The sequence below is a fragment of the Pristis pectinata genome, chromosome 27 (assembly GCF_009764475.1).
Source record: "Pristis pectinata isolate sPriPec2 chromosome 27, sPriPec2.1.pri, whole genome shotgun sequence".
Lineage (NCBI taxonomy): Eukaryota > Metazoa > Chordata > Chondrichthyes > Rhinopristiformes > Pristidae > Pristis > Pristis pectinata.
The window spans coordinates 13,901,090-14,477,805 of record NC_067431.1 but is presented as its reverse complement, the minus strand read 5'-3'; the positions used below and the strand labels follow the sequence as shown (position 1 = coordinate 14,477,805).

Here is a 576,716-nt window from a genome sequence, read left to right as displayed (position 1 = left end):
CAAAATCAAAACTGGGCATTGGTGAGTAGTTTATTGGTGATTAAATGCCTTTTGATAGCACTGTTTATATGACCTTGCTAATGATTGGGAGTAAACTGATTAGTTAGGTTGGATTTATCATGTTTTTGTGAACAGGGTGTATCTGGGTAATATTTGAAGTTGTTGGGGACACACCAGTTTTATAACTGTACTGCAACAGCTTGGCTAGAGGCACAGCTAGTTCTGGAGTGCAAGTCTGTAATACTGCAGCTGGGATGTTGCTTGGTCCCATAGCCTTTGCTGTATCCAGTGCCGTCGGCCATTTCTTGATATCATGTGATGCTAATCGAATTAGATAGAGACTGAATTCTGTGATGGGGACTTTAGGAGGAAGCTAAGATTTATTTGGCATACCCTGATGAACATGGTTGCACCAGCCATCATTAATATTCTTGGAGTCTTGCCTGTTAGTTGTTCAATTATCCACTATCATTTATGACAAGATCTAGTGGTACTTCAGTACGATCTGCTAGTTGTGATGTCACTTAGGTTGGTTCATTGCAGGGTGTTTTTGCTATTTGATACACGTGTAGTCCTGTACTGCAGCCTCATGAGGCAGGCACCTCATCATTTTTAAGTATGCTTAGTACTTCTGCTGTCATGTGCTTCAGTACTCCCCATTGAACAAAGGTTTATCCCCTGCCTTGATTTTAATGTTAGAGTGAGGGATCTGCTGGGCCATGAAGTTACAGACTGTGGTAAGGTGCATTTCTGCTGTTGCTGATGGTCCGCAGTAATTCATGGATGCCCAGCAATCAGATGCCAAATCTGTTCTAATTCTATCTCACTTTGCACATTTGTAGTGCCACACAACACCATGGAGGATGTCTTTGGTGTGAAGATGGGACTTTGTGTCCATGTGGATTGCATAGAGATCACTTCTACCAATGTTGTTATGGACAAGTGCATCTGGCATGAACGAGGTCAAATAAGTTCATCCCTTGTACGAGTTCATTCACTATTTGTCCCAGGTCTAGTCCAGCAACCGTGTCTTTCAGGACTTGGCCAGGTCGTACTCTGTGTTAGTTCTAATAAGGCACTCTTGGTGATGGATATTGAAGTGGCCCAGCCAGCATATATTAGTTGTACTTGCAACATTTGGTACATTGCTTTATGTTGGAAATTGAATGACCACCTAGCAGAATACCTCTATTCAGTTCTCAAGGATGATCCTGAGCTACTCTAATTCTCTGTCCTATTCCACTCCAATCTTCCAGTCTTGGATCACATGCATTGTTCTATCAAAGTTCCACATCTCAAGAAACATCATCTCATCTTCTGATAAGACACATCACAGCCCTTGGAACATAATGTTGCATTCAACAATCAGCCAACTTGCCCAGTTTGTATCAGAAACTCTTTTGCTCTCTCCATAGATGCTGTCTGACCTGCTGAGTATTTCCAACATTCTGTTGTGTTTCATTCGAATATTAATTTGTTGCTTCTTGGACTCTTCACTGCTCATATACTCCATTTTTCACTTAGTGCATTGTCTTGTACCTGAGGTGGATACACCCAAGCTGATAATTTGAATTGTTGGGGGGAATTGCATGCTTCTATTTTGCTCCCTGGAATCTAAGTTAGCTCAATAAATAGAATGAGTATTAAAGTGGTATCTTAGTAAATCTTTTTAGATATGGCTTCCCTTTAAACAACACGTCATCATGTTTCACTGTATTGTCTGGTACCAATGAGATGTTTTCAAATCTTTGCATTTGTTTGCTGCAGAATAGGTTGAAATAGTGGAAGGAACATCCACGTCAAGCTGTTAATTAGGATTCATTTGCTAATTAATATCCTGATATGGACATTTCTTCCATGGCTATAATTTTAAGATTTAGTATTTCAAATATTGCACTGAATCCATGTGTTTGTAAAGCAACTTAGAAATGCATTTACTATTACAGTTTTTATACACACAGTGAAGTAGAGGATGCCCATTAATTACACTTTTAAGTAGTATTCTGCAAAATTTGAATAACTATTCCTATCTGGCACCCTTCAGGACCTGCTCTAACCAGCAGAAAGGGAGGTTGTCTTGTACAGAGAGCTTCAGTGTCCCCATGACGAGGTGGAGGTCCACCCCCACCATTGGATATACATATTCTGTTTAATGTCAGCCTTGAACTTGGAACTTGATCAGTAAGTTTCCACAATGTGTTGTTGATGACCAGTTAACAACAGTGCCATTCATGAAAAACATATGATTCTATTAATTAGCAATATTTGCAAAAAGAAACAGGGTGGATCATTTTCCACGTAAAATGCAGGAAAATCCAGAAATCACATGGGGGGGGGGGGGGATGCTGGAATTTGCTTTATACCTGGAATGATCTTGCATCTGAATTAGTTGACTCAAAACACTCATTATTTGGCCCCGGGTCTCATTTGAGGAAAATTGGTGACTGCTGACAGCAGCAACTCATTGGCGGTGGAATTCAAATACAATTACTTTAGGTGGGTATTAGAAGAGAGGGGATGCGCAAGGAGGAGACAATTGGGTAAAGGATAGTGGGAGCAACCACGGGGTGATTTTTTGTTCAGATTATTTAAAAAAAAATTGCTGCAGATATCAGTAATACCTTTTAAGGATAATGAGTAAGAACGCAAGTAGAGCAAATTTTCCTGTAAGTTGCCAGCCAGACACAGCAATTAGATTTAGTATTTTAAATATTGTATGGGAATGCTTATATTTCTCTAACAGGTTTGTTGACTTCTACAAATACACTTGCTACAGCAGATTTCAACCATGCAATAAAATTTAGAATCTCTTAATTCTTTTATGCAATATTTTGTGAAATTCAACTGCTTTTCCTGTATAGGTTGCTTTAGACTTTGTTTTGATAATAATGATGTATTTTTATTAGTTTGGTAAGTAGGTTAGCGTTTTGGAATTGTTGTTAATGCTTGATGCTACACTTAGTTTGTTAATATATTTTTAAATCTAGATTTAAGTACCTTAGCTTTGTGGACTAGAAAGCTGTTCAGAAACTACCTTGCTGAGTAAATGTGACTAGATATGTCAATCGAGCCTTGCAAGGCTATATTGCTCACCAAGCCTTTTAGAAAGACTGCTGAAGGCCTTCTCAGCACCGGGAGCATTGGCTAAGAAAACTCATTAGAAATTATTGAATTTAGAGACTAACTAACAATTGGTATGCAGTTCTCTTCTTTGAATTAATGACCACTATTTGGTATATTCTGTATCTTTGATACAAAAATCATCTGTATTTTTTTGTCATTCAAGGTCTATGAACTTATAATTCTGACAAATGTTTGATGCTCGTTATTATAAAGTAGGATTTTAAAATATTAATTATATCCGTTGAATAAATTTTAAAGAGATTACAAATTGTTCTGGCAAAAAAATAGCTCTCAAATGGTAACCATACTTGGGGGAAGTATTGCCGAGTTTGCATGATGTGGCATGATAAAAGACTTCCTTGAGGCTAATTGAATCAATGGTCCAAGAGCTCAACAACATGGATCCAAGGTAAGTAAGCTACTGCTGTCTAGACGGTAATTCTGTCTCTCTGGCAAATGTAACCTAGAAATTTGCAGCATGTACATAGTTCACTTCCTATATTAAAATGGGAATCTTTGATTTGCACTCTTGCAAATTTGGCATGGCATTGCTCAGAAGTGAAGTATAATACAAGATTGGGCCAACTCTAGCATGGTGTTGGCCCTCAGATTATGGGTCTGGGAGGACAGTGCTGACTCCTCCTTCAGGATAAATAAATCTTGGAGTGAATGCTGCAGACCCTCATTATTTATTAGCGTATGAATAGGGTCCAGTGCTTGATTAAACCTGGGTAAAAGATAGATATTTTTCTGTTCTTCCCCAGTTTAGTGTTCAGTACATTTTTGGCTGCAAATATGCACTTATTTCTTGCTAGTCATCTTGGGTCATCAGTTGACACAATAGCACTCCAGTACGGGCACGGTGGAAAGGAATTTCATGGCTACTGCAATTTGTATGTGAAATGAGACAAAAGTACAACTTCCAACTTCTCAAACAAATACTAGAAGCAGAATTCTGGATGGCATTTTGGCCAACAGTTTGGATAGTGCTAGCAAACAGGTGATGGAATTGACCATAAACCACCAAGTTCAACCACACCACTATCCTTGGCTCTTAATTCCCCACATCCCCATCTGTCATCGAGCAACAAAGTGAATCAGGATGGGACCTATCTATGTCCACATGCTCATGCACACCTGTTTCAAGCTTCACACCCATTCCGCAGCTTGCACACGCTGAATGAAATTCCTCCACAATAGTCACATCACCGGAACATGCAGTGCAGCAATTTTTTAACTCACTGCTGTCTCTCTTGCAGGTGGGGATCATGTAAAACTGGCATCAAAACAAATGAACTAGTGTGGACATGTGTGACTGCATCATCTTACCCTTGTAGAATAGTGACTATAACCTTTTGAAAGTTATGCAGTGTCGAAAATAATGGAGCTGTGATCTCCCTAATGCAGCAGTGTGCTCTAAATTGGGAAAAACTGCAGATATTTCTTGTTGTTGCCTGGAGACTCAGTCTCAAATCCAGTGTATTTTGGCCAAGAACGGCCCTGCAGTCAGATAAGTTGAGCAATTTGTTGTATGATCAAAAATTATTTGTCAACCTCTAGTCATAGAGTCATGGAGAGGTACAAATCTTTTCAGCTGGTGTGAAACCACAAAAAGATCTACCATTGTATGGGAGATTCCTGGATTATTGCCATAATGCTTTTGTTCTGCAACAGTACATCCAAATCTGTTTGCACCATGTACCATACTACTGGATGGCAGTTAGGAGACCAGGGATAACCCAATGAAATATATCTCAGATACTTGAGATATGAATCCAGTTGTAATACATTGAAAACTGTGAATACATATGCCCACTAAATGTGGCATCAAGGACCCACTGGTATACAGAATATGTACTTCAGGTGCCTGGACAGACAGGAAGGGCCTTTCTGTGTATACTATCCAAATTTTCTACCATTGTCATGGTGTATTGTATTCTGCATAATGTTGCTTAGCACCAAAAGTTGGATGTATTGGAGAACCAGTCACAGAACAGCTAGCTCTGTAGGCAATTCTGAAGAAGAAGAGGTGGTGGCAGAATCTGATTAAAGGCAGGTCATCATCAGCAAAATACATTACTGCCCAGTTTCTCCTCATTTCAAAATTTTTTTGAGATGTGGGCATTGCTGGAAAGGATGGTGGTGAGCCTTGAGCTGTTATGGATCATTGCTATGCCTCTCCCAGTGTTTGTTAGGGAGCTCCTAGGTACGGACCTAGTAAGAAGGAAAGAATGACAACAGTGTATATCCACAAGTCAGGATGGTGTGTGACCTGAAGTGCCTGCTGCATTGTGTCATTCATTTGCGGTTATTTCTTAAGCAAATCTGACCAACTGATCAGAACTGTGCATTCATAGCCCAGATTTTGTTGGTAAATACTTGATTTTCCAAATAGAACCTTTGGCTTTTACCTGTTTAAATGCCACCAAGTCCAGGATTTCTGTACTTGTGCAGTGAAATATATAATTCCCAGATTTACTTGACACAGATTGGCGTCATATCTGACAAGACACAAATGCTGGTTAAATCTCAGCGAGATGACATGAGATCTGAGCAGGATCTGTAGCCCCAATTTCAGTGATAATTTTATCGTAATGCAGAAAGCAAAGGGGAAGGCAAGTTCCTTTCCACATTATTTTTGGTTTCCTATAAGGTTTTTAACTATTTGTGCTTTTAACCAATTTTAATATTTTTAAAATTTAAGTTGTTTTTACATTTTTTTTTATCATTCAGTCTCAGTTAAATATATTCAGATATGATTGTTGCAGGTGGATTTGGTGACAGTCAAAGCTTTTAGGGAAATTTCGGATTTGTGTCCTTGAAAACCTGCTGCTGTTCCATGCTGCTGGAGTTTGGGCTAATTGGACCAGCAAAATAGACCTTCCCCACGTCCGTACATGGGAGCAAACGCAAGCATTAGGCTCATGGCAGCAAGATCTGGCAGAGTGTAATGTAGCTACCACAACATTTTTTTGATGGCTGTAATCCAGTCCTGGTACTCTGCCTCCAAGTAGGGTGACATTGGGTTCAACTCTTTCTCTTGAGTCGAGCACAAAAATCCAGATTGACATTCAAATGAATTATGAAGGGAGTAGTAAATTCCCTTTTGGCAGAATGGACTGGACCACTGGTCCAGGATGAAACGGCTGCCTTTTCTCGACATAAGCACCTGCAAGTTCCACAACTTCCTCTCTGAATGTGGAAGATATGAACTTTGTGACTGAGCACCGCTGCTGATTTCCTGATTGTACTCTGACATTAGACATGATGTGAAGTCCAGTAGTCGAGCAGGAGCTGACTGAGATTTGAGATTAGATCTGTGAGCCCATTGGTTTCAGAAGTGATTATATGGCTGGGAAGAAGAAAGGCTAGAAAAAGTTGTTGCATTTTAAAATTATTTTTGTTTGCCTTAATGCTTTACTTTTTAGTTATTTTTTTAAAATATTGGTAGTACTTAACATTTAATAGCTTTTAATGTTAAGGACTTTTAGAAGCTTTGAAGAAAACTTCACAGCTTTGATGGAAGGCAAGGGTGGCAACACGACTTGTTTCCAGAGGAGATTTATTGGCAGAGCTCATTCTGGCTCCCCCAGGTCACCTGATGATGTCATTTGAACCCCAAGTGTTGCACAAGGCATAGCACTGCTTGGCTTTGGGGTATCATTCGACATGATTGGCAAAATGGATTTGGACTTGATAAGTTTGGGGTTGTGGGGAACTTGAGTGGTTTGGGCATTGGATCTTTGGCAATATCTGGGCCTTGAATTGAGACCCTGTTTGTTCTCAAAGGTGCATCTGAAAGATATACAATGACTTATTTTGATGAATGGCAGGGGAGTTGTCTGTGGCATCCTGGCTAATTTCTCAGCCATCATCACTAAAACACCAACTGTTTCTGATGAGGGCAAATTGGCTGTCATGTTTCCGACTTTAAAACAGTAACTATACTTCAATCGCCTTAAATGACTTTGGAATATTGTAGAAGGTCCTGTGTGAATATAACTCTGTAATACATTTACGTTTGAACTGAACTATATTGGTTACTTGTCAATAGCACACTGCATATATAAGAACTGAGTTAAATTGCATTAGAGAAACTTGCCAAACTCGTTAGCACAGTCTTTATATTCTGGTGACAATGATAGAACTATAATGTAGGTTGATTAAACAACTGCAGTACGCTATCAGTGCCTTAAAATGAAAAGTAGTGAAAGATCCATTTTGTGGTTTATGTAGTCAAAATAATCATAGTGCTTTATTTGAACTATTTTTATATTTTTATATTTGCATTACATTTATTACAATCTGTATGAATTGGGGGATTAAGTAGGTTGGTGCAGTGACCTTCTGTTATATTGTGATGTGCCAATGAAACAAGATGAAATTGTGGAAGTGTAAATATGAAATTGGAAAAAGAGCTTGAGCTCAGTGGAAGTGAAATTAGCCATTCATTTAAAGTGAGTAAAAAATATATAATAGCAAATATATATAGAAGGGGAATAAAAAGGGAATGCAAGTATGCATAAGATTAATCTTCAGTAAACCTTTAAATCAGATTTTAGTGGCATTATGGTATTTACCATTTTTTGTCACAGAAGAGTAGTTGCCTTCATTTGGGAACATGAATTTCAGATTAGTTTATTGTCATATACAGCAGGAATGGAATTCCTTGCTCACGTGAAGCTCAGAATAAATGGTATACATACATGGTAATAATGAATACAATAAATACAGCAAGTGCAGAATTACAGAATGATGCAAAGATAGTAGTGCAATCTGAAGTAATGCATAAAGAAGTGCTAAAGTGACAATAAGGGAATAACCAAGAGAGGTAGAATTAAGAATCCGAGAATGATAGCACCACTGTAGAGGCGATTATGAAAGAGGTGATTGGTTCAGAAGTCTGATAGCAGTGGAGAAGAAGCTGTCCTTGAGTCTAATGACTGGACTTTCAAGCTCCTGTATCTTCTCCCAAAAGGTAGAAGAGAGAAAAGGGAATGGCCTGGCCAGGCATTCTTGACGATACTGTTAGTCTTCCTGAAACAACACACCATGTGGATGGACTGGGCAATGTTTGCCACTCTCTGCAGGTTATGTCAGTCCAGAGCAGTTGCCATACCAGGCTGAGATGCAGTCCATCAGGATACTCTCTAGACTACATCTGTAGAAGTTTGAGAGAATCTTCATGGACAAGCTAAATCTTCTCAGGTGCCTAAGAAAGTACATACGCTAATGCACTTTCTTGATCACTGCATCAGTATGGAGGGATCAGGTGAGGTTGGTGATATTGATGCTGAGGAACTCGAAGCTGTTGACCATCTCTACAGCTGCTCTGTTGATGAGGACATGGTTGTGTTTCAGCTCCCCCCCCCCCCCCCACCCCCACTTCATGAGGTCAATGACCAGCTCTTTCATCTTGCTGATGTTAAGGGCTAGGTTGTTCTAACACCGTGACACAAGGTTTGTGATCTCTTTCCTGTACTCCACCTCATCATTGTTGTTGATCTGGCTGATAACGGTGATGTCATTGGCAAACTTAAAGAATGAGTTGGTGCTGTATCTGGCCACACAGTCATGTGTATACAGGGTGTAGCGCAAGAGACTGAGCACATAATCCTGGGGAGCACCATTGTTAAGGGTCAGGGTGGATGAAATGTCATGACCAATTCTAATTGACTGAGGTCTGCCTGTCAGAAAGTCTAGAAGCCAGTTGCAGATGGGGGCCCCCCAAGGCCAAGTTCAAGCTTCTGAGGTATGATGATGTTGGAGGCTAAGCTGTAGTCAATGAATAACATCCTGATATATTTATTCTTGTTGTTGAGGTGATCCAGAGCTGAATGTTTTGCAAGGGAGATGGCATCCTCCTTAGATCTATTTTTCCTGTGTGCAAATTGCAGGTGGTTTAGATTGTCTGGGAGGCTGGCTCTGATGTGGGCCACTACCAGTCTCCCAAGTCACTTCATCACAGTCGATGTTAGAGCCACTGGTTGGTAGTCATTGAGATGGGACGCTTTACTTTTCTTGGGGACTGGAATGATGGAGGTTTCCTGGAAGCAGATGTGGACAATAGACTGTTGAATTGAGAGGTTGAAAATGTCAGCAAAGACGGTGGCCAGTTGATTGGCACATGATTTCAGAACCCATCCAGGGACTCCATCTGGACCAGCCGCTTTCTGAGAGTTTATGTTTCTAAAGAAGATCTGATTTCTGCCACTGAGATATAACGGATTGGGCCAGCGGGGAATGGAGCTGCACTGACAGATAATCTGACTGGCCAAAATGAGGACGAGGGATGGAGCGATAGGTGTGCTTCATGGTGGTGTAGCAGTGGTCAAGAGTGTTGAACCCCTGTGTGGGACAGGAAACATGCTGGGGGTATTTGGGGAGTACATTCCTGAAGTTGGCTTGATTGAAGTCCATGATGATAATGAATAGGGCATCAGGGTTTGCGATCTCAAGAGAGTTGATGGCTGAGTATAATCCCTCCAATGCTACCTTGACACCAAAGATTAACATTAACTGTCAACTTCCTAAGAATTGCAATTGAATGATTTTGGAGAAGTTATTGGTATGGTGATGGCAAGAAGTTGAATTAATGGACATTTATGGTTGCTGAACCATTCATAGTTTGTAACTGCACCCTCTTTCTCCTTATTCACATTCCTCAATTACCATCAAGAATTTTCTGCATGCTATTTTTTCCCTATATTCTTATGTTATTCATAGGAGCTCAGTCAAAGAAATTAAAATTCATAAATAAAAATATTGAAACTGTAGATTTATCATAGTTTTTATAAATAGTTAAAGTTTAAGCCCTTAAGGATGACATCAAAATTAGATGTAAAAGGTATAAATTAAAAATATTTTTTAAATATGTTATTCAAATCTTGGGACACTGGTACAGTAACATAACTGGTTAAGTTTCTTGACTAATAGACACAATTCTGAATCATAAGATCCAGGGACATGAATTAAAATCCCACCATGACAACTAATTCAAGTAATAAAATAAATCTGGAATTATTGAAAAACTGGTCTTAGTAATGGTGAGTGTGAAGCTACTGGATTGTGGTCTTAAAAAAAAGTCTGATTCATTAATGTCCTTCAGAGAAGTAAATCTTCTATCCTTGTATGCCTGGTTTAAATGTGACGACAAAACCATCAATGTAGTTGACTCTTAACTGCCTTCTAGGTTCAGAGGTAATTAGTGACGAACGATAAATGGTACCATTGTTTGTGATTTCTGCATCTATTGTACATATGAATAAAAATGGAAAAAATCCTATTAGGGTCATTGGATTACATGTAAACAGCAGGCTGTATGGTAGTTAATTTGCATAAATCAAGGTTCCACAATTGGAAAATGAATAATTAATCAGATAATCTGCTTTTAGGCTAGCTTTGCTGAAGGAAGACTGTTGGCAAGGACACTGGGAGAACTCTGTGTTCTCTTTAAGAAAAGATGTTGCATAGTTAAGTGCCTTTCATAACCTCTGGACATTCCAAAGTTCTTCACAGCCAATGAAGTAGTTTTGAAGTGCAGTCTTCAAAAGTGAAATGTAGTAGTCAGCTTACAGGAAACAAAGTCCAACAAATAGTAATGGATTCAATGTTTGACTAGTTATTTAACCAGTATAAGTTTGAAAATTCATGCATTTTTCTGAATGTATTCAATAAAAACACAAAGCATTTACAAAATCTTTTCAGTTCTTCAAAGGAGCTTGCATGCTATACCTGAATTAGGATAATTAGTTAACTCTTTTTCAGTGTTAGTACCACTCTTGTCTAATAGCTGGAAGCATGAGAATACAAATCCCACTCTGGGGACTTGAACAGAAGAATCTGGTATGACATTATTGGGGAGGATCTGGACTGTTGGATGAGATGCTAAAGTGAGGTGCTATTTGTTACTTCAGGTGGATGTAAAAGATCCCATTGAAATATAATAAGAGCAGGAGAATTATCCCTAATGTCTTGGCCAGTATTTACTTGTTAATTAACATTACCAAAAATAGAGATCATCTGCCTATATTTATAATTCTATTGATGGGATCTTGTTTACAAATTGGCTGCTACATTATACTTCAAAATATTCCAATGGGTGACAAGTGTTTTGCGGTGGAGTGAACTTTTTTTTTGCTCTAATCACAACAGTTTATGCATTGAAAATTTGAGAAAGCTGGACCAACCAAAATATGACATGTAATTTCACTCATGTAATTGCAAACTTTTGCAATTAATCTAGCTCTGATGTATACAAAATGAAAGCAGTGGTATAAAATCTAAATTCCACTCTTATGTTTCAAAAAAAAGATAATATATTGTATTGACAGTGTATTTTGTCATTAACCAAAAGATACTTGGCATCCTGACAGTTTCATTAATGAGCAATATTTTGTCTCTGTAAGAGTTCAAGAGCAGATACCCAGATATTTTTATGGTATGGCGTCCATTTTGATTGTAGTTTTCATAATTCGTTTTTGGCAAAAGTCCTACAACTGAGCGAACCTGACACTGAACTTTTGTTTTAGTAGTCATTTTGCACAAAAGCATGGAGATGGTTATATTTTCAAGGGTAGTGAAAACTACCGACCAGTGGCTCTGACATCCACCATCATGAAGTGCTTTGAAAGGCTGGTTATGGCATGCATCAACTCCAGTCTCCCAGACAACCTCGACCCACTGCAATTTGCCTACTGCCATAACAGGTCTACAGTGGACGCCATCTCCCTGGCCCGACACTCATCTCTGGAGCATCTGGACAGTAGAGACACCTACGTTAGACTATTGTTTATTGACTACAGCTCTGCCTTCAATACTATAATTTCAAGCAAACTCCTCACCAAACTCTAAGACCTGGGACTCAACACCTCCCTCTGTAACTGACCAACAGACTGCAGTCAGTGAGGATAGGCAGCAACACCTCCAGCACAATTATTCTCAACACTGGTGCCCCACAAGGCTTCATCCTCAAGCCCTCTACTCTACTCCCTATATACTCATGACTGTGTGGCCAGATTCTGCTCTAACTCCATCTACAAGTTTGCAGTTGATACCACTGTGGTAGGCCGTATCTCAAATAACGATGAGTCGGAGTACAGGAAGGAGATAGAGAGCTTAGTGACATGGTGTCATGACAACAACCTTTCCCTCAATGTCAGCAAAACAAAAGAGCTGGTCATTGACTTCAGGAAAGGGGGTGGTGTACGTGCACCTGTCTACATCAACAGGGCTGAGGTCGAGAGGGTTGAGAGCTTCAAGTTCCTTGAAGTGAACATCATCAATAGCCTGTCCTAGTCCAACCACGTAGATGCCACGGCCAAGAAAGCTCACCAGTGCCTCGACTTCCTCAGGAGGCTAAAGAAATTTGGCATGTCCCCTTTGACACTCACCAATTTTTAACGATGCACCATAGAAAGCATCCTATCTGGATGCATCATGGCTTGGTATGGCAACTGCTCTGCCCAGGACTGCAAGAAACTGCAGAGAGTTGTGGATACAGCCCAGCACGTCACAGAAACCAGCCTCCCCTCCATGGACTCTATACCTCTCACTGCCTCGGTAAAGCAGCCAGCATAATCAAAGACCCCATCCACCCGGGTCATTGTCTCCCCTCCCCTCCGGCAGAAGATACAGGAGCCTGAGGGCACATATCACCAGGCTCAAGGACAGCTTCTATCCCACTGTGATAAGACTATTGAATGGTTCCCCTATATGACGAGATGGACTCTTGACCTCATGATCTACCTTGTTATGATCTTGCGCCTTATTGTCTACCTGCAGTGCACTTCCCTGTAGCTGTGACACTTTACTCTGTATTCTGTTATTGTTTTTACCTGTACTACCTCAATGCACTATGTACTAACTCAATGTATCTGCACTGTGTAATGAATTGATCTGTATGAATGGTATGCAAGACACATTTTTCGCTGTACCTCGGTTCAAGTGACAATAATAAAGCAATACCTAAGGTTAAAAACCATTTGCATCTTTAGACTCTATTTGGTTGTATTGGTCGAAAGGTTGTGTTGGTCAAATAATATTATGTCTCCTTCAGTAATGTCTTAAATAAAGAAAAGTTGATGAATTTCTTTTCAAGTAATGGGTTCATGAATCAATTTGATTTAACTGGGAAACCCTTCTAAAATGTGATTTGTTAGAGTGGTGTTGTATGGTATAGCCTACAAGACATGTCTAATAATCAACCTTGCATGGGAGCAGGAATTTTTTTTCATGCAGGTCTGTATCAGCAAAAGGCCTAAACCTTTTTGCTGGATGAGCCATATTTAAATTCATTTAATGGATGGTCTAACCATTGTGAATTCTTATAGGACACATTATTTTGTAGGGATGGGAAATGTAGGAGGCAGCTACTTACAGGGCTCTGCATCAGTGGGCTGATGTGTACAGCTGATGCAGGGAAGGGAGAGAATGAGCATTGAAGCTCAATTTGAAGCCAAAAATATGCCAAGTAACTTTAATGCCAAATCTTCTGAAGGTAATGTCAAATCTGGCTGTTTTGATCTTTGTGTTGTTGTGTAGTATGCTAAAAATGGCAACAAAGCATTTTCCTAATGTTATAAGAGTGGCTAATCTCCAAAAGTACTTATTACTTGCAAAGCACTCTGAGTCCTGAGGTCAGGAAAGGTGTTATATAAATTCAGTTTCTCTCTTTATCGGACTAGATTAGCATAGCTTAATGAGGCTTTGACTTGTTTCATGCAAGGGCATTAATCACCTAAATCACCACTCACTTGAATATTGCAAAGGGCAGTTCTTGTGCAGGAAGTGAGCAGTAAATGAGTTCTTCTAATTTTAATCTTGCCATTACATATTCAATAGAAAAGAGAGTGGAAGAAAGATTTTAAAGTCAGACCCATAGTATCTTTGTGTCTGGTTTTGACTATATGGCTGTACTGTTAAATCAGATCACAATGCAGAAGCTCTTTGTGTCTGGTTTTGACTATATGGCTGTACTGTTAAATCAGATCACAATGCAGAAGAATTTTAAAGCCAGCTGTGGTTAAATAAAACAAGCCCGTATTATCCTGAATTTGATAAAACTATTTCACTGTCCGATCAAAACTGTTACTGAATTGTTCATTGGGAACTGGAGGAAACGAGGTACTCTTAAATAAACATTGCTAATGGCAGTCAGTCATTTTTGAATAGGTGTACCAGCTATAAAATTCTTTTCATGGTAAGAAATTAAATAGCAGAGTCTATTCATGAATGAGTTTAGTTAAAAAAACAGTTGAACTGATTTGGTGGCATACTGCCCCGTCTCTAGTAGGACTCTACATATTGTCTTGAAAAACTTTCTTGGGCACACTTAAATTCTGTCCCATCTAATCCCAGCAAAGTGATCTTTCTTATTTCTAAATTCAACCCTTATGGCCTCAATGGAGGATCCTTCCAGGATATACTCTCTAAGTACTGCTGTCATGTTCCTCATACCTCCTCCATTTTACACTCCCCTCTTTCATGTCTGAAACTTCTATACCCTGGAACATTAAGCTGCCAGTCCTGTTCTACCCTCAACGATGTTTTCGTGATTGCAGTGATGTCATAATTTCAAGTGCTGATCCATGCTCTAAGCTTATCTGACTTACCTATGAGGCTCCTTGCACCAATATCCATGTAGGGAGGTTGCTCATGCAACTCAGGAGGGTATAAGCTAATTTGGGAGGTGAGTGGGGAGCATATCAACAGTGCAGCAGGAGAGGAGGAAAATAGTGGATAAATCAAGCAAGTCCAGTGAGCAGAGCAGACAGGCATGTTATGGACCATGGGAGCACTGGAAGACTCAACTCCATTTACTTGATTCATTGGTGGCTTGACATTTTGGAATCTTGTTGACATTTTGGAAACATTTGGATTTTTTTGGACCTTTCATAATAAATTTTGCAATTGCATAGTGCTTCTTCAGAATGCATTTATCCAAAGGTAAACATAATACTCTTGAACTATTGTTTGACAGTATGCTACATTGATATTAAAAAAATTTGTTATAAATTTTAAATTTGTGATAATATTGCATTGGGATTGAGTATTCAAATTTTTGAAGCATGAAAGTATTCTAATAATAAATTACTTTGAGTCACATCCCTAATCTGTACCAGATATTTCTTAGCCTAACCTGAAGGTCATAGAAGAATTGATGAAAGCTTCTCACAGGAAAACCAAAAATTTTTTTTTACATTTTTTTTGACACAGCTATGAATATGGGTGTTCTTTGTACACCTGTAGGAAATTCTGCCTGTGGTTGGGTTGGCTTGCCTTTTGTAGCCCCATTTCCAGCCCAAGGATTTTTTTCTCGTCTCCGTTGGACCTGACTTGCCTGATTATCCAGTTTGGGAGCCGTTGGATTTTTGCCCTTGCACAACTCTCAAACCAGATTCGGATGGCTGCTTAGCACCTGCAAATTGTCACAAAGCTATAATTGATATGTAACTATCCAGTGATGATATTAAGCATTCTGACGGTTTATTGCTATGATGCAGAGATTTTTTTAATAATGCTCTTTCTGGAATTTCTATTCAGCAATGCAATTCCTTTCCTTGGGTCTTCTAACGATTTCCTAAGCCAATATGGTGGGGAGTAATTGTAATGCATCTTGTAGAAAAGCGTCTCAGTCATGCAGAGTGAATATTTAAGGCGATGGATTGGTATCAATCAAGCAGTATTATTTGACCTGAATGGTGTTGACTTTTTTGAATGTTCTTAAGAGTTGCAATTATCCAAACAATATTCCCTCACAATTCTGACTGATAGATGGGGAAAGTATTTTCGGGAGATTCAGGAGATGAGCAGAATATTAAACCCCTGACTTTGTAACTGCATTAGTCATGTGTTTGACAGATGTAGCTAAGCTTCTGTTAATCAAGAAATGCGGGCAGTTGACAGTGGGACATTTGTCAATAAATATTAAGGGGAGGTAGTTAAACACTCTTGTTGGGGATTGCAGTTCCTGGCTTGGTTGAACATGGCCGCCAAAATTCTTTTTAAGTCATTATAAACTTTTACACAAATTAAAATTTATATGTTCAGTCTAGTGCTTTATAAATCACCTTGGGATAGAAATTCCTTTTTGGTTACTTGTGTTAAATGCTCAATATTGTGCTTCTGAAATTCACTTCCATTAAAGTCAAATAACCGTAGACTTCCAATGGAAATCAATTTTGAGGATATGTGAAACATAGCCTAGAAATTTATTGCTTAATATTTTCTTTAAGTTCTGTGGACTTGAAAACCCCATTCTTTGCCCATACACCACATAAAACTGTCAAAATAACAAGCTTCATGCAGCACATGGTATTTTCTCATGCATAATGGTGCAGAACACACACTTAGCATAACTTGCATAACATTTTGTGGTGCATAGGAAGCTTGTTTAAAAAGTCCGGGCCTTGAATATCGAAGTGGGTCACAACAGGAACATTGAGATCTGTTGGAGGGTAAGACCTACTGAGAAGTCAGAATTGTCCATCTTCCTCCTGGTAGGTTTGTAATATTTTTATTGTTGCTGAACTCTACCATTTCTTCCCCTTGCCCCTCCCAGCACTGTCGCTTAGCCACCCATGATCACTTCTCTTAACAACTCCATTTGCCTTTCTCTCACCAGTTTCTCTTCCCACCCACCCCCCCATTAATTTTGCCATGCCACCTCCCTGTCTTTGCCCCCTTTGTTGAACATCTACCTCCTCTCCATAACCATATCCCCAATCTACTTCTAAACAAACTGCCTCCTCAATGTCCACTCTCCACAGTGGTGATAAATTGGGGAAGAAAGGCATTTTTGTGATATTCTATGTGAAGATATTCTACTGTGCACAACTCATGGATATGTGGTAGAATATCTCAGCCTGGTGATCTCTTTCAGTACCAGCGTGAACTACAGCATAATATTATTTTAATATGTGTATTACAATTTCTAACCTATTGGGAACAGTCAATCTCTTGTGAACACTGGGGCTATATTATGTCTAATATTTTACTGATCTTATTTCTTCTATGATATTGAGATTTCCAGATTCCCAGATGATCTTAAGATTCCCAGATTCACTATTTTGTTAACTAGTTTACCATGTCACAATATAAAATGTAGAATTTTTTTTTATAGTAGATGCAAAAATTGACTTTTGTGTGGTGATTAATGAATAATTGGCTTTGTATGGTCTGATTTTCTTTTCTACATAAGTTTTTAGGGTCATTTGAATTTGTTTATTTGTTTAAACTTTAAAAGCAAGGCAAACAATTCTTCAACCTTCCTTGTTAATTAAAAGGAAATAACTGATTGAGTAGTTTGGCCTGAATTAATATATGGGTGGGTATGAAATTACTCAAGTTATCTGTCGCAGATTGGTGAATTGTCCAGTGAGCTGAGGAGGCAGCTGAGTGGATTGAGTTTGATCTGAACTACAGTTCACCTGTGAAGTATTGTTAACTTGAGGCTACTCAGTTATTTGAGTTCTGTTTACAAGGTAAAAAGTGAAACTTAGTGTGGTGCATGATAAAGTTTCTGAAAACCATGTATCAGCAGTTCTACATGGGATGTAAATAAAGAGGAAAACTTAAAGACACTCAAAGTTTACATGTGGAACAAAATTGAAAGCATTGTTATATTGTCATGGAGCAAGTAATCATCTTGGAGGTGTGAATGAAAAAGTTGTATTCCAAGAGCACAGGGGATTCTGCCATTTGAGCGCTACATTTTGTTTTCCGTCACCAGAATCAAATCTAGGATCATGTTAGCCAGAGTAGAGAATAAATGACTATAGAACAGGAGGGTGGGCAACTGAACCTCTGGTTCATAATGAAATTCATAATGCAGAAGAACGAAAAAAGGGTCTTACAAAGGAAGTTGAGTTAAATTACATGGGAAGTTTACAATGGTAACTCTCAAGGTTGTAACCTTAAAAACTTGCAATTTTATAGCCTTTCTAACATAGTAAAATATTCTAGAAGCAAATTGGGAATATTATCAAATCAAAATATGCACCGACCTGCAGAAACCAAAGTTGATCAGTGAGATAGGTTTCAAGGAACATCTTGAATGAGTGGAGAGGGGTAGGGAGACTTTCAGATAATTTAGGGATGGGAATCCAGATTATTGGGTCTTGGCAGTTGTAGGCATGGCTGCCAATGATGCAATGATTAAAATCAGGAGTGGGCAAGAACCCAGATATGGAGAGTTCTAGGACTATAGGAAATGATTGCATAAATGAGATTGGGTTGGGGTTAGGCGATTGGCAGTAGGAGACAAGGCCATGACTGAAATGGAAGCCAAGTATGAGGATTCTAAATGAGAAGCATTGTGAAGCAAAAACTGTTGTAAATTAGAAAGCACAGTTGTGATGAGTGAGTGCGACTTGAGAAAGTAAAAGATAAAGCTGCAGAATTTGTGAAGAGTGTAAGTTTTTGGAAGGCATTGAGAAATGAGACTATCTGTGAGCATTTCATCAATAAAGAGCTGAGACAGAGATTGAGTCAGTTATTTGGAGATAGAAGTAGACCGTTTCGTCCATGTGTCGGCACCATCATATGTCAAATGCTACAACAATATTCAAAAGGGTCTGGCTCAATTTGAAATACTTTCCTGGGATGGGAATGGTTGTCAGAGCTGAGGTTTTGATGGCAGCCAAGTTCAAAAGCTTCAGGCTGCCTCTTATTTCATTGAAAAAAAAGGAATTTTTGACAAATATGGGATGATGGGACAGTCCAAAGAGGAGCCTGACAGCAACAGACATGGAGAGAGAAAAATGAGAGAGGGACAGACAGACATGTCATCATGCAGGTATAATCTGATGAGTCTTTGAATGGTATCAGTGAGGGTTCTATGCATACAAGAACATGTGAAATAGAAGCAGAATTAGGCCGTATGGCCTCTTGAGGCCACTGTAGCCTTCAACAAGATCATGGCTGATCTCCTACCTCAATACCATTTTCCTGCCTGATTATATCCCAGGATTCTTTTCAAAAAAAAAACTTTTCAAAAATTTATTGATCTTAGTTTTGATGAAAGCAATGATGGAACCTCCACAGCACTCAAAGTAGAAAATTCCAAATATTTACCACCCTTTAAGTGAACAAATTTCTTCTTGTTGCAGTCTTAAATGACCTAACCCTAACTATTAGGATGTGATTCATAGTTCTTGTTTCATAGTTCTAGATTTATCAACCACTGGAAAACTCCTCCCCACATCTATTCTGTTCAACCCTCAAAGAATTTTGTACATATATCAATGAAGTCACTTCTCAAAAGAATAAAAGCCTAGCTTACTCAACCTTTCCTTGTATACAGTCCTATCATCTCAGGAATCAGTAGGGTGAATCTTTACTGCACTTTTTCTAAACAGGTGATCTTTTGACTATGATGAGAATGGATCCTAGCAGAGGCTGTATTATCCAGAGCCATTGGAGGAAGTCAACTTTGTGAAAGACTGCAGATAGATTGGAAAGAATGTAAGGATAGTTTACTACAGTGAACAATTGCTTACAGAGTAATTTTTAACTGATAAGAGCTGTCTCAATACAGGTCCTCTCCAGTTTACAAATGCCCGATTTATGTACAGCCCATATGAGCATTTGGAAGACCAGCGGGATGGAATCGCCAGCTTGCTGCAGGCTGCTTCTGCTGTGTAGGAACTCAGTTCACGGCTGCACTTCTGAGTTGTGAACTGTTTGGGTTAAAAGCCGTTTCTGGGAACAGAACCTTGTTGTAACCTGAGGAGGACCTGTTCTGTGGCAGCACTGGAAACTGGATTGATGGGGTGCTAATTTGCAAGGTTAGTGGGGTCAAGGTTGTGTTTTTTTTAAAGTAGGAAGGATGGTTGTAGATTTGAAGGTGGGGAAACAAATACCCTGAGAGGTTGAAATCATTAACAAAAGCTGACATTAAGTTCAGGAAGAGAAGTTGAGACTTAAGAGTTTGATTAAAATAAGTTCAAATGTAGGTGACATGGTTCATGTGGACAAGCTAAGTTGGAAGAGAGCAAGTGGGAAATGAGATCGAAACTAGAAAAAGAAATGTGGGAATTTGACCTCTGTTGCATTGTAGATCTACACCTGTGCATTGTATTCCACTGAGGAAATATGCTTCTACTGAGGTCATTAGCTTTAATATTGACTTACATTAGAATGAGAATTTTAGAAATGGAGTTCAATACACAAACATGACTACATATGCTATTGGTACAATGCATGAGAACAAATTTTGTACTGTTTTCTTGGCCACTGTAATTTGGCCACTGGAATTTGACCTCTGTTGCATTGTAGATCTACATCTGTGCATTGTATTCCACTGAGGAAATATGCTTCTACTGAGGTCATTAGCTTTAATATTGACTTACATTAGAATGAGAATTTTAGAAATGGAGTTCAATACACAAACATGACTACATATGCTATTGGTACAATGCATGAGAACAAATTTTGTACTGTTTTCTTGGCCACTGTAGCAGTGAACATTTGGGGAGATTTGGCCTGACAACAAGTAGGAAGGGAGGAAAGCGGCATATGAGTGAATGGTTTCTTTGCAACAAAAGGTATCCATGAGTTCGTGTTGCTGAAGATGATGGTGTTGGAGGCAGGAGAATGTAATCTGTGTGGTTATTTTGTGAAGGAGAAAAGCCAAGAATGATCTTTGCTTTCCCAGAAAATCATTGAATAGTGAAGTGAATTAGCAATGGAGAGCAGGGTCTGCTGATGCTTATATGGTTCAGCTAAATCTGCCAATGGTTCAATGAAATTTCCCTTAAAAATGTTATAACAGGCCATTGACATATATAAAAAAAATTTTCTCTCTCTCTCTCTCTCTCTCTCTCTCCACAGTTGCTCCCTGACCTATTGAGTGTTTTCAGCATTTTTCTGTTTTTGTTACAACCTGTATCTCGATTATATAGGAGCAAAGATCAGGGCCACAATATGGTGAAAGATGAGGGTGAGAGAGTAATAATTTTAATGTGGAGGGTATCAGAAGTATAAGAATAGATGTAATTTAGTAGCTGTAGAAAATGTCATAATGATCACTGGGCCTGAAGCTAGCTAGATGGGAGCTTGAAACTACAGTTATAAGAGATTTAAAAGGTTTTATAAGAGTAGACACTGAAGAAAGTAGTGTGGAAGAAGAGTGGATGTATGGAGAGCAAAACAAGGAAATGTTCATAAAGTGTCTTATTTTGATAGTTGCAGTCTGAGAGTAAAGGCCATGTGAAATAGAACAAAGGGTTGGCTGTGATTATGGATATAGAAGAGTTTAAATACTCTGAGGAAAGGAGGATAGTAAACTCAGAAGAGAATAATGGCTTGGCCAGTGGTGCAGAGAGGAGGGTTTAACATTTCTAGGATTTAAAAGTAAGTTCTTGGTAGGGGAAGCTCTACAAATTGTTTCCCTTGAACAAATATCTTGCAGAAAGACTATTAGAGTTGTATTATAAGTTTAAAATAATCCAGGAGAAAACTTTTAGTGCACAATGAGCAAATAAGTGTAATAAAAATGCAGGTGAGCTTGAAATAGTAAGACTGCAGTGAACATATGGTATGATGCAGATGAGACCCATCATGAGATGGAGTGGATAGTGAAGGATAGCAAAAAAAAGTAAAATACTGCCAAGCTTTCAATCCGTTAGTGTTATTTATGTTATTGTTATTTATGAGAATATGCAAAGTGTTAGAAGTCAAGCAATGGAAATAATTATAACTAACATGTGTCCTTGGCTAAAGAAATTCGGTCAAAGTAAAAAGGAAGGGATGGGAGAATCATAGACATTTATGACCCAAAGGAGGCCATTCAGCTCATTGTGTCCATCCTGATCAATAAAGAGAAACTTATACTAGTCCTGCTTCCCAGCTTTCCATCTATAGCTCTGAAGGTTTAGGGACATCAAGCACTAATCCAAGTACTTTATAGGTGTCCTGAGAATTTCTGCCTGCACCATTGTTTTAGGCAGAAAAATTCCAGACTGTCACTCCCCTCAAATACTGTCACAAATTACCTTCCTCCCTAGAAATACTTCCCCTAATTATCAGCCTCTCCACTGAAGTGAAGTGAGCTTTACCTTTTTCATCCTGTTTCAATTTTTAATAATGTTATGCAAGTGTGCTTATTCAGAAAGGTTATTCAGTAGTGATTATGGATTGTACAACACTGAGAGCTTGATTCCATATCATACAAGGGATATCATCCTCCATAGTTGTAACAGTGAGAATAGTGCATAAGGTGAAGATCTTGTCAAATTTGATATTGTGCCAATTGTCATGGTAAAAATTGTAGTTGTACAAACTGTGGAAAAAGTAGGATTTCATTGACAGCTTTTCAATTTCTACATTTAATTTGCACTGCAGATGCTGTCAGTTTCACACAGTAGTCCCGTGGTACGGTTAAGTTGAACATGTATGAAGCAAATCTACTTTTTGGCCTTGCATATGTTAAATATATTTTGAATGAGGAATGTATCATTAAGAACTGGTTGTTATCATGTTGATATGTGTCCTGTACACTGTTGCAGCAACCACTGCTGCGTGGTTGAGCGTTACTACCTTCAATAACGGATACTTTGTGTACAGTTCTACCTTATTTGCTTATGCACGCAACAATAAACAGGAAGCTACAGACACTACAGACTTCCTATTTCCTGGGTAAATACAGATGCAAAACAGATGAGATGAACTGTCTGATTTAATACTAAGGGATGATATGGGAAGCTTTTCAAAATAATGGGTAGCTCATCAAAGGAGAATATCACGTTCCTGATTACTATCTGCTTACCTTGTGTAAATATGCATCCTCGTTTTGCAACATTCAATTTAAGGCTATCCATTCTGTATCCTAGTGACAATAAATTATTCTCACTAATAAATTAATTAGCTCTCCAGCTCTGTGACTGTCCAAATCATTTGTGGGTCTCGGATGGGCAAATACATTTCTGCAAGAGATGGTGAAAAGTCAGTCCAGTGGCCTCTGTCCTAAAGTATTCAAAACCTTGCCCAGAGGAAAGTTTTTGATTAAATTGTTGTGCTACATGGAAGAATTACTATCTCTTTGCATTTAAATTCTGTTGTAATAGGATGACTTTGATAAGCACTGTTTTAAAACATTGAAAATCAAGAAACTGCAAATGCTGGAAATGGGAAGTGAAAACAGAAAGTGGTGGAAATACTCAACAGGGCACTGGCATCATACAGAGAGAGAAATAGAGTGAATGTTTCAGGTTGGTGACCCTTCATCAGAACTGGTGAAGTGAGATAACAAGGGTGCGTTTAAATTGCAGGGAGGGGTAGGGTAGGAGAGAACAAAGGGAATGTCTGTGACAGGGTGGAAATCAAGGTTGTTCAGGTGACATGGTACATCTGGAGCTATTCTAGTTAAATGGATGAATGAGGGAAATTAGAGGATAAAACTGAACAAAATAACATACTGGAACTGTGAGAGGAGAATGCAGTAGTTGCTGAAAATCTGAAACAAGAAATGATGGAACTACCCAGCATATCAGATGGCATCTACATAGAGAGGAAAACTAAGTGAAGGTGGATACCTTTGCATCAGAACTGGCCATTCTGACACACACAGGAAAAGTTTGTTATCTGAAAGGGTTGCAGTATGGGAGATGAATGCTGTTCCTCGAGCGTATTTCTCTCTTTCCACAGAATGCTACCTGACCTGTTGAATACTTACAGCAGTTGTTACATTTTTAAACAACCTTCCAATTGGGTGACATTTGGATTTGGTGATGGTCAGTATCCTCTAAGAGATATCTTTTGTACATTGCAACTTATTAGCCTGTATATTCTGTTTGTTCATATTTGCACAATTTCACATTTTACTGTGTACATTCAGTAATTTGCTTCAAATTTTTTGTACAAGATTGAATCGCGTTTATTTGCTTGACGTAATCTTGTGTGCGACTTTCCATATTTTTAAAGCAAGGATAAGAGTGACGATACTTCAGAAGCACCTAATTGATTGTAAGGTTCTTTTGGATATCCCAAGGTTATGAAACTCAATATATAAATGCAGGCCTTTTGTTCAGTTAGTATTTTTTGCACCTTAAAAATTTCTGACCAGAAACAGAATTGTCTTGAACATATAAACTGTGACTAAAAGCAAACTTAAAAATAATTTTATTTAAGTATATGGAATACTCCTATTTCTTGGTTTTAGTTATAAAAATAAAACTGTGTTTAAGCTCTGAAAATCTTTAATTGATGCATTTTGTACTTTTTAGTTTGTTCTATTTTGCTTTTGTGCTTTCATTGTTTTTGTGGAGAATCTACAGTAACAAATTAGCTTTTTGAACAAGGGAGAGTACTATCCATTTCAAATTTCATTGGTAATTGCTTGGATGTACATATAGAACATAGAGCATTACGGCACAGTACAGGCCCTTCGACCCATGATGTTGTGCTGACCTTATAACCTACTCTAAGATCTATCTAACCATTCCCTCCCATATACCTCTCCATTTTTCTATCATCCATGTGCCTATCTAAGAGTCTCTTAAATGTCCCTAATGTATCTGCCTATACCAGCACCCTTGGCAGCGTGTTCCACGCACCCACCACTCTCTGTGTAATTAAAAAGAAAATCCCCCCTGCACTTTCCTCCAAGTACCTTAAAATTATGGTGGTAGCTATTTCCACCCTGGGAGAAAGTCTCTGGCTGTCCATTTGATCTATGCATCTTATCATCAGGTCACCTTTCATCCTCCTTCACTCCAAAGAGAAAAGCCCTAGCTAACTCAGCCTATCCTCGTAAGACATGCTCTCCAATCCAGGTAGCATCCTGGTAAATCTCCTCTGCACCCTTTCTAAAGCTTCTACATCCTTTCTGTAGTGAGGCGACCAGAACTGATCACAATATTCTAAGTGTGGTCTAACCAGGGTTTTATAGAGCTGCAATGCTCTAATCACCTTCTAAAGAACATGAAGGTGACTGGATTTTGATGCATCAGAAATGAGATTTGCAATCAATAAAAGATAGGCATTTATGAAGTTAACAGAATATTAATATGGAAATCTCTAGCTGTTGCATTTCCTATAGTAAAGCTGACTACATTTTGAGAGTAATTAATTGACTCTGACTCTAAAGTTCTTTAGGACATTCCAAGGTTGTGAAACGTAGTGTATAAATGCAAACCTTTTTTTTAGACTTGTATCCTTCTAGACTGTACAATCCTGAGAACACTTGATACAGCAGAGTATTTGAGACCAGACAACATCCTAGCTTGTAGACTTTGTAGAACTAGTTGTGCCTCTAGCCAAACTGTTCCAGTATTAGTTACAACACTTGCATCTACATGACAATGCTAAACTGCCTAGGTATGCCTCTCTCAAAAAGTGGGACAAACACAGTCAAGCTAATTACCATCCAGTTATTTTTCAACTGTCACCAAAATGATGGAAGGTGTCGTTGACAGCACTTGCTCACAATAATCTGCTCACTGATGTACAGTTTGGTCAGGACCACTTGGCTTCTGACCTCATGACAGCCTTGGTTCAAACATGGACCAAAGAGCTGAATTTCTGAGGCAAGGTTAGAGTGATTTCCCTTGACACTAATACAGCATTGCCTAAGCATGGCAATAGGGAGCTTTGGTAATTCTGAAGTAAATAGGCATTAAGGGGATGGCACACCAGTGGTTGGACTCACTCCTTGCACAAAGCAAGTGGTTGTAGTTGTTTGACATCCGTCATTCCAGTCCCAGGAAATCACTGTAGAAGCTTCAGGATCAAAACATCTTCAGCTGCTTCTTGAATGGCTTTACTTCTGTCATAAGATCAGAAGTGAGGATTTTTGCTGCTGTTCAATTTCATTCACGAGTCCATTGCAAATGAACCAATCAATGTCTGAAGCAAGACCTCAATATTTAGGCATGAGCTGATAAATGGTGAGTAACATTCAGGCCAAAAAAAGCAATAGCAATTTCCAACAAGAGAGAATTTAACAATCTCCTCTTAATGTTCAGTGACGTGAAAATGTCCCCACCATTAACATTCGGGGGGGGGGGGCAGAGGGATGGGGGGTCACCATTGACCAAGAGCTCAACTGGACCATCCACATAAATACTGTAGATACAAGAGCAGGCCAGCAGCTGGTATCCTGTGGTGCATGATTTGCCTCCTAACACCCCGAATCTTTTCTAACTATGAACAAGGTACAAGTCAGGAATGTTATGGAATAGTCTCCACTTGTAGCTCTGTCAACTCTTAAGAAGCTTGACACCTTCCAAGACAAAGCAGTCTATTTGCTTTCTCTGTGAGCCAGCATAGACTAGATGGGCCGAATGGCCTCCTTTGTCACGAGGAAATGGCAAATATTCATCAGTATGTTTATACTCAATTGAGAGCTGGTTGAGCATATGAAGGGAGAGGAATAACATCTAACTTAAGATGCTAGATTTCAAATTTTGAAATCTCTCCAAATCTAAATATCAACATTTGGTAACTTTTATTGTGCCACCTAATTTTAGTTTTGAAAACCTAATTGTTCATTCATTTGAAATCAAGTGAATCAAATTGGCTACCTGATAAGCTACCTCTGGGATGACTGAGATCAAGTGAATCAAATTGGCTACCTGATAAACTACCTCTGGGATGACTAAGAATTTTTAAGAACTGTGAATTAGGACAATGTTAATCCCATTATCATACTTGTTAGACTAATCTGAATCTGCTTGATACAGTTGTACTTGGGAGATCAAGAAGGGATTTGGGACAAACATTGTAGACTGTTGGGGCATATCTTTTTTAAAAAAAAATGAAAGGAAAGCAAATTAATTTAAATAGTGCAATTGTAAAAATGGAGTCAAATTTACAAAAGGGCTGCAGTGGCATATGCCTGGAACTGCTGAAAATCACTGTAGAAGTCCTGTGGGTGGGATTGTGCAGTCTGCTTATTTAAATTATTTCAGTATTGCTGCTTTAGATTGGAATATTTTCACTTCTTACTTGAATCCTAACTTTTTCATAAACTATTTAAAGTTCTGTTCCCATTCCTTTTACAAGAGTAGATGATTCAAAGGAAAATTACATGGACCTTCATGAAATAGATGGTTGAGGCTATAGTATGGATGGAATGATGTCCCTTTTGCAGAGCAAGCTCATGATATGTTTTTCATGGCAGTGTCAGAGCTCTTCATATTTAAGCATGGGTAAATAATTGGTTGAGATTTTCTCTTGCCCATTCTAGAACCCTAATCTACTTTGAGAAATTGACCTGCATATAGTTGCCCTAGAATTATTACTGCCAAATAAGGTGGTTATTTTTGTTACCTTTTTATTTGCTTTTCATCATCTGTTTAATCTTTTATACAAACACTCTGATATTCCATCAACCAACATTTAGTAAATATAACAAATTGGTACCAAAGCACACATTGGCTTTGTGTTACAAATAGTTTGTTGATAATTATTATAACACATTTCCTGCATTTCCACACGTGTCAGCACTAGATGCCAGTTGTAAGTTCATTATGGGCATAGTTTACTAACTTCCACCACCTGGTGACTTTATTTATCTTAAGTATTAGCATAGGAATACCCTCTCTGGGGATTGATATTTGGATCCAATGAACCATTTGGGTTTTTGACTACCTGGTAGCTTCATGGTCATCATCTTTATTCCAGATTTATTTATATGATTGAATACAATTTCTCCTCATGCCATGGTGGGGTTTGGACTTGTGTCTCCAGATCTCTTGTGTAGATTTCTAGATTGTTAGTCCACGTGAGCACTGTGTAACTGCGCATCTGGGTCATCGGAGCTGTGAGGGTTCAAATGGAACCAATTACTCTCTTGCAAGCAGAGGGTAAGCTCTGTTCCCATGTTTTTAACTGCTCAAACATAGGAGTAAGCAATTGTATTGTTAAAATTAGTTGGGTGCAGCATCAGCTGTGCAGATAATGTTGCATAGAGAACTTAAATTATCTTAAGGAGCTTCTGTTTTGCAGAAAAATGGGACAATTTGAAATTTAGGTTCCAGTTGCACTGTGGTCTGCATTGGTCTGTAATTCTGTAGGAACTTGCAGTGCTCTGCCAGGGGTTTAATGGTTATAATGGCAGATACTATCTGAATATTCCAGCTACTAAATATCGTAGAAGGAAAACATTTTCCACCAACAAACATGCTTGTAACAGAAGCTATGAAGAAAGCTATTTAATGTGCAAGCTGTCATCTATTTACTAAGTTTTGGTTTCAATTTTTAGTGCCCATATGATTTCTTACTTGGCATACAAGTTGATACTTGAAGATTCAGTTGCAATAAATGAAACATAAGGGTTCAATTTGTATGCAAAATCAGAGAAACATTTGGGATGAAAAAATAATTAAGAATGTGAACGAATCAGTTGTTCCATTCCACAAGGAGATATAAAGCATTGCTCTGTGAACAATAATTTGAAATGCTTCACACTGCCTCTGATGACTTAAGAACATGAGATTTCCCTTGTTAATGTTAATGATAAAGTAAGCATAAAAACAAGGAATGATGTGCTATTCTATTTGTACCGAGATGTTTTGATAACTTCATCAATGTGAAGAATCATGTTATAATGTTTTTAATGTTATTCAACAACATTTAAAAGAAAATCCTATATCTGACTTTTATTGTAAACTTTGACCTATTCACTCTAAATACATTATTTGCTTGGTATATAGAATTTTAAATTTTTCAATCTTTATGGTCAGGCTCAAAATTCAAAAGCTTACTTGTTTACAAATGTTAATACAGAATAACTGCACATAAAATTGTTTTACTAATTTGTTATTATAAATATATGGCATAGTGTTATTTTAAATACTAGAAAGAATACAAAGAAAAATTTCAAAGAATTTAATTTGGGACCAAAAACAAAAAATGGCTCTGTTGAATGAAAATTAATAAAAGTGCAGATTCTGGAAATCTAAAATAAAAACAGAAAATGCTGGAAATACTTGTCTTCGACCCAAAGATGTGACCTGACCTGCTGAGCATTACCAGCATTTACTGTTTTTAAATTTGTTATTACTTGGGGTAACCTGCATGCACTTTGTTTCATTACTTCCAGTTTTGCGTAATATGATAGCAAAATCTATTTTGGTGTCTTCGTCTGGAGGTTTCAGATGTTTCAGCTTGTGAAGTAAATCACTACTGCTGGATCAGTAGGTTTTTATCTAATTACTTAACAGTGTGCCACATGTATTTTGAATAGGTTTCAGCTCAGGTTCATTGTTATATAATGAAATCAATACATCATTTTTTGACATCCTTTCTCTCTCTACAGCTTGATTTGTTTTTGATTTACCAAAATTGTGTTCTTCATAACCTTTTCAGTGAAGCATATCAATCTCTAAAAGGCATCATTACTGTATATGGATGGCAGATAGTGAGATATTTTTGATCACTGTGACACAAATTTGTTCATACAGTGCATACTGGGTCCAGGAATCCCTCTGCTAAACAACTGTGGCTGAAGCTTGACTGACGTTGAGAAAGTCGTCCATTTAAGATTGAGACAAGATTTTTCTTTTCTTGGGTGATCAGGAATCCTTGGAAATCTTGCTCCCAGAGAGGTCATTCAGAGCTGTTATATACAGTTTTTTGGTAGGAGGTTGTGAGCAACAAGCAGGAAAGTAAAGCCAAGGCTAAGATCAGATCAGCCAATCTTGTCAAATGGCGGGCAGGCTTGAGGAGCCATATGACCAATCCTTGCTTCTATTTCATAAATTTGGTAAATTGGTTTATTATTGTACATGTACCGAGGTAAAATGAAAAACTTTGTTTTGCATGCCAACCATACAGATCATTTCATCACATCAGTGCATTGAGGTAGTACAAAGTAAAACAATAACAGAATGCAGAATAAAGTGTTACAGTTACAGACAAAGGGCAGTGCTGGCAGACAATAAGGTGCAAGCCATAATGAGGTAGATTGTGAGGTAAAGAGTCCATCCTTATCATACTAGGGTATTGTTTAATAGTCTTATAACAGTGGGATAGAAGCTGTCCTTGACCCTGGTGTTACATGCTTTCAGGCTTTTGTATCTTCTGCTTGATGGGAGGGGGGAGAAAAGAGAACGTTCAGGGTGGGTGAGATCTTTGATTATGTTGGCTCCTTTACCGAGGCAGCAAGAAGTATAGACCGAGTCCATGGAGGCTGGTTTCTGTGATGTGCTGAGCTGAGCTGTGTCCACAACTCTCTATATCCTAATGTTAAAGAATATTGCTTGGAGAATCGAATACAAATCGTTAACCAATAACATTGTGTTAGCTTTCCTAAATTACTTGATGTACCTGGATATTTGCCTTTAGTAAATTATGCACAGAACACCCAGATGCATCTACATCCTCGACCTCTGCAGTCTCTCACCATTTATATTCGCTCTTTCTGCCATAACGTACAATTTTACATTTTCCCACATTGTACTTCATTTGCCATCATCTTTTGGTTCTTCAGCCTCTTTATGTTATCTTCACAATTTGCTTTCCAGCTTGTTTGTGTGTCATAAATAAATTTAGCAACCAAGTGTTTGGTACCTTCATCCAAGTAATTTATGTACATTAAAACAAACTGAGGCCCCGTGATGTGTCATTTGTTACACCTTGCCTGATGGGAAGTATTTTTGATTTTTCCGGGGGGGGGGGGTGGGGGGGAGCTGTAATGTGGGTAATTATCGATAGGTTGAAGATGTAGGATATTGGTGGGGATTAGTATTGTGGGGATGAGGAGGAATGGGAGGGTGTAGGTCTGAAGGAGAAGATGTAAGTGATGAAACTGAACATGATCTCAGCTGGACAGATGGTATTAAACATTATGCATTAATTTCCAGTGAAGCTTGGATATTGTTAAATACATGTCTGGCTATAAGATCACACTAGCTAGCAAATCTGGCTATAAAATCACACTAGCCCAACAATAGTGATTCATGAACAGAAGTACCCGTGAAGTGGTGTGATTCAACCTGGAAATGGTTGTGTTCCCCTCTGGGGGGTGGGGGGATGGGTGATGTGGAATTGAATTTCAGTTTCATAATGCTGCCAAAAACAGTACTGCATGTCTGGGTTTCTAGGCATAGATAATAAAGTGTATTAGAACTTGTGTTTTATAAATAGTGAAAGCACAAAATTGAGGAGATAAAATTAAATGTGTGCTAATCGTTAATTATTCTCATTAGAATATTGGACTATCTTGTATGCCCTACTTTCGAGAGGACCTCAAGAACATAGGAAGTGTGCAAACAAGATTTTCTGAGGGAAGATCAGGGATGAGTGGTTTGATGTGTGACAATACACAACTTCAAGTGTAAATAGAGATCAGATAAGAGGTTTTTTAAAAAAAACTTTTTTTGCGAATGTGAATTGAGAGAAACCATTTTTTCAGCTTGATGAGCTAGTAAATGAAGAACATCAATTTAAGATCGTTTAAAGAAAGGGTGAGTAGGAGAATTGTTTTTTCCATAAGAACATGTGACACACTACCAGGATTACAATGGCAGCAGAATTCCTAATCTGAACATGGATAATGGCAGGCACGGTAGCGTAGCGGTTAGCGTAACACTATTACAGTGCCAGGTACCCGGGTTCAATTCTGGCCACTGTCTGTAAGGAGTTTTTACGTTCTCCCCGAGTCTGTGTGGGTTTCCTCCGGGTGCTCCGGTTTCCTCTCACATTCGAAAGATTTACGGGTTAGGAAGTTGTGGACATGCTATGTTGGCACTGGAAGCGTGGCAATACTTGTGGGCTGCCCCCAGAACACTCTATGCAAAAAATGTATTTGGCTGTGTGTTTCAATGTACATGTGACTCATGAAGATATCTTATAAGGAGAAGCTGTAAGACAACATCTTTTTCGATTGCTCTTTCAGAGATTTACCACAGACATATTTGCCTAAACATTGAACAATTCTAATTTTATAGTTCATGTTTTGCCCTTCCACAGATGAAATAAACACAGCAAATGCTGGAAACAGTCAGCAGGCTAAGCAGCATTTGTGGAAAGAGCAACATAGGTTACAGGTCCTAGAAAGGATCTCAGACATAAAATGCAAACTCTGTTTTTCTCTCTACTAGTGCTGCCTGACCTGCTAAGTGTTTCCTGGGTTTTCTGTTCTTTTTATAATTTCCAGCATCTGTGGCTTTTGATTTTCATTTTACAAATGATTGCACAAAGAGAATCTGGCGATTTATTTTTTTTAGATAAAGGGACGTGTTGCATTTCCTCCTTTCAGTACCTTACTCTGCTCATCTGTTTTGATTTGAAATTGTTTTTTTTATTCCATTGAGTGTATTCTGGTCTAGAAATGCCAGATACTTTAAGTAAAAATATGTCAGTGACCATTTTGATTGTGGGCCACCAGCTTCTCCACACTTAAGTGCCTAAGGACTCTGGCATTAGTGGAAATTTTTGTAGTGACTGGCGATTAGACTGACTGGGGACTAAATTGTCAGCATATAGTTAGGTTACTGGAGTGAGGGCTGTCCAGAAGCAAAATTTGAGCCAGTGGCAAGTGCATAAGCAAGATCACTGCTTGTCATTTCAAATCTCTGGTTGTTTCATGGCTCTCACCATGACCTATTCACCAATCATGCCAGTATTGTTTGATATCAACACGGGCTCCAAGTTGAATAGCGGTTTGATGTTTGGAATTTTCCTTCTTGTTTTCAAAGTTCCCTCCCTATCTGAGAGCTTTTCTTCAGCCCTTCAACCATTTGAATTTTCTGTGCTGCTCCAATTCTTGTGCATCCTTGGTTTTAGTTGCCCCAAATTGGCATCTGCAGAGATCCTAATATCTGGATTTTGCTCTGTAAATTTCTGTTTTTCCTTCTTTTCAAGACTACCTAAGTAGAAATTCTAAAGCAGTTTGATGGTCTCGGTCACTGAGTCTGTGCTGTGTCTGAGATCCAAAGTCCGCAGTACAACTGACTGGGTGTTACATGTTTTCAGCACAGAAAATGTGCTGCCTTGTTTTCTGTTCAGGGTGGCCAGCCCTGTTTGGTGGATTGCAGGGCGGCAAATATTGGGGTGGCGGGGGGAGAGAAAATTGCAGCCTCCAAACTAGGGTAATCACGTGGACAGGAGCTGCAAGATCCAGGGCTTTGAAGCATGGGTTAACTGGAGATGGTTGGTGGGAGGGCTCGAAATCATGTGCTTGTGGGGTGTTGCTGCAGCACTAGTGAGTGCAAAGTTGAAGCTCAGTTGTTGACTTAACCGGTGTGGTTACCAGTTCAATGTTATGCTGAGAAGAGCACATTGTGCTGGAAGTGTGCAGCCATGATTGTTCCCAGGTCAACATGCTTCAAGTTTCCATGTGTTTCTTCAAAACAAATGTTTTACAGAGAATGATGTCAGCCTCTGTGTCTTTTGATATTGAAATCACATCAGGGCCTGAATGTAAGGCCCGGATGATGCAGACTAACCCAGAAGCTGGTGTTATCAAGTTTCACTTTTTGAAGGGTTTTGCAGGTAGGTGGGAGCCTGATTTTATTTTTAAGCAATTCGTTGTAAGGTATTTCTTGATATACAGCTCTCATCTGTATTAATAATTCTTTGTTCCTCATTGTCATATTTTATTTGAAAGTGATCTCGTGAAGGACAACATGCTTTACTACAGTAACAGCAGCATGTAAATAAAAGTTCTTACTTCATCTAGCCAGAGTAGTGTAGCCATGATATTGAGCACAATTATAGATTCTATTTCAAAGTTTTGAAGTGAATCATTTCTTTAAAAAAAAATTGATGTCTGTTTTCCTATACCAGCTGTCTGATCAACAAAATGATATGTTCCTGCTCCATTCTCTTCAGTACTGCACCTGCTCACACACAAGCTTGCACTTGGCATGGATAATTGTAACTGAATACCCTGATGGTATAGCTGGTTTCCGTCATCATAGCCAATGATGCTCCATTCTGTTTTCATCTCCCACCATCATCTTTCATCAGCTGTTTTCCAGGTATTATTAGCTCAGCTAATTCTCTGAACTAATGTGCTATGTAGTTGTTAATACATTTTCCCTGAACTCAATACTTAAAGGACGTAAAGGTTTTATTTTTCTTTTTGCCAACAAGGTGCAGAGGGAAACTTAATATCTTGTATCAAAACATTTGTATTTCTTTTAATGCATTTCAACTTTGGATTTTTTTTTAATATACTTTAAACCCCTGGAGCCAAGTCAGCTCTTGTAAAACTAAAATTGCATACTCATATTTTAAAGTGGGATCTGTTTTGCTTAGTTGCATATTTGTAAGTATAATTTTACTCTGCAAATCTATGTCTATGCTGTTCTGTACATATGTATGTTAGATACTTATGGATGTGATTGCACTGGAAAAGGTGCAGAAGATGTTCACCAGAATGTTGCCTGGGATGGGATGTTTCAGTTATGAGGAGATGCTGGATAGGCTGGGTTTGTTTTCCTTGGAGAAGAGGAGGCTGAGGGGGATGGGTGGGAGCAGAGAGGACCTGATAGAGGTAAACAAAATTATGAGAAGCACAGATTAGGTAGATAGTAAGAAACTTTTCCCCAAGGCAGAAGGTGACTGTGACCAGAGGACATAGGTTTAAAGTGGGGAGTAAGAGTTTTGGAGGAGATCTGGGGAAGATTTTTTTAACCCAGAGGATACTTGCAACAGGAATGCACTGCCTGAGAAGGTGGTGGAGGTTGGTACTCTCACAACATTTAAAAGCATCTGGATGAGCACTTAAATCTCCAAGGCGTGGAAGGCTAGGAATCAAGCACTTGTAAATGGGATTAGTATAGTTCCTGAATGGTTCTTAAAGTTCAGTTCCGCAAGCCATAAGGTGAAACATGAGCAAGGGCTTCTTCAACAACCACCGTTGTCTGAAGATAAGATGTAGATGTAGAAAAACATAGAGAAACTACGATGGATATCGTAGGCCAAAGGGCTTGTTTCTGTGCTGAATGACTCTGACTCCATACAATCAAAAAACAGGGACGAAACAGAACATAGAACAGTACAGCACAGGAACAGGCCCTTTCGTCCACGATGTTGCGCCAAACTAATTAAATGCCTAACTAAACTAATCCCTTCTATGTACACAAGGACCATATCCCTCCATTCTTTGCATATTCATGTGCCTATCTAAGAACCTCTTAAATGCCTCTATCATATTTGCCTCCTCTACCACGCCAGCAGCCACCACTCTCTGTGGTGGGGGGGAGGGGTGTGGAAAATTACCCCTCACATCTCCTTTGAACTTGCTCCCTCTCACCTTAAATGTATGTCCTCTAGTAATAGACATTTCAACCTCAGGAAAAAGATACCGGCTGCCTACTCTACCAATGCCTCTCATAATCTTAAACTTCTATCAGGTCTCCCTTCAGCCTCTGCCACTCCAGAGAAAACAACCCAAATTTGTCTAACCTCTCCTTGTAGCACATGCCCTCTAATCCAGGCAGCATCCTGGTAAATCTCTTCAGCACTCTCTCCAAAGCCTCCGCATACTTCCTATAATGAAGCGACCAGAATTGAATCCAATACTCCAGATGCGGAATAACCAGGGCTTTATAAAGCTGCAACATAATTTCCTGACTCTTGAACTCACTGCCTTGACTAATAAAGGCAAACATACCATATGCCTTCTTTATCATCCTATCAACCTGTGCAGCCACTTTCAGGGAGCTATGGACTTGGACCCAAGATCCCTCTGTACAACAAAACTGTGTACTGTCCCATTACATTTGATCTCCCAAAGTGCAACACCTTGCACTTGGCTGGATTAAATCCATTTGCCACTTCTCTACCCATATCTGCATCCTGCTGTATCCTTTGGCAATCTACATTATCCACAATGTCACCAATCTTTGTATAATCTGTGAACTTGCTAACCCACCCATCCACGTTTTCATCCAAGTCATTTTTATTATATAGATAGAGAGAGATATCACAAGCTGCAGAGGTCCCAGAACTGATCCCTGCAGAACACCACTAGCCATGGACCTCCAGCCTGAGTAAGTCCCATTGACCACTACCCTTTCTCTTCTCTAGGCAACTAATTCTGAATCCAAGCGACCAAGTCACTGGATCCCATGCATCTTAATCTTCTGGATAAGCCTACCACGAGGGACCATGTTAAGTACCTTACTAAAATCCATGGAGACAACATCCACACCTCTACCTTCATCAATCACCTTTGTATAACTAAAAATGCACAATACGTTGCATATTGACAGAGGTACATAGGATGGTGTTTATTATAAAATCCTGCATGAAGCTTTGATAAAATTCACTATTGCCTTCATTGCCCCAAGAGGTTAGTAGGCGGACAGAGGAAAAGTTTCAAGGATACGCTCAAAGCCTCCTTGAAGTAAATGCAGCATCCTCACTGACTGTTGGTGATCCCTCGCCCGTGATTGCTCAAAATGGAGAAGTGGTATCTGGGATGATATTGAGAACCTCGATTCCTTGCATTGAGAGAACACAATGGCCTTTTGCAAATAGTTTTTGTGTACTCTTGTGCCACCTCGTAAGTTACCCACCACCTGCCACCCCATCTGCCTGCTCTGTGCAAGAGTCTGTAATTTCCACATTGGCCTCATCAATCACCTCGGAAACCACAAAACAGGAGTAGAAGCAAGTCACGTGTAATCCCAAGGGGCTGCCATGAAGTATTGGGGTATTTTGTCTTGATGGTCTCGGGATATATAGACAATATTATATATACTACATTGTTTTTAATCTAGTTACAGTTCAAACTCACTAGTATCAATCCCAACTATCTCTCCTCTGGAAAGTGAAATGGAATGTTGCACCTATACAATTGAGCGAGCCTAGGTTCGACAAGTGCACTATGGCACTTACAAAATTATTAGGACTTAGAATAAAGGTCAGTTTGTTTGACAATAACATTTCAATTATTGGTGTAATAGTGCAATTAAAAAAAGAATTGGTAGCTGCATTGCCAGGATAATCGAGAACAATGTCAAACTGCTATATCTAAGTAGAGTAGGAACAGGATAGGTGTGGTGGGCTCAGTAACTTCATTTATTTTGCTGCAAGAGTGGAGACTTGGTCATTCCAGATGTTCACTAATAAAAGTTGTATGCCATCTGGCAGGAATATGTTGGCACTTCCATCTCGTCTCCACCACCTTGGGTAATTGGTGATGGGAATTAAATGCTGGCCACATCATATGGATGAATGAGTTATGTAAAATGTGCCTATGGAGTTTGTGTATTTGCTGACATCGTGTGGTAGTATGATACCATTGCACTTTTATTTTGCTGCTCCAAGCATAGTTGAGTTAAATATCTAGGAAGTTACAATTTTACATTCAACTATAGGCAGAAGTAAGATCTGGCATAGTTACTAGAAATTCTCATTTGTTTATCTTCACAAATAACATGTTCATGTAACTATTAACAATTATTTTTCAATAGCCCTATGTGCTGCCTGTTTTCTTCAAATCATAATGAAACATGGCGATTGAGGTGACAAGGAAATGTCTGACTTGTAAATAAAGGTGAATTTGCTAAAATGTATGCATTGAAGAAATAACAATATTTTAAACCATTGGAGACCAATAATGTTTCTTCCCTGATTTAAAAAAGTTGGTCTATAATCTTAAGATGTATAGGCTCTCAGGTGATTTGATGGGAGTTTGATTATTTTAGTGGATATGTTTTGTAAAAGAGTAGGCTTAAATTAGATATTATGTAGCTGTTTTTTCAGAGGATAAGAGAGGTATGGAATGTGGCTGAATATAGTTATTGCCATTTAAAACATTAAAAGATCTGATGCGTTCTGTTGAAAGATCATTGACCTGAAGCATTAACTCTGTTTTACCTTCTTCACAGTTGCTGTTTGAGTTGCTATGCATTTTCAACAGTTTCTGTTTTTATTTGAGGTTCTTTACATCTACAGTTTTGGTTTTGATTTTGCAAAATCAATTATAACTTGGCTAGAAAGAAGACCTTAGAGAAGTTCACCTTTGGTTGCCAGCAGTTTTCAATTGTACATTGTTTATATGTATGTCAGTGGAACTGCATGTGTTGAGGTGACTATGACAATGGTCAGTATTCTGGCATGTGATTGGTGCTGATGACACAAGATGAATTTCTATCCCTGTTATCTTTACGAGGTGGTGAAATACCAGGTTATATAAGCATGATTTATGTGTAAAGCAGAACATGGGAAAAGCAGAACAAGCTCTGCCCATGGGTTATCTGAGGAAACCTTTTATGGATGGGAAACCCACGCTCCCATTTTGTCGTCTATTAAATATGTCACTTTTTTCAATGTTTCTCAGTGTTGATAAGTAATAATAAATTCAAATAAACTATGGGAAAAACTAAAAATTAAAAAAACTAAAACACAAACACATTTAAATGACTGAAAACATTACAACAAACTCAACTGATTATAAAATGTAACATTCTTTCTTAGTCACTGCTAAATTCAAGTTATTTATTCTATAATGTCTAATCGTATGTAAAATAACTTCACAAAAATGCTACACTACAAAGGTTGTGCTATTCTTTTCCCTGGGCAATTTAATATCTCAGCATCAAACAGATTCCAATTATTCTTCATCAGTATTAATTTATTATTATTTAAATGTCAATGCAAATTTAAATGCCAGTTTTAGTTTTCCAGGAATAATATTAAATTTTTCCATGTTGATTTCTTCCGGCAGTTAATTATCTTAAATTTTGATAGAATTGGTTTTAATAAAATTTGCTTTAAAAGCCCTTCAGTTCAAGTTCTGTTTCTGTGGAGGGAGATATTTGCTAATACCTATTTCATATAAGCAATGCCAAATGCAGTTGTCAGATAAAGAAGTATGCAGTTGTCAGGTAAAGAAGTTTCATTACCTTTCCCTTAGTTAAGTTATTTAAAGAGAATACGATTTTTGAAAAAAAATCTAACCTTTCAGTTAGAAATTGAATAGTCACACAGTGGATGGAGCAATTGTTTCAGCTGTCTCAATGACTATTGGGTCTCTTGAATTTAATTGATAAGTTAAATGCATCAATTAATTACTTGCCCCAGATAATTTTTTTTGCATGGTTGAGATACCGTCAAATTGAGACTCAGACTGAGCACTTCAATCAAAGATTGGTGTCATTCAGAAAAGTACGGCCTGTATTATTTTGTATATTTGACCAGCGTGACCCAGCTCCTATCTACTATGGAAGACTGGCAACATGTTTTGGAGTGCAAATGGAAGTCTACAGACAGGTTGGAAAAAAACTTGCTTCTGTTTCTTATGCTCCTTTAAGAATAAAGTGAATGCCTTGTGCTTCTCGCCACCCTTCCCTCACCCCCCAGCCACCTCTGCAATCACTCTTTTCAAACCCTTAGATGCATCTATCACGTTGATGGAATTTGAGCTTTTAGAAATGAATGCAGTTTAAAAATCATTAATATTAATAAATATAAATTCTATTTAGAATTATACTGTCATTGTAAACTTGTTTTCTTATTATTTTTGGCATATTTTATTGTGTTCTACCATTGAAGACAGATGCAAATAGTTTGCTAATTATTTAGACATTTATTTACCATCAATTCTCTGCCTTTGCCTCTAATTCTAAGACATTCATGTTAGTTTCCATTACTTTCTTACTTAGCTGTACAAACACTATACAAAAAAAGAGTTTTTTCTAGTTTATTCTCATATTCTTCATCTTTATCAGCTTTTGCTGATCCACTGCTGCCTCTTTAAATTCTCCCTGGCTTAAGTTTTGGTAACCAAACAAGAATGGTGTGTATGACTTAAGTGACAATTCAGAGATTTTTATTATCTTTTTGAAGTTCTTCCGTTCCAACCCCAGCTCCTCAGTCTCCCTAGAGAACCTCATTCTGAGACCTACATAGACTACAACCACTGGATCATTCCCCACCTGCTGCAAGTTTTACTCCAGCTGCAAAGATGTGTTCTTGACCCTGGCATTGGTCAGACATTGCAGCTTTTGGGACTCTCAATCATGGCTGCAGAGAATGGTATCTATTACACTAATTGTACTGCTCCCCTACCACTGCAATATTCCTGTTACCTCTATCTACTTGAATAGCATCTTGGGCTACTGTGCTGTGGTCAAGCTGTCTATCCTTCCTGCAGTCCTGTGTTCTCATCTGTATATAAGGCAAGTGCTGTGTACTTATTGGACAAAATGAAAGGGTGAGTCTCCAGGAAGCTGCAACTTCAATCACTACATATGCCTGACTTATAGTCATATCCTCTGTTAATTCTCCCAGACTTAATTTTTTGGTAACCAAACAGGCATCTTCCTTTTTTTTTTGCACTAATGTTGCCCTTAACCTCTTTAATTAATAATGGATGGTGCCTTTTTACTTGGATTTTTTATTCTTTAATGAAGTGTCTTTAAATATTTGCTCTTGCTTATTTACTGGCAAATCTTTAAATAAATTTCCCAAAGTAGCATAGCCATCTCTCTACTTTCCCCTATGCAGTCAGCCTTATCTAAGCTAAGCACCCTTGTTTCCAAATCAGCTCTGTCACTGTCAGCCCCTATCACATCGTAATTATTTTTCCCTACTGGATCCTTCACTGTGACATTACTAACTAACCATGTCTCATTATATCAGGCAAAATAGCCTGTTCCCTGTGTGTTCTATGATAAGTTGTTCTAGAAGACTCGCATGTGCATTCTGTGAACTCTTTGCCAGTTTGCCAAGTCGATGCAAAAATTAACAATTTCACAATTATTGTATTAATTCTAGTGCAGACTCTTTTTATTGTTGATTAATACTATACCCAACAGTGTTGCTGCATTTAGGGAGCCTGGAAACTCCACCCATTACAATTCTATCTCTTTTTCTTCCCAGCTACCTGAAATTTACAAAAAAAAAAGATTTGTCTGCTATGATAACCGTGAAACTACTGACCTGTAGTAAAAACCCTTCTGGTTCATTAATATTCTTCAGGGAAGGAAATCTGCCATGCTTAACTGGTTTAGTCAATATGTGATTGATTCTTAACTACCTCCTTGGTTTGGGAACAATTAAGGATGGACAATAAATGCTAATTTGCCAGCGATGTCCATGGCCTGTGGAAAAATTAAAAAAAAACTCCATCTCTTCTTGACGGTCTATGTTTATCATTACCTAAGATGTTGCTTTGTTTCATGGCTTTTACCTTTTCCCTCACCAGAATCCACTTTTTTTTCCAGTTTAGCTTTAGATGGCAGGGAGACATAAATGGCTTGTCAAATGGGCAGTAAAATGGCAAATAGAATTTAATCCAGAGAAGTGTGAAATAATGTCTTTGGGAAGATGCAATAAGGCAAGAGAATATATGATAACTGGCAGGATATTGAGAGTTGTGGAGGAACACAGGGACCCTGGAGAGTAGGTCCAAAGATACTCAGCCGTGCGTACAGCCCTATTTATCAAATGTGCCACAACACTGGACTAATCGAATTTAAGTGGAACCCAACTCCCTCTCCCAGTAGTAGTAATACCAGCACCCTATGAATTTTAAGGTCCTATTTCACATACCAAACTTCTGAGACTTGAAATAGTTGTTCCAAGAGTGGTTTGCATGGTTTAAGTAACAATTCAGAGATTTTTCTTATCCTTCAATTCCAAACCCAGCTCTTCAAATTCTCACTGGAGAAGATCATTCTAAGTTCTCCATCGACTGCAACCACTGGACCCTTCTCCTTCCACTCTAAGTTTTTTTCCAGATGCAAAGATGTGTTTTTAACCCTAGCATTGGGTGGACATTGCAGCTTTTGGGACTCTTAATCACAACTGCATAGAATATCTATCCTGCTAAATTGTACTGCTCCCCTACCACTGCAATATTCCTGTCACTTCTATCTGTTTGAATAGCATCTTAGGCTACTGTGCTGTGGTCATGCTGTCTATCCTTGCAGTCTTGTGTTCTCATCTGTATAGATAGCAAGTACTTTGTAGTTGTTGGACAAAATGAAAGGCTGAGACTCCAGGAACCTGTAACTTGAATCACGACATATGCCTGATTTATAGTCATATCCTCTTATTCATCCCTACTGACTTAGATCTAAACAACCCAAGTGTGTGAATTTCTCCTCGATCAAACTACCTTACTAACACTCCCATTCCCTGGTGCATTGAGCGAGAATCCAAGTTTCAGACATTCTTGTGATTTTGGAGCCAATGCTCCTCAAGATGAGGGCAATTACTGGAATGTAATTGTTTGGGGTCTCGCTGGTTTCTACCAACTTGCAAATATTGCATTTCTTCCACCTTACCTGCCATGCCATTTCTATCAAACATTCCTTCATATATTCAGTTCTATAACATTCTTATTCAAAATATCTAATTTGTTTTGATGAATTAATATAATATTATTAATATTATATTTCTAGTTATTTAATCTACTAAACTAGCATAGAAAGTGAGAGAAAGCATCAGTAATACTTAGAAACCTGTTTTGTAGTTTAAGAATAACTTTATCCTAGAGTAAAGGATAATATAATCAGGAGAACTAAAGGTAAAATTCTATTGCATGCATATTTTTATTTCAGAAAATAACTTAAAAAATGTGCAGAAATTGGTATCATTAGTGCCTGTGGTCTTGGCAGTAGGAGTCCCATTAGATTTCTAAAATGTGGTCTGCACTTCAAGTACATTTACTTGTGGAGTAAAATTCAATAGCATGGGTATTGAAGTACATGAACAGTGGTGATTGGCTGCATATGTTCAGAGTGAGCAAGTTATGATGCCCGTCATTGATTTGATGTTAGTGCTGTATTTTAGGGCTTAATGCTCCACACTATTTCATTATTTAACCTTATATATTTGAACATGTGTCCCACTACAGGAAAGACTGCCCCTACCATCAAAAGGTTAGCTGTTGGTTGATCTCTGCCATTTGGTGCAATTCTACATATGTTTGATGCTTTTTTTAAAAAGTTTTTCAAGTTGCAAAAGTCTATCACAAGAGGTGTTACAGAAGCTGAAAGACTTTTGGGTGACTTTTCAATGTATCCATGCAAATCATCTACTCCTGCACATGTATGCAGTAGTAGGTGTTTCTTAAGGAATACAGAAAGACTGGGGAAAAAATGATCAGGTGCATGCAGAACAGTAGAAATGGGAACATGAGTAAGAAAAGCACTCTTGACAGGGTATAATATGGGGAGTGCTTTGGGAGCAATTTTTCTAGCTTTACTTTAGCAAGGAACATCATATAGGAAATCTATGATTCAACAAGGGCATCCTCACTGAAGTCAGCCACCTGAGATAAATATGTCATTCTCTATGTTGCCAGAGACCAGCAGCCAGAACAAGCATACAGCTTCATGACAAGCTTCCTCCTGAGGGAGAATGCCGTTGACTGCACTTTCATCCTTTCTCAAGCACCCGTGTCAACTCTGTACCAGGTCCAAGTGGGAGAGCAATCTCACTTAATGACCATTCAGTCTGTGATTCAGGTAGTAAGTTATGCACAGTAGTTGTAATGCTTTCATTCTGTGCCAATTAGAATGTCAATTTAATTTGAACAGCAACAAATCAAAGGATGGCTACCAGGTCACATTGTGCAATCACTGCATACTGTTACAGACTAGGTTACCATTGGTGAATGTCCCTTTAAGATAGAGCATAGTGGTGTGTGTGTGTGTGTGGTGTGATGACGACAACAGAAGATAAGGACGTAATGACATTTTTGGAGCTGTCAGTCGGAGGAGAGAGAGAGCGACACCAGCCTGCTAGTCTCTTTATCGATGGATCACTACAATCCACGTATGGATTTTTGGAATAATCCAGTGGAGTTCACTTTGAAATTAACCTGTAGAAGGAAACAGGAATTTGTGTGGATGGCCATGATTCGAGTGCCTTTCGGGGTGGCAGATACTTCGAAACAAAGCAGTGGAGACCACTTTGTCGTTAACCTGTAGTGGGAAACAGGTATTTGTGTGGATGGCCACGATTCAAATGCCTTTCAGGGTGGCAGTTGCTTCGGAACAGAGCGGTGGAGTAGTTACTGCTGAGGAGACACTGAGGTGTCGTATGGGTTCCATCGTGGAACACTTGGATTTCGTAATGTCTCTATTTTCTCTCTGTTTTGTCTTCAGTCAACGGTGGTTGTTGAAGAAGCCTTTGCTCACGTTTCACCTTACGGCTTGCTGAACTGAACTTTGAGAACTATTCCTGGACTTTGAGTTTGGGAATTTGCCACACACACACTTCGAGCTTAGTTTTTGGGGTTAATGTTTAAGATCTAACATTTTTACTTATAACATTCTAACATTTTTACTTTTATTTTTCTTATTATCATAAGTAGTTATTAATAAAATAATTTTTAACACTTATACATGACTCGGTGTGTTTCTTTTGTTGCTGGTTCGTAACAATACAGTGTGAATAAAAATGAAAACCATGCTACCACATGAAATGAGATAAAGCAGACTGAATCACAGAATCACTATTACAGCATGGAATTGTCCTGTTGAGTCTGTACCAGCTCCATAAAAGGACAATCCAGCAAGTACATTCCTTTGCATGCTCCACATAGTCCTGTTATTTTGTTATCTTTCAAGTACTTATTCAGGGCCCTTCTGAATGCTACAATTGAATGTGTTATGAAGGTTCATTGCAATTTACTTCGTCTCCACATGTGAAGTCCATGATCCTGTATGTTTTGTTAACTAATTTCTCAACCTGTCCTACTTTTCTCAGTGATTTGTGCACATATATTACCAGGTCTTTCTTTCTTGTACCCCTTTTTAGAATTGTGATTTCTAGCATGTCATCACCACCCTGTCTACCTGTGTTGCCACTTTCAGGGAACTGTGCATTTGTACCCCCAAGGTCTCTCTGATCAACAACATTCCCCAGGGCCCTGCCATTTGCAGTCTATGTCCTGGCTTGGTTTAATTTCCCAAAATGCATTACTTCACATTTGTCTGAGCTAAATTCCATCTGCCATTTGTCCACTTTCCCAGGTGATTAATATCCTGTTGTAACCTTAGACAACCTCCTTTACTGTTCATTCTACCACCAATTTTGGTGTTGTCTATAAACTTACTAATCATGCCACCTACATTCTTATCCAAATTGTTAATATATATGACAAACAATAGGGGACCCAGCACCGATCCCTGTGGCACACCACTGGTCACAGGCCTCCAATCTGAAAAGCACCCCTTCACTACTGCCTTCTGCTTCCTACCACCAAGCCAATTTTGTACTCATTTGGCTAGCTCACCCTGGATTCCATGTGTTATAACCTTCCAGATCTGCCTAACATGTGGGACCATGTTAAAGTTCATGCAGATGATGTATGCTGCCCTGCTCTCATCAATTCTCTTGTCACCTCTTCACAAAACTCAATCAAATTTGTGAGCTGTGATTTCCCATTACAGAGCCACAGTGACTATTTCTAACCAGACCTTGCCTATCAAAATGCAAATAAATCCTGTCTCTCAGAAATCGTTCCAGTGACTTTCCAACCACTGATGTGAAGCTCACCAACCTGTAGTTCCCTGGTTTGTCTTTGCAACCCTTCTTAAATAAAGGCACAATATTACCCATCCTCCAGTCTTCCAGTACCTTCCCCATAGCTAACAAAGATACAAAAGCCTCAGATGGGTCCCTAGCAATTTCTTCCCTTGCTTCACACAATGTCCTAGAATACACCTGGTCAGGCTCTGGGGATTTATCTACCTCTGTATTTCAAGACCGCTGACACTACCTCTTTCATAATGTTGATGAGCTGAATGAGTTTGAAATATCGCGTAAGATAGGTGTAGTAAAATAGGAATTGCAAAAATATTTAGTATCCTTTAAAATGGATAAATTGCCAGGTCCAGTTGAAGCACCTTCCAGGCTGTTAAAAGAAGCAGTGGTGGAAATTACAGATCACTGACCACAACTTTTCAATCCTCCCTAGCTGCAGGAGTGGTGTCAGAGGATTGGAAGACTGCTAACAATGCACCACTATTAAAAGGAGGAAAATATTGCCAAGTAATTACAGGCCAGTTAGTTTAACTTGGATATTCATAAATTATTGCAATCCATTCCACGGGAAATAAAAATCTTCATTTAGAAAGGCATAGATTAATTATTTTTTTAGGCAAGTTGATTAACTTGATTACATTTCCTGATGAGATAGTTGGAGGGTCAATGAGAGTGGTGGGCTTGATATATTTTGGTAAGGTGTTTGACAAGGCCCCTCATGTCCTTAAGGTAAACAGTCATGGGATCAAAAAGAGCAATGGCAAGAAGCAAAGTGTAATGATTGTTGCGTATTTCTATGACTCGAAGGCTGTTACAAGTGGGGTGCCACAAAGTTCAATACTTGGTCCAGAGTTTTATTTTGGGCTCAAGTGTAAGCAACATGATGAAGTTTGCATCAAAAATTGTCACAAAAATCGGCTCTCTGGATTGACAGTAAGGAACAAACTTTTAGATTGCAGGGTGACATAAACGGCTTGGCAAATGGACAGAAAAATGACAAATGGAATTTAATCCAGAGAAGTGCTAAATAATGCTGTTGTGCAGATGCAATAAGGCAAGGAAATATATCATATCTGCAAGACATTTAGAGTTGTGGAAGAACAAAGGAACCCTGGTGAATCGGTCCAAGGATGCTTAAAGGCAGCATGTCAAGTTAATAAGGTACTTAAAAGGGCATATGGGACCCTTTCCTTTTATTAGCAAAGGGACAAAACATAATAGCAGGGAGGTCATACTGGAACATGGGCCACAGTTTGAAAACTGCTTGCAGTTCTGGTCACCACATCACTTTAAAAGATATCATGGCACTAGTGAGGATGGAGAGATTTATGAGGCTGCTGCCAGACTAGAAAATTGTAGCTCTATAGATTAGCTCAAGATTGGTTTCTTTAGAACAGATGAGCCTAAGAGTAAACTTAATTGAGATGTATAAAATTGAGGAGCCTAGATAGAGTGTATTGAAGGACCTGTTTCCTATAGTGGACTAAGCATTAGGCAGGGAAACAAGTGTATATTAGAGGCTGGTGAAAGTCTGGAATTCATTGCTTGAAAGATTTGAGGTGATAAAACCACCATTAATTGTTGATCCCTAATTTCCCTTCAGGTGATAGTGGTCCTCTTAAATGATTGCAGACATCCTGATACCTGTGAGGTAGTGTTTCAAGATCAGACCCATAAACAGTGAAGAAATGGTGATATATTTCACAGATCAGTATGTATATGACCTCATGGGGAATCTGCTGGCGATAGTGTTTCCGGACACATGCTGTCCTTCTCCTTGGTGGTAGAGGTTGCAGGTTTTGGAGGTGCTATCAGATAGAGTAGGTGAGTAACTGCAGTACATTTTGCAGATGGTGCACAATGGAGTCGTGATGTGCCAGTAATGGAGGAAATGAATGTTCAGGCTGCTGGATGGGGTGGCGTGTCCAAAATGTTGTTGAAATTCCTGAGAGTTATTTAACCTGCTTTCATCCAGGCAAGCGGGAAGTATTCCATCACATTTCCATCTCTTCTCTGTGTATAATGGACTTTGGGGTGTTAGGAGAGTGACCTGCTGCAATAGCTACAAAATTTATTTGGCTCAGTGGACTAATTTTCTGATCAATGGTAACCTCCAGGATGTTGATGCAAGGTCTTGGTGATATGGTGGTGCAATGGTTAAGTTACTGAACAAGTAACCAGAGTTCTGGACCATGGTGGTCTCAGGGAAATTAATTATTGTAATAACTGGATTGTTGTAACAACCCATGTCCTTCACTAGTACGCTTCAGAGAAGGAAATCTGCCATTCTTGAAAATACAAATGCAAATGCTGGAAAACTGAAATAAAAGCAGAAAATATTGGATCAAACAGCATTTGTGGAAGGAAGAAACAGGCTAGGTGTATAAGTGACTTAAAACATTGCAGACCCTTAATTACCTCCTCAGTTCAGCAGCGGTTGGGGATGGATACTCAGTGCTGGCATTGAGATCAACGTTCACATCCCATGAACTAAGCCTAAAAGAAAGAACTGTTGAATAGTTAGAACAAAAAAAAACAATGTTGGAAGAACTCAGCAGGTCATGCAGCATCTGTGGAGGTAAAAGTTGACTTTTCAGGTCGAGACCCTGCATCAGGCACAGATGCTGCTTGACCTGTTGATTTCTTCCAGTACTTTTTTTTTGTCCCAGATTCCAACATCTGCATTCTCTTGTCTTCATATTGAATAGCTAGACTTTTGTTAGAGATCTTCATTGCCTGACACTTGTGGAGCATGAATGTCACTTGCCACATATTATCTTGCTAATTGGACAACACGGTCTGTGATAAGGAGGAGGACAGAAGATGAAATGATGAAAGGGATGAAGGGGTCTGTCCTAAATGACTAACCCCATATTCTGAGACTGTGACCCCTGACTTTGGACTCCTCAGCCAGTTGAGACTTCCTCTCTGTATTTATCTTTGTATCTATTCACTTATCATTTTTTTTCTAAACCCAGTTTGCTTAATCTAGCCTCATGCAATAAATCCTCAATCCAGGAATTAACTTAGTGAACCTTTGTTGGACTCGCTCTGTTACAGGTTTATCCATTCTTGTGTAGGGAGATCAGATCTGTGCACAGTATTCCAATAAACAAAAATTAAATGCTACTCTAAAAGTAACAACCAATTTAACTGGTATTCTATTATATAATTCTGGAAATGTATATCAAAAATTAGTACAAATGGAATCAGAATTTGTTGGACTAGAAATTCTCGAGCTGTTGATGTTTTTTTTACCTATTGTTTTGAGTAACATGACCACCAAGAGGAAATTTCAGTTCAAGTGAATGAGACTTCAGAGTTTGGAGAGACCATCTGTTGAATGCTATTTTTGAACAGTAGTTGTTGTTATTTTTAGAGTGCAGCATGAAATTAATGTTTACCTTTTCAAAAAGGAATCGTTCTATCAGTGTTCCATTTTCAAATACATCAATTAATTTAACACCTCCAAATGTGGTGGACTGCAAGAGTAATCATAAGACATGACGAGGAGGAGTGATGAGGACATTCTTAAAATTATGAGTAATTGTTTCTGGGATCACTGTCCTCTGACTTGAAAACAAAAAATGATAATTTGTCTTGCAGTATTCCAGTAGTCCTGTGATTTTTTTAACAAAAAAATTTATACAATACATTGTTAATGTCTGTGAATTTTTATTAAGATTGTTGCTGAGGCTGTACTGTGTTCTGAAAAGAATAAAACGGAGAATTTTGGGGAGCACAGTATTTTTTTGGTTCTTTTGCATCGCAATTATTTTAAATCTATTTTTAAAATTTATTTTCACCATGGTTGATTGATTTGTTAAACAAGACTTGTATCTAAAATAGTGCAGCCTGGCTTCCTGAATTGAGTCCGACAGCACTTGCTCATATGTATTGAGTATCAAAAAAAAATTGAGGCCTCTGGCTTGGTTCATTTTGGGTAAACACTTTATTAATAATGGCACTTAGGTTCAGTGCTGTGAAGTGCAAAAGGGTTGACCATATAGATAACTGAGAGAGTGCAGGCAGCACTGGGAGAAATTTTCTATTTTTCATCATATGGCTTCCATGTACAATATGGTATCAAAAATTATGTATTTGGATTCAGATAGGTTCAGATTGGCTGGGTGGGCTTTATTTTTATACCAGAGCAAACCTCTACATAAGGGACCTCCAGACAATTTGAATTTCCTGAAGTAACTTATGTGTTTTTTGTTTTGCCTTGAAAAATGTTTGCAGATGACACCAAAATCCATGATATAGTGAACAGTAAAGAAGGTTGTCTAAGGTTGCAACAGGTTATTGATCATCTGGGAAAATGGGCAAAAGGAATTGCAGATGGAATTTAACTTGGATAAGTGCAAAATGATGCATTTTGGGAAGTTAATAGACTAGGACATGCACAATGAATGGCAAGGCTCTGGGGAGTTTTGTTGAACAAAAAGAACTAGGGGTACAAGTACATAGTTCCCTAAAAGTGTCAACACAGGTAGAGAGGGTGGTGAAGAAGGCATATGGCATGCTTGCCTTCATTGGCCGGGGCATTGAGTACAACAGTTGGGTTGTCATGTTACAGTTGTACAAAACAGGTTAGTATGCATTTGGAGTACTCTTTGCAGTTCTGGTCGCAAGGACTGATGTGATTAAGCTAGAGAGGGTGCAGAAACTATTTGCGAGGATGTTGCCTGGACTGGAGGGCTGGGTTATAAGGAAAGATTGTTTAGGCTGGGACTGTTTACACTGGAGCTGAGGAGTGACCTTGTAGAGGTTTATAAAACTATGAGGGACATAGATAGGGTGCATAATCTTTTCTTCCAAGGTAGGGGAGTCTAAAACTAGAGGGCATAGATTTAAGATGAAAGGAGAAAGATCTAAAGGGGATCTGAGGGGCAAGTTTTCCACACAGGGCATTGGGTATATGAAATGATCTACCAGAGGCTGTGATAGGAGCAGGTATGCTACAATGTGTTTTTTAAAAAATATATTGGACAAGTACATTGATAGAAAAGTTTTAGGGTGGTTATGGGATTATAGCTTAAATAGGCATCGCGATTGGCATGGATGAGTTGGGCTGTGGGATCTGTTTCCATGATGCATGACTCTATGAATCTATGGAGAAATGGACTTTTTAAAGGTGATCTGGTCAAATGTCAAGGGCAAAACTCTTGTCAAAGTACCCATTATAGCATTATGGGTGACCCGCGTGGTATGGGTGGAAGGGGTGGGGTTTGCATTCCTAAGAAATGGGCCTTATCACAAATTTCCATAATGCAAAGCAACATCATCTACATGTGTCAAAAATTGCGAGTTAAAAAGAAAAATTGTGTTGATTTGTTGACTTTTTTCCCCACACAATTTCTGTGAGAGTGAATTTTATTCCATGTCTCAAATTTTTGGTTACTGATTAGTGAATTCTGTAAAGACAAATCTCCGTAGCCTCCTGAGGAAGTAGAGGTGCTGGTGAGCTTTCTTGGCCGTGGCATCTACGCTTCGTGTTAGCAGGGTATTGAGTGGCTCATTGGCTGACCACATCTTCAAGAGTTATCACATTGTCTTAATACTTTTTCATTCATTCAATGGCTCTGGGTAGTATTTATTGTTCATCCCCAATTGCTCTTGACAGGTGTTCTGAGCCATTGCAGTCCTTCTGGTGAAGCTGTTCCCGGTGTATTTTGGTATTGGTATTGGTTTATTATTGTCACTTGTACCAAGGTACAGTGAAAAACTTGTCTTGCATACCGATCGTACAGATCAATTCATTACACAATGCAGTTACATTGGGTTAGTACAGAGTGCATTGAGGTAGTACAGGTAAAAACAATAACAGTACAGAGTAAAGTGTCACAGCTACAGAGAAAGTGCAGTGCAATAAGGTGCAAGGTCACAACGGGGTAGATTGTGAGGTCAGAGTCCATCTTATCATATAAGGGAACCGTTCTGTTAATCAGGTTGGGTCATCTTTTGCATGAGGTCCCTGATGAAAATATATGACCTGGCTTAATGCACAGTAATTGTAATATAGGTTAGCTATGAAAAAGGAAATATTATACATTTCAGTCCAGGTGAAAGTTGATACCTTGGCTATATGGTGTAAGCTATACAAAGGCTCCATTCATTAATTGCCTATGATTGCAAAGGTATTTTGAGGCTTAATGGAAAGAGAAAAACCTTTGAAAGGTTGCATCATTGTTGACCATGCAATGCGATTGTCAAATAAAAAGATGTGTAACCCCTTTTCCTTAGCTTGTAATGCACCACAAATTGATGAGGCAGGAAAAGATATCTCCCTTAGGCACTAACTTGTGAATAAGTCTTTACCTCCAAGGTTAGATTTTGCTGTTTGAGCAAACTGTGAGGTTCTCTTATCAGTTTCTTGCTCCTTTGATATGACTGCAGCTGCTAACATATTCAGCTTCAATTTGTCTTTGTTGTTAATGTAGCTATGAAGGTCATAGTATGCTGAATATGTGCATCTGTACCAGAGAAAAATTCTGGGATAGGAAAATAAATAATGTGACATTTGGAAAAACCTCAGAGAAAGTGCACAAATGTTTGCAGAACAAATGAATTTTGAGACTGTAAAAGAGGTGAGTGAGGGTGCTATTTAGGCTAGTTAGATAATTAGGGGATCCCAGAGTCACTTCCAGCAGCTTGAGCACAATTGCTGATGCTGAAAGGTTTGTCTTCAACCTCCAAATGAAAAGACCAAAGTTAAAGGAGTGGTGGATGTAGTTGTATGTCTGTAGAAATGTAATAAGATATTGTCAATTGCAGATCAAGTATATCCATTTAAAGATGCATTGCTTGTCTACTGTAAATCAATTTGAACTTGATTACTCTCAATATTGTTACCCTTGCTACACTCAGTTGGCTGTGTTGGTTAGGCCATATCGTTGGCATGGCCAACACTAGATTTTCAAAACACATATGCTATTCTGAACTGTGTCATGGGAAGAAGCTACCAGGTGCAGAAGAAGAATGAAGATGGCTCAAAGCCTTGATGAGCAGTTGGAACCAGGTGGAGGAGGGGATAGGAACGGTGAACCAAGGGAGAAGAAACCCAGGTGGATAGATATAGAGTCCTATAGCACAGAAACAGGCTCTTCGGCCCAACTCATCCATGCCGACTGTGTTGCCCAGCAAGCTAGTCCCATCTGCCCGCATTTGGCCTATAGCCCTCTAAGCCTCTCCTTTCCATGTACTTATCTAGATGGCTTTTAAATGTTGCTAATATGCCTGCCTTAACCACTATTACTGGCAGCTAATTCCAAATATGCACCACCCTTTGCGTGAAGAAGCTGCCCCTGATGTCCCTTTTAAATCTCTTGCCTCTGATCTTAAGCCTATGCTCTCTTGTTTTTTTGTACCCCCTCCCTGGGAAAGAGACTATGTTCTTTCAACCTGTATATGTCCTTCATGATCTTTTGTACCTCTATCAAGTCACCCCTCAATCTCCTATATTTCAGGGAATGTATGTGGTTGATGGGCAGATGAAACCAGTGGGAGACAGTAACAAGTCTTGATAATGAGGGGGGGAGGTATGGAAAAGGGGAATAAAGAGAGGGAATCTTTAAGATTAAGATAAGATATCTTTATTAGTCACATGTACATCAAAACACAGTGAAATACATCTTTTGTGTACAGTGTTCTGGGGATGGTTGGCAACTGTTGCCATGCTTCTGGCACCAACATAGCATGCCCACAACTTCCTAACCCATACGTCTTTGGAATGTGGGAGGAAACTGGAGCATCCGGAGGAAACCCATGCAGACTTGGGGAGAACATACAAACTCCTTACAGACAGAAATTGGAATTGAACCTGGGGTGCTGGCGCTGTAAAGCGTTATGCTAACCGCTACACTACTGTCCCTGCCTGGGTGGACTGGTGGGAGTGGGAAAGGAACACAAGATATGTGGGTTACCTGAAGCTAGAAGATTCAATGTTCATACCCATTGGGTTGTAGGCTACCCAAGCAGAATATGAAGTGTTGTTCCTCTCGTTTTGTTTGGCCTCACCATGGCAGTGGAGAAATCAGAGGACGGACAGTTCAGTATGGGAATAGGAAGGGCAGTTGAAATGACATGCAACTAGAAGCTCAAGATGGTGACTGTAAACAGAGTGCAGATCCTATGCAAAGTGGTCGCCTAATCTACAGTTGATCTCGCCATTGTAGAGGAGGCCATATCACACGGACTGAATGCAATAGACCAGGTTGGAGGAGGTGCGTGTGTATCTCTGCCTCACCTGAAAAGGCTGTTTACATTCCTGGATGGGAGTAAGGGAGGAAGTGAATGGACAAGTGTTGCAAAGGGATACACCTAGATACTGGAGACTTTAACTAGAATTAAGAAATAGAAGTTTTAAGAGTAACAGGAAAGGTTTTTAAATTAATAGAGATTCTATTTTCTATTTATTAATAGAAATTAATAAATTCATATTAATTTCTATTTAAAATTAGTCAAAATTAAACAGTTTTATAGCACATAGAGGTTTGAATATGAGTTTTTAACTTTTGTGCAGATTTGGAAGAACAGCCCATGCTGGAGTGACTTTCTGAGTGTTTCCAGAACAGTTTTTTGCTGCAACAAGCAAAAGGACTGATCATATTGGATTTAGTAATGGGTAATCAGCTAGAATAAGTCAACAGCCAAACCATGCATGAACATTTATCTAATGGCAAATAACTAGAAGATTATTTGATGTGGGGTTCAAAAGGAAGAAACATGAAACATAATTCTAGATTTAGATAAGATTGACACATGCACAGCAAACTGACCAAACCTATTAACATGTCAGATGATTGGTGAGAGGAGTTCAAAAAATTAAAATGATCCATAATTTAGTTTAAGCTGTTTAGAGGCAAGAGCTCCATTTGACTAAAAGAAAAGCCATGGATGCCTAAAAAGATGAGGCATAGCATAAAATCAATAGGAAATGCATATAAAAAGGCAAAAATTGGTACAGATCCTGGAGAATAGGTGAGATACAAAGAACAAAAATGACAGCACTATGAGCTACAAAGAGAGAGTGCAAAAATATAAGTCAATACAAAAAGTAACAGGAAAATTGGGGTGGTCAGGAATGATGTAGGCCCTTTGAAAGTTGCTGACAATAACAGTCTAAATGAGAATAAGGAAAATGTGTATCTGGAATTGTGTTAGTAATCATGGCAGAGGAAGGGATAACATTGTGTTTCACACTGCACTTTTAATTGGTTTTGTGATTATGCTCCATGTCACTCTTTATCCCCCACTTTCTTGCTAATTGAATATTTCCTCTTTTGCACCATCTACACTTCATAAGAACTTTGGAAATGATGGTTGTAATTTACCTGCAGTGATTTGCATGTAGTTTAACATTGATTAGGCTTGGCAAATCTGTTTTGCACTGATAGAAAAGTTCATTCTTTCCTACAATAATTATCCATAAGCAAAGAAAGGAAATCGCCGGCTAAACACAAACCATGACAGGCATTGTTATGATATGATATTCTGTCTCTAAAATGTGTTAATCTAGACACTTATTTAAATGCCATTTCCTGACAGTGAAATGTTTTTTTCCCCCTGTGGTTAGGTTATGACATGAATTTATTTTGCAGATTAAGTGTACATTTTAATTTTCATATTTCACCATTTTCAAGCCTTAGTTACTGAAAATGTAAAAAAAAATTACATGAATATTCCTGACCTGTATTACCCTATAACAAAGCAGTGCTGCTAAGGCAGACTCAAGCTAATGGCTAAGTTTTTAATTTATTCAGACCCAAAGATAACATTGGAGTCAATTGACAATCTGTAAATATACATAACAGATACTGTAAGCAGGTATTTTGCATCAGCTTCCATTATAGAGAATATCCCAAAAGTACCTGTAAATTGGGATTTGGAAGGGAGGAAGGAATTCGGGGGAAAATTGCAATCACCAGGAAAGATGTGTTGTGTAGATTGTTGGATCTGTAGATGGGACTCCACGCTGTGTTTTAAATGAAGTAGGTAGTGAGATGGTTGATGCGTTAATTTTAATTTTATTAAAATTAAAATCCCTGTATTTGGGAAGTTCCATTAGATTGGAAAATGGCGTGGCGACATGTTGCAAGCTGCTCTCTACAGATCTACTCATTACCTTTATTTGAAAAGGGTGGGAAACAGAGCACAGTAAATTGCAGGCTAGTTAGCTTCTGTCATAAGACAAAAAAAATTGCAGGATTTTAATAAAGATGTTGCAGTAGGGCTCTTAGAAAAATTCAGAATAATCAAGCAAAATCCAAATGGCCTTGTAAAAGGAAAATCCTGTTTGAGCAATTTATCAGAGTTCTTTGAAGAAGAAATGTGCTGTGAATATAGGGGAGCTGGTGACTGTCAATCCAGAAAGTATTTCATGAGATGCTGGATCAAAGGTTATTGCATGAAATGAATGCTCATGGTGTAGGAAGTAATATATTGGTGTGGAAAGAAGATTGGCTGGCTAACAGGAAGCAGAGAGTAGGTATAAATGGGTCTTTTTCTGGTTGGCAAGATGTAATAAATACTGTGCTACAGGGATCAGTACTGGTTCCTCAACAGAATTTATCAAAATGACTTTGAAGGGACTGAAGGTACAGTTGCTAAAGTTGCTAATGAAACCAAGATGGGTGGGAGAGTATGTTGTGAAGAGGACACAAGGAGACTGCAAAAGGGTGGAGAGAATTTAAGTGAATGGTTAAGAGTCTGGCAAATGTAACATAACGTGGGAAAATGGAAAATTTTCCATTTTGCAGGATTATCTAAATATTGAGAGATTGCAGAGCTTGAGATACAGAAGGATCTGTGTGTCCCAGTAGATGGCATGCAAAAGGTGAGTATGCAGATGCTACAATTAGGAAAGAATGCCTCATTGCCAGAACTCATCAACAAACATCAAGACCTCACTTGGCTGGCAATGAGAGGGACCCTCCCCATCAGATCCTTCTTGCCCAGTCAGATTCTTATTCCCAATGCATGCTGCCCTCAATGTGGTGATTGTCTACCTCTTTGTGGACTCTGCATTTGCCAAGAAGGTCTAGAAAAGGATACAATGTTTGTTGTGGAGGTTTGTCCCAAGTAGCTGCATAACACAAGACTCTCTGATCTATAGGCTGTTCCCAGGGGCACATACAGAGACAAACTTAAAATTGTTGCTGGAAGTTTTTCAACTCTGTGAAAGAGGCATTTTGGTCTACTTGAAACTTATTAGTCTTCCAGTGCAATGAAATGGCCATAGGTGAATGCTGCCTGCTGGCACATGGCAGGCTGCAGGAGTAAATGCTGAAAGACACACTGATGCTTGGTGCAGCTGTCTTAAAGACTTGGTGGAAAAGGACCACAGTCTAAAGGGTTGGTTCCTATGTAAAAACCTCTCAAATGTTGCTTGGGGATATTGTTTAAAGAGGAAACTTGAGTGGCATTTCTATTTTCTAAGTAGAATTTCTTGCTTTGATGACAGAATGAAAGTACTGATCTGATGGCAAACTGAATGTAAAGAAACTCATTCTGATTGTATTTCCTGTACATATTTTTATGAATGAAGTTTTAAGAAATAAAGAATATCAGGAAAGCTAATAGAATGTTTTCATTTATTGCCGGGGAACGGAATACAAAGGTATGGAGGTCATTGTTCAGTTATTTAGGCTGTTAGTGAGAGCACATCTGGAGCACTGTGTATAATATCGGCCTTATTTAAGTAAAAAAAACATAAATGCTTTGGAAGCTGATCCGTAAAGGTTTAGGAGACTCGGAGCTGGAACGGGCTGGTTGTCTTATGAGGAAAGTTTGGACAGGCCAGGTTTTTGTCCATTGGAGTTCAGAAGAACGAGAGGGGTGTTGAATGAAATGTTCGTGATCTGGAAGATTTTGCGTCCATCATCAAAGGAATGGTGCTGGTTGTTGACTCCATTTAAAGCTCGCCACAGAATCTATGTGGGGTGTTTAGTGGCAGTTTTCTGCCATTGGGTGGGTGATCCAGGACACCACCCACCATTTAAGGTCTGTGGACAGGTTGAGCAAAGGCACCTCGTTTTCTTTGATTCTGAATGAAAAATCCTCATTGAGATGTACTGAGTATAAATCGGGAAATAATAATTCATTCTAAAATTATGCATGGATGCGAACTAAGAAAGATAGAATTAAGAGAAATGTGAAAATCAATTACAACTCCGATTTTATTACGGAGATTAAAATTGTCGCTCGGCTTGTGGAAGGACAGTAAATCGGAGATGAATATCCTAATATTAGTATTTAACTCTGATCGCGAAGACTCTGGGTTGCTGCCCGATTTATTCCAGAATAATAGTGAATATCTGCCTCTTCGTTGTTGTTATCTAGAGCAATGTAAATATTTTTAAATCCAGATTTATCATGGAGATTTTATGTAAACTTATAGGTGGCATTTTATGCTGTTGGTACAGCACCTTCATTAGCAGAAAGTTGCAGTAATCGCAAGTTTATGTACTGACTTTTCCTTATACGTCAACATATAAATTTATATGGAACACCTTGAATGAAAATGAGACATATGGTTTTATTGTGTGCATCTGCATTTTGCTGCAATTCCTCGAGATATCATTGTAACCAGTCAATGTATAGTTACGGTAGAACATGAGTAGGCAAGATTTATCACCCTGACTCCTTCCTACTAGTTTACCCGTGTGCCTGCATGCATCGTATGATCCTATCTTACATTAACCTTTTCAGATTTCGCCAGCAGTGAGAATATAATGGTGATGAATATTACCTAAGCAGTGTCCTGTGTGGCGAGCCTCCCGCGCTGTGCTTGTGCACGCAGCTACAGAGGCTCGGAGTTCTGCCAGTGGGAGGCACTTGATTACAAATACTCCTTCATGTTCACTCGGAAAACCTCGAGCGTCAGAGTCCGCGGAGTGCGACCCGACCTTCTCTGACAAGGAAAAGACAGCTTGTCCAGTTCTTCCAGTCTACGCAAGTGTACTGGGTTAAAGGGTTGCAGCTTTTATGTTCAGTCAGTTGAAATGATTCACTGATTCAGCAGATCCAGGTACCGGGAGTAAACAAGGCTTATTCTGTTCTTTTAATTTTCTCATATATTTACAATGTTCGTATATATTATAGGAGTCTGTTTCTATATTTTCTCAAACTTCAGTAAGAACAAGTTAAGGGAGTAAAAGGAATTTAATTGGTTGGCTTACATGGAATGTGTTTATTGTTTGATATATAAATGAATGATTACTTCCTTACCGAGAAAGATTTTAAGCTTCAACCAAGTCGTTTATTTTCCTCGAATCTTTGGATTCATTGATTTAAAAATTGGGTCCTGAATTCTCTCTATACTGACAGCCTCACCTCTGTAATGTTAAACCACTCTGCCATAGCAAATGTCTCCAAACCTATAATGTCTGCTGTTGCTCCTGTGAAATTATTTGCACGATTTACAAAATGCTGTTTTACTTCCCCTTCAAAAGTGTTTTGTTTTACAGAATTGAGATCGAGATGTCTAAGGGAAGTTAATGATATAATGTTTTCACTTTTCCTCCTGGTGCCTTGAAGGCAGGTTGGCACTGTAAATGTCACTATGAGAATATTTTATATAATCATTTGTCAAAATCCAGACATCAATGTTGTTTAAAATAAGTAACATATGCGTATGTATTGTACTTTATTTCTTAAGTGCTTTGAGAGACTGTTCTGCGATAGACATTGAACGTGCAACAGCTTTCTGAGGGGCATCAAGGGAATATCTTTTTCTTATTATGAATATTGCCATGTGCAACATCATGGTTTGTCAGACAACCAATCTTTTCGTTGATTCCCTCCAACCCCACACCCACAAAGTGGAAAATACATGCTAGATGACTGTAGTTTGAAATCACATAGTTTAGTAGTAGTTTGCCTTGAGACTTTAGTGTTAAGCTCTAGTATTCAATCCTTAAACCTCCATGCTTTTCTTTGCTCTTTCCTAAAACCTCCCTCTGAGATTTGGGGTACCACTTCTAATGTGTTATGTGGCATGGCATCAGATTTTGATTGATCATACAAATGCAAATAGGTGTTATAATCAAATTTATTGAGGTTAAAGCAAAGATCTTCAAGAATCTTTTTTTTAGTAAAATTTGTTCAGTTTATCACACATTGTTTGTGATCCTGATAATTGTAAATTTGGATTAGGTGCAATGCAGATAGCGGTTCTGGCATCTGTCACAACAGCATATGTTCTATTGCAGTACTTAAAAATGGATTACATTGTAGACAATTTAATTGGGTTTAAGCACTTTCCCAGGACATGGCTTCTGAATCTTTAAATAAATAACCCATATACCTTTTGATTTTTATTGGTCTTATTGTTGAAACAAAAAATCTCAATTAATTTTCAATATTTTTGGACAGTTTGCTTCTCTTAAAAGAAGCAGGCCATAGTGGATTGTGCATTCTTGGAGAAGAAGAAATGTTTTGTTTTGGTGGTATTCTTGGTTTTGATTTTGATTGTGTAATCATCATGTACGTTGTGTACCAGGAATTAATTTGAAACAAATAGGGATTCCAAAATAGTTGAATGATTGATTGGAATTAATTTTTGTCACAAACCAGCAACAAAAGAAACACACTGAGCATGATTCAGTGTTAAAAACTATTTTATTAATCACTACTTATGATAATACGTAAAATAAAAGTTAAAAAAAAATGTTAGTATGTTAGAATTCAAGAATGTTAAACCTCGAACGTTAACCCCAAAACTAAACTCTTCGTGTGTGTGTGTGTGACAAAGTCCAAAACTCCCAGTTCCGGAATGGTTCTTAAAGTTCAGTTCCGCAAGCCATAAGGTGAAACATGAGCAAGGGCTTCTTCAACAACCACCGTTGTCTGAAGATAAGATGTAGATGTAGAAAAACATAGAGAGAGTACATACGAAATCCAAATGTTCCACGATGGAACCCAAACGACACTTCAGTGTTTACTCGGTAGTGACTTCCTCACCCTGAAAAGCATCCGAACCGTGGTCGTCCACACACAAATACCTGTTTCCTTCTACAGGTCAGCAACAAAGTGAACTCCACCGGATTACTTCCAACTTCCATACATGGATTTCAGTGGCAAACACAGTTATTGTTTCTCATCCATCGATAGAGAAAACAAGCAGGCTGGTGTCTCTCTCCCTTCTCTCTCTCTCTTTCTTCTTCTAACTTCTTCAACAACGTCATTACGTCCTTTATCTTCTATTGACGTAAGCACGCCCCACACACACATACACACACACTCTCTATCTTAAAGGGACTTTCACTGAGTCCATAACTCAGTGAAATATATTTGAGGAATATATATTCAGCTCATTAGCTTGACATTACCTAAATATTTTTAATCGTTTTGCACTTTCTTCTAGCAATAGCCTTTTTAAACAACAAACAGGATTACTATTAAAAGGGAAAAAAGCCATATAAACATCCAAATTATAATTAGTTCTTTGCATTTTCATTATTAGTCTTGAATTTAATTATCTTTTTAAAAATTCTTGTATATGCATTGGATGCTGCCAGTAATCTCTGTGTTTTAATACTGGTTGCAGTTTATTCATGTTATGTTTTAAACATTTATTTGTTGGCTTTCTAGATTAAAAATTAATGAATCTCTTTTCTGTATGCTAGCAAGTATTTGAATATGATCTCAGTGGTTTTGGAATTATTTTCAAACACAGAGCTGCTGTGTTGGAGAAGCAACATGTTCTGAAAACAGAATTTGGAATTCAAGTTTCTGAAGGGATAGAATGCTCTTTTACAGTGCTTACAGCATTGCAATATGAAAGGTCCAGCTCCGAACCAGTAATTTACAGTGGAGAAAAGTCAGAATCATGTGGATACCAAGGCACATGCAATCATCATTCAAGAGAAGTATCTTTTGGTAAATTATCAATTCCTTACGTGCATCTTGTAAATGTCCAATGAGACTTTGTTTTCTTCTTTGACTGTAGCTGCTATGTATAAAAGTAGTGGTTACTAAAAATGGTCAGTTGACTGATCTAGACCTACAAGTTGGTTTAACCATTCTAATTTTACATACAGATCGAAGTGACCAATCAAAATATAATAATTTTTAACTACTTCAAACTATGATAAAGATGCTTTTCACTGATTAACAACCAGATTAGGATGAATAATTTAAAATTGACTTTTTAAGATTTATCCTAGTACTTAATTTTATGCACTGTTTGCCCAAGGAATTCCAACTGAAAGAGAACCGTATGTGCCATTTCTTTAAATTCATGTCATAGTTTAAGATACAGAAAATAAAACAAACTTTTAAAAATAGCTATATGTCTGCTTTTGGATCTAGATCTGATAGAGTAAGAATAGGTAATATCTATTCATTTTGTGAAATGCATGTTATTTTTCAGATTCAGTATCTTTAAAAATCCTCTAGGGCTACTGGAGGTTCTGAAGGTGGTAGTCAAAGACAGTTTTCTCGCCTCACACCATCTGTTCTGGTATGAAAGGAACATTCTGAATTTTAGAAAAATACATTCTGTATACATTGGCACCCAGCTCAGTGCCAAACTAGAGAGTGCTAATATTATTGCAATCTTGGTCCCCCAGTTTTAACACCTCATAGATAGGTAAGTCCCTGTACTTTTAAAATAAAAAGACATCAGCTTGGGCTGTGGTCTGCTGTGTCAGGGGCCTAATGTTAATCCCTGCTCTCTGCTTGTGCTTCCTTAGCCCTGAATTACCCTGTGACTTGATGTGGTTAGGCTGTTTCTGAAGGCTGGTGTTGGGTAGGCTTGGACGAGTGATGCGATTGCTTGTTGGATGTGATGGAATCTGCTGTCTCCCTTTTTCTTTGTTTAGCTGCACACTTCTTCTCAGCCCACTAAGTTGTTACTGTAGAGAAATTGCAGGTGACCAGGAATAATATGGAGTACTCTCCACTTGCATGGAAGTCTGCAGTTCCAACAAGGAAGATTACTATTTTGATATAGTTCTTTTCGCAGGCTTGCATTATTTCAAAATGCTTTATACCCAAAAGAAGTATGATTTTAAATTATAAACACTGTTGAAGAATATACAGCAGGTATAAGGCAACACCATCACTTCAAAATTCTCTTCTAAGATGCACAAAATCCTAACCATCGTCACTTCTTCATTGTTGCTGGATTAAAATCAGGGCTGTCTACTGAACAGCATTGGAAAAGTAACTGCCATCACACAGCTGCAGTAATTCACTTATTGTCACATTCATAAGTGAAATTGGAGATGGACAATAAATGCTGGCCTTGCCTGCTGCACCCACGTATTGTGAATGAATGACAATAGTCCATGATATAACTATTCTTAAACTACCTCTCAAGGGTTTGTTATTACCTAACACAATGCCCTCTTAAAATAAGATGGATACATGTGGGTGTTTGAAAGCAGTCATGATTCCCCAGTTGTATTTGTAGTAGCCTTTGAGACATTACCAATTATGATGAAATTACCTGTTTAACCTGTTTAAGTTCATTGGCAGAGTAGATATAATTAACTGACATAACAGATTTGTAATGAATACTTTACTACAGTCTTGTGCATTAATAAGCATGGTAGGGAATGTGGACAGAACTCCTTTAATTTTCTTGTTGCTTTAAGCTGCTTTCAGAACTTTGGCTTTGAGTGAGAACATAGATAGTAGAACATCTGTCTTTATTGTCAAAAAGAAGTGTTCTTTTGTTTATGTTCTCACTCTCTAACTGCTCCCATTCACTCTTTGACCAGATAACCTTGTTTACAGCTTGTCCTCATGTTCATGCTGGTTTTAACCTATCAGAGACATCCCTCTCCCCATCCTCTCTGCAGCTTTACAGGCTTCCTTTATCTCCTTTTCAGTTCTGACGAAGGGTATCCTGAAATGTTGATCATGTTTCTCTTCTCACAAATGCAGCATGACCTGCTGTGTATTTCCAGGATTTTCTATTTTTGTTGTAAATCACCAGTAATGGCTTCTCTCTCCACCTCCCTCATCAACTCTGACCCCCTTGATCACCCCTTATTTGTCAGCCTCTAGTTGCCAATTGGAAATAACATTCAAAGACATAGTTTTAGCTTCAGCACATCTCTGCCTCTCTTGACCCCTCAACTATCTAAATTGCCAGGCCATTTGTCCACTACAGTGCCAGTTCAATGAAATACTTTAGAAATATTTCCATGGCAATTATTAATTATTGGAAATTTGCTTAATACAAGATTCTTATTAATTCTTGTTCTGATTTAAAAATAAATGTAAATCTCTTTTCCCCTTAAAATTTTACCTATTTCTCATATGCGTCTTGACCACCCTCTCTTTCTGTTGGAAGGGTGCTTTACTACTAGACTTATTAGTATTTTTTTTTGCAACTGTTTGTCTCTCACATAAGCAGCTTGAGTGAGTCATTTACCAGTGCTTCCTTCTCCATTGAGAGGAAGTGCCTGGCATCATCTTGTTCTGCCTTTTTTGAGAATGGGAATTCAGAGTGTTGAGAATCACAGATGCATATCTACTGTTCTGCCATGTAGTACATTGATAAAAGTCTGTACCAATCAGCTTAGTTAATCAACAAAAACAGAATGCACATGAATGAAATTCAGATCGCATTCTTCTATCAGATACACTTCAGCACTTATTTAGGTGAACAACAGTAATGATGAGCTGAATATAACAAACTCAGCTGCTATGATTATGCTATTTTTGGAGATTCATTGCACGTTTGGAATTAGTTGCAGTACTTTGATTCCATTTTGCCTACCTACAAAAGTTTATAAATTATCTTCATTCTTTAATATCACTATTGAAATCTTCAACATTTTCTCTATATTTGTGTATATAATGTTGTAACAGATATGCATCAGGTATAGTACAGATCACTAAGTGTTAAATAATTATGTATATTGTTAGTAATGTATGTATATAGCATGCAATAATAGTGATAAGATTTAGTTTTGGCAGTTGTGAAAATGCTTTATTGTATAGATTTGTTCCTGTCATGAACTAGTGTTTGTTTTTTCTGGTTGTTGATTGCCCCAATAATATATAAAAAAACACATTAAATTTATGTTTTAAATGAGAATACATCATATTTATTAAAGTGTAGGTTGAAAATGTATACCAATCCAATGACTATGGGGAAAACAGCCCTTATAGTCTCCAATGACATTAGATGTAACCATAAAGCAATAGGAGTTTAAAATGGAAGTTAATAAGAGAAGTAGGAAGCAGGTACCAATTGAACCATTTTGTGTATTTCACCTATATAGGAATTCTGTTAAAGTGATTGCATTGTAGGTCAAGATTAGAGAACAAGTCCCCCCCAAAAAATCTTTGAGATTAGATAATCTAAGTTTTTTTTTAACTGTTCTGTATTGTAACTTGATCCACATTTTCAAGTAATTGAGGATGTACAGATTGTGGAAAGCACAGGTTAGGATTAATGAAAGTAACCATGGAAAATCCCAGTCAGTAGTCTATTGGGTTTCCTCAAATAAGTAACTAACTAGCTTTCTTTATACTAATTATTTGTAGTTTCCCAGTAGAATGGGGACTGAGGTGTTTAGAATAACGCTTTTCTCATTATACCTCTCCAAACCCACCCCTAGGGTTTAGGGGTTCATCAGGAACTTGGTTTCATTGGGTCTGCTATTTCTGGCTTGTCCTCTCATGAACTTTTTTGGACTTTTCATGTTGCTTTGTGGATGCATCTATAATGTTATTAGAGACTATTTGGCTCTTTGCCGCACTCATTGTGTTGGTCTGTATCTTCTAGGTAGACAGGACTAAATATGCCCTATCCTCATTTCTTTTAAATAAATGTGCTGTTTTCTTGTTGGAGGCAATTGAACTCAAATTTCGCAGAAAGTTTTTTTTAGTTTCATTCAATTCAGGTTAATGTGGCAGGAGTGTTTGAATTGTAGGTAGTAGCAGATTATTCTCCCACATTTGAAGATCCCTTCTTTTTAGCCAATGGAATATTTGTGTTGCAATATTTCTAATGCCGGTAATACACAATGGAACACGAAAATGGTAGCCTATGTGACTTCAGATGTGTAGAATGAATGTAACTGTACTGAGGATAATAATTTCCTCCAGAATTTATTTCTCTATCTCATCTCCATTATTCCCCCTTGTTTAGTTTCTGCTCGGTTGCATCATTAACTCTCCATGCCTCTCTCTCTTTTAATGGTTTTCGGTTTCTCAGCCTCAAACATCTCCTTTTCATTAAATCTGTGTAATTTCTCAACAATTCTGTCCTAACTCCATATTTTCTTAAGCAGGGCCCAGTCAGTCCCCATTCATCTGGCTCTGCTGTATCTGGCTAGAACTTGTTCTCATTGTTAAATAACTTCCATTTTGAATCATTTCCTCCAATAAAATCTGTTTCAAGGAGAATGCAGATAGTTCCAACCCTTTTTGTGAACAATGTAGAAGATTCTTTATTGTATTATTGCTTAGGAATACATCCCTTGTCTGGTACACAAGGAAATAGGAGCAGGAGTAGGCCACCAGGCCCCTCAAGCTTGTCTTGCCATTCAATATGATCATGACTGGTAATAGATTTACTGTGGCATCGTAGTCTTCCCAAAATGGAAATGTCAGCAATGCTTTTTTATATTCCACTTTTCCAAGATCTTCACTTGGTCCATTGTCCTTTCCCGTACTTGACTTCTTTCTCCATTTTTCACCATTGACTACTCAGTACAAACTTACTGATGTCTGCAGGCACTTTACCCACATTTCTTCTCATCCTGCTTTCTGTAGAAAAGTCTAGTTTGTCTGAGTCCATTGAATTTGTTCCAAATATTTCCACTTCCTGATCAGTGCTTTTGATGTCTTTCATTTTCCTCAACTAGGATTGCCCCTGCACCATAGTTTTCCAAGACATTGACTTTGTTCTACCACTTTGTACTCATGCTTTCACCTCACTCCTGGAATGTTGATATGGTTTGTCTGTCCCTCATCTCCCACCCTTCCAGTTTCGGTATTCAATGGATCAAACATATCTACATCCCTTTCATCTCAGCATTCTGTATAGATTCCTCTATCACACATTTCTTCTATAATATGCTTCTTCTATAATATCCTTGTGCACTCATTAATCATTTCAACACCCCTTAATAACTCCAGCATTCTACCCCTTCCGGTTATATCTATCCATAAAAGCATAGGAAATGCATTATCTATAATATTACCTCCTCCCTTGCAATCTTCAAGGACCATAAACACAACTTTCAGGTGAAACTGATTTACTGGGGCTCCCTATTTAAATATAATACAATGTATTAACTGATCATAATGCACCTCTTTTATATTGAGGAGATCATACTGAGATTGATCACTTTGCTGAATGCTTCCCTTTGGTCATTTTTGTCATCCCAGTAGTCTAGTCACCTATCATTTTAACCATCCTCTTCACTATCCCTTTAACCTTTCAGTCATTCTCCAATGGTCCCATCACTTGTTGTTTTCTTCTTTACTGTCCTATCCCTTTTTCCCTTGGCCAGCTTTTTAGCTTGCTTAAAATCTCTCGCATCTTTTATTTTTCCATTTTGATTAAAGGGTCAATTTCTCTCTCCACAGATGCAGCCTGACTAGCTGAGTATTGCCAGAATAGTGCTTGTTTTGTCGAAATAGAACAGTGTTTTATATTTGTTCGATGTTACATAGAATATGAATTAATTTAATTCATGAGGTAGAACATTGATCAGTTCTTATCCTGATTGAGTTTCTAGTTATGGTAACACCATTAATGACAGGATTATTATTTGTGCATTTTTCTAAGAACAGGTTGAATCATACCTGACTCTCTTCCCTATTTATTTTCCACTGATCAATTTCAGCTTATTAGCAGGGATGATGCATTTTTCCCACTCAACCACTTAGTGAAGTAGTATTTGAGAGGAGAAGGAACTTCATTTAAAAACTGCAAATGGTATTTATAAGTTTAAATTTCAGTACAAGGATTAAATGAAAAATTTCATATTTACGGTAGAATTACAAAAATAGGTAGTCTCTTTTGAAAGAATGATTTCTGAAGTTTAACAGGATACCAAGATGATTATCCAAAAATTGTGTTTATGCCTTTGAATTTTGTAGTATGTACTTTCCTTTTCAATGTTCGGGTTTGGAGACATTTGCAGATGCACAGTGGTTTGACCTAACAATAGGATCAAAAATGGATTTAAATTAAAGCGTGAATTAAAATTTTGAAAATCTTTTGATTGTGATCTGAGCGTTATATTTACCACTATCCCTAGCACTTGGGAAGTGTTCTTTCAGAATCTGCTTTGGTCAAAAATAGTGTATTCAATTTGCTCACTTGTTTTTTCTTTTTAATATACATGATTCAGCACATTGTTGTTGGAAAAATCCTTTCAAAAGCATTCAAAGAAGACAGTTGAATGTTCATGCTTATCTACTTGTAGTTATAAATAATTTTTTGTTTGTTTTTAAGATGTTTGCCTTTGCCCTTGTACGAATTATATTTGTGAACTAGAATGGTCTTCAATACGGGTATGCTTAAAAAAGAAAGTCCTGCTTGAATTGGTTATTCTAAATGACCAATGACATACCATTTTTGTGATTCATAATCTATTTTTGATTTAAGAGCTGACATTAATGGATTTGCCTAACAATTGCATTACTTGCATTCCATGACTCTTACTCATCTTTCCTCCTTTTTAATTCCTGAAAATACCTCCAGTTGCACAGCAGCACCCACCTTCATTGATCCTTGGTAAAGATGTATTATGTCTCCAGTCTTGTACTGCATAATATTTACTCATTAACAAGAGGACATCAAAGTGATTTGCCTACATATAAAATATGAGATGATAAGTTTTCTAATACCTGGAAATGGGCAAAAAGATTGCAAAGCATGATTAACTTGAGCCGGTTGATGGCAATGCAGGCAGCATGCCAGCTTTGTGGTGCCTAATTATTATATTGATGGTGTTCAGCTCGTATCTATTGTGCTGTTGATTAGTTTGACAGAATTTAAGGGATTAACACTATGAATGGATAGTTGGAAGTTGGACAGAAAGTAAATCTGATTTTGAAAACGTTGAAGAATGACTCAACATGGGAGAGTATGGACTCTGATTTTCATACTGGAGGCCTCAATAATGGGAGTGCAAAGTATAAGAGATGTTCGGTTTCACCATAAGCCAGGTGGCTCTTCAAATACAACCTGTCAAGCCTGAGGGAGTATGAGGGACCATGGACGTCACTGCTAGGACTTGGATGCAGTACCACAGAAGTTCATTGATCTTGCATGACTACTCAATGTCAGCAAGTGCCACATCTTACCAACTACATTACTAGCCTCAATTCATCACACCTCATTACATACCTCCCAATAATATCTGTTGAGAATAATACATTTTTAGCTTGGGTCACCTCTTTCTTAGCATTGCTGCAAATCACCGCAGCATCTTGAAACTTGAACACATTGTCAGCTATTTTAACTGTGATGCTCACGTCATCAAAACAAATTGCACAAAACTCTCTAACATTTTTCCTCCTTTTAGGACTGAGTAGTAGACAACTAAGGCAGCTGATGTAATAGGAGGGGGCAAGAATGAAAAACACTATGATGCTGGAGGAACTGGGAAGGCTAGGCAGCATCCGTGGAGAAGAGCAGGTGATCAATGTTTCAGGTCAGGGCCCTTCTTCAGGACTGAAGCTAGGAAAAGGGGAAGCCCAACATATAGGAGGGGAAAGCAGAGCAGTGGGAGGTGGACAAAAGAGGGGAGGCGGGATGGGCACAAGGTGGTGATTGGTAGATGCATGTAAGAGATAGTGATAGGCTGGTGCAGGGGAGGAGGGGAGAGCAGATCCACTGGGGGGTGGGTCAAAGGTAAGGAGAGAAAGGGGGAAAAAGAAGGGTTTAAAAAAAAGAGCCTAGGAAAGAAGAGAAGAAGCATGGTGGGGAGGGGATTACTTAAAGTGGGAGAATTTAATGCTTATGCTGTTAGACTGCAAAGTTCCAAGATGAGGTGCTGTTCCTTCAATTTGCGCTTGGAATTCTCCTGGCAGTGGAGGAGGCTGAGGATTGACATATCTGTAATGGTGTGGGAGGGGGAGTTGAAGTGACTGGCAGCGGGGAGATGCAGATCGCGGTTACGGACAGAGCGCAGGTGTTCTGCGAAATGGTCACCTAGTCTGCGTTTGGTCTCACCAATGTAGAGGAGGCCACACTTGGAGCAGCGAATGCAGTAGATGATATTAAGGGATGTGCAGGTGAACCTCTGTCTCACCTGAAAGGGTTGTTTGGGTCCCTGGATGGAGGTGGTGTAGGGGCATGTGTTGCACCTATGGCGGGGGCAGTGGAAAGTTCCTGGAATGGGAGTGGGATTGGGGGGTGGGGGAGTGAACTAGGGAGTTGCGGAGAGCGAGGTGGGAAGGGGAAGATATGCTTAGTGGTGGTGTCCCGTTGGAGGTGGCAGAGAATGATGTGTTGGATACGTAGGCTGGTGGGATGAAATGTGAGGACAAGGGGGACCCTGTCCCTGTTGGGGTTGGGAGGAGTGGGGGTGAGAGCCGAGGTGCAGGAAATGGCAGAGATACAGGTGCAAGATCTCTCAACCACAGTCAAGGGCAGAGAAATTGAGAAAAAGGGATAGCATCCATGCAAGAGACAGGGTGGGAGGAACTGTAATCGAGGTAGTTGTGGGCATCAGTGGGTTTGTCGAAGATGTCAGTGGATAAGGAATCTCCTGAGATGGGGATGAAAAGATCGAGGAAGGAGAGAGAGGTTTCAGAGATATATCAAGTGAATTGGAGAGCAGAGTGGAAATTTGTGGCGAAATTTATGAAACTGTCGAGTTCGGCACGGTACTAGAAGTGGCACCAATGCAGTCTTCGATATAGCGGAGAAAGAGTTGAGGAATGGGGCCGGAGTACGCTTGGAACAAAGACTGTTCAATGTAGCAAACAAAGAGGCAAGCATAGCTGGGTCCCATGTGAATGCCCATAGCTGCACCCCTGGTCTGTAGAAAGTGAGAGGAATGGAAAGTGAAGTTGTTAAAGGTGAGGACAAGTTAAGCCAGGCGAAGAAGAGTGGTTTTGTCTCTGGTCAAGAAAGAAGCAGAGGGCGGTGAGGCCACCATGATGGGAAATGGAGGTATATAGGGACTGGATGTCCATGGTGAAGATGAGATTGTGCATGCCGGAGAACTTAAAGCTATGGAAGAGTTGGAGAGCGTGTGATGTGTCATGGATGTAGGTGGGAAGGTATTGGACCGGGGGGACAGGATAGAGTCCAGGTATGAGGATGCGAGCTCCATGGGGCAAGAGCATGCGATGACGATAGGTCTGCTGGGACAGTCCTTCTTGTGCATTTTAGGGAGGAGATAGAAGCGGGTGGTCCTAGGTTATGGGACTATCATGTTGGTAGCTGTGGGGGGAAGATCTCCTGAGGTGATGAGGTCAGTGATGGTGCGGGAGATAATGTCCTGGTGGTCCTTGGTGGGGTCATGGTTCAGGGATAGGTAGGAGGATGTGTCTGAGAGTTGGCCTCTGTAAGGTAGAGGTCAGTACACCAGACTACCACGGCACCACCTTTGTCGGCTGGATTGATGACAATGTCAGGGTTGGTGCGGAGGGAGTGGAGAGCAGAGCGTTCAGGCGGGATAAGGTTGGAGTAGGTGAGGGGGGCAGAAAAGTCAAGACGGCTGATGTTGCGCTGACAGTTGGCTATGAATAGGTCCAGGGAAGGTAACAGGCTCAGTGTGGGAGTCCAGATGGAAGAAGAGGGCTGGAGACGGGAGAACGGGTCATTGGAAGGGGGAGAGGACTCCTTACTGAAGAAGAAGGCATGGTGGTGGAAAAAGGGCTTGGCATCGTGCCGGGCTCAGAATTAGTTGAGGTGGGGGTGTAGAGATATGAAGGTGAGGCCTTTGCTGTGAGGCCTTTAATTGAAGGGGGACATGGACATCTGTATATCCTAATCTCCATATGTAGAGTTACATCTATGGAACAGATGGTACTGCTCATTATTGCCATAGCCAATGGTGAGGCCATGGGCAGTGACAGAACTGAAATATTGAAAATGACAATGTCGTTGTACCCAATCCCTCTCCTCATTCTCTCCCTTTCTTTTAGCCCACTCTTATAATTCACAAGCTGTAAGTGATGTAAGCAAGAAGCTGACTGGGTAGAGGAGGACCAAGAAGAATCTGGGAAACTTGAAAAGGGCGAAGAAAGCAAAAGAGAGATAAGCAAAAGAAAACTGCAGGAGAGATTAAATGAGAAAATGGTTAAGGGCACAAGGCAAAAGATGGTAGTGATAAGTAAAGAAAAATACTGAGGAGGAATTTTTCCATTTCTGGATTAGTGCACTGCAGTCATGCTGAAGAGATATGACTTTGTAAAGGACAAACCAGAGCACTGAACTGGGATGCCCATTAACTGTCTTGACGAATGTCAGTATTGCTATGGACAAGAGCAAATCACCAAGGCAACTTCAGCTGTATCTTGAAAACCTGTGGCCTCCAGTAGCTCCAAGGACAGAAATTGCTTGGATACTCCACAACCATTTGCTTCCAAGTCATATACCATTTTGACATGGAAAAATATTTTCTCATCTCCTTTTGCAACTGGGTTGAAATCCTGAAATTGCCTATGTAATAAAACTGTGGATGTATTTTTACTGCAAGCACTGGAGCAGGAAAAGATCATGGCAGCTTGCCACCTTCTTGAGGACAACTAGGGATGATTGTTAAATGCTGAGCTACCAGTAACACCAACATCCCAAGAATCAATATGAACAAAGAAGCAAAATACTTCCTACATGATCTCTTCTTAATTTCCCTATGTTGCTGATCATTGCTATCTACTTGATCACAAAGTCCTGTATTTATACTTGCAATCATAGGTTGCTGAAGTGCATTAAAAACTTCAGAGCCCCTTTGAACACTGGCATCAGACATAGATTGGCATATAACTGAACTTGCATGGCAAGAAATTGAATCTGCATAACGCAGCTGGAACTTCCACAACAGCGCACACACATACATGTTAGGTGGCTTTGCTCATTTTGCAGTGGAAGTTGAAATCTCACTAATCAGATATTGCATGATTGGGCTTGTGTAGGAATTCAAGTATTCTGGTTTTTGAAGGATTTTGTGCCTATATCCTTAATATTATTGGTTGGTCTGTATGCACACATGCAATAACCCCGGCATGCCATATCTTGTCCATCACCACCACATCCGTGCTGGAAAAAATGGGTTCTAGCTTCTGTGAAAAGTTGTATGCAGGGTTGGAGTTGGCCTCTGCAGTGCGCTATTATGCTTCAGGCAGATTTTCAGGGAAGCCACAAATACTCTGAGCATCTCATCAAATTCACCCTTTAGCTCTCCCATTAAAATTCTCATTTTGAGGCCTCTAACGCAAAACTGCAGTGTGATTTGGTGTGCTTTTGAGCACAGCAACCAGGTTGTAGCTGCAACGCTGCTGGTATTGACATCAGGAACAATCTTCTACCAGTGATGCTTCATGATGGACCTTGATATATTCTTGGCATGGGGACCTCTTTCCTCTTCTCTAACTGTTTCACTAGGAAATATCAAGGTGTTCTTCCTGCTCCATGCTTTTCAGAGCTTTATCCAACATTCTCAGATCTATTAAATTACTTCATAGTAGTTGTTGGAGTAATGAGAGGTCTCCTTTTTTGTTATGATCATGACTTCAGTCAGTGCCAACTATCCAGCTGCTAACGACATTCATATTTGCACCCTGTGAATATGCAGCAATGCACTAAATAACATTGATTTTGGCTGGATATTGCTATCGTGATAAGGTATGTGCACAAATTTTAGTTATGACCTGCATAAGGCTCGATTGATCAATTTCTCGCACACTGTGTTTTATTCTTGTTATCTTTTTGTTTTGCAAATTTATAAAGTTAAATGCACTTAACATGCTTTGAGCCTTACTGAAATACTGGAATTCTGAATAAATTTCAATCGAGATTTAGCATTCAAGGGACCAGTGAAAACTGAATTCTTCTTGAGTTTGTTCAGTAACAATCTGGTAGTGAATTGACTGAGTTTGAGTCAAAAGTAATCTCGTTCCATAACACGTAGGATCCAATGAGATGAATTCCTGACATCTACAATTATTACCCCAGGATTCTTTCTCTTATTTATTATATCTTCCATTGTATTCATCAGCAGAATCTAATTAAATTAATTGGATGATTGATACTATGCTTTACTATGGAACATTTTGAATTCTGTGTTCACTGTCGTTATTGAATGAGATAAATTTGGAGGCATCTCTTTCAAGGCATATATTTGTCCACTGATTTTGATATTTCTGTCATCAGAGGTTAGGATTTTTTTGGATTTAAATCTTGCAGATTTTCTCAAATTTGTACATTCCTGAGTGAGATAACTCACCAAGATATACAAGCCAAGACAGCAAGAAACTATTGCAATAATTAATTTTAGCCTTGCAACAAAAAAAGACCTTGTTTTCCTCAACCAGTTAATAAGTGAATGCTTTGCTTTAAGTACCACTCCATTAACCTAGCCCAGTGCCTAGTTACAGAATATGGGAGTACAAGGAACAGATGCTGTAATGGGGCAGTGTAAAATTATTTATTTTTCAGAGGCTGAACAATGAGTTCCATCAACAAGGCAATGTGGCTAATATCCAATTTCTTTAATATCTTCCAGTCCTAGGAGTACTTTATACTGTCTCTAGATTAAATAAAAATTGTTGCCATACTAAACGGAGTAAGTTGAAAATTTCCCCTCTTTATAGAAGAGGTCCTTGTGCATTGTCAACTTAATCTCCCTTTAAATATGATTTGGGATCAAATTCATACCATTCTGATATGATAATGGCCTGGACTGATTGTAAAAGTGTTCTACAGTAATATGTTCAAGTAGTCACATACCTATTCAAAATAACGTAAGCCTCCAGAACAAAACTAATTAGAAAATGTGAATTACAAATTAGCAATCTTTTAAACTTTACGTATACAGCATGGTAACAGGCCCTTCTGGTCCAACAAGTCTGCACTGCCCATTTAACCCCATGTTAACCTTTGGAATGTGGGAGGAAAGTGGAGCACCCAGAGGAAACCCACGCAGACACTGGGAGAACGTACAAACTCCTTACAGACAGTGACGGGAATTGAAACCCAATTGCTGGCTCAGAAAAAATGGTGGTTTTGGAAATAGAAAACAATTACACTTGATGCAATTGCAGAACAGTTCTGAGATTGAAATTGGAACATACTATTGAGTTGAGGAGAGAGGATTGTACATCTTATCATGCTTTATCCCTAATATATTTGAAGTTTTGATTGGCCAAAGTGATGCATTTTCCAGTGACTGATGATCACAAAGTTCAATATTGTTGTGTTTCTGTTAAATTGGTTCCAAAATGGTGTCTGGTACTACACTAGTGGCTCGAGTGGTATTGGTAATTAACTTGTCAATCAGTATTTTGCCTTAACGAAGTTGAATTCCTTTCAATTAATGTCGATCTGATATGTGACCTTGGAGAGTAGATCAGGTCCTGGTATTCTGATGAGTCCTCATTCCGTGGCATTCTGCCACACCTCCTTCATTTGATTAATTACAACCAACCAAAGGGTTCTGCAAGCAGTTAATGGCTATACATTAATGATGTGGCTCAGGAATCCAGTGTGCACATGGTTACAGTGTTGCTGCAGACTGTGACATTAACATGTTGAAACCAATATCTCAGCTATTTGGGCAGCACTAATGAAGACATGCAGTACTCGATAGTGTGAGTCAGGTTTTGTGGAAGTTTTTTTTAACTGCATAATCATGCTGTCGTAAGGAAACAGCACTTGACATCTGCTTGATGACTTGCAAATTTATGACAAGGAGAGGCAAAAGTTTATAGCCTAGACATTCCCAATCTGGCCACATGAGGAAACAGCTCCAATTCCTTTCATCAATAATCCCATAATTTTACTTTGCTTTTTGCTGATCATCATAGCATGCCATAATGCAGAAATTAAAGCCATACAGAACTAACATTTCAAACTACGTTTATGCATCAAAACATTCATATTGGAAAATAAAAGAAACTAATCTTTTGGTAATCACCTTGGAGCTTATTTTAGGTATGCGTTTGCTTGTTCCAGTGCTGCCTCAGTGGCTTCCAGCAAGTCTTGTGGAAAGCTGCCAACTTTCCACAAAAGTGACTGGAGATGGCAGAACATGACCTTGAGAAGTTCTGGGCCTAAAAGCCCTGACATCAGACTTGAATCTTTTCAGCACAAGTAGCTGTAGTGAAGACTGTCTATCTGCCACACAACATCAAGGTCATTGGCAGAGTAGAAGTTTGGGATTTTGGGTGTTCCTGTTTGTATATTGGCATATCTGGCATATTTGGAAGGAGGGCCAGGTTTGTAACCCAAATTACTTTGGAGGTCCACTAATGACAAACATATTTTATTTCACTGTACATAATCAAACACTTTTTTTGTTATGCTTAAAGACAATAATGCCGTATTTCTTGTAGCTCCACTTGTGCTTTCTGCCCACTGCTTCACTTGATGTGATCTTAGCAATCTTTATAATCAGTTGGAGCTTAGATTGCTGATCAGTTGTGAGAATTTGCAGGCCCCTTTGACTGACCCTGGCAGTGAGATGAACTTGCATAATAGTAGTGTGAGGATATATGATGGAGGTTTGAGCTTCTTCTACATCATTCAGAGGTAGGATGGCTTCTGCTGAGCTTCAGTGGTTTTCTCAACTTCCATTCATGAGTGGGTCTATAAATGTTCTGATAGTTATCTTGAAGTTATATAATTCATATAACGTGGTAACTGACCCTTCTCCCTGTTTTATGTGCCAACAATCAAGCAAGCATTCATGTGACTCCTATGTTAATCCTATTTTATTCTCCTCACATTCCCATCCACACTTCACTTCCCAGATTCCACCACTCATCTACACAATTCAGGCAATTCACAGTAGCCAATCAATCTCCATGTCTTTTGGATGTTGGAGGAAACCAGAGTATCCAGAGGAAACTCGTGGTCACAGGGAGAATATGCAAACTCCAGACGGATAGCACCAGAGATTGGGATTGAACCCTGGTTGTTGGAGCTAAAAGGCAGCAGCTCTACTAGCTGTGCTATTGTGCCAGCCAGGCAGTGTTTACCACTTTCATGCCCAGACGATTGATCTCCAATTTCTACACAAAATCTTGTGTAAGTTTGGCACAGTACAAACTCTCCAGTGAGTTATTGCAGTTCATTCATGTTCATGGTCTCACCACATTCAGATCTAACCTTCAAGCTAACCTACGTTGAGAAAATATACATTTAGTGCCTGATAGTATCTGATGGCTGCAACTGTTAAATGGACCACAAGGTATAACTATGTTTTCACTAATGTCCAGCTATTGTACCACTGCCTGTCCAGCTGCAATTTTAGCACTCCATAAGTGGAAGGGGCTAGTTACATTAAAATGAGGGATGGATGTGAATTAAGAGTATATTTACAATACCTGCAGATCAGGCAAAATTAGGAGATGTGGGAGAAAGGAAGTTGAGGAAAGGTGCTTTGCCTATGAGGATACAACCAATTTCTATTGTTTCAGTAGATCACAGACCAGACAATAATCTCCATTGACTGCAAGCACTGCTTTCATCAGGATAAGGTAGGTTTCCATGTTTGTCTTCAACTGATTAGCTATTGCTGCTCTAATTTTACGTCACCCTGGTTCCCCCAACTGAGAAGGAATGTGTCACTGAATGACACACAATCAGTGGTGCACAGGTTTTGTTTTGGAGGGAGGGCCAGGTTTGTAACCCAAATTACTTTGGAGGTCCACTAATGACAAACATGTTTTAGTTCACTGTACATAACCAAACACTTTTTTTGTTATGCTTAAAGACATTAATGCCGTATTTCTTGTAGCTCCACTTGTGCTTCCTGCCCACTGCTTCACTTGCTGTCAGTCTGCTACCTTCTTTGTCTCTTTGCTGTTTGCACACGTGTTTTCTTTCCACACATATCCCATAGTACTATACCCCAGTGTCATACAGTGACAGAGCTGTGCCCACCAGTATGGTACACACCAATACTGTACCTATTTTATACTGACGGATCTGTGCCCAGAAGAACTGCACACCTGAATCTGGAGCAGGTAGAAACTTGATCCTGGATCTAGATTTTGGTCCAGAAGATAGGACTGAGTCCGGCATGGTCTGTGGATATCTTGTCCCTGGTACCACGTGGAATCTGGGGTTGGTGGCTGGAAAGTGCCCAAGGACCCAGTCCTCGTATTGCATGGTCCCTGGGGACCATGAAGACAGAAGGGGAAGTTCAGTCCAGTCTAACCTTGAATCTGCAGCCACTGCCTTTGCAGTCTTCCTCCTCCTCCCCACGCACTTCCCTGAATTATATCACGGATCACCCCTTTTATGAACTGGTGTTTTCCAAGGGATTTCCATCTACTGTTGGCAAACCTATGGCTGCTGTAGCTATCAATCTGAATAGACACATGCAGCATTGAGGACTGGGATGGTGAACGCAGGCCAGACAGAACAGTTCTGCGGGCTGTATCTGCTCATGGCATAGCATGGATTTGGATGAGATGCCTCTTGTGGTTGAATAACTAGCAATATGTTCAAGTTATGACCTGTGGCAGAGACTTGGAGAAGGAAAGTGTGGGTGAAGTAAAGCTATGAATGTCCTGATTAATAGTTGGTAGGTGAGAAAATTGTGGGTGGTGACTTTGCATTGTTTAAGGCCAGTTGTATAGTTGGTAGAAAATGGCATTTAAAGATTGATACACTGAACTTGTGTGAGCTCATTGAACTACTTGTTGTACTTCATTCCAGGTTCTTGGGGCTTGGCTGCTGTCATGGATTGCCATTACTATCTAAGTCCACTGCCTTTGCAGAGTGTGGCTGAATGGCTTTCTAAATATCTGTGAATGGAATGTAGTGTTCCTTGGATGTCCCAAAGCAATACTCATGCTGTCAATGTTATTCTGACTTTGGGGAAGTTTGCACTTGTACTGGAGCCACTTGTTCACTCCTCTGTCTGCCCATGGCATGCAGGAATGAAATGTAGTTGGTTTTCTTTGCATAAAGAATAAAGAACCTCATGTCTTTTCAGCATTCAATGGATGGAACACTGTGGTGTACGTAAATGCAGCAAAATATTCCATATGATTTATTTTGTTACAGATCCTCTCGACAAGCGAAATAGCAAAGCTATTGCAGAAGTAGGGCAACTTGTACAGCTGCTTTCTGATTTCCATATTTTATTGTTCATGTGCTGATGATGGATTTTACTGCCCAAATTACTGTTTAATAATAGTGAGTTTTATTTGCATTGCAAATTCCAGGTTATTAACTTGTAGAAAATGGTTTACAGTGTTTTGTTTCGCTCGATCAAGCTATCTGGCCATGTTCTGGAGATCTGTGACAATTGCTATGACTTAACTTTTTTTTATACAAGTTGGCTTCATCTTCCCATCACTCCTCTCCTCGCCTGGTTCTACCTGTTGCCCGCCAGCCCTTGCTTCGCCCCTACCTCTTGCCTCTTATACTGGCTATCTCCCCTCTACACTCTTGGTCTTGATGCAGGGTCTCGATCTGAAACATTGACCATCCCTTTGTCTCCACGGATGCTGCTCAACCCACTGAGTTCCTCCAGCAGTTTGTTTCTTGATACTAGAAAAAGGATTCTTAAAAGGAGTGGCATATAATGATCATTTTTAAGCAACATATATTCCATAGTAAATTGCCATTGAAAAATGATGATGGAAAGACCTTAAGAACAAACTTTTTTTTTAAAAGTAACAGAAATGGATGGAGTAACTGCAATGGGGTAATAACTTAAAAAAACTATAAAAATGGAAGGATATATTGTTTGAAAAAAGAACAGAGATGAAAACAGATACAACAGAAATTGAATAGTTATTGTGCAACCATCAAGTGCCTATCTATACTAAACCTGTTTACCAGCAATTAACCTATAGCCTTCTATGTCTTGACGATTCAATTGCTCATTTAAATACCACCTAAATGTTATGAGAGTACCTGCCTTGACCACCCATTTAGGCAGTGTGTTTCAGATTTCAACCATTCTCTGGATCAAGAGAATTCCTTCTAGGATCCTCTCCAAACGCCTCACCCCTTACCTAAGCCCTCTGGTCTTAGACACCTCTGCCACAGGGAAAAGTTTTCTACTATCTACTCAATCTCCTCATAATTTTGTATATCTCTGTCAGATGCGCCCCCCCACCCCCCCACCCCCCGGTCTCCTCCACTCCAAAAAAAAAATCAAACCCGGCTCATCCAGCCTTTTCTCATATTTGAAATGTTCCATCCAGGCAACATCCTAATGAGTCTCCTTTGCACCCTCTTGGGTACAATCATATCCCTCCTATAGTGTGACTCCAACTGCACCATAGTTCTCCAGCTATGGCATAACCAGTGTTTATAAAGTTTACCATAATCTCATTGCTCTTGTATTTCGTTCTGTAGCTAATGAAGGCAGGTATCTCGTATGTGTTCTTCACCACCTTACCCACCTATGCTGTCACTTCAGAATCTTTGGACTTGTAGATGAAGGTCTCTCTGTTTGACAATACTCCTTCGGGCTCTACCCTTATTAGTCCTCCCAAAATACATCACCTTGTTATCAGGATTAAAATTCATCTGCCATTGCTCTGCCTACTTTACCTATTGGTGAATATCAATAACTTACTAATCATACCTCCTACATTCAGAATCTAAATTGTTAATATACAGTATGTAACAAACAGTAAGGGACCCAACACCAATTTTTGTGGAATACCATTGGTCACAGGCTTCCAATCACAAAAACAGCACTTCATTATCCTCTACCTCCAGTTATCAAGCAAATTTGGATCTAATTTGCCCACTTGCCTTGAATCCCATGGACTCTTTATTTTTTGGACCAATTTCCCATGTTGGACTTTGTCAAAGACCTATTGAAGTCGAGTGCAGACCATCAATACATCTTGTCACCTCTTCGAAAAATTCAAGTTGGTCAGTCAGGATTTCTTCCTAACAAAGTCATACTATCTTTTGATTAATCCTTCCTTTTCCAAGTGTAGATTAATCTTGTTCCTCAGTTTTCCCCCCAATAACTTGCCTACCACTGATGCGAGACTCAAAGGCCTGTAATTGCCTGCTTTATTCCTGCTGTATTCTTGAATAAAGACTCCTGCAGTATGTTCATTCATTATTTCATTTTTTGCTTTGAGTATGCAGGCTAATTTTTATTTACATGTCCATTTCATACGGTTGAAACATCAATTAATTTAACACTCGATTAAATGATCTGCATGGAGCCATATAGCCAGCATATGGATTATGAGAGGAGTTGAAGTCAATGAAAATACTTCTGACTAGATGAAAAGAAAATGCTATTTTTAAATTTGTTTGAATCTGTATATAGATTACATTTATTCAATACTTTGATTGAGACCTTGAGTGAAAGCTGAACCACTGTGATATATTTCCATGATTACATTTCATAGTGAACCATATTATCAGATGCATGGGTATGATTCAGGGATATAAAGAAGGCCTTTTCAATTCACTTATGGACTTGGTTGAGGAGGCTGAAAACGTACACTTTCACAGCTTCATCCCCAAATGTTGCAATGATTTCATGTATGCCTACAAGTATAATCATTTTGAATTCTCAATTTTCATAATTTTGTCCAGACAACCAGCGCCACAAAACTATTTATTTCATATAATTTTAACTTGCGCTTTTGGTGAAATGCTTCAACATACGATAGGCTCCTAATCTATGCATACTGTTTCGTTTTACAGTATTTTGGTATAGTGAACTAATAGGTTACAATGTTGGTATTTGATTTCTCTAGTTATTGACTTTGATTAGACTGATTGTAAACTAAACAACTCTGGCATTTGTTATTCTTATCTAATCAGTTTCTGGGGGAACGCTATAAATAACTTTATTTTTGTGGTCAAATAACCTTTGAGCAAACTGAACGATAGAGTTTGATATTTGGGAGCCAACTCATTTTAGTCAAATAAAGAGGAGGTCAGTTGCCTTGCAGTTGTGTGAAGTTGCTAGCCAGAAATGCTCAGATTATTTATAATATGCAAATATAAACTGAAAGCTGTTTTAATTCCTAGCCTAGAATGTTAAATAAGGCATCAATTTTCAATGTAGATTAATAGTATTACTCAATTAATTTAATTAGATGTGCAATAACAAATATGGAACAAGATGCAAAAAAGTGTACAACTTGGTGCAGCACAGACTATTTTGTCAATGGCTATTTCGGCCATTTAACAATATAAGCAATCTACAAAAGTGAGAATTCCATGAATAATTTACCAATTTGACACTGACTTTGCGGTTTCAACCTCCTGAGCCAACTTAACTGCAATTAATTAAACCAATTTTTAACCAAGATTAAAGAAGGCCATTTGAATTCACTTCTAGACTTGGTTGAGCAGGCTGAGAACCTGCACCTTCACAGCTTCATCCCCAAATGTTGCAATGATGTCATTTATGCCTACAGGTATAATCATTTTGTATTCTAAATTGTCACAATTTTGTCCAAAAAACTGGTGCCACAGAAATATTTGTTTCATATAATTTAACATGTGCTTTTGGTGAAATGCCTAAACGTGTGACAGGCTAATTGCATGCACTGTTGAGTGAGAGATGTAGTTTGCACAACTACAGTTCAGATGCATTTCAACACAAAATGTAGCAGTTATTGAAAGTGAACTTTAATATAAAATCAACCATTTTGGTTAAAATAGGCCCTATTTGAATAGAATGGGTGATGAACTAATCCAAAGACATGTCTTAAGAGGCACTAAGTACAATGCTTCTAAGAAATCTTGAAGGTTGCACTAAATTACTTGTAAGCCATACTTAAAATAAATCCACTGACTATTCGTTAGATTGTGGAACTGGTGTAATATTATAAGACACTCACATTGGTCTGGGCCAATAATTTCTTATTCAATACCCTCTGGATCTTGGTTAGACTGTTCAGTTTAGAAATGTTATACTAAATTGTACTACTTCAATTGAAGGAGCAAATATTCATTGAAAGTAAAGGACTGCTCTAGTGTATTTTCTTAGCTCCTGGTTACAATATCATTTGGCAATGGTCTATGTTCAGAATACATTTTTAGTATTCTGAACATAGATCATTGCCAAATGATAGGGTAGCCATGGGATAGTAGATGACAACATAAAAAAAGTGCAGAATCATATGGTAACACAACACCATTCACCCATGTCTTTGCCTGCTGAAAAAGAACTACTCAGCTTATCCTGCTTTCTAGTTCTTGATCTCTAACGTTGCCAGTACAAATACAAATATTTTGATATCTGTGAGGGTTTCTAACTCTAGGTCTCATTCAGGCAGCCCTCCACCATTACTTGTATGAAAAAAAGCTTCTTAAATGTCTATTATTTCTTCTACAAATCTCTTTAAATCTAGGGCCCAGATTATTGAGCTCTGGTAAAGGATGAAGTCCCATAATAACACCTCAATTAAATCTATCCTTAGCCTCCTTTGTTCTAAGGAAGAACCTAATTTTTCATCATAATTAACTTTACCTTTCAGCAATGTCCTTCTCATCTTTTCTGTGCTCTGTTGCAATTGTATTTTTTCTGTAATGTGACCAGAACTGCATGTATCATTTGCAGAACAAGGAACATTATATAAATAGAAGATCCTCTGGTACTATTTGATGTAGAATAGTAAATTCTCTGCATTTAATTTATCTCTCGATCAACACCAGAAAGAGTGGATTAACTATTCATTACTTGTGAGACTTAACTGTGCACACGCTGGCTGGTATATTTGCTTCTGTAACAATTTCTGTACCTCAAAAGTAAATTTTGGCTGAGAGATTCTTGGTATATCCCAAGAATGAAAGAAAAAGCTGTATAAATACATAGTATATATTCCTTGATATCAAATATGATTTTTAAACAATTAACTGAAATTTCAGGCAGAATAATATGAAGTATATGAATTTATTTCCCTCTGTCCATTTACCTGTTGTGTGTGTTTTGCACAGGGGCAATACAACCATATTTTTCAATGAAATGCAATCAAAATGTCCTGCACCTACCTTCTCAATAACTGAATATGGCACCTGTGTCATTTCCATAGAATGGTTGCACTCCTGATATAGGCCTACTCAGGGAAACACTGCAGGTGGAGCAAAAATATGGCTTTGCTTTAGTATGAGACCTTTGAAAAGATCTATCTGGCATTAGCTGAACTCTTGCTCATAGGAGAGCAGCTTAGGACACACCTAAAGGGATAGCAGAAGTAAAATGCTTCCTTCTAGCCAGACATATAATCCATGGGTCTGCTGTACGTCAGGTGATCTTTCTCAAACCCTTGAGGAAGTTCTTGAAATCCTGGGCCCACATATGGGGGGGAAAAGACTCGGCATTATGTGTTTTTTGATCACAGTTTTCATCTTTATTGCCTGCAGAATGAGATGGCTTCCCTACCTAAGGGAGGATATATTTGTGATAGAGGAAGTGCAGTAAAGGTTCAGCAGATTGATTCCTGAGACTCTGAGTTTGTTGTATGAGGAGAAATCTGAAGACTGTTTATTTTTTTTCCCTCTTCCTCCTTTCTTAAATAGTTGGGTTATATTTGTTACAGTCTATCTGTGGGAACTGTCATATAATCTTTGGAATTTCGGAAGTTGACAACCAGTATATCCATTATTTCCATTGTCACCTTCAAAACTCTGTATCCTCAGGTTATCAGATCCTTCATTGCCATTAATTACTTCAGTACAATATTTTGTCACTATAAACCCATTGTCATCCACTATTGCTGGGATGTTTTCTGTGTCTTCCATGGAGATTAGCACAAACTATTTCTCTGCCATTTTTTCCCCAAAATAATTTCTCCTCAGTCTGTAAGGGGCCTACATTCATTTGGCTAATTTTTTGCCTTTTTTACATAGAATCATGGAGATACACAGCATGGAAACAGGCCCTTTGGCTTACCAAGTCCGTGCTGACCATCAACTACCCATTTATACAAATCCTCATTAAGCCCATATTCTCCCACATTTTCATGAACTCCCCCAGATTCCAACACCCACTTATACACGGGCAATTTAGAGGCCAATTAACTGATCAATCCGCACATATTTGGGATGTAGGTGGAAACATGAGCATTCAGAGGAAAGCTATGGGGTCATATTGAAAATGTGTACTGGAGGTCAGAATTGAACCCTGGTTGCCTGAGCCAAGAGGCAGCAACTCTACTAGTTGTGCCACTGTGCTGTGCATCTCCATCAAAGCTTTTACAGTCTCTTTATGTTTCTCACTGTCCTCCTCTCTTATTCAAATCTCTCTTTGCTTGTCAATGCTTTTGACCTCTTTGCTGAATTCCGAAACTTTCACCATCCTCAGACTTTCTATGAGCAGTATTAGCCTTTTTCTTTGACCAAATACTATCCTTAACTTCTCTTGATAGTGAGGTGGAACACTCTTTCTGTTGGATATTTTTGCCTTCATAGGATAGAAATTGCTTATAGCTATTAATTATTTAATTGTTATTGATTGCTTGTTTATTGTCATAACTTATAATGTGTCTTCCCTTTCTAAGATGGCTAATTCATGCCTTCTGCATTCATAATTGTTTTATTCTGATATAAGATCCTGGTCTAAGATGGAACTAAATCACTTTCAGTCTCAATGTAAAATTCTTTCATTTTATGATCAGTCATCCATGAAGGCCTCTTAAAGTACCAGTTTATTAATTAACCTTTTTTCATTGGATGGTTCCAGATTTAAAATAGCCCATTCTCTTATTGATTCCTCAACATACCAATCTCAAACCACCTTTTATACACTCCATGACTCTGCCCTCTGCACTATTATTCATAATTTGGCCTGCCCAGCCTCTATATAGATTAAGACCCTCAATGATTATTGTATTCTTAATTCTCAATTTACTCTGTGTCCAATATTGCCACCACTATTTGGGGGCTTGTATACAACTCCCATCAATGTCCTGAAGGGTCCTGACCCAGAACGTTGATGGCCTGCTTTTCTCCACAGATGCTGCCTGGCCTGCTGAGTTCCTCCAGCATCATAGTTTTTCATCTAGATTCCAGCATCTGCAGTCCTTTGTTTCTCTCCCATCAATGTTTTCTGTCCTTGCTGTTTCTTAGCACCTGCCTCTTGATTTTCTGAGCTAATATGCTTCTTTATATTGTCTTTATCCCATTTTAATATTGTAGCTACCTTGTTTTTGGGCCCTGAAGAAGGATCTCGACCCAAAACACCGACTGTCCATTTCCCTCCATAAATGCCACTTGACTCGCTGAGTTTCCCCAGCATCTTGTGTGTTGCTCCAGGTTTCCAGCATCTGCAGTCTTTCTTGTGTCTCCACCTTGTTTTCTTTCATGTTTTATCTAACTCTTCCAAAAGTGGAATATCTTTGGCTTTTTATTTTCCAGCCTTATCACTTTTTAACCATGATTCTGCAATGGCAATTAGATTGTACCCATTTATTTTATTTGTGTTAGTAATTCACTTCTCTTACTGTGATTGCTGCCTTTAATTACATCCTTTTCCATTTTTCTTTCCTTTAATTTGGAGGTATACCCGTACTAACATTGGAGTCATTCAGAACACAAAAACAGCTCTTCAGCCCACCGAGACGATGTCGGCGATCTAACACCCATTATTACACGAATCTTGCCCTAATCCATTTTATTCTCCCAACATTTCCATTAATTCCCTCTGGATTCTACCACTCATCTGCACGTTTTTGGAAAGTGGAAGGAAACCAGAGCACCTGGAGGAAACCCAAGCAGTCACAGGGAAAATGTGCGAATTCCATACAGACAGCACAGGAGGTCAGAATTGAACCTGGGTTGCTGGAGCTATATGGTAGTAACTTGATTAGCTGTGCTTTTGTTTTGCCCCATTCTGTTCCTTCCTGACACCATCCATCATTGCCTATTTTGCTACCCTGCATGCAAGCAACACAACGCACTCCTTAATTGAAGTCCAAATTAGGACACTGTCTCAAATCGTGGTTGGTAAATCTGTGAAATGATTTAAGATGCTTACTTTATTAAAGGTTCTATTTAAATGCATGTTGGTTTAGTGGAGAGAACAAAAAGTTGGCATTTTGGGTTTGTACTGCAGAAGGACAGAAGCCTACTATATTGACAGTTTCTTTCTCAGCAAATGTTAAATAATCTGCTTTCTGTTGTAGTTTGTATCAGTTTCCATCTTTTGCATTATTTTTAATTTTTTATTGATATTTCAAATAAATATTATTTTGAGCTCACTCTAAGGTTTAAGGAAGTTGAAAATATTCTTCTATTTGGTGAATTGGTCAGAAATGTGAGGTAATAAATAATTGCTCTTCCAAAAATATATATATGCCTCCACCTCTGACATGTATAATGTTACTAAATAACAAAATTAAACAATTACTGACTGGTGAGTCTCCAGATTTTAAATCCTGACCCTATTGCAGAAGGTTGTTTAAAATTGCTCTTTGTTGTTCAGAAACTGTTTTCAATATTGTTTTTGAAGCAAATGTAAGCTATGAATTATCTTTAATATAATTTTCTCTGCACTCAAAAAGTCACATGCTTCATTAAACAGGAGGGTGGGCGTATGAATCATGTCTACCAGCTCAGCTTTCAATGGTTGTGGTATTTCTCAACCTGCAGGCGTGCCATCATTCCCTGCAGATTGAGAAGGCGTTAAAGCATTTCTCTGAGAGGTGCAAAGACCCAGTTTGCAGCCCAGCTGAGATTTGACACTATTCATCAGAGTTTAATATTCATTTCTGTCAGAATGTTGTTATTAATTATGAAACATTTTTTATTCATTATTTGATGCTGACTTTGTCAATCCTAGTCTGCAGTCATTTCTTCCCTGAAGGAAAGTGAAGATCATTCAAAAATAAAAAGGAAGAGAAATAAGTGAAGGATAACACTTGAAAATAATCTTTGTCTGAAACTATTAATGTCTTTAATGTTGATCTTTTATTCAGGTAATTTTTGATAGGCAAATAATATAATAATAAGACACTGGGTTAAGATAACATAATTTTCAGCATAGTCCATTTAAGGTACCACCACATTGTAATCGATCTTGTTACACGGCAGCAAAAAAAAGTACAGTAGCACAGAATTGTTTCTGAATTAGTATCCAGTGTCTTGTATTATTGACTTAGAGGCATGAATTTGAGTCCCGCAACGCCTTCCTGCCCTCCTCCCCCATGGCATATAGGAAACATAAATTTAACCAATCACATAATTCTGGAATCATAAGCAGGTATCAATAATTGTGACCATGAAATTTCCAGATTCTTGGAAAAACTCATTTAGCTCATGAATGTTCTTCAGGGAAGTAAGTCTGCCTACCTATCCTATCTAGTCTTTGTGACCTCTGAACCACAGCAATGTTATTTGATTCTTAAGCTTTGTAAGCCACTTGGTTTGAGGGCACATCCTGTCACTGAATGAAAAATAAAATAAGTGAGTTACAGCCCTCCCATTTTCTTTCTTTTCTTCTCAATAGTCGTCACTAACACAGGATTTTAGGTCAATACAGAAGCTTGTTGGCAGATGGTAGCAGAATCCCAGGTGATGGGAGGTTACAGCCGGAAATGCTCATTGATATTTGAGTAAATGGTTATAGGGCTAATAATCTGGAATGGGTGGATAAGCCTAAGGTTTTCTTGTAATTCTCAGGGGAACAAGAAGTTTTCTTTAAAAAAAAGGGGAAAAATATTTTAAAAAACTGCAATTGCTGGACATCTGAAATAAAACCAGAAAATACTTGATAAAATCAGCAGGATAGGCAGCATCTATGAAAAGAGAAACACAGCTAATATTTCAGTTGAAGACTTTGTCAGAACTAAGTTAGAAAACAAGTTTACTTCAAAGTTGGAGAGACAGTAGGGGAGGGATGGATTGAACACAGCAAATATCTCTGATGGGGTGAGGCCGGGGTTGTTAGGGTGATAAGCTGCTGGTGAAGCAATCTGGTTGTTAGGGCACATAGAGGGAGAGAAAACTAATGAGACCTGTCAAGTTTTAGGACATCAGGCAGTGCTGGTGCAGAGAGAGAAAGAGAGTTAATGATGGAAGTCCTACAGCAGAATTGATCAGTTTGATACAATGTGAGAAAATGAGTTGCTTTAAATAATTGAATTAGATATTGAGAATGGAAGGGTGCAATATGCCCAGATGGAAAATGAGATGGCATTCCTCAAAGACTAGTAACATTTAAGATGTAACACTTGGTCAAAACATAATTTTCTTATGCATCCTGTCCATTGCCAGTATTTTTGGCTTTTAACAATCTTAGGAATATTGCTGCTGACTTTCTTCTGATAACCTTAAAGATTGCAGGTGTGAGAACTGAAAGAAGGACAACATTATACTTTTTATTTCTCTCCAAATGTTACTTGTCTGTAGCAGGTAGTTTCAGAATCAGGTTTATTATCACTGACATATGTTGTGAAATTTGTTTTGCAGCAGCAGTACAGTGCAAGACATAAAGACATAAGGTTACTATAAGTTACACAAATAAATAAATAGTGCAAAAGAGGAATAGCGAGGTAGTATTCATGGGTTCATGAATGAGTTCATGGACCGTTCAGAAGTCAGATGGCGGAGGGGAAGAAGCTGTTTCTGAAATGTTGAGTGTGGGTCTTCAGGCTCTGTACCTGGTCCCCAATAGAAGTAACGTGAAGAGGGCATGTCCCAGGTGGTGAGGGTCCATAATGACGGATGCTGCCTTCTTTAGGCACTGCCTCTTGAAGATGTACAATTAGGTGCCTAATGTCAGCTATGTGTGTCAGCCGTGTTTCAGTGATAATATTCTTACCTCCAAATCAAAATTAATTGGGTTCAGTCCTCATTCCAATGGTTTAAGTGTGTAATCTGATCTGACATTTCATTGCAGTGCTAAAGGTGAGCTGCTTTGTCAGGTGTATTGTCCCTTGGGTAGCTACTACTTCAGATGGATGCAAAAGGAAAAGCTCTGGAATATTGGTATCCAGGAAAATATTTCTTCCATAGTCAGTATTGAACAAAGCATCATTATCTTGTCATTTATTGCATTTGCTGATTTGGACCTTGGTGTGCATTTCATTGATCTCCACAACTCCCAGCATTATCACATTGATTGTACTTCAAAAACACTTCATTATTTGTAAGTTCAAGTTTGGTGTTTACTTTTCTTGGATCTTTTATACAGAATTACCTGACTAGCACCATAAACTGTGAACTTACACACTGAAGCATTCTGTTCTGAAGGAACACTTGAATTTCATTCTGCTTTGAATATTTAATCTATAGGTCACTCCCAAATTATGGCAGGGTTCTGTTCCTGTGAACTGTTTGTAACCTGAACAGTTTGCAAGTCGAAATGCAGCTGCAAACTGAGTTCCCACACGGTAGAAGATGCTTGCAGCCCCTTAGCAGCTGGCAAATCCATACTGCCACTCTCCCAAACGCTTGTTTATATGTATTGCTTGTACATAAGATGGGCTGGGGAGGACCTGTATTCTCAGTCTGTAGAACACCAGCAGTATTGAATAGTAAAAGCAGGGGATTAATTTACACTATCATCAGTATATGAATAGCAAACCTAGAGGTCTCACTGAAACAGGAACCAATACTTAGGACGTTTTTTTTCAGAGAAACCTGTGCTGGTAAGATTAAATTAATAGTTAGCTGCAAACTTGGCTCAAAAGATTACAGAATTTACATGTGGAACATGAAATATTTTTCAGCATATTTGCATTCATGCATAAAATTATACTTTTATTAATAAGAACACATTTAGCAGTAAAATGCTGATTGAGTTTAGTTTATTGTTTCCACGTTTTCACCTCTGGATGAATGGGTGTTACATTTGAATGAGGATAGCTGATAAACACTGATATTTGTTCTTTTATTATGGTAGCTAGCGAAGTGATTCTTGAAATCTTGCTAATGCATTGTGATTCATGATCAACTCGCATAAATGTTTTTCAATATTCACAATGCACTACACATAGTGCTGTGTTATATAAGTGTAATGTTCCAGATAGATAACTGGGTAAATTTCTAATTATAGTTTTTTTGAGAAGATAATTCATTGGTCTGGAGTGAGGGGCAAAAAAGCTTGGATTTAGGAAAGAAGGTCCCTGAAAATGGAATTTAACATTTACTTGAAAATACAGAAACTGTGGGAAAAGAACTCAAGATGGTGAAAAGGCTTCATGCTGTGTGAATTAACCACTGGCAGAGAGAAAGCTTGTTAGGCACTGCGTAGAGACATGAGATAAATCACTTTATCAAATAGCTACAGAAAATTTCATGGTGATGTGGTTATTACTTTCATTACAATACTATTAAAAGAGGGAATTGTATGACTGCAATAAAAAATAATATAATCATGTTAACTAAACTGCTATATTCATAAAGTTACATTATTTCATGTGCAACATTCATTTGGGGAAATTGGACTAGGTTACCCCATAGCAATCATCTTTGGTCATTCCCAGGATATCCAGGTCTTCATATCACAACACCAGACTGAGTTTCTACTGAAATAAGACACACATTTACATCCTTTGGGTGCTGCCCACCAGTCAACTTACCATCCTCCCCCTACACTGAAACTCAGTTGACTTGGGCCCTGAACCACAACCCCATTCAAAGATCTTTTCTCCAATAGCATCTTCTGAGACCCTATTTCCCCTAAGGTCCCTAATGGAGGACCCATCCACATGACTCAATCCTAGAATTCTTATCCTTAACTCCTCCACATTACCCTTACTGTAGCCACATATCTGAATGATGATCTACCGTAGCAGCCAGTTTAATGTTCCACTGCAAGTCCTCTCTTCCAGTCCCCAACCTACAGAGTCAAAGGTATTGGCATATGGCTATGATGACCATCTTATGCACTTATTAGAATACACCGGAATTTCTAGGCCATCATCTGAAAAGAAAGTGTGCTATTATGCCCTTTTAGTAATTATGTGTAGAATTATGAAGCGTTACTTGCGACGTCAGGAATTGCCGTTTTAGAATGTGTGCTGTGCAGGAGGTAATATAGATTTGTCATAGCTGATAATGCTAATAAAAATGTATTCTGGGATTTACAATTGGGATTCAGTTTCTCAATCATATTTGTTACTCTGAACGTGGTATAAATGAGTAGTCTTGGGTGTGGTTCCTGGCTTTGCTGTTAGTGGGTCCAATTCTTGTTTTTTGTATTAATGGGATGGCCCTGGGCATGAGAATAATGGAGTTATGGGAACCATAACTCATTCTAGGATTCTGGAAGGCATGACTAACATCTTGGGCTTTGTAAGATTTTAGGATTAATGGGGGCATTCTTGGTTTTGAGGTAGCCATATTGCTGTTCTATCTTTTTGGATAATGGAGCACTCCTATCCATTAGGATAATGGCTTTGGAGGTATTGAAAGTATCCCAAGATTCAGATTATTGGGAGCATTCCTGGGCAGAATTAAAGGTAGAATTCAAATTCTCCACATAGGAAAATCAGATATGATACCAGTGGAGACCTTGTTCCAGAAATGGACTCATTGTTAGCTGTTTTTAGAGTGGATTTGCTGTGTTGATCTTCTTTGTGTGGAACATAAGCGCTAGCCTTGACTAGTTTGGTTGAATGTCTTGTAGCTGTAACAGATATTCTCTGTTCTGAATGCACTCTTTTCTCAAAAACCTATCTCAATACACAAATTGAGATTAAACCAGAGGCCTTCCCAATCTGTTTCGTAATACCAACAAAACTTATTAACCAACTGAGCCACTGTGGAAACATGATTATAAAACATTGGTCAGAGTGCACCTTGAAAAACTGAGAAGACAAATAGTTATAAGAAATATGAATGGAAAGAGCTAATGTAACCATCAATGTCAAAAATTTGCAACATATAAATATCACAATTGTTTTTAAATTGGAAAATGATGGTGGTTAAATGGGAAAATAATATTGTATTTGATAAATTATGTAGTTATTTTGCTTTTCAGAGCGAGAAATACATGGACCATAAGATATAGGAGCAGAATTAGGCCATTTGGCCCATTGACTTTGCTCCACCATTCAAGTATGACTTTTTTTTTAACCCCATTCTCCTGCCTTCTCCCCATTGGAATGATGGAGAATCTAGATGCATAAAATAAATTGTCTTGAACTATATTCAGTTTGTCAAAGCCAATTTGGAAACTTAATAGCTCATGAAATTTATTTTTCTTCTGGAATATTCTCCCCTGCTTTCACTTTTCTCCAACCACATTTCTCCCTCAGATCCACCCGTTAGTGTTTTGTTATGGACTCAGTGAAAGTCCCTTTAAGATAGAGAGTGTGTGTGTATGTGTGTGTGGGGCGTGCTTACGTCAATAGAAGATAAAGGACGTAATGACGTTGTTGAAGAAGTCAGAAGAAGAAGAGAGAGAGAGAAGGGAGAGAGACACCAGCCTGCTTGTTTTCTCTATCGATGGATGAGAAACAATAACTGTGTTTACCACTGAAATCCATGTATGGAAGTTGGAAGTAATCCGGTGGAGTTCACTTTGTTGCTGACCTGTAGAAGGAAACAGGTATTTGTGTGTGGACGACCACGGTTCGGATGCTTTTCGGGGTGAGGAAGTCACTACCGAGTAAATACTGAAGTGTCGTTTGGGTTTCATCGTGGAACATTTGGATTTCGTATGTACTCTCTCTATGTTTTTCTACATCTACATCTTATCTTCAGACAACGGTGGTTGTTGAAGAAGCCCTTGCTCATGTTTCACCTTATGGCTTGCGGAACTGAACTTTAAGAACCATTCAGGAACTGGGAGTTTTGGACTTTGTCACACACACACACACGAAGAGTTTAGTTTTGGGGTTAACGTTCGAGGTTTAACATTCTTGAATTCTAACATACTAACATTTTTACTTTTATTTTACGTATTATCATAAGTAGTGATTAATAAAATAGTTTTTAACACTGAATCATGCTCAGTGTGTTTCTTTTGTTGCTGGTTCGTGACAAAATTGGGGGCTCGTCCGGGATAGTTCCCAAGGTTAACGAGTGTCGTCTGGGATTGTACCCCAGATTGACGAGATTTGTTCGGGATTCAATCCAAAGATTTTTGAGGGAGGTCTGATAAATTCTTTTTAATTGGCTTGTGTGTGTGGAAACCAGCAGCAATGGATATTAAGGCATTTTTGGAGTCACCAACCCAAAAGGGATTGGAGGTGGCGAAAAAGGATGATTTGATAAAGATTGCTACAAGGTTAAACCTTACAGAAGTAAAGCAGTCTATGAGAAAGGCAGATATTCAGAGACTGATAGCTGGCCATTATGTGGAAAAGAAGGTGTTTGAGAAGGAAGTGTTAAAACAGTTTCTTGGCAGTGAAATAGCAATTTCTGAGGCACAGGTGCAGCTGGCAAAGATAGAAGCTGAATGACAGCAAACCCAGTTAAAGATAGAGGCTGAACGAGAGCAAAATAAATTAGAAGCTGAACGAGAGCAAACCCAGTTAAAGATAGAGGCCGAACGAGAGAAATTAGAGGCCGAACAAAAGAAATTAGAGACTGAACAAAAGATAACTCAAATGAAGATAGAGGCTGATCTAGCAATGAAGCAGATGGAATTGAAGAGGATGGAGCTGGATAACGAGGAGAAAAAGAGGCAGCATGAGTTACAAATGAAGCGTAGGAGTTCGGAATCTGATTCTGATGATGGTTTTTCAGCCAGCAGGGAGGTTCGATTAGTCCCTCCTTTTGAGGAAGATCAGGTTGATCAGTATTTCCAACATTTTGAAAAGGTTGCTGTGAGTTCAAACTGGCCAAGGAAAGGATGGGCTCTTATGGTACAGAGTGTGATTAAAGGTAAAGCTCAAAAAGCTTATTCTGCTTTGTCTGTTGAGGATGCAGCTGATTATACCAAGGTAAAACAAGCTATTTTGAAGGCTTATGAATTGGTCCCTGAGGCTTATAGACAAAAATTCAGAGACTTGAGGAAATCTGCAGATCAGACTTATATGGAATTTGCCAATGGAAAGAGAATATGTTTTGAACGATGGTGCCTGGCTAAAAATGTAGATGGGGATTATGATAAATTGACAGAATTGATACTAGTGGAAGACTTTAAAAGATGTGTTCCAGCTGAATTAACAACATATTTAAATGAAAAGGCAGTGGAAACTTTACAAGAAACTGCTAGGTTGGCAGATGATTATGCTTTAACCCATAAATCCAAATGGGGACAACCTAAAACCTTTCAAAAGAGTTACAAAGACAATCCAGGTAAACCAGAGATTAAATTGGGAGGTAATCAAAAAGGAAAAGATGAAAAGAAGCCAGGGCTGGAGAAACCTGTTGAGCGTACTTGTTATTACTGTAGGAAACCTGGCCACGTGATATCTAATTGTGCCCTTTTGAAGAAAAAGAAGGAAGCTGGGCCCAATGCTTGCTTTCAGGCAATTAAAAATCAAAAAGGTTTAGGAGATGCTGTTAAAGATCAGTCCTTGCAAGAGGGAAAAGCGGAAAAGTTGGAGGAGGTGAGAAAGGAATTCCGTTCGTATGTATCAGAGGGTTTTGTTTCACTGAATGATGAGTCACCCCAGGTGCCAGTGAAAATTCTTAGAGATACTGGGGCTAGTCAATCTCTCTTGCTGGACAGTGTTTTAAATTTTGGTGAAGAAAGTGACACTGGTGAAGTAAATCTAGTACAAGGCGTTACAGGTGAGACCATGTCTGTCCCTTTTCACAGGGTGATTTTAAAGTCAAAGTTCGTAGAAGGACCAGTCGAGATAGGGATAAGACCTAGTTTGCCAGTGGAAGGAGTTTCTTTGTTATTGGGAAATGACCTTGCAAATGGAGAAAGTGATCCTGTGGTACGATTAACAACCAAACCAAGGATTGATGAGTCTGAGGATGATTCAGATGTTTACCCATCATGTGCGGTGACTCGAGCTAGAGCTAAAGAATTAGCCAAGACAGACAGTCCGGTGCAGTCTGATGTAGTTCCTTGTGACAGTCCTAAACAGGAAGAAAATTATGATGCCTTATCTGAGACTTTTCTGTCTTCACTGGAGGATCAACATCCTTACAGTGAGCCTGAATTTAAAGATTTGTCTTTGTCGAGGAAGGATTTTATGGTGGAACAGACAAAGGACCCTGAGTTGACAGAATTGAAAGAAAAAGCTCTCTCATGTGAGGAGATTGAAAAGGTGCCAACTGGATACTATGTCAAAAATGGAGTGTTAATGAGGAAATGGAGACCTCCTCATGTTCCTGTTAATGAGGAATGGGAAGTTATTCATCAGGTTGTTGTTCCAAAAGTTTATAGGGATGAGATTTTAAACCTGGCCCATAGTATGCCTTTGGGTGGTCATTTTGGTGTGAATAAAACTGTAGGGAAGATCTCGAAACAATTCTATTGGCCTGGTTTGAGAAAAGATGTGGTGATGTTTTGTCGAACCTGCCACACATGTCAGATGGTAGGTAAACCAAATCAAAAACCCCCTGTGGCTCCTTTGAAACCAATTCCTGCTTTTGGTGAACCCTTTTCGAAGGTGATTGTGGACTGTGTTGGTCCATTACCAAAGTCTAAGACTGGAAATCAGTATTTGTTAACCATCATGTGTGCCACTTCTAGATTTCCAGAGGCAATACCCCTTAGAAATATTAAGGCCAAGACGGTGTCAAAGGCTCTTGTAAAATTTTTTACCTTGTTTGGTTTGCCAAAAGAAATACAATCTGATCAAGGTAGTAATTTTATGTCAAAAATTTTTCAACAAATAGTCTATGAGCTGGGAGCAAAGCAGATTGTATCATCTGCATATCACCCAGAATCTCAAGGAGCTCTGGAGAGATTTCATTCTACTCTCAAAAATATGCTGAAGACTTATTGCTTTGAAAACACCAAGGATTGGGACGAAGGTATCCATTTACTTTTGTTTGCCGTTAGAGAATCGATCCAGGAGTCAATCGGATTTAGTCCGTTTGAGCTTGTGTTTGGACATAGGGTGAGAGGACCTTTGGAGTTGTTAAGAGAGCAATGGGTTAATGAGGAAGTGCACTTGAGTCTGTTGGACTATGTCCAAAAATTTAAAACTCGGTTGGAGAGAGTCTGCCAGCTAGCGAGAGAAAATCTGAAAACAAGCCAGATAAGAATGAAGACATATTTTGATAGACGTGCTCGGCCTAGGACATTCGCAGTGGGGCAAAAGGTGTTGGTATTTTTCCCTAGCCAAAATAATCCCTTGCAAGCTCGTTTTTCTGGACCCTATGTTATTGAATCTCGAGTGACTGATCTAACATATATAATCAAAACACCAGATAGACGCAAGAAAACACAACTCTGTCATGTAAACATGCTAAAACCTTATTATGAGAGGGATTCAGTTGTGGCCTTGGTGGATGGTGTAAAGGTTGTTTCTAGAATGCCTGATGTTGATGTTGAGGAAGGCCAATTTAGACCAAATATTGTTCCATCGAAACTGAAAAACCAAAATATCCTGGAGAACCTTGAAACGAAGTTGGACCATTTACAAGTTTCACAAAAACAACAGATGAGAGAATTAATTTTAAAATTTAAAAATCTGTTCCCAGATGTTCCAAACAGAACATCGATAATTACCCATGATGTTGATGTTGGGGATGCAAAACCAATCAAACAACACCCATATCGAATGAATGTGGAAAAAAGTAAACTTGTTGATCAGGAAATAAAATACATGTTGGAAAATGATATTATTAGACATTCTACTTCAAATTGGAGTTCGCCCTGTGTTATTGTACCTAAACCTGATGGAACTGTTAGATTTTGCACAGATTACAGGAAAGTGAATGCTGTAACAAAGTCAGATGCTTACCCTATTCCTAGGGTGGATGATTGCATAGACAGAGTGGGAAAGGCAAAATTTCTTACAAAGATTGACCTATTAAAAGGGTACTGGTGTGTTCCATTAACAGATAGAGGAAGGGAGATTTCAGCCTTTGTAACCCCTTCTGGATTGTATGAATACAATGTTTTGCCATTTGGAATGAAAAATGCTCCGGCAACATTTCAAAGAATGATTAATTCAGTGATTCATGGGTTAAAACATACAGATGCCTATATTGACGACTTAGTGACTGGGAATGATACTTGGGAGGATCACATCTCTGCGTTAGAAAGGTTGTTTGAAAGACTTTCCAAGGCTAACCTTACAGTTAACTTGGCTAAAAGTGAATTTGGCCATGCCACTGTGACGTATCTTGGTTATGTTGTAGGTCAAGGCAAGCAAGCTCCTGTTCAGGCAAAAGTTCAAGCAATATCTGAGTTCCCTATTCCCACAGGTACGAGGACTGTTAGAAGATTTTTGGGAATGGTTGGATATTATCGAAAATTTTGTAAAAATTTTGCTGATATTGCTCTTCCCCTAACTAATCTTCAGAAGAAGGGAGTAAAGTTTGTTTGGACAGATTCTTGTCAAGAAGCATTTGAGAAGCTGAAAGCCATTTTATGCTACCATCCTGTGCTCAGAACACCTGACTTTGAAAAGCCATTTTCATTAGCAGTAGATGCCAGTGATGAAGCTGCAGGAGCTGTGTTGTTGCAGAAGGGTGACCTTGATGATATTGACCATCCTGTAGCTTACTTTTCAAAGAAATTTAATGAGCATCAAAAGAATTATTCCACCATAGAGAAAGAATTACTGTCACTTGTTTTAGCCTTGCAACATTTCAGTGTATATGTTTGCACCGCTCAGAAACCATTGACTGTGTATACAGATCATAACCCATTGGTGTTTCTGAGCCGAGTCAAAAACAAGAACAGAAGAACAGAACTGGAGTTTAATTTTGCAAGAGTTTGATCTCATGATAACTCACATTAAAGGCAAAGATAATGTGATTGCTGATTGTCTTTCCCGATGTTAAATGGGAAACATGTATCTGTACTAATCTGATAGTCTGTAGTTGTGTAGCATGATAATTATTAACATTACTAACTCTATGCGCGGTTAAAATTTTCTTGGGAAAATTTTTTTTTTAGGTGGGAGGTGTTATGGACTCAGTGAAAGTCCCTTTAAGATAGAGAGTGTGTGTGTATGTGTGTGTGGGGCGTGCTTACGTCAATAGAAGATAAAGGACGTAATGACGTTGTTGAAGAAGTCAGAAGAAGAAGAGAGAGAGAGAAGGGAGAGAGACACCAGCCTGCTTGTTTTCTCTATCGATGGATGAGAAACAATAACTGTGTTTACCACTGAAATCCATGTATGGAAGTTGGAAGTAATCCGGTGGAGTTCACTTTGTTGCTGACCTGTAGAAGGAAACAGGTATTTGTGTGTGGACGACCACGGTTCGGATGCTTTTCGGGGTGAGGAAGTCACTACCGAGTAAATACTGAAGTGTCGTTTGGGTTTCATCGTGGAACATTTGGATTTCGTATGTACTCTCTCTATGTTTTTCTACATCTACATCTTATCTTCAGACAACGGTGGTTGTTGAAGAAGCCCTTGCTCATGTTTCACCTTATGGCTTGCGGAACTGAACTTTAAGAACCATTCAGGAACTGGGAGTTTTGGACTTTGTCACACACACACACACGAAGAGTTTAGTTTTGGGGTTAACGTTCGAGGTTTAACATTCTTGAATTCTAACATACTAACATTTTTACTTTTATTTTACGTATTATCATAAGTAGTGATTAATAAAATAGTTTTTAACACTGAATCATGCTCAGTGTGTTTCTTTTGTTGCTGGTTCGTGACAGTTTACAGTATCTCTTCAGATTTTACCCTCTCTGATTTTGAATGATCCATCTTCAGCTTTATCCTTCTATGTCCCCGACTTAACGATTTTGAGCACAAAATGATGTTGAAATTCTCTACTACCTTTGCCTCCATGCCCATTTCCTTGGCTAGGAGTCCATCTTACCTGAGACTGGAGCCTTTTTCCCTGTCCAGATGGATCCTTTACAGCTTCTTACTTTCTAAATTTATTCAATGCAAATTGCCAATGCAACATTCAACTTCCCAATTTCCCCACTCTCTTTTTTCATTCTAAACCCTTATGAACTTGCAGCTCTCCACTCGCCAAGGATCAGCTCTGACATAGAGTCATACAGCATGGTCATCTAATCTGCTGGCAAGGACATTGTGGGGTGAAGGTAAGTTTGCTAAACCACAACAGCAAAGCCAATGTCAGCTTTTAGACACCTTCTCATTTCTCCCACCGGACCATGATATCAATAGTGAACATCAGGCTGTTGTCTCCCGATCAGTCATTAACCTCACTTCTATGGGAGATCTTCCCTCCACAGTCTCCAGCCTCATTGCCCCAAAGCCCACTTCTACCTTCTCCCCAAGATCCACAAACAGGAGCATTTAGTAGACCATTGTTTTAGCATTTTCTTTCCCACAGAATTAGTTTCTTGCTAACTTGTGTCTATTCTTTGTCCCTGTCTAGTGCCTTCCCACTTATAACTGTGACATCCAGTGCCCTCTGCCACTTTGACAGTTTCTGGTTTCCTAGTCCCAGCTGGCTCATCTTTACCCTGAAGGTCTAATTTTTCCATACTTCCAATCCATGCCAGTTGGTTTGAGGGCTTTCACTTCTTCCTTGAGTAAAGGTCCAACCAGTTCCCCTTCACCACCATCCTTTGGCTGAAATTGTTCTTACTTTAAACAACATTTCCTTTGACTCCAGTTACTTTCTCCAAGTCAAAGGTGAAGCTATCTAAACTTGCCTGGTCCCAAGCAATGCCTGTTTCTTTGCTGGATATCTGGAACAGTCCTTGTTTTAGTCCCCTGTCCTTGATTATTTTTTTCATTACATTGGTGCTGTATCCTGCATGTGAAATGAACTCAAAAAAAAAAGTTCATTACCTTTGCTTATTTAATTCCTCCCTTCCTTTTCTCCGTCTCGGGATAAGTTAGTGACCAACATCCCATAATAACCCAACATCTCTCTCAATTATACCTAATCCCACCCTGCATCCTTTAATGACTCCATTGTCCCAGTTTTCTGTCATATCTGCTCTGATGGTGAAACTTTCCACACCAGTGCTGTTAAGATTTCTTCTTTTACCTGTGACTTTTTCTCTACTGTTGTTGACTTGACAAGGCTGTCCCTCTTTCACAGAACTTTCCCATGCATTCATAACAGATAGAACACTTTGCCTTTTACCTGTTCCCTTCCCAACATCCAGGGACCCAAACAGGTGAAGCAACAATTCTCTTGCATTGCTTTCAATTTAATGTATTGCCTTCTGTGTTCATGATGTGGTCTACTCTATACTGGAGAACCCAAACACAGATTGAGTGATTACTTTGCAGAACACATTCAGTGAGACCCAAAGAGTGACCCTGAGTTTCTAGCCATCTGTCACTTTAATTCTCGGTTCCCCCTCTCACTTAGACCTCTCTGCCTTTTGGTTTCATTCATTGCTTCACTAATGATGTGGATGTGAAGGTCAACTATCTGGGCATATAGTAGCCCGCAAGATTTAATGCTGAATGTAACAATTTATAATAGCTGGGTCTTTTGTCTCTCCGGATGCAGCTGTACCTTTCTGTTTCATTTTGTCTTCTATGCCTCGAACTGCTGTTTTTTTAAAAATAATTGTCAGCTTATCCCTACCACAGATATTCCCTCTGTTCTCCCCCCTTGTCGCCTTCCCTGCAGATTAAAACATGCTTGTTTACTTACTTTTCTAATTCTTATAAAGGGTCCTTGACATCAAATATTGACTCTGCTTCTCTCCCCATGAAACAGGCTGCTTGACCTGCTGAGTGACTCCAGAATTTACTGTGTTTTGGTTTATTAACATGTGCAGTTCTTTGCACCAGTTATACTTGGATGGTCCATTTCCTCTTCTGTTAAAGAGAACGTTTACAGTTTATCACATAACAGTGCAGTTTTTGGATAAAAGTTACCAGTACTTTTACAGTTCAGTTAAGAAAAGAAAATGAAAACAAGCAATATGAGCCATTAAGCTGTTCCTGCCACAAACCATGAACAATCTTTTTGAAATGAGCACACATTTTGGCCCTGATTTGTAGATTGACTGAGTGACAGGAGATGGTAAACTTTTGAAGGTGGGAATTACATTCCTATTTCAACAGAATCATTGGGATTTTCTTGCTGACATAAGTGATGATGGCATATCTGACTATTGGAGAAGCAAGTGGGGATACTATAAGAACATAAGAAATAAAAGCACACTTAGGCCATTTTGTCCCTTGTGCCTGTCATGCCATTTGGTGAGATCATGGCTGATCTTTACCTCAGCACCAATTTTCCGCATTAAGGCCATATCTCTTGATCCAAAAATCTAAAATTGTGTAGGATACATGTAAGCAGTTTTCATTATCCATTTGTGGAGGCAATGCTGAGATTTGGGTTGCAGCTGTTTTGCAATGGAGTGAAGTCTTCACCATCTGCTTCATTTTTGTCACATTGTGTAATGGCTGTTAAATTTACCAAAGCAAAAACTGATATTTCTCAGATTGTTGATGTGTAACTCCATTATTTTAGTGGCAATGGTGTAGGTGGATTCTTCCTCGGCAGGAGGGAAGACTTTAAAATACAAGATGGTGTCTGTGTAGGTGAACATTTTGGGTCTAATGACCATAATGTCATTAGTTTCAAGTTAATTATGGATAAGGATAGGTCTGGTCCTCGAGTAGAGGTTCTAAATTGGAGAAAGGCCAATTTTGTGGAAATGAGAAAGGATCTAGGAAGAGTGGATTGGGATACGTTGTTTTCTGGCAAGGATGTGTTCAGTAAGTGAAAGTCCTTCAAAGGCGAAATTTTGAGAATGCAGAGTTTGCATGTTCCTGTCAGGATTAAAGGCAAAGTTAACAGGCATAGGGAACCTTGGTTTTCAAGGGATATTGGCGATCTGGTTAAGAAAAAGAGAGAGGTGTATAGCAGGTATAGGCAACTAGGCACAAATGAGGTACTTGAAGAGTATAGAAAAAGTAAGAGACTAGAAGGGCCAAATGGCCTGTTTTCTGTGCTGTAGTGTTCTATGGTGCTCTTCATGTATGTACCAAGTCCATATTTTCAGGGATAGTGGGTAATTAAGAGATTTAATCCAAAGATAATAGTCCAAAGACTGGCCTGTTGGTCATTGGAGATGGGTATTTCATGACTGGATATTGATATAACTACTTTGTAGATTTTGCACTCGTAAAGTCCTTCAACAGTATTTTGGAGGATCCTAGTTCTAGGCCTGAAGTGTTAATGTCAGTTTTGAATAAGCCAGATTTTTGAAGGAGTGGAGTTGCCAAGTTGAATCTGTAGTTACTTGGATAAATTGGAATGAAGGGTAGAGTAATGTCAATAAGTTACAGAAGGTGATTATTAAATCCATTCATCATGGCTTTGGAAGAATATGCAATTTTGACATGTAAACAAATGCTTGCTGTAAAATGAAAAGACAACATTCACATCTGTTGTATTATAGTGCAAAGTGTGGTGACTCACCGTCTAGTCGGGCGAACCGGCTCGGCAGTCGGGTCGCGCGGCGTCGGAGCGACGAGGCCCAAGATGGCGGCGGGCCTCATCTTTCCGAGCGACGGGGAGAACCCGCGCGCGGGAAAGTCCTGATGACGTAGGACTTGCGTCATTACCAGTTGTTTTGGGCGGGAACATTCTCCCTTAAAGGGCCCGTGCAAGGCGGGAAAATAAACCAGTTCTGTTTGGCAATCCTCCGAGTAGAGTCTTGTTTTATTCCGCGGTAGCAACCGCTACATTGGTGACCCCGACGGTCCAAACGGCTTTTGGACCCGCGAAATGAACGACAGCGCAGCAGCCAACGCAGTGGCCCTCAAGCTGCCCACCTTTTGGACACTTTGGCCCAGCGTCTGGTTTGACCAGGCCGAAGTGCAATTCCACCTTCGGCAGATCACCTCCGACTCCACGAAGTACTACCATGTGGTTAGCTCTCTGGACCAGGAGACAGCCGCCCAGGTTGGAGACTTCATCCAGTCGCCTCCGGAGGAAGATAAGTACCCGGCTTTCAAAGACCTTTTGATTCGGACCTTCGGCCTCTCCCGTCGTGAGCGCGCTGCACGCCTGCTTCATCTGGACGGCCTGGGGGACAGATCCCCATCCGCCCTAATGAATGAGATGCTGGCATTGGCCGAGGGACACAAGCCATGCCTGATGTTCGAACAGGCCTTCCTCGAACAGCTCCCCGATGACATCCACTTGTTGTTAGCTGACGCCGACTTCAGCAACCCCCGTGAGGTGGCTGCCCGGGCAGATGTCCTGTGGAGGGCCAAGCGCGAGAGCAGCTCATCCGTCAGTCAAATCACCAGGCCGCGAGCCCAACGCCCGCCTCGCCCGGCCCCAGCAACCGAGCAACCACGCCCCAGGAACGCAGACAACGACACGGGTGACCAGCTGTGCTTCTACCATCAGAGGTGGGGTGCGGAGGCCCGTCGATGCCGCCCACCCTGCAAGTTTCAGGGAAACGCCAGGGCCAGCCGCCGCTGATGGCTACGGCGGCTGGCCGCCGACAGAGCCTCCTCTTCGTTCAGGACAAGAAATCTGGACGGCGTTTCCTCGTTGATACTGGAGTGGAGGTCAGTATTTTGCCCCCGACAGGCCGCGACACTCATGACAGGCCACCAGGTCCTCTACTCAATGCCGCCAACGGTACAACGATACGGTCTTTCGGCACCCGTACGCTTCAATTACACTTTGGCGGCAGCCGTTTTACCTGGACCTTTACCCTTGCCACCGTCACCCGACCACTCCTAGGAGCCGATTTCCTTCGGGCCCACAACCTGTTAGTCGACCTGCGAAGGAAGCGGTTAGTCCACTCTAGCACTCTCCGGACCTATCCCCTGGGAGAAATCAGCCCACCAGCCCCGCGCCTGGACTCCATTTCCCTTTCTGGCGACGATTTCGCCAAGCTCCTAGCCGAATTCCCATCGATTTTGGCACCTTCGTTTACAAATTCTAGGTCCACACACGGGGTACGACACCACATCATTACCACAGGGCCACCCCTTCATGCCCGAGCACGATGATTACCTCCAGACAAGCTCCGCCTGGCAAAGGAAGAGTTCCGTCACATGGAGGAGCTGGGGATTGTTCGCAGGTCAGACAGCCCCTGGGCCTCCCCCCTGCACATGGTCCCCAAAGCCACCGGAGGGTGGAGGCCCTGCGGCGACTACCGCAGGCTGAATGACGCCACCACCCCGGGCCGCTATCCCATCCCTCACATCCAGGACTTTGCAGCGAACTTACACGGGGCCCGCATCTTTTCCAAAGTGGACCTCGTTAGGGAATACCACCAAATCCCGGTCCATCTGGATGACGTCCCCAAAACTGTGATTATCACCCCATTCGGCCTGTTCGAATTCCTTCGGATGCCGTTCGGCCTTAAGAATGCCGCGCAGACCTTCCAGTGGCTGATGGACGCGGTAGGCCGAGACCTGGACTTCGTGTTCATTTACTTGGACGACATACTGATCACCAGCCGTAACCGCCAGGAACACCTTTCCCACCTCCACCAGCTGTATTCCCGCCTCCGCGATTTCGGCCTCACGATCAACCCGTCCAAGTGCCAATTCAGACTTGACTCTATCGATTTCCTCGGCCACAAAATCACCAGCGACGGGGCAACACCCCTACCCGCCAAGGTGGATGCTATCCGCCATTTTGCCCGCCCTGACACAGTCAAAGGCCTACAGGAATTCCTTGGGATGGTCAACTTTTACCATCGTTTCATCCCTGCAGCAGCCCGTATCATGCGCCCTCTGTTCTCGCTGCTGGCTGGTAAGGGCAAGGACATCACCTGGACTGACGAGGCTGCGGCTGCTTTCGTTAAGGCCAAAGATGCCCTGGCAGACACCACGATGCTGGTACACCCCAGGACTGACGTCCCGACTGCCCTCACGGTAGACGCGTCCAACACCGCGGTGGGTGGGGTACTGGAACAGCTACTCGAAGGCCGCTGGCAACCGTTGGCATTTTTCAGCAAGCACCTTAGACTGCCTGAACTGAAGTACAGCGCTTTTGATCGGGAACTTCTAGCGCTGTATCTGGCGGTCCGGCATTTCCGATACTTTCTAGAAGGCAGGCCTTTCACCGCTTTCACCGATCATAAGCCTCTGTCCTTTGCCTTCTCCAAAGTCTCCGATCCCTGGTCAGCTCGTCAGCAGAGACATTTATCCTACATTTCCGAGTTCACAACTGACATCCAACATGTCTCCGGAAAGGATAATGTCGTTGCTGATGACTTTCCAGACCAACCATCCACAACCTATCCTTGGGTGTCGACTACACGGCCCTAGCTGATGCACAGCAAGCCGACGACGAACTGCCCAGCTACAGAACCGCAGTCTCGGGTCTGCAGCTCCGAGATTTCTTGGTTGGTCCAGGTCAGCGGACCCTACTTTGCGACGTTGCGACTGGTCAGCCCCGCCCTATAGTCCCTGCAGCCTGGTGGAGACGCGTTTTTGACTCGGTACATGGGTTGGCGCACCCGTCCATCAGATCTACTGTCCGACTGGTCGCCAGCAAGTTTGTCTGGCATGGCCTGCGCAAACAGGTCAGTGAGTGGGCCAGGACTTGTCCGCACTGCCAGACGTCAAAAATCCAGCGACACACCAAGGTCCCACCACAGCAGTTCGAGCCTACCCGTAGGAGGTTCGACCACATACACGTCGACCTCGTGGGCCCTCTGCCGGTTTCAAGAGGAGCCCGGTACCTCCTTACCATCGTGGACCGGTTCACGAGGTGGCCTGAGGCAACCCCCCTGACTGACATCACCACTGATTCCTGCGCCCGGGCGCTGCTCACAACTTGGGTCTCACGTTTTGGTGTTCCGGCCCACATCACTTCAGACAGAGGCACCCAATTCACTTCCAGTCTCTGGGCTGCATTAGCGAACCTGCTAGGGACGCAGCTGCACACCACCACGGCCTACCATCCTCAATCAAACGGGTTGGTGGAACGTTTTCACCGCCATCTGAAATCGGCCTTGATGGCCCGCCTGAAGGGTCCTAACTGGGTTGACGAGCTGCCTTGGGTCCTGCTCGGCATACGCACTGCCCCCAAAGAAGACCTCCGCACTTCGTTAGCTGAGCTTGTATACGGGGCGCCACTAGTTGTCCCCGGGGATTTCATACCTGCCCTTCGGGACCAGGGGGAACAACCCCCAGCAGTCCTACAAAGACTGCGCGAGAAGCTTGGCGACTTGGCCCCAATTCCCAGCTCACGGCACAGTCAAGCCCCATCCTGCCAGCCCAAGGAACTACGGGACTGTAAGTTTGTTTTCGTTCGCAGGGGCACACCTCGGGCGCCATTGCAACGACCATACGAGGGACCGTTCCGGGTCATACGCAATAACAGATCCACTTTTATTTTGGACATTGGAGGCAGGGAACAGGTTTTCACGGCGGACCGCCTCAAACCGGCCCATTTGGATCTGCAACAGCCTGTCGAGGTTGCCACGCCGCGACGCAGAGGCCACCCCCCTAAGCGGCAGCTGGCACAGCCCACGGACCTTGGGGACTGTATCGCCGGTTCTGGGGGGGGTTGTGTGGCGACTCACCGTCTAGTCGGGCGAACCAGCTCGGCAGTCGGGTCGCGCGGCGTCGGAGTGACAAGGCCCAAGATGGCGGCGGGCCTCGTCTTTCCGAGCGACGGGGAGAACCCTCGCGTGGGAAAGTCCTGATGACGTAGGACTTACGTCATTACCGGTTGTTTTGGGCGGGAACATTCTCCCTTAAAGGGCCCGCGCAAGGCGGGAAAATAAACCAGTTCTGTTTGGCAATCCTTCGAGTAGAGTCTTGTTTTATTCCGCGGTAGCAACCGCTGCAAAAGTTTAAAATGTGCTTATTTTCTGTCTTTCAGCATAATTTCTCAACAATGCAATGCATTTATAGGGTGAACATTATTTTTAATCTTTTGGATTTTAGATAATTATTCTAGTCGTACTTTCAGTCAAGGGTGTGATCAGTCAAAACTACAATGTAATATTCTTGGTATTTTTAGTTACATATTGTGACACATAACTCTCCTGTGGCTTAAAAATTGTTTTGTAAACCATTGAGATCCTCCAGGGTGCAAATTATAGCAATATATTTGAAAACTAATTTTGCAGCAAGGAATATACTTTGTTGCCTTTCTTTCTGCTGTCAAATGCTTAGAAATACAGAAATTATATTGCAAGGAAGTACAAATTTGTTGAGTCTGTGGTGACTATTGAAATCCAATCTTAATTTGAAGAGGGGATTTGCATTTATTTTGCATGGTTTGTGATCTTGGGACTTCCCAAAGAACAGTATTGCTAAATAAATGTATTTTGAATATCATCATTGTTAAATGAAGAAAAATATCACAGCTTGTTTTCACACGAAAAAGGCCTCTTGAGCGGCAATGAAACTAATCTATGTTAGTGATGATTGGTTCATTTTAAATTGTGACCATTGAATTGAATAATGTAAATATGAAAGCGATTGGGGAATTGAGGGGTATGGGGAGCTTGCACAGAAGGCTTCGAGTTGATCAGCCATGATCGTAATAATCGGTGGGGCAGGCTTGAGGGAGTGCCTAATCCTGCTCCTGTTTTCCTGTGTTCTTATTTTGCTTCTTTCATTGGCAATATTAGATAATAACCATTCCAATAATATTTTATGTTAGCATATTAAACCAAATTTATTGAGATTTTGTGAAGGCCTTAAAATTTAACTAATACCTAAATCAATTAAGTAGCCCCAATTTTCTGTTCCTTTTAAGTGTTGGGCCATATTTAACAGCAGTGCAAATGTTCAGTTATGAACATCAAATTTGTGAGGTTAAATCTGTCTCCCACCTAAAACTGGATAGTTGGTGCCGTGCTTAAACAGCATATTCTGGATTACATTCAAAATGCTATAATTTTAGTTCATGAAGAATGTTAGCAAGACTGAAAAAGATGTCCAATTGTTAGTTTCCCTGTGCTGACAGAACAAAAAATGTTAAGCAAAAAATTAATTCAAGTATTTGGTGTGTATTTATACACCATTATGTATTAAATCTGTACCAGTTCAGAACAGATGTTGGAGGAGCCAGTGTGAGGAGAGCCTTCAAACCCAGAGCAATCTTGGAAGAACTTTCCATCAAGTGCTATCAATATGGAGATATTGTATATTATGTGCATGGAGTCTGACTCTGTGGCTTCCAACTACAAATGAACTCTCCAATAATCAGAAAAAATAAATGATTCCAAAAGCTCTGTTTAGTATGTTGAAACAGGAAACTGCTGCATTGGATTATTGGAAACACGTAGGCTTAGAAACTGTGCAGCACCCATGTGGACACCCAGCCCAGGTTATGAACATGTGAGCATTTGCAATCAAAAGTAAACATATTACCATGTCCTTTAATTTTTTTTTTGTAAGAGGCATCATTTATCCACCCGTGACAAAGGATTAGAACCTGTTGTATTTGCGTACCCCAGACTCCTCTATTTCTGCAGCAGACAATACAAGCTAAACCAATCACGTCTCTGGATTAGAGTAATGAATTGCTCTGCAACAATGAATGTGCATTGAGTAAATTACTAAGGTAAAGTACTTCATAGGTGTGATTTAGCATCATGATTTAAATGTTATTAAACAGTCAAAAAACTGTTTACGTAGTTTAATCTGTTTGCCCCCCTCCCAACCAAATGACTTTTGCAAATTACCACAATGAATAAATGTAAATATTAATTTTCTCCTATTTTCTGTTTCCATAGAACCATACAGCACAAAACAGGCCTTCGGCCCACTTTCGTTCACAGCTCAGCCACAGCTTTTGAAATTCATCCCGCAAATAAGATACGAGATTATACATGGTTCCCATAATTGCTTTCTTTCCTTCTAAATGGTCCATCCATAAAACAGGCATTGTGAAAGTGCCATAATTGTAGATGACTTCTTGTCTGTTTGCTGTCTGTTAAGTAAAGAAAAATAGTCACATTTTTGCAAAAATGAAAGCATGATCTGAGCTCCTATCAGCCTGGCTGTCATGGAAACCTTTGAGTATGTGATAATCTGAGAGTTTCTTCTGTCTTTTGTCCTTCAATTTCTCTGAAAGCTCTCATCATGAAGTATGGTAGGGTACTATGATTCAAGGTAAGCAACAAATCACCATGAATGAATACTTCAGGGAATAGAAAAGAGCATCATTTGAACATTTAAACATTTAAACAGATATATTAGGGATCTGTAGGTGATTTAGAAATTATGAATTTTGCTAAATTAGCAAAGCATTATTCAATAGTACAGTAAACCTCCAATAATTGTGACGGTTCTGCATCTGGGTCACGTTTCCCAAACTCTCTTTAAACTTACCAGGGTCTGGTTCCCACGCGCTCTTTAAACTTACTGGCACCCTGTTCCCATACTATTTTTAAACTCACCAGGGGCTTGTTCCAAAAATCTTTTTAAATTTACTGGGGTCCCTTTTCCTAAACTCCTTTTAAACTCACCAGGTTTTGTTTCTTGTGTTCTCTTTAAACTCGCCTTGTTCACTGAAAAATTTATTACACTACCGTGTAGCATGAAAAAGCATTGAATTGATTTAAAAGTGGGTTGGAGCTTAATAGGGGTAACATTCAATTGTCTGGAAAATCTTCCAGTCTGGCACCACCAATATCCTGAAGGTGCCAGATTATCTGAGTTTTATTGTATTTCTGCTTCTGTTCTTGCAAGTATTTATGAAATTTGATTGAATTAATAACATCACAGGTGACCCCTAATAATGTTTATTGTGAGTGTAGTGCACAATAGATTATGAGTGCCTTGGGGCAAAGTGTTGGAAAGAGGATATTGAACAAGTTTTAAATCCCTATTTGCATAAACAAAGGGTTGTAAATGTTTAATTTGAGTGAGAATCCATGCTAATACATGTTTGGAGCTCCAATCTTTGAGTGGGCTTTTCAAATGATTTGTATAAATTGCTCACCCAAATTTCAAGTTTTTGAGCCAACGATAATACACACAATCGATCCATTGATTGATCCTTGCACCCAGATTTTTTTGAAATAATGAGGAACTATAACCTCATTCTACATTATTAATCTTCCATTCCTCTTGATTAAAAATGGAAGATTTTTTTTGCCAACATATAAAAATTGATCCTCAAATTTCAGATTATCCCTTGCATGAGTCACTAACACGTTGTTAGTAAGAGCCAAGGCGGCACAACTAAACTACCCCCCCCCACCCCCACCCACCTCTGTTAACTGAGTAAAAATGATACCCTTTTCTGTCCAATGTACATAATATGTCTATTTTGAGACTGAACAAACTAGGATTACTTTGTTTAAACCCCCCACCCCTCCTGATAGATGGGTAAATGGTTCTGGAGTGCTTATCACTGCTGCCTCAGCTGTAGTAACCCAGGTTCATTCCTGACCTCAGATGCTGTCTATGTTGTCCCTGTGACTGTCTGGGTTTTCCCTGGATCTCTGGATATGCTGGTTGGTAGATTAATTGGCTACTGTAAATTAGGTGGATGGTAGGAAAATTTGGGGTAGTTGATGGGAATCTGAGAGAGAACAGAATACCAGGAAGTAAGCAGGGGGATGGGAATTGCTCTGAAAGCTGGCATAGCTGTGATGGGCTGAATGGAAATATGAAAAGATATAAATCAGCTGTAGGTTCAATGAAATTTTTATCTACCCTAAAATGAGATTGGGCTTTATTAAACATGACAGAATTAAAAGTGGCCAAATTAACAAAAACCCCATCAAGATTTTACACTCATTGGATTGTTTAAAAAAAAATTAAAATTGTGATATTTTGATTCTGCCTCAGCATCACTTCCTGAAAACCCTTTTGACTGGGATTTAAAATAACAGCCTCTGACAACCTTTTAGCTAAAATCTTTGTAAAATGAAGTCAGGGAGGACAGGTCTCCAACAAACAACACTTTGGAATTTCATAGGATCATCACATTTAGGAATTAACAGTGTCCTACTTACATTAATACTCTTTGGAACAATCCAACCTCTTAGTCAAATAGAAAGATATAGCTATATCCCAAATTCTGACATGACTTGACTTTAACTTGACACATCCAGCAGTATTATCCTTTCTAAATTCCTCCAGAGCCTCCCAGACCTCAACCATCATCCTGCATTATTTTCAATAGCAAACCCACGTCATATAGGATCATCATGCTTACTGGACCACCCATCATCTGTGAAGCTAGTGCCCTTTTAGTTTCCCTATACAGCTTTTGTATCCCAACAAATTGACCTTTAATGTTTAGCAAACTCTTTCTGGACACCTTCATTACCATGAGATTTCCTCATAATCATTGATTCATCTTTCGTTCTGTTAACATTGTCACTCAAGTTGCCTCTCACATAATTGGCTACTTTCCCCTGTCTAATATTTCTCCATTCCATATTACCTTGTTCCCAAATAATCCTGCAAGTGGCTGAAAGCAAGTATAGGTATTGTCTTCTGCTACTTGGGTCCTTCTTGCCTATCAAGATCAATGCTTCATTAAAAACCTGAGTAAGAGACCTTTTTTGACTCTACCTCTTGGCTGTTGACATTGCAGAACTTACTTCCACCATTTCAATAACATTATTCTGCTCATCATTTCCAGCCTTCTCTTCAATTGTGTCACCGTTATTCTCCTCGTGTTGCATTTTTCCAGCCAAGTTGAATACAGCATTGGTCCTACAAACTGTCTTTTCTAAATCAGATTCCGCTTCCTGCATATGGTCAAACACTGCAGTCAGCTTCTTGTGTTATATCTGTTTATACATCTTGGTAGACAAATTGCTTGCTATCAGTTTTATTATTCTTCCTTCCTACAAACTTTTTCTCAAGCCGGAACAACTTATTGACCACCTTGTCTCTCCATACTGAGGGAGCTCTTATTTGATTCAAAAGGTGATTCAATGAACATCCCGGCCCCCTATGTATTTCATTATTATTGATAGCTGGATGATTATTGCCTCTCCTGCTGCCCTAAATCTATTTTAGAGACAAAAGATTGTTCAAATTGAGCGCATCGATTAACTTCACTAAGCCTAGCTACATAATCAAATTTATCTAGGCCACCCTTACACTTGGGGGAAAAAAGACCACATGCTGTTGTGTGGAATTTCAGTTTTGACATGCTTGGATCGCACAACCCTAATTAGTTTTGGTACGTGTTTTCTCTCTGTATGTTTCACAAACACATCATGGAATTTTAAAAAACTCCTCTTCGAACATGTCACATAACAACATTTTAAGAAGATTAATAATCTTGATCTCTTCAGCCTTGCTATCAACTGGTCTAACACTGCCTTGTCTGGCATGGTGCTTAGTACCTACAGCTCTGTTATCACTACCATTGCCATTACCACCAAAGCTTGTACATTGATATGCACAACATCAACACTGTTTCATTCCACTATGCTCAACCTAATTGACTATTAGTATCAATGCTTAAAGGCCTTAAACAGCAAACCTAAAAGCATCCTTTTAAAAGGGTAAAACATTGGTTGGCATTTAAAATGGATTAAAATCCCAAAATTAAAAGTTAAAGTATACTGCAGTTTGACCAGAACTGTCTAATTTTCCACAATCCACACCATCATCCTCAAACTCAGCATAACAAATAAACTTAAATGGAGGTATCTGAATGGTTTGGGGAACTCAAAATTTCTTAATCAAAATAAAGTCATCCTGATAAATTTGTAGCAGCTGTCCTAGCTGGCTTCAGTAAGGCATTCCACAGTTAGTATATTTATTGAAAGACATCCCTGTGGAGACCTCAGCAGTGGTATTGTTCCTTTAGGTATCACTCCATATGGATTTGAGAGATCCTTGGAGAGGCAACTCACTGGCATTTTTAATGTCAGGTAGACAAAGCACTTGCAATGCAGCAATTCTCCAAGTTGTGTTAACCAGCAAAAACCATTGCCTAGGACGATCCATCTAGCGGTGGGACTGCATGGCTTTGAAGTATAGTTCCCTGTGTATCATTAGTATCACTTTTAGTGGGTGAGGGCAATGCTCATTCATACTTAACAGCTCACTGATTACTACCATCCAAGGTCTTATAAGTTTGCACCAGTATTTTTGGCTTCTTGTTTCTTTTTATCTCAGCAAAGTTGATTTCACTTCCTGATCTTTTGAACTCTGATACAAGATTTTTTTCTCGGTAATGCCCTAATGTCATCCTTTATTTTCAGAGGTAACCCAATCTCCACCCCTTGCATGTCATGCTTATTGGAAAATTCCTTCCATGCACCCCAGGAAGAGGCTGGTCCACTGTGAGCACCATACGTATGTGCCTACAATGCTGCTGCATGTTTTTCATTGTACCAGTACCTCACAGTACTTGTGCACGTGGCAATAAACTTCTCTTGATTTTATATACATTTCTGTGTGTTACACTATTTCCAGCTCACTGCCTAATAAAATTCAGGTGATTAGACTTGTGATCAGAGAAATGCACTTCACAAATACTTTGAATTATGTGCATATGGTTAAAATGTCATAACAACAACTTGCATTTACATTGTTTCCTTAATGTGGTAAAATGTCTCAAGGTGCTTCACATAATTCACCCAAGTAAATAATTTATGTTAAAGAATAAAAAGATTTATGAAATATGATTGTCTATCAGAATTATGGGAATTTATTTTAATGAGATCCATAAATATTAGAAAAAAGATAAACTTAAATATTTTTAATTTCATGTCCTTGTGAAATAAATTATTTTACAGATTTATTCTCTGTACATTCAATATCTCATTTGGCAATGATGTATAAAATCTGTCCACTGATGATAATTAAGAATGTTTCATATTTCTACATTTCCCTACTGTGTAGTCATTGATTTGGGCCTATGGTTCAAAGGAATCAATTTGTCCTTTGTTTAATTATTCATGTTGGTATTAAAAAGGCTATCATTGGAAGTAATGAGGCATTGGTTGAACCCACATATTTTTATAAAATGAGAGATTTTTTAGTGGAATATCTATCCTTAGTGAGCTTTTTACCTGATTTTTTTTTTGTTTGAGGTAAAGAACATGAGGCATACTTGGACAAAAATGAATAGTAGCTAATGTGGTGTTTGTGTCAGTTCACATGAAATAAAATGGATGGTAACTTATTAATCAAGGCCTGCTTTTGTTTGCATGCAGTTTGCTGGGCTGCAAAGTCAAATGAGGGCAGTGTCATTATAATATTCAAATGATGCAGGATCACATTTAAAATACCTCTCAAATTATTTTCTGGTGTTTACACTGAGCCATTTCAGTGGCCACTCATAAGAAAGATGTCCATCAATGCTTGGCAGTGAGCAGTGCAGAGAAGTAAATGAGGAGCAGGGGAAAGGTCAATTCATGAGTTTTTAAGGCCATTTTTGTTTCTTTTCTTCTATGCAATCAAGTTCTCATGAGCTTTATAGCATTTATCAAGTTTTAAAGGGAGAATTTTTATTTTGTTAGTCAGTCTCTTGGGATCAAGGGTAACTTGCTTCCATTTTGGTTTTGTGGGCTATTAAGTGGCTAAAGAAGCCAATGTGGGAACAGACACTTCCACAGATAGGACAGGAGGTGGTTGACAAATCAATATACCCTGGCGACTTCAACGCATCAGTGGAAAGGGATGATTAGCAAGGAAGGAGAAGGAAAGACAAACTCCAGCAGGGTCCTTCTCTGGACAAAATGCTTGGAACACAGCCTTCTCATAATGAATACCCTGTTTCATCAGAAGGATAAGCACAAGAAGCCATGGCAATATTCCTGATCCAACCCCTGGCACTTATTAGATTACATCACTGCCCAAGTTAGGAACTACAAAGATGTTTGCATTACCCATGCCATGACAGGTACCAGTACTGCTGGATTGATTATTGCCTCATCCACTTAACTTTCACCATCAACCTCTCACCAAAACATCAGGTTCAACAGAAATATTGCTGCAGGAAGATCAATGTCAAAGCACCCAAGAACCCTACACAGACGGCTCCTTTCAGGCAGCACCTCACAGGCAACTAGTCAACTCTCAGCCTACAGGAGCCACAAAGCATCCACAGCTCATGGGCTGTCCTGAAATCCACCATAATTGGCACCTGGAAAAACTTTGGGCTTCTCTATCAAGAAGAACCAAGATTGGTTTGATGAGAATGGCAAAGAGATTGAGGAGCTCATTAACTAGAAATATAAGTCATTCCTGGATTGGAAGGTTTGTCTATCCTCAAAGGAATAGAAACAATTCTCAGGCATTTGAATGCAGAGATCCAGTAGAAAATCTGTGACTGGAAGAGCAGATGGTGGATGGCTTCAGCCACAAATCTACCCATGTTGCCATTTCTTGGTTCCAGCCACATACCTACTCATGTTTCTAACACATGACTTTGGTTGCACACTGGCCATGTTCAGCTTACTAGCCCTAACTACCTCATTCACTGCCATCTAGCCACTATTCTTGCACGATTCCATTTACTTGTTCTATACCTGTGCTGGAAATGCTCTCCTGTGCAGGGGAAAAAAGGCAAGAACTTGTGCAGGGAGAAAATAAAGTACATTAAAAGACTGCACCATTTGAAGGCTGGTTCAGACCAGATGGTGTGAAAATCTACTCAACAATTATTCTTGACTTGAAGTATGAATGAAGGCATGTTGAGGTAACCATCAATCAACAATGCCACACTTGTTAAGGTGTCACCAATTACATTTTCAGATAGTGTTGCTCTGTGCATGTTGTTTTCACAAAGTCCATAACAGCAGAGGGCCAAATGCAAATGTTCTGTTATTTACTCTTGGAAAACTTGGGGCAAATGTTTGTGGTGTTAATGCACTTCATGACGATAGTTGTTAGCTGCAACCTTCAATCTCTCTCCAACTCATTAGCTGCAGTGCAGATTTAATGGAGCTGTTGAGAGACAATACATAGTAAAATTCTGATAATCCAGCACCCTCAGGGCTTTGGTGAGCCTACACTGGCAGATTTCTGAACTGTTGGATATTATTCCTATTAATACAGCGATACACTTAATTCCGAACCCATGAGTTTAACAGGGGCATTGTAAATGGGGCTCTTGTGAATTTAAAGGGAGCTTGAGAAACAGAGCACTGGTGTGCATAAAGAGAGGATGGGAAACAGCAACTGGTGAGTTGGGTGCCGAACCATCGGGATTTCTAAATAATCAGATAGCAGATTATCAGAGAATTTTGAACTGTGAACTCTGTAAATGTTTAGTCCTTGGGTTTTTATTTATTTTTATTTTTATTAATGCACCATAGAAAGCATCCCATCTGGATGCATCACAGTTTGGTATGGCAACTGCTCTGCCTGAGACCACAAGAAACTGCAGAGTTGTGGACACAGCTCAGCACACCACGGAAACCAGCCTCCCTTCCATAGACTCTGTCTACACTTCTCACTGCCTCAGTAAAACAGCCAACATAATCAAAGACGCCACCCATCCCGCACATTCTCTCTTCTTTCCCCTCTTGTCAGGCAGAAGATCCAGGAGCCTGAAAGTACGTACCACCAAGCTCAAGGACAGTTTCTATCCTGCTGTTATAAGACTATTTGAACGGTCCTCTAGTATGATAAGATGGACTCTTGACCTCACAATCGACCTCATTATGGCCTTGCACCTTAATTGTCTGCTGCACTGCATTTTCTCTGTAACTGTAATACTTTATTTTGCATTCTGTTGTTGTTTTACCTTGTACTACCTAAATGCACTGTTGTAATGAAATGATCCGTATGGATGGTAGCAAAACAAAGTTTTTCACTGTACCTTGGTACATGTGACAATAATAAACTAATTTACCAATTCAATTCAATTTTTTAAGCTGTGGATGTGCAGTTGTGGAGTACACTGAAGGCTGAGAATAGATTTTTGGACCAAGGGAACTGAAGAACTTAGGACTTGAGCATCAGAGTGAATTTAAGACACTGGATAAATCATGATTTAATTGCATGGTGAAACAGGCTCGAGGTGATGTATGGCCTACTCTTAATTTGAGTTCTTGCATTTCCTGGCATATAGTTAAAATGTTATTAAAAACAACATGCATATGCAGCAACCTCATGTAATACTATATCTACCATACTAAAGAATGTTGAACTCTGCTAGTTATTTCCCCCATTTTTGTGAGTTACCTCTTAATATTTGACCCTTCAGCCTTATAGACTGCCTTTGAGTTGAAATCCATTTTCAGCTTTCTGAAAAGTCTTTGGAATGTTCTTCAACCTAAATTAATACTTGGATATCATCCTTATCTTCCACTTGCATACAATTTTCTGTTTGCACTTCTACCATAATCCACACAGCTATCAATTTTCCAAATGGATTCACTAATAATTGCAGAAGTTAGCTGACCTAAGAAGTTAAGGTGTTCTCAGTAAGACTGGATGAGGGCCAGTTCTTATTTGTATTTTGATGTATACCAATGGAGGAAAATTAAGCTTAAAGGGTGCAGAAGAAATTCACAAGGATGATGCTGGGACTGGATGGCTTGCGTAATAAGGAAAGACTGGATAGGTGGGGCTATTTCCCCTGGAGCCTAGGAGGCTGAGGGATGACCTTGTAGAGGTATATAAAATCATGAGGGGCAAAGATAAGGGTTGGATGATCACAGTCTTTTTCCCAGGGTAGGGGAATCTAAAACTAGAGGGCATAGGTTTAAGGTGAGGGGGGAAAGATTTAAAGGGGACCTGAGGGGCAAATTTTTTACATAGTGGGCGGTGGGTATATGGAACACGCTACTAGAGGACATGGTAGAAGCGGGTACAATCACAATATTTAAAAGACATTTAAAAACGTACCGTACATGGATAAAAAAGGTTTAGAGAGATATGGGCCAAATGCAGACAAATAGGACTAACTCAGGTATGCTCTTTGCTCGGCATGGACGAGTTAGGCTGAAAGGCCTGTTTCCATGCTGTATGACTCTATTAATGTTTCAAAGTGATTGAATCTATCTATGGATTTTGTTTTTCAACTCACCTGGAAATCAAACTGAAAAATACATTTCTTATCTACAAGGACAGTAGGTTCAACTATCCCATAAACTTTTTTTGATATTTCTATTGTATTACTCCTTGGTAACCAGTACTATACATTTTTATCATATTGTATAATAACTGTCATGAACTAAGCTAACATCTTTACTTTCCATTTATATATTCCTGTATATAAGAACATAAGAAATAGGAGTAGGAGTGGAAAAAGGCCATTCTTCCCCTTGAGTCTGCTCCATCATTCAAAAAGATTAAATGTGCATAGCAATGTCGCTTTTTGATCCTTCCTGATGGCTCTTCCTGTCATTCTGAAGCAGGGTTCACCAAGGGTATGTGAGCTGGGTTTAGACTGTTGTGACAGGTTAGTTTTATGCTACTGATGATGCATTGTTGCAATAGCAATCCTACTTAGTACAAAAAGAACTGTGGGTTCAGACATTTGATGTATGTGCTTGGCTGAAGAGCCAATGGTGCAAAGCTACCATCAATGGTATTATGACTGACTACCTCTGTGTCAGAGTCTCACCTAAATGTAACAGTATCCTAGCATCATGGATTGCTGGTTGGTTTGGGATCACTGACCGCCTCTCCCAGCAATTAGTGTGCAGTGCTGCTTGCTACAGGCCTGGAGTGCAGATGGATGCCCTCTCTCACATCATGTTTGTGGGAACTTGGTGCTAAATTATTTACAGATGACTGATTGTTGCTCAAGTAGGAAAGCAGCTAACTCATTGTCATCTATTGAAAATCATCACTCAACAAAAATTTTTCTTGCAGATGGAATTTAATCCTGACAAGTAAAGGTGATGCATTTTGAGAGGACTAACAAGGATGGAAATACAGTAAATGAAAAGGCCCGAGGGATTATTGTTGAACAAATGGGATCTGCGGTATAAATCCATAAGTCCCTGAAAGTGGCAGCACAGGTAGAGAGGGTGAAGATGGTGGCATATGGGATGTTTACCTGCTTTTGCCGTAGTTTAGAATACAAGAGTTGGGATGTTACGTTACCACAAATATTGGTTAGGTCATACTTGGAGTATCGTGTGCAATTCTAATCACCACTCTATAGAAAGGATGTGTTTGCGCTGGAGAGGGTGAAGAGGACATTCATCAGGATGTTGCAAAAATTGAAGCATTTCAGTTATAAGGAGAGATGGGATAGGCTAAGTTTGTTTTCTTTGGAGTGGAGAAGACTGAAGGGTGCCATGATAGATGTATACAAAATTAGGAGAAATATAAGTAAGGGAGGGAGAAAGAATCTTTTTTCCATGGTGTGGGTGTCTAAGACAAGAGGGCATAGGTTAAGAGGGGATCTGAGAGGGAATTATTCACACAGAAACTGGGTGGATTCTGGAATGCGCTGCCTAAGTACGTGACAGAGGTAGATACACAAAGAGTCATTTAGTCAAGCACGTGAATCACTAAGGCATAGAAGGCTATGGACCTAATGTGGGTAAATGGGATTAGCATAGTGGGTGGTGGGTTTCTGGAATGAGCTGCTAGAGGGGATGGTAGAGGCAGATACAATTATAATGTTTAAAAGACATTTGGACAGGTACATGGATAAGAAAGATTGAGAGGGATGTGGGATTAGCATGGATAGGCTTGGACAAGTTGAGCCAAAGGGCTGATTTCCGTGCTGAATAACTTTATGAATCTATAAACTTGGTCTTGATGTAGAGTAGTTCATCTTGACAGTCAACAACTTCAGATTAGCAAATTAAGTACTTTGGTCTCTTGGGAAATATTTAGTTTTATTTGAATATTTCTAAAAATGCAGCTGTTCGTGTGCTATTGAGAAGATAAGAACCATGAATATGAATCTCGAGAGAGTGTCGGAGTAGAGTGATAATGTTTAAACTGTTTAAAATACACAGTATGCATTGTTATTTCCCATGTTTTGGAAATAGATTTCAGTGCCTTCATGATGTTGGTGCAATTGTGACAAAAAAATTCTAAGTTCATTGATGGAAGTTCATTATTTAATGTAAAATCCTTGAGTATAAAACCCACATTAACTTAAGATTTGTTGTGACGGATTTTTTATTTCACAGATAATGAAGATAGTGATGAATTAGCTTCAATTTGTTTCTTATTGACCAAAAATAATATTGCCTGAATCATTTTGCATGACCAATTGAACTGAGTGAAGCTGATTTTGACTACAAAATTGTACGTTCACCTTACTGTGAAATAGAGCAGCTTAATGATTTTAACCAGGGTTCATTTTATTTAGTGGTATTATTCTGCTTCAGTGAAATTGAAGAAAAGTATCTACAGACACAGAATCTGAATTCAGGTTTAGAACATCCAACTATGACACAGGTACTAAAGTGTGAGTCCCTAAAGTAACATGATTAGATTTTTTGTGGGAGTGACTGACACCACTGTTTCTGCAAATATATCTGTATATATCAAATATACCTAATACTTAATTATAATGCTCTTTGAAGCAAACATTTGTAGAAGGTCAGGTTGCTGCAACTGAATTTTAGGATGGGTTTAGCTAACCAGATTACTTTGCAGGTAATTTGAAACCATGCAGACACAGGGATGTTCCACTGGCACCACAGCCTCCAGAGCACATGAATACATGATGTAGAGCAAAATGTCAATTAGTGGACTTGTTACAGAAAAGTCATGAGAGGAAATAAGGATGAAATTAAGTTAATTAAAAATCTTGTATTTTACAAACTACTGGCTGTATGTTATTTTGGATGGTATTTTGAAATATTGTATATAGTGATTGTTTTTTATTTGGTCTGAACTATTCAAAAGCAAGGTAATAAAATCAAAAGAATTGCGAGCAGGAATAAATCATTAAGCCCCATGTGCCTGCTCCACCATTCAATATGATCGTGGTTGATCTTCTTTCTCGGTATCTACACTAATTCTGTATTGCTTGATTTCCGTAATAAACTAATATCTGTTGATCTTGTTCTTAAATATGTTCAGTGACTATGTCATCACATTCCTCTAGGGATTTCAAAAAGTCACCATTCTCTGAATGAAGTTATGTCTTCTCCCTCAGTCCAGAATGACCAACCCCTTTTATTTCAGACTGACCCCTGGTTCTTGACACTGCAGCCTGGGGAAACATCATCCCTGTATTTAACCTATCAAGTCCATAAGAACCTTATGTGTTTCAATGAGATCTATCTTCTGCTTCATTTAAGAGTGCAGGGCCAACCTTGTATAGTCCTCACTTGCAGGACAACCCACCAGACCGGAAAATCCATGTGGTGAATCTTTGTTGTACTCCCTCTTAAGTTGGCAGACCAGACCTGTACACAATATTCCAGGTGCTGTCTCACCAAGGCTCTGGTAAAATTGCCATATAATGATGTTATTGTTGTAGTCTAAAACTCTTGCATTGAAGGCCAACATAATGTTTACTTTCCTAATTGCTTGCTGCATCTACATGTTTGGAATTGGTTTATTATTGTCACTTGTTACAGAGGTACAGTGGAAAAACTTGTCTTGCATACCAGTCATACAGATCAATTCATTACACAGTGCATTGAGGTAGTACAAGGTAAAACAATACAGAATGCAGAGTAAAATGTCACAGCTACAGAGAAAGTGCAGTGCAGATAGACAATAAGGTGCAAGGTCATAAGAAGGTAGATTGTGAGGTCAAGGGTCCATCTTATCATCAGGGAGTAGGGTTGGTAGATCAGTCACACCTGGACCATAACACATAGGAGCAGAATTAGGTCATTCGGTCCATCGAGTCTGCTCTGCCATTCGATCATGGCTGATTTATTTTTCCCTCTCAACTCCATTCTCCTGTTTTCTCCCTGTGACCTTTGACACTCTTACTAATCAAGAACCTATCAACCTCTGCTTTAAATATACCCAGTGACTTGGCTTCCACAGTTGTCTGTGGCAATGAATTCCATAGATTCACAATCATCTGGCTAAAGAAATTCCTCCTTATTTCTGTTCTAGAGGGATGTCCTCCTATTCTGAGGCTGTACCCTCTGGTCCTAGACTCTCCTACTACTGGAGACATCCTCTCCACGTCCACTCTATCCAGGCCTTTCAATATTCAGTAAGTTTCAATTACCCCACATCCTTCTAAAGTCCAGTGAGTACAGGCCCAGAGCCATCAAATGCTCCTCATACATTAACCCTTTCATTCCTGGGATCATTCTTGTAAACCTCCTCTGGACCCTCTCCAGTTCCAGCACATCCTTCCTTAGATATGGGGCTCAAAACTGCTCATGATACTCCAAATGCGGTCTGACCAATGCCTTATCAAGCCTCAGCATTACATATTTGCTTTTGTATTCTCGTCCTCTCAAAATGAATGCTAACATTGCATTTGCCTTCCTTTCTATGGACTCAACCTGCAGGTTAGCCTTTCTAGGACTCCCAAGTCTCTTTATGCCTCCAATTTCTGCATTTGTTCCCTGTTTAGAAAATAGTCTACGCCTTCATTTCTTCTGCCAAAATGCATGACCATACACTTCCCTACGCTGTATTCCATCTGCCACTTCTTTGCCCATTATCCCAACCTGTCCAAGTCCTTCTGCAGACTCCCTGCTTCTTCAACACTACCTGCCTCTCTACCTATCTTCGTATCATCCACAAACATGGCCACAAAATAATCAATTCCATCATCCAGATTAACATATAATGTGAAAAGTTGCAGACCCAACACCGCCCCCTGCAGAACACCACTAGTCACGAGCAGCCAACCAGAAAAGGCCCCCTTTCTTCCCGCTCTTTGCCTTCTGTCAGTCAGCCAATCTTCTATCCATGCTAGTACCTTTCCTGTAATACTATGGGCTCCTACCTTGTTTGACAGCCTCATGTGCAGCATCTTGTCAAAGGCCTTCTGAAAATCCAAGTAAATAACATCCACCGACTCTCCCTTGTCTATCGTGCCTGTTAGTTCCTCAAAGAATTCCAACAGATTTGTCAGATGAGATTTCCCCTTAAGGAAACCAAGCTGACTTTGACCTATTTTATCATGCACTTCCAAGTACCCTGAAACCTCATCCTTAATAATAGACTATAACATCTTTGCCAACCACTGAAGTCAGGCTAACTGACCTATAATTTCTTGTGTTTTGCCTCCCTCCCTTCTTAAAGAGTGGAATGACATTTGTGATTTTCCAGTCCTCTGGAACCATTGCTGAATCTAGTGGTTCTTGAAAGATCACTACTAATGCCTCCACAATCTCTTGAGCTACCTCTTTCAGAACCCTAGGGTGTAGTCCATCTGGTCCAGGTGACTTATCTACCTTCAGACCTTTCAGCTTCCCAAGCACCTTCTCCTTAGTAATAGTGGCTACTCTCCCTTCTGCCCCCAACTCTGTCAAATTTCTGGCATGTTACTGGTGTCTTTCGCAATGAAGACTGATGCAAAATACTTATTCAGTTCATCCGCCATTTCTTTGTTCCCCATTATTGCCTCTTCAGCGTCATTTTTCAGCGATCCAGTGTCCTCTCTTTTACTCTTTATATATCTGAAAAAACTTCTGGTATCCTCTTTTATATTATTGGGTAGGTTACCTTCATATTTCATCTTTTCTATTTTTTCTCCCCTTATTGCTTTTTTTAGTTGCCTTCTCTTGGTTTTTAAAAGCTTCCCAATCCTCTAGCCTCCTCAATATTGTATGCCCTTTCTTTTGCTTTTATGTTGTCTTTGACTTTCCTTGTCAGCCATGGTTGTCTCAACCTCCCTTTAGAATGCTCCTTCTTTGGGATGAACTGATCCTAAATTTTCCGAATTACTCCCAGAAACTCCTGTCATTGCTGCTGTACTGTTATCCCTGCTAGGGTCCCCTTCCAATCAACTTTAGCCAGCTCCTCTCTCATGCCTCTGTAGTTACCTTGATGCCTTGTTATAGGTACTTCTGATTTATACTGTGCCCTATACTTCCCTAATTTGAATGACCCCTCTCCCCAACGGTGCTGTGGTCAACTTGCTTGTCCTCTCCGCAGTCACTGCTCTTGTCTATATGTGTCAAAAATTTTGTACCTTTTGGTGCAATGGCTGAGGCTCCTCCAGAGTTGCCTTCCAGATCCTATACCTGCTTACTTCATATCACCTGTCCTGACATCCCTGTCTTAATTTAGTTAATTTGCACTTAATTTATCAACATGATTCTTTCTCCTGTCTATATTCCTTTCTACATGTAACTGATTTGCAAAAGACACAAAAAGGTTTGCAGTTTGGAAAACCATGTGTTTAGTTGAATAATTTACCGACTGCAGAAACAGATGTGTTTGCGACTACGGTGAGCTTGCAGCAGATAGCAGCAGGCTAACATATGTAACAATTCTCTCTTTGCAATCCTCCCTTCACTCTGGTGACTCCCAGTGGAACAATGCAGATAGCAATAGTATTGGCAATAATTCTGAATTCTGCTGTAGTGTCTACTTTATTAAGACTATTGTGGATCATAGTGTAATGTATTTGTGACCATATATTTAATAAGACATCGAATCTGTGTCATTGATCATAAAGATGTCAAAGATGCTCCAGCTTTAATCAGAAAATAAGATTGTTGCATTTATTGGATGACACTTATTCCATAATTCAGATGGTGAATTTGTACAATTTTTTTCTGTCATAAAAGATAGAAAGTTATAGTGTAGAAGGAAGCTATTCGCACAATATGTTCCCAATGTATTCTTGTTCTGGTGTATTCATATGCAGGAGCATTCTGTACCATCTGGAGACAAATTCAGCTGGGAAACATATCATTCATATTATTGAGAATATCAGATGAGGTGCGTACTCAAAACCTTTTAGGCTGGTTAAATAAATAGGTGGTGTCAAAGTTTATTTTTCTGGATGAGGAAAATGCAGATTATTGAAAATATTTCCTTAAATATTTACCTTTTAATCGTTTTAATTTTAGTAGTAATAGTCAGATTAGATAATTTTCTAGAAGCAACACATTTAATTGTTAATTTAATCAAATTAACTTCAGTTAGTGTTTTCTGAAATAAATTCTCTTGAGGCATGAGATCAGATCTGAAGATGTCTTTGAAAATTAACTCTTTTTAGAATGTTAGTGAAATACAGCATTGAATAAGTAATTGTTTTTAGCCAGCTATAGGTACCACTTTTGGCAACCTCAAGGAGGCACTACTGGTTAGCATTTTACTGTGGTTAAATAAAGTTTCATTATTAAGAACTATACTGATTTACTATAACCAACTGAACCATAGTTCATGACATCTGGTCCTGTGTACCATGTGGATCGCATCATACCTTCTTGTACAGGAGTACAAAGAAATGAAGAAAGCAATATCCAAAAGAAACTATCTCTAAGGAGGAATTCCTGTGTCAATCATGGCTAAGTAATGGTTAGCATATAGCACAGTAGACATATAAATTGCCGTCCATCATCTTAGAAATGATTCATACATTTTGTCCACATGGTACTCTATTCCAATATGAAGATGAAATTGCATTCTCAGGTTAAAAAAAATTGAAAAAAACAGGTATAAAATGTCTTCAACATGAATCTTCTATAACCTGGAAAGTATTATAGGTGTTTTGAAATCACTTGCATTAGGCTCAAAGTAAGATCATCCAGTAAATAATAACTGACTACTTTTTTTCATTAACCTGCATACTTTTTATAATTCAAATGGAGTTTATTATGCATTCAAACTCATTCATGGGTGATGCTGTGGGATACATTGACTGGTAGTATTTATTTATAACATGGCACAAGGGAATTCATTTTGATTCAGTTCTTCAGTATGTTGCAGCTCATTATCTTGGAACTTCATAGGTGATACTGGAACTCAGTTGATCAGATTTTCTTCACAGGTAATTGAGGCATGAGATCATTGCCCTATGTTAAAAAGAAAAATTGGAAAAAAACGGAAACCTGAAATAAAAAATGAAAATGCTGTAAATTTGCTGAGTCTCAAAAAAGTGAGCGTTTTCAGTTGAAAGGCTTTGTCAATCTTCTGATTTTTTTTAAAAAAAAGTGGTGTTACACTTAGCATGTACCATTTTTTTGTAATGATGAGTTGTTAATTGTCAAATGAAGGAATGCATCTACTGAGGAGAATAGCCTTCAGCTTCAGGGTCTTGCTCAGTATCCTTTAATTTTACTGTATTCTGTACCATCTTCTTGCATTCATTTGTGGACTCTAAACTAGAATAACAGAAAATCAAACAAACATTGATAAAAACATTTAAGGAAGTGAGTACAAGCATGATTTTTCTTATGGAAGTAATGATTTATTATCTTAAAGACTTGCTGTAGTGTGAGCTGCTCAATCTTTATACACACCTCCTGCACCTTCTGTGCCGTTGACTTTAAATTAACTGATTGTGTAAGAGGTGAATACAAACAGCACAACAGAACTTTCAAATTTAGTGCTAGCAAACAAGAGAACGTTTTAACCCAATATTATTAGCACTTATGTAGGTGAATAGTGCTATTCACGTGAATGGGAAATGTACCTGCCACTTTTTAATATTAGAGTCATAGAACATGGAAACAGGCCCTTCAGAGCAGTGAATCTGTGCCAAATATGGAGCACCTACCTATTTACTCTAATCTTATACTACTCCCATTTTATTCTCCCACATTCCCCTCAACTTTCTCCAGATTCTACCATTCACCTACATGCCAGGGGCAATTTACAATGGCTAATTAACCTCCAACTCGCATGTCTTTGGGATGTGGCAGGAAACCAGAGTAAACAGGAAACCCACACTGCCTCAGAGAGAACATGGAAACTGCACAGACAGCACCTGAGCTCAGGATTGGGATCAGGTTGCTGGAGCTGTGAAGCAGCAACTCTACTAGCCGTGCCACTGTGCCACTCTATTGAATAGATGCTTCGTATGATGATCTATCTGCTGCATTCTTGAGTCCTGATTTTTTAAAAATATTTTCCTTTCCTTGGTGATCCATTTGAATATTTGTGGAAATTTTTGTCATTCTGATATCATTGCTTAACTCTCAAGTTACTGGGATGCTGAACAGAAATTAAGATACACAATCAAGAAACAACTATATTACACATAATCTCTAAACTACTGTGGTACAATTTCTACAGGAATTCTCTAAAGTTATACTTTATTGCAGAGAGAAAATCAGTGATAACTGTACAGATACAACAAATATCCTCTATGATTTTTGTTGAAAGCAGTCAATGATCAAGGTAGCTCTTGCAGAACTGTTACTCTAATCTCATCTATTAAATTATACAAAATAAAACAGCTGCTTGGAAAAATTCATGTGTGGATTTTGTTTCACACGGCTAAAGAGTAGTGCTTACCATTCAACTTGCTTAGAAGTTCCCATAGTCTCTTCATTAGCAGAAATTTCTTTTAATTTGGTGTCTCTTCATGACACCTTCCACAGGGGATCTGTGATATTTATGAAGAAGTAAATGAATACCAAATATATCTTGAATAATAATAAACTAAAGAATCCTCACAAACACTCAGGTTTAGTAATTCAATCATGCATGAAAGCAGGTGCTAAATTGTCACCAATTTTTCCTGTTGTTAGCCTGTGCAGACTTGACCACTTAGATATGCCAACCACAGTGCAAAGTCCCATTGATGTACATCGATTGTAAGTGATTTCTGGAGTCCCATTCACGATTGAAACCTGTGGTGATTCATAACATGCCTGTATCTTTTAAATGGGAGTAGTCACTGAATCCAACCACTGCTGGATGTCATTGTTCAGGTTTGGGGGTGGGTGTTGTTTTTGGACAAATAGCAAATAGATACAGATATGGGCACCCGACTTCAGATACAACTTCACACCATGGTCAAAGAAATGAACACTCGGAACAATCCTGAAAGATTAGGGTCTTGGGAAGCCATTGAGGATCAAAATGAAGCAGCAATGAGAAGAAGTGATCAGAGAGCTCAATACTTGGATTGATATTTCAATAATTTGTTCTCAATAACGTAATAAATTAAAGGTTTCCCTGATTGTTCAGCAAAGAGTAACAAATTTCATCTATGAATAACAACAGGAGTCTCCGATATTCTTGCACATCTCATAATCACACAGTTATTAAACCATGGCAGGGAAATAAAGCACACTCTTTCTCTTTCACTCGCTCGCTCATTCACTCACTTGCTTACACACATACTCATGCATGCACTCTGCGTTACAGACACTAACAGTCTTTCCTCAGGAGAAGGTGGCAAAGAACTGCTGAACACTGGACTGCATTGGCAAGTGTGCCTTACCAGGGCTGCAGTCTGAATTACTTTGCAAACTAAGTGTTTGCAACAATGAATTTAGCTGCCATAGAGTCTGTGACCAGCAGAGGGATCATGGATGATGATTTTTAGTTATGTAATTCTCTTTATCACATCCCATTTTCACCTCATCCCACTCTTCTTCATGCCTGATGGTTTAAATATGTCCCCCTCACCAGACCTTATTCTGAACCTTTCTCATATTAGTAGCCCAAGAAATACCACATGCTCATGCCCCATCTAAAGAGATGCAAGGAAAAGGAAAAAGCCTTCTGTGCCATTGCAACTGGCATATTCATCCATCAGCTCAGATCTTGGCATTTTGCAGATAGTAGCCCAGAGGCTAATCCACGTGCCCAGTGTGGGAGTAGTCCATTGGGCCCCTCATGTCTGCTGTGCCATTAAATAAGATTGTGGTGGATCCAATCTTGGCCTCAGGATTACTTTCCTTTGCTTTTCCTCATCCTCCTGGACTCCCTTGAGTTTTAAATGTCTGTCAATCACTGCCTTGAATATATTCAATGACTCCACAGCCATAGCTCTTGGATAGAAAATTCCATTGGATAGAAGATTCATGATCCTCAGAAAAATGGAATTCCTCCTCATCTCTGTCTGAAATAGATCTTTTTCTGAAACTGTCCCCAAGTTCTGGTTACCCCAGTAAAGGAAACCTCCTCTCAGCATCCACCCTGCCTATTTCCCTCATTAATGATTCCACCCACTCTGGTCATTAATCTCATTTTTTGTTCATGTTTCCTCCTGTGTGCAAATTGGCTTCTATATATGACAACATAACAACAATAATTACATTGAAGTCACACAGATATAAATCATTTTTTTCTTTTCTAACTACAAAGGTGTTTGATTGTCGGCACTGAATAAAAAAGGTTTCAGTAAATGCTGCGGGCACAAAAATGTAATATTCAGTGGAAAATATTAATCCAGCAAGTTTGGACTAATGTAAAAAGTAGAAATTTCTGTATAACATTGATTGTGCTTCAGATCATCTTGATTTTGAGGATAATTTTGCCATTAAAATTTGTTGCACAGTTAAATAATTTATTTAACACCTTTAAGAAATATTTTGCAGAATCTAAGAAATATAAGTGGAGTAAATGTCCTCTAAAAAAAACATCATCTTATTTGATAGTGGGAATATGAAAATGTCACTGCAAGGAAGACAGCTTTCAAGATGATAATGTTAAAAAACCATGTAATTCTTTTGTTGGGAAAATGATTTTTTTTTGAGAATTAAGTGTGCCTCAAAACGTTATATATATGTGATAGAGTTGAAAGTTAGTGGAGGGACCAAGTGTGTGTCATCTTATTCTGTGCTTTATTATGTTCTTATTTGTAACAGCAGTCATTCATTTTATAGACCCAATCATCCTTAAATTACATTGCAGTAAAAAGTTTAAGCATATTGTGGAGCTCCTCAGAGATAAAGCACTGAGCATTTTCTATGTATATCTTGCTGCATTTGTTTTTACTTAGACTGTACATGAACATTATTATGCATCTATCATGGGGTGTCAAAGGAACATGTAAAGGAATTGTACAGCAGCTTCAGTGTCTGAAAGAGAAAGATAAATTGATATTTTTGGTTAAACATGTATCTATTTTCTTTCCCAGCTTCATTTCATCAATTTTTCATTTTATTATCCCTCTTTCTTGTGGTCAGTTTCAATTTCAGAGCACAGAAAATTAAGATATAATTGAAAGAATCTAGGAAAAGATTCAGAAAATTAATTTTTGTTCATTTTTTTCATGAAGAACAGAAGTCTCTGATTACAGGAGATTACAGCTTTTGCCTTTTCTGAGATTGGGGTCGGTGGAGGCTTGGGTGGGTGTGGGATGAGGAAAAATGTGTGGGTGGAATCATCATTGCACATTTGTAATTGTGTTTCCGATCATTATGAATTTTAAAAAATCTTGTAAAATGGTTGTCTTGAAATTGTTACAAATATTAATTTCCAGGTAATTGGATCTAAACCTTTTTAACTCGGTATTGTTATTACCACTCTGAAGCAATCTATAATTGCTTCTCTTGTATATGTAATCAAAAGCTGTTGAAATCACAGCTGTGTATGTACATAATTTCATTTCTTCAAAATATGCTCAAGGCCATTGTTCCTAATCTTCCATTTTAAGATTCAAAGCGAAATTATTTTCAACATTTAAAAAACATACCAGTTGTATTCAACAGTGACAATCTTTCTTGGCTACGTATAATTATTTCTTGTACAGTTAAATATATCTTGGATTCAGTGATGCCTGGTTTTAAGTCCATAATTAGACTCTTTAATCACTGACAACTCATTGTGTGGATAATTATTCCATGATTCAAAGATGCAGCATTCCAATGCACAGTTCCTTAAACTGCCAATATCTTGCTCTACTTCCTTTCCTCCCCTTCCCATTAGCAATAGTCAGATTTCTAATTGTTCTAATGACTGGGGAAGCACTGCTGAGGCTTATAGGATTGGGAATTTTGTCACCTTTTCCACAATTCTCTGTATTCCAATCATGTAGTGAGTTATTAAAAATAATACTCATTTCTTTTATATAGGAACTTGAAGACACTTAAATAAATGCACTTTTCAATATGCATGGATAAAACATAATAGATATTCTTGCTAGTGTGGCAGCTGAGGAAGATAGCTTTGCTTTACTATTCATGAAATATTTTATTAATGGTCATTTCAAAACAATTTCTAATGGAACAACAGTGGGGAGGGTTAGGGTGGCAAACATGCACTATTTCTAGGTCAGATAGAGAGAAACATAAATGTCGTTTTGTTTGCTTATCTTGAAAATGTTAATTTCCTCCTATTTTTCTTCATTGGGTACATTGTTGGCATTGGGTTTCCTGTCTGCAGAAGGGTAGGATTGTTTGAGTTATGGCTCTCTCCTTGATTGCTGTTAATGTGGTTGATAAAGAAATGCTTTTCAATTTAGATATGTGAAGTTAGGTTTTCTTTTATGTCTTCCTCCTTATGCATGACGTTAGCATTACAGGTTTTTTGGACTGTTGTGGAATAGAACATGGAGCAAGAATTTATTAACTTTCGGAACTACAGTTCACTACAGTCAGATGCAAGTTCAATTTTGAGCAATATGTCATGGTTTTTTCTTTCCTCAATTAGCAGATATATTTATAATATGTTACAGGAGATATCAGAAGTGTAACAGTGGGTAGGGTGTTGATAGAAATAGTTATTTCAAAACCATGCTTTGCAATACCAATTCTATTGCTGTTGCACAATGGAACTGCAAACAAGTGTTACCAGTAAGCCCTGTGAACTCTGAAACACATTTGGTTAACATGTATCTTGATCTTTCATTTATTTTCCTGTCAACGGGGTGGGGAACATATGTTTGTTTCAGTTTTGCGTGAATAGACTGCAGGAAACTGTCGATGGTTTTACTTTATTGTTTCTGTGCAGAATAATCACAAGTACATATTTTATATAGTATTGTAATTGAAATATTGCAAATAACAAAAAGTAAAGAAAATAATGGGCCAAATCGTAGAGGATGCATCCCACACATCATCTTGATGTTAATAGTGATTATGATTCAATGTATGTAAATTAATCAATATTAATTATAATTACAATAACATTAAAAGATGGAAAAGTATTGCCACCCAAATAGATGGTGATGCGCTAAAAACTTTGTGATGGAAGGTGCAGGGACCTGATATGAAGTGCATCTCCCTTCCCTTCCACCTCCCCCAAACCCACCCCCTCTTCAGTATGGTGTGGGACTGCTATTAGACTCGATGGTGAGTTCAGCAACGGAGCAGAGATCAAATACACCACTATTGGACCTTTAGTCCATTTTGTACTTTTATGCTGCAGTACCTTGGCACAGGAGACCACAATATGCGGATATGTATGTTGTTGCTAGCCTAAGATATTTTACAGAACCTCTGGCTACCAGCATGACTTGGCACATTGAGCTGAGTCCATATAAGTAAAAACTGATCTGAAATACAAAACTATGCCAGATTTTAGGCATCAGGTATAGCGCAGGTCCTCTGATCAGATGGTTGCCTTGCAGTGACTCTTAAATTATGGCCAGGATATGGCACAGCACAATTTTTTTATTTTTTTCACTTTAGTACGTTTCACACCATAAGAGTTGTACAATTCACTGAGTGTGAAATTCTTTTGGACACCCTAAGAATGGAAAAGAAGTGTCATATAAACACAAATTATTTCTTTATTATTTATTTTGCTTCACGATCCACCCGAGTGGCCTGAATCATTCATTCATAAACTTCTGTAGGGACTGTATTTCCTGATAAAGTATGTTGCAACACGGCTTGCCAGAATTGCACAATGTACTAGTTACCTGTTGTCTATTATAGATTTGTAGGTGGGATTAACTAGGGGGAAAAAAAAGGTAGTCAGATGGAGGACATAGTCATATGCTGCAGCTGTTTGATGTGGGAACTCGTGGACCTTGCTGCGGTCCAAGATGGCCACATCTGCAGTAAGTGCTTGAGGCTGGAGGAACTTCGGCTCAGAGTTGATGAGCTGGAGTCGCAGCTACAAACACTGCGCAGCATTAGGGAGGGAGAGAGTTATGTAGACACGGTCCATCAGGAGACAGTCACCCCCCCCTTAGAGCAGGTACATCTGAGGTTCAGGATGCAGATAGGATGGTGACTGTCAAGGGAGGGAAGAGGAAGAAGAAGTCAGGCAGGCAGACAGAGCAGGGAACCCCGGGGGCTGTTCCCCTCAGAAACAGGTTTTCCACCTTGGAGGCTGTTGAGGGGGACAACCTGCAGGGGCCTAGCTGCAGTAACCAGGTCTCTGGCACTGGGACTGGTACTGCTGCTCAGAAGGGAAGGGTGGGAAAGAGACATGTGGTAGTGATAGGGGACTCGATAGTTAGGGAAACAGATAGGAGGTTCTGTGGCAGTGAGCATGAATCCTGGATGGTATGTTGCCTCCCAGGTGCCAGGGTCCGGGATGTCACTGATCAGGTCCGCAGGATTCTTGAGCGGGAGGGAGAGCAGCCAGAAGTTGTGGTCCATGTTGGTACCAATGACATAGGTAGGAAGGGGGATGAGGTCCTGAAGAGCGAGTTCAGGGAGCTAGGCAGAAGACTGAGGAACAGGACCTCAAGGGTAGCAATCTTGGGATTGCTGCCGGTGCCACGCGATAGTGAAGGCAGGAACAGGAGGAGGTGGCAGATAAATGCGTGGCTGAGAAGTTGGTGCAGGAGTGAGGGTTTTAGACTTCTGGATCATTGGGATCCCTTCTTGGGAAGGTGGGACCTGTACAGAGAGGACAGGTTAAACCCGAACCAGAAGGGGGCCAATATCCTTGCAGCTAGGTTTGCTAGGGTGGTTCATGAGGTTTTAAACTAGTTTGTGAGGGGGAAGGGAACCGGAGGAGTAGGTCAGAGGAAGAAGGGGATGGGGAAAAGTTAGATCAAGCTGGTAGAGAGACTTTGGGGAAGGAGAAGCAGAATACAGGCTATAAAAGTAGTAAGGTAGATGGACTGAAGTGTGTTTACTTAAATGCAAGAAGCATCAGGAATAAGGGAGATGAACTGAGGGCTTGAATAAGTATGGGGGACTATGATATTGTGGCTATTACTGAGACGTGGCTGACGTCAGGGCAGGAGTGGATATTGAATATTCCTGGTTTTCGGTGTTTTAAGAGGGATAGGGAAGGGGGGAGAAGAGGAGGAGGGGTGGCGATACTGGTCAGGGACACTGTTACGGCTGCGGAAAGGATGGATGTTGTAGAAGGATCATCTCTAGAGTCCGTATGGGTGGAAGTAAGGAACAAGAAAGGAGCAGTTACTCTACTAGGAGTATTCTATAGGCCCCCCGGTAGCAGTAGAGATATAGAGAAGCAGATTGGTAGGCAGTGTTTGGAGAGAAGCAAAAATAACAGGGTTGTTATAATGGGAGACTTCAACTTCCCAAATATAGACTGGAACCTGCTTAGTGCCAAAGGTTTAGATGGGATGGAATTTGTTAAATGTGTCCAGGAGGGATTCCTGACGCAGTATGTCGACAGGCCGACTAGAGGGAATGCCATGCTAGATCTAGTTTTAGGAAATGAACCGGGACAGGTGAAGGATCTATTGGTGGGTGAGCATTTGGGGGACAGTGACCATTGCTCCATAACCTTTAAAATTGTCATGGACAGGGACAGGTGCAAAGAGGACAAGAAGATATTTAATTGGGGAAGGGCGAACTATGAGGCTATAAGGAGAGAACTTGGGAGTGTAAATTGGGATGTCCTTTTTGAAGGGAAATGTACTATGGAGATGTGGTTGATGTTCAGGGATCTTATGCAGGATGTTAGGGATAAATATGTCCTGGTGAGGCAGAGAAGGAATGGCAGGGTGAAGGAGCCGTGGGTGACGAGAGAGGTGGAACGACTAGTTAGTGAGAAGAAAGTAGCATACATAAGGTATAAGCAGCAAGGTTCAGACAGGGCCTGTGAGGAATATAGAGTAGCGAGGAAGGAACTTAAGAAAGGGCTGAGGAGAGCTAGAAGGGGACATGAAAAGTCGTTGGCTAGTAGGGTTAAGGAAAATCCCAAGGCCTTTTTCATGTACGTGAAGGGTAGGAGGATGGCTAGGGTAAAGGTAGGTCTGATTAAAGACAAAGGTGGGAGAATGTGCCTGGAGGAGGCGGAAGTGGGAGAAGTTCTCTATGAATACTTCGGTATTCACCAAGGAGGGGGGTCTTGATGACGCGGAAGGGAGTGCTGGTAAGGGTAATGTTCTCGAGGTTGTAGATATCAAGAGAGAGGATGTGTTGAAGTTGTTAAATAATATCAAGACAGATAAATCTCCAGGGCCTGACGGGATATTCCCCAGGCTGCTTTGAGAGGTGAGGGAGGAGATTGTTGAACCGCTGGTAAGGATCTTTGAGTCCTCGTTGTCCACGGGGATGGTGCCAGAGGATTGGAGGGTGGCGATTGTTGTCCCCTTGTTCAAAAAAGGTAGTAGGGATAGTCCAGGGAATTACAGACCGGTGAGTCTCACGTCTGTGGTGGGTAAGCTGTTAGAAAGGATTCTAAGGAATAGGATCTATGAACACCTAGAGAATCATGGACTGATTAGGGACAGCCAGCATGGCTTTGTGAAGGGAAGATCTTGCCTCACAAGCCTGATAGAGTTCTTTGAGGAGGTGACGAGGAAGATTGATGAGGGTAGTGCGGTGGATGTGGTCTGTATGGATTTTAGTAAGGCGTTTGATAAGGTTCCTCATGGTAGGCTTCTTCAGAAGGTCAGAGGCCAAGGGATCCAGGGAAGCTTGGCTGTGTGGATTAGGAATTGGCTTGCCTGTAGAAAGCAGAGGGTTGTGGTGGAGGGAGTGCCCTCGGATTGGAGGGCAGTGACTAGTGGTGTCCCGCAGGGATCGGTTCTGGGACCTCTACTTTTTGTGATATTTATAGATGACTTAGATGAGGGGGTGGAAGGCTGGGTTAGTAAGTTTGCAGACGACACTAAGATCGGCAGTGTTGTGGATAGCGTGGAGGGCTGTCGGAGCTTACAGAGGGATATTGATAGGATGCAGAGCTGGGCTGACAAGTGGCAGATGGAGTTCAATCTGGAGAAGTGTGAGGTGATACACTTTGGAAGGACAGACTCCAGGGCAGAGTACAAGGTAAATGGCAAGGTACTTGGCAGTGTAGAGGAGCAGAGGGATCTGGGGGTTCATATTCACAGTTCACTGAAAGTTGCCTCACAGGTGGATAGAGCAGTTAAGAAGGCCTATAGGATGTTAGCTTTCATAAATTGTGGGATTGAGTTTAAGAGCCGCGAAGTGATGATGCAGCTTCACAAAACTCTAGTTAGACCACTGTGTTCAGTTCTGGTCGCCGCATTATAGGAAGGACGTGGAGGCGTTGGAGAGGGTGCAGAGGAGATTTACCAGGATGCTGCCTGGATTAGAGTGTATGGAATATGAGGAGAGGCTTAAGGTGCTAGAGCTTTATTCACTGGAAAGGAGGAGGATGAGAGGAGACATGATAGAGGTATATAAAATATTGAGAGGAATAGATAGAGTAGACAGTCAGTGCCTCCTTCCCAGGGCACCACTGCTCAAGACGAGAGGGCATGGCTTTAAGGTTATGGGTGGGAGGTTCAGGGGAAATGTCAGGGGGAGGTTTTTCACCCAGAGAGTGGTTGGTGCATGGAATGCACTGCCTGGGGTGGTGGTGGAGGCAGATACATTGGACAGGTTCAAGAGTTTGTTGGATAGTCATATGGAGGAATGTGAAATAGAGGGATATGCGGGAGGAAAGGGTTAGATAGTGTCAGGGTGGTTTGATGGTGGGCTGAAGGGCCTGTTTTGTGCTGCATGGTTCTATGGTTCTATAATTCAAAAGTGTTATTAACAGGTGATCTAAAATAGTGAAAGTACATGTATGGTGTTTTGCTAATTCAGATATAACCTAACCATGAGAAAGTTGTTCAGCCATGTAGTCAGGTAAAACATAAACAGTAACACCTTCCATAGTTTTCATTGCACCTGTGCATCTATCTACTTGTGCATATGACAATAAATTTGACTTTGACTTTGACTTTGAGGTATGTATAAAAGATTAGTGAAAGTTAATATGGGTTCTTTACAGACTGGGATGGGAGAAGTTATGTTGAAGAGTAAAGAAAAGGCAGAGAAATAAATATTTTCTGCCTGCATGAAGAAGACATAGAAAATCTCCCAGAAATAGTGGAGAATTATGGGTCTTAAGTGAAGAACAAACACAAAGAATTGGAATTAGTTTGTTATTGTTCAATATATCAAGGTGCAGTGGAAAAACTTGTCTTGCATACCATTTATACAGATCAATTCATTACACAGTGCATCGAGGTAGTACAAGGCAAAACAATAACAGAATGCAGATAAAAATTAGTATTAGGGAAATCAATGGGGGTGAAAGGCACCAAATCCCCTGAACCTGATGACTTTCGTGCCAGGATTTTGAAGAAAGTGGCTATGAAGGGAGTGGATGCACTGGTTGTCATTTTACAGAATTTCAGAGATTCTAGAATAGTTCCCACAGACTGGAAGGTAGCAAATCTATTATTTAAGGATTGAGGAAGAGAGAAAACATAGAGCTATAAAATCGTTAGCCTGACGTTAGTAGGGTGTAAAATACTGGAACCCATTATTAAGCAACTGGTTAAAGGGAATTCAGAAAGTAGCAATAAGGTTGGGCAGAATCAACATGAATTTATGAAAAGGATATCATATTTGTCAAACCAGTGGATGTATTGGACTTTCATTAAGGTGCCATGCAAAGATTATCAAGTAAATTTAAAGTGCATACTATTGCAGATAAAGTACTGGTGCGCAGTGAAGATTATAAAACAGATGAGGAGTAAATGGATCATTTTTGGGTTGGGAGGTTGTGACTAGTAGATGCTGTAGGGATTGGTGCTATAGCCCAAGCTTTTTGCCATCTATGTCAGTGATTTGGATGAAGTGATTCAGTGTAATACATGTATATCCAAGTTTTGCAGAGGATCCAAAGTTAAAGGTTTTAATGATAATAATGAGGATGCAGAAAGTCTTCAAGGGGAAAAATACTGGTTAAATGTGTGGGTGGGGACATGGTAAATGGGATATAGTGTGGAAATCTGTGAGGCCATCCACTTTAGTGAACAAAATAGGAACTTGGGGTATTTTTTAAATGATGAAAAATTGAAAGTTCTTGACATTCGGAAGTACCTGCATGTCTTTGCATGTGAATCTCCAAAAATTAATATGCAGGCATGGCAGGAAATTACAAAGGTAAACAATATGTTGGTGTTCATTGCAAAAGGACTTGAATACAAGAATAGGTGGCATAGAGACCAGCTACTGGAAAGAAAGATACCCACTTCATGGATGGCTAATAACTCTTGTTAGGAACCCAAGCAAAGAGTTAATTAACAAAGCCTCCAATCTACATAAAATATTATTGAACAAGCCACCATGATGCTGAGGATGGCTTCAAGGTGTCTTGACCGACATTGTTATTGTTCAGTGTGCAACTGCCAGGTCTTAGAATGGCGATGGTCTGTCAGTTGACTTTTCACATTGTTGTCAATCAACAAAAGTTGTCAACTCAAGGTAGATGTAACATATCCTTTACAGAAGAGCAGAAAGTAGAGGAAAAAGCAGTCAATCTCAGAGAACCTTCAATAAGAGGAGGATGCAGCCAGTCTCAGAGGAGATGTGAACATTGCTGCTCAGGCTGCTTAGGACTTCCTCATCACTACAAAGTTCAATTGCCCCCAGGAATTCACACAATTCAACAAGATAGGAAACTCTCTTGGCTTATCTCCCTTTCAGCAACACAAATTACTCCTGTAGAATAGTATTTATGATTGTCCAACTGTCTTGCACCTGATTGCTCAGTATCATCCCATGATCTCAAGATTCTGTACATGTACAAGTTGAATGATTACTTCGAAGTCAACAACCATAAGTGATCCAGAGCTGAAAGAGGTCAAAAAATAATTTCTGTACTCCAAAGAACTGAAACTTAACATTGTGTGAAACAAACTTGTGCATACCTTTGTATTGGTAGGTACTGTGTCTCTTCCTAAATGCCCTTTTTGGTACAATCCCTCTAACTTCAGGAGCTCATTGTGGACATCCTCTGGGTTTTGAAGCTTGTGAAGAACCTACATAGATTGCTCAATTATGTCTGTGAAAGGGTAGACTTGGCCTTTAGAACACCAAGCAGAATATATGGTACTGATTGTGGTGGTGCTGACATCCATCTTCCTATCTCTCATGACTCTCCTGCACTTTTCTCTCTGTATTTTTATAAGATGGTCCTCGCCTTTTGTTTATGCAAGACCTCTATGCGTTTCCGATGAATGCCCTCAAATCTCAATACCATCCTGAATGCTGCTCCTCTGCATTGAGTGAACATGAACCAGAGATTCCCAGTATTTTTTCTAGCAGATTTTGAGCAGATCCATGATTTTTTTTCGTGTCTGCCTGGTAATCCCTCTGTATTTAGTGTCTGTTTTGGGACGTGTGAGTGACATAGCCTGCCCATTGTAGCTAATTAAGGTCTCAATACCAAGAATGTTGGCCTAGGAGAAGACATTGTTGGTTCATCTATCCTTCCAGTGAAGTTGGAAACATTTGCAGAGACAGTGCCTTGATATGCCTGCTGGAGGTAGTCTGGGTCTCAGAAGTATATGGGAGCACAGAGATTACTGCTGTCCAGTAGGTAATGAGTTTTATTCTGGGTCTGAGGTCTTGATTTTAGCAAAGAGACCCTTCTATTGTTAGCACGGTTGGACCCGTCTCCTGTGTTGAAGATGGTCATGATTTTAACACTTCTTAGATTTTCTTCAATATCGTCTTTCCAGATGTGAGCAATGAGATTGTGAATTTGTGAATTAAATTCTTCAAGCTGAGCTTTAGGATTTCAACTGAGATACTGTTTCCCAGGGTCATTTTTTTTTTGAGTTGGGATTGGATACCTATCCTCTTGTGAGGATATTGGGGCCCCTCCAATTTAGTTGTAACCCATCCCATTTGCCGTGGAAGAGGGCTCAATGATCCATGTACAAAAAGCCTTCCCTCTTGCACCAGCTCCTGAGCCATGCATTTAACTGTGCTATCTTCCTGGCATGTGGCACAGGGAGTAATCCTGAGATTACAATACTAGAGGTCCTGCTTTTTAAGTTTCTGTGTAACTCCCTAAATTCTCTGTTCAGGACCTCATCTCCCTTCCTGCTTGTGTTGTTAGTACAAATATAGATCACAGCCTTGAGTTGCTTACCCTCTCCTTTCAGAATGTCCTGTACCCGCTCAGAGATGTCCTTCATTCTGGCACCAGGGAGGCAACATACTATCCAGGAGTTTTCCTCATGGCCACAGAAACACTTGTCAGTGCCCCTGACTGGAGACTCTCCTATCACCATGGCTTGTCTGGACTCTACCCTACCTTGCTGTGCAACATAGCCAGTCATGGTGCCACTGATCTGGCTGCTGCTGTCATTTCTTCCTGAGAAACCATCACCCCCCCCCCCCCCCCCCCCCCCCACCATATCCAAAGCAGTATACTTATTTGAGAGGTGAACAGTCACAGGAGAATCCTGCATAATCTGCCTGTCCTTCCTGGCGGCTACCCATCTTCCTGACTGAACTTTCAGTGTGACCACCTCCCATAACCTTCTGTATCTAACACTGTCTGCCTCCTGTATGCTCCTCAGTCCCTCCAGTTGCTGCTCTAACCAGTCCATGTGGTCTGAGACGAGCTGCAGTTGGACACACTTCCTGCAGACATCGTCACCAGAGACATTTGAACTCCCTAATTTCCCACATCTCACAGGAAGTGTTTACCACTCCAATGACTGTCATCATTGTCCCTTTGAACGACTCGTGGAACTAAGGAAAGAAAAAATAAGTCTCTTGTAGTGAGTGGATTTAGAAATATATTCTTACGTCAGTACAAAATCTGGGCACCAATCCGTTTTGCTCTGATGAAGTTGCTCTTGAGTTAGCACACCGACAAGTTTAAGTTATTCTAAGAACTGAAATGGACAATAACCTGTATTTTCTGTAACACTCGCATTAGTGCCACGAATTGAACCACTGAGATTATACTATTTCTGTACGGGGTGGGGGTGGGGGGGGGGGTGGAAATCTTTGAAGGCCTGAATATGTTTTGTTTGCTTGTACCTGCTTTCATTTCAGTTGAACTCTGCACATGAACATTTCAAGCACAGTTCTATCATCAGCTATAATGACATCATTTAAAAATAACTGAAAACAGCATTTTCGTATATTACGAGCCGGATGTATGACTAGTGTACGCAGAAATTCATGGATCTAATTATGTAATGGTTCACTGCTTTTGGCTAGACCACCCTTGCACAAAATGAAATACAAAATAAATCTTTTGCCTGTGACGTTGTAGTGCTTTTTTTTAATTGCTTGCCCATCAAGCAACTTTTGACCAGCTGATAGGCTGTTTTCGGTGGTCTGCTACATTTTGACGCACACCATGTGAGATGCAATGTTTCTAACGGGATCATCTTAGCCCTGCCTCCGGCCTGAAATAATTGGTGCTCCGTTGGGACCGCTTAAATGCGACCGGTTTCGTGATTGGCAAATATGGCTGTCAATCGAAACTCTGAGTCCGCACTGTGACTCCTGGTGGAGCCGGCCTGAATGGAGGCAACTACTATATATGCGGGGGGCAGTTATTTAGGTCATGATTTTTAATTTTCACAAAAATATGTTTTAAACCTACTGTTCCCTCATGCTTACAAACTTAATACCAGTTTAAACATGAAATATCGGTATTGTATGTTTGAGAAAGTTAGAGAAATTGTGTCTCATAAGTCAGAAGCTTCGCTTTTAACCCCCTAAACTGGTAAATATTTGTTGTATTTGACAGGAAATCTACAGTGGTGAGAAAAAGAAATCTCGAAAGTAGAAGGAACTGGTATTCCGGTTCTAAAATTTTTCAGAGACAAAATAAGGATTAATATCTAACTTTGTGCTTAAAGTGTAAGGTAAGTGAAATTAATAGAGATTTGGGGGAGGAGGGTTAGTGCAAAGGGAGTTTTGAGAACTGGTTGGGTGAAAGCATCAAGCTGATACATTGTGTGTTCGCGGAAAGTTACTGCAACATCTTGGAAGAACAGTTATTCCAAGAGTTAAAGGCCGTCCGAGCATCTGGAGTGCATATACAGAGATAGGACAATCCGACCTCCCTGCAGGGACAATCAGCATTCTACGTGCCCGTGTTGTGGAGTGGCAAATGCTGAAGTAACTTTAAACTTCAAGTTCGATTTTTTTTCAGAAAGTGACCTAGAAGTATTAGATTACTTTGAAGTACTTTTTTTTGGGAGTAAGGGCGTTAAGGAAATTGAGGCCATGCTCAACTATTTTTGAAGTGGAAGCTTTCGATTCTGTGCAAATTCTTTGCAGGACCCAGCAATACTTCATTATGATGTAGGTGCCACGGTTCTTCATGATACTTTCACAAAGCGCGATTACTTCGGTTTGACGTGACGTCTTAACTATAACGTGCAAGGTTTCAACGGCTTTATGTATTCGCCTTGGAGAAGAATATATACAGATCTTAGTACCACAGTGATGTAGAATATTGTCATAAAGCTTTGGCTTTTGCGCTGTCAAACTGTGGAGGCAAAGGGATGGGTGACATTCCAGGTCGAGAGCCTGCATCAGGACCTTTTTCTCCTATATATGTTGGTTAGGATTTTGTATAGGATACTGCATTTTAGTTAATTTAAAGGTTCTAAGATTGCACATCATAATCAGAATTACGTTAGATTTATTTTTGGGAGGTATAACTTGTGATGCTATTTTTATAACAATGTAGAAAAAATTGGAATTGGAAACAATAATAAATAAACGAATTGTTCACATGAAACGTTCAGATAGTAAAGGATTACAAATTTTAAAAATTAGGGGAAAGAAAAGAAGACCATTCTTTACTTTCATTGTGGAGTAAGATAACATTGAAGGTGTTTGCAGTAAATAGATCCCAGATATAAGTAGATGCATTTGTCGTGGAAGAGGGCATCAGCAAATGTAGTGAGAAAGTTTTGAGACCAATGAAAACATCATCTTTACTGCTTCTAGGAAATTCTTCATTCAGTTTCATTTATTTATAGTGATTTGCCATGCACTTTTATTGTATGATGCATCCTAACATAACATTTGTAACACATCAATCAATAAACCTGAAGAAGAAAGTAACTGTCCAGTAAAATCTTTTCTATGGCAGAAGTCAATGTCATTAGTGGCTTGTAATGTAGAAAAAGTTGACATGTCATTTATTTCTGATTGTGAAACAATAAGTTGCTACTCCTTTCTGGGCATTTTATATCTTAATTTAAGCAAAGTAGTATTGTTTCATTGATTTGAAAGATAGCTGTTGAAGTTGGCTTTTTTCACCACTATTTGTATCCCATGTCAAGCTCAGAAGGGCTCAGATCATGAATAGCATGAGATTAGTGTTAGGAATGACTGATGTTACACTATCTAAACCAGCTAAAGGAAAACATCTTATTGCATTAATGTACCCTTTTAATTTCCCATGTCATGCTTATTAATTCTGAGTCATTGAGCTACATGACAATTTTTTTCCAGTTACACCACACCAAATAATGGGCAGTTTTGTGCATTGACCACCAGAGAGGAAGCATTTGACATCACTAGTCTGGGCTATAGTCAAATTCTATGCTTAAAGGAGACAGGGTGGAGTATACCACACAATTCTCACCTCAGGGGAAGTTTCATCAAATTTTATGGTTACTTCTAACCCTGGTGGAGGATTTGCTTTCTGTTGCCTTCAGCAGACTTTACAAAACATTTCTTTAAATTATGTTCATGTATCTAAAATGTGGTTATATAGCAGTAGGCCAGTTTGCTTTTGTTTTCTCTCAACTACCGCATAAGAGTGGAGCTGATTAAAACCCAAGAGTCTGAAAAATTTGCAGAAAATATTTTACTCATAAGAACATAGTCCAGAGAAGAACTGTAATTTTTAGATTTCCTCATTCAAATGACTTAATGTTTTCCAGAAATAGATCATGTCAATGGAATTCTATCACTAGTGCACTGTTTTTGTGTGCCAAGATGTTTTCTATGCCACTAGCAAACTTCCTAAAATTAGATGCGAGACCAGCATGCACATGACGTGCCTAGACAGGGACTTCCACAAAATTGCATTGTGCAAGTAAAATCTGTGAATGCCATGGGGCTTGCACAATAAAGCAATAAGGCATTTATTATTTGGAGGTTTTGTTTAAAGGAGTTGACCTTAGCTGGGCAGTTGACATTAGGGTTTTCAGTGGACTCGTATTGCACAGCATACTTCTTATTTAAACAGAAACTTGGCTTTCCTATACAAAATCAGTATGGGTTATTAATTTTCCCCATATAATTTTCCCAACCTGGACGTTGGCCTATAGAGAGCAAGTCTTGGCCAGTCCCAAGCCAAATTGGTTTGACGTGGTATTTGTCTCTGTGTCACCTGCAATCACTGTAGCCCAGAATTTTACAATGTCCATTGTCAGCTTGCCACTGTCCTTTCAAAGAAATTGTAACTTGCCTTGGAATGATCATCCCATTTTGACTGCTGCTAGGATGAGTCCTTCATGAAGAAGCAGATAAAACCCTCCTCACAAAAAACTTTGCAGCTAGCTTAAATAAGCCAAGGCCTGACACAGTTGGCTATTACGTTACATTCACTTGTAGCAGCAGCACTTAAATGGTAATGAGGAAGTAATTGAACCATCAAAAGATCTGCAGATGCTGGAAATCTGAAATTAAGCAGAAATTACTTGAAAAAACTCAGTAGGTCAGGCAGCATCTGTGGAAAGAGAAACACAGTTAATATTTCAGGTTGAAGACCCTTCATCAGAATGTTGGAGGGAGAGACTGGATGAGGATGGGGGCAATAGAACAACAACGTGTGTTGGCAACCCTAGCAGATGGAGTCTTTAAGATATTGCAATCCTTTAGGTTCTTCATAAGATTTCTTTCTTTGTGATTTTTGTCACTCTATTGCTAACAGCCTCTTAAGGCCTCCTCAACCATCTACTGAATGTCTTCATGATTAAAAATGGGTCCACAGACCCCTCCTTGCCCTTCTCCTACCCCTCGCTCACCCCAAACCCCAACCACCTGGTCCTCAACTTGCTGCACCTTCCCCTTTGTCCTTTCCATGCCATCCTTTCTCCCCTGCCTTACTTGCAATACCCTCCTTGCCCTGCCTTCCCGATGCTTAACTCACCTGTACACAATCCCTTTTTCCAAAACCCTGTGATCCCCTCCCTCTGCCCCACTTCCAGTGATATTTTCTATACCCACCACCCACCCTTCCCTCCTTTTAGTGGTGCAACTCTTTCCCTCTCTGGTATAAATTCTGAGGTATAAATTCTATGTGCACAAACGAATAGTAGCTTGTGTTTAAGTTCTACCTCAACCAAATCTCTCTAATCCTGTTTTATCATGGATTCATTGTTCACTGTGATTGACTATAAATTGGACAATGGAGTTTAAATTAGACTGCCATTTAAGCCTTCTGTATGATGGAAAATATTACACATTAAACTGAATTATGCAGGCTAAATCAATTAATACAATGTATTTATGTGAAACAAAGAATTACACCATTGAATGTGTGATGCTGCATTTGAAAAATAACTGTAAAAATACAGGCTCTTTGAGTTCTTAGCAACCTTTGCCCAGTTATTAAACTTGTTTGTTGATACTGTAAGTAAATATTTTCAGTTAAAACATGCCACATAAAGTATATAACCCAAACAATGAAAGGACTATTACTTGAAACACATTTCAGTATCTTGTTCCAAAAATGAACAGGAGAATGCTTTTGGCTTTAATTTCACTTTATTTTTATTAATTGTTTTGTTTGCTGTCCATTTATAAATTGGGAGATAAATAACTATTGTCTCAAATCTTTTCTGACTTTACATCTAGGGATCAGTAGCTGAAGAATTCTGACAAGCCAACATATCAGCCAGTTATCTCACAAACTAAAATAATTGCAGTTCACACCGAGATCAAAAAAATACATTGAGCTTGTAAATGTTATGATTGTTTTAGTATTAAATATTTATTAATACGGAAATCAGTGACTGTAAGCTAAATCACCAAATCAAAGTAAATCAATTTTGGCAGAGTTTTTTTATTAACTAGGTGTAAATTCTATTCCACTCAACGAAGCATTTTTTTGAGAAAAGCAATCACTTTGAACTGCAAAAGCTTCATATAGAATACTGATTTCAGTCATTCTAATTTTCTTTGGTGGCCTTTGTTAACTAGAAGTGAACATTGCTTAGATGTCATTATAGGAAGAATATTGTATTCTGAACTCTGAATATTAAAGCTAGTTTGTAAGACCAATCCATTGGGCTGAGCAGAAGTGTTCTAAGCAGGTGATTTGTGAATTTGACTATCTTTTTCTTCCATATTGAATTATTATAGACATTACCTCTGAAATTGAAAGGGTGGGCAAATTACTTGTAGGGGATTCTGGGGATGATTCCCTTGCAATGTTTTTCATTGGTTGCTTCCCTCTCCATGTATTGGAGAGCTAGCCTACTACCCACTTGTGCAGGTATGGTGAGACTGCCTGGATTTGCCTTTTGGAAACCATTTCCTATATCTTGTCAGTGTCAGTTTTTATTTTGAAGAATCCTTCCCCATAGTCACTCTTTAAATTTCTGTTCCATTTTAATTCCTCTCACCATTTGCATAAGAAAAAAGAGTGAAATGTTGCTTTTGATTGATAAGCAAACCGTGATTTTGTTTTTTAAAAAGGCAAAATATGCATCATCCTAAAAAAGGGGAGAGGTATTTTGTACAAAATATTTCACCAAAAAAGGTAAAAGGCATAATCCTGGGAATTATGGACCAGTGAGTCTTACATCAGTGGTGGGCAAACTATTGGAGAGGATTCTTAGGGACAGGATTTATGAGCATTTGGAAAAGAATACTCTTATTAGGGATAGTCAACATGGCTTTGCGAAGGGCAGGTCGTGCCCCACGAGCCTAATAGAGTTTTTCAATGAAGTGACAAGACAAATTGACGAAGGTAATGTGGTGGATGTGGTATATATGGATTTTAGCAAGGTGTTTGACAAGGTTCCCCATCCAGAAAGTCATGAGGTATGGGATCCATGGAAAATCGGCTGTGCGGATTCGAAATTGGCTTGTCCACAGAAGGCAGAGGGTGGTTATAGAAGGGGAGTATTTGACATTGAGGTCGTTGATTAGTGGTGTTCTGCAGGGATCTGTTCTGGGACCCCTGCTCTTTTTGATTTTTATAAATGACTTAGATAAAGAGGTGGAAGGATGGATTGGTAAGTTTGCAGATGACACAAAGGTTGGTGGTGTAGTAGATAGTGCGGAAGGTTGTCATAGGTTGCAAAGGGATTTAGACAGGATGCAGAGCTAGGTGGAAAAGTGGCAGATGGAGTTCAATCCGGATAAGTGTGAAGTGATACACTTTGGAAGAACGAACTTGAAGGCAGAGTACATGATTAATGGCAGGATTCTTAGCAGTGTGGAGGAACAGAGAGATCTTGGGGTCCAAGTGTATAGATTCCTCGAAGTTGTTGTGCAAGTTGATAGGGTGGTTAAGAAGGCCTATGGTGTGCTGGCCTTCAATAGCTGGGTGATTGAGTTCAAGAGCTGAGAGGTAATGTTGCAGCTCTATAAGACTCTGGTTGGGCCACACTTGGAATATTGTGTTCAGTACTGGTTGCCACATTATAGGAAGGATGTGGAAACTTTGGAGAGGGTGCAGAGCAGATTTACAAGGATGCTGCCTGGGTTGGAGAGCATGTCTTATGAGGAGAGGTTGAATGATTTAGGGCTTTTCTCTTTGGAGTGATGGAGGATGAGAGGTGACTTGATAAAGGTATATAAGATTATGTACAGAGTGGAAGCTATGATCTTTTCCCAAGGGTGGAAATGGCCAATACTAGAGGTCACCCATTTAAGGTGTGTGGCGGAAAGTTCTGGGGAGATGTCAGAGGTAGGTTTTTTACACAGAGAGTGGTGGGTGCCTGGAATGCACTGCTGGGGGTAGTGGTAGGGGCCAATACAACAGGGTCATTTAAGAGACTATTAGATAGGCACATGGATGAAAGAAAAATAAAGGGTTGTGGGAGGTGAAGTAGAGAGGGGGATAGATTGAATGTGGATAAGGTTTATATAGGGAGGCACAACATTGTGGGCCGAAGGGTCCGTACTGTGCTGTACTGTTCTATGTTCAAAATTTACCTTTCCCTTAACATTAATTGGTCTATATTTTTATATATGTACTATATCCAGTGTAAAGTTATTAACAGTATCTGCTGACCATTTTTTGAAATTGGGAAAGAATTCAAAATTAGTTTTGCATGCTGCTTAAATCTGCTTCATTGAACAGATCCTCCTTGCTTTTAAATCTACTTGATTAATTTGCATTTTGTTTTATCCCTGCAAATCTACTTAAATCAATTTAAAAAGGAATAATGAAAAATGTAGACTTTATGTAGATTCTAGGGATACTGTGGTATAGTGGTTAAATTACTGGACTATTGGTTCAGTGTTATGGATGATCGATCCAGAGAGATTAGTTCTAATCCCTCTACAAAATTTTAATTGAGTTCATTGGCAGGAGGGGTGGGTGGGCGATGCACACACACGGTAGTTAGTGCTGCTGCCTTGCAGCTTCAGAGACCTGGTTTCAATCCTGACCTTAGGTGCTTTCTGTATGGAATTTGCACATTTTCCCTGTGACTACGCGTGTTTCCCTGAGTGCTCTGGTCTGCATCCACATGCCAGAGATGTACAGGCTAGTAGGCTGACTGGCTACTGTAAATTGCACCTGGTGTAGTTAGCAGGAGAATTGTGATGGATGGTGGGAGGAGGAACGAATGGTGGAGTTGATGGGGATTCTTGAGGAGAAATGGGATGAGTGTGGATGGGTGCTTGATCAATGCAGATGCAGTGGTCAAGAGACCTATTTCTGTGCTAAATGACTATATGAATTAGGTAATCAAGAATAAAACATTGGTGTCAGCAGAGAAACAATGAAAGTACAGAATTTTTATGAAAATCTGAATACTGATGTGGTTTAGAGAAAAAATTTGCAATGTATAACCACTTGAACGTGCATGTAAATCTGATTGTTTTTACAGCAATATGGTGGCTCATAACTGCTCTCTGAAGTACAGTAAATGCTGCCCCTTTCTGTTGCATCTGGCCATATTTTATGTCAAAATAATTTTAAAAATATCATGAATTTAAGTGCATTGGCAAAAATATATTTTGTTCAGGAAACTTGTTTATCATGTCATGAAAGGGATGATGCTCTGTGAGTTTTCTTCTTTTGCATTCCTAAGGTGACCAATTTATTAGCTCAGATAAGAAGTGATTAAACTTATTCAATTCTGGCATGTGGGTTAATAATGTGAACAATTTTTAATTTGCTGTACATGGTATTTTAAGATCAATAATGTTTCCATAATTACCTTTATTATTGAGTAATACTATATAATGTTTAAATGGTGTTTGTGAGCTAACTGACATTTTCAAGATTTATTGAAGAATCATTGGAACACTTCTGTGTGCCTTATGTGAACGAAGGTTGATGAAAGAATCTTTAGAAAGTTATGGACAGTACCTGTGGATTGCAAAATATATAGTCTTTGTTCCAAGTCCTTTGCATTTAATGTAATAATGTTTGGAAGAACCTGGGTGTGGGCATCTATGAATAACACATTTTTAGATGCCATTTCTGTGTCTTTCACCCACTTTTATCACCCACCGACATTTTTGTGCCTCCAATGCAGAAGCAGGCCTCCACAGCACTTGATGCCTGATTTGGTATAAATGAAGAAAGTAGCATTAGGAAATCCTTAACTCTGGAACCCTCCTTGGATAGGTCCCTAGAGGTATCCCTCATGTCAGCTGTACCTCAGTCACTTATGAACATCACTACATTCCCCCAACTCTGCCCGCCAAAGCCAACTACATTGTCCTAACCCAAGCCTTGAGGTCCCAACTGACCTCCCCAAGTTTTATCTAATTCCGAACACCTGTACCTGCAAACTAGTCAATTTTCCTTCCCTTCCGGCATGGCAGAGCATATGAAAGGACTGGCCATGATCTAACTGAAGCCCAGAGTGTGCTGAATGCGTACTACTGATCCTAGGTTGCTGGTGGTTAATATAACCGCTGGATATTTTAGATTGGTATTAGTATTGGTTTATTATTTTCACTTGTACTGAGGTACAGTAAAAAAACTTGTCTTGCATGCCTTTCGTTAAGATCAATTCATTGCACAGTGCATTGAGGTAGTACAGGGTAAAAACAATAACAGAATACGGAGTAAAGGGTCACATCTATAGTGGAAGTGCAGTGCAGGTAGGCAATAAGGTGCAAGGTCATAACAAGGTAGGTTGTGAGGTCAAGAGTCCATCTCATCGTATAAGGGAACCATTCAACAGTCTTATCACAGTGGGATAGAAGCTGTCCTTGAGCCTGGTGGTATGTGCCCTCAGGCTCCTGTATCTTCTATCTGATGGGAGAGGGGAGAAGAGAAAGTGACTGGGGTGGGTGGGGTCTTTGATTATGTTGGCTGCTTCACCAAGGCAGCGAGAGGTATGGACAGAGTCTGTGGATGGGAGGCTGGTTTCTGTGATGCTCTGGGCTGTGTCTACAAATATCTGCAGTTTCTTGTGGTCCTGGGCAGAGCAGTTACCATACAAAGCTGTGATGCATTCTAGTAGGATGCTTTCTATGGTGCATCGATAAAAGTTGGTGAGTGTCAAAGGGGACGTACCAAATTCCTTTATCTTCCTGAGGAAGACAAGGCGCTGGTGAGCTTTCTTGGCCATGGCGTCTTCATGGTTGGACTAGAACAGGCTGTTGGTGATGTTCACTCCTAGGAATATGAAGCTCTTAACCCTCTTGACCTCAGCACCATTGATGTAGACAGGTGCATGTACACCACCCCCTTTCCTGAAGTCAATGACTAGCTCTTTTGTTTTGCTAACATTGAGGGAAAGGTTTTTGTCATGATACCATGTCACCTAAGCTCTCTATCTCCTTCCTGTAGTCCGACTCATCGTTATTTGAGATATGGCCCACTACAGTGTTGGGGCAGAATCTGGCCACGCAGTCACGAGTATATAGAGAGTAGCGTGGAGGGCTGAGGATGCAGCCTTGTGGGGCACTAGTGTTGAGAATAATCACACTGGCGGTGTTGCTGCTTATCCTCACTGATTGTGGTCTGTTGGTCAGAAAGTCAAGGATCCAGATGTAGAGAGAGGTGTTGAGTCCCAGGTCTCGGAGTTTGGTGATGAGTTTGCTTGGAATTATAGTATTGAAGGCGGAGCTGTAGTCAATAAACAATATTCAAACGTAGGTGTCTTTACTGTCCAGATGCTCCAGAGATGAGTGTAGGGCCAGGAAGATGGCATCCACTGTGGACCTGTTTTGGCGATAGGCGAATTGCGGTGGGTTGAGGTTGTCTGGGAGGCTGGAGTTAATGTATGCCGTGACCACCCTCTTGAAGCACTCCGTGATGGTGGATGTCAGAGCCACCGGACGGTAGTCATTAAGGCATTTTACCTCGTTTTTCTTGGATACCGGGATGATAGTGGTCTTCTTAAGACAGGTAGGAACCTCAGATTGAAGTAGGGAGAGGTTAAATATGTCTGCAAGTACCCCCACCAGCTGATCAGCACAATATCTGAGGACACGGCCAGGGACACCATCTGGGCCAGATACTTTCCTTGGGTTCACTCTCTGGTAGACTGATCTTATGTCCTCGACAGTGACCACGGGATCTGAGAATGGGCTTTGTTTTCATTTTAACTGTTACTGGTTCATGTGTGCTTAAGGACTGAATTTAAAAAAAAGCTATTGTAAGAAGATACATGATTTTGATGATGTAGAATATTGGTCAGTTGTTGTATTGGAGCAGGTGCTGAGTTGAGGGCACATTCTTGATTGAGAAGAGGAATTTTTGCCATTTTCTATTTTCATGTATGAACTCAGAGTATTCATTTCTGAATTTAAGGCTTGTATGTGAAAGAACATTGCAAAAATATTGCTGAAATATTTTTCAGCATTTTTCTTGCCTCCTTTAGGATAACCTACTTTTAAGATGTTTGAGTTTGAAGAAATTTTGAAATGTTCAGTTTGTCATTTTAGCATCTTCATGGTTGATGTTAGAAGCTTACAATTTTAGCTGCTTTTGGATTAGTACTAATGTATTAATTTTGATTGCACAAGTAGGAGTGTTGAAGAAACAATATATAGTGTGAGGAATAGGTATCCTGTCTCTGACAGCAATGAAGTATGGTGGAGAGAAAGGGGATTAAATAAAAGATTACCTAAAATAGGATTTTATAGGATCAGCATTGAAAACCTGTTTCACATCTCGGTGAGACAAGAACTTAATGTCTTTTGGATGAGATGTTAAACTAAAGCTCTGTGTGTGCCTGACTGGTTGTAAACGATCCCATGGCACCACCTTGAAGGAGAGTTCTTGCTGGTCAATATTTATCTTTAAACCAACAAAAATTGGATAATCTGGTCTTTATTTTATGGCTGTGGCATTTCCTGATGTTATAACAATGGCTGTACTTCAAAAGTACTTTCTTTGACTGCAGGGTGCTTTTGGATTTCCTAAAAGGACTGTGAAAGGCACTTTGTAAATGTAGATCTTTTTTAAAAAAAGTTATTGACTGTACAGGCAGTCCTTAGGTTATGAGGGTTCAGTTCCTGAGAACTGTTCGTAACTCAATCTGTTTACAAGTCAAAAATGAACAAAAACAGGATCACCAAAATAGCTGTCACAGAAGATCAGGCAGGTGCAGGAAGAATGTCCATCAGCCAGCTTAATTGACTCAGTGAGTGAGTCTGCTCAGCGCTTCCAGCTCTGCTTACCTTGACCCAGCCCCTGATTGTTTTGGCTCAGTAGGGTGAGAAAGCACATGGAAATGTCCTGTTCCTACCTGGCAGAAGATGCCTGCGGTCCTGCAGCAGCCAGCAAATCCATCCCCATCAATTCCTATCAACTTTGCTGGTCTCTCAAACACTTGCACTGGATGTCCGTAAGTCGGGTATTTGTAACCCGGAGAGGACATGTAATTATATAATAATCACTGAAGTCCAACAGTGTTGTCCCTTTTGCTTTTGTAGTAAACTAAACTAGTTGTTACTCTGAGGTGTGATTTCTTTTTGATTATCTTCTATTGTGTATTCTTCAAACATTTACCCTCTTAATTTAATTTCTCAAGGTGGTGTACATTATTAGTTATTTACCCTATTAATTCTGCTTAATCATTTCATGTTAACTCCACTGATGCATCTGACTGTGATTCACACCGAACATTAGAATGCAGACACATTCAGAACTGCAGCATTGTATTTTCATTTTGACCAATGGAATTAAGTGGTAATCTCAAGTAAAAAGTATTATATTCTGATCCGCCTTAGATTTAGCAACTTAATTCCTTTTTGGTTGTGGTGCTGCTTCTTTTTTCCAAAGAATTGCAGATGAGGATGTCTGAGTGGTCAAGATGGAACTATTCATTTACATAGTATATGAATTCTGTATCAGATATACAGAACGGAAATAACTCTTTGATCATTACATCTTTCATTAGAAGGTTCAGCAGCTGCTTATGCCACTTGTTCTCAACTAAGGAACAGGGAAAAATCACACTCCTGACTTCTGACGCTATCAATCAGTCAGTCCATTCATTTTCTTCCATTTGTCATGTAGCAGGATTTTCTGAATCTCTATTCTTGTTGCAGACAAAACGTTCACTTATGAAATTCTTGAATAGATTTTACTTTTTAATATAAATAGCTGCCTGTTGCATTGTTTCTATACTTAATAGATCATTACTATTTATTATTTCTATACTTATTAGATTTTTAATTGCCATTATTTAAGGTGCTGTTAAAGAAATGTTTTGTGTGCATTTTATTTGGGATGGGGAAAACCCTCAGAAATGTTACATAATGTTGAAAGGGATGGTGATATGATACAATTCAAACCAATGTATGTTTGAAAATTAATAACAAAAGTTAAGGCAAATCATTTTTTTCTGGAGATGATGTTCTTATAACTGTTGGGAACAGAATAAAAGATCTGTATTTTTATGCAGTGGAAGATGAAACCTTAGCACCCATCAACAATCTGTTCAGGAGCAAATCTACAATACAGCCTTTATTCTGGAAAAACAATGATGTCATATGTCATTTATTATTCAGTTCCCAAGTGGGTCACATTGTTCCTGTGCGAATAGCTAGTCACTGCACGTTGCTAAGAAACCGTCATGGTAGCATCTCTACTATTGCATCATAATGATTAAGCTAATAAAATCCATGATTCAGTGTTAATTCTGAAATTATGGTTGTTTCATTGCAATTCTTGGGCAATTCTTTGGACTTTTGAAAGACTTGCAGAAAGTATGGAGGCAGTAGCATTCATCAGTAAAGGAAGCTCAGTCTTTTTGGGCCTTAGAGATGAGAAGAAAGTGGTGACTGTGTAATAATTTTTTAATGAAAATGTGGTGAGAGTGCTAGGATGAATCATGAGCTATCCGGTCATCTGTGATCTCAACCCGAAATAGAAATTGAGGGTCCATGGCAATGCAATCAGTGTCATTAGCTGGAAATTTTGAGGACAGCTATCACTGCAGCTGACTTGCTAATCATGGGGCAGTTTTGTTGCTTTGCCTAATTTTGAAATTGGCTGTGGTTGCTATGATTTCCACGAGGGTTTACAGGGGCTTTTTTGGTGGAATATAACAAAAATTTAGAAGAACTTCTTATGTAACAGTAGTTCCTTATGTATTGATTATAATGCAGTGTAACTACACTTTGTGAGCCCTGTATAAGACACCTTTATGTATAATTTATAGTGCCATTTTGTGTATAGTTTTATAAAAATCTTCATTAACCCCCCCCCCGATGTAGTTGTCGTTTAATTATAATTAATCAATCTTGTGTTTTGTGAGTTTTAATATTTTTATGATCATGTAAGAATATAGGAAGGAACTTTGGAACAGAATAATTGGGCTAAATTGGGCTATTCAACCCTTGAGCTTGTTCTATTTTTTGCCTCTCTAAGGTTAAATGTCTGTTGGCTGTACAAGATCTGAGTCAAGGATTTATTAAATGATGGCAAGCTGGAATTTCTTGGTCCCTGATGATCTACCTTTACTGAAAGGAGAAAATGCTGGAAGTACTCAGCAAGTTAGGCATGATTCTTTGAAGGGAGAAACAGAGTTAATATTTCATATCATCAGAACACTTTAGGGGCCACAGTCTCAGAATGAGTAGGCCATCTAGGACTGAAATGGGGAGCAATTTCTTTTCTCTGGGAGATGAATCTTTGGAAAACTATAATATGGAGGGCTGTGACAACACAGTCACTGAGTACATTAAAAACCACAATCAATAGATTTCTGAATATTAACGGAATTAAGAGAAATAGGGACTATGCAGGAAAATGGTAGAGATCAACTATAATCTTGACTAAAGGTGGAGCAGCCTTGAAGGCTGATGGCCCATTCCTACTTCTAATTCTTATGTAGTGGGCTCCATGGCCAAATTAATTCTAAAGATCTTGATGGAAAACTCATCTGTTTAGTTTTTGTGAAGTGTGCAATATATAGTCATGTCACTGCATTGTATTCAGCCTACAAAACTCATTGCACTTACTTCACTAGTACCATAGCCTTACGTGAATGTATAGTAGGCCAAATCATCCAAGGAGACATCTGCTCATGATTTCCCGGTTAGTTGCAGCCAAAATGTGTGCCACTTATGTTTATTAATGAGCCTACTGAACTGCTGATGCAGCTTGGTGGACTGATCCTTGTGCCGAAATCTGTCACTTCACAAGTTGGGTCGGACACCTGAATTCCCTTTGTAAGTATAAGTGTGAATAAAATTTTGCCAGGGTTTATGTTGATTTGATTGGTTTCTTGAAAACATAACACTAAAACAATATTAAATAATTCAAAACGGCTGACAAATAAAACATGTACTTCAGAGTTAATGATGAGAAGGAAATCTATGCAATTTGCGTTTTTAAATAGACAAGTGTTTAATCCCTTTTCTTTTTTGTCTTTACATGCTTCTTCAGATGCATCCAATTTTATTTAATATTTTTATATGTTCTGATGGATTTTAATACTACGAGGAGATGTTATAGAATAAAAGTGAAAGTGCAGATTCAGTGTAGTGTTCAGGATGTTCTCCTGTTATTGGCACTTTGAAACAAACCAGGTAGTGTACTAAGTTCCTATGTTTGTGCGCCCATGAGTTCAATCATGGTAAATTATGCAGAGAAATTTTGCCTGTGTTTTTCCCAGTGATTCCCAAATGCCAAGCTCTCATAATGTATTTTAAGATTGAGGATGAAGTGTTGAGATAGTGTGCTGTTTAGACACACCAAGGGGACTATGGAATATCTTTTTAACAAGGGAGAAGAAATCAAATTAAATAATACCTTAGCCATTTCTGTTACTTATTGCAGTTCATTTAGTATCATTTTACTTGGTTAACTGGCCATTCATTTAGAAGGGGAATGCTGCATTGTGCTGGGTAAATAATTTGCAATTTAGAGCATGTGACAAAAGATATAATTGTATTAGAAATATACAATAAAATATGAATGTAATTGAAAGTCTCAGCTGAGATAAAATAGAAAGATTTTAGATCAGAGAGTAATACTGCAGAGTATCATCTCAATCTATGTTTGGTGCTCAATTAGGATGCAGATGATGATATTCTGGCTTGAACCTAATATCCTGCACCCACCCTGCCCCTCTGAATTTTTAAGAGATAAGCAAGATAAAAGTCAACAAAGGCGCTCTGAGGTGCAAGTTTCCCTGTCAAAGAATTTTAAGTACAGATAGAATGCTATCACATTGCTTTTTCAGTGGAATTTCTGTTGTTTTTACTTCATACTTTTCATACAGATCAAATAATGCAGTTCACAAATGTTTAATCTTGTTGTTTCATATTGTTTGGCTGAAGTAATGCAAATGTAAGCATTATGTTACTTCAGGTTTATACATGAAAATATTTAATGACAGTAAACCCATGTAATGTGGATTTTTATTAAGAATTTCACATAGATTAATAAACAATGTGTTTGAGTTATCTCCCCATGATGGAAGCATAATTTACAATACTATGTACTCTTTATTAGGCTGATTCTACTGTGCAGATAGAGTAGCCTACTACTAAGTAGATTCTTTCCTGCAATTAACAAAAATTTCCCAAAATAAAGCACATGGGGTGATTTTAAGTGCTGAGACAGGCTAACAACTTGCTAATTGATTTACAATATATACTGAAATAGCATCAGTGCTAGTTTGTTAAATGCCAGTCATCTGAGCCTATTTTAAAGTTAGTCTAATCCATTTGTTCAAAAGAAATCATTGAAGATTTTTGTCACAATTTTATTGACAGAATGCAGCAATGTGTTTCCCATTTATGGTGACTGGTATTCCTGCCTAACCTCACCCCACCACGAACATTCCACTCTTCCTCATTCCTCCCTCCACATTCCCCCTCCACCCATTGTAGACCGAACTGAAGACCTATCTTGCATCCGGAGATCTCACTCTGAGTCCTCTCACCACTCAGTGCCCAGGCATATAAATAATTCTCAGCGAAACAAGGAATGGTGGAAGAGGGTCTCCAACCTGAAACATTTTATCTGTTTCTCTTCCTACATATGCAACCTGGCCTGAGGTGTAATTTCTGCTTTTGTTTTAGATTTCCTGCATCTCTTTTTTTTGATTTTCACTTATAATTGCCTTCTGAGATGAAATTTGAGAGATTCAGCTTCCAGGGACCAGCTTCACTGGAAAGTGGACAGTTAGAAGGTCCGCAGTTTAGTGAATGCTGATTGACTGCTAATCTGCCCACCTTGCAACCTGAAATGGAGGTTTGTGCAAATGATGACATCTATAACTGCCAGTACTAGGGACAAATGAAACAGCTCAGCATGTTTAGTGCTACTGACTCGGAGGAATTCTGGAATAACTTATTGCAATGATTCTTCTGTGTAGAGTTAGAGAAACTGTGGTAAAATAAAGTACTGAACAAAGCTAAGAATGGTACCAAATATTGTTAAATCACATTCAAGTGAACTGCCAGTTTGTGGTTAGACTGATCCTCCCTAGATTGAAAATGATGTTAATTTTTTTCTGAAACTTGCCTTGGCAATAGATTCACGAGCCATTGCTAATACATTAAAAGCTCCATTATCTGGCCCATGCCAAACTTGACAAGTGCTTGTTAATCAAGTATGTTGGTGAACCTGATGTTCTTCCTCAGTGCTGCATTGATGTTGGCCTCATTGTTTTCTCGGACCTTGCCTTGATGTCTGCCCAGGTGCTCCTTTGCTGTGCAACGATGTGAGTTTAAGTGCTTTCTTGGTGCAGTCCTCTTATTGTCATGGGCATTGACTTTGATGCAGCCTTAGCTTTAGCCTGATTTTGTTCTGGTGTTCCCTATGTGCTGCTTACTAAAGCATGCCAGTTAGTGAAGTGCCAGATGACCATACTTTACTGTACTGCAAAGACGTGCTATTTTTAATTGTTGCTGTTGCCATTTTAAAAAATGCATTCACACATTCATTTATGTGTAAGATATGCAATGATTACCTATAGATCCTGAACCTTACCTTGACCCATACCATGCTTAAGGTTTTCTTGTATTAAATAAATTAACCATGCTACAAATAGACTCACGTCTGTATTTTAACCATTATGAATGAACACTTTTCAGATTACTTGCATTTCCTTGTAGGTTCAGAAGATTTTTGCTATTCTTATGTAGCATTTAATATTTTAGTGAAAATACACCATTTTAATGCAGAAATATGAAGCTGAAATGATCTTCTAGACTTGTTAGTGTGGAATTCCAAGCGTGGATCAGGTCTCCCAAGAGCTAGAAGTGCTACGTGAAGGATGCTGTTCATAGATAACATTATTTAGCCTTTAAAACGTGAAGTTTCCTTAGTTTCTGTTAGAAAAAGAATCAGAATTACAAATGTCGAGTGATGGTGGTGGAGTGAAATGCTTGCAGTGTTTGCTTATCATTGGCTAAGTTTAGAAATCAAAATTCACACTTCTTTCCACTTCTCCTTCTGACTTTTCAGTGTGAATCAAAAAAGATGTCAGTCTGGTCAATAAATTCCTAATTTACTTTACTGGGAAACTACAATATCCCCATTATTGATCTTGGTAAAATTACTTTCCGACTGGTAGTTCTAATGGTATTGGTATTGGTTTATTATTGTCACTTGTACCGAGGTACAGTGAAAAACCTGTCTTGCATACTGATCGTACAGGTCAATTCATTACACAGTGTAGGTACATTGAGTTAGTACAGAGTACATTGAGGTAGTACAGGTAAAACAATAACAGTACAGAGTAAAGTGTCTTAGCTACAGAGGAAGTAAAGTGCAGGTAGACAATAAGGTGCAAGGTCTCAGCAAGGTAGATTGTGAGGTCAGAGTCCATCTCATCATATAAGGGAACTGTTCAATAGTCTTATCACAGTGGGATAGAAGCTGTCCTTAAGCCTGGTGGTATGTGCCCTCAGGCTCCTGTATCTTCTGCCTGATGGGAGAGGAGAGAAGAGTGAATGACCTGGGTGGGTGGGATCTTTGATTATGCTGGCTGCTTCACCAAGGCAGTGAGAGGTAAAGACCGAGTCCAAGGAGGGGAGGCTGGTTTCTGTGACATGCTGGGCTGTGTCCATAACTGTCTGCAGTTTCTTGCAGTCCTGGGCAGAGCAGTTGCCATACCAAGCTGTGATGCATCCAGATAGGATGCTTTCTATGGTTCATTGATAAAAGTTGGTGAGTGTCAAAGAGGACATATCGAATTTCTTTAGCCTCCTGAGGAAGTGGAGGTGTTGGTGAGTTTTCTTGGCCATGATATCTACATGATTTGACCAGGACCGGCTATTGGTGATGTTCACTCCAAGGAACTTGAAGCTCTCAACCCTCTCGACCTCAGCACCGTTGATGTAGACAGGTGCATGTACAGCACCCTATTTGCTGAAGTCAATGACCAGCTCTTTTGTTGACATCGACGGAAAGGTTGTTGTCATGACACCATGCTACTAAGCTCTTTATCTCCTTCCTGTTCCCTGACTCATCATTATTTGTGATATGGCCCACTATGATGGTAACATCTGCAAACTTGTAGTTGGAGTTAGAGCAGAATCTGGCCAGACAGTCATGAATATATAGGGAGTAGAGTAGAGGGCTTGAGGATGCAGCCTTGTGGGTCACCAGTGTTGAGAATAATCGTGCTGGAGGTATTGCTGCCCACCCTCAGTGATTGCGGTCTGTTGGTCAGAAAGTCAAGGATCCAGTTACAGAGTTGGGTGTTGAGTCCCAGGTCTTGGAGTTTGGTGATGAGTTTGCTTGGAATTATGGTATTGAAGGTGGAGCTGTAGTCAATAAACAATAGTCTAATGTAGGTGTCTTTACTGTCCAGATGCTCCAGAGTTGAGTGTAGGGCCAGGAAGATGGCGTCAGCTGCAGACCTGTTTCGGTGATAGGCAAATTGCAGCGGGTCGAGGTTGTCTGGGAGGCTGGAGTTAATGCGTGCTATGACCAATCTCTCAAAGCACTTCATGATGGTGGATGTCAGAGCCACTGGTTGGTAGTCATTAGGGCCTGTTACCTTGCTTTTCTTCAGTACCGGGATTATAGTGGTCTTCTTAAAACAGGTGGGAACCTGAGATTGAAGCAGGGAGAGGTTAAATATGTCTGCAAATACTCCTGCCAGCTGATCAGCACAAGATCTGAGCACTCGGCCAGGGACACCATCTGGGCCAGATGCTTTCCTCGTGTTCACTCTCTGGAAGACTGATCTTACGTCCTCGACAGTGACCACAGGTTCAGATGCATTGGAGGCTATCAGGGTGGGTGGTGACAATCCACTTCCCTTCTGTTAACATGCTCATCAGGAAGGGATGCGCTGTTGTTAACTATGCAGCCCGTCTTCATTTTGTAGCCTGTTATGGCATGTTAGCCCTGCCATAACTGATGGCTGGTCTGGGACTCTATTTTGAGTCGGTATTGTCTCTTGGCATTCCTGATAGCTTTCCGAAGGTCATATCTCGATTTCTTGTACAGGTCAGGATCACCAGATTTGTATGCAGCAGTCCTTGACTTCTGTAGGGAGTGGATCACCCAGTTCATCCATGGTTTCCGTTTTGGGAACACCCGTATTGTCCTCTTTGGTACACCATCCTCAACACTTGCTGATAAAGTCTGTGATGGTGGTGGCATACTCATCTAGGCTGGCAGCTGAGTCTTTGACCATGGACCAGTCCACTGACTCAAAGCAGTCGCTTAGAAGCTCATCTGTTTCCTCAGACCAGCACTGCATGACTCTCTGTACTGGATTCTCCCGTTTCTGTTTGTATGCAGAGAGAAGGAGCAAAGTCTGGTGGTCCAATTTCCCAAAGTGAGGGCTAGGGGTGGCTCGGAATGCATCTTTGATGATTGTATAGCAGTGGTCAAGGGTGTTAGGGCCCCTGGTGGAGCAGGAGATGTGCTGGTAGTACTTTGGTAACACACTCTTGAGGTTGGCCTGGTTGAAGTCACCTGCAATAATGAAGAGAGCCTCAGGGTATCCTGTCTCAAGGTTGTTGACCACAGAGTATAGCTCATTGAGTGCAGGCTTCATGTCTGTCTGTGGTGGGATGTAGACTGCCATCAGGATAGCTGAAGTGAACTCCCTTGGCAGGTAGAATGGTTGATATCACTGTTAGATATTCCAGGCTGGGTGAGCAGGGGCTCGCCAGGACTGTCACGTCTGGGCAACAGAAGTTATTGATTAAGAAGCAGACCCCTCCGCCTCTAACTTAGCCCAAGGATGCTGTATGGTCCATTCAATGGATTGAGAAGCCCTCGGGTTGAGTGGCACAGTCAGGTGAAGCAGGTGTACGCCATGTTTTGGTGAGACATAGCACACAGCAGTGCCTCAGTTCTCTTTGGTAGGTCAGCCTTGCCCTTAGTTCATCAACTTTGTTCTCCATGGACTAGAAGTTAGCTAGTATTATGCCGGGGAGGGGGGTCTTGTATCCACATTGTTTCAGCCTCACCCGCAGCCCAGCCCTCTTACCATACTTCCAAGATAAGTGGCTGCAACTCTTCAGTCCTGGAGTGGAGCCACCAGGTAAGTGATTGCTTAAGGACAGACCTGTAAGATCTGGTGTGAGATTTAAAGGTATAAAATAAAATAAAAATTTTAGTGCTGTAGAAAGGGCAAATAACTGATCAACTGTGTGAAGGTGCACAACTTTGCAGTATCCTATCCTATCCTGGTATATGCTGCAAAGCTGATGATTTTGCTGAGCAAGTGATGTGAGTTGTCTGAATCAGTTAAGTGATGAGGAAACCTTTCTATTGCTGTAACTGTTGTTCGAATTGTCTGTTGAAACAGCAATTTAAAAGCATTGTCACAGACTGCAAATTTTTTTACTGACGTAGAGGTAAAAGAACATTTCTCCCTCTTCTGAGCATGGCTGCAACGGCGTACATGACATTTTGTCATGTACATGATTGTTTTTCGACTCCACTTTATTTAATGCTAATTCAGAGTGTTTTCCTCTCCAGTATATCTTAGAGTGCTTCAATTTTGGACTTTCTGATTAAATCTCCTGCATTTACCTCATGGGATCATCATATAAGGAAAAGTCCAGGGAAAACCTCTTCAAAGGAAGTTAGATAAAATGAATAAATAAAGCAAACAGTATATATTTGTGAAAAATATAGATTTGAAGCACTGAGTAACCTATCCTCTTTATGTGTTTATATCAGAACTGGATTTTAAAGACATATTTCTAACTGTGGAATTTAATTCTTGTTATTATGAATTCAACCCTTCATTGTCTTGTGTGATCTCTTTTGTCATGGCAGGTGATTCATCTATTAGTATGAATACAGAATGGTTTCAAATCATTAAAAGGTTGTTCCTTGAATCTAGGGAGCTGATGTGAGTAACATTTTTAGAAACTTCCCCCAACATAGTTCTTTGTTTTTATTTCTCCTTGTCACTATTAAGTGCAGTGGAGCCTCTATTAACTAGGATCAATAGGAGTACATTACTCACAATGCAAGTACAGCAATGGTTACAGTAAAATAATATGTCTGCAAATCCCTGTAAAGGAAACCATGTGATCATCACCATTGAAGAGAATCTTGATGCATGAGAAGCGAGAGAAAGGTACCACTGTAAGCACAAACACATATCACTCAAATAAACATGACTATTTTAATAGACAAGCTAAATACCGTGCAACATGTTTGACACATTTTATTGTCCATTGCATTTTCTGTGTTCCTGCATTCTTTGTTATCCTGGATAATTCGGTCAATATGAAATAGAAATTTGTCTCTTTCGTGTAAGAGATGAGATCCCCTTGAGAAATGCTGCATAATTGTTTTTATTTTCTCTCCCAGCTTCATGATGTAAACAAGAATTCACCAGCTCGTTCCCATGTTCTAAGGTCAACATTCTCAGATTTCCTTTACTTTCCCCAAATCTCTCTCTTTCTCCCTTACTCTGTGTGTGCCTCTCTCTCTGTCTCCTTCCCTCCCTCCCTCCCTTTCTGACTCACTGTCTCCCTCCCCGTCACCCCCCCGTCTCTGTCACACCCCCCCCCCGTCTCTGTCACACCCCCCCCCGTCTCTGTCACCCCCCCCCCGTCTCTGTCACACCCCCCCCGTCTCTGTCACACCCCCCGTCTCTGTCACCCCCCCCGTCTCTGTCACCCCCCCCGTCTCTGTCACCCCCCCCGTCTCTGTCACCCCCCCCGTCTCTGTCACCCCCCCCGTCTCTGTCACCCCCCCCCGTCTCTGTCACCCCCCCCCGTCTCTGTCACCCCCCCCGTCTCTGTCACCCCCCCCGTCTCTGTCACCCCCCCCGTCTCTGTCACCCCCCCCCGTCTCTGTCACCCCCCCCGTCTCTGTCACCCCCCCCGTCTCTGTCACCCCCCCCGTCTCTGTCACCCCCCCCGTCTCTGTCACCCCCCCCGTCTCTGTCACCCCCCCCGGCTCTGTCACCCCCCCCCGTCTCTGTCACCCCCCCCCGTCTCTGTCACCCCCCCCCGTCTCTGTCACCCCCCCCCGTCTCTGTCACCCCCCCCGTCTCTGTCACCCCCCCCGTCTCTGTCACCCCCCCCGTCTCTGTCACACCCCCCCGTCTCTGTCACACCCCCCCGTCTCTGTCACACCCCCCCGTCTCTGTCACACCCCCCCGTCTCTGTCACACCCCCCCGTCTCTGTCACACCCCCCCGTCTCTGTCACACCCCCCGTCTCTGTCACACCCCCCGTCTCTGTCACACCCCCCGTCTCTGTCACATCTCCCATCTCCCCTCACCCCACTCCCCCACTCCCCATCTCCCCTCTCCCCTCTCCCCCTCGCCCCCTCTCCTCTCCCCTCTCCCCATCTCTCCTCTCCCCTCTCCCCATCTCTCCTCTCCCCTCTCCCCTAAGATGTTAAAGTTGCAGTGGTGAGTTTGTGGCAGGAGCTGAAAATTATGGCTTCAGTCTCCCTGATATTTAATTGGAGGAAATTATGGCTTATTCATGACAAAATCTGGAAAAGCAGTTTGTCATCAAAGCTAGTTTCCTTTGTTAGAGTAGGGGATCTCAGGGCTCTGTCCACGTTTTGGTTCCTTGTAACCATTAACTTGGAGGTGTGTCAAAAGCTTAGGCAGACTATTCAACAACAGATCCCTCAATTAATCCCATTATTGAGGTCTGCCATAAAATTGGATTTTGATGATTTCTCCACTAATTTATAAACATTTGAATTTTAGTGCATGTGTTCTCACAGAAGTAAGAAGATAATGTCCGTGCAATTGAAGTTGTGCCCCATAAAAACTGTGTTAGCCTGTCCTAGTACTTGATAAATATAGAGTCATAGAGGAATGCAGCAGGGATACAGGCCACTCAGCCCATTTCTCTCCAGGTTCCCCCCTCCCCCCCCCCCCACCTCCATGAACCTATCCAAGTGCTTCTTAAGAATATCCCAAACACATTTTGTTTGCAAACCCTCTCTTCCTGGAATGCTTGGTAACTCCTGTCTAGCATTGATCTCCCCTTTGACTGTGTCCACAGAGCTTAAATCTAGAAATTCTTACTAGACTCAGAAGATTAAAATGCAGGGGAATAGCTAGAAATTGGTTTGTTTAAGATCAGTATAGTAACCCAATGATGTGAAGGAATGCATTCTTTGATTGAAATAAGGGAATCTGATTGAAACTGGCACAGAAGAGGAATTGAGGCATGAGACAGATTAGCCACGATCAAATTACATTGTCGGGTAGGCTCGAAGGGGCAGTTGCATACTCCTCCTTCTATAACTAATGTGAATTTGTCTTTTCAAAAAATATTTAGTTTGAAGTCCTTGCAGTACAAAATTGAAGACATTTGGAATAATTTCCTAAAAACTGTGGGTCATTGATAACAATACATGCCATTTAAGAAGAAATTGCAATAAATGAAGGAATAGAGAAAGAAAAACAAGGTTATCATACAATGTTCTGTGTTCCTTTGGTTTTAAACAAAATTCACTACAATTTTAACTATCCAGAATTAATTTGTATCCATCCACTAATGAGATTAACTATTTAAGAAACATTAGAAAATGTATTTGTTCCCTTATGCTTGACTTCCTGTGACAATTTGTAAAAGAATGAAAATTAATTTCTTGTCCTTAAAATGCCAGCTATTTCTAATTGAGGCTGTTTTTAAAGGGAGATAAGTTGACCAAATACTTGTGGTAGTGATTAGATTATTGCTGAGGCCTAGTCTATGATCTAGAGACACGATTTCAAATCCCATTAGGTGGAGAATTAAATTCTGTGAAATTAAATACAACTGGAATAATAAAAAGAAAGCTAATGTCAGTAATGATGACAAGAAACTGTTGGGCTGTAATAAAAAAAACAATCAGTTTCAATAACGTCATTTAGGGAAGGAACTCTGGTGTCTTTGTCTAGTCTGGTCTTTGTGTTGACCCTTAACTGCCCTCTGTGATGGCCGAGTATGCTGCTTGGTTGTCAAGAAGGCAGGCCATCACTACTTTCCTTAGGACAATGGGAGTTTGAGGAATAAGTACCAATGATGCTCACAGTGATGTCCTGTAAATAAAAGCAAAATTCAATGAGTATGGGGGAATGTAGTTGTCTTGATAAACAGATTGCTCTAAAAATGTGGATTGTATGCAAATCTAAAAACTTATCTTGAAAATCTGATGAATGGTGTTCAACCTGAAATGTTAACTCTGATCCTATTTCCACAGATCTGACCTGCGGAGTACTTGCATTAATTTCTGTTTTGATGTAAATTTTTATCTTGTCTTAGGTACAAAATCTTTTTATACAAATATGTATTATATTTTATAAAGTTCTCTTTAAGGTAGTAATTTGAACTTTGTGGTATCATTTTCCCTTATTTTCAATCTTGCATTGAGGAACGAAGGTGAAGTCACTGTGATTTAACATCAGCAGCAATTCGTGTAATCTAAATTGCAATGAAGTAGAGTCCTGAAATTTGACTTTGAAGTGGTCCAAAACTTTCCTGTGTCTGATATTCTTTTCCATTTAAGAAAATGTCTGTCAGAGCACAAAATTGCCTGGGGATTCTGCACATCCTATTTTGCACACTAAAATTTCAGTGTCTTGAATTGATGTGCATTGTTCATTCACAAACTTAAGACCACAGGCTTGTTGAAAGGCAGAAAACTAGCATAAAATTGGACACCATTTTTATTTGCATATCTTTACCCTTATTTCTAAGGATGTAAATTTTGTTATTATGTTAAGAACTCTATTTCCTGCAAGTTTTTTTAATTTGTAAAATATTATACAATATATTTTGTAAGGATTCTTCTAAATGTTTCATAAACCGTCTGTTTTAAATTACCTCTGAAAGAACCAGGGAAGTTTTCAACTGACGGGAACCCAATGTTCGAGTAAAATCATATTCTGGAATGCCCACTGGGTCTTGTTAGTACAACTCCACCCAATGAGTCGAAATAAAAATATAATTAAAATCTTTGCTAACGCCAACTTTGTTTGCAACAAATATATGGTTTACTGGAATGCTAATGTGATACGAGAAAAAGATATTGAAATTGCAATCTAGTAAAATTGGAGTAGCTGCACTGTAAAGGAATCCCTATAAACTGATGACTTTTATCTTTGTTTTGTAAATGTAGACTACTATTATCGTCATGGCACAAACTTTTAATGACTAACTTATCCTCTCCAGAATTTTTCTTTACCTACTATAACCCACTTGTTAATTTGATTCCATGCTACCATTGAGGTAAAAGGTGGGGAGGGGGAGTGGCATTGCTAATCAGGGAAAGTATCACAGCTGCAGAAAGGGAGGACGTCGTGGAGGGATCGTCTACTGAGTTAGTGTGGGTGGAAGTCAGAAATAGGAAGGGAGCAATTACTCTGTTGGGAGTATTCTATACCCTCCTGCCCAATAGCCAGTGGGACACTGAGGAGCAGATAAGTAGGCAGATTTTGGAAAGGTGCAGAAATAACAGGGTTTTTGTCATGGGTGACTTCAACTTCCCTAATATTGATTGGCACTTCCTTAGTGCAAGATGTTCAGATGGGACAGAATTTGTTAGGTGTATCCAGGAAAGATTCCTGACACAGTATGTGGACAGGCTGAGTAGAGAAGAGGCTATATTGGATCTAGTACTAGGCAATGGATCTGGTCAGGTGGGTGAGCATTTCAGAGATAGTGACCACAACTTCCTGACCTTTTGAATAGCCATGGACAAGGATAGGACCAGACGATATTGGGAAGTTTTTAATTGGGGGAGGGCTAATTACGATGGTATTAGGCAGGAACTTGGGAGCATAAATTGGGAACAGATCAGTGAAATGCACAGCAGAATTGTGGAGGATGTTTAGGGACCACCTGCATGGGGTTCTGGATAGGTTTGCCCCACAAACAGGGAAAGAATGGTAGGGTGAAGAACCGTGGTTGACAAGAGAGATGGAACATTTAGTCAAGAGGAAGAAGGAAGCATACTCAAAGTTTAGGAAGCAAAAATCAGACAGGGCTCTTGAGAATTATAAGATAGCTAGGAAGGAGCTTAAGGAGGGACTTAGGGGAGCTAGAAGGGTACGTGAGAAGGCCTTGGCGAGTAGGAATAAGGAAAACCCTAAGGCATTGTACATGTACATGAAGAACAGGAGGATGACTAGAGTGAGGATAGGACCACTCAGGAATAAGAGGGGAAATGTGCCTGGAGGCGGAGGAAATAGGGGAGGTCCTTAATGAATACTTTGCTTCACTGTTCACCAGGTAGAGGGACTTTGATGAATGTGAGGTCAGCATAGAACAGGCTAATGTGTTGGAGCATGTCAAGGTAAAGTGAAAGGCAGTGTTGGCTTCTAAAAGACAGTAGGATAGATGTTCCCGGGGCCAGATGGGATATACCCTAAATTACTATGGGAAGCGAGGGAAGATATTGCTGGGGTGTTCCAGATGATCCTTGCATCCTCCCCGGCTATAGGAATGGTACCAGAAGATTGGAGGATGGCAAGTGTTGTTCCATTGTTCAAGAAAGGTAATGGGGATAATCCTGGGAATTATAGACCAGTGAGTCTTATGTCAGTGGTGGGCAAACAATTGGAGGGGGTTCTTAGGGACTGGATTTTGTAGCATTTGGAGAAACATAGTCTTATCAGGGATAGTCAACAGGGCTTTGTGAGGGGCAGGTCAAGCCTCACGAGCCTACTTGAGTTTTTCAAGGTGGTAACAAAACAAATTGATGAAGGTAGAGTGGTGGATGTGGTGTATATGGATTTTACTAAGGCGTTCCCCAGGAAGTCATGAGGAATGGGATCCATGGAGACTTGACTGCAGGGATTCAGAATTGGCTTGTCCACAGAAGGCAGAGGGTGGGAGTAGATGGAGAATATCCTGCCTGGAGGTCGGTGACTAGTGGTGTTCTGTAGGGATCTATTGTGGGACCCCTGCTCTTTGTGATTTTTATAAATGACTTGGATGAGGAAGTGGTGGGTTAGTAAGTCTGCAGATGACACAAAGATTGGAGGTGTTGTGGATAGTGTAAAAGGTTGTTGTAGCTTATAGTTGGATATAGACAGGATGTAGAGTTGGGCAGGGAAGTGGCGGATGGAGTTCAATCCAGAAAAATTTGTAATGATACACTTTGAAAGAATGAACTTGAAGGTGGAGTACAAGGTTAATGGCAGGATTCTTAGCAGTGTACAGGAACACAGGGATCTTGGGGTCCAAGTCCATAGATCCCTCAAAGTTGCCATGTAAGTTGATAGGGTGGTTTCAAAGGCGTAAGGTGGGCTGGCCTTTATTAGTCAGGAGATTGAGTTTAAGAGCCACGAGATAATGTTGCAGCTCTATAAAACTCTGGTTAGACCACACTTAGAGTATTGTGTTCAGTTCTGGTTGCCTCATTATAGGAAGGATGTGGAAGCTTTAGAGGGTGCAGTGGAGATTTACCAGGATGCTGCCTGGATTAGAGAACATGTCTTGTGAGGAAAGGTTGTGCGAGCTAGGGCTTTTCTCTTTGGAGTGACAGAGGATGAGAGGCAATTTGATAGAGGTAGGTTTTTTTACACAGAGTGGTGGGTGCCTGGAATACACTGCTGGGGGTGGTGGTAGAGGCTGATACAATAGGAACATTTAAAAGACTCTCAGATAGGCACATGGATGTAAGGAAAATGGAGGGTTATGGCTGTGTAGGAGGGAAAGGTTAGATTGATTGTGGAGTAGATTTATATAGGTTGGCACAACATCATGGGCCGAAGGACCCATACTGTGCTGTACTGTTCTTTGTTCTGTGTTGTTGGTTCAAACACTGTTGCAGAGCCTGAACACACGCATCGGCTGAGGTGCAAACTTTTGGATGAGAATATAGACAGCTGAAACCAGAGAATCACTGGCAAATTTTATCACGTGCAATTCTCAGATGCCTTCCTTGGTTCCCCACATCTGTTTCTCATCTACGTGCTGCTGCTCAGCTACCTGACTACCATCCCCTATAATCTATCTACTTTAAATTGTCACACAGCTTCTCTGGGTGAGGAGGAATTTTCTCCAACTATATCTTATTGTCTTCTGTCCCTGCTGCAACAAGCCTGAGTCAATTTTCTCAACAGGTTGTTTGTAATCTTGCTGCCATTATTTAGCAAGGACCAGAACCTCAGAGCACATACTTACATGGCCATTAATATTCCTAGTTCCATTTCTATGATATCATTTGGACTCTACCCCTATCTTGGCTCTGCTCTAGACGATTATTTCTGAACAGTCCTGGTCAGCATATCTAAATATGAGATCATTTAAAACTCTACTGGCAGTCACCTGGTTCTTTCCAGCTCTGTTCACCTGTTCTTGCTGACCTACATTGATATTCCTGGTTAAGTAACCCTTCAGCCTTAAAATTCTTTTTCTTTGTTTTCATATTCTTCCAGGATCATTTCTCTCTTGGACTCCAAGATCCCGCTTAAAACCTGCTTCTTTAGTTTTATTGTCCTCTACACTAATATGACCTGGAAACTTTGTTTGCTATCACTCCTTTGATGCAACATGAGATGGTTTTCTGTGTTAAAGGCAATACTGTTGTCATCAAATCTTTCATTGATAGTGTCATCATGGAGATAAAGTGGGTTCCTCTCCTGGCTTTGGATCCCATCATGGTAACTGCTACTGATGAAAAGGAAGAATAAATAAAGCAAAGCAACTAACCCAACTCAAGTTTGCACAATAGTTTCAGGGGAAAACTGATGTAAGTCAACACATTTTGGTAGTTCAATAATGGTTAAATTTGTCTGAGCTTTGCTTTTCTGGCACATTGCATCATTTTGAATTCATTGCAGTTTATTCCACCCCTCCAGTTGCCCAGTTAAAACCATTCATTCAGCTCACATAGGAAATTGAAAAATAGAAATAGTAGTAGGCCATTTAGCCCATTGTACTTGCTGAGGTAAAATCAGGCATAATCACTTCCTGCACTAACTGTATTGTTTGAGTCCCTTGATATTTAAAAATTTATTGATCTCTGTCCTGCGTGTCCTCAGTGATCAAGCCTTTACCAGCCTCTTGGGTAGATTGCAATGATTCTTTAACTGCTAGGTGATTTCTCCTGATCTCTGTCCTGAATGGTTAATCCCTTATTTTGATACTGTGACCCCCCCCCACCGCTCCCCTGTTCTGGACACTCCAGCCAAGGGAAGCATCATCTCTGCCTCTGCTCTGATGAGCACTGAAGAAATTTTGTACATTTCAACATTTCATCCCTCATTCTTGTAAACTTAAGAGAGTATAGGGCTAGCCTCCTAAATCACTCCTCGTATAACAAACCCAACATCCCAGCAAGCAATCTGGTGAACTTCAATGTACTTCCATTAATACAAGTATATTTTTCCTTTGGTAGGGATACAAGCCATATATACAATCTCACCAGGGCCCTTTATAATTGGAACTAAACATTTCTACTTTTCTACTTAAATTTCTTTGCAATAAATGCCAATATAGATTTGCCATGTTAGTTTCTTGCTGTACCTGCATGTTAACTTTAACTGAAGGAAACTTGGGTCCCCTGATCAACAGTACCCTCCAATTGCATGCTATTTAAGAAAAACTCCATGTTTCCATCTTTTCTACCTAAGTGGATGACCTCACATTTTTGACCTAATATTCCATCTACCATGCCCATCCACTGTGTTTCGCTGCATAAACTATTGGATTTTACCGTACAACTCACTCCATCCCTCACTGGTTCCTGTGTTTTCTGTAGGTCTTTTGTAGCTTATTGTGTATAAAATCATAGATTTGTAAATTTAAAATATGGCACTGAAGAGAAGTTGAGGCCAGCATAGATCAGCCATGATCACATTGAACAGCAGGATAGGCTTGGGGGGCTGAATGGCCTAGTCCTGCTCCTATCATCTTGTGTTCATTTACTTAACGTGTCTATATCCTCCAGAAATCTCTTTGCATCCTTCTTATTGTCCATACTACCATCCAGTTTTGTAAAATGCAGATCATCATGTAGGTCTGCTGAATGAAGAATATACAGGGCATATAATTTACAATGTGCTTTTCTCTATATAAGGCACTTATTTGAAGCCTGCTGTCTTGATTATTCCACCCCTTGTACTGTCGTAATATTATCTATTTCAAGTAATTGATTAATGACCTTGAAGAGATTTATGGATTTTATTTTATCAGTAGATTCTGGCACAATGTTCTACTTTTAGCCATCTTTATCCATTTAATCTTCTCACACCTCTTTAATGAACAAGTAAAACAAATCAGTTTTACTAGTTTTCTTATTTCTTGTCATGGCTTTCAAAATTCTATATGGTTGGTTAAGAATCTTCTCAGCTGTGTTGAAAAGGCCCTGACTCTTCCAGTTTCTCTGTTCAACTGGAAATATATCGTTGAGTCTACGATTAGTGCAGTATTTTTTTCCTGTAAGGTATTTGGATTTACCTAGTCTTCCATCTGTTTCCATTTTTTTTTCCTTTTTCTGGCCTAAACAGCAAAGCCTATATACCTTATTTTTCTCATGTGTCCTGGATTAATGTTCTTCTCTTGCCGCCTTTTGGCAACTATGTTCAGGTCTGTCTTTGAACCAGTTAGACAATCTTTGAATGTTTACTAGGTTGTCATGTAAGACCACTTTTCCAGAGATCTTGTGAAGTTAAGCATTTCTTCCTTGTTTTTGTAATTTCTTCTTCTGAAGATTAAAGCAAACATTTTTTGTGGCAAGCAGTTATGGTTGTTTTATTGAATTTATAACCTTTTTATGTTTGAGCTTTTATAATGAAATGGAAATTGTAATCTGTTGTGGTCTGAAATAGGTTATGGTGGCATTGATTTAATACAGGCCTATAATGGGAGAAACAAACATTTACCACTGTAATTGACAAAAGTCCTTGCAGTGGTGTTGAAAATAGGGGAATATGATTAGGTTGTGATGAAGGGTCTCAAATGTGAAGCATTAACTGCTTTTTCCATAGATGCTGCCTGACCTGCTGACTCTTTCGAGCATTTCTTTTTTTCTAATTTAAGTTTTTTGCTTGTCAAGAAGAAAGGTGGATTCTTGGAGGAAGAGAGCAGTACAAGCACAGAGATGAGAGCAAGAAACCAGTATTCAGAGAGCAGTAGCCATGAAGTGATTGGTGCTTGCATGAGATGAGGAGAGGCAAGACAATGTGTACACTTACAGATGGATTGAGAAAGTATGTAAGAGAATTGTATAGTGAAAGGATAAGGTGCAATATCAATGGAGATCTCTGAAAGAAAATGACAGAAATTAATCTGAGACAGATGTTGGAGGAAGTGATGATGTGATTGCTGTAAGATCATGGGATGGTGACAGTTTCATGTACAGACTAGCTGCTACATACAAGAGTCAGGAAATCGTAAAGTATAACTGAACAGTTGAACATCCAGAAATGTATACTGCTAACTCTTCTTTGAAATAAGGCATATTAATTGTTCACTTGATATGTTCAGGATTATTGTTTGGCTGATGATGGATAGTCCCTAAGAAATTTTGGTGTTTTCCAAGTAGTGGGACTGAAACAATCTGATTATTGGTTTGTGAATTGCAACAGATTTGGCACTGAGTCAGTTTGGAATGCATTTTCATTCTGAATTTACCTTTTGATTATTTTAAATGTGAGGGCGAAATGAAACCCATTTCGGCCAAATCCATCTACAGTAACAACACCTCATTCTGCCTGGGTAGTCTACAACTCCATGGTATGGATGGTGAATTTTCTGATATCAGGTAACCTCCATCCCCTGTGCTCCTTTCTCTCTCCTTCTGATCCACCCAGGTTCTCTCACCCAACTGTTTTCCACCTCTTTTCACCACCCCCCCCCCCCAGCCCCCATCATCTAGTTTCATGCCCCTCTCCTGCCTGGTGTCATCTGCATCTGCCTATCACCCACACACTTTACCTACTGATTTTCCTATCCCCTCTACCAGCTAGTTCCATCTGCCTATCATCCCTCCCTTATCTGATTCCACATCATCTTCCCAACTTATTGTCTTGTGTCTCCACATCACCTTCCAGCCTCTGTCTCTACCTCCACCTGCCCACCCCACCTGCACACACCCCCACCCGCACACCTCTCCCCCCTGCACATCCCCTGCATACCCCTCCTCCCGCACCCCCCTCCAAACCTGGTTCCATCTGCTTCTTTCTCTCCCCATCCTTCTCTACACATCATCCACCAGCTGCTGCCTTCCAAACTCCACCCTCCCCCTCTCCCACCTGGCTCTATCTGTCCATCATCCCCTCCCCACCTATTGGCTTCCAATTTCTGCTTCACCCCTCCCTCTCACCTCTTTAAACTGGCTATCTCTGCACCCTCAGTACTGATCCAGTGTCTTGACCCAAAACATCAACCATCCTTCTGCCTCCACAGATGCCGCCTGACTTGCTGAGTTTCTCCAGCAGTATATTTTTTTAAACAAATTCCATTTTCCAGTTAACTATTCTCATTTTCTTCACTGTGTTCTGTTCACCGTTCCTAATTCTTCTGCCACCATTCTTTGGTGTGTGATCATTTTCGCCTTTGTGTAGATTTTGTGGTACAGATACTATAAAATGCATATTTTTGTAATTATGCAGATATTACCTGATTGATACAAGTTAACCAAATACAGCTTGAGTACAGAACTGAATCACAGCCATGCCTGAATAATGAAAAACTGGATGAATACAATGTAGTAGTTTCTGTCAAGTAACTTGGATCTTACCTCACAATGCATAAAGTGTTATTGTTGGCTCCTTGCTGTGGCTAGAATCATGTTGCCAAGCCTAATAGTTATTTAACTGCATAAAATTAATCTGTGTCACAATTGTTTTCGCAGATTTAAAAAAAAATAGAAACAGACCCATCCTTGTATGGTTAAATTGATTCTATGAAATAAATTGGTTAAAGAAGTTGTCAAATGGGTATAAACATAACTTTTAAAAATAGCAGAACACAGATCAGTGATTGCTTCTCTGAGCGATATCTCTATGAACAAAATATACAGTGACTTACAATAAAGTTGTAGCAACTGCAGTGGGGACAGATGCTATATTCTGAAGTACCACTGAATGTTTCAAAGATGACAGAGTGGGTTAATCAAGCCATTTTTGAGAATGATCTGTAATTTTTTTCATGCTGTAAGTACAAACTCGTTAAACACAGTTGTAACTTTGGGAGAAATAGTGCAAATTTGCCATGACTCGTGAAAGCAATTTATGTTATTTGAAGTGGAAAGCAGATTTTTAAAAATCAGTTTTAGGTAGTTAAACAAGGAGGTATTTTTAGTTGACCCAGGCTAATTTTTTGCAGCTGAGGACTTTTGTTCTTTTTTTATACAGTAACTGTGGTAAAAGCAATCACTTTTTTAACAGCAAGTTGGACAGATGTGAAATATGATAAATTAAGACTTTGGAAAGCAACATCTGGCCTTAATTATTGACAGATGATGTGGAATGCTGTATTGAGCACTTATGTTGGGATCTACACATGTAACTAAACAGTGGCTAAATGATTTCCATAATTGAAGTGCGTGAGCAGCAGTGATGGAGAAATACATATTTAATACACATTTACTCTCAACGTATGAATTGCCATTACAAGGCCTCCCCTAACTTATCCATTGAAATAATTAGTCCACATAAGCTCAGCTTTTGGCCACTTTACCATTGATTATTTTGCGGGCGGCACAGTAGCGTAGCGGTTAGCATGACACTATTACAGCGCCAGTGATCAGGGTTCGATTCCCATCGCTGTCTGTAAGGAGTTTGTACGTTCTCCCATGTCTGCGTGGGTTTCTTCCGGGTGCTCCAGTTTCCTCCCACATTGCAAAGACATATGGGTAGGTTAATTTGGGTTTAAGATGGGTGGCGCGGACTCATTGGGCCAGAGGGGCCTGTTACCACGCCGTAAATAAATTAAAAAAAAATTTAAATATAAGTGTACCACTAAAAACCCAAAGGTATTATATGTGATACATTGTTGAACCAAACATTCCTATTTGTTGATAACTTAGGGCCTTCATAAACAGAGTTCGACCTCTTTTTTTTACCCATGAAAACGGCGATTCAGGTGCAACATTGATGATGGGATGTTGCAGCAGGATAATGATGTAGTGTGAGGAAAATAGAGATCGTAGTGCTCTATGTAAAGTAATGATGATCTTAGGCAGTGGGCATGAAGGATATGCCGATATGATTGAGAGAAACAAATGCCTCGAGTCTGAAATTTAAGTTCTTAAGATAAACAAAATCAGTTAGGTCCCAAGGAACGGCACTGAAGGAAGTTGGGGGTGGGGGAGAAGTGGTGCATTCGTTAACAAAAAGTACAAGTGCCAAGATGGGGTTTTGTATTGAAAATCAGAGTAGTCTGCATTTAGCACAAGATGCCTTCTTGGTGAAGGAGTTGAAGCCTATTCTAGGATTGGTTTCTGGATTCTCATCCAGTGTCTGATTGTTACTTCTGAGCATTTATTAAGGAGCATGAACAGTATTTTATTGAATGTCTCTTGTCATTTCTCTTCTTAATAGCAGCTAACTATTTGGGAGTAAACCAGTTGTTAATAATTGATTTCAAGTGCAAAGAATACATACCATTTCACTTGCATTACTACTGGAACTCTGAAATGCATGGGAGTGTTTCTGGGTAATTGTCAAAATTTGACCATGCATGTTTTCATGCTTCACCGAAAATAGCATCACTCAATCCTTGGGTAGGATTTGTCTTCCTTTTTTCCATTAAAAATCAAATATCTCAGTGTCTAGGTGTTGTGCTTGTAAAATTCATGGAAATGGAGCCAACTTTTGACTGTGGAGTTCAGCTTCTACTGTTTAGCTCATGCCATTATTGCAAATTTTTACCTGTACTACTAATGATATCTCTCATTTATTTCATATTTCTGAACTTTGTTTATTTGTGAGTTCCTTGTTGCATTTTTCATTTTTACCTATACAAAATTGAGAGTCTAATGAATTGGGCTTCTGCAAACTCCGCTTCTCCTGCACAGGTATCGATTTATCTATCTTAAAAGGTTACAAAGTTAAATAAAATCTTTATGTTCATTTCAAACATTAATTTAGAAGATATGTTAGATATAACCCCCTCCCCTTACTCCACCCTCACCACCTCCAATCCTTTCCTTAATTTAGAAGGGAAAGGGATATATTCTTGATAATGAGAATATGACAAGGCTATGGAGGAAAATGTGGGGAGCAGAGCTAACATAATAGTTTTAAAATGGTGACACATATCTGAATGCCTAAATATTTTCTTCTGAGCTATTGTATGCTTTCTGCTTCTCATTGTCTTATTACCAATTGATTACCTTTTTTATCAGTGCTATCAGTTAGTAGAAGGATGAGGGTAAATAGTTTAATTTGAATAGAGCAATAGTTAATATCGATCTGATTTGTTGGGAGAAAAACCCCGTTTAAAGTTTCTTTTGTAGATCAGTAACATTGCATAACATAAAAACTCAAGTTTTTTTTTAAAGACTCTATTTGGGAGAAATAATGTAAATTACATTGCTCATGTTATCCCCATAATGTGCTATTGTTTATGTAGCAACAAATATTTAAGTATAATTAATTAAAATGAATCACTGAATGTGAAATTTTCCATCTCAGTTCAAGATCTTTTTTTCACCCAGAGTTTGTTTGAAATTTGGAACAATACCTGAGTAAATGGTGGGGCAGTTACTCTCACAACTTTTAAGAAGTATTGAGTGAGCACTTGAACCACCAAGGCATAGAAGTTTATAGACCAAGTGCTGGTAAATGGGATTAGTATAGATGAGTACTTGAAGGTCAGCATAGACGTGGTGGGCTGTAGGTCTTATTTCTTTGCTATATGACTCTATGAGTTTATGGTTATAACTTTCAAAGGTTATTTGGCAGATTTTTAGTGAGAGTGTTGGTTAGACTTGGATGGAAGAATTTGCCTGAATGATGGGTTAATTTTTGTTGGATGATAGGTGTGGGGGGTGGGGTTCTGTTGGTGGTACTGACAATGTCCTCTAGGTAAAATTATATTCTAATTTATATAATCATTTCAATTATTGTTGCAAATAGCAAAAACCAGATGGTGTTGTCAAACCAGGAGAGTAATGAAATTGCAACAGGAAGAATTAGTTGTATTGAATGTGATATTAGGCAGGAAAATGACAAGTGGGAAATTGTAAGAAAGTATTGGAGGCAAACAAAGATGATGTATAAACATTCAGTAATATTTAAGTTAATGAAGTAGCTAAAACAAACGAGCTTGTAGATTGGGAACTCCATCTTGTCAGGACAGCATTCTGAATCAGAATCAGGTTTATTATCACTGACTTGTATGTTGTGAAATTTGTTGTTTTGCAGCAGCAGTACAGTGCAAAGACATAAAAATTACTACAAATTACAAAGTAAATAAATAGTGCAAAAAAAGGAATAACAAGGTAGTGTTCATAGTTGTTCAGAATCTGATGGTGGAGGGGAAGAAGCTGTTCCTAAATCATTGAGTGGGTCTTCAGGCTCCTGTACCTCCTCCCGATGTAATAGTGAGAAGAGGGCATGTCCGGAAGGTAAGGGTCCTTAGTCATGGATGCCGCCATCTTGAGGCACTGCCTATTGAAGATGTCCTCAGTGGTGGGGAGGGTTGTGCCCTTGATGGAACTGGCTGAATCTCTAACCCTCTGTAGCCTCTTGCGATCCTATACATTGGAGCCTCCATACCAGGCTGTGATGCAACTAGCCAGAATACTCTCCACCGTATATCTATAGAAATTTGTAAGTGTCTTTGGTGACATACCAAATCTCCTCAAACTCCCAATGAAGTAGAGCCACTGACGTGCCTTCTTTGTGATTGTATCAATGTGTTGGGCCCAGGATAGATCCTCCGAGATGTTGATGTGCAGGAGAAAGCTGCTCACCTTTTCCACTGCTGATCCTTCAATGAGGACTTGTGTGTGTTCTCCCGACTTCCCCTTACTGAAGTACACAACCAATTCCTTGGTCTTGCTGATGTTGAGTGTGAGGAAGTTGTTGCAACATCACTTAACCAGCCAATCGATCTCACTCCTGTACACCACCTTGTCTCCATCTGAGATGTTTAGTTTAAAAATGATAGAAGATCTAATTTCTGGGGTAATAGATAAGATCTTTATTAGTCACGTGTACATTGAAACACACAGTGAAATAAATCTTTGTGGAGAATGTTCTGGGGGCAGCCCGCAAGTGTCGCCATGCTTCCAGCGCCAATGTAGCATGCCCACAACTTCCTAATCTATACGTCTTTGGAATGTGGGAGGAAACCGGAGCACCTGGAGGAAACCCACACAGTCATGGGGAGAATGTACAAACTCCTTACAGACAGTGGCAGGAATTGAACCCGGGTCACTGGCACTGTAATAGCATTACGCTAACCGCTACACTACCGTGCCTGCCAATATACCTGCACTCAATCATTCATTGATGTGAAATTCAAATGTGTTCTAATATTGTGTATTTTATCTTGAATTTTTAGCAATTTTCAAAGACATTTTCATCTGGGATATGTTACTGCAGACTTGTCTGAACCTTCTGTTCAGTTTTTGAAGTGATGATATTATTCCTTGGGCTGCCATAGTAACTGCATTATTGAAGTTCCTCAAAAGATTAATCACGGAAAAGTATTACAATATCTTGAAGTTACTAAGAAACTTTAATGGAGAGGATATTTGGCCAGAACTTATTACTTCTCAGGTTTTTAACAACAATCATAACTTTGCTGAGATTTTGTGCTGCTCTAAAACATTGTATATGAATCTGAAGAGGAGGTTGTAATGATCTTTGTGATCTGAATCCAAAAATGTTTAAACTGGAAATATCTAGTGTGTATTAAATGTTTTTCAGGAGATTCGAAAACGTAGGCAACTTACCTGTGCCCAGAAATAGCACTATCTATTTCACTGCAACATGACTGAAAATGTACTTGCCATTAGTGAAATTTTGGATTGTTTTGTATCACTTTGGAAATTTGACAGGATACTTTCCAGCATGTGTTGCTCGTGCAGATCTGATATTATTTCTCCATCTGATGTGTATCAAATTCTATTGTTCCTCGTAATTCACTCCATTAAGAATATTACAGAAACAATGTTGGGTACACTCATGACACTAGGTTTTTACAGTACAGTACTTTACTGGGAACTCTAAGGTAAGTTCCATGTTTATAATTTTATCATAGAACATAGGACACTACAGCACAGTACAGGCCCTTTGGACCACAATGTTGTGCCGACATTTTATGCTGCTCTATCTATCCCTTCCTTCCCACATAGCTGCCTATTTTTCTATCATTCATGTGACTATCTAAGAGTCTCTTCCCTGGACCTATCAATCTTTCTCCCATCTCTCTGGCCCCCTCTCCCCTCCCTCACCCTAGCCCCCTCCTTCCCCTACCCCCTCCCTTCCCCAACCCCCTCCACCTTTCCCCTCTCCCCTCCACCCCTCCACCTTTCCCCCCTCTCCCCCTCTCCCCTCCTTTCCCCACCCCAACCCACTGATCTTCCAGCTCTTTCAGTCTCCAGTCCCTCTAACCTGATTGGTCAAAAGTGTGCTTCAGGAGATTCATTGCCATTAATTTGATGGCCCAGCTAAACCTGAACAAACAGCTTCTTTATCTGAAGAGCTGTGAATTAAAGTGAATGTTGTCAAACAACTATGAACTTTATGGCTGGGTTTAGGGCACTGCTGTCATTGTATATAATAATTGGGAAGGTAGGCTGTGACCAGTGGAGTAACGCAGTGATTGCTGCTTAAACTCTAGCATATTGCACTCTTAATCAAAGATTTGGCTAAGAGACCAAACATCATGAGTCCATGTTTGTTGGTGATGCAAAACATTATGAAATTGTGAATAGGGAGGAGTATGTAAAGAGGCTTTAAGGGATATAGACAAGCTGAACGAATGAGCAAGAACATGACAGATGGAATATTATATGGAAAAAGTGTCATCCACTTTCATGCACAAAAGAAAAAATGTAGGATATTTTTTAAATGGTGACAACTTGGAAAACAGTGATATTCAAACAAACCTGGGTAACCATGTACACAAGTCACTGAAAGCAACCATGCAGATGCAGCACGCAATTTGGAAGGGATATGGTATATCGGCCTTAATTACAAGAGGACATGAACACAGGAGTAAAGATGTCTTCTATAGGGCTTGTGTGAGATTACACCAGGAGTATTGCCAGATTTGGTGGTCTTACTGGGGAAAAAAAAGATGTACTACTTGTAGAGAGAGAGAGCAATGGACATTCATCAGACTGAGATGGCAGATGTGCTACATGAGGAGAGCTCGAGTAGATTAGGCTTATATTTTGGAGACACAAGAGACTGCAGGTGCTGGAGCAACAAAGAAGATGCTAGAGGAACTCAGCGGGTCAGGGAGCATCTGTGGAGGGAAATTGACAGTCAACGTTTTGGGTCAAGACCCTTCATCTGGACTTGTGTTGGCTTGTATTCTGAAGAGTTTAGAAGTATGAGAGGTGATCTCATTGAAATTTACATAATTCTTATAGGGCTTGACAGGTGGTTGCAGGAATGATGCTCCTCCTGGGTGAGGAGTCTGAAACATGTGGTCGTAGTTTAGGACTCCTCACCCGGGGGAATTATCCTACCGGCAGCTTACCTGTTGTGCACTCGAGGACTGGTGAGGAGAAATCTCTGTACCCAAGTGGCGAATCTTTGGAGAGCTGTGGAGGCTCAGTCATTGAGTTAATTCAAAACAGAGGTTGATAGATTTTGGGATATTAAGGGAATCAAGGGATATGAGTAGAAGCTCAGCAATTATCTTGATGAATGACAGACCAGGACTACTCCTGCTCTTATGATAATTGGAGAGATTCATTGTTGAGGAAAATTGGTTGAGAAACATGTTTTAAAAATTTTTTTAAATTTAATTTTTTTAAACATTTTATTTACAGCATGGTAACAGGCCCTTCTGGCCCAACGAGTCTGTGCTGCCCATTTTTTGAACCCAAATTAACCTACTCGTACGTCTTTGGAATGTGGGAGGAAACTGGAGCACCTGGAGGAAACCCATGCAGACACGGGAGAACGTACAAACTCCTTACAGACAGCGACGGGAATCGAACCCTGATCACTGGCGCTGTAATAGCGTCACGCTAAGTGCTACGCTACCCTGCCGCCCATAGTAATATACTTTGACAGTAACAGTGTAAATATTAGCAAGAGCTGTTTCTTTGTTGTAAGCTTTTATTGTCAAACTAAAGAATTTAGTTTCTTTATAAATTAGGGGAAAAATAGCCAAATGAATTTGCAAACATTAGGTCAGAGATGGGGGGAAAAAAATTAGAAACCAACAAAGGATGACTAAAAGATAATAAAGAGGGGAAAGTAGTCAATGAGAATATAGAATGAAATATGAAAACAGACTATAAGAGATCTGCTAAGTATTTAAAAGGAAGAGGGCAGCTGAAGTAATAGTTGATGCCTCAGAGAATGACATTCAGGAATTAATAATGGGAAATATGGAATTGCAGAGATTTGAACAAATATTTTGTCTCAGTGTGTCTCCACAAAAGAAGACACTAAGAATATTCCTACAACATCAAAAAATAAAATGACAGAAGGGAGGGAGGGATTTAAAACAATCATTATCACTGGAGAAAAGTTCTAAGTAAGCTGACTGAAGGCTGACAATTCCCCTGAACCTGTTGGCTTGCATTCTTGAGGCCTCAGGAAAGTGGCTGCATTGGTTGTCATCTAGCAAAATCCCCTAGAATCTGGAAAGGTTTCAGTAGATTGGAAAATTGCACATGTATATTGCCTCCAAGCAAAGAGGGAGATAGACTGTAGGCCAGTTACTGTATTATATGTGATCGAGAAAATGGTGAAATCTATTATTATGGAAGTACTTGCAGGACAGATAAGAAGATATCAGTAGGTGTACTGTATTTAGATTTCCAAAAAGCACTTGATAAGATATTATATCAAAAGTTACTATACAAGGTAAGAGCTCATGAAGTTGGAGGTCATATATTAACATGGATACAGGATTGGCTGACTGATAGAAAACAGAGTTTAGATAAATGGATAGTTTTCAGGTTGGTAAACTGTAACTTGAAAGGTGCCACAGAGATCAATACTATGGCATCACTTATTTACAATCTATATTAATGATGCACATGAAGGAAGTGAGTGTCTTGTAGCCACATTTGCTGATGATACAAAGAAAGGTGAAAAAGCAAGTTGCAAGGAGGACACAAAGTCTGCAAAAGAATATAGATAGATTATGTGATGCAGCTGGAGCATAATGTAGGGGAGAGACTAAGATCTTATCCATTATGGTTGTTTACCTCGAGAGAAACCATAAAATTCTGTTATGCACTAGGGATCTGGGTGTCCACATATCTGAAACATTGAAATTTAACATCCAAGTAATTAGGAAATATTGGCTATTTTGGCAGTAGGGCAATGAGTGTGAATGTAACTGTGCAAGGCATTGGTCAGTTTATATCCCTTACAGTTTTGGTCCTATTTAAGGTGTAATCTCATGGCATTAAAGGCAGTTCAGAGAAGGTTCACTGGCTCTATTCGTGTGATAAGGATTTTGTCTTTTGAGGAGTGATTGAGCATTTTGGCCCTCTACTCATAGGAGTTTAGAAGAATAACATGGAATCTTATTTAAACATAAGATTCTGAAGGGATGAGTAGGGACGTTTCCCCTCATGGGAGAAACTAGAAATAGAAGGCTAAGGAGTCACCATATTTAGACAAAGATGAGGAAGAGTTTCTTTTCTCAGAGAGATATGGATCTGTGGAATGCTCAACCTCAGAGAGCTGTGGAGGTTGAATCATTTTAATTTATATGGTGTCTATAATATAATGAAGTGTTCAAAGTCAATTAACATGAATATTATCAAACAAAATGGTTAGAAAATTTAAAAAAGTGTTACTTGATATGAGTCCTTTCTGGACTGGGCAGGTGGAAAATTGCAAGCCGACATTTTTGTCCCTGGATAATCCATACAGGAAGTTTAGTACTGATGATTCTAGTTTTGAAGCAGCTGTTGACTATTTTGGCAGTAGCTTCAAAGTTTACTGCTGTGAGTGCAGCAGATGGTTTAGTGAAGGATGCTCTACAAATATAGGTGTACAACTTGCATTGGGAGCTCAAAGAAGGTAGCTATTTTAATCAGTTATCAAGGATGAAAAGCTTCAGAAATGTTAGCAGAAATATTATTGACTTTTTAGAGACTGATTTCATTTGTATCTGAGGGATATTGTGCGCAGTTGAACCTGTGACATTGCAAATATCTGAGAATAGATGAAGTAATAGATGTAAAGAGGATACAGGAATGACTGTCAATTAATCACCTAGTAAATAGGACCAAAGAGACATGATCCTCAGCAATTTAAAAAAAACATTATCTTAATTAAACAGAATGTGCATTTTCTCTGACAGTTTTTCTGTTTGACAATCTTGGTAATTGTAGTTTGATTACTTACTCCAAAGTACTCAATGGCAAAGGTTTTGCTTGTGATAATTGCTCCGATGAGATACAGGAACTGAATAATTTGCATTCTCCTGTCCACATCCCTGAACCTGAGACCACATGTTTATTTCCATTTAAGTAACAGTGAAATAATTAAGTTGCCAAATTCTGTGTTGCCTATCTTTTTCTTGTATCCTGCTTTGAGCAAAAAAAATATTGTGTAATTTTTGTATTTCTGAGTTAATCTTGCATTTGGAGCTCATTGCACTGTGATGGATTCCTCCATAGAGTGGTCTGGCATGGTGATACCACAGAAGCTATCAGTATACAATGCTGATTTAGGAAAGGATGAATTTCTAAAAAAAACATTTGATTAAGGAAATGCCATGAATCTAAAAGGCTGGGCAAATGCATGGTAGGAATTTTAGTACAATGTATTCCTGTGCACAGAAAATGGTGTGCTATTCATTGTAGTGAAATATAGCATTGTAAATCGAAGGTACATACTTTAAAGAGTTAGTCTGTTCTCACAAGTATTCAAAAATTGAATGTTTGTAAATCAAGAAATGCCTGTAAAGCAAAATCATTCTTATTCATAGAGCCCTTGAAGGGTATAGTGCAAAACTCGCAAGTTGGCCTCAACCACATTTTGAACCATTCATGGCCCATCCTTGAACTGGGAAGATCGAAAGGTGTTGCATGGTCAGCATATTGCTCAGGTTTCAGATGTTGCTACATTGTCCCTTTTCCCCATGCTGGCTCCTGACTGGCTGACCTTGGTACATAGGCAGATTGCAAGTAGTCCATTCTTCTTTGCCCTTCAGGAAAACTGCTCAGTTGCCCTAATGCCTGTGCTGACTTCACTGCCAGCCTCTGCAAGTTGTACCTGCTACAACTCCTCGTGAGCAGTTGTGGCGATACCTATTTTGGTTGCCTATTTTATTGCAGTGGTGTAAAACATATACAGGGCGTTGGGCATCCTGTGTTTGCTCCTTGGCTAGCCACAGCTCTGAGGATGTTTGGAGGTGTTATTCTAGTGAGGATGTTTGTTGATGCTGGAGTAACATAGCTAGAGCGCAGAGGTTCTAATCAGTGTGTGTACTCACCATTTTAAATTTGCAAATTTCTGGATGATATTGTTTCAGGCAGTATTTTACCTCTCATCTTCACAATGTGTTTTTTATTCACATCACTACACAGGTGGAAGAGACTTACTTATCTTAAGTTAGGCTTCAGGTTGATTAACATCTCTGTAGAAAGCCAACCTGGCAGGTGCAGCTGTTATAGTGTACCCAGTCCAGCTGAAGCCCGCTACTGGTCCTGCTATGGTCAGGTCATGTGTAGATAGAGCTCCATGTGCTTGGATGGATATTTTTCAATGACTTGTATAATTTTGAAGAGCAGGGATGCCAACAAATTTCCTTAGGGTAAGCAACTGCAGTGCACTAGTTGTTGTCTTCCACAATTCCATAGATTCCAGAATGGTTTTTACAGATTGAAGGGTAGCAAATGTTAATCCATTGTTTAAGAAAGGAAGGGGAGAGGAAACTGGGAACTGTAGATCAGTTGTCCTGTTTTTGTTAGTAGGGAAAGTGCTAGAATGCTAGGAAAAGGTAATAGGGCACTTAGAAAATAATAGGAATGCACAGGGTCAACTTGCATTTATGAAAAGGAAATTATATTTGAATACTCTGTTAGTGTTTTTGAGGATGTAACTAGCAAAAAATACATAAGGGGAAACCAATGGATGCAGTATATTTAACTTTTGGGGGGACTTTGATAAGGTAGCAAACAAAAGGTTATAAATAAATTTAAGGCATGGTGAGGTTGGGGTAATGTACTGATACGATTGAGGATTAATTAACAGAGAGAAAATGGATGGGTAGTTTTTGGATTGAAAGGCTACGAGATTCCACAGGGATTGGTGCTGGGCCCTCAGCTTTTCACAATCTACTTCAATTATTTTGATGAGGGGGCCAAGTTTAATGAAACAAAGCTTGAGTGGCAGAGTGAATTGTGTGGAGTATGCATAGAGGCTTCAGGAGATATAAGGAGGCTATGTGAATGTCTTTGAACACAAATCATTGGAAGTTAACATGTACGTACAGCAAGCAGTTCAGAAGATAAACAGTATCTTGGCCCTTATTGTCAGAAGTTATGAGTAAAAATGCCTTACCACAATTAAGTAGGGCTCTGGTGAGACTGCACATAAAATATTTTGCACAATTCTAGTCTCCCAACCTAAGGATACACTTTCAGTGAGGGAATACAACAAAGATTCACTGGACTGATTCCTTGGATTGGGGATTGGGCATGGGGGGACGGGAGCAGTTATCATCCCTTGAGGAGAGGTTTAGCAACTGGGCCTATACTCTAGATGAGAGGTGATCTCATTCAAACATACAAAATTCTTACAGGGCTTGACAAGGTAGATGCAAATGCTGTTTCTCCTGGGTGGTATGTCTAGAACCAGGTGTTATAGTCCCAAAATCGGACATGGCCACTCAGCACAGTTGACAAGAAATTTCTTCATTCTGTTAGTGAATCTTTGGAATTCTGTACTTAAGAGAGCTGTAAAGACTGAGTCATTGACTATATGCATCATAGAGGTTGATAGATTTCTGGATGTTAAAGGGATTCAGGGATTTGAGATTTGTACAGGAAAGTGGCACTGAGAGAAAAGATCAAACATGGCCATATTGAATGATGCTCTGCACTAAAAGCATTGCACTTAACACAGCTGCTGAACTGAGAATTCACATATGTACAGGGAGGTTAAAATTGTATCTTAGCAAAAGTGGTTTAAAAACATTGAAGCCATAATGGGGACAAAAAGAACAATGAACTTAGGAAAAAGATAAAAAAACAATTAGGGGAGGAAGCAGAAAAAATGAAAACACCAATATATTAAAAAATATGTCAAATGGAGAAATAAGGAATGAGCAAGATAAGATTACCAAATGGAAGAAGTAGGGATTCTGAATAAATTGCTTTTGTTTTCACTGATAAAAGCTATTAAAAGAAATTATGATTGTGGAAGAAGTCCAAAAGAATGTTACAACAGTCAAAATACAAAATAAAGGATAAATAATTCAGATTTGAAGACAAGCATGCAACCACGTGGATTGCTTTCAGAGTTAATTAATTTAGGGACGACTCTAGTACTTTTATTAAAATACCAGAGGGCTGGTAAATGTTTTGGTATTTTCATATCTTTGGGAAGTATAAAATAATCTATGAAACTTTAGAACAATTTAGGACTATAGCAATTTTGTTACTAAGAAGTTATTTTCTCTCTGTGAATACGTGTGGGCTGAACTTGGAGCTATTAATGATTATTGGCAAATTGTCAGTGCTACCATTTCAAGTGTTTGCTTTGTGTTCACAGACATAGAAGTAAGAGGGCAGCTGTGTTATTACCATAGGTTATACTCATTCAGATAATACTATAGAGGATGGGGAATGAGAAAATCAATGTGGGATTGTCAGCTAACCTTTTTTCTCCCATTGGGTCCATGCCAGGTCGCAGTAGAGCAATCCCATCAGTTCCATTCTCCCTCCCCTTATTTTCCTTGTGTCCTGTGACTTGTACTTTCTCACATTTGGGAAATATGATAAAATAATCTATGAAACTAGTAGATTAACTGATAGAAAATAATCTATCAACTCCCCTTTCCCAAGACTGTCAGCAACGTATTTGAGAAGGAAAGGTAGTCTTTAGAAACTTATTAGATTACTTTTAGAGCTGACCGACCTAGTAGGTGGTGAAGGCTGTAGAATCTGTATATATTTGTGGATTTCAGCACAGGAGCACACATCCTGCCCACTAAGTGAGGTACCAGCTTGTTTCAAAAAGAAAATTAAGTTCCTGGAAGGGATTGTGTGAAGGCTGCACATTAAGCTCAGAAACTAAGAAAATGATATAAAAGGAAAGATTAACAGATGTCAGATTATTTTCTTCGAGAAAGGTCAAAGCAGTGATAGTATATAATGTTTAGAATTAGATAGATATTAGTAAAATAGATATAGGTAATCTTTCCTGCTGTGTTCAGAATTTAACAACAAATGGTAATATTTGCAAGTTAAGGATATGTAAGTAAAATAGCAGAAGCAAGAGGAATTTGGGCATAGAAATGCAATAGTGCCCACAGGGATACACTCATCCAATATTGCTTGATGTCTCAATGAGGCTTTGGTTGTGGGCCAGCTGAGTAAAATCAGTGGTTGGGAGTGGTAATCTATTTGGGTGGTGTTAGGGGTCTTCTGAAGTATGTTAGAGTTCAAGATTTCAAGTGTTATAACATGCTACAAAAGAGGGTTTATATATTTTCACTGGATTATTGACTGTGATCTGAAGCCCTTATGTACTCCATTAGATGCATGGGAGGTCTGGAAGGAATGAAGGTAAGAAATCAAAGGGGAGCTACTTGAACCAGCTATTGAGAATTTGACTCATCATCCTCAAAAGCTTGATTCATGACTGGCAGTGTGTGGGCGAATCCCAATGATGGAGTGATCCATTATGAAAACTGATCCACTCCGAATAAAATAAAATTATAACTGTAACACTGAAAAAAATCGTGCCATACATCCAAATTTCTAAGCTGTGATTTGCCTTAAGTAAAAATTATGATAAACATGTTGAATAAATTTCTAGGATAAGTGGTTGAACGAGAGGTTCGTGGTTAATTAAGATCAAGTCTAAGGCACACCGGAGAAGTGAGCTGGTTGGAAGCTAGGACTTCACCTGTCTGAAACTGTTAATAAATTAATAAGTTGTCAAACTCAAACAGTTACTGTGCCAACAAGCTCTTTGATACTTGGTTCATTTAAGTTGTAGTGCCACCAGTAGAATGCATAATTTCCATCAGCTTTTTGGTTGTGTTTTTAAATCTAATGGAACTCATAAGGGTTCCAGATCATTGTCAGCAACTCAATGACAATATATCATACTATTTAATAACACATTTTTGGCACTCAATATCTTGAACTCAGACATACTTGCAGAAGCCAATTGTTGTGTCAGTGAAGAGATTATGGTCTCTACTGTCAAACAGTTTAGGCAGTAAATCACTTTTGGAACTGGTTTTAGGTCACTGCAATGTGATGCTTGTGAGGTGATGTATAGGAGTGAACTATTGGAAAGTAATGCCATAGAGCAGAAGTAGGGAGTCCATGTGTTTCAAAGAATAGAGGTGGTCTCCTTGGGGTTTAAGGCTGAATTCTGCATCTCTATTGTTGGTAGTTGTGCACAGAGGTTGGATCTTCAGTGGGATGGCAAGAGAGTAATCATGGTGTTTGCAGCAAGGGCAGAGTTGGAATGGGATTGAAGAATTGTGTGAGGTCATTGTGGAGGCTGTAAAGTAGTCCTTGATTGGTGTGAGAGTATCAAATAGTTTGGTAATTTACAGAATGGTTGGGTTGCCAAGTAACGTAGGGTAGCAACAGAAGGGGAGCTGGAAAAAGAAAACAGTGTGTACATAAAGTACATGGGATTTATCCAATAGCCATTCAGAATGAAGAATGGAAAGAAAGGAGATTATGGGTTTACATCTTCAGGTTCCTTTTATCTCTTGAAACACTTTCCTCAGCTCAATTATAGACGCATTCACTAGCTCTCAAAATTGTTGCCTCTTTCTCACCATGGGAGTTTCAATTTCCATTCTGGTTGGTTCCTAAAATGACATGATGCCTTCTGAAGTGGCTTTAGTATATCAGCAAAGAGAGTGAAAATTGGAGAGGAATCTTGTTTCGGGAGGATTTTGTGCACTTTCTGCTAGAAAGCTGTAAAAATTTTATGTCCTGCAACAGTTGGAATATATGCTGTACTGTGGAATAAGTACCATAATGGGTCAGATTAATCAAAGATAAGGGATAATTTTGTTTTCCAAATGGATTATGAATCTTTTAGTTTCTATTGGTGTTTGGAATTCTTGGTTTATATATAAGCATTGGAACTTGCTTTAGTTGAAAGTCAATTTTAAAACATTTTTCTTGTGTGTATATTCTCTATTGCCAATCCATTTATGTGTCAGGATGTCTGGAAGTGAATTCTATTAGCTAGTCCTCCAGAATTTCATTCTGATTGTCATCTCCCTGTTTCTGGGTGATTTTGGTTTGGAACTCTATTATAAGAAATAACTTTACATTTCTAACTAAAAAGATCCTTCATTAACAAAGGATTCTAATTTTAAAAAATCATCTATGCTGATTTTAGCTGATGTTAGCCTAAGTGAGCACTGGGTAACTCGCTTGCTCGTGATGCTTTTAAAATTTTGCTTGTAACAGAGAAATTTCACCCAGCAAATTTTCTTGCCAAAATCATTTGTAAATTGCTTTTTTTGTTTTAAGAACAGCCTCACCTTAACTGTCCCATCTGCATGGGTTTCCTCCAGGTGCTCAGGTTTCCTCCTACATTCCAAAGACATACGGGTTAGGAAGTAGTGGGCATGCTATGTTGGCGCTGGAAGCATGGCGACACTTGTGGGGTGCTGTCAGAACACTCTACGCAAAAGATGCATTTCACTGTGTGCTTCAATGTACATGTGACAAATAAAGATATCTTAAAAATAAAATGATCATGACTAGTTTTATATCCCTAAAAGGAATCATGGGTAGTTTCCAAGTACATGTGTCAGCTTTGTTTGGGTGTTGGCATCATTAATTTTTATGTTATTGTATGGAAGTTATTGGTTTGTGTACCACATAGAATAATATGAAATTATATCTGTGTTTTAATTACCTTTTCATAGATCACAGAACAAATGTATTAATCAAGTAAGTCAAAGGTTAGATATGTATTGAAATATGTCATCAACAAGATGTATTTAAAAAGTGCTTTTGTTAGGAAAATACCCCACGGTGTTTAACAGCAGTGTAATTTAAAAAAAACACTATGATCTACTCTGTTTTGTTCTTAAACTGTCTCTGACCTTTGATGTATTAAATTTGCATCTATTCCAATGGCCTTTTATTTTGGTTTGGGTATGGTGGTTGGTGATATTAGTTGACCCAGTACCCATCAGAGTTATTCCGCAGCTGATTTCATCTTCTATACACTTTGGATATCTTTCTGAATCTTCATTTAAGGCAGTTGGAACTTAAGTGGTTTGTAGTGAAATGTTGCAAAATTAGTAATGATGCCTGAATGTGACATAAATTGTGGTTGCAGAAGCACATTTTAAATTTGAAAATCTATCCGATACTTAACTGGTGACCTAAATGTTGATGTTTAAGTCATTAGTGTCCTATAAGTACATAAAATAGATAGATTTTGTAGTATATTAAAAAAAAACAAATGCTGAAATACTTAGTGGGTTAGGCAGCAACTTTGGGGAGAAAATGGAATTAGCATTTCTGGTTGATGCTCATTCATCACAACTGTGAAAAGACAGAGATAAATGCGGTTGAAGGTACAGCGGAAGGGCGAGATGAGAACATTAGAGCGAAAGTCTGTGATGGGTGAAAAGCAGCAGTGATGAATGGTGAAAGGATAAGAATGGGGCAACTAAAGAACTTAATCAGCATGGACGAGGAGTAACTGGGGGAAAGCAGAACAATTGCTGAAAGAAAGTAAAAGTGAATGGTGGAAATCGAATATGAAAATGCTGGAAATGTTAATTTTCTAAACTAATTGAATGCATGTTGAGTCTGGAAAACTATAATGTGCTTTATCAGAAAATTAGCATACACTTCTGTTGTACCATCACCTAATTTTCAACATGTAGCTGTAATCAGATTTGGCATTTACTTGTAAATGATGTTGACCTTTCAATTTTTTCATCCACCTTTATAAACCATTTTTTTCCCATTGAGTTTGTGGCTTATGTGTTGCTCTTTTGAAAGAATGCAGTTCCAGTAAGCTCTCATTTATCTGGAATTCTTATGCAGCTGGCAAAAATTACTAGGAATATTAAGCAATTTCGTAATATTTTTTCAAAAATGTAAATTTAAATTTGGCACACTGGGTTCCGATACGATTTTGCCTCCCATCATCCTGCAGCACACCAGCTCGTCTTTAGTCCCTCAAGTGTGTTTACAGGTGGTGGTTTGTTCCAATTGTGTTCCATAAACTGCTCTATTTGTCCCAACTATCCACTGTGTCAGATAAGAATACTCCCAGCAAAGGTACGAAGCGGAAACATGTTGTTCTATCATTGAAACAGAAAATGTTAAAGACAGGAAAAAGGTGAAAATTGTTATGCTGTGAAAGAATTCAACAAATCATGACTATAAATCGCAAGGTGCAAAATTTAAAGAGTTCTTCCTGAACTCAGTGATATAGAGTGGCATGCAAAAGTTTGGGCACCCCGGTCAAAATTTCTGTTCCTGTGAATAGCTAAGTGAGTAAAAGATGACCTGATTTCCAAATGGCATGAAGTTAAAGATGACACATTTCTTTAATATTTTAAGCAAGATTACTTTTTTATTTCCATCTTTTACAGTTTCAAAATAACAAAAAAGGGAAAAAGGCCCGAAGCAAAAGTTTGGGCACTCTGCATGGTCAGTACTTAGTAACACCCCCTTTGGCAAGTATCACAGCTTGCAAACGCTTTCTGTAGCCAGCTAAGAGTTTTTCAACTCTTGTTTGGGGGATTTTCACCCATTCTTCCTTGCAAAAGGCTTCCAGTTCTGTGAGATTCTTGGGCCGTCTTGCATGTACTGCTCTTTTGAGGTCTATCCACAGATTTTCCATGATGTTTAGGTTAGGGGACCATGAGGGCCATGGCAAAACCTTCAGCTTGTGCCTCTTGAGGTAGTCCATTGTGGATTTTGAGTTGTGGTTAGGATCGTTATCCTGTTGTAGAAGCCATCCTCTTTTCATCTTCAGCTTTTTTGCAGACGGTGTGATGTTTGCTTCTAGAATTTGCTGGTATTTAATTGAATTCATTCTTCCCTCCACCAGTGAAATGTTCCCCACGCCACGGGCTGCAACAGAAGCCCAAAGCATGATTGATCCATCCCCGTGCTTAAGAGTTGGAGAGGTGTTCTTTTCATGAAATCCTGCACCCTTTTTTCTTCAAACTTTCCTGCGTCCTCACCACAAAATTCAGCGTCAGAAGTTTGCAAAGGAATATCTAAACAAGCCTGATGCATTTTGGAAACAAGTCCTGTGGACTGATGAAGTTAAAATAGAACTTTTTGGCTGCAATGAGCAAAGGTATGTTTGGAGAAAAAAGGGTGCAGATAGACTCTGGCATGGTTCCGGAGGACTGGAGAGTCGCAGATGTAGTTCCGCTGTATAGGAAAGGTGGGAGGCAGCATAAAGGAAATGACATAGGTGGTGGGAAAGTTATTGGAATCGATCCTCAAGGATGAGGTTATGGAATACCTGGAGGTGCAAGGCAAGATAGGTCTAAGCCAGCATGGTTTCGTGAAGGGAAGATCCTGCCTGACCAACCTATTGGAGTTTTTTGAGGAAACCTCAGGTAGGGTGGATAAGGGAGAAGATGTAGATGTTGTGTATTTAGACTTTCAAAAGGCTTTCGACGAGGTGCTGCACAAGAGGCTGATTAATAAGATGAGAGATCATGGAATTACAGATAGGATAATAGGATGGGTGGAGCATTGGCTGGTTGGCAGAAAGCAAGGGGTGGGAATAAAAGGATCCTGTTCTGGTTGGCTACCGGTTACTAGTGGTGTTCCACAAGGGTCAGTGTTGGGGCCGCTTTGTTTTATTTTGTACATTAACGATTTGGATGATGGAGTAAATGATTTTGTGGCTAAGTTTGCAGACGACACCAAGATAGGTGGAGGAGTAGGGAGTATTGAGGAGACAGGAAGGTTGCAGAGAGACCTAGATAGTTTAGGAGAATGGGCAAAGAAATGGCAGGTGAGATTCAATGTTGAGAAATGTGCAGTTGTACACTTTGGAAACAGAAATAAACGGGCAGATTATTATCTGGAAGGGGAGAAAATTCTAAGTACAGAAGTACAAAGGGACTTGGGGGCACTCGTGCAGGATACCCTAAAGGTTAACCACCAGGTCGGATCAGCAGTAAGGAAAGCGAATGCTACGTTGGCATTCATTTTGAGAAGTATAGTGTATAAAAGTAGGGAGGTGTTGATGAGGCTCTATGGGGCACTAGTGAGGCCTCATTTGGAATACTGTGTGCAGTTTTGGGCCCCATATCTTAGGAAGGATGTGCTGATGTTGGAAAGGGTTCAGAGGAGATATACGAAGATGATTCGCAGAATGAAAGGGCTTACATATGGTGAGCGTTTGTCGGCTCTTGGACTGTACTCACTGGAGTACAGAAGAATGAGAGAGGACCTCATAGAAACATTTAGAACATTGAAAGGACTGGACAGAGTAGATGTGGCTAAGCTGTTTTCCTTGGTGGGTGAGTCCAGGACCAGAAGGCACAATCTTAGAATTAGAGGGTACCGGTTTAAAACAGAGATGAGGAGAAATTTCTTTAGCCAGATGGTTGTGAATTTATGGAATTCTTTGCCACATATAGCAGTGGAGGCCCAATCATTGGAGGCGTTTAAGGAGGAGATTACTTATCTAATCCACTCTAATTAGATCAATTAGTTATCTAATTAGTCATGGTGTCAAGGGATATGGCGATAAGGCCGGAAATTGGGGCTAGAAAGGAATAGTGTTTTTTTCCCTCTTTTTTTTCTTTTTTTTTCTTCTTCTTTTCTCCTTTAGCTCATGGAGCAGACTTTTTTCCCCCATTTCTCATTTTTTTTCTTTTTCTTTTTCCCGTGCTTTTTTCTTTGTCCCTTTCTTTTCCTTGGAGCAGACTCAAAGGGCTGAATGGCCTACTTCTGCTCCCTTGTCTTGTAATCTTATGATTGTGATGAAAAGAAGATGGCTTCTACAACAGGATAACGATCCTAACCACACCTCAAAATCCACAATGGACTACCTCAAGAGGCACAAGCTGAAGGTTTTGCCATGGCCCTCATGGTCCCCTAACCTAAACATCATGGAAAATCTGTGGATAGACCTCAAAAGAGCAGTGCATGCAAGACGGCCCAAGAATCTCACAGAACTGGAAGCCTTTTGCAAGGAAGAATAGGCGAAAACCCCCCAAACAAGAATTGAAAGACTCTTAGCTGGCTACAGAAAGCGTTTACAAGCTGTGATACTTGCCAAGGGGGGTGTTACTAAGTACTGACCATGCAGGGTGCCCAAACTTTTGCTTCGGGCCCTTTTCCTTTTTTGTTATTTTGAAACTGTAAAAGATGAAAATAAAAAAGTAATCTTGCTTAAAATATTAAAGAAATGTGTCATCTTTAACTTTATGCCATTTGGAAATCAGGTCATCTTTTACTCACTTAGCTATTCACAGGAACAGAAATTTTGACAGGGGTGCCCAAACTTTTGCATGCCACTGTATGTTGATATATATGCTATGCAATGCATATAGTGAAGCTTGTCGATCTTGATCATATTTTGTATGATTGGTATTCCTTAAAAAGATCAGGGGGCGCATGTATTTCAGGGCCAATGCTAATTGAAAGAGCAAAGGAAATTTTTGAAAAACAAATGAAAATCACAGAGCTATGTGCCTTTTCCCAAGGATTATGCATTGAATATTTGTGTGATTTTTTTTTGGAGCAATTCTCATGCCATCAGCATATTCTTGCAACTGGCAACCTCATTCCTCGTGGTTGCCAGATATCTTGAGAGTATACTGTATTTCAGTAATGGGAATTCTTTCAGTTCAACATTGTTGCAAGGTTTGAGAATTAAGATACGTATTCCAAATGTGGATCAAATTCTGTGCTTATGCTTCATGTGATTGCCATTTTGGGATGCAACAATGTTTTTTTTGCACGGCAGGAAGTATGGTATCTATTGATCAATGTAGCTAGGGGAATAAACCCTAAAAAATAATATAAAATCTTGGTTGTGTTTCATTCATTTGTACACCTATCCACTTTATGTGGAGTGTCCCAGTCTTAGTTTTGGAATAATGTTAGTTATCCTAATCTCAATCTTATATTTTCTTTATTGTGAATTTTGTTGATTTATTTTGAGGATTAACTCGGGCTCACTGGTCTTGTGCCCTTCATGAATAAGTGCTTTCCAGGCAAGAGAAAGTATTCAGACTGGGAACCTTTTGTATATTATCTTGAGGAAGATCTGTAAATCCAAGGAGTTTTTTCCTTGCATGTAAAGGTGTCTTAATTAAAGCTCAATTATATTTTATTCAAATGTTTTGAAATAATGTTGTTCAAAGAAAACCTTCAAGTGAGTGCTTTGAAAAATATTTCAGTATTCCCCTGCACCCCCCTCACCTTCCCACTAACACACACACACACACACACACACACACACACACACACAAATGAACAAAAAACCTTTGATAATTTTGAATCACAACACTGGTATGTCAGCAAAGAATTGTATTGTCTCTTCGTAATGTCCAATTGTAGTATGAATATAAATTGTAATAAATGTTTAATGACTAATTAGTTGCTTCTCATTTATGTACTGTGTATTTAAATGGATGAAGTAACTATTTACTCTTTAGGGGATGCATATATATGCACTCTGGTTAAAGTCACACATTTTTAATATCTGTCCAAATCAGCATGTATTAAAATTACATTTTGCAAAATTGTGTAAAATAATTTATACCATGATGTGATAGAGTGATATTCTCATGCAGATGTGGGATTTGGTGGTTAGTGATTTCTTAACCGCTGCTGCTCAAATAAACAGTGTTATTCCCATTGTGATTTTGATTGGTTTTTAACTTTTGTTTACAGTATCTGCACTCAAATGGTATGGGTCAGTAGTCGTCCAGCCTGCTAATAGCTTGCTGCTGACAGTGTATCCATTCAGGAGGCCTAAAGGACAGCAAAGAAGTTCCAGCTATATTATTTCAATTTCATGAACAACTAGAAAGACTACTTCTTTCAAAATCTTAAATTCAATTTATATGAAATGTTTGACTGCACAAAACCCTATTTTACCTAAAAGGAACATCACAGATAAGTAAATTGAAGAGGTACTGGATCTAACCCAATGATTCATTGATTTCATGGTGACACTTACCAGTTTCTGGTGTGTCTTTGGTGTGCATTCATTCTTTTTTGTATAAGACTATTTTTAGAACTATGTTTTAACGGCACATAAAGGAATCTTGCTGAAACCATAGAAATGACTGATATGCTGCAGCTTCCTGCTGTGCAAATTTCATCTTCAGCCAACGTGGCCTGGTCAAGATCTTTAACTCCAACACTTCGTAGAAAACGTTTCAAAATGAAACGTTGGAAGAATGTTCAGAGTGATAAAGAACAAATGGTGAACAATATTTACTGTGGCTCAATAACCAAAGAGTATCTGCAGCTTCCTTCGATTGAAATCACTCCATCAAGCGATGAGGATACTCCATGGTCAAATTGTTCGACGCCAAGTGCTTCCCCACGTCGAAAACGTTTCCTGTTGAAGAGATGGCTGAAAGTTCGTGAGAAGAGGGATGCGAGTGAAACCAGGTAGGTATTGAACATAGAACTGTGAATTGGACAAGTGAAGTGCTGTAAACCAGAAATCTGTGGCACGTATAAGTACTGACAGTAAACTATTTATTTCTAACACATATAAGTACTGACAGTAAACTATCTATTTCTAAACCATGTCTTTTCTGGAATACACAAACTTTTCACTAAATATGTTCTAAACTTAAGAAAAAGAGGTAGGACAGGAACGTGAATCCAGAGGGCACTGTGATGACTTGTCTCCAGGGAGTAACTGCTTTTGCCGTATCACATTCATGCAAGGTTATCAGTGTGCTTCTAGTTTCTGATGGAATATGGTTAATCATTCCATTCACCATTTTTACTGGTAGTTGTAACTAAATATTCAGACATAGCTTAATGTCTGTTGGTTTCCAGCATTCTAATGAATCACAGCTGTTCTTAAATAAATTTGAGGTTTTTTTTTAATAATAATCTTGAAAATTGCTCTATATATGTTTCTGGAATTCATGCAAGCTTATCAGAACAGCTTATTAAGAAGTAAAAATAATTGATCAGTAGAAGAATTTATACTTATATAGCTAATGCCTATCTCCAAATTTACTTCCATATGCCACAATAGATTATCTTCTTACCACCAAGAGTTACAGTATATATTTGGTATGTTGTGTAGAAATGGAAGGTGTGGAAGGATTAGAGTGGATATATGAAAATTAGGCCATGTTTAAAAGCAGAAGTAATTAAAATGGGAAATCATACATATCGATGTGCAAGCTTACTATGTCCTTTAGATTTAGCAATTATTTAAATATTCTTCTGAATTTGTAATAATGTAAACTGAATAGTGAATATTATGTTCACGAGGAATATTATTAATTCAGCTTATTGTTTTAGTTTTGGTTTTCAAAGGTCCTAAATTGATCTTTTTGAAAACTGATATTTAGGAAGTATCAGCAACAGAGATTAGCCATTGAATATTAGATTTCTCATTCAAGCAATCTAGCGAAAATGATTGTTAACCAGAAGTCATACTCATCAGAGGTACAAAATGTAATGTAAAGGCTAATGCAGTACTTTTTTATTTTTAGACGGTTGGAATACAAAAAAGACAAAATGGTACTTCATAGAGCAGGGCCTTGGTCTCACCCTATCTGTAACAAATATTATTGTTGCTGGACTGTTTGAAAAAGCCAATGTTTCATTTCTATTTCTCTGCAACACAAGTTTGCTAAGTGCTAGATTCAATGTAATGGAAATAGCAATAGTGTATAGGGCAATTGACCACAATGTGGTAGACTCTCTGAATTTCTTCTCCAAATTTACATTTAGGACTGCCCAGCATCTTCCATTTGTATATAAGATGTTTAGATCTACTTTGGATTGACCAAGTGTGGTTGAAGGTAATGCAGTACCTTTGCTGAGAAGTTATGGAACTAATGGTTGTTAAAGACATGATTGATTTTTTGTTGGACGTGGCTAACTAACCAATGTCATCTCCTTTTTTCTTGCCAGGCTAAGATTTTAATTCACCAGCTTGTGAGCTTTCACCTATAGGTTGGCAAGACCTAAAGGGTGCATTTTTTTTTTCTGAGTAGGGATGGATTTAACATGAATTTGTTGTATTCACTGAGCACTGTTGATTCCCTTCAAATTTGTGATAGGGTGATATTTGCAAGCACCAGTGGTCAAGGTACCATTTGAATTGGTTCCTTTTTATTCACTTCTCTTAGACCATTTCTTTCCTTTTCTTGGCCTTTATGTTAATTTCTGAAAAAGCTTACTTTAGATCCTTTTCTGACAAAAATTGGAAATATTATTTTATACCCATTATTTCCCACTATTGCCTAATAGGCGAAAGAGATCCTATATTAAAGCAACCTCCAAAAAAGCTTGCAGATACTTTCCTCAGCCTCATGAAATGGGAGTGGAGAAATAAAATCTAGGACTTACTCCCATGTTAAAAGTCATGTATAAGTTCCCTTATAATTATTATGCCACTTCTACTTAATACTAATTTTCTTTTCCACTTTTGCCTTCTCCGTCGTGAAGCAAAGATTAATATTGTGCCTTTAACTGCAGGAGCTGGCTTCACAGGTACCTTTCCTAATGTAAAATTCTTCATGTACTAACCAAGAGTAAAAATTGATGCAAGGCTTTTCAACTTTAGGGGATTACAAGTAATCCATAGGACTATTGCAGAATGGTGATAAGTATCTGAGCCATTTCCATTTCATCTCTCTTATACAGCAGGCACTGAGAACAGTTGTAGTGATCCTGCCCTTTGGCTTGTATCAGGAGCGTAATCGAGTCATCCATCATGCTGGGGAACTTAATAAACCTTATAAATTTTTATCTACCAATCCACCTAGCAAGTGTAAAGTTAGAAAACAATCTGTAAACCTCAGGTCCAGTCTTCTGTACTGAAGCAATAATGTATTTGCTAATTTAAATCAAACAGGAGGCACTTCTTAGATTTTTGAGTTGTCCCTCAGAGTGATTTATAAACAAATGAACTCATTTTATTTTGAATCCATATATTCAATAAAGGGGATTCATTCTTTTTTGTTATGTTTTTCTCAGCTAACCCTACTCAAAATACATTTTCCAAGTACATATAGAGTGCACAATAAACAGATATTTTGAAAATGGAAAAAAATTATTATTAACCATATATTTTGTCCAGTCTGCTTTATTATTGTGAATTTTAAATGACTTATACATTCAGCGCAAATGAAATCGGCGGTGATAATTTTTGATGAGTAGATTTTGAACAGATTGTCAACACAGTTTGTGTTGGTGTTAGAAGTTCATAACCTTGCAATGAATTGCCACATTTATATCTAAATAGTAAACACTGAGAAGACAAATCATTTTATGGCTTGGAGCTGAGTACCAATATTTATATAGACATTTCAGCATGATTGGGAGGATGTGAAAGAGGAGAGGCGTTGCATTATTGATCAAGAAGACCATTACTACAGTAATAAGAGAGGATATCTTCGAATGTGGTCAATAAAAAAGGTGTAATCACTTTGCTGAGATCATTATAAAGGCCTCCCAAGAGTTAGTGGAGACACTGGAACAGATAGGTAGGGCAGATCACAAAGAGGTGCAAGAGGAAAATGGTTGCAGCATCAGGGAACTTTAACTTCCCCAATATTAACTGGATCTTAATGTGAAAGGATGAGATGAGGAATAATTTTTTTAAAGTGCCTCTATGACAGCTTTTTGTTCTAGTACACAGATAGCTCTACTAAGGACAGAGAAGTGCAAGACCTAATCCTAGGGAATGAAGTGGGCAAGTAGATGAAGTAGCATGTCAGTGGGCAAACACTCTGGGGATACTGACCATAACTTGATGTTTTAAAGTGTTTTGGTAGGGAATAAGTATACTTGGGAGATTAAGGTTGGTGAAGCAGCACTTGGAGTATTGTGTTTAGTTTTGGTCACCCTGCTGTAGGAAAGATGCCATTAAACTGGAAAGAGTGCAGAAAAGATTCACGGAAACATTGCCAGGACTTGACTGGTTTATAGGGAGAGGTTGAGCAGGCTAGGACTTTATTCCTTAGAGCAAAGAGACTGAGGGGTGATACTTGTAGAGGTGTATAAAATCATGAGGGACATAGGGTGAATGCACACAGCCTTTTTCCCAGGTTTGGGGAATCAAGAATTAGAGGGCATAGGTTTAAGGTGGGAGGGAAAGATTTATTAGGAACCTGAGGGGCAACTTTTTCATACACATTAGTGTAACGAGCTGCCAGAGGAAGTGGGATAGGAGGGTACAGTAACAACGTTTAAAGGACATTTAGACAGATACATGGTTAGGAAAAGTTTAGAGAGATATGCGCCAAAATATTTTCATACTTTAGCATAAGCTTAAAGACATGATAGTGCTAAAACAACAATTGGATAATATAGACAGACTTTAGCAGGAAATTTGAGGAAATGCCTCTTTATTTTTACTGAATTGAAAATGAGTTTTCAAATCATTCATGCATTTTGCTGGTTAGTATTTATTCATTTAACTATACAAAGCACACTGAAGTGGCATGTGTTCACTACAATGAAAACAAAACTGTTCATCATTTATAAAGAAGGCTAATTAATGCTAACTTTGTCAATGTGATCCAGTCACATAGGACATAGAACAGTACAGCACAGGAACAGGCCCTTTGGCCCACGATGTTGTGCTAAACTAATTAAGCTAGTAATTGAGCACTAACTAAACTGCCTATGCAATGCCCATATCCCTCCATTCTCTGCGCATTCATGTACCTATCTAAGAGCCTTTTAAATGCCTCTGATGTATCTGCCTCCACGTCTACCCCTGGCAGCGCATTCCCCAGGCAACCACCACTCTTTGATTTAAAAAAAACTTGCCCAGCATATCTCCTTTGAATTACTCCTCCACCTTAAATGTATGCCCTCTAGTATGAGACATTTCAACCCTGGGGAAAAGATTCTGACTGTCTACCCTATCTATGCCTCTCATAATCTTATAAAATTCTATCAGGTCTCGCCTTAGCCTCCACACTCAGAGAAAACAACTCAAGTTTATCCAACCTCTCCTTGTAGCATATACCTTCTTAATACAGGCAGCATCCTAGTAAACCTCTCCAAAGCCTCCACATCCTTCCTATAATGGGGCAACCAGAATTGAATGCAGTGCTCCAGATGCGGCCCAACCAGAGTTTTGTAAAGCTACGATGTAACTTCCTGACTCTTGAACTCAATGCCTCGACCAATAAAGGCAAGCATGCCATACACCGCCTTTACCACCCTATCAACCTGTGCAGCCACTTTTAAGGGAGCTATGGATCTGGGTCCCAAGATCCGTCTGTACAATAACATTGTTGAGGGTCCTGCCATTAACTGTGTACTTTCCTTTACATTTGACCTCCTGAAGTGCAATACCTCACATTAGAGGGATTAACTCCATCTGCAATTTCTCCACCCATATCTGCAGCTGATCTATATCCCACTGTATCCTTTGGCTATCTTCTATACTGTGCACAATGCCACCAACCCTTTGTATTGTCTGCAAACTTACTACCCGCTCATCTACATTTTCATCCACATTATTTATATATATCACAAACAGCAGATGTCCCAGTATGGATCCCTGCAGAACATCACTGGTCCAGCCAGGATAAGTCCCATCGATCACTGCCCTCTGTCTTCCATGGGCAAGCCAATTATGAATCCAAACAGCCAAGTCACTGTGGATCCCATGCAACTTAATCTTCTGAATGAGCCTACAATGAGGGACCTTGTAAAACCTTTCCACTTCCTGACAATAGACATTTAAAAATAATATCCTGCAGTTCCATATTGGCATTTCCTCATTCAGGACACTTTTGAGATTTACAGAGGTGGGTTTGTAAACAACTCTCAGGGACTATGACTTGCAGTCTTGAAACAACAAATTTTATTTTCTAAGTGATTCTAGAATTGGCTCTATCCTGTCTCTGAGATTTTGAGTTAGTGTTTAAGGTTTTTTTCAAGTGTTTTGGAACAGATTATAATGATGTCTTTCAAGTCAAAAATAACATTTTCTGGTTATAGAGCTTTTACATGAGTCAGAAAAGTGGAAGTTAGGGCTGCGGCGTAACTTCATTCAATCCAATGATGCCCAGCAGTAATTTAACCTATTCTTCATGACCGCACACATTTTGCATGCATATTTTTGGCTCTAGAATTTCCTGTTTCATGTACACATTTGAATTTGATTTGAAGTCAGTACAGTTGTGAGCACATACTAGCACAATACCTGGTCTCTGCACTTGGCAGTTCAGGTTGCTGATTGTTATATTGAGAGGGAACATGGACTGAACTTATGATTATAGGTTTTAATATGGTCATAGGGATTGCTGTTTGTTCTTATCACTTTCCATGAATTACACCACAGAGTGATCTTAGTCAACTGCAATTAAACACATATTTCTTATTCATTAACAATTTTAATTACACTGCAGAGATTTGATTTTAATTATGTTGCAGCTTATCTATTTGATCACTCTGGAAATAATACCTGGACCTCACCTAAAGTTTATTCCACATTCTGCACTTTTAGGTTCTGGGAGTGCTGGTGGGGTTGGGGAGGGGGGAAGTTATAGAGATAGAGGCTGAAAGATGATAAGTGAAACCAGATAAGGGAGAGATGATGGTAGATGGAACCAGGTGGATGAGGGGATAGGAAAGATAGGCCATGGGGGAAGAAACTCAGCTGGATAGGCAATGTGGGTGATGAGCAGATGGAACCTGTTCGGGGAGGGTAACAAATCAAGGTAGTGTGGGGGTGGTGGGTGGGGTTGAAGGGAATGAAAATGGTGAACAAAGGGATACAGTGGACTGATATGAGTGGGAAAGGAATATGGAGGGTGTGGGTTACCTGAAATTGGAAAATTCAATGTTCATACCATTGGGTTGTAGGTTACCCTAGTTGAATATGAGGTGTTGTTCTTCTAGTTTGCATTTGGCCTCACTGTGGCAGTGTAGAAGGCCAAGGACAGACACGTAGTATGGGACTGGGAAGCAGAGTTGATATGATACGCATCCAGAATATCAGAAATTCTCTTCCTAAACCTCTCCACCTCAACATCTATCTTTATCAGATGGCCTTTAAAACCTACCTCTTTGATTTGCCTTTGGTCATATCTTATGTCATTTGGTGTCCAATGCTGTCTGATAATGCTCCATTGAAGGACTTGAGACATTTCATTTATGTTTGCGGTGCTCTGTGAATGTCGCCTATGGAACAGACGTATTAAATTGTAAGAAACTTCTTGCTAAATTTCAGGAATCACCAGTAATTATGGCACTTTTCCACTTGTCTGAGAAGGTGGTAGTTGAACTATTATTTGATGGCAGTTAAATATAAAATAAATTGGAGTGGGATCTGAATCATATTTGGGCCAGACCATACAAAGCTGGAACATTTTCTTATTGCCTAATAGATATTACTGAACTAGCTGGTTTCTATCATTTTAAGCTGTTTAATATATTGAAAGTGTTTTCCTATCATTGTTAATGCTAATTTTCCATTGTTTAGAAAGAGAAGAAATAATAAATTGAGTTTATAAGCAAGTTCTTGTGAATTCTGTGAGTGGCTAACTTTATTAGTTGCAGTGAGAAACTGCAGAAATTCCAATTAAACATTTTGTTTGTTGAATCTCTTCAACTGACATTACTGAGTCTACTAAACCCTTAGAATTGAATATTTAGGCTCCTGGGACATCTATGGAGAAGATGGAAAATAGTGGAAATTGCTTCATCAGTTGTTCCTGCATTAGGGTTACCATTAACTTCTTGGTACTGTTACTCACAACCAATTGGTTTGTACTGGTGACCACTCACATGGTGATGCTTGTTATAAGTAAAACCCAACTGATGCTTGTATCAAAAATAAGTTATAATTTAATGCACTCGGGACACTTTCCGTTTCTTTAATGTGGTCTTGGTCTTTCTGCATCATCAATCATGCAGAAGCACAATGCATTACTTTCCCTGGTGACCAGGTTTTCTGCTTAAGAAGCTGTGATGTTAAAGTGAAAAATCTGTAGTGCTAGAAATCTGAAACACAAACCGAAAATATTAGAAATAATCAGCAGGTCAGGAGAAATCTGTGAACAGAAGAAATAAAATTAATCTGTAAGGTTTTGAAGAAAGATTATCAATGTGAAATGCTGAGTTTTTTCCCAACATTTTCAGTTTTTATTTAAAATAAAATTCTATTTGTATTAATGTCTATACCTGTACAGAAACCCATGTGAAGAGTTCACAGCCATTGCTGAAAGATCAGATTTCCACTGAACTATAGCTATGTTTTGTCATCGTTTACTGATAGGTTATGCATTAGAATTTTGTTTTAACTCTTTATTGATTTCAATGTTAATGGGTAGAATTTGAATAATTTAAAATTTAAGCAATAATTTGAGCCCACAACCCTTGACTTGAAAACTCTATCTATCTTAGTCTTGAATGCATTGGATGACTATCTGGGGTGAAGAATTCCTAAGAACTGTGCCACTCTGAGAAAGAAAAAAAAGCCTCTTCCATCTTAAATGGAGGACATCTTATTCTGAAACTGTGTACCCATGTTCCAGAACCTCGACATGAGGGGAAATGTCATCTCAACATCTGTCCTCAGAATTCTGTATTTTTCAGTGAGGTTACCAATTTCAATGGAAATTCAGCAATGTGGTAATTATATATGGTTGATTCCTGCTTTTATTCATCATCTTATAGAATATAGAACAGTACAGCACAGGAACAGGCCTTTCAGCCCACAATGTCTACATTGAACACAATGCAGAATTAAATTAAATCTCTTCTCATGATCCATATCCCTCCATTCCCTGCATATTCATGTGTCTATCTAACAGTTTCTTAAACGCCACTGTTGTATTGGCCTCCACCGCTACCCCTGGCAGCCCATTCTAGGCACCTACCATTCTCTGTGTTTAAAACAAAATCTTGCCCCACACATCAACCTTACCCCCCCCACCTTAAAAGCATATCCTCTAATATTTGACATTTCTACCCTCACAAAAAAATTTTGACTGTTTACCCTATCTATGCCTCTCAGAATTTTCTGAACTTCTATCAGGTCTCCCCTCAGCCTCCAATGCTCCAGAGAAAACCCAAGTTTGTCTAACCTCTCCTTATACTTCAAACCCTCTAATCCAGGTAGCATCCTGGTAAACTTCTTCTGCACCCTTTCCAAAGCCTCCACATACTTCCTGTAATGGGGCAACCAGAATTACACCCAATTTATAATATTTATTTGTCCCACTTCAGAACAGAAAATCTAGGATAGTTGGTCAATGCAATAATATGGGCACTTTGGCAATGCCAGATGTCAAACTGAGTTGATCTGAGACATCAAATGGTTAGTAGAGGAATTTTCTTAGCAATTCTCACCAGTTTATCCATTAGCCAACATTACTAAAACATTGGTTTATGTTTTACAATGATTCTCACTGTGGAAATGATAGTGCCCACAATGATAAAGTGATCTAAATGCCATGGTTTTCCCCTTTCTTGATGTCAGTTGCTGTCAGCCACCCGATCTAAAAAAAAATTTCTGCAGTGGTGATGTTATCAAGCAGATTGGGCAGCCAGTTATACTGAAGAATTCTCACAAACAGCAAATTTGGAAGGGAAGTGCACAATTTTTAACTGACATTTTAAATGTGTTCAGAAATGTGAAATATTTGAGCATGCACATAGAATTAGGTAGAAGCTGAAATATTATAAGCTTTTCAACATAAAAATGATATTTCACTATTTAAAAGCACAGAAATGTGAACTAATAATTTTAGGAAATAATAATTCACGTATACTCAAAGACATGTAAACTATAGACATGTAAACTGTAGGCTCCAGTCACGTAAACAGACACATTCTAATGTTACATGACTGGAATCTATAGTCCCTGCACTTGGAGAAGTTGGCTATGCTGGAAATTCCCATGCCCATTCTGCTTGCACTTGTGGGTTTAATGGGAATTAGGGGAGGGGAACTAGGAAGGGATGATGATTGAATAGAGGGCAGCTAAGAAGAAGGGTGAGCGAACAGAGGGAGCTATTCATGAGAGGGCTGAAGAAGGGATAGAATTAGGGAGGGAGACTGAGGACGAGGTTGTGCGCAAGAGTGTTTATGTTTGTGTTCACTGTAAGTATTATCAGTGTGTGCCTTGTGTGTGTAGGTGTCCATTTGTTTGTGTGTGTACAGGTGAATGTACCAAGTCTGGTCTCCATTTGTCTTGGATCTCCAAGCCATTGGACCAAGACCTTACTTACTCTGTCAAGATTGTTATAGCTGATGTTCAACAGCCACTCTTGTTTGAAGAACTTGTGCACAAGCATCTTCTTCCTCTTGAAGTGGAAGCATGTCATTCTTCACCCTGAGGGACTGCCTTAGAGGATGAATCAGAGGCATTCAAACCAAATTTAAATTGCTTTATTATTATAAATTATTTTAAAATGTATTTACTTGATTACTTGCACTTTTTTGATCCAGGTTGGCATCCCATTCAAGTGAATGGGGCTGCAATACATACCGTACACCAGCCATTGCTAGCATAAAGCTGAAGGGGCCAGATGTTAAATTATCCAGACCCCTAACCTTGTACAACTGAGCTCTGACTCTGAGGTCAGACTGAGTATGGTGGTGGAGTGGTAGATTAGTTAAGTTGGTATCCGACTTCCAGTGTGCTCCTGACTTTAGAGAAATGCACTGAACCACCACTGGTAAAAGAAGGGTATATTTTGGTTCAGTGCAGCCTGTGAGGGAGCAAGGAATCATTCATTGACAGCAGCCTCTGTATTTCCAAAGGAGTTGCTGTCAGTTTCACAGTGCAACATTAGTAAATGCTTTAAATTTCACTACCATTACAGCTGCAAAATCTGATCCATCATCTGGTCATCATTCTATTGCTCTTTATGGAATTGCAACCAGAACTACACTTAAAAGGTGTAGTTTTGTGAGCCATTGAGGTCATAAAAGGGACTGTATAAATGCAATTGTTTTATTATTTATGTATATAAACATTTTAACAGAAACCTTGATGTGCCCCATTCATTAAGCTTGGACTAATTTGATTGAGCCAAGTTGATGAGACATCAGGCTTTAATGATTTGTGCACCAAAATGTTATTGATCATTTAGAGATGCAGTAACAAAGGTGAATAGTTTCCCAAAGATTCTTTGAAGACAAGAATTGAATCAAAGATATAGACTGTTGAAAATGTTGCACCAGTGTTCAAATATGTAAAGATGATAATGCAGGAAATACAATGAGTTGCCTTCATCTTAGTGAAAGAAAACTTATAGTGTATTCACAAGCATTTAATTGTTTGAGCTATTTGGGTATTGTTAATGCAGATTTGTAAAGCATAAATATGAATTCTTAAGAGAAATTGCGAATGTTATTCATTATCTGTCATATACTAGGACATTGTAAAAGCATTTGATAAAAAAACAAGCTTGCATTTATTTACCAGCCTTTGTAATCTCAAGCTTCTACAGACAGTGAAATAACTTTATTATTGTGATGAGTGCAGTTACTTTAATGCGGGGAGCACACAGCTAATTTGATCACAGCAACATTGCACACACCCGATAATGGTCAGATAATTTGCTCAAGGAGCCTGGTTACCTAGTTTATAGGGCCATTTAGTTAATAGATTAATGAGGGAAGTTAGAGAGAAAAAACCGTAAAGGGTCGTAAAGCTGTGAAAATGCGTTTCAGAGCTGTTTGCTGAAACCTGAACCTTGAATCCAAAAGGAGAATGCTAGAAAAAACTAGCAGATCTGGTAGTGTTAATGGAAAGAGGGAAACAGAGTTAATATTTCAGAAGGATATCCTTTGCAAATGGGACATCCTTGGCCTCACACTATCAGAAATATTCCCTTTGTCATGTCCAACCCCCCACCTCTCCTAACTTGAAACTAATTTGTTCTCTCACCTTTCCAGTTCTGATGAAGAGCCTTCAACCTCAAGTACTAACTCTGTTTCTCTTTCCACAGATGCTGCTGGACTTGTTGAGTGTTTCCAGCATTTTCTGTTCTCATTTCAGATTTCTAGCATCTGCAGTTGAATTTTATATTGTATTGAATTTCAATAGCATCTTGATTTTTATATTGTATGCTGAATTCCATCAGGTTTATTTTGCTGGAAACTGCTCAAAAACAGGCCCAAGATATACTAAGTTATTTTGCATTCCCAGGGAAAGCAAGGATGCACTCAAATACATTTAACCAAAAGTCCAGGTGTTCAAGTCTGTAGATCTGACTGCTGGTTGCACAGTAGCATCGCTCTGTGATTATAGATAGGCAGAATTCACAAAGGCACCCATTTTAGCACTTCCTATTGGACAATAGTCAGTATGGAATGGCTGATTTATCTTCATTCCTGTGTCCATGATAACTGAGCTCAATAGAGCCTACCTTTTTGTAAGCTATCTGAGTACTGGATCGAGGGTCTTATGTAAAATGGAATGCCTTATTTTATCAAGGCCAGGTTGTTTTGTAAACATTTCATAATTGTACTACATGTTTTGAACTCCGCAGATATTTCAAATGTTTGACTTTTTTAGGCATGATCCACTGCCTCACAGCTTCCTAGGTTTTCCTTTTTGGATACCAATCCATCCATACTGTGTGTCCATAATGTTTGAGTATGGACAATGAGTATTAGCAGTTAGAGGTACTTGTGTCATGTATCCCTTGATGTTTCAAAGGTATCTTTGCTACCAGGAGATGTTGGATAGCAATCAGATATTGGAATACTAGTTGACTTTTTCATCTGTTCCTTAATCCAGGGAACTTAAATTAATGCAGCTCTGGCAATGTAATTGAGATTGTTTATTTCAAGATAGATCATAATTCAGGATCCTCTGGCGTGTATAGCTAAATTATAGTATTAACCAAAGAATAACACTTTATACTGATGGCAACACTGAGTAGCATTAGTGATGGTAGGAAATCATATTGTATGAACAATATGATTTGTTGTATTCATATTGTATGTTAAGAAGCAAGGAACATAATGATGTTCAACTCTCCCTTTGTGACTATGCAGGAGTGCTATTTTTCTGTTCTTTTTCCTTGTGTAAATAATTGCCTGCACAAAAAACTGGGAAGGGAAATTGCACAATTAGATGCACACCTCTTGGGATGTGGAAGGAAGCCAGAGCACTAAGAATGTGGAACGTGATTGCTAGCAATTCATATTGATCATAAAGGTATGATTTCTTACCTTCCTTAATTTCAGTGAATGAGAAATGGACTGAGGTACAGATGGTCATAGCCTTTCTTACCTCCACTTGTAGATTTTTATATCCAGGTGAAAGAGAGGAAATGTTGTCCTAATGCGCAATTAAATATATGCTAGTTATTACCATGTTGTATTTAGGGAACAGAAGACATTAAATGTTCTCCTTTATTGACTTTGACCACTGGTCAAATCATCATTCAGTGCCCAAGAGGGTGAGATTGTGAAAACAATAGTGAAGGTCATAATATAATTTTAACTAGAGGCAACATGGGCAGAGAGCTTTCTTTAATATTAGGCTTTATAATGACAAAGGAGGAGGACATTCAGCCCGTAAATCAATGCTGGCTCCCAGAATAATCCCATTCCCCCACTTAATTCTCTGTGACCTTTTCTTACTCTTATGCCCATCAGCTCTACTCTGATACTCCTACCACCCATCGAAACTCAGGGCAATTTACAGTGACCAATTAATCTACCAACCAGTACATCTTTGGGATGTGGGAAGAAACCTATGCTATCACAGAAAGTACATACAGCTCTGCCACCACTACCAGCAGAAAGCACCAGAGATTAGGATCTAACCTGAATCGCTGGATTTGTGAGATAGCAATGCTCCTCAGCTGCACCGCTGTGCTGTTAAGTTCAAGGAGCAAACTTCACCCTTTCTTTTGTAGTTTCCTGCTGATGGCCTGGAATTCAATATGTGGAATGGTAGGACATTTATTCAATCGTTTGGTGCAACACTTGATATACCAGTGTACTGTTCCAATAATCAGTCCCAGTTTATTCATCTTACTAAAATAGGTTATGTTCCTGTCCACAAACCTGAGATGATCTAAAGCTTTGCTGTCAGTTTTCTAACTTGCTCCAGTGCTATTTACCATTGATGTCCGTCCTTGCTGACCTAGTTAAGAGTTTTTAAACTCTGATATCTGGCCTTGTCACACCCCATCTTTGAAATCTAAGTATCCTGCCCATAGATTCACTCTTCCAATTCTCGTGTCCTCATCATCCATGAATATAATTACACCATGAATGGCAGCTGCGATTTCATTTGTCAAACCCTAAGCTCTGGACTTCTCATTAAATCTTGCCAGCTCTCTACCTCTCTTTTCCCCTTTTAAGTTATTCTCTCAAACCCATTGTTTTGACCAAGATTTAAAGTATTTTGCTCAAATATCTCCATGTGGCTTGCTGGTAAAACCTCATTTGATGATGTTTCAGTAAAATGACGTGGGCATTGTGTTAAGTTAAAGTCATTTTATAAATACAAATTGTTATTATTAAAGGGCTCAATGAAATATGCTGGAGAAAGTGTTTATTGCTGCAATTTTCCAAATTGTTGAATGACAGGTTTCCACTACACACTATTGTAGAAACTAACCTGACCCACAAAATACCCAGCATCAACAGATCAGCTCTTTTAGAAATATTTACTTTGATAGCCCTGTTGCATTTGAAGCATGGGAAATATATTCTAAAGTAGGAGTTCATTGTTTCTTAATGGTATCAAAATATATGCACAATGTGAATGTAATCATATGTTAGTTGTAATAAACTTATTCCACATGTAGTAAAGTCATTACTTGGGATTATTATAGAAGACACATGTTCAGAGCTTGAAGAGTTTAACTGAAAGAATCAGTCAGTAAAGAGCATATTGGTATTTTATAAACTTTCCAGATTCACATTCTCACTTTTGCAATTTTCACAGTTTATGCACAACACCTGATATTAATGGAAAATTATCCTTCAACCATTAACTGCAACTTTACTTTTCCCCTCACCTTTGATCCCTTCTACACAATAATAGTTATAACAAGATTGAGCTGGTATAATGTAATTTAAAGTCCATGTGATTAAGGGGAATGTGGGACTCTTGATTGAATACAGTTTTCGGACTTGAGTTAATAAGTAGTGCCTTACAGGTTTAATACTTAAACAACTTTGGTTACCCTTTCCAGTATTATAGTGCCATCTCATCTTGCTAGAACTCCTATACAGTAGGAAACGAGTGAGCCATGCATAGTATTACTGAATACAGGTAATGAAATTGCCATTGTGACTTCTACAACAGGAAAAACTACAGATGTTTTTATTTCAGCCAAGTCAAAACCGTGATTTTGCCTTGGCTTTCTTAAATTGACTAATAGCTATTATCTTTTTATAATCCTGTTATTAAAATTTTTGGGGGATGAATGGGATGAACCTAAGGTTAGATGAAAATTTTCTATAAAACATGTTTAGCTGCAGTAGATCCTTAACGTAAAATGCGAGTGTAAATAATACTTTAATGTATATATAAAAGTTTCTTGTTATGTTCAAACCGATGGATCAGATTTCAAGTTGTGCATATGTAGTTCACAAACCTTCTTAAAGGATGTGACAGTGTACTTTCTTCCTTTATTTTGAAGAGAAATTGTATTTGTTATTTAAGTGTTCTAAATGTGAAATGTGATGACATGATTTAGTAATTCAGAATTAATAAGTAGATAAAGAAGTGTTGCTTCAATTCATGTGGTTTAGTACCAATTTGCTGGCAACTTTATTGTTAGAAATTTATACAAATTGATAGTCAGTTATTTCAATCAGCTTTGTTTTCTTTTGTCACATAGTTCAGTGTTTCGTGTGTTTCAGGCGATGTGAATGTTCTGCTGCTGCTGCATGTGTGTGTGTTATATGTGCACATATGTATGTGCAAGTGAGAGAGTAAGAGAAAATTACCAAGTTTTAGCCGTATGCTCTTTTTTTATTAGTTTATTTTTTTCAAAGAAATGCTCCATGTAGTCATTATAAATTTGCTATCAAGAACAGCATTTTATGCTAATGAAACTTGTAAATATATTGACATGGATACAAATCAAAATTCAGTAATAATTTCTATCACTGAAGTGATGGTGACAACAAATCATAGCAGACGTGATAGAGTTACTGCCTTAAAATCATTTGCCAATATTTGTTTAGAATATTGTAAATGATGTTACATTTTTTAAGAAATGAACTTCATTGTAAAGTGCTGTGGAATGGAAGGTGACAGCATAATAGAGGAGGTGTTGTGGGCTGTGAAGTTATATAATATAATGTCACTGTTTGATCAAATTATGTACATTTATCAGTAGGTTATTTGGGACTGAGATGCAAATATATGATTTTACAAAGATGCTAATGAATATTTTGTGAAATAAATGTTGTATATCAATGTATATAATGAAAATAGTTTGATCGAAAACAATATTGAAAATAAAAAAGGAAGTACAATGGCTAGAAAAATCAAAAAGTAGAATAACATTGGGAAAATGAAGGTTAATGCATGAGCAGATTTTTTAAGTGAAAAGAACAAAACACAAGCTTATGTGTTTTGTTTGTCAGCATAATCCAGAAACCTGTGCCACAGATTCATTTTGAGTGAAGTCAAAATGAACCTGTGGCACAGAGACCTGAGAAGAGACAAATGGGAAATGATAAACCAGGGAGTAGTGGAGAACACATTCAACCAGAATGCAGAAGCTTCTAGATTTCTGGTAGTTTGTTTATAAATTCATGAGGCAGAAGCTCAACTTTCAGATCACTGCCAATGAAGCTGTCTACTCTCCATCCGCCTGCTAGTCGGGATATTTCTGGCCTGTGTTTGATGAATACTGTTGGGCGATGATTGACATTGCATCATTTTTTGTCCCTTCCTTTTCAGGCATATTATTCCACTTAGGTGGATAGGATCACTATCCAAAACTGTTGACGCTGCTATTTTATTGCAGACTGCAGATGTTCCTTCCGTTACTGTGTAGTGGTAAAGAGTGAAGTGAAAATCTGATACAGTATTCACTAACAGCAAGCAAGCCTGAGTAATGAGATATCTTGAAATTCAACCTTAACACTTATTTTTCATGAGTCAAGTTCTCAGCAAAATATTGTGGGTCATCCTTAGTCCCAAACATAATTCTGATCAAAGTATAGCTGCAATACCTCGATGTTATTTTTATTTATTTGCTCTGACTTTTCTCTTCCTTGTATATTATGTACCTTCCCATCAAATGTCAATCAAAATTATAAGCATTATTAAATTCTCTGCAGCTGTGTTAACAGCATTCCAGTGGAATGTAAAATAAAGGCCTCTTTTATACTTAAAACATTTTTGCCCCATTGAAGTGTCATGCCATTATAGAGCTTGCAATTTCTGCTAAAAACTGTAAAGAATATTTGTTTAAACTGTCTTCTTTCACAAACAGTTTAACTTGTAAGTACAGAGTTTGAGTTTCCTAGACGAAAGCAAAACTAATACATAATTCAGAATACTGTGTTTGGCTCTTTTAATTTCCTGTGGCCAACATTACTGACAAAATAGTCATATCTATTTCCATCCTCCAGTCTGTCACAAGAGCTTTCTGAGTCTGCATTTGAAAGCTGTTGCAATAGGTATTATTTACAAGGATCTCAGTGGATATATAAGAATCTATTTAAAATAATTATGTAGATTGAATGGCACATGAGAAGAAATGCGTGGTTTCTGTTACAATGTGGAATTAATGGATGTTTCTTCTTTGGTTGGAATCTATATTCTTAGCACAAGAACTGTAATTGGATTAATAGTCAAAAAGGCCTAATACTGCAATTGACTGCATCTAATCATTCAACAACAAAATATATTTTAGTACAAGCATGAGTTTCTGCACTACTGTGCTTTAACTTTAAAAACAAACGTTAAGTTCATTTCTATATTTTTCTGGAGGCTAAATTTTAATCCAATTTGCACAATGAAAGCATACCAAATAAGGGACTTTAATGAGGCTGACACAGATGAACATTGATTAAACAAAACTGCTTCCTTGCAGCAACAAAGTTGCAGTGAAAGATCCTCATCAATGACTTACATAGAGATGCTTCGAGTTTCAAATTAAAATTTCCAGCACGCTTGCCTGCCTACTAGCTAAGGTCATTCATTGAAATTATCTGATAAAAGTCTGATTAATTGAAGATATTCTTTGATTAATGTCAGGAGTTGCGAGAGCATGACATATATCAAGCATTTTTGTAATCTCTCAGGAAGTATCCAGATGTATCAGCTTTGATGTCACAGTGAATTTGCTTGTGTGAATTTGGCATTAAATTTGTATACTTTTACAGAGTGATGGGAATTTATGAATAATAGTTAACCTAATCTCTCTAAACAGGTGTTAAATCTTGCAAGATACTTTGATGTTAGCTTTTGATAACTATTTCAGTGCCTTGAAATTGGACCGTATAACGTATTTTAAAGAATGTAAGAAAATGAGAAATAGAAGCAGTTGGCCTTGAAGTCCTTCAATCCTGATTCACATTCGATGAGATCCAGGCAAATCTGAACATTTTCCTCAAATCCATTTTCCTTCCTGATAAGTATAGGGCAGGAGGACGGTTAATTTACTAGGCTGGGAAGCATGGAATGTTGATCTGGAATAAATGGTTGCACTGGAGAAGTTGCAGAGGAGATTTAGAGAATGTTGCCTGGGATGAAATCGGAAATGAGGAGAGACTGGATAGGCTGGGTTTGTTTTCCTTGGAACAGAGACGGCTGAGGGGGGACCTTGATAGTAATGTACAAAATTACACACGGCATAGAAAGGGTGGTTAGTGAGAAACTTTTCCCCATAATGGAAATATATAAAATCAGAGGGCATAGGTTTGAGGAGAGGAGAAGGAGGAATAGAGGGAACCTTGGTAATTTTTTGTTTCACCGTGAGGGTGAAGTACACTGCCTCAGAAGATGATAGAGACGGACTCTTACAACATTTAACAAATATCTGGGCATGCACTTAGGTTGCCAAGACATGGAAAGCTATGGACCAAGTGCTGGTAAATGGGATTAGTATAGATTATCAACATGAGCATGGTGGGCAGAAGGGCCTGTTTCTGTGCTGTATGACTCCATGACTCTAAAAACGGAACATCTTGGAACTACTCAGCAGGTCAGGAAACACCTATGCAGAGGGAAACAGAGTTAACATTCCAGATCGATGACCTTTCATCAGAATGAATAAAAGTTACAAATCAGAAATGCTTTAAGTAGCAGAGAAGGGGAAGGTGTGGAGAGAACAAATTTGCTCTTCACAAATGTGGTTTCTTTCCTCTGTACAATAGAAACTGCACAGTGGCTGCTTTGCAGAGGACCTTCGCACAGTTTGCATGGGTGACCCTGAGCTTCCAGTAGTTGATCTCTTTATTTCTTTATCCAACTCCCATTGTGATCTTTCTGTTTTTAACCTCTTACTGTATTCCAATGAAGTTTAATGTAAGCTCGAGGAACAGTATCTCATCCTCTGACATGGCATATGATAGCTGTCAGGATTCAGTATTGAATTCAACAATTTCAGACAACTGGCCTTTCTGGTCAGTGTTAGAACTTGCCAGTTCTGATGAAATATCATCAACCTGTAATGTTAACTTTTCTCTCTCCACAACAGCTACCTGACCTGATTGGTATTTCCAATATAACCTTTAATTTCAGATTTCAAGCAGCTGCACTATTTTGTTTTCTCTCTCCTGTACTTGTGATGTCCTTGTATCCTTTGTCAGATCAGCTGTGATTAACAAGCCTTCACCACCATTTCTGTTGGTACCTTCATTGTCTGTGTTATTAAATTTCTCTTTGTCTCCACCTATCACAAACATTTCCTTAGTTCTCTCCACCCTGCCTCTTCTCTGCAGCTTAACATATCTTTGATCTCCAACATTTCCCAGTTTTAATGAAAGGTCATTGACTGGTAAAGTTAATTCTATTTTCCTTTCCATAGATGATTCATGATCTTATGAATATTTCCAGCATTTTCTCTTTTTATTTAAGATATCTAGCATTCCCAGTTTTTTATGTTTTTGTTTGCTTTCCCATTCATCTGGGGAAGGTTCAAATCCCACTACAGCATTTGGGGAATTTAAATTCATGTAATTAAATACATCTGGAATGTTAAAAATAAAGCTGCTCTCAATAATAGTAGCAGTGAAACTAATGGTTCATTGTAAAAACACTTAAGGTTCATTAATGTTCATCAAGGACTGATATCTGCCATGTTTATCTGGTTTGGTTTATTTGTGACTCTGAACCCACCAATGTGGTTGACTAAGTGTTCCTAAGTTCAAAGCTAACCAGGAATGGACAATAAATGTCTATCATACCAGCGATGTCCACATCCTGTGAATGAACAAATAAATATAAACTTTCCTTTGTTTTTTGACTGCATGTAGTGTAGCAGAGTGCAATTTATAATTACCACAGTGCCAGATGTTAGTGGTGAGATCCTCAAGTGTGCACTTTCAGTGATTGCTCTGCTTGGTACTCTATAGTATGCTCCAGAAGGTTTGATACTTCAACATCCTCCATAGTCTCGCCATCAGGCAGTCTCAGCTTTTGCTTGGAGCTCTCTAGCAGGAGGAGAAGACACTGCAACTAGAGAACCAGCAATAGCAAATGTTAATGGAGAAGGATTGTGGCAGATGATGGTGAAGAGAGGACCTCTGAATATACTGATTTGGCCTACTGATTGCTCCAAGATTGTCCTTAGAACCCCATTCCAACAACTTCATGCCTAGACAGCAAAAAAAAGTGGAGTGCAGAAGGACCCTAGTCCTGTGCCAAGAGGCCAGTAGGACTTGAATTTGCACTTCAGCTGCAGCAAGCCTCACCCAGAGGCATTTTTGAAACCTGCAAACATTGTGTACAGTTAAACTTGCAAAAAGCTGATCATGACACCTGATTAACTTCCAGTGAAGAACAGAGCATTTCTTCGGCACCTATGCAAAGAAGGAATTAATTTTTAACTTATTCTCTGCACATTCGACCCGAAGATCCTGAGTAAGAAAGAAGCACCATCATAGCTTCATTGGCATCTCTGATCATGAGGATTATTCCATATATCTAGAGGATTCATGCAGTTCATTTAAGTGGTTTCATTTCACAAGAAGAGCTCTGATTAAAGTTTCCACACTGATGTGCAAGTACCATCCATGCACCATGTGGAGCCCTTTGGCTATATTTGCAGACTGCTTTAGAAATGTAGGATATTGTGTGGAACTTGACGATGTCTGCGCCATTACGTTTTGAAGGTGTGGTGACAAAAATAACAGTGATATCTATCTATTCCATTGAAACGTGAGAAGAAGGAAAGATGTATTAACTGTCTGTTTTGGATGTATAGGTGAAATTATTGTGATTTCAGCTCCACATCAAATATGAACAGTTAACTTAAATGGTGTGCTAAACATAACAGAAGCAAATACATTGTTCTACCCATCTAGTTGCTTCAAGTTTCTGCTCTAGTTATGGCTGCTTGTTTTGTATCAAAATAACTTCATATCTTGGGCTTTATTCCATTATTATCTATCTGACTTTCCAAGAAAATCTTACCAGCGGAGGTACAAAAGAAGAACTTGAAGCATGCACTTCCTTTGAAGAGTATATCCTTGAAAGTATAAAAAAAAGGACAGATTCAGGCTGACCCAGATAAGAAGGTGGTGTGAATAACGAGTAACATTAAAACTTCTCTGGTGCTGGTAAATTTGCACCCATCTCTCAGTAAATTCACTTTACCTCCTCAACAGTCTTGTCATGTTGATGAATCGTAAATGGTATTATAAACTTGATTTATGCAATGTATTTGCATTTCAACACATACAATAAATAAAAAATAAAATACTCACCTTTCTACTTCCTGAATGAAGTTATTATTGTTTGTGAATATTTAACTTTTATTCCAAGTCGATGTCAAATGTCTTCTGTTAGTAGCAAAGTCATTCAGGAAAACAGAAATGTCAAAAATAGAGTTTTCATTTGATGACATATGAAAATATGGCTTTTGACTGGTGGTTATGTTAACACCCATCCTGCGCTCACTTTCCTGAGAAAGCAGATAATAAATCTAGAGCTCCAGGTTCCTGTGCTTCACACAACAATGGGTGACCTTTAGATACCTACATCCAGTGGACCAGACTGTGTACAATATCTCTAAAGCAGATAAAAACAGTAAGTAGATTTTGGTAACTTGACTATGATGCAACTGAAATGATGAAAGTGCATTGTGTCTGGAATTGGACACAAGGGATACATCCTGTTTGTTGAATAGAGGTTTTTATTGCTTTGAGCTGATTTCAGTTTATTACTTAATATTTAAAGTTTTTTTGTTCTAAATGAGTACCAGTCCATTAAATTATTAAGTTTCGATGTATGGGAATTTCCATTAGAATCATTGTTTTGTTCAACACGTTCCTTGTGGAACACATTAATACAAGGGAGGCAGCTCATCATATTTTGAACATAGCCTTCAAGAGTGGGGATATTTTCTCATATACATAGACCTTCAAACCACCTTAGTTGTCTAATTTGGTGCCGTTCCCTACTTGGCTTCTGTAGGTACACTTGACAGCACTTGGCTGCAAGTGGTGCAAAAAGCAGCTAATTTAGACAAGACCCATTCCTGTTTGCAACATCCCAGAATAGATTTGAATTTCTTGATATTTTGAAGAAAGCAAATGGGAATCCCTTTGTCATTTTTTCCTTGCTTCACCAATCTCTCTCAGCATTTACGAAATACAGCCAGGCAAATTACCTGATCTCATGTCTTTATTCTACAATGAAAGAAGAGCCAGGAGATTGACAGAGGACTTGTTGGTTGTTTCCTTCTAATTTTGCAAAAAAAATTACATTTAGTTGAACATTGTGTTCATCCGTTTACAGGAATCAGAGAAGAGGAATGGACAATTTTTCAGTTTGCATGAGTAATCGAAGATCACAAGATCACAAGATAAGGGAGCAGAAGCAGGCCATTCGGCCCATCGAGTCTGCTCCAAGGAAAAGGGAAAAAGAAATGGGGTGGGAAAAAAGAGAGAGAAAAAAAATATTCTAATCCCATTTGCCAGCCTTATCCCCATATCCCTTGATACCCTGACTATTTAGATATCTGTCTATCTCCTCCTTGAATACCCCCACTGATCTGGCCTCCACTGCTGTGCGTGGCAAGGAGTTCCACAATTTCACCACCCTCTGGGTAAAGAAACTTCTCCTCATCTCTGTCTTGAAACTGTACCCTCTAATTCTAAGATTGTGCCCTCTGGTCCTGGACACGCCCACCAAGGGAAACAGCCTAGCCACATCTACTCTATCCTTACCTGTCAACATTTTAAATGTCGCTACGAGGTCCCCTCTCATCCTTCTGTACTCCAGCGAGTACAGTCCAAGAGCCGACAAACGCTCATCATACTTAAGCCCTTTCATTCCCACTTGTCTTCTCTGACAATTCCTTAGCCACAGTATCAGAAGAGTATTCACCTCTTTACCAGTGTGGCTTTAGACATTTCTCATGGCATACATGGGTTGATATCTAGGAATCTAATGAGAATTGAAAGGAAAACTTCCTTCCTTCCAAGTGAGTTGAATTCAGAATTTACCCCAGAAGTGAAAAGTAAAGTCTTATCTCATATGATGAGCAGACTGTCTTCAATTTGGTTAAATGTGTATAGTTATGTTTGTAGGAAAATACACATCATTAATTTGGTTAATTTTGGGCATAGCTGTAATTTTGGAAAGGTGATTCAGTTAAAATTATATGAGGAATTTTGTTGGCAGTAGAGAGTCAGCAGCTTTAAATTCCTGGGCGTTAACATATCAGAAGACCTGTCCTGGGCCCAGCACATCTATGAAATCATAAGGAAAGCACACCAGTGTCTTTACTTTCTTAGGAGGTTAAGGAGGTTTGGCTTGTCACCGAACACTCTAACAAACTTCAACAGATGTATTGTTGAAAGCATCCTGACTGGTTGGATCATGGTCTGGTATGGCAATTCAAATGTGCAAGAACGTAGAAGCTACATCATGGGCACATCCCTCCCCACCATTGGTATGTACAGGAGGTGCTGCCTCAGGAAGGCAACATCCATTATCAAAGATCCCCAACATCCAGGCCATGCCATTTTCTCATATCTGCCTTTGGGCAGGAGGTACAGAAGCCTGAAGTTCCACACCACCAGGTTCAAGAACAGCTACTTCCCTTCGACCATTCAGTTCTTGAACCAACTGGCAAAACCCTAATCACGACTACAGTTTAGCAACATTATGACCACTCTGATCACTTTGCACTAAAATGCACTTTATTTTTTATTCTAATTGTTTTTATCTTGTAAAAATTGTGTATAATTTATGTTTAATTTAAGTTTTTCTTGTGAATGCTGTTTATATGATGCTATGTGCCTGTGATGCTGCTGCAATTAAGTTTTCATTGCACCTGTGCACAATATACTTGTGCATATGACCATAAATGCAACTTTGAATTACATACAGTCTGTAGTGCAGAACTGTTTGGTCAGCTGGCAGTGTTGGGGTGAGCCTCCACTTACTCCTTGCAGGGCAAAAACTGGGAAAGCCTCTGCACAGAGTTGTAATATGGAATATGGAAATAACTCGAATAAACATTAATGAGCTGAATAACATTTCTCAACTTTTATGTAATTAACTCAAATTACTTGGCATTCACTTGGTTGCCATAAGTATTGATTTTGCTTATGTAAGTTAACTAATGCTTTAAATCAGCCTTGTTGAAAGTATTCATGAATCATGGAAAATTTACAACACATAAGTTGTCCATTTGGCTCATTGTGCTAATTGAGAAAAAAGCTCCCTAGCCTGTTTTCACTGCTGAGAGCTATCCTTAGCCATGCAGGTCTGCATTTGAGTTTAGGATATTGAATGCTGAGGCAATGAGTGTTTCAGATGTGTTTAATATTGTTGGCAAAATTTGAAGTTTGAATTACAGTTTTGGCTTGGTTTGTAGTTGCTTGTTTCCAATGATGAATTTGCACTGCAAAAGTGTACTCTTGATGCAAAGCTAAAACTGCTTAACCATGATGCTGAACTTGATGTGTGAAGGTTCAAGCTAAATTTTAGTTAACTAGAAGCGGTACTATGTGGGGGGGAAAATACTATGGTGCTGATTGTCAAGCTGTTTACAACATCTGTGACTATATGTATAATGTACTGCATTATAATTAAATGGATTTGCTTCTTGAAAAGTTGGCAATGTTGGTTAACATAAAATGGTATAAATGAGTGTATCAATAACAATTAGGTTAAGAATATTCAAAGACGGTGTTCTTTAAATAGATTAATACTATACATCATTATTTTTGAACTATACTGATTTTGTGTAATGTTTTCCTTGCTTTTAAAAGAAAGATTTGTTTTAACACTGAATCTTAAACCACCTCCATCAAGGCTTTCTGTTGCTGTTCATTCTCATAGACTGTTGTGTTTCTTCAGTAACTTAAAATTCTGGAGTTCCTTCAGATTCTTGGCAGATTTTCTGGTACATGCTAATGCATTCCTTTTGAAAAAAGGAGCAATGGGAAGTGCTATCAGAATTTTCATTGTGTGCATCTAACTGCATCCAAAAATTTATTCTAGTCAGCTTGGAACTATTTTTCCTTTATCACATGTAAATTAATTTTCCAGCAAGTATTTTAACTCCACCTCTATGTGCAGTCTCTATCAACTAAGGGCATTTTCTAGCTTTTTTTTCCTGAGAAAAATATCCTTCTAATTTGAGTATCTGGTAACAATAAGGTTGCTAGATCTCAGAGAAATTGGACAAGTGCTGCTTAATATTTAGTGCGTGATACAGACTCAAGGTCAGTGCTCCTGCTGAGGATGTGAATGTTCCAGCTTCAAAAGCAGTGGGTCTGCTTTTAAGTTTTGAAGATTGGTGTTTTTCTCAAGTATGACTAAAAACAAAAATTAAATATTTAATGGATATGGTCATAGTTATCTTTTGGTTGCACATGGAATGTTTTGGATCGGGATGAAATAGCATGTGCATAGATGCCTTTCAATACTGTTACCACAAAATTAAATTAGTCTTTATTGGTTGGCAGAATTGTTTGATGCTCTATTAGATAATTATATCAGAATAATGTCATTGCAATACTTTGGGCTCTTTAGGATGTCCCTTTTGCATGGTATATAATACAATGGGGACTTCATAAATTTACAATAAACTGTTTTGTCAAATGTTTTCTTTGTTTTATTTTTGGGATGTGGAGATTATGAGCGAGGCCAGCATTTTATTCCCCATCCTTAGCTGCTTTTGAGAAGGTGTGGACATTCTGTTTGAATCATACTACAGGGTGGTAAAGGTGCTCCTGCAGTGCTCTTAGTAAAGCAGTTCTAGGATTTTGACTCAGTAATGCCAATATATTTTTGTGTTGGGATGCTTTATGAGTGGGAGGGGAACTTGGAGTCCATAGTGTTACTATTGCATTTGCTTCTCTTGTTCTTGTAGGTAGTTAAGGTTGCATATTTGGGAGGTCCTCGCATGGAAATATTGCTGACTTGCTGTGCTGCATCCTGTTGATAATGGGGAATACTTGTTAGGCTGGTGAATAATTTGCTGATTAACTGTGTCTTTGATGGTGATGAATTTCTTGAGCTTTCTTGCAACTGCACCCTTCCATGGAACTGAGAGTTTTATACCGCTTTGCTTGCTTGGGGGTTTATAGATGATTGATGGTATTGAAAATTGATACCTGGCTAAAATTTCTGTTGACATCTTTTGACAGTGCTTTTCATAGAGAGAAATTCCAAATAAAAACAAAGCTTAAGTTCAGCCAACTGCTATTAAAGTAATAACAATAATCTGTGGATAAAGCTGCATAAAAAAAGGAAAAACTGATGGGGAAAAAATGGCTGATTTTCATTTCACAAGCATTTAAACTCCAGTTAAAGTCTGGTTCATTCAGTTAGCATTGGTAGTTTTGTTGTTGCAACTCCTTGATATTCTGATGTATTTGAATTGCTTAAGTGCATGACTGTAGATTATCTTCGTACCTTTCATCAGTCCACTCAATTTGTACATCTGATTCCTAGAACTTTCTAGAGTATGACACCTACATCTGCCAACTTATGCAACTGTGATACAACAAGTACTTGTCAAGTAAAAGTAAATATTTCAGATGCTAATTTGAAGTAAAATCACTAAGATTTTGAAGAAGGGTCATTGCTCTGAAATATTAACTCTGCTTCTCCCTCTGCAGATGCTGCCTGACGTGTTGAGCATTTACAAAATGTTATGTTTTATTTGCACTTGCAAAGCTTAAAAAGGCCTGTGAAAAAGAATTTCATAATCTGTAATGCACACTGGCTGCAAATTGCTCCCCCCCCCCCCCCAAAGCTTGACCATTATTTTCCACTGTTTTCACAAAGGGAAATCTATTAACTTCTCTTTTTACATGTAAAGAACCTGCAAACATCAATTTAAATAGTGACTATTTTACTTTGACTGAGTGATAACTGTTGGCTAGATCATTAAGAGAAAACCCTGTTATATGTTGTATTGTAAGTTTCCAATTGAACAAGCCTTCGTTTAATGTTTCACCTGGAAATTGACCCTGAAGCCATGAGAAGTATAATAGAAAATAGGTTGGACCAGTGATTATCATGGAGGAAAATTTTTCAGTTGTAAGAAAAGGAGAACATGGAACCCCTGATGTGAAAGCTGGATCAGTGTAGCATTGCAGCGGGAACAAAGAAGTTATTAGATCTTACAGAAGTGAGGTAGAAAGAACTTGTATGTGTTGTCATTTCCAAGCACCTGCACAACTATGCCCTAGGTGAAAGGTTTTGTCAAAAAAGCCTTGGCAAATTACTGCAATGCATTTAGAGATGATATACATGGCTGCCACAATGTGCCAGTAGGAAGTGAATGGTTGGTAGGCGGTTTGGGCATCAATCCAGTTGCCATCTCTTATTCTCTGTTTAATTGTCTACCACCATTCAATGAAACAAATGATTTTGTAGGGGATTCAGTTTTGATACAGTCATTAAATATCAAGGTTAGGTGGTTAGACTCATTGTTCCAGATGGCCATATTGCTTGAGTATGTCCTTGCCATCTTATCACACCAATCTGGAAAGTTCTCTTGCTACACACAGGTATGAACAACTTCATTAACTGCATGACGGCACTGTCCACACCTTCCATCACTTTGCAGATAGTTGAGAATAGTATGATGAGGCATGCACAGCAGTAACTCAACAAGCCTTCTCTGATAGCGCTTTCCAAACTCATGACTTGGATCATCTTGAGGAAAAGGACAGGAGGCAAATGGGAATGACATTATTCTTTAAGTTCCCCTTCAAATCGCACATGTCTTGCCATACTTTCTTCAAAGCTGCTTCAAACTCTTGGAACTCCTTATCATGCAGGTCTGTGGGAGTACCTTCACCATGTGGAATTCAGTTTTCTAAGAAGGCAGTTCATTGCCAACTTCTTAAAAATGGTTAACATAAATGCAGGGATTGTAAGACGACTATTATCCCAAAAGAAAATTTAGAAGAAAGATGGTTACTAAATTTGTTGAGTATAACTAAAATGCACTTAATACTGTAAACTATTGCAGTAATTGGATCTGAAATATGGTGTTGACCATTGAGATACTGATCACTGAAATAAATATTGTGTTGTTACACAGCCAGAATCTTATCCAAAGGAGAATATAACATTCAAAAAATTATGCCTGCTTGTGCCTAATTGGGTTTGGGTAGAAAATGTGTTAGTGGAGTGGAACTGGATTTACTTCAAAGCAATGGTACTGGCAGCAGTCACTGCTGTGATAGAAATCAAATTAGAGCCAGGCTACTTGATTGGAACTGGTAGGAACAACTATATTTGTTGGGTTTGAGTCAGGTGTATATTCTGAAAATTCATATGTTTTGGTTGTGTAGTACTATGCTTGCCAGGTTCAGTGCTTTGTCAGGGTCATTTTACTTGGTATTATTTTGTTTTTGAGATTGTTGTATTTCCAGCAGTGGTCAGGTACAGAAAAGTAAGTGCTCAAGTTGGATACAGATTGGCTGTCGTCAAGTTCGGTTTAACCTTACAGCTGGACAGATTTCTAAACCAATTTTATTTTCAAATTTATCATGTATGGGTAACTTGTTTATGGACAATGCTGACATCTGGTGGTCATTCTCATAGTGGCTTGTTTTTGTGCCATGAATGACATCACATTTACAGAGAACTGAATGTATCATGTGGATAAATTCACGGGCTAAATCACTAAACCTAAACTCTCTGTCAAGCTGGATAATAATTCAGATTGTTCAGCTGAAGTGGATGCTATTGAATGTTTTAAAGTGCATGTCTACGTAGTTTCAGATATTCTAGCTCCTAATTTTTTTCTACATTTGTCTCTTTTGTAGATATTGAAACAAAAAGTGAATCACAATCCAGATATTGTGCTCAATCCTTGAGATTCCATATTTACCATTCATTAGGTATTTTAAAACAGATTCAATTTGAAATCAAGATACTCCGCTTTCCAGAATTAAAACCAAAATAACCTGCACCTAATGGAAATCTGAAATAAAACCAGTATATGCCTGAAATAGTCTCTAGTAAGGCAGCATCTGCAGAAGAAGAAATAGTTAACATTTCAGGTCAAACTCTTTCTTCTTTCACAGATGCTGCCTGACCTGCTGAGTGTTTCCAGATTTTCTTTTTTTAGACTCAGTTTTCCCCTCTGTTTAACTTTATGTGCATTGAATTACCTGTTCTGAAATGTGGTGGTTAAGACCCAGCTTTCTGATGAAGAGTCATTTTGGTGAAAACATTCACTTTGTTCCTCTGTCGTGGATACTGCCTGACTTGCTGAGTACTTGTGGCATTTTCTGTTTTTTGCTTCTGCTCATTAGCTTATCTTCAATCTGGCACACAGTTGTTTTCCCTCTTCACAGATGTCTTAGATCCCCTGTAGCGAAAATCAAGTAGATAGTACTTTATGTTCATGTCCTCGATTTTTTTTCTAATTTGACAACAAGGCTACCAGGCCTTCTAAGTTAGGCTGTAAAATCAGATGAATGTCTGTCCATAATGTAACTGGTCTGTCAGTTTAAAAAAAATCAAATAAAAGACTGTACTAAAACACTTGTGCAGAGATTTCCACCAAATTTAACTTAAGTGCTACCAAATACCAGGGATTAATTATGGAACATCGATGATGCATATAAATAGCTTGTGTGGTGCCGAGCTTTTTCTAATTCCACGTCAGTTAGCTGAGTGCATTTATTCTGTCAACCACTTTAATGTTTAAAGATAAGAAAGGAAAATTGCTGTTTATATTGTTGGAGAGTGTTCAGTTGAAGGTGACTGAGGGGGAAGGGCAGTAATTCCTGGTGACAAATATTCAGAGTTAAAACAAGTTTGATTTAAAAAAATACTGAAAGTCTTGCTGCTCTTACTATTTGTGATTAATGATTCTTTTTCAATCTACAGTAGCCAGCAAAGCAGTCAACAAAGCAGCCATGATGATGACTCTTCTCGGTTCCTGACTCCCTACATTCGAGAGGAAAGGTAAGCGTTGGCTCAAAAATTGTTTAAGTTCAAATTAAGTTAAGTGAAATTTGTTCACTCTCCTGCATGTCAATGATACCTGGACATTGTTGTAACTCAGCGAAATAATTTCTTTGGAAAACAAAACTAATGATGCAAGTTACCACATAAGGCCAGTGTTTGAATAGTGTGGGTCTTGCCATATACTATAAAATATCTTGGTGGCTTAGGACTTGAATTTGTTAAAGAGTATTAGTGTATTAGGATGGAATGAATATATTTCTTTGGAATTGAGATTTAGCTGAAATAGAAAAATTGGTTGCTTAGCTGCTCTTAATTGGACAAGCAGAATTTTTAATCACTAGCCTATTTTCTTCAAATTCTCTCTCTAACATGGTCAAAAAATTAGGAGCTGCAATATAAAGGAGGCATACAAAGGAAGGGTAAGGATTAGACATGGAAGATAAACATAGTCCCCCCTCAAGATGAAAATCTGTATTGCTTTTTAGTTGACAGAGTTTGGGAGTAATTGTCCCTGAATGATTGATGAGTGGAATTTTAGAATCTGGCCTATAAATTATAACACTCCAGAATTCCATTGAAGGCTAAAAATTTCCAACACCTTCAAGAACAACAAAAGGCTTTGGGCCTCAGATTCTGGGTATTACAGAGGAGAAATGTAATTTGAGCAACTGACTTATGTGGGCAAACGTTGCTCCAAAATCACTGGTCACCTGTCCCCGAGCCAGGCTGTTTGCTCTAGTTTTCCACTGGGAACCTGCCTTCCAGCATTTCGATGTGGTGAAGATAACCATACGGTCCTTGCATTGTAGGTGACCTGTGCCAGCAAGATATCATTCCCAGGCTCATAAAAATGAGACTAGTTAAAAATTAAAAAAGAAAAATCCTTCTTCACATTTAACACACCAAAGAGTGCACACTATAAATAATTAAAAATATTGAGGCTAACTTTGAGTAATAGCTTTGTATAGCACAGAAATGGATCTTTTAACCCATTATATCCATTTGCCCATCTATAATACTAATCCCAGTTGCCTGGATTAGGACTATTTCCTTCTATGCCTGCCTTATCTGAATGTCTGTCCAAATGCGTCTTAAGCATAGTAATTGTTTCTGATTCCATCACCACCTCTGGCAGTACGTTCCAGATATCAACCAGTCTCTATTTTAAAAAAAACTTGCTGTTAAGATTGCCTCTAAAACTCCTACCTCTCACTTTAAAACCATGACCTCTTATTTTTGGTATCCTTACCATGGGAAAAAGATTTTGACTATCTACCTTACCTATGTCTTATTAAGTAATATTTTAAAAATCTGTACTTACTTTTGTCCAGTAGCTGATGTCCCCATTAATTTTAATGGGTCAGCCAGACTCAGTAGGTTGGCTTCCCGGTGTAAGAGCTGAGAGACCTGTAAAAGTTCATACCATCCTGTTGTACTCTGATCACTTTTCAGTTGATATGCTTAAATGGTTCTAGAAAAAAAGAACTCCATGGGGCAATGGTTGAATTCCTAGCATGTGAATGGAGGTTCTGGGCCATTGATCTGGAAGCTTATTCACAAGAATTTGTGTTTTGCTGCCATCTGTCAGTGTCTAGTACCTGTGTTTTACAGCTTGTCCATTAAGAGGCAGTAAAATCAAAGTGTGAAGATCGTGTTTTACGTTATTGTTCAGTTTTCATAAATACATCCAGTATAGATGCTCCTCTAAAAACCTAAGAGACTTGACGTTTAAATATATGAAATTGCTGAAATTGTAATATTTATGCCAACATTGCCAGAAAAAGATGGGATGTGACCATTTCAAACAAATTACTCAGCACTGAAAACCAAATTTTGCTGCATGAAGTTTAATTTTTTTTCTGGATTTTAATCAATTCTGGAAATTAAAAGAAAAATCTCTCCCCCCTCCTCTTCCCCCTCTCTCTCTCTCTTCCCCCCTCTCTCTTCCCTCCTCTCTCTCTCTTCCCTCTTCTCTCTTCCCTCTTCTCTCTTCCCTCTTCTCTCTCTTCCGCCTCTCTCTCTTCCGCCTCTCTCTCTCTCTCCCCCTCTCCCTCTCTCCCCCCCCTCTCTCTTCCCCCCCTCTCTCTCCACCACTCTCTCTGCCCCTCTCTCCCTCCCCCACACTCTGCTACTCTCTCTCTCCCCCCTCTCTCTCTCCCCCCTCTCTCTCTGCCCCCTCTCTCTCTCCCCCCTCTCTCTCTCCCCCCTCTCTCTCTCCCCCCTCTCTCTCTCCCCCTCTCTCTCTCCCCCCTCTCTCTCTCCCCCCTCTCTCTCTCCCCCCTCTCTCTCTCCCCCCTCTCTCTCTCCCCCCTCTCTCTCTCCCCCCTCTCTCTCTCCCCCCTCTCTCTCTCCCCCCTCTCTCTCTCCCCCCTCTCTCTCTCCCCCCTCTCTCTCTCCCCCCCCTCTCTCTCCCCCCCCCTCTCTCTCCCCCCCCTCTCTCTCCCCCCCCTCTCTCTCCCCCCCCTCTCTCTCCCCCCCCTCTCTCTCCCCCCCCTCTCTCCCCCCCCCTCTCTCCCCCCCCCTCTCTCTCCCCCCCTCTCTCTCCCCCCCCTCTCTCTCCCCCCCTCTCTCTCCCCCCCCTCTCTCTCCCCCCCTCTCTCTCCCCCCCTCTCTCTCCCCCCCCTCTCTCTCCCCCCACTCTCTCTCCCCCCTCTCTCTCCCCCCCTCTCTCTCCCCCCCTCTCTCTCCCCCCCCTCTCTCTCCCCCCCCTCTCTCTCCCCCCCTCTCTCCCCCCCCCTCTCTCTCCCCCTCTCTCTCTCCCCCCCCTCTCTCTCCCCCCCCTCTCTCTCCCCCCCCTCTCTCTCCCCCCCCTCTCTCTCCCCCCCTCTCTCTCCCCCCCCTCTCTCTCCCCCCCCTCTCTCTCCCCCCCCTCTCTCTCCCCCCCCCTCTCTCCCCCCCTCTCTCTCCCCCCCTCTCTCTCCCCCCCCCCTCTCTCCCCCCCCTCTCTCCCCCTCTCTCTCCCCCCTCTCTCTCCCCCCCTCTCTCTCCCCCCCTCTCTCTCCCCCCCTCTCTCTCCCCCCCCTCTCTCCCCCCCTCTCTCTCCCCCCTCTCTCTCCCCCCCTCTCTCTCCCCCCCTCTCTCTCCCCCCCTCTCTCTCCCCCCCTCTCTCTCCCCCCCTCTCTCTCCCCCCCTCTCTCTCCCCCCTCTCTCTCCCCCCCTCTCTCTCCCCCCCTCTCTCTCCCCCCCTCTCTCTCCCCCCCTCTCTCTCCCCCCCTCTCCCCCCCTCTCTCTCCCCCACTCTCTCTCCCCCCCTCTCTCTCCCCCACTCTCTCTCCCCCCCTCTCTCTCCCCCCCTCTCTCCCCCCCCCCCCTCTCCCTCCCCCCTCTCTCCCTCCCCCCTCTCTCCCTCCCCCCTCTCTCCCTCCCCCCTCTCTCCCTCCCCCCTCTCTCCCTCCCCCCTCTCTCCCTCCCCCCTCTCTCCCTCCCCCCTCTCTCCCTCCCCCCTCTCTCCCTCCCCCCCTCTCCCTCCCCCCCTCTCCCTTACTTCCCTATATATCACTTTTTGCAATGATTTGACATTGAACTCAATATCGTAACATTTCCTGATTTAGAATGCACAGTTCATTAATTATTCTTCAGTCTTAGAAACCCCTTCTTCTTAACCAGTCCCTTGGGATCGAGGATGACTTGCTGTCATTCTAATTACTGACAGGTGAAAAATGCCTGTGCATGAATTGTTTTAATATGGGATGGCTCTTATACACTACCACAAGACCTTGACGGCACAAGGTCTTGGCCCAGTGGGAAAGTAGGGCAATTCTGCTGTACAAATTTGGTACTCACACACTTGGAGCTTCACCATCTCAACTCTCTCCCCCTTCATTCGCTATTTCCCTCTTAATATATTCACTCCTACTGTCCTTTACAATTCCACCACTTTCCCACACCTGCACCCCACCCTGGCCTACTCAAAGGCAGCCTTCTAAAAGTTGCCAGGCATATGAAGATCAATGTGTCCATGTTGGACAAAAATGCAGCCATATAGGTTACTCCTGCTTCTGAACTCTAAATCCATAGTCTAGTAGTTTGATGGAAACATACACTCTTCTCCTATTTAAAAGGGTGTATGTTTCTGTCACTTTTTCAAGCCGTGGATTTGCCTCTTGCATGGTGCAAAAATTATTTCATCAACTCCTCTTAGGTCATTCTACCAACTACCTTAAATCTACATCCCTAGTTATCAATGTGCCTGGCAAGAGTACTAGGTTCTTCTTGTATGGGTACAAGGTTCCTACCTTGCCTCCTAATTTCAATTATATTTCCCTTCAGTTTACTTTGTTTCATAGAAAACAATGCCTGTCCCACAGGTCTCTCACAATTATAATTCTCCAGCCAAAGTAATGGACTCGTAAATCTTCTCTGTACCAACTTTAATGTTCTCACATCTTTCCTAAAGTGTAGTGACCAGAACTGTACACCTGTGTGTTCTTTTCAGGGTATTGTCTCCTTAGTCTTGTATTCTATGTTTCAGAGGTAGGTATTTCATATGCTTTCTAACTACCTTATCTGACCATTCTGCTACCTTCTCAGATTCTTGGGCATGCATTCAAAGTTCCCTATATTCTTCCTATATTTAGTATCCTACCATGTGTGCTCATCTAAGCTGTCCATTGACATCTTCCTGCAATCGAGAATTTTCTTTCTATCAACCAGGCACTCAGTTTTGGTCAGCATTTTAATTGTGGCCCCAGTATTTAAGTTCATATCATTAATATATACCATGGAAAGTCTGAGCTACTATTGATTCCTGTGGAACTCCATTACGTAGGGCCCCCGAGTCACTGAAAGTCCCGTTGACTCTCTCTCTCTCAGAGCTAATTTTTAATCCAATTTGCCACTTGCCCTTTGGTCTCATGGGCTTTGACTTTCCTGATCAACCTACCATGTGGGATTTTACCACATGCCTTGGTGAAATCCATGTATCTATCATCAGCTCTACTTGTTATCTCTCCAGAAAACTTAATCAAATTAATCAAACAGAATCTTCCTCAATCCATGTTGACAGTCCATGATTAACCGATCTCTGAGGTCTGACCCAAGTAGTGAGATGAACTTAAAAGAAAACGTGGTTGAGTTGTGAACAAGACATACACTATTGCATACAAGTAATACTGACTCAAACTACATAAGCAATTTTTTATACTTTCTGAAGACTTTTTGTACTTTGTAGTCTTGTTGCTCCTTTGAAAACTATCCAGTGCTCTTCCTCAGGCCTCGGCCATCATTCTTCAGAGAGGGAATGAAAGGGACCAATGACCAGAAGATGGGGCTACTTTGCTACAACCTGCAATCTGGCTGCAGGTGATGCGCAGCCTCTGTCTAGCCTTGGGTATAGGTGTGCCTGATCTGCCAAGTATCTTTCACTCCCTGAAAACTCTGCAGGCCATCCCCTATGCCCACTTTTTTTTCCTGCTGTCTGATGGTCGGTGGCGTGGGTCTCTGTGTATTGAACCTTTCTTAAGTTCTCCAATTGACCTATTGCTGTTGTCTGTTTCCTTCTTTTGTGGATGAGTTTCTGGTACTGTCTGAAGAAGAGAAAAGCAGTATATGTAGGAGCGAGAGGGTGGCACTGGGCACTGATGGCCTGGTCCAAATCATCACAGTTAAGGCCAAATATTGTAGAATTTGCTATATTTGTCAGCTCTCAATTAAGGTAGGGCCTTGTCTATGCCTTTCTAAACACTTGCATCAAAAAATGTCAGATGTTCAGAACCAAAAATGGACAATTGTAGAAGCACTAGGTCAGGTTCATTCCCTAAAACTAAATCCAGGGCTATAATCTCTCTTGTTGGGTTTGCCCCAAATCAATTCAAACGCTCTCCTGAATGACCTTCAAGAATTCAACACCTTCTGTTTGTTTTATTTTGAGAATGTCCCGATTAACGTAGGGGGAGCTGAAGTTCTCTATAATTGCTTTCTTATTCTTTTTGCAGTTCTCAAAAACTTGCCTTCTATCTACCTATGACTGGTTGAGGATCTATGACACTGCAAGCAATGTCATACCAATGTCTTCTTCATATCCCGGTTCAAATCATATGGCCTCATTTAGTAATCTTTCTAGCTTATCATTGGTGCTCACATTTGTAATTGTTTTAGTAAATAATGTTGCTACATCCTTTTTATCTTATGACTATCTCACCTTGTTGCCATAAATGTTGAGCTGACTTCCCTGCCTATTTTGAGCTATGCTTCAGTAATCGTCACAAGCTCATATGTAATTTATCCATCTTTAAAGATGGTAAACTTTGTATATTATTTCATGTATTTCAATAGGTAAATGATTTTTTGAAAGTCTGCCATCAGATTCAGATTCATGTTATTGTCATGTACACCAGGATGCAACGAAATTCCTTGCTCTTGTGAAGCTCACAGAGTAGACAGTATACATTGTAACATTGTAATAATAAGTACAACAGTAAATACAACAATGAGCACAAAACGGCAGAATGGTGCAGAGATTATATTGCAAAATGAAATGCTAAAGTGACAATAATGGAATAACTAAGAGAGGTGGAATTAAGAGTACAAGAATGTGGCAGCACCACTGGGAAGGGCGTGTGAAAGAGTTGATTGGTTCAGAAGTCTGAAGCTGTTCTTAAATCTGGACGTCCTGGCTTTCAAGCTCTTGTATCTTTTCCCAGGAGGTAGAAGGGAGAAAAGGGAATGGCAGGCATCCCTGACGAAATTATTAACCTTCCTGAAACAATGCACCGTGTAGGTGGACTGGATGGAAAAAAGTGACGAGCCTGTGATGAATTGTGCTATATTTACCACTCTCTGCAGGTTCCGTCAGTCCAGAGTAGTTTCCACACCAGGCTGAAATGCAACCTGTCAGGCTACTTTCTGTGGCATATTTGTAAAAGATTGAGAGGATCCTCGTGGACAAGCCAAATCTTCTTAGGCACCCAAGGAAGTAAAAATATTGTTGTGCTTTCTTGATCACCGCATCAGTGAGGTTGCTAGTAATATGGATGCCAAGGAACCTGAAGTTGTCAACTAACTGTATAGCAGCTCCGTTGATGAGGGCAGATTGCGTTTAACTCCCCTTGTCACTTCCTTGGGTCTACAACCAACTCTTTTGTCTTGCTGACATTCAGGGCAAGGTTGTTGTTACAACACTACGACACAAGGTTTGCGATCTCTTTCCTGTTCTCCGTCTCATCATTGTTGTTGATCTGGCTGATAACAGTGGTGTCGTTGGTGAACTTAAAGATCAAGCTGGTGCTGTATCTGACCAATCAGTCATGGTATACAGGGATTAGAGCAGGGGACTGAGCCCACAACCCTTGGGAGCACCAGTGTTGAGTGTCAGGGTGGATGAAATGTTATGACCAATTCTATTTCACTGAGGTTTCTTGGTCAGGAAGTCTAGAAGGCATTTGCAGGTGGGACCCTCAAGACCAAGGTCCAGGAGTTTAGATATGAGCTTATTTGGTATTATGGTGTTGAAGGCTTAGCTGTAGTCAATGAATAGCATCATGATTATTCTTATTGTCAAGGTGATCCAGAGTTGAATGTAGTGCAAGGGAAGTGTGGTTGTCAGTGGACCTATTTTTCCCATATGCAAATTGTAAGGGGTCGAGATTGTTTGGGAGGCTGGTGCTGATCTGGGCCATTACCAGTCTTTAAAAACACTTCATTATTTGAAAGTCAGTGCAGTAAGATATAAATTTCTATATCTCATTTACCTTAACATAAAGTTCCCAGCATTACGAGGAAATACTTTTCCAAAAAGAACATGTGCCTCATAAATGTAGGGATTTAAAAGAATTGAAAAAGGTGTAGTGCATTAATGAAAATACTTCAGAGTAATAGCCTTGATTTTTAAATTGGAAAAAATGCAGAGCATTACCCAAAACTTAGAATAAAGCTGATGTAATCTTATCTACAGATATGAAGTGTTACCTCGGGTAGGGGAATCAGATTTATTTTAGCAATCTTTTCTCTCAATACAATACAATAGATACTGACTTTGGCAATTGCATACTTTTATACCTTTATAACCTTATCAGTCAGCACTCCCTGGGGTGGTGGTGGAGGCAGATACATTGGACCGGTTCAAGAGTTTGTTGGATAGGCATATGGAGGAAGGTGAGATAGAGGGATATGCGGGAGGAAAGGGTTAGATAGTGTGAGGGTGGTTTGATGGACAGCACAACATTGTGGGCCAAAGGGCCTGTTTTGTGCTGTATGGTACTGTGGTTCTATGGTATATGATATATATGTCAGGATACGAGTAACGTTAATTGTTTGAGGTTTCTGAAATTCTGATTGGCCTGAGAGATTTAGAAATACCATTAAAGTACACCCAAATGCATCCTATATTAGCTATGTCCTTGGCACTGTTAGTCATTTATCATTGAGCAATAGCCATGTTACTGCTGATATTTTCTGAGTCTCTTTCAAAAAAGGATGATAGTAGAACCATTAGTTTTATACATTATGGACACTGTTCTCAACTTTCAATGATTCTTTTCTTCCGCCATGTGTTTTCCTGCAAGCAGAATGATATTGTGCAGGTGGTGATGAAGGATTCAGTTTATTTATTGTGTACTAAATAGCTAGTCCATACTCTCCAATTGGAACCAACATTTTTGAGTTAAGTTTATAGAGTCCTGATCTGAGTAGCAAAAATCGTTCCTGAATTAGTTCTATTTCTTCATTATATATTTGTGTCTTTGTTTAAAGGTTCTTTTTTGTTAGTTTTTGATACTGATGCTTTTCAATCCACTGATGGTGGCACATTCCGAAATTAGGAACACACACATCTTGTGATGTCTGTGAAAATGAGTGTTAGCAAGTAAGGAGCTTGAAGTCTGTTTTAGACAGCAGAAGCCATACATATGAGTTAGGATTAGGAAAAGGCCAGTTAGTCCCTTGGCTCTGCTTTGACATTTAACAAGGTCATAACCTCTGATTGTGACTTCAACTCCACTCTTCTTTCTACTGCTGGTAAACTTTCACCCCATTGCTTACAAAGAATATCTAAGAATGTTCAAAAACTCTGCTTCCACTGACCTTTGAGAAAGAGGGTGCCATAGACTCACAAACCTGAGACAAGAAGCTTCGCCTCACCTCTTTCTTAAGTGGATGACCACTTATTTTTAAATAGTGACCTCTAGTTCTAGGTTCTGCCACAGGAGGAAACATCCTCTTCACAGCTATCCCATCAAGACTCTTATAAGCTCCAGTAGATACAAGCCCAGCTTGTTCACTTTTTCCTCATAATACAACCCATTCCAGGTATTAGCAGGCTACACATAACAAAACTAGACACTGGGTTGATTTGTAATCTTCAAGGAAGGTTATTGCATTTAATTTCCTGAATCACCTCTCCCAGTCATTGCTTCTCTGTCTCAACCCATATTTCAGCAGGTTATCTTGCAATCCTTGTTGCCGGTTAGCAATTATCTCACTGGCTCTATTGTAATGATGCCAAAACTGCAGTTGCCTAATCTGTCATGGGTCAAGAAATGGGATCGTCTGAATTTTTACACCCTGCTATGCTATACTACCAGTACATCTGCAACAGTGCATTTTTGACTTTCTTAAAAGCCCTATTTTTATGTTAACTTGAATACCATCAGCTCTTGATACATGATCTCCTTAAGGGATCACTAAAGCAGAATCTCCTTATGATCAAAACATACACTTCCTTCCTTTTATATAAATTAAATTATTTTGTTATTATTTGTCACTACTTTAGCTAGATATCTTTTGGCCAAAAGCTTTTTGCAAATGTGTGAAGTGATTTGTTCCTGTGCATTTCCTGCTTTCTAAGGCCATTTGTCAGAGTTAACCTTGTAGTTGCTTGCTCTTTAATTCTTCCTTCCTTTGGCTTCCTAATGATTCCAAGGTAATGATGCTGAGTGAATATATTTTTTTCCTGTTTATTTTCTTATGCAATGTGCATTTTGTTGGTGGCACTCTCAGCCATGTGGTACATCAATGATGGAGGGAGAAATTGTTTAGGATGGTGGTGGAAGATTAGATGCCTATCAAGCAGTTTGCTTTGAGTGGCATTGAACGACTTGAATGTTGTCAGAACTGTACCCTTCCAGGCAAGTGGAGAATATTCCATCATGCTCACTGTTTGTAAATGGTGAAAGGGTTTTCGAAAGTCAAAAGTTAATTATTCACCAAATGATACACAGCCTCTAGCCTTCCCTTGTAGCCACAACTTTGGTATATTTAAGTTTCTGATCAGTGGTGACACCCATGTGGGCAGTAAGATGATAGTAATGCCATTGGTTGTTAATGATGAGTGGTTAAGTTGTCAAGTTGGAAATGGTCATTGCCACTTGCAGTCAGGAGTGGCTTCATTTTCTGGGGAGTAGCAAATGAAATTAAATATTGTTCATTCATCAGCAAACATCACCATCTCTGAACTTGTGATGGAAGGAGAACTGGTGATTGGAATGGCTTCAAAGGATTGGCAGCATTTGTATTTGAAGCTTTTGTACCAAAATCTGAATTTCCTTAACAAAAATAGGAAAATGCTGGAAATTCTCAAATTCAGCAGATCGAGAAGCAGGAGGAACAAGCAAATTTAACTTTGTAGATTGTAACCTTTCTCTTTTCTCTCCACAGATATTGCCTGATTTGCTGAGTGATATAAGTATTTTCTGATTTTACTTCCAATTTCCAGCATCTGCAATATTTTGCATTGAAGAATATAATGTACTTATGAAAAGATTTATGTCCTGAATAATGGGTAGTTAAGTGAATCACAATTGTCAGCCTTGGTGCAAGTTTTAAAATGGTAGCTAATTTAATGATTCATCTGGATGTTTACTTGAAATGTGAGGTTAGTTTGAGATTGGACGGTACTATGCACCTTTTGGGATTGATAATTATCAAGAGGTCTGGATATAATTATGATGAGACATTTATCCCGGTAAAGAGGTATGATGATTCAAATTAAAGTATTCTTTTCCCTCCTCCAGCCCCCAGAATTTTTTCTTCTATTCTAAGGATCAAGAACCTGTGTGACTGCATCTAAGTGGCATAGCACAGGAAACCAGAAGTTAGAAAAGGTTTTCTGGTTCCTTTAGTAACTATGTCATTTTTATGACAGAAAAGGACTGAAGCGGAAATAATTTTGATTTGAGTGGTTCTCTGTAGACAAAAGTAGGCAGATAAAGCAAGAAGTGATGCTGAGCAAGAAAATGAGGTAGAATTTAGTTGTCTTGTTTCACTATCTATCTTGAGGTCTTGTGCATCATTGGATCATAGATGGGGAGGGAGAAAGTAGAAATGTTATAGTAAGTGCCTTTATTATATTACTTTAGTTGCAAGTCTTTTGGAATCTCCTATGTTGACCTTCAAACATAAATATAGCAGTGGTCAGAATTAATTTGATGTTTTCATGCATTGCACAGGTAGGGCTTGATAATTCTCTCAGTTTTAATGAGTGTAACCTGCAGATGAACTACAGCAAAGATTTAAATCAGTCTTGCTTGTTATTAATTAGCATTGCATCTTTTTTTAAGGCCCCACTATCATTAACAGAGTTGTGTGGTTGCAGTATTTTAAATGCTTTGCGATCACCTTTAGATTTGACTGTCTATCAGAAAATCCAAACTGACAATTCTGGTAAAAGAGGAAAAAATGCCTTTGTGGCTACTAGCTAAGGCATTAGAAGAACCATAACCATAGTATAACCGTACTTCAGCAGGATGTGGGCTATGTCTTGTTGATATGATGGAAATATTATGTTTGTTTTGAAATTTGTAGGTATATACCAACCGATTTTTGAGGGACTGTTGTCTGAAAAATGTTAGGAAAACTTATTTTCCTTTCGTAATCAAATGCTCAACATAATTTTATTGGAAAGGAATCAATGAAATACTATAATGTGATGCCACCATGGTAATAGCATTTCAAAGTGATTAGCTTTTGGAAACTATCAACATTTTGAACTTGTTTGTTCTCTAAAAGCCAGAAAAACACATGCTGGAAATCTGATAACAAGTCACTGATCTGAAATGTTAAGACAAGATAAGATTTCTTTATTAGTCATGTGTACATCGAAACACACAGTGAAATGCATCTATGCGTAGAATGTTCTGGGGGCAGCCTACAAGTGTCATAACGCTTCCGGCGCCAACATAGTAAGCCCACAGTTTCCTAACCTGTGTCTTTGGAACGTGGGAGGAAACCAGAGCACCTTGAGGAAATCCATGCAGACATGGGGAGACTGTACAAACTCCTTACAGACGGAGGCCAGAATTGAACCTAGGTCGCTGGCGCTGTAATAGCGTTACGCTAACTGCTACACTATCGTGCCGCCCTGTGCTGGCTGACCTACTGAGTATTTCCAGAATTTCCTGTTTATATTTTATGCTAGTTTTCTACATTGTAATCTTTAAGCTCCTTGATTTCAGCTTTTACAATTTGCAGTTTAGCTTAATCTCTCAGTATGTTAATGAAAAAGATGAGCACTCAAAAAAAAACATTGCCATATTGTTTTTTTTAATGAAGACTGGCCTTCTTAACGAAGTGTCAGCTTATTATATAGAGTCCAGTTTCTGTAGCTTACAGCACATTCTGTGGTGCAGAAAATAAATGATAATGTCATCACTTCATTAGCCCAGCCAGCCGAAAACCTGAAAAGCTGGCACTTTGGTTTAGAAAAAAATATACATTTACCTGCCACCCAAGATCAAAATGTCACAAAAATCATATCTGAACTTGCATGAAAAGTTGAATAAATCCCCTTGTGCAAGAAAAAATATTTAAAATGAATTTTCATGATACTGTTAAAGATATTTAAATGATCCTATTGCAAGTGAATATTTGCTTGTGTTCCTTAGGAGTATTAGATAGGTTGACTAATCTTTAACTGGACATGTGGTTGTTGCTCCAAGTCAGCCATGTGAAAGGAGAGTACTGTATCTCATAGCCACATGCTTTATGAAGTGATGCATCCTGAGAAGTGGGACAGAAGCTTTGAGCATGCGTTGCTTTCGTTTTACCACACAGTCAATATATTGACAGGAAGAGAGTGAAAGTGAGAATAAAATGAGATTAGATGTAAAAAGGGAAGAAGAAGAGCTAAGGTATTAAATTTTTCATTCAATTTACAAGGAGATTAAATGAAGCAGTTGACCCTACAACTTAATATTGAGGATATAACCAGCTTGAAAGCTAAGCAGTGACACAAGAACTTAACATAGTCCCGAAAATCTGACTATTGAAGAATTGTGCTAATAAAAGTTTTAAAAAACTGTAACATTTGATTTTGTGAATTAAGCTGATACTTCTTCACATTGCTGCATGGAAATAAAAATACTATCTTTAAAGTAAGATATTTATTTATGATGCGAGTTGCATGTCAGAGACTGAAAAGCTGAGAGCAGAATTTTGAAACTGTTATACCAGTAAATTTTAATTTCACTTAGATGATTTTAGTAATGCTAATATGAGTAATGCTAATGCTAATTACTAGCATTAGTAATGCTAATAATATTATTATTATTATTATTATTATTATTTGTGGTACATTGGTATGTTCAGATTTTCTATATTGCAACAATGATTAAACTGAAGTACTTTATTGCCTGTGAAATGTTTTGGGATTCCTGAGGTCATATTGCTCCATAAATCCAAGTGTTTCTTTCCTTTCACTGATAACTGGGATGGTGTGCAATCTGGAGGGAAGGAAGAATCTAGATGAAGTAATTTGATTTCAAGCACTTTTCAAAAGCAAATATCAGTCTCAGGAGAAGTGTAATTTTTTTTTAAACATTAATGCTTTGCCTCGCATATAGACACTTGAGTGGAGTCTGTATATCCTCTTGGCAGCTGCTCAATGTCTTTGCATTGATGAAACTTCCCGGTGGTGCTGTATATTCAGGCTTGAGTTGCAGCCCTTGGATAAGTAGGAAACTTCTGCCTCCTCCCTTGAGCCATGTGCTCTGCGCATTATTGATGCTAAGGTGTGGCTAATTGGAATAGGAAGTCAAATCTATAAAGATTAAACTTTTTCAAATGTTCCAGATTGTAAAATGAGTAGTATTTTTTTAAAAAAAAGTATTCCCACTGGACTTTTTTCCCCTTTAAGAATTTAAGCATGGGCAGCAAATGTATAGATAATACTGGCTTGAATATAGCTATAGGTATTAGTAATAGACATCATTTAAACAAAGTTATTCGTTTGAACTCAGGAGGAATCCTGTGAGGCCTAACCTTTCTTAGAGGGTATTGAATGTAACCAGCTTTCTCTTACCCCCTGTTGATGCAGTCTGGAATTTGCTGGGAGAAAGAAGTGCACTTGATGATATTAGCAGGTAAAGAAACCCAGAAATTTGTGGTGAAGGAGAGATAACTGATGAATTGTGAATCATAGCAACTTAATAGATAATATGTTTGCTCCATTGTAAGCTTTGCTTGAACTGGAGGTCAATCTTGACCTACTTCTGAGTATCAGACAATTGCTTCTGTTGTTAAAACAAGTTCTCACAAAGTTTGGGCTGATATTTAATGATGTATGAATCATTTTAGTGATGAGATTGGTAGTTTCTGCCACTCAGCTCTCCAGTGGGATAAAGGGGAACAGTTGGAACTGGCCCCTCAATCCAGAAGTAGTAGATTACTCTTGGGTTTTTAGCATCCTGAATATATGCATTATTTGTTAACTTTTTGAATATCACACCTGAAGAATATATTGACTACAAAATATTATTTGGGCTCCAAGGGTTAAATTGCAAGGGGAGATAGCTGCACAATTCCCTGGAATTTAGAAGGTTAAAGGCTGATCAAAATCATTGACATATTAAGGGTAGATAGAATTATCTCCTCTGACTGAGGACTAGGAAAGTTAGACTAAAAATTAGAGTCAGAACATTTTCAGATTGAAGTTAGGAAGCTCTCCTTCACATAAAGAGTGATAGACCTTTGAAACTCTATTCTACAAATGGCAGTTAATATTAAATCATTTGTTAATTTTACATGTGATTGATAGATCTTTGTCAATCAAATATATTACTGCATAGGGAGAAAGGTGGATTTTGGAATGTTAAACCTCCTCAAGCAAAAGAACAGGTTCATGGGCTTAAGTGGCCTACTTTTAATTTTGTGTTTCTTCTCTCTCTTAATCTAGCCTTTCTTTCCTTCATTTCAGTTCTTCTCTCAAATCAAATTTGAGTCTGATTTCCCACCCCAATTTTCTTCACTATCATTCCTCCGTTTCCCTGTATTCATCAGTATCCCAAATATCATCTTGTTACTGACTTGCACTTCCAGAATTATCGAGCTAAATGATGAAGAAAGAGGTTCAATGAGACACTTAGTGTGCTGATACTACTTCCAGCAACTCCTCAAACGTGTATTTGTCTCTTTCTGCCCTTTTTAGTCCAAATCATACCCTTCCAGTTCCTCTTCAGCTCCTGTTAAACTTCATCCCCTCCTGCACTTTCTGCATGAACAGTGATAATATCCAAGAATAAAGCCAATCTTGACCAAAAAAACTCTGATAATGAGAGAATTTCCAAAAAGAAAGTAATAATCTCATTCTTGAATATGGGAATTTCTCATTGTGATTTTTTTTCTTTGAAGTAATATTCAGATAAGGGGCATAAGGGTTAATCGCTCTGACCAATTCTCAACGAAGAAATTAAGCTCCAAAAGAATTAATTCCAGAAGTTAACCAAAATAAATTGGAAGGCCTAGTTTCAACTATTAAGTGAGGGAACTATAGACATTGCCTTTGCTGAGTTTCTCTACAATATTATCCAGATGCTGTAAACATTTCGGTATAAAATATAAAGATTTATTATGTGATTACTGTGTGAGAGAAGCAATTACTAAGTAGTTGATCTCCAGAAAAAAAAAATTGTTGTTTAGGAACCTTTCAAAAAAAAATGAAATTAATTTATGAATATAAACTCAGAATTGTCTGAAAGGGTTGTGAAAGCTGATTCAATAATGGCCTTTAGTGTGCAATTGAATGTATATATTTGAAAGAAGACATTTTCAGCACAGTGGGGCTATTTATAGAGCTGGCAGAGAGATGTTGGGCCAAATGGGCTTCTATCTGTCTTGTATCAATATATGAATCAAAGTAAGGGCGATTACTCTTTGAGATACCTTTGCAAGAAAATTTGAGATCATAGCAAGGCATCTCTGGAAAAAGTGACTGTATTTTGTATTTGTACAATGCTTCAGACAGCAACTTTGGGATTTCCATGTACACAAGAGTGTAAAGTTGAAACCACTGAGCTTGCTGTCAGTAATTCATTATGTTTTCACAAGTTGGACCTAACATTGTGATTGATCTAGAGTTTATTTTCCCATTCCACATCTATCCACATTTAAATTATTCTTAACCAGCATCCTGCTTCCATTCTCAAGCTCACACAGCTTATTGTTGCTTGTGTCCTTATTTTTGAGTCTTCATTGATACTCTGTCTCCTTTATCAATGTCACAATTCTTGTGCTTTGCTTTGAGTGCCTCCAAAATCTTGCAAGTGACATCTTTCAGTTCTGTTTCTATCCTCTGATTTTCTGGCATCGTAATGCACATTGAGGGGATGCAAGCAATGGGGAATATTGATGGATTCCTGTTGTCTGCTGCTTTATTACAGAAACTGTAAACTGTTCTGAAAAGATTTCTGGACAACTGCATCATAGAATTGGACAGTTACTTTCCTAATCTGTGCTTTGGATATGATGCTTTGGATTCCATATTGATGGATTGAGAGAAATGTGATGTGTAAAATGGTTTTCAAATGCTCCTGTTGGTAATTGTGAAATTTAAATTCTTCTTCCTGTTTTAAATATCTAATTAATTATTTCAGAGGTAATATATACACATCTTAACATTTAAATGTATACAATTGTTTCTCCCATGGGAATTGGCCTTTCCTTTTATGAAGTGATTATATTTAAACTGAAAGAATCTCTCTCAGCAATTCTAAGTATCTCTGACAGATTTCATTTGAATACATATAAGAAAATATCTTTATTTAATTGATGGCAAAAATATAATAAGTTGTTAAATCTTTTGGATGATGTGGCTTTGCACTATATGTGTGAGATAGTTTGACTAAGCTTGTGGGCTTTGTGAGAACCTTGCTCATTGCATAGGTTTAACTCGCACTGCAAAAAAAAAATGCTCTTCCACAATTGGGCCAACAGGAAGCTACACTCAAAGGCATTCACCTTAGTTTGATTTTGCAAGAACAAATGTAATTCTGTTGCTACAGGAAGATCATGTTCCCTGGTTATCCACTTCTACCCTCTCAATTCAGAGTAATTCCAAATAATAGGGAATGAAAAAAATTATTTATTTTTCAAGTTGAGGGTGATTTGAAGCCCCATACTTCTGCAAGTGTGCAGTCACTAATGGAGCTTGACATTCTACAGCACAGAAGAGAACAGATACCTGAATATGCACCTGTGCTGCTTTCAAGTCAGAGCATCTGTGTATCCTGTTTAAAAAAAAACTGCTTTATTTTGACACTGAGAGGAAAATTTCCACTGTTTCTGAAGATTTGTTTTTTTATTTCCTCTTGTATTTATGGCAACACTAAAAATGTACATTTTAGAGCTACTTGGCTGCTTCTAGCGGCTGGACAGGTTAGTGTGAGTTGATTAATGATGTTTGAAACAGAGAATGAGACATCGAAGTCAATTTCCTGTACGTCAGCTATAAAGCAGGGCTGCCATTTCCGTGTTTTTTCTCTCAGAAAGCGACTACTGTTCAAAAAATCCAAGTAAGTTTTTAGACTGCTGTTTTCCTTTTTTGACCACACTTTGCAGTGAGCATTTTCTCTTCTAAAGTGTCAGTTGCACAAGCAGTAAAATGAATGGGCAAACACTGCTAGCAGGAGCAGGATGGTAAGGTGACAAAGGCTTATCTTTCCTTAATATCCTTGTTTTAATCTTAAAGGAATATGTAATCAAGACAAGATTTTGAATCACTTCCCAACAAAATTAGTGCAGAAATTAATCTGCCTTAGTTGTTTCATTTTATTTTCTGTCCCTTGGTTTTGTTTGCTTTTTCATTACTCTGTATAGTTTCCAACAGTAAGTGTTGAATGCTTAGTTCATGCTTCTGAGGTGCCACTGCTAAGTGGTCTGGAACAAAATATGTCAACATATTGTTCTCTCAGAGAGAATATGTTTTGTTTCTTTTATGAGTATGTCTGTCATAGAGCTTCTAGTTAAAGTAATTTTTAAAAATTAAAATATGTATTGACATTTTTGTGCATGTGTTATATGAGATTTTATTTGATTTAAAGAAAATATGAGAAATATTCCACAAAGAGGAAATTATGTGTGTGACAAGAAACAGGACACATCGTGATTAAAATTTTGATGCAATAATTTTAAGATTGTATTTCATAGTTTCAAAAATTTGGCTCACTACAATCATACAATAAACACCTGCTGAAACACACTCATACAAATGGCTGTAAATAAAATGTTGCAGAGTGCATTTGTGGGATTGTGAATCAGTTGCTGTTGTACATTAACTAAACTGAAAGATTCAGCTTAAATTCTACCTCAGTGCACAGTAAGTTAAAAGAAAATTTGCCGGCAGAGATGATCTCCTGCTTTAACTTGATAAGTTTATTTTTGGTTAGCTTTTGACAGATATCTGAAGGATAGTTAAACTATTCAATTAAAATACATTCATGTGTTCAAATTTATATTTGAGTAGTAGGTATACTTAATAGGCGGTTTAAAAATAAAATATGAATAAATATGGGAAAATTGGATGTAAAATCGTCTGAAAACTAAATGTCTTTTTTCTTGGTGACCAATTGGGGTTAATATGTAAATTGTTATTAAAGAAAAAAATGGGTTTTAAAAAAAAGGCTAGTACTAAACTGAGGGGCAAAAATTGGGTTCATATTGATAGCTGCCCAAAATTTGCAGATTAAAAGAATGGTTTCCCTTCTGACTTTCCTTTCAAAAGTTATTTGGAATTGGAATTGTGTGATTTGCCAGCCAAGAACTGGCATTCTGCTAGGGTTAAATTACATCAGAATTTGCTCAGGCTCCAGATAGTCCAATAACGCGGGCAAATAAGAACAGCTTAGATGTAAGTCTTGGTCGGCATGGACTAGTTGGGCCGAAGGGACCGTTTGTATGCTGTATAACTCTAATAGGCATGGACTAGCTTGGATAGTATTCCAGAATTTTTTAATATCAAGAATAGACTTTCTTCATGATAAAAAAAATACATACAAAGGAAGAAATAGTGCAAAAAACCTTTACATTTCTGGTCGTTACATTCAGTAGTGTAAACTTTTAAGAAAAACACAAACATTGCAACAATGCCACTCGTGGTTCCCTGAGGTGATACCCCTTTCATTGTTTGAGGGGTTTCCCCAACCAACTTTGCCCCTCCACATGCAGTAATGGAAGGAGCCTATCCTGTGATCCTTCTCCACAGAGCCTTAGCTGCACCAAGCTTCAGTGCATCCCTCAGCATGTACTCCTGCAGCCTGGATTGTGCCAGTCGGCAGCATTCCCTTATGGACACCTCGCAGTGCTGGAAGACCAACAAGTTTCGTGCAGACCAATGGGGGTTGTTCACCGAGTTGATGACCTTCCAGCAGCACTTCATGTCTGTCTTGGTGTGTGTCCCTAGGAACAGCCCGTAGATCAGAGAGTCCTCTGGGGATGAACCAGGACACGGACCTTTGCATCCTTCTCCACACCCTCTTAGCAAATCCACAGTCTGCAAAGAGGTCAGTGACCGTTTCTTCTCCACTGCGGTTTTCTCGAGGGAAGTGTACATTGGGAGTGATGTGTCATCTGGAGATGAAGCTCTGACTGGGAGGGCACCTCTCACTGCTGCCAAGTTAGGTGTTGGTGCTTGTTGGTCAGATCTGGCGATGAGGCATTCTGCCACATGGTTTGGACCATTTGTTCAGGGAACAAACCTACAGAATCCATAGTGTCCCTGTCCTGCAGAGTCTGCAGTACGTTCCCTGCTGACTACTGCCTGATGGACTTATGGTCAAAGCTGTTTAATTGGAAGAACTCTTCCACAGAGAACAGGTAGTGCAGCAATGTCCAGGTGACTGAGACTTTGGACGGCAAAGGGGCTAGGCCTATCTTCCCGATGACCTGGTCCACTTTAAGGATTGACTGAAAATCACTCCAAGTGACAGTTAAAAACTTCTTAGGAACTGCTTGAGGATCTTTTCCTATGTTAGTTATGGTGATCTGTTGAATAGTTCTGCAAAGCTAAATTTCAACTGTTTGCAAGCTATTTGCAACATCTTGGAGACTTGTGTATCTGTATGTACATGAACAGCTGTCTAAGGTGCTTTAGTAAAATTTTTCATCCACAAATGCTTTCTTTCACATTAAACTGAAAGGCAAGAGCTTCATTCTCTCCTGTACACATTGCCTTGTTTTTCTTTTGAATATGAATGTACACATTCATCTGGTTTCCTTAATTGCCACATCTTTACCTGATTAATTAATTCTATAGTTAGGTGGTGATGGCACTGATTTTGCCAGAGATAACAATGTCAGTGAAATTAGATTTGGGAAGTATCATCTATTGATAGTCTAAATAGATATAATGAATTAAGGCATGAATGTAATGTATTTGTGGAAGTATTGATTATTTAATTTTATTGATGCTTCAGTATGTAAGCAACATATGCAGACATATGAACACACAAATTAGAAGTCTGGTCTGCCATTTAATAAGATGAAGACTCATCTATTTGGAACCTCAACTCTGCATTCCAGTCATCCTGCAGTCACCTATCATCTCCTTACTTAACAAGGATCTATCTACCGCCATGTTAAAATACTCAGCAACCCTGCTTCCATTGTCCTTGATGAAAGGAGTTCCAAAGATTTTGAATTAAAAATGTAACTGAGCATCTTATTTATTATTTCTGTATTTCTGTAAAATGCTACTTTGGTAAAACATGGAGACTTAATAGAATCATTGTTATAACACTGGGATGAACACCGATCAGCAGCTGCTGAATGCTTTGTGAAATTATTTCTGACTTTTCAAGTATGAGCAGTCTGTGACTTACCCAAAGACTTGACGTCTATTAACTCAGCCTCAAACTGATGGGGAGTGTGCAAATAGAGGAGCATTTGCCCTCTGAATCAAAACCTAATCAGTAATCTTTGTGTTCCTGTATCCTTTCCATAAAGGTATATTTGAGAACATCTAATTTATAAGGAACTTGGGGTTGGCTTTAGTTTAAATAGAACTTGATTTAAAATGATGTTTTCTTGTAGTTGCTGACCATATTGTTGAAACTTTCTATGTAATTAGCTAGTAGATTAACATTTTATTGAAGTAATCCTAAGAGATGAGCTGCAACATGTTGGGTGCCCTTCTCATAGCTGGAGTTTTGTTTTATTATCACAATGGAAAGGGGCATTCTTGGAAATGGAGACACAGGACCTTTACTGTGCTTTGGAAATGTCTACTCCAAATAAACACAGAAGCTTAATTTGTGCACAGAATTCCAATGGACTAAATTTATTTCTAGTTATTGCACAAATCATCTGATCCACACATAATAATTAAACACTTTTGCCTTGATTGCTTGTATTTTCACTTATCAAGCTACTATCTTAAAGCTCTGATAAATGGTACAGAATTGCATTCAGTCCAGTATGTATTTTAGTCATGGGCTTTAAAAATGTTTCTTGCAAATACCTCTTGTGTAATTGTTTGTTCTATGGGAAATAACACCAATACTTATTATTTTGAGGTCTTTATTGTTGAGGCTGTATTTTATCTAGGTCATTCAATTGATCCAAAATACAACTTCTATGACATGATATGAGAACTGAGTTGGGAAAAATAAACCAGGTTTTAAAGTAAATGTGGACATGTATTTGACATGTCATCATGATCTGTGATGTTTGTTTCTCAGTTAAGTCCTCCCGTCCTCCAGCCAGGCTTCATATGGAAAGGAGGGTCTCAACAGGAGGACTTAAAAAGTTTGTTTTTCAGTTAAGTACTTGAGTGTTTCTACAATCTAATAACTACTCCACGTATGGCCTGACCTACAAAGGCTAGTTTGGACCTGGGTAATACTCTAGGATATGGGGGATTTTAGAAGCTGACTAAAGGAGACTGTGATTGGTTTCAATAATTCTGGGGTTGGAGTGTGTGGTATGATCAAGGTTTGCTTCCTTTTCCTGATTGGTATGCATAGATCACTGCTGGCAAAATTATGTTCATGTTTTGCACAAAATAGACTTGTGATAAACTTCCTTTCATAGTTTGAAAATGTGCTGATGTTCATTACTTCAATTCATGTCCGAAGAATAGCCTTTTGGAGGAGGTAGCAGAGAGCTATTGGCTTCCATGTTATGATCATATAGGAAGGAATAACTGGGAAAAGAAACTAGTTTTCTCTCCTGCACTAGTGTTTCTCCTTAATGATAGCAACGCTGTGAAAGGCATTATTACCCACCATTTACACCATTGTCCTACCATTTGAAATATTCCCAGAGCAGATACGCATCAAATTAAACAAGCCTGTCTGAAACACCATTTGAATAAAAGGTTTCAGCTGGTTGTTGCACAATCCCAAGAGATGGCCATGAATGTAGTAGCAACGCATTTTATTCCCCCACCCCCTCCCCCATTCAGCAGAGCACCTGTTCTGTTGATCAAGCTAGTTCATCTCTACTGGAGTCCCCTGAGAATTATTTCAAAATGATAACATCTTGAGGCACTTGTTCATTAACCCTTTGAGAACTGAAGGAGTTTGTTTTTATTGTTCTTTGGAACAATGTAGTAAAAAGATTCAAATTCTTTTGCCTTTTGTAAAGAATCATGCATGAAGATGCTTAGTTGATGTAGTGGCAAGTACTACTGATGCTCTTGGAACCTCATCTCAGCATGAGTTGTTGTTTTACAGAGAGGAAGGATGTGCAGAAAATAGCAAGGAAAGATTGAAAGGGGACCTATGTCATGACATGTAGGAAGTATTTCCTGCATGCAGACCAAAATATTGTGAGGAGATGCTCTCAGGAAGCATATTTTTCATGCATTGTAAAATTAACATAAATTGATTTGTGTGTGGCAATGGGCACTTTTGGCACACCCTATGTAATTGCATTGTGGTCCACGGTACGTGTGTGATGTGCCTGGGCACAGAGAACATTGCTTCAAGGTTTGGCCACTTAAGTGGTGAAGAAGCCAGACAGGCTTCAAATGGAAAGGAGGGTCTCAACAGGAGGAAAAATTTCTGTTCACTCTTAATTGAAAATGGCTAGCACTTTAATTGGAAGAGGTAGTAGGTTTGGGTAGAGATCTGTGAATTCTGTAAAGGCGAATTTCCCAAGTGGCTGTAACGTGAGGGGTCAACTGTACTGGGATTAAGCTCCACAGTTCAGTTGGTTGCCTTTTTTTTCAGCTTCCCACTATGCACAATTAGGCAAGGCAATCAGTATCAAAAATCTGGTGTAAGAGTATGTATAGCCCTGGACAGTTGTAGCAGAAGCAACTTCATTTGGTGGAAAAATGTTACATGATTATCATGCACATTAAATCTATGTTTCTCTCAATGTATTGTCTGGAAGATTTAGCAAAAACTCTCTGTAAAAACATTGCTAGCTTTTGTATGAAATATTTTTAACCATAATTGGTAATAGGTTTATTGTTGTCACATGTACCCAGATATAGTGAAAACCTGTTGTTTGTATGCATCCAGGCAGATCATTCCATACATAAATACATCGAAGTAGTGCAAAAAATCGTAACAACCACAGGGTGACTATGTTGATTGTGTTGTTTGGTCATTGGCTGTGTTGAATTTGATGAATAATTAAGATATCTTGTAAGCTTGGATAAAGATTCTAAACTGTAATACTCTTACATTTAAAACTGGTGATGGATTTGATAAACTTGAATTCCGTAGCTGGAACAGAGTTATATATTACCAAAAATAGATTCATCTGCAACCTGGATGACTTGTCTTTCCAATTAGGTAGGTTCGCATAATGGAAGAAAGAAAATTAATTGAATTGTCCATTATAAATTGAAATTAAGTTTCTAACTTTGTTTGGGCAAGCCTTTTTCCTGGATTTGATTTGCTCTGACGCTTTAAAGTAGTAATTTTGTTTTGTAGGCACAATCTACTCAGTTTTAAAAAAAGTTTTTATCCTATAAGCTGTTCATGCTCTAGCATAAAAAAATCATTGTAGACTGCCGTCATTATGATGAAGGTATGAAAAATGCATCCTTGTCCTAATCACAGAATTGACAGGAGCACATTATTTGTTGATTATTTTCAAATGTGCTTTTGCTACAAATTTCAATACATGAACTGTTCAAGTATTGTTGTAGGTAAACAAATCAGCATGATGTGTGATGTTTGGCAGGCTTGAAATGCATCTCCAGTTTCCTGCTTAACCGTCAAAAAGACTATGCCTGGGTGAATACCAGTGATTGGCTTTGAGGTTCTGATTCATATTTAACATTAATCTTCTGTTACTTAGAGCAATGTAGTTGCATTCTCATTATATTAATGTTACCAACCAGCTGAGTGATTATTGATGAACCATTTAGTAACATAAAGCATCAACATAACACCCCAAAAAATAATCTGTGCATATGTATTTACACTTTTTTATCTATAATATTGAACTGCAAATTTGTTAAATGTTTCATATTTCCATTTCAGGTCAGACAATTACTAATGACAGGTTTGGTAAGTGGTGAATTTATTTTATTGTAGTAAAGGAGAGGCATTGACCATCAGTATTAAGTTATTTCAGTGCAATATGGACTGAGCCTTGACCTGAAAGATTTCACCCAGAGAAACAAAGGACTGCAGATGCTGGAAGCTAGGTGAAAAAAGAACAAGATGCTGGAGGAACTCAGCAGGCCAGGCAGCATCTGTGGAGAAAAGCAGATGGTCAACGTTTCAGGTCAGGACCCTCCTTCAGGACTGAAGATGAGAAAAGGGGAAGCCCAATATATATAGGGGGGAAAAACAGCAGTGATATGTGGACAAAAGATGGGAGGTGGGGTGGGCACAGGGTGGTGATAGGTAAGAGATAGTGATAGGCAGATGCAGGGAAGGAGGCGAGAGCAGATCCACCAGGGGATGGGTTAAAGGTATGGAGGTAGGTGCCCCATGGGGGAAGAGAGGAAAAAATAGGCGAGGAGAAAAAAGAGAGAGGATAGGAAAGGGAAGAAAGGAAGAGGCATGGTGGTTGGGGGGGGGGGGGGGGGGGGTGGGGGGGTGGTGTTCACCCAACTATGAAGGCTTTAGTGTGATGTAAGGCTGACCTGTCATCAGCAAATATTGCCTCACACATTTCTCTGTTGTGTGTTGGCAGTGTAGGCCTTTGCTGACATTTCTTACTTTGAGAGACCCACTTGATGACAGTTGAAATACAATCGTGGATTGTGTACCTTGTAACTCTAGCGATGGCAACTTTTCTCCATGCCCTTTTGCCTACACTGCAACTCTCCAAATTAGTTCTGGTCCTTATGCCAGATACCTCCCTTTGCATGGGGCGTTTCAGATTTTTGTACTGAGGCACAACATTACTGAGGCTGGATATATTTCTGAAATATATGTATTGACCTGATGCAAGCACACATTTAAAACTGAACAGCATTAAAAAGGAATAATTACTAATATTGGTGGAGGAAAGGTTTGTATTTACTTATTGGCCTTTTCAACAGTGATAATTGTTCCCTTTCTTCATTTTGTAGCGGTTGCTACCGCGGAATAAAACAAGACTCTACTCGGAGGATTGCCAAACAGAACGGGTTTATTTTCCCGCCTTGTGCGGGCCCTTTAAGGGAGAAAAACTCCTGCCCAAAAAAACCGGCAATGACGTAAATCCTACGTCATCAGGACTTTCCCGCGCGCGGGTTCTCCCCGTCGCTCGGAAAGATGAGGCCTGCCGCCATCTTGGGCCTCGTCGCTCCGACGCCGCGCGACCCGACTGCCGAGCCGGTTCGCCCGACTAGACGGTGAGTCGCCACACAACCCCCCCCAGAACCGGCGAGACAGTCCCCAAGGTCCGTGGGCTGCGCCAGCTGCCGCTTAGGGGGGCGGCCTCTGCGTCGTGGCGTGGCAACCTCGACAGGCTGTTGCAGATCCAAATGGGCCGGTTTGAGGCGGTCCGCCGTGAAAACCTGTTCCCTGCCTCCAATGTCCAAAATAAAAGTGGATCCGTTATTCCGTATGACTCGGAACGGTCCCTCATATGGTCGTTGCAATGGCGCCCGAGGTGTGCCCCTGCGAACGAAAACAAACTTACAGTCCCGTAGTTCCTTGGGCTGGCAGGATGGGGCTTGACCGTGCCATGAGGTGGGAATCGGGGCCAAGGCGCCGAGCTTCTCGCGCAGTCTTTGTAGAACTGCTGGGGGTTGTTCCCTTTGGTCCTGAAGGGCAGGTATGAAATCCCCGGGGACAACTAGTGGCGCCCCGTATACAAGCTCAGCTGACGAAGTGCGGAGGTCTTCTTTGGGGGCAGTGCGTATGCCGAGCAGGACCCAAGGCAGCTCGTCAACCCAGTTAGGACCCTTCAGGCGGGCCATCAAGGCCGTCCTAGGGTGTACCAGCATCGTGGCGTCTGCCAGGGCGTCTTTGGCCTTAACGAAAGCAGCCGCAGCCTCGTCAGTCCAGGTGATGTCCTTGCCCTTACCAGCCAGCAGCGAGAACAGAGGGCGCATGATGCGGGCTGCTGCAGGGATGAAACGATGGTAAAAGTTGACCATCCCAAGGAATTCCTGTAGGCCTTTGACTGTGTCGGGGCGGGCAAAATGGCGGATAGCATCCACCTTGGCGGGTAGGGGTGTTGCCCCGTCGCTGGTGATTTTGTGGCCAAGGAAATCGATAGAGTCAAGTCCGAATTGGCACTTGGACGGGTTAATCGTGAGGCCGAAATCGCGGAGGCGGGAATACAGCTGGCGGAGGTGGGAAAGGTGTTCCTGGCGGTTACGGCTGGCGATCAGTATGTCGTCCAAGTAAATGAACACGAAGTCCAGGTCTCGGCCTACCACGTCCATCAGCCGCTGGAAGGTCTGCGCGGCGTTCTTAAGGCCGAACGGCATCCGAAGGAATTCGAACAGGCCGAATGGGGTGATAATCGCAGTTTTGGGGACGTCATCCGGATGGACCGGGATTTGGTGGTATCCCCTAACGAGGTCCACTTTGGAAAAGATGCGGGCCCCGTGTAAGTTTGCTGCGAAGTCCTGGATGTGAGGGATGGGATAGCGGTCCGGGGTGGTGGCGTCATTCAGCCTGCGGTAGTCGCCGCAGGGCCTCCACCCTCCGGTGGCTGTGGGGACCATGTGCAGGGGGGAGGCCCAGGGGCTGTCTGACCTGCGAACAATCCCCAGCTCCTCCATGTGATGGAACTCTTCCTTTGCCAGGCGGAGCTTGTCTGGAGGTAATCGTCGTGCTCGGGCATGAAGGGGTGGCCCTGTGGTAATGATGTGGTGTCGTACCCCATGTGCGGGCCGAGAATTTGTAAACGAAGGTGCCAAAATCGATGGGAATTCGGCTAGGAGCTTGGCGAAATCGTCGCCAGAAAGGGTAATGGAGTCCAGGCGCGGGGCTGGTGGGCTGATTTCTCCCAGGGGATAGGTCCGGAGAGTGCTAGAGTGGACTAACCGCTTCCTTCGCAGGTCGACTAACAGGTCGTGGGCCCGAAGGAAATCGGCGCCTAGGAGTGGTCGGGCGACGGTGGCAAGGGTAAAGGTCCAGGTAAAACGGCTGCCGCCAAAGTGTAATTGAAGCGTACGGGTGCCGAAAGACCGTATCGTTGTACCGTTGGCGGCATTGAGTAGAGGACCTGGTGGCCTGTCACGAGTGTCGCGGCCTGTCGGGGGCAAAATACTGACCTCCGCTCCAGTATCAACGAGGAAATGCCGTCCAGATTTCTTGTCCTGAACGAAGAGGAGGCTCTGTCGGCGGCCAGCCGCCGTAGCCATCAGCGGCGGCTGGCCCTGGCGTTTCCCTGAAACTTGCAGGGTGGGCGGCATCGACGGGCCTCCGCACCCCACCTCTGATGGTAGAAGCACAGCTGGTCACCCGTGTCGTCGTCTGCATTCCTGGGGCGTGGCTGCTCGGTTGCTGGGGCCGGGCGAGGCAGGCGTTGGGCTCGCGGCCTGGTGATTTGACTGACGGACGAACCGCTCTCGCGCTTGGCCCTCCACAGGACATCTGCCCGGGCGGCCACCTCACGGGGGTTGCTGAAGTCGGCATCAGCTAACAACAAGTGGATGTCATCGGGGAGCTGTTCGAGGAAGGCCTGTTCGAACATCAGGCATGGCTTGTGTCCCTCGGCCAATGCCAGCATCTCATTCATTAGGGCGGATGGGGATCTGTCCCCCAGGCCATCCAGATGAAGCAGGCGGGCGGCGCACTCACGACGGGAGAGGCCGAAGGTCCGGATCAAAAGATCTTTGAAAGCCGGGTACTTATCTTCCTCCGGAGGCGACCGGATGAAGTCTCCAACCTGGGCGGCTGTCTCCTGGTCCAGAGAGCTAACCACATGGTAGTACTTCGTGGAGTCGGAGGTGATCTGCCGAAGGTGGAATTGTGCTTCGGCCTGGTCAAACCAGACGCTGGGCCGAAGTGTCCAAAAGGTGGGCAGCTTGAGGGCCACTGCGTTGGCTGCTGCGCTGTTGTCCATTTCGCGGGTCCAAAAGCCGTTTGGACCGTCGGGGTCACCAATGTAGCGGTTGCTACCGCGGAATAAAACAAGACTCTACTCGGAGGATTGCCAAACAGAACGGGTTTATTTTCCCGCCTTGTGCGGGCCCTTTAAGGGAGAAAAACTCCCGCCCAAAAAAACCGGCAATGACGTAAGTCCTACGTCATCAGGACTTTCCCGCGCGCGGGTTCTCCCCGTCGCTCGGAAAGACGAGGCCCGCCGCCATCTTGGGCCTCGTCGCTCCGACGCCGCGCGACCCGACTGCCGAGCCGGTTCGCCCGACTAGACGGTGAGTCGCCACAATTTATACATTTTAGAGGATTAGATCTTAGCACTGAGTCGGTTATATAATATGTCTGTGAAGGGTGTGCTGAATGAGACGAATTATTATCTGATATTGTTAATTGTTTTCTATCCTCAGATAATGTACCCCTACTTTCATACTCCCAGAATTCCTCAGAAAACACTATCTCTTCATCTAGATTTCTGTTCTTTTTTCTTAAGTCCTTAAGCATATTGTAGCCTCCCAAATTAGTGCCCCTGTTTCTCTGAACAACATATTTGAGTCACTACATTTTGTTGGTATTTTTGCAAAAGCACATAAAACTACTACTATAAAAGTCACATGGCAAAGAAAATCTATCTCTTCTTAACCTTCTTGATCTGTCTGAAGCTTTTGACAATGTATAACATATTTCCATTCCTATTCACTGTCATCACGTTATTCCATTTTTTTCTATCCATTCTTAAGATTCAAAAACACAACATTGTTTTCCACAATTACCTCACCACATGAGGAAAGAGGATGTGCTGGAACTTTTGAAAAACATTAGGATAGATAAGTCACCGGGGTTGGATGGGATATATCCAAGGTTATTACAGGAGGCGAGGGAAGAGATTGCTGCGCCCTTGAAGATGATCTTTGCATCCTCACTGGTCACAGGAGTAGTGCCAGATGGTTGGAGGGTGGCAAATGTTGTTTCTTTGTTCAAGAAAGGGAGTAGGGATAACCCTGGGAAGTACAGGCCAGTGAGTCTTATTTCAGTGGTGGGCAAATTACTAGAAAAGATTCTTAGAGATAGGATTTATGGGCATTTGGAGAAGCACAGACTGATTAGGGACAGTCAGCATGGCTTTGTGAGGAGCAGATTGTGCCTCACGAGCCTGATTGAATTCTTTGAGGATGTGACAAAGCACATTGATGAAGGCGGAGCAGTGGACGTGGTGTACGTGGATTTTAGTAAGGCATTTGATAAGGTTCCTCATGGAAGGCTCATTCAGAAAGTCAGGAGGCATGGGATCTAGGGAAACCTGGCTGTGCGAATTCAGAATTGGCTCGCCCATAGAAGACAGAGGGTGGTAGATGGAGCGTATTCTGCCTGGAGGTCGGTGACCAGTGGTGTTCCGCAGGGATCTGTTCTGGGACCCCTGCTCTTTGTGATTTTTATAAAGGATTTAGATGAGGATGTGGAAGGGTGGTTTAGTAAGTTTGCAGATGACACAAAGGTTGGTGGTGGTGTGGATAGTGTAGAAGGTTTCTGTAGATTACAATAGAACATTGATAGGACTTCCCTGGGCTGAGAAGTGGCAGATGGAGTTCAACCTGGAAAAGTGTGAAGTGATGCACTTTGGAAGATCGAATTTTAAGGCAGAATACAAGGTTAATGGCAGGACTCTTAGCAGTGTGGAAAAACAGAGTGATCTTGGGGTGCATGTCCATAGAAGGCGTATGGTGTGTTGGCCTTCATTAGTCGGAGTATTGAGTTCAAGAGCCACGAGGTAATGTTGCAGCTTTTTTAAACTCTGGTTGGACCACACTTGGAGTATTGTGTTCAGTTCTGGTGACCTCATTATAGGAAGGATGTGGAAGCTTTCGAGAGGGTGCAGAGGAGATTTACCAGGATGCTGCCTGGATTGGAGAGCATGTATTGGATTAGTTTATTATTGTCACTTGTACTGAGGTACAGTGAAAAACTTGTCTTGCATACCGTTCATACAGATCTATTCATTGCACAGTGCATTCAGGTAGTACAGAGTAAAAACAATAGCAGAATATAGAGTAAAGTGTCACAGCTACAGGGAAGTGCATTACAGGTAGACAGGTGCAAGGTCAAACAAGGTAGATTGTGAGGTCAAGAGTCCATCTCATCGTATAGGGGAACTATTCAATAGTCTTATCACCGTGGCATAGAAGCTGTCCTTGAGCGCCTGGTGGTATGTGCCCTCAGGCTTTTGCCTGATGGGAGAGGAGAGAAGAGAGAATGACCCGGGTGGGTGGGGTCTTTGATTATTCTGGCTGCTTTACCAAGGCAGTGAGAGGTATAGACAGAGTCCATGGAGGAGAGGCTGGTTTCCGTGATGCCCTGGGCTGTGTCCACAACTCTCTGCAGTTTCTTGTGGTCCTGGGCAGAGCAGTTGCCAAACCAAGCCATGACGCATCCAGATAGGATGCTTTCTATGGTGCATTGATAAAAATTGGTGAATGTCTTATGAGGATAGGTTGAGTGAGCTAGGGCTTTTCTCTTTGGAGAGGAGGATGATGAGAGGTGACTTGATAGAGGTGTACAAGATGATAAGATGCATAGATTGAGTGGACAGTCAGAGACTTTTTCCCAGGGCGAAAATGGCTAACATGAGGGGGCATAATTTTAAGGTGATTGGAGGAAGGTATGGGGGGATGTCAGAGGCAAGTTTTTTACACAGAGTGGTGGGTGCGTGGAATGTACTGCTGGCAGAGGTGGTGGGGGCGGATACATTAGGGACATTGAAGAGACTCTTACGTGGGCACATGAATGATAGAAAAATGGAGGGCAATGTGGGAGGGAAGGGTCAGATAGATTGTAGGATAAAATGTCGGCACAACATCGTGGGCCGAAGGGCCTGTACTATGCTGTGATGTTCTATCATGTCTATGGATTCCTGCATTAATCTGCTCTGGCTCAGGTGAATGCAAGACTGACGATGTGCAAAGGCTGCAGGCAATGGATAAGATCCATCTCAGTACAGTCCAACTTTGTCCAGATCATTAAATTTTTGACTCAGCTGGCCTGTCAAAGAAAATTGCAGATGGAATCTGAACACTTCTCCACAAAGAGGGAAAGTATACTGGAGATTGAGTGAATTGTTTATAAAACTTTTTTCTTCAGATAGCCAGGGATAAAGTGAGGAAATATCTCCATGACTTTACTCTGCTTAATTTTTGTAACTTTCTCTTTTCCTGTAATCCTCCATGAACTTTGCATTCTGATAACTGTTCTTCTGTGAATTCCTACTACCAACCACTTGCTTTTTCTGATCGTGGCCTGAAATTCCCTTTCCGTCTTCCTCCTAAGCCTCACTTCTTTGATCACACTTTTAGTTACTATTGCTAATATTTTCTTATATGACATTGTCTATTTTGGTTTAGTTATGTTTTTGTTGGGTGTTTTTCTTTGTGAAAGTTGCATTTGTGTAAAAACTGTTATGGTGGTGATCATCAATTTGAGTAAAATAATTTGAATTATGAAGTCTTTTACGAATGGAAGATCACTGTTCATTTACTTAGATGAGACTTTGTATGGACGTAGAAGAAAAATTCACAGACATGTAATTTAAATATTGAGCTTGATGCTTGCATACGATTTTCAGCCATAATCCACATTTTTCATTATTAGTGGTGATCTCTTGACACATTGACACTAAATGCTGTCATTTTCAATTGGAAGAATATTTATATTGACTTGATTACATTCCAGTTTTGATTACAATCCAAATCTATTGGTTTAGTGGTGGAATTCTTTATTATTATTATTATTATTGGACCAGACAACTCTTGCAATTCTTAATTCGAAAAAGGCAAGCTTAAAATTAAAATTAGAAACATTAGTAAATGTATACAGATGTGACTTGAAATTATCTGCGAATGTTGGCTGCAGATATGCTGGTGTGCTGCTTCAGGTTTAGATATGTTAATGTTCATCTAATATTAACAATTAAAATGTTGATGAGCTACACAGTAGAGCGCCGTTTTTTTTGAAAGGGTAGACGTGCAAATTTATAATGAATAATTTTACCTGAACACGCAGGCATATTTTTGACTCCTTTAATGACTACATTATGAAGTCACCTTAATCTAAAGTTACAATTAATCGACTTGATTATATTACTGCTTTGAGATATTTTTCCATAATTCCTAAAGAACCTAGTTGTAATCCAGTAGAGTATGCCTTACTTTATTTTGATTGTTATTTATAAATCTTTATTATATAATTTGATTGTTATTTATAAAGAAGAGAGCACAGCCTCAGAGTAGGACGTCCCTTTACAACAGAGATGAGGAGGAATTTCCTTAGCTAGAGGGTGGTGAATCTGTGGAATTCATTGCCACAGATGGTTGCGGAGTCCAGGTCATTGGGTATGTATAAAGGGGAGGTTAATAGGTTCTTAATTAGTAAAGGTGTCAAAGGTTACGGGGAGGAGGCAGGAGAATGGGGTTGAGAGGGAAAAATAAATCAGCCATGATTGAATGGCAGACCAGACTCGATGGACTGAATGGCCTAATTCTGCTTCTATGTCTTATGGTCTTAAAATAAAATTAACTTGGCATCACATATTTGTGGCAACAGCACTTGGACTGTTCAGTGATGTTAGGTAACTTCTGTTGAGTTGTCTCAGCTTTCAATGTGGAAATTAGAAGCAATGCCATTTAGTGTCTTGTTGGGATTTCCAAAGGTTAACTTTTTCCCCATAAAGTATGGGAGGTTGATTCAGTATTATTTACTAATGTTAACACCTTGATTAGTGATGATCACTGATTAATCAGGTATAGTTTTTTTTGTTGCATACTCAGGATTTGTAAAAACAAAAGACTAATTTGCAACCATGTTAAGACCTCATTGGACTTTGATCACAGTAGTTGTTTCCTCACATCTATCTCTATCATCTGTTGTATATACCATAGTTTGCCCACTAGTTGTGTTTATAGTTGTGTAATTAGTTTGGATGCTAAGACTCCATTTTGTTTTGGTAAACTATCATCTATTTCCTATTTATAGAAATATTGTGGCTCAATTTCTAGCTCAGTACCATCTCATTATTAATATGATAGATATCCAATATTCTTTGCCAATGAATGATATTAATGTAGAATTAGTGGAAATGGGTATTTGATGTTTGGTGGCTGAAGGACCTGTTTTGATGCCGTATCTGTCTATGACTCTATGAATTCTGTAATTTAATAGCAGAGTTAAAGAAAATATTATTATTTTAATTATGTATATCACATTTTAAGATTTGTATATGCAACATTAGAAGCAGTGCGACATAAATTTTGAAAATTATCACCTGTATTTACAAATTATATAGCTTTGGTTTACATGGGAGGTTTCAATTACAGCTGTAAACATGCTTGATTTTCTGCTTGCCTTTTCTGAAATTACTAGACCTATTGATTTACTGTTTCTGGATAAATCTGGTTGCATTTTTCATGCTATGGTATTCTGAGAATTTGAGGATTAAACTGGTAGTTTGTCACTTGACACCTACCATAGTCCAGGACATAAATTCCAACCATAGATGTCTATAAATCCTCCAGTGTATTGTGGGCTTTAAAGCTCTGATAAAAATCAGTATGCACTTAAATGAACTTGAAAGTAACAAATAAACACTGATTACATTTTACAGAAAGCAGTGATTAAGGATTGTATCTAATAAGGCAATGTGACTTGGTCTGCTGCGGAAAGTAAACTCTTCACCATGCCACTTAACGTCCTCTTTCAAGTGCATCCTTAATTTGTTGTGAGCATTTCCATAATTAAAAATGTTGCATTGAGGACATATTTTCTTTATACATTTTCTATTGAGTATTGAAGCCAAAATTTGGAATGTATAAAGGTATTTTCAGAGCATAAAATATTGATTTACTTTTGCTGGGTGGTAACCGACTTTACTAAAACACTTTTTAATAGACAAGCTATGAAACTGAATTAATAAATCATGTTTTAATGAGCTTACTGAATTTTTAATTGGTACAGATTAGTTGGCTTTATAACGCACAATCTAAGCATTTAAGTATATATAAATCTATCAGAAGTCATGCATGCAAAAACTGTATCATAAATCTGATACAGTAAATGAAAGCAAGTCATTTCCTTAGCTGCTGCATTTTTCCAATTGATCTCACAATTTGCTTTAGAACATCAAACTTCTAATCAACCACAAGGTGCAAAAATTAGATCTTGTATTTAATTTGCAGCAAATGAAGTTTAACAGGAGATTATTTTGTGTTATATGTTGATTAATTCTTCAGTTCTTTGGAACAAAATCTATTAGTTTATTATGAGTTGAATAGGAACTGGTTTCGACGTTTTGATGGCCCGATGTAAATTCTACTGTACAACAAAATCTTATAATAGGCTTTAAAGAAAATTACTTAGAAGTCTTTCTCTCCTTACTTGAAAAGATTGTTACTCTCTTGTTAACCACTTGCAGAAGTTCTGAGCAAAATCTAGGCCCTTTTGTGTGAGGAGAATAATTAAATTCAAAGGCAACTATAAGCATTCTAATGGCTAGTTTGAGACAATGCAGGAAGGTTATCACTCCATTTTGTTTCCAGTGGAAAGAAGATTGTATCAGGATAAAAGCAGTGAAAGAAGAAAACAATGCCCTGGATTTTCTGGTTAGCAGCCAATTATCTATTTACAGGGTATCTGGGATCTGTTTCCACCTGCAAACAAGTAGCTCCATAATCGTTCAGTTTGAAGAATTGTGAATAAACTTGTCTGAGTCAAGAGGTGTCAGTGAGTAAATTTATTGTTAATTTTGGAAAAATTGTAAAATAGAAAGGGAAAGAAAGAGGATTAAGTAGGAGAGAGAAGACACAAAGAGAAAGTCCTAAAAATTAAAATTAAATGTTGTAACTTCTTTAAAAAAATATCTCTGAGGGCACCGCAGGCTGCACAAGGTTCATCCTGCCTTTGATCTGACATCTTGGTTGCTTGAGTGCCATCAGCTAAGCACCTCTTCATAAACTTAATATTTGCCAAACATGGTTCCTTCAGTTTGAAACAGTGCCAGTTTCCACCCCTAAATCTGCTCCTGCCTAGCAACCCTGATGCCAGTTTTGGTGGCTTTAATTGGGAAAATATTTGACATGTTTCAATGACGTACAGACATTACAAACATCTAATCCCTTGCCTTCATCGTTACTTAAGACATTCTCTCTGGTATATTGTTGAAGTCTGCACTGCTGTATCTGCAGGGATCCAGAATACTTGCTATTTGAATGACTGCTTTGAGCCAAGCATTTTGCACCACCATTTCAGTTTTTATGTACTCTGTGTTTGGTGTGTGCTTCAACTGCTCTATTTCTTTACATCCTGCAGAATAATAACAAGTTTTGCAGTGATGATATAAATAATGATAATCCAAACTTTGTAATTTAGTTGCAAAAGTTTTTTAAAAAATGTATAGAAACTGTCAGGAATATTATGAAGATAAATGGGTCTCTCAACTACTAGAATCAAATTATTTACTCTTTGTAGTCCAGTAATCCAGTATAGTGTTCCGTTTTATGAAAGTTTACCATAGAGATCTAAATGAAAATAATATACAGTACATTGGAATTCTTTGAAATCAAAATCACTTAAAAACACGCTTAGATTAAATAGAAAGGTTTTTCTAGTCGGTGAAATGAATTGCAATCATGGCTGCTCACACTTCCAAATCCAATAGCTAGCAAGCTAACTATTCAGCTGTACCACAGAGACCACTAATTACTGTGCCTTAATTTACATCAGAATGTAAATCTTTCTCCACCCCATGCCTCATTTCCAGATAATAAAGAGATGTTAATGTGGGGTTAGAACAGGAAGTAGTGTTTTGTTTAAAGATAGTTCTATTGATCTCACTGATGTTGTCTTCTGCTAATATGCTAATCTTTCAGGTCAATTCATTGTGAATTGATACCCGTCAGTATTTAACTCTATGATTTTTTTTAAGGTTTTATCTTGTAACATTAATGTTTGATAGTGTTTCATAAGCCAATTTTCACAGCTGTTTTTCATGAAGGTAGGGTGTTCTTTTAAAGGTGCTAGTGAAGTATCAATGCAATGAATTATAGTTAATGTTGCTGAACGTCTTCTGGAACTTAATTGATAGATAGAATAATACATTTTAGCAAAGGTAAGCTTTACCTTGGTCATAATTTTTGGTGCCGTGGTTTACATGGATTGCATTGTGGCATACTGATTTTGCTTTTTAATTTCTGTATCCTTGTCTTTTCCTAGGATGGGCCTAGGATCAGTTCCATACTTTACAGTGGAGAGAAAGTAGACAATATATTCTAATAGGGTAAAAAGGTTACATGTAAAAGGCCATTATGGATAACAATATAATATTTAGGGGAATAATAGGGAAAAAATGCATGAATAAGGAATAAAATAATGGGTAAATTAATGGTGCGATGTATAAAGAAAGGTATGTAACTAGTTAAGAGAGCTTCAAGTTCCTGGGTGTCAACATCTCAGAGGATCTATCTTGGGCCCGACATATTAATGCAATCATGAAGAAGGCACCACAGCAGCTCTACTTCATTAGGAGTTTGAGGAGATTTGGTATGTCACCAAAGACTCTTGCAAATTTCTACAGAGGTATGGTGGAGAGCATTCTGACTGGTTGTATCACCACCTGGTATGGAGGCTCCAATGTGCAGGATCGAAAGAGGCTGCAGAGGGTTGTAGACTCGCCAAGCTCCATCACAGGCACAACCCTCCCTGCCATTGAGGACATCTTCAAGAGGCTGTGCCTCAAGAAGGCAGCATCCATCATTAAGGACCCTCACCATTGGGACATGCCCTCTTCAAGTTACTACCATCGGAGAGGAGGTACAGGAGCCTGAAGATCCACACTCAATGTTTTAGGAACAGCTTCTTCCCCTCCTCCATCAGATTTCTGAACAGACTGTGAACCCATGAACACTACCTTGTTATCCCTCTTTTGCACTATTTCTTTTTGTAATTTATGGTAATTTTTATGTTTTGCACTGTACTGCTGCCGCAAAACAACAAATTTCATGTCATAGTCAGTGATAATAAATTTGATTCTGATTCTGAGAGATTTAATAGAAAATAAATTTGAGATAAAAGTCTATGTTGTAATGGCAGAAATATGACAGTCAACTTGCACACAGCAAGTTACCTCAATCTGTATTTGTGACATTAAGGGATAAATATTTGTCTGGTTAACTTCCCTGTTCTTTTTTGAACTAATGCTATCTGATCTTTTTGTATATTTGAGAGAGCAAAGAGGGCCTTGGTTTAATGACCGCTGCTTAAATTAGTATTTCTGACAGCTTTGCACTCTACTGGCGTGTCAGCTTTGACCTTTGTGCTCTGGCTTGTTACCCACTGAACTGCTGTTGATGTTTTTTTGAATGGTTCAGGTTATACAGTCATCAAGTTGTACAGCACACAAACAGGCCCTTTGACCTAACTCATCCATGCCAATCTTTATGCCAAGGGAAGTTTATAAAATTATGTGGGCCATAGATAGGTTAGATAGAGTCTTTTTCCTAGGGTGGGGGATTCTGAAGCTGAAGGGGATTGGTTTAAGGTGAGAGGGGAGAACTTTAAAGGAGATCTGAGGGGTAAGTTTTTCCACACAGAGTATACCAGTGGAAGTGATCGAGGTGATAAAATTACAACATTTAAGAGGCACTTGGACAGGTATTTGAATACAAAAGGAGTAGAGGGATACAACCCTAATGCGGGCAAATGGATTAGCATAGATAGGCATCATGGTGGGCATGGATGAGTTAGGCGGAAGGGCCGTTTTCTGTGCTGTACATTTCTCTGACTATAAACTGAACCCTAGCCTCTTGCGTTCCACTCTCTCCTTATAAGTATAATTATATAAAGCGGAAAAGGGTGGCTAAAGTGAAAGTAGGTCCCTTGGAAGATGAGAAGGGGGAATTAATATTGGGTAATATGGAAATGGCCGAGGCCTTGAACGACTATTTTGTGTTGGTTTTCGCATTGGAGGACACGTCTAACGTGCCAAAGAAAAATGTTATGGATGCAATGAGAGGTGAGGACCTCGATACAATCGCTATCACTAAAGAGGTAGTGATGAGCAAACTAGCGGGCCTAAAGGTAGACAAGTCCCCTTGTCCTGATGGGATGCATCCCAGGGTATTGAAAGAAATGGGGGAAGTTATTGTAGAGGCATTTGTGATTAATTTACCAAAATTCTCTGGACTCTGGGCAGATCCCGGTGGTTTGGAAGTCAGTGAATGTCACGCCACTGTTTAAAAAAGGATGTCGGCAAAAGGCAAAATTGTTGATTGATACCGATATTTAAGAAGTGAATCATACCAAGAACCTTTCAAGAGTGGGAGCGTGAGCAAGCATAGCTTAGCTATGAGAACATAGCATTTTGATATGAAACGTTATGTGGCATTGTCAAGGGCTGGGTGAAGAACACCAAGAATCCATTGAGAGGCAATTGGAAGAAGCACTACAAAGATCACTTCAACCAACACTCTCTGTGACTATGTATGTTAGTGACTTCATCCCACAACACACTGTCTGCTGCACTTGCTCTGCAAGAGGTTGAGGAGGACAACTTTTATGATATGATATCCTGACACTTAGGAAAAAATATTATTAAGCAAAATCACCATGGATTTATGAAGGGGAAATCAAATTTGATTAATCCATTGGAGTTCTTTGTGGATATATCTAGCATAGCAGATGAAGGGGAGCCTTTGATGTGATGTATTTGGACTTTCAGGATGCTTTCGATGTACCACACAGGAGGCAGCTGAACATGGATTTGGGAGCAATGTATTTGTGTGGATTGAGAATTAGTTAACAAAAAATAATAGGATCCTTTTCAGGCTGGCAGGCTATGTCTGGTGGGGCACCACAGTGATTATTCACCAACTATATTAACAATTTGACTGAGAAGACCAAGTGCAACATTTTCAAGTTTGCTAAGGACAGGAAACCAAGTGAAAATGTAAGTAGTGATGAGGCTGCTAAGAAGCTTCAAGAGGATATAAACAATCTCAGTACAATATATAAAAAGATGTGTGATTATGCATTTTGGTAGGAAAGAAAACAGAATTGCTGAGTATTTGTTTTAAATGATGAGATATTGGGGAATGTGGATATTCAAGGAGATCTGGTTCTCCTTCTACATAAGTAATTGAAACATAACGTACAAGTTAACATACAAGCAGCAGGTAGTTTTGTATGCAAATTGTACATTGGCCTTTATTGCAGAATAATTTGAGTACAAGAGTAGAAGTGTCTTACTACAATTATGTGGGCCCATGCTGTAACTTGACAAGGAATATTGTGTTCATTTTTGATGCACTTACCTAAAAATGAATGTGCTTGCTAAAGAGGGAGTGCAATGAAAATTCACCAGAATGGATCCTGGGATAGCAGGTCTGCTGTATTAGGAGAAATTGAGTAGGCAGGGCATCCTATTCTTTAGAGTTCAGAAGAATGAGAGGTGACCTCAACAAAAACTTCATAGAGGCTTGATAGGATATATTTGGGGAAGATAGCTTGGCAAAAGAGTCTAAAGCTGGGGGTAGCAACCTCAAAATGAGGCATAGACTGTTTACAACTGAAATAGGGAGAAATTTCTTCATTCAGGGGATGGTGAATCTTGATTATAATTCTTTACTCCACAGGGAAACGGATGCTCGGATATAGATTTCATTCAAAACTGAGATTGATTGAGGATTGAATATTTGAGAAATCAGAGGATAGGAGAAAATGATGTTGAGGTAGAAGATCAGCTATGATCTTGTTGAATGGCGGTGCCGGCTTGTAGGGCCATATGGCTTACTCCTGTTCCCATTTCTTATGTTCTATTCTTATCCAGTAGCTAAAACAACAAGGCCTATGAAGCAAATGAAATCCACGTTGAAGTGCTAAAATATGCCAGAGGATTACTTATGGTGTGAATTCATGTCCTCGCATTCCTTATCTGTGATAGAGGAGAGCATGGGATTTCAGTGTCTGCATAATTGTGACCATCTTCAAAAAATGAAACTAGCATTTTCAGAGCTGTTTCTCTGCTGCCTGCTATGGAGAAATGGGATGACAAATGACATGCACCCCCACCCAACTGCAAACCTAAAATAATGTTAATTGCCAGCTGATTGCAATGATTAGCTAACAGCCCTAATATCACATATGTGACTTTCAAGACCACAGAAGACAAAGATTATCTTCTTCTGCTGTCTAGAATCCTTATGTTCTTATTTATTGGTTATAACTCATGATTACAACAGGAAAATAAATGAATGAACAAATTACCTGAAAGCTGCAAGTTGACTAAAAAATTGATGTACCTTTCTGCACATGTTGTTTTCCTTCAGAGCAGTGCTGCACAGATGGTAGCTTTGACTTTGATGGTGGGACTACAGTGTAAAGAAGACAACTGTTAAAGATACAAAGGAGTTGGATGTTTTCCTATTGAAGTATTTTTTCCCATTATTCCTTCAAAGGCAGCTGCACTCCAGAAATCTGATGACTACAATTAAAGTTGGCATTTGTGGCTTGTCAGCAACTGCATTTGCACAAGGCTGAAAATAAGTGGTTCTTTCTGTATTGAAGCCAACACAATTTAATCTCTTTCAAAAGCCAGTGTTGCAGGTTGTATCACTTGCAGACAAGTTCTATATTATGAAGGGAGATTGCAAATAACAACTGACATTCAGAAGAAACACAGCATGTGTTGCACGTAACCACTCTGAATTGGTCACCTGAAAGACAGAGCTTGCATCTATCTACTGCTTTTTACATTAACAGGACATAACAAACCTCCTCACAGATTAATTTTTAGGGAATTGTAAGTAAGCCAGTTCATGCTATTGTAACCGTTTATTAGAGATTAAAAATAAACTGTTAAAAATCTGTAAAATCCTCAAGAATTGTTGCTGGAATAGAAATGCACATGGCACTGTTTAGACACTTACTGTACATATAATATCTGGAACCCCTGCTTATCCATCCCATCATAGAGCTATCTTCTCAGCTAAAATTTTGGCAGTGGTTCCTGACCTCTCCATTCATGACTTGGATCATTTTCTTACTTGAATTCAGAGGAGTTGTTATTTATTCAATTTGTACTGTTAAGTGTGCAAACAGATGATGCATATTATTTCTTTATGTATGTGTTGAAAAGCAGCTAGTAATTTCCAGTAAACATGATTGAAATGGAGAACAGAAGTTCCCATGAAGACCTTGTTGTTATGCCATCAAGAGTCTTCTTGAATAAATGCAAAGGTAGCTTGCACTAATCAAGTTATGACCAGTTTTGAATATTTTATGTTTAAACACAATTAGACTGAATCAGAACAGAGCATTTGCCAGCACACAGTGTAACCGAATAAAATTTGGTGATTGTTAGCAATCCAATTGTAAACTGCTTTAATCTATGCCTCCTTGTAAACCAATAATTGTGGTAATTATTTATCTAAGGGAATTGATCTGCTCTGCTTTCCCATTAAAGCACTTCCAGGTGACATTTATTGTTAGATTGTTGAAAAAAATATTTATCACAGGTTAGGGAGGACATGAAAGTAAAGTACATTAATTAGTTAATGAAAGTAACAGTTACTATAAAACTCAAGGTGCTGGTGTTTAATACATTCATGAAGTCTTAAGCTGCGACATGGAACACTGGAGTTCATAGAAATACTTGTGCTTATAATTTAGATTAAAGCACAACAAGTTCTATGAGCCCAACAATTAAATTATGTAGCTTTATGATTTTGTATGCCATGTACAGGCCGTCCCTGAGTAACAAACTGGTTCCATTTTTACATTCATCCATAAGTCAACTTCAGTCAGTAAGTTGGAAAGTACTCAAAAATCACTAGATATGTTAACTATACCTCTAGAGTGTTGTAATGAATGGAATCAAAGCACATAAGACTAATAAGAAAGAACAATTATTAAACAATGGAGAGAGAGAGGAAAACTAGTTCTACCATTCGTAAGAACACACATGTGTACGTACATTACATTAGAGTTTTGAATTTAATAATATGGGAGCTTGTTTGTATGTAGGGGTGTCCGTGTCAGGTGTTTGTAATCCGGGGGCGGCCTGTAGTTCAGTTTCCATGAAAAATTTTTAAAAAGTGAGTGAAAATTGGGGATATAGTAAAGTTAGTGATTTTTGTTACGGGTTTTAGTGGTGCTGGAAATACAACAGAGAACTTATTTACTTTCTCTCTTTCATGCCCTCCTACCCGTGGTACAAACCCCAGCCCTACCTCCACTGTTGAGCTTTGAACCTTTGCCTCACCTAGTGTGGTCCCAACCACTCCTAGTAAATACCATACCATCCACCTTAGTGGTGATTGTTGCCCTCCAATTCACTGTCTTCCACCAATGATCCCGGGCAGCTGACGCTCACCCTTCCACCTAAAGGCTTGTGCCCTCCTGACCAAACTGTTGCCCTCGACATCACTGATTTCTTTTGCCTTTCTGCAGTGGTGCAGAGCCTGAACAAAAGTATTTAAACTTCATGTGAACTTGATTCAGTAGCGCCCAAGGCTCCAATGAATTTCCAAACATTGGATTGGTGACCAAACTGATCCTCGAGTTGCTGTGCAACATCTATTCAATGTGCCTCTGCAGGCACTGAAAAATTTCTAGGCCTGGATATTTTAATATATCAATCCTGTCTCTTTATTACGGTGTATCAGTGAAACTAGGAGTACAAAGACAGGCAAGTAATGTTACCTGCAGCTGTGTTTCAGATGGATAATGCTGGCATTGATCGACAAACATGTTGGATATATTTCTTTGGAGAGTGTAAGCTTGTAACTTAGCATCTAAAATAGATCGATTTGAAGCTTAAATTCCATTATGAGTATCTGAGAAGGATTTTGGTATCTTTTCGACAGTTGTAACTTCAAGACCCTGCAGATTTTAAGTTGAATGTTTTAGAACTGCAAAAGGCTTCCATTTGTTGTAGGTGGTACCAGGGACGTCCAATCAGAGCAGCATTGCATTGCACTGACTATTTCTTAAAATTGCTGTGTTGCACAGTGTGCCAGTGAGACCAACCTTTCCGGAAGGCTAGCTGTTATATAATTGATGGCTTTGGAACGTTTATCTTTTCTAGCAATGCTAAAGAACAGAAGTGCAGCATGGTCACTCAGCAGTCATTTTCAGTACAATGCACCGCTGCAAGGTCAGGTATTCTTTCTTAGCCCTGCCCTTAATTAACTGTGACACATTGCTTTGTAACTGGCACTTTGTGTACATCAGTTTAGTAGGATATTGTTACTCTGGTGATGTGTATTTGCAAATGTCAGAATTTTAAATGATGAACTGATATTTAGGTACTGTGTCATATAATGGTTTGGAAGGAAGTTAAACTTGTATCAATCAAATTTGTTGGAAAGGTCAGCATTACTATGGTGGCCTGTTCCAAAATCTAAGTTGTACAATAATTTCTGACCTGATAGTAAGCACTTTTTCATCTGATAGTTAATGATTAAATATTTTGTAAATTTAAATATTTCAGTTTTTAAGAAAAATGCATGAAATCTACAATCCAGAATTATAATGATGTATGTCTGTAAATGCAGTTATTTATTATGATTCTGTAAACGGTGAAAAATGTGAAGAGGTAAATTAATTAAAAAATGATCAATTTAATTGAATTTATGGCTGAAACAATTCAGCAATACAGTTATAACAGATAGTGATTTCAATTTTAAGAACAAAATAAACATTCAGAAAAACATCGACTTCTGCATTCAACCCCTGCACTGTCTTGTTCACTGATTTTTGATAGCTCAAATTATAATTAGCATTTGTAATTATATTCTATTATGTATATTAATTATCAGCAACTTAAAGAATACATTAATATTTAACAGGTGCTTTATGTTTAAAAAAACATGCAATTGAATCATTTCAACCTCTAGATAAATAGAAAGGTAGCTTTCTCTTCTTTCATACTCAGTTCTGTATATCCTGCCAGCTATTTCACCTTACCATGACTTTATATTTCAGAATCTTTTATTATTCATTATATTCTCTGTTAAGTGCTAGCGATTAACACTCACTGCCATCGTACCGCTTCCTACTTAAGAAAACAGCTGATCTTCAAGAGTTCAAAATAACCTAGAACCTCGTAAGACAAAGACGTACAGAATTCCCTTGACTCCTGAGGAGAAAAACGTAGTAATTGCAGTTGTTAAGAATGAACCACTGTGAAAAACTGCAAGATCAGACTCCGGTGTTATTTTCGCTGACCTTGTTGAGGCTATAGTTAGATTATAAGCATCATCCTCAGCAACCTTTGCCAAATTAGGAGGGGGTACTCATCCAGAAGTTCTTCTCAGAATTTCCTAGTGATTTCTTCCCAACATCTCGGATGCCTGCATATTTGGTGTTGGAAGAGGATATGGTTGACTGAGAATTTCCATAGTTGAATAGTTATATGCGCCATTGAGGTTCATGCATGAAGATTGGCTGTTTGACAAAAGTACTGGATAGCTGCTAAGATCTGTGGATCTGTACATCATCATTGATACTCTAGCTCATCAGGGAGGCAGTGTTTACAGTTCTGCTTCTGTCCTTGTTGAGTGATTAGCTTACTGAATACAGATGGGAATTGGATCCGGGTGCTTTTTCAGTATGAGATGACACAGTGTCATGCACTGCATTTAACCATTAAGATGTTGGAGAGCTGAGGGTGATATGCAGCATGAAATATTTTACATTTTTATATGGCAGAAACTGATTCATTATATTGTAGTACAACAAAACTGTTGTTAACAGTTTACGAAATTCAACTGCATAATATTTTAAATGTGCATGTTGCAAATCAAATATTATTGTTATCATTTCTATCTGTCAGATCTGGCATCCTGCAGTCTGATTCTTAAGGAGATAACATTGTATTCTGATACTTGCAATAAATTGACTTTTACATATGACAAAGTCCATAAAGGTTCAACTGATAAATAATTTTAGCTTTATAAAATAATTCACTCATCAAAGAATTTTATTTTCAAAATATTACATTCTCTTTTAAATAAAGCAATGAAATCAGATTATTAATGTGCTTTTAAACAAAGCTGCTTTTAAAGAAAAGCTGAATGTTGTACAAGAAAATGTACTAGTCATGTAGTTGGTAACAGTGTCAGTTTGAAAAGTTTCTGCCTAAATTTTGAGTTTACGAAGGGGAATAAAGGTAATTTTCAATAAGAACAATAATTTTATTTAGCTGAAGTATGCTAATGATGAGCTTATGTGATCAGATCTGTCTGCTAAGATTAATTACGTCTGTATAATGCACATCACAAGTATGATCTCCTCACTGACTCAATTTGTTATTATGATCAGCCCAAGCTGCACAGTGATTTTTAAGCAAGCAGTAAGAATCTGCATAGAAGCAAAAGGGATCCTTGCCTTTCCACCCCACGTCTTTCCCTATCCAGATGAAGTGACTGAGGTTACATTACCTGATATGGGTTAGGTAACAAATGTATATAGAATTAGTGGTGAAAAAATATTGATTTTCGCCTTGCTCTGAAATGAATTGGAACTTTGAAATACAAGTCAGCTTGCAGCAAACACATGAAATATGGAAAATGTGGAGTAATCATAAAATATAAGTTACAAATTCTGTTGGAGACAATTTACATTAAGTTGAATATGATGCCACAGAACTTATTAATATCATAGTTACAATTTTGTTTGATCAATGATTACTAAAAATTTAGATATTTTAGAATTATTACTAAGTAATTTTCTGATTCTGTCCTTTTTTTTTCCTTGGAATTTGTCTGTATTTCCTGATGGTTAATCCAAACAAGAAATATCCCCCTGAAAGGAGACTATATAGTTCACTGGATGATGATTTGGAATGGAAATCTTTATATACAAAACAATCTTTTAGATCACCAAGCCTATGCCTAACCCTAACCCTCTGCACTATCAATATAGTTCACCCAGAACAGGCAGTTCCTGGGTTGTGAGCTAGTTCCACTTTTACAGACATCCATAAGTCGATTTTGTCCATAAGTCGGAAAATACACCAAAATCACCTGATATGGTGACCATACCTCTACAGTATTGTAATGAATGCCATCAAAACCCCATAAGACTGATAAGAAAGAACAATTACTAAAAATGGGGAGAGAGAGAGTAGTTCTGCCATTTGTAGAAATGAGCATCAGGCTTTTGAATTTAATAATATTATGGGAGCTCGCTCATATGTAGGTGTGTCCGTAAGTTGGGTGATCGTAACCCAGGGATGGCCTGTACGTAACTTTATTGTTATTTATTTTAACAAATTAGGCCCTCATTTCTAGAGTAAGTAAGGCTCAAATGCTACAAACATATTACTTTCTCTTACTATTAATAGGCTGGTTACACTAATGCTCATTTGCTCTTCAGCTTATGCCTGTAGTTCCCATTTTGCTCTGGGCTTTGTATTATGCCTCCCTAACAATAATTTGTTCTGAATATGGGGAGCTGCAGCAGCCATGGCCCAGCTCAACCTTGCTCCACTTCCACTTAGTCACTGCACTTTAACCCGTTACTCCCCTGAACTCCTCCTTCACCACCTTTCTCCCATGAACCCTGATTCTTGAATCCCATCCCTTTCCCTGATATCCCCACTTCCTAAATTTGTTCCCATTCCACAAGCCTTGCACGCCAGAGAAAATGCCTCAGATGATGAGCGCGGTAGTGCTGCACTCTGAGACGTCTGTTCACATGTCCTCAGGCTGGAGAGGACGTGGCAAAGGAGGGAGTCGGTTGTAACTGCCAACCCAATTGACATGGTGACATTGGATCCAAATGTTATTGGCTCACAGTATTGAGTGACTAACAATAAAAATTGACAAAATTTTTTGTTTCTTTTGCATAAGCCTTGTTCATCCCCCAAGTCTAATGTTGGCCTCATCTGTTCAATAACAGTGGTGTGTGTGTCATCGCTGATAAAATGGCTTAATATGAAAGAAAAACATTCATAGGAACACATCTCTGCTTATATCATGGGATTTAATGGGAGAAGGGGGTTCACATTGCAGAAACTTGCTCTACGGACAGTTTTCTACTGAAACACCCTTCCAAGATGCCAGGATTGCCTGTATTATACTGATGCAATGTGGAATGCTTGACACCGGTGAAATGAATTGGTCTTTGTGTATCCAACTGGACCCATGTGAAAGAATGATAAAATAGAAATGGCACAGCAGTTACTTTGATACACACACGAGGATGTTTCCAGATCTACCATGTGGAAGAGTCTTAAAATTGGCTAAGATTAATAAACTCATTGGAGTTACTGCTTTAGAGGTTACAATATTTTTTATGCAGAAGATGTATCAACAATCCCATGCTATTCATGGAGATGATAATTAATCTAAGGTGCCTCTGTTTAAATTGGCCATTGTAAATGACCACTTTTTCCTTAAAACATTTCTGTTATGCTATACTTCTGAGGTAATTAAGTATCGCGTGCAACTTGTGCTTGTACACAAAAGTAACAGTATTGCAGAACAAGCTGCAAACTAAACGTGATACCATTGTAGATAGTTGTCAAGAAAAATCTATTTTCATAGGGTGATGAAAGCCCCTTTGATATTGTTCAGACCAACAATGTGGAACAATTATGCTGCTATGTGTGCCTCCAGCATTGCATATAAACTTGCCAACTCTGAGTCTGTCACACATCAGAATTATTTTGCACAAGCCATAGAGTAACAGCATCAGTTTGAAGTTTGACTTTGAAATATGTTGTTAAATCTTAGTGATGCAAGCTGCTGTCTTTCTATTTTTAACTGATTTCGAAGTATCTAATTATGTCACACGAAGTTGAAGGTGCATCATTTGCAAGAGATGAGCATGTACACTGTGCAGGCACTGAATTTAATAAATGTATTTTATCTTTTTTGAATTGGTGCTGAGTTGCACATTTTCTGTCCACACCATTGCTTAAATGTTGTGCATGTGTTGATGTGTCTTTCTTAAAAAAAAGCACTTAGGCACAGAAACTCTGTCATAGTTTCAAATATGACATATGCAATAAAAAAAAGGCAAGGATTGTTGGGAGAAAAATGTTCATGGCATGGTTTTAGTGTTGCACCTGTTTGATAAATTAAGAGAGTTTCTTATTGATCTTTGAAACCTTTCTGTCTTCTGAGATAATCTGCAAATATGCCATTTTATTAACCAGCAAAACATGTGATACCAAAGTCAACAACTGAAAAGTGCCCTGAAAGTAAATCCATGATTTGTCAATAGGCATATGGATTGCAGATACTCCTACTTAAAAACACATGATTTAATTTCCAGTATGGGCTGGAATCATAGAATGTTGAACTTTCACACTTCATTAGTGCCCTCATTTTAAATATTTAATTCTTTAGAAGATAGAGTAAGTCCTTTGTATTTCCAATTGACAAATCAAGGTACCATTTATGCAAAAACAAGAGCCACTGCTATTTACAGATATATTCTATCTCTCCAAAGTTCTCTAATGTGATATGACATTCACTCCAGTGCTTCCTTCTCTTCAGTCTACTCCTTCGTTAGGCTGTTCAGTAACTTGTAGTTGAGATATTCGTTGCCCCTGTACTTTCATGCTTTGCCTTCGTGCCCAACTATTTTCTGAGCTACTACTTCTATCGCTACTATCTGTTATCCTCCTCACTGCTTTCTGTAGTGCTGACTTGTGTTCTCCGATTCATTTCTGCCAACCAGTCCCCTGTCCCCACTACCCAAGCAGATCTGAGATTCTATTTTAATTTCCTTCATCATTGCTCTGAGCCTCTTTCTTTGTTGGGGGTGTTGTAACATAATTGAACACAGCTGAAAAATGTGAGATTTCCAAGATATACATAACAGTCACCTTACTAATGTACAGAGCACTAAATATTGACAAATAATGCCACATTCACATAACCTGTAACTCTTGCAAATCATTTCTAGTCTCTTCAAACTCCATCGGTTTCACCATGGAATATTTTTTCAGCACCCTAACAAAATGGATTTCTTGTAGAATTAAAAATATTGGCATTGGAATTGGATAGCATCTGAACTGTAATCATGTTACTGCACTCTTTACACAGCTAAGAAGAATGGTTTCAGGACCATAGGAAATTGAATTAATGTGCCAGCTTCATGTGTTTAGTATTGGGGGCACTAGCGGATATTTGTGGCCTTAGGAGGCATCCCAGGCCATCACCCTCATTTGTCGGCCAGGATTTTCAAAGGGAGATATAGCACTGAAACAGGGCCTTCGGCCCACCGGGTCCACCCCAACCATCAAATGCCCATTTAGATTAACCCTACTGTGGCCGCACGCAACGCGCTACTGAAGAAACACACGGAGGCAGTGTGAATTCGTTCTTGCCCGTCACTGATCACTGCAGGGTTCAAAATCAGTAAAAGGTGTGATTTCCAAATTGGGAGTAGAGTTTCAGCTAAGGAAGACTCTCAGTTGGAAAGTAAATGCATTACCTTAGACATTAAAGACAAATTTAAAAAAAAGGCAAGAAAATGATTTGGAGCCAGATAGCAGATGGGTGCTGAACTCAAGACTTTACTCCAAGAACAGAAAAAGCGTGCGAAACTCACTACCCATGGGCAACTGTGACCCGCGGGGCAGACGTGATGTCCGACCGTTCCCAGAAGGTCCACCCCGAACGGGTAGTTTAAAAAGCGTGACCGCGCATCCGCCCGCGGCTCCCGATGGCAGTTCGAGTTCCACGTGTGTGGGCCGCCATACCGCACCCCCCCCCCCGAAACGTCCATTGGGGGAGTGGAGCCCCCAGTCCATGTGGCTTGCTTGGGTGGCTAGCCACACCGGTGCGGTGCGGGTACCCTCACTGGTTGCTTGATGTCCAAGTGTGCTGGTTTGAGGCGGCCCACTGTAAAAGTCTCTTCTCGGCCACCCATCTCTACGACACACGTAGATCCGTTGTGCCAGATCACCTTGAAGGGTCCTTCGTATGGCCGCTGTAGAGGTGACTTGTGCATGCCCCTGTGAATAAAAGCATACTCACAGTCTCAGAGGTCTTTAAGGGTGAAGGATGGCATGGGACCATGCCTGGAGGTCGGGACCGGTGCCAGGGTCCCTACCTTGTCCCACAGCCTCATTAGCACCTCTGTTGGAGTTCCTGCCGAACCTCGGGCCTCTGGTACGAACTCGCCTGGGACCGTCAGGGGAGCACCGTAGACCAATTCCGCTGAGGAGGTGCCCAGGTCCTCCTTGGGGGCTGTGCGGATGCCCACTAAGACCCAGGGAAGCTCATCTGTCCAGTAGGGGCCCCTGAGGCGCGCCATCAAGGCCGACTTGAGATGCCGGTGGAATCGCTCGACCAAACCGTTGGACTGGGGATGGTACGCTGTGGTGTGATACAGCTGGGTGCCCAGGAGCTGCGCCAGTGCTGTCCACAAACCAAGCATGAACTGCGCTCCTCTGTCGGAGGTGATGTCCGTTGGGAGGCCGAACCTGGCGATCCAGTTTGCAATGAGCGTCCTGGCGCAGGACTCAGTGGACACGTCTGCTAGCGGTATGGCTTCTGGCCATCTGGTGAACCTGTCTACTGTGGTAAAGATATACCTGGTGCCCTGGGAGACAGGCAGGGGGCCGATGATGTCCACGTGGATGTGTTGGAACCTCCTGTGTATTGGCTGGAACTGCTGGAGGGGAGCCTTCACGTGCCGCTGGACTTTGGCGGTCTGGCAGTGTATGCAGGTCCTGGCCCAGTGTCTGACCTGTTTGTGCAAACCATGCCAGACGAATCTGTCCGCTACTAGCTTGACAGATGCCCGGATGGACGGGTGGGCCAGGTCGTGCAGCGTATCAAACACCTGGCGCCTCCATGCTGCTGGTACCATGGGTTGGGGTCTGCCAGTAGACACGTCGCACAGGAGTCGAATCACTGCCGGGCCGATGGGGACGTCCTCCAACTGGAGTCCCGAAACGGTGGTGCAGTAAGCTGGGATCTTGGTGACCGATTGTTGTGCTTCTGCCAGTGCTGCGTAGTCTATTCCTGAGGACGATATGCCCGCTGAGTGGAGGCAGGGGCGAGACAGTGTGTCGGCGACGACATTGTTCTTCCCTGCGATGTGGCGGACGTACGTGGTGAACTCTGAAATAAAGGACAGGTGCCTCTGCTGCTGAGCCGACCATGGGTCCGATACCTTGGCCAGTGCAAAGGTGAGGGGTTCGTGGTCCGTATACACGGTGAACTCCCTTCCCTCGAGGAAATACCAGAAATGCCAGACAGCCAGGTAAAGCGCTAGCAACTCTCTGTCGAAAGCGCTGTACTTCACCTCTGGTGGCCGTAGGTGCCGGCGGAAGAAAGCGAGTGGTCGCCACTGGCCCTTGACGAGATGCTCCAGGACTCTGCCGACCGCGGTGTCAGAAGCGTCGACCGTGAGTGCCGTGGGTACATCGACTCTCGGGTGTACTAGGAGGGTCGCCTTTGCCAGCACCTCCTTGGCCTGCTTGAAAGCCTCTGTGGACTCCGCGTCCCATGCCACCTCCTTGGCCTTGCCGGCCATCAGGCTGAACAAGGGTCTCATGATGCATGGTGCCGCTGGCATGAACCGATGATAAAAGTTGACCATCTCTACGAACTCCTGCAGGCCCTTGACCGTGCTGGGCTTGGGGAACTGGCGGATGGCCTGGACCTTGTCCGGTAGGGGAACTGCACCATGTCAGTTGACTCTGTGGCCCAAGAAGTCAATCTCCGTCAGCCCGAACTGGCACTTTGCTGGGTTGATTGCCAGTCCGTGGTCGCTCAGGCGTTGGCAGAGCTGACGCAAGTGTGCCACGTGTTCTTGGTGTGAACTGCTGGCCACCAGGATATCGTCCAAGTAAATGAAAATGAAATCCGGGCCGCGTCCTGCTGAGTCCATGAGCCTTTGGAAAGTTTGGGCAGCATTCTTGAGACCGAAAGGCGTCCTCAGGAATTCGAACAAGCGGAACGGGGTGATGAGGGCTGTCTTGGGTAGGTCGTCGGGGCGCACTGGGATCTGATGGTATCCCCTGACCAGGTCGATTTTCGAGAAGATGGTCGCTCTGTGCAGGTTCGCCTTTGAAGTCCTGGATGTGGGGCACTGGGTATCGGTTGGTGGTTGTGGCATCGTTGAGCCTTCAGTAGTTTCCGCAGGGCCTCCAACCTCCTGCTGCCTTGGGCACCATGTGCAGTGGGGATGGCCACGGGCTGTCTGAGTGGCGTACGATTCCCATCTCTTCCATCTTACAGAACTCCTCCTTGGCGAGGTAGAGCTTGTCGGGTGGAAGCCTGCAAGCTCGGGCATGCAGTGGTGGTCCTTGCGTGGGGATGTGGTGCTGCACGCCGTGCTTGGGGTCGGCTGTGAAGAACTGCGGGGTGACTATGGAGGGGAATTCCGCCAACACCCTGGCGAATTTGTTACCCGAGAGGGTCACGGAATCCAGGTGGAGGGCCGATAGCTGGGCTTCTCCGAGCTGGAAAATCTGGAAAGTCTCAGCGTGGACCAAACGCCGGCCTTTTACACAGGGTGATTTTAAAGTCAAAGTTCGTAGAAGGACCAGTCGAGATAGGGATAAGACCTAGGTTGCCAGTGGAAGGAGTTTCTTTGTTATTGGGAAATGACCTTGCAGATGGAGAAATTGTTCCTGTGGTACGGTTAACAACCAAACCAAGGATTGATGAGTCTGAGACCAGGAGGCAGTTGGCTCATAGGAAATCTGCCCCTAGTAGTGGCTGTGACACTGCTGCCAACGTGAAAGTCCAAGTGAAATGGCTGGACCCGAAACACAAAGGGATAGTTCGCGAGCTGTACATCCGAATACTGGTGCCATTTGCAGCGGTGAGCTCGGAGCCTGGGACCGCGTTACGAGTGTCCATGTTCGAGGGGGGAGGTACGCTGATTTCAGCTCCGGTGTCTACCAGCAAGAGCCGCCCAGAATGTCGGTCCCAGAGGTACAGGAGGCTGTCTCGGTTGCCAGCCATTGTAGCCATTAGCGACGGCTGGCCCCGGCGTTTCCCAGAAAAGCACATGGTGGACGGCAGCGGCGCGTGCTTGAACCCCATCTTTGGTGATAGAAGCACCATTGTTCGGCACTTTCGTCCTTTTCCCCCCTGGGTCTTGACGGCTTCAGTTGCAGGGCCCGGGCTTTGGACCGCACGGTTATGGCTAGGCTGATGGAGGCTGCTCCACGTTGTTTACTCTGCTAAAGGACGTTTGGTTTAGCCGCAACCCTGTGTGGGTCGCTGAAATGCTCACTCGCGAGGAGGAGGCGAATGTCCTCTGGCATTTGTTCGAGGAACAACTGCTCAAATAAAAGTCACGGCTTATGGCCATCCATGATCGCCAGCGTATTGTTCATGAGCTTGGATGGCGTGTGGTCGCCCAGACCGTCCATGTGTAGGAGCCGCACGGCTTGTTCGCGGCGGGAGAGTCCGAAGGTACGGGTCAGGAGTGCCTTAATCTTAGTGTACCTGTCCTCCTTTGGTGGCTGGTGTAGGAAGTCGATGATCTGGCCTGCTGTGTCCTGGTCGAGTGCGCTGACCACGTAGTAGTACCGCATGGCGTCGGCTGTAATGTCTCTGATGTTGAACTGGGCCTCAGCCTGCTTGAACCAAACATGGGGCTGAGTGGCCCAGAAAGTCGGGAGCTTCAGAGAGACTGTGCTGTGCGAGTTGCTTGAACTCATGTCTGGTCACTGAGTCGCCAGTTCCAGATGCCGTCTGGAATGTCGGGGTCACCAATGTGGCTGCACGCAATGCGCTACTGAAGAATCACATGGAGGCAGAGGGTGCTGAACTCAAGACTCTTTACTCCAAGAACAGAAAAAGCGTGCAAAACTCTCTACCCATAGGCAACTGCGACCTGCAGGGCAGACGTGACATCCGACTCTTCCCGGAAGGTCCACAATGAACGGGTAGTTTAAAACGTACTACTGCGCGTCCGCCCGCAGCTCCCAATGGCGGTTCGAGTCCCGCGTGTGCGGGCAGCCACACTACATTAATTCCATTCATTGGCACAGAAAATGAATCAATCACTAATAATATTGGATATCCACTCAATATATCATATCAATAATTTGAGATAATACTGAGCTATATTTATACTTGAAATGCAATTCATTGAACAATAATATTTCTACAAAGGGGAAATAGACTTTAAAGAAAAGTACAAGGAGTAAGAGGTCAGGATGCGAACAGGAATGTGAGCTGTTGCAGCAATTGTCTCCTTTTGGCTCCACAATGTTAGTGAAGTTAGTACCTGTTCAGTGATAATCCAAATGGTTTAGTTACCTGCATGTCACATTTGGATCCAAACCAACTTAGACTACCTGCTAACTACCTGCTCTTTGGTTACTATTTGCATGGAAATATACTGATTGTTCCAACTGTGCCCTGGATATGTAATTGGGTGCTTTTAGCGGTACAGTCTTACATCTATGCAAATATGAAAGTTTGTTGGAGGAAAATAGGATTAACATTTAGGTTTATAAGCTCCAAAGAAAAAATTGCCGACCACGTTTACTTTTCATTTGTTTAGGTGCAAGAACTGTTATAGATTCTTTGTTAGATCAGGGATCTGATGGAGATGCATTTGTCAAGATTGAGCAAGTATTTCTGCCATTATAGGCAATACATTTCCCAGTAGAACCCTGATGCATGGTTTCAGCCTGAAATGTCCATAATTGCTCTGCCCATCACCCCTCCCCACTCCGCAGATGCTTCTTGATCCACTGTGTTCATCCAGCAGATTGTTCATTGCTTCAGATTCCAGCATCTGCAGTCTCTTTTGTCTCAACATGTTTGAAGGGTGAGTGACATAAAAATCATGCTTTTTTTCTCGGCAGTCTAATCTTTTGACTTCCTGTATGATTTCTCCACTTCATTACAAGTGGTATAGGTGTAATTTAACTATAATTAATTTTCTTTGATAACCTAACTCTTATATTGCAGGATGATGTAAGTGTGCAACCAGATTTTTTTGCACTAAAATAAAAATTGATGGAAGCAGTTTTATTTATATTATTAACTTTTCCCCTTGGTTTACCAACTAAATAACTACAGTTTTATTACTGCAAAATTAATGTACCAACAAATATCATTGCTTTTATTTGAAAACATTGCATAATCCACTATTTTTTCTCAGAAGCAGCATAGCCTTTGTCCTGAAAGTTTGGCCCAAGATGAAGTGCACAAGTCTAAAGTTGGGCACCATGGAGAGGGTCAATAATCCACAAAGATAGAATTGTTTTGGAGACTGTGATCCCTCATAACATTTGGCTGAATAAATTTCCACATTGGCGATGTCAATTCAGCTGAGAAAGCTACTGGTGTTGTACAGAATTGTAAAACAGACAATCCTTATACTTAATATAATAACATGTAAAGAATGGCACCTTATGCAATATGTCTTAGAGGCATAACACACTGTAAGATTGATTCTACCAGCTCCTTGATGTGCAAGAGAAGAACAGGATGCTTTAAAGAAGATGCTTTGCATTCCTAAGGGAATGTTAAAATTGTAGATATAGCTTCGCATTTTTTTGTGCAGTAATAGTGAAAAGATCTGTCCAACTGGAGCTATGTGGCTATTTTTGAAAAAAATTCAGTGCTGAGTGAAGTTGAAGAAATCAGATGATTCTGGAGAGAGTGGTGGTAAACTTTTTATGTTAGCACAAAATGGATGGCAGTCAACCCACTGTCCACATACTCTACCCAATTTTCTTTTGTGTTCAGTGAAAAATTAGATGTATTGTTGTAAGAGTAATTTTATGACCCACCATATTGGCTGCAATGTCATAAAATTGACATCTCCTGACATCAGTTAATGTATTCTGCAAGTTTGACTTAAATTCAATATTTCATAAGTATTAGATGTAAATGCACATGTGTGGGGGATAAAAAGGTAACTTGTGTTTTCTTGTTTTTTGTTTTGTAAATTGCTTACTTTATTGTATCTTGATCCCTGAATGAGAAGATTGTGGATTCAACTCCCATTCCAGGAATTTGAGCACAAAATTATAGACTACCAATCCAGTGCAGTACAGAGGGATGCCACCTTTTGGAATGAGTTGTTAAACTGAGCCCCTGCCTAGAGTTGCAGAGGATATAAAAGAATCCATGGCATTATTCTGAAGAAGAGCATGGATTTATTCCCATTGTCCTGGCCAACATTTATCTCACGACCTCCATCACACAAAATAGATTGTGACGTGGTTGTTTGTATGAGCTTGCTGTGCACAAATTAACTACTATTATTTCCTACAACTGTGAGTCTGTTTAAAGTGTTATATAGTGGTTTAAAAAGTTTGAAAGGATATTGCAAAAACATGCCAGACCTGTGAAAATTGCCTTGTAGATGTATGTCCTTCCTTTAAACAGGTGATTTTAAAAAACTTAGGTGTTGAACATAATAGGTCATATTTTCCATTGCCCTGCAATCATGATCCACCTTACCCTGTGCTATGCTGTTTCTTTTAGAGTGGCTTTGGGCACAGTCTTCATCTGGGGGCCTTGGTCTAGCTAATAACAGCCTACTGCACTCACAGGATACATTTGAAAGCTGCTGAGGCCTTATTCCACAGGCTCACTGTTGTCAAAGCTATCTTTGACATACATAAACATTTAGCTATGCTTAGATCTATTAAAAATGCATTTTATCAGAATAAGAATTTTTTGACTTTTGATGCACTAAAGGCACACTTTTCTTGGGCAAGCCCCTGAGATCAAGGGTAACTTGTTTTTACAACGGTTCTGAGGAGTGGAGATTATGAATGTGAATTATGTGGTGTGACCATTGCATGCCAGTTACAGCATTGCCTTGACAGATCGAGGCCTTGGTCCAGTGGGAAGGGGATCCAAGATAGTTGGAAACTAGATCTCCTTTGGAGATTTAACACACAGGCATACATACGTCAGCAAGAGCAAGGAATTGATTGTGGACGTCAGGAAGGGGAAGTCTGGAAAACACACAGAGGTCTTTATTCAGGGGTCAGCGGTGGAAAGGGTAAGCAGCTTCAAGTTCCTGGGCATCAACATCTCAGAGGATCTATCCTGGGCCCAACACATTGATTTTATACTATTTTATTTTTTTGGTAACTTATAGTAATTTGTATGTCTTGCACTGTACTGCTGCCACAAAACAACAAATTTCACGACATGTCAGTGATAATAAACCTGTTTCTGATGGACACAAACAGATTACACACTCTGAGCACCCTGACCATAGACTCATACATATGGATGCAAACATTTTCCTCAGCACCTCTCCTTTAATCTGCTCCTCCTTCAGTCCATTCTCCCTTTACTTTCTACCTCCCTCCTGGCTTCTCCTTTCACATCCTTCTTCTCAGTTCCCTTTTCATCATTTACCACTTCCTTCGTTTCCGCCCCTTAATTTTCCCCTTAGCCCCTAGCCCAAGAAGACTGTGCAAGGAGACTTGCAACCATTGCAAGCGTCCCTGTGATGCAGTCACCAATGAGATGTATCTGGTTTTATATGAATTACTATTCCTTCAGATTATTAGTTCAAAAGTTTGAGCCTTTAATTAATAATAAAGACACTTTTATATTGAAAAATTTATGATGCTTCAATTTCTAACATCATCTCATGTGCATGTTTAAATCATTGTTTCACGCTTCATAAAATATATAGAACGTTAGTTAAAATGGTGATTATCCTTCCTGATTTGTTGTTTTTGAGAATCCTTCAATATGATTGGCTGGTCAGTCTGCTTGATGACATTGTTAATGAATGCCGGAGGTTATCTAGTGGTGCCTGACAGCAGTTACTCTCAAGAAAGGAGGAGTTTGTGGCACAGAGACCACTTGATCTTTATGGGCCGCCATACATGATGCCAACTATGACCACTTTTTGTAAAACCTGAACAAGTATGCTTTAATGTTGCTGGTTAATGGATAAATATCGGCCAGGAGTCAAAGGGAAATTCCCCTATTCTTCTTTGAAGCACCAGCACAGAATGTTTTGGGTCAACCTCGGAGAACAACCAGATGGCCTCAGTTTATATCTCATGTTAAAAAAAAACATAGCACCCCATCAATGCAGCACAACTGCTTTGGAGTTGGAAAAATAAATATGACTCAATAACAAGTAGGAAATGCACAATAGGTCAGTTGGCATCACTAGAGAAGCAAAGTTCATGTTTCAGGTTTTGCTGGAAGGTTATTGACCTGTAATGTTGGTGTCTTTCTCCCTCCATAGCTGCTGCCTGATCCGTTCAGTATTTCCAACGTTCCCTGTGCTTTAAATTTAGAATAAAATATTGTTCATATTAAATTCATAATAAATTTCAGATGACGAAATCTATAGCAATGTGTGAGCAATATGCAAACTCGTAACTGAAAGTCCATGTTTTATGATCCAATACCAAGCAAGTCTACTACGTTCGCTGTAAAAACATCAATCTAAATTTTTATTTTTCTCTATTTTTATGTGGAAACTAGATAGAATTGTAGACAAAATTTGTAGATTTTAAAGTGGACCATTAATTGAGCTCCTAACCTTCAACACTTCTGTAGTCCAAAAATCTGTCTATCTTGACCTTGAATTTGTTCAATGACTCTCTGGTGTAAAGAATCCCAAAAAATCACATCACCTTCAAAAAAAAATCCCTCTTCACTTCTGGTTTAAATGGGTGACATCTTATTCTGAAACTATGTCCCTACTTTTAGATTCCACCCCCACTATAAGGGAAAACATCCCCTCAACATCTACGCTGACAAGTGCCCTCAGAAACATCCATTTTTTCAATTAGGTTGTCAGCTTCAATGGAAATATTTCTTTCAGCAATAAATAACTTCATATTTAATTTATTCTGTTCCTGTGCTGTTTACCATTGGCTCGGTGGGTCAGGTCCCAGGTGGTAGGTTGGAAGATGCCACTGCCGAATAGGTCCAAGTATTAGCATTTGAATACAATTTCTGGGTCAGTATGATAAAATATTATTGAGACATCATATTCCACAGTAATTTATTTACCCATAGAATCAAGTAATTGGATTTTTTATAATTATATTTAGAGTTATATTTCTGTAGTACAGTAGGCTCTTCCATTGGTACTGAGCTTGTGTGTGTGCTGAATAATAGGATAGGAGCTTGCATCTGTCATTAAATAAAAAATCCCTGATACTTATCAGCAAAAATGGAGTAGAGACTAAACATTCCATCACAGGAAGTGGAAATAAAGAGATGAAGAGAAGTGTTATAGTAGAAGAAAATCTGGTTATTGCTTGAAATATAACTGGAGTTCCCTACAATTTACACCTCCTAGAGGCCTATTGTTGAATAGTACCCACAGCAGGATTTAATCTCTGCAGTTCATTAAGATGAGTCTATGCATATGGGGAATGACAAAATATATTCTGCGGCAGTCACCAAAACCACATTATCCCCACATTTTTCTCTTTAGTCAGAGTTGTAAATAGAGAGTTAGGTTGATCATTAAAAAGGATAAGCTGTGAGCTGCATTAGAAAGTAGGTCGATGCAGTGATGGACAAAGTCACTTGCCCTTACTCCACTTCTGCCCACTATCCCACTGCTTATTTTGATATTCAGGAAAGTTCAGTACTTCTCTGGTTTTAGCGAGACCTTGACATTATTAGCATTTCAAATGAAATATGTTTTCAAGTATTCTGCCCATTTGCAGCAATTGCCAAGTAAACATAGTAAATATCAAGAAAAACAAAATTTGTATAATATTATACTAAAGGAATTATTAATCTATAATTCTACTGATATTACCTTGGCGTATAATATGAGGTGATAAGTTTTCAGGTAAAGTACTACTGGCAACTTTACACACACACATTGTTTAGCCTTTATTATTTCCATGGTTGATTTTCATATAAAGATATTGTGACAGTCAACTGGAAGAAATATGCATATAATGTCCAATAACAAATAGACTTGGGTATAAGACAGTTATTCAGCATGTTCTATAATTATGAAGAGCTTGACATGTTTGTAATTCAGTGAGTTGTTATATCAGGTACCAAATAATTGGACATTGATTCATGCTTGCTTTGACCTTTGTTTTTATATAGAATTCCTCCAAGTATATGACAGAATTGGATCTGCTTGAGCACATCATTATACTGTTCTCCTCCATTACATTATATCCTGTAGCATCTTATTCAATTACATTACAACTTTTTAACATCCTACTTTATTGTATCACATTTGTAAAGGCTTGCTGAATGATTGTTTTCAAGTTACTGATTGTCTCAAATGGATAATGAATATCTCTCTCAGTTCCAGAAGATCTATTTAAATTGATTTGATACCACAAATTTTGCATTGCCGCCATAACGTTCAAATGACTAAGTGGCAGAAGCCAAAAAGTAATGGTTGATGGGTGTTTCAGTGACTGGAATATTCAATGCAGTGGTGTTCTACTCGGCTCAGAGTTAGCTCCTTATGATTTGGACTTAAATTGTAGATGCCAAAATTAAGAAGTCTATGGATGCAAGAAAAATTGACACAACAGTTAACAATGAGAGACTGCAGGACAACAGAGAAAGAGCTTTTTAAAAAAAATGGTAAATGGAATTTAATGCAGAAGAGAGTGAGGATTTGGAGGAAGAGGATTTGGGGTGGAAGGAAACACACAGTAAAAAAAACAGGATACGCGATGAGGAACAGAGGGATCTTTGAGCACATGTTCACAGACTTCTAAAGATAGCAGGACAGGGAATAAGGATTACTTGCTTTAATTAGAATATAAGAACAAGGAGTTTGTTGGAACTGTATAAAATGTGAGTTAAGGCGCATCTAATGCACAATGCTGCTACACCACCTGAAAGATGGACATGCACCAGATTGAGGATGTGGGAAGGGGAGGGGGGTGGGTGGTAGGTAGGGTACCTGGAACTTGCTGCCTGCAAAAGTGGTGGAAGCAGAAAATTATAATAAATAGCTGATTTAGGACTTCAAGTACCATACCTAAAAGGCTATGGATTGGCATGGGTTGTGTAAACAGCCTAATTGGCTGAATTTTGCCAGATGGCTGCCTTCAATACCCCACAAGTCTGTGTGCATAGTCATTGTTGTTCTATGAGGATTATTTCATGTATGAGAAACCCCCATTCTCTCTCTAAGGTTAACTGCCACCATCTTATTTCTTAGGCAGCTTTTGCATCCTGTAGTGAACATTCATAAAATAATTATTACTTATGTGTACACTAGACCACTTAACTAGTTTACAAACACTGTTAAATAGACTAATGACAGATTCTATAGGCACTTCACTCCCATGAGAGTAGAAATCTGTTTATTCACTTTTTGCCTTTTGTCTATTTGCAGCCATATAAGTTTCTTGCTGAGTTGTCCGTCTACTAGATGATGGAAAATATAAACATTATACCAAGTCAAAGCAACTACAAACTAATTTATCTGTATCCATAGAAATGCCTTATATGTGGTTCTATAATTAAAGAGGCATTTTAGGATGTTGTCTATCTGTATTTTATACATTTTCATGTTTTTCCCCCTACTTAGAGTAGGTAATACTAATCCAGATTGGTTTGAGAATTATTTAACTCAAAAGCAAAATACTTCATTTACTGGAAAATTGAATACAAATCATAGAGCTATACAGCATGTAAGCAGGCCCTTCAGCCCAACTTGCCATGCTGACCAAGTTATCTACCTGAGCTAGTCCATTTGCCTCGAAACCTTTCCTATCCATGTACATGTCTAAATGTCTTTTAAATGTTGTAATTGTACCCACCTCTACCACTTTCTCTGGCAGCTTGTTCCATATGCCTACCACCCTCTGCGTGAAAAAATTTGCCCCTCAGGTCCCCTTTAAATCTTTCCCCTCTCACTTTAAACCTATGCCTTTTAGTTTTAAACCCCTCTACTCTGGGGCAGAAGGACTGTGATCATTCACCTTATTTATGCCCCTCATGATTTTGTATTCCTCTATAAGGTCATCCCTCTGCTTCCTACGCTTCAGGGAAAATAGCTCTAGCCCATTTAGTCTCTCCTTGTAATCCAAACCCTCCAGTCCTGGTAACATCCTTGTGAATCTTTTCTTCACCCTTTCCAACTTAATGATACCCTTCTTATAGCTAGGCAACCAGAACTGCAATGTCTTGCACACCTGTAACATGGCGTCTCAACTCTGGTACTCGCTGCCCTGACCGATCAGGCAAGAGTGCCAAAACGCTGCCTTTACCACTCTGTCAACTTGTGTTGCTACTCTCAGGAAATGATCTACTTATATCCCTCAGTATTCTACAACACTCTTCAGGACCCTGCCATTTACTTTGTAAATCCTCCCCTGGTTTGACTTCCCAAACTGCAGTACTTTGCATTTGTCTGAGTTAAATTCCATCTGCCATTCCTTGCCCCATTTTCCCAGATGATTTAGACCCTATTGTAATCTTAAATAACCTTCTGCAGGGTCTACTTTTTCCATCAATTTTGGTGTCATCTGCAAACTTACTAACCATGCCACCTATGTGCCACCTAATTGGAACAGAGAATGTTGGACATACACAGCAGGTCAGGGAGCACCTATAACTGGAGAAACAATTTCAGGTCCATGACTTGTTAACAGAACAATCACAACTTTATGGGCTTGCTTCCCTTAATACTTTATAACCATATTAGCCATTGATGCAGTAGTTTTTTTTGTGAAATCAAGCTCTGCTATATGCAACTTTTGCCTATGGTATACAGTCACTTCTACTATAACAATCAGAAGTCAGCATGGCCATCAATGCATAAAAACAAGAATGTATCAGGCTCAACAGATTAATATTTGCTGTTTTTTTTTCCTCAGTAAAAGAAAATTGATACTTGATTAAAATAATTAGAATGAAGTATTTTTGCCCTTTGGAATGATGTATTGAATAGCTTCAGTGTGGCCAGCACAATTCAGGAAAACCCAAAACAAGTTGGGGGCAGTTTTGTGATTAGTGATGATATAATTTGGATTTATGAGATTAAAGAAGTAGACAACTTAATCTGCCATTTATATTAAATCAAACGATCATTGACCAACATTGAAAATAGGTTATTTTTATTAATAGCTTAAGAGGCTTTACATTTGCTGTGGCAATGACATCCAATTAATACTTTCCATTTATCTTAGCCTTAAAATGGTAAAGAATATTTAAGCTGTCATATTCAGAATTGAGCAAGTGTTTACTTTTGAGCAATATGCTGTGTGCTCCTGTCATAATCCTTTACCGAGTAATTGTATGTAGTTACCTGAAAATGGTGTCACAGGTAGACCAGGTGGTGAAGAAGTCTTTTGGCACACCAGTCTTCATCAGTCAAAGCATTGAGCACAGATGTTGGGATATTATGTTGCAGTTGTACAAGACATTGGTGAGGCTGCACTTGTTGTATTGTGTTCCGTTTTGGTCACCCTGCTATAGGAAAGATCCCATTAAGCTGGAAAGAGTGCAGAAAAGCTATATGGAGATGTTGCTGGGACTGTGCTATAGGGAGAGGTTGGGCAGGCTAGGACTTTATTCCTTGGAGTGTAGGAGACTGAGGGGTGATCTTATAGAGGTGTAGAAAATCATAGATAAGGAGAATGGTCGGTGTCTTTTTCCCAGGGTTGGGGACTCAAGAAATAGAGGGCATAGGTTTAAGGTTACAGGGAAAAAATTGAATAGGAACCTGGGGGGGGGTGGGGGGGGGAGTTTTTCACACACAGGTTGGAACAAGCTGCCAGAGGATGTGGTCAAGGCAGGTACAGTAACAATATTTGAAAGACATTTCGACAGGTACATGGATAGGAAACGTTTCAAAAGGATATAGGTCAAACATGGGCAAATGGGACTAGCTTAGATGGGCATCTTTGTCAGCATGGACGAGTTGAGCTGAACGGCCTTTATCTGTGCTGTATGACACTGACTCTATAACACAAAGAGCTGACTATTTTGTTTCAAACAACTCGTGCATTAAATCATTTGGTAAAAAATCTGGTCCCCTTGTTTCTTGGGAACACTTAAAACACAACTACTTTATGTTAGCTAATTTATCAGCAAGCAATATGACTTGGTCACAAAAGCAAATTGTTTTCTGCCCTTCATCTTGACTTTGACAGGGAAAATCAGCTTCCTTCTTTCTGACACACTTACTTGCATTCAGCACTTGTGAAAGAGACGAACAGTATCCTTTCGGATTATTATCAACTGAATGTAATTTTTAAAATGCATTCACTTTGTCTGGTTAAACAAACCATCAAAACTTGAGGTTAGGACTCTTATATTCCAGTCCTTTGCAATAAAGGACAATTTGCCATTGCTAGTATTAATTTCTTGCTGCATGTCTATTCTGATAACTTCCAGTGTTTCATGTGTAAGCATCCCCAGAGCCCTCTGAATACCATCATTTACTAGTTTTATATCATTTTGAAGAGTATTTTGTTTCTATTTTTCATACTCTCATTATAATCCATCCGCCACTCCTTTTCCAATTCACTTAACGGATCCATTTCCCTTTAGATAGAAACTTGGGGCAGAAATTTGCCATATTCTTGGTACTCCATTTCTAAGGTTTATTTCTCTTGAAGTTAGTGAAATCAAATTTTGGAAGTGGAATACATCACTTCCTTATCCCAGTTCACTTTCCCATCTCACTTTGTATTAGCTATAAATTTGGATAATTTAAACTGTGTGCTTCGACACAGTAATGAACACAGATTGCAATGGATAAGTCTGCTGCACTAACCCTTGTAACGCTTGCCTACTAACCTGAAAATGACCTGTTCAGTTCTACTCTTTGTTTCCATATATTATCCTATCAATCACCCATGTTTATATATAATTCCTGATGCCATGAGTCTTTTGAGATCAGCTCAAGTTATGGCAGAAGTTGGAGGCTGACTGGTAGAACATTAGATGGTTGAGACTCGCTGTAAAAAATTATCACGGATGAGGCTCACTGTAACTAAAGCTGATGCAGATCTGGGCATTTGAAATATATTGGAGGTGGAAAGGAGTGCTGTTTGTGATGGAATAGTACGTTAGATGTTAAAAATTTTGAAGTCGGTTTCAGCAGGAGTTTCCCATCTGGCCTCATAAGGAAACTCCAGTTATATTTTGCTCAAGGGCAAATGAAACGTCAGTGTTATAAACAGTTTGGTTCAGCCTTTCACAGTGGCCAGGGTGTACAATTAAAAGCATGCTCAGGGAACAGAGCTTGTGATCTGGTTGATCCTACTTTCTTTTTCCATATTTTATCATATCCTTTATCCATGTTTATATATAACCCCTGGGTGCCATGGCTTTTTAGATCAGCTCAAGTTTATAGGTGGCAGAGGGAACAAATACAATAGCTTCAGCCTTGCCAAATATAGAAATTTTTTGGAACAAAATGCAACCTCTTTTAACTGACATGTTTCCGAAGCTAAGACTTAAGCATTTAGCTGGACTTTGTAATCACGAAGGAAAATGTATTAGAGTTATTCCTATGCACTGCTCAAGATATTTATCAGTGTCACAGACTGATGAACCATGAATAGTTCAGGTGGCAAGTGATCTATGATTTTCTAGCACAAGTAAACTAAATCACCTTGCATATTCTGCTTATCTTGTTTTAGATGCATTGATGCTGTAATGGATGATGGAATACATCTTCCTTTGGTCACTACAATGTGGTGAATAACTTCTACTAGATGTAACAGTCCTAGGCGAAAGTATTGCAGCTATTCACACAGAAACTAAATAGAAAGAACAGACATTACAATGTCTTTATCTGAGTAACTGAGAGATTTGTAGGATTAGACCCTTATTATTAACAGAGACTCATCTGAGATTTAAAAAAAATAATTGAATTACTGATTCATTTTTTTCCTGGCCTGATTAGACCTACATTAGATGTTAAAATTTTTGAAGTCAGTTTGAGCAGGAGTTTCCCATCCGGCCTCATAAGGAAACTCCAGTTATATCTTGTTCCAGCCTTCACCCTCCAGATCACAATGCACCCACCTTGTAATTGATCTGCTTCCTGCAGGTCATCAGTGACAATATCATTCTGCCAGGCAACAGTTTCTGTTAGCTTCAGGTGAATAAATGAAGGTGGACATGTAATGTGCTGACCTTCTGCTGTCCTAAGTTTGCTGGTTGTCTGCATGCTGGATCTCACAGTTGTGTGCTTCAGGGACATCAACAAGGTGCAAAGCAACACAGAGGCTTTCAGAACACAAATGATATTGTGTTCACTAACATTCATCATTCATTGGCATTCACAATTACTTGATCAGGACTTACCAAAAATTGAAAATAATGTTAAAAATAATTAAAATGATTAAAATTGCTTATAAACTTAAAAGTAGAAGCACACATGCCCATATTTCAAATAATAAAAGCTTACTAACAATTAAATTAAATAAAAAAACTTTACTTATTTCCCCACAGCAGATTGGTTCCAATGGGCTTGCTGTTCCTGGCGTAAAGTTCAGCAAACGAATTTTCCAGCCTAAGAGCTGTGTGGTCTGTAGAAGTAAGTGCTGCCTTGTTGGACTCCTGGTGTCTATCAGGGCAATGGAAAAAATGTGTGGCAGGCAGAGTGTGGAGCAGAAGGCTAGGCTATTGTCATATCTCCAGAATTGGCCAATTAAGAACAAATCTGTCAGCAGATCTGACACAAATCTTGAAGTCTCAACATGGAAGCTTGTTGCTTATTCAGATAGTCTTTAGTCAATTCCCTCTCATCTATCAATTACACTTTTGCTGTATATTTTAGCCTGACACTTAGAATTTGTTTCTCACTACTTTTGGCTGTGATCAGTTGAAAGATATCTGAAGTAAGGTATAGTTTGATTTCACCATTTTTTTTCCTCTAAGAGTGTTCCAATAATTTTCTTAAAGTTAACAATAATTGATTAATACTTCTCATCAGTAACAGTGAAAAAAGAGCTGACTTAATTCTGGTTTCTTCGAATACTGTTATAGTATTGATAATTTAGGTTGTATTTTTTGTGCTAAGCTGATATTATTCACAGGACACTCTCAAGGGTAATTTAATATTATTAGATCTTTTAGAAAAGTAATAGGAGCTCCTCATTGCAGAGGTCAGTTGGACATTTAATAGAGATTATTGAATCAACAGAATAAATCACTTTTTTAAATGGATTCTGAGATCTTATAATAAGTAAAGTTCAGTAATGTCTATAGGTGTTTTATTTCGTGGACATTTAATATTTTAAGACTTTTTTGCATTTCCTATTGATGATATTTCTTATGAATCTGATCTTGAAAGTGATTGAGATTTCTTATGAATACTAATTGATCTTGAAAGTGATTGAGATAATTAAAATATCAATCATAAAATTTTTATTCATGGAAGGTAAATAAAAAGGAATTTCAAAACCAGAGCTACTGTCCACTTGGAAAAAAAATTGCAGCCTGCATACTTGCACCATCATTCAATATTCAGCATGTATAGATTTTTTCAAAAATAGAACCATGCTGTAAAAGCATTTTCCTTCATTAAATATGCTCCTTCTTTTCCTGTATGGCCTTTACTTCTAAACCCCCTCAACATTGATAGACGAAACAGAAGAAATGGAGAAAACTGATCTGGAAACAATTAAGGTAAGATGATAATTTTACCCAGCTCTGTGAATCATTGTGATTGGCTTTTAGATCCAATCGGTAATGCCTGAAAAACATTGGTAGAGGATTGTGGTTTGGTTTCTTATTTATCCCTTGAACCAGAAATTTGTGTAAGGGTTAGCTGAACTGACAAGATTAGCTGAATATTGTCAGAGGGTAAAGAGTGGGGAAAACATAATTTTCAAAATAGTGTCAGCTGTGATTCAATTGACGACACTCACACCTTTCAGAAGATTGTGGACTTAAGTCCCACTCCAAGAGTTAGAGTGAAAAACTCCTTTGCATTGTTGGAGGTGTTGTCTTTCACTTGAGACGTTAAACTGAAGCTCAATTAGCCCTCTGAGAAAGATATAAAAGATCTTCTGTTGCTCTGGTTTTGAAGACATTTAAGGAGATTATCCTTGCTGTACTGCCCAATATTTATCCCTCACTTAATGTTACCAAAGGTGATTAATAGGTCATTATCTCAGTGCTATTTGTTGAGCTTGGTGTGTGGAAATGAATTGCATTTCCTTCATTACAGCAGTAATTATGCTGAAGAAACACTGTATTGGTGGCAAAAGGATATATGAGGTGCAAAATAACTGCAAATTTCTTCATCTCCTTCTGTCACTTATGTTTTAAGTCTTGACAAATCATAAATTATATTTTGTAGTACATATGCTATCACAATAAGTACTTAATTTCAATTTCTCTGGGTTACTATTTTGCTTTACAATTGAAAAGAGATATGGATTGGAATTCTAGTTGGTCTTTTCTATGTGATTTTTGACACATAGTTTCTTACCATTCAATATTAACATTATTTTTAATTATTCTTGATGCATTTACACTTAAGCTCTTGTTATGTGACATCTTTAGGACAGGAGTATATGATTCAAGTTGGGCATTGGTTGAGAATTAAATGGCTGTTATAATTTAAAAATTCAACAGTGAGCAAGTGATATGATCCACTGTTGTCTTGTTGTTTTTAGAGCCTGGCAAAGTGGACTTGAGCCCAGCAGGTCTCAGCTACATTTTTTTGGGTCAGGTTGGGTTGCATCTGACCATGTTATGCTTGCCCAGCTCAGAACTTTATCCAGGTCAAGATAAAATCATATTTGAGATCGTATTATTTACAGCAATGGCCAAGTTGGGTACATGTCCTCAGGTCCAGGTCAGGCTGGGTTTTAATTGTTATACCTGAGCCAACTGCTTGAACAGGAACCCAGCTGCAGTTAATTTGGATCATCAGATATTCATGATTAAACAAAAAACCTCCAGAAATGCTTGTGACATCACATTATAATATTGTAGGTGGAATTGTGTACTCCTTATGGAATAATACAAATGATATTTTATTGTGTGTTTGGAGCTTTTTGGGTGAAGAAGCTTCAATCGTCACAATTATAGGTCAAAAAAGCTAAGCAGTAAGTGTCAACACGAGTTGAAGCAGAATATAAAATGTTTGGCAGTATCTGGAAAATGGCATTGCAATGCATTGGTTTTGATCGTTTGAAGTAATTTAGGTCTGAGAAGATTAGGAATCCATCAGTTCACTATAGTTCTACAAATATTTTAATCTATGATTGTTATTACTTGTTATTGAGTTGTCAATAGAGTGACATTTAGCTTAGAGTGCTGCTGTCATGGTTGTTATTGTTTAAAGATCCATCCCACAGATCCCACAATCAGCCCCCTCCCCACCCATCCTTTCCCCAATATGCATCCTTTGACCATTCTGATCCAGGCCTTCATCGTTCCCCACTACGTCCCTGATCATCATCCTGATCCTCTTCCTCACATCCCTGATTGTTCCTTGTAGCAACGTCACCCATCCCCCATCACAGATTCCCTTTCCACTGACCACTCATGGGTTGCTTCCTTGACATGATGTCTCACTGATTGCCCATCCCTGATCATCTCCTTATGAATATCAGCTGTGATTCCCTTTATTCCCTTCCTCTAAGATCCTCTCTATCCTGTTCTTACCTGTGTTCGACAGCTTGATAGACTTGTTCCTCAAGCTGTCCACGGGCATGATGCCTTGGGATTCATGCACGAAAATATATTGGTGTTATGGGCTTTGCACAAATAGACAACTGCAATGCACATTAATAACCATTTTCAGGCATGGTACAATATATGTTGGTTAATTGGTAGCAGACTTGCCTCTGAGTCAGAAGCTGTAATTTCCAAGAGCCTTATAGATTTGGGCATAACTGTGCTGGTACAATACTGAGCATATGCTTTGTCAGAGATAACATGAAATTATGAGAAGGAAACTGAAGAGTTCATCTATTAACTTGGCCAGTTCACTGGGCAGACCACATTGTTCACATATTTTAACACCAGACTCCTAAAACAGTTGGTCTGTTCTGAGCTATATTCCTGGAAGAGCTTAGTAGGCAGACAGAGAAATAGCATCAAGGATGTGCTCAAAGCCTCCTTGTAAAATTGCAACATCCTCGCTATCTCCTGGAAATGCTTGGCCTATGACTGCACAAAGTCCAGAAGGAGCATTTAGGAGAGCATGAGAACATTTGGAGCTCACAAGCCCTGTGTAAATGACCACCTCACAAGCTACCCACTTACCCATACGTCAGGGACAACTCCTGCCTTATCTGAGGAAGAGTCTACAGTTCCCACATTGGCCTCAACAGTTGCCTCAGAACCCAAAACATAGCAGAAACAAGTCACCTTCAATCCCGAGAAGGAGAAGCAAAGCTTAATCCTAAACAAATATTATTAATTACAGATTATATAATCATTCATACTTTTTATGTGGAAATTACTGTGCTACAATATTTGCCACCTTTAAAATGTAATTGTTTTTAAAACTCTTTGGGGGCTGATCTGATATGCAATGAGAATTTATATAAATGGAAGTTTTTTTTTATTTCTTCCAGAGCAGCAGGCAGTACTTAATTGCAGGCTGACGTTGATCTCCCTGAAATAGTTCCCTATGCATTGTAGATCAAACAAGCAATGACAGCAGTACTGATTGATGGCACCAGTAATAGCCATCCATTGCACTGAGGTATGAATAAGAGTTTGAGTCTACTCAGTTCAGGGAAACATTGAACCTTAGCCAGATGGAATAATATCAGGAGCTGAACAACAAATATGAAGGGCTCCAGTGTAATTGCAGCTGAAGTTGGATCCAGTGCTGGTGCCCATTTGGCACCAGATATGATATGGTTTGTCCAGCAGAACGTATAGCTAAAGTAAAAAGTATAGCACTATTTATTTCACTCTCAGGTCTTACTGCCCTCCCTGGTTGTTGTGAGAAGGTGATGCTGAACCGCTTTCAACTGCTGCAGTTCATGTGGCAAAGCAAGAATAGAGAATTCTGGAATACTCAATCATCATTTAAAAGGAGAAAGTCATTTGTAAATGACACCTCAGTGTTTTAGGATTAGACCTCGAAACTAGATAGTACACCCCTTAATGGAAGTACAAAGAGGGAGGGAGTAGATTGTGTGCATCGGGAAAAGAACGAGCAGATGTCAAGTACAGTAAATCCTTTGACAAAGTTTGAAGCTGGGTGACAAGAAGGCCACTTTCATGCCTGGAGCGGTGCTTTCAGAGGTTGGGTTCTGTAATTCTGATGGACATCTACTAGCTAGATTTTTTTATACCTTTGTCCGTGCTAGGCCAACAGAGAAACCCTAAGCAACTGCCTTCATTTTTACTATGGTGTTCTTCATGGAGTTCTTCTATAACTGACCTTTGCAGTTTCTTTGCCCTGGTTGGTGGCAGTTCATATTGTCTTTGATAAAACAATCCACATCTAAACTCAGATTTGTGTCTGAATTTGTTCATTTACTGAATGAGTATTTGCACAATTTCTTCTAAACATGGTATTTCTGTGTAACTCTTGCTATTTCCTCTACTGGGGAAATCATCGGTGTATACAGCATACTTTTTATTTTATACATTCATTGTTGCTGCTTCTTTGGGTAGTCTCGACAAGACATGACCTATAGCATTTTGCTCAAATGCACGGTACTCAATGTCATCATTGTTTTGAGACAAATGATGGTCCACCTCCACATTCTTGATGCCGCTATTTGGGGAGTAGCAAACTTTGACCCTAGAATGGCCAACAGCGACTTGTGGTTATAACTAGCAGGAATGGTCTGTCTGACAAAACTTGGTGAAACCTTGCAAGTCCAAGTATCACCAACAACACTGCCTTTTCTATTTGAGAAGAGTTTGTTTCCATTTTTATTCAATGTGCATAACATATAAGCCACTGTCTTCTTACAGCCACTGAATGTGACACAACTGATCACTGCCCCTTCTCCATAGATGGAAGCATTGCATGTTTCAGCATTCATTTGGTGTCACTGTATATCCAAACGGACTTGCTGCTAAGGCTTTTCTTGCAAAGACATAACAATTTTTTGCTGGTCTTTACCCCATCACCAGGCCTTGTTTTTCCTCTATAGCTGGTGTCAACACTGTCGCAAATTCTAGTAGAAATTTAGTGTTATATTGTTAGCTGTAGAAATGAAAGGAGTTCAATTATGTTTTCAGAGTTTCTGGCTCTGATCATGACCTCAACTTTCCCATTAACTGGCTGCAGTCCAGTTTTATTTATTTTCATATCTAAATAAATTGCTTTATTTTGCATGAAAGCACATATGCCTTTTTATGTTGATGCAGTCTTCTTAATGCTTCCTCAAGTGCCGGAAGGTTTTCTTCCTCTGTGACTTTTATAATTAGAAGTTCATCTTGATTGCACAAACAATGCTGGATCCCTTGCAGCATCTTATCCATTCTGGTTTGGAATATTTTTGGTGACAATTTTATCCCATGAGGTAATTTAATGTAAGAATACAACCCTTCATAGGTGTTAATTATCAAACAATGTTGACTTACTTCTTCAATTTTAAGCTGGGTAGATGCACGGGATGGGTCGAGCTTACTGATGATTTTTGTCAACTTGTCATAAAAATCTTGATTGGAGAGGGGGTATTGTTCATCTATTGCTGTATTAAGGTCACTTTATAATTTAATGAAGTCTGGGCCCTGCCACTGTTGGTGTCACCCAATCATCTCATACCAATTTCACCATCACTCCATGCTTCTCAAGTTTTCAGTGCAGAGGGGTTCTGGCCTGGGTTTACAGTAGAACAGCTTGGCATTGTTATTTTCTATCACATACAATTTTGTACCCAGTGATGCTTATGTGTGAATCATAGTCATAGAGTCAGGCAGCACAGAAAAAGGCCCTTTGGCCCACCATGCCCATGCCATCCACAGAATGCTTATCAACACACAAAATGCTGGGGGAACTCTGCAGGTCAGGCAGCATCTATGGAGGGAAATAAACAGTCGACACTTGGGGTTGAGACCCTTCAGGTCCAGATGAAGGGTCTTGACTTGAATCTCTTCATTTTGCTCCAGAAACATGCTTAAACATATACATGATGTATCCATGCTTGTCTGTTCTCAGCTCTTTCAACCATTCTCTTCCTCACAGAATTGGACTGTCATTATAATCACCAACTGTGATCTTCCATTTTGCACATTTTAGATGACTATCTTTTACAATTATAAACGTACGAATTGAAGGTCTGCTATGCTTTCCAGTACCTACCTAGATTTTTGCTTCTAGTTTTCAGGTGATTGTGGAGCTGTTTCTGTTCCCTTGAGGAATGGTGGAGCTTACAGTTCAGTAAAGCCTTGCGCTTGCAGTTAGTTAGCTCCTAGATTTCCTGGAAATTCTTATCAAACCAGACCTTTGGGGGAGGGGGGGTGGTGGGGGTTGCTGGTGGGTGGGTGTTTGTTGCTCCAGATTCCAGCATCTCTAGTCTTTTGTGTTTCCTGGAGGGGTGGAATGGAAATAGTGGTGGGAAATGGGAAGGGAATGGTCTTGGTCGAGAAAACTCAAGACACTGTGAACATATCACCAGTACTATCTCTGCAATATCCTCCAAATCCACTGAAAGGATAAGTGAATCACGAAAACGTCTTCTCCATGTTAACATCACTGCACTGAGGCCCTGATTGGATGAAGGCAGGCCACGTCGTTCATTTGTCTCACATCAGACTCCAAAAGTGGCGCTGTTGCAATAATTGTCCAGAGAAGAGATTACCAGGCAATCAGAGGAAAGGATTCGATAATATTTTCAAAGGCCATTTGAAAAAATGCAACATCCCCACTGACCGATGGAAATTCCTGGCCTACAACTGATTAAAGTGGAAAAGGAGCAGTTAGGATGACGCTGAGAACCTCAAGTCCATGTGTCAGCAGTGTACAGTAGCCCAGCATAAATGGCAGAAGGAGTGCACTACCTCACAAACTGTCCCACCTATCCTCTGGGGGGATTGTGCCGGGTCATATTTTATGGCTGCCATTAACATAAAAATAAAACGATTATCTGATCAATTGTCTCAGGAACCATACTGTACCTAAATTTGGTGCCACATTTTTCTATATTACAATAGTGACTTTTTTTTATTTAAAAAATAAATTTTATTCACAAAAATTATATACAAGAAATACAAAACAGTACATGGCTTTCTTTACCTTCATATTGCCATCCAGTCATTACATTCATAGTGTTGTCAAGTCAATACTTTTACAGTTGTATCAAGTTAATACATTCGATATACAAAGCACCAATGCCACTCGTGGCTTTTTTGGACAATATGCTCTCAAATATTTGCGGGACTGTTGCACAGAACCTCAGTGCCCAGTGGTGGCAGGACTTTAGAATGGAGTCCTTGCCCACAAAACCTTTCCGTTGGCTGCACCAAGCTTCAGTGGATCCCTTAACATGTTTTCCTGAAGCCTGGAATGTGCCACGTGGCAGCATTTGCTTACAGAATCTCATTGTATTGGATGACCAACAAGTTTCGGGCAAGTCAAAGTGCGTTTTTCATCTAGTTGATGATTTTCCTGCAGTACTTGATGTTTGCCTTGATATGCACCTCTGGGAAAAGCCCATACTTGCTTTTAATTTGTACATGGAAGTATCTCAGACAGGAAATATTCTGCATTAGTTTCCACCATATTTGAGCTTTCAGATTTGCTCACCTTTAAACTCATTAATTGTTATCTCTGACAGAACTCACCACTTCTGATTCTTGCCTTTCAGTTTTCTTCTCCTGCTTCCCCTAGTCTTCACAGTTAAATGTAAAGGAGTGAATGTTAAACTCCATACAGATATTTTTACACAATTATGTTCTGTTTCTACTCCAGAAATCTTAATGAAGGGCTGCATTCAGTGTGGGAGCTAGGAAATCTGTATAGTCAGTGTGCTAAAAGTCAGAATCAGAACCAGATTTATTATCACTGACATATGATGTGAAATTTGTTGTTATGTGGCAGCAGTACAGTGCAAGTGAAGATTATTTTAATATTTGGATTTTCTAGAATAGTGAACTTGCCAGTTGTGTATCTGAACCATATTAATGGAACCATTTTATAGTGGAATAAGTTACAAGAATTATGTAACATCAAATGATATCAAAGTAATATAATTTTTAAAATATAAAATGTGGGTATAAAATGAAATTATAATTTCACCATTTGAACGGCTTTTATAAGCAATTCCATGAACATGATTAATAAAATGAGAAGAATCCTTGGGGACATAGTAGAAACAAGTAGTAATGATCATCCATTTGCAAATTAGGTAGATTTTTTTCACAACATTTTAAGATTAATGTAGAAATTATTTGAAAGATGACATACTGTGCCTTTGCATGTGTAGGGGTAAAAGGTGACTTTGGATCTATGATTCCCAAATCGCTCTACACTGAGGTTCATGTATAAATATCAAAGCTCATGGTTAAGCAATACTTTGATTTTAAAATTGTCATTTTGCATTCAAATCCTTCTTTGCCTTATCCATCTTCAGCAATATGATGGTCCAAGATATCTGTGCTCGTCCAGCCTGGCCTCTGGAACTTCCCTGAATTGAATCACTGCAGCAGTGGCTACCAGAACTTCATCCGCCAGGGTGTTAAGCTCCGGAATTCCCAGTCTAAACCTCTCTGTCTTTCGACTTCACTTTCTGCCTTTAAGATGCTCCTTAGATTCTACCCTTTTTCCTAAACCTTTGGCCATTGCTCATAATCTCTCCTTGTGAGATTTGACGTAACTTGTTGTTCGATCGCACAGCTGCGAAGCACCTTGGGATATTCTTGCTGTACTGTAGTTGCTACTTAAGTGATTTTCTGTGTGTAATTTCTCGATCTTTTGAGACTAATTAATAAAGATTGATTGTTCTGCATAGTGTATATTTGTAAAAGTACCCTTTAAAAACTAATTGCCCATTTTAGTATGACTTTAATACATCGTTATATCAGGTACTGCTGCTTGGTTGAGAGTTACTGTCTTTAGTAAAGGATGTTCTGTTTATAGTTCTACCTCTGCCCATTTGATTTTTCAAGAGGCAGCACAAAGGAACTTACACTGGTTAATTAACAAGCCAGGTAGAACTCAGACTGCATTCCCAGGAATGAGAGCATTTATGGAATTGACGCTAATATTAAGATGCAGTAATGATAGTGCTACTCTGCTGTAAACTTGCCATGAATCCAGTGGTGGTGAGGCTGTCTATGAGGGCTGATGCTTGACAGGCTTGGGTGACTGGTGTGACTGCTCAGCACTGAGATATGGGCCTTTGCTGGGGACTGACAGCACTTATATTGACAGACTGGCTGAATCCTACGGTGTCTCTCATCACCTCCTGTTGGATGCAGTGGAAGGTCCTGTCTCTTTGTTTTGCAACACAGCTCTCCATTCTTCTCTAAGGTTTCAAGCTCAATGGTTATCGCTGGCCTTTGAGCTTCTGCGGCCAAACAAGGAGATGGGGAGACAGCTGCTTCCATCACATCCAACAGCTGGTGATGAGAGAAACTGTAGGAAGAGGGTGGCTATCAATGGAATCCCCAGCAATGAACCTGCATTCATTATGACTTGTATCTCAGTGGCTACATTGCTCATACCAGTCTGCCCAACACCAGGCCTCATAAACAGCTGCTCATTCTTATTATTTCTGTGTAAGTGTCACTGGAAGGCCAGGGTTTGCACCAGAGTCCCAGCACAGCAGTATGCAACCTGAGTGGATGCTTTTTAAATACAGTGAGGTATGTATCTGAGTATTCCAAATGGAGTGCCAAGAGCACTAGCACTATAACAAATCAGCATTCTGTGAGGAAGTGTGGAGCATGTGCTTGTGTAGATTATCTTTTTTCAGCAGTTGCAAAGATCTTAAACCCATAAGGTTGCAGTTTTTCTCTTGAAGCACGCAAATCTTTCAGAATATCCGCTGCTTTCGAATAGCTATGTTTTTCAAAACCTCTGGGAACTACTTGGCTTTTAGAATCCAGGAATGTCAAATCTGGTAAAATTCCTACATATGGCAGACAAGGATTTGAGGGTAACTGATACAATCCTGAAGACCTCTTTTGCAGCTGGATAATTTTTTTCTCATGAAATTGATTCTAATAACAGGAGTCACCTAACTAAACCAGTTCTGCTGCAAATAAAGGGAATATACAACATTAATAAATAAAAAGAAACAGATTAAACTAAACTAAGCTCCCTTCACAGCTGCCACGATTTTTTCTCATTCCGTTATCCGGAGTTTTAGTCCAGCTTTTCAATGTACATTAGTTTGTCATTTTTTCCAACACTGATTTCTGTTTTGTTGTGACACTAAATATAGAAAACATAAGATAATAGGAATAAGAATAGTTCACACTGCCCCTCTAGCCTGCCTCGTCATTCTCCTGGCCTCCAGGTTCAAAAGGGCCATAGAAAAGAAATCTGACAATATTTCCCAAATTGATTGTTCCTCTTGAAGATAATAGTAGAAATTTTCTTAATTCTTCTGTTATTTTCAGATGTATATGTTGCAGCAGTGTCACATTTTTATGCCGTACCATTAAATATCTTCAAAAACATTCAAATCTCAAAATCCTATCTTATCTTAACAAGTGGCTTTCCAAATCTAAGTGAACTCAAGAGGATTTGCTCCCAAGTTTAAATGTGAATACACCACTGGGGTTTTAAATCCTGGAATTTCTTTAGGTTCATGGCAGAATTGTACAAATGAAACTTTCTGGTTTGTTCTTGATATTCTCTACCAACCATAGAGAGTATCCCATAGTACAGATTTCCAAATTTTAAAAACTGTCCGATTTTTAAATATTCTTAGTATATTCTTTGCAAGAGAGTTTCCAAAATCCCATTTGCTTTGGGTATCTTAAGCCATCACATTCAGCCGAAAACTTCTGCTTAACCAATGTTTAAATTTCCTGTTCAAGATATTTGGGTAGACAAATGGAAGTGGTGAGCTACAACAGAAATTAGTAAGGATATTTAGCCTTAAAACCTCTGTTCATCATGGCTGTATTGATTGATGCATTTGGGCATTTCCTTCCATAAAAAGGTATTGTAAATTATAGATTGCAAATGGCATCATTTGAGGCGGGACATCTTGAGACTCTGTGTAATGCCAGTTCAGACTCTTCTCATAACCTTGTATATCCTAAGGCTTCAGATGGTAAAAGATTGGCAACTAGAAACATGGAATAATAAGATAAATCCATTACTGAATGTTGATGTGAATTAATATAATGAAAAATCTATTTGCAGTTTAGATAATTTGGGCTGAAAAGCATTGACCTTTTAATATCAATGCACAGTACATCCATTTGTTCAACCTAATCATGCAAATTGAATTAATAGAGCCACTGCCTTGATGACAGTATATGATTCCATTCCTTGGGAGTAAAGTCAATTGCAGTTTATTTTTCAATATTTAATAGCTTTCTCAGTCTAATTAAAATCTGGCGAAACATTAGTTAATATTGTTGGACAGCTTATAGTAATTTCTGAAACTGAATTTGATTCTGCACAACCCCTTAAAGAAAAAAAATTGGAATAAAATACGTGGTACGTGATCAGTCATATATTGCTAATTTCTTACCAGATTAGGGTGTGAGATAGGATTTCCTTTATGGTTGCTTTCTCTGTTTTGTGTTTCTGTACTTTGGAATGCTGTTAAATCCAGTTTATTTAAATTAATGCAAAATTAGATCAGAGTGACAGAGAGTTCTGTTGCTTCTGACATGGCTGACAAGGCCAATGTGCTCACTCTGCCATGGATGAGTCAAGTGGTATTTGACAGAATGAACCATGGGTCAGGCAGTGATTCCTTCTGCTGCTTACAAGGGTTTCTGTATGCTCCTGATGCATGGCTCCCCATGCATGTCTGCATGCACAACATAAGCAGCAAGGAGAAACAAAGTTCTTGAAGATAACTAGCAAGCAGTTTGACCTTTCAATGATAAGTAGCTCTTTATTGTCTTTACTATTCCACATCTTTTTTTTTATTATTTGTCTACTCACAGGCTTGGTATATTGGAAACAGGTATTTTTTTGTTATTTGAAACAAAAGCTTTGTTTCCTGTTATTTGTCTTCACTATTGTGCCATGAGTAATTATTGAAAGACTTTTTAGTCACTTTAAAAATATTATTAACCTTAATCAGGCACTTCTCTGCTTCTGACTCCATATCAAAATCTGCATGGTTTGGAAATAATGCACTCTTGAGGATTGCTATGGGCACTTGCAAAAATGATTAGTAAATGTGCATGAAGTGCTAATCAAATGGACAATGTAGTATTCTTAATTAGTTATTGGAGGTTTTCGCAACATTGCATAAACATTGAACGAAGAAAGTCGAAAGATTGTGGACTTAAATTGTAATTCCAATGACTTGAGCACAGAAATCTTGTTCTGAGGGAATACTGCACTGCAGGAGTTGCCACCTTTGAGATAAAGTCTTGTTGTTGGTTCATGCAGAAATCTCATGGCATAATTTATCCACCAGCTGACAGCACTAAATCAGTTTATCTGGCCATTATCACATTGCTATTTTGTGGCAGTTTGCTGAATTTAAATTTATTAGCATTACGCTTCAAAAGTAGTTTGGAATATCCGGAATGATGCACAAAGACATTTTATAAATTCAAATCATTCCTTTTCTTTGAAGATTTACTGATTTGTTAATATGTATAAAGTATAGCAACATTTCTGTCTGCTCAAAAATAATCAAGGAATGATTCTCTACAATGCTAACCTACACTTAAAACATATTTATTGTTGTATTCAGTTATTCACTGTCAGTGATCGTTCAGTGGTCTTAGCAATACAGGTTCAGGGGTATAATTTATTTCCTTTCTAAGCTATTCCAACTTAACGTGCTAGAGAATCTTCTGAATATTTTTGCCTGAGGTTAGATATATTTTCATGATGAAGGTTTTTTTGTGTGATGTCAGTATTAACGTTGCCTGCTTCAATTTGCTGAGGGTGATTTTGCTCCAACTATAAATGTTAACATGTGAAATGGTGTACATAAAAAGAGCTATTATTTACACCATACCATTCATATCCACGAGAGTGAGTTACTTTGAAGAATTGTGTTATGTAGATAAATATAACATTCAAGCAATACACAGCAAGATCCTATAAGCGGCAACATTGACAGCCAGTCGGTCTGTTTTTTGGTGGTGTTTGTTGAACATAAGTGTGGGCTATGCTACCAGGAGTATTTCTTGCTGTTCAAATTGTGTCAATATAATGTTTTACACCCATCTGAACTGGCAAGTAGGGTCTTCATTTTAATTGCATATCCAAAAGATGCCTCCTCTGTCAATGCACCATTTTCTTACTCGTGCGCTAGAAGTGTTAATTGAGATTGCTTGTTCTGTGCACAATCTGATTGAGGAGGAAACAGTTTTCCTTTGTGGCTCGAGTGTATCTCTTTTCTTGTCTTTCCTTGAGGGTGGTCAACTCTGACTTGATGGATTCCAAGAGGTTTCATTATAACCTACATCCATCCCACAGATTCCCACTCCATTACATCTAGCATCATAGCTCAGACAATTTGAAAAGTATATTCACTCTCTGCTGCTGGATTAGTTATTTCTCTACTGTCAGTTGAATAGACCTTTTCCCCATCCACAGTATTTTTATAATGAATGGACAAAGTATTCATAGAACACAGAAACTGCAAAATGTAGCAGTCTATTCGAAATATTTCCTCAGCCAGCTGCACTAAACGCACTGTACAGTAGCAACTGCATGTTGTAGACTGACTAACTTCAGTTCCACTGGCTTGAGCTGCAACTCTATTGCACATTTTAGTGCTGGTGATCAAAGACTAATTTCTACCCCAATATTTTTAGAGGGCATATCACTTCTTTCCCAGGATATTTGTAGCGATATTTTGAAGGTTAATCATTAATTACTGAGTCTTTAGGTCAATTACAGATGGTTGACAATCCCCGGACGAACCACTCACCCTTCCTTCGCCAGTATTCTAATTGTTCTTCCATCACTATTGATGTTTGATATTCAGATCTATCGTGTGTGATTGTGCCCGGATAGAAAGTATCCAATGACTCTTTTGTAAAATAAAGACTTGGTAAGACGCGAGACATTTTCTTTGCTACATTTTCTACTTGATTTTTGTTTATTTAGGAAAAATGAGTTGATTCAGTCAGATCATCTTGAGTTTAACTGAAGAAATTCCAGGGCAGGTTTTGTGACTGTTTTGATATCAGAAGAAAATGGAATAATTTAAGAAGCAAGTATAACCTTCATTTGCAGAAAATGAGAACCACTTTAAGAATGCATGTCTGAATACTCCTGCTTTGAATCCACAGCCCATTAGTTGTCATGGAGACAATTCCTGGGGCAATTGCATTGAATGGTGTCAGTAAACAGGAAGCTAGGTCTTGCTCTGTAATCATTCTATTACTGGAAAGCATTGATAAAAGTTCCATTATGCAATGGGAAATGAGCCCTGGAGAGAGAGAAGCAGAACGATATGGGGAAAATGGAATGGTCTGAAGTACAAAAGAGTTGTGTTTTGCAGAAAATCCTGCAAAAATATGTTTTTGAAAATATGTTATTTAAACTGCAGCCCCGTTTTAACACTGCCATCTGCTATATTATGCTTACTTGGATATGCAAGAATTCCCGTGTTAATTTCTCTGTGTTGTGTTACAGTGAAAAGCCTCTTGTCACCCAACTTACTGGTTAAGAGGAATTCAGGGCATTCTTTTAAACCATCCACCTGTGTATTTGCCAAGATCGTGACAAATATTCAAACCCAGATCTTGAATGGATATAAAGTGCTTCACCACTGGAGTCCAGTGAGTCAGAGGCACAGTCTTGCTGTTTTTGGTATCAATTGGAGGAAGAAGGCAATCGGAGGTCATAAACTTTTCACAGGATTTAAGCAGATCAGAGGATTAGTCATGTAGACTACATAAGCATACTTCCTTGAACTGGTTGAAGGAGGGGCATAAAACAATTAAGCTGAAGAATATTGTATTGAGCAATTATGAAATAAATACAGGATCAATACAGAGAGGGGAAAAAGGATGGTTTAGTAGGTGATAATTATTCAGAATAAAAGGCATGCAGGATTTAGTTAAGCAGTTGTGCACACTTGAGGGTTGTTACTTGATACAGTGTTTAGAGCATGCTATAGTTTTGGAGGTGCCATCCTTCAAGGCAATATTTTGGATATACATAGGAGAATTATCTTAGTATTCTGGCCAACGTTTAATCTTCCGTCAACGTTTAATCTTCCACCAACATCATAAAAGCATTTCTTCCACTACTATTTGTGGGACAATGTTTTATATTTATTGGTGACCACATTTTTCTACATTACAAAGTATATTGTAATTGAGCTTGGTAGCAGCATCTTTTTTTGTACCATGTGTGTCCTCAGAGCTCCCTCGAAGTCTATGAAGCCAAACAGAATGGGGGAAACCTTGCTAGATGCCATTTGGTGAGGTTGTTAGCCTGTGCAGTAAACATCTATTGAATGTATGCAGAGCAAGCATATCATGAATTTAAACTGATTTGATGCCAATTCAGCCATTTTGGAGGCTAGTGCTCCAGTGAAACCCTCTCAAGCTCTCACTGCTGAATTCATGATCAATAGCAGGAAGGGCCATCTGCCAGCATTACTTAAAGGAATCATCCGCTCTTTGAATGTCAATTACATACAGTGGCCACCAAACAGAAAATGCTGGAACTATTCAGCAGGTTGGGCAGCATATGCAGAAGAGAAGCAGAGTTAACTTCTCAGAACTGTTCTGATGAAAAGTCTTTGACCTGAAATGTTAACTCTGATTCTTTTTCCATAATTGCTATCAGAAGTGGTAAATATTTCCAGTGTTTTCTGTTTTTAATTCAAAGAAAAAAGTGGTGAGTACACCTTCTGGAAGGGTGGTCTGGAAGAGGAAGGCTGCCTTCAGGGGGTATGCTCTTTGTCAAGAATGAGGTAGCCTGGTATCTCAGCAACTCCTGCTGTGGGTAAGTGAAGGCTTCATGATCCTCTGGCTCATTGTATCATGGATAACTCAACCAGCCAAAGGTAGAGGTGAAGTTATTAAGGATGGAGGAGCAATCAATACCCACAGGATGAGACACTTCAAATAGCTTTGAACAGTGACTCTACCCATAACGTCGAATCCACTCCACAGCAAATTGCCCAATCTGACCTTGCTGTCACCCTAACTGATGAAGTCAAAAGAGCCATATGACAACCAATAAACAATGAGACCTTAGGAGGCAATGAATATCCCTGCTGCAGAGATGAACTTCTGTCAAACATTTGCAACCTCATCTCCCACATGTGGGGAGAAGAAGAAGAGCAAGGGGACCATGGCCCCAAGAAAAGCTATCACTAGGGTTCTACTCCAACACCACATGCTATTAGTAGAAGAGCTGTTCCCAGAATCACTGTGTTAATTACATTTAATCAGAAACTCAGTTAACATGATCTTTATGATGCTACATGTTCTACAAATCTCTAGCATTAACCACAATATGTAGTCTTTTTCGATCTCACAAAAGTCTTTGATTTTGTTAGTCAAGACTGAAGCATCCTTCTTAAATTTGCTTGCCTACAGAAATTAGTCTACATCTTATGTTAGTTTCATGGTAGAATGTAAGCTGTGACCTTAACCAGCTGGTCCACAATAGACTCGATCTAAATGGAGACTGGTGTCAAGGAAGGCTACATCATTGCCCCAACACTTCTGTCAAGCTTTCTTACAGCAATGCTACACCCCACCTTCAACAGGTTTCCAACTGGAGTGTAACTGAACATAGGACAAATGGGAAACTATTCATTGTAGATACCATTTCAGGAACAAGGTCACTGCAACTTTAGTTATTGAGCTTTAGTACACAGATGGTGCTTGCATATGTGCACGTTTGGAGAATAAGTGCCAAGCCACTGTTAACTTGATCACTGAGCTATACAAATGGACTTGAACTTGATATCTGTAAAACAAGGCCCTCTACTAACCAACCCTTGCTATAAAACACTGTGACAGTAAAGGTCTATAACAAAGCCTTTGAAATGTTGGACCACTTCCCACATTGATGATGAAATTCACCATCACCCTTTGAGGAAAAACAGTTTGAAGATCAGGACCTCAAACCTGGTACACATTTCATGATTGACTGTGAAGTAGCAGTCCCTGATGTCTTGTATGTTCTGAGACATGGATTACCTACAAAAGGTGCTTCAAAGCAGTGGAAGAGATGTCACCAATGCCGTCTCCACAAAAATTTTCAAATCTATCAGCAGGATGATCAAACTAACATCAACCTCCCCTTGCAAGCCACTATCTCCAACATTGAGACTCCAATTATACTCAGATGGCTCTTTTGCATGCTTGACACCATGTAGAAACACTCTACTTTGAGCTCTGTTATGGCTCAATATTTACACAGGCAATTTTAGGATGTTTCTCCCTGAGAAAGTGTCACATCCCTGCCAACCTGTGGGAGCCCCTGGTCCAAGGTGGCTCAAACAGGATGGCATGAGCACTTTGGTTCAATGGGTTAGGAGCACACAGAAGCCCAGGGTAAATGGTGGAAAGAGAATACCACCTCCCTTAAACTACCCACCCATCTGCCCCTTCAAGTGCTTCCTGATCTCTGTGGCAGAGTTTGCAGGTCCCACCTTGACCTCAGCAGTTACAGAACTAGAGTGGAAGGAAATTGACCTCAATCCTATGAGATTGCTTAAGAAATATGTCAGTTGTCATTTAGTTGGTAGCTTCTCATCTTCAGGTCAGAAGGTAATGGATTCATGTCCCACTCAAGTTAAAAAAAAGTCAGAAGTGCAAAAGGATTAAGCAGAACACCAAACAACAGAACAAGGTTAGAAATTGGAAAATTTTTCATTCTTCTTTCAAGCATTCTGCAATGTTGAAATAAAGCTTGGTTCTGTTGAGTACATACATACAGATGGTTATAATGATGAGGCTTGTATTTCCTGTTGTGAAATCCTTTAAAATGCTAAATAAATACCAATTCAGAGATGCTAGTTCTAATCCCACCACCACAGCTGTGAAATTTGAATTTAGTTATTTAGGTAATTGAGAAAGTACAAAAATCTTGTCTCAGTTATGAGGACGGCAAAACTACTACATTGTAATAAAGCTGCTTTACCAATGCTTCAGGGAAGGAAATTGTCCATACCTTACCAATCTAGCCTGTGATTGGCTCATAACTACTCTCTGAAATGATCTTGCAAGCCTTTCAGTTGCATCATAATCACTGCATTAACACCGAATAAGAATAAAACTAGATGAACCACCCAGCATCAACCATGATACTGAATTTTGATATTGTATGTTGATTGACAGCCCAGTTAACCTTGTGTTGTCCTCCTTGTGAATATTTGGGTACTGGTGTCTAAATTGGGAGAGCTGTCTTTGGTCATAAACATTTGAGAGGTACTGCCAGAGTGGTCTAAGACAGTACATGCAGTACAGTACATAGTTCCCTGAAAGTGTGACTGTAGACAGGATAGTGAAAAAGGTGTTTGGCATGTTTGTCTTCATTCAGGGCATCAAGTACAAGAGTTGAGATGTCATAGTATAGATGTATAAGACAATAGTGATATCACACTTGGAATATTGTGTGTAGTTCTGGTTGCCCAGCTATAGAAAGGAAGTCATTAAGCCAGAGAGAGTGTAGATAAATTCATAAGAATGTTGCTGCGACTGGACAGCTTGAGTTATTATGAGAGATTGGATATGCTGAGGCTATTTTCCCTGGAGCAAAGGAGGCTGATGGGTGACGTTACAGAGGTATATGAAGGGCATATTTAATGAGAATGGTCACAATCCTTTTCCCATCTTAGAGGATTCTAAAACTAGATGGCATAAGTTTAAGGTGAGAGGGGAAAGATTTAAAAGAGACCTGAGGGGCAAGTTTTTCACACAGAGGGTGGTGAGTAAATGGAATGAGTTGCCAGAGGAAGTGGTAGAGGCGGATACAACTACAATGTTTAAAAGATATTTAGACAGATACATGGATAGGAAAGGTTTAGAGGGATATGGCCCAAATGCAGGCAAGTGATACCAGCTCAGGTAGGCACCTTGGGTTGGTATGGATGAGTTGGGCTGAAGGGCCTTTTTCAGTGCTATGTTACTCTGGTACTCGATGAGTCTATTTTGTAGATTGTATACACTACAATCACAGTGGTGGTAAAGGAGATGAATGTTTAGAGATTGTGGATAGGTGTGATGGGAGTGATGCAGTGAACAGAGTGTGAAATTGGTGGTGTAGTTGTTGGGATATGGCACGTGAAAGAGTACACGTGTGAAGGTCATTGAGTTTCTTGCAGTGTTACATTCAGTCCTCAGTTTGATTCCTAGCATTGACCACCATCTCTTGCTGAGTGAGTATTGGAGGCATCATGGTTGCATGTGGATACAGGACAAATTTTCTCTGCACCTCTGTTACCTAGACCACACAGCATTGGAAAATCAGAGTCTGCTCCCTCCCAAGTTGGCCCTATCTTTAGGAAAAGTACAATTGCTTCCACGTGACTTTCATCACCTGTTGCAGGCATGATGTAAGTAGGCTTTAACTAGTGAAATTTAGTCCAAGGGACCAAGTTATTCAGCAGCAGCTAAATGCTGAAATCAATATTGTAAATCACACAAAGAGCTCAGATTAGATCTGTTTCTATCACTTCAAATGAGCATGGTTTAATCATATTCCCAATGTCTGTTTTCAGTACTATCCCAGTGTGTCCAGACAAGTTGGTCCAGGGAGAATGCTCTGCTGATTACTTTTGCAGAAATTATTTATAATAACTTAATTTCTGCTGCATTACCCACATAGCTATTTTGTCCTTGGTTGATTGCTGTGACCCAGTTCTTTGCCAGTGATTTCCATTCTAAATAAAATGCAACTTCTCCTTCTTTCCTCTGTTGGATGCAAAGTTTTGAATATATTGCTGTTTGATCTACTATAGTATTTAGCTGAAGTGCTATTGAAAGAAGGGGGAAGGGTTGGGGGATGTAATTGGGCCAGAAAGCACGGCTGTGCCTCTGCCCCCATTTTTTTATTATTTTCACGCATCGTCTTTATATTTTCATTACAATTACAGTCTCCATTTATGAAATGGTATCTGCCTTTGTAAACTCATCCTGTTGGTGGCCATGTATTAACCACCAGATATAATTGCAACCAGGCAGTATGATTGAGGTTTACCTTTCACTGCCAAGATGGGCCAAATCTGCCTTAAGTGAACATTGGTTAAAACAAGCAGGTCTCCATTCCCCTTGTCACAAAACTCGGCCTTTTCTCCTTGGAGCGACAGAGGATGAGGGGTGACTTGATAGAGGTGTATAAGATGATGAGAGGCATTGATTGTGTGGTTAGTCAGAGGCTTTTTCCCAGGGCTGATATGGTTGCCACAAGAGGACACAGGTTTAAGGTGCTGGGGGGTAGGTACAGAGGAGATGTCGGGTAAGTTCTTTACTCAGAGAGTGGTGAGTGCGTGGAATGGGCTGCCAGCAACGGTGGTGGAGGTGGATACGATAGGGTCTTTTAAGAGACTTTTGGATAGGTACGTGGAGCTTAGAAAAATAGAGGGCTATGGGTAAGCCCAGTAATTTCTAAGGAAGAGACATATTCGGCACAACTTTGTGGGCCGAAGGGCCTGAATTGTGCTGTAGGTTTTCTATGTTTCTATGTAAATGTTGACCTTGGAATTTTATTTTTTAAATAAGTTAATAAGAAGTGGGTGCCATTGTCAAGACATTTTAAAATCCTTGCAAGGTCGTCCTTCAACAGCTTTTAACATCAATCTAAAATTGTTATATGCAAATGATACGTATATTGTTTTGAAAATCTCTATTTATATTTGTTACCAAATGAGTTAATGTTTTCATGGTTCATTTCAGTGGTTACCGATTGAAGCCATACTTTGGTTGAGCAGTTCGTTTTAAACTATGTTCTCAGTGTACATACTATACTGAATTATTTTATGACGTTAAACAATGTTACAGTACTTTCCCTCAGCAGCCATTGCCTGCTGATGTGGAGTAGAAGTTGAACAATTTCCACAGTCCCTAGAGTACTTTGATTAACTTCTATTTTTAACAAACCTATATTGGGGCATGTCTTGCCAGCCTGGAGTTGGGACCACTGGTTTACAGCTGTGCAGACTTCATGAATTTTCTGACTCTTGCATGTGTTGCCAGGTGTTGCTGCATCTGTCATTGTGCTCTAGTGGCTAGGCCCAGTCTTGCTGAGATTCCCCAGCATTCTGCTGTGTAATTGCCTCTCTGATTTTATGCCAGTTCTGATCTGACATAGTATAGACAGCTCCATTGAGATCCTCTGAGATCAGATTCCAGGCCTACGGAATAGGAGGTAAATGGAAAATAAGTAATTCTTAAAAATTAATTTACTTTAGGAATAATTAAAAATATTAAACTAAATATTTTATTTAGTTTTTAAAAATATTCTAGTTTTTATTTTTTTAACTAATTACTTAAATTTTAAGAAGATTTTAAATGTCTCAATGATAGCAATAGTTAAAAACTGTCAAATTCACCTAAAGTTAGACGTGAGGAAAAGCTCTGCCCTTTGGGGCTAAGGATTGTAAGTGCGGCACTGCCTTAGGCATGGTAACTGTTACGAACTTGTGGCTTGCACTGAGCATATAGAGGGTAAGGGAGATTGGCCTTCTACATCTGGACCAAGTGAGTGTCAGAAAATGGGATCAGTAGGTGATGCTAACTGTCTTAATTTATTGCCATTATCCCTTTTGAATCTGTAATGAAAGAAGTCTGACTTTCTGATTTATTTCTTCAACATGGCTGAACACTTCTAGGCTATGATGAGAATCAGAACCTGCACAATAAGCTCTGAAATGCTTCAATCTTATCAGTTATTCGAAGACGGTCAGGTGCCTTGCATTCAGGAGGAAATGGAATCCCATTACACCAACAAATGAATGACTAAATGATCACACCATGTGTAAAGGCATGGTGTTATGTTTTTATTGAGTAATGAAATGTCAATTCTAATAAATTCTCATGCTCTCTAGTTTTTTTAAACTGAGGGAGTATCTAACCTCTGTGCAGTGTCTCAAGATCGAGGATGACATGCTTCCATGCCATTTCTCTATGTACTGAGGCGGCTGATGAGGCTAAAGACATGTTTGATGGGGCAGGTGGGTTGGTAGTTTGGGAGATGGTGTTCCTCTCAGTATGCCAATGAATGGACTGAAGTTTCTCAGTGACATCCTGAATGCTCATCCTCCACACGAGCCAGAGACTCCAAAGAATTAGCAGATGGATTACACTTCTTCTCGGATGCTTAACCTGTGTCCACCTGATCCTCTTGCCAGGACAGAACTTTGAATCGAGTGTCTGTTTTGGAAATCCAGAGTGTGGCATGTGAATAATTTGGGCTGTCCATCAGAGCTGAATAAATGGCCTGGGAGAGGATGCTGACATTGGTTTACTTATCTAATACAATCACATAAAGTTACTAAGTCTACATTCTTATTAAAGGAGAGTTAATGTCATTATGCAGCAGGGTTTGTGTTTGCCCAGGATAATGGTACTACCATGATAATATTGAGTGTTTCACACTATAATTGCAAAATTTGGCAAGGTTGTCATTTCTGGTTGTTATCCAGTGTTACAAAAGATATTGGTGGGGATAAGACTGGGATCAACCATGATGTCTGCTGTGATCAGAAATTGTGCTGACACGATCTACGTCAGATACCACAGATATAATTGATGAATGACATTGCTCTTCAACAATAGTTGTACCATGGTGTAGACATTTAAATTGTGTCGTAAATACACATCTGCAATTGTTCAAATTTGTAGTATTACCTTTATTTCCAAGTTTGAATGGCTGGTTTTCGTCTTAAGTTTGCTGTATTTTATGTAATTAACATGTGTATCTGAAATACTGAACTCTTCTCGAAAAAAGAGGTACCCAGGATTCAGAAGGGTTTCATAAGGTGGATGTGGAGATGATGTTTCTACTTGTAGGGAAGTCCAGAATTAGGGTTGAATGACAAACCAAAATAGATATTCAAAAGAAATTTCTTTCCTCAGAACGGTGAGAATATGAAGCTCATTGCCATATGGGGTAGTTGAAACAAGTGGTACATGGTAAAGGGAAGATAGAAAAGTACAGGAGGAAGAAACAAAACTCTCACTTTACAGTGTCTTTGATAAAGTTAACTTTACACAGGAGCATTATCAAACAAAATTTAACTGAGCAACATAAGTAGACATTAAGACAGATGTGTTAGTTTGATGGAGGGACAAGAAAGACTGCAGATGCTGGAAATCTGGAACAACGTACAAAATGCTGGAGGAACTCAGTGGGTCAGGCAGCATTTATGGAGGGAAATGAATGATCGATGTTTGGGGCTGAGACCCTTCATCAGGACTGGAAAGAAAGAGGGCAGAAGATTATTGTATAATGAAAGCAGATTGCAGACGTACAATGGTGAAATGTAATTTGACCTTCAAGAGTTGAAAAACATCTGGTACCCACAAAGATCAAAAACATGTCCTGCTTCCATTTTAATTATCATAATAACCTTTGAAAAAATCAACTGCATGTTTGTGTCCTAATAACAGTGCTTGGTGTCAGCTGTTGCAAATCCTTGATGTTTTATGTCTGACTTTCATCCAGAAGGACAATACCAATACAACAGATGATAAAATGTAATTTAAATCTGAAGCATTACTCAGCTGAGCTCTAATATTTTGTACCTGTCTTTATTTTTGGCATGCAGGTGGTCATGCCACTCGAAATAGTGTTAACTTCTGATGGAAGTAGAAAGTTCTTTCCAGAGGATGGTTGGAATCCAATGCTGGGGAAGGTCTCTGTGAAAATTGTAGTGATTTTAGGTTGGTAATGGGAGGGTGTAAAACCTGGCATTTATGATTTTATTTTGGTGGTGTTTTGTAATCTGCTTATTGCACATTCCACCCTCCACTCCCAAAACAAGTGTATTTTTGGCTCAAGAAAGGTCTGGATGCTTGCATTGACATTGTTAACATTTTACAAAGGTTCTATCGCCTACAAGAATGTTATTATTTTTAAGTTCTTTTATTTATTGATAATGAAAAGATCATGGGCAAACAATAACTAAAGATCTACTGCTGTTATTATGAGTTTGAAATTAATGTCACCTGAACTGAAAAAGGTTTTGCCAGAGATTTTTTTAAAAGTAGAATATGTTGCACATCATAAATTGAAATTACTGCTTTCTCATTTCCAACATATTTGCAATAATCACTTAAATATACACATGATTCAGATTTCTTGAAATATTGATTGGTATAGACAGGAATCCTTGTACTTTCTTCATATATATAAAACATCCTGGTCAAATACAGCTTTGCTGAATCATTGAGAATTACACATTAATTCTCGGGCTGTTCAGGGATTAATCATAGCATCTGGAGATCTCTCAGGAGCACAGACCAAGAAATTTTCAGTTTTGTGATTAGGTTTGTTAGTTGGTCACAATGGATGTTTGAAATGTTGGCATAAATAGGCTTCATTTCCTCCGAGATAGGGAAGGAAAACCTCTGCCAAGGTTCCTGTTCCTGAATGATAGGAAGTGACCTCTGTTGTATGTGTGTATTGTTGCAGGAGACACAATCAGGCTCATCTGTATTATCCTAAGGTGATTACATCAGCAGGCAAGAAAAATGTGTAAAACCCTTTCATCTCAAGGATTTGTCATAATCTTTCTAGAAATTTCCCTAAATATTATTTATCCCTGAGCTTATTGCTGTGTAATTTAAATTCAGTGAAATGAAATGAGGCATTTTATGGGACAATATATGTAGCAACAAAATATTGGTTATTTCGAAGTATCCAAATAATGAGAGAGAGAAGAGAAATCTGGCCTAAAGTTGAGAAGAGAATGGAGAAGTTTGCAAGGCTGGAAAATATATTGATGGAACATGATGTGGTGTTCAGCGATTGGTTGAACAAAATTTCAAGCTTTGTCCCAAACACCTAACTGGATAGTCAGTAGGGTCACTGGAAATGGGTGAAGGAAAAACAGTGATTGTCGTCTTTTCACTTATTAAAAAGTTTTGACTCTTCTGTCATCTGATGCCAAAGAGCAGCCTGATGCATAGAATCATAGAATTGTCACAACACAAGGGGAAGACATTTGTCCTTTCAGGTCCGTGGCAACTATTTGCGAGAGAAAAGCCAGTTGGTTCCATTTCCCAGCTCCTACCCTGTAGCCCTACATTCTTCTCTCTTTCAAATATTTATCTAATTCCTTTTGAAAACTATGACTGAACCTACTTCATTCACCTTTCTGGCAGTACGTTTATAGATCGCTGGCAGCATGAGAAAGTTTTACTTTATATTTCCCTTGGTTCTTTTGCCAGTCAACGTAAGTCTGTATCTAGTGATTCTTGACCCTTCTGTTGCTGGAAACAGTTTCTCATTGTTTATTTTGTCTTCGTGATCTTGAATGCAATCAAATCTTTATGTTCTCTGATCTAAATGCAGTCGCCCAATCAATCCACATGACTCAATTCGTTCATCTCTGGAATCATTCTGATAAATTGTTTCTGTACTCTTTTTATGCTATTCTATTGTATTGAATACAATATTCCAGATTTGGTTTTCCTACCAAAATGTATTGCATTTCTGTGCATAAATTGTAATCTTCTAAGTGTCCATTCATTGCAGGAGCCGGCCTGTGTCTTCTTGAGGTCCAACATTATCCTCCTCATTATTTACAAGATTTCCAAGTTTTTTCTGATTTTTTTTCCCAGTGCACTCATGGCATAAGTTTATGTAAATGAAAGCTATATCTCAGGATACATTATTGGGGAATACCACTGTAAGTCTATCCCAATAGGGAAAAAAAGGAACAACCACCACTATCCCGTTTCCTGTCCTCAGCCAATTTTATATTCATTGAGCATTCTATTCCATGGGTTTACATTTTGCTGACATGATCTTATCAAAAACGTTTTAAATATATGTCTAAATTACATCAACTGCATCATCCTCATCAGTCCTCTCTGAACTAATCAATAAATTCAAATAGTTAATTTGCCTGCAACAAGCTTTACTGGCTTTCTGTTATATTAATCTACATGTCCAAATGACTATAAATTCGGCTCATATTATTTCTAGCAGTTTCCCCACCACTGAGTTTTGAGTGCTTGGCCTGTAGTTGCTGATTTTAGCTTTGTATCTTTGTTTGGACAAGAATATAACATTTTGTAATTTTCCAGTTCTGTAGGATTACCATCAACACCACCACCTCCTCCAATCAACCTTTCGTCCAGTGCCTAAGGAGCATCTGATGTCCAGTTACTCTACAATTTCCACCCCTGCTTTTTTTTTCAGTATCTCATCTGGTCCAGGTGATTCTTCCACTTAAAGTTCAACAATCCTTCCAATATAACATTTTAATGAATTTTTAGCCTAGGAAATATCTCAGTGCCTTCTCTTTTCTTGTGATTTTGACATTTACTTCCTTTGTGAAATTAGAAGCAAAGTACTCTTTTAGTACCTATAACATGACCTTTGCTTCCTTTGTGAAAATCTTTTCTTGGTCCCCAATTGTCTCATTCTCCATTACTATACCTATTCAGATTTCAGTTGTCACAAAGGTTTCTGAAACCCAAGGAAGTGCATGACTAGTGAATATTGGAAATGGGGTGGGGGGTGCTGAGGGGGAGAAAAAAAAAGTCATCCCACTTTATTTGAAAATCTCCTAATCTTACAAATTATTGAAAATGTTCATGTGCATAAGAATTAAGCAAAAAATACAGGAAACACAGAAGAGATATTAGATTGTAAACTTTAAAAGATCTTTGGGAAAATGCAATCAGATGGATATTCAGAGGGTCAATAAACAAATGAGCCTGTTCAACTGCATTGCAGATCTTTTTGTATACACCATTCATTGCTGAACCAGTTCTGTGTCCTAGAACCTTCAGGTTCTCTTCAGTGGTGTGCATTGACAACACTTTCCTTGAGCAATATGCCATGGAACCAACTTGGGAAATGGCTATTTTAGATATTGTCTTGTGTAATTAAACAAGATTACTTTGTAATTATGTGGTAAGGAATATTCTAAGGAAAAATGATCAGAAAGTGATAGAACTTTGTGTTGAGTTCAAAAGTACATATTTAAGTATGAAAACAGAGCTTAAAGCTTAACTAGAATCTGGTGACCTACATCCTGAGATTCTGAATAGATGTAGTTGCATTAATAGTGATCTTTCAGAATCCCCTAGAATCTAGAACAGTTCCAGTGGATTGTAGAATAGTAGACAACACAGCTATTGAATAAAGACTGGATAGAGAAAATGGAGAACGACAAGAGCAGTTGGCATGATATCAGGCACTGGAAAAATGCTGGACTCGATTATTATGGAAATGGCAATAGGGCACTTAAAAATGATAATTTTAAGTAGAATCAACATGGATTTATGGAACAGACATGGTATTTGAAAAATCTAATCGATTTTCAAAAGGCATTTGATAACTCGCTGTGCTTGTTTTGAAAAGGGCTCATGAGGTTGAGGTAATATATTAACAAGTCCAGTAAAGCAAGGGTTGGAATAAACAGGTTAGAAAGACACATAGGGCCATCAGATACTTAAAGTCAACATTATAGCAGGTGAAAGAACAAAGAATAAATATCTTGAATTTTCTGTGATACGATCCATGTGACAAAGTGACCTGTGGCCAAATGGTCACCTTTTGTACAGCATAATTATAAAAGTCTATCAGTTTGTTGTATTAATTATGTGATCCAACTTAATTGTGTTAGCTTTTCTTGACATCTATTACATTTCTGCAAAGTAACCACAAAACTTACTAACTCTCTTACTAACATTTAAATAATACCTGATATTTTGATAATTGATGTAAGTGCTTAGTCATATTTTTCATTCAACAATTTACTATTTTGCTTGAATTAAATTCCAACTTCCTCATTCTCTCAATCTATGTGTCACTGGCACCTATGGCTGTATGATGCATTGACACCTCTCACAACCATCATGTCACTTAAATTTGGAGATAATGTTGCACAAGGCAGGACTAAATGTGGCTTTTCTCTTGAGAAATGTTCAGCTTCAGTTATCACTTCCTGAAGCGTTTAAAAGTTGGCTGTACGAAAGATTACGGGTGTGAATTCATGTCCCATTTGATGCTGAAATCGCTGTCTTTAAAAACTGACAATAATTCCGGTGAACATTCTACTAAGGAATGAGCTGTTAAATCAATCTCAAATCTAGGTCAAAGCAAAGGTATTTTAACATGCACAAAACAATTTAATTAGTTACTAAGTCCATAAGTTGATACATTTTATATAACTCTCATAATTATTGGTAAAGGATAAGTGTGATCCATATGGGGCTCAGGTCATACAATATGCATATGCCAGGCTAATTAAGGACAAACTGAAATGATCAATTATTTGAATTGAATCTCTGATATCTTAGATGAAGTGCCACCTTTAATTCTCATGCAAGAAAGACTGTAAAACAAAATGTAGCATCCTGGAGAGGAAATCTACCCATCCGTGCCTGTTTAGATGTATGGCCCACATTTCCTGGACTGTTTTAAGAAATTCACAAAACTTGCACTGAATCCTGTCAGAAATGTTTAAAAAATAATTTGCAATCTGCAGTTTGTAGAGCATACCAATTGCTCCTTGTAGTAGAATTTTTATTTAAATTTAGTTGGATTATGTCATACTAATAATCAATATACTTAAATGGATAGTATTTCACTTTATTGAAATGGAAAAAGAAACAGTAATGCGATAACATTGAGTGCCTTTTTCCTTTCCCTGTCTGTATTAGACTTGATAGCATATTAGTTCCAGTGTGCAAGATACCATGCAAAATCAGTACGAGAGTAAAATCTATAGTGACGCGAGATTCAAGGGTACTGGCTGAGAGCACATCTGATCCCCTATATGCAGCATTTTGGCATTGATTAAGAGATTACACTTAAGCTGCCACCAGCGATTTCCAGTGACGTGCTCTGTGGCTAGCTGCACTCAGTCCATTTAATCCTTTACTCATTTGAGGGTATAGCATAGGAAGGCGGATGGTGGTGATGCCATGAATCTTTCCTTACTTCGGTGATCAGCTCTCGTCAATCTGCTTCAGTCAGCTGTGCTCGGTGTGGAATGTCAGTAGCAGAGTTTGGAGCTGCGGGCTGTGTGAATGTAGGTGCATGCAGAACTGTTGGCAGTAGTGAAGTGTCAAGTGAAGGTGAGGCACTTGTCTCACTTTACAGCACAGGCAGGAGAGCTTTGCTACATTTGTGAATGAGCACTCGCTGTTGTGTATTAGCATGTCGTGGAGCTATCAACCTTGTGTTTGGGGAGAAGAGGCTGTGGGTGTTGGATGCTGTGTACTGCACTGATGAAAGGTTTCAAGCTTGCTTGGTAAGTATCAGCCTACAGCAAAGCTGAGATACACAGTGCACATTCTGAGAGAATTGAATCAATCCAGCTTTTCTAGAAGAGATATAGTGCAGAGAACTGCAAAAGTAGGAAATCTGATAATGTCTAATTGTTTGCACTTTTGTGGGGGATGTTAATGGTTTTAACTGATTAGCTAAATCAAAATTAAAATGCATTATTAAAGACAAAATATAGTTTTGTTACAGGTTCTGAATGCTTACAGGGTTTTAAGTTGTGTACAGTGATACAGATTTAAGAAAATGTTTGTTGCAGCATAAGATTATATACATGTTTGTAAAAGAATCCTGATAAAACTTAGCAGTTATGTAGAGATTGGATGGGGCACAGCATATATGTCATTTAGACTTATTCTACCTAAGTAAGGCTAAAAGGGCTGTCCAGTGTGGAACTCTGCGACTATGAAGTGGAAGTGGCTGCGATAGCGCTGGGGAGTGATTTCCTGTTGCTGAACTTTACATTTGTGGATATGCAGGTGCTCTGCTGCCATCCCGAGTTTGATGAATACAAATACAAGCTGCAGCATGGATTTCATTTTCTTAAAATGGTTTGAGGACAGATTTTTCAAACTAATGCCTTGGTGTAATCTGGTGCAAGTATGGCCTATGTTTTATGTTTGTCAGTTTCATTTAGTAGTGAGTTTGCCAACTTTGGTTGGATTTGTTCGTGGAGATATGGTTACTTCGCATTTGATCTTGTGATGATTTCTTGCAAATGTTATTCCATTTATGTTATTAGAACACAAGAAAATAGAAGCAGGTTGGGTCACCAGGCCTCTCAAGCCTGCCCTGCCATTTAATATGATCATGGCTGATCTCTACTGGCCTCAACTCTTCTCCCCATAACCCCTAATTTGATTTTTCAAATATTTGTCTTTCACCCTCCTAAATACATCTAGTGATCTGGTCTCCATCATCTCCACCATCACCTTCTCTCAAAGGGCGGTGAATTCCAGAGATTCACTGCCCATTGAGAGGAATTTCTTCTCGCTTCAGTTTTAAATGACTAGCCCATTGTTTTGTATCTGTCTCCTTGTTCATCATGATCCCACCAGTGAAAACTAAGGGTTGGACCTCTTGTTTCCAGAATAGATGTTTCTGCATATTGTCAATGGCAGCTCAGTGTTGCGAAAACTCCCACGTTCTTCATTGATTGCTTCAGTTGGCCAAAATTGGGCTCTCTGAGGCCTCATTGTTTATTCATTTTATTTTTAATCATCATTTAAAAGTTCACATTGCACTTTATTGTCATTATTTCATTGTTTATTTTTTCAAAGAATGAATCAATGCAGTCTTGGTGATGCTACATCTGATTAATACTTCATCATGAATTATATGTCAGATGATTTCAATGAATCACTGGGACATTTAATATCCTCTGTTAGATTTTTTTTGCAAGTTAGTACGTAGGATATTGTGTCATGTAAAGGATGCACAAATAAACTTTAAAATGATTAAAACTTTTTAACGTCATTAAAATAACCTGATTATAATGGAGCAGTGATAAAGACCAGTGAGAGTCAAATTTATATTATACTTTAAGCCATTGATGTTTAATTTTTTTGGGTTCTATTTAATGAGATGCTTTATAGAGTGCTTAACAGTGAGGGAGCTTTTGTTTCTTGTATGATATCTTTTTCAGTATTGGTTCCAATTTTAAGCAGAACTTTACAAGAATATAACTGTTTAACTTTTTTGTTTTGGAAAGCAATGCAGTTGATACAATAATTGTACACTCAATAGACGGTGTTATGAGGCTGTGACCAGAAGCTCAGAAAACAGGAGCCTTTATATTAGTGATGGGTGAGAAAAGCTGCTATGAGAGATCTGGTTTAAATTTAACAGTGACTGCGCAAGTTTCCCAGAGCTCAGGAAACTGGTGGCAAAATTAAGTCTGGTTACTCAAATGGGTCAGAGAAAGCAGATGTGCTCCCTTTCTACCTCTCAATAAAACCTCCATTCTCCCTCCGTTAGTTAAGGTCTGTCTTATCCTTACTGCAATTAGATACTTACCCCAACCCCCTCACAGATCCCTGGCTGCGACCTTGTACTTATTGTAGGTTTTTTTGTCTGTTAGACTGTCATTGCTCTGACTCCCAGGTGGGAAATGGAAGTAAAACATTAACCTAAAATCCTGCTGTTGAATTTGTCTGGATTTCTACAATCTTGGTCTTGCTGGAAGTCTCCTTACACCACTGCACCCTCATAGCCAACCCCACCCCCATCTGCTGCACCATGCCCTAGTTATGTGTAAGACAGATTTAGTCAGAGATTGCTGTAAACTATAAACAGCCACGGCTGATCCACCAGCTTGCTTAATAGTTCTATTAGATTGCATTGACTTAAAGATAAAATCAATATTTTTGCTTTGGTCATTCTAATAATGTCTGTTTGAGGTGGTTGAGCTTAACTTGGAAATTTTTCCCTTTCAAATAGGACACAAAGGTTTGCATTTCTTTTGTCTTAACTATTTGAAATATGGATTTGTCACCAACACAGTTACCAACAGTGAGACCTCTACTCCCCCATGAATGCAATATGATTGCTTCTGATTTCTAAGAGATCCACTCAAGTTGGTTTCTTGGTTTTTGGGTGCCACTTTTTCATTGCCAGTGACATAAACAGAACAGAGGCTGTTTAAGTTGTAGAAACTACAAAGACATTGAAGTAGTTTAACTATTGTTTATTGTATCAAGCTTGCTTAGTCCTTATTGGATCAGAGGAAAAAAAGGATACAATAGAGTCTTTTAAGAGACTTTTGGATAGGTACATGGAGCTGAGAAAAATAGAGGGCTATGGGTAAGCCTAGTAATCTCTAAGGTAGGGACATGTTCGGCACAGCTTTGTGAGCCGAAGGGCCTGAATTGTGCTGTAGGTTTTCTATGTTTCTAAGTTCTTCAAACTTATGAAATTGCTTTGTTTATATCCCACTGCTGCATCTGTAAGTACAGTAATTTTAGATTGCTCAAGTTCCAGTGTAGTAGGAAGGTTCAACTGGTCAAACCATCTCCGGAACTGTACAAAAATAATGGAGGGTTCCTTTCATTTAGCTTAGTTTTGGCTGTATCACTTAGATCACAGATCATATCGTATTCTGCCCTGAACTCTGTACTATAAATAGGTGGATTTAATTAGCAGAACATATGAATGCTTTAAATGTATTCCTTTCACGATAAAATGTCTTTTAAGTAGTGGATATTTGATCGACTTCAATATTCTGTTACGTACTACCATAACATACTACTTGCGCTTTCATACTAAAGACAAATGTTCATGACTTTGTAAATCTATTTCATGTGTTCATTTGTTGCATACTTGCAGTACAAGTAGAGCTGAACTGTTGTAGAAGTATAAACGACTGGGATTATTTCTTCTCATCAGATTTCAAACTTAAGACACCTCTGCCTCCCCCACCCCCTTTCCCTTATACTCTGTGCTGGCTGTGTACAAAGATTTTTTTTTCCCTTACTCTACTCTTTGTTGTGTGATCACTCTTGTGTAAAATTCTAAATTTGCTACTCAACACCTGGGTTCATTTTTCTTGCCATCAGTTTAGTTTCATTAAGGGTTCTTGAGTCAACTTTCCCTAAGAATTTATTATCTTAGTATACACTTCTGAGATCTTATCTTGGTTACCACCTCCCCGTCCCACACCCACACCCAGTTCTAAAATAAAGTGTTGTATGTCCAATTTAGAAGTGAAACTTTGATAATCTGCCATTCAATTGTTTGGAAATTCCCATGGTTCTCTGTGGCATCCCAAATGGTCCTGCTCTACTTTGACTCACCAGAGCTCTGATTGTAGTCATCCCTTGAAACCCATTGGTCCCAGTTTCCCTTGAAAAATCACCAACACTCCGTTTCCCACACTCCCTTTAAACTTACTGGGGCCCTGAATCCATGCTCCCTTTACACTTACCGGGTTCACTGGAATTCTTATTGTACTATTCTGTATTGTCAAAATAAAATTGCATTAAAAATGTGTTAGAATAATAATTTAATGTAAATTCTGCCAGTCTGGCACCATCAAAGTCCTGAATGTGTGGGATTCACAGAATTTTACTGTATTTTCTTTTCATTCTTATTCTTTCGTTATGAATATTGGCCAACTGCCCAATATTATTTGGATCTGGTGAAGCATGATAAAATAGACCTTTCTACACATGCCATTTAGAAAGTCTAAGAATCATGATTGTTTGTCACAGATGTAACTCAGAATGTTTTTAAAATTGGAGGGCATATGATCCACATAAAATATAATTTGACAAATTGCCTTTTTAAATTGCAAAGCATTCTATGATATTGCTGAATATTTCTGATTTCAGCTTTGATACTGGCCACAGCCCCAGCAATCAGTTAGCACCACCTCTGCCACAATGGGTTTAGAACATGTAGGTATGCCTCTCCTCCTCCACTTAGCTCCAACTGTTAGTGTCTGTTATCATCTAGCTCTGAAAAAGAAAGTAGTGTCAGTGAGTATTTTGCAATCTTTTTGGGTTATGTGACGTTCGTAGTTTAATAGACAGCAATTCATACAAGCTTCAAAATGTAGATACAAGGTTCACAATGTCTATGGGATGAAGTTAAACAAAGTTAGCTATCGATCCATGTTGGTGGTGATTTTTGTTGGTAAGTGGTGGGGAAGAGGGGTTGATGAAATGAAAATATCTGAAAATAAAAATACAGTTAGTTCAATATGGCATCTGCACATACCTTGTGCCTTAGTATTCCTATGGGGTCATTGAATTTGTTATGAACATTGCTGAGGTTGTGGGCAGCAGCAATGGTGAAAACACTTTCTTGTTCAGAAATGGGCAGGAACATTATTGTATGTTTTATAATTTAAAATACGAGTTATTAAATTATATTTGATGTGCATCGAGGGTTTGCACTGCCTTTTGAAAGAGTGTTTTCTCAAAGCCTCCTTGAAAACAAGGCAACATTCCCCGCTGTCTCTTGGGAATCATGTGGAGCAGGACCATTTGGGATGCCATGGAGAACCTTAAGTCCAGCTGTGGGAGTACACAAAATCCCAGCGTAAATAGCAGAAAGAGTGTGCCAACTCACAAACTGTCAACCCACCCATCTCGTAAGGCATCTCATGCCCCATCTGTGGAAGAGTCTATGGTTCCCAAGTTGGCCTCACAGTCAATTCAGAACCAACATAACCGGAGTGGAGGCAAATCATCCTCGATCCTGAAGGGGACTGTGCAAGGAGAAAAAGGAAGTTCCTATGGGAACTAGTCATCTCTCCTACTTTGCATTTGCCTCATGAGCAGCAAGCAAACAGCTGGGAGCTTGTGTTTTCCCATGTTTCCTTACTCTGCAGTTTTTCCTAGATCTGATTACTTCCAGCCTGATTATTTGCATTTGTTTCTCTTGCAATACAGCTATAATCAGTACAAGCCACGTGCAGAATTCCCCTGTCCTTCAGCCAACGGTGTGCCCTGCAAATCAACAACACTTTTAATGCTGGTTAGATATTGAAATAATTTACATGAGCAGATATCATAAAGTTTGCATGCTCCAGTGTTGTAATCAAATATTGGTGGTTAAGTTGAGGGTACGGTAGCATAATAGTTAAGTTACAAGACTAGTGGACTTTTGATTTGACGACGTGAGTTTGGATTCCACTAAAACAGTTAAAGTTTGAGATTAAATTTAATAATTGAATAAATCTGAAGTAAAAAAGCTCTATCAGCAATGGTGACCATAAACCTATCAGATTATTGTAGAAACCATCTTGTTCTCTAAAGCCTGCATGGATGGAAATCTGCTGTCTTTACCTGTAGGGTTTATATGATCTCAGATGTACAACAATGTTGTTGATTTTGTATCATATTTTGAAACCACTGCACCATTCAGGGACATTTAGAGGTGGACAATTAATGTTCTAGGCAGCAAAGTCCAAGTTCTGTGAACAAACAAAGTATGTCATGTGATCCTCTTGCCCATATAAGGGTATTATAAATTATAACTTAAGTATTGTTTTCAGATGGACCACAGTAGAATGTGGCAGGTTTAAAAGACTGAAGTTGCTGATGACTGGTTGCTTCTGAAGTTCAGATTTTGAAGCCAAAGTCCCAGACTTGCATATATGCTGTGTGAAACAAAGAAGTGGGAAACCAGCTGAGAGATTCAAAGCTCAAATGTTTTAGTCCAATCCAACACTGAGTCTAGTGAACAGGTTTTTTGTTTGCTGAGGTTCTCCACATCACATTGGGGAATCTCCATTTGGATTCTGCGCCAAATCAGACTTTGTGCAGTACTCGTTATCCCATTGGGGAGTGACAGCATAGATTTAGGAGGCAAAGGGTAAGTTAAGTTACTTTTTAATATTATTTTACTTTAATCTTTTTATATGTACTTTTACATATTTTCAGTTAACTTAATTTACAATTTTTTCAATTTTTTACTTATATTATGTTTTCAAATGTCTTAGTGTCGTTAATGGTTAAAGTCTGTTAAAGTCATTACAGGTTTGCAGCTGTGAAAGCCCTGTTCCCAGCTTTGTCACTGCCACAGGCTTTCTGAGGTGTCTTCGGAGTAGACCTCCTCACTGCACTGTCTGAACCCTTATTGCAGTGTACTCTAGGATGTGATGGGGTTGGAGGAAATCATAGGGGTTAATTCCTACGTCAATAAGATCTGGCTGAATAAACTAGAAGAGTCAGAAAATAAGATAAGATATCTTTATTAGTCACATGAACATCAAAACACACAGTGAAATTCATCTTTTGAGTAGAGTGTTCTGGGGGCAGCCCGCAAGTGTCGCCACGCTTCCGGCACCAACAGAGCATGCCCACAACTTCCTAACCTGTAGATCTTTTGGAATGTGGGAGGAAACCAGAGCACCCGGAGGAAACCCACGCAGACACAGGGAGAATGTACAAACTCCTTACAGACAGTGGCCGGCATTGAACCTGGGTTGCTGGTGATGTAGTAGTGTTACGCTAACTGCTACACTACCATATATAGCTGTTTGGCATAATAGTCTCATTAACCATAAAACAGTACCTGAATGTTGATCACAAAAATTTATCTAAGTAATTTATTTGTGATAATGGATTGTATTATTAGTTAATTTGTTAAACTAAGTAAATTTAAATAATAAATCAAAGGAACAATGTCTTGACGTTGATTACAGAAGCTGGTTATGCTGGAGATTGGCTAAAATTTTACTATTGTGTCTTGCAGTCATTAGCAAATGCTAGAAACCCCAGCAAATGATCTGAGGAATGTCAAATCTCTTAATTTAATGAAGAAGTAATTATATTTTTTTCACCACAATATGAATTAATTAAAATCTTCACTTTAATGGTTACATTAGTTTTGCTGTCCGTCAGCACTCCTGTTATTAACAGATTAAAAAGTCTAATTGTTCGCATTCAGTGGACAGAATTGAATGTTTTTTTGAGAACTGAATCATACAACAGATGTAGGATTACACCAGCAGAATAGCTTAATGTACAATGTCAGATAATTTTGCTTTTCAATGTATTAGTGATAATTATTTAGACTTACTGAAGCTCTTCATGAGAGTAGGCGAGAGACTAATTAATAATGCTGACAAGTGAACCACTAACTTCTTCAAGGGCTTCAGACTACATCATAAACTGGAATCAATGCCCAAGTTAATTAAAATATTAAAATTAAAGATTATGCTATACTCTTGTTAAGTGTATAGTAAACAGGTTTGTTTTGTTTTGAAATTGAAATTTGTATGTTCTCCCTGTGTCTGTGTGGGTTTCCTCCGGGTGCTCCAGTTTCCTCCCACATTCCAAACAAAAATGTATGGGTTAGGAGTTGTGGGCATGCTATGTTGGCGCCGGAAGCGTGGCGACACTTGCGGGCTGCCCCCAGAACACTCTATGCAAAAGATGTATTTCACTGAGTGTTTCGATGTACATGTGACTAATAAAGATATCTTAAATCTGGCATTCAAAAGCCAGTCTCGATAATGGTAACCATGAAACTATCAGATTGTTGTTTAAGGAAAAAGCACCTGTTTGCTAATGCGCTTCATGGTAGGAAATCTACCATCCTTGCCTGGTCTGATCTATATGTGGCTCCAGACCCACCAGTGAGATTTACTGCCTATAGCCTAGCACACCATTTTGTTCAGGGCAATTAAGGATGAGCAATGAGTGCTGGCCCTGTCCATAATCACTGAATGAACAAAGGTGGGTGATTAGAGGGAGGGGATAGGTCAGTCATCATGTAATAGATTGCTGGTGCTGAATGGCATAATCCCATTTGTATGTCTTGTGTATCCAATTTTATAAAGCTAAAAATGTATGAAGTTGTCTCAGTTACTTTAGATAATGATAGAACTGAAAGGAAGGGAACTCATTGTGCATAACAGTATTAGAATATGAATTTCTGTCTGTAAGTTTCAATGAGCCATGATACTGATTTTGGTTGTTCTACAGTGACTGGAGGTACATTGCAGGAAGAATCAAAACCAGTTAACATATATAGTGCAGGGGATGTTGGTAGAAATTGAATCACCTCATATCATAATTCTAGTACAGTGATACAGAAGTTACATCAGAATAAAAAGTGTAATTGCAGCAGTAATATCACCACCCTGGATGTATTTTCCTATATAAAATGTAAGTGTTTTTTATTTCAAAATGTATTTAAATATAATAGTCAAATGTGTTGCCCAAAACTGAATGATAAAGGAAAATATTTATATGAATTATTTTGAGAGATTCTTCTTGTGTTCGACTTTCTTCTGACATTTTGCAACCAAGATTGTAGCATGCTATGGAATAATCTGAAGAGAAAAAGAAGTTATATATGCAAAATTCAAGGTGGACAAAGACAGGATTCCAGGATAGACCAGGACAGTATTTTTTTATATTGTAGTCCCAAATTACAGATCTAGAAACCCATGGGATAATTAAAAGGCCATTATTGGCTGAGTAGTAATCCTCTCAACTGAATCAACATTTAAGTCCTTCTGTAGGGAGTTAATCACATAATCTCAGCAACCTCTGCAGTGCAGTACTGAGAGAGTACCATATTACCTAAAAGTCTTTTGGTTAAGACAACAAACTTGGCCCATCTGCCCTTTCAGGTGACTATAAACTGACAACACTCTTCAAAAAATCAAACAATGACCCTAATTTTTTTAATTGAGCAACTCACCTATTAAATATAGGAGATTCCTCTGTTTAAATTGTGTTATATAGTGAATTAATTTCAAAACTATGCCTTGGGCATTTTGAGGTCTTCAAAGGTGCTATATAAAAGCAAAATTATTCTTAGTTGACCCTTCCAGGTACCAATAAATATAAAGGTATAAGTTGCAATATCACTCTCAACATTTGGTTTAAAATAATAGGCTAAAAATTCCACCATAAAATGTGAACTTTTGCTCACTATATGATGGAATTTTATCAAAAATTCAGTAATGCTTAGTGATTGGTTATTTAGAATAGCAGTTACACACTTCTGGGCTTTTGATCCAAGTTTACTGTGCAAATGATTGTCTATCCATATTAAAATCTTTGGAATCCATATCATATATTCTTCTGTTTGAGAATAAGGATTAGATTAAAGGACTAAGAAAGAATAAAGCGCATACTGTTTGAGAAGACATGAGCTTGTGCTTTAATTGAAGACTATATATAAATTACTTATTCTGATTAAACTCCTTGTGGAAATTTGGCCTTATTATCTTTCATAATTGGTACATTATTCATCCCAGCTTGCCCATGTTTCCCTTCATGTGTTTCAACTAGAAATGCCTTTCCCTGCCTTGAATCAAGCCAAGACATTGTAACCTCTGTATGTACCAACAAATTTGTACTCAGTAGAATTCTAAATCCTTTCACTGTGTCACCATGTCACAATGACAGCTATAAAAAAAAGGATTGAAGGTTTACATATTATGTGGATCCAATGACTGAAGCCTGAGAAAAAGCTTTGTGAAAATAAGGGTGTTGCAGAGCTAACAGGAACTAAAACTTGACATGCTGGTGTGCTGACCCTTGACGACATAATACCTGTCTGAAAGAAGCAATAAAAATTTATCCCCCAGTAGCTTTATGTCTAAAAAATCAGGATTTATTGTTGCTATTTAATCTAGTTCAAAGTAGTACTTGTAGGTGAAATTGCTGTGCAGCAGAAATGTGATAATACAATGGTAAAAGATATTTTTAGGAAGAACAGTTCTCTTCCCAACAAGTAAAATGAGTACGCAGTAGGAAATTAGCCAAGCACTGTTGTCAAGTATGACTTGTGGAACCAGCTGTTTACTCTATACCTAAGCCTTGGATGTTTGTTTGATGATGCAAATACTTTTCCACTGTATTCATGTGACAGATTGATGGACAGGACTGATGAATAAAGAGTAAGGTCTTCATTTAAAGATCTTTGAGTTTCCTTATTCATGGGAGAAGGTCCAGTATTTTTTAATCCCCTATTTAACTTGAGCTGGTATCACATGACATTCTTTTCATAGATGTATATTGTCTTAAATTACATGTTTTAGAATGGAACAATTTTGCATTGCTGCATGTTTAACTCCAATAAGTATGGTGGTTCTTGTGTAGCTATTTAGTTCATTAATACATTCTGTGAGAATATTTAATTTAGAAGTTATATACAGGACACATTGCATTTGGTGAAGAATAGTAATGTCACCTGATAAAAATGGTACTTATTATATATTATAATTATTGTACTATTTACCCTGTTCAACTTAATGAATAAAATTGTAAAGCAGAGTATTTGCTGCAGGCATTGTCACAGAGGGTCTGCAAATGTGAAATGAAGCCTGTATATTTATAAACCATTTTCTTTCCACTTGTACATGATGAATGCCCTACATCATGTTTTTAAGGGTAACATATAACCTCAATGCACTCTGTACTAACTCAGTGTAGCTGCATTGTGTAATGAATTGACCTGTACGATCGGTATGCAAGACAAGCTTTTCACTGTACCTCGGTACAAGTGACAATAATAAACCAATACCAATATGTATGACTGCATTAAGAGACTTCTTTGTTAACTGAGGATGCTCCCTATACTTCTCATTTACTGAAGCTTGACTATTTCAGCAAGCTTGGACTTTCATTTGATATCACTGAGTTTTTATGTTTGAAGAAAAACAAAGTGCAGAGAGCATAAACCATGAAGAAATTTGAATGCTAATAACCATAAGTATTCAGTAATTAAATGGAGATTGGGAAATAGTGAGGATGCTGATAATCAAAAGTACATCTAGAAAACTTGTAAATTAATTAGTCTTCATTGAAGTGCTAGCCGGCATTAACTGCTGTCTGACAGCTACAGGATTTATCAAAATACTAATAGCCAAACATCAAACAAGACATGGCTTAAGAACCATTGCCAGGACAGAAAATATCAAAATATCTTGCTAGTTCCTTAAAATTGTTTTCTTTAGATAACATTTGTACTAAATAATAAAAACAGTTACTTGAAATTTTTAAAAATAATGTTGAAGATAAAGAGGAGCAACCAGCTGAGGCCAAAAGAATTAGCCACAAAGACCGGGAAGAGAGGTCACAACAAAATGAGGGGAGTTTTCCTTCCTGGCTGCCAAAATTAACATGCAGATTCCTTTATGCATGTTTAAACATGTATTTTCAGTGCTATTATAACATTGAGCTCAAATTTGCTGATAGAATTCCAAATTAATAGTCATAAAATGTTATTTCACAGTTAGATCATGCTGAATACAAGAAATAACTTTTACCTTTAAACATGTACAAACATTGCAGTTAGAAAATTAATAGAATTTTTGTTATAGAATCATCATTATGCTACGGAAATGTTTCAAAGAGTGGATAACCTAGTTACTTTCCCTAAACTTACATAAAACATTTTTATGTTGCTTGGGGTTAAATTAGACCTGAAATAATTTTCCTATGCTGAGGAGGTGATCAGATGGAGCTAGATGTACACAATAAGTAATAATATCATGGGATGCATTCATTCCAGCAAATATGAAATGGGAGGAAAATGGTTGTGGAGTGCAGGGTGGGACACCAAATTGAGTTTGACGTAATAAGCATATTTTCTTTGAAGCTCCTTTCACAAAATTAGTAAATTGTTTTCCATCAGATTGTCTTTATAGATGAGTTCTTGTTAGCAAATTGATACTTAAGAATCTGTTCAGCTATGTTTCAGCCAGATATATAATTAGCTTTTAATAAGCTGTAATATTATTCCTGTATTGCTATAACAGTAGCAGCTCTTTACATTATATCGCAACTGTAATGCAGCAAAAATGTCCCAAGGCATTTCTCAAGATCGTTATCAAACAAATTGATGTTAAACCATATTGGAATATATTGGGACAAATAACCAAAGATTTGTTCGATGAGAGAGGTGTTGAGGAATTTAAAGGAGGAAAGAGTGGCAAAGAGATTGATTTTGGGAGGGAATTAGAGTGATTAGGGCCTTAGTAGCTGAAGTTAGAGCTGGCAATGTTAGTCATTTAACTTGGAGAATAAAATGAACAAGGCCAGTCAGGAGTCCAAGCCTGTTTACAGGATTAAGAAAAAAGCCTGGATGAGATTTTCAGAAGCCCCTGAGCTGAAAGAGGGCTAAATACATGTGATTTTACAGAGGTAAAAATAGGAGGTTTAAGTGATGACAGAGATGCATGGTCAAGCATGCTTCCAATTTTCCAGTTCAATTTCAGATAGCTGCCAGGGAGAAGGTTGAAGTCAGTAACAAGGGAAAGGAGTTTGTGACAGTACTAAAGGCAGTAGCTTGGGTCTTTCCAGTATCTCGTGACAGAAATTTATCAAGACTAACAATCTGACAAGCTATGGACAATAGACAGGTCAAGAGAGGTGGTGGTGAGCTGAAACTGGATGTTACTATGGCTCATTTTGTTTTCAGAGGGTGTTGCCAAAGAGCCGCATAGCTCAGATGTGTGAGGAAATCATTGAGGAATACCAGATATAAAGTTGCAGGTGTAGGAAGTAAAGCTATTAATTGTGATTCTCTGGATGCAACCAAATAGATAGGAATGGAAACAAAAAGTGTTGGCAGCACCCAGAGTATCAAATAGCATCCATGGGGACAGAAACAGTCACATTTCAGGTCAAGAACTGTTCAAAACTGGAAAAATGAGAAAACAAATGTATTTTTTAAGTTACTGAGAAGGGGAGGGGTGGAGAGAATAGAGGGAACACCTGTCACAACGTCCATACCAAAGTTGTCAATGAGTTAATTGCTTTATAAACCAGCAATTAGAAACAGAAGAGAGAAAAAGAAACACATTGAAAGTTATAGCTTTATCTGGTGGGGCGGGAGCGAAGGGAGACTATTGCCCCAATGGAAAATGAGATGCTGTTCTTCAAGCTAACTTTGGGCACTGTTGAAGCAATTTTTGGAGGGCAAAGACAGAAGTCTATGAGAGTAGGATATTGAATTAAAGTGACAGACAGCTGGAAACTCAGGGTCACTCTTGCAGACTGATTGGAGGTGTTCTGCAAAGCAGTCACCCAATCTACATTTGCTTTCTCCAGAGTAGCGGAGATCACATCATTAGCACTGAATACAATACAATAAATTAGAGGAATTGCAAATAAATTGTTGTTTCGCCTGGAAGGACTGTTTAGGTCCCTGGATGGTGAGAAAGAGAGAGATAAAAGGTCAGGCATTGCATTTCTCACAGATGCATGGGAAAGTGTGATGTGAAGAGGAGTGGATGGTGGAGATCGAAAAGCAATTTGTTAACTGTTCATTGCAAATGTTGAGGGTTAATGGGACATAGGTTGCAAACTGAAACAATTCTGTCCCAACTAAACTTGAAGGTTATCACCCAAACTGACTCTGAAGCAAAGTACAGTCATATTCATTCCTCTGAGGAATCCCATTAAACTCATTTTCTGTAGTGGATGCATGTACATTTTACTAGTAAAAGACTAAAATGGTGTGCACTGGTTGAGTGAAAGCACCTTAACATGGTCAAAGTGGTCAAGGAAGTCTGAACTAACAAATTAGTAATCAATGGAGCAAGATCCAAAGAACATGTTAAGAATTTTATAAATCAGTTCTTTAAACTCCAATTAAACTCCATATCTCTTTTTACATTTAAAATGCATAATTATAGGCTTGTGTGGTTAAACCAACAGAGCCCTGGGTCTCTTTTTATATTTACTATCCCTCTGATTAAATTTTATTCTGGCGGTGTTAAACTGGTGCTCTGGAAAGACAGGGTCCACTAATGGTCTGAACAGAATACTGCTGTAGCATTTGTGTTAAAACACTATTTTGATCACAGATAATCCAATAGCTAATTGATTTGTCATTCTGAGTTAGGTGTAGGATTCTAATTAGCCAATATTTTTTCCTGACTTGCAAAATGGGATATTTACTGGAAATTTGGCAATGTTTTATACTGAGGAGTCTGAACATTCAAAAAAAGGTATGGATCCTGTAATTTAAAGAAATTCATTATCTCAGGTAGAAACTAACACTTTCTAATGTTAGAATTGACAAAGTAAATTTGTTTGTTTTTAATCACAGTTCAGCTGTTGCTGAATCCCGGTAATTTTTTTTTGATTTCCTACTTGTGAGAAATGTTACGGTGAATAGAATGTCAATCATCCGGGGATTATGAAAATCCATCTGTGAATGATGTGGGAAAGAACTTTTTCTGGTTGGAGGAAGTAGGTTTGGGAGGAGGGTGGGGAATAGAAGATCATCAAAATGGCTTTAACTATGATAGATCTCATGGGAATAACATGATCATGTGATATGGCAAGGTCAAAGGGTGGCCGTATAAATTGGTTGTGGGGTGTGGAAGAGTTGAAAGCCCACCAAAGTATGAATGGGTGGTTAAGAACTCACAACTTCTGCAGCAGTCTTACTTGAACAAAATGTTGGAAGGAAAAAAAAATCAGACAGGAGGCTACATTTATAAACTGTAATCCTCATCCAGGATTCCTTCAATTTCAATGTTATCATCTGTCAACAACTTGTAGATGGCAAAAGCCTTAATAGGACACTTTGCATGGAGATGCAGAAAAGGGGCAGTGATAAGAGATTCACGAACAGAATGCACAGGAAATGATGAATATGATTGTCAAGATTAGATCCCAGTAGTGGGATGAAGTATTAACAACTCACTAGCACAATTTTAATCACGAAACAAAGGCAGTCTCTATTGGGGAAAAAGAACAAGATGTTATTTAGTGTTTTATTTTGTAAGTTATTCATTGAAATTGGGTTGATTGAACATTATGGTAAGATATGAAAGTAAATGATTATGACAACTGCAAAAAGATCTTTTCATCTGTTTCAAGTGGTTTCTTGATGGTTTCTAGCTAAATTGTCCCTTAATCTAACATAGTCTGCAAAGTAAAGTTGAAAGGTTCTCCAGTTATCAAGGTGGTTCTGCTCATTTATGCTCCTGATTTTTTTATCCTTAAAATGATCTTTCAAGGAGTATTTGTGAAATCATTAACTTTGATTTTTGTGTTTATTACTATTTAGAGCAGAAACACATTAAGGCCATTGGTTTAACAAATCTTGTAGGTGTTTTGGGTATTAATATTTTGGTACAAATCACATTGCTCTCTTTAGACAGTTGGCATATTTTGTCACAATAATGTGCAAAATTTCTGGAAAGCCAGACCTTTCAGGAGAATGCTATCAAATCACAGAGCACCCAGGCCATTTTACCTGTCATACTTGTGTCACTTCTATTAGTCCCATTCCAATGCTCTTTTTATTTGTGTCTGAAATTTTCTATTTTTTCTGCATATCTTTTAAAAGTTACTTTGGAATCTGCTTCCAAAACTGTATCAGGTACATGTAAAAATCAATCTCCCCTCTGGTTCTTGTACCAACAGTGTTTCCTTATTTACACTACCAAAACTCTTTATCATTTTAAATGTTACTCTTTATGATTTTCTCCTCAAGAATCACAGCTTCTTTTGTCCCTCTGCATTATTGATATCCCTGATCCCTGGTAACATTGAAGCCTCTGCAAGATTTTGATGTCCTTTTGAAAGTCTGGTGCTTAGAAATGGACAGATTACTCCAACTGTGCCTTAAACAGTGGTTTAAAAATAATGCATTGTTTTTGTTGTACTTCTGCTGCCATGATACAATTGGTGGTAGCTTCTGAAACTGACTTCTGTATGTGGGAATTGGTCTGATTTCCATTCATGTTACCTGTTGTATTGATCTCTAAGCCCCAGGTGTAATATATTTCATGTGACTGAATAAAGACTATAAAGAAAAAAATGATATGATATTCCTCAATTTGGTTATTGAATCCTGATCAGTTGTAGTTGGATCAGAAACTACTTAGAATGTCAACTTCTAATCAAGATGCAACCAATAGCTTTTTCCACACTGAGTATCTATAATTATAGAAACAAAACTATGGCATTTGTTTCATGAAGAGAGACCAGTGTATTGGTGAGTACAATGTATCTTCCTACCATATCTCTTTATTGGCAGAAACCAACTGGAGAAGTTGAACACAATCTGCTAATGCTATATTTAGCTCATAGGTCAGTCATTTTGAAGATTCCTGCTGTTTGCAAGAAAGCTCTTATCAAATATTATTGCTTCTATAGATCAGGATGGCAAACACTTTGGTTGAATATTTGGTGGAACTACCTTTAAAGAATGTGAAAGGCTGTGTATATCTAACATCAATCAACAGCTTTGTGTATTAGTTGAGAAGTCATAGGAAAAGTTATACTTTAGCATAAATAATGCAAGTTTTTTGAAGCAGCTTCAGGTATTTGCCAATATACAATGTTGTAATCAATGGCAACGAGCTGAACTATAATGGAAAGCTCATCTAGATCAAAGATAGATGGAAGGTGCAGCTATATTAATGCACTGAAATTTATCTACCGGAGATCTTTGTTGGGATAGAGCCACCAGATATCCAAAGACTTGTGGCCAGCTCAGGAAAAGAAAGTGGCAAACAGAGGATGTCAGATACCCTGCACATGGTCACATCAGCGTAAGAGTTCAGATGAAGGGTGTTGAACTGAAACATTGACTGTCCCATTACCCAGCGCAGATGCTGCCTGACCCACTGAGTTCCTCTGGCATCTTGTTTGTTGCTCCAGATTCCAGCATCTGCAGTCTCTCTGTCTCCACCGTAAAAAAAAAGCCTGATGTTGGGCAGGAACTTTGTCATGACAACACAGGTAGCCAGCTGTGACTACTTGCAAAATTTTTAAGATCTTGACTTTGGGGTCAGCATGGGCATTAAAGCAACTGAACAGTTTTCCATTAGCTGCAGGGGCAGAGAAGAAATGGCCATGTGGAAAGTATTAAGCTGTCTCTGTATCAAAATTAGTCAGTCAAGAGTTAACATGATGAATTGGTAGTGTGCCACAATAACTTGCAATTGTGGCGAGAAATGGACCATACTACACCTATTGATCTGCTTCAACTTGCAGATATTACACTTTTAGTTAGTGTATTCCAGATCAAAACTACCTTTGGTATAATAAAGTTTTTCCTCATTTTTTGCCAAACACTCAGTTTAAATCACCTGTTACTGGGAACAGTTTTGCTCAATTCATCTAAACTTGTGATCTTGAACACTTCTACCACCATGAAGGACAAGGGGAACAGGCACATGTGAACAACATGACTTATATGTTGCCCTCAACTTGCCCACCACCCTGACTTGGAGTTCCTTGTATAGCAATATTTTAGAAACATAGAAAAAAATATAGAAAAACTACAGCACAATTCAGGCCCTTCAGCCCACAAAGCTGTGTCGAACATGTCCCTACCCTACAAATTATTAGGCTTACCCATAGTCCTCTATTTTTCTCAGCTCCATGTACCTATCTAACAGTCTCTTGAAAGACCCTATTGTATCAGCTTCCACCACCGTTTCCGGCAGCCCATTCCACGCACTCACCACTCTCTGAGTAAAAAACTTACCCCTGACATCTCCTCTATATCTACTCCCCAGCACCTTAAACCTATGTCCTCTTGTGGCCACCAATTCAGCCCTGGGGAAAAGCCGCTGACTATCTACCCTATCAATACCTCTCATCATCTTATACACCTCTATCTGGTTCCCCCTCATCCTCCATCTCTCCAAGGAGAAAAGGCCGAGTTCCCTCAACCTGCTTTCATAAGGCATGCTCCGCATTCCAGGCAGCATCCTTGTAAATCTCCTCTGTACCCTTTCTATGGCTTCCATATCTTTCCTGTAGTGAGGCGACCAGAACTGACCACAATACTCCAAGTGGGGTCTGACCAGGGACCTATATAGCTGCAACAATACCTCACGGTTCCTAAATCCAATTCCCCGATTGATGAAGGACAGTACACCATATGCCTTCTTAACCACAGAGTCAACCTGCGCAGCCGCTTTGAGCCTCCTATGGAGTCAGACCCCAAGATCCCTCTGATCCTCCACACTGCCCAGAGTCCTACCATTAAGACTATGTTCCGCCAACATATTTGACCTACCAAAATGAACCACTTCACACTTATCTAGGTTGAACTACATCTGTCACTTCTCAGCCCAACTCTGCATCCTATCTATGTCCCTCTGTAACCTCTGACAGCCCTCCAAACTATCCACAACACCCCCAACCTTCATGTCATCCGCAAACGTACTAACCCACCCCTCCACTTCCTCATCCAGGTCGTTTATAAAAATCACAAAGAGTAAGGGTCCCAGTACAGATCCCTGAGGTACATCACTGGTCACTGACCTCCACTCAGAATACGACCCTTCAACAACCACTCTTTACCTTCTGTGGGCCAGCCAGTTCTGGATCCACACTGCAATGTCACCTTGGATCCCATGTCTCTTCACCTTGGATCCCATGTCTCTTCACCTTCTCCATAAGCCTCGCATGGGGTACCTTATCAAACGCCTTGCTGAAGTCCATATGTACTACATCTACTACTCTCCCTTCATCGATGTGCTTAGTCACATCCTCAAAAAATATAATCAGGTTCGTCAGGCAGGACCTGCCCTTAACAAAGCCATGTTGACTATTCCTAATCATATTATACCTCTCCAAATGTTCATAAATCCTGCCTCTCAGGATCTTCTCCATCAGCTTACCAACCACTGAAGTAAGACTCACCGGTCTATAATTCCCTGGGCTATTCCTACTCCCCTTCTTGAATAAGGGAACAACATCCGCAACCCTCCAATCTTCCGGAACCTCTCCCATCTCCATTGACGATGCAAAGATCATCGTCAGAGGCTTTGCAATCTTCTCCCTTGCCTCCCACAGCAACCTGGGGGACATCTCATCCGGTCCCGGCGACTTATCTAACTTGATGGTTTCCAAAAGTTTCAGCACCAGCTCTTTTCTAATATCTACGTGCTCAAGCTTTTCAGGCCGCTGCAAGTCCCCACTACAATCACCCAGTTGTTTCCCGTGGTGAATACTGAGGTAAAGTATTCATTAAGTACCTCCGCTATTTCTTCTGGATCCATACACACTTTCCCACTGTGCTTGATAGGCCCTATCCTTTCGCATCTCATCCTCTTATTCTTCACATACTTGTAGAACGCCTTGGGGTTTTCCTTAATCTTGCCCACCAAGGCCTTCTCATGTCCCCTTCTGGCTCTCCTAATCTCTTTTTTAAGTTCCTTCCTTTTAGCCTTGTACTCCTCCAGATCTCTAATATTACCTAGCTCTCTGTACCTTTTGTATGCTTTTCTTTTCCTTTTGACTAGATTTATTATAGCCTTCCTACACCATGGTTCCTGTATCCTATCATGACTCCCCTGTCTCATCGGAACATGTCTATGCAGAGCTCCACACAAATACCCCCTGAATATTTGTCACATATCTTCCGTACTTTTCCCAGAGAACATCTGTTCCCAATTTAATCTTCCAATTTCCTGCCTGAGAACCTCATAATTCCCTTTACTCCAAGTAAACACCTTTCTAGTCTGTCTGTTCCTATCCTTCTCTAGTGCTAACGTAAAGGAGATAGAATTATGATCACTATCACCAAAATGTTCACCCACTGAGAGATCTGACACCTGACCAGGTTCATTTCCCAATATCAAATCAAGCACAGCCTCTCCGCTTGTAGGTCTATCTACATACTGTGTCAAGAACCCTTCCTGAACACACCTAACAAACTCCACCCCATCTAAACCCCTCACTGTCTGGAGATGCCAGTCGATGTTTGGGAAATTAAAATCCCCCATCACAACAATTCTGTTATTCTCACATCTTTCTAGGATCTGCTTCCCTATCTGCTCCTCAATAACCCTGTCACTATTGGGCAGCCTATAAAAAACACCCAGCACCATTACCAACCCCTTCCTGTTCCTAACCTCCACCCACAGAGACTCCGTAGACAATCCCTCCACAACGTCCACCTTTTCTGCAGCCGTGACACTATCTCTGATCAATAGTGCCACTCCCCCACCTCTCTTGCCTCCCTCCCTGTCCTTCCTGAAACATCTAAAACCCAGCACTTGAATCAACCATTCAAGCCCCGGAGCCTCCAAGTCTCCGTAATGGCCACCACGTCATAGCTCCAAGTATCGATCCAAGGTCTAAGCTCATCCACCTTGTTCACAACACTCCTTGCATTAAAATAGACACATCTCAAGCCTGTCTGAACACGTCCCTTCTCTATCACCTGCCTAAGGTACTTACTCCCAGCCTCCTCTATTTGAGAGCTAAACACCTCATCCCCAGTCTCTCCAGTACGGATCCCACCCCCGAACAATTCTAGTTTAAACTCTCCCCAGTAGCCTTAGCAAACCTCCCTGCCAGTATGGTGGTCCCCCTGGGATTCAAGTGCAACCCGTCCTCTTTGAACAGGTCATACCTGCCCCAAAAGAGGCCCCAATGATCCAGAAAACTGCATCCCTGCTCCTTACTCCAATCCCTCAACCACGCATTTAGCCTCCTCCTCATTCTGTTCCAAAACCCACTGTCACTTAGCACAGGCAGTAATCTGGAAATTACTACCTTTGAGGTCCTGTTTCTCAACTTCCTTCCTAATTCTCTATAGTCTCTTTTCATGACCTCATTCCTTTCCCTACCTATGACATTATTACCAATATGTACCACGATCTCTGGCTGTTCTCCCTCCCCCTTCAGGATATCTTGGATGCGATCTGAAACATCCCGGACCCTGGCACCTGGGAGGCAAACTACCTTCCGAGTTTGTGGGTATCTTTACCAGAAAGCTTTCAGTAATTTAAGAAAACAGCCTACCACTACCTTCTCAGGGCAGTTAAAGATAAATCCTGGCTTGCGAGTGATTCCTGCATCCTAAAAAAATGAAGAAAATAGAGAAAGGCTCCTTGGTCTCCCTCCACAATATTTATTGAATCCACCCTCACAGTTGCAAAGTCAAAATCATTGTCTTCTTCCAATGAAATCATAAATTTATCCTTAATTATAGGCAGATTTTATGCTGTATATTTTGCTCCCTTCTTATAATTATCACCTTCACAGTCCCTGGCTTCAGAGTTGATTCAATTGACGTGGAATCCCACTATGACAAGAGAGAGACGATTTTTATCTCATTAACTTTTGTTGCATTGAAATCCTTGCCGCAGAGATGAAGGACATTAACCTACAAAAGCTGTTTTGAAGGAAACTTCATAGTGAATTGTTCATGGGGCTGCTAAATGACTTACACTGCTGGAGGTTGATTCACTTCATATTTGTGGTTCATAAATATACCCACAGTTGTCAGAATAGAAGGTCAGAGCTGAAGTTTTTGAGGTCTGAGTAGTGTTACATGGTTGAACAGAAATTGTTATTGTAAAGCTGTGGTGAAAATGAACAAATGCAGTCACATCACAAGTATTTGGTTTCATGTGTCCCCTTTCCTTTCAAGCCAGGTTTGTAATCAATTGGTGTGCATTGAACAGCAAAAAGTACTTATCAGCTGTTTTCCATTCTTCCAGGGCTAAACTATGCACTAATACTTGGCACCAGACTGTTTCAGACGAAAATACTAATGTTGAGTCTAATGAATAGTGCATTTATTGTGGGATTGGCTCCTAGATTGTTTCCATAAAATTGCTGAGTTGTGTAGGATGTACAACAGTGCTTCATAATACCAATGTTTCTAAATGCGTTTCCAATATGGAATGTCCGTTGTAAAACTGGCAGTATTCTGCACAGTCGAAGCTTTTAACTTTGCAGCTACAACAATGTATTTCTGTTCTAGTAAGACTGATCCAAATCTATGTAAAGTTCTCCTGGAAACTGTTTAAAGGATTAGGACTGGGAAGGTAATATTTCTTGAGATGCAATTTCCTTTTTTATATAAGGGAATGAGATTCACAGCAATGCAGTGATTTAGTTTAATGTAGAATTTAATTTAATGTAGTTCAAACTTGAGCAAAGGTCATAATGGTATTTCTAAATCTGAGGTCTCAGTATTTGTTGTTCCAGGAACTGGTTTTTAACAAATGCATCCACTCAGAATAGGCTCCTTCTGCATCTGTTCTAAATTAGACACCATGGGAATTTGGTGTAAGTATTGTTATATTGTGTAATTTGATTCCAGGCTGTGCCAACATTTCTGCCCATCCATTTGAAAAAATTTTTTGGGTCTGTTCTGAGGATTAAAACAAGTGATATAGGCATATGTTTTAATGGGGAGAGTGCCGAAAGCAAAGCAGGGGGCTGTTCCCAGCTTGACAACGCCACAAATGAATGAGTTGGAATCTGTGGAAGAAACCTAGTGAGATACAACCTTTAAAGGATCATTACCGAGTTCAGAGAAGACCTGTAATTTTGAATTTGAACAGAGTACTGGAAAATATGGAACAATGTCAAGTACCAGAAATTCACAAGTTTTATTGTTAATAAGACAAAATGAACTGTAGACCTACTGTACATTGAGCCGTTACATTTCAACACCACAAAGTATGGAATGGAGATACCTAATCCAGGATTTGTGTGCCAGATGTGCAACATGCACATATTGTAGCCTTGGCCCTGAAGTGCAGCTCTATCTGCTCAATAAATCTACAATTCATTTTTCCCTGCTGTCAAAATTTGCCTTACTTATACTTCATTTAGGGTGTCTCTGTTTGTTCTGTCTGCTCCAGGAGGTTACTATTGTAAACATTTTAACTTAATACAATTGGAAGCATGATCTTGCAATCTAGTTAATTCCTACACAAAAAAATGAAAAAAATTTGCTTTGCCTTGAATCACTATTTCCACTCAATGCCTTGCGTAGGAGGTAAGCACAGGTGTTACATATTCATTGTGCTTGCATCTTATCCAGTTCCCATCACATTGGGGAATATGTAATAAGGGAATTACTGGTGGAAATTGTTGGGAATGTAGGGAGAATATGTTACAGGGAAAATTAGTGGGGGAAATGGGATTGCTCTGAGAGTCGACATAGACTCAGTGGACTGAATGGTCTCCTATGTTGGAGGAAAATATAGAAATACCTCAGTCTTAACTTGTCCCTCATTCAGAGGGGATAGCTGAAAAGGTATTGGTCAAAAAATATCTGACAAATTGTTATTGAGTTAGCAGCTATCATTATCATGGCTTTTGCACCCTAGATTTGACACATCAAGAGTTTATGGTTGCACCCTTTGGGGAACAAAAAAATTCTGCTGCATTGTATTTTCACATCTCCTGGAATAACCATGGCATTTCTAGTAGGCATGTACATATGTGTGGTAGTTCCTAGCCTCCGACACTATCTGGACACCTGGCCCACCTTCTTGGCCACCAGGCTGCAGCCTCCAATCACACACTTTTTCTGACCACATCCCCCACCTCTCCCACCCTCTTAGCTGTTGCCATGTTCCTGGCTCAGGCCACACACCTACCCACATTCCTGACCCCTTACACCACTGCACATCTAGCCCATTTTCTTGAACCCAAGAGAAGGCTGGGTGAGAGGGAGTGAAGAGTGAGGAAGAAGTAGTGGGCAAGGAATTCTGTGCCCAAGCTCACGTGTGTCTTATTGTGTGTGACTGCATGTTTGTACCTGCATGGTGGCATCGATATGTGTACCCATGTATAGATGCTACCCTACAGGTACAAACCAGCAGGGTGGCATCTATATGTGTGAGCATTAATACCTGTGCAACAGATCCTGGCCTGCATTTACCTTGCTCCCCCTTGCCTCTGTACTTTGGACAAAATACTAAATAGAAGTATGAGTCAGCATATATTAGAAAAATGTAACAAGTTTCACTTTTTCAAAACTAACAGGATTATCACAGTTTAAAATTGAACTAGAAATACTCCTCTTTGTCCATCAGATGTTTATATTGGGTTAACACATTATACTAATCCAGATTGAGGAGTTTAAAAATATTCAGATTTCCCCATGCTCCAGTTAAGATGCTGACACATTTAGTTCAGTGGATAGTGAACACATAACTTTATTACTTTTAGTTTGAGAGCTACCACAAGTTGTTGGCAACGAGAGTGCTTCACATAAAAAGCCATTGTAAACCCAACTCAAGATTGTTACAAATAATAGTCTAGAGAACTGCTTTTGTACTCCTTCAAATGCAGTCTTTTTAGTTTGTTGTGTATTTTTTTAAAATTTTATTTACAGCGTGGTAACAGGCCCTTCCAGCCCAACGAGTCTGCACTGCCCATTTTAAACCCAAATTAACCTACCCGTACGTCTTTGCAATGTGGGAGGAAACCAGAGCACCCAGAGGAAACCCACGCAGACATGGGAGAACGTACAAACTCCTTACAGACAGCGATGGGAATCGAACCCCGATCACTAACGCTGTAATAGCGTCGCGCTAACCGCTACGCCACCATGCTGTGTATTATGAATCATAGCTCAGGAACAAACTTGAATAATTTTTTCTTGTTGCAACAGCTTCTGAGACAAACAGACCCAAGCAGTTCTAATTCTGACAAGTTTTTATTTCGAACTGCAGTTAATTTATAGAATTTCTTAATATCATTCCGTTCAGAAAAATAATTGATGAATGTACACCTTAAAGTCAGTGTTTGTTTGGCACAATATATACATTAATTGGGAAATAATTCTGTTTACTATACAAAATAAAAGTATATAAGAAAATTGTGCCAGGAATGACTTAAATGGATCTGCTTGTGTGTTGGGAAACAGATTTGTTTGTCTGATATGTACACAAGAAAACTGTGTGGAAGAGTCGTGTCTCAGTTTAAGATTTCTAAGGCAAACTACGTTAAAGAAAGGACTTTTGAAATATTTTGTACTACACAAAAATATAATGTTTGAAGTTTTGTGATTTGCCAAAATGTTCTTCTGTACCAAATTAACCTCATTATTGACAGGGTTAATTTGGTGTAGTACTATATTTTACTTTAGGATTGATTGCTTAACACCTTTCAAATAGTTCACATTCTCACCAGTCAATATAGTTACATTTGGAAGTCTCTAAGTACCAATAATTATGAAAACTGAAGGGTTATTCAGAAGATCCATTCAGACACACATATAAGCACCTGCATTTCTATATAATCAGATATAGTTATGGCAAGCTCTGCACAAGGAATGGACAACTTTTGGCTGACTATTTAACGGCTGGTCACAGCAGTTTGAATTTCATTTCTAAATTTTCAGCTAAAATATATTGGTTAGCGTGATTTATGATTAGCCTGCAGACTCTCAACATGTTGCAGCTGCTGCATCTGCAACTCGCACACTTAGTCTTATTTCCAGTTACTTTAACCTGTTTAGACTGCACACTGTCAAAGAGTAAATCTATATATATTGCAGGTGAAAAGCTAGGGAAAATCAACCTAATTCAGCTTCAGAACATTCCCTCAAATTAAAGCAAAACAAAGAGAATACCCAAACTCCAGAATCAGATTTGAGCACCTATTAGGTCATTTTGTGTGCTATTCAGCAAACCAGTACTTTCAGAATCTCTTCTTTTATTTCCATCCTCTCCTTGTTACTTACGATGTACATCTGTCAAAAGCTGGAAGTCTTTCCTGTAATTTTGTAATTCTAATGAACAGTGTGATGATTTTATCTCCCTAATGTCATAAATATCATACTAATGGCTGACTAACCTATGGCTGTAACCTTTTCATGCTTCTTCCTGCCCTCTACTATTGGATTTTGCCATTCACCAAAACTTGCATTATAAGGAATAATGCAATATTAGTCTTTTTCAGAAAAAATTAAAACAAGGAACTTTTTATTTGCATATAATCCTGAAAAATGTACTGATTTACATTGAGTTACTGCGAGAGCAATGTAAAGTATTAATTAAAAGAAAGCACAGTCTTAACTAATAGGTCTGGAAATATTTGCTGCTAAGCGTAGTTGAGTAGAATCATAATTTGTTTTTGCCCACAATTGAAAGCACCAAGTTCTGGGAGCTGGGTCATTCTGCTGAAGCTGAACATTGTATTGCTGGTTTGCTGAGATGCTTTCATCAAAATTCCAATAAACCATAGTAAATGTTAATTTTGAATTATAACATCTTTACACTTAGCAAGTCGGTCTAACTAGTATATACTGTACCAGCTTAAACTTTTTGCTGATGTAATTATGTATTGTCACAAGGCAGCAGACTGTGTTTGATACTGTGTATTCAAATTGTAGCTTGTGCATATGTTTGAATGCTAAAATCAATTCTGGAAGTAGGAGTGAAAGCATTGTTGTCTGGTTTGTTTTTGGCTTGGTTTTGAAGCTATCTGCAATCAATCAAAAGCTTTTATCATAAATTTTATTTGAATGGAAGTTCGTTTTTGTGTTTCCTACTATGGAATGTTGTGCAGAATTGGCAGTTTGTATCAGAAATATTCACATAATAAATTAGTAAGCCAAGTATTCTTGAGGAAACCAGAGTTGTACAAATTCTACTTAATAGTCCAATGTGCTGTGGATATTTTCCATTACCATGGAAAAAAGTAATTAGTAAGTGTGCACCCAATTTCCATCAAATGAATTCTAGTGATTCCATAAAGTATGTCGTTGTTACTCAGGAAAAGTGAGTTTAAAGCAAGAAAGTACTCACTGATTGCTAGGATGTCTCATGAGAGTTGTTCGACAAATAGAGCACATAATTAGTTGTACCAGGTGTAATTTAATATCATGAAACCTTCTGTCTGCTCCTAAGTTGTTGTCAGCAAGTATAAAATAATACAGAAAGAGGAAGACACATTTCACACCTCCTGATGAGATACACAGTAGTGTAGCGGTTAGTGTAACTCTATTACAGTGCCAGTGACCCGGGTTCAATTCTGGCCGCTGTCTGTAAGGAGTTTGTATGTTCTCCCCGTGTCTGCTTGGGTTTCCTCCCACATTCCAAAGACGTACAGGTTAGGAAGTTGTGGGCATGCTATGTTGGCGCCAGAAGCATGGCGACACTTGTGGGCTGCCTCCAGAACACTCTATGCAAAGAAGCATTTCACTGCATGTTTCGATGTACATGTGAGCAATAAAGATATCTTCATTTCTCTTGGTCTTGCCCTATAGCATTTATACAACAAGATTTATTTAGACTTTTAATTAACTTAGCCTCTAAGCACGTCAGGGAACTTGTTTCTAAAATGTGCATGTTGATGGAAGCACTGTAATATTCAAATTTTTAAAAATTTCAACCATTAACAGACTGGAGATAACATTTAATCAGATTTAAGCAGGCACTGTCTTCAGGAATAACTGTTTCACCTACTTTTTCTGTGAAATTAAATTTTCTCAGTGTTATTGAGAGGAAGTGTGTGTGTTATCATTTATCAAATTATTTTACTTTTAGTTATGGAGAATTTGTATTCCACATCATCAGGACCCAAGAATTAAGACAAGGGATACCAAGGTTTTATTTTTTGATCTCTTGCGAAAGATTAGAAGTTAGTTTACTTGGGCCACCTTAGGTACATTCCTACCTTTTCTGTCAAAATCAATGATGGTAATAGTCACGAAACATTCCTTAAAGTCACAATATAATGCAGAATATAGGAGTGTTTCTATGATACAATGTTTTGTGTTTTGCATGTCCCCGAATCAGTGTTGTTTTGTGGTATAGCACAGTTGTAGAGTTATTTGGAGCACATAAGCTTTGCCTTTAAGAATATGTCCAAAATAAAAACTAAGTACTTCATACAATTCACGGGAATTTACAATGTCTTTTATAATGGTCTCTCCCTGTCCCTTCCCCATCATCCCATGAAATGAATTTTGGTGTTTGTCTCACCTTATGGGAAAGGAGGTAGCAATTTTGAGATGCACCTTCAGAATCAGACTTCATAAATTTTAAATCATTTTTCCCACCACTGGCAGATGGTTGCGTAGGGAACTGTCAATGACATTCTCCTCATGGTCAGTGCATTTCTGACTTCCATGCCTGTATATTGATGTCATATCTGAACTCTCACTCAACAGCTAAGTACAGGGCAAAGTACATATGTTACAAGCTGAGGGGCTGCATGTATCCTGCTCTTCAACATTATGCTGGGTGTGGCTGATACAGAGGGTTGACTCTTAATTAAAATGATAAGTGGTTGTTTTTTTTATGTTTGTATTTTAATTAATTGCTGGTAATTTAAGATGGTTTTAATTTTTTTATTTTTACATTTTAAAATTTGTTTTATTTAATTCAATCTGCATGAATTTTTTAAAGTATCCATAATTATTAGAGGCATTTAAAAGTAGTTCAAAGATTTTTGACAGCAGTGAGATAGGTGGTTGTGGCAGCCAGTCCTCGATCTTGTTTGGAATCACAGAGCCACGAATGGTAAGTGAGAGCACAGGAACAATATGGAGGGCAAGTATGGAAAGCAAGCCAGATTAAACATGACCTGGTCCATTGAGTGGGGATATAATACTCTAAATTACAACTTCATGTTGAATTTATTGAGCAGAATTAACACACACACACACGGACAAGAGCTACCTGATAAACTGATATCCAGCTGGCTCGAACAAAGCTCAGTATCTTTCTTGGTGTTGATGTTAATCCTCCAATCCACTTTAAAGGATCTGTCCCTTTTGGCTGTTGCTGAAGGCTGTAATGCAGATTGTCAAGCTCTTTTTCTCTTCCTGTTCCACTGTCAGGGAATATTATTTGTCTGGATTTTGTGGTCAGTGGTGGAGCCAACATTGATTGTCCAATCTTAGGGATGAAGCAAAGTAACAGGGATAAGTTTTTCAGCAATGAATCTATTTGATCCTAGAAAGCTTTACTCAGCAGATCACATGTATGATGCAGTGAATGAAATCTCCAGTTATAAGTTTAACTAACAAACAATACAATATTTATGCAAATTTCATTCTTGTAATGGATTGTAGGACCTGGGAGGAATTGCTAAAGAGCATGTAATATTTTAAATTCTTACCCCAGCCTTGCTGCCATTATAAGAATTAAGAGAAGTGTTACTACTGATTACGCATAAATTGGTTTGTCTTGATCTACAATTGGAAATGATTAAGATTGTTGCAATATGGTGTTGGATTCTCTCTCGCCCCATAAATTATAAACAGGACTGCATTTAATAAGCTGGTTCGGCAATAAAAGTGATGAAATCTACAGTTTGAAGCAGCAATTAATGATCCCCAAATCTCTCTTGTAGAGAGTAGTGTGGATGTTATTATCAAGCTGGTATCTTTGTCTTATGTCCAGATCGTCCAGGCCACTTTCCAACCTGAAAAGATGATGTTCCGACGGTCAAATAGTATATCATTCATTTAGTCACCTTTATGAAGCTGAAATTGATACATTCATTTTTCTCCTTTGGAACTGAAGTGGCCCTTTGAGGACTTTGAAGCATTTTTAATATAAATGAAAAATCTAAGCCCTCTTTACAGCTTTCTCAGATATCTTATTGAGTAAAGCCTTCATATATCATGTATTTTCATGCCTGTTTAATAACTCATTCAAATTACTATATTATATAATGTCTAATTACAAGAATATTTTGAAAACTGTTAAGGACACATATAACTCTGAAGTTAAATGGGTTGTGAGCTGATAATAAATGTGAGTGAATGTTATCTAGGACTTGGTGATACATTTCACATTCTCCATTTAACATCACTTTATGTTACACATCATCCTATCATTACCTTTTAAAAAATGCAGGCTATTATTTTCCAAAGTTTGTGATCTACTGAAAAGCATATCACATATTTAAATGGAAATTGTTTGTATCCTGGAGCTTAGTTTGCTTTAACAAACATTGTATTTTGATCATTATTGATGCATATCAATGGATTCCCATTTATTTCACAACAAATTAACAAAAGTAGATCATTTCTTTTTGGGTACCACAACTCACTTTGGTAAGTAACCTTATGATCTTAATTCAAGAGTAGAATCTATTGTTTTTTGTTGCAGAACTCAGCATAAAGATTACAACTGAAATGGTAGTTAATGTGAGTTGAGCTGATTCACAAGTGGAAGAAGCATTTGAATGTTTAATGCACAGAACAAAAGGAGGGCAACATAACTGAGAAGATCAAGTTTTAATTCTTCGTTCTGGACAGTAGTGTCTTAAATTTCATCATAATGAATATGTGAGGTATCAGATAGTGATGCCAAGAAGAACTTCTTGAAAGCAAAATTTAGTGTTTTTTTAAGTCACTGGCCATGTTGCACAGCTGCCTATTGATAATTCAAAAACACAGTTCAAATTATTGATTACTTAAATAGTCTTTTAACAATAGTTAGCCTCTATTTATTTTATTATTTTTGATCAATGTAAATCGATGCAATATCTTAGTGCGGAACATGGTTTTTCACAAAAAGGTGTAGACTGCATGAAACGGATAGTACAGACCATCTAATTAAACTTTTTGTATCCCATAAAACTTCAAACTGAACTATATACACAGAATCAATTTTGTTTTTTTATTTGTGAAACTATTTGTATTTATAAATTACACTAATTCCTCTTTTAACCTATTGTGGAAATGGGAGGAAATATTGGTACGAAGTATCGGGTTAGAACTCCTATCAATAAATAAAGTCTCATTCATCCCATAAAATGTCTGAAAGAACACCTTGTGCAGTGCACAGATATACAGTTGAGGTGCTCACAGGGAGCTCTCCAGGGTCCTTACTCACAGAAAGCTCACTCTACTATCGACCATGCTCATTTTGATGTTTTTCATATGGAAATTATTCAAAATTATCATATTGCAAGAGTAAAGGGTGTTGCAAAGTTTTGTTTTGTCATATTTGTTTGCTAAGTGTTACACATTTGCAGAGTATTTTCAGCCTTGACTTGATAGCTGTATACTGGAGTTGTCAGGGTAGGGCTATTCCTAAGAAACACTCTTGAAAAGCACCCTGATATGGAGGTGCCTTAGAGGGAGTTGCTCGCTATTAGTGCCTATTATTCCATATGTTTTTCAGTGAGAACATGCAAGAACATATTTTGACTTCATCATTTGGAATGTGCTGGGGGTAGTAAACAAATGGGCAGTCGTAACAACTGTGAGATATTTGACACAATGAGCTGGGGTGATGTAAGGCCTCTGCTGGGAATTGGGGAAACTTAAAACAATGTGAGCAATGCCAAAAGATCACTCAACCTCAAAACATTTTAATGATATTACCTTTTATAATAATTAAAGTGTTATTATTTCAAAGGTAGTACTGAATAGTGGTTAGGATATTCACAGTTACAGTTTGATTTGTTAAATTAGTTGTTTATCTCATAAATCAGATTACATTTTTGGCTGTGTTTTAATTTCAGTTAATATAGGTAGCTTCCTAGTAAGAATAAATAATTGTTTTCTCTATTTCTTGAATCATTGTTGCACCAGTGTACTAAGGCTGGCGTTTTTATCTCATTGAGAGTGCCAGGACAAAAGAGCATAATGGTAACTCTGTCAGAATGGCAGTAGAGAATTCTTCATGCTACAATTGCCTTTGACCAACATCTTACATTGAGATAAACTGTTCTAAGTAATCTGCTGTTGTTCTGTACTTGAAGAGTAGATTAGAATGCTTCTTATTACAAATCAATTCAGTTGATCGAAATCATTTCAAACATTGAAAATCACATTGCATAGTAGAATAAACTCGTGCATTTTCTATAGTAAAAGCCTGTGTTTTCATTTGGCTCCAAGATCACAGATAATCATTGGCAGTGAAATTGGTGCCTTTATTCTTTTCCCAGATAGTTTAATTGTTAAGTCTAGAAGCCCAAGTGAGGGACCAAATTCCAAAACAGAGTATCAATATTGTAAAGTGTAAGATGGAACACAAGTCAAAAAGCAATAAGGTGATTTATGACTCTGATTTCCATAGCTGGTTTTAATTGCTTCTGGATTGGCAGAAGAAGTAAGATTTAAGGGGAGTAAGAAAAGAGTAGACCAGAATTTCCTGCCAAAAGGCAAGTACCCACATTGACTATTGACATATGCAGTAGATGCAAGTCTACCATTTGCAGATATGTCGGTATCAACTTCCTGACCAAGGCCATTCTGATCCTAATTGTCAAGAACCAGCATGGCAGCAGGGTCTTGTGCACATAAATACTGTCACAGTAACAAAACGGCTGAACAAACTGACAGCTGTCCAATCTGTCAAAATGTTCTTGATATTGAAAAACATTTCAAAAGCATTAAGAGCAATTAAAAAAATCAAACAATTAAAGATGTTACAGGTTAATAATTTAAACTAAATGAAAACATTCAAGAAAACAACAATTAAATTAGCTCAATTTAAAACTATATAATTTAACAAACTTATTTTTGTCCTTCACAAGTTGTTCTTCTCAAATGAGTGGAGATGTCATTACTGAGCCAAGTCTGGCCTGAGGCAGCTTTTTTCGATGGTTTCTCCAGTGTAACACGGTATTCTTGCTGCAACTTTAGACTCCTTGTGGAGTTCACTGTTGTTTGGTTTTTGAATGCACTTGGTGAAAGCCTGGTGAAGAGTGGTTAGCTTGTTTGGAACATATACACTTGCCTGCATGTAGATGGGAAACGAGAATTGGTGCCACTTAACACAAGAAACATTAGCAGTTCTGCAGGGATATGTCCATTCCCCTAAAAAAAAATCAGGCCAATGAGTTAAAAATGAAGAAATGATTCTTAATTTGAACGAAGGAATGCTACAGAGAGCAGATAGAATTTGAATAACAGCATATTTGAAGAAGGAAAATGAGAATGGAGATCTCACAAGAATATTTTACTTGTCAAATTCAGTAAAATGGAGGAATGAAAGTTGACTGCCAGGTATTGAACCTATGTTAAGCATATCAATTCATAGTTACTTAAATATGGAAATATCAAAGAGCGATTACCAAATTAAGAATGTCTAAAATAGTTTAGTAAATTCTGATTATTTTAATGATTCACTTATTTTTCTCAATGAATTTCTGCAAATTTATACACACTATGAGTTATAATATCATTGTAGGAATAATTAAGCTATTCTCTGGGGTTAACTGGGCTGAACTCATCTGTGGGATTGTAGTCATTAATGTCCTTTAGCACTGTGTACATGTCACAATTAGCAACTCCACCCAGTTGGTAGCCATAATGCACCATCACACTCATAATTCCAACACATCAATGAAGGAATTTGTTTTGAATGTTCTGCTGATTGGCATCTTCTTGGCCTGATATTTTGTATTATTTCACCAAAAGTTCTCAAACCAACAATGACCAATGACATTCCAACTGTAGAAAGGTACGTTTCTTGGATACTATGTACACAAGTTCCATCCAAAACATTCCATGTGGCCATGTAACTGCAATTTTTGCATGCATGGGACACTTAAACCCCATTACAGTTCTAAAGTAAAAGTTTGTTGCATTTAGCATATTTCTGGACATTTATGGATCATTTGCATTTTATTAAGCAAGAACCTAAAGTGGATTTAATTTATAACTTATTATTTTACATTTCTGAGTCCGTATCCCTCAATCTAAAATCAAAAGGGAATTTGATTCATTTCTTTTGAGTTTTGTATTTTATCACTTGACATAATCAGTTTCTAAAGTGTTTAATATTTACTTTATTTGGAATCATAACTTAGTCTTCTTTTGTCTTGATACCAACAGTGCAAAATTGGCCTGACAAGTATTCAGTGTTATTTAGAAAACAATGCAATAGTTTAAGCTGCTCAATCCTAGTTGAAGAGAATACAAAGCAGATTTCCAATTCATTCGTATCCCTTTTATGATGCAGAGCCATTTCTGGGTGGAGGCAGTTCTGTATTGAATGCTGATCCCTGCTAATATGCAAGATTCACCCCATTTATACAGCAGAACTGACTTAGGTCATTAACAGCCACAGTGGAATAATGGACAATCGCATCATGTTCTGAATAACCTCTTCTGGAAATAGGACTGAGTGGGATATTGCTTCCTTATGAACTTTATCATGAAAAATTAGTGTGACCAATGATACTTTGGTTTTGAGATGGTAAATGAGTCACTTTAGAAAGGTAATATTTCTAAGATTTGAATGCAGGTGTTCTGCATTTCTTAAAATAAATTACATTACTGACTCAAAGAGGGCCACTGCCATTTATCATATTTGTGGAAAGAAAGTTTCCATATATATTTCAAAGAGATGGCAATAAGAAATATTTTAAATAAACAATAAAGTAAACTCAATTTATCATCTGTAACCATCTTTGTATAAGAAATAAAAGTTCACTGATAGAAACAACGTGGAGGTATTCAGTGACAAAGTGTAGTGGCAAGAGCAAAAATTTCTGTGGCTCACTCTACAGAATGTGTAGCATTGGAAGTATGACATTGGTCCCGAGTTCGATTACAGATATGGACAGCTGTTGAGCTGCAAACAGAGTTCAAATATCCCTTGAACTATTGTGTGGCTGTCTAAATAATGTAGAGGTTGCATATATAAAAACCACACAGTGTCTGTCACTGGTCCCCTGGCAATGAAGTCAGAATATATCATCAATTCTCTTGTGATCTGGTGTAGAGATGTTTCCAGGTCCCTCAACAGGTGAAAAAGTGAACAAACAGGAAATTATAGACTTTGTTTACAGAAGCTCATTTTTTAAATTGAGTAATTCCAAGTGATATAGTTAGAAGCATTACTTGCAACACCTTATGTTAGTGGGTAGGATTTGTACCTCTAAGTAAACAGATAATAGGATCAAGCCAAACAGGCCAAAATTGGATCACCCATGGTCTTATTGAATGGTGGAGAAGGCTAGAGGGACGGATTGGTTTACTTTTGCTTCTGTTTCTTATATTCTTGTGGAAATACAATGAAGTTTCTTTGCACAACATGTCAAACCAAATCCATTGTGCATGGTACATTGGATCAGATAGATATTGAAGGCTTAACACACTAGTGTCATGGTTAGGTGAGTATTATTAGTTGTGGAATTCTTACAAGACAATCCTGTTGCTAAGGTTGATGACTGGTGTCCATAACAGCAATGGCTGACTTTTAAACATAATTATACATGAACCATTTTTACAGATTTTTCAGAGGTCATAAACTGCTTTATGAATGCATTTTTTTTTCCTGGTGAGGTAATTATGGATTCCAACAACCAGTAATTTTGTGGTTTCTGGTAATGCTGTCTTTTGGACAGTAGGATGGCTGAAATAATTCATGAATATTATTCCACAGTTTGTGTGTATTCCTGGACTGGTTTTATCTCTTTAGTACACACTAGCCTGTTTTTACTGTACAGTTGATATGGTCTGAATATTTAACTCAAGACAGGGAGTGAGCAGAGTGTTTGATTTGGGAACCTGGAATAAACATATTTCCTTGGCTGTTGTCCAATAAGAAGTGATTATCACTTATCGTTTCCATTGATAGGTAGTTTGACTGTTAGATGATACTTGGCATAAGACATGCAAGGTGAGTCTCTGAGGTGCCAAATTATCTTGATGCAGAAGGTCACTCCATGAAGACAGCATTCCTCTTCTGGTTTGCCCCTCCAGGAAGAAGGTGTGCCCACAGCCTTGTTCTTTAAACTGACCATAGGTGGACATGAACTTCACACAGCTTCAAGAAAAATATGAGGAGTAACACCAGCAACTATAGATGTTTTCTTCGACCTAACCAAAGCCTTTTGATTCTATCAATAAGGAGGCACTGTGGTACATTCTCCTCAAATTTGACACTTGTTCAATTATTTTAGTGAAAGCCAGCATCAAGAAAGTGTCATTGCCCAACACTTTTCTCAATCCTTTCTACAATGCTGCATCTCATATCCAATAAACTTCCCTTGGAAGCAGTGTTAGCATTCAGAAATAATGGAAATTTGTTGAGCCAAGGGTGACTACTATCCAGAACTAAGGTTACCCAAAACTCAGTGGTAGAATAGCAGTATTCTGAGAAGTGAATCAACATTCGTGTCCTTCCCAAAAACAGACACATTGTTCTGAGCTCTGTCATGGGAAGAGATTATCAGGCAGATGCAGGAAAAGGTTCAAGAATGTGCTCAAAACCTCAAAGAAATGCAACAACTCCACTGATTCCTGGGAATCTCTGCCTCATGGCCACTTAAAGTGGGGAAGGGGCATTCGGAGTGGTATTGAGAACTTCAAGACCTTGCATCGGGAACACACAGGGGCCCTGTGTAAGCAGCAGAAGGAGCAGATCAAATCATAAGCAACCCACCCAGCTGTCCGCCCTGTCAGCTGCCTCCTGCTCCATCTGTGGAAGAGTCTGTGTTTCCCTCATTGGTCATTTTAGAACCTACCAAACAAGAGTGGAAGGTAGTCATTCTTAAGAGACTTAAGAAGACTTAAGGGATCTGAAGGGACTGCCTAAGAAGAAGAGACACGTAGCATTATGCCATTGTAGAGGAGAAGGAGAATCATGAAAATGAGGAGGAAGGGTTGGTAATGAATAGAGGATAGGAGATTAGAGGCCTGATTTTAGGAAACTGAAGGTCACAAAGAAGGTCTGAGCCTGTTATTGTGAGGAGATTGAAGGCCAAAACAAAGATTGGAGCCCATAACAGAGAGGATGATGGGACAGATTGGCAGGGAGATCAGAGGCTTTATGGAGGAGATCAGAAAGGATGTCTGGTTGTGAGGTGGAGGTGATTGGTTGGTGGAACATATCCTTGTTACAGGATCCAGCAGGTGGGTGTACAAACATGTACTTCCTGGATTTTGTAATTCTTGTTTCCCTTTACAGAATCACAGGATAACTACATGAAAGGTAGCCATTTGGCAAATCAACTCTATACCAGCTCTATGTCAGAACAATACAGCTGGTCCCTTTACCCATAGGTACCACAAATCTTTTTCAGCTCTCTTTTGAAAACTGTAATTGAATCTGCCTCCACTACTATTCCTCACAATACATTCCAGGGGAAAAAAACGTATCTTGTGTCACTTTTTTTCGCCTATCACTGTGTCTTGCTCCTCTTCCAGCATTAGAAACAATTTCTTTGTATCTGTTTTTTCTGTGGTCATCTACTTTGTAGGTTCTAAAACGACCAATGAGGGAACCACAAACTCTTCCACATTCTGTGCTTTTAAGTGCCCATATCAAAATCCCCCAAACTGTCCCAAGGAGGACAGCTGCAGCTTCTCTGTTTATCCATGTAGCTGACTGCATTCTATCCAAATGTCCTTCAGCTGCTGGCCTTCCTGTGGTTTGGAAAATTCAGATTGCCAGAGTATCTTTAAAATAATTGTTAATTATGAGGAACACAGCTTGATTAGATTACTTAAATTGCTAACCAATATATCTTAATAGAGCTGGTTGCATATCCCCAACCTTGTTAAGGTGGGATTGAAATCTCTTGCAAATGAGTGTTCTTTTCCCCTCATCAGCTTCTTCCTTTACCACTACTGGTGATTCCTGTTCTGGTGACCCACATTCTGTTGTTTCATTAAATGATATTTATATATCATGGATTTTAAAATTAATTTTATTTAATATAGTATTGGAGACATTGTGTGTGAACCTACATAATAGGAATAACATGCTTTCTTGAATAAAGAGCTACCTTATAATTCTACATACTATTTTAGAACTTAGATTACATTGCAGAAATATGTGAAAGCAACATTTTAATTAAATTGAAGTATATACAAATCGAACGTGAGTTATCTATTAGAAAGTTCCAGAAAACTGGTAATGGTCTGATTGGGCATTATCCTGCTTGGATTTGCAATGGTTAAATCCAGGGAGGGAGGCTTTTGAAGTAGTGCTGTTGATGAGGCAGATTGGTTGAGCTAACATTGATGTGGACATGCAGCCATACCGGCCTAAACCGAATGATGTCACCTTCATTCATGAGGAACATGAATAATTCAACAACTGGCAGACTGCACCAAGCAGCAGCATTTTGTAAAACAGCATGAACCGGTGTGTGCTTTGTGTATGTGTTTGTGTGTGAGGAGCAGGACTGGAAGAGCAGCCACAATATAGCAATGATCGAAGAGAACCTGACTGGGCTGCTTACAATACCGAATTTTCTATTCAAAGCAGGCATTGACTCCTTTAAATCAGGTCTTGAGCTGGTAGTGGAGGTGAGTATCCTCCCACCTCCTCACAGACCCTGAATGTATGAATGAAGCTCTAGGTACTTGTCAGTGTGCTGCAGTTCTTAATGGCTTCCAGGTTAGTTCTGCTGCTTGGGCAACATTTTTACCTTTGTTTTGTTGTGAAGAAAAGGTCCTGAAGCTTTTCTTTTGATGTTTATATATTTTTCTGACAAATAGAAGGCAGATCTGTTAGAATTTTTGTATTATTTCCAGCAAGAATTGATAAAAGGGTTCAGATTCTTTAAAGCTAGTTGTCCATGTAATAATGGTTTCTGGATAATTGCTGGCTTTTGTTTACCAGGCATGTTTATAAAAGCGATTTAATTCTAAAACCTGTAAGGGAGAGTGGGGGAGGAGAGAAGGATTTCATTTGTAATCCTGAGGCCTAGTTACGTGGTGCATTGTTTTTTTCTTCTGTTGAGATGTAATGAGATTGATTTATTCACCGTGATATCTCTGTGTTTTCATAGAAATTTAAGTAACTGATCACTCCACACAAAAAGAATGCTCAATTCCGAATGCGTCATAGGGTGGGTGCAGGGGCTGGCTGGCATGAAGGACTGGAGTTCAAGCCAGTGCTGCATGCAATGAAGAGCATTGTCCATATGTCTCCCCAATGCTTAATCCCAAGACGCCAAATAATGTCCTCTTTTCAATGTTTCCATCAGGGTTACTGTAGAGATGGCAAGCCTGGCTCTCTGGGCACTGCAGTTTTGAGCTTCATGTGTTCGTCTCTCATTTATCCTCCTGATGTACGTAGTTAACCCTTGCAGATCTCCAAGAGCAAATTTTGCAGCATTCTAAGGAGATTTTGCATATATTTATCTAAAAATTGTATTTGAGTTATTTGCATTTCTTCTGCAAACATCGTAATGCCATTTGCTAATAATTAAGTTACGAATATATTATTTAATTTTGTGTAGTGTAGGGTTTTTATTGAAGCTAAAACAGTATATTTCACAAAACAATTCCTCTAGAGATGGTCTGTTGCATTATCTGGGCCAAAATAGTAAATATCATTGACTGGCAGCTATTAGTTTATCCAGCAGGTTTCCATGCAGAAACTTTTGCACCCTTAATTAAAGGTTTCCAGCCCGATAACAGGAATTGTGGTGACAGATAATTTCTTGAGCACAGGTTTTATCTGTTGCTGGAGTTGGTCTGGAATCCACTGCATCTTGAGTTAGAAATATTTTGCAATGGCACTGAACTTTTAAAATGTATGCTATTTCTGTTTGAGCAGAAAATGACAGCCCTCAGATACATTATAGGAGACCAGCACATAGACATGCATTGTTTGACTATAGTGCAATTGAGGAGTAGTGCAGAATATGTTGTGAGCAGTTTGACTGTTAAATCTGCTACTTAACTGAGTCTGTCAGGAGGAGAAATTTTGCAAATTTTAGAAATGAGTCAGAACAGACTTCAGAAAACCTCCTGATGAAGGGTCTCGGCCTGAAACGTCGACTGTTTATTTCCCTCCATGGATGCTGCCTGACCTGCTGAGTTCCTCCAGCACTTTTTGTGTTTTGTGCAAATATTATGTTGTTTTCAAACAGGGAGGCATGGGATTGCTCTATGATGGTAAATTTAGCTATGAGTTCTTAAAATTTATCATGTTGATTATGTTTGAAATTTTGTTTTCACCACTCTAGCCCTAAGACACGGTGAAATTAAGATGGCAGCTGAAAGCATTTTCCCAAACCATTTGAACAATGTTTCTTCTTCGGTAGTTTTTTGCTACCTGATTCTTCACTGGTAATTTTTCATTTCCGTAGTATTGCCATTGTTTAATCTGTTAAAGAAACTTGAATTATGCATTGCATTTCTGATGCCTCAAATGTGGTGAAACATCTGAAATGTTGTTTTCCAGTTTATGCATGTGATATTTTTGATGTTTGGGCCATTAATTATAAAGTTTAGAAGTAGTTCCATTTACAAATGTTTGTCCAAGCAACATTTATCATAGTAAAATGCTTATGTCGTATTTTTATACTGCATCTGTAGGAGGAGTACTTTCCTAACCTCAGTCTTTTTTATACTTTATGATATTTGGTGATATTTGGTGAGTTGTATAAATAAAGGTCATAAGGTTTATAAGAAATATCGTAGTCTCCCCAGTTAACAGCATATAACAGAAGTAGACAGAAAATGTCATGAAACATTTACTTAACAAGAATATTGATGTTCCACGTGCCAAGGGTGGAGTAACTATTCCATTTGTCTCCTCCAGGCTATATTTCTTTTCCTGGAATGGAAAATGCAATGTTGTTTACATAATACTTTAAAGAAATTTCTTGTTCTGTAAGAAGTTACTGAAAATAAGCAGTATTTTAGAATGGCAAACTTAACAATTGGTGGGCATTTATTGTTATTTTTTTCTGCAACTATATTTTAGGTTTTTGTAGTTAAGATGGATGTCAGTGCTGCCAAATGAAACCCCTTCCATCTCAGGTGTCAGATATTCGTTTGAAATATCCCTGTGTCAAGTATGGCAGAGCTAGTTGCAAAGTAAAACACTCTCTATATTCAACTTGAGAGCTGCGCCATATCCATTTCCCAGATCAACCACTCCTGTTTGAATGAAAGCAATGATTGGTGTTGAATTGTTTCATATTTAGGCTGCATTTGTTAAACTATGCCACGTCCAGTCACTTTCTATCTTCAGCTACGCTGCCTGTTCCTAAATATCTATTTAAATATTTTTGTCCACAAATCTAGATTTAGATTTAAAGACAGCACAGTGGTGCAGTTACAAGAGCTGCTGCCTCACAGAGCAGGTTCATTTATAAATTGTTGTACTGACTATGGAGTTTGCACGTTCTCCATGTGACTGCATGGGTTTCTTCCCACATCCCAAAGATGTGTGAGTTGGTACTGTAAGTTGCCTCTAGTGTGCAGGTGATGGGTGGAATCTGGGGGGAATTGACAAGGAAGTGGGGAGAATAAAAATGGGATTAATGTAGGCTTAGTGTAAACGGGTGGTTGATGGTTGGCATGGACTTGGCAGGCCTATGGGTCTATTTCCAAGCTGTTTCAAGTATATACCATGAACCAGTATTTGCTGGAATCATGAAATTTTGCTCCTTGCTGAATGGTTTTCCTCATTATTTTTGTATGTCAGATTAACTTTTTTATAAGTATAAGTCATTAGATAGAGGCATTGCAGGTAAGCCCGCTATTTATTGCCCACCCCGATTACTCCTGAGGAAGTGGTGGTATGTCACATTCGACAGTGCTAATTGATAAAGGCATGACAAACTCAATAGAGTATCTGGGACCTTCTGAATGTCAGGTCCAATGGTCTGTCTGCTCGAAGTTTAAGAATGTAGAAAGAAACACAGTAATTGACTCAGAAGGAAAATGAACACAGTTAAAGTAGATAGAGGGAGAGATCTTACAGTGTCCTAAAATGCATACAACCATTGTCATGCCATTATGTGTTGTAATGCAGGAGAGAATAAGGACATTGTGAAATTTCAAGGGAAGCTAGACAGAGAAAAGATATCTTTCGGCTCACATTCAAGGCTTGTATCAATACTGTTGACTTCTGATTGATCAGGTTATTTGCAGCTAGATTTCAGTTGTGTGCACATTGCCAGAACTGTGTTTGAAAGAATCGTCCCTACTTCCAGTTTTGACAGATTGAATTGTGAAATATGCTATTAGATTCGATTTAAATATGCAACAAACATCAGCATAATCAAAGACCCCACCCCCCCCGGGACATTCTCTCTTCTCTCCTCTTCCATCGGGTAGAAGATACAGGAGCCTGAAGGCACGTACCACCAGACTTAAGGACAGCATCTACTCCACTGTGATAAGACTATTGAACAGTTCCTTTATACAATGAGATGGACTATGACCTCACGATCTACCTTGTTGTGACCTTGCACCTTATTGCACTGCACTTTCTCTGTAGCTGTGACACTTTACTCTGTACTGTTATTGTTTTTACCTGTACTACATCGATGCACTCTGTACTAACTCAATGTAACTGCACTGTGTAATGAATTGACCTGTACAATAGGTTTGTAAGACAAGCTTTTCACTGTACCTCAGTACAAGTGACAATAATAAACCAATAAGGACATTATAGGAACAGAAATGGACCATTTGGCCCTTCAAGCATGTTCTGCCATTCATCAAGAACATGACAGATCTTCTACCTCAGTATCATTTTCATTCATTGTCCCCATTTCCTTCAACTCCCTTAATTCCCAGAAATCTATCAGTTTGTATTTTGAATGAACCCAGTGACTGAGCTTCCATTTAAAAATATGACATTTGATTCTTTCCGCCAAATCATTGATGTAGGTCGTTGTTAGCTGGGGGCCAAGCACTGATACTAACAATCTGTTTGTCACAGAATGCCAATCTGAGCAAGATCCATTTGTTCACTTTGTGCTTTCTGTCCAAAAACAATGACAGTATTTTTACCCTCAGCTCCATGTACTGTAAATCTGTTGATCAACCTCTTACGTGGGTCCTTATCGAAAAGCCTTCTGAAAATCTAAATTAACCATACCGACTAAACCAATAGATTAGTCATTCATGGTTTCCTTTTAATAAATCCATGCTGACTCTATTAGATATCTGTATTAGTCACATGTACATCGAAACACACAGTGAAATGCATCTTTTGCGTCGAGTGTTCTGGGGGCAGCCCGCAAGTGTCGCCACACTTCCGGCGCCAACATAGCATGCCCACAACTCCTAACCTGTACATCTTTTGGAATGTGGGAGGAAACCAGATCACCGGGAGGAAACCCACGCTGACATGGGGAGAATTTAAGCTGTTCTGTTGTTATCTCATTGTAGATTTCAGCATTTTCCTACCAGGCTAACAAAGTCTGTAATTCCCTGTTTTCTCTCTCACCTCTTTCTAAAATAATGGGGTCACATTTGCTTTCCTCCAATAGAATCAATTCCAGAATCAACGGAATTTTGTAGGATGATATTCAAAGTACCCATTATTTCTGTAATGATCTCTCTGAAAGAGGTCGCTATCGACATAGTGAAAACTAAGATTATCATTTGGGATATAGATCATTGGAATCTTTGTATTTATCTGCAAATGTCATCTCAAACAACTATCACCTAAAGTGCTGGCATTATGTGTCTTATAAGAATCACAGTCAGGAAGAGACCACAACGAGAGAGAAAACATGTTTCTAAATTTGAAAAACAGTATTGTTTCATCTTTCTTGGCATTACATGCCATTTTGTGACTCTCTACTTTTCAAGTGAAGCAGAGCAATGGCTGAGAAATTTTTTTTCAAAAAAACACAGTGCATCTGTTATTGTTATATTTCAAACATATTCTTATATGAAAATGTTTATAACATCATTTGCCTTCATATATTTATCACATTGTATTTCCAGCTTTGCATCCTCCTTCAGGAGAATAGAAATAGAGAGAAACAACTTTATGAATGGGTTTCCATGCAAAACTTAGTTGTAAGAATTAGAAAAATAACAATGGGTAGAAAATCAAGTGGAATAAATTGGAAATGTATGCAAATCTTAAAGGCCTGGACTGTGAATTCAGTAGCAACAGGATGGCGGTCCCATTTGACCTCAAAGAGCCCTGCCACCAAAGCTTCATTGGAGTTTGTGGCATGGATTTCCTTTGTTTGGATGTGTGTTGATGACAGGCACTTATGAAGGAGATATTTTATGTTTGGTAACAGTTGTGTCATAAAGCTGGCTCAGAGAGTAGTTATAAAAGAATTTTAACTTGATAGCCAGCCAATTAGGAAGTAATAAGTTTGAATATCTCTTTACAAAATAGAAATTGGAATACACAAATTAATTTAGATGGACACAGTAATATCATTAAAAGGTAATTAACAATTTAAAAATCCATGGATTTTGAACATATTTATTCTGAGAAAATTGGATTCCATATATACAGAATTATTTGTTTTTTACAGGGCAGGGAAACTGTTCAGCAGTAATTCTAAAAGGAATTGCTGAATAGATGGGTAGATTCTTATAGGCTATTACCTCAGCATGGAGAATCTAGAAATGGGAGACCTGGTCTTGGTGTATGAACTAAATAGAAGCAGGAATAGTCATCATTGTTTGAAGAATTAAAAAGAGAAATAGGAAGAGTTCAGGGCCAACAAGTTCTTGTAAGGATAAACACCAGGTGTAACAAATTCAGAGAACTCTGGATGTCGAAGGTAATTGAGGATTTTATAAAGAGAGAAAAGGAAACATTTGACAGGTACACGAAACTAAAGATGAGCAAGGCCTGTCAGGAGTACAAAGTGTAGGGAGGTGTATAAATAGGAAATTAGAAAGGCAAAGAGGGGTCACAAAATATCACTGACAGGTAATTATAGACCTGTGAGCCTAACATTAGTAGTAGTGAAATTGTTGGAGAAAATGCTGAGGGACAGGATTAATGATCACTTGGAACAACAGAGACAGCCAACATGGTTTTGTCAAGGGCAGATCCTGTCTGACCAATCTGATTGAATTTTTTTGAAGAGGTATCCAAGGGTATCACTGAGGGCAGAGTAGTAGATGTGGGTTACATGGACTTCATTGAACATAAAACAGTACAGCACATGATGCCTGTGTCAACCATGATGCCAATTTAAATCACACGTCTGCCTGTGATCTGTATCCCTGAATTTCAATAAGGTTCTATGTGGGAGACTGGTCCAAAAGGTTAGAACCCATGGGATCCAAGGCAATTTGGTAAACTGGATCCAAAACTGGCTTGGCAGTAGGAGAAAGGGCGATGGTAAAAGGTTGTTTTAGTGAATGGTTGCCTATTACTAGTGTTACTCACAAGGACTCGGTAGTGGGACCTTTACTGTTTGTAATATATGTGAATGATTTGGATGTGGATGTTGGAGCATGATCAGTAAGGTCACAGTGACACAAAGATTGGTAGAGTCATGGTTAGTGCTTAGGATAGTCTTAGGCTACAGAATGATATCGATATGTTTGTGAAATGGGTTAATAAATGGCAGATGGAGTTCAATCCCGATTAAATATAAGATGATGCATTTTTGGAGTACTAATGAGGCTAGGACATACACTATGAATGATAGGGTCTCAGGGAATATTGAGGAATAAAGGGACCTTGGAGTATGTCCAGAGGTCTTTGAAGTTGGCAACATGGGTAGATAACGTGGTTAGGAAGGCATATGGGATTCTGGCCTTCATTAAGCAGGTCATTGAATACAAAATCAGGGAGGTTATGCTCCAACTTCATAAAATTTTGATTGGTTCTTAAGTGGAGTACTGTGTGCAGTTTTGGGAGCCATACTATAGGAAGGATGTGATAGCTCTGGAGGTTCACCAGGATGTTGCCTGGAGATGAGGAGAGATTGGAGAAGCTTGGTCTGCTCTGGACTGGAGGAGGTTAAGAGAGGACGTGATTGAGTTATATAAAGTTATGAGGGGTGTCAATAGGGAATTCTTCAAGAGACCGGAGGTAGACAAAACAAGAGGACGTGAATTAAAATAAGGGGGAAGAGATTTAGAGGAGATGTAATGAGTTCTTTTTCATCCAGAGAGTGGTGAGTGCCTCTCCACTGGTCGAAAAAGTGATGGAAGTGGAGTTGCTAACAGCATTTAAGAAGTGTCTAGATGAGCACTTGAATCACTTAGTCATAGAAGAGTATGGGCCAAGTGCTAAGAGATGGGATTAATATGGATGGATGTCCACTGGCTAGTGTTGTTGTGGTGAGCCAAATGGTCTGTTTCCATGCTGTATGTCTCTGTGACTCTATCATGAATCTTGAATAACATCACCTCAAGTAAGGCCAATCTTACTTAATTTCTGTCAATAGGAGAACTTACCTGGAATCAGTCTAATGAATCTATGCTCTACTGCATCTAAGGCAAATGTTCTTCTTGGTGTATGCAGACCAAACTGTACACAGCACTTCAGGTGTCGTCACATCAATGCTCTAGTGAGACATCTTTCCTGAGCCCACACATGGAGTGCCATTTGCAGTAAGACTTGATTACTTTAAATAAAGCCCAGTTTGCCTTACTGATCGGTTGCTGCACTTGCACGTGAACTTTCTGTATTTCACATGCTAGAAAACCAAGATCTCTCTGTCCAAAAGCATTTACTAGTTACTGACTATTTTAAACATAATTCCAATGTTAATGATCTTGTATTTTCCCACATTATATTCCATCTGCTGCATGCTTTCCCACTCGCTTAATCTGTCAACATCCCTTTGAAAGCTTTCGGTGTCCTCACAGCTCACTTTCTCATCCATCTTTGTATCATAGGCAACCTTGAGTATGCTACCCCCTGACTTTTCATGTACAAATTATAATAAGTTGTGAATAGCTGAGGGTCCAGTCCTGCTCCAGGTAGCACTCTGATCATAGCAGGATGCTAATTTTAAAAAAAAGACCTCTCTTTTCTCTGTCTTTCAACCAATTGTTTGTCCATGCCCAGTTCTTTTGAATAAATTAATGACATGTATTTTATTTTACAACCAAGCTTCTGTGTGGCACAGATCCAAATATGTTACATCCACTGTTTCCCCTTTACTGACCTTGCTGGTTATGTCCTAAAAAGAACTAAGTTCATTGTCATAGGCATACATACCCAGGGTATAAGTGCCATAAAAATGAGCTTTTTGCAACAGCAGCACAGTGCATTATAAATAAGATGAACATAAATTAACATAAACTTAAATGAACATAAACATGGCCAATTGCAGTACTAATATGTAAGAGATGAATTCCTGCTCATAATCTGACTCTGCATAATATCATTACAATTTGCCAGGCAGGATATCATTCCAGAAATTTGCTTTAAGTTTTAGCAGTCCATTGACAGCATTATGCCATCATTATAATCATATATTCCAGGTCAAGATGTTCTTTTGTGGAGAGTGACAAAGAAATGGGTAGTAGGATGACTGGGGTAAGCATGCAGCTGATAACCAAATCACTTGCAAGAATTTCCAGGAAAGCAAATGTGAAAAGTTCTTCATTCGTGCTTATATCTACAATATTTTTATGCTTGACCTTTAAAATGTATTCTTATTAACATCGGTTTACTAGTTTCTCCATTTACAAACTTACATTTGTTACACCCTTTGAGGTTCACACATTCAAATTTAATGTTACTTCAGCCTGTTTTTTTTAAGCTGGGATAAGGCATCACCATATTATATAACCCAGCCAAATTAGCAGCTATGGACATTTTGAATAATATATGAGGGTATTATCTTCTTCGTACCAATGAGATCACTATTTTTGTTACACAGTGGGAACAAACAGACACAAATAAAATAAAATTAACTTTATAACATTCTATATGACATAACCATATTAGGAGTCCTCCCAATGGATACATAGGTGTCGGTAATGTAGCAGTAACCATCGAGTTGATCATTATAGCTCTCTAACATTGCAAGGCTGGTTGGAAGAGAGCTAGTTGTCCCTCCTCATGACTAACAAGTGAAGTATATTTGAAATATATTTTGAACATGTTCCTGTCTTAAAGTGCATTTCATTGCTTTTCTCAATAGCTCTGTCTTACATCGTGATATGGCCACTTCAAACTGTGATATAAACTATTTCTTAATTAGTCAGTGAATGCTAAAATTAATCACCAAGTTAGCCAATAGTGGAAAGAGAAACAAGATTATTGTCTCTGATCCATGAACTTTGCTTGGATGAAAGGGATTGCCCCCTGGGATGAAGAGGCTGTCTTATGAGTAAAGATTTTTGCAGGTTAACCCTGTACTGAAATAAAAACAGCAAAAACATAGCAGGTCAGGTAGTGTGGAGTGAGAAATGATTAGCATTGCAGATGCATGATGTTTCATCAGCATTTTCTGTTTTTATTTCAAATTTCTAGCATCTGCAGTATTTTGCTTCTGGGTCTAAACTCTTTGGAGGTTATCAAAATAAAAATTGTCTTATTGAGATGTAGAGGGGGTTTAAGAGGATAGTTGCTGAGAAGGTACTTCCCTTGTGAAGCAATCTAGAACTGGGGAGCATATATATAGAACATAGACATAGAACATAGACCACAGAACTATGGAGCATAAATGGTTACCCATCTATGGCAGAGATGAAGAAGAATTTCTTCTGTCAGAGGGCCTTGAATATTTGGAATTGTCCACCCTCCGAAAGCCTTGGAAGTTAAATCATTGAACATTAAGACTGGGTTAGACAGAGTTTTGGGTCTGTAGGAGAGTTGAAGGTTATGAGGAGCAGGGAGGATACTGGAGTTGAAGCTCAGGATGACAGAATGGGTTCAAGGGGCCATATGGCCTACTCCTGCATCTATTTCTTGTACTCTCGTTAACTGGAATGATAATGTGTCTGTCTCCACAAATGCTGCCAGATCTGCGGGGCATTTTCAACATTTTCTGTTTTTATTGTGGACTTCCTACATCCATTTTGATCAGAAGGCAAAATGGCAAAATGTTATGAAAAACACAAGTTGCAGAAGAATGGAGAAAACTAAAGGGAAGGTCCATGTCAGGGTGGAAATTAAATGGCACAAGTGGTAATGGTGGCAGCTGAAGAAGAGTGGTAAAATCCAGTGTATAACAATGCCTATGAAGTAATTAGAAACAGGCAGATGAAGTCTAAAATATGAGAAAAGTGAGAGAAAAAAATTAAATACAGGAAATGCAAAATGCAAGACTGAAATGGCTGATTATCTGAAATTGTTGAACTTCCTTCTCTCTACCATCATTATCAAGCCAGGGGATCAGCCATAGTTCAAAGGCAAAGGTGTGTTGGGAGCAGCACGAACGATCTGAAAATGAGGTGCCAATCTGGTGAAGCTGTACTATATGACTACATACATGTTAAACCACAAAATCAGCATGCAATAAAGCTAATCAGTTCTCTCAATCAAGATCAGATCAAAGTTTTGCAGTTATGCCATATCTAGTTGTAAATGGTGGTGGACAACAGAATCACTAACAGTGGGAGGAGACTGTAAGAACACCTCAATCCCCAATGAAGGCAGGGCCCAGCACGTGACAAAGACAAAGCTGAACAATTTGCAAGCACATTCAGCCAGAAATGCCAAGCAAATGATCTAGCTCAGCTTCCTCCTGAGATCTCTACCATCACACAAACTAATTATTGCACAATTCAATTCACCCAGTGTGAAATCAAGAAATGACTGTGAGCATTGGATATGGAAAAGGCTATGGAACTAGACAACATCTCAGCTGTAGTAAAATGGGCCACAGATGCTGCTGATGTGCTGAATTCCTCCAGCAGTTTGTTTTTATCCCAGCTGTAGTACTTGAAGGCCTGTGTTCCAGAACTGGCTGCACCTCTGACCAAATTATTCCAGTGCAGTTACAACACTGACCTCTTCAGGCAATGTGGAAAATTGCCTTTGTGCCCTATTCACAAAAAGCAGGGCAAATGTAATCTTGGCTACTCAGTCTACCTTCAGATCATCAGTAAAGTGATGGAAGGTACCTTCAACTGTGTTGTGAAGTGGCATTTAGTTGCTCATAATCTATTTCCATTGCCCAGCTTGATATTTGCAGGGACCTTCAATTCTAGGCCCCATCATAACCATGGTCCAAACACAGGCAAAAGAGCTGAATTTCCAGAGGTGTGGTGAGGATGACATCAAGGCAGCACTTGATCAAGTGTAGCACCAAAAAAACCATGGTAAAGCTATGGTCTGTGGGCATAAAAGGGAAAACACTCCAAGACTGGAGTTATACTTGACATACAACAAGATGGTTGTGGTTAGAACATAGATAGAACATAGAACAATTACAGCACAATTCAGGCCCTTTGGCCCACAAAGCTGTGCCGAACATGTCCCTACCCTAGAAATTACTAGGCTTACCCATAGCCCTCTATTTTACTGAGCTCCATATACCTATCTAGCAGTCTCTTGAAAGACCCTATCGTATCAGCCTCCACCACCGTTTCCGGCAGCCCATTCCACGCACTCACCACTCTCTGAGTAAAAAACTTACCCCTGACATTTCCTCTATATCTACTCCCCAGCACCTTAAACCTATGTCCTCTTGTGGCCACCAATTCAGCCCTGGGGAAAAGCCTCTGACTATCTACCCTATCAATACCTCTCATCATCTTATACACCTCAGTCAGGTCCCCCCTCATCCTCCGTCTCTCCAAGGAGAAAAGGCTGAGTTCCCTCAACCTGCTTTCATAAGGCATGTTCCGCATTCCAGGCAGCATCCTTGTAAATCTCCTCTGCACCCTCTCTATGGCTTTCACATCTTTCCTGTAGTGAGGCGACCAGAACTGAGCACAATACTCCAAGTGGGGTCTGACCAGGGACCTATACAGCTGCAACAATACCTCACAGCTCCTAAATTCAATTCCCCTATTGATGAAGGACAATACAGCATATGCCTTCTTAACCACAGAGTCAACCTGCGCAGCCACTTTGAGCGTCCTATGGAGTCAGACCCCAAGATCCCTATGATCCTCCACACTGCCGAGAGTCCTACCATTAAGACTATGTTCCGCCAACATATTTGACCTACCAAAATGAACCACTTCACACTTATCTGAGTTGAACTGCATCTGCCACTTCTCAGCCCAACTCTGCATCCTATCTATGTCCCTCTGTAACCTCTGACAGCCCTCCAAACTATCCACAACACCCCCAACCTTCGTGTCATCCGCAAACTTACTAATCCACCCCTCCACTTCCTCATCCAGGTCGTTTATAAAAATCACAAAGAGTAAGGGTCCCAGTACAGATCCCTGAGGTACACCACTGGTCAGCGACCTCCACTCAGAATACGACCCTTCAACAACCACTCTTTGCCTTCTGTGGGCCAGCCAGTTCTGGATCCACACTGCAATGTCACCTTGGATCTCATGTCTCTTCACCTTCTCCATAAGCCTCGCATGGGGTACCTTATCAAACGCCTTGCTGAAATCCATATATACTACATCTACTACTCTCCCTTCATCGATGTGCTTAGTCACATCCTCAAAAAATACAATCAGGCTCGTAAGGCAGGACCTGCCCTTAACAAAGCCATGCTGACTATTCCTAATCATATTATACCTCTCCAAATGTTCATAAATCCTGCCTCTCAGGATCTTCTCCATCAGCTTACCAACCACTGAGGTAAGACTTACTGGTCTATAATTCCCTGGGCTATTCCTACTCCCCTTCTTGAATAAGGGAACAACATCCGCAACCCTCCAATCTTCTGGAACCTCTCCCGTCTCCATGGATGACGCAAAGATCATCGTCAGAGGCTCTGCAATCTCCGCCCTTGCCTCCCACAGCAACCTGGGGGACATCTCATCCGGTCCCGGTGACTTATCTAACTTGATGCTTTCCAAAAGTTTCAGCACCACCTCTTTTCTAATATCTACATGCTCAAGCTTTTCAGGCCACTGCAAGTCCCCACTACAATCCCCCAGATCTTTTCCCGTGGTGAATACTGACGTGAAGTATTCATTAAGTACCTCCGCTATTTCTTCTGGATCCATACACACTTTCCCACTGCTGCACTTGATAGGCCCTATCCTTTCGCATTTGATCCCCTTACTCTTTACATACTTGTAGAATGCCTTGGGGTTTTCCTTAATCCTGCCTGCCAAGGCCTTCTCATGTCCCCTTCTGGCTCTCTTAATCTCTTTTTTAAGTTCCTTCCTTTTAGCCTTGTACTCCTCCAGATCTCTAACATTACCTAGCTCTCTGTACCTTTTGGATGCTTTTTTCCTTTTGACTAGATTTATTATAGCCTCCATACACCACGGTTCCTGTATCCGATCATGGCTCCCCTGTCTCATCAGAACATGCCTGTGCAGATCTCCACACAAATATCCCCTGAATATTTGCCACATATCTTCCGTACTTTTCCCAGAGAACATCTGTTCCCAATTTAATCTTCCAATTTCCTGCCTGAGAACCTCATAATTCCCATTACTCCAAGTAAACACCTTGCTAGCCTGTCTGTTCCTATCCCTCTCCAGTGCTAACGTAAAGGAGATAGAATTATGATCACTATCACCAAAATGTTCACCCACTGAGAGATCTGACACCTGACCAGGTTCATTTCCCAATATCAAATCAAGCACAGCCTCTCTTCTTGTAGGTCTATCTACATACTGTGTCAAGAACCCTTCCTGAACACACCTAACAAACTCCACCCCATCTAAACCCCTCACTGTCTGGAGATGCCAGTCGATGTTTGGGAAATTAAAATCCCCCATCACAACAACTCTGTTATTCTTACACCTTTCTAGGATCTGCTTCCCTATCTGCTCCTCAATAACCCTGTCACTATTGGCCGGCCTTTAAAAACACCCAGCACCGTTAGCGACCCCTTCCTGTTCCTAACCTCCCCCCACAGAGACTCCGTAGACAATCCCTCCACAATGTCCACCTTTTCCGCAGCCGTGACACCGTCTCTGATCAACAGTGCCACTCCCCCACCTCTCTTGCCTCCCTCCCTGTCCTTCCTGAAACATCTAAAACCCAGCACTTGAATCAACCATTCCAATCCTGGAGCCATCCAAGTCTCCGTAATGGCCACCACATCATAGCTCCAAGTATTGATCCAAGCTCTAAGCTCATCCGCCTTGTTCACAACACTCCTTGCGTTAAAATAGACCCATCTCGAGCCTGTCTGAACACGTCCCTTCTCTATCACCTGCCTATGATACTTACTCCTAGCCTCCTCTATCTGAGAGCCAAACACCTCTTCCCCAGTCTCTCCAGTACGGATCCCACCCCCCCAACAATTTTAGTTTAAACTCTCCCCAGTAGCCTTAGCAAACCTCCCCGCCAGTATGTTGGTCCCCCTGGGATTCAAGTGCAACCCATGGTCTTTGAACAGGTCATACCTGCCCCAAAAGAGGCCCCAATGATCCAGAAAGTCGGAGGGTTACCTTTAGTTTTTCTTACCAGAGAGCGGAGAGTGCCGGAAATTAACGAGGAGCGATTTTTTTTTTCTTTCTAGCGTTCGGGATAGCGGCGAGTGACTGCGCAGGTGCGTGACGTCACTCGGCAGCGCACGGGCGATTTAAATAGCAGACCAACATATCTAGCGGGCAGCGTTGGAGCGGGCAGCTGAGTGAGAGGGAGCAGAGTGGGTTAGGCTTTGGCTCAACGGGCTTCGGCGAGAGCGGGAAAGAGGCGAGACTAATAGAGAGGGGGTAAGTTATTAGTTTATTTGTTGAACTCAGTGGTATTCAGCAAGATGCATCTAGGGTTGGTCTTATGTTTGGAGTGTCAGATGTGGGGACCCTGGGAGACTACCAGACTCCCCGATAACTACATCTGCGCAAAGTGCACCGAGATGCGGCTCCTCAAGGAACGGATTGAGAGTCTGGAGCTGCAGCTCGATGACCTTCGGTTGGTTAGGGAGAGTGAGCAGGAAATAGATAGAAATTATAAAGAGTTTGTAGACAGCACCTCTGTGGCGGTCCCCCTCAAAAACCGATATCTCATTTTAGAATCGGTTGGAGAGGATGACCAGATAGAGGAAGACCTCAGCAACCGGGACCTTGGCACCGTGCCTGGTACTGTGGTCCAGCAGAGGAAGCGAAATGCAGTGGTTATTGGGGATTGTATAGTAAGGGGTACGGATAGCAGATTCTGCGATAGTGACAATGAGTCTCGGATGGTGTGTTGCCTCCCTGGTGCCAGGGTACGGGATATCACAGACCGGGTCCAGAATATTCTGAGGGGAGAGGGTGAGCAGCCAGAAGTCTTGGTACATGTAAGTACCAATGACATAGGTAGAAAAAGAGAAGAGGTCCTGAAGGAGGAATACAAGGCATTGGGGAGAAGGTTGAGAAGTAGGACCTCAAGGGTAGTAATCTCAGGATTACTACCTGTGCCACGTGTCAATGATAGGAAGAATAGAAAGCTCTGGCAGATGAATGCGTGGCTGAGTGACTGGTGCAGGGGGCAGGGCTTCAGATATTTGGATAATTGGGACCTTTTTTGGGGGAGGCATGACCTATTCGCTAAGGATGGGTTGCACCTAAACTCCAGAGGTTCCAATATCTTGGCGGGAATGTTTGATTTAGTTGTAGGGGAGGGTTTAAACTGATCTGGCAGGGGAATGGAAACCAGGATGTTAGGTTACAAGATGCTAAGGTAAAGGAGGGAGTTTATAGAAACAAGTCCAATGAGGATGGCAAGAAGGACAGGCAGGTGAGAAGTCAGGATAATTTGCTGAATAATAGAAGTACAACAAGTCAGGATGTTAGGATACAGAATGTTAGGATAGGGGATGAGGTATATAGGAACATGTCTAAGGTAGTATGTAGTGAAGATGGTAAGAAGGATAGACAGGTGGAAAGCCAGGATAATCTGCTGAACAATAGAAGTACAACAAAATTAATAGCAGATACCGGACTAAACGTACTATATTTAAATGCACGTAGCATTAGGAATAAAGTAGATGACCTAGTGGCACAACTACAGGTTAATAAATACGACATTGTGGCAATCACCGAGTCATGGCTTTATGATGGATGTGATTGGGAACTGAATGTCCAGGGGTACACAGTGTATAGGAAGGATAGGCGGGTAGGCAGAGGGGGAGGTGTGGCCATGATGGTTAGTAGTGATATAAAATCGATAGAAAGGAAGGATATTGGGTCAGAGGAGGTGGAATCCTTGTGGGTGGAGCTAAGGAATAGCAAGGGTAAAAGGACAATAGTAGCAGTCATATATAGGCCCCCTAATAGCAGTCAGCAAGTGGACGATAAGTTGCAGTTTGAGATAGAAAAAGCATGCCAGAGTGACAATGTGAAGATGATTATGGGAGATTTTAACATGAAGGTGGACTGGGAAATCCAGAATGGCAGTAGTACTCAGGAGAGGGAGTTTGTGGAATGTCTAAGGGACGTTTTTCTAGAGCAACTTGTTGAAGAGCCCACCAGGGGATCGGCTGTTTTGGATTGGGTGCTGTGTAATGAACCGGAGGTGATTAGGGAACTAAAGGTAAAGGAACCACTGGGAACCAGTGATCACAATATGATTGAGTTCAGTTTCAAGTTTGAGAAGGAGAAACTGATAACTGGTGTATCGATATTTCAGTGGAACGAAGGAAATTACAATGGTATGAGAGAGGAGTTGGCCCTAATTGATTGGAAGAGTAAGCTGGCTGGAGGGACGGCAGAGGAGAAATGGAAGGAATTTTTACAGGAAATAAGGAAATTGCAGTTTAGATATATTCCAAGAAAAAAGAAGGTTTTGAATGGAAAAAAGGCACAAATGTGGATAACGAGAGAGGTGAAGGCTAAAATAAAAGCAAAAGGGGCGGTGTACAAAGAAGCAAAAATTAGTGGGAAAACAGAAGACTGGGAAGCTTTTAAAAGCCTGCAGAGAGAAACTAAGAAGGTCATTAGGAAAGAAAAGATGAATTATGAAAGGAAGTTGGCGGATAACATTCGAAAGGATACTAAGAGTTTTTTTAAATACATAAGGTGTAAAAGAGAGACACAGGTTGATATAGGACCAATTGATAACGGTGCAGGAGCTATTATAATGGATGATAGAGAGATGGCAGAGGAATTGAATGAATATTTTGCATCGGTCTTCACCGTGGAGGACATCAGCAATGTGCCGGTTAGTCAGGAGTCTCACGAAATGGAATTGAGTTCAGTTAAGGTTACTAGGGAGAAGGTGCTAGGAAAACTAAATGGACTAAAGACTGATAAGTCTCCCGGACTGGATGAGGTGCATCCCCTGGTTCTGAAGGAGGTGGCTTTAGAGATAGCGGAGGCATTGGCGATAATTTTCCAGAAATCGATAGATTCCGGCATGGTTCCGGAGGACTGGAGGGTCGCAAATGTAGTTCCGTTGTATAGGAAAGGTGGGAGGCAGCATAAAGGAAATTACAGACCTATTAGTCTGATGTCAGTGGTGGGAAAGTTATTGGAATCTATCCTCAAAGACGGGGTTACGGAATACCTAGAGGCGCAGGGCAGGATAGGTCCTAGCCAACATGGTTTTGTGAGGGGAAGATCCTGCCTGACCAACCTATTGGAGTTTTTTGAAGAAATCACAGGTAAGGTGGATAAGGGAGAGGCGGTTGATGTTGTGTATTTAGACTTTCAAAAGGCCTTTGATAAGGTGCCTCACGAGACTGATTAATAAGATGAGAGGTCATGGAATTACGGGTAGGATAACAGAATGGGTGGAGCATTGGCTGGTTGACAGGAAGCAAAGAGTGGAAATAAAAGGATCTCGTTCTGGTTGGTTACCGGTTACTAGTGGTGTGCCGCAGGGGTCGGTGTTGGGACCGCTCCTTTTTACCTTGTACATTAACGATTTGGATGATGGAATAAATGGTTTCGTGGCTAAGTTTGCGGATGACACCAAGATAGGGGGAGAGTAGGGAGTATTGAAGAGATAGGAAGGTTGCAGAGGGACCTAGACAGTTTAGGAGAATGGGCAAGGAAATGGTAGATGAGATTCAATGTAGGGAAATGTGCAGTTGTACACTTTGGAAACAGAAATAAGCGGGCAGATTATTATCTAGGAGGAAAGAAAATCCAAAGCACGGAAGTACAAAGGGACTTACTCGTGCAGGATACCTTAAAGGTTAACCACCAGGTCGGATTGGTGGTAAAGAAAGCGAATGCTATGTTGGCATTCATTTCGAGAGGTATAGTGTATAAAAGTAAGGAAGTGTTGATGAGGCTCTACGGGGCACTAGGGAGGCCTCATTTGGAATATTGTGCGCAGTTTTGGGCCCCACATCTTAGGAAGGATGTGTTGACGTTGGAGAGGGTTCAGAGGAGATTTACGAGGATGATTCCAGGAATGAAAGGGCTTACGTATGAGGAGCGTTTGTCGGCTCTTGGACTGTACTCACTGGAGTACAGAAGAATGAGAGGGGACCTCATAGCGAGATTTAAAATATTGATAGGAAAGGACAGAGTAAATGTGGCTAGGCTGTTTCCCTTGGTGGGTGAGTCCAGGACCAGAGGGCACAATCTTAGAATTAGAGGGTACAGTTTCAAAACAGAGATGAGGAAAAATTTCTTTAGCCAGAGGGTGGTGAATTTGTGGAACTCCTTGCCACGTACAGCTGTGGAGGCCAGATCAGTGGGGGCGTTCAAGGAGGAGATAGATAGATATCTAAATAGTCAGGATATCAAGGGATATGGGGATAAGACCGGTAATTGGGATTAGAATAGTTTTTTTTCTTCTTCTTCCCCCATTCCCCATTTCTCATTTCTATTTCCCTTTCCTTGGAGCAGACTCGATGGGCTGAATGGCCTGCTTCTGCTCCCTTGTCTTGTGATCTTGTGAAAACTGAATCCCTACTCCTTACTCCAATCCCTCAACCACGCATTTAACCTCCTCCTCATTCTGTTCCAAAACCCACTGTCACTTAACACAGGCAGTAATCCGGAAATTACTACCTTTGAGGTCCTGCTTCTCAACTTCCTTCCTAATTCTCTATAGTCTCTTTTCAGGACCTCATTCCTTTCCCTACCTATGTCGTTGGTACCAATATGTACCACGACCTCTGGTTGTTCTCCCCCTTCAGGATATCTTGGATGTGATCAGAAACGTCCCAGACCCTGGCACCTGGGAGGCAAACTACCTTCCGAGTTTCTTTCCTGCATCCACAGAATCGCTTGTCTGCCCACCTAACTATAGAGTCCCCTAGCACTAGTGCCCTCCTCACTCCTTCCCTACCCATCTGAGCCACAGGGCCGGGCTCTGTGCCAGAGACACTGCCACTGTTTCTTCCCCCAGGTAGGCTGTCTCCCCCAACAGTACTCAAACAGGAGTACTTATTGTCAAGGGGTACAGCCACAGGGGTACTCTCTAATACCTGACTCTTCCCCTTTCCCTTCCCCTTCCCCCTCCTGACTGTGACCCAATTGCCTGATTCCGATGGTCCCGGCGTGACCACCTGCCTATAACTCCTCTCTATCACCTCCTCACTCTCCCTGACCAGACGAAGGTCATCGAGCTGCATCTCCAGTTCCCTAACACGGTCCCTCAGGAGCTGCAGCTCGACACACCGGGCGCGGATGTAGCCTTCCCGGAGGTAGGGAGACTCCAGGAACTCCCACGTCTGACACCAAGTACAGGAAACGCACTTATACTCCTTCCTTAACGCAAGTCACCTACCTTTCCTCGTCCCTTTATGCCGAAGCCCCTTGAGCCAAAGCCTAGAACACTCTGCTCCCTCTCACTCCGCTGCTCGGTCTGACGCTGCCTGCTGGATATGGTGGTTGGCTTTTTAAACTGCCTGCGCCGCGCCTGTGCCTGAGCAGTCCAGCCCCCACCCTACCACTTAAAACTTTTACAACCTTTGTTGGAGGTCAGTCAACCCAGCTCCAGGATATCACTGCAGGAGATCCTCAGAGCAGTGTCCTAGGCCCAATCATCTTCAGCTACTTCATTGATGACCTGTTTGCCATCATGAGGTCAGATATAGGGATGTCTGCTGATTGCACAATGTTGATGTCTGCTTGCAACTCCTCAGCAAATGAAACAGTCCATGCCTACATCTAGGCAATGCTCAGGCATTGGGTTAATGTGGCAAGTGACATTCATGCAATAAAGGGACCATCTGCAAAAAGAGAATGTCTGACCACTTACCATTGTCATTCAATGGCATTACCATTGACAAGCCCTGCATCATCAACAGCCAGAGACTCAACTGGACCAGCATAAATACTGTGGCTTCATGAGCAGTTTAGAGGCTGGGTATCCTGTGGTAAATAACTAATCTCCTGACACTTCATCTTTCTGGCAAATTCAAGGCATAAATCAGGGGTGTGATGGAACACTCTCCACTCGCCTAAATGAACATAGCCCTAACAACACTCAAGAAGCTCAACACCATCCTGGACAAAGCAGCCTGCTTGATTGGTGCCACACCGCCACCCTAAACATTCATTCCTTTCACCACCAGCACACAGTGGTAGCAAAGTGCACCATCTATAAAATTTACTGTGGTTAATCCCCTAGCCAACTCTAACAGCACCTTCCAGATTCAAGGATCCATGCTCCATATAGCCAAGACAGACTAGAGGTTCAGGTACGTGGGAGTTCCACCACCACTTGCATGTTCACCTTCAAGCTGCAAACCATCTGAACTTGGAAATATGTTACCATTCCTTAATTGCTCAATATACAGTCTGGAACTCTCCCTGGCACCATTGTTTCTTCACCAGCTGTTGAGGATGTAACTCACCGTTACCTTCTTGAAGACATTTAGGAATGGGGAATAAATGCTGGCCTTGCCAGTAATACCAGGTCCAAAAAATGCCTGATTAAAACCAGTTCTTTGCCATGGATTGAGTTGATTTGTTCACCACCCACGTCATTGGCACCGTTTCGGTGATAGGGTCTCTGATACTGTTGTCCATTTTCAAGTTCAAAATGGATAGTTGTGATTTGGATTTCTCTTCTGTTATGAATTATGTTGGAATCTCCCTTGCTTTTATATGGTTTCACTTACTAATCTTTTGCCTTGTTGAACATTGGAATGAACATTTTGGTAAATGGACACCTTTGTACAGTATTTCTGTGCAGCTGATATATGTACAGTTGAATGCATGTTCATGTAGTTGAAAGCTGCTTTTTAGTTTAAAAACAAAGATGCAAAGACATTCACTTCACGCAAAGTAGATAAATGCAGGCATTAATCATAGGTGTTCATTTGGTTAGAGTTTTCTACATAAAAGGTTTGTGTATATTAACAGACATTATTCAGTGGAGCTGAATCCAGTAATTTTAATATTGTTTGTTTCCGTTTGTTCTGGAAAGAACATCACTGAACTCGGAACAATTAGAGGATTGACAAGCTGCAAGGTCACACTTTTACATTATGGATTTCCATAATGAACCAATAGTAAGTTTGACAACAAAGTAATGAATAAAGCTATTTTTAAGTACTATTCAGACAGTGTGTACTTTATACAACATGTACAGCACAGTCGAGCCAAGGCAAACATGTTTCAGCTGTGAAGTGTGAAACAGTACAGTGCTTCATTAGTTGTGAAGAATTATTTCCAAGTAGCATAAAACTTGCCTTCTCCAACTTTCTTTTATGTTGTTTATTTTTGTGCAGAAAAGCAGTGTTAGAAATGGAATATTTGCATATTGGCACCAATCTCAATGCTCTTTAGTTACAGGTCAGACGTAGCAGGTCAGGTCACATAGATGCAAACTATCTGGCATAGGAATAGATGGTAACCTCACCAAGGCATTAACATCCCCAGTCCATTTTATCTGTACACAACCCTCTTTTGAATTGTATTATCAATTGTGAATTGTACTGCAGTACTTTTTAATTGTACCAACAATTTTTAGTTCTGTAAAGTGCATCTGCTTAGAATCCAGGTTTAGAGTACCTAAATACATCTTTTCAGGCACACCAGTATAATTTTAAGACTTTAAACTTCTCCAAAGAAAGTGGGGAAATGTCAATAGAATGTTCCACTGAATCACTGTGGACCACTTACTGATTCATCTTGATAAAAGCCTAAATTAAATTTGAGGAGTTGTGGAGGAGAGTGCCACCTATCAGAAAATGGCTTCAAAGTAGAAAAATATATTGAGAAAACAAATAAAGTGAGTTCATTTACACACATTTGTAATATAACACTAAAAGGGTTAATTTTGATTTTGTCATGTTACGTTTTGCTTAGAGTGACACTAACAGGTTAGGTTCCAGCGTGGTTCAGTAATTTACATGATCAAACCTGTTCCAATGTCCTGAGTCAGAAGACTTGGGGAGAATGAATGGGATAGAAAGCATGTTAGTGGAAAACATACATAATTTGTAACTATCCACTCCATATCTTTTGTACATGAAGTTACACCTGGAGCTACAGTCTTTGGATTACAGGCTTACAAACTTGGTCTGGATGTAATATGACTTGAATGTAAATAAATGGATGTAGTTTGGTGTTTTGGAGAAACAGACCATTTGGGCTTACCGATCTTTCTGCTCCACTTGAGCCTCCCTCTCATCTAACTCATCACTATTGTCCTTTGTTGCCTTCTTTCTCATGTGCTTATGTAATTTCCTCTTAAATGCATGAGAAATTCACAATATTCATTCAATATACAAATTCACACATATTTTTGTATCATCATTGTTTTGTCCAAATCATTTCACCACCTTCTATGACATAATACAGGGGTAAAATTTATCAAATTAAGTTTGGAAAGCAGTTAAACTAATGTTGTTATTAAACCAATGGACCAGCACAGACAGTCCCTCAAGATTGAGGATAACTTGCTTCCATTCCAGTTCTGAGGAGTGGGAGATGGCTTTGTTTGAATTCTTTTAATATGGGGTGGCTGTTGCACAGGAACTGCCCAATGTCTTGTCACATCTAACTTGCATTCAAAGTTTCCTTGACTTTTTGCCTGAACTCTATTGTGAAACACTAAAATTCCATCATTGGTGGTTTAGTATATATTTTTTCGTATGTTCAGCTCTTTACAATGTAAAGTGAATGAGGCATATTTGTTATTCCTCAACCTTTTCACCAGATCCAGAAAATGTTAAGCAATGAAACATTTTAATGGCATTAACAGAGTGCCAGTTTATGCGTGAATCACATCTTTTTACTTTTGGCCTACTGATCAACCCACAGCTGTGGAACATTACAATGTGCATAAAGTGCCAACAAGCTGGCGGAGAACTCACTGTTGTAATCTTAGGGCAGCAAAAGGGCACATAAATTACATGCAAAAGACAAAGGCATTTCCATGTGCCCAGGCTTCAGTTCATTACAGATCACTTGTTATTTGTGAGAGCTGTTGGCAGGTTTCTTAGATGCTAACTAGTTGATGAGTTCCCTATACTACTCAAACTAAATTTTTTATTCTTCTAACAGTGATTGGAACTTTAAAAAATGATAATAGGTAGCACTGTTTGTTCCGATCTGGAGCTTACTCCTGTCAATACAAACAGAGAGAAATCTGTCAGGAGGCCAACATTCAGTTATAAGGTATGCTTTCAGTCATTTTGACAGTAGTATCAAAATATCTGGTGTACATACTTCTGTTTGAATCTCATTGTTATTTCAGTATAATTTATTTTACGCTTTGCAAGTGAGTTCTTCACATGTCAATGCAAATTCAGTTCTTTTATTTATAGTATTGAAAGGTTTATAACTTTGAGGAAGGATGCATGGTATTCTTTAATTTTGGATCAATGACAATGTTATTCATACTGTTATTGCAACATGACTGTAAATTGATTTACCATTTTGACAATATACTGGCAGATGCCTCTCGCTCAGAAACACAATATCAACTGTTTTGCCTGTCTGTGGTCATATTAAGTTTAAAACCAGCAGTTCTCCTCAAAATATGCTATGCTCCAAAATTTTCTATTTTAAGCTCCTCACTTTGACCTTGAATGCAAATTGTGCTTCATTTGTGCCAATAGTGTGTGCTGGCCATCAGTGCCAGACTTCAGATTAATTAGAATGAAGAAATCTATGATTTCCCAACTTTTGCCTGGAAAATTTACACCTCCTCATCTTTCTCTGGTGGTCCATCTGTCCCTCTCTGTAAGGGGTAACTCGGATCAAGAACAAGCCATATGAGGATCTCAACAATAAGTATTCCATAGTTTGCTGACATAAGATTGTGTTTATTCCTGCACAATCATTTCTTTATACTTAAATAATTCACATTTTTATTATTCTCTATTAGTAAATAAAAGAAAACCCTCAATTTCACAACAGTTTGGATACATATATGTATTTCCACTTGTTTTTTGAAAAGTAAAACTCCTTGAGCTACTTTGTGATATCTTTCATTGTCTCCCTCCCCAATCCTTGCTCCTTCCCACTCATAGATATTCCCCCACCTCACAGCAATAGCTAACACTGAATTGTTACAATGTTACCCTGTCTCTACCATAGCCACAGCTGACATCCTCTTTTACATATAAATATTGAGGAAAGAGACTAAGTCCAGTTTCGCTGTAGTAACTCCACTTCTTAAACTTGCCACCACATGCAGCATTCTTGGAAAACAAATCTTAGATTTGCGTGAGTACTTTTCTGATGTATTTGTAAAGAAAAAGTTACGTATTAGAACTAGCATTTGAATCGTTGCTTGTGATGGGAAACCAGAGCATCGACAAAATTTTTCATATCGAAACAATTGTTTTGAAGTGGCTCCTGAAGCACAATCTATTGAGATTTCATTCGTGTAGCAGGATTTTTACTTGCCTTCCCTGTGGGGTGATCAAATTGCATTTGTGGAAATTTACTTGAGCTGCCTAGATATTGTATGGAGTTTCTAAATAAAAATCCATATGAATTCATTGTATATAAGTTTAGTAAAAAAACCCTATATCAAATTGATTAAATTCTTAAATTTTATTTTATTTTGCTTGGCAATGTAGCTCAATATTGTCTTACACTGAGAAATCATTTTGAATTTTTCATGGAATGCCTTATAATGCCTGGATAAGTAATGTAATGTATGCAATGGAAAGTTTTTCTTTTGCAACATTGCTTAATTTGTAGTTGTGCCAGTGCGGTTGCTGGAAGAAGTGCAGGATGAGACAAAGTTCACTTTTTTTTAGTTTGCCTAAAGATTGAGTTCATTCAATCAGATGTTGAACTGTACAGACCAGATTTGAAGTTTGTTGCTTGATACATGATAATTTTGTTGATATAAGTAGCAATAAGAAGACTACAAAAGGCATTTTGAAAAACAAAAATAAGGCAGGAATTCCTATTTTTGATCATTACCTAGTGACCTCTGTGGGGATATTGGGAAATGACTGGATTGATTTGGCTGTGATGCCATACTTAATTATAATTTTGGGAAATGGTGTTCCTGCTGCCAAATCTCCTTTGATTTGGTCAAGATTCAGTCAGAAATGATGTTTTAGGGTGAGAGATGTTTAGGGAGGAGTATTCTTGTCAAAAATAATCTTCAAGAACGCAAGGAAGGGGGGACAATTGGTGAGGTATAGAGTGTTCCATTGCAGATAATGAGACGTTCTTACATAAGCTGTGTCAAGTGACAGAATGCGTTAGTTCTGTGCAATATACCTGTCTTTTGTTCATTTCCAATGTAAAATTCTGTATTATAGTGGCAAAAATGTTTCTGAGCAATTGCTTGGATAGCCCACTGGTACAGGATCATTTTTACCACTATGATAAACGGATACTTATAGATAATACAGGGATATTGCTTAGAATCTGTTTGTAATGTAGATATATTGCTCAATGTCAAATATCACAATATTACATACAACAACTATTGATAGATTCCAGAGGAAGTGTATATACTGTAGATTTAAAGAACAATACAGCGCAATACAGGCCCTTTGGCCCACCATTACAGAATGGTGTAACCATTTACAGAAGGTTTATTTATTTCTTCCTTTTGATGGTTTAAAAAATGTAGTTAACCAAAATTACCCAAAGGAGGCTTTTCACCATTACATAAAAACAACATTCTTTGTGGTTAATAATGCATATCAGAGACAGTAATTTTTTACTCAGTATTACAAAGATTATTCAGCGAGACTGAATAAAATACTTACATAAGCGGAATGTTGTATGTTAAGAATGTGCATGAGGAAATGAAAATTTACTTTTTTGGGGAAAAAACAAAGGTCAGGAATGTGTTAATCCCCTGTGAGGCAGAACGGAAGGAATTATAAACTGATTAACAACTGAAAAGAAGTGTTGGCACAAGATCTTCAAGTGGCTAAACTGTTGCAGCTCTGATAATTTCTTACCAGATTCTCCCTTTTCTCATCAGCACTGCCAGTAATTCTGCTCGGAGCACCCCAGCCTGCTCACCCATCCTGAGGAAGCGATCAAGATCCCCAACACCTCAGAATCTAGAGGGTGAGAACATGGTGGAAAAGGGCTCAGACCATTCCTCAGACAAATCACCTTCCACCCCCGAACAGGGTATCCAGCGAAACTATTCTTCCCAATCTGGTCGAAGCAGCAAGAACTCCAAGGTGAGCTGAATTTAATGGTCATGTAAAAGAAGTTGGTTGGGAATGGTGATCACACCTATAAAATGATTCTTTACCCTTCAGTTTTGTAGGCCCATTATTTAGCAACAAAGAAGTCTGCTGAAAGTTTTTTTTAATAATCATTCTGAGGAAACAGAATACCTACATTATAAGGACTGGAATAAAAGTAGTCAGGTGTATTTTAAATCATTATTATTTTAAAATGTTATTTAATATTTTTAACAATTTTACTACAGCTCTGAATAGTAATCATTATTTTGTTCACAGATGTTTCTTTTGGGTGCTGTACTTGTGTTCTTGTGAAAACTAATTCATTTTGCTAATTTTGTCCGCAATAAGTTGTTATGTTGCTAACTGATAACTTACAGTGATCTTTTGATTATGGAGTTTGCTTTCTTTGCCTCACTAAATTCCAGACTTTGGGGATGTAAGCTTGTCTAGTAACTCATTTCATTTGGACATATAAAACTGTTTAAAAGTTGGCTGGACCACTGGAATTGGGACGTCTCAGGCTGATCTCAGATTTCTGGCAGTATTTGGGTTATATGTTCCTTCAGAACCACTAGATTAGGAGGGGGAAGGTCAGCCTATACACTCATGCCAGTCTACAATCTGATTCATACAAGAAAGTTCACATATGTGAATATCAAGTGAGAGGGGATTGAGTTTAGTTGTGTCACATTTCATAGCTAAGTTGCCTTTTGACCTTCACTGCTTTGCTGACATATAATTAAGTAGGTTTTCTGTTGTACCGTACCTGAAGACAATTTCATTTGCCTTTTTTAATTTTATTAAACTTGCTTTAATTTTTCGTTAAGCTAAAATGTTTTTGAAACACTGTAGGTTATGACTTTGCTGACTGAAATTTTTCCTTTAATATTTTGTGTATGGAGTTAACACCTTACAATGTGGAAGGCTACACCAAGGAGCAACCACTGAATAAAATCCACAAGTTTCTACTGGAAGAACTGCAAAATGCATTTTAACCAATGTTATTGGCAAGCACTATTGGCACCCCACCAACACAAAATCAGCCAAAATAACCTGTGCATGTTGCATTCTTGAAATTCTCAAAGCAGAATATAATGCCCATGTTTTGTGATATTGTATAGTCTGTGCATGTGACTGCTCTGTACTCTCCACTTATTCCAGCTGTTTAGTACTGAACCAGACTGATTTAAACCAGAGTTAGTTTAGGGTGATGTGAAAGGTGTGAGTCACCACTGGGTTACATCTGGATTCAGGGAGAGTTCCTGATTGGGCCAAAGAGGCTTCTGCCTAGTCCAAATGTTGGAAAATTTGCCCTGAACCTGCTGCTGCCTGAGCCAAATGCTAGAGAGTAGATGGTGAATCAAATGGAATCCTGGTTAGACCTAAGAAGTCTGACTTGGGAAACTCTAGAATAGGGAGACTATGCACCTCCCCATCACTCTTGTGTACTTGTCTCTCTTTCCACTTTCTCTATCACACCCTTCATCTCTCTAAAAACTTTCTCTCTATTTTTTCTCACTCCCCTTTCCCTCCTTCACCCATCCCTTTCTTTCTCCTGTCCCCTTCTTCTCTCCTTTTCTTTTTCCCCGCCCTCTCTCCATGTTTCTTTCCCTCTTCAACTCACTCCTCTCCTCTCTCCCTTCCCCATTTTCTGCTTGCCCTTTCTTTCTCTGTCTCCCTTCGCACCCTACCTCTTTGTGCTCCTCTCTCTCTCTTGCTCCCATGTTCCCTTCATCTCTCCCTCTTAAAACCCTCACCCTTTCACCCTCCTCAAACCCCTCATTCTTTCACAAATCCCCTTATTATTTCTCTTTTTCCCCTTTATGCTCTCTCCCCATCCCTCGCTCTCCTTGTCTCTTGCTTCCTCTCGCCCTCCGTTCTCCCATCAACACCCTCTCCATTCACCCTCACTCTCCCTCATCCTATCCCTAACCTTCTCTCCCTCTTTCTCTTCCCCTTCCTTCCCTTACCTCTTTCACATTTTAGTGCTCTCTCTCCTCTTCCCACTCACACCCTGGCAACCCCAGCAGATTCCATGGCACAATGGCACAAAGTGCCAAAGTCAAGCCTTCATTACCTGCAGTTCTTACTACTGGATGTTTGCTTTTCCTTGTGTTGTAGGTAAGTAATTGAGTTAATAGAGTGGGAGGTATTCTGAGGCAGGACGGTGAGGGTTTTTTTTAGGGCTGGAGGGTTCTTCAACAGTAGTTGAGGGTGAGTAGGAGTCCATTGGGAAAATTGGCATAACATGGAGCAATGGTGAAGAAGGGTTGTTCAGTTCAGCAGTCAGTGAATCAGTTAGTCAGGAGTACAAGTCAGTGAGGGGTTTGGGGCAAAAGTTGTGGGTTATGAGGAGTGGTAATTTAACACCAATTTTTTCAAAAAAGTGTTTGAAAACCAATGCAATTTTTGTCCAATGTCACAAATAATGTATTAAAAGTAATGTGTTAATTGCATGTATTAACATGCATAAATTCACAGCACTAGTTTCTATCCAGACGTTTCTTCACATTTCTACACTGAATGCCATTAATCTGTTGGCCCAAGAGTGCTGTCAGCTCAAGCTGCTAGTGCTTGTCACCCAATAAAAGTCGGATTAACCTGCGCTGTGGTTCCCCATCAGAAACTTGTGGTTCAGACCCAGTTCAATCACGTGGTATGAGGCCCTATGTATTGTCAGGGCTTTCCATGAAGAGGTAGGTTCTTGTGGTGGGGCCAGAGTCGTCTGGGTCATAATGCAGTTGAAAATATCTTGAAGGGTGCCTGGCTTAGCTGCCTGTCAAAGATGTTAACATTTCTGAAAGTTTCTCACATTCATAAATACACATTAAAAACAAATTTAAATTATTTTTTAAAAAATGTATATACTTCAAAAACTTTAAACAAATCGGAAAAAACAGATAGACACCTAAAATGTGCAAGCAATTTAAAATCAAAACAGTTGTTCTTTTTCATTCATATCAATGGAGCAGCATTGACCCACATATTTCTTTAATTTAAGGACTTCCACATTTGCATAACAATTCCAAGGTTTCCCACTTTTATGGGACAAGTGGCAATCATGTGGCTAGGTGGCTGAATTTTCCTGCAGTTTCTGGGTTATTGAGGCCTTTTAGCTCTGATATCCTTTGAAGTTACCCATTAGCATTATTTCCTATTGTTGTCACATTGAAAAGTTGCACTTTTCACACAGAATTCCAAATGTTGGTCTAGATATTGAATACATGAGAAAACATTGTTAAAATATTGTAGCATGCTCCATTTATGGAGGTACCGTTTCCATTGTGAAATTCAGTTGCTGGCATTTACAAATCGCAGTATTCTGTTTGAAATGCCAAACACTGCCTTGTATTGTAAATAACACTATAAAGCAGTGCTATCATTCCAATATCCAGTAACCAAACTGCTTGGGTTACAGTTCTTAAAGGGGCTAGCCGAACGTTACCAAATGCATACTACAACAAGTGGTGTGTGTGTTGACCATGCAAAGAGAATACTGATGCCAGGAATTGTACCCTGGGGTTTTTAGAGAGAAATGTGCAAGTTGTGGTAGAAGTAATGAAGAGAAAGGAATCTACTTTTTGTAAGGAGAAAATCATCCAGGCTCCCATGTATGGTCTTGCAGATACTGTACAATGGCGGGTAATTAGGTGAAGTCAAGAGGGTGAGGTGTGTGCCTTCAAAAGTCAGTAGAAGTTGTCAGTGATCCTTTAAATAGTGATGTTACAGAGTAAACATAGCAAGTAAAATATGAATGACAATCACTAAAACCTGATGACAGACCAACATGTTCCTATATCTCCTGTTTGGAATGTAAAGCAGTTGCAAAACAGATAGTGATGTCATAAACCTGTGATATGTTATCAGCATGAGAGCTAACCATGGTGGGAACTTCCATTGTGACCACAATTTTGTCACTTAATGACCCAAATATCATTGTACTGAGAAAAAGTGCTTGATAGAATCCAATATCTCAGTGTTAGTTTTTAACTTGAAAAATCACCTTTATGGATGTTAATTTAAAAGTAATATATCACAGGTGCTGCAAATCTCAAAAACAGAATATACTGGAAATACTTTAGTCAGGCAAAAAGAAACTGAATTTGTATTTCAGGTCAATGGCCATTCAATTTGTACTGGGATGGAATAGGGAGGATGGAGTAATGATACGGTAAATGGCAGGGACCTCAGGAATGTTGACGTACAGAGGGATCTTGAGGTGCAAATTCACAGCTCCTTGAAAATGGTGACACAGGTAGATAGGGTAGTGAAAAACACATTCAGCATGCTTGCCTTCATAGGCCGAGGCACTGAGTATAAGAGTTGGGATATCATGTTGCACCAGTACAAAACATTGGTCAGGCTGCACTTGGAGTATTGTGTACAGTTCAGTTGCCACACAACAGGAACAATTTGGTAGCACTGGAAAAGTGCAGAAGAGATTCACCAGAATGTTGACTGGAATGAGGGCTTTACTTATAATGAGAGATTGGATAGGCAGGGTGTATTCTCATTGGAACGTAGGAGACTGAGGGGTTACTTTTTAGGGGTTTATAAAATTATGAAGGATAGAGATAGGGTAGATAGAGTCTTTTTCCTGGGGTTGTGGGAGTTATACAAGTAGAGGGCATAGATTTAAAGCTGAGAGGGGAGAAATTTAAAAATGGCCCGACGGGCAAGTTTTTCTACGTGGAGGATGATGGTTATACATATCGAGCTGCCAGAGGAAGTGGGAGAGGCAAAAACAACATTTAAAAGACATTTAGACAGGTTCTTGGATAGGAGGGATACGGGCTGAATGCAGCAAATGGGACTAGTGTGAAAAGGCATCACAGTCGGCATGGATGAATTGGGCTGAAAGGCCCCCTTCTGTGCTGTGTGACTCTATGATTGTAAGTTAACAAGCTTTTGAAGACTGGCTTTGGAACCAGTCCATATAATCAATCTTGACAACTGCAGAACACCTTACAGCTACTGTAATTCTGTTTGATTTCTTTATCTCAATGCTGTATTTCTGATTGCTTTTATCATTTTATATTTGTCCCCATTCCATCACCCGCTTGTAATTTTCCTCCAAAATATTGGCCAAAAAAGAATAATATATGCAATTAAATGATGCTTTTCATGACCATATAATGTCCTAAAGATTTTTTTCATCCAGTGAAGTTTTGTGAGGTGTAGTCATTGTTAGAAAATTGGCAAGTCAGTTTGCACTCAGTAATTTCTCACAAACAGCAATGCGAAAGTCACCAACAATCAGGTGGCAGCTTCACTGTTCACTTAACTTGCATATTCCAGTGTGGTATTTGATTGTTTTGTGTCCTTGTTTTCACTGGTAGGTTTTGCCTTTTTTTTAAATACAGTATAGTTAAGCATGTTTCCAGTGAGAAACTGAGCTATATAGATCAGAAAGGTAATGCGTTCAATCTCTAAGTTTGAAGTTGGGGTAGAAGCATTGATACTACAAATGATCCTGGTGTCCCTAAACTAAGGAGGAGGGAAATCAACTCCACTTTTTCTTAACATAGTCTGATCACCTATGTGAAAAGCACAATTGTGCAAATTGGGTGTTGACAGGATTAGTTTGTTTATGATTCTCTCCACAGCCACTGGTAAGGAACTGGCACTCATTCTGTGAAGTCATCACCCAGAATAGGTCAGTGTTTTCAGAAGAGGAGAGAATATGAATTTATAACTTTTATGGAGTGCTCCAGAAATTTCCATACACAATCTAGAGAGACATTTCAGCATGAGATACTAAACTGATGTCCCATAAAGTAGATTTAAAAGATCCCATAGTAATTTTCAAAAGAGGAGCATTCTCCTGGTGCCTGACTAATGTTTATTCCTCTAGAAACACATGGAAACAGATTCATGCTTTTATTGGTCCTTCCTGGGTATAAATTTAGCTGCTACATTTCCTCCAGAAATCCTTAATTTATCTTAAAGCATTCTGGCATATCCCAAGGTCAGAAATGGTACAAATTAATTGCAAGCTTTTTTCTCTTTTTAAAGGAGCTGAAATATTAATTCCAAAAGATTAGTTCAGTCCTGCCCACAACATGAAAAAGTAGGCAAAGGGACATACATAACTGATCCTTACAGCCATTTATGTACTGTTTATAATTCTGTGTACTGCCTGAATAGCATAATTCAATGGTCATAGACTAAGACCAGTGATTATGTGATAATTTCTTCATAGTTAACAGCATTGAGAGGAACTGAAGTATAAAGTAACTCTATTCATGTTGAGAACTAAGTGTCTCACTTATGTGGAAATTTACAGATCTATCTAAAGAACCTTCCAAATTTTAAGAACATCCCAAAATAAGAAGAATAAGCAGAAGAAAATTGGTTTGCTGTCTGAATTTTTCCTTTCCTTTGAGGGAATGGCTGACTCTCTCAGGTTATGGCTTCATAGAGGCAATTGTTGGAGTTACTTTGACTATATATAAACTTTGACAATGATTGAATTTGATGGTGCTGTCACATTCAGCCTAGTACTTATTAGTTCATACAATTGGTCATCCAGTAGGGATTACTGTGTAGTGATTAAATCTTGTTTGATATACTCTTTCCTAATTTTGGACCAATGGGAATGATCTGGGTGCAGTGAAGGGGGAGTGATGGCAGGCATTGGGTGAGGTGCTACAGCAGCAAAAATCCAATTCCTATTCAACCTTCCCAACTGAGTATATATGATTGGATGGGAGATCTGGAACTTAGTTTTGTATGGATCAGGGTTGAAAATGATGGAAGTACTATTAACACAAAGCACCACTGGGAATGTGAAAAGATTATATGCTCTGCTAATTTTACAATTGGCTTGATTTTGCAGCCCATTTAAACCAATGATAAAGTATGAGCCTGGTCTCGATAGAGCAGATTGCTCTTGTGCTCCCTGCTAGCCTGCATTCACCTAGTCCAAATGCAGAGAGCTGATCTTGCTGTTACTTCACAGCCTGGAATCTGGTGGAAAAGCATTGTAAGACCATTGGGCCTTAGGAGACATAGACTTAAAGTCCCACCACAGAAAGCCCTGATGACCTTTGACAGAAGGCAAAGCTTGACTTGTTGCCAAAGCTGGGACCATAATTTAGAATTTTTTATATATTTTAATATTCAGAGACATTTTAAAAACTATTACATGTAAATGATTTTAAAATGAATTATTTATAAATAAAAATAAGAATATTTAAAACATTAGTCAATAATAAAAGTATTGAAATAAGTAGGAAAATGTTTTCTTCTCCTGATGTCCAGCTAGGAATCCTCATTTAAATAAATGGGGACTTGGATCTGAGATAATGCTGGGGAATTCCAGCCAGGCAGGGTTCCCCCACTTGACTCCATGTGAAGTCCAGTGGTTGAGCATCGAGATAGATAGCTGGTCACTTAGTAAATTTTGGAGTTCCACAAATAGCCCCACATGAGCAGGATAGACATTTGAATGACTCAAAGCCTGATTTAAATGTTTCAATCAATAAAATTCATCCCAAATTAGGTGGGTTGCAGTTTCTGTGTCTTGACCAATCCCCTTGGTTTCCTACCGTGCAAATTAGGTTAAAGTTACCTATTTAAATTATGAATCTTTAAGAGCTCAAGAAAATTTGCCAGTCAATAATTTCTTCTGCTGTGACTTATTTGTATATACATACTCCAGGCATTTCAGATTAAATACCAAAAGTTCATTTTTCCAGCTCACTTTCATGAAGAGCTTCAGGGACTCTAAATTGCTGCTGATTTTTTTGGATGTAAAATGTCTTTGCATAAAATTAAACAGGCATCATTACAAAAATCCATGTTCCAAAAAGTTAGATTGTTTACATAATTATTTTGCACCAGAATCATATGCCTAATAAATTTCTAGTCATTCACATGTGATATTATTTCTTCTATAAACTTACTAAAGATACAATGACATATTCTGTTATAACATAGTGAATCAAATGCTATTGCCGTTGGCCAATAATGATAATTCTAGCCAATTTCTTAGTTTCCCAAACATTTGTTATTTTAACGCATTTATTCAAAGAATAAATACCAATACCAAGAAAGTTGATAAAAGCAGGAGCCACCACATCTGGAGATAGTAAGACAAAATTGTTGTTGTCTGCACACCCACAGTCATTTAGTAGTAAGAATCACAGCAATGTAGGTAGGAGCAAAATTAGGACATCTGATCCCCATGATCTTGCTCCATCATTCAATAACTTCATAGCTGATCTGACATTTGACCTCAACTTCAATTTCCTGCCTGCCCCTCATAAGCCCTGATTCTTTGTATGCTCCATTTCATGTGTGCACACTCTTATCACCGAACCCGCTCCACCCTGCAACTCTTCCACAGGGAGAATAACCATTTTTCACAAAAGAACAATACTTGACTGTTTATTGTGTTTAGTTAAATGGTGGCATTATGCAAAAATGAGATCTCTGGATTGACTGTCTAGATGTAAGTATCTCAGCAATAATATATACCTGTTTTAAGTATAGTATGTTTCACACGAATATGATGTACTGCACCCAGCATAGTTCAGAATAAAGATTTACATGGGTGCAGTTACTTAATGGAAGCAATATTGTATTTTGACATTTTAGTCCACTAACATCTTGGCTTGAAGTTCAATTTCTAAATGCTTTTTTTCTTAACATTTCAATCAATTTTATGTTGTGATTTCTTTGTTCTCTTCTGTGCATGCTCTGTCTCTTCTAGTCTCACAAGCGACTTTCAAAAGTAAGCATTTCCTTTTCCGTTTCCTTGATAGACTGTGTTTTCTGATTGTATTTTTTGTACTGTTATATATCCCACATCAATAATCTGAGTGGTTTATACCTTCTTGCCCCAAGCTCATTCTAAAACAAATGTTTTATTAAATACCTTTGTGTGCTTAAAGCCATAAGAACATGCTTTGTAGAATGTATAATAAATGTAGGCAGACTCAGTCAGGGGTAGGTTGGCCTTTGTTATCATTTCCAATGACTGAAGAATTGGCGCTTTGAAATATTTATTATCAATAGCTCATAATATTCATTTTGATGTTTTCAAGTGTGCCTCTCCTCTGAATGAAAACATCCAGTTTCAGTAAAACTATGAAACAAAACCCTGGAACAACAACACTTTTTTTAAAGAAACTTATAATTCAGTCTTTTTGAAGTATATTTTTATTTTATTAAAGAATCCAAATGCTGGAAATCTGAAACATTTCAGAAAATACTGATAATACATAGGTCAATCATGCATCCATAAATGAAGAAACATTTTCAATTTTGACCATTCTTCAGAGCATCAATATTAGAACATAACATACTTCACTGACTAACTAGTTTTGTTTTCTACATTTTCTATTCTTGCATGTAAAAGCATTCATTATTCCATGCATTGCAATAATTATATTGAATTGTTTCAGATTATTTAAAAAAGATTTTTTTTTAAACAGTTGGTGTTTTCAGAATATTTGTTACGTCTTGCCTTATTATTTTAGTAGTCAAGTCTGAACATCACATAAAACTTTAATTGATATATGTCTTCTGGACTATTAATAATTATCATGATCTGCTTTGACATATGCATTCAAAGGAATAATTCTGCCACTGGAAATGGAATTGATTGTTATTCCTTTTCTAAAGAAGCTTTAACCTAGCCATCTTACTCTTCTGTAGGATCATAAATTGAAATTACACATTATATATAATAATAGGTATCTTGTATGACAAGGTGCTAGCAATACCAAGATGCTATTTAAGTAGTTTATAGCTATATTATTTAAATTAAGTACAATACCCTGGGACTGTTTGTATTGCAGTTTGTGTCAACTACTGATTTAGGCTGCTGTGGCAGATGTCGACTGCTGGATTTTTACCAATTTCATCTTCACAATTTCAGTGGAAAATGCAAATAATTTCAAGTGTTCAACTGTTGAAATTGCAACATAGCAACAAAATATTGATTTACTTGCCACATGTTGCATTTAATAGACAACTGTCAAAATGTGAATTGTCTGGCCAGGTCAATCTAGCTGACGTTATTTACACCTTCCTCCTGCTTGCAAGCAACCAGTAGAGTGTGAAAATAAAGTGCATCTTGGGAATGATGCTCTAACCTTCCCCCTCCATCCTGCCAAATGCAATTTTAAATTTCAGATGTCAAGTTCATTGTACCTAACTACATTATCTAACCCATGCAGTCAGTAATGATCTTTTGAATTATAGGCCAAACCAAATATGCAAGCAGTAGAGGCTGTCTCAGCAAGATGATTTTAATTTTTCTTTTTTCTTTTTTCCCTGCATTGCAGGTCAAGAGAAACAGCAGTCCTTCTCTGAACCCTATTAGGAAATCATAGACTTCACCTTACTTTCACCTTCCCTGACCACAATCTTGTCCAAATTCCCCCACTTCTCAATTTTATTCCTTCACGACCCCTGAAATCTCAGCAGTTATCCCCACCAACCTGCTCATTGTTAAAGGAACCATTTGGTTAGATTGTTTTTTTTCATTCATTCAAGGGATGTGGGCTTTATTTAATTGCCCATCCCTAATTGCCCTTGGGAAGATGGTGGTGAGCTGCCATCTTGAACAGCTACAGTCTGTGAGGTGGGGGTATACCTACAATGCTGTGAGGGAGAGAGTTTCAAGGTTTAGACCCAGCAACAGTGAAGGAATGGCAATATATTTCCAAGTTAGTTCAGTGTGTGGCTTAGAGGGCAACTACCAGATGGTGGTTGATCTGTACCTTAACTCCATCTACCCACCTTGATTCTGTAAAACTTAATCGTCATAACCAACAAAAAACAATCAACCTAGTGCTAAAATTGTTTTAATTATTGGGTAATTTAAGTTAAACAACTAAGTTGAGGGGAAGATATATTTTAAATGATCACCATGCTTCCTTATACTCAGCTCCTGCAAAAGACATTTAGCTGTGTTAATTAGATGAACGATAAGGGTGTCCAGATGATACTTATTTTGCAATCACAAATCAAAATGGCTATTCTGATGGTTCACTTATTAGCTGCATTTCCTTTATGCAGAATTGAGCCATTCAGACTAGGGAGATCACTAATTTGATTCTTGCTGTCTTCTGGATTAGTTAATCATGGCAGAAACACTGTATTTGACCTCCTCGTGATTGGTAGACTCATTAACCAGTTTCTTATTTCTATTCTATAATCAAACTCATGCTGTAAAACGTTTGGGCAATGATAGAATTGGGCTTGGCTACTATACCTCCTCAGGGTAAATATCTTGCTGATGCTGTCAAGGTGCACATATGAAGAATGGTCACTCAAACAATATGTCAGGAGTTATTTATAACAATAGAATTCTGCTGCTGCATGAGTTGATACTTCAAAGGAGCAGATATTGTAAGGATAACTGACAAGACCTGAGCACTTATACAGATAGGGGTTACTAATTTTGGAATCTCATAGTGTCACATTGCTCAATGTTTGAGCGAACTCATTGTAATATAATTATTTGGCTTCTTGCAGAAACAACACCATCTACAATAAATAGATATTTCAGCACAATTTGATGGGGAAAAAAAGACCAAGCAAGTCTGCATGGTGCACTCTGGACCAAGCATAGGCCATTCGGCCCTCCACGTCCACTTCACCATTCAATAAGATCATGGCTTATCTTTTACCTCAGTTCCCACTTCCCTGCTCTAAGCCCATATCCCTTGATTCCCAAAACATATAAAAGTGCATTGATGTCCCTTAAATGTCCTCAATGACTGATCCACCACAGCCTCCTTCGTAGAGAATTCCAAAAATTCACTATACTCTGTGTGCAGAAATTTCTCATCTCTGTCCTGAATGGCAGATCCCTTATCTTGATAGATCAATTATAGATAGCCCATCAGGGGAAATATCATCAAAGCAGCTACCCTGTCAAGCCCCTTAAGAGTTTTGTACATTTCCAGAAGATCACTCCTCAGACTTCTAAACAAAAATATAGGCTTGAAATTGAATAGCAAAGAATGGCAGAAACTGTTGAACTGAAATAAAAACAGAAATGCTGGAACTACTCAGCAAGTCAGGACCAACTATGGAGAAAGAAACACACTTAACATTTCAGGTTAATGAACCTTCATCAGAACTATGAAAAAATAGTGCGTGGCTGCAGGGACAGGGAGGAGAACAGGAACAAAGGAAATGTCTGTGAGAGGGTGGAGACCAAGATTGTCTAGGTGACATAATGTTTTTGGTGCTGTCAAGTTAATATATGAATAACGGTTGTTCGGGGAGGGGGGGGGGGGAAGGGAGGGGTAAAAAAAAACACTGAACTGCAAGATGTAGAAATAAAATCCCTGAAAATATGAAACAAAAGAGCATGTTGGAAGAACCCAGCAGATCAGGGAACATTCATAGAGAGGGAAAAACTGAGTTCATGTTTTCAGTCCTGCATTTTGTGACTTACATTCCTTTGTGCTTTTATTCTCTAACTGCCCTCATTTTGTAGATTCTATAAGCAGAAGACCATTCTATCTCACACTACCCCCTTTAACCCGTGGACGAGATGACCTTGTTTACAGTTTATGCCTGAGGCAACCCTCTCACAGATATTCCCCTTGTTCTATCCTTCCATCCCCACCTTCCCTGCGGCTTGATTTTAATTTGTTTTCTCTCTTTCCCATTTCTGCAAAGAGTCTTCACCCTGAAAATGTTAACTCTATTTCCCTTTCTACAGATGCTGCCTGACCTGTTGAATGTGTCCACAATTTTCAGTTTTTATTTCTTCTCTTTGCTTCATAGAAATTTTTTCAAAATTACAGGAGAAATATCTCAACAACACCATTGGTTGAAGTTTGTTTTAAGCTGCAAATAAAAATTGTCTTGAATAGTTGTAAAAGGAAAAATACAGCAAGAACTCAAGGGATTATTTTGGAATCTATGTTTGGGAACCGGCAGAGGAAGAATGTTAAAATAGTCTTTTCTGAAAAACTTAGCGTTCTGAACACAAAAGGTATTAAGGGGTAGGGAAGGGAGTGCAAATATGGTATTGAGTTTGAGAATAAGCCATGATAATGGTGGAACAGGTTTGAAGGGCTGAGTGGCCTACTCCTGCTATTTTTCTGTGTTTCTTTGTCTCATCCAGCTTTTGGGGAGTCATGTAATAAATGCTGGATTCATTATGAATGTCCACATCCTGAAAAATGAATAAATGTTGAAAAATAACTGTTTCTTGTTGCATGCAAAAGCAACCACAATAATTAAATAGGCTCTCCTCATACCAATAACTATGCAATTTTTGTTGTTTGGGCGCATGGACTTATTTTTTTGTATGGTAGTTTTACTTCAGCATTAGCAAAACAAAAGTGTATGATCATGTTATTTTGGGTCTGTTACTAAATAATCTTTAAGACAACATTCATTTTACAATAATCAAATTCTTGTGTATTTTGAACATATTTTATTAGCTGAAACCATTGCATGAATATTTCTAACATTTTGCTCTCATTTTTATTATTTGCTTCCTGTTTTTGTTTCTTTCTCAGTATGACCGCCTAAACCTGATAAAAGTAAGGCCAACTCAAGTTCATTCTTCTTCCATTCTTCCTTTTGTCTAGATAGAAGTGAACCGATAGCTCTGAAATGCTTTTTCACCATTGTTCTTGTGCGCACTTAATTTCTGTCCTTTGCTAGTAGCTTCCAGTTTGCATCCTTGCATCTATTTCTAGACACTTAGCCTTGTAAACTCTCCCTTTATTTATTACATTTTAATAATGTGTAAATGCCAAGTGTTGCAAATGCATCAACCACTCTGGTTACTATGCTGAAGGAATTCTGTCTTTGCAACAGATTACCACCAAAAAGCTGGTACATTACAATTTGAATGAAGCGTGCCACAACCATGGAAAGGGCAGGAAGCAGCTTGTTACTAATCAGGTGCATTCATTGATATTGTGGATATGTAGCTCATGCTGTGACTACCATGATTCAAATCATGTAATGTATACAGGATTTATATGGCATATATATTTATTTGAAGACAAATCTGAATAAACCATCCTTTCAATATGACCTTATTTAAAAATAAAGTTTTATGAAGCAATCTCTTCAGTAGCCAGTTAGTGTTACATGATTTAAATGGAAATAAAAAACTTGGCAGCTCATTATTAGCAAACCAATGACATGCAAACCTGAAAATTCCTTTTATGTTCCTGCATCCACCCCAAACTACTGCCTTTCACCTGAACCTAGGTGTTTAAAACAATCTGCAATTTTATGGTTCACTGAATAACTTGATTTTGAAACGCTGTATGATCTTGGATAATTTATTCTTATGTGAAAGAGGTGGACTTAATATTTTCTCATGTATCCACTTCCTTGTTTACTTGAGAAGTTGATGAAGAAGCAAGCAAATTATCCAAAATGCTATCAAAAATAGGGATGTGAAGAGGTAATTTAACAATGGTTTGCATTTATATAGCAACTTCTAATGTAAACCACAGTGATTGTTATGAAACTGTTCATCTTGAGACCTAGATTAACAATCTGGAGATGCAAATTCAAATCCTAACACAGCAGCTGTACAAGTTAAATTTGGCTAATAATAAGGAATTTAGAGGGGGGGAAATAAACCAAAGTATCTTAGACATGATGGCAGTGAATGCTGCTGGATAGTCATGAAAACCTACCTGGTTCACTCATGTCCTTCGAGAGGAAAGTCTGTCATCCTTACCTGGTCTGGCCTACTATTACCACAAGAGTTCAGACCCACCCTATATGGTTGACTCATAAAAGGTCCAGCAAGCCACTTAGTTGAAGCACTATCACTATTTTCAAACAGAGAAGGAATTAGACTGAATGGAACACCTGGCATCAATCGACACCAAATTCAGACATTGCAAAGTTACTCCCAGCACAGTTGTCCTCAAATATCTGAGGACCAATCCCACATTTGCTCAGGAAAGAAACTGACACAGTAATACTCACAGAATCATAACTTACAATATGCTAAATTCCTGCATTACATCATGTGGGAGGGAATAGGCCTTGGCATCCTCAACTTTAATGTCAGACCCCATGAAGCCTCATGGTAGCAGGTCAAATGTGGGCAAGGAAACTTCCTCCTGATTACCACCTACCACCCTCCCTCAGCAGATGAATCAGTGCTGCTCCACGTTGAAGAACAGCTTGGAAGAAGCACTGAAAGTAACAGGCACAGAATTTACTCTTGGTTGGACACTTTAATATCCATCACCACAGATCAAACTGGCCAATTCTTGAAGAACATAGCTACGAAACTGGGTCTGCAGCAAGTAATAATTGAATCATCATGAAGGCTAAACCCACCTGTCCTTGTTCTTAGCAATTTACCTGTGATAGATTCATCTGTCCATGGTAACATTGATTGAAGTGGCCACTGGACAGCCCTTGTGAAGATATTACTGTTTCACACTGAGGCCTCCCTCCATTGTGTTGTGTGGCACTGTAAGCATGCTATATGGGATAGATTCAGAACAGATCTGGCAGCGGAAATCCGAGCATCCATGATGCTCTGTGGGCAGCAGCAGCAGAACTATATACCACCACAATCTGTAAATGTCTGTCATGTCCCATTAATATCAAGCCAGGAGGTCAATCCTGATTCAGTGAGGTGTGCAGAAGGGGAACACACGCACATGCGAAGACCACCACGTGCAGCCTCCAAGTCAGCCAACATCATGACTTTGAAATACATTGCCCATTCTATATTGTTACTGGGCCTTAATTCTGAAACTCACTACCCAATGGCACATGGAATTATCTTCAACAGAAGCATTGCAATGGTTCAAGAAAGCTGTTCTCCACCACTTTTTCATGAGCAATTTGGGAAAGGCAGTAAATACTGGCCTTTCCATTCACACCTAGATTCCAAAAAAGAATATAGCTGTATGCTTCACAGCCATAATAAAAAAGCAGACACATTAATAAGGGTGACTAAAGTTTGGTCAGAAGGTGAGGCTTTTTAATATTATCTTAAATGTGGGGATGGGGCAAGAAGGAAAAGAAAGACTGATAGAAGGGTTTCTACGGTGTATGGTCTATTTAAAGAGTAATCACCAAGGTTGAGTGAAAGAAGGGGCAGAGCAGCTGAGAATTCTTGGTTGGGGTCTTTTTAGATCTGGATTTACATAGTGAGGTATGTAAGATACCCTTATATATTTACACATAGGCTTAGGAGTTCATATAATTAAAGCTTTTTAGTCTTTCTTATAGTTTTTTTTACTGTAGCAAGAAGTCATTCTCTGGGTGATTCAGGCTTTAATAAGTCCAGGTACCATATAATGACTGAAAACTAAAAAGTGGCAAATGCTGTAAATCTGAAAGAAAAACAGTGTTGGAAATACTCAGCAGATTAGGTATCATTCTGTGGAGGTTAATGTTTCAGTCTATGTGAGAGACAGCCTTAAGCTTTCCCTACACATTATTGAGAGAATCTGGGAAACACTATTTTTATCTTGTATGTTAACTACTCAACATAACACCCTGGGTTAGAAATTTGTTGGCTGTTGGCACTGAAAGCACCTTTATAGTCATAATTTCCTTCTGAAATTTGGTTCATTAAAGTCAGTGGAGCTGAATTTCAAAAGTCAGGTGCCATTGTTTTTGTTTCCTTCAAAACTGAGGGTTGTAACTATTGAGGAAATGAACATTTCCTTATGTTTGTCAACCAGTACACAATAAAGTGCTACTGTGGCAATTTAAAACAAAAGTGTTGACAGAGCTCATAATCAGAAACCCTATTATTCAATAAAAGTTAGTTATAAAGATTTATAATTAATTTTGACATCCCTTTTGTTTGTTTCAGCAGTTTGTCTTTCAGGATGTTATTAAAACAATGAGTGTTGAGCTTCTCCTTGGGGAAGCTGCCTAAAAGCTACTTCCTGAGCCTTTGTTTAATGGGAGATGAGACTACTGTCATAAAAGTATCTATGATCTGGGGATTTGATTTTGTCATTTCCTTTGTCTCCTCACTCTACCAGGGTCAGTAATAATTCCAATCTAATCTCCTGTAATGATGCCATTTTTATTATTCATCATTGTTCAAAATATGCTTTACTACTGATATCTGGGCAGGGCACTGTATTGCACCTGGGCAAATTTAATCTCTCTGGGGAATTATTTGATGTCATCAGTTGCACAAGGGTAACACTGTTCCATTTCCCAGATCTGCTATCTCTCCCCTTAGAGGGAATGCACATACAAACTAGAGGTTTAAGCCTACACAAGGATTACTTAACTAACGTGTTGAGAAATTATATGTTGAGAAATTAACAAGTGGAATTATATAATGAGTTTCCGGTCACATTTAAGTATGGAGAAAGAATAGGATCTTAATAAACATCTGTATTAAATAGAATAAAGGCAGAGGAAAAGAATTTAAATGCCCTGAAGAATATTCACAGTTCCATACTCTGCTACCTGTGTTCCAACTCACACCAGATCATTTTCACTAATTATCCAACTGACCTCAATTGGCTTCTGATCTGACAGTGTCTCTATTTCAAAAATGTTCATTCTTTTATTCAAATCTATACTCTCTCCTGCCCTTATCCCTGCTACCTCATATCACTCCACCATTGGCAGCCATGCTCCAAACGTTGGATTTTCTTTCTAAACCTTTCCACCATTTTAGTTCTCTTAAATCACACTTTAAAACTGTGATTTTTTTCACCTGCCTTAATATTCCCTTAAATGCCTCAGTGCCAAATTTTGTCTGCAGTGAGACACCTTGAAATGACTCAATCAAAGCCACCGTATAATTGTAGTAAGTGAATTGTGATTATGGAAACCAAAGTAAGCAATTTGGGCCAGGACCTTTTCATTAGGAACTGCTATTGCTCCACAGCATTTCAGCAGATATCCTAAAATAATCAGGAGCTCTGTTCACCCATATATAGAAAGGGTTATTTTGAAATGTCACAGTTACTCATCCTTTGCTAATTTGACCAAAGAATGATGTGCCTTATTTTGAGAAGTTGGCAATTTTACAGCTTTGCTTATCATGCAGCAAAGATCATTTGTAAATAAATCTCTATCTTGTGGAGAACATATAACTAGTTCATAATGCTGTTTTAGAATATTATTAACCTTATTAAACCATTTCTCTCCATTCCCCAATTAAAACTTATCACCCCCACCATCACTTTATGTTTAGACTGTTACCTCATTTAGGTTTTGTGATTTGCCACCAAAGGAATTTAAATTTGGTACATTTATGAATGAATATCAGCAGATATTTACTGAACATATCAAAATATCAAATTTCTGCAAGGATTTCAGCTATTTCTATGCTGGAATTATTTAGAATGTAGTAATAAAATAAAAATAGTGAACGTAGCAAGTATCTGAGGACATAAACAGGATTGAGAATCTGGGTATAAACTGTATGTTGAAAAATAATAATCTCCCTCAAGGAACCAATGAAGATACTTCATTTTATGTAGATCCTTGCAGGGCAATATGAGGTATTGGATGAAATGCAACCGTCCTTTGTACTGACAAAGTCAACTGTAGGTTAATAGATCAATCAAAGAGAATCTGAACTAGTGGAGATTACCTTTGTTATTCTGTTGAATGATCACAATGCAGAGCTGAACCTTTTTGTTTGACTCTTGATGGGAACTTGGATACTTGATCTGAATTAAACTGAAGAATAGCATGTTCCATCAGAGAAAGATTAGGGTCGGGAATAACTGAACATTGCAGTTTTTAATTTAGTGATTTTAAAAATCCAAAGAAGGAGTGCCCTCTGTCGCTTACTCTGAATTATTATATTCCTGTCCTTTCCCTTTCAGAGTCACAAAATTGTTCTATACTTAATACTAACCTTTAATTTGGATTTATAGAGCTTTCATGTCCATATTAGTGACATTTCAATATTTAGAAACAAAAAAGAATGATTTTATTTAATGTGATGTGACTGAACTCTAACCAAATAGTGCTGGTAGTCACAAAGGTTAATCTTAGGCTGACTTTGTATCAATCCTTACCGCCTGTCATCTCTCATGCATTAAATGAATAAATTCTGGTCCTGCAGAGAGCCTTTTAATGCTAAATTTATAAAACAATAAAGAAGAAGATCTAAAAGAGGCACTTCATTTAGAAGGGCTTGAACCACAGCACTTACCCTAGCAATAAATTATCTATAAGAAACTAAAGGAAATTAAAGTATAGTTTCACTATGACCCAAGTTATTTTACAATTTTTATTGTACAGTCATAGAATAAATTAACTTATAAAATAGATTTTCATTATTCAGTACCAAAACATAATTTGTCCCTTCAGAACTAGCTCTAATTTGAATATTGTGTCTTTAATTATGAACAACATTTTTCTCATTGTCTTTACAAGTTGCTTTAAATAAAAGAAAGTTCTATGGGATGTCGTTTCTCTTTTGCATTATATATTTCTAAAGACCTCTAATGCTTGAAGTTTGAGGACTATTATTAAAATCAAATGCACCTAAATTAAAGTCAGATTTTATTACGGGATATAGATCAACTGGGAAAGTGGGCAAGGGAATGGCAGATGGAATTTAACTCGGACAAGTGAGAAGTGATGCTTTTTTGGGAACTTAAACTCGGGCAGGACAGATACAGTGAATGGCAAAGTTCTGGGGAGGGTTATTGAACAGAGATAGTAAGGGTTCAAGTATATAGTTTACTGAAAGTGGCAACACAGGTAGACGGTAGAGAAGAAGGTGTATGGCATGCTTGCCTTCATTGGCTGAGGCATTGAGTACAAGAGTTGGGACGTCATGTTCCTGTTGTACAAAATGTTGGTTAAGCCACAGCTGGAGTATTGTGTACAGTTCTGGTCACCACACTACAGGAAAGATGTGAATAAGCTAGAGAGGGTGCAGAAAAGATTCACAAGAATGTTACCTAGATTGGAGGGCTTGAGTTATAAAGGGAGACCAGATGGGCTGCATCTGTTTTCCCTCCTAATTTAAATACTTCTGTCACATCACCTCTCAGCCCCTTTTGCAAAGGAGGTTGAAAGGTGACATGATAGAAGTATTTAAATTGTGAGAGGCATAGATAGGCTTGATAGCCAGAGTCTGTTTCTGGTGTGGGGGTGTCTAAAACTAAGGGCGTAGGGTTAATGTGAGAGGGAGAAGGTTTAAAGGGGATCTGAGGGGTAAATTTTTCACACAAAGAATAGTTTGTATTTGGAATGAACTACCAGAGGAAGTGGTGAAGGCAGGAACAGTAATACATTTAAGAGGCATCTGGACAGGTACTTGAATGAGCAAGGCATGGAGGGATATGGAACTAATGCAGGCAAGTGGGATTAGTATAGATAGGCATGATGGCTGACTTTGACATGGTGGGCCTTAGGGCCCGTTTCTATGCTGTACAACTCTATGACTTTATTCACTTTCAATAGGAGTGAGTTCCCTTTGGGTAATGAAGTTTCTTTTAAATTCCCTTTTGGATTCGAAGAGTGAAAACTACAGATGCTGGGAATATGAAAAACTTGATTTCTAGGTTGCTAACTTACATCGATGCCTTCTCATTATGTTGTCAACCACAAATGGAAATATTCTCTTTGTTGTCTTTTTCTCAGAAGGATGATTTGCTTCTATTCTAAAAAGTGGAAGGTGCCTGCCTGAAGTATTTTAACATGGGGTGGCAAGTGCATAGCAGCTACCAAAACTTAACAGGGACCTTGGTCTAGTGGCAAGGAGGTTCAAGATGTTTGGAAATCAGGCTATGCAGTATGGACATAGTGCATAGACACACACAATATGTACTCTGAACACACACATACACACAGTTCTGATGCCACCCTTTTCTGGCCACCCCATCCAACCCCTCTCCTCGCCCTGATCTCATTCTTCCCTCCCTCAATCTCCCTACCATTATCCCCTTCCATAGCCCCCCTCACCCCTCCCTCTCGGCTCCCTTCCCCTTTCATTCATCTTCTCCCACTTAGCCCCTTCTCTCTCATTTCCCTCACCACTATCCTGGTGAACCCCAACTTACCAGCTTCTGGCTGGTGAGGCGGTCCACTAAATGCTAAATTGCTGACTGGCCATCCATGCACTGACAGACCAAGCCATCTCTTGGAGTTTTCAGGCAGGATGGTGGGTCCTGGCACAGGATGGCTCGCATCATCACTGAGCATATTAAACATATCAAACAACCCTAAACTCAAGGGCCCTCTGTTACCCAGTCTCATTTTAAACTTGGAGCCTCTGACTCCCATGTTGTTCTTAAACTCAGGAGCTTCTGTCTCCTGTTTTTAAACTTTGTGGGGGCGGGGGGTGGAGTGGGGGAGGGTTGTTTGCAGAGCAAATTGACATGAGTTCCCAAGTGTGCTACATTTACATGTTCACAATAAAATTTTGGCTAAATATTTTCTAGAATAGACAGAATTTCACTGTTTAAATAATCTCATAATTTGTCTTTTTGATTGTATCAGTAAAATATTTTAGATGTACTGCTACTAATAATTTTCTCAAACTGTCACAAGAATTCATGCCACTTTCCAATATCTTGTCTTTGATCTCTTTAATTCAAATTAGCAATGGGAATTGGGGAGGAGGTACTGTAAAGGAAAGTTGAGTGTGAGATACTTTGCAGCAAGATCTATTCTTTTTCATTGACACTGACAAGACAGGAGTTCAGTTCACATGGAAATTCATTGATTCTACACTAACCTGCAATTTTAGCTACAGATACACAAATTTGAAATAAAACATAAAACTAATGAATTTAACCTTATCGATGAAACAGTTGTGTAAACTCTTCAGGAGGTAACTCTTTTGAAATTAGTTTAAAAGAATCTTTGGAAACAGATTTTCTTCCCTCTATATCTACTTTAACAAAGCTCTCCGTAATTTTAAAGTTCGCTTATTCTTCAGTCTTTTGATCTCAAGAGAAAAGACACCCAGGTGGTTCATCTTTTCCTCATGTGCATACTTAAATATTTCTATAATCCCTGTAATCTTCTTACACCTTCTCCAGTGCCTCTATATCCTTCTTAAATTGCAAGACCAAAAAGATACAGGGTATTCTCACTGGGTTGAACTAAAGTTTGGTAATAGTTCAGCACACCTTCCCTACTTTTCAATTCTGTTCCTCTAAAATTGAACCCAATGCTTGGATTACCTTTGCTTTAGCTTTTGGCTTGGCTATCATGAGCTCAGCTCTTAGTGGTTAGCTATATTTGTACCGTGAGAGATCCCTTTGTTGCTCTATCCCACGCAACTTTTACGTAATAAATAACCAAAATGTATTACTTCACACTTAGCTGTTTTGAACTTCATTTGCCAAGTGTTTCCCCATTCTGCAAGTTTATTAATGCCTCCCTGTAATTTGTCACAGTACTTCTCAGTGTTAACTAATCTGCCTGCTTGCACCCCTACCCTAGTTAGTACCATAAGCAAATTTAGAAATCAGATTTTTAATTCCAAAGTCTAAATCATTAATATAAATTGTGAACAGCAGTGGACCCAGCATTTATCCTGTGAAGCAAATACTCATCATCTTCCACAGTGATTACTTATCCTTCTTCTCTCTGGTGGCTGTCTTGAAGCTAGCTTGCAATTGATTTTGCTACTTTTCCCAACACTGCCTTCTCTGACATTATTCATGAGTGTACTGTGGGGTGCCTTAATGAAAATCTTTCAAAAGTCTAGATAATTACATCTAGTGTGTTACCAAGGCTGTTCTATCTATTACCACTTCCAAAAATGCATTAAGGTTTATCAAACAAAGGTTTTTGCTTCTGAAATTCACATTGACTATTTATTATAATACTTTTCATTTCTAGATGTTCTTTCCTCTCGCTTAACAGGGATTCCCTTATTTTTTTTTCCATGTATGATGTTAAGCTGACTGGTCCATAGCTCTCTGGGCATGTTCAATTCCCCTTCTTAAATGTAGGTGCTGTGTTTCTATTCATCAGTCCTCTAGCACTGCACCTTTTTCCAGTGAATTATTAAGTATGCTTGGTGATGCCTCTGTTATTTCTTCCCTAGCTTCTTTTAAAATGTGTGGATAGTATCCAGGTGTTGTGTCCTCTGAGTTTGATTAATTTATTTAAAATATGCATTGTAACTGGTTTAAGTGTACTAATCCCATTGCTCATCTCATCTTCCAAAGTAATATCTATGTTTTATTTCTTGCCAAATATTTAAACAAAATAATGATTTAATGTTTCTGCCTTCTAGCTTGTGTTCCCAGTAATATTGTCTAGTTTATCTCTTTATGACCCTCTTCCCATCCAAATGTCCTTTTTCTAAAAAAAAATGTACCTGTGAAATATTTTACAATTCTGTCTTGTGCTCCTTGATGATTTAGTTTCATGGTATCTCTTTGCCTTCCTACTTCTTTTGATCTATCATTCATTTCCTCACATCCTGCAATGTTCCTTTTCTATTTTATTTCAGTATGACAACCTAAGGTTGCCTAATTACCTCTCATGGCAGAGGGGCTAAATTCTCACACAAGCCTTCTTTTCTTCATTGTTGCAGCTCAGTGTTTGGTGGGTTTGACCTCTGCACAATTTTTTTCCAAGTAAACCAATATAGTCTCGTCTTTTGTGATCTTTATAAATATACCAAGATCATTTTTAAAACATATCAAAACAAGTTTAGATTAGCTAGTTTATCTACCATGACAGTGCCCATGGATAATCTCGGATTTGATGCATGGTTGTAATGTTTAACTATTTCCTTGGACTGTCTCTTTTAATCCAGTGTTGAGTTATCACCAAAGGACCCAAGAACAACTTGTAAATTGCAAATTTTGGAAAATAGCATGCCACTTTTGTACTTTTGAGGTTTTTGAAGTACCATGGGAGCTTGTAAAATGTTTCTTTTTAAGTGTAGATAAACAAAATGTGGATTATCATTATAGCTGTTCTTTGATTCCAAGGATCATGCAAGATTTCAAGCCCTCAGCGAGTGCCACTTGTGCACAGGTTAACAGTCTCCGATACTTAGCTTGATTGGTGCTTCAGCAGAATTATTGTAGTATACCTCTCTCCCAGTAAACATTGCTGGAGATTTGAAGTTTGTGATTAAGTAAGTTAACTGTAACCCAATGAGTATAATTCCAGCATATTTGAGTGTAATTTTATGTCAGAACTCCACCTTCAGCATGCCATCTCTTTGAGCTTAATACCTTTTAATATACGTGTGCCCCAATTTTGTTATGTTAGTATAGTTTTTTGCCATAACAACCTTAGGGATGAATGCATTATTTAAAAAAAAATGCCTCAAGTATAATGCAAAACAGCAGTGGAAATAATTATTTTAAATGTAGAGGCTAAATGTGCTTGTCTCACAAATATTTAAAATTAAATGCTTTGTGTTTGGGCCTATGCAAAATGGATCATTTTTCCAGCTATTTTTCTTTGTAGATTATGAGAAGCCTTTTACTCTATCATCAGCTGTAATTTTTTTTCCACTTCCATCATTAAAATGGAAAAAAGCCACATTGACATCATATGAGCACAGCATTCTATATTGTTAACGCTAAGCTCTTACCATTGAAATGCACCACTGTGCAATTATTGTCACTCTAAATTCCACGATCACAGCAGAAGTGTTACTGACATGGCCATTTGTCTCCTTCAGCCCTTTTGAGTCAGAATGTAAATTTGAATGTTCATAAATAAAAGTCTGGTCAGCATGCACCTGCTTTCTTTAAACAGATAACATCATGTGATAAAGTGTGTCAGCAATCCTGGTGGGAAAAGGACATCATTGGAATTTAACCATTTACCCACCACAACCTGTAGATTAAATGAAGATGTTCTGTTTATTTATCGGTGGTAATATTCACCTTTGTGGCTGATTATACCACGTAGTACATTTATCATTGACAGTTTTGATCCTAATGGATAGAGTAATATTTTCCAATATATTGGGCATATATTGAAGGGCTAAAGGGACTCTTTTTGTTTTGACTCTAAATTAATAATTTACTGGATAGATAATCACTGGTTTTAGGTAGAGTGCCTATTTAATAAACCACCCAATATTTCTCTTCACAGATTTGAATGGAGAGTGAGAAAGGGCTGGGTATAAATCTATTTTGTCAATTTCTGGCGACCAAGTTGGGTTAAAATTGCTCTGTAAGACTTTTGTACAATTTGTACTTTTTTTTAAATCATATCCTGAACAAGAATGTTTTGTTCTTCACTTTTGATATTTACAGTTTTTTTTGCTTTGTTCTCTTACAGAAAAGCCAGAGCTGGTACAACGTAAGTCTTCCTGTTTAATATCTGTTTTCTTTGTGTTAAATCATCCATCAGATACAAATGATTCCATTTGACTGCTGTAAGTGATTTTATTTAATTCTAAATTTCTCCTCATCGCATGTGCTCACAAATTACCAGGCATTAGTATAAATTTAACTGCACAAATGAATAATTTAGATACAATATATTATAGCGACAGTTCATTAAAAGACCAATTATTTTCCCCCAGAAATGTGAAGTTCTTGTCTTTTGTATCAATTTGTTGAGTCTGGCATATTTCTGTTAATCCCTTTATGCTGTAATGACATCATGTTATGACAAGGAAAATCAAATGCTTTCATTTTTTTAAAGATGTAATTGAGAGTTTTTTTTATATATTCCCTCTGCAGCACCAGGTACAATAGTAAGACAGTACAGGGGAATGTATTGAAGATTATTGACCCAAGGGTAGTGTGGACAAAGCATAAAACAATGTCAGTAACCATAAGTGCTTCAACTGATTTGTTAATGCAGTAGGATGTCTTTCAATCAAATCCTGATATCCTCCATTTTCTTTGCTATATCAGGCTCTCAAGTCAAGTTGCACAGACACTGACACTAGTAGAATATTGCAAGTTTTGAACAGCTATTAATACGTCTATGTGGCTTATAGAATATGTTTCACCAAGGCTTCAATGCAGGGATTGTTTTAATTATTTCACAACATGATTGGCTCTAGTGAAAGTTTTAATTTTTTTGAGGAACTACTTTGTTGCTGATTATTTTTGTGTTCTCTGTGGAACAGTATCAAATGTTCTTGTCACTTCCAATGGTAGCCCTTGTTTATATCTCTGAATAATCCAAATGCTGAAATAACAATTAATAATTAATATTTACCATAATCTACAGCTTCTTTTCAATGAAGACTATCTTTACAACGATTTCACAAAATGAATTATGATCAAGAATGCCAACAATGCATGCTGCCACAAGTGATGACACCACATGCACCAAATGCTAACTGCACTTTTGCTTGCACGCATTAGTAGAATGGTGTATGCTGAAATGAATTTTACTAATGTTTTGAACAATGCAATATTAATTAAATTTACCAGTATTTATGCTTCACTATATTCTGCTTTATAATATTACATAATTTCAATGCCATAGGCTGGATTTAGTTGCATCTCCCATCCTGTGCATGCTTTGTAAATAACGTGGATGTTAAATTGCACTGAGTATTTACTCTGCAATATGAAAATTCATCTTAAATACTTTCAATTTTATAGTAATGAAAAATGCAAATTAAAAGCTGGAGAGAATATTCGGGTTGCATGACTAATTTCTTAGTAAAGGTAATCCAAGTGACCCGACAAATTCAGAAACAAATTTTGTGTGTTTACATCCACCTCATGTAAAGGCATCTGATACACAAGTACTATAATTTGATATAAAAGTCTAGAAGCAGTTAAGATGGCAGTCAAAAAGCACACAAGATCATACCCTAACAATTATTAATGGGTAGATATGCAAAATTGTAAGAAAATTCTTCTTTAAAGTGTAGATTTGTTTCTGTTTATAATAATAATTGGAAGAATATGTTTATTGGGCACCTGTGTTTGATCAAATTAAACAGAAGTAATAAAATATAAGCTGGTCTTATCAAATCTGATTGGTGAAATCAAGCTATGATGTGGTTGCTTTGATTTTGGGTATTAAAGGCAAAGTATAATCAAAATTACTTGTTAAAAACTTATTTGGAATTGATTGGTATTTAAGACTGATGTAATTGGCAGAACTATCTGTTTTGCATTTTTGAAGTACATGGCTTACTGCTTTTTGTCCAAGGACTCCTAACTCCTGCTCTCTTAATGGCTCTAAACTAGACAAGATGGCGCATGTAAAAATTATAAGATTTAGCAAATCTTTATCATTTATCTATACAGCCAATCACATAATAATTATATAAATATCATTAAAAAAAACTCACACTGCTGTTACTTGTGCATGGAGTCATATTGATAGAACGCTGTTTGGTTCCTTCTGACTTTTCTACCTTCCCAAAAATGTTATGACAGTATTACTCCCTTAATTTCAATAGTGCAGCATGCCAGTTACTGAAGGATCAGCAGGCAAAGACACAGATATCGGGTACTTAGTGTTTGACCCAAGAGATGAGGAGAGGTTGCCATGATCTGCAAAGCAGTGCTTGAGATGGATTACCTTAAGTAGATGTAAAACTGCAAGCTCATTTTTTTGTGGTTGTGCAGATGCAATAGCCATAGTCTTTAGGTGGCGCCAAAGTATTCATGTTGGAGATTCTGTCTTTGAATCTGTTGTAACAACAATATGCTGGAGGAACTCAGTGGGTCGAGCAGCATCTGTGGGAGGAAAGGATTTGTCGATGTTTCAGGTTGAAACCCTGTATTAGAACTGAGAGTGGAGAGACAAGATGGCTAGTGTAAAGAAGAGAAGGGGAGTGGTGAGACAGGAGTCTGAGGTGATCATCTTCAACCCTTTGTCACTCCCACCTATCACCTCCTATTTCTGCTCTATTTCCTCCTCCATCTGTCTATCACCCCTCCTCACCTGGATCCACCTGTCGCTTGGTAGCTCGTGCTCCACCCCTTCCTTTCACCTCTTCCCTTCACCTCTTCAAACTGGCTATCTCCCCTCTATCTTTCAGTCCAGATGAAGGGTCTTGACCTGAAATGTCGACTGTCCATTCTCATCAATAGATTCTGCCTGATCTGCTGAGTTCCTCCAACATTTTGTGTGTTAATTGTAGTAAAATAGGCCCTTTGTCTGAGATCTGTACAGAGAACTGAACAGGTTAAGGAGGAGCCAGGTAGTTCAGAAGGATAATTAGGATGGGAGGGTTGGATAGTTAATCAGTGGCAAGGGACAGTCAAAGAATTGAGGTGAGAGCCGGACAATTGGGATACTGGCAGTAGACCAGATGATTGGTGCAGTGGGGCACATGTAGGCAGTCAGACATGATTGGAGATGGGAGCTGTGGGGGTGGGTGGAGGGATCAGGCAGAAATTGGGGAACAGGATAGCCAACGTATGGTGTAGTGGAGCTGAAGATGTTGCCAGTGATTGGGTGAGTCCAGGCAATCAGAAATAATGGAATGATAATGAAGGAACCTAGACACGTTGGATTCTCAGACAGTGGCCTTGCAGGATAAAGTTCTGTAGCTAATAGCTAACTTCCCAGCATTGCCCTGCACTGCAAAGCAGTGCTTGAGATAGGTTGAAATAAGTTCAATAGTAATTTACCAAATAATTAAGAAAAATGTTGCAGGGTAGTGGAGAAAAAGGACAAGAAAGGACAGATTACCCAGCTCCTCTTAGCTGTGATGGTCTCCTTTTGAGGCATGTCATTCTGTGATTTAAATAAAGTGAAAACTTGCAACTTTACCTACCCCTACACTTGCCAAGAATACCAGCTAACTTTCAGAATAATAGTGGCCTATTATTTTGCCTCTAAACTTCATATTGGGTGAAATGAAATAGAGACATTGAGCCTAATCTTCCTGGACATGGCCCAATACATGGAATTGCCTCCCTTCACTCTACTGAGCCTATTGCTGAGGAGAGCAAGATCTAAATGATAAGAAAGCCTCAGGTGATGTTATCTCGTCTCACCCTGTCAGGCTTTGATTATTCAGTAGCCTAACACCCATTCAAAATTTGTTTTTCAACTTGTCAAGCAATGCCTGTCACCTGAATTTCCTTTATTAGCAAGGAGTGTGGTAATAAAAATTTGCAGTGAGGAAATTTTATCATGGCACATTTTGAGTGCACAGCAAAATGTTTTATAACCTACATTATGGATCCTAATGCATGGAAGGCTATTGTACAGTGTTAAACTCAATAACATTCTAATCTTTATCTGATCTCTTGAGTGTAATCAAATCCTTTTTAGTGAGATTTGAATATAGTTTGTTTCAACAAAGCTTTCAATAGTGATTCCTGTTTGGTTAACGTTAATCTATTTAGTCTTTCATGGAAGTTAACAGCTGTGATTTTTTGTCTAGAGAATGCCATTGATATGGCTCTGTCCACAAAATACTGCACTTGTGGGAAATTGAAGCAGAAAATGCTGGAAATACTCAACAGGTCAGGGAGTATCTGTGGAGAGCCAGAATGTCGATGACCTTTGGTTAGAACTCTGATACCTGACCTGCTGAGTATTTCCAGCATGTTCAGTTTTCATCTTGTATACTTCTGTGTACATTGCTCCTAGATCTATAGATTTAAAATCCATAGGGGGTATTGCAACACAATTAATTCTGCAATCAAAAATTCAAGGCTAACTCAGTAGTAGTGCTACACAGAGAGAACCTTTGTGCCGATGAAAGCACATTTGATATCTTCAGCATTGTTCATCTTTGGTGAGGTGGACTTTGTTGCACTGTTTCCACTTTGTGTGAAAGATAAATGTAGTTTAAGGCTGTGTTGATGGTGGGGATGGAGAGGATTAGGGAAAGGATTGATACTCAGAGTGCCATCACTTCATTTGGAATATTGGCTCATTAGCTGCAAATAACTTAAATTGATAATCAAACTGAAAACAAGTCTCTGTGGCCCCCTCTTGGTTGAATAAGTAACCGGTCTAACTAAAAGGTTTCTCAAGCTGTAGCTGCTCCCCCTCCCGACTGCCCAGCATATCCCAGACTATGCCAGAGACCTTGTTCATTCTCAGGGTCTTGTACACCTAAAGACCTCCAAACACCAAATCTCTATCATATCTGCAGCTATTATCCTATTGTCATTAGGGTTACTATTATGTAAATTAATGCATCAAGCCTTGTAGTACGATTCACAACCACAAAATTGCCAACCCCATGCACCAATAACTTCTAATTCTCCCAACAGTCATTCCACCAACTCCCACATTATACATCCCTCTGTTGAGTCCCTGACTGACTCAAAGACCCCATTCCTTTCCGGAGTTCCGCTCACACTAGGTATGCCTGCCCAAAAATTTTGATCAAGATTACATCACACATCTGGAGATTTTTCCTATCCCTCTCTCCTCCCCTCCCCCAAAGCAGATGCTGAATGCTGGTGTGAGGAACTGGTGAGTGAACATTGGAAGGTTGCCAGCACAGTGAGCAGCAAGTGACTCCACCAATTTGTCCACCTTCAGAGCTCAAAGGAAAATGAATACTATCAGTTCTGGCAGTAACTACAGGTCAGGGGATCAGGTGATTCACCCCATTAAGTCAAATAATTCCATGTTCATTGTTCACTAAGCTATCATTTGTAATGACACGCTAGTCAAATGCAGCTGATACAAAAATGAGTTGCTTCGACTACTGTTGAGAAATAACTATCCTTTTAAGAGCCATATCTATCACATCATGGCTTATGATTATTCAAATATGTACCAAAGAAAGATGAGTGTTTGTATTTTGTACTGTAGGCTTAATTCAAATTTTAATACTCTGTAAATGAATTAGAGCAGTGACTGTTGGTTAATGATGCTCCTAAGAGTGGTGACTCTGATTAGTACAAGTTAAACAATTACATTGCTTTCACTTGAGTACAGCTTGTTAAATTGATGTGTGATCTACCCCCTTCCTCATACAATTAAGAATCAGATGATTATGAGGAAATGCAAAAGGGGCTTCATCAGGCACTGCTTACATCTTTCTAGCAGTTTACATTTTGCTCAACCAACTACAAATTAATGTACTTAATGAGGATAATCTCATTGTACAAAAACATTTTCTTTCAGGAGCATTAGAAAATTATGTAGTGACTCTTAGCTTGGAACATTCAAAAGCTGCATCTGCATCATGGAGCCTTGGGAACAGCATTTCAAGATTAAACCCAAGACCCCATGAATTGTCATATGCTTAATATTTGCTGGCACTATTGTTCCAGTTGAAATTTATTTAGTAATGTGGTCTTCTGATACAATTCAACAAGGACAAGCCAGCAAATAATAAATGGTGCTAATGGGGCTGGATCATTTTGCTCATCAAAGTGGGAAGTATCAGGTAATTGACTGCCTGATTTTTCATTGTCCATAATTTAATGGAATATGCCAACCTACATTTTATTAAAATATTGCACTGGATTAATCCTGGAATGGGCGAATATTTCAAGGATAGAAATTGGAATTCTCTGCTTCTCCTTTTGTCAGTCAATAATTTTCTGCATATTCCCTTAAGTAGATGTAAAACTGCAAGGCAGTGTGCACGAAAATGGAAGGATCGGGTCTTTTTGCGTGGTTGTGCAGATACCATAGCCATAGTCTCCAGGTGGCACCAAAGTACGCATGTTGGAGATCTGTCTTTGAATCTGTTTGAAGTGAAACAGGACTAGATTATTAAGCCCCTTGAGTGTGGTCAGTCGTTCATTTAGATCAGAGTAACCCGGACTCTGTTTGCAGCAACTTCCCGATAGGTCTGCTGAAGGTCCTTTCAGATTTTAATGCTCAGGACCACCAAGGCATCATTTGTAGTAAAGTAAGCTCTTTAGGGCAGAGCCGGGTAGGTCAGAGATATGATTGGGGTGGGGGGGGGGAGGATAAATAATCAAAGGCAGGGGTCAGTCAAAGAACTGAGGTGAGAGTGAGATAATTAGGGTGCTGGGAGTAGAACAGATGATTGGTGCAGTGGAACAGATGTGGGCAGTCACACATACAGTAATTGGAGATGGGGGCTGTGGGTTCAGGCAGATAATTGTGGAACAGGGTGGGCCAATGTTTAGTGTGGTGGAGCTGAAGATTTCAACAGTGATGGTGAGAGTCTGGGCAATCAGAAATAATGGAAAGATAGATAATGGACACATTGGACTCTCAGGTAGGATAAAGCCCTTTAGCTAACAGGAATTTGGGTCACAACCTCCTGGTTAAGACTTGGTTCATTGGTCAGACTATGATTTTGAACATGGCCCTCCAAATAGATAAATCTTGGACATGTTTATGCATCTTTGATCCATATTCCTTGATGGCGTTACCTAATAGAAAGCTATGAAGTTTGGTCTTGAAAATATCAGCATCTGAAGTGTTTTGGAAAACAAACTCTGGAAGTGCATTGTCATTGAGTAAACAAGTACCCATGGATTCAACATCTGAATAGTTTAAGTTTAATGTTTAGATTATACTGTCTTCATGAAATAATAATGGAAATGGTAAATAAGTGAGATTATTTGCATTTGTTATCATTATTCCTACCCCATTCTTTAGTTTACTAACTGTATCTGATGTATTCAGATCACCCACTGAATTCATCTGGATTTATCCAATCTACACTAACTTTAACCTCACAGCTCACAGCCATCAAAGATTGATTAGAAGATGATTTGTATCTTTAAATCAAATACAGATTTTCCTTATTTGATTTTGTATTTATGGAGTGGAGAAAATTTAATGTGCGCGTTGTCAAGTGAATTTTGAAGTCTTTCTCTGATCTCAGCACTTAGTGTAGTGACACTGCTGTGGTTTCCATTATTTGGTTTAGATTATTCAAAACTCACTCATTGTTTTCTTTTCAGTTTCCTCTCTCTCTAAGAAACATTGAAAAGTGGTCCATGGATTATTGCATCTTTCTGATATCTTGCTCCAAGAACCACTTTGTATGTTTAAGCATAGATAGTGCATTTAATGGTGTTGCTGCAAGGACTGTGCTAGTTGAGCCTTATCTGACATCCTCACTTTCTAGAAGCATCATTTGTTTATGCTCATATTTCACACCATTGTAGAATGGCATGTATTAATGGGAAGGATTCATTAGTTGATTAATTCCATGACTATCTTTATACCAGCTAAATAGTCTTACATGAGCTGTGAGCATGTGCTTTGTGCTCCCACAATGCATTTAATAGCTATATATTCTTACCCAAGCAGATCTCTAATAAACTCTTATAAACTTCCTGTTTATTATCTTTCCCAATGCATTGATGGATCCAAACCATTGATTTTCTCAGTCCACCATTGCATCCTGTAAATTGACTTTTCAAATTCATTGAGTTCTTGTCCATTGACTTTCCCAATCGATATGCAGCTCCAGATCATGAACTTTGCTCATCCACTCAAGGTCCCCAAGCTTTAATATTCCCAGTCTATTGATTCTATTCCATTTGGCTTACCCAAGCTCCTTATAGTTCTTGCACGTTCTCAATAAGTGGTTCCCATCCGCTGACTATCTGAACCCTTTTATAGTTACGGACCATTGACTTTTTAACCCATTAATGGTTCCCATCCATCAACTTCCTTGATATTACATCAGAGGATGCCTACCCTCATATCTATGCTTGATAAAGGAAACAGTAACCAATTAACATCATCTCCTGGAGCTAACCTGTTGAAGGTTATGCTTTGATGTGTGCTCTGATTTTAACAAATGGAAATGTTTCTTTCGTGTAAAAAAAAGTCAGATTTATGTTTTCAGTACATAGAGGAAATTTTCTGTTACCCCTATGAATTATGAATTTGGTTGAAAATGCATTATTTCTTAGTGCTGAAGAAGGCAGCAGGTCTTTCCAATTGCACACCCCCTCCAGCAGGAAGTTAAGTCACTGCTAGTGTTACACACTTCTTGTGTTTCAATCTCTGACTGACTTTTGTTATGCAGTTTCATTTTTATTTAGTTAGTTTTATACCTTGAGCCATGTCTGTATTGTAAAGCTAAATCTTATATATCCTTTCTTTTTTTCCCTCTATAACTTTCCATGTTCCCTTTAGCATGAACGACAGCACATCATGAGAGTAAGCACCATCTTTATTTTTATTTATTTTGAGATCATGTACACATCAGTAACATTGTAAAGCTAAATATTGCGATCTCTTCAAGAATTTAGTAGCAAGCATCTTGTGATGTTTTTATTTTATTAGATGAATATTTCTTTTGAATGTTTGGGAGTATCTTTATTCGAATGGTTTAGAAAAGAATCATTGGTTTTGATTCAAATGACTTCATGTTAAACTTAGCTGATCTTTCATAAGAGATAAACTTCATGATTAAATGATATTGGTTCAAAATAATCAGCAACTGCTTATTCACATTCTACGATATGTTAAGTTTTGTGACAGAATGAATAGTTTGACGATGGTTGAAAATAGACCTGAAATGTCATTGATACGTAGAATATTACAATATTATTTTCATTAAAATCAATTTCAGCCCTAAAGCAAATAGCAACAAGGTTAACATATTATTTCTTATTACACAGCTTTTCTTATAATTACATTAATAGAGTTCTTGGTCATTATGGACTACTAATAAGAAATTGTGCATTTGTATTTACTTTGATCAGTAAAGGTTCTCCAGAATTACACTGCATATGTATTATATATTTTGATGGTTTTCCGTATGTGACAGGTGTTTACCTACATGCCCAACCTCATTAGGTATTCTATAATTCAAACAAAGCACTACATTTTTGTCAAGCATAGATACATTATGTATGCACATTCTTTCATTACTTGTATAATGCAATACTAAAGGAATATATTTGAGAATTTTCTTGATTTCTTGTGAAGAAATTTTAAATTTTTGTGCTCAGTGTATCGACTATTGGTAAATTGAACAAATTGCTTCAAACCTGTCTATAAAGTTACCATGTTCAGAGGTACTTTTCTTCTGCTGATGATACTCCCACAAGTACTATTTACCCAATCTCCCTATTCTCAGGATGAATTTTCCCTCCCTCACACATGAGTTGAAACCAGCATGCTTGCTCTACATCCACAGGTGATGCAGTTCCTCTTATCCCTTTATCTTTCACTGTCAGCTGATTCTTTAAAATGTCATACAGTATCTGTCTGCTCTTCCTTTCTCCAGTTCAAGGTGCCACTCCTCCCATCCGTCAGGTGAAGCTGACACAGTTCCTTTTGCTCCTGCCAATTCATGTTGGCTGCCTTCCCTGCCCAATTTCATAATATGTTGATGCTCTCCTCTCCCCCTTGAGTTCATAATTCCCTCCACAAATCATTCTAGCACCTTTAAGACGTTCTGCCTTGTTGAAGAGCTTTTTGGTCATATCTCCTAACATATTGTTGATAAAAGCATAAGAAATAGAAGGAGCTGGATCACACAGCTCTTTGAACCTGCAATAGCATTTAAGAAAATCATGGCTGAACCTGTGCCTTGTCTGTTTTAGATTTATCAATCAGTCTTGAATATCCTGAGTATCCACAGCCCTCTAGGGTGGAGAATTCTGAAGATTTCAGAAAAACCATCTTCTTTTGAAAAGGCCAACCCCTTATCCCATGACAGCATCTCCAATTGTAGATTTTCCAGACAATCTATCCCTTTCTGAATCTTGCATGTCTTACTGAAGTGATTCTTCTAAACTCCAATTAGTAAAGACAGATCTTATTCAATAGTTCCTCATATGACAACCCCCTCAATCTGGAATAAATCTAGTAAAACAATACTTCAAAGCTTTAAAGGCCACATCCGGAGTATTGTGAGCAGATTTGGGTCCCATCTCTAAGGAAGGATGTGCTGGCATTGGAGAGGATCCAGAGGAGGTTGACGAGAATGATCCTGGGAATGAAAGGGTTAATGTATGAGGAGTGTTTGATGGCTCTGGGCCTGTACTCGCTGGAGTTTAGAAGGATGGGGGGGGGGGGGGGGGGGGGGAAATCTCATTGAAACCTACCAAATATTAAAAGACCTGGATAGAGTGGATGTGGAGAGGATGTTTCCAGTGGTGAGAGAGTGTAGGACCAGAGGGCACAGCCTCAGAATAAAGGACGTCCCTTTAGAACAGAGATGGGGAGGAATTTCTTTAGCCAGAGTGTGGTAAGTCTGTGGAATTCATTGCTACAGACAGCAGTGCAGGCCAAGTAATTGGGTATATATAAAGCAGAGGTTGATAGGTTCTTGATTAGTAAGGGTGTCAAAGGTTACCGGGAGGAGGCAGGAGAATGGGATTGAGAGGAAAAGATAAATCAGCCATGAACAAATGGTGGAGCAGACCGATGGGCTGAATGGCTTAATTCTGCCCTTATATCTTATGGTCAAAGCCAGTATATCCTTCCTTGGGTATGGAGACTAAAATTCTAGGTTTGGATTCACCACTTCTCTACAAGACTTAATTACTTTTGTACTCCAACTTTAAAATATGCAGAATCCTGTTCTCTTCCTCTTGTTCGTGTCCCTCTTGCAGATCTGCTGTAATGATGCTGGAAAACTCTGGCGAAATCTTTAAAAACAATTGAAGTTATGCAAGGATAAAAAACAGAGAATCAAGTAATAAAATTGATACTTTTTTGTGTTTTATGGAATTTATCATAATTTATTTCTCAATTATTAGTATTAATTTTGCTTAAATTTCAGATTAAAATTCCATCAATATTTTCCATTTCCTGTTTCTTGCTGTGATATAATCTGCCTCAGTCATGAATCTTGAAGAGAAAATTGTATTGAGTACACAAGTGTGGGGCTGTTTCTAGACTGGAGTTGGCAAAATGCACCCAGAATAAATAAAAGATTTTACTTGGCTTGCTTGAGTGAAGTTGCACTGCAGATTTCACATGTATTTTTTTGCGGAAGACTGAGTATAAAATCCTCCTTGAATCGGAATAAGCAAACAGCTGGACCAGTGTCAGTAATGCTGGGTTGGTTCATATAATAGAGAAAGGAGATAAGTTTCCTTTCAGTGGGGGACTGTGGACCACAAAGCAAGAGACTTGCAATTAACCATTAGTCATTATATTAAACAATCACTCGAACAGAGCAAGACGCATCTGTGTGACTTCAGTTGACTGCTTGTCTTGGGTGTTTAATGTACAAAAGATGAGTTAAATAATTAAATTTGAAGCAATTGTACAGGAGAGGTAAGAACAGCCTGGGTAAGGCTTCAGTTAACTGCTAGCCACTGCAGGTCATGTAATTAACACTGGATTTAATTTGACCAAGTACACAGGTGCAACCTAGCCTCTGAGTGTAATATGAAGAGTACTTTTGAATGGACACAATCAATGGAAACTTTCACATTCCAATTTAGGGGGTGCGGCCAGTTTTACAGACGGAGACTACTTTGGGTAAATTGATTTAGGCGCAACTGAACAGTTTGTGAATATTTTAACATAAAATGGTCATAGCTCAACATTGAAAGTTTCACAATATTAGCAATATGTTGATATCTGTTTAATTGTATGGGGGTCAGTCATTTTGTGAGCTATAGGTTTTTGTTGATCATAACAGGATGCTGTAACTATTTAGAAAGTTTGTTTTTGTACATGTGGAATTGATGTGAACCAATGAAGATTCATCATTTGGCCCAGTTAATGGCCACATGTGACTAAATGGTCAAATTCATGCCTGAAGTGTAGAGCGAAATCCAATAAATCACTAACAGCTGCATATACTAATAAAGTTTCAAACAGAATCAACACTTTCAAGTATAATAGCCCCTTAAAGGAATTTTTAATAGGTTGCTCCGAAGTTGCTAGCTGATGAAGCAAGCTCCAAGGACACTGTACCTCAAATTTGAATTTGTTAGTCAGACATATGGAATTGTAATAAACTGTTTATTAATCTTCTATTATAAATTGCCAGAGAAGATGAAATATTTCCATCTCTGTTCTTTGGCTTAGAGCCAAGAATGGTATGAGTCATCAACAGTGGTAAACACCCTAGTACTATCCCAGCATTATAACTTAAGCTGCACCATCCAATAGATTCCTCTTAAAATGTTAGTTGTCTTCTATGTGGATGCAAACTGATTGCTCAGTGTTACAGCATTTTCAGAACAAAAGAACAGATATTATGGCATTTGAAATAGCCCAAAAAAGCAAAACATTTTATAAAAGGGGCATGGAAGGTATTTCTTTTAAATATTAAAATAAGCAAAATGATAGATTGAATTGCGATTTCTCCAAGTAGCAACACCAAGAGTTCAAATTATAACATTAGATTTTACTTCAAAGTGAATTGAATATAATGGCTGAGATGAAATATAAGACACAGATGCTATTTTTCAGTAGAAGTAGTTTCTGGTATATAACAATGCACAACTAATAAGTTTTATATCCTGTGAACAAAGAAAGCATTTAATTTACATGAGGCATTGACTGGTGTTTAACAATATATAACTCAAATTAGAGAGTCTCTGCATTTAAAACTGTATCGCAATATTTACACTAGAATAGTGAAATGGATTTTGGAATATTTTGAGTTGGTTTATCAAGTCACTTTTCTTATACGCTGCTTTTCTCCCAGAATAGTTGATTCATAGATTAGAAAATAATTGATACCATGTTAATTAGATGGTTGGGAATAGGATTGAGAATTACCATTTTAGAAATAGATTGAAGAGATTAAATCATGTGCAGAATATCAAAGTTTCTGTGTGTTGTTGAAGTTGGACATTTTTCTCCACAAGCCCAGAATTGAACAGTGGTAATGAAATTTGGCAGCTCTGCACAATAACCTTTGGAAATTAGGAGAATGGGTCAAAGTGAAAAAAAACATTTCATGCTTTTGTAGATTGTATATGATTTGTAGAAAGCGCAAATTTTCACAGACTTATGATCTTTCCCATCTTCCAAATGTACGTCTTGCACAGTAATGGAGTTATAAAACATAGTATGGTAATTAATTCCCAGGGGTGGACAGTGATTTTTTTTGTTTTGCATGGAATTCTGAATCTAAAGGTTGTCCATGGTGGTCTAGATAGGGTAATGAACTGAAAAACTGGTTTAGCTGTGTTCAGTACAACATGAAGCCACAGCCTGGAAGGGAAGATGAAGGGGCTAATTACTACTTAAAGCAAGATGTTTGCTGGCGCTTATTAAGTAGAATGTACAGCATTTTGATTGTTAGCATTTGTCCTAATTTGCCCACTTCTCGTAGCAAACAATTGCTTGGAAGTGAGCAAGGAATTGATGTAGATTAGAAGCACTACAGAGAAATTCAGGCTTTCGGCTTTGAAGAAGACATCTAAAATATATTGGCAGACTAAATGGCATACTTGGATAGAACTTTACCATCACTCTAGCAATAGCCAGGATTTTGCAGTCATAAGGATAGGTGTTTACTGTTGTTTTTATGTGACAGCAACTTCAGGGTTTAACTTCAGATATTTCAGATGTCTTCTTCAACGCCAAAAGCATGTTCAATTTAACATGGAAATTCTAAGTTGCTATCAGTGGTTTGGAAGACCTCCACAGGTTTTGCTATTTGCAACAATGTTACTGTTTCTAGTTTTGAGTAAAATATATATATGAGTTCGTTGTTAAAGAGATGTTCAAAAAATGATTAAGATTTGATATGGAATGTTACAGAAATAATAACATACCAGCTTTCACATCTATAAACATTTTAAGAGCTTCACAGTTTATTTGTCTTGTGAGAAGAATGGAACTGCATTTACAAGTCTGAGGATCTGTAGGCATGTATGTTACAACTCATGAGAAGAACTGTGATACTCCTTCAAGGTTAAAAATCAAGCAATTCATTACCCATTGATCTCTTTCAATGTACTCGGAATGTACATTCCAATGTGCTCTCTCATTACAGATTTTCCATTCTGCACACTATTTCCTTGTCAATATTAAATATCTTTGCCAAGAATCTTGGTCATGCAGTTACTATACATGTGATAATTTCTATATCTCTATACTTCCTTACAACATATGCCTTTTGGCACATTGAGTCTCTGCTAACTCTTAGAGCATTCCCATTCCTCCACTAATTTTCCATTAACTTAACCTGTTCTCCCAATATTTCCATCGACTGCCTCCCCCTTCCCTAGATTCTATCACTCACCTGCTCATTCAGGGCAATTTAGAATGGCCAATTAACCCACATGCCTTTGGATGTGGGAGGAAACTGGAGCAACTGGATGAAACCCATGCAGTCACAGGGAGAATGTACAAACTTCACACAAAGAGCACTGGAGATCAGGATCAAATTCAGGTCACTGGAACTGTGAGGCTACAGCTCTACTAGCTGCTCTGTTGTGCCACCCTCAATTGAGTTTCCAGATTAGATTACAGTATTCCAGAAATTCGACTCAGTACTCCCTGTTGTGCGGTTCTTGACCCAATGAGCCATTTTCCTTGTCAGAGGTGTACATGATTAACTCCCCATACAGTAGTGCTTTCACTACAGCAATATGATATAAGTTGGCCCTGTCTGACTGGATCTTGGCCTGGTGCTGAGAACTGAGTCAGTTAGTTTACTTTAACTTGTATACTTATCTTCTCTATTTTGAATCTTTTCATGCTCACAGTACTTGCACAACATCATCTCTACTACTAGCTTTTCTCTCAAGGCCCATGTCTCAAGATCCAGCTTCTGATCACAGACATCCAATTCTGTGACTACCACCCCTTCAACTTGCCTATTTGCATCCAATCTAATGGCAGCCTACCCCCCCCATCCTGCCCCTAATTCTTGTTCAGATTAGGATGAGGGGATAAACCCAGTAACTACAAACCAGTCAGTTTAATCACAGTGGTGGTAAACATTCTGGGGATAATACTCAGGGACAGAATTAGCTGTTATTGGGTGACTGGATACATTAAAGAAAGTCAGCATGGTTATATTAAGATAAATTTTGTCTAAAAATATTCATAGAGTTTTTGATGAAGTAACAGAAGGGATTAATGAGGGAAGTGACATCAGGAGACAAGATAACGTGTAATGTTGAGCAGTGTGAAGTGTTCAATTTTGTTAGGAAAAATGGGAGCAGCAGTATAAACTAGGGGCAGCTCTAAGGGGTACAAATGATCTAAGGGTATATGTGCTCAGTTTCTTGAAAGTGGCAGGGCAGGTCGAGAAAGTGCTTAAAAGAGCACGCAGGATCTTAAATAGAGTTGCAGAGTAAGAAAATGAGGAAGTCATGATGGATCTTTATAAAGCACTGGTTCAGCCAGACTTGGAGTTTGGGATGCCACTCTTTAGAAAAGATGTAAAGGAGGGTGCAGAAGAGATGTACTAAAAAGATTCCAAGCATGAGGTGCTTTAGTTGTCTGAATGACTGCAGAAACTGATGTTGTTCTCCTTGTAAAAGAGCAGATTGTGCGGGAATTTGATAGAGATATTTGAAATCATGCAGTGTATGGACAAAGTGAAACGCGAAAAACTGCACCATTTGACAGAAGGGTCATAGCAAAGGGACATAGAAGGAAAATGTTTGACAGAAGAGCCAAAAGTGCCATGAGGAAAAATTAGTTTACACGTTAAGAGATTGTGGTCTGGAATGAACTGCCAGGAACAGTAGTGGAGGCAGATTCAATTATAACATTCTGAAAGAAACTCGATAATTACATGAAAAAATGTGCGGGGCTGTGGGGAGAAAGGACTTGCCAGATTGCTGTTACATAGTCAGATACAATGGATATGAAGTCCTCCCATGTTGTAATCATTCTGTAATTATTATTTTTTCTGGACAGGTAATAGTTGCATTTTGGTTTTGCACTTCTCAGTAATCAGTTGTGTATTAAATGCTTGGAAGTAGTTTACCTATGTATTCCATCTTCATTAGGGTTTTGTATGATGGAAAGGTAATCACAGAATGAAAAGCTATTAAAAAAACTATTCATTACAAATGATAATGATGAAAATGCACAATATAACCATCTCACCATATCTTACTGTCTTCTAACACTGTGGGCATTGAAATGATGCACCGATAGAAAAGCAAAATGCTCAGACCTTGCTTCAACCATGGCCTGGAAACTGGAATTTGTAAGCATTTCCAGCTAAGTGGTATAATTAAAAAGACCATAAAATGGTGATGTGGAAAATTTCTAGCTTATCCCTATTGAGTGTCTGGGCAGTAGACAGGTTGAAGAACACTTTCATACTTTAGAGTGCTTCTTGGAGGACCCAGCTCATTAAATTATGATAAAGAAAGTGAAACTTGTTGGTTGTTTCTTCTCCAAAGAAATGGGGAATTGCCATCTTGACCTTAGATTAGTTTACAACTTTTCTCTTTTATTTTAAATATTGTTGTTTATCAACTGTGTTTAATTTTAAGCTGTTTTGTTTTTGGTTCTGTGCTTGAAAATTCTGAGAGTTTGGTTTTGTTTCTACATACTGAATATAATTGTCTTTTTTTTGCTCTGTGATTAGATTCATAATTTTTCTAAAATAATGGTAAGATGTATAATGTATTTTAATGAGATAATGCAGTTGGTTTAAAATCAAAAAACTAGAACAAACAATCTGTGCAATTCGAAGAGAAATGTGGTAAACTCCTCCAATTAAAGGTATTGTGTGCACCATTGCATGCAGAGAAACTATACGAAGCATACATGAAAGGGTTAAGTACTCTGTAAAAGATATACTATTACAGCCCAGTAGTTTGATGTCTGTTTGTATGTTCTGTACTTTATCTGGATTGTAGAGAAATAAAACCTGAAGTTCATTCATCTTGTAATCTTGGTGTCTTTACACCCATGCGATAAACAGTAAGTCTCATATTAGTTTCATCTAGTACTCCAGCCTTTCCATCGTGCAGTGCTCATGAAGGAGTTCACCCTTAAAGCATATAAATGCATATTAGCTATCTGATAATTCATTCTTCAAGAGAGCAAAGATCTCTCTTTTAGAAGTTTAAAATAAAAGTGAGTCACTGCAGAACAAAGCTTATTGTGATGGAGAGGAGTGTCTGTTTACGTACCAATGGGTCCCACAGTTTATTATTTGCTGACAGGTTAATAGTTAATGTAGCCTTTGCCCAATAGTTGGCACATGTGCAGTGCCTATGTTTGTTCAGGTTATGGAACCATATCAAACTCCTCCCACAGTGAGGAATCAGACCTGCTTATATATCAGAACAGTCTGATGATCCTTTGGTACTTAGTTAAAAGTACAGAAAGACACTTTACAGTCATTGTGCAATTGTGTGAAATTACATTGACGAGGTTCTTGGAACAGTTTTTCTTCCTCCTTGCTGACAGGAAACATCTGTGGTTGGCGATGTGCAAGAGCTGAGGTTACTATAGGACAGTAGAAACGCTTAGAATCAAGGCAGTCGGATACCTAATTTATTGCATGTGGGAGTCAGGCTGATTCTGTCTTCTAACAGTACTGGTAAACAGCAAAAATAATTAAATTGAGAGCAAAGGAATCATCCGAACTAAAACTGCAGTTGAGTAGCAGCAGCAAAAGACAGCTAATCGGAGAACTAGATTAAGAAGTCTGAGTTTAACTAAGTGTGAATTATGAATGTTGAAAGTGAGCTGTATCCTGGCTGGGATGTCCCATATAAGCCTTACGAGGCAGCAGTGACATGGTATCTGGAGAAGAATCGTTATTTCCCAGACGACCTTGATATCTCTATTGGCCCAGATATGGATGATGAAGAAATTCCAGCAGTGAGTTGAATGCTAACTGATCTTTGTTAAAGTGTTTCTATAGGATGTACGAAAATTTTTAAGTCCCTCACTTGCTGAGGAACTTGGCCCATTGAAGCAAACACTGTTGGTTACAAGCTATAAATGTTAATGTATTTTAATCTGTAGAATTCCAAATTGTGTTAACATTAAATAGGGATTTTTCCCTGTATTAATACATTATGCAATTTTAGAAATGGCTTATTGTACTTCACATAGCAGTTTACCCAAGCTATCTGCTGTGAGACAATAGAGGATTTATTTTTGTCAAATTGCCTTGTACATATATGTTTTTTATTTCCAGAATTTCTCTCCAGTGTATAAAAAATCAAATTTGCAAACCATGAAAATTCCCATGTTGTGGGATTGCTTACCTATTGTACTTCAAAACCAACACTTTGTTCAAGCATATCTAATATGTTTAATATTCTAAAATGTCTTTAGATTTGTTAGCAATCCTCAGTGCAATTCATATATAACAACTGTAGCCTTCACAAACTGAAGACAGTGGGCTACATATTGGCGATATCTTCTGAAACCAAAGAATTCACTGGGTGAAAGACTGAAAGGTTGAATTTCTGCAGGGGATTTCCCAGTCATCTGCTGCAACATAAGCATGTCCTGTGCTGAAACGTTGGAGGAATGATGTTTATGTAACATGCAGACTTCCCACGAATTGTACATCAAAGCTACTGCAAATGATTGGGAGACCCCTGTATGAATTCAAACCAGGCAATCTCTTCTATGTTTCTTACTCAAACTTAAATTAAGATGGGAAATTTACTTGGTACAATAACTTACCTTGATATAATAGAATTTGCTACCTTAAATGGTGGTGAATTTTATGATATGTAAAATATTCAACAACCTGTGGCAAGGAAGAACCATCATATTATTTTACATAACCACAAGTTCATGGATACTTTGCGCCACTCTGCTAATATTGCAGCTTACCCTTTATTTTAAGAACTTCTTAGATTTCACATTGTATAGTAAAACTCTTATCATTGGGCAAGTGAAGGAGTTTAGTGCTGCTGGATGAGCAGATTTTCTGGAATATACATTAACGATTTGGATGATGGAATTGTACATTAACGATTTGGATGATGGAATAAATGGTTTCGTGGCTAAGTTTGCGGATGACACCAAGATAGGGGGAGAGTAGGGAGTATTGAAGAGATAGGAAGGTTGCAGAGGGACCTAGACAGTTTAGGACAATGGGCAAGGAAATGGCAGATGAGATTCAATGTTGAGAAATGTGCAGTTGTACACTTTGGAAGCAGAAATAAGCGGGCAGATTATTATCTAGGAGGAGAGAAAATCCAAAGCACGGAAGTACAAAGGGACTTGGGGGTACTCGTGCAGGATACCTTAAAGGTTAACCACCAGGTCGGATCGGTGGTAAAGAAAGCGAGTGCTATGTTGGCATTCATTTCGAGAGGTATAGTGTATAAAAGTAAGGAAGTGTTGATGAGGCTCTGTGGGGCACTAGTGAGGCCTCATTTGGAATATTGTGCGCAGTTTTGGGCCCCACATCTTAGGAAGGATGTGCTGACGTTGGAGAGGGTTCAGAGGAGATTTACGAGGATGATTCCAGGAATGAAAGGGCTTATGTATGAGGAGCGTTTGTCGGCTCTTGGACTACTCACTGGAGTACAGAAGAATGAGAGGGGACCTCATAGCGGCATTTAAAATATTGATAGGAAAGGACAGAGTAAATGTGGCTAGGCTGTTTCCCTTGGTGGGTGAGTCCAGGACCAGAGGGCACAATCTTAGAATTAGAGGGTACAGTTTCAAAACAGAGATGAGGAAAAATTTCTTTAGCCAGAGGGTGGTGAATTTGTGGAACTCCTTGCCACGTACAGCAGTGGAGGCCAGATCAGTGGGGGCATTCATAGATAGATATCTAAATAGTCAGGATATCAAGGGATATGGGGATAAGGCTGGAAATTGGGATTAGAATAGTTTTTTTTCCCCCATTCCCCATTTCTCATTTCTATTTTCCCTTTCCTTGGAGCAGGCTCGATGGGCCGAATGGCCTGCTTCTGCTCCCTTGTCTTGTAATCTTGTGAATATTCCTATTAATACTCCACCGCACTTAGTTTCTTTAGATGCTGTGCAATATTATAATAAGCTTGCAGTGTGAACCTGTTAAGTTTTGAGGGTGCAGGAACTGGCCCCAGTGAGTTTCACAGAACAAAGGAACAGGGGTGCAGGTGAGTTTTAGGGGAGCCCAGGATACATCACCTGGTGAACAGTTTTATTGTATTTGAATTAATCTCACTAAAGGAGATTAGAGCTTTCACTGTGTGGTACCTCCCTTTAGCAATGCCCCCTGTTGTTACTCACTGATCATCGTTGTCCATGTGACGTGAATTAACAGAGATTAAGTAGTAAAACAGTTTTCTATCTTCTTTCACTCTTTAGCCAATAATGTTGATTCACATAGCTTGCTGGGTGGTGGAGGTAAAAGAATGCTATGATAATAGAGAAAGCACCCACTTATAATCTGCGATACCAGCATCATCTCATGTTTTCTTACAACGAAGAAAGAGACCGTTCAGCCCCTTGGGGCTTTGCTGATTCTCAGGCCCCATTCCCTACTTATCTCTCCGTAACCTATTCTTTCCCATGTGCCATCAACTCCACCCTGATTCTCCCAATACCAGTCTACACCATGTCTGATTTAGAGCAGCCAACTAATTAATTAACCGGCAAGTCCTTGTGAGCCGGAAGAAACTGAAGCACCTGGGGCACACTCATGCAATTACAGATTGAATGTGCAAACTGCACTGGAGGGCAGGTTTGAACCTAGGTTACTGAACCTATTAGGCAGCAACACTACCTGCTATGGACACCATTTTCATTTGTGAGATTTATACCCAAAAGGGGGAAATGTTAGGTTTATAGAATCATGTTTCCTCAGACTTAGAATCCTTAACAGACCCCATGTGGATGATTATTCAGAATCACAAATCAAATCAAATCAGAACTTCATAAAAACTCATGAGGCATCAACACATTTTTACTTGTTAGAAATTTCTCTCTGTAAGGTTCAAAATCCCACTGTATCTGTAAGGTAATTTTTTTATTAACATTATTATTTAATAATAGTCATTGTGGTTTACTTTTTGCTTGACAGAGGTATGATGTACTAAATCAAAAAGAGCTAATAAGTCTTAATATTTATGGTCTTTGTAATTGATTTCAGCTAATCAGTGCTCAGTGTGTAATCTTGAATACAAAATCAACCCCATTAAATGAATTTAAGTATTGTGGTCAATCACTCAAGTTCAGAATTAACCATTTGTCTTTTCAGGATGAAGTAGCTATATCCTGAACAGAGATGATTTTCTGGCCGTGTATACTTGTTTATATATAACAAGTATATATATAAAACAAGTATATATAACAAATATAACAATCATATTGTACATTATGTTCAATTAAAACTTTGAAACAAAAAGAAATGTTTTTAATTTTAGTACTTTTATATTGTAGAGCAGTTCAAAATAATGTTTATTTACATGTATGGTAGCATTAAATAAACCATGAAGTACAGCCTCTGATGGGCAATGTGAGATTGATAGAGTGTACATTCACCAGAAATATTTGTATACCCAATATTTATTTAGTTAGGCAGCAGTGTATTGTTACTGCTACATGACTACAATGCTGTTTTAATTAATTAAAAGTGAATAGTTAGATTGCCACCAGTCCTTCACTTGAACCATTATGTAGTTTTCCCTCTGCTGAACTCAAGCTTGATCCTTACAGAGGTAAATGTCACTGATAAAGTAGATGGTGCTTTGTCAACTTTTGATTCTCAGTTTACTTGCCATCATATGCTTACTTTTGTATTCTTGACTACTGTTTACATGCTAGATTATAGCTAACTAAACTGATGTGTAGAACACAAAGAAGTATGAGAAAAGAAAATGGCAAAGAGTCTGGATACTCCCTAGATCAAGTAATTTTTCCTTCATGGATTCATACCTAACCCTTTGAAACTTTTGAAGGAAACCAACAATTATAGAAGAGAATGCCAAAAACATAAGTCTAAGGAATTGCATTTTGTAGTTACAAAAAAAGCCATAGGATGAAACGAAGATATTAAACAAATTAGAAGGGCACAGGAACATTGTGTTTACTTACTGGGCTAGTAAACCATAGGCATGGATTAATGAATGGTGTTCATATCCCACCACAGTAATTTGGCAATTTAAATCCAATTAATTAATGAAATGACTCCAGAATGAAAAACAAGTATAAATAATGCTTTCTAAGAAATTATTAAATTGTTGTTTTAAAAATCTAACGTTCATTAGAGAAGGAAATCCCCTCACCTATCTGGTCTGGTCTTCTTGTGACTGTAGACCCACAACAAAGTGTTGAATCTTAACTACCCTTTGTTCCCAGTTGTACCAAATCACTATGCATACTTAATGAAAATGGTTCATCATCACTTTTTCAGGACAATTAGGTATGATTCTCCTTAGAGAAGCCCACATCTTGAAATTAACTGAAGAAGAAGAATATTAAAAGATTATATTTGGGAAAACACTAAAAATTATGAAGCAGATCTGCATCTTGATTTTATTAAGAACTGGAACATGAAAGAGAGTGGGCGTTGAAAAAATCAAAATGATGCAAGTGGAATAATCTTCAACCACAGTATAGAACTTCCTCTCCAAATAATTCTGCTTCCTTCTCCTTAAAAATCCATCTGCAAGCCCACATTTGCACCAAGTTTTATTTTACTCTTCTGAACATTATTGGGAAAAATACGTTCTTTCTTTCCCTTTTTGAAGAATTTTAGGATATTTAGTGATATTCAAACATTATTGTTGTTAATAATCCTCTGGGGAACTTGAGGCAACAAATTATTGGTATTGGTTTATTATTGTCATTTGTACCGAGATACAGTGAAAAACTTGTCTTGCTTACCATTAATCAGTGTGTATGCCAAGGGTACTTGTACATTATTTCCACATTTCTCTACACACTATTTTAAGGAATGCATTCATCTTCCAGTTATGTTGAGTAATGACTGCTCTCAGTGTCTATCCAGTGAAGTTTAGTGGCTCTTTGCAGTTTGTGATTGTTAAAGAGATGATGAAAGAGGACTAATATCCTTAGTCTCTGAACTTTGTCTGAAAGAGAAATGAGCTTTTGAAAATGAGAAGCACTAATTAAGCATAATCATTTCTAAAGAATAATTTTACAGTCAGTTTATTGGAAGCAAGAATGATCTGTTTCACTTTATTATCAAAAGTTTGTTAATAACTGTTTCATATTAGCTGGATCACCTTTTTCATTTTTTAGATTGGAACCCTATTGACTTTATACATACTTGATTTTTGTACTATACATCTTACTTTCATCTACATTAAAATTACCTAATTTATCACCCATTCTTTTATAAATGTTTGAACGTTGTCTCCTGGCCACATAATATGGATGTATAAAACACTTAATAGTACTGGAAGTATTCTTCTCCATGTCATTAATGAAATGTGAGCAGAGGAATGACAATATGATCCTCGTGTCTGCCCGACCATCTCACCAACAAAGAACTTTCTCCGCTTATCACAAGAGAACTCCCAGATGAGGGTCTAGACCCCCACACTGAGGGTAACAGTTCACAGCACTTACCCTGAGAAATCCTCTCTGAATGTTAACTATTTCAATGAAATCACCTTTTTAAAAAAAACTTGACACCGCATCAGCAGATTCTGCCCAAAATCAATCCTGTGAATCTTTGTATCACCAACTCAAAGGCAAGCATATCCTTCTTCAAATATGGAGACCATCATCAAATAAGAATCAAAATTCGTGCCAAAGCAAAACCTATTTATTCCTGTATTCCTTCCCCTTTACATTGAAGGCCTACATTCCACTTGCCTTCTTAGTTGCTATACTGACATGACAGCTTCCTTTATTTCAGTAAAGTGGAGCTGTACCACTGAACTTTATATGAAATCCAGTAGTAGAGAGAACAATCATGCAGGTTACATCAACCCCAGGATGATTCCCATATCATATCATCCCTCGGTTAAAAATGTCTGACTTAAGTACAGTCTGTACATACAAAAGATCATTTGGGAGACCACTGGGATGGATTTGCTGGCTGCTGCGGGTTGCAGGCATCTTCTGCTGCCTGGCAACTCGGTCTGTGGTCGCATTTCTGACTTGTGAACTGTCCGGGTTAAAAACAGTTCATAGGAATGGAATCCTGTCATAACCTGGGGAGGAACAGTATTCAACATTCCCACTCTGTCAGGAAGTTTAAAACTTTGTTATTTGATGCATACTCTTAAGTCCGTGACATTCATTTAAACAAACAAAAGCTGGCAGTTCCATTCAGGCTTTTCAGTATTGCAAGCAAGGTCTGGCCATTATTTCTACTCAAACTGATTCTAAATTCCAATCTTCTGAGTCAAGATCCTTTCTCACTGCTGTCCTAATATTATCCTTTACCTCTGAGCTCCCTTAACCTCTCCTTTTCCTTCTGTCATCATTCTGAAATGTCGGGTACCCTGGAATATTCAATTGACAGCCCTGATCACCTTGTAAATGTCTGTTCGTAATGGCTGTTAGATCAAATCCATTTATCTCTGTTTGCTTAATTTATCTATCTTGTTGCAAATACTTTGTACATTCTGATACAAAACCTTTAATTTTGCCAACTCTCACATTTGCTGCTGCATTATTACCATTATATTTTCTGTCCCTCTTGTAACATTTTGCTTGTATACTTCACAATTACTTTGTCTTTTCTCTCTAAATTCCAAACTTTACCCTCAGCTGAGCACTCTTCAACTGCATCCTCATCCAGAGCAACCACTACTTGGTTTAATGACTTACATACACCACTCGTTCTTCACTTTGCCAGACCACTAGTCCCCACCCAATTCAAGTGAAGTCCATTTCAATGGAACAACTCCCACTTTCTCCAGTGTTGGCACCAGTGCCTCATGAATTAAAACCACTTTCTCCCACACCACTCTTTGAACCACACATTCAATCTTCTGGTCTGTTTGGCCTAGTAGGAACACCAATGGATAGGGAGTTCTAGAATTTGGAGCTAGCAGTGGCGATGTCTCAAAGTTAAAATGATGTGTGATTTGGAGGGGAACCCACAGATGTTTTTATACAATGTGTCTATTTCTCTTGTTCTCATTGCTGGAGATCGCTGGTTTGAAAACTTGTATATTCATTCTTAGAGGCCAGTGATCTGGTTTAACACCTCATTGAACTGATAACACCTCCAATGGTCCACTAAGCTCCTTCAATACGACACTGAACTGTCAACCATATGCGTTGTGTTTCTGTGAATGACATAGAGTATTTGCTCAGTCTGCAAGCAAACCCAGCAATTACATAGTCATAGAGCAATACAGCACAGATACAGGCCCTTCAGCCCAACGAGTCCATGCTGACCATGGTGCCCATCCATCTAGTCCCAATTTCTTGCGTTTGGCCCATATCCCTCTAAGCCCTGACCCTGCATGTACCTATCCAAGTGCTTCTTAAATGATACTATTGTACCTGCCTCAACTACTTCCTCGGGCAGCTCGTTCCATTTACTCACCACCCTCTGCATGAAAAAGTTGCCCCTCAAGTCCCTTTTAAATCTTTCCCCTCTCACCCTAAATCTATGCCTGCTAGTTTTGGACTCCCCTACTCTAGGGAAAAGACTGCTACCGTCCACCTTATCTTTGCCCCTCATGATTTTATAAACGTCTATAAGATCACCCCTCATTGTTCTACCTTCCAAGGAATGAAGACCTAGCCTGGCCAACCTCTCCCTATAACTCAGGGCCTTTAGTCCTGGCAACATCCTCGTAAATCTTTTCTGCACTCTTTCCACTTTAACCATGTCTTTCCGATAACAGGGTGACTAAAACTGTACACAGTGCTCCAAATGCAGCCTCACTATCAACTTATACAACTGCAACGTAATGTTCCAACTCATGTACTCAGTGCCCTGACTGATGAAGGCCAGCGTGTTAAACGCCTTTTTCACCACCATATCTACCTGTGACACTGCTTTCAATGAACTATGCACTTGTACTCTTAGGTCCCTCTGTGCCATTACACTCCCCACTTCATAGTATAAGTCCTACACTGGTTTGACTTCCCAAAATGCATCACCTTACATTTATCTGTATTGAAATCCATTTGCCAGTCCTCGGCCCGGTTCCCTAACTGATCAAGATCCCTCTTCCTTGCCCACTTCCCTAACTGATCAAGATAACCTTCTTCACTATTAACAACACCTCCTAATTTTGAGCCATCTACAAAGTTACTGATCAAGCCTTGTGCATTCGCATCCAAATCATTTATATAAATAAAGAATAACAAGAGTCCCAACATCGACCCCTGCGGCACACCACTAGTCACTTATCTCCATTCCGAGAAAAAAAGATCTTCAACCACCACCTTCTGCTTGGATCCAGCTCTTCTTGGATTCCATGGGACCTAAACTTTCAGACCAGCCTACCATGCAGGATCTTGTCGAAGGTCTTGCTAAAGTCCCAACAGACAACATCCACTGCCCTACTCTCATCTACCTTTTTGGTTACTTCTTCAAAAAAAAGCTCAAAGTTTCATCAAGCATGACTTCCCATGCACAAAGCCATGCTGATTCCTCCTAACTAGACTCTGTCTATCCAAATGCTGGTAGATGCTGTCTCTCAGAATTCCCTCCAGTAACTTCCCCACAACTGATATCAGGCTGACCGGCCTGTATAGCTTGTCCTTGCTGTCTTTCTTAAACAACAGAACAACATTTGCCACCTTCCAGTTTTCGGGAAGTTCACCAATGGCTAACAAAATGTATTCGTTTCAGTGACTAAAAAATTTCATTATAGTAGCTAACATTGCAAATGATGTTGCATAAATCTCTTTTTGCTTTCCACTTCATCAGGCTGCAAAGGGGAACAACTGTGCTTTGTTTGGTTTGAACCCTAAATGGAAAGTTAACTTAGAGTGTACAATTTCTAAACATGGCAGTCTCAAATAACTGGAAGTGCTGGCAATGTTATGATGCAGCTGAGGTATTTGTGCAGGATTCAAAATGTATTGTCCAATTATTAATATAAGAAAAAAGTACTCCACATTGTAATCCAATATGGGTTTGTCATTTTCTACATGAAAATATTAAGCAGTAATTACTGCAATAAACAGCAGTAATTATGAAGAAATGTAACCTTAATTTGGATTAATAATCAGAAACAAACCACATTAGATAATGATCATCCTGAAACATGCCCTAATTTCCAGAACCAGACAAGAAAAATCATTCAAAAGGCAATAATACAAAATGCAGTTCAGGTCTCTGTGTGTTGCTTAAAGGCAATTTCAAAAATTCTCTGAAAATAGGTTTAAAAGATAAGCGCTCATAATTGCAAGCAAACGGAGTAATGGAAAATACAAGTGTCAAATTGTAAAGCAAAATGCTACAGATGCTGGAAATAAATAAAAATAAAATGCTGAGGATGCTCAGCAGATCAGGGAGCATCTGTAGAGAGAGAAACAGTATTAAAACATTCCTCTATTCTCTCCACCCATACCCCTCTCTGCAACTTAAAGTGTGCTTATTTTGTCACGTTTCCAGTTTTGATGAATGTTCAATACCTGCATTATATATACATATTTTTTTCCATATCTGGGCACGTAGAAGGCTCATTATTTAGGAATATCATGTCCTCTGGTTTGAAATTTACCTGAGACATTTTGTGCTTTGGATTGAAGATTTAAGTGTATACAGATTAATATTTCAGTACTGGCATGTGAGAATCACCATCATCTCTCAGGTTCTAAATTTAACATACTTTTCAGTATTTTATCAAATAAATCCAACTTTATATGAATGCTTTAGATCACTTCCTTAAATCACCTATCGGTTTTTCAAACACACTTCTTGGCTATTTCAGATGATAACATACACATTTCCTTGATTCAAAGTAGTTTATTTGGCTCAATATCTAGCTCTTTTAATTCCTTGTGAGTATATCGTAATTGATTTAAAGAGGGGATAATAGGACAGATCTGTAGTTGTTGATAACACTACAATCAAAACATACATGCTATATCATAATGACCCCTTTATTTCAGGCTGATTTTACTATTAACTACACTGAGTCAATTGGAAATGATAACTGGTTATAAAGGAGTTAGGTTTTGTTATCGTTCTTCATGTTTAATTTGTGGTTTGTCTTGTTGGCAAATTGAGGGTTATGTTTTGGCTCTGTTGCTAAACTGCCTTGAGACCACATTCCTGGCTTTACTTATCAGCCTTTTCTTACATGCCTGAATATGAGAGGAGTACCGGGAACTACTTCCACCAAGCAATGTGAGGTAAAATATTAACAATTATTATGCTCTGAATGAAAGGGAGATGACCTGCATCGATTGGGATGCATGGGAAATATCAAAAGCACAACCTCCTACCTACTTTTCCCACCATGCAGGTTACTTATTCCTGCCAGAGACCTGACATCAACATTATTCAATAAGCTGTTGTGAGCAAACATCCCTACTAGTTCCTATCCAGTTAATTTTTGCTCTATCTTTTTTCCTGTTGAAAACGAGCCATCTTGCCACCCTGTGAGGGGGCAAGAGTTCTGTTAGTCACCTGGCAAGCCACCTTAAAATCTTCATGTTTGTGTTGTCAAAACTTCATGATATGACCTTCCCACTGCATGAAAATTATAATTTCACAGATCTGCATTTTGCCTTATCTGTACACAAACTTCATCTCATGAGTAATTTTCCCATATAAGCTTTGGAATGCAGCAGATATAGAGCACGTGTCTTGCAATGAAACAGACATATGGCATGATCGGTACATGAGGCATTCTTATCATTTGCACCTTTTTAAAATCAATGCAGTTACAAGTCTGATGTTGCAAGAGGACAGGAGGTCGTGGGGAGTACTTTTAATTTAAAGTACTTGCCTGATTACATTTAAAAAAAACATAATAGATATAAATGCTTTTCTGGTTGTGTGACTCAATAATGACTCTCATTTATTGGCTCAAATTATCTGTCTACCAGTAACATCATGGAGTTGCTTTGTACTGGGGAAACAAACTGGCAGATTTTGGTTGAAGTAATGTTGTGATTTTTTTTAAACCAAAGAATAGCTCTTCAATGAAAAAAAAATGGTTCAGCACTTTGAGTGAGGAGTACTCCCTTTTGACCTTCAATTCTCTTTAACTTCAGTATCCTTTAACCTTGTTTTCTGTGAGCTTCTTTGTTCTGTTGAGTCCTTATTGAGCAATTATTAATTATCTAATAGGGTGAATTGGGTGGGAAGAATTTGAGAGCCAAGATGGCTGAAGGAGCGGAATTATTTGAAATGGGAGTAAAGCTAATGTACTTCTGGATAAAGCAGTCAATTGTAAGCTACCCTCAGCTCCTTATGTTACAGCCCAAGTAACGTACCCAAAAGAGTACCCACCAATGATGCTACTCACAGCCGTTGTTAAAACAAAACTGTCAAGAGCAATATTACAGATAGTGATTGGTGGAGGGATGGGAGACAAGTATTTCTTTAAACCGGCTTTAACAGTGAAGATTCCGGTTTAAGTTGTTCTTCAACTTTTTACCTTCTGCAGATCTGTTGTTTATATCAGTCATTTGTGATGATACAATTCAAATGTATTTTTTTGCCCTCCATTTTCTTCCTTCCCCTCCTTCCACCCAAGGCCACTCACCCCAAAGCATCCTCCTTAATCCAGGAGGACGAGGCGGACGGGAACGCAGGCTTCTCTTTGACGACTTCTGATGGTGCTCCATGTTCAGTTGATAGGAGTTGTGCTTGCTGCGGGGTGAGTTGGACGATGTTTTTCCACCGTCCCACCTAGTGGCTCTATTGAAAACTAATAACCATTGTACATGTGTTTGGTGGATTGGACTGCTAGTAGGTGCTGGAACTCCAATCTGCAACCACAAGTGTGCAATGCAAGTACCCCATGCTACTCTAATGGACTTTTCATAAATCCATATCTCCATCCTAACTGCAGTCAATTCTACCTAATTGTTTTGATTGGGTAAACTCTTGGAATTTTGCATTTACTAATTAATTTAAAAAAAGGGAAAGTATTTTCTCCAGAGGACTGTTAAAATCTGGTGTATGTGCCTTTGTGGTATATAACTTCCACTTTTAGTTTATAATTCCCCAATTGATATAAATTATATGCCTCTACTTGGAGTATCAGTAGAATTCCTGAATGTCCAATGTATACACCAGACTTTAAAGTACTTTTAAACTGGAGCTAACCAACAGAGATAATAGCATAGATTAACATACAAGTTCGATATCCAACACTTGAAACTGCAGGAATAATTACTGTGTTTTATTTGTGCACTTCAAGCTGAAGGATAGAATAGAACATTTTCTATATCTTTTGGTATCAAACCTTGCTGTACACAAAACTCTCTCAACAATGCCTAGATGGCATATTTAAACCCAGCTTCAGAAAAGCATCTCTTACTTCATCTGTTTGATATTTCTTTTGTGACGACCAATCATTCTAGCCTCTCTATGAATGATTTCTTGTTTAGTACTAAATTTGAAGCACATTTGTGTTCTGGGCTCTTTTTGAAGGCTTCTTACAGCTGCCAGGAGCTTTGTTATTCTTGTTTAGGTTGAGGCTGCTTCAACAGATGAATGAACACTCCTATCCTGAAATTCAATCCTATCCTGAAATAATGAAGTCACAGATACATTTAATAATGTGAATACCTACAATGCTTTTGACTAGTATCTTTCTTGAAACTTGCCATAACATCTTGTAATACTAATAAACTTAAAGATAAACAGAAATTCCATTATGGACAATAACAAAATCAAGAGAACCACATCCATGGTTCCCTGAAAGTGGTGTTGCAGGTCGACAGGGTGGTGAAGAAGGCTTTTGGCCTGCTGGCCTTCATCAGACAGGGCATTGAGTATAGAAGTTGGGATGTTATGTTGCAGTTGCACAAGATGTTGGTGAGGCCACATTTGGAATATTGTGTTCAGTTTTGGTCACCCTGCTATAGGAAAGATGCCATTAAGCTGGAAAGGATGCAGAGGAAATTTACAAGGATGTTGCGGGGACTCAAGCTACTGAGTTATGGAGACAGGTTGAGCAGGTTGAGACTTTTTTCATTGGAGCTTAGGAGAATGGGGGTTGATCTTACAGAGGTGTATAAAATTTTGCACCTCCAATGGCTGGTGTAAACACAGACACAAGCCTGAATTGTTTTCTTCTGTGCTTTAAAATTGTATATAGTATCCACAGTTGTGATAATGTGCAAATGAGCATAAAGGAAAGCCTCAAGGTTTACAGAGGGAGAGGCAAATAAGGAAGATAATGGGGGGGGGGGGTGGAATTAAGGGACCTGTGAATATATTCAAATGTCTCATGTACTCTGCTCTCAAAAGATCAATAACCAGTTAGGCTTTGCCCCTGTAGTATGCAAACTAATTCAGATAAAGTGCTTGTAAACTATATTCAGACATTAAAATGCAACACACAATGTGATGGGTGGGGAGAGGACAATGAAGGTGGTTGGGGTTTATCCTGGCTATGATGTTTTAGTCATTAAGTCTTGTGATGGGCCAGTGGATATGCAGACCAAGAGTCTTAACTTTGTTTCATGCGTTCATTTGGCTGATCTCAGCCAGGGCATGTGCAGGGCACTACAGTTACCCTCAGATTCTTTTGTCTACCAAGACAAAACTGCAGCCAGGCTTCCTGGGTTCAGTTGTGTTAATTCCCATAAATCCAAGAAGTGAGTGGGTAGTTGATGAAGTGGTCTCCTCCTTCCGCTGGGCCTCTGTACTTTCCTAAAGTATGGCTTTGAGGTTCTCGATGCCATCCTGAATGCTCCTCCTGCAATTTGAGAGGAGATGGGCCAGAGATTCCCAGGAGTTGGTGGGATGCTGCATTTCTCAAACAAAGTGTTGAGCACATCCATGAATCCTTTCCTCTGTCTGCCTGGTAATCTCTTCCCTTGACAGAGCTCAGAAAAGAGTATCAGTTTGGGAGTCTGGTATCGGGCATGCAAGTGATGTGGACTGCCCAACATAGTTGTCTGAGTATAACTGGGGTCTCAATACTGGCGATGTTGGCCTGGAAGAGACATTGGTTTGCTTACCCTTCGATTGAATTGAGCGGATTTTGTAGAGTCTGCATTGGTGGCATTTTTCCAGTGCCTTGAAATGCCTGCTCTAGGTGGTCAGGATCTCAAAAGGTTTCACCCACACCTTCTTATTCTGCTTCAATCTTAAGTGCAATAATAGATAAAAATGTACTTTGTTATTTCTCTGAAGTATTTTTATTGTCAATAGCTGTAGAACAGTTACATCATCTAATCTTAAAGTCTTATTGGATTATTGCTGATACAGTATTTGACAGACAGACTCTAAGGTTGTATATCCTATTTGTCTCATTTTATTAACCTAACCATTCTTGACAATGGGAACATTATAGAATTTGATGATCAGCAATCTGAGGTATCCCAGAGTTGAACTCTGGTCATTGCAAATTGATCTTAGCCAGGAGAATAATTAAGTTTCCTGCAATACATTTGTTCTGGTAAAGAAAAAATAAAGCAGTATTCTTGCTTCTAGTCATCAGCCAGTCATCTGAGTTGGACAGTGTATATTTGTAGTTGCTAGCTGAGGACGAAAATAATTTTGCTAATGTATTGTTAGTGGTCTTTCTGCTGTTACACAGTGGTCATGTCTTTTTTTGTGGAATTGCAAGGTACAATTTCAAATGATTCAAATCTCACCCATTTCAAATATATTATGTAGATTTGAAATCGATGAGACTTGAATCATTTCAAATGTGTCCCACAATTCATTCCAATATTAATTATGTCAGTGGTAAATTTAATATTCTGTAAACTTTAATTCCTGGTTGTAATATCATAAAATTGCTTCAAATTTACTTCTTACAATCTCTGCCAATGGCCTGTATTATAAACTAAAAGGAATATAAGATTCCACATGATTCATAAACAGGATTTGAATGAGCCTCTTCTCCTCATTCTTAAATGTAAATATGTGAAATGTATACATACCTCATTCACATGTATACAAACCAAGTTTCCATCTTGTTTCTTTTATAATCAAAGCCATTTCGTAGAAATGTTTATGTTGTAATATATTATCAGAATTTCAATGTATATACATCTTAATCATGCAAGTTAACATTCAACAAAACTAAATATTTGTGGTAACATTGTGACTTTTTTCAGCCAAAAGCCTTCTTAACCTTACATATGTTCTAAAGTAATCAAGCATTGGTTAACCTTATCCAGTAACTGAGGATCTGTTGAAAACATTAACCACTGCAATAACCATTCTGTGTGATTCTGTGAAAGAATTCACCAGCATGTTAGGGTTGTTCTTTAGGCTTTTATGTTGGCTTTGAGCATTTTTGTCTCATTTGTAGTGTTCTTGAGCTGGATTGCTGGCATTCTACTGCTAACAGGTAAATAAATCCTATATTTGCTGTAAGGTTGGATGTGCTATGTGATAGATGCCAGTGCATCCATTGCTGCACTTCATTGCTGGAATTGCCATGCAGTCCAACAATGGAGATCTTGCCAGAGAATCCGCACCTCCACACCAACCAAAACGGGTATGACATCAGTGTCCCATTCATTTGAATGGGGATTCCAAGCCTGAAGAATAGTAGGAGAAGAAAGCTTTTTTTCACTTACTTTTGCATTAAGCAATAATAAATTATGTTTATGATTATATTTTATCTTATACTTTTTAAAATAATCTCAATAGTATTTAAATACCTCTGAATATTGGACATTTAAAACTGCTAAAAACCCTTGTTTGGAAGTGAGGCTCCAACACAGGTTTGCTTCCTGTCAAATGCTGTCAGACCTTTATGGTGGGCAGGGCTTCAGTAGTGTATCACTTGAACCTGCTTACCACTCAGGTCCCATTACCACTTGCCAGACTTGTTTCCAGGCATGGCAATTTAACTCATTCGATCTTCCTCATGCACCGCAGGTAAGTGGGGGGTTGGCAGGTACAGCAGATGAGGGTGAATTCTGCCAGCAGGGTGAATCCAGTTCGATTTGACTCTTAACAGTTTGTCATTTATGATTTTGAGGACACAAAAAATTAGGAGCTGTTTTCTCATCAGTGAATAAATCAAAATGCCATTCTTTTTTGGCGGCATCAATTTGAGAAATATGCAGTGTAACACAAATGTCATTTTAAAATATAAACCATGGGCTCCATGGTTGACCTGCCATTGGTATACAAAGAAATGAGCCTTGTAGTGGAAGACCTAGTTCTGGAAGAACTGCATTGAGGGTAGTATAGCTTGACCATCAGAAAGTGACAGTTTGTGTGAAATGTTATTTTTACACTCCAACCAACTTTACTCATTACAGAAGTCAATGGAGACTAATACTGTGTAAAATCAACAAAGAAACGGATCAGTCCATAGGTTTCACCTAATAAATTGTGTTAAAATTATCTTTGAAATATACTCATGGATGGCGAGAGTTTGCTTCTGTTTCAGTCAAGAAAGCCTTGCAAAGTGTTCCAAACTTATTTCATTCTAGGATCTTAGAAAACAGTTTAAAGGGAGCTTGCTTTTATGTTTCAGGTTTTGAGTCCAACATACAAGCAACGGAATGAGGATTTCAGAAAGCTGTTTAAGCAGCTGCCAGACACAGAACGACTCATTGTCGGTAAAGAATAAGCATCCATATGTATGCCGCTTTAGAAAAAGACTGCCCACAACATTTATCAATATTTAAAATATTTCCATACTAAATAAGATGAATTTTGGTGTTCAGAAAATAAGCAACCTGAAAACTTACGTGGTACTGCAATTTTTCTGTAATGTTTCACATTTGTGTTTTGGTTTATAATTTCTGCTGTAATTTACAAGAAAAGTTCTTTATTTTTAAGGATTTGTGGAATGTTGTGCATTTTGAAGACTTGTTGGAGTTAATTTTATGATATTCATACAATAAAAATAATGGAAGCTAAATGTTGGTGGGTAATCATGTAGCTAAAGGGACAATGAAACTGCACGAGTATCACTCTTGTCAATGATGGAAGAGCCAGGAAGTGAGTATAAAAGACCAGGCTGAAAGAGTTGAAACCATCTTCAGCCACACGAGTGATCCAACTTGGCCTTCTTCTGAGGTCTCCACATTTACAGAAGTCAGTTTTCACTACAAATGATAGCAAGAAACAGTTAAACGCACTGGAGGTAGAAAAAGCCACGTCTTAGTGACTACCCAGTTTCAGTGCTCGAAACATTTCCTCCAGAACTACCTATGTCTGTACCCAAATGGTTTATGTGCAATCACAATGTTTACCTATTTTAGTGGAAAATTGCCATTACTGTGCTATCAGCTGAAGGTTGGACCATCATGCACCTCATCACTAAAATAATGAAAGGGCTCCCACTCCAATGTAATTAAGCAGTATTTATTCACACATAACCTACTCAGTAGTGCTCAGCTGTGTCCTGACGTAGCTCAAGACCCAGTTTCAGCCTGCATCCAGACAAGGGCAAAGGAGCTGAATTCCACATTGGAGGTGAAGTTAGAGTGATGGACCTTGGTGTCAAGGCAGCAATTGACTAGCCGTAGCATTAAGGAGCTCTAGTAAAATTGAAGTCAGTAGCAATTGAGAGGAAAACTTTCCACTATCTGCCTAGAACAGAGGAAGCTGCTTGTCATTGTTGGGGACCTGTCATCTCAATCCCAGGGTATTCCTCAGATGATGTCTTTTTGTTTAGATTATAAACTTACATTTTATTCTCACTTTCCCCTTTTTCCATGTAATACAGACTGCTCATCCTCAGCACTTTATTCCTTAGCAGTGCTGTAATTCACAGACAGTACCTCCAAACCTCATGATCTCTTAGCACCGATAAATGCGAGAGCAACAGTTACATAGGAACACCGTCATTTATTGGTGCTAAGAGGTCATGAGGTTTGGAGGTACTGTCTGTGAATTACAGCACTGCTAAGGAATAAAGTGCTGAGGATGAGTTCTGCAAGTCACAAACCATCCTTTCTTCATTACAACAATAAACTGGTTCGCCTTCCCTAATGGCTCTGTGGGAATAATTCATGGCCAAATATCTCAGGAATAAGTTAAAATCAAATCTTTCAAGTTAATAAAAGGGGAGTGCGTGATTATATCACTGTTGCATGTGTAGTCTAAGTGCACACTGGAACCAGAATCAGTCAGAACTGGCATCAGGATGAAGTGGATTGAGAGTCACTAGGGGAAAGAGTTTTGTGCCCCATCATTTCAGTGTCAGTTTGTATCTAATTTGTGCAACTGATTTTAGTGGAGCTGAATTTCCCTACTCATTAGCAATGAGACCTGGCCCATCGTCCTACCAGTGTCAACACTTGCCCAAGCTGAATGCAGAGGGTTGATGTCACTGGACTCTGACCTGGGTTGGGTGACAAGGACTCATAAGGAAAGAAACTGCACCCCTGGTACATGCCTGACATTCCCCCAACATAATGCTGAAAAATCCCAGCAAACCTGGACTCCACATTTGAAGTCTTTTGTGGAATCATACATGAAAACTCAACAATTGCTAATGTTTCAATGACTGAAAGCTGGTAGTTCCTTTCTGAACCAGCGACTCCAGTCAGCTAAATTTGTACTAATGACTTTAATTTTATTTCCTATGACTAAAATTTCAAACCATAATTCAGATACCTATTTGGCAGTTTCAGAATTAATACCTCAAAAGTTGTTTTTTTTAAGCTGATCTTGTTTTACTGTGGAACTGAGTAGGGTTTTCTCTGCAAGTGGGATAACAAGACATGATATGTCCATTAATAAAGTGACACGCCTAGTAACAAACTAAACGAAAATGTTAGTTTCTAAAATACAAATACTTCCTGGCATTTTGTTGGTATTCAAAGTAGTTTTTATTGTATATCGGTTCACCTCAATTTTAATGTAGATTCATTAATTTCATCTGTGCAACGGTCTAATTTTAATGAATCGAGTCAGTGTCATGCTGACTAAAAGTGGGTTGCTTTAGAATATATGTTGCTTTAGCTCTTGGGTTTATTAGGTGGCTCTACGGTTCCAGTAGATGGTATATTAGTAATGACTCATTTTGTTTCTGTTATGACCTGACGTTTTCCAGATTACTCATGTGCACTCCAAAGGGACATCCTCCTTCAGGGGCGACTCTACCTCTCAGAAAACTGGATCTGTTTTTATAGCAACATTTTCAGATGGGAAACACTGGTAAGCTCATGATATTTTTTCTTATTTTAAGTACAACACAAAGAAAAAAATATTATGGTTATGATTTGAAAGTACCAGCAAGTGCATTGTGCCAGTAGGCAGGCTTATAAATTGGTTGGGTCCTGGGGAAAGCCATATGGACAGATTGTCATCTGTGAGATGTTATAAAATTAGTAGTGTAATATTTTTTCCAAATAAAATGTTTTTCATTTAATAGGTAACTAAAATTGTAGCCTTGGTCTCAATTGGAAAACAAGTTAACATGTTAAATAGAACTTAACCATTGAAGAATGTAATAGTTATAACAGTTTCTTGCTTCCCAATTATTTGAGTTTTGCTATCTCATTCTAAATCTTCCTGAAGTTTCATGTGGCAGAACATTTCTCCTGGTATCGCATCATAGTTCAGAAAGAAGAATGACAGGATTCCCAGTCAAGTGGCTGAAATTTGTCATTACGTTGCTGCACCAGAGCTCTGATGATGTGCCCATTACAGTAGAAATTGAAACCTTTCAGATATTATAGGAAGATATCACAAGAACAATTACACACAATCTTGAATAATGTAAGACTTCAATACAGCTGTGGGCACTGATCCAAGCATCTACTGACCTGAACAATCCCTCCTCACCTGGATCCACCTATCACTCCACTCCTCCCCCTCACCTCTTTATACTGATTATCTCCCTTCTGCTCTTTCACCTGAAATGTCAGCTGCCCATTTCCCTGCACAGATGCTGGCTGACCCGTTGAGTTCCTCCAGCAGCTTTTTGCTCCAGATTCCAACATCCTCAGTCTCTTGTGTCTCCACTTGAAGATATTATTTGGTTTAGTTTTCTGGCTTAGAAATCAGTATGGGTCAAATTAGATGCAGTCACTAGTAGACTTGGGTGTCTGAATGGGCTTGGGTACCTGAACAAACTTGAGATTCTTGATATCGAGTCCAGAACCTCGTTTAAATGGGACAGTTGAACAGCTAATGCCTAGTCGGGAGCAGTGGACTGAAAGCAGGTGAAGTGGATTTTAATTTGACTTACTTCATTGACATCAGGGATGCTAAACATGCCTATGTTTATAAACTTGGCAGTTTTCATCTGTTCTGCCTTTGAAAAGTAGCAAATATCCCACATCAGGACAAGATTCCAAACTTTGCTGCTCTTGAGAAAGGTTGCATCACCCCATTGCAAGTCCTGAGAAACAAATTGTACATTCATTACCAAGTGGCTGCTTGTGGGAGCTTGTTGTTGCATTGCCTACATGGTGACTGCACTACAGGAAGTACGTTGCTGTTAACTGCTTTGGGATGTCCTGGGGTTATAGAGCCATTGAGTTGTACAGCATAGAAACAGGCAGTTCGGCCCACCGCATCTATGCTGACCATCATGCCTATCTATACTAATCCCAGTTGTTGCATTGAAAGGGTTTACAGAAACAATGGTGATTATTGTAATACAACGTATGAAAAGCATCATGGTAGTGTTTTGGAGAAATCAGGCAGATATCATCACCTGTGAAGGGAACAGGAAGTGAAGTCACTAGCCTTGTGAAGGAAACCGAGAAGGATTGGGTGAAGGTACCAGTGGTTGTGGAGGATTTTGAGGTGAGGGAGAAGACTGGCATTTATAGAAGGGATCTGGGAGGGTGGAGGGGAAGACATCAGCATTGGAGTTTCCCCTTCACCTTCCCAGATCCCCACCACGTTGGATGCTTCAGTCCACTGCTACTAAATTTTCCAAGGACTAATATGTTTAAATTCTATTTAACATGTTAACTCATTTTCTAATTAAAACCAAGACTACAGTCTTAGTTACCTATTAAATGAATTAGATTGTATTTGGAAAAAAATGACATCGCCAAATTATAACATCATACATATTTATCTTAAACAGCAGTCTGACCTTCTGGCTATCCCCAGGACCCAACCAACCAATTTATAAACCTGCTTACCAGCACATTGGAGTGGGGGAGACTGGAGGATCTTGTGTGGAGGAGGATTTGGGGGGGGTGGGTGGCGAGGGAAATCTGAACTGGTATCATATTGGAAGAGGAATAGGTAGGGTTAGATCAATGGCGAGGTGGATTGGCATGGTGAGCTGATGGCATGAATGTATCATGTAAGATTTGATACTATCATGCTATTCTAGAAATTCCCAATGATGGATGACCCCATAGAAGCATGGTGGCACAGAGGTTAGCACTGCTGTTGTAGCTCCAGGGATCTGGGGTTGATCCCAACCTTGGATGATGTCTGTGTGGAACTTGCATGTTTTCTCAGTGACCATGTGAGTTTCTGCCAGGTGATCAAGTTTCCTCTCACTTCCCAAAGACGTTGTAGATATGTAAGTTACCCCATATTGTAGGTAAGTAGCAAAAGAATCAAAAGTGAGTTAGATATGTGAGAGAAAATAAGTGGCAGAGATACAGGAAGGTGGGTGGGGGGGGGGGGTGGCGGGGGGGTGCAGGGTGGTGGGGGTGGAGTCTGGATTGCTCTGCTGGGAGTCAGCATAGACCAGCTGGGTTGAATGCTCTCCTTCTTTGTAAATAAGTAATTTTGTATTGTAAGTAAATAAATAAATATTTGCATCAGCGTAGCAAGGATGACTAATGTCAAGAAGTGTTGAGTGTCTGGATCGACATTGTTATTACTGTCTTTCACTTCAGGGAAAAAGGAACTTTTCAGCTGCAAAACTCTAAAAAAAAAATGTTGAATTTCTAGCAAATGGTTTCAGAATGTTACTTTGTGACTAAGAATCCCAACGGACACTTTCATTTTTGAACACTTCGTGCTTTTAGACCTTCTGGTCAAAGTAATGGGTAAACAATTAGAATGGATCCAGAACAAGAAGGAGTTTCAGTAAATTATTCTAGCAATCTTTTCAGTTCATCACAAGGACAAGTTAAAACATTTGATTACTGGGATAACAGGATTCCTCCCAAAGGACATACTGCTGTGTGGCTTAAGACTGCTAATTTTTTTGTGCTGTTGTATAATTTGAAGCCTATGTTTCATTTATCCCACATTTTCTAAACAATGAAGATTAATGTTTCAAAATAACTCCAAATTACATTTAAAGGTTTATGACAAGTTGTGGCTTTTTCCTTTATTTTTTAAAAGTTCATTTATGTGTGCTATTTTTTTCCCAATAACCAGTAGCATCAGGAAAATCATCTCAGAATGCCTCATTGTTATCAGTCACACTGAAAGTGATTTAGTGTAGCTTGGAGTGACCTGCCACATTTGCAAAACTATTGAACTTCTATTTCCTGTTTTATGAACAGGGCTCTGACAAAATGAGTAAAGCTGCAGGAATCTCCCTGTAATCAAACCAGTTGCCCTATCATGATCTTTAACGATTTAGAAATAAATCTGTTGACCTAATTTTTCCAAATAGAAGGTTACCAACAAAATTGCACAACTATAAGTAACCACATGAGGAATCCAACAATATGATAACTTTGAGAAGTCAAGTAGATTTCTTAATAACATTCACATCATCATCTTTCTCATATTTCTTTTTTGTGTTTTTTTTAAACATTTGTAGCGGCTGCTACCGTGATGTGAAAATAAAGACACGAGTCTGCAAGCTGTAGAACAGGACTGATTTATTTACCTGCCTTGCGCGGGCCTTTTAAGCGGTGCAGTTCCCGCCATCCGAGAACGGAAATGACATACACGCTACGTCATCAAAACTTTTCGTGCATGCGAGTTCTCCCCCGTCACTCGGGGAAGAGGAAGGCCCAGCGCCATCTTGGGCCTCGCTGCTCCGACGATGCGCGCCCTGACCACTGATCCGGTTCACTTGCGCGGACGGTGAGTTGCCACACAACCGCGCCCCCCCCCCCCCCCCCCACCCAGAACCGGCGATACGGTCCCCAAAGTTCACGGGCTGTGCTAGCCGTTGCTTGGGTGGTCGGCCTCTGCGTCGCGGTGCTGGGACCTCGACCGGTTGTTGTAGGTCTAAGTGGGCCGGTTTGAGGTGGTCCGTCGTGAAGACTTCTTCCTTGCCCCCAATGTCTGCAATGTATGGTCATTGCAACGGTGCCCGTGGTGTGCCCCTGTGAACGAAAACGAACTTACAGTCTCGTAGTTCCTTGGGCACACAGGATGGGGACTGACCATGTCGCGAAGTGGAAATCGGTGCCAAGCTGCCGAGCCTCTCACACAGTCTTCCTAGGACTGCCGTGGGTTGTTCCTCTTGCCCCCTAAGTGTGGGCATGAACTCCCCTGGGACGACCAGGGGCGCACCGTACACGAGTTCAGCTGATGAAGCGTGGAGATCCTCCTTGGGGGCAGTGCGTATGCCGAGCAGGACCCAAGGAAGTTCGTTAACCCAGTTAGGACCTTTCAGGCGGGCCATCAGGGCTGATTTCAGATGGTGGTGGAAACGTTCTACCAACCCATTTGACTGAGGGTGGTAGGCCGTGGTGGTGTGCAGCTACGTTCCTAGCATGTTCGCTAGTGCAGACCATAGGCTGGAGGTAAACTGGGCACCTCTGTCTGAAGTGATGTGGACCAGAACACCAAAGCGCAAGACCCAAGTTGTGAGCAGTGCCCGGGCACAGGAATCGGTCGTGATGTCTGAAAGAGGGGTTGCCTCTGGCCACCTCGTGAACCGGTCCATGACGGTAAGGAGGTACCGCGCTCCTCTTGAAACAGGCAGGGGACCAACGAGGTTGACGTGAATGTGGTCGAACCTTCTACAGGTAGGCTCGAACTGCTGTGGCAGGACCTTGGTGTGTCATTGGATTTTTGATGCCTGGCAGTGTGGACAAGTCTTGGCCCACTCACTGACCTGTTTGCGCAGGCCGTGCCAGACGAACCTGCTGGCGACTAGTTGGACAGTCGACCTGATGGACGGGTGCACCAACCCGTGTACTGAGTCGAAAATGCGTTTCCGTCAGGCTGCAGGAACTATAGGGCAGGGCTGACCTGTTGCAACGTCGCACAGGAGGGTCCGTTGACCTGGGCCAACTACGAAATCTTGGAGCTGCAGGCCCGAGACTGCAGTTCTGTAGCTGGGCAGCTTGTCGTCCGCTTGCTGTGCGTCAGCCAGGGCCACGTAGTCTACACCCAGGGACAGGCTGTGGATGGTCGGTCTGGAGAGCACGTCAGCAACGACATTGTCCTTTCCAGAGACATGTTGGATATCCGTTGTGAACTCAGAAATGTAGGACAAATGTCGCTGCTGGAGGGCTGACCAGGGATTGGAGACCTTAGAGAAGGCGAAAGACAATGGTTCATGGTCAGTGAAAGCGGTGAAAGGCCTGCCTTCTAAAAAGTACCGGAAATGCCGGATTACCAGATACAGTGGTAGTAGTTCTTGATCAAAGGCGCTGTATTTAAGTTCAAGTGGTCTAAGGTGCCTGCTGAAAAACGCCAAGGGTTGCCAACGGCCTTCGATTAGTTGTTCCAGTACCCCACCGACCACGGTGTTAGATGCGTCCACCGTGAGGGTGGTTGGGACGTCTGTCCTGGGGTGTACCAGCATCACGGCGTCTGCTAGGGCTTCTTTGGCCTTAACGAAGGCAGCCGTGGCCTCGTCATTCCAGGCGATGTCCTTGCCCTTGCCGGACATCAGTGAGAACAAAGGGCGCATGATACGGGCTGCTGCAGGGATGAAACGATGGTAAAAGTTGACTATCCCAACGAACTCCTACAGGTCTTTGACCGTGTTGGAACAGGCAAAATGGCGGATAGCATCTACCTTGGCGGGTAGGGGTGTTGCTCCCTCGCTGGTGATTCTGTGGCCGACAAAATCGATAGAGTCGAGGCTGAATTGGCACTTGGCTGGGTTGATAGTGAGGCCGAAATCACTGAGGCGGGAGTACAGTTGGCAGAGGTGGGAAAGGTGTTCTTCGCGGTTACGGCTGGCGATGAGAATGTCATCTAAGTAAATGAACACGAAGTCCAGGTCGCGGCCTACCGCGTCCATCATCCGCTAGAAGGTCTGCACAGTGTTCTTAAGGCCAAACGGCATTCAAAGGAATTCGAAGAGGCCGAACGGAGTGATGAGCGCAGTTTTGTGGATGTCGTCAAGGTAGACCGGGATTTGGTGGTATCCCCAGACGAGGTCCACCTTGGAGAAAACGTGGGCCCCGTGTAGGTTTGCCGCAAAGTCCTGGATATGAGGGACAGGGTAGCGGTCTGTGGTGGTGGCATCGTTCAGCCTGCAGTAGTCATCGCAGGGCCTCCACCCGCCGGTGGCTTTGGGGACCATGTGCAGGGGGGAGGCCCAGGGGCTGTCTGATCTGTGAGCGATCCCCAACTCCTCCATGCGGCAGAACTCCTCCTTCGCCAGGCAGAGCTTGTCTGGAGGTAGTCGTTGTGCTTGGGCGTGAAGGGGTGGCCCTGTCGTAGTGATGTGGTGCCGCAACCCGTGTTTGGGCATCGAATTCATGAACTGAGATGCCAGATCCGATGGGAACTCAGCTAGGAGCTTGGTGAACTCGTTGCCAGACAGGGAAACGGAGTCCAAGCACGGGGCTGGTAGGCTGGCTTCTCCCAGAGAGTAAGTTTGGAAGGTTCTGGAGTGCACTAGCCATTTCCCTCGGAGGTCGACTAACAGGTTGTGGGCCCGGAGGAAGTCGGCTCCCAAGAGTGGCTGGGCGACGGGGGCAAGGGTAAAGTTCCAGGTAAAACAGCTGTCATCGAATTATAATTGGTTTGTACGGGTACCGAAAGTTCGTATCGTTGTGCCGTTTGCGGCTTTGAGGGCAGGTCCCTGTTGCCTGCTGCGAGTGTCGCGGCCGGTCGGGGGTAAAACACTGACCTCTGCTCCAGTATCGACAAGGAAACGACGCCCGGACTGCTTGTTCCAAACGAATAGGAGGCTGTGTTGGTGGCCAGCCGCCATGGCGATCGGCGGCGACTGGCCCTGGCGTTTCCCTGAAACTTGCAGGGTGGGCGGCATTGATGGGCCTCCGCACCCCACCTCTGATGGTAGAAACACAGCTGGTCATCAGTGCCGTCGTCTGTGTTTCTGGGGTGTGGTCGCTCGGCTGCTGGGACTGGTTTAGGTAGGCGTTGGGCAAGTGGTCTGGCGATTTGGCCAACGGATGAAGCGCTCTCGCATTTGGCCCTCCACAGGACATCTGCCCGGGCGGCCACCTCACGTGGGTTGCTGAAGTCAGCGTCGGCCAACAGCAGGTGAATGTCGTCGGGCTGCTGTTCGAGGAAGGCCTGCTTCGAACATCAGGCAGGGCTTGTGTCCCTCAGCCAAGGCTAGCATCTTGTTCATCAGAGCTGAGGGAGATCTGTCCCCCAGGCCGTCGAGGTGAAGCAGGCGGGCAGCGCGCTCACGACGGGAGAGACCGAAGGTCTGAATGAGAAGGGCCTTGAAAACCGGGTACTTATCTTCCTCCAGAGGAGACTGGATGAAGTCTCCAACCTGGGCGGCTGTCTCCTGGTCCAGGGAGCTGACCACGTGGCAGTACTGTGTGGAGTCGGAGGTGATCTGCCGCAGTTGGAACTGGGCTTCGGCCTGGTTGAACCACACGGGGGGCCAAAGCGTCCAAAAGGTGGGCAGCTTGAGTGCCACTGCGTTGGCTGCTGCTTTGTTGGTCATTGTGTGGGTCCAAAATCCGTTTGGATCGTCGGGGTCACCAATGTAGCGGCTGCTACCGCGATGCAAGAATAAAGACACAAGTCTGCAAGCTGTAGAACAAGACTGATTTATTTCCCTGCCTTGCACGGGCCTTTTAAGCGGTGCGGTTCCCACCCTCCGAGAACGGAAATGACGAATGCGCTATGTCATCAAAACTTTTCGCACGCGCGGGTTCTCCCCCGTCACTCGGGGGGGACAAAGGCCCAGCGCCATCTTGGGCCTCGCCGCTCTGACAATGCGCGCCCCAACTGCTGAGCCGGTTCGCTTGCGCGGACGGTGAGTCGCCACACATTTATAATTGAATGTTGAAGTTAGGCCAGAAGAGCAATTGAATGAATGCATGGGGACTGAATTAATGCTCCATCAATATTGAGTCATTGTTTACAATGAACCCCCGAGTTAGGATGTTTTAGCATTGACTGTTAACATAGATCTCCCAGGTTCGTGACTCATCCCAACCAAAATTCAAAATCAGTTTGTCAGCCATTGCTATTTAAGTAAACATTTAAGATACAAATGTCAAATAAACATTTCTTGGAATTATGAGACTTTTCAATATGATTGTATTTAGGCGATAGTGTCTGGGGTTATATTATCTGTAAAGTTTACTGTCGTGTTAGCAGCTTTACAAAAGATGGTACAGATCAAATTGATCAATGAAATTATTTGACAGCAGTTTCATGATAACCATGATAAGCTCTGCTGCTCTTTTGATCTGTTATCCTCCAATTTTATTGTTCTTAAAGGCAAGAAGGGAAACTCCTATTTCTGATATAAGCAAAAGGAGGGGAGATTGCTTTTCCTTATGTTTTTCACATTTAAATTAACAGTGATGAAATTTTCAGTCCCAAGGTGATTACAGTAATGAGGATATGATCTGCTGTGGCATTTGATACTGTTTATTTGATTACTTGCTCCAATAAAAATAACTTCTGGTTATTCTGGTTCTACAAGTAAATTGAATCTATATCATCATGAAATGCCCCACTTTTTTTATCCAGATGTAGTATGTCCTGCACTCATGCCCATTAATTTCTCTCCATCGCATTCAAGAGGAAATCTTTTATATTAATTACTAATCAAACTGCAGATGCTAAAAATCTGAAGAAAACACAAATGCTGGAAACACTCAGCCAGTCAGGCACCATCAGTGGAAGGAGAAACAGAGCCAACATCTCAGAGTGAAGACCCTTCATCAGAACTGATCAGCTGAGTGCTTCTAGCATTTTCTGTTTTTAGATCATATTTATTAAACTTGTCAGAAGTTGGTCATCTTCAAGTATAGATTTAAAATGCTTCATTATACTTGGGAATATTAATGTAATCTAAATTGGAACAGCCAGCTGTAGTTTAGAATGTGAATAAGAAAATGGCTGATGGAAAGTTGGTCTGTGGCTCAGTGCATGTATCCAGTCATATCTAGATGACTTCAAGCAGTCTGGTGAAGCAGATGTGGCTGTGCAGTTCTTTCAAAGGGTATGGTAGGGAGGAGAACATAAAGTTCATTTTGGATTTCGTTCTTTTCAGAAAACATAACCTCATTAAATTACAAGTATATAATTAGTGTACATATCTGCTTTTAATTCTAGTAGTTTGCCTGCTGTTGCATATGAAGTTGGATAAGATGATAAAGTGACAAATGCTCATTTAAGATAAGCAAACTTACCCCAGTTGAAAAGAAACACAAACTTCCATAAATTGGATATTCTATAACTGTTCCACAGGATGTGGAGGATGCTGGCAATTTGTTATCCATCCCTATTTGTTCCTGAACCAGAGGCAGTTAAGAATCAACCACATTGGTGGGTCTGGAGTCACATATAGGCCAGACCAGGACTTCCTTCACTAAATGGCATTAGTGAACCACGTGGGCTTTCATGACAGTACAGTAGTTTTATAGTTACTGCTGGCAAGCTTTTCTTTAATTCCAGATTTTTATTTTAATTATGTGGATTTAAATTCCCCAGCTGTCATGATGGAACTTGAATAAATATAGGGATCAATGATTCATAATTCTGACTGCCAATCCAGTAACTTAACCACAATGCTGCTGCCTCCTGTAAACTCTGGCAATTGGTAAATGTTTATTCTCTTTGTTTGCTTTAGCTCACTGTACGCCTCAAGGATGTTTGTTCAATGACAAAGGAGAAAACAGCCCGACTCATTCCCAATGCTGTCCAAGTTTGCACTGACACTGAAAAGGTATGTACAATCACAATTTCATATCTGTGAGCACTAGTAAAACAATTCAGCCAATGCATAATGTTGAAAATACTGTACTGTCAAATGCAATAAATGAATATTGTTAGAAAGCAAGTGACGTGGGTTTGCTGTCAATCGAGAACTGAAATTTACACCTTGTCCTCAAAATCATGCACTTAAGCATGTATAAAACCTTTGCAAAGTGGTCTGAGCAGTGATTGTTTTTGGACTTCTGCAAGACCAAGTTCCTCTACCAAACTGCCCCTGCTGCACCACATTGGTGTCCAACAATAACTGTTCATGGCAAGAACCTGGAAAATGTGGACCTTTTCCCTTGTCTCAGGAACCACCTCTCAGCAAAGGCAGACAAAAATGATAATATTCACCACTGCCTACAATGCACTAACACAGCCTTTATCAATTGAGGAAAAGCATATTTGAAGTTGAGGACCTCAAATCTGGCATTAAACTTACGCTCTATTAAACAACAGTGACCTCTGCCCATCTACAGTATATGATCCTGAGACCTGGATTACCTCCATCAGGCCTCTAAGGCACTGGAAACGTGGCACCAACATGGTTGCTGCAAGTCTTCTAAATTCACTGGGAAGATAAATGAAGCAACGTCAGTGTACTCTCCCCAGCCAAGCATTGAGGCCCCTATTATTCTCACTTGGCTTTTTAGGGCAGGCCACCTCACTAGTACGTCCAATACCAGACTCCCAAAACAGACAATTTATTCCAAGCTCTGGTGGGAGGGGAGTACCAAGGGGCTCAAGACTAAAAGATTCAAAGATGTGCTCCAAAATTCATTGCAGAAGTGCAACATCCCCACTGACCCCCAGCAACCTCTGGCCAAGAATTGCCCAAAGCGCAGAAAGAGCACTGGGGATCGAACTGAGAACCTGAGGGCCTTGCATGGGAGCACACGGAAGTGCTGTGTAATGAATGCTTCTTGTCACAAACTGGTGAAATGCATTTTTGTGTTTTTCTGGAAAATGTGGACCTTTTCTCATGTCTCAGAAGCCACCTCTCAGCGAAGGCAGACAGAGATGATGAAATTCACCGTTGCCTACAATGCACTAACAACGCATTGTGATATGAAGTCAGTGACAGCTGAACCAGTGTTAGCTTGGTGTCCTGGAAAGTCCATTTCACGTGGTGGAGATGTTCAGACAGTCCGCATACATTGATATTTTATGATATTTGGGAATATTTTAAATTGTTGCTCTGCTCTGTGGTTAGGAATTGACATTATACTTCTACAGTGGCTGAAAAGTTTTTATGTCTTTTGAAATTGTGCAGAGGGCAAATGGTTGCACCAACTGATTTTCTACAGAGAATGACTAAACTGGTTTGACATTAGATTTCTTGAAATCCATTTTTTGAAAGATTCTTTATTGTTTTGTGAGGCTAATTGTTTATATTTATACTGTTTGTAGCACTTTTTTACTTCTTTTGGAGCCCGGGACAGAACCTACATGATGATGTTCAGACTCTGGCAGAATGCACTGCTTGAAAAGGTAGTCACTGGCATGTGCCATATTATTAATAGAATAAACCATTTATGAAGAGGATTACAAGAAAAATTAACTGATACATTATTAGAGAAATGTACTTTATTTATTCACAAGTTGTGTATGTACCTAGCACATTTGAACAGACACGATAAATTGAGATAGTCGTACAAAATAAACATGCAAGCTCCTGGCAATAGAACTGTTCTCTGTTGTTTTTGAATTGAGACTCGGTTTGATATGTATTTATCGGAAAAAACTCTGTTAGTGCAAACTGAATTGTATCTTTTGCAAAATAATGGTTTCACATTAATTTTATAATTAATTTAAAATTACTGTGGATTTAATCCCATGATTGTAGCCTCTTTGTCCCAAAGAGCTGTGGCACTTTGTTCATCAGTGTTATGGGAATGAACTTGGACTGACCAGTGACGATGAGGATTACGTTCCCCCAGATGATGACTTCAACACGATGGGGTGAGGGAATACTTTCTTTCCTTTGAACAAAAAAAATTCTCTTTGTACTGATTTACTGTGACATAAAGCCAACAGGGCTGATAGAACTAGGCAGGAGTGGAGACTACTGAATAATTATACTCTTATCTCAGAATGACATACACCAAAGAAAGGCAAGAACAATGGCATATTCTTTGTTCCTGTGTACCAAGTGACAATTATTCCATGTGCAGTTAACAAAGGAATAGATGTGTAGGCAGATATCAGAGAGCTGCAATAAAACTAAGATTATTGCACTGGAGATTTCAATTTCAAAGTAGTAACTGAGATTGTTTTGGCGTTAAAGGCTCGGAGGGGACAGAATTTTTGAGGTATGTCCAGGAGAGCTTTTTGATGCAGTATGTAGATAGACTGACGAAGGACTGCACATTACTGGACCTCATCTTAGGGAATGTAGCCTGTCAAGTGGAAGGATGTCAGTGGGGGATCATTTTGGATATAGTGACCATAACTCCATACATTTTAAAGTGGGTATGGAATAAGATAATGATAGACCAGTAACTAAGATCTTAAATTGGGAGAGGCTAATTTCATTCCATAAGGACGGACCTGGCAAAGTTAGATTGGGAGCAACTACTTGCAAGTAAATCTGCATCTGCACAGTAGAAGCATTCAAAGAAGAAATAACAAGAGTTCAAGGCTAACATGTTCCTGTAAGAGTAAAAGCCAGGGGTAATAAATTCAGGCAACCGTCAAAGGATATTGATAAAGAGTTAAAAAGGAAGCATATGACAGGTATAGGGAACTGATGACAGCGTAGGCCTGTCATGAGTATAAAAAATGTTGGGGGGGCCCTTAAAATGGAAATTAGGAAGGCTAAGCGGGATCACAAGAAATCAGCGGCAGCCAAGATTAAGGTAAATCTGAAGGCATTGCATAAGTATATTAGGGCAAAAGAACAACCAGGAGAATGGTAAGGCCCATTAAGGACACAGGAGCAATTTGTATGTGGAGCCAGAAGGTATAGGTGAGGTCCTAAAGAATACTCTTCATTGGTGTTCAGAAAGGAAACAGACTTTGAAGTTGGAGAATTCAGTGAAAGGTTAGGTGAAAGTCTAGTGCTGGTCTCTTTAAATAAAGAGGAGGCATTAATGCCTTGTTGGGCTTAAAAGTGGATAAATCCCCAGGACCAAATAGGATTTATACCAGGCTGCTATGGGAAGCACAGGAAAAGATTGCTGGGCTCTGGCTAAGATGACTAGAGGACAATAAAGATGGTTCCCTTTATCAAGGCAGGCAGCAGGAAAAAGCCTGGTAACTTTAGACCTGTGAGCCTGACATCAGTGGTAGGGAAGATACTGGAAAAACACTCTGAAGGAGAGGATTAATAAGCACTTGGAAAGGCAGGGACTGATCAGGGACAGCCAACATGGCTGCTGTGTCAAGGGCAGATATTATCTGACCAATTTGATTAAATTCTTTGAAGAGGTAGCAAGGTATATCGATGCGGTCAGGGCAACAGATGTGATTTACGTGGACTTTAGTAACTTGGCAAGGTGCCACATGGGAAATTGGTTTGAAAGATTAGGGCCCATGGGATCCTGGGCAAGTTGGCAAACTCGATCCAAGGTTGGCTTGGTAATAGGAGACAGAAGGTGATGGTCGAGCATTGCTTTTGTGATTGGATGCCTATAGCTCTGGTGTTAAACAAGGTTCAGTGCTATGACTCTTGCTGTTTGTAAGAAACATGAATAACTTGGATGTAGACTTGGGAGGCACGATCAGTACATCCATAGATGACCCAAAGATTGGCGGAGTTGTTGAAAGAGCGGAAGGTAGTCTTCAGCTGCGGAGAGATATCAATGTGTTGGTGAAAAATGGCAGGTGGAGTTTCATCCAGACTAATATGTGTGATGCATTTTGGGAGCACTATGAGGCTAGGGCATCCACCATGAATGGATGGGTCTTGGGGATTATTGAGGAACAGAGGGAGTACAAGTCCAGAGATCTTTAAAGGTGGTAACACAGGTAGATAAGGTGGTGAGGAAGGCATATGGGATACTGGCCTTCATTAGTTGGGGCATTGAATACAAGCACAGGGAGGTTATGCTCCAACTTTATAAAACCTTGATCAGACCTCAGCTGGAGTTTCATGTGCAGTTCTGGTCACCAAGGTATAAGAAGGATGTGATAGCATTGGAGAAGGTTCAGAGGAGACTCAGCAGGATATTGTCTGAGATGGAGCAATTCAGTTATGAGGAGAGACTTAGAGATATTAGGTCTGTTCTCTCTCGAGCAGAGGAGGCTAAGACTGAGGTACAGTGGCATGCAAAAGTTTGGGCACCCCTGGTCAAAGTTCCTGTTACTGTGAATAGCTAAGCGAGTAAAAGATGACCTGATTTCCAAAAGTCATGAAGTTAAAGATGACACATTTCTTTAATATTTTAAGCAAGATTACTTTTTTATTTCCATCTTTTACAGTTTCAAAATAACAAAAAAGGAAAAGGGCCCGAAGCAAAAGTTTGGGCACCCTGCATGGTCAGTGCTTAGTAACACCCCCTTTGGCAAGTATCACAGCTTATAAACGCTTTCTATAGCCAGCTAAGAGTATTTCAATTCTTGTTTGAGGGATTTTCGCCCATTCTTCCTTGCAAAAGGCTTCTAGTTTTGTGAGATTCTTGGGCTGTCTTGCATGCACTGCTCTTTTGAGGTCTATCCACAGACTTTCAATGATGTTTAGGTCAGGGGACTGTGAGGGCCATGGCAAAACCTTCAGCTTGTGCCTCTTGAGATGGTCCATTGTGGATTTTGAGTTGTGGTTAGGATCGTTATCCTGTTGTAGAAGCCATCCTCTTTTCATCTTCAGCTTTTTTTTTACAGACGGTGTGATGTTTACTTCCAGAATTTGCTGGTATTTAATTGAATTCACTCTTCCCTCTGCCAGTGAAATGTGCCCCATGCCACGGTGTGATGTTTACTTCCAGAATTTGCTGGTATTTAATTGAATTCACTCTTCCCTCTGCCAGTGAAATGTACCCCATGCCACTGGCTGCAACACAAGCTCAAAGCATGATCGATCCACCCCCGTGCTTAACAGTTGGAGAGATGTTCTTTTCATGAAATTCTGCACCCTTTTTTCTCCAAACATATCTTTGCTCATTGTGGCCAAAAAGTTCTATTTTAACTTCATCAGTCCACAGGACTTGTTTCCAAAATGCATCAGGCTTGTTTAGATGTTCCTTTGCAAACTTCTGACACTGAATTTTGTGGTGAGGATGCAGGAAAGGTTTTCTTCTGATGACTCTTCCATGAAGGTCATATTTGTGCAGGTGATGTTGCACAGTAGAACAGTGCACTAGCACTCCAGAGTCTGCTAAATCTTCCTGAAGGTCTTTTGCAGTCAAATGGGTGTTTTGATTTGCCTTTCCAGCAATCCTACGAGCAGTTCTCTTGGAAAGTTTTCTTGGTCTTCCAGATCTCAACTTGACCTCCACCGTTCCTGTTAACTGCCATTTCTTAATTACATTACGAACTGAGGAAACGGCTACCTGAAAACACTTTGCTATCTTCTTACAGCCTTCTCCTGCTTTGTGGGCATCATTTATTTTAATTTTCAGAGTGCTAGGCAGCTGCTTAGAGGAGCCCATGGCTGCTGATTGTTGGGCCAAGGTTTGAGGAGTCAGGGTATTTATAAAGCTTTGAAATTTGCATCACCTGGCCTTTCCTAACGATGACTGTGAACAAGCCATAGCCCTAACAAGCTAATGAAGGTCTGAGACCCTGGTAAAAGTTATCTGACAGCTCAAATCTCTTCGGGTGCCCAAACTTTTGCATGGTGCTCCTTTCCATTTTTCACTCTAAAATTATACAAAACAAAAATAATACACTAATCTTGCTTAAAATGTTGAAAAGAATGTTTCATCTCTAACTTTATGACTTTTGGAGATCAGTTCATCTTCTACTGACTTAACTATTCACAGTAACAGAAATTTTGACCGGGGGTGCCCAAACTTTTGCATGCCACTGTATATAAAATGATTAGGGGTATAGATGAGGTAGACTGCAGGAAACTTTTCCCTTTATCAGAGGTAGATAAAACTAGAGGACATAGGTTTAGAGTAAGGGGGAGGAGATTTAGAGGGGATATGAGGGGGGATCTTCTTCACCTGGAAAGTGGCAAATACCTGGAGTGCACTGCCTGAGAGAGTGGTGGAAGCTGGGTTGCTGACAGCATTTAAGAAGTGTCTAGATGAACACTTGAATTGCTTAGGCATTAAGAGCTATGGACCAAGTGCTGGGCGATGGAATTAATATGGATGCCTGACCATTGGTAAGTGTGTGTAAGTTGGGCCTGTTGTCCTGTTTCCATGCTCTACGATTGTATGATTCTGTGCATCACTATACGAAAGGGAAACCTAGCAACATATTGGTCAAGTGCAGTTAAAAAATTTATATTCTCACCTAAAGATTCAGAACTCTAAATGGATGCAACAGGTCTTGAGATGGGCAAATAATTGGACAATTGGGATGTGTCTGATAAATTATGTAAATCAGTCTGGATTAAAGACTATACACCAAGGGCATTTTAGTACAGTAACCAATCTACAGTGCTTGAAGCCATACAAAAAGAGTTAAAGCTGTCCGATTATAAAGCTCACAAGTTCACACATTGTACGATCTGACATTAACACTTGGACATCATAACAAAACTTTTGAGTTCAGTGTGTCTTTTTAATTGCATATTGCAGTGATTTAAATTCATTTGTATTTCTTGAACATTGGTAATGACCATAAGATTGAACTGGTACTTATATTAAGATTCTTGGCTTAGACTTTGAGTGTTAGACAAACAACTTATTACATATTTTATGTGTTTGTAAGTCCATGCATTTTAATGATTGGTATTTCACAAAAAAGTCCAGAAATTCTCTCATTTTGCATCCAATCATCTCAGTACTGTTATGTACCAACAATAGAAACACACTGAGTCAGGTATAAGTGTTTGAAACTATTTTATTAATAACTACTTGTAATAATAAGAAAAGTAAAAATGTTAGATATTAAACATTAACCCCAAAAACTAAACTCAAAGTGTGTGTGTGGCAAATTCCCAAACTCCAAGTCCAGGAATAGTTCTCAAAGTTCAGTTCAGCAAGTCATAAGGTGAAACGTGAGCAAAGGCTTTTGCAAAATCACCGTTGACTGAAGAGAAAACGTAGAGAGAGTTTAGAGAGAAATTACAAAATCCAAATGTTCCACGATGGAACCCATACGACACCTCAATCACTGATGATCTCCATTGCTTTGTTCCGAAGTATCTGCCACCCCGAAAGGCATTTGAGACGTGGCTGTCCACAGAAATACCTGTTTTCTTCTACAGGTTAACGACAAAGTGGACTCCACTGGATCACTCCAAAAATCCATACATGGATTGTAGTGACAGACACAGTTATTGTTCTTCCTCCATCGATACAGAGACCAGCAGGCAGTGTCGCTCTCTCCCTATCTCTCTTTCTTCTCACTGACTCCCTGAACAAACATCAGCACGTTGTTATCTTGCTGTTGTCGTGATGACACCACACACACACTACTCTACTGTACTATGTCTCAAAGGGACATTCACCAAATAGCAACCTAATCCATAACAGTACATATCCATCAGAAGATCAGCATTAGAGTGGTATACAGGTTTAGACAAATCAGGGTATCTGATAGTTAATGACAATGAGTAGTTGTACTTGAGAATTGATCAAGGACATTAATGAATCGGGAAGAAAGGATATCTGTGAAAGTTGCAAATTTTTATTAATATGGAAAATTCAAATGCTCTGATATTTTTGAAGATTAGAATAAGCATATTTTGAAATTTGAGGGTAAAGCTATTTAGATAACAGATCCTACTGAAGTAGCACCTTCAGAATGGGTATACTCCTCAACAAAGGTTACAAATAACATTACTGATGATGTTAATTTATTTTATCAGTAAAAAGAAAGATTCTATTATTAAGGAAATGATAAGACACCAAGAAAATAATAATAGGATTGGGCAGAGTTTCAAAGGGATACCTCATTTGAAAAATCTGTTAGAGGTTTTTACAGTTGTAACTAGCAAAGTAGGTAAGGGTGAAGTGGCTGTGACGTATTTAGACTTTCAAAAGGCCTTTGATAAAGTACCACAATAGAAGATATTTCAGAACATTTAGAGTGCCTGATACAGGGACAATATGCTGACAGGAAATGAGAATTGGTTAACAGACAGAGTAAGAATAAATGGGTCATTTTCAGATTGAGAGATTGTGATCAGTGCTGGGACCCTACCTGATCACAATCTATATAATGATTTAGATGAGTATATGAAGCATAATGTATCCAAGTTTACTGATGATACAAAACTATAAAGCATCGAGGAAGCTGCAGGAGGATATGGACAGGTTAACTGAATGGGCAAGAACATGGCAGAATGAATATAATGTGGTAAATTGTTAGGCCATTCATTTGAGCAGAAAAAAGAAGTTGGGTGTTTTCTTAAATGGAGGCTGGAAGATGTTAGTTTTCTGAGGGACCTAGGTGTCCTTGTACATGAATCACTGAAAGTTCACATGCAGGTAGAGCAAGCAATTACGAAAGAGACATTACAGGAGTATTTGAAAACATGAGTCATCTTTCTCCAATTAGATAGGGCCCTGGTGAGACTGTGCTTGGAATGTTGTGTACAAGGCCTGGTCTCCCCACCTAAGGAAAGATAGAGTGCAGTGAAGATTCATCAGGTTGTTTCCAGGCATGGTGGGCTTATCTTTTGGAGAGAGATTAAAACATCTGGACTTCTGCTCTCTGGCATTTAGAAGAATGAGAATTGATCTCATTGAAACAAACAAAAGCTTGTCAGGATTATGTGGAGCTGATGCTGGTTAGAATTTCTGAAACTAGTGATCCCAAAAAAGAGATCAGACATTTAGGACAGAAAGGAAAAGAAATTTCTTCAGTCAGAGGATGGTGAATCTTTGGAATTCTCTATGTAAGAGGGCTGTAGAGGTTTATTCGTTTTGTATATTCAAGACTGGAATCAATAAAGAATATCTAAAGGAAATAAGTGCAAGAAAGTGACACATAAAAGATCAGCCATAGTTTTATTGAATGATGGAAGAGGTGTGAGGGGCCAAAAGGCCTTCTGTTTCTATTCCTTGTGTTTTTATTTCAAGCAGGATAATGTTCCAATCAGGAATTTAACTGATGTAAGGTTCTTACAATGCACAATGCTGTATACAGACAGTAACAGAATGGAAAATTTGTCTTAGTTGTAGTGAAATATATATGAATATTTTTCTAACGTGTTGTGCATTTTGTGCCTGACAGGTTTTGTGAGGAGATCCCAGTAGAAGAAGTAGAGGTGAATGATAACTCATCTAAAAGCAGCATAGAAGTAAAGACGGATGCCAGTCCTCAGATGCACAAGAAATCAGTCACGAACAGCACACTAACCTCTACAGGGAGCAATGAGGCTCCTGCCTCAGTATGTGAATAACTCGGATATTTTCAATTCACTACCAGAAAATCAGTTAATTAAAACCAAGTAGTAACAATGCAATTCATAAGTTAAAAAAAATACTTTTCCAGTTTTTTCAGAGCTTCTGAAATAGTAAAATCAACATTAATTTGAGGAAAACATATTTAAAGAACTGGAATTAGAGGATAAATATTTTTTAAATAATCCATATATTTAAATTTAATGAAACAAACTCCAGTGCCTCACTTGATGCAAACTGCATAGAAGGAGCAATGCAAAACTAGAAGAATGTGAAAAATGATTATTTTTTTGTCTATCAGATCACTAGCAGCATATGAATTCCAAAACTGTGCCCCACAAAATGCACTCCTCATGCCTGACTTTTCCAAAAGTGCATTTCCCATTGGCCTTCCCATTGTCAAAACAATTTAGTCTTAAGTACAATCCTTACCTTAATTCAGACATGTCAGACTGATAAATATGATAAATAAGAAGTAATAGAAAATGGCACACAAATAATTAGCCTTCAGGATACTTTCAGATGCTTTTTCAAATCTTGCAGATGACTGTCCTCAAAATTCAAGCTTTTATTTCTAGATCATGTTGAGTTAAACAATCTCAGTCAGAATGGTAGTTGGGACACTACAATCAGTTGTCTTATGTCCAGGCTAGCAAAGGAACATCAATTAAATTTCATGTACTTTTGGATACCTAAAGATTCTTGCAGGAAAATATATCTTTATGGATGCCTGATAAATATAGAATCAAACTCATCTGAGATATTCTTGTGGTTATACAAACCACCAGCAATCATTTTCTACATTTGCCACTAGTCTGAGAGACCAAAAAAATACTCTTGGAACTGTACTTTAAATGTTGTTTAAAAGTAAATCTTTAAAGAAGAAGAAGGACATTTAAAAATAAGCTGGCTACTGCACTAGCTTTGCTGAAACATTTAATTTTATTTTGAATTTTAAAATACATAAATGTCATTGTCATGCAAGTAGTCAGTATGTGATTGTGCAATTGGATCAGTGATCAGATGTAACAAATAAAACCAACAGACTTCTCTTGAAGGTAGTTTTAAAAGCGAAGGCAAACTAAATTTGTAATATATTGAACTGATCCCCATTTTCAATTGTGATGGCATTTTAATGATGCTCTGCTTGGTGATCTTAAAACTTTTAGAAAATCTTTCCAAGAAAACAAGAGTGCCCCTTTAAGCTAGTAATTATTGCAAGTTTAACATGTTCAGCTGCTGTTCTTGACTCTTTTGGAAGGGACTGAGGATCTGTTTTATGTAGTTCCTATATCTTCCTTTAGTTATCTGCTTTCTTCTCTCCTTCCCTCTTACCATCTCTTGCACTGAGGATAATTATATAAGGTCCTTCAGTGATAACCCATTTCACCTCAGGAACCTTAGTTGAACCACTTTAGACTAACATTGTAGCTTAAGATTTAATAGTTAATATTAGATTTTCTATTTATTGGTGTTACATTAAATCTTCTCACTTTAATGTCTATCTTTTGTCCTTAGCAATGACATTTAACCAATTTATTGGAGGTGGACTGAGAACAAAAAAAAATCTTGCTCAGAATTTAAATCTTGCTCCCATATGGCCACAATCCAATATTTATTAAAAATAATTATTTTAATCCCATGTGGGATTTGTGGAATCGTAGAAACTAAAGAATTCATCAACTTGAGGTTATTTTCATTAAGGAAAAAAATCAACAAACTTAGATTTTAAGGATACCATTAAAGAACTAAGACCTTATTGAAGTGTAATTGGGGAATGAAATGATAATCCCAAACAGATCCACATCTTGTAATTTGTTAAAATTTCACAGAAGAGTTTTAGAACTACTGTTTGCAAACTGAATTTCTTTTATTTCTGTTGTAGTTTGATGGTCTTACAGCAGAAGACGAAGTTGATTGTCAGCTAGAAGGTGAAATAGCAGCTCTTCAGGTCATTGACAAGAATGAGATCAGTTTGTCTGTGAACTCTCCATCTCTGGACTTCAATGATAATGAGGACATTCCAACAGAGCTGAGTGACTCCTCAGAAACACATGATGAGGGTATGTCATTACACCTGTGAATCTTCTATTACTTTCAACATATCTCGGTAGGTTTTACATCACCTCAGAGCCAACTGGAGGGTGTGGAAGGTCTATGATTAGAATGAGATTTCAACCATTAGTAAATATGATGTCCAATGAAACTGATCATGCAATATTGATCATGTCATATTGATCGACTATCATGCTGAAAATGTGAACTTTGTGGGAGTTATTTTAAATTAGCCAAGGCATGTTTTGCATAATTTTATCCAGCTTGATCTGCTTTAAAACTGCATGGGGGCAAAGCCCTCTCACCTTGGAATAGAAAAGAGCAGTCAGATTTTTTACAAATTAGTGAAATTTTGCATGTAAAATAGAGCACAGCAGGCATCTTCAAAAATGTGTTTTGTTTTTTTAAAATTTTATAAAATATTCAGAAGCACCCTTGTTAATTTTTATTATCTCAGAAGTGTGCACATAAATAAATTCTAGAATACTTGCCCCACCAAACTCTAACAAATGGAATCACGACTATGAACACAAAGTACAGTTGGAAGATGTGATAAGACTGGAGTAAACATGGCACTCATTACAAAATTTTGTCCTGTTTTCACTTTCATATTTCCTGTCTCCATTCATTTCAGTGGGACTAACTACAGCTGATTTTAAAAAACTGAAGACAGGTATGGAACCATTGAGTTTAAAGATAAACAAACTTTTGAAGATTTTAAGATTACTTAATACATCTTTTTATGTTTTGTGAATACTTTAAAGGTTTCATACCTATAAGGGGAATTCAACCCAATTTAAAATAAATGTTCAAATTTAATAGTATATTTAGAAATGCATATTCTTACTGTCAAAATCCCCAAATTAGTTAAATATTTATTTATCATTCACGTCCAGAACAGGAGTCTCAGAATCATATAGCTTACCTTAGAATTGCTGCACACGCTGACTAATCTGTCTACAGTAAAACGTGACAGACATCCCTCACTATTATTCATCTCTTCATTCCCTAAGTTATACACACACAACTTAGCTCCTAGTGTGGAATTATTCACTTAAAACTTAAGCTTTCCACCTATAGCACTTTTCCTGCCTCTTCCTCCTTCTCTCTTTCCCTACTGATTAGCTATTTATTTCACAATTTTATTCCAACTGGATTCTCAATTCGGGTATAAATAAAAGATGATATGGAAGGATTTTTCTTTTGTTCTAAATTAATGTAAAGGAGCTCTTGTGGAGAGTTGCAATTTTATCATGAATATAATAATAAAGCAAAGGATCATGTTGATGAGTAGTTATATCACATTTTTTAAGATTTTAAATGGGGTTGAAATTTCCTTCTTCCAAATAAACTGGACATTTTACTGCATGTAAGCAAAGCTATGAAACAAGTTACTGCATTTGTGATGCTGTTTTACTTTTTCAATTCCCTATGTTCACAAGTGACCTGCAGGTTGTTATAAGTAAAAGAGAAATGGGCACAACATTGCCACTGCAATTTTATTTTTATTTTCAACCTGTTTTTGTAGTGCATGGTTGTTTCTATCTGATTTAAACTGAGCCCCAAAGTTGACACATGATGTGGATCATTTACTGGTAATCAATTCGAGCAAAAATGTCTTTTTTTGAAATTGCTACTTTAAATTATAACATGGGAGTAGATTTTCACAAATGTTCAAATTATAAAAGTGATGTTGACCAGAAATTGATGCATGTGGATAGTTATTAGACAGCACAGAATTCAAAACAAATTGTCCTTTTACTTCTGAAGTGTAAAATTAAACATAAGCCAGAAAAGACTTGGTGTTGATTGTTTAGGATATAGGTATTTATTGATAACTATTATTAACTCTGCTGGGCAGAGATGTGGTCAGTGACTTTAATTGCTCATTTTCCTAAGAGAATGGTATAATAAGTGGATAGTCCCTAACCCACAACCTGCACCACTGAGAAGGAAAAGGATAGCAAACTCACGGGACCACCACCAAGTCATGGATCATATCGCCATTACTCTGATATTGCTGGTCTAAATCCCAGAACTCCCTCCCCAAAAGTACTGTGGGTGAACCTTCACCAGAAGGTCTGAAGTGGTTCAGGAAGGCTCATCACCACCTTCTCAAGGACAGTTGGGGACGTGTGATAAATGTTCCTTGCCCAGATTTCAAAAAAATTATATGAATAAATTAAAAAAAAATTAATGTCATGTTTGAGTTTCTCTCATCCAATTTATGTCAGCTTTAATATTGCTTCTGGTTGGGAAATAATTTCTTAGGTAACCAAGAGAGCCAGAGACATCCAGTTTTTGTTCTATTGAGTAATGAACGGACCACATGGAATATGACAAGCAAACATGCAACTGGGTTGTTTGAATTATTAGAACAGGAGACCTTACCATCTGAAGCTTTCCATTATAGGTCCACAATTATTGAACTACTATAACTGCATATTGGGATACGAGGCCAAATAAAAGAAAATTTAAGATTATTCATCTTTTTCAAAGTTATTATAATATCCTGGCAACTGTACATCATATGGTTTCTAAAGCAAAGTAAACTTGTGTCTAATCTTATTTTTAACTCCATGCCTCACACCAGGTGAAGTACAAGCATTCTATGAAGACCTCAACGGCCGACAGTACATTAATGAGGTTTTTCATGTTAATGTGGACAAGCTATATGATTTGCTCTTCACTGACTCCCAGTTCCTACGCGATTTCTTTGAGCAGCGGCGGTTCACTGGTACACTAGTTTTCATTATACCTGTGTAATTATACCTGGGGAACTCTATATTTCCAAACAATAGTACTCTTTTATATAATTTAGAAGAGATGGAAATGGGTTTTCTTTCACTCTAACCTTGATATCCCCTTGGAGAATGAAGATGAATTTTGTATGTTAACATTTTTTAGTATTCTGAAAATGCTTAAAATAAAAAAAATGATTCAAGTTACTGTCTAAAAGACAGCTTGATAATATAAACAGAGCTTTTGTGCCATTTGCCCTTTGTAATTTGTGGGGCTTGGAATGCATGAGACAGTACCATCCTACCAATTAATAGACAATATTGTATTCTGCTATTGAGCTAACTGAGACAAAAAAATCTCAGTAATTTGACTTTTTTGGCTGTTGATTACCTGCCAGCTCTTGCCGCATGCCCTCCTCCACCTATTTATACTGGCTATCACCCCTCTTTCTTTCCTGTCTCATCCGAAACATCATCTGTCCATTTCTGTCCTTAGATGCTGCCTGACTCGCTGAGTTCATCCATCTTTTTGTGTCTTGTTTTGTAATTTAATATGTCATTAGTAGAGAAAGTTTTCAGATTGAGATACTTCTTAATTCCCAACTCCAGATCAGAAATTTCATTTTGACGTATCTGCCTTTGTCATCCCCTTGAAAAATAGTTATTTGGATACTGTTTATTAAGAGCATTAACCTGCTTATTTTTTATTCTGTTGTTTAGAGATTGTATCAAAATATGTTATCATACAAATTTCTTATTCCTCTTTACCCTGACTTTAAAACATTTGCATTTGACAACTTGACTTGTGACATCCAAAAGTGTGATAGCACATTTTTATTTCATACATAATTTCAAGTGTTTATGATGTTATATCAGAAGACTCAATACCAAGTATAGTCTTCAGGTAAAACCAGAGGAGATGGAATAATTAGATTACAGCTTTTAAGCATTATTCAATTCCCACTTTAAAGTCATCCATTCCATTCTTCTATATGGGGCTTTGAATTAACGTTATTTATAATTAAATTGCAAATATTAGAGCAATTGGAGAAACACAGAAACAGAGTTAGTTGGAACATAGGATTTTTCCTACACTGAAGGCAGAAGAACATGAAGGTGCAAAATTGAAACAATAGTAGAGTATGATGAATTTACATACTATGGTTAAGGTTGAAATTAAATGTGAAAAATTAACACAAAACTGACACTTAAAAGATGAGAAAAGCAAGTCATGCTTTTTGGTCAAAAATTGCAAATGCACTATGTTTTTAACCATAGAAAAATAATGCATCCACAAATTTTTCAGAAGGTATAAAATAAATCTTAGTTTATCAAAAATCCGCTTTTCACTTTTATGGTACAAATATGTATTTCCCAGCTGTTTATGACAAAATTAAATATGTTATTCACAATGAAAGTTACTGCTGTATACTTTCCAGATTAAAACTCTAGAAAAATGAAGAATGTCCAGTAAAGCTGATCTTATTTCTCTCCAGACATGGTTAGTCATCCCTGGAAGAAGGAAGTTAACGGCAATCAGACTCGAGTGATATTGTACACTATTGCTCTCTCAAATCCACTTGCACCAAAAACTGCCACAGTCACTGAGACCCAGGTGAGACTTCCCCATTGAAGTGAGCACTAAATGTAACCTTCCTCATCATTTTAAACTTTAATAGTTGATTCCTGGAGCAATGCACGCAAGATGCTGGAGGAACTCAGCAGGTCAGGCAGCATCTATGGAGGGAAATGCACAGTTGACATTTCAGGCTGAGACTCTTCATCAGGAGTTCTGATGAAGGGTCTCGTCCCGAAACGTTAACTGTTCATTTCCCTCCATAGCTGCTGCCTGACCTGCTGTGTTGCTCCAGATGTCCTGCATCTGCAGTCTCTCTTGTGTCTCAGTAGTTGATTCCTGGACATCTCACCACATCTTCATATTTTATGATACTGCAGATAGCTATTGACATTGAATTACAGTAAGTACTTTGGAGCATTGGAAGATGTATACACACTCCCCAAACACCAAGGGGGAGCCAGTAATTTCAGGTTTCACCCAGCTAAATAACTTACTGCTTTGAATTTGTGGAGGATTAATCTTGGAACAAGCAGTTCCCATTGGAAATGCTTATCCCCTGACAATCATTCTATTGTAATTAATGTGATTTGTATCCTTTGAATTTTATTTTCATTACAGACATTGTACAAAGCCAGCCAGGAGAGTGAGTGTTATGTGATCGATGCAGAAGTGATCACTCATGATGTTCCATATCATGATTACTTCTACACAATCAACAGATATAGCCTTACACGGGTTGCAAAGAATAAAAGCAGGCTGAGGTAAGTAGGTTTTTTTTATTTAGTAGCATTTTTACAGAAACGTATTGACTTTTACTCAGCGGCAACAGTTGAATCTGGCAAGTGACGCAGAAGTATCTGTGGTTACAGTATTCATACTTTTATGTTTCTTCCCCCAAGGAAGCATCATTTAAGACCCACTGCCAAAGTGGTTAATCATTGCATCATTTTTTTAGATCAGTAAAATCTAAATGGAATGGGAATGAATACCTACCTCTGGGTTATCTGTAGTCCCAAAGATCATCCATGTGGATGAGCTGTTGCTCTCTAAGAAATAACTTGGACTATTATACCCCCAATATTTGGTAATACAGGAAGTTCAAAGGTCAAACATGAACTGGTTTCATTTTATTTATCTTCCTATAAATATTGTAAGCCCTCATGTAGTCTTCAAAATTTTGGAGAGTAATTCAAGAAACACTATCACATCAAGAACTAGTAAAACGTTTATGAATAACTACTAATAAAAGGTAATACAGAAGATATCAGTATTTCTCAAATGTTCCAATGCAGGAAATAGTAAACACGTGATTCTTTACTAATATTCTTATTAATCCTGGATCTGAAAGGTATCCCTCAGTAATAATGTTGCAAGATATTCTTTAGCTTTTCATCAAATGTAAAATAACTGCTTCTTATTCGCAAAAAGTGTAATGGGTATTTGGAACTCTCTGCAGTTCTCTCAGTTTCAGAACTGAGATTGATAGATTTTTCATAAATCCTGGGTATTAGTGATTATAGAAACAAGGTGAGTAGATGGAGTTAAGGTACAAATCAACCTTGATCTAATTGAATGGTAGAATTTGCTAGATGAGCAGCACAGCCATTTCCCACTCCCGTAACCCTGATACTTTCTATGGCTACAGATAAAACTAAGAAGACACTCTGAGATGCACTCCTACTATCATTAAATGCCAACAAGGCAGAAAGGCATTCAAAAATGTATCTATCGAAGTCCAAATATAGTTCCCAGCTCTTCATACACCCAAAGGCATATGAAAGGTTGCCATTTTGAAGTATTGACACTCTCCAAATAATTATTGGGCTCTTTTGTCATCTGATTACAAATTTGATTTATCTTAGTGGGCAATAGACAGAACAAACAAACTTATTGCATCTTACCAATGGTAAGATCCAATTCATTAACACAGATATTTGAGAATTTAGGCAGGTAAATAATTTTATCACATTTTTGCCATGAGATTGCTTTATTAAAGGAAGGAAAGTAAGGTTTTGTAAAATAACTAAATTGTTAATGTATTTTTAAATGAATTAACTGTAAACTTCTTGTATCCAGGATATCAACAGAACTAAAGTATAGGAAACAGCCTTGGGGGTTGGTGAAGTCGTTTATTGAGAAGAATTTCTGGAGTGGTTTAGATGACTACTTCAGACATTTAGGTGAGGAATATTTAATTTTCATTTCTGATGAAAGGTCATCAACCAAAAAGGCCAATAAATGCTGAGCTCTGTTTCTCTCCCCACAGATGCTGATTGACCTGCTGTATATTTCCAGTATCTTCTGTTTTGTTTCAGATGTCCAGTAGTCTTTTGATTTTGTAATTTTCTCTCCAGTTTTATGACCAGAATACAATTTTAGGCATTCTGCTATTTGGTTGTCTATTTAGCTGTTTCTTACTTGTAATTCTCATGATTAGTGTTGGCTTCACTGCTTTGGCCTTTACAGCCAAACTGGATCCTGCACCATATCTCCTAGTGTAGTTTCCTTTGAAGAATGCTAACTGTTGACCAAATGTGGGAACTTCACATAATACTTTTAAAACCAAGGTGAGCACCAAGATAAGCATCAGCAAACATTGAGGGGGAAAAGCATTGTTCTTGGAAAGAAACATTTGAATAGGAGTGAACAATTAATTTTACTGCAAAACACACTATTGTAGTGCGGCCTTCTAGTTAATATTTGGTAACATAGTCCTGAATGCTAATTGTTTCACAAGCATTCTGTCAGTATTGCCTGGACAGTTGTATTGAAGTGTGAGTTGACAATACTTAATATGTACTTTAATTTTACACGCGAATATCTATACAAAGCTGGTCAGTCCTGACTCTGGGTGCTGTCTGTGTAAAGTTTGTATGTTCTCCATATGATTGCATGGGTTTCCTCTCAGTGCTCTAGTTTCCTTCCACATCCCAAAGCCAATTAGACTGGACATTTAATTGGCTACTGGGAATTGCCCCTAGTGTAGATGGGTGGCAGGAGCATTGTGGAGAGTTGATGGGCATGTGAGAGGGAATAGGTTACTGGGATATGAGTAAAGGAATGGGAATTCTCTGAGAGCTAGCATAGACTCAATAGGCCAAGTGCCCTCCTATGTCCTAAGGAGATATGGAATATGAAATTATTGTTGTGGTTGCAGACGATTACGTCAGTAAGTTAATTCAACCTGAAACCTTACCTCTGTTTCTCTTTCCAGACATGCTGCCTGAACAGAGCATTTCCAGCCAGTGCTGTTCTTATTTCATATTTCCAGAATCTGATTATTTTTTCAAATTAATGTACAGTAATTAATAATTCAACTCTTCATAACATAATGGGCCACCTGGTGCCTGCTGTTTTAGTGGCTGCACTTATGTTTTGAATCCCCACGGGTCCAAATATACAGCAAGCCTTGCTGTCACAGCTGCCTCACAGAACAAAGTGGTTTACCAGTGGCAACTGGACCTCTGGCAGCAGATTCTGAGAACTCCGACTTACTCTGAGAATCTCTTGACAGCTCTCTGCCGTCAAGGAATTTAAACTGTTCTTAAATGTCTTTGGTGATCAGAAACAGCTAACAACAGTTCAAAAGGATTTAAATAATTTTGAAATATATAATTATTAACAATAAGTAATAAATTTGCTTTAAATGTATTTAAGTGCAAGAGCTTAATTAAAGGTCTTAACATTAAGGAAAATAAAATTAAATCTTTCCAATTGAAGTAAGAGAATGGGTTTGGGGAATATGCACCAACCATGGCTGATTTATATCTGATGGGACCAATGTGAGGTGTATTCAACCCCACAGCTCAGCATTTCTAAGCTCTATACCTGAGCTTAATTGATTCCAGTGCTAGAGGGGAGGACAAATACAGCACACCAGGATTTCTCAATGAAACTGCCAGATAGTGAGCAGCATGATTCAGCCTAATATTTAATCAAAATGCCTCCATTTTCTTTGATTTACTGTGGGTTGAAAACATTCCCAATTTGCTTTTTCCACAGATATTGAGCTTGCAAAAGTAGAGAAACAATATGCTGCTGAACTGCACAGGCAATCTCCAAAAGACAAAAACAACAAATCATCCACAATTCGGCGGAGAAAACGACCTCACATTCATGTGCGAGGCCAGCATCTCGATGAAACCGCCAGTCCCGTTACCACACCAACTGACGAAGAGGTGGGCCAGAGGATTAAACATGTGGCAGGTAAAAGTGAAAATAGAAAACGAGTCTCAAGTACCCTGTAGGTATTTTGTTGCTTCATGCTTCATTGTACAAATTCTGAGATCTGAAAGGATTTGCATTTTTCCTTCTAGTAATTCCAAATGCTTTCCTGATAGAGAGTGTGCAAATAAGTCAGTCATTTTTTTGGAATGTGTATGTGCTAGCAACATTATCATCCATCTGTGGTTGCTCTTGATAAGGTGGTGCTGAGCCACCATCTTGAACAGTTGCAGTTCCTTACTTGTTCTGAATTCGGTTTTACACACCTTCTCACCTGGAATAAATGTGGTGGAAAGGATGACATTTTTCACAAACAACAAGTTGTTTATTTTTACTCCTCTGGCTGGAAGGAATTATGTGCAATGCCACAAAAAATTACGAGCATAACTTAATTACTGAAGAATTCTGTCTGTATGATTTGACACGATACAGTCCTCCACTGTTCCTTCTGGATCACAGAATTGTTAAATCACATCCAACTATATGCAAATAAAACCTCTATAGTAAATATAGAAGGATCCAGTATGTACAGTTTTAAATAGATTAAAGTAATGGGCATACAGTGCTGATATATCTAAAATAAATTAAGAGTTATTAATCCTATGACAACTGCTATTTCCATAAATGATTTGTTCTCTTTATATATTTCCTGTGAGTTTTTTTTAAAGGGATTTCCTCATCTCAAAAATATCTGTAGACTTTTCCCTACATCAAAATCCTTTGGAACAAATCTTGCTGCAGTTAAACTCTTTTCTCACCCTTTAACTCCATTTTTTTCTCACTCTTTAACTCCAATTTTGTTATTTCAGTAAGTTATTGGAAATGCTAACAGATGACGACATGATGTTGGGTGTGATGCTAACAGGTTTTGTTTGTTCTTGACCTGGGAGTATTAAGGATTGAGTAAGTCTTAAAAAAACAATGGAGTAGAAGGTTGAATTAGTGTGCATTAACTGGAGTCAAACTGACACGAAGGAAATAGCTTTGTGCCTGTGCTTTCACCAGAAGGGCTGTAGTGGTTCAAGAAAGTAGTTCACTACCATCTTCTTAAGCCGGATGGATCATAAATGTTGGCCTTGCCAGTGATACCCACATTTCGGAAAATGAATTTTGAAGAAGGTTGGATTCAGGGGAAAAGATAATGTGAAAAAATAACTAACTTGAAATTTTCAGTATCTCAACAGCAATGTATTACTTGCAAGAATAAGACAGTTTGTGGGCTGGACACATGTTCAGAATTACAGGAGTAAATATTATGACATTAAAAGATGGGTTAAAGTATTGATTATAAACCTTAACATCAAACTTAACAGGCCAGTTTCTGTCCAAATTCAGTAAGTTCTTAAAATAATAGGTCAGATGCCATTTGAGTGAAGCAAATGGCAAACAATACAAGTCAATTAGCAAGGTTTTTTTTCAATTCATGTGATATCTCTTCATCTGCTGACCTTGCATTAATTTTGCACTTAATAGCTGTGGATGTAGTTGCTGTTATGTTTTCCAGCATGGTTTGATCCATTGTTTTAGCTATGGGGTTTTGTTGCATTAAATTTTCGTACTTTATGTCTGCAATGAGGTACCAACCAAGTTATTATATAGGAAAATCTAATCAGGTTATTATGACATTCAAAAATGTGACCTTGCACCTTACTGCACTGCACTTTCTCTGTATTGTTACTGTTATTGTTTTTACCTGTACTACATCAATGGACTTTGTACTAACTCAATGTAACTGCACTGTGTAATGAATTGACCTTCACCATCGGTATGCAAGACAAATTTTTCACTGTACCTCGGTACGAGTGACAATAATATACCAATACCAATTGTCTGATACAGATATCCAAAATATCATTTTCTGGCTTTTATTTTCCCTCAGGTTCCACTCAGACAAAACACATCCCTGAAGAAATTCCAGGAGGAATTCAGCTTTACAGTGTTTCCAAGTTATTGCTCATCATCACCTTTGTGTAGGTAACATCTTTATAAGATGCTTTTGCTGGCCATTTTATTGTACTATTGTACTATTTCCTGAGGTGTATGACAGCCCATAAAACCTTTTGGTAGGATATCCAGGGATTTTTTTAGTTGAATGGAAGCATTTTTTAGAAAGGTACCAAATGTGTACACTTCTAAAATCAAGATTCCCTTGATTTTATTTTATCTGCATTTATTCATTTAATGTGGATGTTGCTGGTAAGATCAGTATTTACTGCCCATCTCTAATTTCCCTTGAACTAAATGGATTGCAAGTCCACTTCAGAGGGCAGTTAAAGATCAACCCATGCTGTGAGTCTAGAGTTGCATGTAAACCAGATATGGCAAGGACAGCAGGTTCCTTTGTGAGCCAAATGGATCTCTATGACACTCTGGTTTTAAGCTCACCATTATTGATGCTAATCCTTAATGTTTATTGAACATTTATTAAATTGAATTTAAATTGCTCTGATGGTATTTTGGCTGTTGTCTCCGGACCATTAGTCCAGCCTTCTGGATTACCAAACCAATGTAACTGCACTGCTTCTTAGAGTTGAAGTGGCATTAACATCTATCTCAACCCCATGGAGTGCACGCAACATGCAATCGTTAATTTGTTGAAACTGATGAATGATTAACATAATTTTGGCTCTCTGGATCCTTAATTGCTATTGCTCAATATTCTGAAAAGTTCTGATAAGGCGAACGGGGGAAATTTGTATCCTGTAGGCTGTGAGTAGGCATTGATGAGAAAGGCATAAATTCGTCATCACATGATGGCGGCACGGTAGCTTAGCGGTTAACGCGACGCTATTACAGCACCAGCAATCGGGGTTCAATTCCCGTTGCTGTCTGTAAGGAGTTTGTACATTCTCCCATGTCTGCGTGGGTTTCCTCCGGGTGCTCCGGTTTCCTCCCACATTGCAAAGACGTACGGGTAGGTTAATTTGGGTTTAAAATGGGCGGCGCGGACTTGTTGGGCTGGAAGGGCCTGTTACCATGCTGTAAGTAAAACTTAAAAACTTAATAAGATGTAAAGAGAGAAATTAGGAAACAGTGTAATGTTTTGTCAATGATAAAAAAAAACAATGAAATATTGCACATGAACTCTGTGTGTGCTCAGTTTAAGAGTTGAGAATTTGATCAATCTCCATGCTGGAAGACATTCCTTTTCCATTGAGAGGAAAGCAATAAAATCTTCAAAAGATGCCAGGAAGCTTGGTGGTGATGTGATAGTTATCATTTTCCTTTTCTATAACTCCATACAATGAGAGGCACCAAATCAGGTGTCATTATTGTTGTTTAGTGGGTGCATTCCTACTTTGACTGAAAATTGGCATAAATTCAAATTATGGGTGATTTGTGGCTGGGATCTCTTAACTGGTCTTGAGGAATAGTTGGATTAAAAGCAGTAACAGAAGTTGTTTTATAATAACATGAGGATAACCTCTGGTTGGGAATGAATGAGCTTTGTTGTAAATATCACACTTAAACCTATAGCATATAATAGTGAAAAAGATCATTTAAGGTTTCTGTACCTTTGTGTGGATAATGGTTAAATTCTGCCATATATAGATTCAAAATTTGCTTGGAACATATAACAATTTATAAGCGACCTTAAGTATATCCAAATTCATTGACCATTTTAATTTATAGCCGATTCTGATTCTGAATTCACTTGTTCATATTAGTATGTGAATAATCTTGAAATTTTTAGTAAGGAAGTTATATCTGGGATTTCAAAATTGGCATAAGCTTCTGGACAATTTCTGCTGCTACACTGGTAGCCTTGCAAAAACCACAGCCTGCCATCATCCTCCTGGTTGGTTTCAAGAAATTGCTGTGTGTTTGTTTCTCTTTTCAGAGCCAGTATCACTGATATAAGCTTCCTTTTAATTTTAGCAATTCGTGTTCTCATAATGCAAAGCAACTTCTGTGACCTAGAAAGGCAACAATTAAAACTGTAGTCACAATCCTCCAGGAAATTTTGGGTTCTTTTTAAAAGTGCAAGATACTTTTAATAGACAATTCTACCACACAGCATTCACTATATATTGGCAGCCCAACATGGGAAAATGGGTCAGAGCGGGTCTACAAAGATATATCCTTATTTCCAACTTGTATTCCTTGTGAATGCGGGCTACATTGTGAATGTGGAACTTCGGGACTCCTTTGCATTGAATAATTGTCATCTTACAGAATAAACATGGGTAGTGCATGAACTGCTAGTAATTTTTTTCTTGAAGGGTTGAAGCTGCTCAAGACCATTTCAAAGCTTGACTAATTATTATATTTAGCAGTGTATAGAGATATTTAGAACTTGTATTATTCTGGGCCATTTACAGTCAAAAGCACAGCTTATGCAGCTGAAATTATTATGTATATGTTTATATTTTGTCAAATTTTCATGGTTACAATTGGTTTATTTTGATATCAGCTGGGTATACTGTTTATAAGATTGACTGTTCTGATTGGCATGTTGTAAGTAAATGAAGGAGGTGAGCTTCTCCATTTGAAATAACAAGCATCAGTAATCGATCTAATCAATGTGCTGGATGTATAGAGAAACTTCCCTTTCTGATCGCTATTTTCCTCTTCTGTTTGCTGCTCTCTTTAGGATCTGCTTAAGGTACAAATACGGTTATTTCATAGTCTCTTAAGTTGTGCTTTCTATTAGATAGCTGCTTAACAAAAGGGCAAATATCAAACTCATTTGGATAGAGCACTTAAAACTCACTGGAATTAATTTCAGCTTAGAAGAAGCCAAGAATCCAATTCAAAGAACAGGTTGAAAGGGTGTGGAGTTACTGGACAGGCTGTTTCCTGAAATTTTAGCTGCAAGTATGTTACTGAAAAAACTCAAAATGCAGCAGATATTACTCACTTTTTTATTTTGAAGAAACACTGCAGTTTTACATTTTGATTATATTTGTAGCCTCAATGGCTAATTCAGGCTCTCTATACTGTTATGTGTAAACATGTTGCAGTTCAAGCAGAGAAAGCGGAGAGTTCCATACCGGCATCATCAACAGGATAATTCAAAAAAGCCTCATTTATTTCACCAAAAATTGTTAGCTAATAATACCTAAAGCCAATCTGTGGATCGTTATTCTATTTACTATTGCATGACTTGCTCATGGAAATGTACTCATTTACATCAAGATCATTCATTTTGTTTGAAATGAAGGTAACTTGATATTCTTTAATGGTTCCCTTTTTTGTTTCAGTGTTGCTCAATTTGGTGTTATCTTAATTCTGGATAGTAGAATGGGAGATTGATCCTAAAGCCACAGCGTTCCTCAATCCTCTGTTTCTTTCCATCCTTTCGTCTGTTAACCTGTTCAATTAATTAACTCCATTGTTGGCATACCATTGCATGGTTTGCAGTTGCCTTCCAGTATCTTACCCAATTTTCTATCATTCATATGTGAGCCATGACTATAAGTTTCAATGGATTAGACTTGTTCAATGTAATTCGCTCTCTGTGGAACATTTCCAGTGGAATATCTAATGATACGGAACAAGAAACCCATCTAATTTCCTCTAACAACAATCTACCTCATCCAGTGCAAACCAGGCACCTTGGAGACCAGGTTAACAGGAAAATAACCATGGTCCTCTCAGCCTGCTCATCAATGTCGAGCAACTGTAGAGTAAGAAAGATGTGTTTATAGAAGGTCTTAACAGATTTCCCAGAAAAGTCTCAAAAAACACTTGATGTTGAATGATTACTTTGAAGTGCAGTGGCTTTTGAAGTATGGCAAATACATAATAATTTCAGTGCTGGAACAGTGGTAAAAGTGCCTGTTAAAATTTAAATCAAATATATTTGCCATTATGGAGTAGGAATATAGGGAGAGGACCAGATTATTTAGTCCTGCGTGTCTGTTTTGGCTTTGAATGTGGTCATGGTTTACTTATGACATAATTCAAGGTATCCACTTCTGCCTCATTGTCATAACAATTTTGGTTAACAAAAAGCCATCACACACTTAAGATTAACATGACCAAACATCAATTTCTATTTATTGAAAGGAAAATAAAAACTACTTGTTACTGTTTTTGTTCCTTAACTTCAGTCCTTTTTCTATTTTTAGTCACTGCTACCAAACCTAGAATCAGCAGAAATAGTTTCTGTCTGCTCCATTGGATTCCTTTCTTTTCTTGAAAACATCAGTCAAATCATCTTGTTAACTTTTAGCTTCTAAGGAATGCAGCCTTAGTTTGTAAAAGTCATAAGTCTGCACCTATTCCCTTCCTGAAATTTAGTGTGTAGAACAGCGAACTGTACACCAGGCTTCGGAAAACTATAACATAACTCCTAGCCACTAGTATTCCATTTCCCTGGATAGAAAAGCATGCAATCTCTGAATGTTATTTTCTGTGGCAGTCCATAAATTTTAAATAGCCTAAGTGACTGGGCCCCTAATTTTCATTGGACTGTCACTCTTAGTTTTCATCATTTAAAAGTTACTCTTTTATTCTTTTCAAGTTCAAAATGGATCACCTTCCATTTAGTCTATATTCAGATGGATATTCAACAGTTTTGCCCATTTGTTTGACTTGTTAAATATCTCATGGTAATGCAGTGCTTCCAACTACGCTGTTTGCAGCTCTGCCTCTTTTGGTGTCATTAGCAAACTTGGAGATCTGACTTTCTATCCCATCATTCAAGTGGTCAGCAAATAGGGTGAATAGTTGAGGTCCCAACAGAGAGACTTGTAGAACACAACTAGTCACCCATTGACATATAAGTTATATTCCTCTGTCCACTAATTTCTCTCTCTTCAAAAAGTTCAATGAGGTTCATCAGTTATACCCTTTCCTTACAAATCCATGCTGATTTTCTCTGTTCAGCAGAACACTTTCCAGGTCTTTAGTCATCCTTAGGGAATTCAGTGATTTCCTGACTGATCTATAATTCCCTTGGTTGATTTACAATTTCCTGCTTTCTCTTTCATATCTTTTTAGATAGCAGAGTGATCTGCACAATTTCCCAAAGGAAGCAATGGTTCCCAAATTGAGAGGACTGGAGTTAGGATATGTATAATGATCTGACATACTTGCAATAATGCAATTGCAGGATTTAATTTTATCACCAACAATTAGGATTTGAGTCCTCCAGTGGCTCAGTAACTTATCAAGAGAGTATATTAGTTAAAAAGCTTAGAAAGCTCTCTGATTCAATTCCAGATTTAAGTTATTGTTGAGATTCATGCATGAATGTAACTAAATGTTTGCGTCATCGATGCCCATGAAACCATACCCCTGCTGAGGAGTTAGTGCCAGGGATGGTGGTTACTGGATGCATGTTTGGCAAGAAAGAATAACATTTGTTTATACTATTGAGGAAACATTGTTTTCTACAAAATTTAACAAGTATGATTTTGAAAACTCATTTACACACATTAACTATTAAGATTGAAAAGCTCAGTATTGAAAATGAAGCAGTGGAAACAAATGAAATTGCATAGCTGAAACTAATCAAACTACTTGAGGGACTGATATTCCAATGTAATTTTTGTATTATACCCATATTTAATCTGGTTTCCTCTGCACTATAACCAATCAATAAACAGATATAGCATTGGACATTGTACTTTTTCTATACCATGAGATCCTTAGTCCCTCCCTTAATGATGACTTTAACAATCTTGTTTTCTTCAGCCTGGTGTTACTAGTATTTCTGAATATGATGCTGTTTTACAAGCTGTGGATGTTGGAGTATACAACGCAGAGTCTCACTACTTGGCATGGGATCAGGCTCCAGGAGAGGTATTTGTTCCTTTCTTTTTACCTAAGTAAGATCTACTTTAAAGAAACTGAACAAAATAGCTGATTTCATGAGGTACTGGACTATAACTGTGCTTTCCTCATGCACTCTGAGAAGTTTATATCTTGTGACACTGATGTGGGAAATGTCTTTATATTTTCCTTTCCTGTGATTGGATTTTAAGGCCAACAGTAAAACTGTTGGTAAAAGCAGAAATAATTTCAATTACGTATTTTTCATAACACAGCAGTAACTCATTTGAACCAACTGGACTGTGGTAATGTTTATGCTCCACAGTTTTTCCCACCTACCTTCACCTCACTTCATCATATCTTCCTATTTCTTTCTCTATCACATGTTTATCTGGCTTCCCTGTAAATATATATTAATGCTAGCTGCTCTTTGATTTAAAGAATTTCACATTCTTATTCATCTCCAAGTAAAAAAGGTTTGTATGGATTTCCTTTTTGGATTTATTAGTGTACATCTCAAGTTATGGAATAGAGCTCGGATCTCCACAATCCCTTCACCTGAAACAGATTTATTAGTTCACACCTAGTCTTCTCCTTCTAGAGGAAAATAAAGTTCCAGGCCTTTCCTATTCATTATTTTCCAAATGAGTATAATCCTTCTATTCTGTATTTATCCTTCTTCTCCAGTTCCTGTTCATTCCTTTTCATAATACAGAGACCAGATCTGTGCATAATGCACTAAGTGTGGTTTAATCAAGGTATATGCAAACAATGAATCAATAAAGCAGCCAGCTGGGTTAAACTGAAATGCATATATTTTTGGTAAATAAGGATATCATGGGATATAGACCAAAGGCAGACAAATGGAGTTGATGTACAAGTTAGCCATGATCTAAGAAAATGGTGGAACAAGCTCAATGGCCAATGTCCTTTCCTCTATCCTATATGAATTCACGACTATGCATACAAAAAAATGAGATTACATTTCATATAACTTGGTCTGCAGCATAAGTCCAGAGATCTACAAAACTGAGTCAACATTGGGGTTTAGAAATAGAAAACAGAAAATGCTGGAAAAACTCAGCAGGTCATAAGAACTCAGTTCTGATGAAGGGTATTCGACCTGAAACATTAACTGTTTCGCTTTCCACAGATGGAAATTAAATAAAACTGCATATGCTGGAATCTGAAACAACAGTAATTCAGGAAGAACTCAGCCAGTTAAGTAGCATTGGATAAGATAAGATAAGATATCTTTATTAGTTACACGTACATCGAAACACACGGTGAAATGCATCTTTGCATAGAGTGTTCTGGGGGTAGTCCGTAAGTGTCCGACGCTCCCGGCGCCAACAGTTTTCAAAGCAAAGCTGAGGGGTGGAGTGTGGTGCAAAACAAAAGACTATATAGAGATAGGTTAAGAAGATCAGGTGCTAAGGAGCATGAGTATTGATCTTTACTGTTCACAATGTGGCCTCCCCAACATTGGAGAAACCAAATGAGGATTGCGTGGACATTTTATGGAGCACCTGTTCTCAGTTCACAGTGGTATTCCTGAGTGTCCTGGTGCCTGTCCCTTTAACTCCCAATCCCATTCCAATTCTGACCTGTCAGCTTGAGGTTTCCTCCACTGCTGTAGTGAGGCCCAATGTAAACTAGAGGAACAGCATGTTATCTTCCATCTAGACACTTTGTAACCTTCTGGAATGAACATTGAATCTTCCAATTTAAGATAAACTGCTCTCTCATCATTCCGGTTGTCATGCTTACGTCCTTTTCTCACCCTGTTTCTTTAAAATGTCTTGTTAACAGTCAGTACTCATGCTCTTCACCTGATATGTCTTAACCAATCACCAGAAAGTCTTTTGTCTAACACCTCACCCCTCCTCCCAGCTCTGCTTTGATAAATGTAAACCCTCCATTCTCCTCCCAGTTCTGAGGAAGACTTGCTGCCACAAAACATTCCACAGATGCTGCTTGACTGGCTCAGTTCTTCCAGCATTTCTGCTTTTGTTTCTCTTGCCACAGATGTTGCCTGACCTGCTGAGTTTTTCCAGCATTTTCTGTTTTTATTTCAGGTTTCTGCATCTGCAGTTTTTTTGATTTTCATTGGGGTTTAATCATGCTATAAGGTAATCAGTTATCTACTTTACAGTTTCATAATTTACAAACAACAGCACTTAGGACCCATACATGTAGTGAATATTTTTAATGGAATAAATGTGTATTCTTAAAAACTCTTCAGATTAACAACATTTGCCTGAGCAAAACTAATGTATTCTTGTGAAGTTAAGAAATTGATCAACCAAATATATAATAATGTTTAGTTGACGTGGATTTCAAAAGGAAACCTCTTGTTTGACAAACTTAATTGAATTACTTGAGTTGATAGGTAATGTTAATGCAGTGAATATATTGATAAATATATCAACAAATTTCCCAATATCCTTCAATAAGGTAACACACAATAGACTATTGAATGTCAGAGCATGCAGAGTCAGGGGACCAGTAACAGAATGGTTAGCAAGCTGCCTGCATGTCAGAGCAAGAGCACCTATTCAAAGTACAAAAATTGAGAAGTAGTATCTCCCAGGATTAGTGTTGGGACCACTGTTGTTCAGAATTTATATTAACATGAGCACAATTTCTAAATTTGTGATGTCACCAAATTGGGTGGGATGTTCAACACTGAGGAAGATGGCAGCGATAAATTTGCAGAGTGGACATGTAATTACATTTGACAAATTAATATCAACATGCCTAAATGTAATATTTATATTTTGGTATGAATAATAGAGTCATAGAGTTATATGGCATGGAAACAGGCCCTTCGGCCCAACTGGTCCATGCCGACCAAGGTGCCCCATCCAAGCTTGTCCCGTTTACCAGCATTTGGCCCATAACTTCTGAACCTTTCCAATCCATGTACCTGTCCAACTGTCTTTTAATAAGGAAATTGCACTTCTAATTTTTAGGTCCGAATCAAAATGAAGGGTGTGAGGAAGCTGAAGTGGGGTAGGAACACCAGCATGGATTGGTTTGGGCCAAATTTTCTGTTGTATGTACTATTTAAAAAATTTCATAACAAGTCACATATATCTGATTTCTTCTTATAGGATGTTAGGGTCTTGGATATTGTGAATATTGACCATCTTTTTATATGGCATTGTAACAGTTTACTCTGAAGTGCAACTTCCTTGTGAAACAGTCAAATTAAACCAATTGCACCACTAACCTGAAAGATTCTTGCCAAACACATACCAGAGCAGTATTTAAACAGTTGATGAAAGAAGCATAAAAAAATCAGAAATTTTGCATACTTACTATGCATAAATAATGATTGTAGACTACAATCAATTGAAAATAATCATAATTTAATTGCAACTATTTATATTGCACAAATGATATTGATCAGTGGGCAGAGGTATATCCATTCATGAAGGTACTAATTTCAGTGTTGTTATCTGGAAACAAACTATTTTTGTGAGCACTGTTTCCTGCACAGCTGGGACTATTGGTCTAATGAAACACTGTGGCATTTGTTTCTTCTGACTTAAGAGCTTTAGAGTATATAGTTTCCTTCTTAGAGACAAATATATGTTTAAACTCATTTATCAGTCAATATTGTTGAATTTTACATTATAGATAATAGTCAAGGTCGAGGCAGAGTTGATGGTATTAGAGTAAATTGAAATCCCATGTCTACAAAGTATTCCACTTATACTAAACCTTTGCATCTTGATCTGTAACATTTTTGAAACTAAGTGACAGAAATCGATTAGGGAGAATGGATTGTGGCCAAGAGCAGGGGAGGGGATATGAGGGAGGCTGGCATCAAGATATCAGAGGGAGGCAGTTAGGAGTGGTGAGCAGCTCGGAAGTGCACAGATGTTGGGATGGATTTGGGGAGTTGTGGGCAACAATTCAGCTCTCTGGTCTGAAGGTCAACCAGAATTAAGAACCTGTTGTCCAAGAGCCCACTGACAATGACGTGCAAATTCCCCAGCCACGCTCCTGGAGGAGCATTGCACAAGGAATGACATCATCCTGTGCTCCCAGGTAGGAAATTCACCTCTGGTCATAAGGATGATGCCCAGTTGATATGCCGGGCTGAATTTCAGAAATGGCATCACTTGAACTGGAAATGATCACAAAAAATATTTACTGCTGGTTAATAAATTTTCATTTGTATGTTGCTGAAAAATTAAGTACTATGCACTTGAATTTCTAAGCAAATTATTGATTTGTACTGTTTATAATTTATATTGGATCTGGCCAATTTTGGGAAAAAAAAATTGGCTGAAACTACCAGGATTGTGGCAGGTGTTGCAGCACACCAGGGAATAAACAGTTGTTGATGCTGTCAAATTAAGATGGCTTTATGATAAATAATTTTCAGCCCTCTAATTATAAAATGGGTTGACAACCACCTGCCATAGTCCTACTTGGGCTGAAGGGCCTGTTTCCATGCTGTATAACTCAATGACTCTGTCTCTAGTTCCCACAATATTGGGTCCATATCCCCCAAACTATTCTTACTTTTTCCTTCTATTTCATACAGCAAACTGCCCCAGTCTCAGGTGGAATGGGCCCAGTTATTAGAGTCACAACAGCGTTACCACGATGCTGAACTACAGAAATGGAGAGACATTTTAAAGTCATCAGTGGTGCTTCTAGATCAGGTGATTGCTTTCTCATTGGCAGGTACAGTTGTACCTAATACATGGTTGTGGGACCAGGTCTACACTGCAACTCTGACAGTAAGCAAGAACCAACCTGCTTTGAAGAGTTATTTGAGTGTTCATCCCTCCCACTATTGTTTCTAAAAAGTGTATAGAATGAATACAAATATTTTCAAATTTGTGGCCTGTTTAACCCTCAATTAATTAACTGTATTATGCAATCATCATGAAAAACTGATGGTCTAATGGGTTTGGTTATCAAAGTATGTCCTTGCTGATACAGAATTCTTTACTCTCTAATAACTTTTATGCATATTGGGCGGTGACTCACACCTCTCCCTGAATTGCAGTTAATATAGATTTAGATACTCTACAAATTGTCACAAAATTGAAAATATATTCAGTTTTATTGACTTTTTAGATGTAAATGAGGAATGCTTCTCTAAGGTTAGGGATAGGATAATTCTGTGGGACAAAGTCGAGGTAGCTTTAATCTGCATCTCAGCTGACTATTTATAACTACAAGTGCTAGCTTTTAACATTGGTGCTGAGGATCCACACTGCCCCCTCTTTGATTGGGAGATATCTACAACAGACCAACCTGCTCCTAAGGTGACTCCCCCCCCCCCCCATTCAACCAGGGTCATATAAATGTAAGAGTCATGACCACTCTGTGGATGAAGGTTTGCCACAGATGACTTAAAATCCTTTAATCTTCCACCTCTTCCTCTTCCTCTTCCTCCCCTCCTTTCACCCTATACCTCCGGGAAATGTTTCACTGAGTTGATGGAGCTGGCCACCAGAAAATGGCAGGAAGATGAGACAGTGGAGCATAGCTTCAAATAGCTTTACCACAACAGAAACATTGAAACAACAGCTTAGGGTGGGGTATTCAAGTGAAGTTGTTCTGGGATCCGGAGATCCTACAAAAACGCATTTCAGTGTCTGATCTCATTCTGCATGAGTGCAGCTGCACAGTGTGAAAAGCAGCAGCTGTAAATCCTGAAGGAGTTTGTACCCACATTAATCTGGCCTTCACCAAAATAGCAGCTGTGACTGACAAGAGGATCCATGGGTCTGTGATTCGCAATATGGTTCCAGTAAACTATTTGGCAATGATTATCAGTTAGAATCTTCATATTAAATGCAAGAAAAATTAACCCTTCCAGAGAATGCAAGATTCTTTTGCACTCAACCAGCAAGGAAAATGAACATTTATTTCACTCCTATTAAATTTTAACATTGTTTTGTCCTTCTAATTAAACCACCGAATTAGAACACCAAGACTTGGGAGATCACATGGAGAAAATTAAACATAAAATTCCTACCAAGTACCAGAAGAGATCTTTTAAAGAATATTTCCTCAACAAGCCTCTTGAATGTTGTAATGTACTGAGATAGGTGGTTTGAAAATTATATTTCTTGTGCATGGTTTCACCCTAATGAAAATCATTTTCTTTCACTTCTTTGTTAAGACTGCTTTTTTTTGTCATTGTCCAGTAGGAGCAAAATTTGTTGTGATGCTTCCTTTAGTATATGCCACGTCTGTTAAAGGTGTCTATTACACACATAGAAATGAAATTGAGATTTTGCTCACTTTGAAGGCATGGTCTTTACCAGGCTAGATTCGAGCCTCCTTTGTATGTAATGCTAATGTAAGTTAAGCTGGTCAGATCTGGAATTTCACCTCTTCTCTAATTTATCCTACAGATGAGAAACTCGTTAATATCTCTACAAAAAGGCATTGGTTTACGTGATTACAGTTCAGAAACAGACAAGCATGATCGATTTCACTGATGGGCATTACCAAGGCTGAAGAGGGAATTGTGTGCAATATATGTTATGTATAAATTATATATATGTTATATATATATATAAAAGAAATAAAAAGACACTGGAACCGCAGGCTGAGTTGGATCCCCAGGATTGCTGCCCCAATCAGCAAATTCACAATTGACAAAACCAAGATCCTGCACTGATATAAAAACTGTAGCAGAACTACTGAAGCATTGTGGGAAACAACAGCCACACTAATCTGCCTACACACTCCGGTTATAAATCCTAGAACATTGTACTGTAAGTGTAACATCTCACAAAAGCATGTAATAATCTGTAGACTGTCTCTTTTATGGAAGATATGTAACTGAAGTACCATGTGATCTTTGTTTAAAATAAGGTATTCATCAGACAGAGATAGGAGCGGGGTGAGGATCTTGAAGCTGTTACTGGTTAATTGTGCCTGCAGAAACACCGGATACATCTTAGTTAATATTAACAAAATTAATCCGATATATTGATTCTGGCTCAGAGTGAATGGTTTAAGAAACTGTGAATATCTGTATTGAAAAAAACTTGAAGATTTTCTAAGTTACAAGTGAAAAGTAACTGGAATCCTGATGCAACTGACTTAGTTATTTATTATTGTTAAAAACAGTCTAAACAATCTATCATAGGCAGGTCCAACGATATATAGAGCAAAAGTGTGTTCAGCTCTGATATCCTCATGGCAGCATGTCTACGAGTTGCAGATCGCTCATCTGATACTTGCAGAGAGCATCTGTGAAGCCTGATTATGAAGCATTCCATGTTTTATGATGAAATGGTATCAGTTCGTCAGGGATGAGTTTCGTGATCAGCACTGTTAACATAGTGAGGCACCTACAAGAGAAGTGTGAGACCCCTGAGAAATGTGATGTCGTGTTTAACTGTGCTGCAGAGGTATGGCATGGTAGTCTAATCAATTTTAAGTTTCATGGTTGTCTGGTGGAAAATTGAAGAATTATAGATTAGTGTAGTTAATCTATAAATGTTCCAGACTGAAAAAATTAAAATGATTTCATTTTTCCAACAGAAGTCAATAAGCCAGAGTTTAAGAAAAGGAAAATATTAAAGATTTGTCTTAAAGATCACTGTGGAATTTGATTCACAGATCTGACAGGATCTTATTAAATGCAGTGAGATTTTTGAGTGTCCTGTCACTTGATGATATCTGTTACTTGAAAAGCATAGGGATTGTGCTGTGCACTTGCTAATCCAGTATATTACAGATGCAATATTTAGTGACCAAAATTCAATGTGGTTGTCTTATTAGAACAGAAATCCAGGCAGTTGTAAGTGCAAAACGATGCATGTTGTGTGATGGGATAGGTGCAGAATTGATAAAACCAAGTAGCAACAGTCAAGTGGTTTAATCCACTCAACACTGAACTAGTGGATGCTGGCGCTTTAACCTTTGGTGGGCAATTTGCATTAATAATGCAAGAATAAAACAGATTCAAAGTGGATTTCTAAAATGAATATGGCCTGTTAAAATACAATCTTTAAACATGGGTCCACGAAAATTGGTGCTCACCTATGAGCTGTTTGGGTATGAACAAATAATCAGCTATTAACATAGTCCAAGAGAATAAATATTTAAATAGGTTTTTTTTATAAATATATTGTGTCAGGACTAATGTGTGAACTGATTGAATTGGAAGATATGATGTAAGGGTTAACAGGTGGAGAATTGCCTCTTCATTTTGTTCAAAGATTTGATCATTCATTTATGACAATTCTTTTCAATAAAAATCCCTGAGCTGATGTAGTTAAAGTTGGTGGGACAAATTGAAGGGAGGTCAGGGAATTCTGGCAATTTGAAACAAAATAATTTTGATGAATTTAATACTCAGTGTGAAATTTGTGGCATCTTGGCCTATGTATTTCACGGGCAGCTGTATTACTCTCCAGCATTATAGATTGTGTTAGGAATATTTACTAGTCAAATGAAAAACTGAAATTTCAAAGACATCCAATAATTTCTAGAACGAGAACTTGGCGATTTAGATTTATTAAGTATATATGAACTCCAGTAACTAACCATATAAATACACCTTATCTAAGGGTGTTTTGTCTGGACAATTATTAGATAAGTGATACAGCTGCCAATATCTACCTTTTCAGTAGAGTCAGAAAAAGTAAGATTTGATGTTAAATATGAGGTGCTTTTAATATGACTGATACAAGATTTTAAAAAGAAAAGGTTGCTTTCTAAAATGAACAAAGCATTCTATTGGTCAGACATTTTTGCTGCCAATCAGAAATTATTTAGCAATATTCCGTTAAGAAGAGGTGTGAATGGCCAGTCAGCAGACTGCATATTAAATTGTGCAGACAGATATGCCTAAATGCACTATTTCCACATAAAAACTGAATTTTTCAGTGCTTTGGATTGTGTAGCCCACAATATTTTGTCTTAAGGACATGCCTAATGTGAACCATGTCCCTGATTTTAAATTGTTGGAATATTGAGAAAGGCAGTGTCTGATTGCTGTGTAGATTTTGGATGGCAAATGCTGACAAATCCATTTCTAACTAAATTATGGCATCATATTTTCTTTAAGCAGGTCATCCTCATTCAGTGCTGCATTCACTTTTGTTTTTTTTAATTGAACATTGCTTCTACACTCAACAAGACTAGTAGAATCATAAATCTTTGCAGTATGCCACTGAGCAGATTCAGTAGGTTGTATTTGTGATGTCAATCACTCCATATATAGCATCATGTTGATGAGTATGAGCTTTCCTTTTTGTGCTATAGTAGTAACTTATTTTTTTTTAATTCTGGATTACACTTTTGTTGCCTTTAATATTTAATTTCATTTCTTCAATTATGAGATACAAAATAGTCAGAAAATAGATTTGCACTGTAGAAGAAAAAAATGGATATCTTAATAGTGTCCAGCTGCTTATGCTCATTATATTTTTATTTCCGTGCTTGGTATGGTATAGGATTGCCAGAATATAATGAATTGATTTGAATCTTTTGTTTTTAAATTAGCTAATATATGTGGCTAGTTTTGTTCTTAGTGTTTACATTATGTGTAACACCAAAGGTCAGTCAAGCCAGATTTGTGAATAGTGAAAAGGTCAGATCTGAGGGTAGGTTTACAAGCCTATAGTGAGTGAGAGTGTGTATGAGTGTGTGCATGGGAAGGCTAATTTGCACAACATACAGAAAATTCAGATTGCTGTGACAGACTACTGGTTGTTAACCCATGAATCAAATTTCAGTTGCAGAGAGGACACTGTTGAACAAATCAAAATGAAAGCAGATTCTCATCAAAACTGAGCTTTTATTTTGCTTGAAATATAGATGAGCCAATACATTGTTCAGTGAGTCACCTTATTGAAATATCCCACAGCTTTCTATTAAAAAAAATTGAAAATTGTCCTATTTGGAAATCACAAAGCTTTAGGACGTATATTCTAATGAATTTTATGGGAGCAATAAAAATCCTGTTGGATTTTTGATGAGGATGATGTTTTTATTTACATTCTTATACATTGTTTTAGTTTCTGTTTTAATTGGAATAATGAGTAATAGTTTGGATGACCTGGTTGAAGTTTCATAATTTCTTTTTTTTAAACAAAGTTAGCATAATTTTACCATTGTATAATTACCATGTTGTGACACAGGTGGTAAAGTGTCTCCCATGCCTGAAAATAATTTGTGACCAAAAGAATTGAGTCAAGCAAAGGTAGAAATGATAACAAATTTTGGTATACTTTATTGATATCATTTATTTCTAAATCATTTTGTAATCATATGGCACTTTTGAAACATCAATGTATTAATATTGCTTAGAACTAAAGTGCTTTTGTCCTCTATTGAAAAAGATACAAATAATGTGTATGAATGTTCAAAGCCTACTTGTACATATTTAAGCTCTTATTTGCTTTCTTTATGTTCAAGCTCATGGTCGTCTATATTGGCCATCTTTTATGTCCTGATTTCTGTATTTAATGGTTAAACAAGATTGAACACTGCATCTATCAATCATTCCCAAATTCAGTATATCCTGAAATCAGGTTACAGGTAAAGGAGATGCCATGTTTGATAGCAGAGGGAGCTGTACAGTCACTGGCACTTAATGATTGATGTGAGCCTGTAAATTTGCTTCCCAGACCTCCATCATGGAGGACAGGAAGCATGTGTTCATTGCGAACTGGTAGTGGGTTGTAGCCCATAGGTAAAGACCAAAAATCATATGCATATGCAATTAAAGGGTCTAACCCTTCCATGAGGCCTCTACCAGAGTTGGTTTGCCCTAAGGCTATCAGTGCTGGCACTGGTTACACTTTGGGGAAACTAGTTTTTACATGCAGTGCATGGTGGTCAGAAAGGGACCACATTAGACCACAAATGATAGGAGAGAGGTTTCAAAATATACTTACTAAATATGGAACCAGTGAGAGTAGGATTGCTGCTCCTTATCCCACGTTTAGTGATATTGCCAGTCATTGCTTTCTCACTCCCTAGAGTTACTGCTACTTTTCCCCCCTTGATCATCTGCACTACTTCCTCCCTTAAAAACTGCTTTCTTCCCACCTTTTCCTCCCCATTTCTTGTCTCTGTCCTTATTCTTCCACTCCAGTTATTTAATTATTTGCATGAAGGCTGCTGCTGTTGACATGGTGGTATGATCATCAATTTCTCATTGAGGCCAAATATAAGTTGTGTCACAAAACTCACCAGTCAAACATAAGAAACTATCCCTGTGACCTCCCATCCCTTCCCCAAATTCAAGGAGCACATTCATGGCGAATATAGGGATATCTGAACTTCTAGGCTTCAGACCTTAGAGTTTGCACCATTCTTCCATGGATACATTGCAGCAGTTTATGTTGCACACCTACTAAATCTATAATTCAGGCACTGTCTGCACTGCAGTCATCCTCCTGGTCATTGCTTATTGCTCAAGGTAAAGCCTGTATTATTGCATTTTCTTTTCCTTGGACTCAAAGTATTGTTTCAGGAAAAAATAAACAGCTCATAAAGTGTTTTGCAGAGTCAGTTACCGCACTAATGTTGAAATGTTAAATTCTGTTTCGGGCTCTGCTGTGTGGTGCAAAAAGTAGATCCACAGTGGAATTTGCTGTTCAAGAGTGCTTTATGGGCTGTGTATTTTCAGCAATATATGGAAAGCATTGTATTGAACTGATTGCAGTTTCACAAAACATTGAACAATAATCATTGTACTGTATGCAGGATTTGAAAATGTGAATATGAGAAGAATATAATTTAAAAGGGACAGTGTCTGCCTCATAGGTTACTCATCTTGTTTGTTTGTATTTAAATAATGCAAAAAATCAGAAAAGTACAGGCAACCCCCACGTTACAGGGAGGTTGCGTTCTGAGAAAACGGCCCGTATACACGATTTTCCTTAATGTCAAGCCGCGTCAACTGCACATGCGTCAAGAAACAAGAATTGAAAAAATAGTATTCTTTTTATTGATTTTATTTTTTTTCCACAAAAATTCCATGAGAGCAAATTTTATTCTGTTTCTCAAATTTGGTTGTGATTGTGAATTCTGTAAGGACGAATTTCAGTAACCCGAACAGCCATAACGCAGGGGCTGCCTGTGCTCATAATTGTTGCATTGGGATATTTTAAATTGGCATGGCTAATGGAGAATTGAACACATTAATGTTTACTTCAACCTTTTAAACCTGATACTCAGTAACACATCATTGTTTCTGATTCTACAATATTATCAATTGAAGAAAATGCAAAAGATTTTCATGTGTACAAGAATGCAGTGAAAACTATTGTTGTAAATGCCCTAATTGTACAAACTGATTCCTCTATCCCATTGTTTCAATTAAGTAATCTCTCAAATGAATTGCTCCCCAAGGGAAAATTTTCCCTTTTTAATATGATCTTCCCATTGAACAGCATGATTGTTAACTGGCTGATGCTGTACTATAATGTAATTTAGTTCAACTAAACATTGCACCCACTCCAGGCAGATATTTTTTTTAAATAAGATGCATGTGGATCTGATGCAACCATCATCAGATGAAGTGAGGTAAAATTGAATTGTGTGGCTTGACTATGCCATGACATAATGTAACAAACTATCTTAATGTGCATTCAAGAAAAAGATACATTTTTTTAAGAACTGTTTTGATCTCCATATTATGAAACCTAACTATGAACTTTGCGCTGTGCGCAGGTTTAGTTTTAATACTCTTGCCTACTAGAGTTTAGGTTATCATGGAAACCCACCTGCAAGTTCATGTAAAGTAGAACAAGCTATGAATAAAAAGTGTTGGAAAAAATCTTTAATACTTTTGTCACCTTTCTCTTTTGGGTGATGTTGAAGAATTACATTTGGTTATCAAAACTATTAAAGAAAATGTGTTGAAAATTTTCACAGCCACACACTTGGCCCATTTTCAGTCCTTCTGTTTATCTCAGATTCTTTTTCTGTATATGCTAATGAAGAGGAGGGCTAAAGATGGTGGTGGTTTACTAATTGTTAAAATATTGTTCTCCATCCTTTTTATAAAAAATGCCATATAGGACATCATTGCCAGTAAATATTGTTTCACATTCTTGGATGTGTCACCTTCAAATTTAGCCTTGTAAGTAAAATGTTACTGATGTTTGTGGAAACCCTATTTTTTTCCTGTACCAATCTATTGCCATATTTAAAATGAATATTTATCTCTCTCTATTAAGGGATAAGCAGAAAAGAGGACAAGGATCTAAGATAAGTTGCAGCCCATGGGTCCTCATTTCAGAAACTTGTACAGTATTTCCCCTTTTTATAGGTTCCCCAATCCATTCTGGTCTGCGACCTCCAGATTATATTTTGCAGTATGCAACCTGTGTTACATTGGAAGGTGAATCATACATTGCATTATCAGAAGAGAGTTCAGAACATTGATAGTTGCACACCATCTAAAAAGTCAAAATCTAAATGCAGTTCAATTTGTCAACTTGAAGTTCCAGCCAAAGCTTGGGCATTGAATTCTGCAATGTCTAACTCCTCTGATTGTCAGAACACAACATTGCCACAGTTATAGGCATGAAGGAGAACTTCTATTTCTTACCATTCTGCAGGATGCATTCTAATTCTGTTGTTAGTGCACTGGCTAAGTTTTCTAAGCGCACATTTCAAAAAACAAAATAGTCAAAGAAAATAATAATTTACTATCCGGGAAGTTAAAGTTGAGCCTAAAAATCAACAGATCAGTAGAACGTTCCCTCGATCCCTTTGTTCATCTGTATCCATCTTGTGAATATTCTTGCCGATTATGATATCTCCCTACCCTTCAAATGTACCAATCCAAAATCTGTGTTCTGCTGTTTCAACTTCAATTTCAGTTTCTTTGACAGGTAGGTTTAACTTCATGTGGATTGTTTCATAATTTAGTTTTTCTGGTGTTTTGATGATCTCAAAGACTGTCTTATTTTCTGAGCCACATTAATCATTTCATGTCATTCTCTGACTGAGTTCTTTGGTGCAAGTTCACTGTGCACTTCCTCATGCAGTTGCCTTATATGTAACCAATCACATTTGCACACATTCATGCTAGACATGACACCTTATACAAGCGATCCTTGGGATTTCAGGTGACCTTAAAAAAAAAATCAGACAGTATATGAAAATTGCTCTCATCATATCCCAGTGTGAGTCTAGTGTCTCAGATAATGGCCTAACCATTAAATGAGAAATTCTGATTTCCAAGGGATTGGAATATTTTGCAAAAATATTAGTTAGGTTTCATATGCTGGAATCATTTTGCTATTTCAATCCTGAAGCATTTCCTCAGTCAGCTTTACATGTTCCATTACCATTCTAACTCATCATCAACTCCAGACAGTATATGAAAATTGCTCTCATCATATCCCAGTGTGAGTCTAGTGTCTCAGATAATGGCCTAACCATTAAATGAGAAATTCTGATTTCCAAGGGATTGGAATATTTTGCAAAAATATTAGTTAGGTTTCATATGCTGGAATCATTTTGCTATTTCAATCCTGAAGCATTTCCTCAGTCAGCTTTACATGTTCCATTACCATTCTAACTCATCATCAACTCCAGAGAACTTAATGGTTCATTACAAAATTAAAGTTAGAAAATATAGTTTAAACTTTACTCCAGTTACTGGCACAATTTGTTTAATTTAAACAATCTCTTATTGCCAAGTATATTGTCATATACTGTTAGTTCCAAAAATAATACTGCCATATCAATATTAAATGTATTTCTCCAAAAACTTAATTCCTTTGATAGAAGTAACTGACAGAACCACCTAGACTGTTTATCCCCAGTTTCTTTCAGTGAGAATCTGAACCTCACTTTAGACTTGAGATTAATTTTTCATTTTTGAGTGCTTAAAGTAGCCAAGTGTTAATTCCTTTTGATGTATCACACTTTCAGAATTAAATGTTATGCAAAACAGTTGGTTTTATAGTTGTGACAGAGGTAATGCCCACATCACCTACTTGAGCACTCTGTCTCAGAAGATAACAAATGACCCTGAATTGATTATCCATGCTGTTAACATTTTATGATGTGATGTCGACAGATATGTTTTTAAAAATCTATTACAGATCCTTAGCCTCCCACAATTACTTTGACATCTTCTCCTACCCTGCTTTCAGTTAGGACTCCATTGAATTGTACCAGTCTTTCCAGCTCTGTTGTATCTCTTCCAATGATGACACTGTCCACACATGTGTTTCTTGGATGTCTTCCTTTTTCCTTAACGATGACCTCTCCACCATTGAGCTCATGTGTCTGTTCCATTTTCTACACTTATGCTTTTGTTGCCTCTCCTCCCACCCAGCACAATGTCCTCACCATCCACTCCACCAACTTCTATTATCCTCTGTAATTTCTGTCACCATGCACAATATGCTACCAACAGACACATCATCCCCTTCCCACTCCTTTAGGTGTTTTGAAGGAATCAAAACTTTCACAATTCCCTTGTTCACATTTCCATCCCCGCCCCTTCTCTCAGCACCTTCCCAAGCAACCACAGGAGATGAAACACCTGCCCCTTCATCTCTTCCCATCCCACCCACCATTCAGCACCCAGGTGGAGCTGATATACTTATTCCAATTTAGTGCAGTGATTGTGGTGCTCATGAGGTGTAGTGCAGTGTTTGGTTTCTCTCCTCTACACTGGAGAAACAAATTGCAGATTGGGTATAGGATGACCCCCCCCCCCCCCACCCACCCGCCCCAAAGTTGGTCCTCAAGGGTGACTGAATTTTCAGTTGCCCGCTACTTGAATTCTCCTTCTGAATCTTACTCTGACCACTCTGTCTTTGGCCTCTTGCACTATTTAATCAAAGCTCAAGGATTGGATACATTAGCATCTCGTCTTCTGATTGGATACATGACAACCCTCAGGATTCCACATTGAATTTAACAAGATTAACTCAGTTTTTTTCCACAGATGCTGCCTGTCCTGCTTGGTACTTCCCGTATTTTCAATTATTTCAGCTGTCCAGCAAATGTGGGTGCTCTGTATCTTACAGATACAGCATGGTTTTTTTCCCTCTCCACTATCCTCTATTCTCACAAGAGATTAGCTGCTGCAACTAACAAACTGTCTTCACCCTCTCTCAGCTGGGCCACCAGTAATTGTATTATTCAGTCGCTTTTGTTCTCCACTATCACCGATGTTCCCTTTGTTCTCTCCAGCCCCCTCCCTTCCCCTCAAAACATGCCTGTTTTGTAACTTTTCCTAGTTCTCATGAAAAGTTATTGACCTGAAATGTTGTATCTATTTCACTATCCACAGATGCTGCCTGATCGACTGAAAGTTTCAAGCATTTTCTGTTACTATCTTAAAACTCAAGATCTCTTGTTTTGCCATAAACATTCACACAAGCCTGAAAAACAAATTTCAACCCGGCTACTTGGGAGTCCAAATAGGTTAATTTGTAATTGTGATGAAATATTCACTGAAATTTGAAATTTCATGATGCCCAATATATAAATTCACAGCTGGCAATATAATGTTGCTTTAATATATATGTTGTTTTAAGAATTAAAAGCAGTTTCATAAGAAGGCAGAGCAAATTATTATCAGGCCTCAAAAAGTGCAGTGTCATGATCAGACGGAAAGAACCCAAGTCCACTTTACTTCCTTCAAAATCTTTGGGATAGAAATCTGTCTTTGGCAACAACCACTAAATATATTCATGGGTATTGACTGCTGGTTGTACAATGTTTGGAGCTGACCTGTATAACATTTAGGATTGGTGATCAAAGAAAAATTTCACCTTCACCTTGTACCTTCAAGGCTTTGTTATGCATTAACTCTCTAATTAGTACAATCTAATAACAAGCCACCTCTGGAGAGTTAGAATAGGACCATTTCTACCTCGTCATTAAATTGAACAAAATTTTAAACTGCTTATTTCCTTGTGATTGTCTCAAGTCTAGAATTAAAGACCTTGACAAAACTTACAATAACCAAAACGTCACTGTGGCCACAGAACTGCTTATTCACAATTTAAGAGATAATTTATGCATGAGAATTGCAGTTTAGACTAACAGTGTCAAACTAAAGGCAGTTTTAGAACAAATAAAATTAAACAAAAGAGCCTGTGTATTGCTCACGACATAACAATTTATGTTATTTTTATCAGATATACACTGCTTGAAAGAACAGGGGGAGCAGGTTTTTAAAGGAAATTGAAGGAATACTTGAAAGGAAAATAACAGCAGGTCACCAATATGAAAAGATTCTTGTGAGCCTCATTTCATTGCTTTCAAAGAGACAGCAAAGGCAGGATCAACTGAATGGTCTCTTTAGAGTTGTGTTATTCTAATGTCACTTGTAATAAAATTCCCCTTCAGGAAAATATGTCTTAGTAGTTCCCTTTATTTGCTAAGAAATTTCTGGTCTTTGTTTTGTCACGAACCAGCAACAAAAGAAACACACTGAGCATGAAAACTAGTTTATTAATCACTATTTATGATAATACGTAAAATAAAAATAAAAACGTTAGTATGTTAGAATTCAAAAATGTTAAACCTCGAACGTTAACCCCAAAACTAAACTCTTTGTGTGTGTGTGACAAAGTCCCAAACTCCAAGTTCCGGAATGGTTCTTAAAGTTCAGTTCCGCAAGCCATAAGGTGAAATATGACCAAGGGCTTCTTCAACAACCACCGTTGTCAGAAGATAAGACGTAGATGTAGAGAAACAGAGAGAGAGTAAACACGAAATCCAAATGTTCCACGATGGAACCCAAACGACACTTCAGTGTTTACTCGGTAGTGACTTTGTCACCCCGAAAAGCATCCGAATCGTGGTCGTCCACACACAAATACCTGTTTCCTTCTACAGGTCAGCAACAAAGTGAACTCCACCGGATTACTTCCAACTTCCATACATGGATTTCAGTGGCAGACACAGTTATTGTTTCTCATCCATCGATAGAGAAAACTAGCAGGCTGGTGTCTCTCTCCCTTCTCTCTCTCTCTCTCCTTCTGACTTCAACAACGTCATTACGTCCTTTATCTTCTATTGACGTAAGCACGCCCCGCACACACATACACACACACTCTCTATCTTAAAGGGACTTTCACTGAGTCCGTAACACCTCCCACCTAAAAAAAATTTTTCCCACGAAAAATTTAACCGCGTATACAGTTAGTAATAATAATTATCATGCTACACAACTACAGACTATCAGATTAGTACAGATACATGTTTCCCATTTAACATCGGGAAAGACAATCAGCAATCACATTATCTTTGCCTTTAATGTGAGTTATCATGAGATCAAACTCTTGCAAAATTAAACTCCAGTTTAACAGCCTTCTGTTCTTGTTTTTGACTCGGCTCAGAAACACCAATGGGTTATGATCTGTATATACAGTCAATGGTTTCTGAGCGGTGCAAACATATACACTGAAATGTTGCATGGCTAAAACAAGCAACAGTAATTCTTTCTCTATGGTGGAATAATTATTTTGATGCTCATTAAATTTCTTTGAAAAGTAAGCTACAGGATGGTCAATATCATCAAGGTCACCCTTCTGCAACAACACAGCTCCTGCAGCTTCATCACTGGCATCTACTGCTAATGAAAATGGCTTTTCAAAGTCAGGTGTTTTGAGCACAGGATGGTAGCATAAAATGGCTTTCAGCTTCTCAAATGCTTCTTGACAAGAATCTGTCCAAACAAACTTTACTCCCTTCTTCGGAAGATTAGTTAGGGGAAGAGCAATATCAGCAAAGTTTTTACAAAATTTTCGATAATATCCAACCATTCCCAAAAATCTTCTAACAGTCCTCGTACCTGTGGGAATAGGGAACTCAGATATTGCTTGAACTTTTGCCTGAACAGGAGCTTGCTTGCCTTGACCTACAACATAACCAAGATACGTCACAGTGGCATGGCCAAATTCACTTTTAGCCAAGTTAACTGTAAGGTTAGCCTTGGAAAGTCTTTCAAACAACCTTTCTAACGCAGAGATGTGATCTTCCCAAGTATCATTCCCAGTCACTAAGTCGTCAATGTAGGCATCTGTATGTTTTAACCCATGAATCAACGAATTAATCATTCTTTGAAATGTTGCCTGAGCATTTTTCATTCCAAATGGTAAAACATTGTATTCATACAATCCAGAAGGGGTTACAAAGGCTGAAATCTCCCTTCCTCTATCTGTTAATGGAACACACCAGTACCCTTTTAATAGGTCAATCTTTGTAAGAAATTTTGCCTTTCCCACTCTGTCTATGCAATCATCCACCCTAGGAATAGGGTAAGCATCTGACTTTGTTACAGCATTCACTTTCCTGTAATCTGTGCAAAATCTAACAGTTCCATCAGGTTTAGGTACAATAACACAGGGCGAACTCCAATTTGAAGTAGAATGTCTAATAATATCATTTTCCAACATGTATTTTATTTCCTGATCAACAAGTTTACTTTTTTCCACATTCATTCGATATGGGTGTTGTTTGATCGGTTTTGCATCCCCAACATCAACATGATGGGTAATTATCGATGTTCTGTTTGGAACATCTGGGAACAGATTTTTAAATTTTAAAATTAATTCTCTCATCTGTTGTTTTTGTGAAACTTGTAAATGGTCCAACTTTGTTTCAAGGTTCTCCAGGATATTTTGTTCTTTTAGTTTTGATGGAACAATATTTGGTCTAAATTGGCCTTCCTCAACATCAACATCAGGCATTCTAGAAACAACCTTTACATCATCCACCAAGGCCACAACTGAATCCCTCTCATAATAAGGTTTTAGCATGTTTACATGACAGAGTTGTGTTTTCTTGCGTCTATCTGGTGTTTTGATTATATATGTTAAATCAGTCACTCGAGATTCAATAACATAGGGTCCAGAAAAACGAGATTGCAAGGGATTATTTTGGCTAGGGAAAAATATCAACACCTTTTGCCCCACTGCAAATGTCCTAGGCCGAGCACGTCTATCAAAATATGTCTTCATTCTTATCTGGCTAGTTTTCAAATTCTCTCTCGCTAGCTGGCAGACTCTCTCCAACCGAGTTTTAAATTTTTGGACATAGTCCAACAGGCTCAAGTGCACTTCCTCATTAACCCATTGCTCTCTCAACAACTCCAAAGGTCCTCTCACCCTATGTCCAAATACAAGCTCAAACGGACTAAATCCTATTGACTCCTGGATTGATTCTCTAACGGCAAACAAAAGTAAATGGATACCTTCGTCCCAATCCTTTGTGTTTTCAAAGCAATAAATCTTCAGCATATTTTTGAGAGTAGAATGAAATCTCTCCAGAGCTCCTTGAGATTCTGGGTGATATGCAGATGATACAATCTGCTTTGCTCCCAGCTCATAGACTATTTGTTGAAAAAAATTTGACATAAAATTACTACCTTGATCAGATTGGATGTCTTTTGGCAAACCAAACAAGGTAAAAAATTTTAAAAGAGCCTTTGACACCGTCTTGGCCTTAATATTTCTAAGGGGTATTCCCTCTGGAAATCTAGAAGTGGCACACATGATAGTTAACAAATACTGATTTCCAGTCTTAGACTTTGGTAATGGACCAACACAGTCCACAATCACCTTCGAAAAGGGTTCACCAAAAGCAGGAATTGGTTTCAACTGAGCCACAGGGGGGTTTTGATTTGGTTTACCTACCATTTAACATGTGTGACAGGTTCGACAAAACATCACCACATCTTTTCTCAAACCAGGCCAATAGAATTGTTTCAAGATCTTCCCTACAGTTTTATTCACACCAAAATGACCACCCAAAGGCATACTATGGGCCAGGTTTAAAATTTCATCCCTATAAACTTTTGGAACAACAACCTGATGAATAACTTCCCATTCCTCATTAACAGGAACATGAGGAGGTCTCCATTTCCTCATTAACACTCCATTTTTGACATAATATCCAATTGGCACTTTTTCAATCTCCTCACATGAGAGTGCTTTTTCTTTCAATTCTGTCAACTCAGGGTCCTTTGTCTGTTCCACCATAAAATCCTTCCTTGACAAAGACAAATCTTTAAATTCAGGCTCACTATAAGGATGTTGATCCTCCAGTGAAGACAGAAAAGTCTCAGATAAGGCATCATAATTTTCTTCCTGTTTAGGACTGTCACAAGGAACCACATCAGACTGCACCGGACTGTCTGTCTTGGCTAATTCTTTAGCTCTAGCTCGAGTCACCGCACATAATGGGTAAACATCTGGATCATCCTCAGACTCATCAATCCTTGGTTTGGTTGTTAACTGTACCACAGGAACAATTTCTCCATCTGCAAGGTCATTTCCCAATAACAAAGAAACTCCTTCCACGGGCAAACTAGGTCTTATCCCTATCTCGACTGGTCCTTCTACGAACTTTGACTTTAAAATCACCTTGTGTAAAGGGACTGATATGGTGTCATCTGTAATGCCTCGCACAAGATTTACCTCACCAGTGTCACTTTCTCCACCAAAATTTAAAACACTGTCCAGCAAGAGAGATTGACAAGCCCCAGTATCTCTAAGAATTTTCACTGGCACCTGGGGTGACTCATCATTCAGTGAAACAAAACCCTCTGATACATAAGAACAGAATTCTTTTCTCTCCTCCTCCAACTTTTCCGCTTTTACCTCTTGCAAGGACTGATCCTTAACAGCATCTCCTAAACCTTTTTGATTTTTAATTGCCTGAAAGCAAGCATTGGGCACAGCTTCCTTCCTTTTCTTCAAAAGGGCACAATTAGATATCACATGGCCAGGTTTCTTACAGTAATAACAAGTACGCTCAACAGGTTTCTCCAGCACTGGCTTCTTTTCATCCTTCCCTTTTTGATTACCTCCCAATTTAATCTCCGGTTTACCTGGATTGTCCTTGTAACTCTTTTGAAAGGTTTTAGGTTGTCCCCATTTGGATTTATGGGTTAAAGCATAATCATCTGCCAACCTAGCAGTTTCTTGTAAAGTTTCCACTGCCTTTTCATTTAAATATGTTGTTAATTCAGCTGGAACACATATTTTAAAGTCTTCCACTAGTATCAATTCTTTCAATTTATCAAAATCCCCATCTACATTTTTAGCCATGTACCATCGTTCAAAACATATTCTCTTTCCACTGGCAACCTTTTCAAAATGTTGGAAATACTGATCAACCTGATCTTCCTCAAAAGGAGGGACTAATCGAACCTCCCTGCTGGCTGAAAAACCATCATCAGAATCAGATTCTAAACTCTTTCGCTTCATTTGTAACTCATGCTGCCTCTGTTTCTCCTTCTCCAAATAATAGTCAACTATCATTCTATGAATAACTGCTTTTCTCATAGACTGCTTTACTTCTGTAAGGTTTAGCTTTGTAGCAATCTTTATCAAATCATCCTTTTTTGCCACCTCCAATCCCTGTAGGGTTGGTGACTCCAAAAATGCCTTAATATCCATTGCTGCTGGTTTCCACACACACAAGCCAATTAAAAAGAATTTATCAAACCTCCCTCAAAAATCTTTGGATTGAATCCCGAACAAATCTCGTCAATCTGGGGAACGATCCCAGACGACACTCGTTAATCTTTGGATTGGATCCCGGACGAGCCCCCAATTTTGTCACGAACCAGCAACAAAAGAAACACACTGAGCATGACTCAGTGTTAAAATCTATTTTATTAATCACTATTTATGATAATACGTAAAATAAAAGTAAAAGCGTTAGTATGTTAGAATTCAAAAATGTTAAACCTCGAATGTTAACCCCAAAACTAAACTCTTCGTGTGTGTGTGACAAAGTCCCAAACTCCAAGTTCCGGAATGGTTCTTAAAGTTCAGTTCCGCAAGCCATAAGGTGAAATATGAGCAAGGGCTTCTTCAACAACCACCGTTGTCAGAAGATAAGATGTAGATGTAGAGAAACATAGAGAGAGTAAATACGAAATCCAAATGTTCCACGATGGAACCCAAACGACACTTCAGTGTTTACTCGGTAGTGACTTCCTCACCCCGAAAAGCATCCGAATCGTGGTCGTCCACACACAAATACCTGTTTCCTTCTACAGGTCAGCAACAAAGTGAACTCCACCGGATTACTTCCAACTTCCATACATGGATTTCAGTGGCAAACACAGTTATTGTTTCTCATCCATCGATAGAGAAAACTAGCAGACTGGTGTCTCTCTCCCTTCTCTCTCTCTCTCTCCTTCTTCTTCTGACTTCTCCAACAACGTCATTACGTCCTTTATCTTCTATTGACGTAAGCACGCCCCACACACACATACACACACACTCTCTATCTTAAAGGGACTTTCACTGAGTCCGTAACAGTTTAATAGTGACTAATGTTCAGTACTACATTTATCCAGCACTTGAAACTGGCTCATAGTTAATCTGGAAGAAAAAAAATCACCAAATCATGTGGATGAAAATTACATGTTGGAAATTCAGGAGAAATTTCTCAGAGAATGGATAGAAGGTGGAATTTGCAACAGCAGGGAATGACTGAAGATGCTTTTATCAGGTAATCACATGAGGATGAAAGGCAAAGAAGAGTACACTGATAAAATTAGATGAAGAGGAGCAGAAAGAAGTTCACATGGGGTGAAAAATAGTGTGAACCAAATGAACTGTTTCTGTCCTGTGCTTTCTCTGTATTAAGTGAGGCTTTTCCTGTCTGTCATCATTTTTACTGCCCTATTACTATATCATTGCTAGAAACGATTTTCCACAACAGGTATGATGCCATGCTTGGAAAAATTAAGAACAATTCATAGCAACTTAACAGAATCACTCTTTGATTTGCATTGTAGGACAGGTTGCATGTCACCAGTAATAGATGGTATAAGTAAATGAATCCACTGTGCCAATAGTAAGTGAATTTAATTTGATTTTAAATGTGCTTTTGCTGCAGAGCTGATGTTTGATCACTGGTGGTGTGGTAATAGAGGACATAAAAGATTATATTGGTCAGCACATTGCCTGACCACCAGATATATCTGGAGGAAGAATTCTGCATTATCACTGCCTGTACAGTGAAAAGCACCCTGGCCTTAATCTGTGTATAAACCCCAATTAAGGCTTTTTCCATATCCATTAAAAGATTATTAATACTGATTGGCATTGGAAATATTTCTCTTTTTCAGACACAGATGGATCTGCTTTATTTTCACAGCATTTGTTATTTTAATTTTGATGCATCTATTGGAACGATTTGGCTTTTTTTCAAATAAAGCCTTCACTACCTCTGATATTAGATTAAAATCTGCATTAAGATGCCACCTGCACAGAGACACAACAGATGATACTAAAATCTTCATGGAGTATTTTAATTTAGACTAGAGGGTATTCCATGATGTTGCACAGGAAATCATGACACAGTGATAATGGGGAATAATGGAAGCAATCTGTTAACATATGATTCAGTATCTATTTTGGATTATCCATTGTCTTTTTTACATAGTTCATTATGGATTTGTTTGTCCACATTATGGATGCACACTGCTATGCAAATCTGTCAAAGTGCTGGCAAAGTTTCCCATGAGTAGTAATGCAACTATGCCAACAATAGCGGTGGGAGTGTATGGTTATGTGGGAAGGACCTGCACAGTTCATGCAAGTGCAACCTTTTTAATATTACCAAAAATAAATGAAATTATTTCTGATTTAATTGAACTGATGAGGGTCTAAGTCCAAGCAACAGTATTTATTTCAAACAAAAGTAGATAATGGGGTCTGTGGAAGCATGAGCATTCAGAGCAATGGAAGTGTATGGACCTGAGATGGCATTTTATATATTAAAAAAAGTTCTGCTGATTTTCAACATTTACTCCGGGTCATATGAAAATGTATTATTAGAATTTTATTAAACTGCAAGATTAAGATGGAATCAAATGAGTAATGTTGGCATCTGATATGATATAAATACTGATAATAATTATACAGGTCAATATGCAGCAGTAAATCTTCTAGCAGTTTATGATAGGATGAGCTGCCTGGCCTGTGCTGTAAATTGGTGATACTGTGACTTACCTTTGACTAGGCACTGAACATATGAGCTAAAAGAGCCATGTTAATGTGAGACGTCGGATATAATTAGTAAACAAATTTAAACAACGATTCTAACCACTTGCTCCCTCTCATACTAGTTTTAGACTTAGTGGCAACAGTCTGCATTGTCCTTGACTTTTCACATGGATTGGCTCAAAAGAAGTTATTTGATTGTATTTGTGGTGGTCTAATAAAAACACTCCCGTAGTTCAAGTCTTACCTAATATTTATATTTCCTCATACCAAACAGTCTCTTAGTCAATCAGCGTCAAACCTTCTTATGCCTAAATATTTATGTTATATAGTCTGAAACACATTACCTCTTGGGATTTGTCTTGAGATAAAACTCAAGATTCCATTAATTTTTGTTAACATCATCTTTAATCTTGTGTGCAATCTTTAATGTTCTATAACATTGGATTTTCCTGAATTCCTCTGCCTTCCATTAGCACTGGGCCTACAACAACAACCTGGCAATCATAGAACAGTACAGCACAGGAACAGGTCCTTTGGCCCATGATGTTGTGCTGAACTAATTAAGCTAATGACCCCTAATTGAGCTAATCCTATCTGCCTGCACATGGTCTGTATCCTTTCATTCTCTGCATATTCATATGTCTATCTGAAAACCTCTTAAGCGCCTCTATTATATCTGCCTCCACCACCATTCCGGCCGTGCATTCCAGGCACCCACCACTCTCTGTGTAAAAAAAATTGCCCCACACATCTTTGAACTTGCCCCCCTCACCTTAAGGGCATGCCCTCATATAGCCTGAAACAGCAAAACATCCAAAGCACTTCACAGGAGTGTTTCAAACTAAAGCTTAACACTTGACTGCATTTGGAAACATTAAGTCTGGGAAGCAAGTTTTGAGGACTGGCTCAGAGGAAAGAGAAGTTGAGTAATAAGTAGTAGGAAAGGAATCCATGATTTTAGAGTAATGAAAGCAGAAAGTGCTAGAAACCAAAAACACTCGACAGGTCAGGCAGCATCTGTGGAAAGAGAAACAGTTAACACTTCAGGGCTGAGATCCTTCATCAGAACAGGGGTAAGGGTCTCGGACATGAAATGTTAACTCTGTTTCTCATCCCACAGATGGTTCCTGACCTCCGAAGTGTTTCCAGCATTTTCTGGTTTTATTTCAGATTTCCAGCATCTGTGTTTGTTTTTGATTTTCATTCCCTGACTTCAGAGCTTTGTCAGTGGAAGGCGTAACAGACAATGATAGACCAGTTAAACTTGAGAATAATCAATTGCCAGAACTCTAGGAGCACAGATAATTCAGAAGGTCATGGGTCTGCAGAAGAGCTTGGAAGTTGATTGATCTGATTGAGTTTCTTGAGGAGGTAACTAAGAAAATTGATGAAGGAAGAGTAGTAGATGTGATTTACATGGAGTTTAGTAAGGCTTTTGACAAGGTCCTGCCAAGTAAACTGATCCATAAAGTTAAGGTACAAGGGATCTGAGGCATGTTGACAAACTGGATCCAAAATTGGTTCAGTGATAGGAGGCAATGGTGGATGGGTATTTTTCCGACTGGAGGTCTGTAGCAAATGGCATACTGCAGGGATTGGTGCTGGGAACTTTTGTTGTTTGTCATAAATGTCTTGGATGGGAACATAGGTGGTCTGATTATTAAATTTGCAGATGACATAAAAAATTGGTGGATTCATAGACAGTGAAGAAGGTTGTCTAAGGATACAGTGGGACATAAATCATCTGAAAAGTTGGGCAGAGTGGTGGCAGATGGAACTTAATCCAGACAAGTGTGAGGTAATGCACTTTGGGAAATCGTATTCTGGTAGGACATATAGGGTAAATAGCAGGGAGTATGCAGATACCTTGTTATGCAAGTCCATAGCTCCCTAAAAGTGATGATGTGGGTGAATAGGGTAGTGAAGAAGGCATTAAGTATGCTTGCCTTTCAAGGCCAAAATATTGAGTATAAAAATTGGGATATCATTTTGCAGCTGTACAAAACATAGTCTAGACTGTGCTTGGGGTATTGCGCACAGTTTTGGTTGCCACACTACAGGAAGGATGCAGTAGCAATAGAGAGGATGCAGAAGAGATTCACCAGGATGTGGCCTGGAATGGAAGGCTTTACTTATAAGGAGAGAATGGATAAGGTGGGTTTATTCTCACTGAAATGTAGGAGGCTGAGGGATGAGCTTTATAAATATTTATGAAATTAAAAATGGAATAGATAAGGTAGAAAGTTAGTCTTTCTAGAGTGGGAAAGTCTAAAACTGGAGGGCACAGGTTGAAGATGGTGGGGGAAAATTTAAAGGAGATTTGAGGGGCAAGTTTTTTTACTCAGAGTGTTGGTTGTATGGAATAAGCTGCCAGAGGAAGTGGTAGAGGCAGAAACAATTATGTTTAAAAAGCATTTGGGCAGGAAAGTAGAGGGATACGGGCCTAATGTAGGCAAATAGGATTAATGTGGATAGACATCATGGTTGGCATGGACGAGGTGGACAGATAGGACCCACTTCTGTGTTGTTTGATTCTATGGGCATGAAGGGATATGAAAACAAGGCTAGAATCTGGTGCTGCTTAACTCACCACAGATGGAGATCAGCAAACATGGGCTTTATGGAATTTGGTATGTGCTTGGGCAGAGCTTTGGACCACGTCAAGTTTAAGATGAATAGAATTAGGGAGGGTCTCTACAAGTGGGAAAGGTAAGAATGTTTCAACAGTGACTGAGTTGGGAAAGAAGATAATGCTAGTTTTAGTGAAAGCACAGGTATGTGGTCCACAGCTAAAGGTGGCATTAAAGTACGATACAAAGTTATGAACTGTTCAGTTAAGTTTCAGATAGGTGCTAAGGAGAAGGATGGTGTCCAGGGAAAGAAACTTATGATAGGGACTATGGCATTCCTGTGCTGTCTTTATTCTCCAGAATGATCTCAAACCTTGCAATGGTGAAATATTCATGGAGTCCCTCAGTGGGACAAACCAAGAGTTGCAGACATATCTGCTTTAAATTCTTCTAAGGAAATCCTCACCTTTTCAAGTCTATTCATGTAATAATTATTCCTCATCCTGAAACTATTCTTGTAGCTGTATCTAAAGTCATTGGGGTTTCTGAATCAGAAGGTTGTGGCTTGACACATTCCTGAGACTTCAGCACAATGCAGTACCGAGAGTATTACTCTGTTGGAGGGATTGGATTTTTGACCTGGCCTTATCTGCTTTCTCAGGAAGCTATAAAAGATCTGGCAATGATGTTTTGAAGAGAAGGAAAGGGTGAGGTTAACATTTATTCCTTGTTCTGCATCACAAGAATCCGTATCCTGGTTACTGTTCCATTGCTGATGGGAGGAGCATATTACATTACAATGTTGGCTACACTTAAAAAGAATTTTAGCTAGCTATACTTTGGAATGATCTGAAAGAGGTATAGCAGTCACTATATAATACAAATCTTCATACCCTTTCTGAAATGTGGTGTTTAGAAATAGGCACAATTAGGGTGGAAGTTCATCCTTGGTAATATGCTGAATGTAACTTGTCAAAGTTGATTGTTGTAGTTTGCTTACAAGTTCAGCTTTGAAATCACGGAAACAGAACTTTGAACACATCAATACAAGGTGCAGCTGCTGCTTTCCTGCAAATTTAACACATGCAATTCAGGAGAGAGTTCTCCTCCAAATTCCAACTGGGGCAGAACTAGTGTTGGCTTTTGTACTTAATGCTGTATTTATAGATTCAGGGTCATATGTTTTATTAGCTGCTTTGTTAGTCTGTCCTGCCAACTTCGTGAGAGTCTTTTCTTGCATCTCTTTAGAACTTACCATTGAATTTCTTTATTCATCCTACAAAAATGTATCACATCCCACATTTTGGAATTGAATTTCATTTTTCGATGCTGTCAGTGTCCTAATGAAGCCTATCACTGATTCCTTCACTGTTTCTTACACATGGAAGTTTCAAACCTGCAAATTTTGCAATTGTGTCCTGGTTATTAATGTTTATCAAATTCTGTAGTGATGCTGGTATTCAATGAGGGAAAGTCCACTGTCAGTCTTCCACCAAACAGAAAAACAGCAGCTATTGTGGAGTTGAGGTGCATTCCTTCCTCATTCTTGTAAGATTATTTGAGAAGGAGCAAGTTCCAGTACTCCAGCTATGGCCTGTTTCCCACTGTTCCAGCATCATCTCCCTACCCATGCATTCTGTACTTAGACTAATAAAGGAAAATACGCCTTATGCTTTCTGAACTTCCTTATTTATCCTTTCTGCTACCTTCAGCTGTCTTTGGTCGTGGATTCTAAGATACCTCTGTTCCTCTACATATCTTAGCTTCCCGCTGTTTATTGACTACTCCCTTGGCTTGTTTGACCTTCCCAAGGTTCCCTTGTTTACCTTGCACATCTCTGTGCCCACCTAACAAGTCCAATGATATCTTCCTCTAACTTAGAAGTTACTTAAGCCAGTTTTTGGAGTCACTGTCTTTATCATGGCCCCAACATTTAAGTCCAGATCATCTGTAAGTATCACAAATGCAAGAGCCTTCTGGGACTTCACTGTATACATCCCTACAGTCACTAATAATTGTCAACTATTATCTATTGCTTACTCTCACTGAACCATTTTTTAATCCAACATCACTTTCCCTTTGATCCCTTGGGCTTATCTGAGAAAAGCATGGATCTGTGCTCCTAATGAAACACAGTCATAGCTTAAAGCCATAAAGAGATTTATTTTACTGAAAGACACAATATAAATATGTGCTCCATAATACATCTCGTGAATCATATCAACTGTGACCATTTTGAGAATCTGGAAAACAGCATTGTGCCAGAATAATGATCATAGGTCAGTGCTAAAATACAAAAAAAACATATAATGCATTCTTTGAATTAAGAAAGTATATAGGTTTCAATTTAATTATAAATGGTCTAATCCTATTATCAGTTATTTACTCCAATGTTTGTATCAATATTTGCATTTGTTAAATATCTTTGCTTTAAAAATTGGTTGTTTTACTGAACAAAACATCCAGCCATCTAAGTAATCAGATAATTCTGAATCAGATATGAGCTTGCTTCTAATCGTGTGTTCAGCCACATTTTCTCCAAATGCCTGAGCTGATGACCGAAGGCACCATTTTCCAGTCAGTGACTGATCTACTTATTCTGGCATCAATGGTTATTAGACTGAGCATAGCAAAACAGTAGGAATATATACTATATACAGAAACCATTAGAACTTCAATTTAAAAATTCATTTGTGAGAAGAGATTGGTCCCAACTGTTACATTCTGTTAAAACCCACAAAAGCATAGTAAGGTTAAGTAAACTAGGGAATGAATAATTTAAGAAATATCCCCACATTATTGATGCTCTTGTGAGCTATTCCATTGCTCTTGCAGTTGAATGTAGGTTTCCTATCCACATGGGCAAGGGGTGAAACTGGAAAACTTTTATTAGTCCACAATGACACTTAGCGTCAATTTAGAACATTTACATTTGGATAGGTACTAGTTCAAACTTAAAAGGTAGATTATAGTCTATAACCAGTATTACATTGTTTTGGCATTGTTATTTAATTTGATATAGTTGGCATTATTAAGAACTATTTTAGAGCTCTGCATCATTCATTTGTTTTTTTTTGCATGTGTGATTGGGGTGGGTGGGTGGGCGGACGGATTATGAATTCCAGAAGTTGGGGAGAAAAAGTTTGCGTGAAAAGCTGTTAACTTTCTTTTTCAAAAAACAAAGGTAGGATTAAATTAAGGTAAATGAAAAAATGCAAGAGAGCTGTATTTTAAAACATAAATTCCACCTCATTACAAGAGTTCACAAGAGTCAGATAGTTTATGCTTTAGAAAGAAGATACATATTGTAGTGAATGTCTCAGAGTACATACAACACACCCAGAGATAAACAGGTCAATATTATCCAACTCAGATATTGCAATAATTGAAAAGGTGAGAATCAGGCTGGTATTACTAAAGCTATGTTGTACTTCATTATTAGCCTAATGAATGAGCTGGCAGATACAATGGCATTTAATCAATTGCTTATCAGGGAACTTCCCTCACATTAGTATGACAGCAAATAATCTAAAATTCAGAAATAGTGAGTTCACAATTAAATGAATTATTTGTCAAAATTGACCAGGTTTGTGGTTTTAAATTGCTTTACTATTACAACATTTTAAAATATTTATATAATGTAGCAAAATAAATGTTAAATGAAGACACTTTTCTACTCTTACTCAGTTAATTAGACTTCATCTCATTGTGTTCAGCACAATCACTGTCAAGTAACATTGAAAATCTTTACTAATGTTTCTGTGAGTCATTGACAAATGAATGTAATGTTTAAGGAAAGTCCACTCCAGGTGTTAGCAATTAGTTTAGAATGATATAGTAATAAATCAACACTTTATTTGTTTTATTTATTAATCCTTCAATCTGCATGAATGAGGGATGAACATGTCAAATTTAAAATGCATTTGGCTCTTAGTGTATACTCAACTCATAGTAATGATGCTTAAAAATGGAATAAATGTCCAGGTCACCCATATATTATGGGCTGGATTTTTGCAGATGTGTATTGACAGCAAAATTGTCAGCATTCGCTGTGAATCTGCAGTAATTTCTGGAGTGCAAGCATCCACAATTCAATGTGGGTGTTTAGAATTTGTCATCAGTAAATGCATGCTTCTCCAAAGGGTGCGCTGTTTTGCAACCTTTTCCAGTCTGATTGGCAAGAATTGGAGATTTAAGGAGGACTAAAGTAAAATATCCCGAAGATATTTGTGCCTTGTTGTATGATTTATACATGTTTTCTTAGCATACCAGATTATTTTGCTGCTTTGAAACCTCTCTCTTGCTAAGAAAACTAGTTTTATATCTGTGATTTGTAATTCCCTCAAATATTTCAATGTATAATGCATTTTAAACTAAAATTTTTAAACTCCATTTGATATTTCAGATTCCACTTTAATCTTGGGTATGTGCCAATATTTCTTTTTGTTCTCTAAAAAGTGAACATTATAAGTTAAAATTGTTTTTTTTTAAACCGGCTTACTTTCTGTGAGAATTCTTCAAAATGATTGCCAGTAAGGTGGCTGTGCAGCCACTTATACTGGATAACATTGATCTTCTAATTCTGACTCTTAACAACAATCATTGGAAAAGATATAGTTGAAATCAGAGGGATCTCTAAGTCTTTGTGGCAGCTTTCTTTAAAGTCAGTGGCAAGCACCATTGGAACACCATTGACGCCAATATCTAGTTCTATTTGTGCATGTAAATCCCTGGAGGTGGTTTCAATAGAATAGTATCAACTCTGATGTTAATTATAAATTGCTCAAGCTCCACTTTCATGGCTTATAACATAAACAAAGTGACACCACTGTTTTCTAAATGTACTCTTCATTTCAAATAGGATCTGGGTGGAAACTTGTTACCGGGGATTTTCTCTTGAGCTTTTCCATCTCTGTACTTTGCTAATTAGGAAAAGAGCCAAGGAAATTAAATCCAGCACCTTTGGACCTAGATAAAATTGCTTTTACATAAACCATACAGTGTACCATACAGTAACATAAATTAATTGTGATACCATCATCAATTTTTGTACACAGCAGCGTTTTAAAGGCAAAGCAAAAATGATTTTAGGTCAAATTAATTGTATTTTGAGTATTCAAGTTAAAAAATATTGTTATATTTACTGTTGGATTTCTTGAATGTTATGTTATAATCTTCTTGGAGATATTTAATGATCTGGTCTTGTATGAACCCTCCGGCTGATACACCAGTTTTGAGAAGTTCCAAATGAAGCAAAAGCTCCTGGGGGTGTGCAGCACAGTCTTGCAAACTCCAGTCACAACATTACCAATTACAAAATTGGCCTGACTCCTAAGTCACTCTATCATGTGGGTAAATGTATTTTTTATTTATATTGTTGAAATCAAAATCTGCTTAATGCTGTTTAACCAGAAAAACATAAAAATATAAGTAACAAGAGCAGGAATTGACTAGATAGTCTCTTGACCTGCTCCACTATTCAATTAGGTCATGCCTGATCTAATCATGGCCTGAATCTGACTTCATAGATACTTCCCTGAAAAACAACATTGAAAGTCCTCCATTATGTGTTTTATATATTTGAGTGTAGATAATGTACAAACAGAACAGTCTTAACCAGTTTATCGTTTTTACAGACTAGGAGTTCATACTTGTTTAGCAATAAATGAAACATGTAAAATTAAATTTTTGGTTCAACGTTTAAGTGGATGTATATCTTATTCATTAAGTGTGTGAGGGTTATGGGGAAGAGACACTTTTTGCACTTGGACTCAAGAACCCCTTGGCTGAAAACACCATCACTTCAGTCCCCTGTGAGTAGATGACAAACAGTGATAGTGATCAGCTTATAATTATAATTCTGACATCATTGGGAGATGCAGATGTTTTCAGCAGAGGGCTGATCCTCTTCATCCTTCTGATCTTCAGCATGTTTTAATTTAACAGGGCCTATCTGTTCTTAAATGGTTTTTATTATAATATACCATTTGGGGTTCTGGTTTATTTCAATAAAGTGTACAGTCATACAGTCCAATTAAGTATACACAGGAGTGACATTCTACATTGAAGGGTCAGTGTATAATACAGTGACAGCAGTAGAGACAAAACAGGATTAATCTGTTTTATTTTACTGCATTCAAGTGATTTGGCTGGTTGATCATTATTTATTTAAGAAAGTTATGGAATCAACCACAGTTTTCTTAAAAGCAAAGTGAACATCTCAAGCCAAAAAAAAAGTCATTGTCCAGGACCTTCACCAATCAGAATGCAACACTGTTTTGCAATTGAATTTTCTGCAATGGATGGTGAAATGAGATAACTAAATGGATCAAAGGATAGTTTGGAGTTTTAGTAGCGCGTACAAATAAAATCCAAAGGCTGGTATTGTGATTCCTGATGGAATGAATCATTCTCTTTAGCTTTGTGGGATTTTAGCATTCGCCTGAGATGTGTCTCAGAATAGGTACAATTAGACATTTCATCTCAATGTGTCTCTTGGAAAATTCTCAACAGATCCTTTGCAGTGCCTAGTGTTTAAACTACTGGCTCATAATCCTTGAAAAGATCCTTAAATTATTCCTTCTATATTGTATATCAAGATTACCAGTAACAACCTGTATTGCTTTGATTTCTCTCAAGCACAAGTAACGTATCCTAGATTTTTGGCAACCATCTTCCTCTGCCAAAACAGCTTTAATGCATCTCAAAACTGTTGGGGATGCTGCAGAAGGAGGACTGAAGCTGCTGGTGATGAATGACAATTGTAGAAGGTGCACTCCAATAAATTTGTGTAGCTAAAGAAACCTGGTTCCAGAACACTGCTAAGTTTCCCTTGTGACATACTTAATTAAGATGCACCTTCAGCTCTACAAAGCTGTACCTCCCACTGGGGTTATTCTGTATTCAGCAGATCAAAAATGCTGCTTTAAATGACAAGCATTTACATAAGTGAACTGAGATCTATACAGCTCTCCTGATCTTAAGTGCTTCATTCCATTTGTCAATAGTCAAATGGCAGTAGCTCGTTGCCATTTCATTATTTAATAACGCTGACAATGGTAATGCATTCACCAGAAAGCCTACATATAGAACTGAGTGCAAATGAAGTTGATTTGAACTAAAAGCTGTTGGAGGAATGCAATACATCTTATATTACTGCATTCCCCACAATAGGTTAAGTAACATTTATATGTAGGCTGTAAAGCAAAAATATATATGTAATTTGAAAAACATTTTTCACAGTCCATTTTAAATTAACTCAACCTCACAGAAATAGCCATAAAAAACTTTCAACAGTTGACTACAATGTTCAATGGAGTATTTTGTTTTTTGTTGGACATATTGATAAAACAACTTTGAAACCATTTTTGTTGTGATTTCTGCTTTTTTTGTTGCCATTCCCACTGTTTGCATTACTTTGCAGAGCCAAGACAGTCATTAGGTAGTGTGGTTGAATAAACTGCCATATGAGTAACTCTTCCTCATATAGTAAAGTAACCTTTGGCTGGAGCAACTAGAGCAATGAAAGGTGGTGCAGCTTTTTTCCGTCTCTGAATTTATCATAGACGTTTACCACATTTTGCTCATTCTGTCCAACCTAATCCAGCCTAATTCTACTTCCTAGCTCTTTCTTCCTATCACATCACATCGAGTGCTCATCCAGGTTCTTTTTGAATATGATGAATGTTTCTGTGACTGCTGTCCATTCAGGTGGTGAAGTCTGTTCAGGTGGTGAAGTCCTTTCAGACAGTGAAGAGTTCATCCCAATTTATTTAGGGGATATGGGTATCTCAAGAAGGTGAGCTGCCTTCTTGATCCATTACATTGTGTGGGGATACAGATTTAAGGATAAGTGGACAGATGTTCTTCAACTCCCCACTTATTCTTAAATCTGTATCCCCTTGTTATTCACTTCTTTGTTAAGGGAAATGAATGCCTCTTATCCACTATCTCTGACTTCCATAATTGTACTATTTTATAAATAAATTTTATCAACGATCTACATTTCACTCCAAATCAGCTCAACTGTACATGTTGCTGTGAGTTATGACTACAACTCAAATTCAGCTCCAACTACAGAATGTCACACAACTTTAAAATACAGAAAACTTATTTGTCTTTTAACACACAATACCTATTTAAACCAATCCATTTATACTTTACCTTCCTATCATTTAGTTTGTTTGCTTTAATACTTACTTTGCAAAATGGAGTTTTTGTAAAAGGTAGGTGCATAGTTATATTAAGATAATGAACATTAGATTTCAGGAAAGAATGAAGGTGCATTCTAACTTTATGCTTTATTAAATCCTAAATAAATTTTAGTTGAAATTTAATGAGTTTAATTTTATTATGCAGTTGAGAGAAGTAGGCCCTGAATGAATATAATTACTGATGGAAGACCTCAATGTGCTATTAGTAGTGAACAAGGACAGTCATTGTTCAAATCTTTTGATAGTCACGAGCTAGACACACTGAAAAAAGTATTTCACTAATTTGTTTTCTTCCCTCCCATAATACATGCCAATGTTTTTCTGACATTAAAGACACAATTATCTTTGCACCTTCACTTAACATCTAAAAAGGCACCCAGATGTGTGTCCTAAAAGTTGGGGTCTTATTCATCGATCTTTGCCTTTCTTTTCTATATAGATAGGTCTATGGTTGAGCTAAGCACCCCTTCCAACAGCACAGTTAAGCGATGTAAGATAAGAAAAAGAAAAACAAACATTATCCTATCATTCCACCAACGTACTCTGAGGTTGGGTTAAGGGACCTTTTGAGACAAGGTAGAAGGATCCTCCTTTGCACTCACAGTTATATAATACTTTCATCTTAATTCATTCAGGGGACATATCTTAGGAAGGTGAGGTGCCTTCTTGAGCCATTACAGTCCTGTAGTGAAAATACTCCTAGAGTGATGTTAGTGAGTCCATAATTTTGATCCAGCAATGATTTAAGAATGGGAAATTGTGTCCAAGTAAAAATGGTGTGTAGCCTAGACGAGAGGTTGCAGATGTCGGTGTTTCCAAAGACCTGATGCTATGGCCTTTTAGGTGGTAGAGATTGCAAGTCTGGGACCTCGGTCTAGTTGATGCCTGTATTTCGTGCTTATAAGTTCCTTTCCCCAGTACAAACATATTATCTTAATAAACATAACATTTCTAAAATTCGCACTATCTTACATATTTTTAGTTAATTATTTAGGTTTCACTGCAATTAACCTTGAGTAGGATAATTGCATCAAGAGGGGCCAATTCTAACCTATTTTCAGTTGAATTCTAATGAAATTTTCAAATAGCAGTCATTGACCTACAAAATAAAGCAATGAAAATGGTTAGAGGAAGAGCGAAAAGATCGTCACTGGGAAAAGAAGGAAAGAGAAAAGGAACAGTATATCTTTCGGTGACTAATCCAAAGGTCCAAACCTTTTTCACATATTGTTCATTATTTCCAGTGCCCAAAATACCTGGCAAGGCATGGTTTAAACCCAAGTGTTACCCAAGTGATCACTCTATAAGCCAAAACATTAAAGATTACACCAAAGTAAATGGTTCAGTCAATCTCTACTTTGGTGGCAGAGAAGTTATTGCAAACTGCAGTTCAACAAGTAAACTAATAATATATTGAAGAAAATCTGTTCAATTACACACTTGTTTCTAATTATCAGTTTTATATAGGCATCTAATTATTTCCATAACATTGTGACGTGAGCAGGTTTCAACAGAAAAGTACTGTGACTCTGCTTATAGTGGATTTGGAAAAAAAATAAATGTATGATAATTTCCTGTTTTGGATTCTAATTTGTATCAATGACTGATATTAGTCAATCATTTTGAGTGAAGAGATTTCATAATTGACAAGTTCCACATAATTTACTGTAAAGGACTCTGATATTTCAAAGATGTAAAATGCATTATAAAAATGGAAGATCTTTCTTCTAGTTAGTTAATGATACTACTTGGGCAAATGGAGATAGCTCAGAGAGACATCTTGGTCGACATAGATGAGTTGGGTTGAAGGGTCTGTTTCCAAGCTGTATAACTCGATGACTCTACTAACAAGATTTTGGGTAAGTTTGGCCCAAGAGTTTAGGAGATAACTGAACTCCCTAATAACTTTTACGTAGTTGTTCAAAAATGTTTTTGAGTTTTACTATATTTATCAGCATTTTCTAATACAGAATTAGAAAATAATTTGCATCCATACAATAAGAATTTTTAAATAAAAAACAAGGTTATAACAGTTATAATAGTATTATTTGCAAAAATTGCTGTCGTTATTTGATAATTTTGAGTAAAAGAATTTCAGTTTGGTAACTCATTCTTGAATATTAGGGGAAAGCATTCACGTTTGGTCAGATTTTTGAGTCGTAACCAACTGTTGTTTGTAAAATGAAGTGAAAGTGAGGAAGCATCAGTCAGGGCTTTAACAGGTCTAAATAAAAAAGACAGATAGATTAAAGAAAAACAGCCTGCTGTTGTAATACAAATTCTCAACTCCCTTTAATAATTTACATGGTCTTATTGTTTAGTAACCATTCATTACTGAATGTTTATTACCTCCAGTTAAGGAATTAGGAAAATTCCATCTAACTTAAGCAAAATCTGAAAATGGTTTTCTACGTAGAGGTGAACCATAACTCTCCGATCAGATATTAGAATAATCCACTTGGTGTTGACTCCGAAAGGGTCTAATGAAGGATCATTATTAATTCTGTTGTTCCTTTCACATATGTTGCCTGATCTGCTGAGTATTTTCATTACTTTCTGTTTTCATTACATTAACTCCGAACTTTATTTTAGGATATGTCTGCTCTTTCAAGTATCTAATTCCAGATGAACAGCTTTTTCACTGCACGTATTCTGAATAATTTGCTGTGTGCTGCATTTGGATGATTGAACAAACCTTTTGGATGTCCAGCCACACTGTATACTGCATTTAACTTGGGAGACAGAATATCCAACACATTGAAATGGTAGAAGGGAAGAAAACATGAATGGGTTTAATACTTTGATTATCATTTTATGAACAGTAAGGGGGTTTTAATGACTGGCATTAGAAAACAAAGGAAAGGGTCCCGGGCCTGAAACATCATTTTTTTCTCTTTCCACAGATGCTGTCTGATCTGCAGAGTATTTCCAGCATCTTCTGTTTTTAGTGAAGGAGATTAATGGGATAAATTAATGATGTTAATGATATAAATTAGTGATACTAAGAAGGTAATATCCTTGAAGTACTTGTGGAGTTGATAACTGGAAGATGTTAAATTCAAACAATAAACTAAATATGCATGATGTACTTAATAATTGAATGCACTAAATTCAGTGTGTTGGAAGAGATGAATTGCCTCAGTAAGCACAGATTTTTGATTGGCAACTAATTGAAGGAAAATTGTTCTTTTCAGGTTTGTAGCAATGATTTAAGAGAGAATATAATTCCTGAATTCCTAAATATAATTCCTGCACCCTTTACTTTCTTCTGTTTTTACTGTTTCTTACTAGAGGGTTGTTGTGTAAGTATGTTATGATTCCATCACTAATCTCATGAATGTTAATTTTCAAGATACACATCAGAAAATATTTTTCAATAAAGCCCTATTTAAGGAAATGCGGCAATTGGATGTACCAGCCCACAGAATAGAACCGATCATGCAAAAGCCACACTTGGCAGTGTGATTTCTATGTGTGCATTTTAAACATGATACATACAAGTAACACTCATATTAATTTATCCAAACACTGTATAAGACACTATAGACTAATTATTATGAAGCTTTAAGTAAATTTTAGCACTTTTCTACAAAAAGTAGTAGTGAAGACTGTGAAATAGTGGTCAAACTTACAAAGGGGTTAGAAGAGAAATGAACATTACACTTTTCACCAGGAATGGAAACCCCTTCTTCCTTCAATATTTGCGTAATGTTTGAAATATTACAGTCCTTAAATACTCCCTTTACATATAAGCAAATACTAAAAGTTTTGCACAACAGATCCTGTGATGAAGTCAAGTTTTATCCTTTTATAGCAAAACTAAGTTTATCCTTCAATAGCTAATAACCATGAACTGAGAATAATAATAAAACTATGGGATGTCATTAGTAGATTCTGTACATTAATGATTCAAACCTGTTTACAAGGAAAGCAAATAGACTGTCAGTTAGCCTGCACTCCATTTGCAAACTTGTCAACTGGGATTCAAATCCATACAAATAGTAAATTTGGCAAAATACTTCAACCATTAAATATGAAGGTCATCTAAATAAAATTTAAAAGATTCCAAATGGATGTAAAGAACCCCTTGTAAAATGTGCTGTAAAAGGGAGAGTTTGATTCCTTTTAAACACTTGCCTATAGGTTGTTAGTAATGAATGTGGCATTGAGTTCAATCCAAGGGAGTCCAAATGTTTGCTCTTTTGTTTTCAGTCCATTGCATTGCTAGTGGCTGATCTTCCTGGAGATGGCAGTCAATGACCTTGAGAAGAAACAGTAGTTGGTCAAGGTACCAGATATGTACTCTAACCCTATTATACAGCAAAATATCTGTGAAAATATATTACATTTCTGTGAATATAGTCCACAATGTGTATTGAATTTAACAACGTAATGTGAAAATATTTACATACTGTATATGATATGTTACTTATTTATAAGCAAATATTTAATTGCAATATGATTAACTGAAGAAATACAAACCAGAAACATTGGTAATCTAAACTGAAAAAAGGCAAAAATTAATCACAAATTAAAATATAGAAGCCCATTTTTGCACATTGTATCTGTACCAGTATTGTGGTACAATGGCCTGCTCTATCTTATTGCTCCTGAATTAACGTTGAAATGCAAATCAGATAGACAGAACCGGAAGGAAAAAGACAAAAGTTAATATTTCACTTAAAATAGGCTAGTTCTTGGCTGGGGTGAAGAATAGTTAGTGGTCTTAAAGATTGGTTTCCATCCCACAGGTGGTGGGGGGGGGGGGGGGGTCAGAGAGGAATTTTACGCATTTTTCCCCTACTCACTCGTGGTTTATTTTCCTTTTTAAAAGACTCTCCCAAAATACCTCTTGATGGGTAGAAAGTATCCAGTCAGGATGCTCCAGTGAAATCTCTGTTAACAAGTTTTCAAACAATCTCTGAGCAACAGGACACAATGTGAGTGGGAAAAGACATTATTTTATCATTTGAGATTAAAATCCAGGCCAAAGATTTTTGTTTTACCCCTTGCTATTCTGTGAAATAATATAGAAATCTCAATTTTTATTATGGGCCCTTTTCATGAACTTACTCTGATTTATCAATAAAACATTCACATATAGCAATTTCATTTTGATTATGTTGATAATCGTGGGTGATATATCCACATCCAAATGCAGCAGAACCTGGACAATATCCAGGTCTGGGCCGGTAGGTGGCAAGTAATATCTCCACCACATGTGCCAAGTAATGTCTCCACCACACGCACCTAGCAATGACGATATCCAATAAGAGAGATGCCAGCTATCACCTCCTGACATTCAATAGCATTCCCATCGCTGAATCTCCACTTAAAATATCTTGGGGGGTTACCATTGACCGGAAACTGAACTGGAGTAGCTATATACACAATGTTGCTACAAGAGGAGGTCAGATGCTAGGAATCCTGTGGTGAGTAACTTACCTCCTAACCCCCCAAACTCCTATCCACCTGCAAGGTCCCAGTCAGGGGTGTGATAGAATACTCTCCACTCGCCTGGATGAGTGCAGCTTCAAAAACACTCAAGATGCTTGATACCATACAGGACCGAGCAGTTCGCTTGATGGGCACTTCATCCACAACCATTCACTCACTCCAGCACTGATGCACCGTACCAGCAGTTTGTACCATCTACAGGAAGCACTGCAGCAGCTCACCAAGATGTCTCAGACAGCACCTTCCAAACCCACACCTTTACCAGCTAGAAGGACAAAGGCAGAAAAAGCATGGGAATGCTACCATCTTTCCTTCCAAGCCACACACCATGCTGACTTGGAAATAAAACATCCACTCCTTCACCATCGCTAGGTCAAGATCCTTAAACTCCCTCCCGAACAGCATTGTGGTCATATCCACACCACAAGGACATGCGGCAGTTCAAGAAGGCAGCTCACCACCACCACCTTGAGGGCAATTAGGGATGGGCAATTAAATGATAGGTTAGTCAGTGAAGCCCACATCCCTTGAATGTATAAAATGAAATTGGAGCAACAAATTGATGGGGTATTGTCTGCTTATTACCAGCAATAGCCTGGAAACTATACTGAAAACTCATCAGATAGTTGCATGAACAAACTATGAGTAAAAATGCAGGCTAAAACACAGACTTCTGCTGTGCACCTTAGAAATGTCTTTTTTGTTTATTTTTATGCTGTTGATGCAAAGGTAATTGATGCTGTTGTGCCATTACATGCACAATGGTGAGATTAATGACTTGTAAGTCATTCTATATTCAGCAGTGATGTATTAAAGCCTTCATTATAGGGAAGGATATCTGCACAAAATATGTGTTAACGTGCTCTGTTAATTAATATTCACGTTTTTTGGATAGTGTACGACCTGGAAATATCACTAAACTGATGAAATTAATTGATTATTTTACTTAAGTGCTCTATTGGATTGCACTTGAAAGTCTAGTCTCTTGTACATTACAGTATTTCATTCTCAATAAATCTACAAGACTACCTTGATCAGGAGTGAATTCTCACCTTTGATTATAATATGAAATGTACTGTAGATGTGCATGAACAAATGTCAGTATCAGAATTACAAATTGTTTTACTTGAGTATAATCTTCAAAATCCAAGATGTATTTTCATGTTTCATGATCACACTCCAGTAAAAGTTATTCTTCTCTGATGTAAAATGAACTCTTACTAAAAGTGCTGTGGAGAAATCAATCAGCTGGTCACCTGGTGAAGATCTATCAGAATAAATGAAGTACAGTTTGGGTGATACTGTAAAGTTGGGAAGATTGCTATTTATGCTGCTTATATACAGATGATTGAATACATTTAAGTTAAAAGCAGAAAATGCTCAAAATATTCAGTAGGTCAGATTAGACCTGCTGAATATTTTTAAATTATTTTGTTTTTACTTTAGATTTCCAGCATCTGCAGTTTTTTCTTTTCCAGTGAATAAATTAGGCTAAGTCATCAATTTCCAATTTAGTTTGAGTCCAAGTTTTCTTGTCTGGAAATGATTCCAGCAGCAAACTATTCTGGAGCTACAGCAAAAGAATGTGAAGCAGCAAAATACCACTTAGCTTTCTGAGTTCACTCCTTTTAGACAACCAGATACAAAGGGACTTTGCCAAATCTCCCCAAGCTAATCTGAGGCATGTAAAAATTCCAAGAGAAGCTGTGGAATTTCTTTTTCCCTCTCCACACCCTCCCTGCAAACCAATCAAATAATTGAACAAAAGCTCAGTCTAAGATTGATCTAATTAACCAGTCTTCATCAATTATGCTACAGCTGGTAATATACCCAGGACTAAAATTGGAAGACATGGAACCAGAACTCATAAAAACAAAATTACTCATGTGACATTTGTTTCACAAGCCCTAAATAAATAAATTGCAGCATGCACACAAACCTGAAGCCTGCAGGGATGAAGTAAATTCTCATGCACACACAACTGGCATGTGCCCTGTGAAAATGATTGGCATTAATGTAATTACCACATTCTGTGGGCCATGCAGAAGAAATCAGAACTGATCAGCAAGGACAAGCCCCGCACCTGCATTACATAAAGGGATCTTCAATTACTTCCAGGTTTGTTGACGAGTCAGTTGGAGCAGAGCTCGTTAGGCACAGTCACTGTGAGGTTTGGCGTGCACTGCCTCTGGACATTTAAGGGTGAAGCCTGTTTATGATTAAAGTAATGCATGCTTCAGTTGGGTTCCCACTGTGCTTCCAGCCTGACCAACAATGGAGGAAGAAGAGCCAAAGGTAAGATCTCCCTAACATGGGAGAATGAAGGAGGAGAGAGAGAAAAGCTCTGACCAAGAGGGACCAGCCCCAAAAGATTTAAGGAAGCCACATTCCTATTTCAACTTGCCTGAGGAGAAATGCAAGTGGAGGCAGGATTTTCCTAAATCAATATGACAGAGATCAGTTACTTGATACAGGTAGATCTCCAGCCACACTCTTTGTGACTGGACCACTTTCACTGTGGAGGTAAAGGAATCTGTCATCCTTACTGTGTATTTATGATAAGATAAGATATCTTTATTAGTCACATGTACATCGAAATACACAGTGAAATGAATCTTTTGCGTAGTGTCCTGGGGGCAGCCCACAAGTGTCGCCACACTTCCAGCGCCAACATAGCACGCCCACAGCTTCCTAACCCATATGTCTTTGGAATGTGGGAGGAAACCAGAGGAAACCCAAGCAGACATGGGGAGAACATACAAACTCCTTACAGACATTGGCCGGAATTGAACCCGGGTCGCTGGCGCTGTAAAGCGTTACGCTAACCGCTACACTACCGTGCAATTGTACAATGGCTGCAAGTCCTCTTTTGGACAATTGTCCAAACTGGTCCACCCTCCCAGTGGTTGTTGTGTTCTATACCCATATTGCTTATTTATATGTTATAAGTAACATATTTTTAAAAATTACTAACACTCAGAATCATTAACGTATTTACAGCTTGGATAATTGTCCAAAAGAGGACTTGCAGCCATTGTACAATTGCAGGCTTGTGTTGTCAATAGACCAAGGCTGTTTGGACTAGCAACGTCAGATTGTTATCCCTGCTGTTCTCAGAAGACTGATTTTAGATGAGCTACATGGGGCTTGTACTTGCATTATAAACATGATAGCCATTATAGGAAGTAAGTCATCGGATATCAAATCGGTGAGCAGGTATGGTGAAGTAGTTGAAGTCTGTAGTCCAAAAAATGACTGAATTTGTTTTAGAAGTAATATCAGAAATGTCTGTGTATATCAAATGAAGTTTGATATACACTGACATTTCTGTATATCAAGTGATGTTTGATGATGAATGTGTTCCTCATGCCAATATAGAATTATCACAGAAAGCAGTGAATTTAAGATAAAAGATAGAAAGTTCTTTGGTTTAATGATTCTGAGTGTTAGTAATTTTTAAAAATATTTTTATTGTTGTGTGACCTGAGATTTACTGAAGGCTTGTGAATGCCAAAGTGATTCTATGAGTGTAGCTGGCTGCCTGCACTGAGAAAGGCCTGATGTTATGCTGAGTAGTGCCAAAATACTGGGAGCTGGGGACGTGCTGGAACCAACAGCCTAGCACGGGGCAGGCAGAATGCAATTCTGCCACAATAGAATCTCTGTCACTTTATTGTGGTTGGAGTTTTCCCGCACTCCTAACATTGTCCAAGGTCCACTTTAAAAATACATCACAACTAGTTCCTTAGTTTCCAGATCACTCCAGCTGGTGATGTGTGTCATAATTGCAGCATGCCGCTGCATTTGAGACTCTCAAATGCTTCCTTGAGCTTACAATATCAGGCAGCATAGGCACCTGAATTTTCCCAGATTGCAGGATTCCTGAATAATAGATTTTCCCAATAGGGAAAATGCTGGAATCAGTAATGAAGTATGTAATAACGGAATACCTTGAAAAGAATAATAGGGTCAGAAGGGACTCGTGAAAGGAAAATTATGATCAACTAATTTAACAGAATCCTTTGAGGATGTTGATAGAAGAATAGCTAAGGGGAAAGGGTGTGGTATATTTGGATCTTTGGAAGCCTTTCAATAAGGCCCAGACAGGAAGATTTTCCACATATTGGAACACGTGGACTTGGGGGTTTTATGGATTGAAAATTGGTTATTGGACAGAAAGCAAAAAATGTGAGTAGACGGATCTTTCTCAAGTTGGCCTGATGTAACTAGTGGGTGCAAGAGGGATCGATGCTTGAGACCCAACTATGAAGATCTATATCAATGATTTGGCTGAGGGCCATATTTCCAGGTTTGCTGATGGAATCTTGTTGGGACTGAGTAGAGAAAAGAATGTAAAAAAAAAACATGGCAGATGGAATACAATCTGGAGATATCTGAAATTGTCTGCTTTTTTTTGAACTGATGAGAGATTGGGTAATGTTGAGGTTCAAAGGGACCTAAGTATCTTAGTACAAAGCTCACTGAAAGCCAGTGTGGATGTGCGGCAAGAAACCCAGGAAAGCAAATGGTGTGTTGGCCTTTACTGTCAGAGGATTGGGCACAGGAGTAAAGATGTTGTACTACAATTATACTGGGCCTTGGTGAGGCCACTCTTGGAGTATTGTAGATAGTTTCGTGTCCTTACCTCGCTCGAGAGGGAATGCAGCAATGATTCGCCAGACTGGTTACAAGAATGGAGGGTTTGGTGTATGAGGGGAGATTGAGTAGACTAGGCCTAAACTGGAGCTTAGAAGAATGGTAGGAGATCTCATTGAAACTTAAATTCTTATAGGTCTTGAAAGGCTGGATGCAAAGAGAATGTTTCGCTGGACTGAGGAGATTACAACCAGAAGTGACAGTATCAGAATAAGAGGTAGGCCATTAGGACTGAACTGAGGGGAAATTTCTTCACATAGAGAGTGATGAATCTTTGGAATTTTCTCCCGTGGAAGCTCAATCACTAATGTCATTCAAAGCAGAGTGATAGATGCCTGGATATTGAGGGAATCAAGGTATATGAGGGTAGTGCAGGAAAACGGTGCTGAAGTAGAAAATCAACCATAGCTGGAGGAATTGTCAAGCAGGCTCAAAGGGCCAAATGACCTACACATGCTCCTAATTGTGTTCTTTTCAGACTCTTGTATTCCTTGTGGCCACACTTGAAGTTAACCAAGTAGGAGCTAATTTTGATGAGATCTAATTCCATATGTGAAAACTCCAATGAAAATCAAATGGAGAATAATCAGAATTTTAATTATAATGCATTTGCTTCAGTCTGAAAATAATGTCAGAGTCCAATAATTCATGCGTAGGGACCAGTGAGGCTGTTAATAACAAACACTTGGTTCTGTTACACATTTGAATCGCAAATCAGTTTTTTTTTAGAAATAATCACCATATCACCAAATAATCATCATGAACTAAGAAATGAAATTTTTGTTATAAATCCTCCCCCCCACCTCCACTCCCCAAACATAATCTAAGATAAAACCTTCATGTTACCTGGTAATTCTAGACTTTGCAGCTTTGACATTTTTTAAACAAAACTTGTTTCAAATTATTCTTACCAATCAATCCACTATCCAAAGCAAATGTTTCTATTCCTCCACAGGAACAGTTGAGTGGTTCTCTTTGTTTCCAGAGGGTATCGCCAGATAGTCTGCTCTGTAAAGATAATTGGATTGGAAATCGATTTGAGTGTTCAAAATGTCATATAAATTTCATTGTGACTGCCTTAGACTTAGTCTCCTAAAGACAAGCAAAACCATTTTCTGTTATCACCCAGTAATCGCCATGAAATATTCACCCTTGCTATTTTATTTGATGTGATTTCAAAAGGGCTAAGAATAATTAAAGCATTAATAAAAAAATCAACTGTGATATTGCACAAAATATAGCAAGAGCTAAATAAGAATGTGAAATAATTGTATATATTTAATTACTTTAAGTATCCCTGATGTAGAAGTTCAAGCAGAGCCAAAGAATCACTGGAACCTGTCCTTGTGATTGAATGATTAGGACAAAGTGCATGTAATATTGGAACTTGAATTTTGTTTTCATGGATCCTGTAAACAGGAATCTTAGGGTGGGCCAATGCAATATGATACAGGAGTTCCCATTGTAATTCCTTACAAGGGACCAGGAAGGACGGATGTCAGGTCAGGAATGCCTCCGTTTCAATCAAGAAAGGCAGGAGCAGTTTCAAGTAGGGTTAAGCCACCTTTTCTGAAAAAAATATATATACAGGAATGGATCCCAAATGCTGAATTACTGATGCATTCTGGCTTGATGTGAAAGTGCCTGCCATTGGGGGTCATTAAATACCTGAAGAAGAGGGAAGGTGCCCCATAGTCTGCTGGTTCTGGGTCCCCTTAACCTGCTGGGTTTTGTGTAGAATACTATTTTCAAACCTCAAAGTTGTGAAACTTGCTTAGGGATCATTTTCTAGCTACATCAAAATATTAAGTAGCTGAAAACAAACTCTTTCAAGCTGTTGATTAGAAATCTGGATTAGATCTCAAATTGGTTGCTTTGCCATTTATTCCACCTGTGCATTTTCATTACACTGACATGGCCATAAATCAGGTTTAATATGCACAGGTCAGCTGAACCTCAACTCTCACTCTTTCATTAATGAGATTATACCAAGTATTTCAAATGCCAACTGTTAAACTCATTATTTTTGTTGGGATTAATTCATTTTTTACTGGAGAAACGTGAATTTTTTTTACAGCACTGTGCTCAACACAAAAATAGCTTATAATTAACGCACGCAAAAAAGCACTGACTGTTTGCATTCTTTCACAGAAGATTGTAATAATAGCTCCTTTGAGGTTCAAAAACACAAAGGAGACTTAATTTAGTTGGAGATACTGCTGGGTATTAAAGTGCCTAAAGTTCAATTCTCATCAAGTTTAGCTGTTAGCTGTTAAAATGAAATGAACAAATGTGGACCAACAATATCTTGTTAACATCCACACATGGGTTTGCTAGAAGTAATGACAGTGAAATTAAGAGATAGAAATTCATCTCCACTCAGAAGCACCATTGGGAGATTAGTATAATTACTGATAATGAAGCAGTTGCATGTTTACTCTTGCCTCTAAAATGTGTTTTTATTGATTGCAATGGAACTGAATTTCTGAAGCATGGTATAACATTACTATATTGGGATTTCTTCTTGGGCAGTTACTGTGGATCAATAACTTGCTTTCACTTGGGTTTTGTGGGCTCTGAGGTGGCTGATAAACCATTGTGGGGTCTGTAGACTCCACCCCAGGTGGGTCAGGAAAGGCTTGATTTGGCAAACAGGAAGGTAGTTTAAGTGACAGACCCCTTCTACTACTGAGCTTCTGTGGCATCCCAGTGAATTGACTCAAGATTCCTAATGCCAACCTGAATACTCTGAGCAGTGGGGCTGGTATTCTCATGAGTTGGTGGGAATGTTATAGTTTTTCAAGGGGGCTCTGGGAACATTCTTTAATCTTTTTCTCTGTCCACTTGGTAATCTTATGCGATAACAGGGCTCAGAATAGAACATCCATTCCGGTGTTGGGCATGCAAACAATGTAGCCTGCCAATGGAGCTAAACAGATATAATTAGGGCCTCAAAGCAATTGCTGTTGACCTGGGAGAGCATGCTTACTTAGTTTTTGTTTTATCCTACCAACAGATTTGGAGGATTTTGCAGAGACACCATTACCAACTGAAGGTGAATTTCTACTGCAATAAATTGTTAGTTTTCCATTTGCATTTTTCAGGTGTAATAAGAGTAATATTAAATCCTCTTGGCAATGCCTCAGCAATATCAGGACCAAACAAATACACAATGTCTTGTTACTTACGCATTTTCTTGTGCAGCTTGTTCTGATTTCAATATCTTCCTATAGCAATATATCATCTCTATAACAAGCCATAAAGTGAGGAAAACAAGGAGAAGATACATCATAATTTCTGAAATGTATGAAGTAAAATCTTCAAGGGCTAGAAAAAAATGGAAGTGAAACTAGTTAGCTTCTGGAAAGATCATGTTATTTGAAATCTTCTCCCCTATATCTAGCTGAACTTTCTTTGGAATCTAATGTAATTTTCTCAGAGGCCTATTTTCCCACTTCCCCTCCTGGAACAACGACTGTTCAAGACGACTGTTTGAAATGCAGTCAGATCCATTGCCATAGGGTGCGGTTCACAAGCCTCATTTCTAAATATTTAGTCAGAAATATGTCTGCGGCTGCTATTTTCAGGTTGAGACTTGAAGTTGAAAACAAGTTGGCCCAGAATTTGCAGATGTGATGATGGTGAATTCATCATTAATACACTAAAACTGACAGCACCTTCTGGTATCTGGATGTGTGAAATGAGACACAGAAATCCAAAAGCCATTGCTAAATGATACTGTTCTCCTCCAGAGGGAGCACTGTTGCAGATTGTACAGCTATAATCATAGCATCAGTAAATTTTGTAAACTTTAATTTTCCATTCACAAATCTCAGTGTGAAAGCTATTTAAAGTTTGATCCTTGTTGAATGAGCTACAAGTGAATTTTTAATGGTGTAATGAAATACAATTAATTCTGAACAACTTCTCTGGCTCTGAAAAAGTGTTTTTTTTTGTGCATGGATTGTCATTTCTCCAGGATATCTACAAATATTACCATCTAAAAAAAAAGTTTGTTTGATATTTTGCCTTCTATTTCATCCTATCTGTATGCCCCAATCTTAATTTTACCTTATTAAAACACAAATTAAAATATTCAGTAAGTGACTTTTCCTTAGACATGAGATTACTGTAGCCAAATGTAGCCCACAGTTGCTGAGGTTCTCTTAAATTTTGTTGGAGGTGACTTTGTTTTCTCATTTCTGTCCCATGTTTAGTGTCATTAACATATATTTTGCAGTGTTCAAATACCTTGCACGTTGAAAGCTTCTGCCTTGAAGGAGGAGTCAAACCATAAAACAATACAGCACAATACAGGCCCTTTGGCCCACCATGTTGTGCCGACCTTCAAACCACGCCTAAGACTATCTAACCCCTTCCTCCCACATATCCCTCTATTTTAAATTCCTCCATATGCTTATCTAAAAATCTCTTGAACTTGACCAACATATCAGCCTCCACCACCACCACCCCAGGCAGTGCATTCCATGCACCAACCACTCCCTGGGTGAAAAACCTCCCTCAGACATCTCCCTTGAACTTCCCACCCATTACCTTAAAGCCATGCCCTCTTGTATTGAGCATTGGTGCCCTGGGAAAGAGGTGCTGGCTGTTCACTCTATCTATTCCTCTTAATATTTTGTATACCTCTATCATGTCTCCTCTCATCCTCCTTCACTCCAATGAGTAAAGCCCTAGCTCCTTTAGTCTCTCCTCATAATCCATACTCTCTAATCCAGGCACCATCCTGGTAAATCTCCTCTGCACCCACTCCAATGCCTCCACATCCTTCCTATAATGAGGCGACCAGAATTGGACACAGTACTCTAAGTGTGGTCTAACCAGAGTTTTGTAGAGCTACATCATTACTTCACGGCTCTTAAACTCGATCCCACAACTTATGAAAGCTAACATTCCATAAGCTTTCTTAACTAGCCTATCCACCTGTGAGGCAACTTTCAGTGATCTGTGGATATGAACCCCCAGATCCCTCTGCTCCTCCACACTACCCAGAATCCTGCTATTAACCTTGTACTCCACCTTGGAGTTAGTCCTTCCAAAGTGTACCACCTCACACTTCTCCGGACTGAAATCCATCTGCCACTTCTCAGCCCAGCTCTGCATCCTATCAATATCCCTCTGTAAACTTTGACAGCTCTCCACACTATCCACAACACCACTGATCTTTGTGTCATCTGCAAACTTGCTAACCCACCCTTCCACCCCCTCATCTAAGTCATTAATAAATACCACGAAAAGTAGAGGTCCTAGAACCGATCCCTGTGGGACATCACTAGTCACAGCCCTCCAATCTAAATGCACTCCCTCCACTACAACCCTCTGCTTTCTACAGGCAAGCCAATTCTGAATCCATGTGGCCAAGCCTCCCTGGATCCCTTGCCCTCTGAAGAAGCCTACTGTCTGGAACCTTGTCAAACGCCTTACTAAAATTCATGTAGCCCACATCTACTGCACTACCCTCATCAATCTTCCTGGTCACCTCCTCAAAGAACCCTATCAGGCTAGTGAGGCAAGATCTTCCCTTCACAAAGCCATGCTGGCTGTCCCTAATTAGTCCATGATTCTCGAAATGCTCATAGATCCTATCTCTTAGAGTCCTTTCTGACAGCTTACCCACCACAGATGTAAGGCTCACCCGTCTGTAATTCCCTGGACTATCCCTACTACGTTTTTTGAATAAGTGGACAACATTTGCCACCCTCCAATCCTGCGGTACTATTCCTGTGGACAATGAGGACTCAAAGATCCTAGCCAACGGTTCAGCAATCTCCTCCCTCACCTCGCGAAGCAGCCTGGGGAATATTCCATCAGGCCCTGGGGACTTATCTGTCCTAATATTTTCTAACAGCTCCAACACATCCTCTATCTTGATAGCTACATACTCTAGAACATTACTCTTACCAACACTGTCCTCAGCATCATCAAGACCCGTCTCCTTGGTGAATACTGAAGAGAAGTTTTCATTGAGAACCTCACCCACTTCCACAGCTTCCAGGCACAGCTTCCCACCTTTGCCTCTAATCGGACCTACCTTTACTCCCGTCATCCTTCTGCTCTTCACGTACGAGAAAAAAGCCTTGGGATTCTCCTTAACCCTACTCGCCAAAGCCGCTTCATGTCCCTTCTTGCTCTCCTCAGCCCCTTCTTAAGTTCCTTCCTTGCTGCCCTATGTTCCTCACGAGCCCTATCTGATGCTTGCTGCTTACACCTTATGTATGCTGCCGCCTTCTTCCTAACTAGTTGTTCCACCTCTCTCGTCACTCATGGTTCCTTCACCCTGCCATTCTTTCTCTGCCTCACTGGGACAAATTTATCCCTAACATCCTGCAGGAGATTCCTGAACATCGACCATATCTCCACAGTACATTTCCCCTCAAAAATGTCATCCCAATTTACACTCTCAAGTCCTTGCCTTATAGCCTCATAATTTGCCTTTCCCCAATTAAATATCTTCCCATCCTCTGCTCCCATCTTTGTCCATAACAATGCTAAAGGTTATGGAGCAGTGGTTGCTCTCCTCCAAATGCTCACCCACCGAGAGATCTGTCACCTGACCTGGTTCATTACCTAAAACTAGATCTAATATGGCATTCCCTCTAGTTGGCCTGTCAACATATTGTGACAGGAATCCATCCTGGACACACTTAACAAACTCTGCCCCGTCTAAACCTTCGGCACTAAGTAGGTGCCAATCAATATTTGGGAAGTTGAAGTCACCCATGATAACAACCCTGTTATTCTTGCACCTTTCTAAAATCTGCCTCCCAATCTGCTCCTCAGTATCCCTGCTGCTACCAGGGGGCCTATTGAATATTCCCAGTAGAGCAACTGCTCCTTTCTTGTTCCTAACTTTCACCCATACGGACTCTAGAGAGGATCCTTCTACATTATCCACCCTTTCTGCAGCTGTAATAGTGTCCCTGACCAGTAACACCACCCCTCCTCTTCTTCCTCTTCCCCACCAACCCCCCCATCCCTTTTAAAACACTGAGAACCAAGAATATTCAATATCCATTCCTGCCATTAATTTGGTTATAATTGCTATAATCAAATGAAAGATTAAATGTAATCTTTTCCCTGTTGCCATATAACGCTTGCTTTTCTAACCTGAAACTGTAGTTCCATCATCACATTTTTAGTTATTACTTTCTTCCCATGTTTTATCTCCTCCTGTGAGAGTGCTGTTCCTGTTAAAGAACCACTCATTGACATTGCCCTTTTGTGAAAGAGGTGCTTTGTGTGCTTGGACAGTATGGCAGGAGGATTTTCCATGGAACACAGAATGAATCTCTGGGTTGCAATCTAAAGGATCCTGTTTTATTTCTGTCCTTCCTTGCCCCACGGGAGTTCAGCAGCCAGCTGCCACCAGAACTGAAATTAGCCAAATCTAGACAGGGTAGGAATGGCTTGGTATGTCTCATGTCTTGAAGACTGAATGTTAACCTGTATGTGATTATCAAAGTTAAAATGAATATTTAACACTGATGCTTCACAATTCAAATGGTAGCATTATCTATTCATCAGTTCTATTAGAGCCTTTGAGTCAGTATGGCTTTGTGGAGTATCCTGCAAAACCTTTGTCTGTGAACGAGTGTTCAAAATGTTGGTACCTTTCAAAAGTTGAACAGTATTAATCATCAGTGCTGCGAACTAAATTCTGCAATTCACAGCACACAGAACTTAATTTCCTCACCGTCTTCATGTACTGTTAGCTGAACCTCTTTCACATCTGTCACAGAAGGTCTGTGTATCTCATAATTAAAATACCGTTTGATCGTGCACCGGTACAAACCGCTGTCGTTAAGTGTAACATTCACTATGGTTATGGATACATCTTGCAGATCTTTACTTCCATTCCACAGAATTCTGCCCTGATAAGGTCCTTTTAGCTCTCGTGGCTCTCCGTTGTACTCATAAATCTGTCACAAAGACACAGATTTCATCATCGATGAATTGCTAAAATGCCAACTTTATATGTCAGTTTATCCCCCTAACTTCTTGAACTTGACACACTAAATTTTGCTGAGAAGCAACCAAATGTATCCTTGTGGTGCCTTACACATATATCAAACAAAACAGTGAATTTTCACAGACCTTAGAGAGGAATCCAAGCAAACGCAGGCACTGTCTTCACCAACATGCTTCTTCCACAATGGAATACCCTTTAGTCGGGGGCTTCAGAAGTGGGCTGATTTTTTAATCCTTTCCTTAGCCTAGGGGTACTGAGGTCAATTCTGACACTAAAGCTTTCACCCCAATGAGACTAACCAATTGAACACAAACCTACCATCAAATGCGGAACCTTCATGGATCCGTACAGCTCAATTCTAAGCTCAGATTGTCTATTCAATTGGGAAGCAACTGGAGTGCTTTCACCATAAAATGGAACAAATTCTAACTTACTAAATAAAAATATCTAATGATTAATTATTCCTGAAGACCTAAACAGAAATAAGAACCACAAGACATTACTAGATTCCCCACATAAAGCTATGAATAAATTAAAGCCATTTAAGATAAGTCTAGAAGTAAAAAGCTATGGTACAATTATCATTGTGTGTTGTTAATGTACGTACTGGTCTGTAATAATATCAATTAGTTGGAGGCTAGGCATGGAAATGTGAGGAAAGTATCATTTCATTTGAAACTTGATTCCACCTGGTGGGATGAAAATACTGCCTCCTTAATTTTGCATTGACTGCCAGTAAATTGATCCGGTATACATGGAGACTAAATACTTAATCAGCACCATAATTAGCCAGTGAGTGTTTCATTCTAACACTGGTTATAAAGTGATAACCATAGGAACCCCATGTTGGGCATAGATTCCACACTCCACTAGTATTCTCCACTCATTGTGCAATGTATACAGAAACACGTGAATTATATTGTAACTGTTAATTCAAAATATATTTGATAAGATGCAGTAGAAATACATTTTGACCAGAATGCTCACTGCCCAGATCTTATGGAGAATTTGTACTAAGATGCTGAAATATCAGTCAGGCAGATTATATTTTTACTGAAAGGGGCCTTAATCATTACACAGTACATCAGACTAATTGTGCTAGGAATCTACTTGACTTGCATAATTTTTAATATGATCTTTAACTGATTTTATATTTTAGAATTTTAATATTTACATTGTGTTTTGGGTATCTTCCACTTGATTATGCAAGTATTTTATTGATTTCCAGCAAGTTGTTTGACAATGAGGATGACATTTGAACATTTTCTTGATATTATCCTTATCCTATTTTCCAACCAGGGATTAAAAACCTTGGTGACCTATTTCCTCCCCATTTCAGAGATGTTGGAAATGCTTCAGTAACACTGAAGTGTGCAATATGGTGACGTTATAGGAAAGACATTGTCAAGCTGGAGATGGTGCAGAAGAGATTTACGAGGACACTGCCTAGACTGGAGGGCATGATTTACAGGGAGAGGTTGGCTACACTGAATCTTTATTCCTTGGAGTGTAGTAGAATGAAGGATGACCTCCTAGAAGTTTATAAAGTCATGAGGGGTATGTCATAGTCTTTTTCCCAGGGTTGGGAAGTCTATAACTAGGGGGCACAGACACAAGTTAAAGAGGGGAGAGATTTAAGAGAGACCCGAGAGGTAACTTTACACAGAGAGTGGTGAGTGCCTGGAATGAGCTGCCAGAGGAAGTGGTTGAGGCGGGTATAATTACAACTTTTAAGGGGCATTTGGATAGGTATATGGAGGAGAGGGACTCAGAGGGTTATGGGCCGAATGCGGGCAACTGGGACTAGCAGGAGGATGCTGTGGTTGGCACGGAACAGTTGGCCGAAGGGCCTGTTTCAGTGCTGTGTTACTCGATGACTATGACTTAATATTGCTTCCAAAATTCTGTTTAATTAAAGTCAGTGGAGCTGAATATTGAAAGCAGAGTTCAGCAGGCAGCAGCTATTAGATTTCATGTTTGTTGCTAACAAAAAGGATGAAATTCTGATGGAAAAGTCATCAAAAACATATATTAACTTTCTTTCTCTCTCCACAGTTCCTGCCCGACCTGACCAGTATTTTTTAGTATTTTATGTTTTTATTTCATATTTATGGCATCTGCAGTTTTTTGTGCTTTTCTTTGGCAAACCTATCTGTGTGAACAAAAACAGAATGCTAGAAGAACTTGGTGAGTCAAGCAGCATCTGTGAAAGTGAAAGGTAGAAGTCAACGTTTTGGGTCAAGACCCTACATAGGACTGAGAGGGAACAGGAACTGTTGCCAGTAGAAGCAGTAATAGGGAGGGGTTGGAACGGGCTGGTTGGTGATAGGTGGAACCAGATGGGGAGGGGATGATGAGCAGATGGGACTAGGGGGTTGGGACAGAGGCTGCTATATACTGGCAATCTTTCCTGTTCCCTCTCAGTCCTGATACAGAGTCTCAACCTGAAAAGTTGACTTACACATTTTGCCTCCACAGATGCTGCTTGACCCGTTGAGTTCTTCCAGCATTCTGTTTTTGTTCCACATTCAAGCATCTGCAATCTGTTCTTTTTTCTCAGTGTGAGGTCAGTTAAATGCCAATGCTGCAGATGCAACTAATACAGCTTAAATAACAATGCCTTGTGTTTACACACTGCCTTTAACACAATAAAACATCCAATATGTTTCACAAGAGGATTAACAAAAAATTAACTCCAAGTCATATGAGATATTAGGAATATGACCAAAAACTCAATCAGATGCAAGTTTTATGGAGCATCTTAAAGGAAGAACTATAGGTAGGGAGATGGAGAAGTTTGGGTAGGAGTTCCATACAGTAGGGGCTAGATTGGGTACTCATCAACCACCAGAGGAATTTGTTTAAAACAGAGTGTTTTTTTTCTAAAGAGTAATTTTCCTTTTGATTTTTTTCTTTGGAATTCTTTACCTTCTGGAAATAATATTTGCACATTTTTTTATACTTTTTCCTTCTTACTGCAAAGTCAGAGACATTATGACTAGGTGCAGAGTTATCCCCACTCAATTCTATCCACCCAATATTAACATTGGATTATTATTGGATTAAGTTGTGCTTCCTGATGACAGCAAAGTATTCCTCCTATTAATTTGGTTCAGTTGACAAAAAGTGTTGTTAAGAATGTAATAAAATAATGTGATATTAAAATATCTTCCACTTTTATGCTACTGGATTGCAGTCCTCAAGTAACATAAAGACAGTGTGTAACTGTTTATTTGAACAGAGTGTAACTACACTTTCTCTTCAATATGCTAAGGATTGCACAGATGATGTCGACAATGGCAATTTGGTATGAAGCCCTGAATTTTTGTGGCAGACACGTGATAATGAACCAACAAAAGGGCCATTGTCTGTTTCAGTGTTTTGTCTGTTTAGTTTGTTAAAACCGCAGCATACAGTTTTAGTAAAAAAGTGAATCAATCTATTCTAAATCAAAAGTGACAGTAAGACATGATTTCCAAACATTATAAAATACTGATATGTCTGTGCTAAAACACATTTATTATTCTGTGTTTTTAGCTGGCATTCTGCAATTGTCCTCATTAATGGATCAATCTAATTACTAATCTGGGTTGATTTATTTACAATATGGAAAGAATTGATGATAAATGGTGTGCCTTCAATATTTTAGCCTGAGCTGATCTATTGAGCTTACTGCGATCTTTAAGAAGACCCTTTTCAAAGTTTAACCTAAGCAGTGTGAACAGAATCTTTGCATTGGATCATTGTTTAACTTTACCTATAAATATCAACCTACACATTTAACAGAGGCCTATTTTAATTGGTGAATTAACTATTTAACTTCTGCATTTTATATTTTTAAGTAGACACTTACTGAGATCTCTTCTCCATCACTGTTGACGTAGGTCCATTCAACCATGGTGTCCGTATTCACTTCTTCTCTCTTCACACAGGAAATGCAAGTGAGTTTCATATTGGTTCCATGTAGGGCTTCAGTATCTGAAGGAACTTCTACACAGACTAACTGGCAATAGCGTACTATAAGAGAAAGAAGCAGAAATCAATCTTAAATTCACCCCAAGATAGCATCTTCTCATTACTGTGGATACACTATGTAGGAAATCAAATTCTGCTTGCTTTGGCTGATGGTGTTCCACAAACCCAGTCGGAATTCGACAATCTTTGTTGTACCACACTGTCATACCATTTTTCATCATCATGGTTTTTGTGATATACATTGTGCATAAGTGCATTTTTGAATCAGTATTTTTTTTAGAGGAGAAATGGAAAAGGTTCTCTTTAAATGTTCAAATAAAAGTTAATATATTTAAATTACTTTAACATTTTAAATATTTTGTTACGTGGTATGTTACCTCCTCTTTATCCACCTTAGCACTGAAAGAATGCATTAAGCAAAAACTAATTCAATTTTCTCATTTCTGTAACCAGTTGACATGTTTATTTTGTCAGAAGCAGTTGATGGGTATTACTTTTTGATGGCATGACACAGATTTTTCTTTTGTTTAAACTCGACCCATGCATTATTATAATCAATAATATATTTTAGAATCATATAAAACATCATGATGGACGTGAAAAAGAGAAATCTGTTGACTCACTTTGAGCACACCCACCCATTATAAACTTGGAATCTCATTTACCTTACCCGGAGGTCTTCATCTTCTGAACCTGCTGTCATTTACTAAACTTTTCTCATTTTTAATCTGGGGAGGTCTCTCTAGGCATGTTCTGTTCTCCAGCACCATAGGTAGACAGCCTGATTTTCCTGGTGCCACTTTACACTCTCTTCTATATAATTTGTGTAAGTGGCCTGAGGCCACCTTCATCTTTAACAGAATAATACTTGGACTCTGTTCTGGAGGTCCCTGATGGCCCACCTCTAATCAGGTGGGAATAACTCTGGACAGAAACATGTGTCATCCATCCATAGGATGGAGCAGCAGTATGACGACAAAAGGGGCTGCAGATGCTGGAATCTGGAACAAAAATCAGGGTGCTGGAAGAACTCAGCCGGTTGACATATTGGGTCGAGAACCTGCATCAGTACCGAAAGGGAAGAGGAAAGGTTGCCAGTATACAGCAGCAAGAGGAAGGGGTGGGACGGAGGCTGGTAGGTGATAGGTGGAACCAGATGGGGAGGGGTGATAAGGAGAGGCCAAATGCAAATTGGAAGAACAACATCTCATTTTCTGCTTGGGTAGCTTACAACATTGACATTTATGAGTTTAGGGTAACCCACACTTTGTGTTCTTCTCCCACACACATTTGCCTGTCCATCTAGTTTTCTTCTCCCTTTGCTCACCTTTCTCATCCCCTCCACATCTACCATTTGGTTCCACCGATCACCTATCAGCCTCTTTCCCCATCCCTCCCTTATAATGGCAATCTTTCCTCCACCCTCTCAGTCCTGATACAGGGTCTTGACCTGAAACTTGTATCTTTTGCCTTCACAGATGCTGAGTTCTTTCAGCATCTGATTTTGGTTCTAGGGTGGAACATGTTGATGTTGTAATGCCCAGCATCATAATAGTATTTAATTTATGGATTTTTGAAGATAAATGTTTCAATTTAAAATATGATAGTTTTAACCTGGTGATAGCATGTTCTAACAGAACTTTCTCATCTTGTTTAATAAAAAGTCAGACCTTAAACATCACTGTAGTTGATTTCTTAAATAGATTATTCTTTACTAAAGCCTATGCAATTCACCCATTGATGAGTTCCCACTGTATCTTATTATAAAGGCTTATTTCCATCCCTTAATCTTTCACTTTAATCACTTTGCCATTCTCTAATTATGTATAACTTTATCCTTCTGCATAAGTAAATGATCTAAAACCTGTAATCTTTGACGTCAACCTTTCCTCAATCTTTTTGCACTGTTTCAAACCCTTTACTGATCTATTTTGTCTAGATTATGTATAATACTCAGTACACAGTCTCACTAAAATTTGTTATTTTTTTACGTTGGTTTCAGAAGATTAGACATTACTCCAGACATTCACAGAGTAAATTTGAGAGGCTGACATTTAAGTAAATTAGATTCATTAAAGATCCTTGTAATTTTTGTAATCCATCTCCCCCCATCTTTATATATATTTGATGTATTATGTTGTTTCCTTTGTTAAACATCAGATCCTGTAAGTATCAACCAAAGTCTTCTGCGGGAATCAAAAATGAGAAATGTGATTATTTACCTGACCTAAGAGATTTACACATTTAGAAGGAATAATTCGCTGTGGAAAACCAAAGTAATCTGCAATAAGTGCAGAAAATTCTCAGCAGATCTGGCACTGTAGAGAAAGGAACAGATAATGTTTTAGGTTGATGACCTTTTTATCATTTAAACCTGACTTCCTGAATAATGCCCAGTAACAGGTTGCTTAGTGATGCATGACTTTGAATGCGACTCATTTTCTGTTGAATGAAGCTTCATTTTCAATGCAAGGTTGCTTGATAGAGATCAAAAGCTCACTGTTTGGAAAACAACTACCTAAAGCCCATGGGCTGATGCTCTGTATTACAGCATTGCCCTATCTACTGGAGGGTATCACAATGAAGCGCATTGGTTTAGACAAGATTGGCCAGATAATTAGTTTTCCAGTGGTCACAGTCTGAGGCAACAAAGAATCTAAATAAGTGCTAAACAAAAATCTCCAAAGGTTCAATATCTTTGGTTCAATTTTAAAAACAAATCAAATATTTTGACAAGTGATGGACTGAAACATAATGTTTGGGGTCAATTTTCATCTAGTGAAGCCCCAAAACTGTCGTGCAAGATACAGGAAAGGGGTGGGTGGCACGGGGTCATTGGCAGACAATGTACTTCGGCTGGTCATTTGTACTTTTAACTCAGCCGGGGCATTAACATATTGGGTCCAAGTTTCCTGTCTGATAGGGTGAAGATCCATTTGGATACATTGCTGGATTAGGCTAAGCTGTAAAAGAAGGGAGGATAAAGTACATCAGAAGTGCTAAGTTTGCCCGCAGATTCATTGATGTCTCACTGCTGAGGACTATAAGGGCTCACAGGATGATTATATGAAGAAAATTCCATCAGTAGGAAACCCTTTGGATGGTGGCTGTAGAAGTCAGCATCTACAACCATCAGAGTTGAAAATTCCAAACCTTTACAACACTGTGTTTTAAAAAAAATTAGACCCATCTCAGCCTAAATGACTGACCCCTTAGTCTGAGACTTTGTCCCCTTGTTCTAGATTTTTTTGTCTTTGTCCAGGAAAGGAGTAGCCATCCGCTTGAAGCAGTCGATGTGATAACCCAACAATTACATTTGGGTTTTCACCTAGAGCTTGCGAATTGTGCCACATTTAATGATGGGTACCCTAACCCTAGCTATTCAGCACTCCAGTGACCTGCAGGAAAGTGCTTGGCACAGGAGCAGAAGGCCATGGGAGAGATGAAAGTGATGGGGGCTCTCCTGTCCTTCAATAGTCAGGACCCACATATATTGTCTGGTGTCCCAATAAACGTATACCCCTGAATGGAGGTGGAGTTGGTTGTGGAGGAGCCATCTTTAGCCCTATAACTCACATCAACTGCGAGCATCCAGAAAAGGGATCTGAGCAGCCCGTCTCTTTCTTTGATGAAGCCATGGGGGCTGCACTATGTAGAAGCTGAAGGAAGTGTTAAAAATAAACACTTAATACATATACACACATAGGCATTTTACAGAAAAGTACTACATTTATAATGTTTGCTTATTATGAAAGCATAGCCTAGAAATTAGATGCTATAATATTGAGTTTTACCTGGAATAGTATATTATTGCAACCATTTTTACATCACAATGACAATTCAGATCTGACTAAATTTCCACCAGCTGCCTGCCCACCCCCCAGCACTGTTCCAGTTGCAGATTCTCCCATCTCACACTAATTCCTGGTTCTTTTTTTTTCCCTCCTGAGCTGATTTTCTATTTGTGTAACTTGTGTCCAGAGTTTGGCTTCATTGAACCACAGCGGTGCAACAGACGCTCTGCAGTGTGTGGGCACTGGTGGTTCAGGAATAGTCTGCTGCTTCTGAAGTTTGATGCTACAAGCACTATTACACTATAAGCAGCCCCTAATATAAACTATAGAACCAGAAATAGGCAGCAAAGTTAATTCAGTCCTCTCAAAATTTCTTCCAAAACTTATCAAGAACGGGGGGGGGGGGGGGGGGGGGGAGAACGCGGGCAGAGGAATCTTAAACAGAATCACTCATGAGAGCAATATCTATTGCCAGATTGGATACTCAACTCCCCAGTTTTTGCCATGGATTCACTGGCAAGTTTCAAAGACCTGGGAAACCTGTATAATTGGGATTAAATTAAAAAAACTGCAACTGAGCATTGAGTGAATAATGTATTTAAATTGCAATGTATCTCTCTGAATTGAATCAGGAAGTAGGTGGGGGTACATTGATTTTGGTGACATTTTTTCATTAAAGAGTTGCACTGCACCCCATAGTGGCAATGTAAAACACACTCGCAGCTGTGGCATTAAATCTACTCCTCACCTCTACTCACTTGCCCAAACTTTACTCATATGGTTCCCCGTTCGGACATACAGATCAGATCTGTGAAGGCATGGGAGCATGCTTAGAGTATATATTTAAAAACAAAAAAGGTAAAATATTTCCATTTATAAGAAATTGGATCATTTAAAGCTGAATAGAAGAAACCAAATTCTGAAAATGTGGGGAGAATCAGAGAAAATAGAAAGAAAAGATTCAGTAGTTTTTACAAAGATGTTATAGTAACTAATATTATAGTTCTATATTTCTGCTTCATTTCTGGGTAAATATGTCAAAGTATTCACATGTCAATCATAATGCAGGGGCAGAAATTGCAAGGAATAACCTGCAATCTTACTCTTCCTGCATACAAGGTTCCTAATTCTCTTAAAAGTTAACTAAAAATCCATAAGCCCAGTAATATCTACCGATTATCAGTTCTCCATCTCATCTCAAATGATGAATCAAGTTTCCCCAATGTATAAGGAAGAATATTACTTCCCATCAGATGACATTTATTAATTGTTACTAAAATAAGCAGGACAATAACAACTGGCAGCTTAATATTAACAATCTCAGCTGCTGACTGTTTTCCTACTTAGTGTGTAAAGTATTTTGTTTGAACTCTAAGCCAATGTAAGTAATGTTCAGTACTCGCCAAGTTATTCAGCACTGACACATGGAGCAAATGTCACCGTTCAATTCCATTCTTTTGAAATGCTACCCTTCATACTGAGAGGGAACTGTAAACCTCAATCTTCTGATTTAAAAAAAACTAAAGCAGTCAAATGATATCATAAAATAGGTCAGTTTCTTGCAAGTTAGCTTACTCAACAACTTGTGCAGGGAATCCAAAAATAAATGCCCATGAGAACCTTGAAATTTCTTATTTTGTAATGGAATATATAAAATTAGTTACAGCTTTTGAGAGAGAAAATGTCATGAAATAACTACCAAATATGTAACAAACTGAGTTCAAACTGATGTATAAAAATGTATCTGTTGGCTGGTCAACAGTAATTCAGAAAAGCATTCAAGTTTACTATGATTTAAATGAAGAAAAATTCCTAAACTTGGATATTAAGGTTATGTTTAATGTGTTACATGATTGCAAAAGTGAATTGGAATCAATAATGTTATAGGTATGCAAGTATATTTTTTATATATAGTATACCGTATTGTTCTAAGATAGACTATACTCTGCATTGAAAACCTATTGTATCTCTCAACAGTACATGACCTGTAGTCTTAAAATAAACATGATGTAAGCCATAGAGTTAAGTCTTAACAGCTAATTAAGAAACTCCCTGGGAAGATGGCATAACAGGATGGCAGTTGTCCAGTGAGAAAATTCTACATCACAAACAATAACAATATGAATGCTGAATTTGAATTTTTAAAATAAAATTCAACACTAACCTGTGGTGATGGTGTATTTGTAGAGAGTGCGTGAAAGGTAACTGATGACTGGACATTTTCAGTCAATGATGAATTGGGAAACTGATGATTTTGCGGAGGAGTCTAGAATACTTCAGTAAAATAGAAAACTGACATTCAAGGTTTCTGACACGTACAAGTGCTACATCCATTTGTGAATGGGATGAAAAAGGACTGGACATTTTCAACACATGGAAATAATTTGAGTCAAGTCAAGAATTTAAGTCCTGAATAGATATTTGGAAAATTGAATTGTCGGATTGCCAGAAGCAGAAACCAGGTGAACCTGTTGATGAAATGAAAACAGGAAATGCTGGAAATACTTAGTAGGACAGGCAGCATCTGTGGAAAGAGAAACAGTTAATATTTCAGGTTGAAGTCTTGTCATTGTTGTTCCAAAGAAGGGACTTAATCTGAGATTCTAGGTCTGTTTCTTTTTTTCCATGGACACTGCCTGACTTGCTGAGCATTTCCAACATTTCTTGTTTTTATTTCAGATTGGCATGTTTTTTATTTGTACAAGACTGTTGATGATTTCCTTATGAAAACTAGAAAAACAGTCAGTTGATGCATATTCAAGGAAATGCATGAAAGGTTAGCAAACGTCATTTGGAGTTTAGCACACGCTGGCAAGTAGAAACCATTGATTAGGAAGGAGGAGTTCATTAAAGCACAAGCTGCGGATGCCGTCGGAGCACAGGAAGCCTCAAATGGATGGACTACTCAAACAGCCACCCTTCTGTGTCAGGTTGGAAGCAGGTTGATGCATTAGGTAACAGAAACACATGGATAGACTTTTAGATATTAAAGGAATCCAGGGGTATGAGGCTAATACAGGGACATGTCAATGAGGTAAAAGATCAGGCATATTATTGAGAGATACAACAGGCATCTCCTGAATGGTTTACTGCTGCTTATGAAGACCAGATTGAAAGAAATCCATGCAAGAGCTGTAGACCATCATATGAGTTTATATATAAGGAAAAACTGTGTATAGTGATCAACCTGCAGATTATGTGGCAAGCTCAACCATTGGGAGATGATATGCAAATTGAAAATGAAAACCTATAGGGGAATTTACAAATAAGTATTGAAAGTATTAATGGGAAAGAAACAAAATGTGAATGTCTGTATTATGGAAGATAATAGGGTGTAATGGCACATAAGATATTGGAATCACATATCTACATGGAGTGACTGGATGCAGCATCTCCTAGAGAAAAGAAATCTATACAAATCAGGAAAAAGGATCAGTAGCAAACTCATAACTATCAACCTCATGTTAAAACTGGTTACGGGAGTGCAGAGTGACATCACACCACTTGGGTTGTATCAAAAGATCTTCCCTGAATGTCTGAACACAGATGAGTATCCCAAGGAAAATGTCATGAAACAAAGACATGCTGATGGCATATTGGAGGAAATAAAATTCCACAACTTGGAGCAACCCAAATCAGACAGATTTTTAACAGGAAGTTAGCTGTACGCTTGATGTCACAATTGCAATGCTGACTCTGAGAAGTTGTGAGGTGAGCATCGGACAGTGGCACTGAGTTAAAAGCTTGGTCATGATCTTGTTGAAAGTTGAAGCAAGTATGAGGGGCTGCATAGTTTACTGTTGTACTGTTGATTTCAGTAAACCACATGGTGGAGGAAACGGCACTGGAATTGAAAGCAAAGTGCCAACTGAAAAATGCCTTCCAATAAGAAGCATAAGACACCCAATGCTAAGGTACCCAAAATGTTTTGATGAAGCAATTTGATGCTATGAATACCATTTCACCAATAACCCCTAGGGGTAACCAGTGATCACATCCCCTTTAAATTATGAATCAATTTGAAGGGGATATTCAAAGGAACACAAAATGGGTAATAGCTGAAGACACTAAATCTACTGATAATCAGGGGTATGTCTTGGATTTGTTAAAGGTTGTGTCTGAATAACTTGATTAAACTTTTTGAGCATATAACAAGGATGGTTGATGAGGGTGGTGCATTTGATGTGGTCTAAATGCATTTTAGCTAAGTTTTTGCTAAGGTCCCACATGGTGGGCTGCTTAAAAAAAGAAAGCTCTTGGGGTCCCAGGGAAAATAGTAGATTGGATCCAAAAGTGTCTCAGTAGCAAGTAGCCAAGAGCAATGGATGATGGGTGTTCTTTGTGACTGGAAGGCTGTTACCAGTGAAGTTCCATGTGACTTTGTAACTGATCCCTTCCTTCCTGTAATGGCTATTAATAATTTATCCCCAAATATAGGGAACATGATTTAAAAAATGCAAGAAGTGTGGTCAGTAGTTAGGTGGAAAGCTTTAGAGTGCAGGAAGATGTAGATGGTCTGGTCACTTGGACAGAAAAGTGACAAAAGGAATTTAATCCAGAGAGCTGTGAGGTAATGCATTTAGACAGGTGCAATAACACCAGGGAATGTGTGATAATTGGCAGGATATTGGTGTAGAGGGACAGAGCCAGGGGAACATCAAGGTGCAACAGGGTGTAACTTCAAGAAAAAGGAGAAAAAATGTGTTCTTTTTGTTTTCTGGAACTGCATGTAGTAGAAATGGAATGGAGATTATTAAATTTATGTTGCACTGATGACAATTAACATGCAAATAGTAATGTTTTTTGCCCTACCAATTTGACACAAATTTGAATTGCATTCCAAATGTGAAACTTAAAAGAATATTTAAAACTAAAGTTATTTGCACATAAAAATAGTTTGATTTCTATTTTCAATTTATGCATTTATATTACACCATCACCTCAGAGTCTCTAATAATCTGTGGTAGAGATCTAAAATGATTCTTAGATGTACTCATTCGATTTATTGCAACAGTGTAAATACTGAGCTTTATGTAGTAAATGTCATTTCTTCAAAGTTGAAACGTGCTTTTATAAAGGTAGTTAAATTGAGTCATGGGATATTCTCAGACGTTTCTAGAATGCATTGATATTGACATTAATGCTGATATTAGTAAAAGCAATGGTGCTAGAAAGTGAAGTTCTTGTTTTGTTGTATATCCAAATAATTTTGATATCACTTATGACATACTTGATTATACATGCATCCATATGTAAAGTCTTAGGAGAATATCAAATAAACCTAGATATATGTATTAGAGTGCTCCATACTTCCTATGTAATACTCTGCACAGTCTCCATAATTGCACATAGTTTATCTTAATGTGTGCACTAGTTCAAAGATTCTGTCACAGGTACAGAATACTTCATACTTTGTGGAGATAAATTTTGACCTCCCTTACTAATATTTAGAGTTTTTCATGCAGGTGCTTTAAATACCGTTGGCACATGGGTTGAATTTCACTATACATAGTGAAAATGACATAAAATTGTAATTGAAAATTTGCAATCTGATAATGTTTCTATGTTCTGAACACTGGCAGCTCAATGAAAAGAGGATTTGGTTCCTTTATTCACTTTAATTGGTTGATCTTCATAAATTAGACAACAGTTTCCATTTCTTGCCAGCTTTAATAAAAACACAAAGCTGCCTGGGTATTAACTTCTAATATTTCTCCATCTACCCCAGTTTTTGTTTTATTCCCTTGCCTTCCAGTTTCAGACCACACTCCATTTCTCAAATCCTCCTTCCTTTTCACAATGTGAGCATTGTGTTATCTACAATATTTTTAACAGTTCTTTTGTTTTTTTCTCTTTTCTTCCTTAACAGTTTGGAGAATGTGATTGAGGCTTGGATGTGAATCAAACCAGTAACTTATTGATCAGGAAATGTAAGTATGTATTTGGTCCATTTGCTTTGGCAAGTCTGATTATTATCACCAGAAAATTCTTTGATGTTAGCCTTATTTATTGTGTCAGGATTGTTTGGACTTTGACATGTGTATAATGCTGCTTTTTTTTTTATAAACTGCTTTTTTTCCACCACAACTGTGACCCAAACCCAATTAATATCATGCTTCAAAATAAAATTGAGGATTAACATGGAAATATTTAAAGTGGGCTCGTTCACATGACATTAGTTGTGTATGGACACAAAATACCATCATCATAACAGAGAAAAAATGCCAAAAATTGGTATTATATTTCAGAAGCTTAGTTATTAACATGAAGTGTCCTTGACAAGGTAACACTTTTAAATAACATTTTAATTTAGAAACACGCAGTTATTTGATTAATGTTTAAAACCACACAGATGACTTTTTTAATTCAAAAAGTACAGTTATTAATTAAGTTGCGAGAAAATCTTTCTAACTTCCAATGATTGGGTCCAATGAACTTCTGGCAAAAATACTAAAATTTGAAGTTTATTCCCTCCATGTAAGGCACTTGAACAATTCCTAGACAGATTTATCAGTGATGTAATAATATCAAACTATTTGATTATGAAAACCAGAATGAACTAGAACACTCAGAACAGCAAGTATGGAAACCTGCTTAAAAATTCAAATGTGTTTTCGAGAGTGGTTATGGAGTTATACAGCAGAGAAAAGGGCCCTTCAGTCCAATTTGTCCTACCTGAGCTGGTCCCATTTACCTGCATTTGGCTCATATCCTTCTAAACATGTTTTTTAAACATTGCAATTGTACCCATGTCTATCACTTCTTCTGGCAGCTCATTCCACATACCCCCCCCCCACCCTCTGTGAAAATGTTGCCCCTCAGGTCCCATTTCAATCTTTCCCCTCTCACCTGAAATCAATACCCTCTAGTTTTAGACTCCCCTACCCTGGGAAAAAGACCGTTCACCTTTTCTATGCCCCTCCTGATTTTGTATTCCTCTATAAGGTCACCCCTCAGCCTTCTATGCTTCAGAGGAAAAATAGCCCCCACCTGTCCAATCTCTCCATATAACTCAAGCCCTCCAGCCCTGGTAACATCCTTGTGAATCTTTTCTGCACTCTTTCCAGCTTAATGACATCCTTCCTACAGCTAGGCAACCAGAATTGCACACAATACTCCAAGTGTGCTCTTGCCAACATCTTGTACATTTATAACATGACATCACAACTCTTGTACTCAATGCCCTAACCAATGAAAACATGCATGCCAAACGCTTCCTTCACCATCCTCTCAACCTGTGTCGCCACTTTTGGGGTATTATGTATTTGTACCCCAAGGTGTCTTAGTTCTACAACACTCTCTCCAGGGCCCTGTGATTTATTGTGTAAGTCCTGCCCTGGTTTAACTTACCAAAATGCAACACTTCGCACTTTTCCAAGTTAAATTCCATCTGCCATTCCTTGGCCCATTTTGCCAGTTGATCTAGATCCTGTTGTAATCTTGGATAACTTTCTTCACTGTCCACTATACCACTAATTTTGGTGTCATCCACCAACTTGCTAACCATGCCAACTACATTCACATCCAAAGCGTTTAATATAGATGACGAGCAACAGTGGGGCCAGCACCAATCGCTGGAGCACACTGCCAGCCACAGGCCTCCAGTCTGGAAAAACAACCCTCTACCACCCTCCGATTCTTTCCACCAAGCTAATTTTGTATCCAATTGGCTAGCTTGGCCTGGATCCCATGTGATCTGACCTTCTGGACTAGCCTACCATGCAGGACCTTGTCAAGGCCTTGCTAAAGTCCACATAGACAATGTCTAATGCCCTGCCCTCATCAGTCCTCTTGATCACCTCTTCCAAAAAACTTGAGACACTATTTCCCATGCACAAAGCCACGCTGACTATCCCTAATAAGTCCTTGCCTTTCCAAATGCAGGTAGATTTTATCTTTCAGAATCCCCTCCAGTATCTTTCCTACCATTGATGTTAGGCTCACTGGCCTTTAGTTTCCTGGCTTGTCCTTCTTAACGAAAGCACATTAGCCACCCTCCAGTCTTCTAGTACCTTGCCTTTGGCCAACAATGACACAACTATCTCTACCAGGGCCTCAGCAATTTCTTCCCTACCTTCCCACACTGTCCTAGGACTGTGATGGATACTCACTTCCCAGGCCCCAAAAAGGCTTATTGCTAACCTCAGCTTTTTAGCACAGCAGCATGACCCGTCCAAAGGTCAAGAAGTGGTTGCTCATTAAGCTAAAATCCTTTCTGCAAAAACAGCAGAAATTGTCCAAGGCTCAAGATGTTTGTTGTTTGCCAAGTTAAACTTCTCACCAATATTCCCTGCTCAGCCTCTTAACATAAACAAGAGAACAATAGGATCCTCATTTATTTAATTAAACACTCAGGTCAGCTGGCCTGAAAATGTGGTTGAAAAAACACCACATGTCAATGATGTCAACCAAGTGAAAAAACAGTATAAAGGTTAGAAAGCAATCAGGGTAGGGGGGAATGACAGAGAGAAGGGGTTATGGAAAGAAGACCTAGAATTCATTCCTCAGCCTTTGGTTTTGGAATGGTCGATGTGTTCATGTGCAATTTGTTGGTATGGTTTTTTAGCCTGTAAGAATTGTACTTGGGTTTGGAAATCCTTTGTAGGTTACAAGTCATTGTTAAGAATTACTTATTAGAATTAAACTTGTCTCACTTAAAATAAACTGTTTAAACTGCTTCGTTAGCTGGAAGTATCTTCTCCTTGGTTGGAGGGGGGACCCACCATTCGAAATAGTGACTATTGACAGCTATACCTTTCCGTAGAGACTAAAGTAGTGAAGTAAACTAGTCCTTGGAGTGTAGGTTGATGCAGTATAATCTCCCTACAGTGAGGGTACTCATAGATACTTATGCCAGATAGAACTTAAAGTCTTGACTTAAGTTTAGAGCTCTCGGACAGTGCACTCAATATCACCACAGGATACACTTGGTCAGGACAACTCTCAGTGATTTATCCACCCTTCTGTGCTTTAAGACTGCTAGCACCTCCTGTTTTGTAATGTGGATATATTCCAAGACATCACTATTCTCTTCCCTGAATTCCCTGGCTTCCATGACCACCACAGTAACTACAGATGAGAAATATTAATTTAAAACCTCATCCATCTCCTTGGCTCCACACAGACAACCACATTGTTCCCTAAGGCACCCTATTCTCTCCTTTTGCTCTTAATATACTTACAGAATTTCATAGGATTCTCCTTTACCTTATCAGTCAATACTATACTTGTCCTCCTAATTTTCCTCGTGTACCCCTACATTTCTTTTACTCTGCATGAGATTCTCATTCCCAGCTGCCTATACCTGACATATGCCTCCTTTTTGCTGACCAGAACCTCAATATTCCTCATGAACCCGAGGGTTCCCTCATCCTGTGAGCCTTGCCCTTCACTCTAACAGGAATATGCTAGCCCTAAACTCTCCCTATCTCGCTTTTAAAAACTTCCCACTTGCCAGATGTCCCTTTACTTGCAAACAGCCTCTCCAATCAACCTTTCCAAGTTCCTGTCTAATGCAACCAAAATTAGCCTTGCCCCAATTTAGGACTTTAACTTGTGACCAGACCTATTCTTTTCTGTAAATATTTTAAAACTAATAGAATGATGGTATCTCACTGTAACTGTTGACTGTAAGTGTATGCTAATATAAATCTAATTTATTCCAGACTGTTATTTCATTAGTTTTGATTACAAAAATGTTGTTTCTGTACATGGATACTGACCAATTAACTTGGTTGGCAGGGATGGTCAGTCAACAGGTGGCAGATGAGATGGAAGGAGTGATTTTATCCCCATCAACAATCAGAATTATCTACCAAAAGTACTTAAGAAATAGAAGCCCAAAAATGTAAAAATCAGATGCTTAACAAACCAGGTAACTTTCGCCACTGTTCCTCACAAGGACACCCTGATCACAACATATTCACATTGTGCCAAACATAGAACATTACAGTACAGGCCCTTTGGCCCGACATTATCCTGCTCTAAGATCTATCTAACCCTTCCCTCCCATATTGCCCCCCCTTTCTCTATCATTCATATGTATATATAAGAGTCTCTTAAATGTCCCTAATGTATCTGCCCCCACAACTTCTGCAGGCAGTGCATTCCATGCACCCAACACTCTCTGCGTAAAAAACAACTTGTCCCTGACATCCCCCTTATACCTTCCTCCAATCATCTTAAAATTATGTACCCTCGTGTTAGCCATTGTCATACTGGGAAAAAGTCTCTGACTGTCCACTCGATCTATGCCTCATCGTCTTGTACACCTCTATCAAGTCACCTCTCATCCTCCAGTTAAGAAATTAATACTCAATTATATCTCGTTATCCTTTCGGTTTTGGAGAAGCGTGGTGTTGTTAAATGGATGACTAATATGTACCCATGATGTTTGGTTATATCAGTGGATGTTTAAAACCCCCTTTCTTTACCGGGGTTCAACGTCATTTAGCTCCCCCCCCCTCCGCCAAATACTTCAAATGTTTGACTTTGTGATGCTTTGCTGGTTATGTGCAGCGTTTCTGTCGCATGCTGCCTGGGCGGGAGCAACGGAGGGAGAGGTCCGGCGGAGAGGGAATCCCAGATCTCGGCCTTTGGACGCTGCAGAAGTAAATGTGGGTTTACACTGATGCGGCTCCACATTCCTGCCCTTTTCAAACAACCCTCTTCCTTTTGGCTACCTGTCGAAATAAAACGAGGAAAACCTGCGGCGAACTAACAGAGGTACCGTCACCCCGACGCCAAACCGCACCCCTCCAAACCCATACTGGGGCGTGCACCAGAATTTACAAATGAACGATGTTAGATTAGCACGTCCATAACACAGACGTTTTTTTTAATACACGTATACACATGGGCGCGCCTCTTAATCTGCTGCCTCTGTCCCCGCCTCCTAACGCATACCTTGAGTCCAGTTTTTCCTCTTCCAACAGAGTAAACGTGGGACCTGTTGTGTGTTTACAGCCTGAACACTTCGGGATATCTTAAATGGATATCTAATGTGCTAATTCTTCAAAGCTCAAAGATGCATTTGACGTTGGATGTTCCACGCTTATGGTTGGATCCAACGGCTAGCTCTTTGTTGCTCAGTTTGGATGAGCGTCTGCTTCCTACATCGAATAATGTGACTGTCGTTTCGGACGAGAACGATGGGCAGAGCCCGATCCCCGCCCTTAAACTGAAACTTCATTGAACAACTCGGTGTAATAGAGTCTTGTTTTGAAAATGCACACAATTAATGGTCGCGAAGACAGAACAGAAGCCAACACCCAGCATTAAATATTAAAAATAAAAGGGAACGGAGGTAGTTTTTTTTTCAAAGAGGCGACAAAAATACATAGAGTAAATGGGGAAAAAAACAAGGTAATATGTACTGGTGTTAATGTCTGGGTTCGCTGCGCCCTCCTGTTCTCTCCAAGTCAACCGGGGTGAACTCTGAAAAATAACAGAACGATACAGATACTGATATAAAACGAATATTGAAGATACCGTGATCAATTCTGGAACCTGTTGAGGACCTGGCTACACAAATATTCCCATGCTTCAAAAATAAGACATCAATTTATCCTATTTCTGATAAATTACAATAATATATTCAATATAATGGGCAGTCCAATCGATAATCTACTAATTTTATCCATCTCATTTAACCATTGATGTTAGTGGCTCAGATATTGTTTGTCAGTTGCCAATGCAAATGGCCAGTAAGTTAAAATATTTATCGGTATAAAATGTTAACTTACCTAACAGAATCATCAGCAATGGAACCGAATAAAGAAACGTGTTCCACGCACTCATAGTTGGGGAAAGCAGGAACAACCGGCTTTACAGATCTCGCACGGATCCACTTGTAGCTGTTCGCTGGGAACTCACCCCGTCTGTCGATGCACAGTCCACAGACTGATTCTCATAGAACAACGCTGGTTAAAACAAGCGACTGGGTTTTAATACATTTTAAAAACAATCGCTTCCCCGTGTTCCTTTAACGCCAGTCACCAACAGGTTTCCACCCGCCTGTGTTTGATTCCTTTGTGTTGTTCGGTCTCCGTGCCGACGACGTTACACTTCAGATTTCAGCACTACAGACAGCGCCTGATAAAGCACCTTCACAGAAGGAATGGTGCCTTAAATTCGCTTTTTAAATACTGGCACAACCTAGAGATTGATCCGGTGTTTACCTTCAAAACAACACGTCGAATATCTCAAAATGCCCAGTCTTTCTGTTCGCTGTCTATTGATATTATGCTCAGGTGCAAACTAAATATACGTATAATTGCATATATATAATTTGAGAAAGAATCTGCTATTGATCGCCACAAATATTTTTTAATCAAGATGTTGTTCGTTTGAGCTCCTGGTGGAAACCCAGTTGGGTTTGTGCTTCTCTTGTCCGTCTCGGTTCCTCTATTAATATTCCCACACTTACTCCACCCTCCTTCCAGAAAGAGTAACAACACAGACACGCATGCGTTGGCAGCCTACATTGTAACATGTTATACTCGGTGCTTATGTCATTTGTATTGGTTATTGCAGCCACGTTTGTGTAGAACGGGCCCGGCTTTTATCTGGCAATGTCCATAAGAAAGGCATGTTGGTTTCACCATGAATTTAGATCTGAACATTTTCCCCTCAGTGTTGAATAGTCTAGTGATCGATAGGAAGTACCGAAATCCTTCCCACCCCCATTTGAATACGCCCTTTTAGTTAGTCCCAATGTATTTATTAACGCTCACTTCTCACTCTGATTTTGAGTAATGCCTTACTCTACCCCTACCCAGAGAAATGGAACTCCCCCGGGATAGAGTCAAGAAAAACAATGCCAGATATGGTGTCCGATGTTCGTTCGGGGAAATCTCTGCCCTTGGGAAAGATGCCAACTGCATGCCATCCACACGCTGGCATTTGCTTGTAAAATACAAACGGCTTTGAATGGCTTTACCCAGAGCTCCAATAGAACGGAGGAGACACATTTTTTTATTGTTCACCGAAAATCATTCCTTATTTTTAAGATTTTATCAGATTTACTAAGTGCAGATATTTGTAAAGAATATACCACTTTGATTGAAACTATTTTTGGTCATTTGCTTCCTTAAAAGAGCGAAAATGGACTATAATGTGTTTAGTTATACGGAGACTTGTGATTTTATCATTCAAATATATGCCAAATAGGTTTAACTGAATACAAAATTAACTGTATACTAACCCTACTTTCATATCTTGCCTGAAGGGAATCGGGGTATTAATGAAATATTGAGTATGCTGTTGGTATTAAGGGGGCTGCATTCAATAGATCTACAGAAAGGTATTTAAAGCATATTCTATTGATCTCTGAAACTCCACATGCAATCTTTTCTGAAATCCATTGTACCATTCCTATTGACATTAATAATGTTTCTGCAGGCTGCAATTTTTGGCAGAGTAACCTTGTTGACAAAACAGGGCATCAAAAAGGAAGATATCCTATTGAAAGTACCTCGGTGAAAACTTCAAATGGGATGTACCCTTGGGAGCACACCTGGGGAAATTGGGTTTTACTTGTAGTGAAATCTGTTTGAATTATATTTTATACATTTTAAACAGTAGTCATTTTTTTCTCTGTTTGTATTTACTGTTTGTGTCACTTCTTGGTGATGTACAAGGGCATATTTACCAGCTATCCTTAAAAGTCTTGCCCAAGTGAGGAACAGGAGCCAAGCAGGACATATGACACTTCAAGTCTTCTCTGCCATTCAATTAAACCATAGCTGATTCTGTGGCCCTAGTCCTTTTGCTTGCTCCACACTGTTCATTTCTCTAAATGCACTTTAATGCAAAACTCTATTAGTCTCAGCTTTGAGCATACACATTTATCTGAGCTCGAGAGTTCCAAAGATTTGCAATCCACTAAGAAATTTATCCTCACCCTGGTTCTAAATGGCTGACCCCAATGCCCTGAGACAATGCATTCTAATTGTAGACTGTCCAGCTAGAGCCTACCCAGCGAGAAGTTATCCAGATGGAGGATGTAACCTGTGTCTTTTAAGATTACTTAGCCTTCAGCATTTATTGCACATTTAATTCAAAATTTTCATTTACTATTTTCTTTACCTCTTCTTGTCAATTTTCCACCTTTTTCACTCTTGGGATTTTTCCTGAAGGTGTTGACTTTCGGGAGGCGGGTTGGTGGGTGGAGCTGGCCACGCCAAGCAGATGAGAAAATAAGTCAGAACTTGATAACTGGTGTTAAAAAATGTTTTAATCTTGGTTCACGAAGTTTGATACCAGATGGACTGGACTGTGGGAGAAGGAAAATGGTTAAACATAAGTCACACGATGTTTCATGGAGCAAGTTGGAAATTATCCTGATAGCAAATTAAACAAGATTCCTCTGGGATTTTGCTATTGAAATACAGAGTGTAGCAATACTTATGAAGGTACAGAACAATCTAGGACTGCTCAGAAGAGGTCACAAAGGATGATTTATTAATATAAAGAAAAGATGCTGACTTGTAAGAGAGGCCAAAAAAGCTGATTCTCATAGTGTGGACAAATTAAAAATGGATTGACTGGTTACTTGGGATATATTAACCAGTTGACGTAGCTTGCCTTCTAATTGCACTAATGCCAGATGTGGAAAAGGGTTGTTTGGATTATAGTTGCCCTATTAGGCTGCTCTGAAATTTGTAGTTTTACTGTAAATTGCCGCCATCTGATATTTCAAGAGTTCTGTGAAACAAATAACCAGGAGGTAACTTTCTTCGTATCTAAACATTTTGGTAAGAATGGCCAGAATTGATCATAACCATAACTGGACTAACTCCATGCATTCAGTGGTTACAAGAGGAGATCAAATGCTGTAAACAATCGATTCACCATCCAACTTTCCAAAGCCTTCTACTTGTTGCAAGTCCAGAGTGTGATGGAACACCACTATTTGGATGAGTTCACCTCCAACAACACTCAAGAAGTTTATCACTCCACTGGACTCAGCAACCCATTTGATGACATCCCATTCATCAGCAAAAACCTTCACTCCCTCCACCACTGGGGCACCATGGTGCATGTGTATCATCCACAACATCACCTGCTGGAAGTCGCCCTTCAAATTCCATTGCATCTGGATGAAAATATATCACCGTTCCTTCACCAGCATGGGGGCTAAATCCTGCAATGTTAGCTTCACCACAAGCATCCCAACACTTCAAGATGGGTCACTACCAGCAGCTGAAGAGAAACCAGGGAGGAGCATTAAATGCTGACCTCACGAGTGATGTGCACATTCATGAGAGAACAAGAATTAGTCAAATTGTTGACAGTTGTCTATCAGTTTCTTTATTAAAATTAATGGTTCCTGATAATATCATTGCATTTTATATGTAGGCATCTATTAATTCAATTTCATGCTTGATGACAGACATAAATTGATGCACTTAAAAATAGCGAGAACTAGTACATTCCAACAAAATGGAATATTCTTCCCAGAATGAAACTGCAAGAAATGTTTGTGATTGTATCTGATGATATACAATATACCAAATATCTATACACCTTGCACAATTACTACATGACACAAACAAAGTTACATTTTTCTCTATAAAAAGACCAGCCACTGACTATCAGACTGGCAGTAATTTTGTCATTTATGTTGGATTGAAGAAAAAGATGGCACTCGTTTGACATGAATGAATGATTAGGAAGGGCTAAAACTACTTTAGTTTGATACGTGCAGACAATCTTCAGTGCAACTTTTTGTCATTGTCATTTTCTAGCTAAAATGTGAAGCTTGATTACTGAGTTTTTTTAAATCTGAGAGTGCAAATTTATCCAAGGCCAGATCCCATTTATTTCAGCCAACATAAGAAATGGGAACAGGAGCAGACTGCTTAACCCCTCAAACCTGCTCTGCTGTTCAACAAGATCAGAGCTGGTTTTCCGTTTCAACACCATTTTCCTACCTTGTCCCCATGTCCCCTGATTTCTCTAATGTCCAGAAATCTATCAATTTCTGTTTCGAGTGTAGTTGACGGCTCCACAGCTCTCCAGGATAGAGAATTCAAAAATTCACTGCACACTGAGCAAAGACATTTCTCCTCATTTCAGTCCAAAGTGGCTTGCCCCTTATCTTGAAACTGTGCTTCCTAGTTCTGGCCTCCTCAGCCTGGGGAAATATGCTCCCTGTATCCTTTCTGCTAAGCCTTCTAAGAACTGAGTATGTTTCACTGAGGTCACATCATTTTACCAAACTTCAAAGAATAGAGGTCAAGCCTTTAGGGGTGCAGGTCCATAGCTCTCTGTGAGAAGCAACACAAGTAGATAGGGTGGTAAAGAAGGCATGCGGCACACTTGCCTTCATTAGTTGGGGTGCTCAGTAAAAAGTTGGGAAGTCATGTTGCAGCTGTATAAAAATTTGGTTCGGCCATGTTTGGAGTATTGTGTGCAGCTCTAGTTGTTGCATTACTGGAAGGATGTGGAGGCTTTGGAGAGGGTGCAGAAGAGGTTCACCAGGATGTTGCCTAGATTAGAGAATATTAGCTAAAAGGAAAGGCTGGACAAACTTAGATTGTTTTTTCTGGAACGTCAGAGGTTAAGGGGTGACCTGATAGAAGTTTATGAAATTATGAGAGGCACAGATAGTCAAAATCTTTTCCCAAGGGGTGGAAATGTCAGATACTAGAGGCCATACTAGAGTGAGAGGGGAACAGTTTAAAGGGGATTTACTAGTTTTTTTTTTACACAGAGTGGAAGGTGCCTGGAGCACGCGGCCAGGGAAAGTGGTGGAAGCAGATCTGATAGCAGCATTTGAGAGGCATTTAGATCATTGGGCATATTTAAAGGAGTAGCAGATACAATACTGAAAGAGCAGGGAAATGAGGGCTATGGGAGCTGGCACTGAAGAGGAGATGAGGCCTTGAATGGCAGGCAGACTTGAGAGACTGAGTGGCCTACCTCTGCTTCCATTTTCTTATGTTCTTGAGATATTTTGTTTAGTTCCTCTGCCATTTCCTCGTTCCCCATCATGTATTCGTCCACCTCTGACTGCAACCCACATTTTCCCTCACTATTTTTATTTTAAGAAGCCCATAGAAGCTATGATGTGTTTTTATGCTTCTTGCTGGTTTAGTCTCATATTCTATCTTCCTTTTTTTTTAATCATTTTTTTGGTCATTCTTTGCTGAATTCTGAAACTCCCAATTCTCAGGCTTATTGCTATTTTTCTGGCAACCTTATGGGCCTTTGCCTTGGATTTAATATTATCTTTAATTTCCCTGGTAATTCATTGTTGCACCGCTTTCCCTGTTGTGCCCTTGTGCCTTAAAGGTTTGCACATTTGTTGCAAATTATGTATTGATTTTTAAGTACTTGCCATTCTGTGTCCATTACCATACCTTTTTAGTGTATTTTTCCAATCTACCCCAGACAACCTGCCCCCTCAAACCATCATGGTTTCCTTTGTTAAAGTGAAAACCTTGGATTTTAGACTATATAATTTTTAAACATTATGTAAAATTCTATCATTATGGTTACTCTTTCCTTTACAATAAAATAACTAATTCTTTATTATCACATGGTACCAGATCTAAAATATTCTGTTACCTAGTTGGTTCCTCAACGAGCTGATTTGGAAATCTATCTCGCATTCATTCCAGGAATTCATTCTCAATATTATTTGTAGTAATTTGATTTATATTACTGTATCTCTTTAGACAACTTATAATTTCCTCATTTATGTTTGTCATCTTATAATTTTTTAATACTTCCTCAATATTATTATTATTAGGCTAATTCCAAATTAATCTTAAGACAGTTTTAAGAATGATCTAGTTTTAGATTTATGTTTTCCATATAAAATAAATGGTATTGATAGATATAAAGGTATTCAGGTACTTGTTTTTGATATCTAATTTTGAAAGCTCTACTCTTTCCTTAAAATATCCTACTTCTTTGGCAGTCCCTGGGGATTGAGAATGATTTGCTTCCAGCCTGTGGGTTTTGAGGTGGCTCATGAAGTCCGATATGGGAACCACAGATGGAGTATGAGATGGCTGGTGGGGTGGATGAGTTAGTAGCTTGTGAGGTGGTGTGCTCCTTCCACTGCTCTCACAGGGCTTTTGTATGCTCCCAGTGCATGACCTCGGTGTTCCAAACATCATCTCTAATGCTCCTTTTCCACTTTGAGCAGTCATAGGCCCAGGAGTTAGAGAGGATGTTGCACTTCTTCAAGGAAGCTTTGAACACCTAGCTTGAATTTTTTCTCTGTCATACTGATAATCTCCTCCCATGACAGAGCTTGGAATAGAGTGTCTGCTTTGGGGGTCTGCTAGTGATAATGCAGCAACATTGCCTCCCCAGTTTAACCAACTGAGGTCCCACTGCTGGTGATGTTGGCCTCGGAGAGGACATTGACACTGGTTTCCTCATGTTTCTACTTTATTTATGACTGTACAGTAGTGGCACAGTGGTAAGTTACAGAACTAGTCATCCATGGGCTTGGACTTGTTTAGAGACTTGACTTAGAGACTCAAGTTCAAAACTCACTACTGCAGCAGTTAATAATCTTTTTTTTAAATATAATCATTAGTTAAGATGAAAGATGAAGTTGTTTGATTCAATATTATCTTTCAAAGGAGAAAATCTGCCATCCTTGCATGGTCTGGCCTATACATGATCCCTAAATTGGCAGACTTGCAAATTTCATTCTGAAACAGCCCAGCAAACAACTCAGTCAAGGCATTTAGGGATGGGTAATGTATGCCAGCAATGCCAATACCCCTAAGAAAAAATGATGAGAAATTTAAATCTTGCATTCTTTTTTTGTTTCTAACACAGGGTAAAACTGTTTTCGAAATGAAAATATTTCTGAAATTAGGACACAAACTGTGAAAAGGTCACTCATGACAGAAAATGCCAGCAACTGTAAGTAGTCTATAGATCACGAAATAGATTTTGTTCATAGCCCCAGATAAACTACCATAAGATGAGTGGCCATTTAATAATGATCTTTCTCACTGCCTGTTTGTTCTGGTTATTGAAGCAATGGTTGCCAACATTGGAAAATATGAACATAGCTATTTTGAAAAGTACTTCCTAAAGCCTTTGTTATTGATAAAAACATAAGATCAAAATGATAGATTTATATGAAGCTAAATAAAAATAAGATGCACAACCATCTATTTGCTAATAGATACTAGATTATGCTTTGAATCTATTTTACAAAATGTGATATATTTTTGCACGGTGTAACTCACAACTTTTTCAATGTTACAAGAGACTACTGAAATTGGGGCAGGGATTCAAAACTACCATGTGACTTACTGCAGACTTGGGTGACCTTATTGAACAACATAAGTACCAATCTATTTTGCTCTAATTTATTGTGAGAACGGTCTGTCTGTGCCGTTGGACAATTGATCCCCATGAAGCACTTTGGGCATTTGAATACATTAACAGTGCAAAACATTGATAATATTGGAATGGATACCAATTCTGAGACATGACATTGCCTTTTTTTGAATACTGACCAAATAAATTAAACAAGCAGTATTATCAGTTTGCCTGGTGTTTACTCATCCAGATCCAAATAGTAGCTATGGATGATCGCACAACAATCAATATGTCTGAGTACTTTCTAAAAGTTGCAATTTCAGCTGGTCCTGATATGAACATTATATATACATGATGATTTCTGAACATGTAAGGTATGACTTTTTTCTGAGAATTATTCTCTGATACCAGTATATTTCCCACCATTCCTCATCCTTTCTATCCTTTTCCCAGGTTTGAAATGTCTAATACTAGAGGGCATGCACTTAAGGTGAGAGGGCATGCACTTAAGGTGAGAGGGCATGCACTTAAGGTGAGAGGGCGTAAGTTCAAAGGAGATGTGCAGGGCAAGTTTTTTTTTACACAGAGAGCAGTGGGTGCCTGGAATGCGCTGCCAGGGATGGTAGTGGAGGTGTTCAGGAGGCTCTTAGGCACATGAATATGCAGAGAATGGAGGGATATAGACATTGTGTAGGCAGAAGAGATTAGTTTAGTTAGGCATTTAATTATTACATTAATTAGTTCAGCACAACATCGTGAGCCAAAGGGCCTGTTCCTGTGCTTTACTGTCCTATGTTCAATAGAACCTAATTTAGCACTCCCCCGTTTTAATGAAATTTCTCATATGCCTATTTAATTGTGTCTCCAGCCTATTCGACTGCATGTAATTGCTAAACCATATAAAGACAATGGCATTTGAATATGTGAACTGCACGGTGCTGTTATGTTGAAGAATTTAGCACCATTAAACAAGGGATTAATGTTTTATAACCTTATTTGAGTTCCTTTTTTCTTTGTAATTCTTAATGTGATTTCTTATGATCAGAGTTTAGAGAAATTTGCCTGAAATAATCAGGGAATTGTGAATGAAAATACTGAGAAAATGAGACTGATTCCAAATGTTTCAGATGATCCTGTAACATTGCCTGTAGTTGTCCTCTTTAATTATTGCATTTACTATTGTATATGACTGATGTACCATGAAAGGCAGATTGCAGTGAGGAACTAGTCACAAAGAATAGAGGAAAAGAAGCATGCCTGTGGCTTACAGTTCACTGCAAGTGCAGTCAGAGCTGCTGTCAATGTATTGTTGGACTACCTCCAGACTGGACTTTTGGGAATTAGGCTCAACAGGAAGGTTTATTTTTGTGAAGGATTTTGCTAATTGGTCAGCTTTTATCAAAACTGATCACACTTATATTTTATATTGTGCAAGTTTGTAATTTAGCCATTCCCCTACAGGCATTTGCCTGGTAATGTGAAATATTATTCAGATATAGCTGAACTGGAAAAAAAAAACCCAGGACATATCTAATCCAGCCATTTATTGCTCTATCCATCCTCCTCGCAATCTAATTGATGTAGAGTACCTCCTATCCTGTTAAACAACACCTCCTCACCAATAACCTGCTTACCAGTGTTCAGTTCAGGTTTCAGCACAATGAATCAGCTCTCAACTTCTTCACAGCATTGATCCAGATATCGGCAGGTGGATTGGATACAGTAGAGAGGTGAGAGTAATTGATTTTGACACTGAGGCATTCAGGAAACTGGCCAGAAGTGGCCATTACGAATAAAATCACATTCCTTCAGTGGCTGGAGTCAATATGGTTGACTCCATATCCAGAGGCTGGTTATCAGAGCCTGAGGATATCACTGCAAGAGTGCTTCAGGGAAGTGTCCTTTACTGGATCATTAGCTTCCCTTCCACAATAAGGTAAAGCAGTAGGACTGTTTATCATCAGTTTCATTGCTTTCACCACCATTTACATTTCCTAAAATAAAGCCACCTTACACCAGTACTTGCATATCATCTTGACTTAAGCTAATGACCATCACAAATAATGAGAACTGACATCTCCCCTTCAGTGGTATTAAACCATCATACTCCTTGCCATATATACCCTGTGTCATCATAAGCCCAAGCTGAACTGAACCAGTCATATTAATATTGTGGTTACAAATGCAGGAAATAGGTTGGGGGACTGCAAACAAATGGCTCACCATCCTGAAATAAAAACAGAAAATGCTGGAAATACTCAGCTGTTCAAGCAGCATCTGTGGGAAGAGAACAGTCAATGTTTCAGCACCAAAGACCATTCATCAAGCTGGGAAGGAGACAAAAGACATTTGTTAACCTGAAAGAAGGGAGGGGGATGCCTCTAACAGGGTAATACTGGGGTGGACCATGGAATAAGCTATACATTAAAAAAAAAGTTGATCTGGTCAATGAAGTGAATGGGAGCAGTTAGAAAGTGAGAACATAGACAAATGAACACAGACAAAAGAATGTAGGAGTTGCAAAATGCAGAGTGGGAAGACGTGTCTGGTAGGTCAGGCTGGGCATGTCTGCCACTCCCAGAGGAAAAAGGAGAAAAAAAAGCTGAGCTAATATCGCAGTTGGATGACTGGTGCAAACAGAGAAATCAGATTATATGAAGTTGTAGAATTCAATATTGAGTCCAGAAGGCTGCAATGTGGACGATGATGTGTTGTTCCAGGAGGACACAAACTGATAGGTCAAAATGGGAGTGGGATAGAGAATTTAAAGTGGGAGGCACCGTCAGGATTGCCCCTGTGGACTGAGCACAATGTTCTGTGAACAGTGGTCACCCAATCTGTGCTTAGTTTCTCCATGTAGAGGAGTCCACATTGTGAACACCAAATGCAGTGCACTGGATTGGAATAAGTGCAAGTGAATTGTTGCTTCACCTGGAAAGACTGTTTGGGTCCCTGGATGGTGGGAAGGGAAGAGGTGAAGGGACAGATGTTGTATTGCCTGTGGTTGTCAGGGAAAGTGCTGTAAGAAGGGCGATGATTGGTGGGAATGGAAGAGTGGACCAGGGAGGGGTAAGGAAAGAGAAGAGGCTGTGAAAGCAGGTCACCGTCTGACTCTCACTCCCCAACTCCTAAGCCTCATCACCTACAAGGCTCATCAGAAATTTAATAAAAAGTGCACCTCTCACATACTAAGCTGGAACAACACATGAGAGCTTTCCAGAGCACTCTTGACCCTAATAATCATCTTTCTGGTACCTGCATACTCAAGTAATATATGCTAGTTATTCAATTGCATTTCCTTCACTTGGGCCATTTGACAAAGGTGCAGCAACTGATGTGGGGACACTCTCTCTCAGAATATTTTCTCTTTATTATGTACAGCTGTGTGGATGTATAAAACCAACAGTTTATTGTCTCTGGGCCAGAATCTGGGAATTTCCTACTAAAGACAACGTGGGAGCACTGTCATTGTGAAGCTGACTGCCAGCTTTCTCAAGGCAGTTGTGGTTAGGCTGTTAACAGGCACACCCTGAGAATTTTTCTTTCCATTGGGTGAGATTCATTTTGATCACTACACATGATGCCCCTTATGATGTGGAAGGGCTTCATGATGGTGTGCCGCTTCACCACAGAGAATCCTCCTATGGTTTCAACAAGTTCTTGCTGAGTAGATTGGAGAGGTAATTTTATTTTAAACTGACACCTCTCACCATCAATTGCAAAATTCACTCCAATATTGCACTGATGGTAAAGGCAGCAGCATCACATGTTGACAGTAAAACTGGTGCTACACTGCTTACCGTGACTCATTGATTAATTTTGATGGGAATTAACATAATAAATATCAAGAGAAATATTGTGCAGTGTCAGCATTTATAACTTTCAGATGCCAGGAACAAATACCTAAAGCAGCAGAAATCTCTGTACTAATGATGTGATACATAAATTCTGCTCTTAATTACTGATACCCCCGACGCACTCCCTCCATCATGTGACTAACTGGGGAGTGCAAAAGCTCTCTTGCATCTGTTCCCTTCTTGTTTACTGCTAGTCACTGAGTGCTTTATCACATATGTCACACATAGCTGCACTCCCTCTCATTTGTGACATTCAAACACATTATTGCAGAGCTTAGGGACCCAGATTCAAGTTCAGACTGGAAAGAAGGCAACAGCTGCTATAATTTATTACTGGAACAAGAGTTTGAAGCCTTGATTTAGTAGCTTGCAGAACAGCAGAGTTCTGAATTTAATACTACCTCTGTGTGATTATCCACACCTTGCTGGCAACAGGTTTTCCACTGTTAGAGACTTCCAATACTCTTGATTGTTTCACTTCTGCTGGTGGTTAAACATTTTGTTGATATTTTAACATAACTTACATAAGCAACAGTTGATTTAGCCATCAAGAAGGGTCCATTCTGCACATTCTGCAAAGATACCCAGGAAAGAATCATTCAGGGCATCTCATGCACAGTTCTTGATTGCTCTCTTAAGGGACATTGGCAGATTCCAGGCAGCAGATTGTCTGTCTACTT

At 39.0% G+C, this 576,716-nt stretch overlaps 2 protein-coding genes across 10 annotated transcripts; one reads left to right on the top strand and one right to left on the bottom strand.

Moving 5' to 3' along the window:
• Positions 1 to 198,168: 198,168 nt before the first annotated feature.
• LOC127583617 (protein Aster-B-like) lies at positions 198,169 to 504,045 on the top strand. 9 transcript variants are annotated; one of them, XM_052039780.1, is made up of 22 exons: positions 325,171 to 325,245; positions 390,634 to 390,841; positions 416,042 to 416,062; positions 424,742 to 424,765; positions 451,000 to 451,084; positions 453,532 to 453,635; positions 463,345 to 463,440; positions 464,883 to 464,963; positions 465,319 to 465,434; positions 472,767 to 472,923; positions 474,822 to 474,999; positions 475,626 to 475,664; positions 477,585 to 477,728; positions 479,229 to 479,347; positions 479,930 to 480,072; positions 481,388 to 481,491; positions 483,314 to 483,517; positions 485,415 to 485,505; positions 488,130 to 488,141; positions 491,180 to 491,287; positions 495,819 to 495,939; positions 497,650 to 504,045. In XM_052039780.1, exons 2-22 carry the CDS (start codon positions 390,731 to 390,733, stop codon positions 497,734 to 497,736), a joined length of 2,145 nt encoding a protein of 714 aa, XP_051895740.1. In that variant the 5' UTR covers positions 325,171 to 325,245; positions 390,634 to 390,730; the 3' UTR covers positions 497,737 to 504,045. The 9 variants fall into 9 exon arrangements, with proteins under 9 accessions (XP_051895734.1, XP_051895732.1, XP_051895733.1 ...); XM_052039776.1 differs by lacking the exon at positions 325,171 to 325,245 and adding an exon at positions 325,393 to 325,467; XM_052039778.1 differs by lacking the exon at positions 325,171 to 325,245 and adding an exon at positions 363,594 to 363,726.
• Positions 504,046 to 530,062: 26,017 nt separating this feature from the next.
• Positions 530,063 to 564,795, bottom strand: scn3b (sodium channel, voltage-gated, type III, beta). Its single transcript, XM_052039963.1, has 6 exons — positions 564,622 to 564,795; positions 548,962 to 549,125; positions 544,833 to 545,058; positions 540,307 to 540,445; positions 538,030 to 538,126; positions 530,063 to 531,266 (listed from the first exon to the last, which is right to left on the bottom strand). Exons 1-5 carry the CDS (start codon positions 564,674 to 564,676, stop codon positions 538,060 to 538,062), a joined length of 651 nt encoding a protein of 216 aa, XP_051895923.1. The 5' UTR covers positions 564,677 to 564,795; the 3' UTR covers positions 530,063 to 531,266; positions 538,030 to 538,059.
• Between the last annotated feature and the right edge of the window lie 11,921 nt (positions 564,796 to 576,716).

Excerpts from the sequence above, each read along its gene's own strand:
- LOC127583617 (XM_052039775.1), top strand. The coding sequence starts at position 365,584 with ATGGCAGCTGAAAGCATTTTCCCAAACCATTTGAACAATGTTTCTTCT. Across the intron at positions 477,729-479,228 it reads TGAGCAGCGGCGGTTCACTG|ACATGGTTAGTCATCCCTGG; the intron begins GTACACTAGTTT and ends ATTTCTCTCCAG. Across the intron at positions 491,288-495,818 it reads GGGATCAGGCTCCAGGAGAG|CAAACTGCCCCAGTCTCAGG; the intron begins GTATTTGTTCCT and ends TATTTCATACAG.
- scn3b (XM_052039963.1), bottom strand. The coding sequence starts at position 564,676 with ATGAGTGCGTGGAACACGTTTCTTTATTCGGTTCCATTGCTGATGATT. Across the intron at positions 540,446-544,832 it reads GCTAACAGTACATGAAGACG|CCCTTGAAGATTTTACTTCA; the intron begins GTGAGGAAATTA and ends ATTTTTTTCTAG. Across the intron at positions 538,127-540,306 it reads CAAGCTGCACAAGAAAATGC|AGCAGACTATCTGGCGATAC; the intron begins GTAAGTAACAAG and ends TTATCTTTACAG.